This window comes from Cucurbita pepo, chromosome 12 (assembly GCF_057944985.1).
Source record: "Cucurbita pepo subsp. pepo isolate OVF chromosome 12, ASM5794498v1, whole genome shotgun sequence".
In the NCBI taxonomy this organism is placed as follows: Eukaryota; Viridiplantae; Streptophyta; class Magnoliopsida; order Cucurbitales; family Cucurbitaceae; genus Cucurbita; species Cucurbita pepo.
The window spans coordinates 12,607,588-13,148,904 of NC_141809.1; the positions used below are offsets into that span (position 1 = coordinate 12,607,588).

At 36.3% G+C, this 541,317-nt stretch overlaps 92 protein-coding genes, 5 long non-coding RNA genes, 5 other non-coding genes and 2 pseudogenes across 173 annotated transcripts in view; 58 read left to right on the forward strand and 46 right to left on the reverse strand.

Annotated features, from left to right (window-relative positions):
* Positions 1-9,248: 9,248 nt before the first annotated feature.
* Positions 9,249-21,909, forward strand: LOC111806385 (coatomer subunit beta'-2). Of its 3 annotated transcripts, none has more exons than XM_087129345.1 (25): positions 9,250-9,399; positions 9,828-9,848; positions 9,950-10,011; positions 10,361-10,415; positions 10,837-10,873; positions 10,972-11,297; positions 11,390-11,521; positions 11,599-11,747; positions 12,160-12,228; positions 13,387-13,537; positions 13,622-13,687; positions 13,849-14,037; positions 14,714-14,854; positions 14,984-15,058; positions 15,216-15,392; positions 15,549-15,640; positions 15,727-15,843; positions 16,280-16,394; positions 16,559-16,630; positions 16,728-16,924; positions 16,994-17,087; positions 18,857-18,963; positions 19,538-19,667; positions 20,875-21,001; positions 21,603-21,909. In XM_087129345.1, exons 1-25 carry the CDS (start codon positions 9,397-9,399, stop codon positions 21,620-21,622), a joined length of 2,724 nt encoding a protein of 907 aa, XP_086985471.1. In that variant the 5' UTR covers positions 9,250-9,396; the 3' UTR covers positions 21,623-21,909. The 3 variants fall into 3 exon arrangements, 2 of the variants coding, with proteins under 2 accessions (XP_086985471.1, XP_086985470.1); XM_087129344.1 differs by having other exon boundaries at positions 9,251-9,399; positions 20,875-21,077; XR_015423260.1 differs by lacking the exons at positions 16,994-17,087; positions 20,875-21,001; positions 21,603-21,909 and having other exon boundaries at positions 9,249-9,399.
* A 1,413-nt stretch (positions 21,910-23,322) lies between these two features.
* Positions 23,323-27,656, forward strand: LOC111806884 (nuclear pore complex protein NUP50A-like). The gene is made up of 2 exons (XM_023692395.2): positions 23,323-23,477; positions 25,724-27,656. Exon 2 carries the CDS (start codon positions 25,792-25,794, stop codon positions 27,211-27,213), a length of 1,422 nt encoding a protein of 473 aa, XP_023548163.2. The 5' UTR covers positions 23,323-23,477; positions 25,724-25,791; the 3' UTR covers positions 27,214-27,656.
* Positions 27,657-33,302: 5,646 nt separating this feature from the next.
* Positions 33,303-33,966, reverse strand: LOC147790018 (uncharacterized). Its single transcript, XR_015423280.1, has 2 exons — positions 33,632-33,966; positions 33,303-33,544 (listed from the first exon to the last, which is right to left on the reverse strand). It is a non-coding gene; the product is annotated as an uncharacterized LOC147790018 (long non-coding RNA).
* A 1,271-nt stretch (positions 33,967-35,237) lies between these two features.
* On the reverse strand, positions 35,238-37,576 carry LOC111806466 (thionin-like protein 2). Of its 3 annotated transcripts, none has more exons than XM_023691800.2 (3): positions 37,261-37,576; positions 37,093-37,176; positions 35,238-35,533 (listed from the first exon to the last, which is right to left on the reverse strand). In XM_023691800.2, the coding sequence occupies exons 1-2, from the start codon at positions 37,559-37,561 to the stop codon at positions 37,118-37,120; spliced, it is 360 nt and encodes a 119-aa protein (XP_023547568.2). In that variant the 5' UTR covers positions 37,562-37,576; the 3' UTR covers positions 35,238-35,533; positions 37,093-37,117. The 3 variants fall into 3 exon arrangements, with proteins under 3 accessions (XP_023547568.2, XP_086984939.1, XP_023547567.2); XM_087128813.1 differs by having other exon boundaries at positions 35,238-36,976; XM_023691799.2 differs by lacking the exon at positions 35,238-35,533 and having other exon boundaries at positions 36,978-37,176.
* Positions 37,577-38,425: 849 nt separating this feature from the next.
* LOC111806782 (CASC3/Barentsz eIF4AIII binding protein) lies at positions 38,426-44,240 on the forward strand. Its single transcript, XM_023692235.2, has 12 exons — positions 38,426-39,343; positions 40,206-40,308; positions 40,390-40,592; positions 40,707-41,539; positions 41,886-42,000; positions 42,573-42,695; positions 43,027-43,079; positions 43,179-43,224; positions 43,321-43,391; positions 43,487-43,564; positions 43,671-43,756; positions 43,844-44,240. The coding sequence occupies exons 1-9, from the start codon at positions 38,811-38,813 to the stop codon at positions 43,346-43,348; spliced, it is 2,037 nt and encodes a 678-aa protein (XP_023548003.2). The 5' UTR covers positions 38,426-38,810; the 3' UTR covers positions 43,349-43,391; positions 43,487-43,564; positions 43,671-43,756; positions 43,844-44,240.
* A 788-nt stretch (positions 44,241-45,028) lies between these two features.
* LOC111806781 (putative receptor-like protein kinase At4g39110 pseudogene) lies at positions 45,029-48,023 on the forward strand (annotated as a pseudogene).
* Positions 48,024-48,170: 147 nt separating this feature from the next.
* Positions 48,171-53,039, reverse strand: LOC111806783 (centromere protein C). Of its 3 annotated transcripts, none has more exons than XM_023692239.2 (12): positions 52,783-53,039; positions 51,825-52,030; positions 51,650-51,738; positions 51,454-51,556; positions 51,141-51,349; positions 50,614-50,988; positions 50,216-50,514; positions 50,027-50,120; positions 49,465-49,541; positions 49,004-49,073; positions 48,805-48,912; positions 48,171-48,584 (listed from the first exon to the last, which is right to left on the reverse strand). In XM_023692239.2, exons 1-12 carry the CDS (start codon positions 52,942-52,944, stop codon positions 48,457-48,459), a joined length of 1,920 nt encoding a protein of 639 aa, XP_023548007.2. In that variant the 5' UTR covers positions 52,945-53,039; the 3' UTR covers positions 48,171-48,456. The 3 variants fall into 3 exon arrangements, with proteins under 3 accessions (XP_023548007.2, XP_023548005.2, XP_023548004.2); XM_023692237.2 differs by having other exon boundaries at positions 50,216-50,526; positions 52,783-53,038; XM_023692236.2 differs by having other exon boundaries at positions 50,216-50,988.
* Positions 53,040-53,383: 344 nt separating this feature from the next.
* On the forward strand, positions 53,384-58,208 carry ATXRCC1 (BRCT domain-containing DNA repair protein). Of its 3 annotated transcripts, none has more exons than XM_023691722.2 (9): positions 53,384-53,540; positions 53,962-54,320; positions 54,442-54,630; positions 54,861-54,987; positions 55,741-55,823; positions 56,027-56,137; positions 56,355-56,441; positions 57,479-57,833; positions 57,967-58,208. In XM_023691722.2, exons 2-8 carry the CDS (start codon positions 54,096-54,098, stop codon positions 57,794-57,796), a joined length of 1,140 nt encoding a protein of 379 aa, XP_023547490.2. In that variant the 5' UTR covers positions 53,384-53,540; positions 53,962-54,095; the 3' UTR covers positions 57,797-57,833; positions 57,967-58,208. The 3 variants fall into 3 exon arrangements, with proteins under 3 accessions (XP_023547490.2, XP_086984938.1, XP_023547491.2); XM_087128812.1 differs by having other exon boundaries at positions 57,971-58,208; XM_023691723.2 differs by having other exon boundaries at positions 54,861-54,972.
* A 1,557-nt stretch (positions 58,209-59,765) lies between these two features.
* On the forward strand, positions 59,766-77,717 carry EMB2753 (tetratricopeptide repeat (TPR)-containing protein). Its single transcript, XM_087129066.1, has 26 exons — positions 59,766-59,990; positions 60,392-60,470; positions 60,619-60,701; positions 60,797-60,946; positions 61,985-62,100; positions 62,590-62,695; positions 62,863-62,934; positions 63,341-63,456; positions 64,289-64,421; positions 66,247-66,324; positions 66,414-66,467; positions 66,614-66,684; positions 67,953-68,007; positions 68,103-68,198; positions 68,619-68,747; positions 69,963-70,045; positions 70,147-70,377; positions 71,330-71,462; positions 71,539-71,646; positions 71,726-71,857; positions 72,066-72,122; positions 73,507-73,604; positions 73,683-73,741; positions 74,247-74,358; positions 74,460-74,560; positions 77,096-77,717. The coding sequence occupies exons 1-26, from the start codon at positions 59,940-59,942 to the stop codon at positions 77,272-77,274; spliced, it is 2,682 nt and encodes an 893-aa protein (XP_086985192.1). The 5' UTR covers positions 59,766-59,939; the 3' UTR covers positions 77,275-77,717.
* Positions 77,718-83,153: 5,436 nt separating this feature from the next.
* Positions 83,154-85,011, forward strand: IAA15 (indole-3-acetic acid inducible 15). The gene is made up of 3 exons (XM_023693420.2): positions 83,154-83,573; positions 83,760-83,853; positions 84,701-85,011. The coding sequence occupies exons 1-3, from the start codon at positions 83,201-83,203 to the stop codon at positions 84,783-84,785; spliced, it is 552 nt and encodes a 183-aa protein (XP_023549188.2). The 5' UTR covers positions 83,154-83,200; the 3' UTR covers positions 84,786-85,011.
* Positions 85,012-85,706: 695 nt separating this feature from the next.
* LOC111807617 (P-loop containing nucleoside triphosphate hydrolases superfamily protein) lies at positions 85,707-89,790 on the reverse strand. Of its 2 annotated transcripts, none has more exons than XM_087129282.1 (12): positions 89,352-89,790; positions 88,024-88,409; positions 87,739-87,818; positions 87,598-87,649; positions 87,477-87,518; positions 87,334-87,412; positions 87,224-87,261; positions 87,065-87,133; positions 86,910-86,984; positions 86,239-86,355; positions 86,105-86,155; positions 85,707-86,009 (listed from the first exon to the last, which is right to left on the reverse strand). In XM_087129282.1, the coding sequence occupies exons 1-12, from the start codon at positions 89,560-89,562 to the stop codon at positions 85,866-85,868; spliced, it is 1,344 nt and encodes a 447-aa protein (XP_086985408.1). In that variant the 5' UTR covers positions 89,563-89,790; the 3' UTR covers positions 85,707-85,865. The 2 variants fall into 2 exon arrangements, with proteins under 2 accessions (XP_086985408.1, XP_023549187.2); XM_023693419.2 differs by having other exon boundaries at positions 87,224-87,255; positions 89,352-89,789.
* Positions 89,791-93,675: 3,885 nt separating this feature from the next.
* Positions 93,676-99,533, forward strand: CYCA2;4 (Cyclin A2;4). 2 transcript variants are annotated; one of them, XR_002816804.2, is made up of 12 exons: positions 93,676-93,871; positions 94,873-95,220; positions 95,450-95,786; positions 96,403-96,527; positions 97,408-97,500; positions 97,707-97,840; positions 98,092-98,244; positions 98,347-98,380; positions 98,486-98,635; positions 98,723-98,857; positions 98,959-99,130; positions 99,213-99,533. XR_002816804.2 is itself a non-coding variant. In XM_023691707.2 (11 exons), exons 2-11 carry the CDS (start codon positions 94,924-94,926, stop codon positions 99,010-99,012), a joined length of 1,512 nt encoding a protein of 503 aa, XP_023547475.2. In that variant the 5' UTR covers positions 93,676-93,871; positions 94,873-94,923; the 3' UTR covers positions 99,013-99,533. The 2 variants fall into 2 exon arrangements, 1 of the variants encoding a protein (XP_023547475.2); XM_023691707.2 differs by having other exon boundaries at positions 98,959-99,533.
* A 1,217-nt stretch (positions 99,534-100,750) lies between these two features.
* On the forward strand, positions 100,751-107,208 carry LOC111807403 (Pyridoxal phosphate (PLP)-dependent transferases superfamily protein). The gene is made up of 9 exons (XM_023693115.2): positions 100,751-101,662; positions 101,792-101,839; positions 101,999-102,127; positions 104,160-104,219; positions 104,355-104,511; positions 104,946-105,052; positions 105,172-105,230; positions 106,371-106,479; positions 106,577-107,208. Exons 1-9 carry the CDS (start codon positions 101,600-101,602, stop codon positions 107,027-107,029), a joined length of 1,185 nt encoding a protein of 394 aa, XP_023548883.1. The 5' UTR covers positions 100,751-101,599; the 3' UTR covers positions 107,030-107,208.
* Positions 107,209-107,716: 508 nt separating this feature from the next.
* ERH3 (P-loop containing nucleoside triphosphate hydrolases superfamily protein) lies at positions 107,717-112,235 on the forward strand. The gene is made up of 7 exons (XM_023693450.2): positions 107,717-107,978; positions 108,789-109,260; positions 109,955-110,149; positions 110,669-110,913; positions 111,045-111,203; positions 111,320-111,407; positions 111,703-112,235. The coding sequence occupies exons 1-7, from the start codon at positions 107,857-107,859 to the stop codon at positions 111,982-111,984; spliced, it is 1,563 nt and encodes a 520-aa protein (XP_023549218.2). The 5' UTR covers positions 107,717-107,856; the 3' UTR covers positions 111,985-112,235.
* Positions 112,236-120,034: 7,799 nt separating this feature from the next.
* Positions 120,035-121,892, forward strand: LOC111807424 (gibberellin 3-beta-dioxygenase 1). The gene is made up of 2 exons (XM_023693146.2): positions 120,035-120,549; positions 121,221-121,892. The coding sequence occupies exons 1-2, from the start codon at positions 120,077-120,079 to the stop codon at positions 121,822-121,824; spliced, it is 1,077 nt and encodes a 358-aa protein (XP_023548914.2). The 5' UTR covers positions 120,035-120,076; the 3' UTR covers positions 121,825-121,892.
* Positions 121,893-122,832: 940 nt separating this feature from the next.
* LOC111806348 (putative 2-oxoglutarate-dependent dioxygenase AOP1) lies at positions 122,833-125,064 on the reverse strand. Its single transcript, XM_023691614.2, has 3 exons — positions 124,601-125,064; positions 123,306-123,633; positions 122,833-123,228 (listed from the first exon to the last, which is right to left on the reverse strand). Exons 1-3 carry the CDS (start codon positions 124,978-124,980, stop codon positions 122,986-122,988), a joined length of 951 nt encoding a protein of 316 aa, XP_023547382.2. The 5' UTR covers positions 124,981-125,064; the 3' UTR covers positions 122,833-122,985.
* Positions 125,065-125,958: 894 nt separating this feature from the next.
* Positions 125,959-128,206, reverse strand: LOC111807100 (putative 2-oxoglutarate-dependent dioxygenase AOP1). Of its 2 annotated transcripts, none has more exons than XM_087129347.1 (3): positions 127,809-128,206; positions 126,994-127,189; positions 125,959-126,385 (listed from the first exon to the last, which is right to left on the reverse strand). In XM_087129347.1, exons 1-3 carry the CDS (start codon positions 128,195-128,197, stop codon positions 126,143-126,145), a joined length of 828 nt encoding a protein of 275 aa, XP_086985473.1. In that variant the 5' UTR covers positions 128,198-128,206; the 3' UTR covers positions 125,959-126,142. The 2 variants fall into 2 exon arrangements, with proteins under 2 accessions (XP_086985473.1, XP_023548444.2); XM_023692676.2 differs by having other exon boundaries at positions 126,994-127,318.
* A 3,635-nt stretch (positions 128,207-131,841) lies between these two features.
* LOC111806857 (uncharacterized) lies at positions 131,842-135,549 on the reverse strand. Its single transcript, XM_023692360.2, has one exon. The coding sequence runs from the start codon at positions 135,236-135,238 to the stop codon at positions 132,053-132,055; it is 3,186 nt and encodes a 1,061-aa protein (XP_023548128.2). The 5' UTR covers positions 135,239-135,549; the 3' UTR covers positions 131,842-132,052.
* Positions 135,550-136,897: 1,348 nt separating this feature from the next.
* Positions 136,898-138,557, reverse strand: MOT2 (sulfate transmembrane transporter). The gene has a single exon (XM_023693469.2). The coding sequence runs from the start codon at positions 138,491-138,493 to the stop codon at positions 137,072-137,074; it is 1,422 nt and encodes a 473-aa protein (XP_023549237.2). The 5' UTR covers positions 138,494-138,557; the 3' UTR covers positions 136,898-137,071.
* A 791-nt stretch (positions 138,558-139,348) lies between these two features.
* ECB2 (Tetratricopeptide repeat (TPR)-like superfamily protein) lies at positions 139,349-142,480 on the reverse strand. Its single transcript, XM_023691672.2, has one exon. The coding sequence runs from the start codon at positions 142,274-142,276 to the stop codon at positions 139,640-139,642; it is 2,637 nt and encodes an 878-aa protein (XP_023547440.2). The 5' UTR covers positions 142,277-142,480; the 3' UTR covers positions 139,349-139,639.
* An 823-nt stretch (positions 142,481-143,303) lies between these two features.
* LOC111806620 (root phototropism protein 3) lies at positions 143,304-146,366 on the reverse strand. The gene is made up of 2 exons (XM_023691993.2): positions 145,232-146,366; positions 143,304-143,888 (listed from the first exon to the last, which is right to left on the reverse strand). The coding sequence occupies exons 1-2, from the start codon at positions 146,129-146,131 to the stop codon at positions 143,337-143,339; spliced, it is 1,452 nt and encodes a 483-aa protein (XP_023547761.2). The 5' UTR covers positions 146,132-146,366; the 3' UTR covers positions 143,304-143,336.
* Positions 146,367-151,571: 5,205 nt separating this feature from the next.
* On the forward strand, positions 151,572-155,248 carry LOC111807268 (alpha/beta-Hydrolases superfamily protein). 3 transcript variants are annotated; one of them, XM_023692914.2, is made up of 7 exons: positions 151,572-152,225; positions 152,327-152,634; positions 152,716-153,441; positions 154,015-154,146; positions 154,238-154,441; positions 154,543-154,743; positions 154,825-155,248. In XM_023692914.2, exons 1-7 carry the CDS (start codon positions 151,961-151,963, stop codon positions 154,951-154,953), a joined length of 1,965 nt encoding a protein of 654 aa, XP_023548682.2. In that variant the 5' UTR covers positions 151,572-151,960; the 3' UTR covers positions 154,954-155,248. The 3 variants fall into 3 exon arrangements, with proteins under 3 accessions (XP_023548682.2, XP_023548683.2, XP_086985147.1); XM_023692915.2 differs by having other exon boundaries at positions 151,576-151,890; XM_087129021.1 differs by having other exon boundaries at positions 151,952-152,085.
* Positions 155,249-155,301: 53 nt separating this feature from the next.
* On the reverse strand, positions 155,302-158,468 carry LOC111807275 (putative histone H2A variant 3). Its single transcript, XM_023692933.2, has 2 exons — positions 158,202-158,468; positions 155,302-155,851 (listed from the first exon to the last, which is right to left on the reverse strand). Exons 1-2 carry the CDS (start codon positions 158,307-158,309, stop codon positions 155,555-155,557), a joined length of 405 nt encoding a protein of 134 aa, XP_023548701.1. The 5' UTR covers positions 158,310-158,468; the 3' UTR covers positions 155,302-155,554.
* A 4,429-nt stretch (positions 158,469-162,897) lies between these two features.
* On the reverse strand, positions 162,898-165,217 carry LOC111807269 (uncharacterized). 2 transcript variants are annotated; one of them, XM_023692917.2, is made up of 3 exons: positions 164,824-165,217; positions 164,071-164,476; positions 162,898-163,888 (listed from the first exon to the last, which is right to left on the reverse strand). In XM_023692917.2, exons 2-3 carry the CDS (start codon positions 164,455-164,457, stop codon positions 163,175-163,177), a joined length of 1,101 nt encoding a protein of 366 aa, XP_023548685.2. In that variant the 5' UTR covers positions 164,458-164,476; positions 164,824-165,217; the 3' UTR covers positions 162,898-163,174. The 2 variants fall into 2 exon arrangements, with proteins under 2 accessions (XP_023548685.2, XP_086985320.1); XM_087129194.1 differs by lacking the exon at positions 164,824-165,217 and adding an exon at positions 164,627-164,771 and having other exon boundaries at positions 164,071-164,493.
* Positions 164,475-170,101, reverse strand: RGTB1 (RAB geranylgeranyl transferase beta subunit 1). 4 transcript variants are annotated; one of them, XM_087129197.1, is made up of 11 exons: positions 169,853-170,101; positions 169,455-169,508; positions 169,083-169,233; positions 168,747-168,863; positions 167,561-167,627; positions 167,287-167,435; positions 166,839-166,972; positions 166,651-166,749; positions 166,477-166,552; positions 166,225-166,331; positions 164,475-164,493 (listed from the first exon to the last, which is right to left on the reverse strand). In XM_087129197.1, the coding sequence occupies exons 2-10, from the start codon at positions 169,506-169,508 to the stop codon at positions 166,225-166,227; spliced, it is 954 nt and encodes a 317-aa protein (XP_086985323.1). In that variant the 5' UTR covers positions 169,853-170,101; the 3' UTR covers positions 164,475-164,493. The 4 variants fall into 4 exon arrangements, with proteins under 4 accessions (XP_086985323.1, XP_086985322.1, XP_086985321.1 ...); XM_087129196.1 differs by lacking the exon at positions 164,475-164,493 and adding an exon at positions 165,313-165,609; XM_087129195.1 differs by lacking the exon at positions 164,475-164,493 and adding an exon at positions 165,950-166,077.
* A 245-nt stretch (positions 170,102-170,346) lies between these two features.
* LEA7 (Late embryogenesis abundant protein (LEA) family protein) lies at positions 170,347-171,028 on the reverse strand. The gene is made up of 2 exons (XM_023692932.2): positions 170,939-171,028; positions 170,347-170,845 (listed from the first exon to the last, which is right to left on the reverse strand). Exons 1-2 carry the CDS (start codon positions 170,990-170,992, stop codon positions 170,480-170,482), a joined length of 420 nt encoding a protein of 139 aa, XP_023548700.1. The 5' UTR covers positions 170,993-171,028; the 3' UTR covers positions 170,347-170,479.
* Positions 171,029-172,470: 1,442 nt separating this feature from the next.
* On the forward strand, positions 172,471-172,995 carry LOC111807276 (uncharacterized). Its single transcript, XM_023692934.2, has 2 exons — positions 172,471-172,699; positions 172,777-172,995. The coding sequence occupies exons 1-2, from the start codon at positions 172,535-172,537 to the stop codon at positions 172,897-172,899; spliced, it is 288 nt and encodes a 95-aa protein (XP_023548702.2). The 5' UTR covers positions 172,471-172,534; the 3' UTR covers positions 172,900-172,995.
* A 1,202-nt stretch (positions 172,996-174,197) lies between these two features.
* On the forward strand, positions 174,198-178,502 carry LOC111807271 (uncharacterized). Of its 2 annotated transcripts, XM_023692924.2 has the most exons (10): positions 174,198-174,281; positions 174,501-174,568; positions 174,963-175,148; positions 176,387-176,466; positions 176,834-176,893; positions 176,977-177,231; positions 177,310-177,372; positions 177,876-177,944; positions 178,048-178,093; positions 178,186-178,502. In XM_023692924.2, exons 2-10 carry the CDS (start codon positions 174,559-174,561, stop codon positions 178,254-178,256), a joined length of 840 nt encoding a protein of 279 aa, XP_023548692.2. In that variant the 5' UTR covers positions 174,198-174,281; positions 174,501-174,558; the 3' UTR covers positions 178,257-178,502. The 2 variants fall into 2 exon arrangements, with proteins under 2 accessions (XP_023548692.2, XP_086985369.1); XM_087129243.1 differs by lacking the exons at positions 174,198-174,281; positions 177,876-177,944 and having other exon boundaries at positions 174,307-174,568.
* Positions 178,503-178,924: 422 nt separating this feature from the next.
* On the forward strand, positions 178,925-181,241 carry LOC111807272 (zinc finger CCCH domain-containing protein 39). Of its 5 annotated transcripts, none has more exons than XM_023692926.2 (4): positions 178,943-179,146; positions 179,238-179,297; positions 179,400-180,134; positions 180,999-181,241. In XM_023692926.2, the coding sequence occupies exons 3-4, from the start codon at positions 179,531-179,533 to the stop codon at positions 181,190-181,192; spliced, it is 798 nt and encodes a 265-aa protein (XP_023548694.2). In that variant the 5' UTR covers positions 178,943-179,146; positions 179,238-179,297; positions 179,400-179,530; the 3' UTR covers positions 181,193-181,241. The 5 variants fall into 5 exon arrangements, with proteins under 5 accessions (XP_023548698.2, XP_023548694.2, XP_086985371.1 ...); XM_023692929.2 differs by having other exon boundaries at positions 178,944-179,146; positions 179,577-180,134; XM_087129245.1 differs by having other exon boundaries at positions 179,238-180,134.
* Positions 181,242-181,436: 195 nt separating this feature from the next.
* Positions 181,437-182,595, reverse strand: LOC111807273 (uncharacterized). Its single transcript, XM_023692931.2, has 3 exons — positions 182,268-182,595; positions 181,938-182,199; positions 181,437-181,864 (listed from the first exon to the last, which is right to left on the reverse strand). The coding sequence occupies exons 1-3, from the start codon at positions 182,357-182,359 to the stop codon at positions 181,580-181,582; spliced, it is 639 nt and encodes a 212-aa protein (XP_023548699.2). The 5' UTR covers positions 182,360-182,595; the 3' UTR covers positions 181,437-181,579.
* Positions 182,596-183,930: 1,335 nt separating this feature from the next.
* On the forward strand, positions 183,931-184,416 carry LOC111807693 (MAPK kinase substrate protein At1g80180). Its single transcript, XM_023693523.2, has one exon. The coding sequence runs from the start codon at positions 183,984-183,986 to the stop codon at positions 184,335-184,337; it is 354 nt and encodes a 117-aa protein (XP_023549291.2). The 5' UTR covers positions 183,931-183,983; the 3' UTR covers positions 184,338-184,416.
* A 1,385-nt stretch (positions 184,417-185,801) lies between these two features.
* Positions 185,802-190,235, forward strand: LOC111806590 (Pectin lyase-like superfamily protein). Its single transcript, XM_023691966.2, has 9 exons — positions 185,802-186,082; positions 187,267-187,398; positions 187,476-187,646; positions 187,755-187,775; positions 187,874-188,081; positions 189,245-189,326; positions 189,408-189,516; positions 189,590-189,706; positions 189,779-190,235. Exons 1-9 carry the CDS (start codon positions 185,876-185,878, stop codon positions 190,058-190,060), a joined length of 1,329 nt encoding a protein of 442 aa, XP_023547734.2. The 5' UTR covers positions 185,802-185,875; the 3' UTR covers positions 190,061-190,235.
* Positions 190,236-192,950: 2,715 nt separating this feature from the next.
* Positions 192,951-193,910, reverse strand: LOC111807198 (glyoxylase I 4). The gene is made up of 3 exons (XM_023692807.2): positions 193,643-193,910; positions 193,404-193,509; positions 192,951-193,322 (listed from the first exon to the last, which is right to left on the reverse strand). The coding sequence occupies exons 1-3, from the start codon at positions 193,795-193,797 to the stop codon at positions 193,074-193,076; spliced, it is 510 nt and encodes a 169-aa protein (XP_023548575.1). The 5' UTR covers positions 193,798-193,910; the 3' UTR covers positions 192,951-193,073.
* Positions 193,911-197,277: 3,367 nt separating this feature from the next.
* LOC111807101 (BEL1-like homeodomain protein 7) lies at positions 197,278-200,292 on the forward strand. The gene is made up of 4 exons (XM_087128859.1): positions 197,278-198,874; positions 199,060-199,433; positions 199,515-199,575; positions 199,698-200,292. The coding sequence occupies exons 1-4, from the start codon at positions 198,179-198,181 to the stop codon at positions 200,145-200,147; spliced, it is 1,581 nt and encodes a 526-aa protein (XP_086984985.1). The 5' UTR covers positions 197,278-198,178; the 3' UTR covers positions 200,148-200,292.
* A 578-nt stretch (positions 200,293-200,870) lies between these two features.
* On the forward strand, positions 200,871-205,403 carry LOC111807210 (uncharacterized). 2 transcript variants are annotated; one of them, XM_023692825.2, is made up of 8 exons: positions 200,871-201,390; positions 201,491-201,633; positions 202,170-202,441; positions 202,722-202,876; positions 203,311-203,573; positions 204,179-204,241; positions 204,373-204,599; positions 205,202-205,403. In XM_023692825.2, exons 1-8 carry the CDS (start codon positions 201,060-201,062, stop codon positions 205,206-205,208), a joined length of 1,461 nt encoding a protein of 486 aa, XP_023548593.1. In that variant the 5' UTR covers positions 200,871-201,059; the 3' UTR covers positions 205,209-205,403. The 2 variants fall into 2 exon arrangements, with proteins under 2 accessions (XP_023548593.1, XP_023548592.1); XM_023692824.2 differs by lacking the exon at positions 205,202-205,403 and having other exon boundaries at positions 204,373-204,804.
* LOC111807211 (uncharacterized) lies at positions 205,373-209,055 on the reverse strand. The gene is made up of 8 exons (XM_023692827.2): positions 208,845-209,055; positions 208,425-208,537; positions 207,390-207,461; positions 207,201-207,236; positions 206,882-206,927; positions 206,647-206,734; positions 205,707-205,764; positions 205,373-205,589 (listed from the first exon to the last, which is right to left on the reverse strand). Exons 1-8 carry the CDS (start codon positions 208,930-208,932, stop codon positions 205,539-205,541), a joined length of 552 nt encoding a protein of 183 aa, XP_023548595.2. The 5' UTR covers positions 208,933-209,055; the 3' UTR covers positions 205,373-205,538.
* Positions 209,056-209,753: 698 nt separating this feature from the next.
* LOC111807511 (RHOMBOID-like protein 5) lies at positions 209,754-211,658 on the forward strand. Its single transcript, XM_023693258.2, has 5 exons — positions 209,754-210,163; positions 210,486-210,649; positions 210,761-210,933; positions 211,026-211,282; positions 211,373-211,658. Exons 1-5 carry the CDS (start codon positions 209,874-209,876, stop codon positions 211,437-211,439), a joined length of 951 nt encoding a protein of 316 aa, XP_023549026.1. The 5' UTR covers positions 209,754-209,873; the 3' UTR covers positions 211,440-211,658.
* Positions 211,659-214,207: 2,549 nt separating this feature from the next.
* LOC111807551 (uncharacterized) lies at positions 214,208-218,218 on the forward strand. Its single transcript, XM_023693317.2, has 6 exons — positions 214,208-214,398; positions 214,513-214,608; positions 216,626-216,882; positions 217,591-217,678; positions 217,764-217,830; positions 217,928-218,218. Exons 2-6 carry the CDS (start codon positions 214,604-214,606, stop codon positions 217,979-217,981), a joined length of 471 nt encoding a protein of 156 aa, XP_023549085.1. The 5' UTR covers positions 214,208-214,398; positions 214,513-214,603; the 3' UTR covers positions 217,982-218,218.
* Positions 218,219-224,929: 6,711 nt separating this feature from the next.
* Positions 224,930-227,758, forward strand: LOC111806569 (uncharacterized). 2 transcript variants are annotated; one of them, XR_002816825.2, is made up of 5 exons: positions 224,930-225,734; positions 225,809-225,981; positions 226,445-226,634; positions 227,375-227,436; positions 227,516-227,758. XR_002816825.2 is itself a non-coding variant. In XM_023691939.2 (4 exons), the coding sequence occupies exons 1-3, from the start codon at positions 225,141-225,143 to the stop codon at positions 226,599-226,601; spliced, it is 924 nt and encodes a 307-aa protein (XP_023547707.1). In that variant the 5' UTR covers positions 224,930-225,140; the 3' UTR covers positions 226,602-226,634; positions 227,375-227,758. The 2 variants fall into 2 exon arrangements, 1 of the variants encoding a protein (XP_023547707.1); XM_023691939.2 differs by having other exon boundaries at positions 227,375-227,758.
* A 1,604-nt stretch (positions 227,759-229,362) lies between these two features.
* Positions 229,363-231,482, forward strand: LOC111806570 (uncharacterized). The gene is made up of 3 exons (XR_015423091.1): positions 229,363-230,051; positions 230,216-231,185; positions 231,281-231,482. It is a non-coding gene; the product is annotated as an uncharacterized LOC111806570 (long non-coding RNA).
* Positions 231,483-232,873: 1,391 nt separating this feature from the next.
* Positions 232,874-234,391, forward strand: LOC111806572 (cucumber peeling cupredoxin). Its single transcript, XM_023691941.2, has 2 exons — positions 232,874-233,259; positions 233,950-234,391. Exons 1-2 carry the CDS (start codon positions 233,064-233,066, stop codon positions 234,288-234,290), a joined length of 537 nt encoding a protein of 178 aa, XP_023547709.2. The 5' UTR covers positions 232,874-233,063; the 3' UTR covers positions 234,291-234,391.
* Positions 234,392-235,819: 1,428 nt separating this feature from the next.
* Positions 235,820-237,325, reverse strand: LOC111806573 (protein LURP-one-related 5). Its single transcript, XM_023691942.2, has 2 exons — positions 236,934-237,325; positions 235,820-236,465 (listed from the first exon to the last, which is right to left on the reverse strand). The coding sequence occupies exons 1-2, from the start codon at positions 237,321-237,323 to the stop codon at positions 236,073-236,075; spliced, it is 783 nt and encodes a 260-aa protein (XP_023547710.2). The 5' UTR covers positions 237,324-237,325; the 3' UTR covers positions 235,820-236,072.
* A 2,676-nt stretch (positions 237,326-240,001) lies between these two features.
* Positions 240,002-243,117, forward strand: PIFI (post-illumination chlorophyll fluorescence increase). Its single transcript, XM_023692499.2, has 8 exons — positions 240,002-240,193; positions 240,853-240,979; positions 241,176-241,260; positions 241,354-241,432; positions 242,153-242,266; positions 242,354-242,466; positions 242,559-242,669; positions 242,752-243,117. Exons 1-8 carry the CDS (start codon positions 240,088-240,090, stop codon positions 242,869-242,871), a joined length of 855 nt encoding a protein of 284 aa, XP_023548267.2. The 5' UTR covers positions 240,002-240,087; the 3' UTR covers positions 242,872-243,117.
* A 102-nt stretch (positions 243,118-243,219) lies between these two features.
* LOC111806951 (pre-mRNA-processing-splicing factor 8A) lies at positions 243,220-254,987 on the reverse strand. Its single transcript, XM_023692498.2, has 26 exons — positions 254,546-254,987; positions 253,354-253,477; positions 253,172-253,264; positions 252,610-253,000; positions 251,697-252,183; positions 250,821-251,611; positions 250,621-250,706; positions 250,350-250,532; positions 249,880-250,194; positions 249,478-249,782; positions 248,923-249,377; positions 248,657-248,783; positions 248,182-248,423; positions 247,932-248,055; positions 247,661-247,850; positions 247,459-247,566; positions 247,037-247,290; positions 246,171-246,787; positions 245,979-246,085; positions 245,638-245,892; positions 245,088-245,561; positions 244,792-244,953; positions 244,493-244,690; positions 244,115-244,393; positions 243,742-243,984; positions 243,220-243,651 (listed from the first exon to the last, which is right to left on the reverse strand). Exons 1-26 carry the CDS (start codon positions 254,785-254,787, stop codon positions 243,460-243,462), a joined length of 7,044 nt encoding a protein of 2,347 aa, XP_023548266.1. The 5' UTR covers positions 254,788-254,987; the 3' UTR covers positions 243,220-243,459.
* A 175-nt stretch (positions 254,988-255,162) lies between these two features.
* TRNAF-GAA (transfer RNA phenylalanine (anticodon GAA)) lies at positions 255,163-255,235 on the reverse strand. Its single transcript has one exon. It is a non-coding gene; the product is annotated as a tRNA-Phe (tRNA).
* Positions 255,236-255,377: 142 nt separating this feature from the next.
* TRNAF-GAA (transfer RNA phenylalanine (anticodon GAA)) lies at positions 255,378-255,450 on the reverse strand. Its single transcript has one exon. It is a non-coding gene; the product is annotated as a tRNA-Phe (tRNA).
* Positions 255,451-255,595: 145 nt separating this feature from the next.
* Positions 255,596-255,668, reverse strand: TRNAF-GAA (transfer RNA phenylalanine (anticodon GAA)). The gene has a single exon. It is a non-coding gene; the product is annotated as a tRNA-Phe (tRNA).
* An 823-nt stretch (positions 255,669-256,491) lies between these two features.
* LOC111807689 (PX domain-containing protein EREX-like) lies at positions 256,492-262,595 on the reverse strand. Its single transcript, XM_023693513.2, has 10 exons — positions 262,202-262,595; positions 261,153-261,630; positions 259,974-260,084; positions 259,655-259,753; positions 259,417-259,503; positions 259,118-259,226; positions 258,663-258,943; positions 258,287-258,529; positions 256,977-257,198; positions 256,492-256,888 (listed from the first exon to the last, which is right to left on the reverse strand). The coding sequence occupies exons 2-10, from the start codon at positions 261,414-261,416 to the stop codon at positions 256,655-256,657; spliced, it is 1,650 nt and encodes a 549-aa protein (XP_023549281.2). The 5' UTR covers positions 261,417-261,630; positions 262,202-262,595; the 3' UTR covers positions 256,492-256,654.
* LOC111807622 (Pentatricopeptide repeat (PPR) superfamily protein) lies at positions 262,242-265,705 on the forward strand. The gene is given in 5 exon segments (XM_087129165.1): positions 262,242-262,409; positions 262,776-262,869; positions 263,028-263,441; positions 263,444-264,469; positions 264,958-265,705. Coding segments are annotated over 5 exon segments (2,217 nt in total). The 5' UTR covers positions 262,242-262,256; the 3' UTR covers positions 265,488-265,705.
* Positions 262,876-267,003, reverse strand: LOC111807621 (Hus1-like protein). Of its 2 annotated transcripts, XM_087129164.1 has the most exons (5): positions 266,831-267,003; positions 265,896-266,714; positions 265,652-265,814; positions 264,066-265,550; positions 262,876-263,907 (listed from the first exon to the last, which is right to left on the reverse strand). In XM_087129164.1, exons 2-3 carry the CDS (start codon positions 266,661-266,663, stop codon positions 265,704-265,706), a joined length of 879 nt encoding a protein of 292 aa, XP_086985290.1. In that variant the 5' UTR covers positions 266,664-266,714; positions 266,831-267,003; the 3' UTR covers positions 262,876-263,907; positions 264,066-265,550; positions 265,652-265,703. The 2 variants fall into 2 exon arrangements, with proteins under 2 accessions (XP_086985290.1, XP_086985289.1); XM_087129163.1 differs by having other exon boundaries at positions 265,652-266,714; positions 266,831-267,002.
* A 915-nt stretch (positions 267,004-267,918) lies between these two features.
* LOC111807675 (protein FAR1-RELATED SEQUENCE 6) lies at positions 267,919-271,124 on the reverse strand. Of its 3 annotated transcripts, none has more exons than XM_087128844.1 (2): positions 270,929-271,124; positions 267,919-270,104 (listed from the first exon to the last, which is right to left on the reverse strand). In XM_087128844.1, the coding sequence occupies exon 2, from the start codon at positions 270,000-270,002 to the stop codon at positions 268,140-268,142; it is 1,863 nt and encodes a 620-aa protein (XP_086984970.1). In that variant the 5' UTR covers positions 270,003-270,104; positions 270,929-271,124; the 3' UTR covers positions 267,919-268,139. The 3 variants fall into 3 exon arrangements, with proteins under 3 accessions (XP_086984970.1, XP_023549267.2, XP_086984969.1); XM_023693499.2 differs by having other exon boundaries at positions 267,919-270,157; XM_087128843.1 differs by lacking the exon at positions 270,929-271,124 and adding an exon at positions 270,560-270,919 and having other exon boundaries at positions 267,919-270,157.
* Positions 271,125-272,177: 1,053 nt separating this feature from the next.
* LOC111806346 (alpha/beta-Hydrolases superfamily protein) lies at positions 272,178-279,114 on the forward strand. 5 transcript variants are annotated; one of them, XR_002816792.2, is made up of 14 exons: positions 272,178-272,523; positions 273,046-273,121; positions 273,192-273,277; positions 275,236-275,329; positions 275,421-275,497; positions 275,625-275,752; positions 276,037-276,108; positions 276,388-276,458; positions 277,409-277,484; positions 277,791-277,934; positions 278,009-278,057; positions 278,448-278,542; positions 278,670-278,748; positions 278,852-279,114. XR_002816792.2 is itself a non-coding variant. In XM_023691612.2 (12 exons), exons 1-11 carry the CDS (start codon positions 272,224-272,226, stop codon positions 278,046-278,048), a joined length of 1,164 nt encoding a protein of 387 aa, XP_023547380.1. In that variant the 5' UTR covers positions 272,178-272,223; the 3' UTR covers positions 278,049-278,057; positions 278,852-279,114. The 5 variants fall into 5 exon arrangements, 2 of the variants coding, with proteins under 2 accessions (XP_023547380.1, XP_023547379.1); XR_002816793.2 differs by lacking the exon at positions 278,670-278,748; XR_002816794.2 differs by lacking the exon at positions 278,448-278,542.
* A 3,144-nt stretch (positions 279,115-282,258) lies between these two features.
* Positions 282,259-291,557, forward strand: LOC111807602 (Tetratricopeptide repeat (TPR)-like superfamily protein). Its single transcript, XM_023693394.2, has 22 exons — positions 282,259-282,740; positions 282,827-282,888; positions 282,992-283,084; positions 283,201-283,273; positions 283,859-284,197; positions 284,285-284,352; positions 284,430-284,561; positions 284,645-284,686; positions 284,767-285,285; positions 285,360-285,514; positions 285,588-286,032; positions 286,110-286,172; positions 286,255-286,356; positions 286,786-287,196; positions 287,299-287,400; positions 287,956-288,060; positions 288,149-288,282; positions 288,406-288,589; positions 288,858-288,989; positions 289,090-289,202; positions 289,288-289,369; positions 289,659-291,557. The coding sequence occupies exons 1-22, from the start codon at positions 282,671-282,673 to the stop codon at positions 291,297-291,299; spliced, it is 5,067 nt and encodes a 1,688-aa protein (XP_023549162.1). The 5' UTR covers positions 282,259-282,670; the 3' UTR covers positions 291,300-291,557.
* LOC111807629 (VQ motif-containing protein 11-like) lies at positions 291,350-293,803 on the reverse strand. Its single transcript, XM_087128778.1, has one exon. The coding sequence runs from the start codon at positions 293,678-293,680 to the stop codon at positions 293,255-293,257; it is 426 nt and encodes a 141-aa protein (XP_086984904.1). The 5' UTR covers positions 293,681-293,803; the 3' UTR covers positions 291,350-293,254.
* A 2,564-nt stretch (positions 293,804-296,367) lies between these two features.
* On the reverse strand, positions 296,368-298,738 carry NHO1 (Actin-like ATPase superfamily protein). Its single transcript, XM_023692940.2, has 4 exons — positions 298,418-298,738; positions 298,102-298,323; positions 296,891-297,857; positions 296,368-296,795 (listed from the first exon to the last, which is right to left on the reverse strand). Exons 1-4 carry the CDS (start codon positions 298,552-298,554, stop codon positions 296,550-296,552), a joined length of 1,572 nt encoding a protein of 523 aa, XP_023548708.2. The 5' UTR covers positions 298,555-298,738; the 3' UTR covers positions 296,368-296,549.
* A 3,068-nt stretch (positions 298,739-301,806) lies between these two features.
* Positions 301,807-304,841, forward strand: LOC111807350 (uncharacterized). Of its 6 annotated transcripts, none has more exons than XM_023693044.2 (6): positions 301,844-302,489; positions 302,578-302,702; positions 302,841-302,937; positions 303,744-303,853; positions 304,109-304,194; positions 304,557-304,841. In XM_023693044.2, exons 1-6 carry the CDS (start codon positions 302,420-302,422, stop codon positions 304,576-304,578), a joined length of 510 nt encoding a protein of 169 aa, XP_023548812.2. In that variant the 5' UTR covers positions 301,844-302,419; the 3' UTR covers positions 304,579-304,841. The 6 variants fall into 6 exon arrangements, with proteins under 6 accessions (XP_086985333.1, XP_086985332.1, XP_086985331.1 ...); XM_023693041.2 differs by having other exon boundaries at positions 301,852-302,489; positions 304,109-304,183; XM_087129205.1 differs by lacking the exons at positions 304,109-304,194; positions 304,557-304,841 and having other exon boundaries at positions 301,838-302,197; positions 302,377-302,489; positions 303,744-304,025.
* Positions 303,592-307,368, reverse strand: LOC111807349 (DEAD-box ATP-dependent RNA helicase 35). Of its 4 annotated transcripts, none has more exons than XR_015423210.1 (4): positions 307,107-307,368; positions 304,970-306,828; positions 304,675-304,789; positions 303,592-303,919 (listed from the first exon to the last, which is right to left on the reverse strand). XR_015423210.1 is itself a non-coding variant. In XM_087129203.1 (3 exons), the coding sequence occupies exon 2, from the start codon at positions 306,785-306,787 to the stop codon at positions 304,991-304,993; it is 1,797 nt and encodes a 598-aa protein (XP_086985329.1). In that variant the 5' UTR covers positions 306,788-306,828; positions 307,107-307,368; the 3' UTR covers positions 304,029-304,789; positions 304,970-304,990. The 4 variants fall into 4 exon arrangements, 1 of the variants encoding a protein (XP_086985329.1); XR_015423209.1 differs by having other exon boundaries at positions 304,675-304,875; XR_015423208.1 differs by having other exon boundaries at positions 304,675-304,854; positions 307,107-307,367.
* A 1,844-nt stretch (positions 307,369-309,212) lies between these two features.
* LOC111807351 (uncharacterized) lies at positions 309,213-316,226 on the forward strand. Of its 2 annotated transcripts, XM_023693045.2 has the most exons (16): positions 309,214-309,397; positions 310,035-310,333; positions 310,424-310,552; positions 310,668-310,875; positions 310,988-311,134; positions 311,258-311,332; positions 311,677-311,748; positions 312,082-312,153; positions 312,396-312,467; positions 312,593-312,664; positions 312,916-312,987; positions 313,676-313,747; positions 314,705-314,848; positions 314,930-315,001; positions 315,344-315,490; positions 315,644-316,226. In XM_023693045.2, the coding sequence occupies exons 2-16, from the start codon at positions 310,136-310,138 to the stop codon at positions 315,826-315,828; spliced, it is 1,737 nt and encodes a 578-aa protein (XP_023548813.2). In that variant the 5' UTR covers positions 309,214-309,397; positions 310,035-310,135; the 3' UTR covers positions 315,829-316,226. The 2 variants fall into 2 exon arrangements, with proteins under 2 accessions (XP_023548816.2, XP_023548813.2); XM_023693048.2 differs by lacking the exon at positions 313,676-313,747 and having other exon boundaries at positions 309,213-309,397.
* Positions 316,227-318,153: 1,927 nt separating this feature from the next.
* On the forward strand, positions 318,154-320,333 carry LOC111807353 (amino acid transporter AVT6E-like). Of its 2 annotated transcripts, XM_087128992.1 has the most exons (2): positions 318,154-318,344; positions 318,495-320,333. In XM_087128992.1, exon 2 carries the CDS (start codon positions 318,720-318,722, stop codon positions 319,914-319,916), a length of 1,197 nt encoding a protein of 398 aa, XP_086985118.1. In that variant the 5' UTR covers positions 318,154-318,344; positions 318,495-318,719; the 3' UTR covers positions 319,917-320,333. The 2 variants fall into 2 exon arrangements, with proteins under 2 accessions (XP_086985118.1, XP_023548818.2); XM_023693050.2 differs by having other exon boundaries at positions 318,154-320,333.
* Positions 320,334-323,083: 2,750 nt separating this feature from the next.
* LOC111806503 (Pentatricopeptide repeat (PPR) superfamily protein) lies at positions 323,084-325,726 on the reverse strand. 3 transcript variants are annotated; one of them, XM_023691848.2, is made up of 3 exons: positions 324,098-325,726; positions 323,457-323,536; positions 323,084-323,364 (listed from the first exon to the last, which is right to left on the reverse strand). In XM_023691848.2, the coding sequence occupies exon 1, from the start codon at positions 325,695-325,697 to the stop codon at positions 324,261-324,263; it is 1,437 nt and encodes a 478-aa protein (XP_023547616.1). In that variant the 5' UTR covers positions 325,698-325,726; the 3' UTR covers positions 323,084-323,364; positions 323,457-323,536; positions 324,098-324,260. The 3 variants fall into 3 exon arrangements, with proteins under 3 accessions (XP_023547616.1, XP_086985343.1, XP_023547614.1); XM_087129217.1 differs by having other exon boundaries at positions 323,432-323,536; XM_023691846.2 differs by having other exon boundaries at positions 323,084-323,536.
* Positions 325,727-325,911: 185 nt separating this feature from the next.
* Positions 325,912-329,808, forward strand: BRIZ2 (zinc finger (C3HC4-type RING finger) family protein). Its single transcript, XM_023693485.2, has 12 exons — positions 325,912-326,175; positions 326,604-326,719; positions 326,832-326,940; positions 327,058-327,172; positions 327,425-327,522; positions 327,633-327,739; positions 327,870-328,116; positions 328,205-328,258; positions 328,442-328,585; positions 328,709-328,773; positions 329,122-329,176; positions 329,487-329,808. The coding sequence occupies exons 1-12, from the start codon at positions 325,921-325,923 to the stop codon at positions 329,646-329,648; spliced, it is 1,527 nt and encodes a 508-aa protein (XP_023549253.2). The 5' UTR covers positions 325,912-325,920; the 3' UTR covers positions 329,649-329,808.
* A 1,721-nt stretch (positions 329,809-331,529) lies between these two features.
* WIN1 (HOPW1-1-interacting 1) lies at positions 331,530-334,062 on the forward strand. Its single transcript, XM_023693068.2, has 3 exons — positions 331,530-332,191; positions 332,278-332,715; positions 333,446-334,062. The coding sequence occupies exons 1-3, from the start codon at positions 331,799-331,801 to the stop codon at positions 333,968-333,970; spliced, it is 1,356 nt and encodes a 451-aa protein (XP_023548836.1). The 5' UTR covers positions 331,530-331,798; the 3' UTR covers positions 333,971-334,062.
* Positions 334,063-335,758: 1,696 nt separating this feature from the next.
* On the forward strand, positions 335,759-336,259 carry LOC111807105 (Integrase-type DNA-binding superfamily protein). Its single transcript, XM_023692681.1, has one exon. It carries the CDS (start codon positions 335,759-335,761, stop codon positions 336,257-336,259), a length of 501 nt encoding a protein of 166 aa, XP_023548449.1.
* Positions 336,260-337,746: 1,487 nt separating this feature from the next.
* TRNAQ-UUG (transfer RNA glutamine (anticodon UUG)) lies at positions 337,747-337,818 on the forward strand. The gene has a single exon. It is a non-coding gene; the product is annotated as a tRNA-Gln (tRNA).
* A 906-nt stretch (positions 337,819-338,724) lies between these two features.
* LOC147790020 (RNI-like superfamily protein) lies at positions 338,725-340,745 on the forward strand. The gene has a single exon (XM_023692775.2). The coding sequence runs from the start codon at positions 338,863-338,865 to the stop codon at positions 340,606-340,608; it is 1,746 nt and encodes a 581-aa protein (XP_023548543.1). The 5' UTR covers positions 338,725-338,862; the 3' UTR covers positions 340,609-340,745.
* Positions 340,746-341,648: 903 nt separating this feature from the next.
* LOC111807180 (uncharacterized) lies at positions 341,649-345,805 on the forward strand. 3 transcript variants are annotated; one of them, XR_015423219.1, is made up of 6 exons: positions 341,649-342,292; positions 343,634-343,687; positions 343,792-343,857; positions 343,938-344,006; positions 345,205-345,565; positions 345,678-345,805. XR_015423219.1 is itself a non-coding variant. In XM_023692778.2 (5 exons), the coding sequence occupies exons 1-5, from the start codon at positions 341,792-341,794 to the stop codon at positions 345,481-345,483; spliced, it is 969 nt and encodes a 322-aa protein (XP_023548546.2). In that variant the 5' UTR covers positions 341,652-341,791; the 3' UTR covers positions 345,484-345,805. The 3 variants fall into 3 exon arrangements, 2 of the variants coding, with proteins under 2 accessions (XP_023548546.2, XP_023548547.2); XM_023692778.2 differs by having other exon boundaries at positions 341,652-342,292; positions 345,205-345,805; XM_023692779.2 differs by having other exon boundaries at positions 341,662-342,292; positions 343,795-343,857; positions 345,205-345,805.
* A 3,983-nt stretch (positions 345,806-349,788) lies between these two features.
* LOC111806559 (putative receptor-like protein kinase At1g80640) lies at positions 349,789-352,617 on the forward strand. The gene is made up of 10 exons (XM_023691926.2): positions 349,789-350,016; positions 350,496-350,666; positions 350,758-351,008; positions 351,100-351,232; positions 351,314-351,377; positions 351,468-351,564; positions 351,651-351,750; positions 351,888-352,006; positions 352,095-352,184; positions 352,266-352,617. The coding sequence occupies exons 1-10, from the start codon at positions 349,836-349,838 to the stop codon at positions 352,425-352,427; spliced, it is 1,368 nt and encodes a 455-aa protein (XP_023547694.1). The 5' UTR covers positions 349,789-349,835; the 3' UTR covers positions 352,428-352,617.
* Positions 352,618-355,978: 3,361 nt separating this feature from the next.
* LOC111806560 (ethylene-responsive transcription factor ERF003-like) lies at positions 355,979-356,862 on the reverse strand. Its single transcript, XM_023691928.2, has 2 exons — positions 356,663-356,862; positions 355,979-356,570 (listed from the first exon to the last, which is right to left on the reverse strand). The coding sequence occupies exons 1-2, from the start codon at positions 356,743-356,745 to the stop codon at positions 356,102-356,104; spliced, it is 552 nt and encodes a 183-aa protein (XP_023547696.1). The 5' UTR covers positions 356,746-356,862; the 3' UTR covers positions 355,979-356,101.
* Positions 356,863-362,348: 5,486 nt separating this feature from the next.
* Positions 362,349-364,888, reverse strand: LOC111806617 (uncharacterized). The gene is made up of 3 exons (XR_002816844.2): positions 364,754-364,888; positions 363,193-363,303; positions 362,349-362,818 (listed from the first exon to the last, which is right to left on the reverse strand). It is a non-coding gene; the product is annotated as an uncharacterized LOC111806617 (long non-coding RNA).
* An 863-nt stretch (positions 364,889-365,751) lies between these two features.
* On the reverse strand, positions 365,752-368,183 carry LOC111807562 (deSI-like protein At4g17486). 2 transcript variants are annotated; one of them, XM_023693333.2, is made up of 3 exons: positions 367,746-368,183; positions 366,865-367,152; positions 365,752-366,333 (listed from the first exon to the last, which is right to left on the reverse strand). In XM_023693333.2, exons 1-3 carry the CDS (start codon positions 367,882-367,884, stop codon positions 366,113-366,115), a joined length of 648 nt encoding a protein of 215 aa, XP_023549101.1. In that variant the 5' UTR covers positions 367,885-368,183; the 3' UTR covers positions 365,752-366,112. The 2 variants fall into 2 exon arrangements, with proteins under 2 accessions (XP_023549101.1, XP_023549100.1); XM_023693332.2 differs by having other exon boundaries at positions 365,752-366,360.
* An 865-nt stretch (positions 368,184-369,048) lies between these two features.
* On the forward strand, positions 369,049-372,970 carry LOC147790021 (uncharacterized). 4 transcript variants are annotated; one of them, XR_015423193.1, is made up of 5 exons: positions 369,050-369,320; positions 369,981-370,177; positions 370,440-370,548; positions 370,671-371,066; positions 371,591-372,644. It is a non-coding gene; the product is annotated as an uncharacterized LOC147790021 (long non-coding RNA). The 4 variants fall into 4 exon arrangements; XR_015423191.1 differs by having other exon boundaries at positions 370,703-371,066; XR_015423192.1 differs by adding an exon at positions 372,677-372,970 and having other exon boundaries at positions 369,051-369,320; positions 370,440-371,066; positions 371,591-372,477.
* A 680-nt stretch (positions 372,971-373,650) lies between these two features.
* On the forward strand, positions 373,651-375,552 carry LOC111806786 (small ribosomal subunit protein eS12-like). Its single transcript, XM_023692243.2, has 5 exons — positions 373,651-373,753; positions 374,053-374,109; positions 374,529-374,817; positions 375,058-375,123; positions 375,214-375,552. The coding sequence occupies exons 2-5, from the start codon at positions 374,102-374,104 to the stop codon at positions 375,271-375,273; spliced, it is 423 nt and encodes a 140-aa protein (XP_023548011.1). The 5' UTR covers positions 373,651-373,753; positions 374,053-374,101; the 3' UTR covers positions 375,274-375,552.
* A 706-nt stretch (positions 375,553-376,258) lies between these two features.
* LOC111807659 (Tudor/PWWP/MBT superfamily protein) lies at positions 376,259-383,026 on the forward strand. Of its 8 annotated transcripts, none has more exons than XM_023693473.2 (14): positions 376,269-376,611; positions 376,731-376,934; positions 377,015-377,196; positions 378,160-378,286; positions 378,371-378,550; positions 379,029-379,079; positions 379,207-380,100; positions 380,229-380,327; positions 381,080-381,153; positions 381,395-381,446; positions 381,675-381,761; positions 381,858-381,901; positions 382,117-382,197; positions 382,291-383,026. In XM_023693473.2, the coding sequence occupies exons 1-14, from the start codon at positions 376,510-376,512 to the stop codon at positions 382,487-382,489; spliced, it is 2,376 nt and encodes a 791-aa protein (XP_023549241.2). In that variant the 5' UTR covers positions 376,269-376,509; the 3' UTR covers positions 382,490-383,026. The 8 variants fall into 8 exon arrangements, 5 of the variants coding, with proteins under 5 accessions (XP_023549241.2, XP_023549239.2, XP_023549240.2 ...); XM_023693471.2 differs by having other exon boundaries at positions 376,270-376,611; positions 381,849-381,901; XM_023693472.2 differs by having other exon boundaries at positions 376,271-376,611; positions 381,849-381,901; positions 382,120-382,197.
* Positions 383,027-383,143: 117 nt separating this feature from the next.
* On the reverse strand, positions 383,144-383,250 carry LOC111807844 (U6 spliceosomal RNA). The gene has a single exon (XR_002816989.1). It is a non-coding gene; the product is annotated as a U6 spliceosomal RNA (small nuclear RNA).
* Positions 383,251-386,276: 3,026 nt separating this feature from the next.
* LOC111807103 (cinnamoyl-CoA reductase 1) lies at positions 386,277-389,743 on the forward strand. Its single transcript, XM_023692679.2, has 5 exons — positions 386,277-386,511; positions 386,654-386,808; positions 387,932-388,117; positions 388,213-388,565; positions 389,339-389,743. The coding sequence occupies exons 1-5, from the start codon at positions 386,379-386,381 to the stop codon at positions 389,526-389,528; spliced, it is 1,017 nt and encodes a 338-aa protein (XP_023548447.2). The 5' UTR covers positions 386,277-386,378; the 3' UTR covers positions 389,529-389,743.
* Positions 389,744-390,121: 378 nt separating this feature from the next.
* PNSB1 (NDH-dependent cyclic electron flow 1) lies at positions 390,122-394,097 on the forward strand. The gene is made up of 6 exons (XM_023692678.2): positions 390,122-390,807; positions 391,069-391,259; positions 392,180-392,437; positions 392,561-392,666; positions 393,601-393,686; positions 393,808-394,097. Exons 1-6 carry the CDS (start codon positions 390,205-390,207, stop codon positions 393,977-393,979), a joined length of 1,416 nt encoding a protein of 471 aa, XP_023548446.1. The 5' UTR covers positions 390,122-390,204; the 3' UTR covers positions 393,980-394,097.
* Positions 394,098-394,586: 489 nt separating this feature from the next.
* LPA3 (Low PSII Accumulation 3) lies at positions 394,587-399,202 on the forward strand. Its single transcript, XM_023691620.2, has 12 exons — positions 394,587-395,077; positions 395,505-395,535; positions 396,144-396,236; positions 396,322-396,384; positions 396,593-396,704; positions 397,175-397,260; positions 397,719-397,777; positions 397,859-397,961; positions 398,063-398,123; positions 398,333-398,415; positions 398,492-398,572; positions 398,794-399,202. Exons 1-12 carry the CDS (start codon positions 394,734-394,736, stop codon positions 398,851-398,853), a joined length of 1,176 nt encoding a protein of 391 aa, XP_023547388.1. The 5' UTR covers positions 394,587-394,733; the 3' UTR covers positions 398,854-399,202.
* A 3,555-nt stretch (positions 399,203-402,757) lies between these two features.
* LOC111807534 (Protein kinase superfamily protein) lies at positions 402,758-405,296 on the forward strand. The gene has a single exon (XM_023693291.2). It carries the CDS (start codon positions 403,117-403,119, stop codon positions 405,214-405,216), a length of 2,100 nt encoding a protein of 699 aa, XP_023549059.1. The 5' UTR covers positions 402,758-403,116; the 3' UTR covers positions 405,217-405,296.
* A 1,575-nt stretch (positions 405,297-406,871) lies between these two features.
* LOC111806646 (Tetratricopeptide repeat (TPR)-like superfamily protein) lies at positions 406,872-410,728 on the reverse strand. Of its 3 annotated transcripts, none has more exons than XM_087128858.1 (3): positions 410,024-410,728; positions 408,029-409,093; positions 406,872-407,539 (listed from the first exon to the last, which is right to left on the reverse strand). In XM_087128858.1, the coding sequence occupies exons 1-3, from the start codon at positions 410,590-410,592 to the stop codon at positions 407,467-407,469; spliced, it is 1,707 nt and encodes a 568-aa protein (XP_086984984.1). In that variant the 5' UTR covers positions 410,593-410,728; the 3' UTR covers positions 406,872-407,466. The 3 variants fall into 3 exon arrangements, with proteins under 3 accessions (XP_086984984.1, XP_023547792.2, XP_023547793.2); XM_023692024.2 differs by having other exon boundaries at positions 406,872-407,249; positions 408,025-409,093; XM_023692025.2 differs by having other exon boundaries at positions 408,025-409,093.
* A 745-nt stretch (positions 410,729-411,473) lies between these two features.
* On the forward strand, positions 411,474-413,105 carry LOC111806650 (GAG1At protein). The gene is made up of 2 exons (XM_023692028.2): positions 411,474-411,729; positions 412,810-413,105. The coding sequence occupies exons 1-2, from the start codon at positions 411,570-411,572 to the stop codon at positions 412,899-412,901; spliced, it is 252 nt and encodes an 83-aa protein (XP_023547796.1). The 5' UTR covers positions 411,474-411,569; the 3' UTR covers positions 412,902-413,105.
* A 924-nt stretch (positions 413,106-414,029) lies between these two features.
* Positions 414,030-419,440, reverse strand: LOC111806649 (putative protein phosphatase 2C 60). Of its 3 annotated transcripts, none has more exons than XM_023692027.2 (11): positions 419,311-419,440; positions 418,370-418,493; positions 417,572-417,635; positions 417,313-417,421; positions 416,789-416,942; positions 416,400-416,525; positions 415,441-415,564; positions 415,207-415,283; positions 414,873-414,925; positions 414,558-414,612; positions 414,030-414,438 (listed from the first exon to the last, which is right to left on the reverse strand). In XM_023692027.2, exons 2-11 carry the CDS (start codon positions 418,484-418,486, stop codon positions 414,223-414,225), a joined length of 1,095 nt encoding a protein of 364 aa, XP_023547795.2. In that variant the 5' UTR covers positions 418,487-418,493; positions 419,311-419,440; the 3' UTR covers positions 414,030-414,222. The 3 variants fall into 3 exon arrangements, with proteins under 3 accessions (XP_023547795.2, XP_086985126.1, XP_086985125.1); XM_087129000.1 differs by having other exon boundaries at positions 418,370-418,469; positions 419,311-419,437; XM_087128999.1 differs by lacking the exon at positions 419,311-419,440 and having other exon boundaries at positions 417,572-417,657; positions 418,370-418,482.
* A 1,692-nt stretch (positions 419,441-421,132) lies between these two features.
* Positions 421,133-423,821, forward strand: LOC111806647 (shikimate O-hydroxycinnamoyltransferase). Its single transcript, XM_023692026.2, has 2 exons — positions 421,133-421,599; positions 422,685-423,821. Exons 1-2 carry the CDS (start codon positions 421,192-421,194, stop codon positions 423,567-423,569), a joined length of 1,293 nt encoding a protein of 430 aa, XP_023547794.1. The 5' UTR covers positions 421,133-421,191; the 3' UTR covers positions 423,570-423,821.
* A 968-nt stretch (positions 423,822-424,789) lies between these two features.
* Positions 424,790-428,558, reverse strand: LOC111807436 (26S proteasome regulatory subunit 7). Its single transcript, XM_023693169.2, has 10 exons — positions 428,376-428,558; positions 427,683-427,764; positions 427,485-427,576; positions 427,326-427,403; positions 427,051-427,112; positions 426,514-426,658; positions 426,168-426,386; positions 425,884-426,065; positions 425,501-425,676; positions 424,790-425,206 (listed from the first exon to the last, which is right to left on the reverse strand). Exons 1-10 carry the CDS (start codon positions 428,460-428,462, stop codon positions 425,049-425,051), a joined length of 1,281 nt encoding a protein of 426 aa, XP_023548937.1. The 5' UTR covers positions 428,463-428,558; the 3' UTR covers positions 424,790-425,048.
* A 1,203-nt stretch (positions 428,559-429,761) lies between these two features.
* Positions 429,762-433,749, reverse strand: LOC111807171 (uncharacterized). Its single transcript, XM_087129352.1, has 7 exons — positions 433,592-433,749; positions 432,990-433,210; positions 432,118-432,357; positions 431,878-431,989; positions 431,599-431,773; positions 430,748-430,988; positions 429,762-430,264 (listed from the first exon to the last, which is right to left on the reverse strand). Exons 2-7 carry the CDS (start codon positions 433,171-433,173, stop codon positions 429,981-429,983), a joined length of 1,236 nt encoding a protein of 411 aa, XP_086985478.1. The 5' UTR covers positions 433,174-433,210; positions 433,592-433,749; the 3' UTR covers positions 429,762-429,980.
* Positions 433,750-434,688: 939 nt separating this feature from the next.
* Positions 434,689-437,590, forward strand: LOC111806485 (uncharacterized). 2 transcript variants are annotated; one of them, XM_087128826.1, is made up of 2 exons: positions 434,689-434,917; positions 437,068-437,590. In XM_087128826.1, the coding sequence occupies exon 2, from the start codon at positions 437,096-437,098 to the stop codon at positions 437,375-437,377; it is 282 nt and encodes a 93-aa protein (XP_086984952.1). In that variant the 5' UTR covers positions 434,689-434,917; positions 437,068-437,095; the 3' UTR covers positions 437,378-437,590. The 2 variants fall into 2 exon arrangements, with proteins under 2 accessions (XP_086984952.1, XP_086984953.1); XM_087128827.1 differs by lacking the exon at positions 434,689-434,917 and adding an exon at positions 434,954-435,699.
* An 821-nt stretch (positions 437,591-438,411) lies between these two features.
* On the forward strand, positions 438,412-452,622 carry NUDT3 (nudix hydrolase homolog 3). 2 transcript variants are annotated; one of them, XM_087128788.1, is made up of 21 exons: positions 438,412-438,619; positions 439,477-439,656; positions 440,523-440,618; positions 441,294-441,390; positions 442,821-442,954; positions 443,828-443,909; positions 444,831-444,917; positions 446,481-446,587; positions 446,853-447,024; positions 447,134-447,387; positions 447,490-447,571; positions 448,620-448,685; positions 449,117-449,194; positions 449,377-449,472; positions 449,782-449,888; positions 450,002-450,170; positions 451,091-451,174; positions 451,280-451,374; positions 451,449-451,539; positions 451,625-451,771; positions 452,356-452,622. In XM_087128788.1, exons 1-21 carry the CDS (start codon positions 438,540-438,542, stop codon positions 452,428-452,430), a joined length of 2,379 nt encoding a protein of 792 aa, XP_086984914.1. In that variant the 5' UTR covers positions 438,412-438,539; the 3' UTR covers positions 452,431-452,622. The 2 variants fall into 2 exon arrangements, with proteins under 2 accessions (XP_086984914.1, XP_023547744.2); XM_023691976.2 differs by having other exon boundaries at positions 440,523-440,600.
* Positions 452,623-453,333: 711 nt separating this feature from the next.
* LOC111806603 (nuclear protein) lies at positions 453,334-455,778 on the reverse strand. Its single transcript, XM_023691978.2, has 5 exons — positions 455,372-455,778; positions 454,421-454,638; positions 454,142-454,270; positions 453,802-453,933; positions 453,334-453,713 (listed from the first exon to the last, which is right to left on the reverse strand). Exons 1-5 carry the CDS (start codon positions 455,679-455,681, stop codon positions 453,600-453,602), a joined length of 903 nt encoding a protein of 300 aa, XP_023547746.2. The 5' UTR covers positions 455,682-455,778; the 3' UTR covers positions 453,334-453,599.
* A 1,188-nt stretch (positions 455,779-456,966) lies between these two features.
* Positions 456,967-462,340, reverse strand: WRI4 (Integrase-type DNA-binding superfamily protein). 4 transcript variants are annotated; one of them, XR_002816833.2, is made up of 9 exons: positions 462,034-462,340; positions 461,854-461,936; positions 461,697-461,705; positions 461,514-461,602; positions 461,311-461,384; positions 461,178-461,228; positions 459,427-459,503; positions 457,758-458,426; positions 456,967-457,156 (listed from the first exon to the last, which is right to left on the reverse strand). XR_002816833.2 is itself a non-coding variant. In XM_023691977.2 (8 exons), the coding sequence occupies exons 1-8, from the start codon at positions 462,198-462,200 to the stop codon at positions 457,891-457,893; spliced, it is 1,086 nt and encodes a 361-aa protein (XP_023547745.1). In that variant the 5' UTR covers positions 462,201-462,339; the 3' UTR covers positions 457,540-457,890. The 4 variants fall into 4 exon arrangements, 1 of the variants encoding a protein (XP_023547745.1); XR_002816834.2 differs by having other exon boundaries at positions 456,967-457,190; XR_002816832.2 differs by having other exon boundaries at positions 456,967-457,202; positions 462,034-462,339.
* A 2,076-nt stretch (positions 462,341-464,416) lies between these two features.
* LOC111806347 (Eukaryotic aspartyl protease family protein) lies at positions 464,417-466,978 on the reverse strand. The gene is made up of 2 exons (XM_023691613.2): positions 466,711-466,978; positions 464,417-465,894 (listed from the first exon to the last, which is right to left on the reverse strand). The coding sequence occupies exons 1-2, from the start codon at positions 466,892-466,894 to the stop codon at positions 464,624-464,626; spliced, it is 1,455 nt and encodes a 484-aa protein (XP_023547381.2). The 5' UTR covers positions 466,895-466,978; the 3' UTR covers positions 464,417-464,623.
* A 2,447-nt stretch (positions 466,979-469,425) lies between these two features.
* On the reverse strand, positions 469,426-471,304 carry LOC111807108 (protein HEADING DATE REPRESSOR 1-like; annotated as a pseudogene). The gene is made up of 4 exons (XR_015423287.1): positions 471,281-471,304; positions 471,155-471,239; positions 469,616-469,956; positions 469,426-469,533 (listed from the first exon to the last, which is right to left on the reverse strand). The product of XR_015423287.1 is annotated as a protein HEADING DATE REPRESSOR 1-like (transcript).
* A 576-nt stretch (positions 471,305-471,880) lies between these two features.
* On the reverse strand, positions 471,881-475,824 carry LOC111806582 (uncharacterized). Of its 3 annotated transcripts, XM_023691957.2 has the most exons (6): positions 475,665-475,824; positions 473,997-475,039; positions 473,798-473,863; positions 473,563-473,702; positions 473,367-473,481; positions 471,881-472,362 (listed from the first exon to the last, which is right to left on the reverse strand). In XM_023691957.2, exons 1-6 carry the CDS (start codon positions 475,670-475,672, stop codon positions 472,142-472,144), a joined length of 1,593 nt encoding a protein of 530 aa, XP_023547725.2. In that variant the 5' UTR covers positions 475,673-475,824; the 3' UTR covers positions 471,881-472,141. The 3 variants fall into 3 exon arrangements, with proteins under 3 accessions (XP_023547725.2, XP_023547724.2, XP_023547723.2); XM_023691956.2 differs by having other exon boundaries at positions 473,367-473,696; XM_023691955.2 differs by having other exon boundaries at positions 473,367-473,702.
* Positions 475,825-476,853: 1,029 nt separating this feature from the next.
* LOC111807109 (mitogen-activated protein kinase kinase kinase 20) lies at positions 476,854-478,709 on the forward strand. The gene is made up of 2 exons (XM_023692684.2): positions 476,854-477,250; positions 478,018-478,709. Exons 1-2 carry the CDS (start codon positions 476,854-476,856, stop codon positions 478,707-478,709), a joined length of 1,089 nt encoding a protein of 362 aa, XP_023548452.2.
* Positions 478,710-479,907: 1,198 nt separating this feature from the next.
* LOC111807461 (uncharacterized) lies at positions 479,908-482,261 on the reverse strand. Its single transcript, XM_023693194.2, has 2 exons — positions 481,906-482,261; positions 479,908-480,493 (listed from the first exon to the last, which is right to left on the reverse strand). The coding sequence occupies exons 1-2, from the start codon at positions 481,985-481,987 to the stop codon at positions 480,294-480,296; spliced, it is 282 nt and encodes a 93-aa protein (XP_023548962.1). The 5' UTR covers positions 481,988-482,261; the 3' UTR covers positions 479,908-480,293.
* A 3,925-nt stretch (positions 482,262-486,186) lies between these two features.
* On the reverse strand, positions 486,187-492,643 carry LOC111807462 (uncharacterized). Its single transcript, XR_002816950.2, has 5 exons — positions 492,390-492,643; positions 492,213-492,298; positions 490,713-490,768; positions 489,201-490,579; positions 486,187-489,001 (listed from the first exon to the last, which is right to left on the reverse strand). It is a non-coding gene; the product is annotated as an uncharacterized LOC111807462 (long non-coding RNA).
* A 4,248-nt stretch (positions 492,644-496,891) lies between these two features.
* On the forward strand, positions 496,892-498,819 carry LOC111806513 (4-coumarate--CoA ligase 1). The gene is made up of 2 exons (XM_023691860.2): positions 496,892-498,353; positions 498,435-498,819. The coding sequence occupies exons 1-2, from the start codon at positions 496,948-496,950 to the stop codon at positions 498,655-498,657; spliced, it is 1,629 nt and encodes a 542-aa protein (XP_023547628.2). The 5' UTR covers positions 496,892-496,947; the 3' UTR covers positions 498,658-498,819.
* A 3,487-nt stretch (positions 498,820-502,306) lies between these two features.
* Positions 502,307-514,401, forward strand: XIF (myosin-like protein XIF). 2 transcript variants are annotated; one of them, XM_087128975.1, is made up of 38 exons: positions 502,307-502,444; positions 502,545-502,673; positions 502,779-502,922; positions 502,994-503,139; positions 503,454-503,610; positions 503,696-503,754; positions 503,846-504,005; positions 504,227-504,513; positions 504,585-504,731; positions 504,809-504,910; positions 504,980-505,037; positions 505,849-505,950; positions 506,044-506,081; positions 506,158-506,284; positions 506,362-506,532; positions 507,239-507,370; positions 507,463-507,569; positions 507,652-507,712; positions 507,781-507,958; positions 508,030-508,235; positions 508,312-508,431; positions 508,502-508,600; positions 509,221-509,436; positions 509,510-509,649; positions 509,734-509,835; positions 510,607-510,715; positions 510,808-510,864; positions 510,952-511,122; positions 511,332-511,487; positions 511,565-511,771; positions 512,338-512,487; positions 512,571-512,641; positions 512,716-512,815; positions 512,897-512,953; positions 513,021-513,077; positions 513,549-513,629; positions 513,703-513,785; positions 514,186-514,401. In XM_087128975.1, the coding sequence occupies exons 1-38, from the start codon at positions 502,442-502,444 to the stop codon at positions 514,322-514,324; spliced, it is 4,629 nt and encodes a 1,542-aa protein (XP_086985101.1). In that variant the 5' UTR covers positions 502,307-502,441; the 3' UTR covers positions 514,325-514,401. The 2 variants fall into 2 exon arrangements, with proteins under 2 accessions (XP_086985101.1, XP_086985102.1); XM_087128976.1 differs by lacking the exons at positions 502,307-502,444; positions 502,545-502,673; positions 502,779-502,922; positions 502,994-503,139 and having other exon boundaries at positions 503,469-503,610; positions 503,866-504,005.
* A 3,770-nt stretch (positions 514,402-518,171) lies between these two features.
* Positions 518,172-520,664, forward strand: LOC111807656 (protein neprosin). Its single transcript, XM_023693468.2, has 8 exons — positions 518,172-518,491; positions 518,575-518,661; positions 518,731-518,973; positions 519,058-519,222; positions 519,318-519,371; positions 519,465-519,611; positions 520,014-520,238; positions 520,327-520,664. Exons 1-8 carry the CDS (start codon positions 518,330-518,332, stop codon positions 520,477-520,479), a joined length of 1,236 nt encoding a protein of 411 aa, XP_023549236.2. The 5' UTR covers positions 518,172-518,329; the 3' UTR covers positions 520,480-520,664.
* A 1,421-nt stretch (positions 520,665-522,085) lies between these two features.
* On the forward strand, positions 522,086-524,471 carry LOC111807110 (protein SOSEKI 1-like). Its single transcript, XM_087129437.1, has 5 exons — positions 522,086-522,202; positions 522,314-522,327; positions 523,333-523,618; positions 523,710-523,811; positions 524,234-524,471. The coding sequence occupies exons 1-5, from the start codon at positions 522,123-522,125 to the stop codon at positions 524,406-524,408; spliced, it is 657 nt and encodes a 218-aa protein (XP_086985563.1). The 5' UTR covers positions 522,086-522,122; the 3' UTR covers positions 524,409-524,471.
* An 862-nt stretch (positions 524,472-525,333) lies between these two features.
* LOC111807111 (elongation factor 1-delta, putative (DUF936)) lies at positions 525,334-528,509 on the reverse strand. The gene is made up of 3 exons (XM_087128949.1): positions 527,649-528,509; positions 527,450-527,541; positions 525,334-526,268 (listed from the first exon to the last, which is right to left on the reverse strand). The coding sequence occupies exons 1-3, from the start codon at positions 528,432-528,434 to the stop codon at positions 525,566-525,568; spliced, it is 1,581 nt and encodes a 526-aa protein (XP_086985075.1). The 5' UTR covers positions 528,435-528,509; the 3' UTR covers positions 525,334-525,565.
* Positions 528,510-530,735: 2,226 nt separating this feature from the next.
* On the forward strand, positions 530,736-531,274 carry LOC111807744 (uncharacterized). Its single transcript, XM_023693615.2, has one exon. It carries the CDS (start codon positions 530,746-530,748, stop codon positions 531,154-531,156), a length of 411 nt encoding a protein of 136 aa, XP_023549383.2. The 5' UTR covers positions 530,736-530,745; the 3' UTR covers positions 531,157-531,274.
* A 2,015-nt stretch (positions 531,275-533,289) lies between these two features.
* LOC111807266 (oxidoreductase/transition metal ion-binding protein) lies at positions 533,290-534,061 on the forward strand. The gene has a single exon (XM_023692910.2). It carries the CDS (start codon positions 533,434-533,436, stop codon positions 533,815-533,817), a length of 384 nt encoding a protein of 127 aa, XP_023548678.2. The 5' UTR covers positions 533,290-533,433; the 3' UTR covers positions 533,818-534,061.
* A 1,045-nt stretch (positions 534,062-535,106) lies between these two features.
* On the forward strand, positions 535,107-537,940 carry LOC111807535 (uncharacterized). Of its 2 annotated transcripts, none has more exons than XM_087129105.1 (2): positions 535,107-536,342; positions 536,549-537,644. In XM_087129105.1, the coding sequence occupies exon 1, from the start codon at positions 535,324-535,326 to the stop codon at positions 536,296-536,298; it is 975 nt and encodes a 324-aa protein (XP_086985231.1). In that variant the 5' UTR covers positions 535,107-535,323; the 3' UTR covers positions 536,299-536,342; positions 536,549-537,644. The 2 variants fall into 2 exon arrangements, with proteins under 2 accessions (XP_086985231.1, XP_023549060.1); XM_023693292.2 differs by lacking the exon at positions 536,549-537,644 and adding an exon at positions 537,652-537,940 and having other exon boundaries at positions 535,113-536,342.
* A 1,966-nt stretch (positions 537,941-539,906) lies between these two features.
* Positions 539,907-540,230, forward strand: LOC111807384 (uncharacterized). Its single transcript, XM_023693095.2, has one exon. It carries the CDS (start codon positions 539,917-539,919, stop codon positions 540,148-540,150), a length of 234 nt encoding a protein of 77 aa, XP_023548863.2. The 5' UTR covers positions 539,907-539,916; the 3' UTR covers positions 540,151-540,230.
* Positions 540,231-540,621: 391 nt separating this feature from the next.
* The window catches only part of CNX2 (cofactor of nitrate reductase and xanthine dehydrogenase 2), a 3,948-nt gene continuing 3,252 nt past the window's right edge, over positions 540,622-541,317 (reverse strand). Inside the window, exons 5-7 of one of the 2 annotated variants that reach the window (XM_023693094.2) lie at positions 541,298-541,317; positions 541,059-541,152; positions 540,622-540,937 (exon numbers count right to left, since the gene is read on the reverse strand). The exon at positions 541,298-541,317 is cut by the window's right edge and continues 49 nt beyond it. In XM_023693094.2, the coding sequence (XP_023548862.2) occupies positions 541,069-541,152; positions 541,298-541,317 (104 nt within the window). In that variant the 3' untranslated portion in view covers positions 540,622-540,937; positions 541,059-541,068. Of the gene's footprint in view, positions 540,938-541,058 lie in introns of both variants that reach the window. The other variant, XR_002816940.2, reaches the window with a different exon arrangement.

Sequence of the window (541,317 nt, forward strand, 5' to 3'; positions counted from 1 at the left end):
TCTCAAAATAAGGTTATAATTCAACTCTATTTTTGAAAAAATTAAGAATATTTAACGTTTGCGATGATATTAGTGATATGTTGTGATTTGTAAATAATTGAGATTTTTTTTCAAATAATAATAATAATAATAAAACACGCGACAACCCAACTTGGAAATAGAAGGTTGAATTGAGGTGTAAAATTTGTTCGGATTTTTCGGGTTATCAATAAAATAATATTTATTTATGTGGAGAACGAAGTAGAGATTTTCCGTGAAAATTTTGCGAGAAATTAGATTTTCAATGATTTTTTTTTTTTTAAATTTTAATTTTAATATATATATATATATATACTTAGAAGGATGTCAGTCTTTATTTACATGACATCCTCCGATTGAAGAGGATTAAATGGACATCTCTGTATACGCTCTTTTTTGTCTATTAAATAAAAAAATAAAAATAAAAATATTTATTTTCGAATTCAACGTATAGTGGGTAGATACAAGTCACCGACCATCATTTAAAAAAAGCGATGCCTTAACATAAGCTAGACCGAGAATAATTTAAAATGAATAATTTTTTATTTAGGTCAGAGAATTTTTCCGCTCTTACGTATGCCTAAGAAATCATTACAACAGTCCTACTTCATCCACCGCGCGAAAGTATTAAACGTGAGATTAGTGACTCTAAAGTTTATTATATTTTGTGACAAAAACACGAGGTTTGGACAATATTACGTCCGTACTAAGATTGTGGTTTCTTAGTCGGATCGGATTTTGTCTTTGTGTGTGTCCATGTTTCCAAGTCAGAGAGCCAACACTGTTGACTAAATTTAGTCAAAAGCAAATCACCCAAAGTCAACCTCACCTGCCCAACCTCGTTCCTTCTTCCATTTTATAAATTCATTTATTAATTGTCCATTAAACCACTAGCCTCTCAACTTTGACATTTATATTTATTTTTTTTTAAAATTTTTAAATTTATTTATTTTTTAAAATATATTTTTTAAATATATGTTAATTTTAGATGAAACCATTAGTATTTTGTTTCAAATATATCTTAACTTTTAATAATGTCTAAATTTTTTTATTAGTAACGTGTCCAACGTTTTAAAAAAGTTTAAAAATATCTTACGGTTAATATTGTATTTAAAAGTACTTATGAAATTTAAAACTGTTTTAAAACCACATTTTAAAAAAAATTTATTAAAATTTTATTGTCAATATATGAACAAAAACCGTCTATCGACATCTCATAGATTATCTTTAAACTTTTTAACGTTACTTTTAAAAGTGCATGAGTATTTTTTGAACGTGGGACTAACGGCAAGAGTATTTGTGGGACGTTCAATTTTTTTTTTAAGGTGTTTTATAAACTTTTGAAAACTCAAAAATATTTTTTTGAAACATTTATGAAAATTGAAAGTTGTTTTTGAAACCCTTTTAAAATTATTTTTTAAACAAAATATTAATAATTTCCATTCAAATTTTTTTTTAATCAAAACAAAATTAATTTTTATTTTAAAATTACAACCATAAAAATATTTAGAAAAAAAAAGAGGAAAAAATTGAGAAGATTTGTCTGCTAATAAAGATTGGTAAAAATTCTCCCACCCATTAAGATCATATGTATTGACACGTGGAAAAGATAAATTAAAATAATTGAATTATTCCAATAAACATTATCATGATGCCCACCAATATAAATTTTTCTACCACTAAGTTACAAATAATAAAAGATAATTAGGGAATCCCCTTTAATTTGGTTGTTGGGTTTGTAATGGGTAGGGGAGGTAGTAGGTTGGTATATATATATATATATATATATATATTTCCGCTGATTTTTTCGACTCAAATATTTTTTATTAAATAATAAACTCAGAATAATTTAACTATAAATTTTTTGAATTAATTTGGTTTGGGTAGTTTATTCAAATTTTTATTTTTAATTAAAGTAAAATGTTAGATCTGTAATCAAACGTTTAATTAAGATTTACCACTTAAATTGAATATAAATTTTAAAAAATTAGTAAAGAATAAATAATAAAAAACATAAGAAATTAAAAAAAAAAACTTTTTTTAAAGATTTAAGATAAATTTCTGTTAGTTTGGTTTAGACCAATCTAATTTTAGTTGAACCCATGAACCATTCATTTATTTGAACCGAACCTAACCCAACGATCTTTCGAATTTTTCGAATTATCGAGTTTTTTAGACACCCTTAATAATGAGTCTTAGTATAAACGACTATGTTATAATTTAATCGAAAAATAAATTTAAAAAAAAAGTTGTGTTTTCAAAATTAATATCTCGAATGCTTATAAAAAACATGTCATTTTCTTCCATCCTCTTGAGCCATATTATTTGGTTGGTGCATCAGTTGATACCAATGGAAAGCTATGTATGTGTTACATTCTTATTTTTCTCTCAAATCATACGATTCGTTTCAATAATTACAGAATCGTATAGTTCGAATTTCGTCGTAAGAAAAAAGGGAAAGAAAACGTACCCTCTTATTGATTTTATACGCTTCTCCATTAAAATTATTTATTTATTGTATTAGAATAATAATAATAAATTTTAGATAATTATAATTGAAGAAATAAATTAATGGCCCTGTTGAGTTGCATGTGTAGAGGGGCACCTTGATGGGTAGGGTTAGCGAAGAGAGCCGTTGAGCCATTAAATTGGCCTTGAAAGAGAGGAATATAGTTCACTTTTTTGACTTGGAGTGGTGATGGATGCTAATGAAGATTCTTCTTCCTTTACTTGCAACAAAAATGGAGCCCCCCCAATTATAAATATTCTCATTTATTATCATTTTTCTAATTATAAGTTTACCATGTGTTTTTTTCCTAAATTATCTTTCCGATCTGCCTACCCACCTCTCTCGAGGGCTTAACATCATTACTAGCACATCGCTCGGTGTCTAGCTCTGACACCACTAGCAGATGTTGTTTGCTTTTAAATCACGTATGTTAGGGTTTCAGATGTACCGTATAATGAGGCTAGTACGAAATATTTACTCATGGGTGGGACAAGTGTTCTTCTGTTCTGGTTCATCTGGGGTGAGATCGAGCTTGAAGTTTCCATACCCTTATAAGGAATGTTTCGTTCCCTTCTCTAACCCATGAGAGATCTCACACCATGTCTCTCTCTATAGTACATTGTGAGGTATAGTTGGTCTTGCAAGAGTAGACGTGATTTTAACGAGCAGTCATATAAGTTCAGGAAGCGTTCGTCGGGTGTTCGATTGGCACTCAATTTTAGAAAATTGGGTTTAAAAATATATCAACAAATAATACATTTCATAATATTTTTAAATTCATGAACTAATTTATTTACATTAAAATTACTCTTAAACATAAACATGTCTTTAATATAGTATAATCTCGTACGCGGCGATTAGATCGTCAACGATACCCTTGCATTGAGATGACGGTGACATTCTAGTATGAACTATAGGTTAAAGCGATATTAATATTTGGTGCCCAAATTTGATGGTCCATTTTTATCTCCCCATACTTTATTTAAAAAAATATATATATATTTATATTTTGACCCAATTTTTAATTTTAATTTAATTGATTTGAGGGGCAAAAATGTCCATTTGCTTGCTAAGTTCAAACTCTAATTTAAAATTCAAATTTGCCCTCACCTTTTGCAATATTATTTAATTTAAAATTTGTTATATATTAAAAAAAAGGGTTAAATTATATGAAATCCTTTAAAAAAAAAATCTAATAAATTTTATGTTTTAATAAAATTTTAAAATTTTGAATTTTGTATTTAAAAAATAAATTTATAATCTAAGGTTCTTTTGTAACCATCTGTAAATGTTAGTATTATAGATATGAGGTATAAATATTTGAACTTTCGATCTCAAGAGAGAGAACATATGACAATGTTCATGTCGAGCAGCTCAAGTTTCCTTTAGACGTCTAGTTCCTTATTTAATATGAATACAATTACAAAATACCAATTTTGATACTAATGTTAATCCTTGTACCAATATTCAAAGCCAAATTGATTCCAAATTAGGGTTTGGCAATGAAGAATTTGGTAACGTCAAATAGCTTTCAAAAGAAGATAGATAATGGAAGAAGGTGAAAAAGGAATGGCTAGAGGTGGAGGATGAAATGATTTTGTTTTTTTTTTTTTTCTAATACGACGACGTGGGGTGTTGAGATGAATCTCAACCACGAAAAATAAAGTAAATATCTTAACGAGTCAGTGACGTATTGATATGGGCGAACTAAACCCGAAAGGTCTCAACCTAAGTTAGGGGTGGGAGTGCTTTGACTGATTAGTGGAGCTTTTCTTTGAAACCAACTCAAAAACGGATGCGCGCTAGTTGTCACAGTCATAGTCTTGTGACACTTGTTCTAACCCAATGAACAAGTCAGTTGTGAGAAATTTGGACGTTGAGAACAACGTCAGCGTATGCTCAAGCCTTGAGTCATGTTTGCGAGAAATATTTTAGAAAACGTGAGCAAGGAAATACATTTGAAAAGGATTTGAAGGAACTAAAGAAAGTAACGTTGTATGACTATAAGCAAAGAAAGAAACACCGCGGCTTAAATAACATATAACTTTGGGTAGGAAGACTTGATGACTAGTCATATCTCGGACATTTTAGCCCTGGCGGGTGTAGACTTGATTTTGATGAATGGTCATACACCCCGTATTAACACAACATAAAATGGTAAAGGCGTATCTAAGATGAAAGCATGTTAAAGGGTTTTGGAATGGACATGCGGCCATGAACAACACGTCTTAGACAAGCATAACTAGGACATTTAACATGCAACCATAGACAACACGTCCTAGATAAGCATGAATAGGACATCTGACATGCAACCATAGACAACACGTACTAGACAAGAATGACTGGGACATTCAATATATAACCATAGACAACACGTCCTGGAAAAACATGACCAAAACATTCAACATGCAACGATAGACAACACGCCGTAGACAAATATGATTGTGACACGAGGAAGAACAGGTACTTCCCTTAGTTGGGTGGGGACTTGATTAAAGCAAGCACTAGAGACTAGATAGAAAGAAGGGAAACAACGAAGAAGGAAGGGGCCAGGCACGTTGGAGAATGATGGAGGGTGCAAAAGAGCCACACGTATCCTCCTCTCTAGCAAATGTCACTTCATTCAATTACCTTTTTCATAAAATTCCAATTCATAAATGAAGTTTCAAGCTTCTAAGTGCTTTCTACCTTCACTTTTTATTGCCATAATGCTCCAAATTGCTTTACCATTTTGATTAATGGGATAGATCTTTCTTTTCATTGCTTTCGTTCGTCACGTGCCACGAAGGGAACCTCACATTTCACTCCTCTTCAGAGTCAGCTTTCTCGCTGACACTTGTTCCTTTCTTCAATCGATGTGGGACCCCCGGTCAAATCCACCTCCTTTAGTGCCTGGGATCCTTATTGGCACACCGCCTCGTGTCTACCCATTTCAGGGAACAACCTCAACTTGTTCCTTTTTCCAATTGATGTGGGACCCCGATCAAATCCACCCCCTTTAGAGCCCAACATCCTTATTGGCATACCGCCTTGTGTCTGTTCCCTTCGAGGAATAACCTCCACTTGTTCCTTTCTCCAATCGATGTGGGATTCCCGGTCAAATCCACCCCTTTAGGGCCCAGCATCCTTATTGGCACACCGCCTCATATCTACCAACCTCCACTTGTTCCTTTCTCCAATCGATGTGAGACCCTCGGTCAAATCCACCCCCTTTAAGGCCCAGCATCCTTATTGGCATACCGCCTCGTGTCTACCTCCTTCGAGAAACAACCTCCACTTGTTCCTTTCTCCAATCGATGTGGGACTCCCAGTCAAATCCACCCACTTTAGGGCCCAACATCCTTATTGGCACACTGCCTCATGTCTACCCCCTTCAGGGAACAGCCTCCTCGCTGGCACATAGTCCTCTGGCTCTGATACCAAATATAATGGCCCAAGCTCACCGCTAGCAGATATTGTTTTCTTTGGGCTTTCCCTTTCCACACCCTTACGAATTAAGGGTGTTTCGTTCTCCTCCCCAACCAACGTGGGACTCTCACAAATATCGACCCTAACTTAGTTTTTTCACCTAATACTTTAAATGCTCCCGAGCAGGGCTTTTGCGTTCGGGGTTAGGTTGACCAAGATTCCACCAAAGAGTAAAAAGTAAAAGTGGAAAGACAAATAACATGGGTTGGTCTAGAAAAATGAGGAGGCTTTTTAAGTGGACAGGTTTATTCCGGTATATACCGTTTTCTTGAACAGCGTTATTTAATTTTTTTTTTTATCTTAATTAAAATAAATCCCTAATGTGATGATGATTTAGTTGAATTTTAGGGTACCCTTTTTATTTCCCTTTTAATCCTACCTTCAATGCTTCTATATTTAATATCCACTTTTGTTAAAGGTCAACTTCATTGTCATACACCACACTCTTTCCTTCCTTTTCCACCTTCATATGTGGGGGAGAAATAATTACGATGATAATTTTATTGGGTAGATATCACATTTTCTTCTCGATTATACGATCAAATAGTTTCTCGGGTTTGAGGTTGTCGTTTCGCTATCATTCACAGGTAAGCTCGTTTTTGTTTTCTCTTCGTCGGTATGAAACCTTAAATTATTTCTCGTATTTGGTTGGCTGACTGCTTTCAAGTCAAATGAAGAAAGATAATAATGTCGGGAGTACGACCGACCGACCTTCGATATTGATAAGGAAAGGTAAGATTTCAGGTGTAAAGCGATGGGCCCTCAAAGCCACTGTTAGTAGATATTGTTCACTTTAGTTCGTTATGTATCGTCGTTAGCCTCAGGGTTTTAAAATGCATATGTTAGGGAGAGGTTTCCATACCCTCCAACCAATGTGGGATATTTCAGTGCGTTAGAAAGGGGGAAGACATCATAGTACTGTAACCAAAGTCAAACGAGGAACAACATCTTCATTTGACTTAACCATGTTGATAGAATCCTCGAGCTATATAGTGTCAAATTTTTACGAGACTTTATATGATGAGAGCACAACAGCTCTACAGTACGATAGACTTTTTGGGTGAAACTAAAAATAAAGTCACGAGAACTTATCCCTAAATCAATAACAATATCATATTATCGAGAAGCTACATGAATGATGGTTGTCGTTGACCTCTAAATAAAATGACATTTCAGACGTGCACAACCACAAAATCAAACTTTTCTTCCCGACCCTCCCTGTAAAGTCTCATCTTCTATTTAAAATTGAGAGGCAAAAAGAACGGTTTCGATTTCATTTGCTACATTGCTCGAATATTAATCAATGATTAGGGTAACCAATTAGCCTATAAATTTACAAAAAGAGGCTTTATCATTTGAATGTATGGTTTATTCTATGGAATATGCTGTTCATCTTAGATGGCTTATATTTACAAGTTAGAGAACATGTTGGCTGCAGAAATATGGTATAAAATCTCAAGAAATTCTGGTTTTATGAACTTTTGGAAGAAACCCAAATGCTCATTTAGTAGTTCCCATGTTTATTATATTGATCTTTCTTAGTGATGATGGAGGGTGATGCCATTATCATTGGTTGATATCAATGATGATACCTTGAATATATTGTCATAGCTATTGTATTGATCAATGGGTGGCCAATTAAGGAGATGTTTGTGCATCATCATTCGACCTAATACGAGCATAATTTAGTGGATAAGTGTGAGACAAATGTCGGTTGAAGAGGGGAACGAAACATTTTTTATAAGGGTGTGAAACCTTTTCTTAGTAGATGTGTTTTATAACCGTGAGCTGACGGTGATACGTAATGAGCCAAAGTGGACAATATCTGCTAGAGATGAGCTTGGGCTGTTCCAAATGGTATTACAGGTAGACATCGGGTGGTCAATTAAGGAGATGTTTGTGCATCATCATTCGACCTAACTAATCTATACTGAGTATAACTTAGTGGGTAAGTGTGAGATTTCATATCGTTATAAGGGTGTGAAACTTATTCTTAGTAGACGTGTTTTAAATTGTGAGACTGACAGTGATATGTAACGGGTAAAAGCGGACAATATTTGCTAGGTGGGTTTGGGCTATTAGAAATGGTATTAGAGACAGACATTGGACGATGTGCTAGTGAGAACGATGGGCCTCTAAGGAGTGGATTGTGAGATCCCACGTCAGTTGAGAGGAGAATAGAACATTTTTTACAAGGGTGTGGAAACCTTCTCCGAGTAGACATGTTTTAAAACTGTGAGGCTGACGGTAATACATAACGGGTCAAAGCGGACAATATTTGCTAGAGGTGGGTTTGGGCTATTAGAAATTGTATTAGAGACCGACATTGGACGATGTGCTAGTGAGAACGATGGGCCTCCAAGGGGTGGATTGTGAGATCCCACGTCGGTTGAAGACGGGAATAAAACATTCTTTATAAGGGTGTGGAAACCTTTTCCTAGTAAACGTGTTTTAAAACTGTGAGGCTAACAGAGATACATAACGGGTCAAAGCGGACAATATTTGGTAGCGGTGGATTTGGGCTGTTACAATAAGAACCATATACGGTCTCAAAAGTCAATAATTTAATCATCTACTTCACAATTATTGAGCTAAAAAAAGAAACAAATTAGTTCTCATGTTTATGTAACATGTCTTGTCACTCGTAAAATAGCTACACTTGTTTAGGGTTAGGTCGTGGTACAATTTGGTAGTTTAACTAATCGTGCTGAGTGGGCTTACGAATTTGGTTCCCGCGTTCGAATTTGCTAAACCTTTTGACTTATTTGATTGAGTTTTTTTTTAACGTTATTTTTAATTAACGAGTATATAATTAAAGACATGTCAATTTAAACATAGTTCAACCGGTTAAGATTAAAAATATTGGATCGAATTTCTACCCCATGCAGTGACACATGTTTTAGACATATATATTAAAAAAAAAAGAAAAAAAAAAGAAAAGAAGTATGTGGGCTCATATCTTGAGGCCCATAGGTCCATTGGCCCATAACTTAATGGGTTACTTAAAAGCCTTTTTTGATTGAGACCACGAGAGGGCCTGTAGGCCCAGCCTTTTAGGCACCTCTACAGGCCCAAGTTTTATATTCAATTTTGCTTATTAATATTAAGGTCTATTGTGACCGTCGATTTCTATCGGATCATCACAGTGGTCAAAACATTCTTTTGCTTATCGTACTACCGGTTGCACTGAATTATTCTGCCGCGAATGGCATTATCGTAAATTTATGACGTAACTGCTAAGCTTCGATCTATTCTCGTTCCCTTCTCATATTAACACGAAAAACTTCCATGCTTCAACTCTGAATCCTCTCTCCCCCAATTCTCTTCTCCGAGCTGCGATCACCTGGATAGCTTGGTTGTAACGATCGAGATCTCACTTCTTAAGCTCTCATTTGATCAATATGGTGAGTGGAAGATTTCCTTTCATTTCATTTAACGCATCTGCTTTCAATTATAGCTTAGATCCGGTGGAAATATGCTACGATTTGATCACAATTGCTCAGTTTTGCTCAATTCTGTTGACATTAGTATTGGTTTCTGAATTCTTCGATTCTTTTCTTTGAAAATTTGGAGTGCGGGAGCTTAAATTGGTTATTCCCTTTGTTTGTTTGGGACATAGATACGGAATTGATCTCTCCTTCTCTTTCTCTTAGCTTTTCTGAGTGAAAAGGAATGTTAGGATCTGGCATTCTAATTTTCGGTCCGTGGTAGCGCATATGTTTACGAATTTCGCGGCTACTACTGAAATTTCTTTGTATTTTTTTTTTATGACTTGGAATCGTTATTTCTGCTACTAATTACAATTTTTTTTTGGTTGTTGGTGTATTCGCAGCCTCTCAGACTGGAAATCAAGGTATTTCCATTTCCAGTTAAATGGATAGAATGTGTTTGATATTGATTATTTCTAATTCTTGTTATGTGTTTTAAAATATGTTTCCTTATTATTCGATTCAGAGGAAACTCGCTCAAAGATCGGAAAGGGTAAAATCTGTGGATTTGCATCCAACAGAACCATGGTAAGTTGAGCAGTTATTGTTTTTTTTTTTTTTTTTTTAACATTTCTATCTGGTTTTATAGCACTATAGTTTTCCTTCCCCTTCATTGGCAAGCAGAATGGCCATTGGTGCTTATTAATACCGTGGCTTGGCCATTACATCTTAGGCCATTATGTGCCAGTTAAAATCATGATTGATTTAAATGGTTTCCGTCATGTTAGAACATTGTAGTGCATGATGATTTGTTTCCCATCTTGTTTGAATCTTTGAGACTTCTTTGTTGATCATTTACCAAACTGTGATTATATTATATTTACACTGCAAAAGAGATGAAGCAAACTTGAAGGTTTTGACGCACATCTTACTGCAGGATTTTGGCGAGTTTGTATTCGGGAACTGTATGCATTTGGAACTATCAGTCCCAGGTATGGATATGTTATCATAGATGAGTACATGGATGCTTTCTGAACTTTTCATTTTATTGGAAGTACTTCAAAAATGTTTAAAAAACGAGACCAGATTTCTCTAATTACTCAACCATTTTTACATCAATGAGTTATTGTATGTCATTAATCATATAGTTTATTTGGTAGAAGAGAATTGGAGATCCTGCAAACTTTATTGATAAGAACTTTATTTACAGTACTCTTATGGGTTCCTTTTTTTTTTTTTTTCTTTTGATAAGAACTTTTATTACTTGGTGAATTCTAATTCGAACTCTGGTAGGCACATGATGTGCAAATTCCTCTCCTCCATCGCTGAACTCAATAAATAATTTTTTTTATCTAATTTTGTAAAATTTGAAATTCTTTAAAAATTAAATGAATCTTCTGGGGACTTCTGCAGATCATGGTCAAGTCTTTTGAGGTCACTGAATTACCAGGTAAGCAGTAAAGTCAATATGGAGAGACAGAGAGGTAAAGGTGAGGGGATGGAAGAATATGCTATGAAGTGTTGGTCGTGTGTTTGCTGTGTTGGCAGTTAGGTCAGCCAAGTTTATCGTGCAGAAGCAATGGGTTGTTGCTGGAGCTGATGACATGTTCATTCGTGTTTACAATTATAATACAATGGATAAGGTAAAAGTATTTGAGGCTCATACAGATTACATTAGGTGCGTTGCAGTCCATCCTACACTTCCATATGTTCTGTCATCATCTGATGATATGCTCATAAAGCTTTGGGATTGGGAAAAGGGTTGGGTGTGCACTCAAATTTTTGAGGGACATTCTCACTATGTAATGCAAGTAACATTTAATCCCAAGGATACTAACACCTTTGCAAGTGCTTCTCTTGACCGCACCATTAAGGTAATATTAAGAATTTCCTAATGGTGAAACGTCTTGTCTGTTCCTAATCTGTATGATGATGCTGAGTAAAATTTGGTAAAATTTTGTGGCAGATTTGGAATCTTGGATCTCCTGATCCTAATTTTACATTGGATGCCCATCAGAAGGGTGTAAATTGTGTTGATTACTTTACTGGCGGCGACAAACCCTATCTAATTACTGGTTCGGATGATCACACTGCTAAGGTCTCTACTATTCTAATTTTTACCCATCTCTCACTGGATCCAAATGGCAAAATTTCATTTAAAGCATATGAAAACAGGTGTGGGACTATCAAACCAAAAGTTGCGTTCAAACGCTTGAAGGTCATACGCACAATGTTTCTGCTGTTTGTTTCCATCCAGAACTTCCTATTATTATCACAGGTTCTGAGGATGGTACTGTTCGTATATGGCATGCAACCACTTATAGGTGATTTTTATTCCTAATTTCATGATATCTAGGTTTATATTTTTTCTTTTGGCCCATTAGTATATTTGTTAACATTATTCTACATTTAGCTAACTTGACTAAGCATGAAAAATAATTTGGTAGTGAAGGATGTAGCGTGGTCTGGATGTTAGTTTTCATAATTTGCAATATTCTTTATCGGTTTTGTCAACTCATTTATTACATTTAAACATATATGAACGGTTGCAGGAATGAGTTCAAAGATAGGCTGGATAATAATTGAAATTTGTTTGAATAGGGTCATGAACAAAAATTGAGGTTCACTGAAATTTTTGGTCATAACTATCTTGTCACCCATCTCATTTCAATTATATGTTTTTGCATGATTCTTTCCTGCAAGATCTTTTTTTTGATTCATGTTCTTAAATCTCAGGCTTGAGAACACCTTGAACTATGGCCTTGAGCGAGTTTGGGCTATTGGATATATTAAGGGCTCCCGACGGTAAGTCTGGGTTGTTAATTTTGCTTTCTTTATAAAATCATTGTTTTTACTTATATATTTCTCTTATCCCAAGTGATAGCTGGTATTGGAAATTCTCAATCTCATTTAATCTTCATATTCCTCTCTTTACTTAATAAATTTCTAATCTTTAACCTCCCCATCTCCCAATTGAAAAAAGAAAGGGGCTCCAACCATACAAAATAGTGTCTAAAGAATAATTACAAAAATTCTTTGAAATCGAACCCCAAAGGAAACAAGAAATCCAACGAGGGGCTACACATTACTAGGATTCCTCTCCACCCCTCTAAATACTCTGTTATTCTTCTCACCCCAAAGATCCTACAAAATAGCACATCCTAGTAAGCCATAAGAACTGGCCCTTTTCACGAAAAGGTGGACCCTGATTATATCACTAGTGTTCCTGTGCCGAGCTAGTGAAAAGGAAAACGTTTGAAAGAAATTTTTAATTGAAATACTAGTCTATTATGTTGTGAAACAGAAGCTTTTTAATTTTACTTTATTCTGAAACCAAATAAGATCCAGATCCATTTGTTAAATATTTGCTAAGAATGTTTGAAAAAATTAACGTATTTAAATTGATGGTTATTCTTCTCATGTTTTATATAAGTTTTATTAAATTGCTTAAGTTAACTATTCAACTAAAATTCTTATAATTAATTTATACTGTCAATATACATTGTCTAGTTTCTAATCTAAGCAATTATTCGTGAAAGTACTCATAGAATAGAATATGGGAAAAGTATTGTAAATAATGCATATTTATAATAACATAATTAATATAATTATTTCAATAGAAATGTTGAAATAATTTAATTAACCCTTCAAGATGCTAATACATAATTTTTTTGCCTTAATTCTTTTGTAACTACTTTATAGTTAGCCGATGAAATATGAATTAAGTGTGAAGTTGTTAAATGATAAGTAAATAATTGAGGACATATTTGAAATTTTTAATTAGGGAGTGGACTAAACATTGACCCTCCGCCATTCCTTCTGTTAATATATTAATTAGGGAGTGGACAGAGTATTAAGCTTATAAGATCACTTTTAAATGATTGAGCACTTAATATCCTTAAAAATCTGCTTGAGATATCTTGTTTGTTTATTGTTAGTAATGATGCATCCCTTGTCCTACAGGGTTGTGATTGGTTATGATGAAGGAACGATTATGGTAAAACTTGGCCGGGAGGTACCTGTAGCTAGCATGGATAATACTGGTAAAATTATTTGGGCTAAGCACAATGAAATTCAAACAGTGAATATTAAGAGCGTGGGAGCAGACTATGAGGTTTGAACTTAATAGCTATTTCTTTATATCCTGTTTTATGGCAATTGGTTTGTTTATATATTTCTTTTTTATCTTTCTTTGTAGGTTACGGATGGGGAGAGGTTGCCTTTGGCTGTCAAGGAATTGGGGACCTGTGATCTATATCCTCAAGTAAGTAATTATGCATATATGATTTATCATCTTCATACTTAAGCTGCAATTTTAATGTTAAGTTCAGTTAATATGAAACCTTGTGTATTAGAATGAAGTTTCCTTTTGTTGATTGTTTCCGTTTTCATGTTCTATTTGTTTTCTCTCATAATTTCTTTCAGAGCTTAAAGCACAACCCCAATGGACGATTTGTTGTTGTATGTGGAGATGGTGAATATATTATCTATACAGCTTTGGCATGGAGGAATAGGTCATTTGGTTCAGCATTGGAAATTGTTTGGTCATCTGATGGAGAATATGCTGCTCGAGAGAGCACTTCGAAGATAAAGATTTTCACAAAAAATTTCCAGGTGTGTATTCATTTTAATAAATATTTAAGTTGAGGAATCTTGGAATCACATGGTATACTTCAGGAACGTCATTTTATGCATTATTTGATGTCAATGACGAACAATGCTACTATACAACTATACAACAAGGCATTGTGCTTGTTCAAGTTGTTGGTTGAGAGAAACCACATAAAAATTTACCTTGTGGGCAGATATTTATTTTACTTTATGAATATTAAACTGTGTATATAGGTTAAGGTTACAGTTCCGAACAGTTTGAGGTGTTCGTGTTTGACTCATGGGCTAGGTTTATATGACGTGGGCTAGGTTTATATGCATCAGTTCCATAAACTATATAAACTTCAGTCAAGTTTTTGAAACTCATCTTTCTTATAATTTATTTTAAATTTTACAAATTATAAACTTACCAACCAAAAATAGGTTATACAAACTGAGGTTTCTATGACACGTTTCTTTGTAAAATCCAAACTTAGGTGATATAAACTCAAAATTTTCAACCATATGCTTCATTTGTCCAGGCGTTGCTTTTTAAGTTTCTGAAGTTCAAACATCAAATATTGTAAACAATGTGCCTCATCCCAAAAAATAAAATGGTCTCATAAAAAGTATCGTATATAACATGTCATTTCAAGATATTGGTCTAGTGTCTTGACTGGATGGAAATATGTTCTTTCAGGAAAAGAAGAGCATCCGGCCTACATTCTCTGCAGAACGTATTTATGGAGGAACACTTTTAGCAATGTGCTCAAACGATTTTATTTGCTTTTATGACTGGGCTGAGTGCCGGTTAATTCGACGGATTGATGTAAATGTGAAAGTAAGTGCAGATATTCCTCGTGAAGCTCTCTAGGATGCTAGTTTCCACAGACACACGTGCACTATGCATAATTTTTCCCTGGCCTTTTGCTAATGTGTTGCATTTTCTAATATTGTATTAAAATTTCAGAATCTCTATTGGGCTGATAGTGGTGACCTAGTGGCAATTTCCAGTGATTCAGCATTTTATATCCTGAAGTACAATGTACGTTGCCCTCCATTTAAGCCTGTGTTTCAAGTTTTTGTATTTGTAATTGCATTTAGTGAGATGGCTCCTGGTGGATGCTTCTCAAGTCTTCTTTAGTACAACTCCCGTTAGTGCTATGAACAATTTTATCTAATAAGTATGTTTTATGATGCAGCGCGATGTTGTTTCCTCTTATCTTGATAGTGGGAGATCAGTTGATGAACAAGGTGCTGAGGATGCTTTCGAGCTTCTGCATGAAACAAGTGAACGTGTTAGGACTGGCTTATGGGTTGGGGATTGTTTCATTTATAATAATTCTTCTTGGAGGCTTAATTACTGTGTTGGTGGTGAGGTAATAATGATTCCTATTCTACCCCCCCACCCCCTTTTCCTGGATGTTTTCACAATGCTTCTTTAAATTCACATAAATATACTTCCTTCCAACGAAAAAAAAAAACGAGGAGAAAGGCATTGGTCATGGCCTCGTTGATATAAGATTCTTTTTCAGGTTACAACAATGTTTCATCTGGATCGGCCTATGTATTTACTTGGATATCTTGCCAGTCACAGTCGTGTGTATTTAGTGGACAAAGAATTTAAGTAAGCAGATGCTATTTTATGTTCTTGGAACTTATAACTGCTTCCATCTAATCTGATGTAATGATGTGATGATCTATTTATTGCAGTGTTGTAGGATACACATTACTTCTTAGCTTGATTGAATACAAGACACTTGTAATGCGTGGAGATCTGGAAAGAGCCAGTGAAATTTTGCCTTCAATCCCCAAGGAGCATCATAATAGGTAACCTGCCCATTATCTTGTAACTGGTACTTTCAGCATCTTTATTTTAGCTAGCTGAAGTTATGTTTTACCTTTTATTTATCAAGCGAATTTGTAAACTTATCAATCATCTTAGATCTTTTCTTAACTCCACTTTGATACTTGAAAATGCCGATTATGCTTTGGCATTCATGTAGTTTCTCTCTCTTTCTTCCCTGAGGGAGACATGTCTTCCTTGGATTTGAAAATTTGAGTATCAACATGTTTTTTCCTCAGATTTGCAGTGCTTTTCTGGAATCACTCCTTTTCTTATTTTTGCCTTTTGGAGTGTTTATGTGTAAAATACTTGGCTTCTGAAATCTTGTCTTGTTTGTTTATCTTCGTTCATTAATGAAAGATGTCTCTTTTCAAAAGGAAAAAAATATTGATATATTTGTTAGTTTTTGTTCTCTATCAGTGTGGCTCGCTTTTTAGAATCTCGAGGTATGGTAGAAGAGGCACTGGAGGTAGCAACAGATCCTGATTATAGATTTGAGTTAGCAATACAACTTGGTAAATTAGATGTTGCAAAGGTATGCTCCACTCTTGTTTGTGCTAAAGAAATGTAGGGTGCTGTTATCAGCTTGTTTAGAACAATTTTTAGTTTCCTTTCTCTCTCTCCTCGTTTCTATGGGAACAGGGAGCTTGACAATAGTTCGATTGTGATCCAAACAGAGGTTTAATTGATCTTTTGCAGGAAATTGCGATGGTTGTGCATAGTGAATCCAAATGGAAGCAACTTGGAGAATTAGCCATGTCTACTGGAAAGGTGTTCGATTTCACATTCTCTGCTACTGGCCCATGCTACTTACAGTATTTATTAACAGTTCTCTGATATCCATCTCTGTTGAGTCATGTTGTTGCAGCTAGAAATGGCCGAGGAATGTCTAAATTTTGCCATGGACCTGAGTGGTATGTTACTGCTATATTCTTCTTTAGGAGATGTTGAAGGAATATCGAAGCTTGCTTCCCTTGCTAAAGAGCAAGGAAAGAATAACGTTGCCTTCCTCTGTTTATTTACATTGGGTAAATTAGAAGACTGCCTCCAGCTATTGGTGGAAAGGTGAATTTTTCTGTTTGTTTATGAAATTGTTGAAATTTTAGTATAGATGCTTACATCTTCATTTTGTAGTAATCGTATACCTGAAGCTGCATTAATGGCGCGATCTTATCTTCCAAGTAAAGTCTCTGAGATAGTTGCTATCTGGAGAAAGGACTTGAATAAGGTTTTTATTTAATTATTATGTCCTGCTGATGTTGAATAGTCCTTTGACAAAAGTTGTATCATTTTTTATTGTAATAGAGAGCTATGGATCAAGTAAGGCATCATCCAATAGAAAATATACAAAAATTGTATCATTGTTGCATGTACTGAAGTATTATTAGGCATAGTAATCAAATTGTAAGCCAAAAATTTAGTGTCTCTCATTCAAGGAAGAATTAATCTTATTCAAGCTGTCTTATCTGGGATCCGGCTTTAGTTTCTCTCCCTTTTTGGATTCCTGTTTTGGTTAGTAAGAACCTAGAGAAGATTATGAGGGTTTTCCTTTTTTTCTTTTTAGCGGGAGGGGTTGATGAGGGAAGAGAGTCGCATTTGGTTAGTTGGGAGAATGTTTCGAGGCCTTTGGTGTCTGGACTGTTGGGTTTTGGTAATCTGAAGCACTGGAATGAGACCTTTTGGCTGAGTGGATGTGGTGTTCCTCTAGGGAATCAGAGACTTCGTAGGATGGAGTCATGGAGTCTCCGTGAGCATGTACTATCCTCATCCTTTTGAGTAGTCTTGGCGGTAAGTTGATGGGATTCTCTAAAATTCTTGGGAAGATATTTCTTTTGTTTTTCCCACTTTTTTCCAATTTGTTAAATGTCTCATTGGAGATGGCCCATATACCTATTTTTTGGAAGACCTTTGGGTGGGGGAGAAACCCCTTTGTTCCTCTTTCCTAACATCTTTCATAAATGAAATTACAGTTTGTGGCCTTTGTTTTACCTTATGTGGGCAAGTCTTCTACTTCCTTTGTTTTGAGTTCCGTTGCCTTCTTACAGAAAATGAAGCATCAGATATTTCTACCTTTCTTTTGCTTCTGAAGGACATTCATATTCAAAGAGGGGAAAGGGGTATCTTAGTACCTGGACCCTTTTGTCCTTCCTACTTTTTTTCTTCTTAGTTCATTTTTCCATCTTTTGAATTCTCCTTTGCTTTCTCTTTATGCCTTTTTTTTCCCCTCCCTACGGAAGGTTAAGATCCCAAGAAGGTTAAATTTTTTTGCCTGGACAAATCTTACATAGGTAGTCAAGACTTTAGACCGTTGCAGAGACATTCCTCCTTTATTTTCGTGGTAGTGGTGTTCTCTTGGCAGAGGTGCATTTGAGAACCTGGACCATATCTTCCAGAGTTTCCATTTTATTCCATCGATTTGGTGTAGATTTTTTGATGTTTTTGGCATTTTGATGGGGTTAGAGAATGTGGGGGATGTTTGAGGAGCACCTTGAGGAGATCTTATTGTACCCTCATTTCAGGGCGACGGCAAAACTCCTTTGGCAGACTTGTTTTTTTCCCTATTGTTTGGAAGATTTGGCTTGAGAGGAATCATAGAATATTGGTGAGGGTGAGCGGTCCAAGGAGAAGTTGTGGGAAGCCATTGAATTCCAAAATCACATGATTTGAGCGTTGCCTCCCATCATCCAAACCCTCAAACCAGACAACAAAAAAGAGAAAAGAAACATATATTTCATTAGAAAAGGCATGTCGATATTTATTGCCTCCCATCATTACTCTGTTTCATTGTTCTTACCTTTATATTTGTATCTGATGTATACTCCATTTAATAGGCTTCCTGCATGATGGCTATCCGAAAATATTTATGTTAAATGTAACATATAATTTTACCTCTTTTATTTAAGGGGTTTATTATTTTTACATGTCTATGCTTATTACATGTTGATCAAAGATGCCATTGACCTAACAGTTTGTTCATATAATTTGAAAATATTTTAGGTCAATCCAAAAGCCGCTGATTCACTAGCTGATCCTGAAGAGTATCCTAATCTGTTTGATGATTGGCAACTAGCTATTTCTGTTGAATCTAAGTTTTCAGAGACCAGGTACTTTTGTGTATAATTTTTATATGTGCCTGTCTTGAGAAATTGAATAATTGTTGAAAGAAGAATAGGTCTGAATGATGAGGAGAGCAACCTTTTAAAAAGAATCTCTCTTGTAACTATACTTGTGTGAAAGCAAAAACTGTCTCTGGTGTGAAAAGGAGGCTGAAAAATCTATTATACTTAGAGTAGAATTGCCATCTCTTTTTGTTACAATTTATGCAACCTAAGAAGGAATATGCACATTCCCTGATTGTGTCAGGTTGAAACATTTATCTTAATTCATGTGTATTTTTGCATGAAATAGTTGTATGTGCACGTGCTTCTGCTTAAAGTTCTACGACCTCACCTTTCTTCATGCCCTCTGATAATTTTAATGTTCAAATGAATTATCCATCGTAGTTCCAACCTCTCTGTTTTGTATCATCGGCCACTAATGTTGATCCTTTGTAGTTATTGCACTTCTGATCGGTCAATTGTGTTTGATGGAATATTCCTAAATTAAATGATCAAGAAACTAGTGTCAACGGATACTTGATTACTGCCAACATTTATTTCTTTCCTTGAATTTTGTTAGGGGTGTTTATCCTTCTGCGGTGGAGTATGCTAATCAAGCTGAGAGGTCACATACAACACTTGTGGAAGCTTTTAGGAATATGCCCATGGATGAAGAGGAGCTTCTTGAAAATGGAAATTCAAATCTTGAGGTATGTGCTGTATGCAAATTTCATATTACTTTTAAAGGTAAAAAGTTGTTTCTTGGTTCCTTCTTATCCAAAAGGCTGGAGTTGGTGGAAGACATTTGATACTATCCTTGCTATTGATCATTCCTATTCTTCTAGCTACGGTTAACTATCAGTTAGACCACCATTTCAAAAGCTGTCAGAGTAAGTAATTGTACGTGACATTAGGGAGAGAGATTCAGTCGGGTGTGAATAGATAGGTTTTTTTTTTTTTTTTTTTTTTTTTTTTGTTTATTATTATTTTTTTAAAAGAGAAACATCCCTAGAGAATATCGATAACATGAAACTAAAGAAGGCTTAGGCATAGGAATTACAAAAAACTTTTCTAATTTGTCATGAGGGAAGATAGGTCGTAAGAGCAAAAAAAATGGCTAGAATTCTTACACCAAGTTAATGCTAAAAAAGAGCGAATAAAAAACTATAAAAAAAAGTTTCTCCTTGTCGTCGATGAAGAATTGATTGTTTCTCTCGATCCAAATTGACCAAAGAAAGGCCCTGATGAAGTTGAGCTAAATGATTTCCTTTTGCTCTTCATAAGGTTGCCCCACCAAAACTAAATCCAAGTGTAGATCCCCGGTTCTAAAATTCACGTAGGAAAGGGAATGATGTGCATTTGGTGTAATGGATATGGGTTGTGTTGTGTTGTGGGGCCCTCCTGTGGGCTTGTTAGGAACATGACCTTAGTATGTGAAATTACTATTAGTCAAGATTTTGATCGAATGTGAAATTACTGATAATATGCGATCTTTTTGCTTGTGGTTTCTTCATAACAGTGAGTTTTCTGTTTGGCAACTAAGTACTACTAGAGGTCTTCTTGTTGGTTGTTAGGCTTAGGTGCTCTTGGTAGGCGAGAAGGTAGAGCTCTTATATCCTATGTTAAGAACTTAAAGTGTGTATTTGTTTTCAAGAGACTAAACTATATGCAGGAGAGATACTCCTCTCTACTACTCGTAGTTGCTATTTTTTTACTCAATTACTTGCGAATGGCTATTAAATCCTATCACTATGGCATATACATATGAATGGTTGGGTTATGAAATTTGGCCATTTTGTCCCATTTTATACCATCCAAGCCATGGAATTCAACATTCACGATATGCCTTTTTTATTTCTTGCATAAATTAGTATTGAGGTTTAGAGCTTAGTTTGAGTTGTGGTGGTTCTTGATCAGAATGGAGATGAAGAGACTGCAGAGATCCAAAATGGACAAAACAGCCAAGAGGATCCTGTTGTAGTGGATGCTGATTCAACAGATGGTGCCGTTCTTGTTAACGGCAACGAGGATGATGAAGAGTGGGGTACGAATAACGAAGGAACCCAGTCGGCCTAAAGGCAATTGGTTGCACAACTGTGAAAATCCAATTGTTGTCTCTGGTGATTCGTTCATTCTAATATGCTAGCTTTGCATGTATTTATGCAACTTGCTTTCTGTATTGCTAGATCATCTGTCCACAACAAATAAAAGCATGGATAACATTTTAGATTATCACGAATTATTAGTTTCCATATTCACTGATGTTCATAAGCATACTGCCCCTTAATAGTCACCCTTTTTTTTCGTTCTTTGCTGCTGGGTTATCACAGCTTGGACGTTGTTCCCCCCTACGTCCCCTTTGTTGTCTTGTCTTGAAGTTGCGCTATTAGTGATACAACTTCTACTCTCAACTTCTACTCTGATAAGCAACATGTGATTAGTAAACCAGATAACATTTTAGATTATCACGAATTATTGTTTTCATATTCACTGATGTTCATAACATATGAATTGTCTTGTTATCGAAATATTGATTTCGGTAATGTAATCAATTCTTCCTTACTTCTCCCATGTTCTATCTGTATTTCTTTTATTGTCATTTGATAATATTGTTCTCACTTAGTATTCATTTCCTTATTTTGCAGTGTTAACATCACATCACTAGGCTTCAGCTAATGATTCGATGCTGGATTCTTGTGCAGACGTGGGTACGCCATGTGCGAATATACTCAACTATATATATATATATGATCGTTCCGGAAAATAGAAAAATTTAAAGAATTATTCATTCTTTATGACTATAAAGTCAATTTTTGTAACTATAGATAGATGTACTCCAATCCTTTTTAGAATGCAATAGTTAACCTCATTTTTGGATCTTGCCTTTATAGAGCATAGGTGGCGCATGTAGATCGATCTGATTATTATTATTATTATTCCATTTTGGCCATAGCCCCATTTTCAATATCTTACTGTATCTTACATTTAGAGGCTCGACCTTATTGAGACTCGTGAAATACAAATAAGCGACACATAGTTGTCTTGCTCGTTTATTTTGTAACGGTCTAAATCCACTGTTAGCATATTTTGCTTTCTTTGGGCTTTCCTTTTTGGGCTTCTCCTCAAGGTTTTAAAACATAGCTAGAGAGGTTTCCACACTTTTTATTAAGAATGTTTCATTTTCCTTTTCAACCAACGTGGGATTTCACAATCCATCCCTCTTTGTGGCCTAGTGTTCTTGCTCGTTCCCTTCTCCAATCGATGTAGAACTCCCAATTCACCTCCTTTGGGGCCTAACATCCTTATTGGCACACCTCCTCGTGTCCACCTCCCTTTGGGTCTCAGCCTCTTCGGTGGTGGCACATCGCTCAGTGTCCAACATCCTTATTGTTTGGGCTTTTCCTTTTGACTTTCCCTCAAGGTTTTTAAAATGCGTCTTGCTCAAGAACCTCTCTTGTAAAGAATGCTCCTCTCCCCAATTGGATCTCACAATTTTCGTGTTGATCATTCAATAATGTTTTTTTGACATTCCTACCAGCTACAAAGTTGAAGTTAGAGCCGGTTTGAAATGACATTTTAGGCATTTCACTTAAAATCATTTAAAGAGTCTTTCAAAGTTTGGTCTTTAGTAGTGAGAGCTATCTTGTCATTCACGCTACTCGCACAAGACAAAAAAGTTGACTTTCTTATTGCATTCATGAGGCATTTAAATTCACAACAGATTCCTTTTCTGGTTTTTTGGTCAATCACTTCAAAGTTACTTTTTGGATAATCCTCTCTTTCAAGTTGTGTTCGTAAATTAATTTAAATATATTAATTAATTAATCAAGTACATTAGGAGTAATTTATAGATTTATCATATCCATTAATATCGGGGTCATGCTCACTCAACAAAGAAAACCTTGGACTGTGAGGGTCATTTTAGCAAATCCAGTGACACAAATTGAATAAATTATATTAAACTTGATTCCAAGCTTATAAAGAAAATAAACTATTCATTATTAAATTTATTTTTTCATTTTATTATTATTGGGCCAATGGATTATCCACAATACAAGCCCAAACTATCAGCCCAAGATCCACGGGTAGCGTGAAACCGCTGGTGCAAAACCCGCGGGCAAAAGACCCGGGCACCTTCCTCTTATTTATATATTTATTTATTTATTTATTTATTTTTCTCTCATTAATATTATTCATTTTCTGTACTTATAACTAAAATATTTAAACTGAACATAATATTTATTATTTATAAATAAACATTATAATTTTCGTCTTAATTAATTTGACTAATTAGTATTTATAGATCAAAAAGTATTTCTTTGTGACGACGTCGTTTAGAAACCTCGCCGAAAAACAAGGGAAGAGAGAGAAACCCGAGTGCCCGTTCAAATCCAGAAATGAAAGGGGAACCAAACCAAAAACCCTCCCTCATATTTCACTCTCTCTCTCTCTCTCTCTCTCTGAACCCTCATTTCTCTCTCATTTCTTCTACTTCTGAACCAGCTTTGCTTGGATTCTCGGTAATTCCTGCTCCATTCACGTTTTTATTTTTTGTTTCGAAGGGCAGGGGATTTGGATGTGTTAATTCATTCGATTTTCCTTTCTACTTTGACTCTATGTTTATTCCAAAATCAGGGGCTTCTGACTGTGTTTCTGTTCGTTGTTATTTGAATCTTTGAGTTGTTTGTGTGTTTTGGTGTAGTGGATAGCTCGTTCTTTCTAATGATAGCTGGTGGCGATGTTTTTTATTTTAATTTTAGTTCGGAATGGTACAGTTCAAGCCCTTGCACCCTATTTTGGGTTTTTGGTTACCAATTGTGGGAGGATACGCAACATAAAGAGTCGGAAGAGTGTAGGGAGATTTGATTCTGCTATAGAGAAAGAGGGAAAAGGGAAATGGAAAGTGAAAATGAAAAAGAAAAGCTAACCCTTAAATGGAATGTTCAATTTAGAGATCCCTTTCGTTCAACTAGTTGACAATTATTTTTTGGTTTGAACCTTTTTGTCACTCTTGTTATGTCATCTGTTATTGATCTTTGTTGTATATTCCTTACCGCAACCTTGACAATTTACTGGTTGGGTCTCTATTATTCATTTTGATTCTTTTAGGTATTAAACAGTGGCCTTAATAAGCAATTAATGTCGTTGTGATGCATATCGAGCTGCAGGATTCATTCAAACGATTTGAGGGTTTAAGATGCGATCCTAAGATCACCTTTTAATTAATTGTTTGATATAAGATCCTCGTAATCATTGCACTCCTGAGTCTAGTGAATTCTATGAGGTTGTTTAGTGGCTCCTTAAATCCTGTTGGCTGTATTTCGTGGCTGAGACAACCATCTTGATCTTGGAGATCATTTATTCAGTGGTTTGTGGCTATTGTAATAGTAGGCTTCTCTTCTTATCATATCTGCAGTTTGAAATTGTCAGTCATGGAAACCCTTCACTCTCTTTGGCTCTAACATGTCTATTGTTTACTGACACTGACCGTTCACAAATGCATGTTCAAAGTTCCTTGCCTCTTCCATTAAATTGCGGAAATGGTTTATCATGTGCTGTGTTATGTTTGGCTTATTTTTAGATACGACCATCTGTTTCTTGTTTCAGTTCTCATTTATGCTATAACAACTGTTATATCATTTCTTTGGTTGGAATGTACATGTCGATAAATTAAAAATTATGTTTCATGCGTTGGTTAAATACTTTAGGATTATAACTGATCTTTTGCTTTTTTTGTTTCTCAATACTTATTTCATTATATGTCTATGAGGCAATGTTCTAGGGGGTTTCTATGTTTTCAGACTTAGGTTAAGACACATTGTAAAGTTCATGTTGCATCTTTACCTGCCGGATATCAAGCAGGATTTGAAGTTATATTCATCATTCAATAATGTCAAGAGGATTGAACTGGATTGGTTTAAAATGATGAATGTTTTGGACTAGATGGTCTTGGGGGTAATATCACCTTATCTCAACTCATTCCCATCATAAATGTTTGCATCAACCATTATTATCATGAAGATAATTGTCTTTGGTTAAGCCTCATCTTGTAATGCTATATGTGTTCATGTTATATTGCACGAAAGCAACATGAAAAATGAAAAATTAAGGGTTCAATGGCTTGCCAGCATAATTAATATTACAAAACTATGGAATATTAAATAAATATGTCAAAATGTCATATTAATTTATTTAACTGCAATTTCATTCTATTGAAGTCACTTAGGCAGCATATACAACCTCTTAGACCAGGGATTGTGCTATTATTTTTTACATCTAGAAATCCTAACCAAAATCTTAGGAATCAAGATGTAATTGTGCTGACTATTGATGAATTAAAATTGATTTTAGTATGGTCACTTGATTTAAATAATTATAGCTAATGAATAAGTTCCAAAGTAGGAATTCTTAAATTGTCAAACAGCAAACATCTTCTATTCATAAGAATTTCTATTAGTGGTTCCATGTAAAAATCAAACAGGGGAAATTTTTATTTATAAATTTTATATCCAGATCCAGACATCCTATTTTTTGCATCTCACTCTCTTCCAAATATCTGAAACAAATGGCTTATAAGAGATTGCCTACTATTATCTTGTTTAAAGAAGAGATTCTCTATTTGTAATTCTCATTTCCTCCTCTACACTCTTCTCTAGGCTTTACTACTTTTATGTTTTTGCTTAATCTGTTTGTATTTGTAAGAGAAGTTCTTTCTTTTTTTTTTTTTTTTTAACTTGTTAAGTTATAATGTTTATGCAATCTCCAGATATATATATATTCAGTTTCTGCTTTTTAGCCGAACTTCGAGCTCTTGTTGATTTTCTGGACTACTCAATGGGGGATGCTGAAAATGCAACATCTACAAAGAAGAGGGCTGCTGGAAGGGAGCTATCACGAGATAACCCTGGGCTTGATGATGAAGAAGATGTTTCTGAGCAAGAGACTGGAACGTTCAAGCGAGCTAGTGAAGAGGTCCTAGCCACCAGAAGAATTGTCAAAGTACGTCGTGGTCAAGCTGCCTCTGCCCCGTCTTCTAATCCTTTTGCTGGAATACGCTTGGTACCTCCAACTGAAAATAGTGGAAGTGCTTCAGAAGTTAAAAGTGATGCACAGGCAGCTGGTGAGAAAACTGGTTCAGATGAGGCAAATCAAAAGGATGTTTCTCATGAAAAGATTCAAAAAGATGGTCATAGTGACGAGCCAGCAGAATGTAAACTTGACACATCAGAGGCCGAATCTGTTCCAAATGTGCACCATGTTGATCAGAACAGCACTGTTGCAAGCGAATCTGCCATATCTGAGCTAGATGATAAACAAGTTACTGAGCGCAATAAGATTGAAAATGAAGTACCGGCTGGAGAAGATAAGAATGGCAATGAGGAACTTGTAAGAGATGAGAAGGCTGAGAATGATGAATGTGTAAGTGGCGGTAAGAATGACAATGGGGATCCTGCAAAAGGTGAAAAGAACGAAAATGAGGATCCTGCGAGAGATGCTAAGAATGAAAATGAAGAACCCAGTGAAGGAAATGAGATACAAAACAAGGAAACTGGGGATCAAGAAAAGACAGATAATGAAGAAAACAAAGAAAACGGAAGTGAAACAGATCCTATTAAGAAGGCTGGTCCTCTGAGCTCATTCCAACAATTATCAAGTAGCCAGAATGCCTTCACAGGTCTTGCCGGCACTGGACTTACAACATCTACGTTCTCCTTTGGTAATATACCGAAGGATGGGGTTGGCCTGACTGCTAGTTTTGGTCTCTCTACTAATGGTAGCTCAGCCCTCTTTGGTACTTCAGGGTCTTCCATTGTTTCCAAGAGTGAGAAAAGTGGCTTTCCATCAATGCAAGAGGTTGCAGTTGAAACGGGTGAAGAAAATGAAAAAGTAGTCTTCAATGCTGATTCTATAATGTTCGAGTTTATCGATGGATCTTGGAAGGAACGTGGAAAGGGAGAGCTGAAAGTTAATGTCCCGACGAGTGGGACTGGTAGAGCAAGGATTCTTATGAGAGCTAGAGGAAATTACAGGCTAATTTTGAATGCAAGTCTTTACCCTGACATGAAGCTCACGAACATGGACAAGAGAGGTATCACCTTTGCCTGCATGAACAGCGCCAGCGAAGGGAAGGATGGTCTCTCAACATATGGGTTGAAATTCAGGGATGTATCCATTGTGGAGGAGTTCCGAGCAGCAATCACTGAGCATAAAGGTAAAGCCTCTACAGTTCTGAAAACACCAGAGAATTCTCCTTAAGGACTCAATGATGCAAAAATTATACTTAGTGAAGAACAGCTGCATAGTTTCTGCTCTGTTGTGGAGCGTCGATCAGAGGTCATCCTACAGCTCGAGCGAGTAGTTCTTTTTGGTTCGGCATTTCATAAGCCATTATGTAGCAGAGTCATAGAATGTTACTAATTTTGTTGTAGTTTTTATTTGATATCATAGACTATTTTCTGTTCATATCTTGGGTGGAACATATGTTCAGACTCGATATGCTCCTAGACCATGGGAACTGGCAGAATCTCATAATCGTCCATCTCAACTTTGCGATATGAACCAGCTTCTTCTGAGGCCTCTAGATTGAGTACTTTGTTAACACAGAGAAAGGCAAGAAGAAAGAAACGGAAAATGCTACTTTTGTTGTTTGGATATTGGAACATTATGATATCACCAAGTATACTCTGCCTATTCAAACACTACTGTTCCAAACTAGTTGAGATGGCTGCACACTGCTTTGCCTGGTTCTCGTTTTCTTATATTGATGGTATTATGTTTATAAACAGGTAAGAAGAGCTTTTGAAGGTCCTCTCAGCCGTGAAGAATCTATCTCAAATATTTTTATTTTGGGTCATCTGGTTCTACTCAGCTCTATGCTTAAGCCAAGGATTGCCATCCAACTTGGTAAACTCGGGTATGCCCCTTTTACTTTTCATCAGATCGTATGCAGATGGTTTTCTTGAAACGAGTTTTAAAAGTTCACTTGAAAGAAAAGAAAGGTTTAGAGCTTTGTTTAGTCTCTCAACTTTGAGATCAAATTTTAATAGATTTTTAAAACTTTTAGTTTTGTATCTAATAAGTTTTTAAACGTTTAAGGTAACAATTATATGGTTCCACGTAACACATCATTCTCATATATCATGCACAAACTTGAAACCATGAAACCATGCATACACCAAAATGTTTATTTATTGATGGTGTTAAGGCCAATCCCAGCTCCTTCTCCTCCCTTCTTCATGTTTCTGCTTTCTAAGCTTTGATGCATGTTCCAGCGCACGAGTCCACACACCTTTCCACTTTCTTCTCAGCTGCCAAGTTCATAAGAACACAAAATGAAAACATGTTTGAAAAATAAGAAACGAAGAAATGGGTACAGGAAATTTTGCTCACATGGGTCGTTCTTGGTGCTGAATTTGGTGCACATGGAAGTGGCACACCCAAGTTTGCAGAAGTAATGAGTGTCCATATGGTTTAAATCCATTGGGGCTGATGCAATGAACAGGCACTTCGCCAAGCACGTTGCACCGCAGGTGCCAAGGGTGATGCCTGGTGTGATAGCACACGCTACGAAGCACTTGGCGTAGCACTTCCTAAAGGACGCTGTGGACCTTCCTGCCACTAAGCTCAGAATGAAGCAAATTATAACAACTGACTTCATTTTCATTCACTCTTCAATGTGAGGCTTTGGGGAAGAGTGGTCGTTCTTAAATAACCACTTGGCTTGTGGAAAATAAGCAGCAGGAAAATGATTCAAGCCTTGACTTAAGCTAAGTCTTCCATTCAAAATACTCCTCAAAGGTTTCTATTTATTCGTATGTGGGGTTTAAGAAGCGAGAAGATGGTAACGTGATCATGTTGTAAGAGATGCACGAAAATGCCTGTAACAGTTTAGGAGATATTGTCTGCTTTGACTCGTAACGTATCGCCGTCGGCACTTACGGTTTAGAAACGGGCCTACTAGGGAAAGGTTTCCACATTCTTATAAGGAATGTTTCGTTCTCTTTTCTAACCAATGTGGGATCTCCTCCACGTCCTCACTGGTATACCGCTTTGTGTCTGACTCTAATACCATTCGTAACAGTCCAAGCCCACCGCTAGCATATATTATCCGCTTTGATCCAATACATATCGCTATCAGCCTCACAATTTTAAAACGCATCTATTAGAGAGAGGTTTCTACTCCCTTATAAGGAATGTTTCATTTCGCTCTCCAACCGATGTGAGATCTCAAAATCCATCCCTCTTGAGGGCTTAACGTCCCCCCCGGTACCTGACTCTGATACCATTTGTAACAGTCTAAGCCCACCGCTAACAAATAATGTCCACGTATCGTTGTCAGCCTTACGGTTTTAAAACGCGTTTACTAGAGAGAGGTTTCTACACCCTTATAAAAAATGTTTTGTTCCCCTCTCCAATCGATGTGGGATCTCACAATGTCGAGGTCGTCAAGTGAGGTTTCTACACCCTTATAAAAAATGTTTTGTTCCCCTCTCCAATCGATGTGGGATCTCACAATGTCGAGGTCGTCAAGTGCCGAATTCAAATTCTGAATCTTGTGCATGAGTCGTTACATATCACTACATATCACCAACCCTCCTCACTACCGAGTGTGAGTATTCAGACTATTGAGATCCACGTGTCGCAATATGATTGCACAATATTTGATTCTTTGTATTTTAAAATTGGGAGAAAATATAAAATTGCAAGTTTTTGTTCATTCTTTTATGAGTTAGTTAGATACCCATTTAGCAATATTTTGTCATTCAAACCCTTAAATGCATGAGTCAGACAATACTTATAAGTAGACAGAAATTTGTGAATTTCATGATGTTTTCCATTAATGAAATCAAGATCACCAATTGCTCTGATTTCTTAATCTTATCAAAAAAAACCAAACATAATCTACGCTTCATTATGGAAGTTCTGTACATAGTCAACATTTTAGGTCAACTTGCACTATTTGTATGGACATTTTGATTTCAGAATGGTCGGGATAAGTCCGTTGTCCCGACGTGGTATACGAGTCATGATTTACATAATACTTTCATACCTTTCATGACATTCATTCTCTACGAGACATACATACCTATGGATGATATTTAGTCGGTCCAACAAGAGAGAATCTTGCTGCTTACTTGCTATATCCCCGCGCTCTTGCACGGCTCTTCTCCTTTCGGTCTCGCCCTGTTTCTCCCTTCCCCCTCTCCCCGTTCTACCGTTCAAAACAAGGCCCTATGGAGTATAGCTAAGTGGTAAGACATCGATTTTTGGTACCGGCATGCAAAGGTTTGAATCCTTTTACTCCAGATTATGAACACCGATCGGATCTGTCAAGAACGAGCTGACAACTATAGGGAAAGCGGCTGACTTCATTCATATTTTATTATTTAAAATTTCTTATTTTAATTATGCTTATGAATATAATTATTAAAAATAAGGTCAAAATTATAATAATTAATCCAGTCATAATATAATTTTCATGAATATTCTCATAAGATATTCTTATTTTTTATTTATTTACTTATAATACTAATAATACACACCTTAACTTAATCTAGGATTTAGCTTCATAGTCAAATGGTTTATTATCACCAATATTTGACATTTATTTATTTATTTATTCATTTACTTCCACATAATTTCGTTTTCCTTCATTAATTCTTCATATTGGAGCATGTTCGAGAGCACGAGTCAACACATCCTTCGACTTTCTTCCCATCTGTCACGTTCACAACAAAATTTTATTAGCATATTTAGACACATGGGCACGTATATATATATATGTAAACGTACCTAAACATATATATTAACGAAAAATGGAATTAAAATTTTGAAGAGATCGAGTAGCTTGACCTGTTCGAGCGTTGGAGAGGAGCCTAGTGCAGCGAGAAGTGGCACACCCGAGCTTGCAAAAGTAAGCATTGTTCAAGTGATTGATATCCATGGGGGAGTCTTGGGCAGATAATATGCATTTTCCTATGCATAATGCACATTCGACGGGGCCAGTGAAGCAGGGGAACACGCAGAAGGCATAGCAATATGGGTTACTCGACAAGTCTGGCATGCCCAAGTGTTGGGAGCTACCGGTGCCCATAACTATGCTCAAAACCAAACATATTACAACACCTGACTTCATCTTCCAAGCTTCTTGGAACACGGTTTAGTTTGTTTCTGGGTCGTTAGGGACGGGAACGAACCATCAGCTTCTTAAATAGCCATTTGAAGGATCCTACAAATGATTAAACCCAACACACTCATTAACCATGGTTAATTACTTGGATTCCATGGTTTGTGTCCACTAACGTTTTCGTTTTAGTGATTGTCCACATGGTCTCTGTAGTAAAGTTTTTTTCGTTCAAATGTGTTCTCGGTTAATTTATGTACACTTTCTTAATTTAGGTGTCACGTGTCTACCAGCTTCTCGCTTGGTTCGTTCTTAAGCACTTCCTACAAAGAGAGATTCTGCTTTGATGTCATGTCTAGGATACAGACTAAGATTTGGAATTTGAGTTCATCATTTGATGGTTTGATCAAGTTACGTACTTGTCTTGAAGTGTTTTTCAGAGTGAAGATATGAGATCCCACGTCGGTTGGAGAGGGGAATGAAACATTCCTTATTATAAGGGTGTGGAAACCTTTCCTTAGTAACGAGTTTTAAAAACTATGAGGTTGACGGCGATACGTAACAGGTCAAAGTGGAAACCTTTCCTTAGTAACGAGTTTTAAAAACTATGAGGTTGACGGCAATACGTAACGGGTCAAAGTGGATAATATCTGCTAACAATGGATCTAGACTCTTACAAAAAAAAAAACTATCCACACATGCTAGAATCTGAATTCAGCATTTGTAACGTCTGTGTCTAGGATTTGAACTAGGAGTTAGATCTGAATTCAACATTTGATAGCTCGATCACGTTATTTACTTCGTCTACAACTGTTTCTATAATTTTTTATTCCGCATTATTTATCTGATTCTACTTTAATCATTTTTTCTCAGAAATATTTTATTATTCAAAGCTTATATCTTGAGATTTTTTTTTTTTTTTTTTTTTTTTTTTTTTTTTTACAAAAAGAAAATATCTTTAAATAATTTTTCCATCAAAATCTTTATAAATCAAATAATTACTTTTTATTTTAAAAAATTATGTGTATTTCTTTCTAATTTATTTATTAATTTTAAATATTTTTTAGTCATCATATTCTCAAATTAGTTCTTATTCAGATGTGGCCACACTAATTATAAAATAAAATAAATAAATAAATAATGGTTTAGATTTTAATGAACATATGTCATTAACCACCATGTTTTTAGTTATGTCTTTTCAATTTACTTTCACTAATTTATAATCCGTGACACTATATTTTGAACGGTGTACATAAAATCGAGAAAATCGTGCCATAAGCATCAGCTAATTTAATACTCTAAATTACGAGAGATATCAAATATATTTATGTTTAATTTTTTTTTCGAGATTTACTTAAATAAGCCTTCGCTGAGTGGAACGACTCTTGAAGTGGCCTAAAAATGATTAAACTTTTTGACTCGAGTAAAACAATCATCTTAATTCTTATAGGGAGATTTAAATGTTGGTCTTATCTATAGAATAAATGGAACGACCATTACAAACGTGACAATTTTTATTTTATTTTATTTATTTATTTATTTTAATTTTGGATTTACGGTTATATTTAGTTTGGAACAATCCTACGTTCATATAAATAATAATTATTATTTTTTTAAAAAAATTTAACCAATCATATCATTAGGATTTAAGTTGAGCTTGGTTTGTCCTTGAATAAGATTCTAAGAGAGGAGATTCGAAAAAAAAAAAGTGCACCTTGTTCGTATAGGTAGTAATTAAAGTCATTTTTTATTATTATATTCTCGGGATTACTCTTATTCAAATGTTGTCTAATTTCATTCATGTACTGCTCTTTTACTCGAGCATCACATGCCAACCGACTTCTATTTTGGTTCGTTCTTGAACCACATCCTATAATGAGAGGTTCTGTTCTTATATCATTTATAATCCTTCGTGCTTAGGATCAGACCAAGATTTAAAACCTAAATTCAACGACATCTAATAGTCTAAGAGTGCTGATTATACCCATAAATATTGTGACATTCGAGTAAAGGAAAGTTACATGAATGAACTGAGATCACATCCGAATGAGAGCGATCTTGAAGATAGAATGACTAAGAAAGTGGAACAGCCTAAAAATAATTAAACCTTTCAACTCGGGTAAAACAATCATTTGAATTTCTTAATACCGAGATAATTTATCTTTACTAATTAAGTTACGTTTAAATAGCAATAAAATTAGCTTCTTAAACAGTTCTCACGTAAGCAACCTTATTTATTTCACATATTATTGATGGATGTAGACACAAACTTTAATACACGACATAACTTATAATCAATTTGGATTTGTAACACCAATATTGACATTTGTTTATTTATTCATAGTATCAATAAGCCAAGTTCTAGCTCGTCATGTCATGTCATGTCATGTCGGTCTTATTAGTTCATAATGTTCGTGCATGTATGCGAGCACGAGTTGACACAGCCTTTCATTTGCTTCTCATCTGCAACGTTCAAAACAAAGAAAATACGTAAATAAAAAATAAAAAATAAAAAACTCCAATTTTGAGGAAATTAAGAATTATGCTCACTTGGATGGTTAAGGAGGAGCTTGGCGCAGCGAGAAGTGGAACACCCAAGCTTGCAGAAGTAACGATTGTCCATATGGTTGGCCTGCATCGGGGAGGACTCGACGCTTATCATGCACTTTCCAATGCAAATAGCGCACTGGAAGGCACTCTCTACGCAGCTACTAATGCAGCTGAAGTAGCAACTGGGGCCGCCGACATACTCTGTGGGTTCGGAGATCCCTACGACCACAAAGCTTAGAACCAAGCAAGCTACCAGAACTGTCTTCATTCTCTTCCCAAACTTCTTGGAAACTCGGCTTTGGGTTGTCTTTTTGAGTTGTTGGAGATGAGATGAGATGAGAGTTTTATGTTGTTATTAAATAGCCATGGTTGATGAAGTGGGCTAAACATTATTATACCATTCACTCATTTACACGTCTAATGTGTTTGGATTAGGTTAGCCATGTTTTGTTCAACACAACTCTTTGTGTAAAAGACTTGCACTTTTTTGTTTTTAAGATCAATCGAGAAGAGATTACATGATACTCTGTATAACACTACTTGAGACTGCTCGGTATTATGAAAATCTTGTGTAACAGCCCAAGCCCACTGCTTGTAGATAATGTCCGTTTTCGCCTATTACGTATTGTCGCCAGCCTCACGGTTTTAAAATGCGTCTTTTAGAGAGAGGTTTCCACACTTTTATAAACAATGTTTCGTTCCCCCTTCAACTGATATGGGGTCTCACAATCCACCCCCTTGAGGGCTAGCATCCTCGTTTGCATATCGCTCGGTGTTTGGCTCTGATACCATTTGTAACAGTCATTCAACCGATGTGGGGTCTCACAATCCACCCCCCTTGAGGGCTAGTGTCCTGATTTGCATACCGCCCGGTGTTTGGCTCTGATACCATTTGTAACAGCCCAAATCCACCGCTAGCATATATTATCCGTTTTGACTTGTTACGTATCTCATTAGTTTCATGGTTTTAAAATGTGTCGGTTAGAGAGAGGTTTCCACTCCCTTATAATCAATGTTTTGTTCCCTCTCTAATGGATATGGGATCTCACCCGTTTCTACAGACTATACGATTTATTTCTATCTAATCATTTATTTCTAAAATACTTAAATCATTTTCCTAAAATATATAGACAATCCGGTCATAGGATTGAAGAGTCGGGGGAAAGCCTTCACAGACCAAGGTTAGCTAATCATTCCATTGATAACGGGTGCGGTGATTGATATAGGGTCAAGTGTGCCTATTCTCCAGTTGGACCTAATTGACATTTTAACAATTTTGGTTAGAGCTAAACTACTTGTCCTATGTTGTAGGAATTATGTGTGAATATAGACAAAACATGTTAAAAATGACTCGAGTTTGAAAATCTTTGTCTTTTAAATTGTTTCTAAGATATTTACCGAAGATAAGACACTAATTATAAAAATGGATTAAAATGATTAGTGAACATACGTCACTGACCATCTAAGTACAATGGCTCATTATTTGGATTCCATAGTGTTTGTGTCCACCAAAGTTTAGTTGTGTCTTTTCATTTTGTTTTAATTGATTTTTAATTTATCGTGCTACATTTTGAACGGTGAACATAAAATTGAGAAAATTGTATCATAAGCGTCAAACAAATTGATCGGTTTGATTTTATATTGCAATCTATTTTTTTAAGAGGGATCAAATATACTGTCACGACTCAATTTTTGAAGCTTTAAACTAGATCGGGACCAACTGATTATGCAGTGAAAACATATATGAATGAAATCAATGAAAAATTCGGAATGAGATCGAGTTACTGAAAAAGATGATATGACAACTATAAGATGCAGACATGACAGACCCTTAGGTCGACATCCCTTTGTGGCAGCAAAGCTACTAAGCCCTCCCTTACCTTGACCGGCAGCATCATTCACCTGAAAATGGAGATGTAGAGAGGAACGAGTATATAAATATATCAAGTAAATACCTACCCGTAGACTCTCATTGCATTCTTATCTATCAAATTTTCAGGGATTTTTCTTTGAGGTTTAATCTTTGGTGTTATCTAAGCATCTGGGTGCCTTGATGTTCTGAGTGGGTTTCTATCGTAAATCTTCCCCTAGGGTCTGTAAAGGTTCTACAATCATTCGGATCTTTAAACTTGGCAACTTGTTATAGGTACATCCCTTAGACAATTTGGGGATGTGATCCGCGGTGTCCTGTCCAGCTGGCTAGGCTATCTGACATGACTCCACGCTTCCCTCTCAAGAACGAGTTTACAACACTGTGGCTCTATTCAGGAGACGATTGTCCATTTCCACAAAATCGAAGCTTACGTTATCCTAACCGACCTTTGCCTGCCTTGACTGCACTAGGGTAGTGGAGAGTTGACATAACTTTTTTATCTACTCTGTGCAATGAATAGTCCCAACCTAATCTTTTGCACGGTTGCATTAGTGACTTCCTTGAGTTTTCTTATTTATTAGATATTACGACATATCTACCGACATAAACATAGTTTAGTAGTAAGTAAGTGTAGTTAACCAAATAATTAGGGGATATAATTAGGGGTTAGATATAAGCATGGCTTGAAAATGGGTGCCCTCAAATAATGGTGCGTGGTTTTATCCGCATTTGACAAACAAAGTTCACGGGCCATATATATAGCCAAAATTATGTTCAATCAAATAATAATAATAATGCCATCCCGTGACCCTCTCTATCATATTAACAATTTATTTAATAATAGCACGACCTATAGACTGTTAGATGATGAAAGTCCCACGTCGACTAATTTAGGAAATGATCATGGGTTTATAAACAAAAAAAAATACTCTCTCCATTGAGGTGAGGCCTTTTGTGGAAACCCAAACTAAAGCCATGAGAGCTTATGCCCAAAGTGGACAATATCATACCATTGTAGAGAGTCGTGTTCATCTATCATGATATTAGAACCATGCCCTAAACTTAGTTGTTCCAATATATTGGTAAATTCTCAAATGTCGAACCTCCTTGAAGGCAGTAAAAAATGACTAAGACTCCAAAGGAGTCGAGCCTTTATTAAAGGGAGGCATACTTTGTTCGAGTCGAGCCTCGATTAAGGGGAGACGTACTTTGTTCGAGGGGAGGTGTTGGATGATGAAAGTCCCATATCGACTAATTTAGGGAATGATACTTAAAGTGGACAATATCATACCATTGTGGAGAGTCGTGTTCATCTAATATAGGCAATACCCATGAGATCTGAGAAGGCAGCTAGTTCCTAGATCCGTCCAACTACTATCGAAACCCCAGTCAACAATTGGGGCGGCCAATTCGAATGATTCTCTCCAACTCGAGAACATGAAATTGGTGTTGAGATTGTTGTCTCATATTGACTAATTTAAAGGATGATCATGAGTTTATAAATAAGTAATACATTCACTGGAATTTATACTGATTGTAGAGAATCGTAATTCTTAACGATTGGCACCTCGAAAATTTATTAAATTACCTAACGAGAAGTTGAACGGCTAAGATCAATCCATGGAGCATGTCCGAGAGCACGAATCCACACAGCTTCCCACTTTCTTTTCAGCTGCATCAACAAAATCAAGAACACTTCAATAAATTTTCATAAAATTTAGAAAAAAAAAAAGTTTAAATTATTAATTTTTAGAACCTGGGTTTTGGTGGGTGCTGAACTTGGTACACGAGGAGGCGGCGCAGCCGAGCTCGCAGAAGAACTGGTTTTTTTGTTGCCGGTGGACGTCGTCGGCGGCGGCGTTGTGGATAGGAAAAGATGGGATAATGCAGGCTTGGAGGCATCTCAATGGGCAGTCAGAGAAGGCGACGCCGGGCGTGATGGCGCATATGACGAAGCAGGTGGCGTAGCATTCTTGAAATGAGGTGGAATTCGCCGTCGTTAATGAGCTCAAAACCAGCCACGCCATTAAACCCAGTTTTGCCTTGCAGCTCTCCATTGGTAATGATGATGCCTTGGTTTTAGAGACTTAAATAAGTGGATTTTTAGACTATTGGGCCGACAGAGATGATAAGGCCCAATAAGTGAGGCCCAAGCCCAATCTTGTAGATTGGTTTTTTAACAAAATTTTAATAGATAAATTCTATTTTTCAATCTAATTTCTTTTTATATTAAAAAGAGTAGAAACATTTCAAAATGAACTATTGAGTCGGGCTTCTCCTGTTGTCTCGGATAAACTACCCATCTTGCAGTGTCTCACCCCCTCCTCGAAAATTCGGAACGGGAAAGAACATGCTACCAAAGAGCTGGGAACAAGCAAATTAACTTACGAGCTCGAAAGAGTCTGGTACCACAGCCTCAAATCCTGCAAGATGATAAATTAATTATTTATAAACTATATATTTATAAAAAATTAATTATTTATAAACTATATATTTATAATATATATATTTTTTTAAATTAATTATTTATTTACAAACTACATTTAAGTGAAAATTAGGTGTAATTGAGAAAATGGTGAGTGAAAATAATGGATTGAAGTGATAATATGTAATAGTAAATATTTAAGAGTTAATGATAAATTTATAAGCAAATTTTACTGTTAAAAAGGTTAAATCAATAGTTTAGGATCATTTTAACTGCAAACTTTAAATGATTTTAAATAATTTTAACCTTAAATTTTAAAAAGTAAAAAGTGTGGTAAAATTAATTGAAATATTACATGTGGAATGAAGTTAAGTTATAACACAATGAAGATGCTAACGTGGCGACTTGTAATTGGTCAGATTTCTCTCTCTTTCACAGTGTATTATATTTACCAAATTACCCTTTTTAAAATTAGATTATTCCCTACAATTTCTCCTAATTTTCTCTATTAAGGATTCCTTATCCAGCCTCGGTCTTCTACCAAAAACTCCATAATCCTTCACCTGTCTTTAATTCTAGGGTTCCGGCCGAAGATATACCCTAGATTTCGACCATAATTCTACTGCTTATTCACTCCTTTTACGGAATTTTAAGCTCCTTCTCATTGATTTTCAGTTTTCAATTCAAGTTGTGCCGAGGTTTCTCGAATTCCTATTTGGTTTCTGTATAGTGTGTAGGGGGTTCAGGAGGATTTTGGATTTGTTGTTTGATTTCTTGACGAGGATTTGTGTTGCTTGGATTTGTTTTGTTATTGCGTGGTTGTGATCGGAAGGGTGAGGGTTCGGATTTTTTTTTTTTTTTTTTTTTTTTTTGAGTTGTTGATGGCTACTGCGACTGAAGAAGAGGTTGATTATGAGAGTGATCCGGAAGAAGCGAAGCGGTCACTGGCGATGCGGAGGCGGGAGGCGAGTGATGATGAGGAGGGTGAAGGAGAAGGGAGGCGGACGATCCGGAGGATGGGGATTCATTCGGATGATTCGGATGGTCAGGGTGGAGCTGCGGAATACGACGATGAGGACGAATTGGGTGAAGATGTAGATGGAGATGAGGTTGGTGAAGGAGTTGAGGACGTCGATGAAGCGGAGGAAGTTGACGAAGAGGAGGATGAAGAGAGGTATGGGAATAGGAAGTTGGCCGGTCATGGCGAAACGGACGCCGCTTCCGGCAATACAGTGAAGGAACTGGACGATGACGGAAGACCATTAGCAGAAGGACCAACTGATTTGCACGAGGAGAATCTAGAAGGGGAATTTGATGAGGAGAAGAAGGTGAATGAGCCCTTCGCTGTCCCCACTGCCGGGGCTTTCTATATGCATGATGATCGGTTTAGGGACAATGCAGGTGGTCGACACAGGTATAGCTTTTGTTCTCTTTTCTCATTTGGAGAAAAATCAGTCTAGTTTTGATTTTTAGTAGGTTAAGCCACCACTTACCTATGCATATATTTTAATTGTTTTCTAAAGAAAAACTGGGATTCGGCTAAAATTGTGAACGAACATAATCAAAGAAATTCTTAAGAATTTTTTTCGATTGGAGTTTTTGCCATTCATAGGGAGCATTTTATGCTAGTGTGTTCATTAGAACGAGAGTTCTTTAATTATCAACCTTCTGTAATCTTCATCTTAGGTAACTTTTATCTGCACGGTTTTTATTTTGAGAGCCTAAAGTCCATCCTAACTCTAAAAACCCCCCCTCTAAGATTCTGTTAGTTTTTTTTTTTTTTTTTTTTTTTTTGTTCTTCTAGGAGTTAGGGGGTCGAATTTGTGCTCTGGAATGGTTTGTAAAGAAATGGGCACTTTTCAGCAAATATAAATCCATAGAGAGTGTTCTTTATCTTAATTTTCCAAGTCATAAAATGATCTATCCATGTGATAGACTAGATTTTTTGGTACTATAGACGAGTAATCTGATGAAATCGACACCAGAAATCCCTATGTTCCAGTGCAATTATGAGCAGTTTTATCATCAGCCTGGACATTGATTACTACGAGCTTTGCAGGGAAAATTCAGACTTCTATCTTACAACATTAATTCCAATTTTCTAAGAAATGCTATGAGTACTTGCATGCTTTCCTTTTGAAGATGGATGCAGCATTGTTTTTCTAGATTTGGATTTGGATCCCCCACCGCCCCCCCCCCCCCCCCCCCACCCCCGTACAACCTTCCTACTTCAAGCTCTTAGCCTACTTATTGGTATGACCTATTTCTAACTGTAGGAGAACCCATGGTGGAAGGAGGTTGTGGGAGTCCAAGGATGACATGAAATGGGGGCATGACAAGTTTGAAGAAATGACTTTGCAAGAAAGACATCGTGATGAGGTATTTATTTGTTTTTTGATATGCACTAATATGTACTTAAGTATCTCTCTTAAATGTGTTCTTTTCTCTTTACCATATTAGAGAAAAACGTCCAAGGGTCATTCACGAGGTCGAGGTAAAAGTCGAGGCATGGATCATGGTTATGCTCGCGGGAACCCATCTCGAACATACAATAAAAATAACACTCAAAACAATGCTCCTAAAGTTGTGAGAGGAAGAGGACCCAGACGGTATGAACCAACTATAAACAACAATACCCGTTCCTCTCCTTCACAAGAAAAACAGTGAGTAACCAATGATTATAAATGAATTTTAATTTCTTTTACTCGTTAGAATTTTTGTACAGCTCATGGACACGTACTCATCTAGTATATGTCCATTTTTGCATATGACCTCAGATCTGTGAAGCCTCCTGAGAAAGTGTCACATAATAATAATACAGGGAGATCTCTTGCACCCTCTCCACACGTAGAAGGTGAGACAGTCTCTGCTAGGAAACATGCCTTTGCATCAAGCCTGAATTCTGCTTCTCCGCCTTTCTACCCTTCAGGGACGTCTAGTAAAAACATCCCTAAAGTGGAAAAAAGAGAAGTACAAGCTGGATTTCCTGAAAAGAATATGTATGATGATAGTCGCTCCATGCCACAATCAAGTGTAATGGTGGAAGGAAAGCATGTAGTTGATGCTGTTGCCATGGATAGGCTTTACTTAAATGATTCAACTAATCCGTCTTTAGGAAATCCTTTGTCTAAGCCATCTTCTGGTTCTTCAGTGGTCAATAATGCTCAACTTCCCCAATCTAGACCTCAGGGAAGGGGTGCAGTCATAGGATCGACCAGCTACCCTCCTGCATCACTCCATAGCCAAGTTAACAAGGTCTCTTTACCGACACAATCACATGGTGTAGCACGAACTACTGGTCAAACTCGGGTTCAACCTGCTGTTCAGGTTCCTGTCCAGCAGTCGGGTCAGCGACCTGGTAGTGGATCTCAATCTTCATCTCCACCAAAGACGTCTACGTCAGTTAACTCACTTGAATCTGGAGATGCAGATTCTTCTTCAGAATCAAGCAAATCGAAAACTGCTTTGGTTGGAAAGGGAAAGGGTGTGACTCAGGGTATTGGTGCAGGTTCCTTTATCTATGGTGGGGCTCAGATTATGGGAACCTCTGGGAGTATGAATATTACTCACGGAGACCAGAACTTTCCTCATACTCCAGCATTTTTGCCAGGTAAAGTTTACATATCACAGCTGTTATCATTATGGGAAATGCAGAATGATAAAAGGCATGTGTTTACAGCTTGCTTGTGGATAGGCCTTGTAATTACAATCAGTTTTGAGATTATTACACTTCTTTTAAAATAAATTTTCACTTAGTTTGATATGTTCCCATGTATAATTGAGTTTATGAAGCATACGTTTTGCTTTGATATAATTTTGTAGATGAACAAAGAATTTTGTTAATATAGCTAATGTTTTCTTTCTTTTTCCCTTTATTTTTCCTTTCAAAATTTCTCGTTTTCTCAATTTCTCTATTGTGTATGCTATTAATCTTTTATCATTGAACGCATGTAAAGTGATGCAATTTGGAGGTCAGCATCCTGGTGGTATTGGAGTTCCTGCCGTTGGTATGGCATTTCCAGGGTATGTTGCCCAGTCCCAACTTGGCATGGGGAATTCAGAAATGACATGGTATGGATTCTCTTTCTAGTTGTCATTTTCTTGAGGATGTTATATTACATGTCATAAATATGTTGTGCTCTGGGTTATTCTTGATCGGAATCCCTTAGACTCCCTTTTGTGGGCTTAGTTTTTTTTGGATGCATTTGTATTCTTTCCTTTTCTTTTTTCTTTTTTTTTTTTTTTTCCCTCAATGAAAGGTAGCTTTTCATGAAAAAAAAAAAAAAAAAGTTCTCTGTGTGTGTTCCTGTTGATCTTGCAACATTTTAGCAAACAATGAACTGGGATTTTTTTAACACTGATATGAAATGTATTAGCTACTACAGCAACCAAATATTGTTTGAAAGCCATTGTATCTAATGATTTGTGATGTCTTGGTTTTGATTACTCCATTTTTCATTGTCTGGTTGGCATTGCCTAATTGGTTTTATGTGACTTGAATGAGCTGAGACAACAGATTAAGAAGTCTCTTTACCAGGCTTCATGCGGTTTCTCTTTATCTTCCATATTTGTTTGAAAAAATCCATTTTACCACCCTATTGCCTGTTGGTGGTTCTCATTTTAAGGAGCTACATATTCTTCAGGTTACCAGTTTTGGCCGGAGCAGCTGGGGCTCTGGGAGCTACATATTGTTCGCCTTATATTGCTGTTGATGGTGCTTATCATGCTCGACCCTCAGGACAGACATCATCTGTGGGAACGTTGAGGTTAGTATGTTGTTACTGGTTCGATAATTCTCGATACTGAAGTTGTCTGGTGTCATCATTTATTTGTGTCAATACTTTTTTGAGGCGTGTTTTAGTTCAGATTCAGATTTTAGATTGCCATACTTCGGCACTCTCGCTGTGTTGTGGGAAACCTAAATAAGTATTTACTATCAATATTCTCTTTGTTTAGAATTATGTTGGGGATACAGAGTTGGTACCCTTTTAAAATACTGGAGGGTTTCATTAGTACTTCTTTACTTATGTTATTGATCCACTTGGGCATATGTTCTTCCGTTAATCACTACATCTTGATTATTTCTACTCTCTGCAGCAAAGAAAACAATACAAACAAATCCAGTAACGATTCAAAGCCTTCACAGAATGGTAAGATTGTCCTCTTCATACTACAATATTATTGATTGTGTATGTTTATCAGATGGCCCAAACATAGTTTTGACAAAACTGATCTTTCCTCCTTTGCAGAACATGAAAGTGATGATGTTGGACAGCGCCAAAATAAGCCACGCAGGTAAGTCCAGATATTCTTTAAGTCCACACTTCCCAATAGGAGAGAAGATTCAAAATCTTAATGAGTTTACCTCTGCCTTTCTTTTTCTCGTTTCAGATATTCAGAGATGAACTTTGGTCAATGAAGTAAGCAAGCATATGTGATGGAGCCTATTTCAATAAGCAAAGGTTTGGCACTGAACTGATTGATGAACCAAACTTTTACATGTTGCTCATATGCATCAATCAAGTCTCTAACTGTTGATATTTGATATAATTTACAGGCCTTCTTCTATGCCCTTTGTGATCTCTAGTTCTATTCTGGAGCACTTTGGGCTGCTATAGGTTCCAATAAGTATTAGGTAAAGCAACTATTAGGACTTTATTCTTGGTTTGGCCAGAAGGTACAAATATTAACAGTCAGAGACGGTATTCATACATAAACCTTTTTGTCTGTTCATCTTGCAGGAATATACGACAAACGCCTCTACCGACGTTAATCTGAGAACAGTATTTTCAGCTTGACGTGTGGGCTTTTCCTTGTTTAAATTGTGGTACGACGTCCCTCTAAACGCATCCTTTAGCTTGTATGGGTTTAAATTATATAGAGAATAAGTAATTTTATTACTCCATGGTGCCAGGTTTTTCTTGTGGTTTGGTTTTTGAATGAAGCAAGTGAGAAAGGGCTTCCCCAAATATGAGAAAAATGAGAGAAATGTTGAAGGAATTCTTTTAGCAGCAGCTAGCTAGCTAGCTATGTTGTGCTAATTGGAGTTTGATTATTATTCTCTATTCTATAGTATGATGTTTGGTTAAGAAGTTTATTATTTGTTTCTTACCTTACACCACTGAGGTCGAGTATTTTAGTATGTATGATATATTTCTCTAATGTGGGATACAACACATCGGATGCTGCTGAGTAATAAGACCCTTAGTATTCGGTTTTGCGTGAGTATAATGTGTTATGCTTTACCAGTATGAGTTCAATGTCAATGTCTGGACATATATTTATAAAGTATTGAGATATTCTTGAAAATAGTCTGTTAGGCGTCTTTCTTTTGTTCTTTCTTTTGTTCTCATTCAACTTTCTGACTTCTTGATCGAGAGTATAGAGCTTTATTTAAGCATTTCTTTGTTTAAAGTCATTGCTTTTTTCGGGAATATATTGGTAGGTACTCTCTTCCTTTCTTGGGGAATATGTTCATAATACTTACTCTACCATTTTACCTTTTAAACTCTCTAACGAGAATGTTAATGTATGATCGAACTCCACTTATAATTATCGAGGCGTTTAGAGCCCATCATAGGTAGAGAATGAAAGTTCAAGGATAAATTATTCATAAATTTATTCAATATTGTCATTATAATTGTTTATAAGAAGTTATTTATCATAATAATTTAAAATAATACATATGATTATAAACACTTTCTGTCTCAAAAATGAGAAGGTTTTTGCATCACAAACTCATTTTCAGACTTTTTTTTGAAGTCGATCCCGAACATAAATTAATGGATAAAAACGTTAATTACCATTCAAAAGACTTAGAATTTAAAAAAACAAAACAAAACAATTCTTTGAAACAAATTGTAACTTTGATTCTAAGAAGCAATAAGAATGAACATTTTCATTCAATAATAGACTAAATAAAAAGAACAATAATGAATAATATCATTATTCCTTTGATTTTGAATCATTTTCCCCCCAACATTGTTCCTTCCATTGTGCTCACCAAAAGGGTCTGAAAATGAGTTTGTGATGCAAAAACCACAAATGTTATGGCCTTTGACTCTTTCAAAACACTGTACTTTGGTTTTAGGTGATGAAACTAAAAAAAGAAAGCGACCAAAAACCAACAAGAACTTCAATGGACCAACAAATTTGGTTCAACCAATTGTTGGGTGAATTTTGTTGAGAAATCATTCAAAGCTTCTTCTCATCCATTTAAAAGCGTTGGATAAAAATAACCAATTGGTTCAATGAAAGCCATAATAGACACTCTTTTTAGAAATCCTTAGCCTTTTGTGTTGCTTTCTTTTCTTTTTTTGATTCAGACCTCCTCACCCAGGAGGGAATGGAGATCAAAGAAAACAACAGATTTTCAAGTATCTCCTCTCCATTAATGTCATCTTCTTCGATGGCTGTCCTCCTGGTTGTTCTATGCTTTGTCTTTAACGACCCGAACGCTGCATTTGCAGTCGGACCGGGCGCTTCCTTCATTCCCAAAGATAACTTTCTCATTGACTGTGGAGCCAACAAGGAACTTGGTGCACTCCCTGATGGAAGACTGTTCCAAACTGATGAACAATCCGAACAGTACTTAGAAGCCAACGATCATCTCGTAGCAGCCGCTGCACCGGAGATGAAGGCACCGTCCCCGGTCGATTTAACAGCAAGAATATTCCTCCAAGAAGCTACTTACATTTTTCAAATGGCAGAGCCAGGATGGCATTGGCTACGCCTCCATTTCTTGCCTGTTAAAAGCAATGACTTTGATCTCTTAGAAGCCAAGTTTTCAGTAGTCACTGAAAAATATGTGTTGCTTCATAGCTTCAACATCAATAATGATTCCACATTTGTTCTTAAGGAGTTTCTTCTCAATATCACTGACCCAAAACTGTCAATCACATTCTTCCCATTGAAGAATTCAGCTGCTTTTATCAATGCCATCGAGGTCGTCTCGGCTCCGATGGACTTGATAGCTGACTCGAACATGGAACTGTCTCCAGTCGGGACGATCGAGGGGCTAACGAAATATGCGTTTCAGACATTGTATAGGTTGAACATGGGAGGACCTATAATCACTCCAAGAAATGACACTATTGGGAGGACATGGGAGACAGATGAGATATACAGGACACCAAAAGCAGCTGGTAGGAGTGTCATTGTTGAGACCAAGAGCATTAAATATCAAGATGGGTTGGAAGAAATTGGCATGTTAATAGCTCCTCCAAGTGTGTATGCCAGTGCAGTTCAAATGGGAGAAGCTCATACAAGTGCACCAAATTTTAATGTCACATGGAAATTGGAGGCAGATCCTTCATTTGGGTATCTAATTCGCTTCCATTTCTGTGACATTGTAAGCAAAGCACTCAATAATCTGTATTTCAATGTTTATGTAAATGGGAAGCCTGCTATAACCAACTTGGATTTGTCACACAAGCTAGGGAGTTTGGCTACTGCATACTACAAGGATGTTGTGGTTAATGCTTCCTTGATGGTAGGGGGATTGACGGTTCAAATTGGTCCGGCGAACGTCGAAACGGGTGATATGAATGCCATTTTGAATGGCTTAGAGGTACTGAAAATAAGCAATTCTGTTAATAGTTTGGATGGAGAGTTTGGAGTGGATGGTAAGTCTGCAAATGGGAGTAGTCGTGGTACGGTGGCTGCTGTTGGGTTTGCGATGATGTTCGGGGCGTTTGTCGGGCTCGGTGCTATGGTGATGAAATGGCATAAAAGGCCTCAAGATTGGCAGAAGAGGAACAGTTTCTCTTCTTGGTTGCTTCCTGTACATGCTGGGGACTCTAGCTTTATGAGCAAGAGCTCATATGGATCACACAAGACCAACACTGGTTTAGGGCTTGGCAGGCTGTTTAGTTTGGCAGAGCTGCAAGAAGCCACCAAGAACTTTGATCCAAATTCAATAATTGGTGTTGGTGGGTTTGGAAATGTGTATATTGGAGTGATTGATGAAGGGACAAAAGTTGCTGTCAAGAGAGGAAATCCACAATCTGAACAAGGCATTACAGAATTCCAAACTGAAATTCATATGCTTTCCAAGCTCAGACATAGGCATTTGGTTTCTTTGATTGGTTATTGTGATGAAAACTCTGAGATGATCTTGGTTTATGAGTTCATGTCAAATGGTCCATTCCGAGATCACTTGTATGGAAAAGATGTGACTCCATTGTCATGGAAGCAAAGGCTAGAGATCTGTATTGGAGCGGCTCGAGGTCTTCATTACCTTCATACAGGAACGGCTCAGGGAATCATTCACCGTGATGTCAAAACAACCAATATTTTGCTCGACGAGAGCTTCACTGCTAAAGTAGCTGATTTCGGGCTATCGAAGGATGCTGCGATGGGGCAGGGACATGTGAGTACTGCAGTGAAGGGAAGTTTTGGATATTTGGATCCAGAGTACTTCAGGAGGCAACAGTTGACAGAGAAATCAGATGTTTATTCGTTTGGAGTTGTTTTGCTTGAGGCTTTGTGTGCAAGGCCAGCAATCAACCCTTCTTTACCAAGAGAGCAAGTGAACTTGGCTGATTGGGCAATGCAGTGTAAGAGAAAAGGGTGTTTGGAGAAGATAATGGATCCTCTTCTAGTTGGAGCCACAAATCCTGAGTCCATGACCAAGCTTGCAGAAGCAGCAGAGAAGTGTCTTGCTGAGCATGGTGTAGATAGGCCAAGCATGGGGGATGTGCTGTGGAATTTGGAGTATGCATTGCAGCTTCAAGAATCGTTCTCAGAAGGCAAAGGTGAAGATGAAAGCACGGTCGCAAGTGTGGCAGCTGTTGCCCCCGCGACCGCTGTCGACGCTTCTACAAATGCACCGAACTCGGTCGAGCGCCCTGTCGTGCAGGCAGAACGGACTAGGCAACCAGTAGAGGTCGAAGACGTCGATGATGACTCGGGAACTACAATGTTTGCTCATTTCTCTAATCTCAATGGTAGATGATTTGAAAATTTGGAGGGATGTTCCTTATCTTTTCTTTTCTTCCTCTCCTTTTTCTTTGTAATTTATCAAGTGGGAGTGTCTGATTGTTTGAGTCAGAAAGGAAAAACAAAGATTGGTAAATATGTTGTGATTTACTGTACTGATGTTGAAGAATGTAAACATGTAGAGCTAATCCCATAAATTACTCCATTTTTAAGCTACAACTTAATTTTGTAATCCTTTAGCATTTTCAATCTTAGAAGATGAATTCAGAGAATGTTTTAGATGGCCTTTGACCTGACAAGACTTAGTCAAATTGCTAGCATTCTGATTGGCTTGAATATCCAAATCCAAATACATTGGCACGAAAGGTTCAAATTTGCACATCGGTATGAAAGGTTCAAATTATGAAATCACATGACACGTGTACACGAGCGACACAAGCGAGACAGCTTTGTAGATATATATATGATATAGAAGAAAGGGCACAGAAGTTTACAAGGCAATGGCGTAAGCGTAACAGATGCTATTTATATTCAAGAAACCGAATCCGAAAAGCTTCGAGGCTGTTTGCTCCTTTTTGTACACGACCCTCAGTGCAGAGCTGCTAACTCAACAAGTTCGTTGTACTCACTGGAGACCAAAGACTTCACCTTCAGAGTTGGTTGGCCATTACCTTTAGCAGGAGACACATACTTCAACCCAATTACCGTTGCCAGGCCTAACAAAAGGAATCCAGTAATGAATTTACAAGCACTTGGAATAAAAATCATAGAATATAAGATAGAAGGAACGCTCATTATTTTACTGATGTAAAAGCTTTTGGCGTTGAAACAATCAATATCAGTCTAAAGAGCCTTAAAATAAAGGAATTAAGAGAAACATATACGAGTGGAATGGTTAAAAGACATTTCCAAAATGATGCAAGAAGTGTCACTTACTCTCATGTACTCGTCCGTACAACAGACGTTCACCTTTCCAGTACTCCAACGGTCGGGTTTTGAACCTGGTACTTCTTCTCACCCCGCCTTGCCACGTTGTACCAGCCCCTGGGAGATTGGTAGATAACGATGTATTTTCAAAGAAAAAAATCTAAAAACTATAGAAATCAAAATTTGGGTTAAATCTACGGCTAAACACCTGCAAGGCTTTTCCTCCCAGATACCCTTTTGCCTTCGCGTTGATTGCCTGCACGAGATTTTTGCTTGACCTGTTCATACATTAATCACCAAAAAAAGAAAATCTTAGATTCTCTCAAAAATAAAAATCAGTAACAACCATAAACAATTTAACAAAAGTAGGTAATTAAATTTTAGAAGACAATAAATCATCAACATAAGAATGTGACAATATTAGTAATTGTAAGAATAATGAAACAAATATGTGCCAGACAAGGAATAATGAAACAAATATGTGCCAGACAAGGAATAATGAAAACTGAATATAGTACTTCCTTATGACATTGGTTACCACGATAAAGAAAGCCTTCATATCTAACAAATACGACAATTTGACAAAGCTCTTCGAATCATCAATAATGAGCAACTGGAAATAAAGGTCCGAGAGAGAGGGAAAAAGATTAGAAAGAAAAGGTCAAAAACCTTATCGTGGTTATCTGTTCCACTGCTTCTTGATGGCCCATCGACAATATTCTCAGTACATGTAGCAGTTGATTGATCTGTTAGAAAACAAAGAACACAGCCTGAAATCATCTAATCTATCTACTGGGAATTGATAAGCAAACATGAATAAATTTCTGCCTTTTCTACATTAGAAGTACAAATAGAGAAAATGACTCTTCATCTGAAAAGGCTGAAGCCAAATCAGAATAGTAACATGAATGAAAAATATTGGAATGTGTCTTTGACTTCAGAGGAACAAATAATAATATAGAATTCCTTCAAAATGTGAAGCATTGAAGTGGTACACTTCAACTACTAATTCTTCTTTAACCATCCCGGATGTATTTTGTCCAGCGGTATATATCAGCTCTCATCATATTTAGTAAAACATACATGTCCAAAATTTAACCCAAAAAAAGTCAACCATCAAATGCACTAAGATAAGCAGTGAAATAACATTAGGTTTTAACTTCCTATTTACATGATGGTACAAAAAATTATCAGCTAGGGTAACTAACGGTGCTGGTATTGAAGAACATACCCAGCTGAGTCTGAACGCCAAGCGGGTACTCTTTGATCGCATCCACCTTGGATGTGTTTGGTTGCTCAGAAGTGGATCCTTCGTGATCTTCCATCTGCATATTATCACCACGATGCAATATAAAACTTCAGAACATTTAAAACTCCAATGAGCAGTGGTACAAAGAATAACTAGCACAAAGATATGTACCTCATCATCCAAAACATTAGTTGCAGCCACAGCATCTGCTTGGGCTTCAAGAAAACTCAATTTCTCATTCACTTCCACTTCTGTGCTGCTGCCACTTATATCCTTAGCTTCCATGTTGGCATGAGTTTCACTTAAGGCAGCTTCGGCACCAGCTTGGGGTACATTTAAAACATTACTTGAAGATATTTTAGATATGGAATCAACATCCCCAAGAAGAATTTTGGGTGACTTAATTCCCTTAGCTACAGTCCCGTCATCCTTGGTTAAAAGTGACATCAATCTAGAAACACCCAACTTCTCTGCAATACCAACTGCATCAGACAAGTGATTACTGAGTTCAAAAAGGGAAGGATTTCTTGCTGATGATTGGTCAAGGTCATGAGCTGAAAATGGATCACCTGGTGAATTTGAAAGCGAAATTCTTCTAGTTAGGGCTGATAATGAAGCCAACGGACTTCTCATTGAGAATGGTGTAGAAATAGGATTAACCGAATTTTCATCATCCTGCTTGGATTTCAAATTTTCTATCCTTTGTAACTGACTGTCCACACTGATCAAACTACGCTCAGGTAGATTACCCCTTGAAGATCTCAGATTCATTGTTTGAATGGCTTCTAAATCAGGAAGGCATAATTTCTCTAAATTAATTGGTTTAATCTGCAAACACTCCTGTAATTTGTTGATGGCTCGATCACCTTCTAGATCTTCACAATTAGCAGAGAGTAATTCATCCAAAATTTTATTCACTTTGTTCTCTGCATTGGTTATTGAAGCTAAAAAAAAAAAAAAAAAAAAAAAGGGATTACAGCATTAACGAGAGGAATAAAGGAAATGAAAAAAGAAGAGAGAAAGAGGACGGCAGCATGTGATATCGATAAAATCAACTGGACCATGATATTTTGATCTCTATTATAAATTTACTTACCAACAAACGCCTCCTCCTCCTCCTCCTCAAGGGGTACCTCTTCATTAGTTTTCATTTCTGAGCAAATTATAGGTGGACTTGCATCTTTTTCTGTGCCCAATATCGATGGACTGATACTACCTGATTCAAATGTCACTTGAGAGGGTTCTACAGTCTGATCATCTTCAGATGTTATTGATGAATATTGATGCTTGTATCTAACAGATCTCCTACATGCACAACAACAAGATTTGGGATTCTCAACAACAAGAAAACACGATGCTTCAAAGAAAAGACAAACTTTGTTAATAGTATAATATGTTAGTGATTATACCCAAGAATCCCTGGTCTACGCTGGCGTGTATTTGTTGATGGATTTTGTTGGTTCAGGTCCTTCAAAATTGCTCCCGTCTGTTTTTGGATTTCTTTTTTGGCATCTATGGATCAATTGCAAAATGAGAAGACAATAGCGACCCAAATCTGTATGCATCTGGAATTTGTGTGGAAAAGGAAGCATAAGAAGAACTTACTTTCAAGCCTTTCGTACGCCAAAAAGAACTCCTCAGGGTCTTTCAATTGTTTGATGTCAAATGTTGGTTCCAAGTTCACAGGAGGTTGCCTATCAGAAAGGTATCTCATAAAACTTGGCCAGAATGTATTTTGTTCCTAAAAGGGAAGCCAAATTTCATTCATTATAAGCATTACCTAGCATCAGGCTTCAAAGAAAATCTGGCCCGTTTTCGGTTTAAGGCCGGCCTTCTTTCTTGTGGATTTTCCTCCACGTTGGCTGCAGCTTCCTCCTTCTTCTCGTTCTTTACAAGAAATGTGGCAGCTTTGGATTGCATCAAATTAGAGTTACTGTTCAAAATCGATCTAGCCTGCTCTATAAGTTTACTGGGATTTCTTGAGACCTGGAAAATATAGGAGACCTATAAGTCGTTGATCCTCAATTAAACCAAAACTAGAAATAGATACAAAATGCTTCGTGAAGAGCCAAGATGATGAGAGAATGGATCTAGAGAGAAGAAATGAAAGCTAGGCTGTCACACCATAATTTCCAGTATATTGTTATTAACTTATAATTTCCAGTACCATTGCATCAATATACTAAAGGAACCAAGCACCCGAGGGAAGTTGGGAGTAGCAATAAGAAACAAGGCTATAACACCAAAGTTTCCGGTGTGCTCTTGCATTAATATACTAAAAAACAAAGCCCTCATCTTTAACCGACCATCTAAACATCATGCTCGGGAGTATCTCAAATCCTAGTTCACAAATCAAATGGGCTAACCCGCTTTTACCTAACAAACCAAAGTAGGCAGGGCGTTTAGTTTTAATGAAAGAGGAAACCATCACATGAAAAGCCAGAAACATTTCACTTCCTCACATTTCCACACAAACCAGGAACCGATACTCCAATTCAACTATTGAGCTAAAGATAAACAGGAAACCCACGCCACACTCTGGCATACTTACTGACAACATGGGAGCAGAATACGAATTCCAATTCATCCTCCAATGCAACAGAAAGGAAATTTTTTTAAAAAAAAACCCGGCGATTAGTGGCCCAGTGAGTGCTTGGAGCATGCAAGAAGCACTATAAACCAAATAGACCGGTAAATTGGAAGGATCATATAGAATGAGTATCGAAAGATACAAATACCATGGATTTGAGGTGCTTGTGGATGCCGTCAAGGTCGGTTCCAAAATCATGTGGCTTCGACGGAACCGGCAAAGTGCCAAATGCGCTCGGAAAGAGACTAATACCAGAATAAGCAGCAAGAGGATCGATCACATCGGAGTGTCGAGCTTCTTCGTTCACCATTGTAGCACTCTACAGCGTCTGGACCGAACCCTAGAGCGACTGCAAATTCGAAAAAGAGAGATAAAGCGCGAAAACTTCGTATCTGTTTCGGTTTAAAATTTGCACAAGAGGTCCTTCAAAATTTTCCTTCTTACTTTTATCCCCCGTATTTCAATGAAATTATTTTTCTTGCCAAGATAACTAAATTTCAATTAATAATAAAAAGTAATATTTTCAATAAAACGAGGAAAAATAATATTTTAAAATTGATAAAATATTAGAGAAAAAAAGGTTTTTTTTAAGGTTACTATGTGTAAATATTTGAAAATTGTTATTATTATTCAAGTAATTTCAATAAAAGGTAATTTTGAAAATTTAATTTTAAGATGGGTTGAAAATATATAAAGAATTAAGTTATAAAACAAAAAAGAAATCGTTGGGGGCAGAAACACAAATAAATGAAATTACAAGGGCTGAAGTATAAAATGGAATAGTTTCTATACTTGGGAGCGGTGGAAATTCGGGTGGGAGCGTATCGCAGTCGCAGCAGGGCTGGGTGCTGACTTTTTGAATCGACTCATAATCGTCCGGGAGAACTCACTGGAAGTGGAATTTAGGTATCGTTTCTAATCTCGATCGTTATCTTCCTGCAATCCTTGCTGATTTCTTGCCAACCCTACTCGATCACGAGACGCTGTTATCAGCGGTCAAATTTCACTGCAGCGTGGCGATTGCATGTCAAACCAATACACATTTAGTGCTCAATTTTAGAACAATTTGTGTTTCGACCTCATTTGAGCTTAATACTCACATTTTCATGTCGGTTGGCTTGCAAATGTTGCGTTAATTTTCTATTATTCTTCACTAAATTCTGCTACAAAGTGGAAACACTAGTTTTCAAGTTTGATATTGAGATGCAACTGACATGAATTCGTTTAGTTTTGGTTATTCTTGGTGCACTTTGCCTCTATGTTCCTGTCCCTGGTAATAATTGGAAGTTGTTTTGGAATTGTAAAACAACGTCCATAATCTTTGCAGGCTCTTACTCGCGCTTCTTTGGTGTTTTGAGAACGAATGTCTTTTGAGTATTCCTGCAAGTCTTCATTGCATTTGAGATGAACTGACAGATTTCAGCCTGGTGGTAGAAATATAATCGTTTTAGTAGGACCAATATGTCGAATTCAAAGGCTAATGAGGGTGGTGGCAATGCTAAGCGAAGTCTTCCTTCATGGATGAGTGGGAAGGACGGTGGGAGTACTTCTCGAGGCAAGAAACCAAACAGTTCTTGTTCTGGTCAAAATGATGTGATGGCCGAAGCTGAAGAGCCGAGGCAAGAGAAAGTAATTGGTGAAGGCCCAGTGAGCAGTTCATTACACACAGATTTCACCAGACTTCTGGTTGACACATTGTTTCTTTTCACCCCTTCTTTTTCTTTTTCCTATCTACGTGCATTTTCTACATGTGTTTGGTAGTTTACAGCTGCTTTGCGCTAAGCTAAATACCAACTTTTAAATGCAGGAAGGAGTAGTTTTCGTGTTGTCAGGTTTTGTTAATCCCGAGCGCAGCATTCTGCGGTCCCAGGCATTAGAAATGGGAGCTCAATATAAGCCCGATTGGAACTCAGATTGCACTTTGTTGATCTGTGCTTTCCCAAATACCCCAAAATTTCGACAAGTGGAATCAGATTGCGGAACAATAGTATCAAAGGTTTTTTCTTTTTAAAGAAAACTGGGAACATTAACCATGAGTTTTTCAAAGAAAATTGTGCTAGCTTTGATGTTTAAGAATCTGAGAGTGGGCGACTTTCCCCTAAATATAGATGTACTTAGAAATCAACTCTAAAATCTGGCCGTACCATTATCTGGCTGTGTCGATGGTACCGGGATTCTAAATTTTTCAATTAGGTTCTGAGTGATCTTATTTGTATTCTTTGTTAGGAGTGGATTTCAGAATGTTATGCACAGAGGAAGCTCGTTGACATTGAAAGCTACCTCCTCCATGCTGGAAAACCCTGGAGAAGAAGCAACGAACCACGTGAAGCCACCCAAGGTGATTTAGAAATACGTATGTTTTCATGGCTTTTAGTTCCATGAAATGTTAATGTTAGTCACAACCACCATAACCATAGCTGGCACAATAGTCAAGTCATTGAACTATTGAACTAAAGTCGCAAACTATGATATTTCTATAATCAAGTCAGGGGAGTTCGATAAAACACCCAAGGTTCTATCGACCAACAATTGAGAAGCTTCCAAAGTCGTAGAAGAGGGAGCCCCATTAGATTCCATTTTAGAAATTGCTCACTCAATAGCATAAACTGAACAAAGAACTTGGCATTTTATAATAGTTAGACAACATAATTTCCTTGGATCGATCTAGCAACTACTATATGTATATCTACATCTTAATGTATTTGAGAGTCAATTTGAGCATAACTCAATGGATAAAGAAAACATATTATCTTCCTTGAGGTTGAAGGTTCAATTTTCCACAGCTGCATTTTTGTACTAAAAAGGAAAAAATGAATGAGAGATGGCGAGATATTTTTTAATGATGGTGAAAAGAACGAAACAACATATGCCATTGCCTACTTTCTTTTATTGTAGTGTTGCATCATGGGTAGTATTTACATATGCTATGGCTATGTAATTTGGGTTGGAGCATGACTTTGGACACTTGTCTTGTGCCTATCATTTGGTTGTGTTCCCTGCTTTTGCTATGCTTTGATGCCTTTGTTCCTTCATCGTGTACCTGATGCTGAAGAATCATTTCTGAATATCCTGTCATTCGTTTTCATTGGTGGGTGATTGGTTGCAGCATTTCCAACGCCATCCAAGAAACCTCAGAAACCAGTTGAGAAGAATTCACGTTTAAAATCACATGAGCAGGAGATAGCTCAGGTAAACAGTCTGATTCCTTTGAAATTATACATCATTATATCATCATTGTTCTTCCATCCTGATTTGTATGCTTTATATGGGAAGTAACAAACAAAGCTAGACCCTTTGTAAAATGCAGATTATTGTTCGGCTACATCTTTTCTATTCATATACATGCCAATGCTGATATATAGATATTTATACCTTTGATTGTGCCAATGCAGAGTAGAGAGAGTATTTCTTCAAGAGAGTGTTTTTCTCCTTCAAAATTGAAGAAGTGGGCCATTGATGATTACCATAAAACACTTTCTTGGCTAGATAGTCAGGAAGAAAAGGTAGAACAAACGAGCTTATCTTTTCTAAGCAATATATAGTTTTGACTTATTCAAGCACTAAGTGACCCTTGCGAGTTAAATGTCAACCTGGAATCTTCTGCTCAATTGCCTAGTTGATTTTTAGGAATGCGTAGAACTCTTCCTTTTTTGCACACTTAATTTTGGGTAAATGGTGAAACTCTGTTGATTTTAATTCTTCATTTTCAACCTTTTGTAGCCAGATCCAAGTGAGATAAAGAAAATAGCAGCAGAAGGAATTTTAACTTGTTTACAAGATGCCATAGATTCTCTACATCAAAATCAGGTAAAAAGTTATTCTTCTACTGGCGGTTATGTAGTAATGATCAATTATTTTCTCCTTTGCAGCACTACGCTACTCAATGCTTCTTATAACGTGTAAAAAATATCAATGAATAGGTTGCAGATTTGTTTGTTACATTTCGACCTCGTCGGGATTTCCCTCTAGAAAAATGCCTGTCAGATTTTACAAACGGCCCTGATATAGTTGAAGATTCGTATTTACTTGTCAAGTTTTGCCTTGATCAATGACTTCTTAGGGTGTTAATTATTTACAAGTTAATTTCTCCGTTAGTCACAGCTTCAGCTAGTTATGAGTGCAGCATTTAAACATTTTGTGTTAATTTGTCATATTGGAAGGATAGGTTGCTCTTTTCCTAAGTTCATGTTTTTTTCCCGTGAAGCAAACAGAATTTTGTCAGTCGTTCTCTTGTAAGATTATTTGGCTTTTAGCTCAAGCACTCATCCCTTATTTCCTAAATGATCTCACTAGTGCGAGAAAACAGATGATATTATGAACCAGTAAGTTATACTACTGTGAATGAGCAGCATTTTAAGCCTTGGCATCATATAGCTCATTGCAACTCAGCTTGAAAACCACTGTATTGCAGATTTATATTGGCTGGAAATAAGTTCGAGTTCATTTGGTGCTTGAAGGATTTGGTACTTTCATGCTAGGGTCTTTTCAAATGTCTTTCTCGCTTTCTGCCTGCATACTTCATTGTTCGGTTATTTTATTTAATGCAAAATAAAATCGGTATCTTGTAATGTTCGCTTTGAGTTTTTCCTTTCGAGCTTCCCCTCAAGGTTTTTAAAACACATTTGCTAAGGAGAGACTTCCACACCCTTATAAATAATGTTTTGTTCTCCTCCCCAACCGATATGAGATCTCACAATCCACCCCCTTCAAGGTCTGGTGTCCACGCTGGCCACTCATTCCCTTCTCCAATCGATGTGGGACCCTGCAATCCAACCGATGTAGGGTCTCACATGTCTGTTCTCGGCCCTAAATTGGCACTTTAACCCATTTAATTCGTCTTGCAGGACATCAATCAGATGACTGAAGAATGGAAATTCGTTCCCCAGGTGGTGGAAGAGCTGGCAAAACTTAGCAGTAAGAAAGAGTCAATATCAAAGGAGGAACTCTGCAGGCATGCTACAGATTCTAAAAGGGTTTATGAAGTAGAACTTAATTCTCTACTTGCCAGTTCCCCAGAAAGAAAGAAGAAGCCGCCAAATATCAATAAAGAACTGAAGAATGGTCATAAAGCAAAGGAATACGATAGTGATGACACGATTGAGATGACTGAGGAGGAGATAGACATTGCATTCCAGAAAGTTGCTTGTAAGAAGAAGACCTAGTTGAGGTCCTTTGCTCGCTCAACCAGGCATATAAAGGGTAAGACCCGACTGCTGTATGCATTGCCATAGTCTGCATATTTTAATCTCTAAGTGACAAGTCCACTTTGTTGGTTCTATATTATTGTGGTTCTCAAGTTTGACGGCTGATCATCTCCCTTTTCTTGTCCTAGAAAGAGAGAAGTCCGATGAGGATGGTTAAAGTTAAAAGCTCGAGTGCGGGTCCCCCGAGTTAAAAAAATGTGTTGATGGAGGGTCCTCGAGTTCAAAAATTTGTGAGCAAAAGATTTAATCATCGATCAGAAGAATGATATTCGGTATCTTATTCACTTTAACTATGTTTAACTTTTATAGAACTTTCGATGTTATCCCAACCATCTGTCAATGAAATCATTCTTTTTAGCGAGTTTTATTAGGGTCAAACTTCAAAATTCCCCTTTCAAAAGTAGGAATATTTTAGTTTTGATAAATTTATAATCAAAGATTTTACTGTTATTTTAAAATAAATTTGAGTTGAATTTTGACTTGAATGGTTGAACTTTGACTTGAATTTATTCCTGCTTTTATGAAAGCATGGGAATCTTATGTTTATATTTTTGGCTTTTGATTTTTATGATATCCTTATGTTATTTGTTTGTTTCTCTTTTTCCAAATATTCTAAAATAAAATAAATCATATATATATATATATATATATATATATATATATATATATAAATATGTTTTCCCGTGATGTTCATAATTTTGAAGTATTAATAGAATTGCTATTTTGTCCTTTTTTGCAATAAAATTATATATTACAAACTATATGTTTTTTTTTTTTTTTTTAATATTTTATGATGTTTAAAAACATAAAACAAGACTATATAAGTGTCATGTAAATTGATCAAAATATATTTAAAAAGCTAGGCTATTACTCAGTCGGTTATGTCGCGTTATCAATTAATATAATACTCGGTTTAACACTATAAAATAAAATGAAATTTATCTAGTTTAAGTTCATCATGTTTAGCTGTATTTTATTTTTGTTTCAATTTTAATAATATTTTATAGTTTTGTTTTTTTTTTTTTTAGTTTAAGAGAATGTGAAACTTTTAAAGTATAATATGGATGAATATTTTTATTAACTTAGACTTATTTTATTCATACATTAATAGTGTGACAAAATTAAGCATGCTCTAGATGTTTCAATAGCCTAAAGTTTATATATCATGCTCAAATGATAATTCAAATAAAAATTATCACACAAACACATATATATTAGATATGTAAATTGGTTTTAGCAAATAATTGGGTATATAATTAGCTATAGTTTAATTTAATTTAAATACTTTTAAGTGAATGATTTAAATATGTGACCTTTTAATTTAATAATATATTTCGATTAAAAAAACCAACATTTATTTATAACAAAAAACACAATTTTTTTAAATACTTTTCCGTTTATAAAATACTTTTTTTTTACAGTATCCTTTGCGTATTTATTGGTTGTTTCTAAAAATTAAAAAAAAAAATTAAAAACACACTTAATATATATATATATATATATATATATATATCAAAATATTTATGAACTTTAAAAAAATAATATTAAAAAGTTTGGAGTTCAAATATACAGTTTTCATTCATATATTGACGATAATATATTTTTTAGAAAATTTATAAAAATAAAATGCGTTAACTATTTTTAAATTTTATAGATATTTTTTATACATAATATTAAATAATTTTTATAATTTTTTAAAAAATAAAGGGTTGAAGAGTATTTTTGAAATATAATATTTTTTCTTATATATATATATATATATATTTAATTAATTATTGAAATTTTTAAAAATTTAGATGTATTTTTAAAATAAACTATAAAATTTATGAATATCTTATTAATTTGGTTTTTTTTAATTATTTTTTATCTAAAATACTTTCAAAGTCAATTTTGTTTTATTATTATTATTATTATTATTTTCCTCCTCTTCTCCTTCCCCGTAGGGTTGCAGCAGATAAACGCCATCACTCCACGCGCAGCTGTCTCTATAAACTCACAACATACAAAACCTCTAAGTTCTTTTTCACTTCATTTTTCACTCTCGTTTCTTTTATCTGTTCCTCCTCCTCTCCTCTCTCTCTCTCTCTCTCTCTCTGCAACAATGGCTGCGTCACTTCCACCCAAGGAGGCCAACCTCTTCAAGCTCATTGTCGTAAGTTTATCGATTGCTTTCTATGTGTTTCATCGTCACTTTACTCATAGTTCGATCGAACTGAAATAGTTCTATCCCTTTTTCTTTTTCCTTTTTTTTCTTTTTTCTCAGGACATAAACCCTAGATTTTTCTTTTTACTGAACTTCATACTGGTTTTGTGTGTTATTTCATTGAGAAACGTGGGGAATGAAGGGAATTTTATACCTGTTTGATAACGTTCTTATTTCATTGGAACTAGTTAATAAGTAAGCTAGTTTTTATTACAATTGGGTCGTGTGCTACTTCACTGGTTACTTTTATAACGTGATTTCGTCATTTTGTAGTTGATATGATGTTCATTTGCTATGTTATTGATCAATGTTTGAGGGGTTGGTTGTGCTTTTTGTTACCTTTGTTGTAGAAATCGTACGAAACAAAACAGTACAAGAAGGGCCTGAAAGCAGCTGATCAAATATTGAAAAAGTTTCCCGAACATGGAGGTACTGCCAACTCATGGTTAATGATTATTCAATTTGAATTTGTATGTAGCATCAGGGCCAAATGGGACGAACACTATTTGTTATTTACTATTTACTATTGTTTCCTTTTTTACTATCTGGAGTGATTCTTATTCCCTCTTGGTACCAGAAACTCTATCCATGAAGGGTTTAACATTAAATTGCATGGATCGTAAGGCTGAAGCTTATGATCTTGTTCGATTAGGATTAAAGGTTTGTGAGTTTTTCATTGTATTCGAGATACATTGTTTCACAATAACCGATTTATATCATAGTTCCTGGTCATCTAAGTTCTTGGTTTGATGCAGAATGACCTCAAAAGTCATGTTTGCTGGCATGTTTATGGTCTCTTATATCGTTCGGACAGAGAATACAGGGAGGCAATAAAATGTTACCGGAATGCACTGAAAATAGATCCCGACAATATTGAAATTTTACGCGATCTGTCACTTCTACAGGTTCGAACTCTATCTCGTCTTTTAAACTGTAGATTTCTGCATTATAATTTTGCAACACTGAAATTTCGTTTGTTATGTCTGAATCTCAATAATATTATTTGTTTTTTTCGGTAAACGTTCAGATGATAATTTGAGCTATTAACAATTATAATTTTACCAGAGCTTCTGTTTGACAATGAGAAACTATACATTGATAGACTGAAATTTGCAGGAACTAATGATCAAATTGACTTTATTATTAGGAAAGTTTGTTCATTCTATAAGTAGTACTAAACAGTCCCAAACCACTGACAATGGGACTTTGGACTAGCTCAAGTAAAATTTTATTCTAACTATATGCAGTATGGGTCCCTCCGAAAATTACCCTTTGAAGTTGCTGACATATGTAGAAGGCACTGCAATTGGTGAATGAATAGCACAAGTCTGTGCTGAAGTAAACTAGAAACTCGCACAGACTCAGAGCTAAGAAGAGGTATAGGATAGGTGGTGATAAGAAGGAATGAAGAAAAGCGTTCAAATTGGGTGCTCTAGCCTTGGTCCATAGAAAGTAGATCTCCAGTTGCGAGTTACAACAGATTGAAGCAAGTATAGATTGAACCATATTGACAGCGCATTATGCATGAAATATTTTTTCCTTGGAAACAGTCTCAGGCTATCAATTTACGAGGGGAGGTGGGAAATTAGTAGGCTTAGGATTGCTGTCATTTTGCCATCTCTTTTGTATTTGCTTCTATAATGTAATGTATGTGATCCTTTAGCCTTTCTCTATATCCTCCTCTTTGGCCTCTTAATGCATCTAATTCATTTTTTTTTAATTTACGATACTGGGTCTGGAACATGCATGAAAGGAAAGTCAAAGGATAAGATAAAGTGAGAAATTATATGTTCTTATGGATCTGTTTATTGGATCACATGTTGAGATCTTTATTTGATGTGTTTAATTTTAATTACTTTATCATCATGCTGCAATCATTTTCCTTAATATTTGATTTTTTGGGCATATGTTTTGGCTCATGTTTCTTACCTTTAATGTTGCAGGCCCAAATGAGAGATTTGAAAGGCTTTGTTGAAACGAGACAACAACTTCTGACCTTGAAATCAAACCATCGCATGAATTGGATTGGATTTTCTGTTGCTCATCACTTAAATTCAAAGTACGAGAATTGGATTGGATTTTCTATTTTTCTTTTTAAAAATGGTACTTTCAGAAAAAGACGAGAATTTTTAATCACCATCCCCATCAATGCAGGGAAACCTTTTAAGCTCACATATCATCTCTGGGAGCTCCTAAAAATGGAAAAAAAATGTCTATTGTGAGCATATTTTAGAGCTAATAATGAATAACAATTATGTTCAATATGGATGTCTTGAAAAATAATTTTAGAAGTGTATGCATGTGTATATCTAAAAAATTTATTTGAAACCACAGCTCGGGGATTGGTTTAAACTTTGTTTTTGTTAGATAAAGAAGTTGAAAACCTTGTGGCTTTAATAATAGACAATCTCTTGTAGTCTCAAATAGATGTTTAACTATTCTGGGTTTTTATTGTAAAGGTTTCCACAATTTAAGTATTTATTATTCTTTTGGTGTATTTGAGAGTAGCATACTTGATTTTCTACCTAACTTCTTTGACCACCTTTAGTCCGTCAAAAGCGGTAGAAATTTTGGAAGCATACGAGGGTACGCTTGAAGATGATTATCCACCAGAGAGTGAACGCTGTGAGCATGGAGAGATGCTCTTGTATAAGGTTTGTTCTTTAATGCATTATCTATTATTAGTGTTTTTTGTAAACAATGTTATAATTGATTTATCAGTTCTTTGATGAGGTTTCGATACATGTCACAAGGATGAACTTTGTTGGCAATAGTTATCAATTTTAGTTTGGTTGATAACCCATATGTATTTATCTTTCAGATTTCTTTGCTGGATGAATGTGGTTTTCTTGAAAGAGCTCTGGATGAGTTGCACAAGAAAGAGCGGAAAATTGTAAGTTGTTCTTGTCCATTCCATCTCATTGGGTCTTTTTAACTATTTTTTTCAGTTAACAAGGGGTGAGGACCAAAATTTTTGTGCATGATTACATTTCTTTTATTATTATTATTTTAAAATTAGATTTGTTATGTGTATGGTTTTTTGTTGTGGAATTATGCCTTGTTAGGCTTGTTTTATGTGTTTGGTATTTTGTAACTTTCGAATTATTTTAATTATTCTTTTAGATTGAAATACTTTTTTTGTATAGTTAGCTGGTTTGGCTCCTTAACATGGGCTGTTTTTGGTATGCCGTTTATATGCTTTCGTGTTTCTCAGTGAAAAAGTTTGTGTTTCTTGTCCCAACAAAGAAAGAAAAACACAGTGAGAACCTGCAGTACTAACCAATCTGGCTTATTTACAGGTTGACAAATTATCCTACAAGGAACAAAAGGTTTCTCTGTTAGTGAAGCTTGGACGTCTGGAAGAAGGCGAAAAATTGTACAAGATGCTACTTGCCATTAATCCTGACAATTACAGGTATTCGATGGCTTTAATTTTCTTATTTGATTTTTAGGATTTCAATCTCATGCTGCTTCTCTTTGAGTAAAAAATTCCAAACTATATGGCTTTTATGGAGTGTTAGAAGATGGGCGATCAATTTCTTTGTCCCCAAGGCACTGGGGGAACTGAAATGGAACTGGTTAAGTTTATTTCCTACTGGCTGATAGGTGGAATACTTGAGAAATTGAAGGTCCAGATAGCCTTTCTTTCTGATTTAACACAATGTTTTTCTTTTTTCGTTCATAACCATTCTCGTTCATTATTTTCTGTACCATCAATTGCTTTTGTTTTTTTCTTCATATGAGACTAATAGTTTGTTAACAAATTGAAAAGCCTCTGAATATAATTTCTTAGCAGACTTACATACCTATGTTATCTTCCTATTTCTGACGAAGTTGTGTTTCACCCTATGAATGTCATATATATTTAAATGTGTGATCATATATACTCTAATCTGATAAATTGGCCTTGTGGCGATTGATGGTTGAAAAAAAAGTGAAAGGTTCTAAGTGAATGATTTCAAACCATGATGACTACCTACCTAAGATGTAATATCCTATGAGTTTTCTTAACAACCAAATGTAGTAGGATTCGTAGGGTTGGTTCTCATGAGATTAGTGAGACATGCACAAGCTGACTCAGACAACTGTAATTTATATACACACGTTTTTCCATCATTTTGCATCAATATATACACTCACCCTTCAGTTTATAATCTCATATATTTTAAGGACGAAAATTTGGCCTGGAAATCCATTGATTAGGTTCCAGATGATGTAATATATATATATTTTTTGCCACTGATTAGATACTACGAAGGCCTACAAGTTTGTGTTGGGCTATTTTCAAAGAACTCTGAGTATTCTCCAGAAGAAATTGAACGTTTAGATGAATTGTATAAATCTCTGGGGCAGCAAAATGGGTGGTCATCTACTGTTAAGGTATGCATCTTGACCATATTTTCTAAATTCTTTTAACTTTTCCTTCCACTTTTGTTGTGTGAGTTTAACGTTGGCTTGAGAAATATATTTGGCCATTCTAGAACTTGATATGACTAGAAAACTTCAAGTGCATTTTCTGCCACTTCTGTGTGAATTGATAATTTTAGCATGACATGTTATTCAAGAATGTGTCTATTTTAGGGGAAAAAATAGTTCTGAATTAATTAAATGTTGATATAGTTTATTGATTCGTTCATTCTTTTCCTGTGTGTGCATTTTTCCTACCTGGTCGAACTAAGCTAGATTTGATGTTTCTTCGTTACCTTATGTGTGTCATGGTAAGCCTTGTGTGTTATTAGGACAGAGCCCTATAGCGTCCTCTCTCTAGAATTTGGTGGTTGGGGAGGTCTGATGGAAACCAACCACCTGAAGGCATGGGTCTTATTTTTCCCTCCCTCACTCCTTCCATCTTAAGGGAAGATCCCTTATGTTGATTCGTCAAGTTGAGTTGAATCTCATTTTACCCTTCAACCCTTTGCAAAATAATGCAAGTTGTTAAGAGGAACCTAAAATGATGCTAGAGAGTTTTGTAGCGGTGGAAAGATAAATAGAAGAGGAAGTCTTTAACATTGATGGGGAGCTTGGATTACTACTTCGAAATGGAATGATGCTAGAGGAAACTTTGGCATCTAGTCCTTTGGGTTGTAAGTCCATTTTCAATTAGCAGATGGAAAGTCTTTCTATGGAAGGGTTTCTTTTATGGGAGAAATTAGGGTAAGATTATCACTGACTCTGGGGAGGAAGAAAAGGAAGGAAGCCAAAGGAAGAAATCGTTGAAATTAGCAAATTGGGTGTTTGATTTGTCCTTTCTCTCCAAATCTTGGGTTCTTACATGTAGGGGTGTTTGTTGGTCGGGTTGAGTTGAAGGGATTTTTTGTACCAACTAGATGGGTTGATTCTACTTTGTTTTTAATATACAAAAAACAACTTCTCACTGATATAGTACAAAGAAACAATGTTCAAAGGATACAAACTCCTAAAGGAAGTGAAAAGGAAAATATACAAGATCTTAAAGCAATTTCGAACCAAAGTGAATGACCAGTAAACAAAAAGGACCCATCAAGCCAAAGCTCAGCTCCGAAGAAAATACAAACAACAACTGAATATAAGAACCAATACAAGAAAAATCCAGCTAAAATTCTACTCCAAAGAAATCTAACAAACCAATTGAGATACTTTTAAAACAAAAGCACCAAAACTCAAACCGTTGAAAGAAAATGTAGAAATGTGAAGACCAATAAAGAGCTTTCTGCAAACTTGATTTAAAAACAAATTCATAAGATGTTGAAGAAGGAATTTCCCGTAATGCAAGACCACAAGCTCCAATAAGAGATGTTAATTTGCTGGACAATAAAGAGGGAGGAAGAATAATTTCCTTATCATTTTACTGAAAGAGAAATTCAAAAGCGTTGAAAAGGGAGTCTTCAATCTCCCATATCATCACAGGGATTAATAGATTGTACAAGAGATTCCACACTGCTTAGGCTAACTTCAGATTCAACACCAAAGTCAATACACGGTGGGGGAGAAGATGAACTGTAGTCTTTTTTTGAGTGAATCACCTCAGGAACAAATAAAGTACCTTTTGTGGAGAAAACTCCTTTCTTAATGTTACTGCACTTATTGTAATTAGTGCATTTGGTGGATAACGTTGTTGTCGTTGCCCTTCATGTTACTATATTTAACTTAAATTTTTACTGTTATTATTGTTCATCACGTGATCTTTCCTAGTTTAAATTTCTTGACGCAAGTGGGTTATTTGCAGAGAATACCCCTTGATTTTCTGCAAGGTGACAAATTTAGAGAAGCGGCTGATAATTATGTCCGGCCTCTCTTAACAAAGGTATTTATGTTATGGCCAGTCATGTTCATTGGTTATCTAATTTGTATTGGACGCTGAAATTCAATGAATCTGTTTATTATTTGTTTCAGGGAGTTCCTTCTCTGTTCTCTGATCTTTCCCCTTTGTATGATCAGCCTGGAAAGGTTGGTTTGTCCATTCCTTTCTTATTTCTTCTTTTCTTTCTTTCTTTAAAGAATAGTTCTGAAAGCCTTGAATGGAATTTTTAGAATGTCTGCATTGCTCAACTCATATAATTTTTTTAATGTTCCTTTAATGAACTCTTATTCAGGCTGACATACTAGAGCAATTAATTCTTTCATTGGAGCATTCAATCAGGTCGAGCTGTCAATATCCTGGGAGGTATGTTTCCTTTTCCTTGTTACTGGTAAAAGTGTTTACTCTTTTGTAGAAGATTGAGATACTCATCAAAACTCCATTTTCTTCAAATCTTATACACCACTCGGAAAATGCAGTAGATCTATGATACAAAGTAGTTATTTTAGGAAACAACTTCATCGATTAAATGAAATCATAGAAAAGAATAGAGCCATCCATTGGGATAACAAAGAATTCTCTAAGAGAAAATTTAGGCTATAGTTGTTAAAGGGGACCATGTTTTTACCCTAGAAAATAGCATAATAAAGGGACAAATCTAAAACTTCCTATGAAGAGCTTTATTTGCTTTGGAATATCCTTGAATTGCTCTCGCTCCATATCTTCCAAGTTACAGCTTTCTCAATAAAGGATCAAAGGGTAGCTTTAGTAGACTTGAAAGGATGATCAAGCAGCATCAGTTGAAGCCAATCTATGGAATATACGGGTGTTACAATACACCAGCCGAAAGAGGAGAAAATCTCCCCATTTTTTTCTTGTGAAAGAGTAATGAATCAAAGATACAAAGGGTTATTAAGGAAAAGAGAGGTACAAACTTAAGGATGTAACATTCTACCATGAAATTCAGTGGGGATTGCTAAAGAGTGGAAGCTACGTTGACTTAGAATACAAGGGAAGAGTAGTTTCTCATTATGTCGTTGGTTTTGTGCATTGTATGGCTTCATTTTGGTAAAAATGGGTTTATCTTTTGTAATTAATCCTCTTTTATCCTCGGTGCTGATTGAAGTGCTTCTTGTAACCTTGCCAGACGACATTCATGTGAATTTCTCCATCCCTTTTGCAAAAAGTTGCTTTATATGTTGATGAGTGGCGTTGAAAATCTGATCAATGGGTTACTATTGTGGATGGTTTTTGAATCCTATTGTTTTGGAGTATTCTTGCGAGCGTCACTTGCCCTTCATCTCCCTATGCCTACTATGGACCCAAGTAATATGTTCTATAACATACGGAATTTTTTTTTATGACTGATGGGTAAGCATTAGACAGAAATTGGGCTTCTATTCCAGAAATGTTTCGATCTTTGGCATGGTATAGGGTTTATGCTGTTATTTATATCCATTATTTAATGGACATTGATGATCCGCCAGGGATGTGTGTATGTGTGTGTGTGTGTTTTCAAGTAAAGACAAAGAAAGAAATGGTATCATTAATAGGAAGAGGGATGTTTAAGAAATATTTTTTTAATTACTGCGTCATTTATATGTGCTTCTACTTTTTGATGTTCTTTGCTACAGTACTGAAAAGGAGCCCCCATCAACACTCATGTGGATTTTGTTCTTACTAGCTCAGGTTAGTGTGTCAGTTTGATTATTACTTTGACGTTGCTTTTCTGGTGATTTTATTTCTTCAAAATATAACTTATCCTCACGATGTTTTACATTCAGCATTATGACAGAAGGGGCCAATATGACATTGCTCTCTCCAAGATTGATGAGGCTATAAAGCACACTCCTACTGTCATTGACTTGTACTCTGTGAAGGTGATGCAGAATTGGGAAAACAATACAATGTTGCCATTCATACTGTTTTTATTAGTACTTGTTTTACAATGGTTGGGGACGTTTTCCTACTATATTTAGGATTACTTTCGGTATGATTTAATCTAATCGGGATTTCATAAAATGATTAAATCTAATCGGGATTTCATAAAATGATTACAGATGACATTTGGATATACATAGGCACTCTATGCTAGAGAAGGCAGCTTGTTTTAAGTATTACACGCTATGTACTGATGTATTTAGGGCTTGTAGGCTTGTTTTGATTTGATAAAACTTATTCTCAAAACTTGGTTTGCATAATTAATATTTTTTAAAACTTGTGATGAACTCTTTCTTCAGCTTTTAATGATTCAGAATCTTGTTTGATTTTTATTGTTTTTATGTTTCACTATACTACAGAGCCGGATATTGAAGCATGCTGGCGATGCAGCTGCTTCTGCTGCATTGGCTGATGAAGCTAGGTGTATGGATCTTGCAGATCGGTACATAAATAGCGACTGTGTCAAGCGTATGCTGCAGGCGGATCAGGTTTTACAATGATTTCCTTTTTCTTTTCAATTTCTGCACTTTCTATTTTTTATGATTTATAATTTAGTTACTCAGAACTTGTTTGGTATAGTTCCCGTTTTCCATTTCTGGTTCCTGTTTCTGATTGTTCAAAAAACCGACAAGTTTGATAAACCATCCCATTTCTTGTTTCTAAATTTTAAGAAACGTTTCTAAAAATGGGAAAGTTGTGACTAGAAAAAGTAGTTTCTTAAAATTTTGGTTCATTCCTCTTTCAATTTTCACACATGTACATACCCATTTCTCTCTTACTCCTTTCCACACCCATTTCTCCTCTCTCTCTCTCTTCTTTCTATCTCTTCTATCATAACTTTTTCCTTTGATATTTTCATTCTTTCCTCTTTTTCTCTCTCTGTTCTCTTTCCTCTCGTTTCCTTTTCCTTTTTTATCCCTCTTTTTTTCTTTTAATTAATGAGCCTTAGTTATTATTTTCTACGTAACCTCTATTATTTTACTTCAATTTTGGTAGCATTTGGATTTTTGTTTTATTAAATAAAAAAATTCTTTAGGTATTTCATGTTTCCCATTAATTTTCAAAGAAAAACCTCTCTTGGATTTTTTTTGCATATGATTGACTAATGAAACACATGCATTTTAAAAAGATATAAGTTTAAATTGAATTAAGGGAATGTGGGTATACTTGATTGTGTATCCTTAAATAAATGTTTGATTGTCAAGTTGGACACAAAAATATATATCAATAGCATGTTGTGCAATAAATTAATGATCGTGGAAAATTTTCAAATTTATCGAACAACTTACAAGTTAGTCTAATTCAACCAACTCATGTAAGCTGACATCAGTTAAGGTGATTAGGCTATAAGTGATGATATTGCAGATCAAATTTGAACAACAGTTGGAAGATAAAATTTATTGTTATTATTTTTATAATTTTGGCTTGGGGATTAATTGTATTAAATACTATAAATTCTTTATAATGGTTTTATATTTGTTTCAATGCATATTAGATATTTTATTGTAATATTATATTGACTAAATTTTATTTCAACCAAAAAAAATAAACAAGAAACAAAAATAGTTATCGAACATGTTTTTGTTTTTAGTCCTAAGAAAACCAGAAACAGGAAATAAGAAATAAGAACGTTATGAAATGAGCCCTTGTGGACTATTGCTGGGCTTTACTATTAATGTTTCCAAATTCCGTCATACTTGAAGGTGGCCTTGGCAGAAAAAACGGCAGTTTTGTTCACAAAAGATGGAGATCAGCACAATAACCTCCATGATATGCAATGCATGTGGTTTGTCTCCATCCTCTGCCTTTGCCGTCAGCTCTCCAATATCGTTGTTCTTAATTTCAACTAAATATAGTCAAACTTTTTTCTTTTTGGTGGCGGTAAAGGTATGAACTTGCATCTGGTGAAAGTTACTTCCGCCAAGGTGATCTTGGACGGGCTCTGAAGAATTTTTTGGCTGTTGAGAAGCATTATGCTGATATTACCGAAGATCAGTTTGACTTTCATTCTTATTGCTTGCGGAAGATGACTCTGCGTGCATATGTTGATATGCTCAGGTTCCAAGATCGATTGCATTCAGAACCATATTTTAAAAAAGCAGCTATAGGGGCCATCAGGTGAATTCTTTATGTAGGATCTATTTTGTTTTATTTGTCACTGTTTACACCTTTTCACTTCCAGTAAGACATCTGGCCATTCTCCTTGGACATAATAGTAAGGACGTGACTGTTAAGAAGTCCATGTTCTAAACGTAATAAAAGAAAAGAACAAAATATTGAACATGTATGAGAAGATGAAGAAACTAATTATACATTTCGCTAATTTACCTTTTATGCATGTGTCAAAATGATTATGAAAGATTTAGTACAATGTAGTGAAACTGTTCAGTCAAGGCCAGTATTAAACAAGTTAGATATTGAAAACCGAGAAGAATCCCATTTTTTTTTAATTCGGTATGGATAAAAGATCATCCTATGTTATTCTATTCAATTCTCGACGATGAATCGATTTGATAGCTGTGTGCATTATTACCTACCTCTTTTTATAAAACTTGATTTCAGTCTCAATAATGAAATGAAAGTAACTCTCTTTTCGGAAACGAAGTTGTAACTGCGTGCATTCTTTGCGGTTAAAACGAAGTCGTAATATCAGCATACTGTGTGAAAGGCGCTCCAGCCCGTATGGTTATGATAATGAGAAATAAATTGATCCATTCTTTCTTTGCAGTTACAGTAAGCATGTGTGTTTTTTTTTTTTGAATAAAAAACTAATGATTAAATTTAATGAGATCTGATGTAGGGACATTTAAACTTTAGTCTGAAAAGGATAAAATGTACATTTACACAACTCGGGAGCCTTTACAAGAATAGTCTCCATAAACTATCAAAAGATTTATTCTTTTGTTTGTCGGCGCTTTTATTTTTGCAGTCTTTGTTTTAAATTATTTTGATGAAATGCTTGCTTTGTTCTTATCTTCCCTCCTAGAAAAATGGAAAAAGGTTTCTGTATTTTGTTTTTGTGGTTTTTCTGCTCTTATTGTCTAAACATTTATTTGAATTTGAGTTGCAGATGCTATATCAAGTTATATGATTCTCCTCCAAAATCAAGTACTGGAGAGGATGATGGTATGTCGAATTTGCTTCCTTCTCAGAAAAAGAAGATGAGACAAAAACAGAGAAAGGCTGAAGCACGAGCTAAGAAAGTACTGCCATTTATTATTGTAGCTGTTGTTAGAGGCTTTTCTCTGTTGATTTCTAATATATTCCATTTCACATTAGGAGGCAGATGTGAAAAATGAAGAAACAAATAATTCCGGTGTCTCAAAGTCTGGGAAACGGCATGTCAAACCTGTTGATACAGACCCACACGGAGAAAAGTTGGTGCAGGTTGCTCTTTATCTGTGTTTACATATGTGGGTGGGTCAGTTTGTGAAGCTCCATAAATTTCATTTCCAAATTTATATAGGTTAAAGAACCATTACTGGAGGCTACAAAGTACTTGAAGTTACTTCAGAAGCATTCTCCCGATTCCTTGGACACACACGTACTTTCTTTTGAAGTAAATATGAGAAAGCAGAAAATTTTGCTTGCCTTTCAGGTATGTAATACGTTTAAAATGCAAGATCTTGGGCCCTTGCTTTTCTTCAGAATAATTGCCCTAGCTGTGGTACACGAGAATTATTTAGTTCTGCTGAGTAATCTTTTTGGCCAAAATAATTGCTTTAGCTGTGATTTAAATCTGCTATTGATTTATCCTTTTTCCCAATTTTCTTAGAAATATTAACATTTTGTCTTCTTTAACATAGGCTGTAAAGCAGCTTCTAAGGTTGGACGCGGAACACCCAGATTCACATCGTTGTTTGGTATGTTGTACATGATGTAAATAGTTTCATAGAGCTACTAGGAGGTTGCTTGATATGTTATGTTTTTTTTTTTTTTTTTCATTCAATAGGTTCTATGAATACTCTACACTTGCTAGATTATTTTAAAAAGCATCGATCCATGTTAGTCAAAATTTTGAAATATTGAATTAAAAAATTAGGGGAAAAACCATTAAAATAAAGAAAAACAAAGCTGCTGCTTAACATCTCTCGAACCTGCTGTATTTTGTTAAAAAAATGATACTGAAACTCTTAGCCGCCTTTTCAGCCCGTGTACCCTGGCTAGATCTTTTTCAGATTTTATTCTGAAGGCTTTTGGTTGGCACACTGTCATTCCATATGTCATTTGGGATCTCCTCTCCATCACGCTGTATTTTGTTAAAAAATGATACTGAAACTCAAAGCCGCCTTTTCAGCTTCTGTACCTTGGCTAGATCTTATTCGGATTTTATTCTCAAGGCTTTTGGTTGGCACACTGCCATCCTATATGACATCTAGGATCTCCTCAGCATCACGCTTATTGTACATGCCTTCAATAAGAGGAAAAAGATCCTTTTGCTAAACATCATTCGGTCATTTCGTGGTCCATTTGCTTAGAAAGAAATTAGTATCTTCACCGATACAGAGCATTAATCTCAATCTGTTCTCTCTTCTATTATCTACCAATTACTTTCTTCGTGTAAATTTAGTTCTCCCTTTTGTAATAGTTTACATCTCTTATAGTCCATTGTAATAGTTTTTTTTTTTTTTTTTTTTTTTTTTCTCGTGATAGTCTAGATAGGATTTTCAACTTTTTGTTATTTCATCAAATCAATGAGTTGTTTCCAATTAAAAAAAAAAGAAAAAGAAAAAGCAAAAGAAAAAACGAAGTGAGGTTTAGAAAATGGAATGTAATACAAAAGTGTGTTTTCTCGTGTAACCCATAGCCTCTTTTTCTAAGAATCCTCCACCTCATTCTTTTTCTCTCTCAATCATCCCTTCACTCTCTAGACTGTTATCCTTTTCGTTCTCTCTTATCAAGCATCCCTTTTCTCTTATGTGAGAATAGTCGATGTCTCTCTAAAATACAATTCAATTTATCATTTGGATATTACATTTAAAGTTTCAAAATTTGCGTCCAAACACCATTTCTTGAATCTTGGATTCAAGTTCCAAAATTCTTCTACCATATGCACTTTCAAGTTCAAGAAATATAATAGATAATACGTTTTTGTGTGGTATCTCTTATTTTGATCAACCCTTTTTTTAAAATAATTAAACATAGTTTCATTGGGTTCGAAAAGCTTATATTTGTGTTTTCTGTTTGTGGGTCTTTAACATGTTCGAATGTTGTGGGTATGTAAAGCTCCTTTGTATTTGTACGTAGATCAAGTTCTTCTGCAAGGTCGACTCAATGCCTGCTCCAACAACTGATGGTGAAAAACTCGTGTGTAGTGTCTTAGATGCAGAGCGTCCTCTGATCAGGTTTTAGAATTTCTTTGAGTTAATCGACTGTTTGTTATGTGGTTTACTCTAAATGACTATTATCTACTCCTACTGCAGTCAAGTGCATAAAAGATCTTTGAGGGAGGCGAATGAAGTTTTTCTTGAGAAACACAAAGGTTATCATCCACTGGATTGCAGTTCCATATGCCACTACTGATATTTAATTTTAATTTCCTTGACACATGGGATATCTTGTTCTTGGCCGCTTTAAATATATATATATATATATATCTGTGACAGGAAAACAGAACTTTTCGTTAAAATAAGAACTATAAATACAAACAATGAACAAAGACAGGCCCTTTTCCACTCTAAAACCTCCCTGTAATACCGAAATGAACAAAAAAGTCCCATTCCGGTAATGCTAATACAATTTCTAAACATAATTTTTTAATTCACAAAAGATTACCTACAAGAATTAATTTTTGACTAAGAATACTTGTTTAAATATTTAGAAAGGGCAATCTATGTGGCCGTAGTTGATATAGTTCATACCTCCATGATATGTTTGGATTCCTATATTCATTTAGGGCTGTGTTTGCATCTGTGCTTAGCCCACAGCTCCATAGATGTATCATATGTTTTTAATAGCTTCTAAAACAATCTTTATTCCCATTGCAGATTCCTTGATGCATAGAGCAGCAGTTGCAGAAATGCTAAACTTATTAGAACCTCAGAGAAAATATGAGGCTATCGAACTGATTGAAGAGTCAACAAACAACATGGTGCCAAGGTTGATACATCCTCATGGGTCTTATTATTTTCTGTTTATGCTCGGTATCTCTAGATTTTTATTTTCGCATTTGTAATGGATTTGAGATCTGGTTTGATTAGGAATGGAGCACTTGGGCCAATTAAGGAGTGGAAGCTCAATGAGTGTATTGCCATTCACAAGCTTCTGGAAACAGTCTTTATTGACCATGCTGCCGCATCAAGTAAGTGTAGAACCTTGCCAATTCATGTGTCCAATATATATATATATATATATATATATATTTTTTCTTTTGAGTTTCTGAACTTTAGTTTGCAATGATTTATTCTATGTACTTTCAAGTTTGTTACTATTTTTAGTCCTTGAATTTTAAATCTCATCAAAGTTAAGTACCAATTTTTACTATGTAACAACTCCGTCTTTAAAGTTTATAAACAAGTTTGTTGTCTAATCAATTTTTCGATCAAGTTTTAATAATATTTATTATGATAGAGGCTAAATAGTTACAAATTAAAGTTCAGAGACTAGATTATTACTTCCTTGAAAGTTTACGGACCAAAAGTGTTTTTAAATTTGTTTGTTAATTTTGAACTGCACCTTTAAAATTTTAATAATTCTCCTATATGAATGATTCTATAGTTTGGTTAATGATATTCATTGTTTAAGATTTCTCTTATTTTATTTAGTCACTCCAAGGAATACGGTCAAGTTCCTTTGATCCACTACATAGGATACACCAGCTTAGCACAACAACAGGGAAGAATGCTCTAGACTGCAGGCCGTAGTGTGAACTTTTCTAGCCAAGTAAAAGTTTTGATCTTTTTGGAATCTCCCTATCCAAGGACAACCAAAACCCAAAATAATCAAGGAAGAGATTACCCGAGGATGACAAAGTAGAGGCCACAGGATGCAACCTCATAGTGGATAGATGGTACTGCCGTACAGGCAGGGAACATAGCACAAAGGAGGCGGCCACCCAAGCAAAATTTTCGTGAAATTCAACCAACAATCCTCCTCAGAATAAGTATGCCAGCCATCCTCAATAGGAATAGAGCACTTCACAAATGAGAAATTAAGGGCAGCCGTCTCATGGTTAGTAATAGATGCCATCAGTCTCCCTGTGGCAATTGCCGTTATTTTTTCCTACATTGTGTCATCATCAGCAATAGTTGCCCCATGCCATTATTTATCTTACTTCATCTCATCACTAGCAGTAGTTTCCATGAGTCGGAAACTTCCGAGAGCAAGCTGTTAGAACCATAACCAGGTTCAGTAATTCTTTTGGCATCTTGATGGTATGCTAGTAGCATCCAAAAATATATATGTCGTGGCAAAAAATGGAGCATTGAGCAGACTATTACGTGTAGCGGAAGATTGCATTTTTGGGCTAATGTCCCACTTAATCATGTGCATCCTTTAAAGGATTCTTCGTGTAAACTTGCTTAAGAATATTCTTCCCAATCATGAAGCCAAGGGGCCCTTCATGTCTCATTTCCTCTTCCCTCCTCTTCCCTCCCCTCCTTTTCTCGGCAGCAATCATTTGTATGATCGATTAAGTTCTCCCAAGAGGGGAGAAGTTTGGTATGAACCTGAAGTCAATATTTACATATTTCCCCAAAAATATAAATATTTGCCCGATCTTTTTGACAGGCTTGTTTCCTTCCCCTTTCCTTTGCTGTTGTGGGACATTTGGCTTGAGAAACATAACAGAGCTTACACAGAGGGTGAAATGTCCTACAAGGAAATTTGGGATATCATTAAATGAACACCTCTTTGTGAGCTTCGGGCTTTTGTTTCTAAAGTTTTTTTTTTTTTTTTTTTTTTTAAACTGTCGACTAGGTATTATTCTTTTCTATCGGAGTCTCCGTAGTTGGACCCCTTCCGTAGTTGGACCCCTACAGTGTATAAGTCATCTGTGTTGGATGATGGAAGTCCCACATCGACTAATTTAGGGAATGATCATGGGTTTATAAGTGAGGAATACTAACTCCATTGGTATGAGGCCTTTTGGGGAAGCCCAAAGCAAAGCCATGAGAGCTTATGCTCAAAGTGGACAATATCATACCATTGTGGAGAGTCGTGTTCGTCTAGCATGGTATCAGAGCCATGCCCTAAACTTAGTCGTGCCAATAGATTGATAAATCCTCAAATCCTCAAATATCGAACAAAGAACTCCTAAAGAAAAGGAGCCAAGCCCCTCCTCGAAGGCAGTAAAAAATGACTAAGACTCCAAAGGAGTCGAGCCTCGATTAAGGGGAGGCGCACTTTGTTCGAGGGGAGGTGTTGGATGATGGAAGTCCCACATCGACTAATTTAGGGAATGATCATGGGTTTATAAGTGAGGAATACTAACTCCATTGGTATGAGGCCTTTTGGGGAAGCCCAAAGCAAAGCCATGAGAGCTTATGCTCAAAGTGGACAATATCATACCATTGTGGAGAGTCGTGTTCGTCTAACAATCTGTTCTTAGATGGGAAGGGATTTCTTGCTCTTTCTTCCTTTTTTTTCTCTCTTTTTAATATTTTTATTGTGATGTAGTTATGAGCATTAGTTATATTCCCCCAGAAACAGTACAATTACTCAGTTAATGTGCTTAGTTACAAATATTGGCAAACCCATACCACAACAAATATGAAGGTGGCATATAGCAGTAGATATTTTAATTCATCATTTTGTGTAAAATTTGCATAATTTTAAATTTTAATTTATATATTCTGATCTGGTGTTGTGTATTTTGCTAATGTGGATTCTACCTTAGGATGGAAAACCCGATGTTCGGAGTTCTTCCCTTACTCCACGTACTTCGAAGGCAGCCTCAGCTCTGCCATAGGGAACTCAGTAAACAACCAAATATGCAAAGATGCAGAAAGGGTTGGTGCCAACTCCATTTCAGATAACAACGGAAAGCTTGATGGGTTCAAGGAGCTCACTATTTGAGCGTGATGTCTGATACAAAAAATGTGAGGTATTGTTGCATTTGCAGGTTAATTTTTGGAGATGATATTGTGTTCTTAGATGATTCAAAAGGAAGCTGCCCAGAGTCTGTTAATTACTTGCATAGAATCAACCACCACCGCCACATGCTAGGTTAATAGCTAGCTGTGGTAAATCCGGGTTGTAGTTTGTTGAAGATCTTGTTTTGCTCTCTATTTTTCTTTTTCTTTTTCTTTTTCCTTTTCTTTCTCCTCTTTGATTTCCACCCATTTCTACTTCGCCCAATTCTCTGATATGTATTCCTTCTGGAAATGTGCATAACTTGAGTTCCCAATTGGGTTTGGAGGGTCCACATTTTGAGTTGCTCACAATTTTTGTAGATTCTAGACAAGGAAGGTTGTATGGGTTTTGCTCCAATCCAATATCTGAAGTTATATTTAGGTGAAGAGAGCTATACATTTCTTTCCCTTTTTCCATATCCTCCATGCTTTATACATCATAAGATTCTACGTTTCCATTTCACTCATTGCGTTGTTATTCATAAACACCATTTATGGATATTTTTGCCATGGATTTAATGATCAACTTTGGGTGTATTTGCTCTTAGATTAGAATAGATTCTCCATGTCCACTTATTAAAGTTGCAAAGCAATAAAATTTTTGAAATTTTAAAATAAATAAAAAATAGAAATTCGATTAACTTTAATTACATTTAATTAAGAAAATATTAAAAAATATATTCATAAATAAATAATTAATAATGGTATTCAATGGGCTAATCTATTCAGCCTTCCAAGCTCCACCAAACTTTGATCCAATGGGTCGTGTGCTTGATTAATAAAGGTTAGTTCGACCCGGTCCAAGCTCAAACAGTATTTTAGGTCCGCTAGACTTGATCCATGTTTGGGTTTTCACTTTTTAGAGTCAGGTCGAATAAAGGTTGGCCCATACTAAAACAAAGGTTGGGCCATACTGAAACGAAGGTTGGCCCATAATGAAACTCAAGGTTGGCCCATAATGAAACTCAAGGTTGGCCCATAATGAAACTCAAGGTGGGCCCATACTCAAACGAAGTTCGGCCCATACTGAAACAAAGCCCATAATAAAACAAAGGTTGGCCCATACTCAAACGAAGTTTGGCCCATACTGTAACAAAGGTTGGCTCATGCTCAAACAAAGGTTGGTCCATACTTAAAACAAAGGTTGGCTCATATTCAAACAAAGGTTGGCCCATACTAAAACAAAAGTTGGCCCATAAGCAATGGTTAGCCCATACTGTCAAATATTGACCCATACTGAAATTATGTTTGGCCCATACTGAAACAAAGGTTGGCCCATACTAAAACAAGGTTGGCCCATAGTTTCAACCACATGGAAACACGTGGACCACTCCATGTTTGACCTGTTCTTTTTAACAGCATTACCGAATTTACCCTTTTTAGTCAAGAACCGTAATTTTAAATATTTAAATTCTTACTCCACCTAAAATAATTATATTATTTTCTATTAGTTTTCAATTTTCAAAACTAAATCATTAGTAATATTTAGCAATAAAATAATTTATAGTTACTACTTACAATATACCCCGAATGACTCAATTGTAAAAATTTCAAATTTAAATGTGCTTGCCGTAAACAATTTTAATTCAGTGGTCTCCTAAAAATATTTTCAAAAAGCGTATATCCGCAACATAGGCACATGTGACACTTGCATGTGTAATGTTTTACTTTTTTTCACAAAATCATGGATTCAACCGTCATGTCCCTTTTCAAAACAAATATGTTGTTATACTTTTTGAAGCTAAAGTATAATTAAGAGAGAGAATTTTTTCTTCTTTCTTGTATGTAACTCATTTCACGTGATTAATTGTACAAAAAGAGACTTTAACTATTTGTCGGGTATTTATCAAATACAATAATCCACAATATTTAAATGTTTCACGTTCTTGAAAAAAAAAATATATATACTTAAACCGTCGTATTATAACTACTAAAGGTAGATTCGAAAATCTGCATGTCCCGTAATAATTACTAGATACAAATACAAGACACACTCATTCGTATATTCAACGGTTCAAAACTGTTAGTCACGTTGTAATGACACCTCTCGATAAATTCTGTGAAGCCCGAGCACAAAATAAGAAGAAAGAAAGTGGGTGGTGGGTCCAATGATTTGAAGAGTGGTAGAGATTTGGTTGAGAGGCAAAATCAAAATAATATGGTCTAATTGTCTAAAGGGAAATGGGTTGGCGTGAAGAACCAAATTAGAGACAGCTCTATCACGTGTGCCTTTCTCTTAGGGATATGTCATTCCCTATTCCTTCTTTATTCCACTCTTCTTCTCTTGTCCATCTCCAACCAAACATATGTTCGCTTCCTCACAAACATCTTTCTAACCCATTCCTTAACATTCCAAGATCAAACTTACTTAAATCCACGACTTTTCACCCGCGTTTCTTCTTCCAAATCTTACGACTACGCTATGATCCTTCACATTTGATGTCGTCGTGTCGTGAGTTCATCATCTTACGACTACTATACTGTTCATTCTAGTCCGTATCGAGTTTTTATGTAGAACATACGTAAAAACATTTAGTCTTATGGGTCAAAGAACAGTTTCAGGTAGACAATTTCTATAGGGTGTAGGTCTCTCAAAAAGTATTTATTAGAGAGGGAAATGAGTACGGTCCCCGACAAGGGGTGGATTGTGAGATCCTATATCAGTTGGAGATCAATGGAACGAAGCATTCTTTATAAGGGTGTGGAAACCTCTCCCTAATAGATGGGTTTTAAAAATCTTGAGGGAAGCCCAAAAGTTTAAAAAAAAACCTAAATATGACAATATTTGCTAGTATTAGAGGCATGCAAAGGTATCATAGATCATCAGTGAATTTGGAATTGATTCTTCCCAAGTTGATGCTCGAGGGGTTAATGGGAATGGACTATAAATTAGTTAAAATCCAACTCGGTCCAATAATTCACGAAAGTTTAATCATGTGTTCTTAATATTGATTAATGTTTATTTAAGAATATGATAGGTGATAATGAGGAGTATCTTAGTTTTGGCATCAAATAATGTGTTATGGGTTAATTTTGACTATATGTTGTTATTTATCCCTACATATAACATGCTTTATTGACTATATATATATATATAACCATCCATGTGTATCACATTCAACCTTTTCTACTCTCCGAGCTCGTGTTTTAAATATACGAGAGTTAAACGGTTATTTTGTAAAGGTATGATCTGATAATTCAAATAATCTATACAATTTAAGCGGCTAGATTTTTCTTTTTCGGTTTGGGTTAGGTTGAATTTTTGGAGAATTGAAAATTTAGTTCAGTTCGTTGACAAAAAAAATAAAAATTCTCGGTTTTACCTGACCAACTTGAAATTTTGAATTGGTCTAAAAATTTGTCTCAACCCAACTTCGAGAAATGTTATAAATGATATTTGAGTTTTATAAAATTCTAATTAAGCTAAATTAATTTTTTTTAAAAAAAAAAAAAACCTTAAACTCTCCAAACTAGCATTAAAATGTTTATAGATAATCTATGACGTGTCAACATACGATTTTTGTCTATATATTGACGGTCGGTATTTTTGAACTTTTTTTTAGACACTAAAGCTAAATTTTTTAAAGTTGAAAGGTATTTTTGAAACAAAATATTAACCGTTCAAGCGTGTAGTTTTTTTTATTATTATTAATTCAGCCTTTAATTATTAACGTGAACAGTATGGAAGATAAGTAGTTCTTAAAAAAATTTAAAAAAAATTGAACCATCGGTGACCCAACTCAACCCAACTCGAAAATAGCGAGTTGGATTAGGTTTTAAATCCTATTTAATTCTTTTAACCAGCCGACCCGACCAATCCAACCAACCAGATCATCCGAATTTTCTAATTGGTTCAAAAAATTTCAAACTCAATCGAGATATATTACATATCCCAACTATTTTGGATATGCAAAACACAATCAATATATGTATCAAAGAGTATCTTATAGTCAGAGTTAGATACATTATTCACCTATCAAATTTGTAGCCTTAACAACTCCACATGATTTACCTTATACAAAATGGGACCCATCTATTTAAAAACGCTATCATACTAACCCTAACTAACTATATTTTCATTCACTGGATCTGTTTCCGGGTACCCTAAAAAAATGAACCTTTCCTCTCTCGAGCTATTTGCCATTTCGGGTTAAGAAAATGTGAAAGCGTCTCTCTCTATAAGAACAGTGCGTTCCAAGATGTGAAGTGAGATTTACTGACATTATTATTAAAAAAAAATTAAAATTAGGAATAATTAATATATAAATCAATACAAATATTTATTATATAAACCTTAACTTTTATTATATGATTTGATTGGAGACATAATTAGTGTCATCAATATTTTGGCACACCCAATTCTTCTTCATCATCAATTTGATTTTCTTTCCATCATGAATCCAAATTGTCCACAATAACGCGGAATCCAACGAATAAAAACTAAACATTTATTTGTCGGTAAGTTTTAGCTCGTACTCTCGTGGGCACGTTACTCCCAAAGTCACTGGTCTAATTGAAATCAACTAATTCATGTAGAATATGGAGCGGGTTTTGAGCTGATCACTTGACTCTATAGACTTCCTCTCCTATCTGCTTCATTACAAAGTCGATTATCGGGTCAAACCGTTAGGTCTCAACAAGGTTATCGACATAATTAAATTAAGTTTAGTTATTTTTCTACAAAAAATGTGTCGAATATTGTGTATATCATTGATTTTGTTACAATAATTAATCTAAGTGTATAGTATAGATTAAAAGATATAATGATGATTATGATTTATATTATAATTATTTTATTTTCTTATTTATTTATATATGAAATTAAAGATGTGGGATGGATGCACATGCTTCATACTTATTTCCAAAAGTATAGCTCCATGTGATCATTGTCTATTGGTATGTACTCATGAAATGTTCTTCAATTACTTTATATCAATAATAATAATAATAATTATTATTATTGGAATAAAATTAAATTAAATCTAATTTTGGTTGTTTCGTTTAATTATTTTTAATATCATAAAAATTATTAATTAAAATTATTTTAAAAGTGAAAACCATGATAAAAAAAAAATTGACAAAAGAATTTTTTAGAGAAATTAAATTTTTTAATTTTTATTTCTTATATAATTTTGGTTAAATTTTAAGTTTATAACCTTGGAAACATATTTAATTAAAATTTTGAATTATTTGAAATTTTTAAAATTTTCTAATAAGTCTTCCCCACAGTTATACGTTGTAAGTTGGTTGTTGTTGCCTTTTTGCTTGTATCACATATAACATCAATTTCAATCTCTCAAATCTTGCCTTCAAAACTCTCTTTCGAAATCTCTCTGTCCCCGTTTTCTAAAACTTTCTTCTTGAACCGGGGCCAGAGGCTCGAGCATACGTCGTTTAGCCGTAGGCGACGCAAGAACGAATTGGCTTAATTCACTTGTTGCTGGAAGGTGAGTATCGCACAATCCCAAGTCCGCTGCCATAAAAAATGCTTGTTTTTACCTCTGAATTTTATCGCTCCCTAAATTTTTTTTATTTTATATTTAGCGGATTCATAAATTTTAATAAAATAAATAATTTGTAGATTAAATTTGTAATTTTGAAAATTGACCCGAGACTAAATAAAGACGCGTTACAAAATTTCTTAAGAATATTTTATATAATAAAAAATAAAAACCCTAAACATAAATCCTGCATCCAACTTATTATGCCGGTCCTTAACGGTGTCTTAGGGAGCATCAAGACCCCACCTTTGTTCCTCGTCTCCTTAGTTGACCTGTCATTGTTCCCCACTTCCCTCTTCTATATATCCCTTTTCCCTTTTCATTTTCCCATTCTAAACACAAAAAAAAAAACACCCATTCTTCCATCAAATGGCAAACGAATCCCTCGGTCTCGAGATCACCGAGCTTCGCCTAGGTCTCCCTGGCAACAACGAAAAAAACGAGAAGAAACGAGCCTACGCAGATATCATCGATGAAGATGAGCCAACTAGGGCCGATGTCAGCCGAAAGAATAACACGACGAGTAAGGGACAGGTTGTGGGGTGGCCACCTGTGTGTTCTTATCGAAAAAAGAATAGCTTTGGAGAGAAAGAGTCGTTGCTTAAGAATGAGAATTCAAAAATGTACGTGAAGATTAGCATGGATGGAGCTCCATTTCTACGTAAACTTGACTTGGGTTCTCATGAAGGTTACTCGGATCTTGCTGTTGCTCTTGAGAAGCTCTTTGCTTGCTTTGGAACCGGTAAATTAATTTAACGCTCTATTTTCTTCCTCTTTTGTACACGTTTTTTTACTATTTGTAGAGTAACTTAATAAGTTAATGACTATTTGTAGAGTAACTTAATAAGTTAATATTGCATGGTAATTAAAAGTTTTTTCATCCTAGTTATATATAAATAACAGTAAGGGCATATTTGTAAAATGACAGGGAAGACATCAAAGCATGGAGAAAGTTCTGATTACGTTCCCATTTACGAGGACAAAGATGGAGACTGGATGCTCGTTGGAGACGTCCCATGGGAGTAAGTTTACTTTTTATCTTTTTAATCTCTAAATTTAATTTTTCTTTTTACTAAACTAAATTTTTATTTTTTCTAGTTTAATAAATCATGTAGGGTAAAATTTTAAATTAATAACTTACCATCGATGACGACTGTGTCTAAACCACTCTCATTTTCTAGGTCGTAAATTAAAAATGTCCATTTAACCCATAAATAAGGATTATATTTCCTATCCCACCTCAATCCTACTCAAATTTTAGAGTTGTCATCTTTTTTTTTATTATTATTATTATTATTATTAATAGGTATTTCTTTACTTAAAATAAATAAATATTTTTTTAGGGTTGAATATTATGTTATAATCGAAGATATTATCCATTAAATACTCTTTAAAATAAATATATTTTTTTAAAATTAATATATAAAAAAATAAATGAAGAATTTTGTGGACGTAGAGATTGAATAAAGGATGGGGAAAAGAACGGGAAAGCTTCTCCATCCCCGCTCCGGTAGAATATCTATATATATATATGTTAAATTACCGTTGATAACGGTGTTTTAAATTGAAATCTTCCGTCAAAGTCAATTTGATTTGATTGATACACTTCATTTATGAAGAGAGGTAGGGGATGGGCAAAATGGTCTTTTCAGGTCTCCCATTCCATTCATTAACGCGCACAACATGATACCGACACGAACCAAACCTTAATAATAATGTCAGCCAGATTACAAAGTTGTCCCTCACTGCATTTCTCCTTGCCCCCTGCCCGACACATCCCATTTATTTAAAATCATAATAATCCAATTTTATATTTGAGAAGAATTATTCCGTAATTAAATAATAATAATAATATTATTAATTTTTCAGGATGTTTATCGAATCGTGCAAGAGGCTGAGGATAATGAAGAGATCCGAGGCCAAAGGGTTCGGCCTGCAATTTAAAGATCTATGAGCATTGAGCAGAAGAAAATGGAAAGAAGATGAAGATGTCCTCTAAAAATGAAGGCATATTTTCGTTAATTTTTATATTTTTAATCTTTTGGTTAATTGTTATGACTTTATTTTGTTTAAAAATAGACATAAAAGTAATTCCTATAATTATTATAGGACCTCTTTATTAATTGTAAGTGTGCGATGCTATTTTAGGAGGGACATTTTATAGTAATATATAACTTATTTTACTTAATTTTATTTCGATACTCATTTTCCTTTTTCAATTAGGAAGTGCTCATATGACTCAATTTGACCAACCCAAACTACCCAACTCAAACCATAAGCGATGGGTTGGGTTAAATTTTTTTCGGTTTGAGCTGGGTTAAATTTTTAAAAAACTCAAAAATTCAGGTCAATTTACATGTTGACATTTTTTTAACCCAAAAATTCAGGTCAATTTACATGTTGACATTTTTTTAACCCAAAAATTCAGGTCAATTTACATGTTGACATTTTTTGGTTTGGTCAACCTGACCAATCCAAAAATAGTTTACAATCCAACTTAACTCTATCATACTTTTAAGATTACCCCGATTAAAAAAATTTGACATTTATTACCGACGTTAGTGATAAGCTGTGACTTGTAAATATTTGTTATTTAAAAGTGATGTGATTTTAATTATTATTTTCTAATTTTTTTCTTAGTTCATATAAAACTAATATTAGCCAATTATCCAAACAAATCCACCACATTGGGCCTAAGCCCAAACTTTTTGTCTATGGGATTGATAAGCCCATATTGACCTCAACTTGTAGACTTGAAGTCCCTAATAAAAGTTCGAATTGAAAAGTTCGAATTTTCAATTTTGTGTCTAATAAAAGTAATTTTTAAACATTTAACTACGTCCCTAATAAAAGTTCGAATTTTCAATTTTGTGTATAATAAAAGTTTGAATTTTTTTTTAAAGACTAAATTTGCAATTTATGGAACAAATCCAAAAGTAAGAGCTCGTACCTGTGTGGAAGTAGTAGGTAAGTGGTATCCACATAGGGGTGTAAAAAGGCAGTCAAAAGAGCATGTGAAAGCTGAGAAACCCACCTAATAACCAAGAATTGGATTCCTTTCTTCATCGATTTCAACCACAAGCAGCCTCTTTGGATCTGACCCACTTGGCCCTTCCGAGTATAACGTGGGAAGATAAGCCTTGTACGCCGGCAGATAACGTGAAACAAAATCTCTCACCTGAAAACAACCACCATCACAACTTACTCATCCATACAATCAACTACTTCATTACCATCTTACTATTGCAACTTTGATGTTTCGTTTCGGAGTACCTCTTCGTCGCTCATCCCCGGTTTTCCTGCCTCTCTCATTGCAATCTCTGCCTGCAAATTCATAACAATATGCAGTTCTTAAGGTTGCTGAAACCCAGTTGGTTGTATGGTAATAATGTGTTAACAAAGCTTACCTGCAGCCGCCAATTGTAAACACAACTGGGGTCGTTTATCTTGATCACGATCCACGCCTTTATGTACTTGTCCCAAGCGTTGTAGTACGCTTTCATGTTGTTGTTCACTGTCTCAAGCTGTCAAATTTGAATGTTCATTTGAGAGATTTTCTCATGTTTTGTTTTCCTTTGTTACTTTTTGAGTTTGAAGAGATACAATGGTATAGTATAAAATAGACCAGTTGAAATAGAAAAAGATGTTAATGATAGATTGACTATAATAGCCCAAGCCATAGTAGATATTGTCCTCTTTGGGCTTTCCCTCAAGGTTTTAAAATACGATTGGTAGGGAGACGTTTCCACACCCTTATAAGCAATGTCTTGTTCCCCTCTCCAACCGACGTGGGATCTCACAATCCACCCCCTTGGGGGCCAGCGTCCTCATTGGCACATCGCCCGGTGTCTGGCTCTAATACCATTTGTAACGGCTCAAGCCTACCGCTAGCAGATATTGTCATCTTTTGGGTTTCCCTTTCGGGCTTTCCCTCAAAGTTTTAAAACGCGTCTGGTAGGGAGAGGTTTCCACATTCTTATAAACAATGTTTCGCTCTCCTCAAATGACGTGGGATCTCACATTGACAAATGAGGGCAAGCTTGAAAATTAAGTTCTGGAAAGTTGAAAAGGGTATAACCTGTGGATCGACTGCTGTGACAGCTTCTGTCGAGAGCGGTTTGAAGCCAAGCATCCAGCCCTCAAACAAGACAACCTAAAGGTAACCAAATCAAAGTTTATGTAGCTAGGTGCAATAAAGTTTAAGTTCCTTCTTTGTTAAATTAAATATCTTACTGTTAGTGGTCCTTCAACCTCTGGCCAAGTAGAAGGATCAGCCCTGTCACCTCTTCCACTGAATGCAGACTGGTTTAAACAGAGGACATGGGGGGCTGAGAATCACAAGTGGCCGGAATTATATAGAAGCAAACCAAGAGGATGGCTATTTGCACTTACTTTATCATATCTGGGAATCTTCATCTTTAAACCTTCATTAAAAGAGAAATAAATTAGTAAACAATCAAAATAAGGGAAACAGAAGCAAAAGAAGTGAAGGAGATGCTGACCTTCCTTGGTCATCTTGTATAGAGCTGTGAGTGTTTCAACCGACAGTTCGAGATCGTGACTTCCAGCATTTCCACGAAACTAAAAATTGACGAAGTTATAACTAACGGAAGGAATATAAGAGGATGAGACCGAAAAAAGTTACCTCCAGAAGTGCATTTCCCGCATTGCTTTCCCTCAGTTGGGTCTACCATGTGACACTTAACTTATTAATAGTTCTGCAAACGGAAAGGAAATGCTAACAACATCATAGATGGCAAACCAACCTGCCCTTCAGCTGTGAGATAGAAGTCATCAATGGATAACATAGCAGACTTCCTGAGATAGAACTTCAGTCAGAAATTCAGTCACTGCTTCAGCAGATACTCAGCTCTCTTTATGGTAAATTTACTAGCATCGCAGCCTACCTGCCTGTTACTTCGAAAAGATAATTGAGAGCATACACGAGTGTCGTCTTGCCACAACCTTGCGGAGCGCTAAATCCTATCTACACAAGCACCAATAAGTGGTTTGAAGACAAGTAGTCAGAGGAATAAAGAAAATTTAGCTCTGATAGTAATAGCCAGCGTAATTAATAGGCCACGAGTAAAGAACGTCCATGAAAGCTTAGCCTCGTGCGAATCTTAATTCCTCAAAGCGGAAGAACATCAAATAATAATTATAAGCAGGTTTGCAATGAGATTAAAGCTTACCACTAAGGGAGGTATTTCTTCTTCTTCTTTAAATAAGGAATGGTGTTGAGATATTTGATCCTCACACCAAAAAAACACAGGTATATAGTAATGGTAAAATCTTGCTTTCTGGGGAATTGTGAGCTCCATTTCATTAACCTTGAACAATCGACAAAGATAAGAACCATAAGCCAGCCATTTATCTATGGCATCAGCTACATTTTGAGGGCTCATACCCAACTTTTCTATCAAGGGACCTGAGCATATGAATTCAAAAAGATCCTCCACAGTGGAAACTTGTGCTGGTTTCATGGGTAGTGCATAACAAACGGTGCCTTGATAACACTTGTCGGAGGCAGCAACACTGCGACCCGAGGAGTTATCTTGAATCCATGAACATCCATTGCCTAGAGTAAAAGGAAGAGATCAATGATTAAGAACGCAGCATACTATACAAGATATGGTAGAACAGCATTGGCCATCAAACAATAGAACTTCAGCTTTCTGAAACTACAAATAGAAGCTTCACTACAAATCTTGAAAAGTTCATTCATAAAATACAAGAATTAGCTCTCTGACTTAACTACAAATTACGAACTATTTATGTGAAATTGCACGTCGATAAAGGTGCGGAAACCTCTTCCTAGCATACGCGTTTTAAAACCGTGGGACTGACGGCGATAGCGGTGGGCTGGGACGGTTACAATTTATGATGCTTTTACTTATCATAAGTCTCATATAAGAATGTCCCTTAAACGGAAGGGAACAACGTTCCAAGCATGAATAGAATTACTTATCATAAGTCTCATATAAGAATGTCCCTTAAACGGAACCGAACAACGTTCCAAGCATGAATAGAACGATCTAAAAAGAATGCCTAATCTAGAGAGATTGTCATATCTCTATGATGAATGTATAACGAAGTTTGATGAGTACGAAGATAAAAGGAAAAAGGGATTACTCTATACGTTAGAAACCAAAAACATCCAAACACCAAGAATGAACAGAATCCATTTCTAGAACCAAATGATATTGCAGAAAAATAAAAACAACGTTTCATTCTTGCATCATGAAACCAAATTCCCAAGAACATGTCGCAACAATTTCCCTCCATATTCACAGAGAATATTGCACAGCCAAACGCATAAAAAAAACCTTCCTAAAAGTAGCACAGCATTCGAAATCGAAGAACACTTCATAACCTTCCTAACATTCGACAACCAATTACTCCTCACCATAATCAGAAACCATTCCAAGATGCCAAACAGAGGATATGACAGAACCAAATAGACAAAACCTGATAATCACCAATAGTATTCCATCAAAACTAAGTCGTGAGAAGAAAATACCTGATTTCGCCAAATCGGTCGCCAAATAACAGAGTCTAGAAATGGACTGATCGGTTTTACCCATCGCAAATGAAGAAGAAGAAGAAGAAGAAGAAACAGAGACATGATGGACGTGAGGGGAAGAGCGGAATTTATAAAAACCAACGCCATTACGATTGCTACAGAAAACAGAGGAAAGAATTGAAGTCTGAGATAGCAGCTGAGTTGCCATTCTTATCAATCGCTCACTGTGAGAGATTCGTAATCGATTATCATCTCCGAGTCTTCATGGTTCTGGTTCGTGGCCGGCTTTTACGCGCCAGAAATGAAGGAAGGTCGGAAGGAGAGAGAGAGAGAGAGATGAAAGCTGTGCGGATATGAATTGAGAATTTGAGATGACAATTCTCTTTCGTTCTCTGAGAAAAATTCAATTTTCTCTCTCTTTTTTTTGTTTTTTTTCAAAGACGAAGATCATATTCAACGAAACTCTGCGTCGGTTCCTTACGCCATATTATTTTTTTGTTTATTATATTTGTTTTATTTTAAAATGCAACCATTTTTTGTTTTAATTTTTTTTTTTCGGGTTGAGTTGAATTTTTTTTAAAATAAAAAATTCAATTCAATTTACGAGTCGATGTTTTTTCAATTTAATCAACTCGATCCATTCGAAAATAGGGTTATAACTCAATTCTCTATTTTTAAAAATTTAAAATATTTAACGTTTGTAACCCATGTTAGTAATGATTGTGACTTATAAATATTTGATATTTGAATTTTACTGAATTTTAGTTATTAACGTAGGATAAATATAATTTTTTTAAATAATAAAAAAATCAATCCCCACAATTCAACTCAACCCAACTCGAAAATAGAGCGTTGGATTGAGATAAATTGTGAACTCTATTTAGGTGACTCAGGTCATCAACCCAACTAACTCGAAATTTTCGATCAATCCAAAACATTTTCCCAATTCAACCCGTAAGTATTAAAGACTTATATATAATATTAAATTTCATGAAATAAATATAATATTAAAAATTTTAAAATTACAAAAAAAAAAAATAGACAATTTAATTCATAATATTGATCTAAAAATATCCCAAATAATAATAGACCACTTTCTTACCAATAAATAGATTTTAATTAATATTTTTATATGCTTCGAGGATAAGATTTTATTTAAATATAATGATCGACTTTCATTTATTCTTATTTTCATTTAAATTTTTAAATATCATATCCTAATTTCGACTCGTTCTTATTCACTTGACTTCTTCCATAAAAAATTTGCTACAATATTAGATGTAGTTCTTATGATCGGTGATATAACTATCGTCATCGAAGGTTCGGGCCTGCTCTTTGTGTTATGATTTTTGCTCATTTCAAAGTCAGATGTGGTTCTCGAGTCGCTGCATAATACTCGTATGACGATATAGTCGTTCGCGTAGATGCACGTGATATAGTGATTAGGGAATTCATGCAATGACAATGAACCTAGGGAGGATGTAGTTTGTTTGTTTTTTTGTGGTTATTATTATTTTTTTTATATAGATAAATATAAATGAAGGGAAGCTGAGTGCCATAAATTGTATGAGGGTGGTATGCGGTGGATATTAGAGGGTTCCATATCCAAATGCATTTATGGTTCATTTCTTTTAAATTAATTAAAGAAAAGCAAAAATAAATTATAATAAAATAATTATATAAAAAAAAAAAAGTTTATAATTATTACACTCTTACTTGAGTAGTGTTAGATGAATACGACTATCCATTGGTATGAGGGGAAGCCCAAAGCAAAGCCATGAGAGCTTATGCTCAAAGTGGACAATATCATACAATTATGGAGAGTTGTGATTCTTAACTTTGTATCAGAGTCATGCCCTGAACTTAATTGTGTCGATAGATTGATAAATCCTCAAATGTCGAACAAAGGACTCCAAAAGAAAAAGGAGTTGAGCCTCCTCGAAGGCATTGTAAAAAATGACTAAGACTCCAAAAGAAAAAATAGTCGAGCCTCGATTAAGGGAAAACGTAATTTGTTCGAGGGAAGGTGTTGGATGATGAAAGTCCCACGTCGATTAATTTAAGGAATGATCATGAGTTTATAATCAAGGAATACTATCCCCCATTGATCTGATGCCTTCTGGGAAGCCCAAAATAAGGCATGAGAGCTTATGCTCAAAGTGGACAATATCATATCATTACGTAGAGATGCGAAATATTAATTTTTAAATTTATTTAAATAAAAAAGATATCATTTTTAGTTTAAAGATTTTATTTATATGACCTCTAAAAAAGTATTATGTAGAGAAGCGAAAATATTAATTTTTAAATTTATTTAAATAAAAAAGATATCATTTTTAGTTTAAAGATTTTATTTATATGATCTCTAAAAATTTTAATTTTTTTTTAAATATGAATTTTATGATTAATAAATTTTAAATTTTAAATTTGTATTTTGTATTTTGTAGATGGAGAGATTTTAAAATTAAAAAATTAAAAAAAATTTAATTTTATCAAAATTTAATTAACAAATTAATAATTATTGATTATTTGGTGATTAATTTCGGTTAACTAGGAATATTTATGATTTATTATTAAGATAATCTAACCTCTAACTAGGTTTAATGTGCGTTTATGTGTTTGATTTGGTTTGGTTTAATTTGGTTGTCATGTAGTATACTTGCTATATTAATCATGCCACATTGCATAAATACATCAAAAATAATGTATTTTTGTTAACCATTTATTTAATGCATTCCATAAATAAGCATCATTTAATGAAAAAAGGTGTGCACTTGTGATCACACACGTGAATTCGTTGAACCCAAACGATTTCATTAATTGAAGAAATTAATGCATAATATGTGACGTCCGAGTTATTACTAGGATAAGATGATTAAGAAAAACTTAAAAAATTGAAAGTTACTGCCTATACTAACGTTACTAACAACGTGTGCCTTTTTAAAGTAATTTTATGCCGAATAATCTCCTAAAATTTTCTTAGGAAACAGAAGAGTGAGGACAAAACATGTTGAAAGGACAAGTGTTAGTTTGTGGGGGATAATTTTTATTCTTAAAAATAAGAAGCAAGTCGTGGGGGTAGGGGTGTGGAGATTTTTTTGACCTAACCCAAAAGTTCGGGTGGTTGTATCGGTAACCCAACCCAATTCAAAACTTTTCACAACCCAACTCAATCAAACTCTCTATTTTCGGGTTGGGTCCGAATTGAGTTGTCAAATTTTTTTAGTTTTATTTATCAATCATTTATAACTATTCAGATACCATTTTAAATAAAATATATTAAAAATTTATAAATAAACCCAAATCATTATATAATTATAAGTTTAATACAAAATAATAGAAACTATTAAAAATAATAAAAAGTAAAAAAAAAAAAAATAATAAATAAAATAAATTAAAAAGCCCATTAATATGAAACAATATTTAATATATTTTATATATTTTTATTTGGCTCGGGTCAATTCGAAGGTTTTGCTCACGAACTCAAAATCTAACCGATTCATTCAGTTCAGGTTTAGAAAAATGAATCAAACTCTACCCGAAATGCTAATCCAACCCAACCCAACCTTTATAGTTCGGGTTGGATTGGTCCAAGTTATCGGATTGAATGTATACCTAGAGGATATAAATGTATTTATTTGAGAAAAAAATAATATAAAATTGGAAACTATTTATAATTTTTTTTATTTTAAATAACGGAGAATAATCAGTAATTTTTTCAAAATTGGAAAAAGATAAAATTTTACCATTAACCAATAATTTTTCCCTAAATTAGTGGAATTAAACTAAAATTAAGAAACACAAAAAAGAAAAAAACAGGAATTAGGCGATTATGTTCAAAACCATAAAAAAAAATGAAATAAAAAAATAAAAACATGGCATGTGGCCAGACCTACGTAAGCTTGAAAAACCTTATCCAATAACAAGACAAAACAAATCTGACTCTGTTACGTGGCAAAATTAAATAGGTTGATAAAAAAATTTAAATTCTCGAAAAACAGAGGATAGGAGCTCAGGTTGACATTACAAAAGTAGCCTTTTGTTCGTTGGAAAGAAAGGGGTAATAAGGTAAATTTGGGGAATAAAAATTGAGAATCTGGACTCACGCGCGAGCTTACCGTAAGGTGATAATAAAAATTGAAGAGCTGACAGCTTCGAGTCCACGCAGTGTGTTGTTTTCACTTTTTTGGTCAAAACAGCAAACGCCATTAAGACACGATTATTCATTTAATAATATTATTAATAACTGTTTTTCCTTTTTATTTATTTTTTTTATTTATTTATGTTTTTAATTTTGTTCTTTTGAAATCTTTTCGTTTTTTTTTTTCCAGATTTTTTTTTTTTTTTGCCCTTCTCTATGTTTCAAATTTCGATTTCATCCCGCTCGCTCCCATTCCAACTTTACTCACCCACACCACACTGTCCTTTATCTCTCCGATATTCTTGTTTTGATTCAACCTTTTCGATCTTCATCTCGAGCTCCAATGGAGGTCTTGGAGCTTGGAAGATAGATTCAGGTTTATTTCTTGTCCGCTTCTTTTTTGATTTACGCGATTGTTTCGTCGTTGTGGATTAGGGCGGAGTGGAGTTTGATGTTCTTGAAGATTTGGGGATGGATTTTATGTGTTGGAATGGTGGGATTTGTGGGGGTTTTAGCTGGGCGATTTGGGCTTTTGATGATTGTGGAAATTTTGGAGAAAGAAGTGGAGGAGTTTAGGTTTGAATTGTTTCTTAAAAGACTGTGCAATAATGAAATGGACATTTGTAGTAATTTGGACGTAATGCAAGAATGTCAATTACACTACTGAAACTTGGATTTGGTGCAACACATTGTGTAGATCCTTTGATTTCCCCCTTTTTCTTCTGCTTTCTTGGTGGCCAAGCACCTTGGTTACTTGATACTTCTTTTCTTTATTGTTTTTTACTGGTAAACTACTTGGAAATCCATGTCTGTTCATCACATTCTCTTGAACTAATGCCAATCAGTTCTTTAAGCTGCTCAATGTTCTAAACTTATGATTGGCCACTCCATTGTTGATGAACATGGTGGAGTTACTACTAGGGGTAGTTTAGTAGATTTAGTACCTTTTGGCATTTCAAGAAGTGCAAGATGTTAGAAGCTCATATGGGATCTATTGATCTTTTAGATTGGTTAACCCGGCAACATTTACTTTGAATTCCTTTTGTTTCTGCCTATCTTTCTCATTTCTTTGTAAATGGCATTTGTTTCAACTGTGTGGTGAAGCTCAATGTAATTTCAATCATGGCTTTGGATTAATACTGCATATATGATAGATCTGCGATATGTGAAAAGCGTGCACTATTTTAATCAAACAGTTCACTTGAAATTTGCAACTACCATACTGTTTTTTTGATCCAAAATTTGAACATTCAAGGGTGTTTGTACCATGGAGCTTCACTATGTTTCTTGTATCCCATCAAATCTTTAAGACGTTGTTGTTTAAATGAAAATTGATGGTGTTAAGATCGCTAGTTGAGAGCTGTTCATCTACCGCAGGTTTTACTCTGATGCATTTGGATGATTTAATCTTCTTTGAGACCTTCAAATATGAGAAAAGAAGAAAATCTCATCCGGGAAAATATTGGAGAATTTCCTGGTAGAATTACACGTGCTCGAGCTGCTGCATTTAGTGCGTCAGGGCAGCTGCCTCCAAAAGTTCCTGCATATCAACAAGAGAGGCGGGCTGCACGAGCTAATTTGAAAAGAGCTGCTTCTGAAGAAAATAGCTGCCCTTCTATTGCTAAATCATCTCGGCCATGTAAGAGGAGGGCCGTGCTTCAGGATGTCAGCAATATTGGCTGTGAACCTTCGTACTCAAAATGTTATAATGCAGCTAAAATTGAGGTGAACGGGTTTTCTTACTCCATATTTGATTCTGGATCTCTATGAGCCTTACAGTAATCTTTCCATGACTTGGGACTAATAAAGTTTCTTCGAATTTATTTTCACGTCTTATGGGCTACTATTGTATCTAAAAATTTTCTCGTGCCTTGCTTTGAGGACGTTACAGACGGATATCTTGCCAAGTTATGCAGATTTGTGGTTCTGGAACTTACCTTTTTTCTTTTAACAGACCAATTGTTGCAAGCCAACAATCAGAAACCGTATCAATAAGTCAAAAGGAGCCTCATCAGTTGGTGTGGCTAACTCCAAGGTTCCTCTTGGTCTTAGAAACAAAGGAGCTTCATCAGTTGGTGTGGCGTACTCCAAGCCTCTTGATCTTAGAACACAAGGTGTACAAGCAAATGTGAAATCAAAAGCTAAATTGAAAGTTGAGCATTCAAGTAATTCTGAAGACCATGAGGAACATCATCGGGTCGGTGGTATAAAGGAAGAGGTCACAAGTGATTTTCAGGATGATAATTGGAGGTCTCAAAGTCCTTCAGAGTCCCAAAATTTTCAAAATAAAGGTACTTATTCTCAACTTTTTATTCTCTAAACTTTATCTCATTCATAACCCTCTGAAGGAGCAGGAAAAGAGAGAATTCAGCCTACTTTATGGTGTTAATCTCTTTTTAAAGACATTTCCCCTTATTCTTATTTTTATATATAACCTAGATGCATTTTACTAGATACTGAGCACTCTAAGCTGATAAAGTTGTAATTTGATTGCAATTTTTTTTATTACTACGGGAGGAAATTAATTACTTCGGTTTGCTTGAGGTGTCCATTCAATAAAACAAGGTCGGCTTTCCGCTTCAAAAACCATGTTAATTTTTTCTGTTTATAGAAGCCATGTTAGATAAAGTTTTGTGTTGGGAATACTAATAAGAATGCTGGTGTTTGAGCTTCTAGGAAACATCTGAAGCAATGTTTATTATCTGAAACAATGTTTATTCGAGAAACCAATAGTTCAAGGAACAGTATGTTCTAGAAAGTAAAAACAATTTGATTTCAAAGGATATTTTCTTTAAATGATAAGATAAATAAATTACTTCGAAATTCTTACTTTCAAGTTTTGATAGTGTTGTCACCTTCTAACATATAAACTGCTGACAACATATTTGTTGAAAATGGAAACAACAGAGAAAGTGTCGTTTATGGGGACTAGAAGCAACCTGAACATTACAGACATTGATTGTAATGACAGAGATACTCAACTGTGCACTGTCTATGCCAATGATATCCATAACAATTTACGCGTTGCTGAGGTATGTGATGTTGATTACTGTTCTTCTTATCTACTTTCTTTTTCTATTTTTCGTATGGCATTTTTGCTCATGGTCAGTGTGAATAAAGGGAAGAAAAGTGATATTGCACTTATAGAATTCACAATACAAGGAAGCTATATTTGTTTAGCATATATGTGATTATATTGATTAGGAAGGGCTTTAATAAGTTGGGATCCGAATAAGAACGCGAACACCAACTATTTTGTCGTATGTATTTCTCTATCGGATCAAGAGAATTTGCACTTCTGATGGATGCAAGCAATCAAAATGACTATCCTTGTGAAGGACATCTATCCATACGACTTTTTGTAATTATCTGCTTGGTTTTATTCGTGTGGACTGGAACCCTTATTGTAGTTAGCCATATGATTTTTTTTGTATGTCCTTGTTCAGTCGTTCTTATTTTTCAATGTAAGTTCGGTTTCTTATCTAAAGAAGAAGATACCCTGAAGTACTAAAGTTGCATGTGTTGAACAGTTGAAGCGTGTCACGTTTCCTGACATGGAATGGAACATTAAGATTCCCCAATTGCTTTCTTCAACTCACATAATCAACCTTAGATGTAACTTAAGCAGTTTGTTTGAAATGACAAACGCGTTTTTTTGTTCGGACTTCTGATATGTTTTCAATCAACTCATAATCCTTGTTCTAGGATGATGCAATCATCGCTTTTGCGCCTTTAGGATCTGAAAACTTTTGCTATATATTTAAGAAACCTGAATGTTCTTGGAATGTAGTATTGGTGTTAGGCTATATACTCTTTCAATTCCATGATAAATTGATTAAACTTGGTTCCACTTTTAAAATTTAACGTTAAAGATTATATTATCTTTAACTGATTGAATTTTCCTCTCTACAGCTAACCAGAAGACCGCGTCCCAATTTCATGGAAACAGTGCAGACTGATATTACCCAAAGCATGCGGGGTATATTGGTTGATTGGCTCGTTGAGGTTAGCGTTGCTTCATTAAGCCTTATTTACTTAATGAAATCATAGACTAATACTTGATTTCTTGGAGCTGTGGGATATCTCATAGTTCTTCCAAATTTCTTAAATTTTATCGAACTTATACCTCGAAAGAATGAAGTTGCACGAGCATTCATCTCGAAACAGATGCACAATTGTGAAATGGCTGATTCACAAATTTTTCGTTTTAGGTATCGGAGGAATACAAGTTAGTACCAGATACGCTCTACCTAACTGTATTTTTCATTGATTGGTATCTCTCCCAAAATTACATCGAGAGACAAAAGCTTCAACTGTTGGGTATCTCTTGCATGTTAATCGCCTCGTAAGTTTCTCAGATCTCGAGCATAGTCGTCTATGTACTTCATCCAAAAGTCTAAATTGTGTCTATGCCAAGTGATAAACCCCTGTACGCAACTATTGATGATATTAAGTGAACAAATTTGATGTCCTCATAACAAGTATCTTGCAAATACTATTTACTATGAGAACTCGAAAAAGCTCATCCAAATATGAGCTGTGCTATATTGATTTGAATATGAAGGAAGTAACACCAGTGGTCCTTGTGCCCTCCAGGAAGTATGAAGAAATTTGTGCTCCACGTGTTGAAGACTTTTGTTTCATCACTGACAGCACCTACACAAAAGAGGAGGTATTGAATATGGAAGGTCAAGTATTGAAGCATATGGGCTTTCAACTTTCTGCACCAACTGCAAAATCTTTCCTCAGGTATTTTTTGTTTGTGATGGGCTGCACAAGCAATGCAGTGCATATATAACTGTGTGTATAAAGGCTCGGTGTTCTTATCCGTGCATGTTTTTTTATTTTCAGGAGATACGTTCGAGCTGCACAAACGACATATAAGGTAACAATTAGGTGGTCGTACCGTACTACCTGATAGTTTTAGGAGCTTCCTTACTTATTGTCTTATACGCAAAGCTTATATTTCTCGACTTTCATTGGTATGCAGACCCCTAGTCTTGAACTCGAGTGCCTCGCCAACTATCTTGCCGAATTAACACTGGTTGACTACGGTTTCTTGAACTTTCTTCCCTCAGTTATAGCTGCATCAGCTGTATTTCTTTCGAAATGGACGTTGGATCAGTCGAGTCACCCATGGGTATGCATTTTCCCGTTGCTTATTCTTTTCATTCATGTAGTTCTAAAATCCTTGCCAGACTTGTTAAATTCATTCTCTTTCTGACAGAATTCAACACTGGAATACTATACCTCATATAAAGCATCAGATCTGAAAAAAACTGTTCTTGCTTTACAAGATTTACAGTTGAACACCAATGGTTGTCCTCTTAGCTCGATTCGCGTCAAGTATCGACAAGAAAAGGTAAATGAGTACACACTATAATAAGTCCATAAGAAGCCATAATATGTTTGTTAACTTGGATTTGCTGTGTGTTTTCTCACGAACTGTCGTCTCGATAACAGTTCAAAGGCGTCGCAACTTTGTCTTCCCCGAAATTACTCGATACACTATTCTGAACCACGTGCTAGACGAAGGCCAACCATCCACAATTTGCCAACAGTTACCATATATACTTGATATAGAAGCTTGAGATACTCTTTCTTTGTTATTAACTCGACATGTTTAAAGCCTGAGGTCTAATGTTAATCCTTACCCTTTCCCATTAACATTCTTTTTCTCTTACATTTTTTGTTTTTTGAAGCTTTTCTGTTTATAGTTTTGTGACTTTGGTCATGCTCCTCCCCAATTGATATCGTGGCGGGCGGAGATAGGCTGTTGAATATATACATTCACAGAAGGAAGCTTTGTCTGTAAGACCATGTAGAATTGCCACCCAAGATTTTCTTTTATGTATTTACTGCTAATTTTGTTGACAAAGTTCTTAATGAATTCTATTACACACCAGACTTTGTCTCATTGTTTTGCTCCTTCTATGCTTAGTTTGTCAAGTTTTGGCACAAGTTTGGGCATTGTATTGACGTGGATATAATAAATTGATGATATGATGTTCTTTACACTTCAAATTGTTGCTCAGCTACTGATGTTTCTTGAGGAATATATATTGATTCTTGTATTGAGTGATATTTTGAAAATAGAAAGTAATAATCTACGTGGACATCATGTCCTGCCACCTCAGCAAGTTGAACCAAGACACTTGCTCTGACCAGATCGAGCCAATGAGATTATCTCCACCTAGCTTTGCCAGCTCTAGATGATGATGCTTCTTGGTTGGATATTCGATGATAGCTGCTGATTTATAGCTATAATAGCTTATTTACCATAAGTGAGTAGAGATATATATGGTAGATAACTAGGATAGATATATATTGTAGATCTGATACCAATATATATCTCCCGGTATGCTTTGAGGACGTTCTACCTACTCTATATCCTCTAATCAATATAAATCTTTAGCTTCCTTTTTTTTTTGTTCATCTAAATCGAGTGTACATTGTTGTGCGATCCTAACACATGACATTTGCTCACTTTGGAAGTACTAGCTTGACATCCACTTGGGGGTGAGACTGTCGTTTGGTCCGGTCCGACTAAGAGTGTATATAAGGTTGAGTTGAAAAAATCTTTTGGTCCGACTAAGAGTGTATATAAGGTTGAGTTGAAAAAATCTTTTAGTCCGACTAAGAGTGTATATGAGGTTGAGTTGAGAATCTCTTTTGGACCTGTTAAATAGAGATCACTCTATTTTTTTACTCAAGTTTTCCGATTGTTTTTTTTAATAAGGAATAAGGAATATGAATAACTTCAATCAATTATTCGAGAAAATATTATATTATTAAATAAATAACCGATATTACGAAAAATAACCAACTTAACAATAAAGGGAAATTATCAAAAGTTTTCTATATTATTGAAACTTAATTATCAATTAAATCCAAGATTTTCTTCATCATGAGAGTATTTTCTGAAATAATTTAAAATTTTGAACTTTAAAAAATGTTTATAATTTAATTATATATATATAAAAGAAGGAAACACATAAAAGAACTAAAAGAATAAATTTAAAATCCGTATACCAAAAAGAATCAGTACTGAGTACTTAGAATACTTTTTTTTTTTTTTTTTTTTTTTTTTTTATAGAAATGTTTTAAAAAATAAATGGAAAAAATGAGATGAATGGTCCATTCTGGGTTCCATGAATTTATCAAAGTGAGCGCAGAGATGGATCGATGCGAGGAGACAAGAGTAGCAGTACTCCTTGTCATCTCTCAGACACTGACAAAGAAAAAGAGAAAAAAGGACGAGAGAGATAGAGAGAGAGAGGTTTTCGTTTTTCAATTCGGGTCCATCGGCCAGCCAGAGCTGGTCTTTTTGTCTCTGCCGTCCAAGAAATTGGTATTTATAATTCAATATTATTTTTATTTCTCATAATTTTATCAAATTAGCCACTAAAATTGGCCAAAATAACACCACAAAACAAGGGTTTGTTTTGTTTAATCATAGCGTTCATCCGTTTTGGGGGCTTTTTTCTTTTTCTTTAACCAAAGGGGTTCTTCATTTTACTCTGTTTATGGGGGTTTTTGTGCGTTGGAACGGTGGAAATGGAGTTTTCTTTACATGGGGTCCTCTAATTTAGAGAACCCATATGAAAATTTGAGCTAAGGGGATGAAATTTGGCAATATTCTGGGGTGCAAACGGACAAAGCCTGTGAGGTAGCGAGCAAGCCAGAGAAGTCAAAGCAACGCACAAAAGTTCACACTAGCGTGTATTAACCCACTCTCCAAAGTAGAATAAAAAGGAAGGAGATCAAAAAGTCTTTTGGCTTTATTTTGCCTTATCTTTGAAGAGAATCATATGTTATTATTACCATATTGGCGTCCTTCAAGGCGTGCCTATCCCAATATCCCGATACCTTCATATAAAAACACTCTTTCTCGCCCCCGAAATTGAGTTTGGGGCCTTTTGGGTTGGTGGGTCTTGCGGGAAAAGGGCTACGAATCATCTATATTTTTATTTCTTCGAGTTTTGAAGGAAGTTTTCAGGGTGGGTTTTCGAGATCGGTGGGTAAAGTAGTGTAAGTTCAAAGTCAAGGAGTCTTTTGGTGGGGATTGAAGCTGTTGGGATTGGCGTGGGAGGAGAATAGGGAAATGGGTTCTTATGGAAGGCTTGCGAGAAGGGCATTGGAGACCGAGATGCCCATCATGGTTAAGGTATAATCAGACGCTCTCCCTATTTGGTGTGCGTTGCGTTGCTTCGTCTAAATGTGCGTGCCTGGTTATTTCTTGGTCAGGGTGATAGATTACTATTGAATAATCAATGGATGTTGAACTTTTTTGCAGATTCAAGAACTTGTCCGAGGAAGTACAAATGTTTTGTCCCTTGCCCAGGTTGGAGTTTCATTTCAATTACTTGTTTTTTGATTTGTTTTTGATGTTGGGGAAGCGAGGAAAATTGTCTATATTGGGTTTTCAATGCTGCCATGGCTTGATGGTCTTGTATTTTTATATGGTCTTTTGGTGTTGATGGTCAAGTTCTGGCTGCTGTAGGGCGTGGTCTATTGGCAACCTCCAAAACAGGCATTGACGAAGGCTGCAGAACTTGTTTGGGAGCCTTCAGTCAGTCGCTATGGGGCTGATGAAGGTATCCCTGAGCTGAGAGAGGCGCTGACAAGAAAGGTAAGGCCTTAGATACAGTTACCTTGCTTACGAGCTCTCACCATTGCTATAGATATGGGGGTAGGTGAACGTAGGTTGCTTGTCTTTTCCTAGGCTACCATCGCATGTGACTCGGGATTTTTATCTTCATTTGTTTTACTCCTTCTATTGGGAGAATGTTAAGGATTGTTGAGAGGGAATTCCACGTTGGTATAAGACCTTTCTGGGAAACCAAAAGTAAAGCCACGAGAGTTTATGATCAAAGTGGACAATATCTTACTATTGTGGAGGTTCGTGGTTCCTAATATGGCATGAGTGTCTGTCAATAGAATCTTCAAATGTCGAACAAAGAAGTTGTGAGTCTCGAAGGTGTAGTAAAAAAGTGACTCAGATGTCGAACAAAGGGTGTACTTTGTTCGAAGGCTCTAAAGAAGGAGTCGAGTCTTGATTAAGGGGAGGCTATTCAAGGGCTCCATAGGCCTCAGGAGAGGCTCTAGGTTGTACTTTGTTCGAGGGGAGGATTGTTGAGGATTGTTGGGAGGGAGACCCACGTTTGCTAATTTAAGGAATGATAATGGGTTTATAAGTAAAGAAAACATCTCTCTTGGTATGAGGCCTTTTGGGGATACCAAAAGCAAAGCCATGAGAGCTTATGCTCAAAGTGGGCAATATCATACCATTGTGGAGGTTCGTGGTTCCTATCCGGGAAAGCCCGTCTTTGGATGTATGTCTTTGAATCCTTTCAAGGTATTGGAAGTTGATGCTACTAAAAGAGTGGATGCAAATTTTTTATGGCACCCTTATAAGATTATACCAATGAACTGAAATGCATAACATACATACAGAATTGTTAATTTCACATATCTCGTTCGTAATACGTTCGAGGTTATAATGTTACGGCCGCTGCTGGTACAGCCTTATAGTCTTAGAAAATTCTAGCCTTTTATAGCTCTGTATGTGACTGTATCCTACTTCGTATCTGTGAGTTTGCTACATGAAGTCATGTTTCTTTTATCTATTTTCCAGATTGGTTTGCTTCAACATTGAGTAGTTCATATTTGTTTTCACCTTACTGGCTTTTGCTGTTCTCAACTCATCATCTTGATTGGTTTCTGAAACGTTGAATGATTAAATTTTGTCTGTTTTTCTTATTAATATCTTTCTTATTCTTTGTGAGATCCCATGTCGATTAGAGAGGGGAACGAAACATTCTTTATAAGATACCTCTCCCTAGCAAACGCTTTTTAAAAACCTTGAAGGGAAGCCCGAAAGGGAAAGCTCAAAGAGGACAATATCTGCTAGCGGTGGGTTTGGGCTATTACAAATGGTATTAGAGCCAGACACAGGGCGATGTGCCAGTGAGGAGGCTGAACTCCGAAGGGGACTGGACACCAGGCGGTGTGTAGGATGCTGGGCCCCGATGGAGGTGGGTCCCACATCGATAGGAGAGGGGAATGAGTGACAGCGAGGATGTTGAGCCTCAAAGGGGGGTGGATTGTGAGATCCTACATCGGTTGGAGAGGAGAAAAAACATTTTTTATAAGTGTGTGGAAACCTCTCCCTGGCAGGCGCGTTTTAAAAACTTTGAGAGGAAGCCCGGAAGGGAAATCCCAAGAAGGACAATATATGCTAGCGGTGGGCTTGGACTGTTACAAATGGTATCAAAGCTAGACAGTGGGTGATATGCCAGCGAGGATGCTGACCCCGAATGGAGGTGGATTGGGAGGTCCCACATCGAGTGGAGAGGGGAACAAGTGCTAGCGAGGACATTGGGCTCCAAAGGGGGTGGATTGTGAGATCCCACAATGATTGGAAAGGGGAACGAAACATTCTTTATAAGTGTGTGAAAACCTCTCCCTAGCAGATGCGTTTTAAAAACTTTGAGGGAAGCCCGGAAGGGAAAACCCAAAAAGAACAATATTTACGAACGGTGGGCTTGGACGGTTACATTCTTTAACATGACAGGAGCGTTCTTTCTCTGAAATTGGATTCTTGCTTGTAATATGGAACTTGAGAGTCATGTTATTACTAAATCCTTCTGTTTGTTTTGCAGTTGCATCAGGAAAATAAACTGTACAAGTCCTCTGTGATGGTTACAGCCGGTGCAAATCAGGTGATGATAGTGCATATCAAAATTGTTTGCTCTGCTTGTATATATTATTACCTTTCTTTTTTGAACACTTCCTTACGTTAAGTACTTTTAACCATTCTATTCCTTCAGTAAAACGTAACTCCGATTTTACTGCAGGCGTTCGTGAATCTCGTTCTTACATTGTGTGATGCTGGGGACTCTGTGGTTATGTTTGCTCCATATTACTTCAATGCCTACATGTCTTTCCAAATGACTGGCGTCACGAATATATTGGTCGGTCCTGGTGACCCGAAAACACTTTATCCAGATGCAGGTTAGTATTACTGGTTGATTACATATACATAGCCATGTTGCTTTATTCAAACGCTAAGCACTATGTCTTTAGCCCTTTGTATGTGACCCTTGCTTTTGTGGTGAGGGTTAACCAAGAACTCTCTAAGCACACAACTCTCTTACGCGCTTTCATCGAGTAAATATGTTTATTATCCACTTCGTACTGTTCGTGATGATCCTCTATGCGTTTAAGTTGGTCGTCATTAACCATAGAGGACGATACTACGCCAGAAGTTACTTCCTTCCATGGTTCGAATTGATTGTTGCATTTTGGTGACATGTGTTCATGTACTAGTTGTATTTCTGCCTGTGAATCGTGTATTATCGTCAAGGACGTTGCTTTTTCGTTGCTTTTAAAAGCGATGATTTGTCTGCTGTTCGACTCATAGCTTGTTATCGTAATTCGGTTTTCAGACTGGTTAGAAAAGACATTATCTGAAGCCAAACCGACCCCTAAACTCGTCACTGTCGTTAATCCCGGGAACCCATCTGGCACCTATATTCCGGAGCCTCTTCTCAAGGTTTTTGATTCTCTTCCCTCCCTGATACTCCTGCTATCAATATGTTTTCAGATGCTTTTGAGTTTCCTCTTTTATTGTTACCTGAATCAACTTTTTGCTTCTTTTTTGGGCACTTGTAGAGATTAGCAGAGCTTTGCCAAAAGGCTGGGTCTTGGCTTGTTGTGGATAATACCTATGAGTAAGTTCATTAAGGTTTTGCAGTTCCTTTTAGTTTCATGATACAAACATTTTGCGTGCGTGTATCTGAAGTGTGAGATCTCATATTGGTTGGAGAGGGAACGAATCATTCTTTATAAGGGTGTGAAAATCTCTCCCTAAAAGACGTGTTTTAAAACCGTGAGGTCGACGGCTATACGTAATGGGCCAAAGCGGACAATATCTATTAGCGGTGCGCTTGAGTTGTTACAAATGGTATTAGAGCTAGACACTGGGAGGTGTGCCAGCGAGGACACTGGCCCCCAAGAGGGGGGGTGGATTGTGAGATCCCACATCGGTTGGAGAGGGGAACAAAACATTCTTTATGTGGGTGTGGAAACCTTTCCCTAACAAACGTGTTTTAAAACTGTGAGGTCGATGGCTATACGTAACGGGCCGAAGTGGACAATATCTGCTAGCGGTGGGCTTGGAGCTGTTACAAATGGTATCAGAGCTAGACACTGGGAGGTGTGCCAGCGAGGACGTTGGCCCCCAAGAGGGGTGATTATGAGATTCCACATCGATTGGAGAGGGGAACAAAGCATTCCTTATATGGGTGTGGAAACCTTTCCCTTACAGACGTGTTTTAAAACCGTGAGGTCGACGCCTATACGTAACGGGCCAAAGTGGACAATTTCTGCTAGCGGTGGGCTTGAGTTGTTACAAATGGTATTAGAGCTAAACATTGGGAGGTGTGCCAACGAGGATGCTGGCCCCCCCCCCCCAAGAGGGGTGGATTGTGAGATCCCACATCGGTTGGAGAGGGGAACAAAACATTCCTTATATGGGTGTGTATGGGTGTGGAAACCTCTCCCTAACAGACGCGTTTTAAAACTATGAGGCTTAAAACTATGAGGCTGATGACGATATATAGTGGGCCAAAACGGACAATATCTACTAGCAGTGATTGAGTATTATGTTTTGGATTGGAGGACTGATGGAAACCAACAAATCAAGATAGAATGAGTATTATGTTTGTGGTGGAACTTATTGAGGTGGATATCGTACGTTTCTCGAATGGAGGGTACTATGAGCACGTTCGTCGCCGTTTGAGGAGCAGATTCGTGATCGCCTTAAAACATAGAATGATAGTTTTTTGAGTTCTTGAAATTTGTTGTTGCAGGTACTTCATGTTCGATGGCTTAAAACACTCTTGTGTCGAAGGGAATCATATCGTCAATATATTCTCCTTTTCGAAAGCCTATGGAATGATGGGATGGAGAATTGGATACGTAAGTAACGTGCTCTCGGCTCATCGATCATTCTCGTATCTGTTTCTTGTTAATTTACGTCGTGTAGTCGTAACTAACGATTAAGATATGCAAGCAGATAGCATACCCTACAGAAGTTGAAGGGTTTGGAACCCAACTTCTAAAAGTTCAGGACAACATTCCCATCTGTGCTTCAATATTATCACAGCATCTTGCTCTAAACTCCCTGAAGTTAGGCCCAGAGTGGGTAACAGAGCAAGTAAAAGAGCTTGTTAAGTGCAGAGATATCATTCTACAAGCACTCACCCCTCTAGGACAAGGCGCTGTAAAAGGAGGGGAAGGTGCCATATACCTCTGGGCTAAGCTTCCCGACGAGTTTATCGACGATCATCAAGTCGTTCTTTGGCTCGCTCGACGACATGGGATTGTCGTGATCCCTGGTTCTGCTTGTGGGTCGCCGGGGAATGTCAGGATCTCGTTCGGAGGTTTGATGGAGGACGATTGCCGAGCTGCTGCTGAGAGGTTGAGGAAAGGCTTGGAAGAGTTGTGCAGTGCTGGAATGATACAGTGATGAGATGAAGACACCAAAGTTGATTACTTTCTGCATTTGAATAAATATTTAAAAAAAAAAAAAAAAAAAAAAAAAGAATTGTGTAATAATATTTATTGAAATGTGACACAAAACTCCAATCACATTCTCATGACTCTTTTTGTTTATATAAAGTTGTCTGCCCCTCCATTACTTTTCAATTTTAATTTTGATTGGGCCCATTCGGCCCAACTTTTTTAGCTTCAAATTTTAGTGGGCCCATTTTGGCCCAACTTTTTTAAGTTCAAATTTTAGTGGGCCCATTTTGGCCCATATATTTAAGTTCAAAATTGTGGGCGGGCCCTACGTTCGTAACGGTTCTAACAAACCTTTCCTAAAGGTAAAGCGAATAATAATGGACCATTCTTCCTTAAGAAGCCCAAGGTTGTTAATTTTGATTGGGCCCATTTCGGCCCAACCTCTTTATCTTCAAATTTTAGTGGGCCCATTTTGGCCCAACTTTTTTAAGTTCAAATTTCAGTGGGCCCATTTTGGCCCAATATTTAAGTTCAAAATTTAGTGGGTGGGCCCTACGTTCGTAACGGTTCTAACAAACCTTTCCTAAAGATAAAGCGAATGATAATGGACCATTCTTCCTTGAGAAGCCCAAGGTTATTTTAGTAATTTTATCTTCTTCTCTGATTTTTCATTCCTTGAAGACTGTGGAGGTTCGTACGTCTCTGTCATAGTTCGGTTCTTGGACTTTCTCAGTCCCTGAAGCTTTCTTTCATCTACATTTACTTGAGTTGAAGGATTTTTCTTTTGGAGGTTTCCAGTTAGAGAGAGAGCAAGCCACGGATTGAGAGAGAATGGGGAGCAATACATTGGTGGGCTTTCAAGACCATCTGAAATTAGCGAGGGAATACGCTCTTGAGGGGCTGTATGACACTTCGATAATCTTCTTTGATGGTGTTATAGCTCAGATCAACAAGTAATCTCTCTTCCACCATCTGCATTTTCCAATTTCATCTGTAGTAACGAAACTGATTTTCGTTTCAGCTTGTTTTCGATCTTTTTGTTGCTTTGAATTCGGTGCATCTAGTCTGATTAGTCTGATTCTTACTGTATCTGTTTTTTTCTCTCATCTTGCGAAGTTAGATTGATGCAATTTGACTGTTATCGGTTTGCTGCGAGTAATTTGAAAGAATGTTGCTGTAAAATTAGAGAAAAATCCAGTGTTTTGTTATTATGCGAATGTGGAGGCGGTCATTACCATGGAGTATTGTTTTGAGCGTTAGAATGACGAGCGTATTTATATATTTATAATTTTTAAAAAGGAGATATGGTATCGTTTCTTCTTATTTTGGGTAATCGAAAACCCTAAATTGGAGAATGGTTATCGATTTCCTGCGTTGGGTTGTTCTAAAATAATTTATATTTGTTGTTAAAATTAGGGTGTAGCGGAAGAGAGGGCTTATCATCCTGGTTTTTGTAGTTCATTATGAGGATAGTTAAGTTTTGAACCAAATGTCTTGGTAAGGCCATAAATTGTGAAAGGAGTTTACATTTTGGGGTTGTTGGTTAATGATCATACAGTACCAGGTACAGCCACTGGTTTAGTTTCTATTTTCCGTGGATTTTCTATGAAGAAAAGAGAGAAAAAAGAAGTGATGATTGATATTACTTCAGCGCAGGGGAGATCAATCTCTGCAGAATTCCTTCTACTGAAATCTTTGATGTTTTTAACTATGCTCTTCTTCAGTATGGTTCTCACTCAAGTTCACTGATTTATCGATTTTAGGCACCTTAGTTCAGTCGATGACCCTTTAATGCGTGCAAAATGGATGAATGTGAAAAAAGCCCTTTCTGAGGAGATAGAAGTTGTAAAGCAGTTAGATGCAGAGAGAAAGGCTTTTAAGGAAACACCCATGGGTCGGCGTGCAGCTTCTCCTCCAATTCATGCCAAATCATCATTTGTTTTTCAACCATTAGATGAGTACCCAACTTCTTCAGCTCCTCCGATGGATGATCCTGATGTATGGAGGCCTCCAAGTAGGGATTCTTCAAGTAGAAGACCTGCAAGGGCTGGTCAAGTTGGTATGAGGAAATCACCACAGGATGGGGCTTGGGCTCGTGGTTCCACCAGACCAAATACTACCACTCGTGGTGCGAAGGCTGGTGGTTCAAGTCGTGCCAACTCTGGTGTCCGTGCATCAACTACTGGAAAGAAGGGTGCTAGTACTACTGGTAAATACAGCAAGTCAGATTCTGCAGTAAGTTCTGTGAGCCCACATTTAATCTCAGTTCTTTTTTCCTTCATGATGAACTTGGATCATATGCATGTGCGCAAATCTTCTTTTGTTGCATGAGACTTATGATCCCCCTTCTTTTGAGTTCATTACTGTCGTGTTCCAATCTATATGGGTTTTTAGTTAGGGGCATTTGCTTGTTTCCTATGCTTGAGAAATTCCATATATTGGCAATGTTTCACTTTCTTGTCGTGTACACAAAAGTTATAGAGTTAAGCCTTTTTATTTGATTTGTTTTCTCAAATTTTGGAGATTCGGGGTCAGTTTAGGAGTTGTTTCCAAAACAATTTTCTGGTTTTCAGAATTAAATTTCAGAGGAAACATGTTCAGATAACCATTTCTTATTTCATCGATGACTTTTATTATTATTATTATGATCTTTTTTGAAGATGTTAAAGACGTTGCTTTTCATTTCCCCCACTCAAAATCTTGGGTTGTGATTAATAACTTCCGAGTAATGTTAATCTACGCAAGCCATCGGATGATAGTTAGTAAATCTATTTTTGTTAACAAAAATTGAAAAATGTTTTAAGCATAGGTGCACAAGCCCATAAAAAAAATGTTCGATTTCATGAATTATTGTTCTATTTTGCATACAATCTCAAGTTTGTGCAGTACATCATGTTTATATCATTAAACTAATGAATGGTATTGTTAGAATGGTGACGATGAGGGAAAGTCTAAGAAGGGACAGTACGAGGGACCTGATCCTGATCTAGCTGCTATGCTTGAAAGAGATGTGTTGGAGACCAGTCCAGGAGTGAGATGGGATGATGTTGCGGGCCTGAGTGAAGCAAAAAGACTTCTGGAGGAAGCTGTCGTTCTTCCCCTGTGGATGCCAGAATATTTTCAGGTATTCTTGAATTAGTGAACTAGATACCTATGAAGCCACTTGATAGGTCTGCAAATTAATGATACCAAACCAATCATCACTTTGTGCTGATATTCATGACGTATGATCAATATGCTTTGTTTATCTGTCCCTGTTGTTGATGTGTGTTATAGTCTTCAGCGATGGAAATCAACAATCATATTTAGGGATCTATTCAACCGACCTTTAGAAGGGATTATTAAGTTACTGCCTGATGATTGATAGATGTACTCGGAAAAGAAGAAAGAAAAAGAAAAGATGATTAATAGAGAAATGGAAATTTTACAGATTTTGAACCTGAAACTTCTTCTAGCTTTAAATTTTATTCTGCAGAGTGCATGTGGTAAGGTTGATGTATCCTTTGTACCATGGTGGCCATAGTGGGCTTGTTGCCTGTGTCCGCGTGTGATGTATGCTTGATACCTGTGTCTATGCATCACATATGCTTGTTACCTGTGTCCATGCGTCATGCATATTAATCTTGTTGCTTTTTCCCTCCAGGGAATAAGGAGACCATGGAAAGGAGTCTTAATGTTTGGCCCACCTGGGACTGGGAAGACATTACTTGCTAAAGCTGTGGCCACTGAGTGTGGCACAACTTTTTTCAATGTTTCTTCTGCCACCTTGGCTTCAAAATGGCGTGGAGAGAGTGAGCGCATGGTTCGATGCCTTTTTGAACTTGCAAGAGCTTATGCACCAAGTACTATCTTTATCGATGAAATTGACTCTTTATGTAATGCTCGTGGGTAAGACTCTTCACATAATTAGAGAGGATTCATGGTTTCTTTTCTATGGAAAGTTTTTTCTTAAGTACGTCTGTCCCTCTCTCTCCTAACTTTTGTTAAGAAAAATAAGTGCATCAAGGTGTTTTCTTCAGGGCTTCTGGTGAGCATGAATCATCCAGAAGAGTGAAGTCTGAACTTTTAGTTCAGGTGGATGGTGTAAACAATAGTTCCTCAGGCGATGATGGTGGCCGTAAAATTGTGATGGTTTTGGCTGCTACAAACTTCCCGTGGGATATTGATGAGGCACTTAGGTTGGTTCCGTTAACATGTCTTCTTACACTTCATTCAAGTAAATTTGATTGTTTACGTGGTAGACGTACTGGGGATACGAGTTGATTTCTTCTTTCAATTGGTGCTACTATTTCAGGAGGAGGCTTGAAAAGCGTATTTATATTCCTCTTCCTAATTTTGAGAGTAGGAAGGAGCTTATCAGAATAAATCTAAAAACTGTTGAGGTAAATCAAGTGCCTATTCAATTAACTATCAGAATGCTGTTGGACTCAATGTACTTGCATAATGATACATGTTAATTCTCATCTCTTTGTGAAATTTGAGATGCTTAATTCTTGAACCAATAGGATTATTTATCATGGTTCAGAAAGAAATTCTTATTCTTAGTCCAAGAAAATTATATATTATTTACTTCATAAGTTCAAATTGTTGTTCATTTGAACTTACCATGCAATAACCTATTTTCTTAGCCTGAATGAACTTATTTGATGCTAAGGAATCATGATTATTCATACATAGGTGGCTCCTGATGTGAATATCGACGATGTTGCTCGCCGGACAGAAGGATATAGTGGGGACGATCTCACAAATGTCTGCAGAGATGCTTCCTTGAATGGAATGAGACGTAAAATAGCTGGAAAAACTCGCGATGAGATTAGAAATATGGCAAAGGATGACATTTCAAAGGACCCTGTTGCCATGTGCGACTTCGAAGAAGCATTGAAGAAAGTACAGCGAAGCGTTTCTGCTGCTGATATTGAACGGCATGAGAAATGGTTTTCAGAATTTGGGTCTGCTTAAATTACAGACTATTATGAAGATCAGTAACGGATTAACTTCTTTCCCTTCTGCATAGTGATTTCTTTATTAATTTTGTTTTTCTATGATGATCATTGTTTTGTCACGGTGTGATTAATAGTAATCCAAGTGTCGGCAGCCTTTTGCTACCTTTTACCACTGATTCTAAGCAACTTTATCATTCACGAAGAGGTTGAAATTTCAATTGACATTCACTTCTGCACCAATGAAATGCTGCATTATTTTCTTTATCATTCACTTCTGCTGACTGATTGTACTTTATAGTAACCATATTCAATACACATTTAGATGGTAATAAGTCCTGTCCGAAACGTAATGGAGGATTCTTCATAAGGTGGTTCCTTGCCTTCACACACCTTTTGAATTCTCGAAAATGTATGTTTCTTTCTAAAATACATGAAGAATTTGACTCTTTTGTTTATTATATTCAGGATCGAGAAAGAAACTGAAGTGTTCCCAGAATCTCACTTCCTTTGTCATGCAGCTGATTTCTGGTACGTACACATTTTAATTAGGTCGTTTCGATTTCCTAATTACATATACTTCATATATAAGCACGTTTTGGAGATGAAAACAAAGGAGAAACAATTTGAGTAGATCAGTAAAGGTAATTGTGGGGAGATTTCTATAATAGAAAACATGAATGACCTTTTGAATTGAAATGAAAAATGGGATCATTATAAAACCTAGAAAAGTAGTATTGGTCTTGGAATTGGGCCAGTGGTTATCTGCTTGTATCATACATGGATTGACCCATTCATTGAACCCTAGAAAAAGGTTGGAACTTGCCTCTAAAAAACCAAAAAAAAGCTCCAATAATCTGTACAAAGTAGATAGAAAGATTTGATTTTTGTTGATTTTTGGACAAGAAGTAAAAAGGATGGCAGAATGGTGGATGATAGAGGAGGAGGGTATCATCTTTTTTTCTCATCTTTCAGAATCAGACAAGTGTATGCACCCAAAGAAGATCTCTATGTCCTCGTGGGAAGCTGATATTAAAACCATACCCCAAACCCAAACCTAAAATCCAAAACAAAACACAAACTCTTTTGTTTGTTTTTTGTACTGTCTCATTCATTCATGGGTTTCCTACAAATCTCTATACCAACTCGGTTTTAGTTCCAGTGCCTTCATCATTGCATGTGCCATCTGCTATGCCGAATGTGTCACAATCACACACACTATCGAGTCTAGCAGCATAATTGTGCGACACTTATTCTTGCCTTCGAATAGATCAGCCAATTAAACTCGAGTCAACATGTACACACATTCACAAGCAAGAACAGTCGGTTTCAATTTCTTTGAGGATTATATATGATTGTCTTCTAATTGTACTCTATTTCTTTCTTGTTTATCAGTTGACAAAAAAGAGAAGTTTTTTGTTTGAAATTTGAAATGGGATTTTTGGTTAGGCTGGTTGTTTGTTCATTCTCTGTACTTGGCGTCTGAGAGGAGACCTGTCAAAAGTTGTCTTTTTATTTTCTATTGCATGAAACTCTCACCCATTGTTGATTACACTTGTTAAGCACAAGCTTAGAAATGGACACTCCTCCGCAGGAATAATCAGAACAAGTGGATGTTTTCAAGGTGGAAATAAATTTGAAAATAGTAAACTAAGCTCTCCCATTTTGCTTTTCTCGAGGACACATAAAAGGCTTTGGATCTATGAAATCTTTCATTCACTTTTATTCTATACAATATAAAGTTTCTACCTCCTATTTTAATTTTAATTTTTTTTAATCTTTTTTTATAGATTTTCCCAAAAAAAAAAATATATTTTTCTATAAACATTTGTTTCAGTGGATAATTTTTCATTTTTAAATATAATTTTTATTCGAAAAGTAATTATGATATTATATAAGAAAAAAATGTAATATAGTCACTCAAATTTATTATAACATACAATTTAACAATTTGTATAAAGAGAGAGGGAGGGAAATGGGGCTGGAGAATATAATTCGTGTCTCTGGACGGGTCCTGTGAGGCTTCGACACGGTGGGTAAATGGACATTTCTACTAATAATAACATATCCCACGAAGGAGCTTGATAAATGGATATCATTTGAAATAACATAATGCTTGTAAAGTAAATAGATGTCTCTAGTAACAAATCAAACTCTTTTAGCGTTGAGTTTTAGAGTGAGATTGTCGTGTTCATCAACTTCAACGCTTTCGGTCTGCTGGACGTTTAAATTTTCTGTGTTCATAATGCTGTCACTTTCTTTTTGCATGTAGCTCTTATTTCTTGTTCATAACACTTGTTAAACAAAAAAAAAAAAAAAAAAAAAAAAAAAAAAAAAAAAAAAATCCATTTATTTAGTGCAGACGGTCTGCATGGTGGAAAAATGGAGAGTGGAGAGAGGATTAAGCAAAGAAGTTGAGAGAGAAAATTAAGAATTATTGTTACGGTCGCTTAGTTTTATTTTTATTATTTTAATTATTTTTTGAAGAGTGGTTGTTTATTCTTGAAAACATACAAACTTATTTCTGAAGATTTGAACTCATTTTGTTGCTCATCTCGAGGTGCCTTTCACTCAACTTGATTCCATATCATAATTAATAATTTTGGTATTATTTTAGTTTATGAACTTTTATTTTTTTTATTTTTTACATTTTTCATCCTTCATCGAAATTAATCGACCTCTAAAAAACTCCTATACATGTTTAATTTTTAGAATACTAAGATTTAAAGTCAAGAGAGAAGTAACTCAGATCGTACGTTAAGGTCCTTAAACAATCACTTAGAGAAAATGAAAACGATTGAGCGATAACAACTAGGAAGTAGGCTTGAAAGCAACCATTCTTAGAAGAAAGTGTAGTAGTTCATTGATTTAGTTCCATATAAACGAAAATATAATAGGGTTCAAGTGATTCATCGAAGCGACGTAAGTGTAAGTAGTAAGACGTTCTATTACTACATCATTAATTTGTAAAAAAAAAAAAAAAAAAAAAAAACATGAATAAGGTAATCATAATTATCTATTAGTAATTCAGAAATTCAAATAAATATTTTTAAAATTGAAAGATTAAAATGAAAGGAACATGAATTAGAGACAAAATGGTTTTATACCATTATTGAGACCAATATTGCAATATTTTAAAAAGATAAATGATTAGTTATAACAATTATTTTATCTAAACCCTAATAATCCTAATTTATTTTTATTTATTTCTAAATCAGATACATCTTAATAGATTCATAAACTTTTATTTTTTAAAAAAAAATTCTCAAAATTCCATGTTTAACAAGTAATAGAACAAATTAGAGTTAATTTGAAATGAATTTGTAAGGGTTTAAAAATATTTTTAAGAAGAAAAAAAGTTTTTAAAAAAATCACATAAAAAATTAATAAAAAATAAAGTTTGCTTTATCTTGTAAAAGGACAGGACAGATGTCAAACTACATTATCTTTTTCCTCCAATTTCTCTTTGTTTTTTTGCTTTGTCAACTTCCTTCCACGTATATGACTAAATCCGTACACGTTTACACTTCTAAATCTCATCGTATTTACATGGAATTCCGATCAATGTATCTCATAGTCCCGACATTTTCATGCATCCCTTACAACACAGTTACGTTACAAACTCCTCTCTTTCAAGAGCAAAAACTATCCCTCATAAACCAACACGAATCCTTTCAACCTACTTTACCATCACTCGAAAATTCTTAAAAGATCACCAAAAAGAAGGTGCACTAATTATTTTAATTCTTTCTTAGTCATAGAATCCTCATAACAACTCTCATACAAATGTGATCTTAGTTCATTCATGTACCATTCGAACGATTGATTCTCATGTCACCTAAGACAGGAAACGTCACGAGAGTGTTGAGGATTATTGGGTGAGTCCCACATTGGTTAATTTAGTGGAAGATCATTGGTTTATAAGTGAGGAATACTATCTCCATTGGTGTGAGGCCTTTTGGGAAGCCCAAAACAAAGGCATGAGAGCTTATGCTCAAAGTAGACAACATCATACCATTGTAGAGAGTCATGATTCCTAACATGGTATCAGAGCCATGCCCTAAACTTAACCATGTCAATAGAATCCTCAAATATCGAACAAAGAATTGTGAGCCTCGAAGGTGTAGTCAAAAGTGACTAAAGTATCGAACAAAGGGTGTACTTTGTTCGAGAGCTTCAGAGAAAGGAGGGGAGGATTGTTGAGGATTATTGGAAGTGAGTCCCACATTAAGCAAAGCCATGAGAGCTTATACTCAAAGTGGACAATATCATACCATTGTAGAGAGTCGTGATTCTTAACAGAGAGTTGAACCAATATCTCCTCGAACACAACACATCGATCTCAATCAATACCCAAGTCTTAGGGTTTTTGCTCGAGACCCCATATATATATATATATATATATATATATATATATGAAGTGAATAATGAATTATGGTTTATGTATGTTGTCCCTTCACCTAATGTTTGGGACTCCAAACAAAATCAGGTATTGTTCCAATATATAGAATATGAAGAAGGGCAGAGATGCATGATTAAATGGACACCCTCTACGTTCATTGAATCAACATAAAAAAGACACACTCTTATCAATCCTCTGACTCGAGAAAATCTAGGTGGGTTTGGTCTCTCAAAACATAATAATATATATGTCTGGTTTTTTAAGATTGGGAGCTGGAAATTAAAACAACACATTAAATTGGAGTATGTCCTAACTTATTTATAATATACTTTGTTGGCAGCATCTATCATTTTGCCCCTTCAATATACCCATGCATGCATTTATATTATATAGTTGCCAAAAGCCAATACTATATAATATATTAATAATTTAACCCTAGTGTCACATTCTTTGCTGCCACCTCCCCACTTATTATTATTATTTTTTTATTTTATTTTATTTATTCCTTGTTTGATAAACAATATATAAATATAAATTAGTTTAAAGTCAAGACACTCGAGGAAGCGAAGAAGATGATGTAACAAGAAGCTTAGTGAATTGAATATGGAGATAAAGATGGTTAATATTAAAATATTATTGTAAGGACACAGGTTTGCCATCAAAGCCATGCTTTTTCTCTTTGTCCTCTTCTGGTCGTAGATATTGTTAGCGTTTTAGTATTTAGAATTTAGATCAGGATTTAGAATTTCTGAGATTTTTGCTCGATCAGAATTTGGAATTTGAATTTGTGAGATCCCTCATCGGTTGGTGAGGGGAACAAGTGCTATCGAAGACATTGGGCCTCGAAAGGAGGTGGATTGTGAGTTCCCACGTCGATTGGAGAGGGGAATGAGTGCCCACGAGGACACTGGGCTCCGAAAGGGGGGTGGGATGAATTGTGAGATCCCACATCGATTCGAGAGGGGAATGAGTGCTCGCAAGGACACTGGGCTCCAAAAGGGGGTGGATTGTGAGATCCCACATCGATTGGAGAGGGGAAGGAGTGCCCGCGAGGACACTAGGCTCTGAAAGGGGGGTGGATTGTGAGATCCACATCGATTGGAGAGGGGAATGAGTGCCCACGAAGACACTAGGCTCCGAAAGGAGGATGGATTGTGAGATCCCACATTGATTGGAGAGGGGAATAAAACATTCTTTATAAGGACGTAAAATTCTCTCCTTAACAGACGGGTTTTAAAAACCTCGGGAGGAAACCCAATTGGAAAACTCCAAAGAAAACAATATCTTCTAGCGATGAGATTGGACTATTATAGAATTCGTCACTTAATGGTACCAACAATCTCATACATTCCCTACGACATGATCAAGTTAATTACTTCTCGTTTTTAACAGTGAGATCCTCACTCACATACTTCCTAGAAAATTTTCAAGAGATCACCCTCACACGCTTTCTAAGAGGTCATCCAACATAAGATAAACACGTTTAATTTCGAAATTCTTATGATTGAGTTACCGAAAAGAAAGATGCATCCTGTTGGTATAAATAGTAACTTAGTCATCCTACTAAAGTCATTTTCGTTCGAATGTGGTCTCGGTCCATTAAAGAGCTACCCATTGCAAACTTTCACACAATAATACCAAAACATTGATAATCAAATCAGATCTTGTTGAGATATTGAGATATTAAGTCATTCTCATTCATGTATGGATTTGGGAGTGGCCACTACCAAAACCAACTTGGACAAGAATGAATACTAAATAAGGAAACAAAGAGCAAGTAAACATTTGTGGTCTATGTTTGATCATACATTAAAAAAAACATTAAGACCAATGTTTAATGATTTGATTTTACCTTAACATATCAAACTAGAGAAACCTAGGACGGTCCAACACGATCACGACAAGTGTTACTCTAGCTCACTTTGTCTTCTTCACTAAAGTTGACAAGATACGAACCTTGCTAGCTAGGTTTTGCATGTCTTAGATTGCTACCATTCCACTATTTCTACGCATGGTCAAGTGTCACATATGTTTTCTGATTTTTTTTAAGGTCTTTTTTTTTTGTTGTTTTTCTTCTATAAGCTGTCTTGTCGGAAGTCAAGCCCCAAGTGTTGAATTGTTTCTCAAAAGCCATTTTTGTCTTATATATTATTTCCACCGTTCAAAACTTCCAAACTCGTAGAATTATTAAATGGAAAATCTAATTTCTGATGTCAATTTTATTATCACATCATCACGTTCTTCGTTTTAGGTCGGATTTGAGTGAACCAAAAAAGGCGTTGAAATCGTTATTCCCAACCTTCAGTGAATAGGGTTTTAACAATTTTTTGGGTTATTTTTAAATTTAAAGAATGTCAACTTCATATCATGCAATATTCTTAACCAAAATCATTAGCCCTAAGCACTAAACATGCAAGAGACAAGGGTTTTGGGAGGTTATGATCGTTGAAGATTCATTTTCGTTCGTTCTTAAACAAATAAAATCGTTTTAGGGTTTTTTGTTTTACCGATCATAATAACTCCTCCCCGCACATCTAGGAAGATGCCATTATTTTAACTGTTTTATGGTTAACGTCTCTTCAAAAACTAAGAAGTTGTGAATATTTACTCGAGTGGCGAGTCTTTTTTGTAGCTTTCCTTTCTGTTAGATTGCATGTAAGTTTTTTTTCTTTCAATAAAGTATTTTTTTTTTTAAAAGGCGAGATAGGAGTTATTAGAGGGAAGAGAGAGGAGACAGAGTTGTCGTAGCCACGATCTCGAACATGCATAAACGCACCAATTTTTTTGTTACTTTTGTGTGGGGGAAGAGACAAAATTGCCCTTGAAGATGTGTCCAAGAGTAAATATATATTGAATGGCATGCATGTAAGACTTGAACTTGTTTCTTCTCTTGTGAGTGGAGCCCATATTGAAATAGACATATCAAAAGAGGAAGGGTAGTATGGTCAAAATAAAAAAGAGGAGTGTTGTCATGTAGTTTAGAGTATATTTTAGGAGGGGACGGAGGTTAGTTTTGATTCAAATTTTTAGCTCGGAAGAAACTTAGATCGGTCTGTATGGCCAAACTACTCTCGTTTCCGACCAGAATTTAGTCATTACCTCAAGTAAAAAATGAGAGCGAGTAAAATACTAAAATAAAGTAATTTTTTTTTACTCTTTTTATTCCCTAACATTTTTCGGGCGTTATAATATTAATTTAATTGTGGATGTGATTTAGGCATCCATAGATTATAGGGAGGAGATGCATGCCATTTACTTTATTTATTTTTAATTTTCAAAAATAATAATAGGATAGTTTTGATGGAGAGGACAAAATGGTCCTTTCACATTTTTTTACAATTAGCTACTAATTGAATAGTAAAAAAAAAACTTAAAATTAAAATTAGTTTTCGAACCAATAATTAAATCACTCACTTAATAGTTAACAGAAAAACATGAACACGTATTACTACTCTCACTATTCTCTCTGTCTATTTCTCTCTCTCTCTTAAGCTCTCTCGTTTGGGCGTGTATGAGTTCGAGAGTGTTGGAGTGCCACGTGCGGAGAGTACCATCTTCATTGGTACGAAGTCTTTTATGCTCAAAATGGACCATATCGAACCATTACGGAAATTTGTGAGGACGATGATGTCTATAAATAGCTATAGCCTATGTTTCTCTCAACAACATCTCTTCCTTTGAAATTCCCAAAATCTAAAAGAAAACAAAGATGGCCACCACCCGAACCCACCACAGTGTCTACATCACTCACAAAGATCACGACTTGGACTCCCTCCAAGTACTCCCCGACTCCTACCAGTGGGTTCAGCCCGACCTTTTCCCTTCCCTCCAACAACACTCCACGCCGCTCTCCGACACCCTCCCCCTCATCGACCTTTCCCTCCCCGACGCCCCCGACCTCATCGGCGAGGCCTTACGCACATGGGGCTCCTTCCAAATCATTAACCATGGCGTCCCCCTTTCCCTCATCCATGCCGCTCAATCCTCCGCCATTGACCTCTTTGCCCTCCCCCCTCCCCATAAGCTCAAGGCTGCTCGCACCCCTGGCACCTTCCCTGGCTATGGCATCGCCCGCATCAACTCCTTCTTCCCTAAGCGTATGTGGTCTGAAAGCTTCACCATCATGGGCTCTCCTCTCGAACACTTCCGCCACCTCTGGCCTCATGACTACTCCAAACGCTGGTACTACTCCTATCAAACCCATATTCAATCATTCACCAAATAATTACTCGATCATTGGCAGTGTGTGGTACGTTCCACGTTCGCTAATTTAGGGAATGATCATGGGTTGGAATACATTTCTATTGGCATAAGTCCTTTTGGGGAAGCCCAAACCAAAGCCACTAGAGCTTATGCTCAAAGTGGACAATATCATACCATTGTGGAGGGTCGTGACTCCTAACATGGTATGCAAAGCCACGAGAGTTTATGCTCAAAGTGGACAATATTATACCATTGTGGCGAGTCGTGATTCCTAACATGGTATGCAAAGTCACGAGAGCATATGTTCAAAATAAACAATATCATACCATTGTGGCGGGTCGTGATTCTTAACAATGTATGCAAAGTTACGAGAGCTTATGCTCAAAGTGAACAATATCGTACCATTGTAGAGAGTCGTGATTCCTAACATGGTATGCAAAGCCACGAGAGCTTATGCTCAAAGTGGACATATCATACCATTGGGAAAGGTCGTGATTCCTAACATGATATTTTGAATCCTCAAATGAGGCATTTTGACGAAGTGCAAAACAAAGCCACAAGAGCTTATGCTCAAAATGGACAATATCATACCACAAATCATATAATTATGGAGAGTCGTTATTCGTAACCGTGTTTATTATTTCTTGTAGTGATATAATGGCGGAATACGACCGAGAGTTGAAGAGTCTATGTGGAAGGCTGATGTGGATAGCGTTGAGCGAATTGGGCATAACCCGAGAGGACATCAACTGGGCCGGCCCGAATGAGGATTTCAAGACATGTAATGCAGCCACCCAGTTGAACTTCTACCCAGCTTGCCCTGACCCTGATCGAGCCATGGGGCTCGGCGCCCACACAGACACCAGCCTCTTAACCGTCCTGCACCAAAACAACACGAGAGGGTTACAAATGTTGCGGGAAGGGAAGCAGTGGGTGACGGTGGAGCCGGTGGCCGGTGCACTAGTGGTTCAAGTCGGAGACATGCTCCAAATAGTGTCGAATGGGTTGTACAAAAGTCCGTTCCATCAGGCCGTTGTGAACCGGACTAAAAAGCGGCTCTCGGTGGCCTATCTTTTTGTGCCGCCGGAAAACGTCGAAATGTCACCGCATAAGAAGCTTCTGAGCCCAACTCAGCCACCGCTTTACCGCCCCATATCTTGGACTGACTTTATCCGTATAAAATCCGATCATTTTGACGGACTCTCTTGTATCCGTGTAGACGTGAAGGATGAGAGCCAGGTCAAAGTAGGCTAATCTCCTTCCCACACTTCTTTAACAAACTGTTCGTGTACTACATAAATAACACACAGTTCTTTACTAAAGTGTTCGCCTATGATTCCATCTTTTTGGATCTGACCACGATCAAAATATGTCGAAACACAACAAAGTAAAGAGATCTTTTAATCATGCCTTTCAATTCTATTTCTTGTAGTGATTGTGAAAAAAACATACATGTCACAGTGTTTTCACTGACAGACCATCCATCTTATTAGTTAAACTTTCACTATAAAAATAAAAATCACACATAATTTTATTGATTAAAGCATAAAATAATACTAACTAGCTTCCTAAACTTTCCTCTCAAATTAAGAATCACTGACAATCTCGTTTGAATAAACTTAACACTGAATGTTAGTTTTGCTAGGAAAGTTAAATTTGAAAAGAAACCGTTGAAAGAAAAAGGTTCGGAGTCGTTTTAGAGAGTGATGGAAAAAATTTATCAGAGTTTGTCTGACCCTATTATTAGAAAGGTACCCGACAAAAAAAAAAAAAAAAGAAAGGTACAGAGCAATAGAAAAACTGTTTTTTATATTCTTCGTCTCCTCGTCTCTCCCTTCTTGACATTTCCCTTTTACAAAGCGGTATCAGAGCGTTCGATTGTTAGTGTGTGTGAGAGTTATTTCACAAATCAATAAGTTTTATTTTAACAAATCTTACCTATTAAAACAAAAAACAGAGCTCCCTAAACATTCTAAACAGAGCTCCCTAAACATTCTACTCAAATTAAGAACAGACAATCTTATTAAATATTATTAATTAACTAACTTCCTCAACTTTGTACTCAAGTTAAATTAAGGATTATAGAAAACTTCATTAAAGCAGGCTGAACTTGCTCATAACAATAATTTATTCTATTACAAGTCTACTAACATTTTTACTCAACTTACTCGATAAATTAGTAACTTATTCTACTAAATATTAGCGGACAAATCCACCATCTGGGTAACATAATATTCAAACTTTTTTTTCAAAAACAAGAACTTTTGTAAATAAACGACGAGAAAACAAGCACAATAACATTAATCGGTACAAATGTTCGAAATTATGGAAGAAAGAAAGGGAAATATTTTACAAGCAAACTTATTGATGAACAATAATTCATATATATTGGACAGAGTTTGAAGTTTTGTTGATTCAAATGCTGCAATAATCTCTAATACGATAGAGAAATTTTTTAGAACCCTTTGCTTTGTCATAAGTAAGGAAGTCATAGTGATTAAAGGGCTTGTATCGCAATGGGTTGGCATCATCCACAAGCTCTTCAGGCACACTAATCGTCCCATTCTTGAACGAAAACATCCCCGCTGAGTATCTCGTTTCCTCCGCTTTCATCGTCACTCGATGCCTACAACTCCTTATTCTATCGTTGCTCCATGCCTATGTTTATTCATTCAGACAAAGTGAGTATAGTTCAACGATAATTGATATGGATCAGAATGATTAAGTGTGGATACCATGAGCGCGTCACCCGCCATGACGATGAAGGAGCAGTGGCTGGAGGGCTCGAGGTCGATCCATTGATCGTCGAGCGATTGAATTTGGAGACCGCCGATGAGATGTTGATGAATTATGGAGAAAAAAGTGAGATCTGTATGGGCGTGCAGTCCCACATCGGTTTCGTGTTGCTCAGGAACTCTGTATTTGAAGAAGCGGAGAAGGTTGGCTGTTGCATCTATGTTTGTGTCGATCAGCTGCTTTGATACTCCGTAGCTTTCAAGCACCATTCTTGTTACTATCTTGTCCAGTTTTGCCATCAAGGTTGAGAAACGTTGAATAGTTTCGCTGTGATTTCGTCAAGGGAAGATAATAAAAATGAAAAACTCCCATTTTTTTTTCAATTTTTATAAAAGACGACTGGAAGATCTAACTTTGAATGTTCGATTATTTGAATGGTAAGCAACGTTCTGACTAAGTTAGGTTAAATTATAAGTTCAATTTATGTAACAGTCTAAGTCATCAAGTTCACTGTTAGCAGATATTGTCCACTTTGACTTGTTACGTATCGCTGTCAACCTTGCGATTTTAAAACGTGTCTGCTAGGGAGAGGTTTCCACATCTCTCCAACCGATGTGGGATCTCACAATCCACCTCCCTTTGGAGACTTGCATCCTCACTGGCACACCGTCTCGTGTTTGGCTCTAATACCAATTGTAATAGCTCAAGCCCACCTCTAGCAGATATTGTCCACTTTGGCACGTTACGTATCACTGTCAGCCTCACGATTTTAAAACGCGTCTTCTAAGAAGAGATTTCCACACCCTTATAAGGAATACTTCGTTTTCCTCTCCAACTGATGTGAAATCTCACAATTTATGAACTTTCAAGTTTGTGTTGATTTGATCCTAAAGTTTAAATGTTTACATGGCACAATGTCGACACACTCGTGCCTATGATATTATTTTCGAAAACCCATTTGCAAAGGAAGATGCCCAAGACATTCATCTTACAACACTCGTCCAACCATTACACTCACGTGACATAAGATAGCTCCCTTAGACCACAGAGTGGTAAAGAGTTAACATCATGTCTCCCCTAATCAAGATTTCTAAAAATTTACAAACCTATTAAACAGAAAATTAAAAGTTTACGACCAATCAAAACATTTTTAAAGTTTATGAACTAAATAAACACGTAAACTAAACTTATAACTTAACTTTTTCTCGCGTGAGTCAATTTTCTTAAATAACTTTCACAAACATGAACATAGTTACATAGTTGTTAAGACGTTGAATTCGAGTTTAGAAGTTACCTGAAGTGATTGTTTCCTTGATCCGGCCACATGAGATTGGCAAAGCTTTGAGCAGAGTCTAGCCGAGTTGGGTTATCAATAGCCATGGATTCATAGAGAGGAAGAAAGGAGTAGCGGCCAAAGTAGCCATGGTAAGCCTTTTCACTTGTGTTCTTGATTCGAGTTTGAATTGGAAGCTGAAACAGCTCATCAACAGCTCCAAAGAAGGAGTTATGAAGCTCCAAAGAAACCTCCTCAAACACCACACAAAAGCACCCAAATTCCTCCAAACCAACCCTCATCGCCTTGCATGTTGAGCCCCATGCGTCACTGCCAGCCTCCAACTTCTCTAATTTGGACAAGTCTATTACGGGCACTCTGGCTTGTGTTTCAGACCCCATTGTCACCAATGCCTAACCCACAGCTACCTGTTCTTCCTTGGTTTGATAGCTTATGTAAGAGAAACAAAAGGTTGGGGCTTTTTTTTTTTTTTTTTTTTTTTTTTTTTTTTTTTTTTGATGATTCATGTGTTTGTATAATCTATTGTTTGTGGTCACCGATGTGGATTTGAGATTAAATTTAATTTGTGGGGTTATTTCATATATATTTTAAGTGATCATAATTGATTTAATTAAATCATTTCTCTTAAATGATTGAATTAAAAGAATACAAAATAGAGAAGACGTATATTATTGTAATATATTTCAACTAAACAATACTTTATTATATTTTTGTTTGAATGTTGTACTAATATTGTTTAATGTTATATGAATTTGAAGCGTTCTTCATAAAGTTTGTAAAATTACACAAATTTAATTTTTGAATAACATATCACTTTGGTAATTTAATTTTTAGTTTTTGACTTTTGTAAAGTACCGGTGTTCTTGGGTTGATTTAAATCCGACTGAGACGTTTTTTTAAATTCAATCTAATTGTTTGAATGCAATTTTTTTTTACCACACCCTAGCTATAAATATTTTAAAATTTTAATTCATAATATAATATATATATATATATATATATATATATATATATATATATATATATATATATATATATATATATATATATTAAAATTAACAATAAATTAGAACTAATTTATTTCGATTCTAAATCAATCCAATGCAAAAAAAATTTATTTATATGAACCCAACCCAATCAAAACTATACGGTCAAGATGAGTTGGTTAGGTTCTTCTGATCATCCGGTTCTTTTTTAACACTCCCGTTCAAAAGTAAGCTTATAAACACTATTTTCACTAATAGATTTCTTTAGCTTTTTTGAATTTATCTTAGAAATTCAAATGTTTGATTAAAAATGAAAAAAAAAAATGATAAAAAGTAGTGAGAAAACAAACATAACTGGTATCAATCGGGACGATTATTTGAATTTGAAACTACGAATCGGAAACTATGTTTATATATTAAGAAGAGCAAAGACACCAAGTTTATTAGAGTTCATACATTCTTTCTTAACCTAAAAGCACACAAACAAAGCAAAAGCTCATGAACACATTGAAACTTAGAACTATAATCATACACAAACATGATAGGTGTTGTTGATTTAGAGAGCACAGTAGTCTTGGAGTGGAGATTTGGATTTGAAACCCTCTTTTGAACGGAAGAAATGAAGCAATCCAATATGATCAAAGGGTTTATATCTCAAAGGATGGGTTTGGTCTATGAGCTCTTTGGGCACTTCCACAATTCCATTGCTGAATCCAAACATTGCAAGAGAGTACCTATCTTCATTCCCTCTTATTGTCACTTTGTGAGTTGGTGACTCTATTCTGTCATTGCTCCAAGCCTTCTCTACCAAAATCGAACACCGTAATTAGGGTTTATACTCGAACGTTTAGTCCTTAACGTTTTTTAAAAGTTCAAGAACAAAACGTGATGGTTTTGAGAGTAATTGATCTTCGAATAGTATACTTTATGTTAAAATATCATTTTGGTCTCTGTAACTTAGATACCCTTTCGTTTTCGTCCAAATATTTTATGTTTAAAAAATTAGATGACCCGAAAAACTCGATCAACCTAACCCATGGACTGGGTTCAAATAAAAAAAAACTATGCTTTTGATTAGTTCATGGGTTCTCCTATATCAAGTTGAACCAAACCGACCTGAATTTATTACTAGTTATTTTATTTTTATTTAATTTCATGATTATCTATTCTCTACCAACTCTTAAAAATAATTTAACGAAAATAAATTTTCAAAATATAAAATAAAATTGAGTTGAAAATTTTAATTTAATGTTTGAAAATAAATAAATAAATGTTTTATAAGCTAGCCATGAACCACCCCAACCAATTCAATCCAAAAATTTTATGGTCGAGTTGGGTTAAGTTAGGTTATGTTCATTTTTTTTAGTAAGGATTTAGTGAGAGTATATAGATATATGTATACTCGACCTTGAATGCATCCCCGGCAATGACGACGAAGGTCGAGGGTGAGGAGTTATCGACCTGAATCCACCGGCCATCTTTAGTTTGGACCTCCAAGCCATTGGTATGATCTTGATAGACCATGGTGGTGAAGCTCTTATCAGTGTGATCCACAAGGCACAAAGTAGGGTTTTGAGAGTGAGGAGCTTTGTTCTTCAAAGCTCTAAGAAGATAAGTAATGGAAGCAGCATGAGTCTCATGATACTTCTCAACTCCATAGCTTTCAAATATCATTTTCGTCACCATTTGATCCAATTCTTCAGCTTTCTTCGCAAACGAATGCAAATTCGAACTAAACAAACCAAACAAGAACATCATTAACTGTCCAAGCTCACCACCAGCAGATATTGTTATTTTTATATTTTTCATTTCGGACTTTCCCTCAAGGTTTTAAAAAAGTGTCTAGTATGAAGACGTTTTTCCACCCTTTTAAAGAATGGTTAGTTCTCCTCCACAACTGTTGTTGTATCAGAAGCTAAGCCTTGAAGACCGTGGAGAGACAATATGTCAGCAAAGACCCTGGGCCCACAAAGGGTGGATTTGGGGATACCACGTTAATTGGAGAAATGAATTATAAAGAGAGTTGATTGTGAAATCTCACTTCCGTTGAACCGACATATTCTTTAAAAGGGTATGTAAACCTGACATATTTTAAAAACATTGAGAGAAAGGTCGAGGGTGAAAACTCAAAAGAAGACCCATATCGTGGTGGGCGTGTTTGGGCGGTTACAAAATGAAATCAAAATTATGGTATAAACTTAGGAAAGCATTCAAAAAATCACCTAAAATGGTGGTTTCCATTGGGCCACATGAGGTGCGTGAAGGCCTGAACGCCATGGATGTTTGTGGCGTCGTCAATGCCCAAGCTTTCATGCAGAGGGAGGGTACGAAGCTCCCCGACATACCCATTAAAGGGCTTTTCGTATCTGTTCTTCTTCTTGGTTTCAATTGGAAGCTCAAACAGTGCTTCCACGGCCTTGAAAACCTCGACGCGTAGCTCAGGGCTAATCCCCTCATACTCTGCGATAAAACACCCGTACTCTTCCAGGGCTTCTCGGACTTCTCCGCTCCTCCTCCTCCACCCCTCGCCGCCCTCCGCCTTCACATCGTCGCCGCTGAAGTTTATCACCGGCAGCCCCGCATCCATCCTTGGACCCGCTTCTGAACCCATTAGCTTGGAGCGTGAGCTTGTTTGGAGTTGAATGATTTGATTTCTTCTTGTTTTTTTTTTTAGAGTTAAATTAGATGGTTGGTTCATATATTCTTTCATAATTCTCTTTATTTAGGTACATTATTTGGTTTTTTTATTATTTATTTTTTTAAATTAAGCTTATAAATTATTAGTTTGCAATTCTATGTTTTGTTATCTAGTAGCTTGGATAAAGATTTAATTTTTTTTTTCAAAGTTTTCAAATTTTTTGTACATTATTAGAAATTCAAATGTATTTTTTTTAATAAATGAGAAAATATTAGTACAAAAATTAGGACAAAAAAAACTCAAAAACATATATATATATATATATATATATATATATATATATATATATATATATATATATATATATACAAAAATTAGGATAAAAAAAACTCAAAAAACATATACATATATATATATATGTATATGTATGTATATATATATATGTGTGGTATGTGTATATGTACATATATGTATGTATATATATATATTTATTTTTATATATATATATATATATATATATATATATATATATATATATATATATATATATATGTATGTATATATATGTATATGTATGTATGTATATGTATGTATATAATTAAAAATGAAAAGTACCTAAATAAGTAATTTGTAAAAAATAAATATATTTAAATATATTTTTTTTAAAGAGAAAAAAAAAAAACATAGTAAACAGAGAGTTTTTTAATTAAATTAACTTAAAGTTTTATTAAAAAAAAGTAAAAAAATAAAGCTTAAATATACCCCATCTTAAAAATGGACTAAATTATAAATTAATTTTGTATTTTAGGTTTGAAATTTAAAATGTTTGAATTTATTTTAAAGTTTAAATTTTATTTTTGTACATAAACTCTCTTAACCCTTTAAAATATTTACTTTTAGATTTTGAATTATAGAAAAATAAACATTTTTTATTTTTACTTTTATTTCTCTTTAACAAATTGTAACGCAATTTTTGTTATAAATAAATTAAATATAAACTAAATCACGAGCATGGGATAAATGAATATTAGGTGACACAAGACAAAATAAATAATTTTAATATATATATATATTATTAAGTTATTGACGTGTAATTTTCTAAAAAAAAATTGATATTTAACTACTAATGTTTGAAAATGAGAAACTAATTGTTTAATAAACCAACATTTTTCATTAATTTTTAAAAAAATCTTTATATACAAATGTTTAAATAATTTAAATGGCCAACCTAACCTATGGTCAATAAATATATTTTTTATTTGACAAAACTATAATATAAAAGCTAATATGTCTTGAATGTAAGCTGACAAATGCATAATATTACATTAATTCAATTTAGTGGTCCTCTAAATTAGGACCACGATTTATTTTTTCAAAAACTATATTGTAATTTATGATATAAATATTGTTGATTTAATTTTTAAAAAATTATAATTATTCATTTTTTTTAATCTTAGAATTGGACCACGAATTCCCCATATTATAAAACTGATCGATTATCATATTAATATTAATATTAAAAGGGAAAAAAAAGAAAGAAAATCGAGACATGTTTCAAGAGGGAATTATTATAAACAAGTCAATTATGAAAAGAAAATGATATTTTAAAAAGAATACTAATTAATAAATTAATAAATATTTTCTAAAATTATTGCTCTTTCAAAGTGGTCCTCGAATTAAAAATAAATAAATAGGAAAAAAAAAAAAGAAAATCATGAGCAAGTATAAGACGTAATTAAATAACATAATTGAAAATAAAAATAAAATCGGTTAATTTTTTTGTGATATTAATATAGCATTTATTATAGATAATTATGAATTTTTTAAATAATTAAAAAAATTCAACTCGAAAATGGAGGGTTGGGTTGGGTTAAGTTGTAAACCTTATTCAGGTTGCTTACGTCACCGACCCCACTAATCTAAAATTTTGGGTTGGTTTAGAAGATTTTTTCAACTCGACCTATGTACATCTCGAGCTGTGCTTGAATTGGCTCAAAAAATCTGATTAACATCTCTGATGAGTATATATATATATATATATACGAACTTAGACTATATCTGATTGGTCGAGAACCAAGATTAGTGTTTGAAATTAAAAAAGTATTAATTTAAGCTTTGGCTATGAATACAGACATTCTTGATATCTAATATGAGGGCGACGAACCACCAAACCAAAAGATCAGATCTTCTCATTATTTATATATAAAATTACCAATTTGTACTCATTTAACTACCAAATCTTGTTAGTGATTGGTTCACCAATGGAGATTTTGGTATTATTGTTATTTATTATTTATTTATTATTATTTATTATTGTTTCGTCTACCAAAATATTTTTTTATTTCATTGAGTGCTAATGGCTTAGTCGAGCAACTAATAATCACTTTCAAGTTTTTACTAACGGGGTTGAATTGTTCTTTGTATTCATCTCTATTTTGAGTCTAGTAATATGCAGAAATCCGAGATTCAAACTTTTGATTTTTAGGTTAGAAAGACATTTCTTTTATGTTGTCCGGAACATAACTCAATTATTTTAGGTATATACTATCGACCAAGAAGTCAGATACTCTAAAAATAACATTGTTCCAAAATTTTGTAAGTTATCTCTTGGAGAAAGGTTCCAAAACATTGTCCCGAGTATCAACGATGCTCTGTGAGTGAACAGAAAGATGGTCGCGATGTATGATGAATTACGTGTGAGATCCCACCTCCGTTGGAGAGAAGAATGAAGTATTCTTTGTAAAAGTGTGGAAACCTATTTAGTAGATGAGTTTAAAAAGCCTTGAAGATAAGTTTGGAAGATAAAGTTTAAAGAGGACAATATCTGCTAGCGATAAGCTTGAGCCATTACATTACGTCAATACATCGAAGTGTTGTTTCAAGCGAAGTATCGGTCGAAAGAAGGCTGGGAGTATCTAGTTTGAGAATGGATATCAATAGAAGAAGGGGGAGGTTGACTCCGTTCTTTGATTTGTTCCTTGTTCCTTGCAAATGACTGTAAATTGTTTTTGACTTCAAGCCATGAACATTCAAGGTCCAAATTCGTTCATGCTCGTACGGTGTTTGTGTGGGAGAAAAAGTAGAATTCTTCTTTCGACCTATTTTGAATTAATAGTTGTAAGACTCGAATAGAAAGAACCTTAAGACTAAAATGGAAATTTGAAGGTACCATTTTCATTGATGTTTAAGACTATTTATAAAAGTTGTATAATAATCATTGCTACCCCAATGGAACCATGACTTAATCATAGAGTACCGTCCTCCTAAAACAAAGGAAATAGAAATGAAGGAAGAGGAGTTCTTACCATACGAAAACTTAAAAAGAAAACCGCATAAAGAAAAATTCAACTAATGGGTTCCATACGTGACTGCTTCTTAATGAGCGTGACATTGTATCACATTGTTTCACCCAAGTCGTAACGTCGAGACGCTGATCATGCGGGGCTTCATGCTTGGCTTCTGTGCAACGTCAAGACGCTAAGGACAACGTTCGGGAGTGGCTCTTCTTTGTTTCTTCTTCCACTTGATTTCCTTAGTCATGTTTTAGCTTTTGATCCATGGTTCTGTTTTGAAACTGTGATCAATTGAGCCTATAACATCTTAGAGGAACAAAAGACTAATCCTCATAAGATCTTCTCAAAACTTTATTTCAGGACATCCTCAAATGAGGCTTCTGAGTGTTCTATTTGACGCAGAAACATCCATAAACAGTAACCAAGCAGAAACTATGTAGTAAAAACAACACCTACTATGTAAAAGAAACAAAAAAAACCAACATTGCCTGTTATAACAACCTCAATGTCACCATGTTCTGTAAATCGTTCGGTATCATTCTACGTCTTCCCGTTCGGCGTTACCATTTTCAGCAGAAGCAAGCTCAGCTTCATATGACTTGGAAGGCAACCTCTGATACATTCTAGAAGCGCTTGGAAGAAGCCTAATCCGTCCGACCACGAGACCGTTGCTTAGTTTCTCATAGCTCCATCGTTGCTGAACGTAGACGACGACCGCAAGAATCAATGCAATCGAAGGAATGGCAACATCTCCAAATCTAGAGTAGAAGTCCATGCTTGGGTTCACAAACTCATACTCTTGAACAAAGTAAGGATTTACAGAAGGAGCTCTAATTAAGTCATAAATGTGTGGAAGAAGCCTAACCAGAGTGATTCCAATGAAATAACACTTCCTAAGAGGTTTGCAATCAATTTGCCATAAGAAATTGCCAATGATTTGAGGGAGTAAGCAAAAATCTTGAACAAGACCCACATACTCTTGTAAGTCCCTTTCCCATCCCTGCATCATGTGGGAACTTGAAGCTCTGTTAGATATCAAGAAACTCTCGACCCGGGTTTGGGTTGTCCTTGAAGCATGAACCACGACAACGGCTACATACCCGACAAGATGTATAACGAAGGTAGTAATAAGCACCCATTTATCACTGGGGACACGGTGTGGTTCGAGAGGAGCTTGTCGTAGTAACTTGATTCGAGATTTCCAAACCTTCTGGCAAAGTCTCAAAGTCAATAGAAGTGAGGTTACAACTTGAAGCTTGACGACGTAATCCATCACGACAAACCAAAGATTATTTTCGAGATTATACGACTCCTCATATGATTCGGAACTGCGTCGTTTGAAGAGAGCTTCAGCACCAGTGACCAGTGGAAGAGTATAACCAAGGGCTTGAACTCCCAGTGTAACAAGAGATATGAACGGAACAGACTCGAGATTGTGATTTATATAAAATATCTGACTCGTGATGCAAGCAATCGCTAGTGAAAGTGTCAATATTCGGAGTATACCCTCGACACTCTTACGAGAAAGGATATCTTGTCGCTGCCTCCTATACATGATCGGCATCGTCTCGAGTTTTATTGAGCTGAAATATAAAGGGTCGTCTTCTGTTCGTTGGCTGGAAATGGAGACCTGTGCAGTTGGATTGATTAACCACTGAGCTGTAGTGGGAGGATAAGACACAACTACTTCAATTAGACAATCCAAGCCATCTTCAAGATCCATGCTCTCGAGCAAAACGTTCCACGATGCACGAACGTCTCTGCAACCAACTAGATACATATGTCCAACATGTGGATCGTAAATACCCTCCACGAAAAGCGCAGAAAAGTTGCTATATGTCTGTCCTGAGAGTGAGAGTAATGCAGATACATTCACAAGCAGCTGCTTTTCAGTGTATTCAGGCTTAACATGATAAGGAGTTTCCATGTCCGAGATGGATCCATTTAACCTCGACCAATCCCGTCCGAAAAAGGAACCAACAGAGATAATATCCATCTGAACATCCGTTCTCGAAGCTTGAGAACCAGGAGCTGGAATGGGAACTGCAAGGACATGAAGGGTGAGATCTTCTAAGAGAAGAGACTCACTGAGTTCGAATGTTTCGGTGTCTTCCAGTTTGGGATAATGCAGCAATGACTTCTTTACGACAGCCCGAAAACTGAAAGGCTCGTTTTTCTCGAGCACGGCACCAGCTGAAGCAATCTTTGTGTAACTGTAAAATGGATGGGACTCCCTAAAATAACTCCACAACTCTGTAGGCCTTAATAACTTTTCAAATGATAAAGGGTAGTATGTTGGGTTATCATTCATGCTCGAAATTGAACCGACAAGAATGCTTCGTTGTTTTAAAGTAAACGAGGTCGGAAGATACAGGCAGATCCTAGAGTCACAGGAGCTCTTATCGATATTAACAAGCCCAACACAACCAACCATGCAAAGCTGCCCACTGGAAGACTTCCACATTCCCTCAGACACCATTGTCATGTTATTAAGTGCAGTTCTTCTCCAAGCAGTGTAGATATTCTCCGATGGCGAAACAGCCCGAAAGACAGCAGAAACGCTAGCAGATATGTCGTTATGGCTAGAGCCCCGCAGCTTGCATTTCACGTCCTGCATATAAAGGCTCACATCTTTGAAACCTCCGTCGGTACCATTGATCTTTTTATCTGATAGAAACGGACCAAGTTTCCTACAAAATTCATCTGTAGAGTTGCATCTCCAGTTTGGGAGGATTGTGAAAGCTTGTCCCCTTGTCATTTCTTGCAAAACCCTGCAAAAAGAACCTCGATACGTACTAATGTTCTTCTTCAAAAAGTCATCATTATAAGGGTACGGAGAACACGCTTTTTTGACAACTTTCTCAGCTGTGAAATCATAGTTCACATCACCGAGTTGAGACGAAATGTGAACGTCGTCGAAGTACTTAGAGTTCGACTTGGGGTTCAAACTTCTCAATTCACCTAGGATTACTCTACTTGTCAACGTATACCTCATCGGATATCGCAAAACAAGTAGAATTTGATCGTCTTGAAGAAGTGGCATCTGATGAGGATTCCCATTTGAATCCTTGACCCAACTCCACGGATTATCGGACTCTTGATCACGAGAAGGTAGCATCCCACTACCCAACAAACACAGCACTCTTTCCCCACCATTCTTCTTGGATTCAGTATAGATTCCTTGAAAAGGTAGTGTGAGCTCAGAATAGCCAGGCCAAAACTGAAAATGAGGATGTCCATAGGACCTTTGGTCAAAAGCACGATCCAAAGCTATGCCCATTGACACTAACCCACTAACACTGACAGACTTCTTAGTTTGATGGGCAGGATCAATATCAGTAACCCAAAAGGATATCAATTTCAAAGGGCTCTCAACATTTATAAAGTTCATTTCTGAAAGAGTTAGATTTTCATAAGGCATTATAGGATACTTTCCCTCATCTTGCCACCAATCTCCATTTATAAACTGAAGCTGTTCCTTCATTCTAGTAAACCTAGTAGTATCCGAGCTGATTTCAGCTGCAGCTGACAGAACAAATTTGCATTGTTTCTCCACCTCATCATGCCTTTCATAATTATAAGTTTCATTAGGAATTTCATCTTTAGTTTCAGATTCAACAACCGCAAATCCTAGGGCATCTGATTGACCAAACGAAAAGCGCATTTCTTCAAACAGTTGCAGCGCAAGAACAAAGAAAAACAGAGACACAAGATTTTTCATGGCTTTAAATACTAATTCCAGTCTTCATCAAGCACAAAAATGAAAACCCAGATCGTTCTTCAAAAGATTCTCAGCTGTAAGCTCGCAAATGTTGCTCGAACCATGAAAACCCAGCAAGATTGAGACAAGGATTACTAACCTCGGTGTCTGTCGGGATCGATCCCCTGTCTCTGTTCTACAGAGGAAAATTTGATCTTCTGCACTAAAAAGATGGGAAAACCATGGCGGAAGCAAGCGATCGGGCTCTGTGAGAGACAGAGAGAGACGGGCTTGACTGAAGTATGGATCTTGGAGCTGAAGTCTACTCCGAATTTTCTAGTCGTTCTGACTAGGTGGTTGCGAAATACTTTTTTTTATTTTATTTTCCCCACTCCCCCTCATAGCGCGTGGACTACCATACTTAATAAAAAAAATTATAAGAAAATCTAAAATAAACATGGAATCAAATAAATAAATAGTTGGTTTTGAAAAATAGAAAAACTAAAATAGATATTTAATTTGTGTATTCTTAAAATTAAAAGTATATAGAGTTTAGAAAAGACGCGTGGAATGGGAAAATGCAATAGGCGCGTGGGTTGATAGTAAATGCTGCAATAAAATCAGGCCACGTAGGAGTGGAAGTGGGAGACTTAGCGTGATAATGGAAGCGGTCGTTGGGATATTTTGGGTATTTAGATTGATTTAGTTGGGGGTAATCTCGATATTTCACGTGATGGATGAGAGCGACAGTAAATCTTCTCGGTCGCCGGTGGACGAGGAGTCCGACGTGGTCGTTCTTTTATTTTTTAAAAAATGGTAATTAATTTTGATAAATTAGATGAGTTCAATCTATTTTAAATTATTTTAAGATTCCTTGTAGTTATTTATTTTTAAAAAATGTGCTAAGAATATGGTTCCAAAAAATTTATTTTTAATAATTATTTTAGTGATAGATAATTTTCGAAATAGTTTTATAAAATTATAGATGTCTATAGGTTGGGGAGGGAAGGGGGGAAGGGGACAGAGAGTCTTCTATATCTCGAGTCTTCTCTATCTCTAACCCTGTCTCTTATTTCAATCTTTGTCCGTATATTAAATGGTAGGTTCAAGTAGGCAAAAATTCACTAATAGGGCAAGATTTTTCATGATTTTTCATTTATTTTTGCAGGACCTGGAACGGACCCACTACGAAGAAGTTCTAGGAGGTACAAAGGAAACCTCAAGCTCATATGGTCACGGGTTGAGAATGGAAATTGAATTCTTTAAGGCCTAATTTACCGTTGTTTGTTCCCCAGTAAATCAGGGGTAGAGTGGTCGGTTGTTAACCAATTGGTCATAAGTTTAGAATCCTACTCGGAGAGATGATTCATAATTTAGAATGCAAGTATTAATGGTTCGAATCCTACTTGGGGAGATTTGATTCATAATTTGGAATAAAAGGGTTCAATTTGACCGTTAAGACATAATTCCGAATGCAATGGTTAACCAACTCATCATAGATTCTAATCCTACTTGGGGAGATTTCATTCATAATTCGGAATGAAAGGTTCCCTTTAACCGTTAAGAGTAGTAGATAATTTGATTTATAATTCGGAATGAAATGGTTAACCGACTCGGCCTAGGTTCTAATCCTACTCCTACTGTAGATGAACATCTGTAAGTGGATAGTAGATGAACATCTGTAAGTGGAAATCCAATATGAACAACCAAACTCAGACAGTGACAAGATTATATGTACAAGTGACAGCACATTGCAGATATCAGCAGACATAAAATGGGTATAAACTATTTATAAAGACATTCAGTGTCTGCCAAGATCAAAAAGAAGAAGAAGAAAACACACCGTTTTTCTCTTCAAGCTAACAACAGGGTTCCTTGTTGTTGTTGTTCTTCTTCTTCAGCATCAGATTTGGGCTTCATCTTGTGAAACCCAAAGCAAGAACAGGAAGAACAGTCGAATTCTCTCAGTTTCAGAAGCAGAAACAGCACAATCCCAACGCCAAAACCCAACGCAGCACTGGACCCTGTGAGAGAAACAGCAGCACAAACCAACATAACAAATGATTCTTCTTTACTGTTCATGTCCCTGGAAGCCATAGCCAATTCAATCCCTGCAAATAGAAGAAGCACCCCAAGAACCCCAATTGGGAACTCATTCAAAACCTGTGCAAACGAATTCCCAAACGCCAATCCCAAAACCAGTTTCCCAATCCCTAAAAACACCACCGATGCGCCACTTCTGCCGCCGAACCGATACTGCCCGGCGAGGCCACCGGCGCCGTGACAAACCGGCATTGCGCCGAACCAGCATCCGACGAAGTTCATTATCCCAACACTTATGGACACACTCATGGCGGAAGCTTCACGATCTGGAAACAAATCCCCTGACAATTTGCAAACTGCAATTACAGAGTTCAAAATCGAAAGAGGAATTTGGGGAATTGCAGCTCTTACAAACCCTATTTTCCAATCTTCCCATGTGATTCTCAGAAGATGCAATTTCGATGGGCCGAATTTTAGGTATTTCAAAACGGAAAGATCGCGAAGAAAACAGATCAATAATCCAAACAAGAACACAATCAGAGCAGCAGGAATCATAGATAACATTCGTAACCTTCTAATTCGACGGCCAGAACGAGATTCAGAAGCATTATGCGATTCGGAAGACGACGGTTCTTCATTGTGAGAATCGCCAGCTCCGGTGGTCAAAATTAGAAACAAACAAGAAATTAGGGCAACTAATAGGCCGTCAAATCCAAGCCAGGACCGAGATCCACCGGATTTAGAGGTGACCAAATCTTGATCATACCGAATGTATTTAATAGCAGTGAAGGCGAAGGAAAGGCCCTGAGAGAGCTGAATACCGCGGACGACCGGCAGCGGGAGGTATCGATAGAGAACGGACATAAGGCCAGTGGCGCCGAGTATTAGGAGGACAGCAGCTGTGGAAAGGCCCGCGGCGGCAATTTGAGGGAGAGTGAGATGAGTAGACTCAGCGACGGCGACGGCGGCGATGGATTTCATCGGCTGAACCGGCATCGGAATGCCGAAGAGAAGGCCGGTAACGATATTGTAAAGAGCGGTAAAGATAAGAGTTGTCCCGAGATCGAGATGGGAGACCAGAGTGAGAGTGAGAACGATGGGGATGTAAGTCCCGAGGTCGCCGACTGCACCTGATATCTCTGCAAGGACGGAATTTTTAGGGCTGAGAGTCGCCGGAAGACGGCGGAACCACCTGTTTACGGTGGCAGATTGGTCGGGAGCAGACTCCTCCATAGTTGGTAAACGGCCGATGGCGTACTCCCTTGTGGCAAAAGCCGATCTACAGAGAATGTCCAAAAATGGTTGGACCGGAATATTTAATTTATACCAAAGATTTTCTTTTATTTATTTATTTATTTATTTATTTATTTATTTATTTATTTATTTTGAAAAAATGATAAATAATAAATTTAGAATTTTAATATAAGTTTTATGTTTTAGCATCTATAAAATAATATAATAATGCTTTAAAAAACCTTAAATATGATTAATTAATGAAGGAAGATGCTATAATTAATTTATTATTTAGTATTTAAAATTTTCCACACAAATATCAAGAGAGATATTATTTGATGTATAAATATTTAATTTTTTAGGCATTTCATTTCATTTTCAAATATTCAATTGTGATTCCAAGCTATTGTACCTTTTATGTGATGTCCTTTCCTTCCAATAATATCTCATATTTAACCCAAAATATCTATATATACACTCGTTGACCTATTCATTTGCACATATATAATACTTTCTAGGGATGTATATCTAGCCCGATAACTCGAAAAACTGAACCGACCCAACTTGAATCATAAGGGCTGGGTTGTGTTGGATTTTTTTTTTTAACTGATCTGATTGATTTCAGGTTCATGGGGCAAAAACTCTAATTTTTCACACTAGCCATCTCAATCCTCATTAGATGAGATGACTTCGCAGTTCACACGCAGGTAACCTCAATCCTCATAGATGAGACGACTTCACAATCAACACATAGACCACCTCGCAGATGCGACACACGTCACTCGACGCAGCACGTCCCCTTTGACATTAGTGAGTAGGAAGTGACAATGCTAAACTATGCATGACCATGGCAAATATGAGTATTTTCATTCTGTAATTTATCAAGTATTGACATGAATACTTCAGCTTGTTACTCTAATGGGGAATTTCATATAATGATATACTAAAGCTACATGGATTCCATTTTACATATTTCCTTCAGAGAGCTTACCTCAACGACGTCCATGGCCGCACCAGCATTTTCTTGTATCGTTTTCGATCGTTTTGTTCGTACACTGTCCGAGCAACCAGGAAGTGATCGTCTGCTGTTCCGATGTCGTCGTTGCGCTATGAATGATTGATTATGTAGAATCCCAAAAAATAGTTTCATCCTGTACCAGGTTTTCCCCAATATCCCTCGTCCCCACACGAGCAGACTCCATCCTTGAAATGGTGATGCTCTTCGACGTTCCTCACCGATATTTCTCTACGAACGATCCTCGAGATGAACTTTACCATGTCGTGACAGCTACGGCACATGTACATGTTCTTCGTCACCCAGATAGGCATCCCCGGGGCAGTATTGATCAACCCGAACGCAATGGCTTGCCGTTCACTATGCCCGCAAAAAACGTCAGCTCTCGAAGATTCAACTTCACTACTGAAACTGCTCTTCAAATCTCCCAAACCAGCTTCCTTCATCTTGCTATAAAATCCATCCAAAACCCCATTAATTTCCTTTGACTGAGCGTGAAAATTGTCGCCGCTGAGAAAAGCATGAACTTTTCCATTTACTTCCACCCAACTGCAACCAGGATCTACCGCTAGTCCTCTTTCCCTCATCAGTGTTCTAACTTTTGAAACCTTCTCCCAGTTACCACATTCAGCATAGAAATTGCAGAGAAGAACATAATACCCGACACTTTTATCGTCCTTTTCGAATATACGTGACGCTGCAAGTTCTCCGAGCTGAACGCTTCTGTGAATTCTGCAAGCATTTAGCAAGGCTCCCCATATGGCTGCATCCGGCTCGATTGGCATATCCTGTATAAAATCATAAGCATCGTCCAATTGCCCAGCACGGCCGAGTAGATCGACCACACACGCGTGATGTTTCAGGTTAGGAGTCAGATTATACTTGTTTTTCATTTCATTGAAGTACTCCAAACCTTCCATAACCATACCTGACCTGCTGCAGGCACATAATAGTGCAATAAAGGTAATCTCATCTGGGTTTATCTCTGATTCAAGCATCTCGTCGAATAGCTCGACAGCAAGCTTGCCTTGTCCCTGCTCGGCATAACCCGTAAGCAGTATATTCCACGCTGTCACGTCTTTCTTTTGCGAGTTAAATTGGTTTAGTGCAGGCACATTTCTTCCACATCTTACATACATGTCTAGAATAGCATTAGGTAAAAAGCCATCAAACCCAACACCAGTACGTAGAGCATGAGCATGAATCTCTTTTCCACGCATTAGAGCTCCTATTCGAGCACATGCCGATAGGATCGTAATCAGAGTTACAGAGTTTGGTTTCATTGATTCCTTCATCTGACGGAAGAAAAACAGCGCCTCGAAACTTCGATTGTTAATCCGTAGACCAAGGATGAGTGAAGTCCAAGATATGACGTTCTTTCCCGAGATCTTGTGGAATACTTCTAAGGCCTTGTTGACGCATTTACACTTTGAGTACATATCAATGAGAGCATTTGAGACCATGACATGTGATATGAAGCCAGTCTTGATACTAATCCCATGAAGCCTTATGCCTAAATCCAAATGGCCTAAACAAGCACAAGCAGATAATACACTAACTAAAGTAATCCCATCCGCCATTACGCCCTCTAATGCCATCGTTTTGTAAGTTTCAACAGCCTTAAGAGGCAGCTTATGACTGTCATAACTCGCTATCATCGCCGTCCACGATACCACATCTTTCGACACCATTCGTGAAAAGACTTTCTCTGCTTCCCCCAAATGGCCAAGACTAGAATACATCTGAATCAAAGAATTGTTCATCGAAACATCATCCCCAAACTCGGATTTAACCACAACTCCATGGATTTCTCTCCCTAATCTCTGGTTACCAAGAAGCTCACAAGCAGATGCTAAACTAGTCATAGTTATCAAATCCGGATCGACTGAGAGCTCGCGCATCATGAAAAACAATCTCAATCCTTCCAATCCCCCTCCATTTTCAAAGTACCCTGAAATCATAGCATTCCATGAAATCCTATCTCTCTTTGGCATTTTATCAAACAGATTCCGTGCATTACTTAAGTCACCACATTTCACGTACATAGTGATTAAAGCATTACCCACATCTACATCCAACTCAAATCCAAACCTTATGACATGCGCATGAATCTCCTTGCCTCTAGCTATATCAGAAATGCAACCACAAGTTCTCAAAACAGAGGGAAATGTATATACATCAGGCCTAATTTCAGCCCACAACATTCTATGATACAAATTCAAAGCCTCATCAAAACACCCCGCCTTAGCATATCCACCCAACAATACATTCCAAGAGAACACATCCCTCTCAGACATTTTACCGAACACATACCAGGCATCAGTTAAATTGCCAAACCTGACGAACATGCTCAATAAAGCATTGCCAAGCCGAACGCCCAAGCGAGATTTGGAGCTCAAAACACCTCCGTAGACTCGAGACCCTTCATCGGGCGCTCTTCTCCACTCACATAGCCTCAACAAAGCAATGTAAACATGTTCTTCCACCTCAATCCGGAGCTCTAGCATCGATTCCATACGTTTCATCGCTTGTTCTAGCTTCCCCAGAAGGCATAGTTGTTGTAATTCTAAGTTCTGAGTTTGATTGATGGTGGAATTAGAGACCGCGGCGCCTAGGACTGAGATTTCTTGAGATTTTCTTAGCGTTTGCTTGTGGGTTTGCAGGTTTTTGGAGAAGGATAGGGCTTTGAGATTGTAATTGTTGGAGATTTGGGGATTGGAACGGTCAAGATAGGTGAGAACATTAGAGGATTGAGCAAAAACCGCCATGGCCGGAGATACAGGGCATTGTTCTGGGGGGTTTTGAGAGGGGTTTAATGGTTAAAAAAGAGGGAATTTTGTGGGCTTGTAGTGGATAACGGCACGTCCAGCTTTGAACCCATTGATGATTAAACACACAAAATGTTGCTGATTTGTTTCCGATTGCCATTGATTACTGCACCTTAAGCTTTATCCAAAATATCTGAACGCAAGAAAATGGAAATATCCTTTGCCACAGTATTTATTTATTTATTTATTTATTTTTCGGTCTGAAATTAGAAATATCCTTTGTTTATTACTTTTTCTAATCACCATTACTTTTTAACTTTAAATAAATTAATAAAAATAACTCTAAATTTCACTCAAAATTATTTTTAATCTTACAAAAATTTCAATAATATCTTCAAATTTTTAAATTTTTTTTTTGAACGGCCGGATCTCTCTCATCTTACAAAATTACATCTAATCTTTAAAAAAAATTCAATAATATAGTATGTGTGTACCAAAACGCATATGCATTGTCCTATGAACTAAAATTAATGACTAGGTATTCATGTGTAGATCAATATGATATGTCTCAAACTTAGAATGGGTTTATGATGTATGTGGTTATATAGGATTAGGGGTTCACTAACAAACCTCTAATTATGAACCTAACTCAATTGTCGGGTCCGAAAAACCATGAACTGACTATGATATTTTATGACTTATAATTGTACTATGTGGAGACTACTGTGAAGTTTGTTAGTTAGCTTCTTGTAGTGAGATTGTCACGAGAGGTAGAAGTCCACAGTTGTACTTTACAAGTTGACTATGATTATACAGGGACAATATGGGTTTGCTAACTAACCCATTGATCGTTAGGCGTCCGGATAACTATAGAACTTGCATATGGTGACTCAACTCGTCTACACGTGTGAAATAAAGAAAATGAAAATATTAGTATTATAGTAAAAAATAATAATAATAATAATGCATAAAAATTGGAAGAGAGCGTTAGGTTAGATTACATTAGATAAATAATAATAATAATAATAATAATAATTAAAAAAAAAAAAAAAACGCATTTTCAAGACATAGATTTCCTCCATGTCTTGTTGGGCGTCCTACGTTTGACCAACTTGGCTTTAATGTCGACCGGCGTGTGTCCCCCAAACCCCGCCGCCTCCTCCTCCACCACATCTCCGCCGCGAGCATCAAGTTTGTCGGCCTCGTCGGCGTTCTTAAACCCAAACCTCCTCCACTTGAAAAACCCCCTCTTCTTCTCGGACAGCCTCTCCATTTGAGCCTGCATTAGATTGCACTGGTTCTGCAGCCTCAGCACCGTGTCTTTGAGCCTCTTAATCTCCATCTGTTGGGCTGTTGTTTCTCTCTTGGATTGGCACCTGGTGGGGAGGTGGTCGAGGGGGGTGGAGGGGCTCCGTGCTCCGCCGATATAGCCGCTCCAGTCGGGGTGGCGGTAGTTGAGTTTGGTGTGGTCGGAGAAGAGGACTTGGATTAGAGCTCGGACTGGGAGGCGCTCGTTTTGAGCTGCGTGGAGTGATGCCTCTGTTGATAGCTTCCTGCTGTCCATTACTCTGCATACACTCTTCCTTTCTTGCTTTGATACATTCGGATGTGCCTGAGATGCACATAATACATATATATAATCATTTCGTTCGTCATCTCAACTTTAACATAATTCTCATTTCTTTTTCTAGCTACGAGTTGAGTTAAGAAGATATTTATCATCATTTACATATTCATAATTTAACGGTTAAAAAATATCGTATTAATAAAGCTATCTTAAAAAGATATTGATTACCTATCCCAATCTTAGACTAATATATGACCCAACTCATTCACTTTATTTATTTACTTAAATTTTAAATACTAAAGATTATCGTATAATATCTAAATTTGAGTTTTTAAAAATTATGTTCGATTTATTATAATATTTTTTATTTTTTAATTAAAAAATATGTTGAGAAATAGTAATTATCATTAAAAAAAATTGTTTGAAACAAAACCATTTTTAATATATATACTAAATTAATAAAAATACCAATTAATTATTTAGAAATGCTTCTAAATTTCAAAGTTTTTAATAATAATATTAAACTATTAAAAGGGTCTTTAAAATATTTTTATGTTTAGTTTGACAGGAATATCGTTAGTATTTTATTTTAAAAATACTTTTTAAAAAATAATCTTAAACTTTAAAACGTTTCATTAATACTTTAATTTTTTTAAAAAAATTAAAATACCATTTATTTTTAATACTTTGTTCAAAAAACACCCAAAAAAATATTACCTTTTAAAGGTAATATTAATGTCGTTTACTTAAAATAAATAATATATAAAAAAAACATAACATTATTATATGGATGAAAGTAGTCTATTAGCACTTCGTAGATTATTTCTAAAAATTTTAATATCAATTTTGATAATTTATGAGTATTTTTTAAACATATATCAACGATAATAATATTTTTGAATTTTTTTGAAAAAATTTTAAAATTTTAAAATTTCGAAGATATTTTTAAATAACTTTTAAGAATTAAAGTAGTACGTTTTTCTCTCCTGCTTATTTCTTTCCCTTTTTTACCCCTTCTAGAATAAACCCTTTTATTATTATTATTATTATTATTATTTTAGTTTCAATATCAAAATATCATCTCTACCTTTTTTAAATTACAAATCTAATTTTTATTATTTTAAGCTATGAAAGTTTTTTATTAAATATAAAATTTATTTATATTTATATTTAATAAATCAGTTCATTTTTAAAAAATAATTGAATAGAAAAAATTAAAAGTTTAAATTTTACTTTATTTTTTAAAATTTTGATTTGTTAGCCATGTGTTTAAATAAATGGGTATTATTATTAGTTTTAAAAAATGCAATATTATTTATAAAAATAATTTTGAATATTTGGTTATGTAGTTAATTAAAAGAGCGTACAAAAAGAGAAAGAAGCCTTACTTTGAGATAGGTATCAATGGCTCGGTAGAGCCCATCGTCGGAGGCTCGAGCATGGCTTGGTAGAGCACCGGCGAGCTCAACGAACTCCGGCAACCCCAAATTGGAATCCATTGCCGCCTCCGCAAGGTAACAGTCCACCAACTTCGCCACCTTAACCAAGGCGGCGCCGCTCCTAACGCCGTCATCCAAGCTCACAAACCTCTTCACAAGCCGAATCACCAATTCCACATCCAAAACCGTTCCACACGTATGATTAAACGACGGAATCATGACCTCCTTCAACGACGCCTGATCTAACTGCCAAGTAATCCTCTTCTCCAGCTCCACCCTGTACGGCGGCTCTACTCCCACCATATTCGCCGTCCGGAGAAGCCTCAGCAAAAAATTACACGGAATCAAATCCCGCTCCGGCGGCAATACTCCAACCAACGTCTCAACGAAGAATCTCTTCTTCATCCAGGAATTGGTGATAGTTTCCGGCGATTCCTGAAAATCGGTCGAATTAGTGAAATTCAACCAGGAATTGTGTGAATCGAGAGGCTCGTCGGAGAGATCCGGAAGCCATTTGGAAGCGTAATGCGTTATGAGAGAGGCGACTAAATCGGATCGAACGCCTTTGGCGTTGATTCCGGCTAGGGTTTTGACGAAGTAATCGATGTCGAGGATGGTGGAATCGTCGAACCAGAAACAGTGATCGGAATCCCCAAATTGGGGGGGGATTACGGCGGAATCTTGCGGCGGAGATTGGTGGTTGTTCATAATGAAGTGGAATCGGAATCGGAATTGGAATTGGAATTGGGGAAAACAGAGCAGGTGATAAGAGAGGAAGGAGAAGACAAAGATTATAAATGCAGAGAATATGGTGAGTTCATCCAATTGGCAGATCATATTTGATATCATCCATCCCCTTCAAATTTATACCTTATACTTCATATCATCCATCCCCTTCAATTTGTATGCACCGAAAACGATTGGGAACCGTCCCAGCCAACGTAGATGTAAGAGCTCAAGCCCACCGATAGCAGATATGGTCAGCTTTCTCTTTAAGCATCCCCCAAGGTTTTAAAAACGTGTCTGATAGAGAGAGGTATCCACCCGCTTATAAACCATATTTCCCCTCTCCAACCGATGTAGGATCTCGTAGCACTCCTCCTAACCATATTTCTCTCAAACAAAATACACTCTATAGCCCCTTAATCAACCCCTTAATCAAAGCTCGACCTTTCCCTAAAACCGCGAACAAAATACACCCTTTGTTTAACAATTAAAAGTTACATTTGGCAGTAATACATAGTAGAGAAATAAAGAGATGTCTATTTACTCCACTGCCGGCCTATGGTAAAAATAAATAGAAATTTCGCAAACATAGAGAATGAAATAAGTGGCAGAGATGGGACCAGGGCTTTTTCGTTACTGTCTTGCCCCGTGCACATATGTAATATATACGTACTCCTACATAGGATTTAAAGTTCAAAAAATATTTTGATAATTGATTTATTAGTAAATGATTAAATTAACTTTAATTGCCATTATTAAACAAACAACTAATTTCATAACTACTTTATTCTTTTATCTATTTTTCAACATCCACTATGGGCTTTAACTACTTCAATGAAGCCCAATTAAACATGGGCCGTATTGGACCAGATGAGCCCATATTGTTGAAATTTTCAAATATAGAATAATTAATAATTTCCCAACTTGAGAAAATAACATTTTTTTAAAATCCCTAATTATAGTCAAATCAATGATTAAGGAAGTTGATTAGCACCAATAATGCGTTTAATTATCATAAAGAAATTTTAATTTTATTATTTAAATAATTTAAAACATTACCAATTTGATTGGTCAATTTAAACATAAACAATAATGCACCTAATATCTTTCTCTAGGCTTCCACAGAAGGTGTCATGCTAATGGAGATAGTATTCCTCATTTATAAACCCATGATCTTCCACTAAATTAACCAATGTGGGACTCCCTCCTAATAATCCTCAACAATCCTTCTCTCGAACATAGTATACTATCAGCCTCACCTGAGGCTTATGGAGCTCTCGAATAGCCTCTCTAAACTCCTTTCTCTGGAGTCCTTGAACAAAGTACACGCTTTGTTCGACACTTTAGTCACTTTTGATTACACGAGGCTCACAATTCTTAATATTATTTTTTATTTTTTATTTTTTATTTAGAGAGAGAGAGAGAGAAATGGGGAGTGAAGGGATCCAAATTCCAGAGTGGGAAGACAGAAAGGCAAGGGGAAAAGGTTAGAAAAAATGGCAATGGTGGCTGTAAAGGCTGTGGGTTTGAGGGACCATTTGTACTACTAATTATGCAAACCCTTCAACACAACTTGCCTGCATCTCTATCTTTTCACCCTTTTTCTTTTTACCTTCTCATTCACAAACCAAACCGCTCTCCACTCGACATGCCACGTGAAAATTCACAGCTACATCACGACACTGATTTTAAAAAAAATAGTACTCGAGCTCGAGAAAAGATTTTTCGTACATTCTATCACTCAATATTGTGTTTTATACTTATATATCTAGTGTCATAATTGTGTAAGTCATTAGCTTTCGAGTTTTAAATCTCGAGCAACAGTGATGTTTTTTATTATGTTTTGAGATGGGTTAGGTATGAGCATGGTAATGTCGTGTCGGATTATGAATCAAATTAGGCACGTTTAACGTTGATTTGTGTGGGTAATGAGGGAATCTTCCGAATTGGTAAGTTGAATGGAAGAGAGGAAGAAGACGAGAAAGAGAATCCGATTCCCGTTCCCAAATAAAATTGTTGTGAGAAAAAAACAATTTCGTATTGAGAGAATAGGTTTGGGAAAAAGAATATAATTAGTTGAAGGCCCTTTTGATTGACCATTTTGTCTCGTTTTGTTTATATCATTTAGGGTTTCAAAAAAAAAAAAAAAAATCTTCGAGAAAATAAAAATCAAGTTAATCGATTTGGTTGGGTTAATTTTTTTCTTTTTAATATTTGGGTTCGGTTGGATTGGATTCTTCGTGAAAACAAAAACCCAGTTCAATTCGAGAATTGGATTCCTCTCAAGTCTGTCTCTCAGTCATTGACTCTCATCTCTCGCCCCTCTAGTCTCTATCAGTTTGTCAATGCCTCTTACCCAACTAGCTATGGCTCTAGTTCTTCCCTTTCTATTCCTCGAACCACCTCGTTCTCCATTTCAACCACCACGTCTACCTCTTACTCGATGGTAGGCTCTCTCTCCCTTGACTCTCCGTCTCTCGTGGTTTCTCTGTACCATTGTCCATTTCAATTAATCAACTCAATCCAACTTGTTAAATATGACAGCATGGTTTGGCATATTAATAATTAAAATTACTAACAAATGTCACAATTTTAACCGTAGGTAAAAATATAATATTAATTAATCCACGTGGGATGTTGGTATTGGATGAAACCAAAAGTAACCGTTAGTTAATTAATTAATTTAAACACATGGCTGCTTATGGAATGGCATCCCAATAAAAATATTGAATTAATTCGACATTGACTAATATTTATTAATTACCCAATTAACTTATAATCCTCAAATTAATTATTATTATTATTATAGTTTCATTTTTCTAAAAAAAAAAATAATAATATTTTAAAATTCAAATAATTTTGTCAGAAATTAGATCCTGATTTATAAGGATTTGAGCTCTTGCTTTGAAATTTTGTCTATGTCCTTGGAATTTGGTCTTTGACATTTTGTATTTTATCTCATTAAATTATGTGAATTGTTTTAAAATCTTCCAATAAAAAACATTTTTTTTCCTTTAATTAAAAAAATAAATAAATAAATAAAAATGACTCATGCCCAAGATTCAGATCAAGATTCAGAATCCGTATCCGTACCAACATCCCTTACAAGATGGTCACATTAATTACTATTCATTTCTAATAGTGAAAACTATCCCCATCAACTAACACAAGTTATTTCAGCATGTTTTGTTTTCGCTCACATGTATCTTAGTAAAATTTCGTCACCCCCCACATAAAATTTCTCTAAACAAAACACGTTTATCCTCAAGATTGCTTTCATTCAAATGTGGTCTCGGTTCATTCATGTATCTCTTGTTTACCCAGGTGTCAATGTATACGGGTTGAGTTGGTTAGGTTGGTGACTCGAGCAACCCAACCCAATCTTCTATTTTTGTTGGGTTTTCAAGTTATTAACATCAGTTCAAATATCAAATATTTAGAAGTCAACACACTATTAACATCAGTTACAAACACTAAACATTCTTAATTTTTTTTAGAAGTAGGGTTGAGTTGTAACCGTACTGTTGGGTTGACTCTATAAAAAAATGTCAACCTTCGAACTGAATCGTTTTTTTTTTTTTCTAATTTTTAATCCAAGTTAAATAAAAAAAAATGGATATAAAGATGTTTATATTAGAAAAATGAGGAGTATGATGGGAAATGATGGAAAAATGAAAAGAAAAAGAAAAGAGCATAAAAACAATAATATATAGAAAGAAGGTGAAAAAGGTAATTACTTTATTGGGCAATTAAAAAGTAATGATGAGTAGTTTAACGCATGCCATTACAAAGGACAGAAAAGTAAAAAAGAAAAAAAAGATACACACTACATTACATGTTTTAGGCTGACAATAACCAAACCCTAGCTGTCCCCATCCCTTTGCTTTTCCTTTTTCCTTCCAAATTTCCAATTTTGCCCTTCAAATCTATTCCAATACCCTTAAACTTGACAATATCTGTTAGTACTAAGCTTAAGCTATTACAAATGGTATCAGAGTCACACACCGCGTGATGTCCCAGCGAGAACGCTGGACCCTAGATGGAGTTTACTTAAATGTGGAAACTTCTCCATAGGAGTCGCGTTTTAAAATCGTGAGATTAACGGCGATACGTAACAGGCTAAAGTGAACAAAATTTGTTAGCGGTGGGCTTGAGTTGCTATGAGACTGACGATAATACGGGCCCAAACAAACAATATCGTTTAAGGATGAGTTTGAACAGTTATACTTTCAATCCATTAATTACTATTTCAAAATTTAAAATCAAATATCTGATGATTAATGATTAAAATTTTATATAAATAAAATATTGATGGGGTTAAAACAAGTTTTAGTAAATAAGTAATTTAATAAAATTTTAAATCAAAATAAATAAATAAATTATAGTAATTTTATAAATTAAGATCAATAAATTATTGAAATTAAAAGATAGTGTAATCAAAATTTTATATAAATCAATAATATTTTTTTAATTCTCATAATTACTTCTAATAACTTAATTACTAATTAATTTTAGATTAAATAAAAAATTAAGTTAATGTCTCTTTATTAAGTTAAATTTTTATTAATTAATAAGCATATTATAAATAAAAGATTTTTTAAATTAAAAAATCATATTAAATAATAATAATAAGTTTTGAAATTGAAATATATATTTAAAATTACATGATTGGATTGCAGGTGGAGGGGAGAAAGAGGTTTTATTTTTGGTGTTGTCTTTATTTGAAAAAAAAAAAAGAAAAAAAAGAAAAAAAGAGGGAATAATAAGCATGCCCCCGTGGCCCCCACCAGTGACAGCCTGTACATGAATTTCCACGTGGTACCCAAAATACAAATAACCCAACCAACCACGAAAGCGGGCCCCACCTCCTGACTCTCTGCACTCTGTCCCTCCCCATCTGACGTGACCATACTGACTCGGGTATCTTTCTTCCATTTTTTTTTATTTCAAAATAATAATAAAAATTAATTTTTTAATGTTTTAATATTTCCCGACAATAATCTCCCAATCAGCCCCTCACCGTTTAACGGTCGTGTTCTCGGGGATCTCGCTTGCCGCCTGCTTTACCCCTATATTTACCTTTATATTTATTATTCTCCTAATGTATTTATTATGTCTTCCTCTAAAAAATAAATAAATAAATAAATAAATAAATAAGACTCTGTTGTATTATTTAATAACAATTATTTGTGTAAGATGGTAATTATTATTATTTTTAAACAAGAAAAAAATCATTTATTGAGCGTTATAAATTAAATTAGAATTTTAATAATGAAGGGCCCACGTCCAATTTGTCCAAAAAATAAAAGGGTATTTTAGTAAAACGGTGCCAGGGTGGACATTGGATTTATTACTTTATTATTATTATTATTATAGAAATTTGTTTTTTTTAATATATATATATATATATATATATAATTCTGTCCTATGATCCCTCACGATGCTTACGAAGAATTTAATTTTCAAAATATTATTTTAAAATTTTAAAAAAGAAATTATAATATATATATATATTTTTGAATAATGAGAGAGAGAAGAGATGGAATTCAAAAGAGAACATTATTCCGAAAACGCTCACGAAGAAGACAGGAGATTTTTTTTTTTTTTTTTTTTTTTTTTTTTTTTGGGGATTTGAAATCTCCATTAATCGATTGATCTTTACCTGTAAGAGAAGAATCGATTTGAAGCTCTAGCCGTTGTCCATCTATGGCGTTCTTATTGGCTTTCACCCGAATTTTCCGGCTTCTTTGAGACTATTAATCTTTTCCTTTTCAAGTTGACGCCGCCGGGAAATGGCCGATAAGCCGCCGCCTGCAGATGGGTTGTTAATTCCTCCGCCGCTGCTGGCTAGGGTTTCACTGTGTTCTCGGAATCCTATATAGGTTTGTTGTTGTTGTTGCTTGTTATCCGATTAATCGGAGGGATTTTTGGAGCATTTTAGGGCTTTTTTTTATGGCGAAGGGTGGGTTTTTTGTTGAGAAGATTCGGAGATGTGTGAGGACGGTGTTCTTCATGGTGGCGATGTTGGCGTCACTACTCGTGTCGTCGTTGCCGGTTCTTGTGGCCATTGGAGACATGTTGGTGCCTTGTATTTTGATCTCAAGCTTTACCTGTGTTAAGTGCTATGGCTTCAAACAGCATTTGCATCGATATGCTTTCAAAAGTTCTTTGACTGATATCCCTTTCGTTTCGATGATCAGATCTATCATTATTATCTGTATGATCCTGCTATTTTCCCTTCAATTTGTTGAGAAATTAGGAATAATTTTGCGTCAATTCGATTATCAAGTTCTTAATGTTTCTGATGTTTGATCGCAGGTGTTTATTCAATGTGTGATGGCCCTACGCTTTCAAATGGTCCTTATCTTGGAACAGTGACGTTATGTTCCTTCATCTCCATTCTTGTTCTTTCCATCAAGGTTTGTGTATTTACAGTAAATTCCCAAATCGAGGCTGAAGCTTCATCTTCACCCTCGAGGCAGAGGCTTCACTTAAAGAAATCATGGGGGATGCCAGTTTTGTTCCTATCTTCAGTAGCCTTTGCCCTCGGACATACGGTGGTGGCATACAGAACAAGCTGCAGGGCACGTAGAAAGCTTCTATTGCATCGAGTTGACCCAGAAGCTGTAAGTTTGAGTCATGTTCATTCCTGTTTCATAAACTTGTTGTTGAGCCTGCTGTTGTAAACATCCTATATGATTTGGCAGGCCCTTTCTTGCAAAAATGTATTCTCTGGTTACCAGAAGATTCCTAGATCTCCCACTCCTTCTGGATCGAAAACCCCAAAAAGTGACAGTGAAATCAAGAGGAAAGTTTCAGGCAATGCCCGGGATGAGAGTGAACTGCCGGTTAGATTACTTGCTGATATAGATAGTTTGTTCTTCATATGTCAAGGGCTTACCATTCATTACAAGATCAGCTTGCCCAGGTTGCCACCGCGGTCGCTGTCCTCGGCTGCATTTCTTGAACCTGGTTATAGTAGCAACTCTCCAAAGAAGGCCATGGGGAGGCCAGTTGTTGATAGGCATCCATTTACTGTCTTGTCTAAAAACCAACACAATTTCCATAGGAGCTATAGCAATCAGTTTCATAGTTCATCTCTCTATGATCCATTATTGGATGGCTCTGCAACAAATTGTCCTGTTCTTTGTGATGAGATTCCAGTGATAAGTTTGGATGATGTTGAAGAAGAGGAATTGAGCAAAGTTAGCTTAGATGGGAACTTGGAGAATAACGGGCAATTTGGTATCGTCTTGGTGCACGGTTTTGGAGGAGGAGTGTTCTCATGGAGACATGTGATGGGGGTGCTTGCAAGGCAGACGGGTTTCACAGTTGCTGCTTATGATCGGCCTGGTTGGGGATTAACCTCAAGGCTCCGTGCTGAAGACTGGGAAGAAAAAGAATTGCCCAATCCCTACAAGCTTGAAAGTCAGGTAACTAACTTCATGCATTCATTTCTTTTTTTTCCTTTTGGCTTGTGATTGATTTTCGTACTCTGCATGCTTCTTTCTGGTAGAGCTGTAGAGCTACTGCTTTTGATTAGCACGTTTTATCTTGTTTTCTGACCTACTACTGTCTTCAACAGTGAGAGAAAAAGGTCTACAATTGAATCTTAAAACTTAAATCTCATTGTAGTTCTTGAACTTTCATACTCATAAGAAGATATCATTATAATCCCCACCATTCATTATTCATTAATCATATTTAGCAAGAACCGAATTCATTCGGAAATCCAACATGATTATTACACAAGGTTTCAAATACTTGTGTGCATAGCCATTTATTGACTAGGTAAATTGTGAGATCCCATATCGGTTGGGGAGGAGAATGAAGCATTCTTTATAGGAGTGTGGAAACCTCCTTCTAGCAGACGCGTTTTAAAAACCTTGAGAGGAATCCCGAAAGGGAAAGTCCAAAAAAGACAATAACTGCTAGCCGTGGAGGACGTAGTCATTTGAATGCATCTGTTGTTGGTTTGAATGGAATTGTAATGAATGGTTTTTCAGGTGGAGCTATTGCTTGCATTTTGCTCAGAAATGGGATTTTCTTCAGTGGTGCTTGTGGGTCACGACGATGGAGGATTGCTCGCTCTCAAGGCTGCGCAAAGGCTTCAAGAATCACCAATAAACTCATTCAATGTAAGATTTCTTTAAAAGTGAATACTGTTGGGGAGGCTATTGGTTAGTTCTTCTTGGCTTTGTGAATGGGAATGTTGATATTATTATGCAGGTTTCCATTAAAGGGGTGGTATTGCTGAGTGTGAGCTTATCAAGAGAAGTGGTTCCTGGGTTTGCAAGGATTTTGCTGAGAACATCATTGGGGAAGAAGCACCTGGTTCGGCCTCTGCTGCGCACTGAAATAACTCAAGTTGTGAACCGACGTGCTTGGTACGATGCTACCAAGCTAACATCTGAGGTCTTAAATCTCTATAAGGTAACATCACTACACATCATTTGCACCACCTTCATTTCATTTAGATTTTCTCCTCTTTAGACTACTAATATGGTGTGTTTTCTGCTTCTGAATGGAAGCAGAAAGCGTTGTGTGTGGAAGGGTGGGATGAAGCACTGCACGAGATAGCGAGATTATCACACGAGACCGTACTCTCTCCCCAAAATGCTGAAGCTTTGGTAAAGTCTCTTGAAGAGATGCCTGTGCTCGTGGTCGGTGGCGTTGAGGATGCTCTCGTCTCTCTCAACTCTTCTCAAGTTATGGCTTCCAAACTCCCGAATTCGGTATGCCCCGCTCTCTCTATACTCTCTGTACTCCATTGTTTTTCTTTCAATGCATCAACAAAGATTGTTATTACAACGCAGAGACTGATAACAATATCTGGATGCGGACATCTTCCACACGAGGAATGCCCGAGCGCCTTACTTGCTGCACTCTCACCCTTCATCACCAGAATTCTTTTGCATAAGCCTCACTCCCACACCCCTCAATAGAAACACAATTTTAGGTTAACAAAAAATGGATAGACAAAACACCCTTCTTTATTCTTCTTCCCCTTGTTCAAGAGTATCACCTCCACCACCCACAAGACAATTGGCAAAAAGGTCATTTCTTTGGGTGAGTATCAGTTTTTGAGGCTGCTTTCCAGAAAGTCCTAAAGGCTTTGTTGTATGTAGTAGAGAAGACTGTTATTTCCCACTCAGTGTTGTGGAGATAACCTCATAAATTGTAAATCTTTGTTCTTAGATCAGATTTTCCAAAACTCTCAATGAAGGAAACTTTTCCAAACTGTCTTCACTTAATTCCTTATCTTCTTCTTCCAGCAATGAATTGGGCAGATGTTATGTTAAGTAAGTAGACAAATAATGTGAGTCGTCAATTACATTGGCAGTGTCGATCGAAGTCGAAGCAACCCAAAGTCAGAAATTACTAAAAATAAAAGGGATTTCCCATTCTTTAACCTTACAAAACGAGAAATATCTTCTCCCCTTGCTACTAAATTGGACCAGACAGTGACAGGACTGAGCATATGACAATGACACAACCACTCAACTAAGCTGTAAGATGAAAAATAAAAAGGCATACTAATAATCTCTATTCCTTGGAGGATTTGTTAATGAGTGACTTGTGGATGTGGGGGATGACTCCTCCGCCAGCAATGGTTCCTTTAATGAGTGTGTCCAGTTCTTCATCTCCTCTTATTGCGAGCTGCAGATGCCTTGGTGTTATACGCTTCACCTTCAGATCCTTGCTAGCATTTCCGGCCAGCTCCAACACCTCTGCAGTCAGGTACTCCAAGATAGCTGCTGTGTATACGGCTGCTGTAGCCCCAACTCGTCCATTTGCGGCAACCCTTGTCTTTAGTTGCCGGTGAACCCTTCCCACTGGAAACTGTATCATCCATCCAACACCATACCCAACAATGAGAAAAAAGTGAATTTTAATAAGAAGACCCCAACAAAGCATTTCAAATCCTGCTAACCTTCACTGAAAATACTAAAAAGTCATCTCAAGAACACTTTCAGCAGTTATGCCTTATGATTCTTAAATGTGGTGGCAAAATTTTGGCAATATACTAATGCAAAGCAGAAGAAACTATCAACAATATTGAAAAGAAAACATCAAAACCGCAATGTACACGGAAAATGACAAGCTAGTAGTAGTTCAGAAGATATACAGCAAGAAGGGCTTAGAGAATTCAGGCACCTACAAGCGCACCAGTTTCTACTTGCAAACTTATCAAACACCACATCTTCATCTTTACCAGTGACATTTTTTTTATTCTCCCAGTCTATCGTAAGTGGTATACTGATCAGACGGAAAAAAATTGATTTAAGAAGAAAACAAAGGGAAAGCAAGAAAAAATGAGTGGCAAAACTCAGTAAAGGAATAACAAGATAGATATAGTATATATGTAGCATGCAACGCTAGCTCCTTCCTAATTGGAGTGTGACATTACCAGCAAAACAGAACGAGAGCCTCAACAGGAACGAAGAAAGAGACTCCTCATTGACGTAGTAGAAAACATACAAGAATCTAATATTCCCTCACAATGAGTTCATAGAAAAGCACTATCTGAGTCAACATGACCGTGGTTTTCACTCTTAACAATTCCTGAACAGACACTACAAAGGCAGGAAATAGCCCAGGGGTTGGGACTCCTTATTTACGCGATACTGATGTGATGATTATTCAGTAGCTTGAAAACAAGAAGTTCATGGAAGAAAGGGCTGTACATGCTCAAGACCCTTCAAGAGGCACTTGATTATCAACCTACCGAAAGTAAGTTGAAATCCCAGACTTATCCAATCTCCGAAATTCTTACATCTGGATAATGCTATACATGAAAACCTAAGGGTGAAGAAAGGATGGGTGAGTCATCAATTATAAAATTCCACGTCAAGTGAAGTTTATATTTTTCGAACACTGAATTCCAATTCCAAGTTGAACCAGGTCCAAAGGAGTGGGAGACAATTTTCTCCATCAAGATATAGACTTTCCCATTCAAAATTCCTGATAATATTTTCAATCTACTTCGAAAGATGAAGCAGTGCAGAAGAATATTGAATAAAACAGCTTGCATCTCCAATCTATTTCGAAAGATACAAGTTTCGATTCCCATAGCTTTCCACAGCTTCGTCAGCCGCTAGGTTCACACATATTCCGATCACTCCCAAGAGGTCATTTAGCGAAGAAAAAATGTAGCATGAAAGACTTGTAATATGTTCTATGCCAGCAATTACTGCCGAAGAAAAAGTAGCCCCATCCCCTAATCTAACAAAATTTCTGCAAAACATTGAACATACTCTGAAATCCTCTTAATACTTGACTTCATTACCTCTTTCTATGTACTACTGTTACTTGTTACTTGTTACTGGACGACTAACCAATTCCTCAAAAAAAAAAAAACAAAGAAAAACAGACGTGTCTTGTAATAGTTCAACAGACACTATTTAGACCTTGACCTTCCACATCTAATTGAGAGAAAGCTTGTGTTCTACACTATACAATCCACCACATTTTCTAACACCATGACACATACATTGTCTACATACAATCATGTCCCACCCTTATTTTGAATGAACACAAAAGCTTAAACCAAAGAGGAGCTACAAAACAAAGAAGAAAAAGACAGCCCAGAGGGAAGTATGAGCTAATACCCACTACCAATGTTATGAACTTATAAGTGCAACAACATCAGACTAAGTCTAACCAGGTTCTTTTTTTTCAACAACGTTCATTAGCACAGGACAATTTCTCCAACCACCGAAGAACATTGACAAACCGAGACTCTCAAAAGAATCAGGCTCAAAGGAGGATCACAGAATCACATTCAAAATACTAAAAACCCAAAGGCATGCACCTACTTCTAACATCAAAGAGAAGGACTTCGAGCTACACCTCTAGAGATTCTCAAACGAACACCTCCTAAATATTCAACAACAGACGATCTCATACAGACGAAACTAACTTAAAACTCACCATACTCATCAAAAGAGACGAAAATAAGAAACAAGTACAAACAAATATAAACTTCGAAACACGAAAATTTAAAACAACTCCACTCCAAATGTCTAAACACAGAGGCTTGAAAACCTTGAAACGCGTCTAAATTGGAAAATTTATGCGTTTGAAATTGACAGACATGGACCTCAAACAAGCAGCATAAATACAGATCCATACAAGAGACACCAAAAGGATGGAAGAATACAAGTGTTGAAGTGTATAGAAAGAAGGAAACCTGGAGACCAGCGCGGGAAGAGCGAGAGACAGGCTTCTTTTTATCTTTGTCCTTGTTGTTGGAGGCAGATTTTCCCATTATCAGACCCTTGGCTCCCTTCCCCGACATTTTTGCAGCCCAAAAATTAGGGTTCCTCTCGCTTTCAGTGAAGGAGGAGTTTGGAAGACGGATCAATGGAAGAGAAAGAGAAGGAAACCGATAAGGGGCGCGACGGCGAGCGAGGGAGATAAAAGTAGTGTACCCTCCCCCCCCCCCCCCCCAACCCCCCCTCGATAGCTCCACGAAGACTTCGAGATTCAGTTTCTCTTACCCGATTTTACCAAAATACCCTTCTCTTTTCCCGATATTACTTCCCCCTACCTTGTTTTCAGTCCCGCTCCCTTTTTCCAAAATAAATGCTATATTTTAATTATTTATTTATTTTTTAAATTATCCTTGAAAATAAATGCCTCAAAATTTTACAACCTCCCTTATAATTAATTTTTTAAAAAAGGGTAGCGGTAACCGTCTAACCCCGTTACTGGTAGATATTATCCACTTTGATCTGTTACATATCGTCGTTAGCCTCACAATTTTAAAATGCGTCTGTTATAAAAAGGTTACTGGACAGTGTGAGGCACTGGTTGGAGTAGGGTTAGACCCTCTTTATAATAGACAAGTTTTAAAACTGTGAAACTGATGGCGATACGCAACGGGCTAAAGCGGATAATATCTACTGGTCGTGAGATTGAGTTGTTACAACAGTCTACCACGAAATCAGAGTGGAAGCCTAATTGCTTTACTGATAGAATGAGGTGCACGAGAAAAATAAATTTTAAAAACTTAAAAAATAATTTTAGGTTCTATTTCTTAACGACTTTTTCTAAAATTAAGTTTCTATATTTTATTGTTCATTTTTATTTAAAAAAATGATTTTATTTTGAAAAATTAACTAAAAATGCAATTATTTATTGAGAAAAAATCCAATAAAATTGTAAAATAAAAAAAAAATAAAATCATTATAAAATAAAAACTTAATTTTTTGTTTTATTTTATTGTGTTTTTTAATCGTTATTTTTATTTTTTATTTTTAAAAGAACTTTATTTTAAAGAAAATCTATTATAATATTAATAGTTTTGAGACATTTACAAATTATATATATATATATATAACTCAAAAACAAATGGCGCGGTGGCCCACATTTGGAATAAAAGTTTCCGAAAAATCTTTAAAAAAAGCACGCCAGTGGGACCCACGCCACGTCACCCCCAAACCTTATCCATTCTTATTTCCTCTTTCACTCTTTTCCCGCCCTCTCATTTTCCATTCCTGTTATACCCTTCCGGTCAACGCTCACACATTGACTCCAAAATATTTAAATTTAAATTACTAATTTAATCTTCAATTTAATAAAAATCTATTTTATTTCATTATGTTCTGATTTTTTTTTAGAATATATATTTTTTGTTTTGTTTTTAAAATACGATTAAAATTTAATAAATATAAGATTGAAATTTGATAAATGGAAGAATTATTTTTAAATTTTAAGAGCTCTATGGGTTAAATATGGAATTTAGGTCTTATATTTTAAAACTGGGTAGGACCGATCCCGACACGGTCAGCCGATTTCACGAGGTTCTGAAGCACCCGATTACAACCTACCTCCCCCCTTCCGTTAAATGCCGTACTCCATGGAAATTTCATCAATTTAACCCCTTCCGAGCCCTACATTCTTGCTTGTCTCATCATGACGATCAATTTTGGAGAATATGAACCTAATCGCCGAAAGGCCGCCGCCGCGCTGAAGTGGTGGTCTCCGATCTTCGGCTGGTCGTCCGAGCCGGACTATGTCGCTTCTTCCTCTGCGGAACAGCCGGTTCAGAATGCTAATCCAAAGCTCGATGATGGACGAGTCAAATCCAGATTCTCGCCTGGATGTTTCACGGAGGAGAAAGCGAAAATGCTCCGAATGAAAACGATGGAGAGCTCCAGTTTCCATGACATTATGTATCATTCGGCGATTGCGTCGCGTCTCGCTTCCGATTTGTCGGATGGAAGCAAGAAATAGATCAGGCTTGGCGCAGTGAGATATTGTATTGTGTTTTTTGAAATCTGTATCTATGCTGCCTTTTTCTGAAATCGTCGCAACGAAAAATTTGGGGAAGGAAGTGAATCTTCCTTTCCTAAATAAATTTGCCTCTTATTGCCTTCTAGATCGTGTAGATTAGGGAAACTTCATACCTACAGCAACTACTTCACATCTCTTTATCGATTGACGATGATTGATTTAGTATTATTCTTTTGTTATAGTCAGTCTATTATCATACATCTTGATGTTGACGACCTAGATTTCTACGCCGGCCGTTGTTAATTTTGCGATTAAACATCAAAGTATTATCTATTAGATTCCCCTAGCGATTTCTTCTTGGTGTGAACTTGATTAGATGCTTAAACGATCATCGTAAGTGGATAATTCACATAATTTTTGAACGGATCTTCATTGTTTAAGTTGGACTGTTCATAAAACCGCGAAGGATATGAATCATGTATGATTGAATCCACACAAATTTTCTGTAGCGTGTGAATGATCTAGTTTTAGATTAGACAGAAATTATTATGGCTGTGAGCTCCACAGTTGACATATCATTATATATATATATATATATATATATATAAAAGTTCGTCGTGAAATTTGAAAAACAAAACTAATATTTATAAAATCGATTTTAAAAAATAAAATAATTATTAAATGATACCATAATAATTAATTTTCACACATTAAAATTAAAATAAAAGTGGGTGATGACTAGATGATGCTATTCACAAGTCTATTAAAAATTGATACATAATGATATCAAAATAAATAATAACAAATAGGCAATCTAACTGAAATCAATAAAATCGATCTAAGAACCAAATCGATCGATAAGTACAATTCCAATGGATCAATTTTGCGTTACTTTCTTAGTTTCAACCTACATACCTTTCAAGTAAAAACCCGTTAGGGTAAGAAAACTACTAAACATGTAATTGTAGCAGTCGTCGCAGGGGCGTTTAGGGTATTTAAAACTATAATACGTACTAAATTTAAACTTACCCGAAGTCAATCAAAGCTTATGACTTAGCCCACAATTTACTTTCAAAAACAAAAATACTTAATAGCATACATGATATACTAATCAAAATGATTATAATGACAATAGCCCACAGAACCTCACCAACCAATTGGCGGTTTTGGAAGTCTTAAGCATACTACATGCGGCTTTTAAGCTTAAGCTTCAAATTAAATCACTTTCCAATTAATTCCTTCCCTAATCTAAACTCTTTTGACTCCTTGGTACTAAAAAAACATGCAATGGGTCACAAACCAAAATGATAGGACAATGAACTTCCATAATGACATGATAGTGTCTGCTTTGAACATAAACTCTTGCAACTTGGCTTTTAACTTTTCCAAAAAATCTCGTACCAATGGAGATAATGTCTCTTACTTATACACCTATGATTTTCTCCTTATTTATCAACGTAAAACTCGAACAATCTTCAAACATAAAGGTCTAAGTGCAATTATATATATATATTTGGAAAGAGAAAAAACATATTTTATGTCTTAAGACTCCAACAGTTTCAAAATTTTAAGTATGAGATTTTGTACCTATGAAATTGATAGGCAGTGGTGAAGAAGGAAGCACTTTGCCTAGGAAAAAGCACGAGGGTAGAATCCTATCCTTTACCAGCATCAGCCGCTCACCGGCTTGAAGCTTGCGTGCAACAATGTGAAAGTTTTGAAGCTCAATCTTCATTTTGGGTTGCTCAGCTGCTTCATAAACTGATAATAGGTCAAAAAACTCAAATCATTAATGTCAAAGAGGTTTAACTTTCAATCTTCCAAACCATTTCCTAACAATGACAAATGCAATGCTAAGAGTTAGAAAAGCACCAACATCGAATAGCCGTGACGATTTTGGCCTATTTAGATCTACTATTCTTCTCCTTACCCAGTTCCTTTGTCAACTGATCAGAAGAGTATTAAAGATCAAAGCTATCTCTGTTCACAAACAAAAATGTTAGATATTTGATAGACATCACTTAAAAGACTTAAAAGGCCCGGTTGGATTGACTTTTTAGGCGTTTAAAAAAATGATTTTAAGCACTTAAAAAGTCAATCCAAATAGGCTACGACGATTGATGGGGACAAGAAACGAGCAACGCAACCATTGCCCCTCTCCCCCTGAAAAGATCTTCAGCCACCCCAACAGCAGGCCTGTACTGTGTTTCACCTAGATTGTCAAGAGAGAAAAACAAAACAAAGTGTACAACAATATGGATGAATGTAATGCTTGAGATCAAAAGTAAGAGAAGGTCAGAGAACACCATGGTAATTGCAACATATAGAAAATTTACTTTAATCCGGTTTTCAGAATAACCGAAACGAACAGCAGCGTTGATCACAGTATAGATATAACACAATAAGTTAATTTATTTCAGTTATCAACTTGCATCTCTACTCGTATCAAACATAGATTAAATTAGACCTCAAGAAAGCATAAAAAAGTAAGAGATTACTTATCAAATGGCTTGCTGTAGAAAAGGAGACAAGTACAATCCATTACCGTTTCGAAACGCTGCAGAAACCCCCAAAGCCTCCAAATTATTCCATGTCATAACAAGGGAAAGTACCCATATTTTCCTCAACTGAAGTGCCATAGGCTGCCGAGGACATTATATGATTAGAATGTACACACAACACAACAAGTACACTGTATACCCAGAGCAGATAAGAGAAAAGGTAAGAATGTAAGAACCCTTCACATGAAGAGGACAATATCCTAGCGCTACCAGCAGACCATATCAGTGTAACAAAAAAGTGATATTGATATTGGCCAAAGAAAAGGGTATTATTAAGAACAAAGAACAGTTCCCATTTCCCAACAGTATATACAAATCAATTGGGTGCGTTCCAAGTTTCCAAAAGAATAAATGTTCTAATCAATCATACGGATGTCCTTTTATTAGCAGACATTAGATTCCTCAGCTCCATCAAATATTCGTCATTAGATATGTGAAGTGAATCACAAATATTTGAAACATGTGCTTCGTCTTCCCAACTTAAAGGTCCAGAAGCATACAATGCCCTAATAAAAGAATGAAATGCACTCAACTCTGACCTGTGGAATCTAGCTAATACTTCCTTATAGGAGCATGAATCTTCTTCCCCATGTCCCCTTCCTGTAGCTGATTCGGCGTCACTATGACAATCCGCATCTTCAACATCTTTACTACGACGAGCTACAGAAACAAATGGGTCCTTGAAAAAATCATCAGTGGCACCATTGCTGCCAACAGAAGATGCACAACTATCTGCCTGAATGTGGGTTGAGGTTACTGGAATAAGGTTGCCCTCCCTCAAACCAGCACTGCCTGTAGTGACTTCGACATTTTCAGTACGAAAGGTTGAGCTCAATCTAATCGTGTTCAGCTCTTGTGTTAAGTTCATATCATCCTTCATCCATGATGTGGGCAAACACCTAACATCTTTTTCAGTGACTTTCTTTGTTTGGACAGATAAATTGTGACTTAAGGATTGACTAGGCAATGGCCTCTTTCGACGACCAGGAAACGTCACCACTAGCTGTTGATCCTTGCTTTTCACCATGTTTGGCTTTGTTTGCTTATTTCTAGACAACGAACCCGAGCCTCCAATGGCCTGCCAAAGAAATAACATATGAAATGATGGTTCAATAATTGTTTCAAGTACAAAATATATTTCAGGAAACATGCAACGACTTCAGAATCCGTAGTACAGAAACAAATTCAATATATTTGTAAACAAAGTAAAATAGGAACGATGGTTAACGGAACTTTGTCTGAACTTGTTAGAACATGTACCTTCCCTAGGAGAAACCACCGGCCATCATGCCAAGCCTGTCGCATTCTCAGGTTTGATTGCCTAACCAATACGTCTAATGGTGATCCGAGTAGTCTTACTATATAGCAATGAACACTAACGATCTTCATAATTTTTGCTTGCTTCCACGAGGAATTGTGGAAGGCTTCAGCTAGATCTCCAGCAGCCCAAACATTTGACCCTGCGACAGGAGGAGGACAGGGCCTAATCGCCCTCCTCGGTACCCTCTCCACTGCTTCCACCGAAGACAAAAATCTCACGCTATAAGAACGGCCATTACCAGAAATAATTTCAGCACAACTCCATGAACCACTCGAAACCTCCTTCTGGCTCAACACCTCAACTCGATCCCCCTTCCTTAGTCTCATACTTCCAATGATCCTAATTCTAAACGAATTGCAAATCTGTAAATATCAAAAATCGAAAACGTTTTTTACTCGTTCAGCAAGACAAAAAGGAAAACAAAAAGTACAAATGGAACGAGATAGAACGGAAAACATAAAATAGTAGCAATCAACATATAGAGAGCATTATAACCATAATTTTCCAAATTTGAAAAAGCAGAACGAAACTGTAACCAGAGAATTGAAAACAACGTAGAAAAGCGACGGAATCAAAAGAAGTCAAATGCAGGATTGAAGTAAAAAAGAAAGCTGAATTGGATTTGATTAAATGGAAGAAGGAAACAAAAACAAAACAACCAAAAACGAAGAAACGACGAAAGCGATCGATACCTCGAGAGAAGAATTAAGCGGAGTATTGACAATGCTCTGAATCTTGCCAAGGAATTCTTCAAATTGAGTGAAAAGCAAAAACTTGATTTTGATAGAGATTTTATGAGCAAGGAGTAATTCCAAACAAGTTTAAATTCCTAAAGCAATGGGGATATACGGTGGTAGGGACGGTCCCGAATATTTTGCTTTCTAATTTCCTTGGTCGCTTGCTTGCCTGCTCTGTGTTGGCGGCGAAAACCATTTGGGCCTCTCTCGTTCCACTTTCATCTGGGCCGGCCCAATTTCTCCTTAAATTTCTAATATTTTAATATATATATATATATTAAAATATCATTTTGGTCGGTTCAATTTGTTCATGTATTTTTAAATGAAAAAATTTAGTACAAATAAATATTATAGGAAAATTATTATTATTAATTTACCTAATTTAATTTTAAAAAAATAAATTTAAGATTTACTATCCAACCATTTTCTCTCTATTGTTCAAATTCGAACAAGTTAGTAGCGTCTAATTTGAGTTCTTTGATGTAGTTTTGGAAGGGCAATCTAGCACTCGAATACGGGGTCAAGGGCACCAATTTTCTCTATCCCGTTTCATCATTGATCCACATTATATGGAGTATGATCCCTCTGCGCGTTCTTCCCTAGATCATATAGAGCTGGACTAAACTGCATTTGGTTCCTTCTTGAGAGCCTCGTACTCCTAGACTTGAACCTCGAGAAGCTTGGCTCGTGCTTGTTGGTTCTCCATGAGGAGCCTGATGAGGTGTTGATTCGCGTCTTGACCTTTAAATATGGATACTATATCTGTTATGGTTACTTTGTTCAATCCGACACATTATCCAAAAGGTTAGTTTAAAAGGTCTCCTTATATCAACACACCTAAATTCATCAGCAATACGCCTATGGAGGAATGCATGGAGATGGAAGTCTCTTAAACGCTTCATCAATGTATAATCATCTAAAAAAGTATATTTTAAAGATTATTAACTACTTTTGAAAGACCAAATAGACAAAAACTTCGAACTCGTAAACTTGTATTGGCTAAAAGAATTGCATTGAAGTATAACATGATAGTTTACTTAATCACCTTGACCTTTAAATATGGACAGGTACAACATTGAAATGCAAAGGAAAACAAGATGAAATCAATAGGCAATTTCCAAATCATTCCACATTTCAAACCCTGCCGGTGACATTGACTATTGGCCTACAAGACAGTACATGATTCATCTCTCTTCATGGGGCTAAAACCTATATATGATCATGTGGAAGCACAGACAAGTTTCAAATTTCCGCTGACCCCAAAGTGGCCACACCAAAATTAATGATTCAAGAGCTAACCTTGACAAGTGATAAGGGATTTAAGTTACCAGAACTTGGAAGAAAGATACAACTCACTTAGACAGCAAGCTTTTTTCTGAGACGGATCCTATTCACGACGTCGACTGGTAAAGCGTATGCTGGATCTATGGCTTTCAACGCTGGATATTCAAGAAGTGAAAGTCCTGCAATATTCATTGAAGTATAAATTTAAATTCGATGTTATGAACATTAGCCAACAATAAAGGTTTGCAAGTTAACAAATTTTTGGTACTCTGCAATAGGAACACAAGATGCAGGAGATTGGCTGCTTAAGAAAGAAAGATGTACCTGCTATTCCAAAGTATGTGTGATAGACATCAACAGCATCGTCTGGCCTATCTGAAATTCCTCCATTTTCTGTATCCTGCAATTTTCCAGTTACCAAGAACGATGTTATGGACTTATCGAGATTAGAAACAATACAAGCCATGTTAGGTGATGAAACAATTTGGCCGACGTAACCTGGCAGTCTAAGATGAACTTCACGAGCTTTTCCTTATTAATCCAGTGAACCCTGTCAATCATGATCAAGCTAGAAAGAACCCACCACGAGTAGCAAACCTGAAGCAACAAAACAAAATCTCTGAGTAGAAGTACAAAAGCAACTAATGGAAACAAACTTGGTAACAATGATCTTATCCCAAACCCACATCGGGAAGTTTTTCAGGGCGACCGTTAAGACCTCCAGACTTGACTTGCCGCTCGCACAACCACCAACCAAGAAGATCCTTGTCAATATGGTGAAGAGATCCCGTAAGAGCAAGAGCACCGACACAACAGAAAACTGTAGTTACAGCGATGCAGACTTTAGGCATTTGTATTGGATTAAAGAACCATGTAAATAATTGCTAGTTGAGCTTATGGCAACAGTATTTCGTAAATCAGAAACTTATTCTCACTCGGAATACTTTAGTAGCAATTTAATCCGAATACTTCAGTTGCAATTTATTCACCATTGTAAAGTTTACAGACCAAAAGCAACATTGTGCTATCACCAACACTGATAGCATATTATGCGCCATCTCACTTTGTAAATTGATACTTTTTAGACGCAAGTTTAGAGAACTTGAAACATGAAGGAAGAAATGGCTAACATACTTTGCCCAGAATGCGACTCTCCACCAGGTATGCATCCGAAACCACCATCCATATTTTTGCAACTAACGATGAAGTTCACAGCCTTCTCAACATTGATTTTATCCAATTGATGTAACAATGATAGACATAAAATTGCAATATATGAAAATCTGAAAGGAGAAAACAAAAATTGAAGCACATAAGTATTCTATGAAAGGTAACTTGTGACATCGTACCAAGCATTGATTCCTTAAAAACGGTATAATAAAGAAATGAGTAAAGAGTGAGAGAATACCTTGAATCAACTTCACCCCAAATATCCCCTGAAAAGGAGCCATCTTCATTTTGAAGGCCAACAACATCTAGTGTATGGTTAAGTGTAACAAGAGATCTTGGCCCTCATGGAGGGTTAACTAGCCTTAATTCTGACACCTTACAGAACTCGTCATCTTTTGTGCTTAACCCTCTTACCCTCAATGGTCCAATCAAGCAGGCAGAAGGAGATTTGAATCACATTCTTCGTACTTGTCCCTTTGCAGTCAAGATTTATTGGATGTTTTGAAAGATTTAGTATTTCGATGACTTTGTTTGGCTGCCATACTATGATGGAGAAAGTGGCTTTATACCCTACCTTTTAAGCCGGAGGATGTAATACTTGGGCAGGCCAATTATTTTGCATGCCTTAGGCATATCTAGCGGGAAATACAGGGAATATTTTTAAGGGTTAGAGGGCTCTTGGGAAGATGTTTGAAAAATGGCACATTTTAATGCCTCTTTTTCGCTCTATCTTATGAAGACTTTGTAATTTTCCTTTTTCCCTGTTCAAAAGATTGAAGTCATTTCTTGTCTTTTGGCTACTACTTTTCGTGAGCTGGTCTCTGTTTTGTAAGGCGTTTTATTCTGTCATTCGTCTTAATGGAAGTGATTTTTCTCAGGAAAATGATTTATAGGGGAGGATCAAGCGCATCTAATTTTCATTGGTTCTATAGGTTAAAATTCCAGAACTCCCTCTTCCCTTGCTTTGATTGTTCTGAGTAATAGATGGTTTAGTTAAGGAGAGTAATTTTCAATTGATGTGCGCCAATAGCTAAAAAAGAAGCTAGGTCTTGTGATTAAATGCTGTTAAGGCTATCATTTGGAACTCAAGAAGTGTGGGATTAAACTCCACTAATCAAGTCAAATTAGGGTAGATCGTCTTCTAACTCTTAAAGGAATGTTTTTACCTGTTTTTTATATCAACGAAAAAGTGTTTTTTTCTTTCAAAAGAAAAGTATAGGTCGAAAGATCCATAAAAATAAGCTCTCCCCAACTATTTAATAAGTGAGTACTTATGAGGAATATACAGTTGGGACTACTGTTACCCCCAAAGGGATTCAAATGCCCACCCCAAAAGGGTTTCAAATGCCCATCAAGGATTCATGTAAGCAACCAAAAACTAGACGTTGAATTAAACGGGAAGAAGAACATTTTCAAAAGGATACAATCTGTCACCTTATCAGCATCTAAAACATCCAACTTGTCAAAAAGTGCTAAGACTTGCACAGCACTAAGGGTGTAAAGTATGTGCGGATCATGTCCAACATTGCCAGCAAAACCACCTGCACAACTTCTCTGCCTTCATTATCAATTACTCGATGCCCACATAACACTGAGTAATTACATTGATTCAGATAAGAATCAGGCAAACAATCCTCAGTCCAACGTTGTGAGAATGTAATTGAATAGCCACTTCGTTCAAGACAAACATTCAACAAAAAGCACAACTTAAGACGGTTTTTCCTTTGTTCTTTTTTTTTTTTTTTTTTTGGAGAACTTACCAGACTGGTGTTGGCATGACATGACCCAGGAAATAACCTCATCAGCGTCTACAATGTCGAGCTTTCCAAGAATATCCAGTGCAGTCAGCCCCCAGTATGCACCATTCATTCTTAGATGTTCCATCACCACGGATTGAAAATCATCCTTTCTCTGGACACAAAACGATCAAAGATGTGGGCAACTAAAGTAACATTTGGGAGTGACTTTGAAATTGTTAAAATCATTTTTAACAGATTCTAAACAATTCTACGCGTATGAAAATCGATTGAATGATTGAAGACATGTTTCATGGCGATTTTGAACACAACAACGGTGATTTTAGCCATTTCAAAATCACTAAAATACATGAGATCCATGAATGGAAAACGCACCTTTTCAACGGATAGTATGTATTTAACATGCTTCTCAGTCGCCAGTTCCCCCATCTGTCAAGTCCTGGTCTAATTAGCTATTATTTCATGGAAATCGATGCTAACAAAATAAAACTCAACAAACATAACGAACACCGAAATTTTGTAACGATCAATAAATGGTCAATATACAGAATCTGATGAACAGCGAAAAAACAACAATTGGGCAAGAACTAAGTGTATATTTCCTACTTAAACCAGAGGGAATTCGACTTAAACCTTCAATTCACTCGGCTATGAAAGAACTAACCCGTATAAAAATTTGAATGATAACGACGAACAGTGAAATTATAATCTCAATAACAGAGTAATCAATTTTCAAGCAATAATGAAATCAAGTGATAGAACGAGATTAAAACCTGGTCGGAGCTCCAGCTAAAGGGATGCAAAAATGAACACAGAAGAGAGAACGCGAGAGAGAAGGAGTGACAATAAAGCCACACAAAGAAGAAATGGCGCAATCACCAATGACCAAGCACGACGGAAATGGGAGCGAGGGCGAAATCGTTGAGAGAGAAAACGGGGCTAGGTCTGTACGGAGCGAGATAGAGAGAGAGAGAGAGAATTAGATCGATGACTGAAATCGACTCTTCAAAGTTTTTTTTTCACTAAAAAATTCCACTTATATATATTTTTTTTTTATTTTTTATTTTCTTTGAATGAATAAATATAAAATGATATTTTAACTTAAATATTAAAAAATATTAAAAAACTATATATCTTAGTTTTTTAAATTATGAGTAAGAAAAATAAACAATTAATATTAATTATTATAAAACTTAAATTGTTTATTTTTGTCTCTTAGTTTTAAATTACATTTTAGTTGCATTTATTATTATTGGATAATAGGAGCTAGCGAAGACAAAAGGATGTTCTTATTGGAATACAGACCACCAAACACCACCTCCAACAAAAAGGGAGGGAAATGTTACACAACACAACACAACACAACAACAAACCATGCAGACCAACAACAGAATTACGAATTAGCCCCTGCGATAAGTGGTGGTGTCACTCCCAGTCCCCTCCTTGCCCACGTCATCATCGTGGGCCATACCAAAAGTGCTTTTCACAGCTTCCGCCGCTCCTTGGGCCATACTCTTCACTTTCTCACCCGTCTGCTCCAGTATCCCTCCGGTCGTCTCCTTTCCAGATTGGGCCTTCTCTCGGGCCGCTTGGGCCTTATCCGACATGTAGCTTCCTGTCTGATCTTTGGACTCTTTGGCCCATTCTTTTGTCGACTCCGCTGCTCCATGGGCCTTGTCCTTTGCCGCCTGCCCCGTCTCGTACGTCTTCTCCTTCGCTTCTCGGGCCTTGTCCCCCATTGTACCCATCGCCTGACTAGTCTTCTCCTAAAATAATAATAATAATAATAATAATAATAATAATAATAATAATTCATTTTTAAATAAAGAAATAAATAAATAAATAAATAAATAAAATACCTCAGCTCGGCCCTTGGTTTCACCAGCCTTGTAGCTCTGATTGTGGGATGCCATTGTTTAGAATTAGATCTGTTTCTTTTGTGAGTAATAATGGGATGAATCAAATCCAGCTTATTTATAAGCTTCCCGGAGCTACCAAATGGATTGACACGAGTTCACGGAAGTGACACGTGTAGGGCTTACGTGCCCTCTCCTGGGATGCTGCTGCTCTGTTCTCACAAGACTTTGGCGGCACCAAATCGATGACTCAGCCTATCTGCTCTTGCCACGTGTTTGCTCCTGCTTCCGTCGGTGCATGTTCAAATCTATATAAAAATACAGCGTTATTTGGATTATTTTTCTTTGTTAGAAATCACGACTCTTCATAATGGTATGATATTGTCCACTTTGAGCATAAGCGCTCTCATGGCTTTGCTTCGGAAAGGCTTCACACCAATGGAGAATGTATTCTTTGATTATAAAGACTGAAAATCTTCGTGTTACTAGTTCAAATTCGCTATTGAAAATACATCTAATGTGTCGGAAAGTAAATGGCCGGTATAGCTCACTTAGTAGAGCAGAAGATTGAAAATCTTTGTGTTACCGGTTTAAATCCGCTATTAAAAATATGTTTAATGTGTCGGAAACGAAATGGCCGGTATAGCTTACATAGTAGAGCAGAAGACTGAAAATCTTCGTGTTACCGATTCAAATATCCTATTAAAATAAATAAATATAATGTGTCGGAAAGGAAATAGCCGGTATTGCTCAGTTGGTAGAGCAGAGAACTGAAAATCTTCGTCTCACCGGTTCAAATCTGCTATTGAAAATAAATAAATCTAATGTGTCGAAAAGGAAATGATCCATGATCCTTCCCTAAATTAGCGGATGTGGGACTTTCATCATCCAATACATCTAACATTTGGTTGTATCTGTCTCTTACAAATGAAAATTAGGTCATATTAGACTTTTATTTATTTATTTATTTATATTTGGTTGAATTTTTAAATTCGAAAAAATTAGTTTGATAGTTATAATTAATCTATTAATCTAATTCTACCGTATTTTTTAAAAGATTAAAAATATTTTAAGTTTGTAACTAAGGTTAGTAATGCAATTCGATAAATATTTGATTTTTGAATTCGATAACATTTTAGTTATTAATTTAATATATATCATGGGTAAATATTATTTTCTTCGAACAATTAAAAAAGAACTCAACCATTCAAATCAAACCATTTCGATGTGGGCTGGATTGAAAACTCTATTTAGTTGTTCGAGTCATCATCTCGATGAATTCTAAATTTGAAGTTGGTTCAAAAGATTTTTTCAACTGGACCCAACCTAATTTTCAACAACACCCAAAACCCGACCAAATTTTCATTGGACCGATAGTCACGTACCATGAATTAGTATATATAAACGTTGAAATAGTCCATTCCAACCCCAAAAATCTCGCACAACAAACAGGCTAAGTGCAAGGCAATGCACAAAAACAGGCCAAGTCCCAACCATTTCAAAGCGCTATATAATCTCCGGCTTTAATCACCTTTCAATGCATCAATTCCCACGTCTATTTTCCCAAAAACACCAAGAAAAACATAAAAATTTAGAGAAATGGCAAGCCAACAGGATTTGAGCTTCAAGGCTGGGGAGACTGTTGGACAAGCTCAGGTAACGAAGGATGAGGTTATGAGCCAAGCAACATCCACCCAGGATGCCCAATCCGCCGCCCAAACTGCCACCGACCTGAAGGACCAAGCTGCCAGCTTCCTCCAACAGGCAATTACTTGTCATTTTCACTACTTTCACCGACAAGAATGGCTGTGTTTTTATTAATTTGTTGTGCGTTTGTGTAGACTGGAGAGCAAGTGAAGAGCATGGCTCAAGGAGCAGCTGAGGCAGTGAAGAACACACTTGGGATGAAGACTGACACTGACACCACCACCTCACCCAACAACAATCCTTCCCCTACAATTTAATTTCTTGAATTAAGTTCATTTTGTATAAATAATTTTAAGGAAGAGAGTGATGTATTGTCCCCTTCCTTTTCCTAATTAATTTCTTTCTTTATTGATCAGTTATTGTCGCACGTTCTAGTTTTGGTACAATCTCTATTCAATATTACTAGAATCGAAAAAGAAATTGAATATCCCATAATCTAAAAGTAATTTTCTTAAACAAATTTTCAAAAATAATGCAATAATTATGGAATAAATGTGCAATGATTATTGGAGCTTGAATTGGACAAATAGAAGATTCAAACCCGACAAACTAAGGGCTTTGGATTAGATAGATGGACTAGGTGCCAAAGTGCCCGTGGGGCCATCTATTTTACCCAAGGTGTGCAATTTGCATACCCACCACCCGGGCACTTTGGTGAGATCACCGGACACGAGTCTATAAGAACTAAATCGGATAGACGATATGTAATAGGTCAAAGTGGACAATTACAAATGGTATCAAAGCTAGACTGTGTTAGGGGCCCACAAGGTGGAAACCTCTCTCTATATGTATGCAATAGGTCAAAGTGGACAATTACAAATGGTATCAAAGCTAGACTGTGTTAGGGGCCCACAAGGTGGAAACCTCTCTCTATATGTTGGGCCTTCCTACAAAGTTCTAAAATATTTTCAGGTTCTGAAATTTATTTCTTCCCTCACGGTAGTATCTCTCGGATTAATTCGTAGATGTTATCTTTGTTTGATCGAATAAAGTGAGGTATCTGAGAGCATAAATTCTCGGTAGGAAAGAACTAGGTGTTGATTCACCTGGGTTTGTCCATGACGCTTTGTGGCAGTGCCCCATATCCCTACAAGCCTTGATATTGAATCGACTTTAAACTAGCTTTACATTACAAAATACCCATCGGAGAGTTCGATGGAAGAACCCAAAACTGAGAATAGCACCCCTGACCTACTACATAACCATTCTTGCATATCCGAGCGTTGCGTGGTTGTTTTGCAAGATCTCGCTTTTCGTAGAGTGGATCAAAGATGTGTTCATTCGTTGGTTCAGACCATCAATAGACACATTTTTTAAATTGTAAGACATATGACTATATGTAATGAGACAAAACTGACAATATCTACAAGTGGTGGACTTAATGTTACAAAACTAACAATATCTGCTAGCGGGCGGTGGACTTAATGTTACAAAACTGACAATATCTGCTAGCGGTGGACTTAATGTTATTACTGATTATGATTATGCCATGAAGTGGCGGCGGCCTGACAAGTATCCCAGTGGGCACCTATAATTTATTCCTCATTTAAACCACAATTATAAAAGCAAACGATCCCCCAAAATTCAGCATTGAACGAACGAGAAAGGGTTAGAGAAGAACAAAAGCTCGACACGTCTGGTTAGGCCCAACTGTTCACCTAAACAAAACGTTTAGAATTTCGGGTTTCTTTTTTAACGGATTTTCGTCGAATTTCTCTTCCAAACCCCGTTTTGTTCACAGGATCTTTTCTTATCTTGGGATCTTGAACACCACCAAAATTCTCGCCCCTTTTACTAGCCGTCTCAGGAGGAATCAACACAGTTTTTTTTCTTATTTATAATCTTTTTGTTCTTGCAGTTTTGGCCCATACTCTGAACTCCTCTGCCCATCGTTCTTGGAGCTTCTGTACTCTGTAATGGCGTCCTGTAAGTGTTTCTTTCTGCCATTCATGGTTCTTTTTAGTTTTGTTTTATTTACTAGTCTCGCGCATGGGTTATCTTGGTTGAGTTTTGTTCTGATTCTTTTCTTGGTAATGATGAAGCTATAATTCTTGAATTCTTTCAAAATCATGGCTATGATGATGGATTTTAATGAATGTATATGATTTCGAAGTTCTTTTCTGTATTCCGCACTTAACCCGAGGGTTTGAGTTTCAATGATATGAATGGGGGATGGGAATGAGAATGAGAATGATCGAATCTTCTTGATATACAAATTTAAGTATAAAGATTGGGATGAGATTCTTACTTCGTTTTCTTTTATTATGATCATAATCATAGTTTCTCTGCTGCTGTTGTTGCTGTGCTCCTCGTATTGCAGGCAGCTTGAGAACTGCAGACTTTAAAGTCTTCAGGCTGGATGTTTGTAGGGGAAGAGTCTCTACTTTGCCATCTTGTAGCTTAAGAAATTGGAGCAGGACACCGCAGCGATATTCGAGTTTGATAATATCATGTTCGTCTCGAAGAGATTTGCGTGCTTGTTGTAATGCATCGCCTGAGACCCGGAGTATGTGTTTATGTTACTTGTAATCTTTTCATGAAGCCCAACATTATGTAATTGTTGTCAAAAGTCAGTTTTCTTTGTTAGATTCCACATCGGTTGGAGAGGGGAACGAATCATTCCTTATAAGAGTGTGGAAACCTCTCCTTAGTAGACGCGTTTTAAAACCTTGAGGGGAAGCCCGAGAGAAAGCCCAAAGAGGACAAGATCTACTAGTGGTGGGCTTGGATTGTCACATTCTTGTTTTCCGTCTTACAACGGGTTTCTTTTGAATTGAAAGTACATTTAGGAATTTTACATGAACAAATTGGTAAGCTGGTGTGATTGGATTAGGATTGGGCAGAGCTTTTGAAAAGTGAACTAGACTTCTTGAGTCTACTTTTTAAAGCCAATTACCATTGAATGTTAAAGGTTTGGTTATTCATGTACACCTTTTAAGGCATATACATTTTTGCATTCTCAAAACTCCTGGAGGTTGTCAATCTCTGGAGCTTTCGTTCAACTTTCGCCATTGGAAGTTACCTGAAGTACTTAACGCTCACCATTTTGACAAAACTCTTGTGAGATCCAATATCGGTTGGAGAGAGGAACAAAACATTCCTTATAAGGGTGTAGAAACTTCTCCCTAGCAGACACGTTTTAAAATCTTGAGGAAAAGCCCGAAGAGGACAATATACGTTAGCAGTGAGCTTGGGTAGTTATAAATGGTATCAGAGTCAGTCACCGGGAGGTGTGCCAGCGAGAATGCTGGACCTCCAAGGGGGGTGGATTGTAAGATCTCACATCAGTTGGAGAGGGGAACGAAACATTCTTTATAAGGGTATGGAAACCTCTCCCTAGCATACATGTTTTAAAACCTTGAGGGAAAGCCCAGAAGGAAAAGCCCAAAGAGGACAATATCTGCTAGCGGTAGGCTTGGGTAGTTACAAATGGTATTAGAGATAGTCATTGGACAGTGTGCTAGCGAGGACGCTGGACCTACAAGGGGGATGGATTATGAGATCCCACATCAGTTGGAGAGAGGAAGGAAACATTCCTTATAAGGGTGTGGAAACATCTCTCTAGCAGACACGTTTTAAAATCTTGAGGGGAAGCCCAGAAGGAAAAATCCAAAGAAGACAATATTTGCTAGCAGTGGGTTTGAGTTGTTACAACCATGTAGATCGTTATTACTATATTTTGTTTCCTAAACCCTGTTGGAATGTTAGACTCTCTGATTTGCATGTCTCATTGACGTTGTACAGCCATAACCGGATCAGAAACAGGTTCTGAAGAAACAAAACCTTCCAGTTCGGCCAGCCAACTTATCCCAAATTTGCAGGAGGTAAACTTGGCGTTCTTTTATGAGTTAAAAGTTTAGTCAATAAGTAGACTGGAGCTTTTTGCTTGTTCTCTACTGGTTGGGAAGAGGAAATATAAGGGTGATGGTGGCATCAGAAAGTTGATTAGTGATGGAAAATCTTCGATATTAGAGGGATCAGCGTATGGGTAGCTTTATACGTTTATCGAGCATGGGATTCTCGTGTATATTGTGGATTGAAATTGGGAAAATAAACATTTTCAACAAGCTTTTACTTTCTTCCATGCTTTTTTGGATTTGTATGATGGTGTTTTCGTACTGAAATGGCTCGTTTATTCGAAGTAACCTTGTCGTTTGGGAATCTTAACATACTTTTCATTCGAGTATGCAGGTGGAAACCCTGCTCACAAACATATGTGACACATCTTCGATTGCAGAGTTTGAATTGAAAGTATGTAGTGTTGCACTGTTTTTAACTATTTGAACTTCGATTGCTCTTTGTCTCAAATACTTTCCTTCTACTTCTGCAATCAGCTCAAAGGATTCAAGTTGCAGATAGTGAGGGATTTAAAAAGCGAAAATGTACCTCTTCCTCCAGTTCCAGAACCAGCTCCATCTCCTGATATTCAAAGTACAAGTTCTATACAATCGGATTCAAACGGTATGGTTAAAACAACATCATTGGCTTTATTCAAACCAGAACCTGTTTCTTCTTCGTCTCCGGAGGGGATCTCCAGATTTGTAGAGAAAGCTAGAGATGAAGGCCTAGCAATACTTTCATCTCCTAAAGTAAGCATACAACGTTTTTTGTTTATTTTCTTCTTGCCTAAGTCATGGATGGTGAGGTGAGGTGAGATTTGAATGCAGGTTGGGTTTTTTAGGCGGTGTCGAACCATAAAAGGCAAGCTTGCTCCGCCGTCGTGTAAAGAGGTATGTTGAATCCACACGCCGGTTAGTTCATAGGTTATATTGCGTTCTTTTTAGCTACTTCTGGTCTGCTGCATTTTGATCTTCCCATTTGCTTTTAGCATTAGACATGTTTATTGCTGTGATGAAATAAGATCCTACATCGGTTGGAGAGGGGAACGGAACGTTCTTTATAAGGGTGTGGAAATCTCTCTCTAGTAGACGCGTTTTAAAACTGTGTAGAAATATTTATGACTTGGGCTGTTACAAATGGTATCAGAGCTAGACACCGAGCGGTGTGCTAGTAAGGGCGTTGGGCCCTCAAGGGGGGTGGATTGTAAGATTCCACATCGGTTAGAGAGTGGAACAAAGCATTTCTTATAAAGGTGTGGAAACCTCTCCCTAATAGACGCGTTTTAAAAACTTTAAGGAGAAACTCGAAAGAGAAAATTTAAAGGAGACAATATCTGCTAGCGGTTGGCTTGGACGGTTACACCAAACTTCACTAACATTGATTCACTAAACAGAACCAGGTTGTAAAAGAGGGTCAAGTGCTTTGTTTCATTGATCAGTTAAGTGCCGAGATCCCTATCGAGGTTCGAGTCTCGTCTTTAAACTTCATTAGTCAGTACTGAACTGATCGTATTCACATAAAGCTCTCACTGTTCTTGCACATTGTTTCTTCGTTTCATTTTGCAGTCGGACATATCTGGAGAAGTCGTGAAGATACTGCGCAAGGATGGCGGTAAGTCAGTTTTCGACGTTTTTCTTCTTCTACGCTTTAATACGCTGTAGTCTGATGAACAATGGCTTAGCAATTCACCATTTTCATGACAGAGCCTGTTGGATATGGTGATGCTCTTATTGCAATTCTGCCTTCATTTCCTGGGATAAAGAAGCTTCAGTAGATTGCTTCCAAATCAAATCAATACTCTCTTAGATTCTATGCCTCTAGATTGCTTATACATTCCATTTCATCTCTCTCATTTCAATAAACAAATTTCTGCATTGAACTTTTAGGATTTAGCCGTTGAACTTGTAGGAATTTCTATTACGTTCATAAAATTTTTTACTTTCAATTTTTTTTTCTTTTACATGTAGTAAATGTTTGAGCTTTATCGTTCATCGGTTCTTAAAATTTTCATTTTGTATCAGTTAATTTTTTTGTTTTGTGTTTAATATGTCATTGACTTAAAAATTTGCTGACCTAATGTAACAATCCAAGTCTACCGCTAGTAAATATTGTCTGCTTTGATTCGTTACGTATCGTTGTCAGTCTAACGGTTTTAAAACGTATTTACTAGGGTGTGTGTTTACACCCTTGTAAGAAATGTTTCGTTTTCCTCTCACCAATATGAAATTTTACAATCCACCCTCTTGAGAGCCCAGCGTCTTTGTTGGCACATTACCCCGATCTTGACTTTGATACCATTTGTAATAGCCCAAATCGTGAAACATCATGATATGTAATGAGCTAAAACATACATGGGTAAATTTTCATTATTGGAGTAAATGTTTTTTGGTAATAAATAAATATCATAAATATTTTTATTTAATCTGTATTAAAATTAATTTTCAGAATATGGAAATGAAAAAAATAATAATAAAACAGTTCAAAAATTCGACCGGGAAACAAGTCGGGAAAGGGAAAAAAAACCCAAACCGAAGCAGCGAGGCGACCGTGATTTATGATCGGGACTCCACCGTGGAATCTCACGACGGTGTCCATTTCATCTTCTCCGCTGAGTTTTCCAATGGACGGCTAGGGTTTCGGTCTTGTATTTCTCCCACCTACATTGTAAATATTGTATTGTTATACCTGTCGATAAATTGGATATGTCGTTTGCCATTTCAAATTTCATCGGTTTCTTCCAAATTTGTGGACTTAGGTTTGCTCTTCTGGAAGTTCTTTCGACAATGTAGTTGATTACTGGACAATATTTCATCAGGTATCTCCCGAAGTTTTTTTTTTTTAATTCTTTTGCGTCAAATTTGGTCTCCTCGACTACTTAACTGCATGTGACAATTCTCGATTCTCTTGCGATGTGAAGATTTTGACAATGCACAGAGATTTAGCGAATCTTGCAATCGTAACTTTTCGGAAAAGAAATATTGCTTGGAATTCTACTGATTTTCCGTTCGAAGAACTTGAACCTCGAAATTGGACGGTTTGGCCCTTGAGATGAGTGCTACTTATCGTTTTAACGAAATTACTCCTCCGGTCCCAGAGGCTCGTGGCGATTCGTCGGCATTGCCTCCTCCACATTGGGATAGTGGACTCCAACAGCGTACGATGCCTTCAAAATCTCGGATTCCACCATCGAACAATCGGAACATTGGGTATGACCATGAGTTGGGGTGTATGTCTACACCTGCTTTGAATGATACTCATAGAAGGTTACCTTCCTTGCGAGGAATTGGATTTCATGAAGGTCCATTGTCAGGGCGTTCGAATGAAATGAAAGTATGCAGACAGTTCCAACGCCGGAGGAAATGTGCATATGGGGATCAGTGTCGTTACCTTCATGAAAATCCTGAGAAAACTAGAGCTTTTGGCTCCTCCACCCAGAATTATGAGGTTAGAATAGTAGATTCTGGTCATGTTATGAATCGAAGACGTGGGTTGGATCAATTGGAAGAAGTCAGATCAAAAGTACAAACAGAGATTGTTGTAGGCGGTGAGATTCCAAAGCCTGTAAGATGCAAAACAAGGCTCTGTTACCCCTTGCAGACGACTGGTAGCTGCCCATATGGGGCGGTTTGTCGCTTTGCCCATGAAGAAGCAGGTATTTTGAGATTCCTCTTTCCTTTCCATTACCCATGCTGAGGATTGTAGTAGATATTAACATGGTATCCGTAGATATTAACATGGTATGAGAGCTATGTTCTTAATTTAACCATGTCAATAAAATTCTCAAATGTCGAACTAAGACGTTGTAAGTCTCGAAGGAGTAGTAAAAAAGTGATTCAAGTGTCAAACAAAGGGTGTACTTTGTTCGAGGGCTCTAGAGAAAAGAGTCGAACCTCAATTAAGAGGAGGCTGTTCGAGGGCTCCATAGGTCTCAGGGAGACTCTATGGCATACTTTGTTCGAGGGAGGAATTATTGAGGATTGTTGGACGGGAGTCCCACATCGACTAATTAAGGGGATGATCATGAGTTTATGAGTAAGGAATACATCTTCATTGGTATGAGACCTTCTGGGAAAACTAAAAACTTTCCCAAAACAAAGTCACGAGAGCTCATGCTCAAAGTGGACAAAATCGTACCACTGTAGAGGTTCATGATTCTTAATAACTATATGATTTCAAGTGACTTGCAGCTCTCCGAGCAAGAATGAATGTCTCAGTGCATATAAAATCTATTTTCTTTTGCCATCTACTTTATTAAGAGAAATTTTATGATATAAATAACCTTGGGTTGATTCAAATGAATCCCCTCGTAATCTCACTTCTTGGAAGATTTTGTTAATTTTTAAGCGTTGATTAGATATTGTTCCTCAGAAGCACGAAAACACTAAACATGATTGCTTAACCATATGCATAATCGACATTGCAACACTGCTTGAATCGTTTTTAAATCAAAAGTTGGTGGTTGTCAAATTACAGGCATTGATGTTGTCCTTGTGTTCTTTGTTTTTGGAGAAAATAGAACTACAAAAGCTTGAGCCCTTCATTGCATCACAACGTGGGAGCGTATCTGATGCCTCTGCAACAACTTCTGCCGCTACCCAAGCTGAATTTGGAACCGTCTGTAAGAACGAAGAGCCAAGAATGAAGCAATTCTTTAAATCAAAGAAGTCTAAGAGGTTGATTGCCATTTATGCGGACTGGCTCGAAGATTGAGTTACCCACAACAAAGATTTCACCAAATACCGAGGCTTTTAAATGAAGGTTCTTCCATAACTTCTTAATTTCTTATCCACATTGAATTTAGGATATCATTCTTAGCAAGAATATGAATTTTTTTTACTTTTTGTCAGAGATGCATGTAGGAAGATCTGAATTCATGATAATAGTTCATTTTTAATTTTCTTTCGGTTTTTTTATACTCGTTTACGTTTTTAGCAATTCTACTAGATACATAGGATTACATTTAGAATAAATTCTAATTTATATCTTACAGAACTTTTGAATTTGTTTAGAACCGTGCTGGTGAAAGTTTAAAGATTAAATAGACATGAATCAAAACAAAGAATTGTGAGTGTGCCATTCCCATGAAACCTTGGGGATTCATCTGCGTTTGGACTTCTTCTTCCATGAAGGGTTGCCTTGAGCTTTGACACAGCGAACTATCCTCCTCACATCCTTCCTAACAGACAGGAAAGCCAAAAGCACAGCAAGAAACATGGTGGGATAGACACGGCTATATTGCTTATTATGATTGTAATACGAAGATTTCCTCCAAACAATACCCCACATAGCAACAAGGCAACCAAACAGACTCATCCGCCCACTCCCAGGCCTAACCATCCCCATCATAGCTCCTCCCACCGCCAAGTAACTCCCAGCAATAACCTGCTTCACCTCAACATCACCAAAAACTCACCATCTTTAAAGAGAAGAAAACAAAGTAAACATTGTAATATACCTCCAGGCGGTGGAGATCCGACGTGAATGGAGAAGCTGGTGGTGTTTTCATGCGGATGAACTTGTATATCTTTGGCAAACTTCTGAATTCTGGAATGGGTTTGTTCTTAAATATGGCCTTCGCAATGGCTCCTGGATAGAGGAGTAGCTCCACGACAGGTGCAGGAAAGACCTGGCTTGATAGCAGCTGGGAACATGTCAATTCCAGTGGCGTCGTGCACGATGGCGACGACGACGACAATGATGATCCTCTGCATGGAACCCTGTCCTCCGACAACATTGCTGGTTAGATCCATGCATTGTTTGGACGGAAAAGAGATGGAAAGTTTACCTGAAAAGAGGAACTTGGGTGAAAATGAGAAGAAAATATAGAGAAGAGGCTGTCCGAGATATGGTGGTCGCCCATTTCTTGGAAGAAGCCATGCCAGCAATGAAATGCGTCTCTGGTCTGTCGGTGGCTATTGAAAAGACACATTTGAGTTTCAACGATCGAACAAAGAACAAGGAATGTCAGTTTCATGCTTTAAATATGGACCTCACACTTGGTTTAATACCATCATCTCTCACGACTTGAATTTCCTGTTTTTTTTTTTTTTTATGTGCTAGCCCAACCGATCGAATTGGGCCTGAAAATCGACATTACACACGTGTCTAAGAGCCGAAAATCGATCGACTTGAATTTTGAGGAATGAAAGTGAAATGAGTAGAGTTTTTGCTCAATTTTCTAGGTCACTTGAGATCTAACGTGAAAGTCTCTCTTTAGTAGACATGTTTAAATTTGTGAGACTTGACAATATCTATTAGCGGTGGGCTTGAGTTGTTACAAATGATATTAGAGCTAGTTGTCTCGGTCAGAGTAGGGCATGATATTAGAGTCAGTTGTCTCTGTCGTAGTAGGGCTAGACCTTCTCCATAATAGATGCATTTTAAAACCTTAAGAGAAATCGGGAAGGGAAAGCTCAAAGAGAACAATAACTGTTAGCGGTGAGCTTGAGCTATTATACCTTGTTCCTAATAAGTGGTATTAGAATGAACTCTATCGAACTAATAATATGCGATAGTGTTAGGCGGATAGAGATGAAGGTTAGGATCGGGATATTATAGACAATTTTAAATACTCATGACAAATTTGAAATGGTCCAAGCGTGGAAAGTCAGTTCAACCATTCAATCTTCATATATTAATTATATTGAAAGACTATATTCCTAATTTAGAAGAATGTTATTTTTGTGAAGTACCAACCATTCAAACTTCAATATTATTTTTATTTAAATATTATAATAGCGTAAAACTTCTTCAATTATTTATTTTATTAAATTCTAATTTATTTTAATAATTAAATTGTGGAGAATGTATTTTAATATATATATTAATTTAAATTAATAAAAATACTTTTCAAGTAAAAAAATAAATAAATAACGTAAATACTTTGTTTTAAAAATACGTTTAAAAAATACCTTTAAACTTTGAAAATTTTCATTAATATTTTTAAATTTTTAAAAAACTTAAACAATAATCTTACCATTGGTACCACGTTACATAAATATTAATGAAATGTCGTGAACATAATTTAAGAGATGTCGATAGATGTTTTTCGTCCATATATTGACAATAAATTTTTTTTTTTTTTTTTTTAATGAAAGTTAAGGGTGTTAACTATACATTTAAAATTTCTTCCGTATTTTTTAAACATAATATTAACAAGTTGAATGGTATTTTTTTAGAAATATTAGCGGTTTTTGATCCAAAACTAACAGTAATATTATTTTCTAGATTTTTTTTTTCAAATTTTGAAGTATTATTAAAACTTTTGAAAATTTAGGAATATTTTTTAAATAAAAATAGATTTTTTTTTTAAATATATAATTTTTTTTTTTTTTTTTCTGTTATCCCCAAGCATCAATAATTGACTTATTAAAATCCTTTAAAATAAATTAGTTGACTAAGTTCCTTGGTTGACCGAAACTGATTAAATTCCCTTCATATACTCCTCTTTTCACCGGTCGTTTTAGACGGGAAGAAACAGAGGAGGGAGAAAGGGGCGGCCATGGCTGGTCTGCAGAGATCTGTCGTGTCATTCCGGCGGCAGGGATCTTCCGGTGTCGTTTGGGACGACAAGTTCATCTCAGAGGAGCTCAACAAGGCGGCCCCAAGCGACGGTGAATCCAGCGCCACGCCCGAGGTGAAGACGGGAAGAAATATTCCGCCGATCAAGACGATTGACCGGACCCGATCAAACCGCGGGGGAGGACGGGGGTTCCGGAGTAAAGATATGGCGGCGCCGGCAGTGGAGCCCCCGTCGCCAAGAGTCTCTGCTTGTGGCCTCTGCAGCGCTTTCGGGAAATCCGGCGCCAAGAAACAGAGAGCGGCGGCGGCGGCTGGCAAGCGCCGATCACGGTAGGATTTGGGAAATTTAAGGGAATTTATGTTTTAATTTCCGTAAAAATAGGATTTGATAGTGTAAATATGTTTGGTTTTTTTTTTTTTTTTTTAAATTTTAAATTTTAAATTTGGAATGAGAAATGTTTTTTTTTTTTGTTTCTTTTTTTAATGAGAGATTGGACTTTGTGATAATTAATTGTTTAAATTATAATGATATATTAATACATTTTAGTAGTTGGTTAGTATTTATTAATAATTAATTTAAATTAATTCACTTAATTTGTTAAATTGACTTGTTGTATAGTTTTTTTTTTTTTTTTTTTTTTTTTTTTTTTTTTAATAATGACAATTAATTGCATCCATTGCTACATATTAATCTCATCAACTCATATTATTGTTAGATATTTTATTTTTAAAAGATTATTATCTTTAAACATTTAATGAAACTTTAATTTTACCAATTTTATAAATATAAACCAAAACTATATAATTACATATAAAATACTAAAATAGTATTAGGAATTATTTAATTATTTTAAAATTATATTTTAAATTGAGAAATAAAATAACAAATTAAATTTAAAAAAATATTAACAAGAGGGACGAAATGATATATATATATATATATATATATATATATATATATATATATATAATATATGAAGAACTCGATTACCCCAGTTCTCAAATTTTGCAAAAATGAGAAATGGAATAGGTGGTGGGGATGAAGACATCATCGTCCGGTAGGACATCTCTACTCTAAATCATTATATATATATATATATATAAAATTCTCCATTTTTTTTATTAATAAATTAATAGTTGAATCAACAATAGTGAATGTGACGATAACGTCCATATAAATTTTCTCTTGAACCATCATAAAAAATTTATTTATGTTATGTATGTTACAAAATTAAGAAAAAAAAAAAGACATTAGGGTTGACTTTCGGTTGACAATTAGGGATGACTTTCGGTTGACAATTTTGTAATTTTAAAAAATTACATATGATAAAAATTTACACAAATATAACTCAATTGATTAAAATTTTATAAACCAATATGGATTCAACTTTCGATGACTCTAACATTTGTCAACGTCACGTGACATTTGAGTAATAAGAAATAAAGGAACTGATACCACATTTCATATTGTACGAAAGTGGTTACGAAAAAATGAAATTATGGTTAGTAAATATTTTAAAATACGGATACACATTCAATTTTTATGACTCAATCATATATACTTTATGATAAATAGACTTCGATCAATTTTAAGTGGTAACAGGATCATGTCGAGATCAAGCCCACTTTTAGTCCAACCGATGTCGGTGGATCGAGTCCATTCCTTGTCACGATGTTTACCTTAAACTAACTTGAAAGAGATTGCAAAAACAAGTCAAGTAGCTATTTATATGAAGTTCAATAATTCAACCCCATAATTAAAACAAGAAAAAATTAGTTTGTTTGGTTACAATTTCTAAGTTTGGAGGAGTATATAACAAATTGGATTAGCCGTGAAAACCTACCATTTCCGCGAAAGCTCTGTTTCCGAACATGAAAGCCCATCGACTTTGGCGCTCTCCGATACCCATCTTTGTATTCACTGTGTTGGCGAGCTTGAGCTTTGAATGTTCGGCTGAATTTGACTCGTTGCTGCAGCTCCCACTTTCTGGGGCGAACAGAAGTCGACCCAGATCCAAAAGGGTTTTCTATCTTGTCGATTTTGGGGCGAAAGGAGATGGGATTAGCAATGATACTCAGGTATTAACAAATTCCCAGATTGTATGTTTGCAAGATTCTTATGAACATTGACTATGTGTTGATGAATGATTGCTTCATTGCTTTTGATTGAAATGCTAGATTCTTTGTAATAATTGTGGCTCTAGGCGTTATTGGGTGATTGGAAGATGGGTTGTTCTTTCACCATTAGAACCAATTGAGCTGTAACGTTCTTGCAGATATTATATATTTTCGAGCTCCTTATGAATGTCGACTATCTGATGATGATGTTGTTGCTGGTTTCCCTTTTCTTGATTTTCGTGTTATGGGTTAGAGTGATTATTTTGTGATCTCGTATCGGTTTGGGAGGAACGAAACATTCTTTATAAGGGTGTGAAAATCTCTCCCTAGTAGATGCATTTTAAAAACCTTAAGGGGAAGTCCGAAAGGGAAAGCACAAAAAGAACAATGTTTGCTAGCGGTGAGCTTGGGCCGTTACAAATGGTATAAGAGCTAGACATCGGGTGATGTGCCAACGAGGAGGTTGAGCCTCGAAGGGGGGTGGACATGAGGCGGTGTGCCTACAAGGACGCTGTGTTCTAAAAGGGGGTGGATTGGAGGGTCTCACATCGATTGGAAAGGGAATGAGTGTCAGTGAGGACGCTGGGCCCTGAAGGGGATAGATTGTGAGATCCCACATCGGTTGGAGAGGAGAATGAAACATTCTATATAAGAGTGTGGAAACCTCTCCCTAATAGTGATCCCACGTCGATTGGGGAGGAGAACGAAACATTCTTTATAAGAGTGTGAAACCTCTCCCTAGTAGTGATCCCATGTCGATTGGGGAGGAGAACGAAACATTCTTGAAATCTCTCCCTAGTAGTGATCCCACATCGGTTGGGGAGGAGAACGAAACATTTTTTTGTAAGAGTGTGGAAACCTCTCCCTAGTAGACACGTTTTAAAAACCTCTTTATAAGGGTGTGGAGACCTCTTCCTAGTAGACGTGTTTTAAAAACCTCGAGGGGGAAAGCCCGAAGAGGACAAGCTAGCTGTGGACGATTAGATTGAAATGGGAACTTCTCTACAACCTTGTCAGTGATTTTTTGTAGCCTTTTGAATGTTTGGCGTTTCTTTCTCTTTTTTAAGCTCGATTGGACAGACATTTGTGACATTATGAAGTATAACTGTCGTGTTTGCTGATGTTGTAATAATTTTTGTCTGAAGCCACTCATTGAAGCCTGGAAGATTGCCTGTTCTTTCCCCACTAGAACACGAATTGTTTTTCCAGCTAGTAACACATTTCTGGTGCATCCTATAGAGCTTCATGGTCCTTGTCGGTCAAGGGTGACCTTAAGGGTATGAGCCAAATGCCATTCTTCTACCCTCCATACAGCATCTCCTTACCTCTTATATGTAGTTTGTATTCTTATAAGATACATGGCACAATCAATGCTCCCAAAGATCCAAACGTTTGGAAAGGTCGAAACCCGAGGAAATGGCTTTACTTTCGTGCGGTGAACCACCTGACTCTCGAAGGCGGAGGCGAGATCAACGGAATGGGATATAAATGGTGGATGAGATCTTGCAAGATTAACTCAACAAATGTATTTTCTTCTTCAAACTCTGTATCCTTCTGTCTCATTTCAGGTTAACTTGTCTAAATCTGTCTCGAAGTAGGCATTAACCGTTGTTTTTCGGGTTTTATATGGCAGCCGTGTCGACACGCTCCAACAGTGAGTTGTTCTTGAGCTAAGTGTTCTATCTTCATTTTGTTTCTCAGCTGAGTTTTGACATGTATTGACATGGTGACATTTTCACTATTCTTTTGCAGGCCCTTACTTTCCATAAGTGTAAGAATTTAAAGATTCATCATCTGTTGGTTATTGACAGTCAACAGATGCATGTTTCTTTCACAAACTGTCTTCGCGTCGTTGCCTCTAATCTTAAAGTGATCGCTCCTGCTTTTAGCCCGAATACTGATGGAATTCATATCAGTGCGTCGAAGGGTGTCACGGTCAAGAATAGCGTCGTTAGTACAGGTCAGTCATCTAATACCAACTCATCATTTGAGACTGTTCTATGATTCAACGACAGGTCAGTCATCTAATACCAACTCATCATTTGAGACTGTTCTATGATTCTATCTTACGATGAGTTTAGATTTATGAACGACATAATAGTCGATCTTCGGTTATAAATATGCAACTCAAGTAGGCTTCATATTGCTCTCACGATGTTTGGCCTAGTTTGATGCCTGAATTTTCCCGGCCATCATACAGTTGAAACGGTCCAAGCTCACCACTAGCAGATATTGTCCTTTTGGGCTTTCCCTTTCAGGCTTCCCCTCAAGGTTTTAAAACGTGTCTGCTAGGGATAAGTTTTCACGCCCTTATAAAGAATGTTTTGTTCTCCTCTCTAACCGATGTGGGATCTCACAATCCACCCCCCTTCGAGGTCCAACGTCCTCGCTGGCACACTATCCAGTGTCCACCCCCTTTGGGGCTTAGCGTCCTTGCTAGCACACCGCCCGATGTCTGACTCTGATACCATTTGTAACGGCCAAAGTCTACCGTTAGTAGATATTGTCCTATTTGGGCTTTCCCTTCTGAGCTTCCCCTCAAGGTTTTAAAACGCGTATACTAGAGAAAGGTTTCCACACCCATATAAAAAATGCTTCGTTTTTCTCTCCAACCAATGTGGGATCTCACAATCCACCCCCCTTCGGAGCCCAGCGTCCTCGCTGGCACACTTCCTGGTGTCCACCCTCTTCAGGGCTTAGAGTCCTCGTTGGCACACCGCCCGGTGTCTGACTCTGATACCATTTGTAATGGCCCAAGCCCACCGCTAATAAATATTGTGCTCTTTAAGTTTTTCCTTCTAGGCTTCCCCTCATGGTTTTAAAACGCGTCTACTAGAGAGAGGTTTCCACACGTTATAAAGAATGCTTCGTTCTCCACTCCAACCGATGTGGGATCTCATAGCAGATGAATGAGTTGACATCATATAAATCTTAACCTTATAATAGTAAACGATCAATTTGTGGATGTGAGCCGAGTTGGCACACTCTCAATCTAATTTCAGTTTTCTTTCAGCTCAGTTCGACTTTCTAAATTGCTAATATGACGACAAAGACGATGATCGAACGGTATCCTTCGCTTTTATGTATTAGAAAATTCTAATGCCAGCTGCATTTCCTTTCCAGGGGATGACTGTATCTCTATAGTCAATAATTCTTCAAGGATCTTGATCAAAGACATTGCCTGTGGACCAGGCCATGGAATAAGGTAACATAAATCTTCACTAGTTAGATCACTCCAATTGGATCAAAGAACCCGGTTTCGATAAATCGCTCTTTCGTTCATCAGTATTGGAAGCTTGGGAAAGCAAAACACATGGGCGCAGGTACATAACATAAGGGTCGATGGAGCTGTTTTGTCGAACACCGAAAACGGAGCAAGGATCAAAACATGGCAGGTAAAACGCATTTTTTCGTGCTCATTCGTATGTACATTAGCTGATCTGTGCTCCTGTTTGCTGTGTCCATCAGGGTGGCAGTGGCTTCGCCACTGATATCACCTTCAAGAACATGTTGATGAAAAATGTATCAAACCCGATAATCATAGACCAGTATTACTGCGACTCGAATCATCCATGTGCCAATCAGGTACTCGTTCCAACTCGTTCATATCTGAACCCGAACGACATACCTTTAACTTCTTGTTTTTGAGATTGGCAGACATCAGCTGTTAAAGTAGGAGACATATCATTCATTCACATCAAAGGAACTACAGCAACAAACGAGGCCATAAAATTTGCTTGTAGCGACACGTTGCCATGTGTCGACTTATATATGGAAGACGTTCTACTCTTATCGAACGATGGCGAGATGTTGACTTCGTTCTGCTGGCAAGCACATGGTTCGAGTTCGGGGCCTGTTTATCCCCCGCCGTGCTTTCTCGGTAACGAGAGCTTCATCGAGCAGAAGGTCCAGCCTCGCCCTGCTTCTCATTCTTTTTAGAGACAACTTCTGAAGCTTCTTCATAGTTGCAGAAGCTTATGAGAGGTTTGTAAAGTTGTATTGTATGTTCTGTATAAATCAACGGCTGGATAAGAAGCAATGATAAGCTGAAGATGAATTATGGAAATATCATAAATTTACTATTTAATATAATTTATTTTTTAATTCGATTAAATTACGAGTTTAGTTTTTAAATTTTGAAATTTGTGTGGAAGTCGATCAAATTAAGTTTAGTTTTAATAACATTTGTTTTTTTTTTTTTTTTTGGACTTTCCCTCTCGAGCTCTGTAGTCGTCTAAGTCTATCATTAGCAAATATTGTTCTTTTTAAAATGCTTTCATTTCTCTTCGGTATCTCACAATCTAATCCTTTGGGGGTCCGGCGTCCTCGTTGGCACATCACCCCCGGCTTTGATATCATTTGTAACAGCCCATGTTCACCACTAGTAAATATTGTCCTCTCGAGCTTTCTATTAGGGTTTTCAAAACACACCTATTAGAGTGAAGTTTTTACACTCTTATAAAAAATATTTCGTTCCTCGCAATCGAAGTGGGATTTCACAAAATCAACTTGAGCACAGTTCAACTTATTGTACTAAAAAAACCAAAATGAGCATAGCTCGACTAGCTAAAGAGTACACCTCCAATGTGAGCATAATTTAGTCAGAAAATAATCAGAAAATAATAATAATAATAATAATAAAGTTAAAGTAAGTTAGGCTATGATTAGGTAGGACAGGTGACACGCTTGAATTTCAACATCGTGACCAAAAAAACTTCGAATATGATAATAATTCAAACAAACATATTCGAAACAACTTAAACATATTAGGCTCTACACACCATTTTGTTTTTCCTTATTTATTTATTTATTTATTTTATGCTTTTTTTTTTTTTCTGGACTTTGGCTTCTACCTTTAATATTTAATGTCAAACATTTCGGCATTTTATTTTATTTTATTTTATTTTTCTTGAAAAAAAAAAGCCATTTATTCAATTAACAGCAAACATTATGCTTTTTCTAGAAAGAATATTCTTTTTTCTTTAGCTCGGTTTGGTAGAGCAATTATTTTTGTTCTTATTTATTTTTTTATTCATTTTTTAAGGATATGTCTGATTTTGATTTATTTTTAGTTATTGACAAATTTTAGAAACTAATAATAATAAAATAAAAATAAAAATTGTAAGAGCAGTTTTTTTCTTTATCTTGCTTTTTTTTTTTTTTTTTAATTTGACTCCAAATTTAAAACGTGGTAAATAATGATTTAAAATAAATAAAAAATTCATAAAGAACAGTAATTAAGCAATATTATCATCATAGTCTTGATTCTTAAAGTACGAACATAATTTGATTCCATTTTTTTAATCCTTAAATTACAAAATATGGTTAAGTTTTGAGTTTAATTTTTATTTTATTCATAAATTTCAATATTGATACTATTATCTTCGATTTTTATTAATATTCATATTTCACTTTTGATGACTTGCGATTGTGCTGCACTCACTTTCTAGCAACAAGTGAGTTAAGTCAATTCGTTCTTGCGTCAGTTACGACCAAGTGATGTATGCTCGAGCCTTTGGCTTCAGTTTAAGAAGAAAGTCTTAGACAACGAGGGCAGAGAAATTTTGAAATATTGAAATTAGTGTTATATGTGATGCAAGCAAAAAGACGACAACAACTGACTTACATTATATATTTTTAAAATTAAAAAAAAAATGTAAATTGGAAATTGGGGACAATGATGAGAAGAGATTCGAAGTTGGGTAAGGATTCGAACCGGCACAGCACGCCCATAGACCATACTCCCACACTCAAAGTTGCCGCTTTGACTCGCCTAAGTTGCCGCCGTCGATTTCGCCCACCGCCCATCATCGCTTATTGATTACTTAATCGACTCTTCTCTCCGTCAATTATTCCGTTCTTCCTATAAATATTACCCTCCCCAATTTCCATTCTCCCATCCAAGCTTAAAGATATTATGAAGAACACCTCCCAATCAGCTTTTTCTGCCGCCGCCGCCGCCTCCGCCGGTAGCTGTAAGCAGCAGCCGCCGCCGCCGTCCCCTCGCCAAGAGAGGACCAAGATGGAGAAAACGCCGACCGTGACGGTGTCGGTGATGGAGGATGTTAATGAAAGTGCTGAAGCTTTCATTAAGAGGTTCAGAAACCAGTTGTTGATTCAGAGGCTTCAATCCATTGAAAATTATGAGAAAATTCTCGCCGGTGAAACTTGAATCCTGTTTTTTTTTTTTTTTTTTTTTTTTTTTTTTTTTTTTTAAATCTATTTTATAGTATTTATTGTGTGTAATTTGGCTTAAAAATAAAGTGATTTATGTAATATTGTTTATGAATTTATTATAAATAAATGGTTTTTATTTTCTTCCGTTTAACGAATGTCCCACGTTCACTAATTTAAGAAATGATTATGAGTTTATAAAAAGAATATCATCTGCATTGGTACCAGGCATGACTGTCTTCATTGGTACCAGGTATTACTGTCTTCATTGTACCAGATATTTTAAGGAAGTCCAAAGCAAAGCTCGATAGAGCAAATTTAATTGTTTTTGGGTCCATGACTTCATTTGACACGTTTTTTTAATTAAGGACAAGTTTTAATCCTCGGGTTATTATCGAATAATTAATGCGACTTTTAATATGGTAAAGAAAAGAAGCTAAGAAAGCTTGAGTCAATTGTCTTTATAATGTTATTTTGTCACGATGCAATCAAAATTCATCTATTGGTGCCTTTATGATTTGTCCGTACTAAATGGGAAAAAAGTATTTTAATATTTATTTAGCATAAATATCTAAATTTGCCTTAATTATTTGTATTTATCCACCTAGTTATGATAACAAAAATAGTATTAATTAAAATTGAAATTAGGGAAGAGTAGGTAAAATAGTATTTATATATTTAATATTACTCCAAAATGGTACATTTTAATTTTTTTTATTTTTTTTGGAATTATTTATTTTCATGGGTTCTTCCTCTTCATCTTACTCAGTAAGTAGTACTAAACCAGCTGGTGAATCTGCTGTTGCTGCTGTATTATCTGACAATTTAACTGCGAACAGGATCGTGACACCTCACCACTCAGTGGTATCACGGGGAGATTATCGCAGTTGCATATCTCGATCATGAACCCATCAGGATCGTGGAAAAACAACTGATCAACGTGTATTCCTCCTTCCTCTACTACCGCCCGCACGTAATCAATCCCCATCTCCTTCAGCATGTTCTCCACCGCTCCCATGCTCTCGCACTGCTCATCGTCGTCGCAACCGTAATCATTACAGATTCAAATCATATTTTCAGAAAGAAAAAAAAAACGAAAACTAATTACCTGAAATGATATGTGATTATCCTTGGGATTAATCTCGCTCTTTTTCGGCAAACTCTCTGGTTCTTCCGATTGCAAGAGATGGATTCCAATGCCGTAGCCAAACAGCCTGAAAAACGTTAGATCAAGAACAAAATCATCGCCATAATCAACCACAGAGATTCAGCAACAATAATCAAACAGAAGGAGAAACGATTTTGAATCAATCGAAGCGATTTTGAATTAGGTTAGAGAAATTTTACCAAGCGCCATCGAAATCGAAGGATCCAGGTCTACGAATCGGGAAAAACCCTAGAACATTCTGGTAAAAATCAATCGACTCTTCCACTGATCTACAAAGAAGCGATATGTGATTTAGCGACTTGAGATGCAGAGGATTTCCTTCAGAGTCCTTCATCTTGTTGAAAATCGAAGAAGAAGACGAAGAAGAAAGGAAAATGTCGGCCAATGAGTAAGAAGAAGAGAAACAGAGAGAAGTGATTGTTACGGAAATGCCCAGAGAAAACGGGGAGACGTAGGCCAGTTTATATAAAACTCCTTCAGAAGGTGAGTCATGCCACGTGTCTGTTTATGCTAACGTGGAGGCTAACTCTGGGTATGACACGTTGCTGACTCGGATCACGGGTAAACACAACCGAATTATTTGTTATGCAAGAATCTTTTTTTTTCTTCTACACGTCAGATTCCACATTTACTAAAAGTTTTATTTTATTTTTTCTTTTCTTTTCCATTTGGGTTTGTTTTTTTTTATAATAATAATAAAAAAAACAAAATTGCATTATTAAAAAAAATAATTAGTTTCTTTAATTGTACACGTCAAACAAAAATTTATTCACATTAAATATATATTATAAATTATGAATTATTATTATTAATTAATATAAGGTATTTATTTCTCAAATTAAATATTTTTAAAGTTTAGGGACTTATTAGATAAAAAAATTAAAAAATTTAAAGATTTTTCGGATATAACCCGAGAAAGGTGGTTGATTTATATACAACTTTTTTACAAAGTCTAAATTTTAGTTTGTGTAGTCAAATTTATTTCTTTGGAATGCTAGACTAAACGACTTTGATAGTCTAGAAAAAAAAAAAAATCATTTTCTTTAAAATATATTTTTTTAAACCCGACTTATAATTAAAATATTTATATGTTTAATTTGTGAAGGTGTTTTTACATGTTTTTTTTTCTCTCCACTAAAAAAGGACGGAGTGTTAAACGTTAAAAATAAATGTTTTCAAATTTGAGTGGTTGTCAGTAGATTTGGTCGTGATTTTCTTTTGACATTCATCGTTGTTTGCGACTAATGGCTAATGATTGAGATCGAAGGTTGGTGACTATTGATCGAGACCAACGACCAATAGCTAGTGACGGAGACTAGAGACAAATGTCCAGCAGCTAGGATTGAGGATCGACTACTTGAGACCAATGATTAGGACCGAAGACGAGTGACTAGAGACTAATATAGAGCACTAAGCAATTCTTTTATGCTCAAAATAATAATAATAATAATTATAAAAAAAATCTCTATATACGAAATCTTTTATATTTTAATTTTTGTAAACTTTTTTAAATAGGATAAAAGTTCGTTCTCATTCCATCTCTTTTTACTAAAAGTTAACGTCAAAAAGCAAAATATTAATATTAATTATATAAATTTAAAATTTAATTTTTTTTTATAGTTTGGTTAAGATAGGAGATCAAATCTTAATAATAATAAAAATAAAGTTTGCTAATTTTGATTTATTTTAATAATTTTTTTAATAATGATATCCAAGTGTGCACCACTAATTAATTGTAAAGTGTTATTAATAAAAATAATAATTGAATTAAGGTGGTGGTTTTACAACATTTTTTCCACTAAGAAATTAAAAGGTTATTTATTTATTTATTTATTTATTTATTTATTTATTATTGGTTTAGAGTGTACTTAGATAAAAAAAAAGGAGCAATTATGGGGTTGAGTAGACATCCCATTGAAATGGATATTTTTTTTTTAATAAAAAAAAAAAAAAACTGTTTGTACTTTCAAACATGTCATTCTTCTTGTTTTTTTAATACGTTTCTTTGTAATGTTTATTATATTCATCTCGAGATTTTGAGTTGATGATTTAAATAATCTGAATAGAGTTCATAACCTAACCCAATTCGACTCGAGTTAAATTGGGTTGAGTTGTTATTATTTTTTTAATTATTTAAAAAAATCTATTTATCTAACATACTAGTTATATTCGACTTAAATATATTAAATATTCTCAGTCACAATGCATTAATTAACATCAGCTACAAATGTCAAATGTTTTTTTTTAAGGTACGGTATAAGAGTAGAGTTGAGTTCTAACTCTATTTTTTGGTAATCAGACCAAAAAACGCCAACTTGCAACCCAGCCATAATTGTTTTAGTTTTTCAAAAACTCAACTCAATTCAAACCGAAAAAAATATAACCCAATCGAGTTTGATAGTCCATGGTCAAGTTCTTGAGTCATACGAACACTCGACAGCCCAGACAATTGAGTTGAGTCTAAAAAATATCCCAACTCAACTCAACCAAATTAGTAATATGACCATACTGTCGTGGTAAGTGACATCATCCTCTTAAAACTTATCGTTCAAATTCTCGTACATTGTTTGAATTTATTCAAAGATATATTATTGTCGGGGTGGGTCCCTTCGAGACGTGACAAGGGGTTTGGCCCGGAAATAATTAATATCTCTATAGTAAATTTGGCAACCACACATTAAAGATTTTGTCTCTTCAAATTCATCTCATCCATTCAAAAGTAGCTTAGGGAATAAAACACTTTTTTTTTTTTTTTTTTATCATTTTAAATAAAGTTAATTAATACAAAATAAATTATTAATTTACATTATTTTCAATCCGACACTTAACGGATAAGATCTGACCAATTAACAGTTTGAAATGGGTAAGGAAACAAATCTATACAATCCACGACTTTGGAAGAATTAAGAAACAAATCTTAGCTTCAAAATTATTTTTTAAAATTTTAATAACAAATTTTTTATATTATCAGAAATTAGTGTGTAATATCATTATAGTAATAATTAAAAATACAAAATTTTGGATTCATATCAATAAAATTAATTTGTTCGTTGAAATTAAAATAATAATTAGGTGTATTTCTTTAACCCAGTAATTTGACACACCGGAAAACAGCACAACCTTAAAATAGTGTTACAATCCAATCCTACCTTAAAAAAAATTAAAAATATTTAATTTTGATATTTAAATTTTTATGAGATTAACATGTATTTTGAGTAAATATTTAAATAATAAGGGTCCTAGACTCTATTCCAATTTAATTAATTATAAAAATGTTTCATTAAATATTTAAAAAGAAAACGTTCGAATATTCTCGGGTTGTTGGCCCAATTTAGCCGGACTCTTGGATTAGTGGGTTTAGGCGCATGTTAGAGTTATCCTAAGATCCATTTTTAAAATGCGCCTTAAATATATAATTGCTAACTTTTTAAAAGATTTAAAATTTTAAAAAATAATATAAATTACTTGATTTTTGTAATAAATTAATTTAATTTTATTCTATCCCACATCTTATTTGAGGTGTCAAAATATTATAAATTTTAGTCGAAAAATAATTGTTTTTTTTTAAATTATAATATAGAACATTATCTAGAATTCGAAAAATGGAAAAAATAGTTATTTTAAAATTTTCATTTTTTAATATATAATAAAATCTTTATAAAAAAATTGTAAAAAAAATAAAATAAAAATCAAATTTATATATAGTTGTATGATGAAAGTTCACGTCCACTAATTTATACTCAAAACAAATCATGAGAATTTATGGTCAAAGTGGACAATATTATATCACCAAATTTGGAACCAATCCTTAGTCTCTCCAAAATGAACGATGTGCGGCATTGGATGGGGTCTTTCGACATGGCGCGCGCAATGTGGCGAGGAGGAAGTTCAGAGGATCAATTGGCGGTCATGTTTGGCGACACATTTCTTCAGGCGATGCTCGTTCAAGCGTTTCGGCGGTCGATTGTTATAGTTGGTGAAGGTCCTTTAGCAGCTAACGACGGTGGGTGGATGAGACGGTCGGTGATTCAAGTTGTTACATATAAACAAACGAAACAGAGAGGGTTTGGTGTCAAATTTATGCTTCAAAAGAAGGATTAAGCAATGGGTTTTAGGTTCATCAACTGGTGGTTAGGGTTTGAAGAATCCTTTTAAGCAACCACCCACCATCTCCGTCTTCTTCTTCTTTCTCTATGTAGCTTTTTCCACACGTGAGAGAAGGCATTGAATGATTGGGATTGACGATGACTTTTAATCCTTATAAAATATTTCGAAGTTGTTGGTGCTGCGCTTCTCGTTCTTTAATGTCTTTTAATAATTTATTGCTTTCTTGTCGAGTTGGTGTTGGTGTTGGTGTCGTTGTTCCAATTATGAGGAAGCGAAGAATCTGTGTTCCTTCTTATTTAGGGCTTTTGTGATTATTGATTCATTATATTTAATGGCGTCTTCTGAATCTCTTGGGATTTGTGTTGGTCTCCATTTTGGGAATTTGGGTCTTTCTCATGCCTCCCACTACGATCGCATCATTGGGGTTCCAGGGTAATCATCAGCATCTTCTTTGTTCTTCATCTTTGATTCTTTTGATTCTTTGATCCAGATTCTTCATACGAACTCTTTCTGAACTGGGTTTTGTTTGATCTATCTGTGAGTTGATTTGTGTTTTTTGGTAGATTAAGAACTGTTTGTTTCCTGGTTTAAGCAATCAAAGAGACTCCATGTTAGGTGATGACCAGAAACTTGGTTGTTCTTCCCAAGAACAGCCACTCTGTTCTGGGAATTTGATGATGTTCATGAAGAATCAGGACCCTTCTTGCAGAGATTATTCAGAGGTTTTTTCTGGGGTTTCTTCAAACTATGTTGAATCTGTGGGAGATAGAAGTAATGGTGAAATGATTTTCATTCCACCAGTAGTAGGAATTTTAGATGATCCAAGTTTTCAATGTCAGGGTGTTTCACTTAGCCTTTCCACACACTCACCCTCTGTTGTTTCTATGTCTTCATTTCCTCACCAATATCAGAACCCTGCTATGGCTTCTTCATTCATCAATGCATCTTCTTCGATCTTCGAGAAGAGGCCGAATCCGAAACCTTATAATGGTATGCATATAGTGGCGGGATCTGGGAATTCGACGTTGAATTTGGTATACGTCGAAGCTGCACAGCAGGTGCTCGACGAAATGGTTAGCATCCGGGAAGCTTTGAAAGAGCTGAAGTCTAGGAAACTCAAAGGTTCCAGTGGTTTGGGTGTTGATTTCTGTAGAGAAAATGATGGGGGATGTAATGATATGAATGGGGAGATATGTTCTGGTTCGAGGGAATCGTTGATCGCAAATTCGTCGGGTGATTTATCGCCTACCGAACGACAGGATTTGAAGAACAAAAACTCAAAGCTTTTGTCCTTGTTGGGTGAGGTAAGGCAACAGCTTCTTGATTTGTTTATGTTAGATGCTTTGTTCTAGCTCAAATTGTTCATATGAAAACTTGCTGACATTGTAGAAGTTCCTATTATTCTTCTATCTGCTGTTGAGGATTGTTATCCAATCCAACTAGTTTCTCAAACGGTTTGATATCTATATCTATGTCGAACGTTTTGCAGGTGGATCGAAGATACAAGCAATATTACGAACATCTGCAATTGTTGTCGTCGTCTTTCGACACGGTAGCAGGCCGGGGGGCTGCAGAGTTCTACACTGCGCTTGCACACCAGACTATTTCGTGTCACTTTCGACGCTTGCAAGATGCAATCAATGCACAGATTGAGGTTACCAGGAGAACATTGGGGGAGCAAGATGCTTCCCATTTTGTTCAAGAAGGCATTCCCCGTCTCCGCTTTGTCGACCAGCACCTCAGGCAACAGAGGGCACTTCAACAGCTCGGTGTCACGCCACATAGTTGGAGACCTCAACGAGGGCTTCCCGAAAGCTCCGTGTCGATTCTTCGCGCTTGGCTGTTCGAACACTTCCTCCATCCGTATGCCCTCTAAACCCCTAGTACACATTCTCAACATCTGGATTAGCAATGTTTACATTTGTTTTTGGCTATTGTCCATAGATATCCCAAGGATTCAGAGAAGCTTAAGCTATCAAGACAAACTGGCCTGACCAGAAACCAAGTAATGTCTTTAATCCTCAACTGAAAACTCGATATTTCGGCCTCTAAACTCAACCATCTGCTTGCAAATTCGAACGGCATATGTGTATATATTCTTATACGTCTCGTTTTTGTTTCATTTAGGTTGCAAACTGGTTTATAAACGCGCGTGTTCGGCTATGGAAACCAATGGTCGAGGAGATGTACAAAGAAGAATTCGGAGACTCAAACATGGACATCAAATCCTCACCAGAAAATGCATCCAAAGCCTCATGGAACAATTCACTATTCTCCGAAGATAGAGGAGGGGACGAGTTACACGAGTTGCACGAGTTGCACGAGCAAGTCCTCTACCGCTCGTGTTCTACCAACGACATGATCAAGTCGACTAACTTCTCAATCGGAGGAGACGTTTCACTTGCGCTGGAGTTGAAGCATTGTGAAGGTGATGAATTTGGGATGTTTGGGAGTAGTACCAACAGAATGGTTGGTTCAGTGGAGCTTGAGTCACAAGATTTGCGATGTTTGGAACCAGAAAGGCATCATCAATGCAGGCTCACCAGTTCAACTATGTTGCATGATTTTGTAGTTTGAAACTCTGCTCTTGTTCATGACAGAAGATCAAATTTAAATATACATGTATATAAGGGTATATGGTGCAAATTTATAGTTTAAGAAGTGTAATTTGTTGGAAAATTGGGGATATAATTGCAAATAAGTGTAATTTGTTTGGAGTTTTATTTTACTTGCAGGACTTCGTCCTAAACGGGTAATAGAGGAGGGAGTGAGGAATATTTTTTTCCCCTTTAGTTATATGGGGTCGGGGACAAGATTATATTTTCCGTCCTCGTCCCTGTCTCCATCGAATTCCTTATCCTGTCACCATCACGCTTAATATAAATATCTTTCAACAAATATTATATATATAATACTTTTTAACTATATTAAAGAAAATAAATAAATTAATTTTTATACTCTAATAATATTTAATAAAGATTATATTAAAAAATGAAAATTTTAAAATAATTATTTTAAAAAATAATAATAAACGAAAAAATGATATCGGAAACTCGATTCCTGCAAATTCTTAACGTTGAATCACGCCCTAATCCCCATAGTAGAGAATTTTGCTGTCATGAAGACGGGGATGGTTATAGTGAAGGCTTCTCATCTCCGCCCTGTCTCGTGGACATTCTTAGTCGAGAGTATACGTTCTCGAGGGAAGCTCGAGTGGGCAATGGGGACTAATTTACCTTTATAGCAGTAAAATCAATTTTGACCAATAAAGTTATATAAATTTTAATCTTAAGAATTAAATTTATAATCTTTAGTTCTTGAATTTTCTCGGATTTCTTGTTCCCAATTCTCCAGATTGTCGTATTACTTGGTTGAATTTATGGGGTTCTTTCCCTTCCTGCAAGATCTTCGATTGTTCATTCCATCTTCCCACGCCCTTGTGCGAATTTGTTCACTGAATCGAGGGCTTTGCTGAATTGCGATTAGCTTATGCGTGTTGAATCGTTGAATTCCCACCTTCTCCATCAACCACCTACGATACGAATGATGAAACGTCCGTTTTTAACTCTTACAATGGCGAAGATGAGATGGCCGTTGATGATCTTAGCACTGGTTTCCATTTCCACCGCAATGGTTTTCTTCATGAGGACTACTTTCGATTCTTGTAGCGGCAATGTGAATAAACGATTTGTGGAAGAAAATGGTATCGATTCACAGATTCGCTCCTCCCAGATTGAGAGAAAAGATCCGAATCCGAATCCTCTTGATTTCATGAAATCGAAGCTTGTCCTCTTGGTCTCACATGAGCTCTCTCTTTCTGGTATTATTGGAATCCTATTTTCTTGATAAACCACCTAGCCATTGCCGTTGGAAGTAATTTCTTTTAGAAATTTGACCAAGAGCTCTTAGTTTGGCTACAGGTGGGCCTCTACTACTCATGGAGCTTGCATTTTTGTTGAGAGGTGTCGGTACTGAAGTTGTTTGGCTCACTAATCAAAAGCCATCGGAGCCCGATGAAGTAGCATACAGTTTGGAGCGCAAGATGTTAGATCGAGGAGTCCAGGTTACATTGATCTTTTAAATTATCTCACTTTCGGAACTCTTTGATTAGTGTAATTCTTCGTTGTGATTAAATTCTTGATGTGTTTCAAAATTACAGGACCGAAAATTATGCTCAAGTATGTTGTTTTGGCTTCCATTAGATCATAAGTAATGATCCAGTTATTTATATTCTAGCTACTGAGGTTAAATTAGTAGACTAGGTAGCGAATTCTACTTGTTCTTAAGTTGATAGCATATTTTTGTAGCGAATTCTACTTGTTCTTAAGTTGATAGCATATTTTCGTAGCGAATTCTACTTGTTCTTAAGTTGATAGCATATTTTTGTAGCGAATTCTACTTGTTCTTAAGTTGATAGCATATTTTTGTAGCGAATTCTACTTGTTCTTAAGTTGATAGCATATTTTCGTAGCGAATTCTACTTGTTCTCAAGTTGATAGCATATTTTCGTAGCGAATTCTACTTGTTCTCAAGTTGATAGCATATTTTCGTAGCGAATTCTACTTGTTCTCAAGTTGATAGCATATTTTCGTTCTTAAGGTGTTATCTGCTAAGGGACAAGAAGCTGTTGAAACTGCTCTAAAAGCTGATTTGGTTGTTCTAAATACCGCTGTTGCTGGGAAATGGTTGGATGCTGTCCTCAAGGAGAATGTTCCTCGTGTTCTTCCCAAGGTTCTGTGGTGGATTCATGAGATGCGAGGGAACTATTTCAAGGTCGAGTATGTGAAGCACCTTCCTTTTGTTGCAGGTGCCATGATTGATTCACATACAACTGCAGAATACTGGAAAAACAGAACACGAGAACGATTAGGGTATGATTTCAGTTACGACAACAATTTTCCTACGTATATAGCCGATTCTTTTTACTAAGTATAAGCATAAGCTAGCTTGAGGAGGTATAGAGGCATATTCTTTTGTTTAAAAATTGAGTGCAAATTATAATTCCGATCTCGGATGATCTTCTTCTTTTTCCCTCATGTTGTGCATTTTGTATAGTTCAAGTTTATATATATCGATCATTTTGCGGTGCACTGTGAATACTCTCCTAGATCCTTTGGTCATAATCTGAAGTTTTCCCTTTATGTTTTCCAGGATTAAAATGCCTGAAACTTATGTCGTGCATCTTGGAAATAGTAAAGACCTTATGGAAGTGGCTGAAAATAATGTGGCCAAGAGGGTTCTTCGAGAGCATATTCGCGAGTCCCTTGGAGTTCGGAATGAAGATATATTGTTTGCAATTATAAACAGTAAGCTCATATTCCTGATCATAAACGTCTTCTATCGATATTGTTTATAATTGAATGTTTTCTGAGTTTAGAAATTCGGCGAGTAAGAAAAGAACTATTGATATCATATTTGAATGGAGTTTGATTCTATGATATTTAAAGATGTGGGAAAAATCATACCAAGTTTTGTTATCTCTCATTTAAAAGTAATTTTTTTCCTCAAGAATAATAGGACTCTCTCCTGTATTTGGGATGCTCTTTGTCGACTGTCGTGTCTCGGGAACCTTATTTCCTCCATCTCCAATAACGAAATGGAACGATGCCTCTTTCGGCCCTTTCTATGAAATTATGCAGTTTTGTATTTCGTGAACTAATTTGATTTTTATTTGACTTCATTTTTCAATGAAGTGTATTAATGTGAATTGTATTCCGACATGTGATCGATGTGATTCCAGGCGTTTCACGTGGGAAAGGTCAGGATTTATTTCTCCGAGCCTTTCGTCAGAGCCTGCAAATGATCCAAGATAAAAAGCTGCAGGTACCAAGGATACACGCAGTGGTAGTTGGCAGTGACATGAGTGCTCAAACAAAGTTTGAGACAGAACTGCGCAACTTTGTAAATGAGAACAAAATTCAGGATCGTGTTCATTTTGTCAACAAAACCCTGTCTGTGACTCCTTATCTAGCTTCCATTGACGTTCTTGTTCAAAACTCTCAGGTACTATAACTGTTTAAAATGCACCCATATGCGTTCGAGAAAGTATGCGAGATTCTTTGTTTATGTTCCTGCTAGTTCCATTTGCTCGTCTTTCCTTGACTAGATGGTTAATCACGGTTTTGCCTATTCGATCATTAGTTCAACGGGTTGTTTCTCTCTTCTATCTTTCTTTCTCCCCATTTTTCTTTTGAAGACCTTCCCTATTGCATAAAATGTTAGCTTTCTTGCAAGAGTTTCTTTTTTTTTTTTTTAGTATTATGAGATTATTTCTACCTTTCTAAACCTTCGCCTATCAATGGAACAAGAAGCTAGACTAGACTATAATTGGTTTAACGAAGTCTATTGTCATTCGATTAAATCTCTAGTCATTACCTGGAAACCTCTTCCTAGCAGATGCATTTTAAAAACCTCGAGGGTAAACCCGAAAGGAAAAGTCTAAAGAGGACAATATTTGTTAGTGGTGGATTTGGGCTGTTACACTATGATATCTGGATTTTGATTTATATTTGCATATTCTTTTTCCCTTTTCTTCTCGTTTTCTGGTAAAACGCATCCGATTTGATATTTCTTAGCCTTCAAAGCTGCAATTTACCGTATGTGTGTAGGGTAGAGGAGAATGCTTTGGAAGGATAACGATTGAAGCAATGGCGTTTCAGCTGCCCGTGCTGGTAAGTTGTCTACCTCGTACATTTCTGATGCAATGGCGTTTCAAAGAATACTATACTTAGAAATCTCATTATCCCCTCTACATATCTGATGAATTCTGGTGCATTGTCCAATACATAACATGTATGTCAAGGGCACGGCTGCTGGAGGAACAATGGAGATCGTAGTGAACGGGACGACAGGTTTGCTGCATCCTGCAGGCAAAGAAGGCGTAACTCCACTGGCACAGAACATCGTGAAGTTAGCGACGGACGTCGAGAGAAGGCTGACCATCGGAAAGAAAGGATACGAGAGGGTGAGGCAAATGTTTCTGGAACAGCACATGAGCCAAAGAATTGCTGTTGTTTTGAAGGGTGTTCTGCAGAAAGCAAAGAGCCACATTAGCCATTAGCTTTCAGCAGAATAATCATCACCCTGCTGCCCAAAAGAAAAAAAAAAAAAAAACAATGAAGACTCAATTTGTTAACTTTTTCTTTTCTTAAAAGAAATTAGAAATAGAAACTTGTATGATAATTATTTCTTATATTTTTTAATATTTTATATTTTAAATTAAATTTATATATAATATATACACACGCCACCATACGAAAATAATTTTAAGTGGTTAAAGATATTACTTATTATTTTATTTTATATATCTTTGATTCGATCTTTCACTTTTGACTTGAATACTATCTCTATCTAATTACACCATTCTAAGTTAGACACACCATTCCAGTTCAGAAATCGGTTTCCTTTCAGTTCCTTCCAGTTCAAAAACTGGACTTTTTGTTAATGATCTCGAGTAGCATGTCGATGTCGACGAACGATCTGTGGCGAAAGAGCGAACAAAAAGGTTCTTGATCTCGAGTAGCATGTCAATGTCGACGAACGATCTGAGGCGAAAGAGCGAACAAAAAGGTTCTTCCCTTGTTATACGATTCTTTTGAATACAAAATCTCCAACCTAATGTGTTGTTGTGGACAGTGAGGGAGACGGCTTGCTTATCAGTTATAACTGTAACCCATCTTTTGATAGAGTAGACGAGCGGTCGTTTTGATTATTTTTGGAAACCATAAACCTAGGGCCTCGGAACGCTTCTTTAAGTCGATTTTTTCACTCAGTAAATGCTGCTAGTTTGACTCAAAGGAAAATAGAAAGGCAATTTTATCTGAGTTTATATTATATGGAATTTGGGGGTTCTTCCTACAAGAGAATGTGAAAACCAAGAAAATAAGCTACTTTGTTTGTTGGCATTGATTCTCATCAACTCCTCTGTGGTTATTGTCAAATACTTGTCTCGCTTTGATACAGTGTCTCTCAATCATTGGAAGTTATCACAAGCAATCCCAATGCACCAATGAGAATATACTGCAAGAAACACGTATAACTTCAGCACAAAACTTCAAGAAACACCCTTCACCTTTTTTTACTGAATGGGGGATGTAAAAACGAATTGACAGTGGGAGGGTAAAAATATTTGCTAACCTTGATAATTGGCTTCTCTGTCATGATTATAGTCACCCATCCGACGTATGGTAAGAACCTGAGGATCAGTCATGAAGAGATTTGTTTTCTTAGTCAACCAGCACACTTTTTTTTGAACAAAACAAAGAATTTATGAACATAGCCACAAAGCCACATGGAAAGCTTATCGTACACTTCTGAAGCTAAAAGAAAACACCCGCATACAGATTAGTCATAACTTCTTCTCACGAAACTAGAAGTAAAAGTGTATTGTAATAGGCTAAGCCCACCGCTAGCAGATATGGTCCTCTTTAGGCTTTCCCTTCAAGGACTTCTCCTCAAGGTTTTAAAACACAACTACTAGGGAGAGGTTTTCACACCCTTATAAGGAATGCTTTGTTCCCCTCTCCAACCAATGTAGGATCTCACAATCCACCCCCTTAGGTCCCAGTGTCCTCGCCGACACACCGCCCCGTGTCTAGCTTTGATACCATTTGTAACAGTCCAAGCTTACCGCTAGTAGATATTGTCCTCTTTAGGGTTTCCCTTCAAGGGCTTCTCCTCAAAGTTTTAAAACGCGTCTGCTAGGGAGAGGTTTCCACACCCTTAAAATGAATGCTTTGTTTCTCTCCCCAACCCATGTGGGATCTCAAAATCCACCTCCCTTAGGGCCCAGCGTCCTCGTTGGCACACCGCCCGATGTTTGGCTCTAATACCATTTGTAACAGCCCAAGCCCACCATTGGAAAATATTGTCCTCTTTAGGCTTTCCCTTCAAGGGCTTGCCCTCAAGGTTTTAAAACACGTCTACTAAAGAGAGGTTTCCACACCCTTATAAGAAACGATTCGTTTCCCTCTCCAACCAATGTGGGATCTCACATGTATATATGGCATGCTTGGAATGACATTCCAATTTTTAAGCAGTTAAAGAGCAGAAAATAAAAGGTGTGCAAAATTTTTACCCAACAGCTCTGCCCATGATGTGGTGCCGTTGAAGCCATTGCTGACCTTGTGCATACAAGAGTCTGTCATCACCATAGTTGTTATCTCCTGATATCACAAAGGTAAGTGTTATAGGAGCGCAGCAGAATGAATCATGATATCATTGAAAAAACTCTTCCAAATCTTAGAGGTTTCTAAGAACAACTATTCAAATTCACAACCATTTGTTCTATATAATGTCCTACAAGCTGGCACCTTTAGTAAGTACATCGACTTCTCCGCTATCCTGACGTTCGTGAACCTGCAAATTGAAAAACTCCGATTAATTCGGTTGGCACGTATGAGATTCTTAGATCAGATCCACAGCATGACTTTGCTGATACTCCATTTAAAGAAACATCAAAACTAGCACATTCTGTTTTCAAGAACTAAAATCTGTCTTCAAGAACTCAAAGTGCACACTTTTGGAGAGTGTGGCAAGTGATGGAATAGATGATTCATTCTTGAATAAAATGGTAACTCTAGTTTCAAAGGAGATTAAAATTTGATCAAATGGTCAGTATACTGAACTCACCTTAATTACACGATGGACGATTGGAATTTCACGGCCCTGAACAAGACAGACAACAAAAGAACACATCAGTTCAATAGAACTTCATATGTCTTCTGATTGCATAAGAAAATCCAGCGTTGGAAAGCCTAGTAGCCAGAGGTGAAAGCTAAAAATAATGAATTTCAAGCTCGATAGCCACCAAATACTTACGTCAACATTAAAAACGACGATCTCCCCAGTACGAATAGGATCCTTGCTCATGTGCAAGAACAAAATATCACCCTGAACAACAGTATACATTGCTGTGATTAGATGAGACAGATGAGAAAGGATAATGTTAAAGAGAACATGTGGGGTAAGTAATAAGTATCTTCCTATACACAAGACTCGTAATCCCCACACAAAGCTGTACAAAATGCAGCTTAAAAATCCCCAATCCATCAGTAAACAGTCGACAATAAACCCTTTTATTTCTCTCCAAGAAAAATCCCTAATTGCCAAAGAATTCTCAGCCTTTCAGAATTTACCAAACTACTCTTTAGAAAGGGAAAGAAATCGCCAATCATGCATAACTCAGTGTAACAGTCTAAGCCCATCGCTGGCAGATATTATCCTCTTTGGACTTTCCCTTCCAGGCTTCCCCTCAAGGTTTTAAAACACGTCTGGCAGGGAAAAGTTTCCACACCCTTATAAGGAATGTGTAATGTGGGGTCTCACAATCTACCCTCTTGAGGGCCCAACGTCCTCGTTGGCACACCACTCGGTGTCTGGCTCTGATACTATTTATAACGGCCCAAGTGCACTGCTAGCAAATATTATCCTCTTTGGGTTTTCCCTTAATGTTTTAAAACACATCTACTAGGGAGAGGTTTCCACTCACTTGCAAGGAATGCTTCATTCTTCTCTCCAACCGATGTGGGATCTCACACTCAATAAATATGACATCAATTATTATCCAAAAGTCGACTATTATATCCTCCACCCAACAACTATTAGAACTCAAAAACGGGAGAAAGGGAGGAAGGAATCTTCACTCCAATGGTTGACCACTGACCATAAAAACTTTCTCCAAATACTGTGACCTCTTCCCTAATTCCATCCCTCTATCTACAAAACCCCTTTATTGAGAGAGAAAGATACCTCTTCCCCAATCACTCCACTTTCTATAAAATGAATCTTGATTATATGGAGTGATTTTCCTCAAAAGAATCCTCGTGGATTATCAAAACAAATATGATTACTTACCCTCTTGAATCCAGGTTCCATGCTTCCAGATAAGACGACAACAACAGGGGACTCACTGCAAGTGATGCACATCAATCCCTTCCAGATTATAAGAGCAGATGTAACGATCAAACCTGAAAGAGAAAGAGCTCTCCTAAATGGGTTTGGACTGAATACTCGGACTAACAAAGAATTGCAAGAATATTTCAGCATGATGCTGAAATGTGCAGAATCCACTTGAAAACAATAAGGGTATGGAAACAATTCAAACGAAGAAATTACATAATTTCCTGAATTTGTTCGCAATAAACAAAAACAGGGTCTGTGAGACTACCAGCGTTGAGCAACCAAATACAAACAATTCTCGATCGTAGGACACAGATCGAGCACGAAAATGGGTTAATAAAGGCAATAGTTAAGAGACCGAAAGAGCATACGCACCAAGACTGACGGCATGAGTAAGGATCTGACGGATCTGACGGATCTGAATAGATTTAATGGAGCCGACGGTGTCGCCAATCCAACCCATTGCGATTGCTTCGTCGAGCCCTCGGAGTCTACGGCTCGTTCGTTCTTACAGTTCTCGCTTCTGAATACGATTTTGGCGGATGGCTGCCTAAAACCCTCACTTCATTTCGGAGACGAATGTCGGATACTTTTTCATTTCTTTTCTTTTAATTATTTCATTATTTTTTTTAAAAAAATAATGGGTTGATTTTTTTAATCATATTTTAATTAAATCATTTTCACCTAATTAAGTTATTAAAAATACCCTAATTTAAATTAAATACTTTTAAATTTTTAAAAATGTTTTAAAAAATAAGCTTCAAATATTCGTAAATTTATTTCTATTTAAAAATGTCATTAATATCTTTAAATATTTTTAAAAAATATTTATGAAACTTTTTTAATATAAACACATACGACATCGTTTTAAGCCATAAATAATTTTTAATTACTTTCCTAATTTTATAAAATTTATTAAATATAAAATTTGAAATTAAATGTCCAATTTATGAGCATTTAAAAAATAAATATTTTTATTTTTTTATTTTGAAAATGTCTATTTTAATTTCTAAATTTTTAAAAGAATTTAACCATTTAAACTAAAAATGAGAATTTACTCAGATATTATGGTTTCGGTTTATTATTAATTTAGGGGGAAAAATGGGTTTGAAAATAATAATAATAATAAATAAAAAAAAAGGAAAATTTGAAAATGCTATTTATATTTAATCATTTCCATTTGTGGTAGTAAAATGAGAAGGGGCATTTTGGTCATCTTCCATTTCCTATTAGCGGGAAGAAGTACCTAACTTAACGACCATCATAGCTAGAATTGTTCTTTGCCATTCTTTGGTTATTTCTCCGTTCTTTCTCTTACTCTAACAACTGGTGCACAATAGCATCCGCCGTTGCCGACGCTATTGTGCACTCCTTTCCCTCCGCCACCGCCACCACCACCGTGCAATGGGGAAGAAACTGCCGCGGGATGACATCGAGTCCATGTCCTATGGGGTTCGAAAGCCCCTCTCTATGCCGCCGCCACCGAGCTATTATCCTCCGCCGCCCAAGCCCTGGTTCCCATTTCTTGTGCCTCTCATTTTTGTAGCCGATATCGCCTTGTTTGTTTTCACATTGTATGAAAATAACTGCCCCGCCACTACAGGCGGCAACCGCTGCCTCTTTTACCCGGAGCTCGACCGGTACTCCTTTCAACCATTTTCAGAGAACCCTCTTCTCGGCCCTTCAATCATGACGTAAGAATCAAAACCCTCTTTCTAGCTACAGAAATTACTCGATGGATTAGAACAATGTGTATTTCATTAGGGCTTGCGATTCTATGAGAAATTTGGAAACTGTGTTCATTAGGGCTTGGTCTAATTGAATAATTATTCGTTAAATTAGGGGAAATTAGCATATGGGTTTGCTGAATTTGGATGAAATCTAATGACCCATCAAGAAAAAACATGATTTCTGGAAATTTTTTTTTCCTGGATTGTGCAGAATTAGGGCAAAAACAGGGGAAATTATTGGTTTGATCTGTTTTTTTCTTTTACGTTTTGGAAAATGGTGTTGCAGTTTGAAACGATATGGGGCTTTGGATAGAGAAGCTGTAGTGGAACGTGGGGAAGGGTGGCGCTTGCTGACCTGTATGTGGCTTCATGCTGGAGTCATTCATTTGCTTGCTAATATGATCAGCCTTCTCTTCATAGGAGTTCGTCTCGAACAAGAATTTGGATATTGTAAGTTCGTAGGATCCGTTTTAAGTGCTTGAAAAGCCATTCCAAATAGACTCGTAATGTGGTATGTATCGATTCTTGACGACATTTGGTGTTTGTTTTTGGTTTTGGCAGTGAGAATAGGATGTTTATATGTGCTTTCTGGGTTTGGTGGGAGTTTACTGTCATGTTTGAGTATCAATCCAGCTGAAACAACCATATCAGTGGGTGCATCAGGGGCACTTTTTGGGCTTTTGGGAGCTTTGCTTTCAGAGCTCATAACAAACTGGACAATATATTCAAATAAGGTACCAAAAACAAACAAAACCCTTCATTTGTTTCCATTGAACTATTGAAGATTTATGAACTTATAATGACTTGTTTTGTCAATGAAACTCAGTGTGCAGCCATGATGTCTTTGATTCTTATCATTGCCTTAAACCTGGCAGTCGGATTCATACCTCACGTCGACAATTCCGCTCACATCGGAGGCTTCCTTTCAGGCTTCCTCCTCGGCTTCATCCTCCTAATCCGACCGCAATTCGGATACGTTAACCCCAAGTACATCCCTGCAGGGTGTGATGTGAAACGTAAATCCAAGCACCAATGCTATCAGTACTTTTTGTTGATTGTAGCTCTAATCCTCTTGATTTTCGGGTAATCGAAATTGTAGTTTCAGCAACGATATCTTCCGGTGTTGCTCGAGTTGCTCGTTGGGTTAACTTTTTTCCTTTGCGATTTCTGCAGATATGCTTCTGGTTTATCAAGGCTGTACAAAACTGGTCCACAAATATTGGAAGCCCATTTTTTCTGAAGACAGTCACACATTGAGTTGTTGGTGAGAATCAAACTACTTTGGCTTCATAATTGTTTGTGGATGAAGTTCATGAAATCATTTAAATTTGTATTCATACGATGAAATCATTCCTAATGTGAAAGTTCGATTTCTTCTCACTTTGCAGTAGCAGAAGAATTGTATTGTAGAAAACACTCACTCCTTTGTTTACAAAATGAGGACTTTTCTTTTCCTTTCCTTCTGTCTTTCTTTTTGTTTCTTCCATTCCTGTTGCTTTTGGTTCGGTACGGCCTAGACGAGACAAATGTTGTCGACGATGGCTAATCCCTCGTTTCACCTATCGAGATATAAAAACTGATATTTATAGGAGACTGCCAGACTGCTCGTCATGTGATGGGTAGCCCTTGGATTCACCTCTTGAGATATAAAAACTCATCTCTATAGGACACTGCTAGACTGTTCGTCATGTGATGGGTAGCCCTTGGATTCACCTCTTGAGATATAAAAACTCATCTCTATAGGACACTGCTAGACTGTTCGTCATGTGATGGGTAGCCCTTGGATTCACCTCTCGAGATATAAAAACTCATGTCTATAGGAGATTGCCAGACTGCTCGTCATGTGATGGGTAGCCCTTGGATTCACCTCTTGAGATATAAAAACTCATCTCTATAGGACACTGCTAGACTGTTCGTCATGTGATGGGTAGCCCTTGGATTCACCTCTCGAGATATAAAAACTCATCTCTATAGGACACTGCTAGACTGTTCGTCATGTGATGGGTAGCCCTTGGATTCACCTCTCGAGATATAAAAACTCATGTCTATAGGAGACTGCCAGACTGCTCGTCATGTGATGGGTAGCCCTTGGATTCACCTCTTGAGATATAAAAACTCATCTATAGAGAAGACTATCAAACTGCTCGTTATATGATGGGTAGCCCTTATATTCACCTCTCGAGATATAAAAACTCATCTATAGAGGAGACTATAAGATTGCTCGTTGTATAATGGGTAGCCCTTATATTCACCTCTCGAGATATAAAAACTCATCTATAGAGGAGACTGTAAGATTGCTCGTCGTATGATGGGTAGCCCTTAGATTCACCTCTCAAGATATAAAAACTCATCTACATAGGAGACTGTAAGACTGCTCGTCGTATAATGGGTAGCCCTTAGATTCACCTCTCGAGATATAAAAACTCATCTATAGAGGAGACGGTTAGACTGCTCGTCTTCGTCATAGGATGGGTAGCCCCTCAACCTAAATAAGTTCGTAACCTTATTCAAACCAAACAAGTTCATAACCCAACTTAACTCGTACAGATTGACCAAACTTAATATATATATATATATATATATATATATATATATATATATGAGACCCACCAATTATATGTGGCAAGTTGATATGATTTGGACGGTTCAACATGTTCTTGGCAAAAGAATGATTAAATTGGCTGCCTTTCACAATTAGTATGTTTTGGATTAAAGGCAATAAAAAAAAAAAAGACCATTAAATTATTATTATTTTATATAAATTAATACCTTAAAAATAAATTTTGACAAAAAAAAAAAAAAAAAAAAAAAACCACAAATTAAAAAGGTGTCACCAATCTAATCATACTTTATTTCCCCCTTCACATCATATTATCCTTTAAATTATGCTCTTTTTAATTAAATAATTTTAAAATCAAATACCTTGAAATTAAAATAATAATAATAATAATAATAATAATTGTTTGCTTGTATAAGTCAATTAAAATTCTTAATATTTTAGTGAAATAAAATATATTCATCGAGATTAACGGAATATTTGATTAATCAGATTAATTAAACGGTGGGTATTACCAAAACGTGGCAGCACAACAACCCAATTATAATAATTATAAATTGTAATTATTAATATAATTTTATTAAATGAATTAATTATATATATTTTTTTTTCTGTATTTGTAGATCTTTATAGGTTTATAATATTTTTTGTTTGTTTATATAAATTAGGAAATGAAATTAAAAAATGGGTTTTTATATTGTGTGGGCAAAATTAGATAATAATTTTGTTACTAAAAATTAAACTATTATGTGAAATTACAAAAATGGGTATGGTAAGGGTACCCAACAAGCTACCTTAAATGAAACAATTTGTAAATATATATATTAAAAAAAAAAAAACAGTAATTTAAAATAAATAAATAAATATATTTATAAAATTAAAATAGGTGCCCATGCCGCTAGTCATGGTCCACCCCTACCTTTAATTTAGTGAAATTAAGCAATAAATTAAAACGAAATTCTCACATCATAAAAATTAAATAGGTATGAATTATATTCAAATATTTTCCTACCAAAAAACACTGGAAGGAAGACTGGAACGTCAACATGCATCTACTATTGAATTCACTCGACTCGATAGTACCCCGTTTTTTTGTCAAAGTCATTGAATGAGCAAGTCGTCAATCCCTAAAACGGGCCTGTAATGTATTTTATCTGCTGGGTTACTTGTGGACATTTTACCAGAGGTTTCTATTCTATCAATTTACCCTTTTTTTTTTTTAATTTCTGTTGGAGCATATACTCGGGGGAGGTGTAGAGCAAACGATTTCAAAGCGGACTTCCGGAAGATGGCCAAGATTAAATTTAATGATTTAATTAACTGAAAAAATAAATAAAAAAAAAATAAATATATATATAAAAATATAATCTTGAAAAAATAATAAATAAATAAATTTAGGATAAATTTAAAAAAAAAAAGGGGGAATAAATGGAAGGTAAATCAAAGAGGAGCTGAAGGACCCCCGTTTGTAGGAATAAAAGTAAGGCTTTTCTTCCTTCTTCAACCTCTTTTCATCACCAACTTGCCATAGACGGAAAGTTGCAGAAGCATAAGAAGAAGAGAGGCGGCCAGGATAATCGGAGGAGATTTCGATTCCTGAAGGAAGGTCGGAGTGCGATTGACAGTCACGTATAATTTCAAGGTTATCTCTTATTCTTCTTGGAACAAGCTTCAATTTCTCTGTCTTTCGTTTAATTTTCCATTGGGGGGTTTTCAAGTGCAATACTGTTAACACCATGATTCTTCTGATTCTTAGGAGCTGCTCTTTGATCTTCTTTCCTGGAATCGATTTTTCATTGGCTTTTCTTTTCCCCTGCAAATCCTTATCAGTTGCGCGTTTTTCATTCATGGGGTAAATTTTCTGATCATCTTAATTGATGGATTTTTAGCAGTTTTCTTGTTATGCAAATTAGATTTATATTGGGAGGAATCGATATCAAATTCTGCATTTGAGTTGTTTGCTTTTGGCTGCAAACAAGATCGGAAGACGAAGGGGGGAGGGGGGAAACGCTATGATTTAGTTTAGCTTCTTTGATTAAGATCCTGTTAGTGTTGTATGTCTTAATTGAAGGATTCTTGAGAACTTCTCCTCCAGGCTGATTTCCTGTAGCTGCCATGTTCTTCGTTGTTCAATTATTTTAAAAGGATGAGGCATCTCTCACTTTTTGGCTACTTTATGCTTAAAGTTAACTAAAAGTATTATCTATTGTAATTGAGTATGCTTGATGTCTGTTGACCATGTTGAAGCTAATAACTTCGTTTAGACTTCTGCAGTGTTATTTCTTACACCATTCATATTAATAATTCATGTGTTTAGGCTTTGTGTTTATATCTTGATATACAGGCTTGTGTTGACCTAATGGTCAATAAGGATCAATGTAAATCGTAAATGGTTTGAAGGTATTATGAGGTCGTTACTCCGTTAGTATAGTCGTTACTCCGTTAGTATAGTCAATAATTTCAATAACATTAAATGAACTTATGCCATGATGTCTGCTTACTTAGGATCTAATAATGTCCAAAGAGAAACATAGAACCTAGCAAGGGACTTAATACCTTAATTGACTCGATATACCTTCTAAAGATCCTATTCTTTCTCGCTCCTCACAACCTCCACATAAAAGCACAAACACCAGCATGCCATAAAAAATTTCCCCTCCCAAGAGGGCAGATAGAGGAGAAAGATCATCTATGTAATAGCCCAAGCCCATCGCTAGGAGATATTGTCTTCTTTGGGTTTTCGCTCAAGGTTTTTAAAACGCGTCTGTTAGAGAGAGGTTTCCACACGCTTATAAAGAATGTTTCGTTCTCATGAACTTGTCTCACATCGATTGAAGAAGGGAACAAGTGCTAGCGAGGACGTTGGGTCTCGAAGGGGGTGGATTGTGAGATCTCACATTTGTTGGGGAGGAGAACAATGCATTTTTTATAAGGCTGTGGAAACCTCTCCCTAATAGACGCGTTTTAAAAACCTTGAGGGGAAGCCCGAAAGTGAAAATCCAAAGAGGACAATATCTACTAGCGGTGTGCTTAGACGGTTACAATCTAGTTGTAGTCTCTATGAGTGGCAGATTGGAAATATCCTATGACAACAAAATATAGTAGGGTTAAGTGGTTGTTTTCTAAAAATAATCAAACAAAATCCCAGTTCATATGTTAGGCACAGTATTGAGATCATATTGAAAAGGTTAAATTTACTTGGTGCAAACTATTGGAGTTTTGATTGAACTGTTCTTAGTTCTACAAATACCAGTAGTTTTGGAATGTTGGCATATGCTACTTTGTCATCTGGAAAACTCGAAAGTGCTTGGTCATTCAGATATTCCCCTAGTCGTGTTTTATTTTATGAAAAGTCCTGTCAAACTATTTGTAGTCATCTTCTCCCCAGCTTACGTGGTTGAAGCTTGGAAGGGATTGCCAGGTTAGATCAGATGTATAACTAGACAAGATTCCATAAAAATATTGCTCAGCACAGTTTCAGAAACCTCTGTGCTTATGGATGCTTTGTTTGTCATTAATCTTTTGTTTATTCAGTTGATAAACCATTTTAATCTGGTAATACTCATGTAACATATACAATTGCTTTACTGTTGATATAAATCATCAGGTTTTCCATCGGCCATGTCACGGTGTTCGATCTAAGAAGTGATTCTTGATTATGAGACTTAACTATGCTAGAAAAATACATGGATTCAACTTTTTTTGTGTGGTGAAGATGAACTAAGGAATTGATTCCCCACTTTAAAATGGTTATTTATAGATATGCATAGTGTTTTAGAATTGATTTGATGAAACAAGGTGCTTGCAGGTATCACTTTTGAGTATGTATTTATCAGTTATATGATCACTTTTGGTTTGTAACAGAACAGTGGTTGTCTTGGATGCTACACAAAGCCCAAACTAAAAACTAAGCTCAACGAACCGTCGAAAGGTCAACCAATTCATTATGATGGACTAGAGAAACCCAGCAGATCAGAGGATTTCTGGACTACTAGTACATTTGATGTGGACAATAGTGCAGGTCAATCACAAGGTAGTATGTCATCAATGAGTACAATCAACCAGATGCACAATCCACACGGTAGCTCGGGCAACGTACACAACCCCTCAGAATTCATAAATCATGGTGAGTATCTTCCCGCTCGCTCTATTCTTTCAATTCCTCAATTGGTCATGTCAAGGGAACTTAACTATACTTATGTAACGGCTCAAGCCCACCGTTAGTAGATATTGTCCTCTTTGGGCTTACCCTTTCGGGGTTCCTTTAAGGTTTTTAAAACGCGTCTGCTAGGGAGAGGTTTCCACACCCCTATAAAGAATGTTTCGTTCTCCTCCTCAATCGATGTGAGATCTTACAATCCACCTCCTTCAGGGCTTAGCGTTCTCGCTGGCGTTCGTTCCTCTCTCCAATTGATGTGAGATCTCACAATCTACCCCCTTTGGGCCCCAGTGTTCTCGTTGGCACACCGCCTGGTGTCTGGCTTGGATACCATTTGTAATAGCCTAAGCACACAACTAGCAGATGTTGTTCTTTTTAGACTTTCCCTTTCAGGTTCCCCCCCAAGGTTTTTAAAACGCGTCTGCTAGGAAGAGGTTTTCACACCTTTATAAAGAATGATTCGTTCACCTCCCAACCGATGTGGGATCTCACAACTTACGAGTCTTGGACCGTAAATGGACGATTTGTTTAAGTTACTAGAGTGTAATTCGCCAATTTGTTCATTTACTATACCTTTTTACGACCCAGTTCTCTCTTTAATTTTTCTATGTGATCATCCCATGGCTTTGAAGAATGGTATTGGCACTAGTAACTATTTTTTGATCTTGGTTGTAGGCTTTCTTCTGTGGAATCAAACTAGGCAACGCTGGACGGGGAATAGATCCGAAAACCGAGCACCGCAGTTTCAAGAACCCAAGCTAGAGTAAGCTGCTCTCTAGTCCGTCAGATTAACAAAATCGAACATCAGTACTTCGTTATAGTAATCTTACTCGGCTTTCCTATTGCAGCTGCAATGCAACATATGAAAATTTACTAGGGAGCAACAAGCCATTCCGCCAACCAATTCCACTCAGCGTAAGTTCTTGACCTGTCTAAACTCTTTCATGTTCTGGAAACCAAACCAACCTCGAACCGAATCATGTCGTAGATTGATGTTGGTTAAAACGTGCAGGAAATGGTAGATTTTCTTGTGGATGTATGGGAACAAGAAGGGTTGTATGATTGATTAATTTGAAGAGTGCACAAGGCTTCATAGTCTCACTGTGAGTCCATGGCTTTATTTGAACCATCAAAATCTGCCTTGTATTGCTGAAACTTCAAATGAACATTTACCCTGTTGCTGCTGCTGCTGCCGCCGCCTCTTTTTGGTGCTTGGTTTGATTTTCTCGTAGTGCCTTGGAGCTTTATATCTTTACTCTGCTGTAGAAAATTCAGCTGTGCTAGAAGTTACTGTTTTTGCAAATTATTTTTCTTTTCTTTCCTCTTTAAGTAAATGATAAACAAATCTCAACATGAACGAACAGTAAATTAAATTACAAATTTACTCACTAAATTTTAAATTACTTTTCAAAGTTACCGTTTTATTTCAATTAAAAAAAAAAAAAAAAAAAATTATGATGGGTAGACACAAAATGGAATTTTTTGAATTTTGAAAAATTATAAAATTTATTATTTATATTTAATGAATCAATTCGTAAAGTTTTGAACTTTTTAAAAATTTATTTGACTTAAAATTGAAAGCTATCCCCCCTATCCTAGTTATATGCCGTCGTTGTTGTCGTCTTTTGCTTACATTCCTATATAATACCAATTTCAATTTCTCTCTCTCTCGTTGTCATAACTCTCTTTTCAAAACCTCTCTCCCCTGTATTCTAAAATCTTCTCTTGAAATCGAGACTTGAGATTTGTATTCACGTTGCCCAACCGCAGGCAACGTAACTCGAAGTAGGCTTGACCTACTCCGTGCTGAGAGTGGGTGCTGCACAATTGTCAAATCCGTTGCCTAAAAACAACGATTGTGACCGTTGCTCTGAGTTATAATTTACATGACTAAATAAACCTACATTTTATAGTTTCAATAATTATTTTTTGTTTAGCTTTTTTATTTTTAAAATTTTATAAAACTTAAATATCAAACAGTTATAATATATCACTAACCGCCATTCTAATCGTCAAATATTCTTAATTTTTATAATATATTTAGAAGTATAGTAGGTTCGAGTTGGATTGATCGGATTGACCCAACCCGACCTAATTTTTTTATTTTTGAAAATCCAATACAATTTTTATGATTTGAGTTGAATAATCTGAACTAACAAATTATTACGTCGTCATATGAACCCTTCTACGTCATAACTTAGCCGATTTAATTTAATGTTAGAAGGTGGAGAAAAAATGGTTAGGATTTAAGAAGTATTTATGAAATGGAACAAATTCGTTGGACAAATTTTGGACAATTGGAATTTAATGAAGTTTTATTTAAAGGACAGATTGAGAAATGATAAGACACGACCACAAGTCTTTCCCAAATAAAGAAATCTACGAATGAATAAGACTTGTCATTGTCAGCAAATAAGATCATTTGGGCCCACATTCACCATACACAATTTGACACGTGTACGTTGATTGGATTTCTTGCTTATGATTATACAGTAAAAGGAAATTCAGACCCCAACACAACGGGTCGCCCAGGGTCTTTTCGATCATCATATCGCGGATTACAAGGATCTAAATCCTAGCCCTTCAAATTGATGACGGAACTTCATTGATCTCAATCATCACCGTTCATTCCATTTTATCCCTTGGATTCTTTATATTAATATTGCTTCAATCATTGCAATTTAAATGCTTAAAATTGAATTGAGTTGAGAAGCTTAGTTTACAATTTGGGGTTTGTCGGTCACTAGACCCAATAAAATCATGAGTCTGACGGCAATATGTAATGGGCTAAAGCGGACAATATCAGTTTACGGTGGGTTTGGGCTATTATATATGGTATCAGAACTAGTCATCGAACGGTGCAATGCACTGATCGGAGTAGGGCTAAACCCACACATTTTAAAATCGTAGGGCTGATAGTAATATGTTACGGGCTAAAATGGACAATATCTACTAGCAATGAGCTTGAACGGTAAATATTCTCTCTCTTTTTATTGATAAGGTTGTAATCAAGCACATGCAGCAGTTCCAATAACAAACAGAAATCAGACCCTCCATTTTGCATCTCATGCATGTTAAACACTAAACACCCAATTAGGTAAACATTTTGAGAATCAAACAACGAGTGTATGAACAGAGATCATATGCTTTTTCCTAATAAGAATGTGAAAATATCTTCCTAATAGAGGCGTGTTAAAACTGTGAGGTTGATGACGATATGTAACGGGTTAAAGCAGACAATATCTACTAGTGGTGGACTTTAGTCGTTACAAGTGATATCAGAGCCAGACATTGGGCGGTGTGCTAGCAAGGACGGTAGGCTCCCAAGGGAGGTGGATTGTGAAATCCCACGTCGGTTGGAGAGGGGAACGAAGTATTCGTTACAAGGGTGTGAAAACCTCTCCCTACTAAACACGTTTTAAAATTATGAGGCTGATGACAATACATGACGTGCCAATATTTACTAATGATGGACTTGGATAATTACAAATGGTATCAGAACCAGACATAGAGCGGTGTGCTAGCAAGGATTTTGGACTTTAAAAGAAGGTGGATTGTGAGATCCCACATCAATTGGAGAGTGGAACGAAGTATTACGTAATACGTAACGGGTTAAAACGGACAACATCTACTAGCGGTGAAAAGTGGTCAGTTAATAAGTGAATGCCCCCTTTTTGGCATCACCCTTCCTCTTATCTATTTATGTCTCTTCCGCACCCGACATGTCTTAACCTTGTCCACTGATAGCTCTACCCTTTCACGATGGCTATGCCATTCCTCAAACTGCCTATTGTTCTTGCTGTGTTCTTCTTCATCTTCTTCTTCTTCTCAGCTGTTCCTCCCAAGTCAGGTAATGATGCATACAATCTCACATCTCTGGTTCTGTTATTCACTTCTAAGGACCCTTTTGTTCTTGCGTCCAGTTGGGTTGATTTTGGAGGAAAACATGAAGATTGGTTCACGCCCGCCGGGATGTGTTAATAAGTGCATGAGTTGTAGGCCGTGCATGGCGGCGGCGGCGGCGGTGGTGCCGGTGCATAAGATGAAGGGGAAGGCCTTCAATGCCATTGCGTCCTCTCGGGAGGAAGTGGGTAGCTATTATCTTCTCTCGTGGAAATGCCAATGTGGGAATAAGATCTATCAACCCTAACCCTAACCTACCATTGTGAGATTGCACGGTCGGTTGGAGATGAGTAAAAAATAAAAAATTGGAAGCCCAGAAGTGAAAACTTAAACTTGAGGAGAAGCTCGGCACAGTCCAAACAAGATAATATCGGCTAGTTGTGGACTTGAGCTGTTACAACTTACAAGTTTTATCTCTCTTGTCTTTTAATCCAAAGTATGTTTAAATTGTGTGAGGTATCAAAATGTAATTCAAGTATGTATATTTTTTATACCGATTTTGTTTTTATATATATTTAATAATAAAATTTTGTATAGTTTAGTGGATAAGACATCAATTATTATTTTAAAATTTTGTATAGTTTAGTCTAATTTTTATTTATTATTTATTATTTATTATTATTTTATTTTATTTTATTTTTGAAGAAAAACCCTTAAGACTAGATTCCATATATATATATTAAAATTTTAATATATTAAATTTGCAATATTTGGATAATTTGGGCCGAGTTAGCCCATTGACTCACTGGATTTGGGCCGGCCCATGTGGCTTAAGCCCTTAATGGAAAGGAATAACTAATAAGTGAACAGAGAAATGGAATCGGAGTTGATGCTTCCATGCTCGACTAATGGCAACGTTCTCAAGCTCTCTGCACCATTATTCACAGTCCTTTACCGCCTTTTCAATCGCTGTTCTTCTCTGTTCATGCTTCCATACTCGGCTGGAAACCGGCTTCTCTTCGCGTCGTTGCGACTTTCAATTTTTTTGCTCTTCTTCGATCCTTGAGCTGCATCCGCCGTGTGTAGCGCAGCAATACGGCGGCCACCAGACTCCGATCCGCCTTCCGAGAAGGATCTGTTCGTCTAATAGGTTTCTTTTCGTTTCTGATGTTATCTCCATTTTATTTGCTTAATGGGATGGATTTCTTGTGATAAGGCCTAAAAATTTTAGTGCATTAAAATGGTCTTGTCATTGCTTATTTCTAGCGTTTTTGTACCGTAGGTGGAGAAGTCTGCGTTATCATTGTTTCTATGGAATGGTCTGCATAAGCGAAAATGAAAATTATTAGCGCATGAATTTAGTTCGCCTTGTGCTAGTGGTCGTCATCGCTAGATACAATTAATAACAATGTTATTTATCCATTTTGATTTCTGGTAGTTTAGAAGTTAATCATCCATAAATGTTGTTCGGATTTTTAGTCATCCGGAAGTTTGTTAGGCCTTTGGATGCATATGTGCTTAGCCATTGTATTAGCTTCTTATGTTTTATTTTGGACGTTTGTTAGGTAGGAAATTTTGCTCCATACGTTTTAAATATGTCATAAATCATACCGGAAAAGAAATTATCGCATTGGAGGGTGCGATTCTGGTGCATGTGCAGCTACTCTTTGGAAATTTCCATCAAGTATGTGGGCGAAGTTCAAATACCAATTGTGAAGAAATTCGTACACTAAATCTGAGTATCCATTTTAGCTGCAAGTGGAAAGGCATTTTCCGCATCCATCTGTTGTTTTCTTGGAAGAGTAATGGCTGTTTTTAGGATTCCACTTCAGTTCCGAGTGTAAGATGAAAGAAGAGTGTCTTCTATTCTAGCCCCTTATACAGCTGCTGGCGATTTTTGGTCTTTAAAGGTGATAAATCACAATTCCGCCCAAATGCTCTAGTTGTTAAGCTTGGATAACGTAATTTTTTTCAATTCATTTTCAGCACTCTCTTCCGATGGTTGGCCAAATATTCATTTTTGTTCATGATACCTAACATGTGATCTTTTAACACGAAATGGGATGGAAGTGACGTTGTGGTGATTTGAGTTTTTCTACCCTAAATTGGTATACTTCTTCCGAACTTTTTTTTGTGAATGTAGCTCCTTGAGTATGGAAAATTTGAATGTTTTCTGCAATTTTCTTGCAATTCTAGGAGATTGTTTATCTTCATCTTTTCTACTAATCTCTTAATAGTGAATTTAGTGTTTTGTTTAATAAAAGAAGAATGGAGAGACAGAGAAAGTGAAGGAACAGGAAGTGCCTTTTATAAGTTGTTCTTGAGAATCATTTTAGGGTGAATACGTGACCAAAGTAGATAAGGTTACTGTTGAGTAGGTAATAATGAATTTATTTACAGAAAGAATTGGTAACAATGAATCAAGGAATGCTCCTGTGGGGTCTTACAAGCTTTGTATATCATTTGGAATTTGAATTCATACTGATTTTCTGATGGGTCTTAATGAGATTTGTACGACTAATTCGTGCACAAATTATTGTAATGAATCCTCTTTCGTCCATGATAAGTTTTCTCACTTTTGCAGGGAATGTTAGTCCAGATTCTGTTGCGTTAATTGCTGCTGCTGCTGCTAAAAGAGTTCTGCCAATGAAAAATCATGGAAGAAAGGGACTCAACGCTCACAGTCCAACTCTCTGACCAAGCCTTAATAACAATCAACTCACACAGCTCATGGTGATGGCTTAGAAGATGGTTGGGTGGGAGTCTCATATTCGCTAACTAAGGTATTATGAGTTTATAAATAAGGAATATATTTTCAATGGTAAGAAGCTTTTTAGGGAAACCGAAAGCAAGCCATGAGAGTTTATATTCAAAGTGGACAGTTTCATACCAGAATGGAGATTCATGATTTCTAACCTGGTATCAAACTCATGATTTTAACTTAACAATGTCAATAAAATCTTCAAGTATCAAACAAAAAAGGATGTACTTTGTTCGATAGCTCTAGAGGGTTGAACTTCAATCAAGAGAAGGATTTATGGTGTACTTTATTGAAGGGGGAGGAATGTTGGGAGAGAGTCCCACGTTGGAGGAGAAGATGGTCATGAGTCTATAAGTAAGCAATAACGAATACATTGTCATTGGTGCAAGGACTTTGGGAGAAACTAAAATCAAAGGAATGAGAGTTTATATTCTAAGTCTACGATATCATATCATCGTGGAGCTTCGTAATTCCTAACAAGATGTCGCCCACTCGTTTGCAATCGGCTAAAAGAGAACCTATTCGGCTGCAACTGCTACCACTCATTCACCAGGTATTTGTTCTTTACCCTCATCTCCCATTTCATCAAGCTTCCAGTTATATTTCCAATAATTCTGATTTTTGTATGCTTTTCGAGTCAAGTTTGATTTATATAACTCAAGTTTTCAAAAACTTTTCCACATGCTAAAAGCTACAGTTTTGTTATTTCCGTCGGTACCACAGATTATCAAGAGCCGTCCACGTGTACAACGACACCAGAATGGTGGGTCCCTGACTCTGGTGCGTTGCATCGACGTGTCGTACGGCAGGAGGTCGAAGCTTGCATTGGCCCTCTGGTGGTGAACCCACAGGTTGACAACTAACCCTAAAGTATCGATTTCACTGGCTCAGCCTTTTCCATGTTTGTCTTCATCCTTTGATGCCCATGTCTACGATCCAAATATTTCTGAAAAATAAATTTGCGCATTTCCCATTAAAGTTTTAACACTTTTTTTACTTTTCCCTCACATTTTTAAATCCCTTTTTAAGTTTTATCTCACTTATATACCCTCTTCATTAAAATTAAGATATATAAACTTAATTTAATTTTGAAGTTTATTAAGAGACGGACTCTATGTTCGTTTTTACTGAGCTAAAAGCTCATTTTGACATGTATGTAAATATTTGAAATTAGTTTAATACGATAGTTTGTAGTTAATTTTAATAGGATTAATATTTTCAATTTTAGTGTGTAAGTGTATTTTTGAATTTTTAGAATAAGTTTAATAATATTAATGAAATTTATGAAGTATTAATGATTTTTATTTAAATTAATTATAATTTTTTAAAAAATTTCAAGAATATTATTGAAGCTTTATTTTTATTAGTTTATTGTTTTTCATCAAAATCAACAAAATTCTTTTAATTTTTTTAGACAAAAATTTAGCCTTCCATCGCCGCCCCTATATAAATCTCTCCTGCCACTGATTCTAAGAATGGAGGCGTACCCATACTCTTTTGTCTCTGACACTTTGGTTCCATAAACTCCCATCAATAATTCTCACCCAATGCTTTGACTTCATAGTTCCACCTTCTTCTTCAATCCCATCTCCCAAAATTCCTTATATCAAAGCCTACAAGCATGCTGTTGAGAAGTTCTTCAACCCCAATTTTCAATTCTTGGCTTCACCAAACCAAATCCTCCCCTTCAGAATCGGACCAAATCCACCAGCTTCAAAGAACCAAGTCCCTCTCATTTCACCCTCCTCCAGCGCCTTTATTGAAAGAATCGGCGAACAGAGTTACTCAGAACTTGCTGGACTCAGATTCAGCAGATCCCATAAAGAAGATTCCGGTACCGAGGAGTTGTAAAGCTCGATCAAAAGTGAAATCCAGGGAGAATGGAGTACCAGATTCCTCTTCGTCTTCGATTCATGGTGTGTTTTCTAATTCTGGGTTGGGTTTGAAATCTCCAAATTATGAGGTTCGCGATGAGAAGAGGGATGCATGTGTTCTGCAGACGCTGGTCGTCGGCGGTGGTATGGGGAGCGACGGCGGCCGGGTGTGTGGCGGCGGAAGAGGTTCGGACGGTGGTGGTGGTGGAGGGGATAATGGTAGGTCAGGGTTTAACAATCACCATGGAAGCAATAGCACCGATGCTTATTATCAGAAGATGATTGAAGCGAACCCAACCAACGCTCTTCTACTTGGAAATTATGCCAAGTTCTTGAAAGAGGTACTTTGGTTATCTTGTAATCTCTTGGAAAATTCTTCAATGGCTGACCCTTCTGATTATGCTCTTCCATTTAGGTCCATGGAGATTTTTCCAAAGCCGAAGAGTTTTGTGGAAGGGCAATTCTGGCTGATCCGAACGATGCAAATATTCTATCGCTGTATGCCGATCTGATTTGGCATACACAGAAGGATGCTCAACGAGCTGAGTCATATTTTGATCAAGCTGTTAAAAGTTCGCCAGATGATTGGTAAGAACAGATTAAAATTTCAGCTTGAGAACTGATTGATTCTGGTTTAATTTGCTAGAAAGAGATTGTGTTGTCTGGTGATTAATTCGTTTAGTTTTGATTGTTCTTGATAATGGATCAATTTGATTTCGACATGAATTCAAGAACTTGAACAGACCATAACTTCAATGTCAATCCATTTACTTAAAATTCATTGGTTGTGAACATTCCAATCTGATTCTGGCTTGTATCTTTTCTTCAAGATTTGAGAAATTGATCGTCGTTACCATGTGGTGTAGTCTAGTTGTCATCAATTTAAATCAATTACATTTTATAATTAGAATCTCCCAGTTAAACTTGTTTAAGTTCTTGATCAAGTGTTGAAATGGATAGAGTATTTCATACGTCTTTGCTAATCTGTTTATGATATTGTTTCAATTCAAAGTTAATTTAGTTGTCACAAAATCTTCTTCTCTGTTTACAGCTATCTCCTAGCTTCATATGCACAGTTTCTTTGGAATGCCGATGTCGATGAAGATGACAATCCAGCAGACCAGTATGAAACAGGGGAAAGCTGCCCGTCTCCGCCTGGTTTCGGTCATGGAGCTACTCACCATTCTCCTCTGGCTGCAGCTTCATAATCTCACGAAATATGTAGCACTCTACTTCCCACTGTAAGATAACTAAAATAAAGCATCAGCTCCTTACCATCTTTTGCTTATAGTGTATATGTAATTTTGGCAGAATGAGTATGATTCTCTAACTGTAACCTTTCTATTACTTATCTTATGTAAAAAGTGAATAAATAAAGCTTCTCTGGCCTTTTTCCAGTATGTTGTATAGAGGAAGATTTAGTATCATCTTCCTTTTTAGCACTTGTTTTACCCTTGTGATAAAATTACTACTCTGAAGGTTTTGTCGGTAACAACTGAACGGTCGAGATTGGACGTGGGTGTACAAGCCCCCGATCCCGATCCGAGTATGAGGAACTATGTGTTTGATTAAAGAATGAAAAAGATAAAGTTGGTAGTATTTAGTACTTGATTTGGTTGGCATAGTGGAAGATTATAGGGATAGATTGGGTTGCAAATTGTAGCAAGATCTTTTTCTTGTATGTGGCCATTTGCAGATATGCTTGTGTTTGTGGTTTGTGGATGGTTTCATCAAATTTGGGTCACTTTTGATGTCATTATCTTTCATGCATCAACCAAGCTGTTCCAAAGCATGCTTTAAAGTATTTTAATCTTGTAATATAAGCTACAATTTTAGTTTTAGTACGTTCTTCACACTTTTACGTTAATTAGTATGAGATACTTTTTCATTTGAAGTTAGAGATTTCGATTCTAATGTACTTTACTTGTACTAAAGGCATCTATTTTAATTTTTAATTCGAATTGCTTACTTTATTCGACAGGCGTGATTAAGGAAAATGAACACGAAGACCCAGAAACTTCCAACGAAGATACGACATACACGGTTAAATTTTGCCTTTTGTCTTAATATATTTCCTATTTTTCAAGCGAGCTAATGAAGTATCTCTTAACCGTTGAACCAGTCGACAATCATGTTTATAGAAGATCAAAGATCGATGTGCCGAAATCGAGAGAGAGAAAAACATAGAAGACAACGGAACCCGTATGATATCTCACTTATACTGAAAGAGTATCCATTTCAATTTTGATATGATATTATTAGGTAGGCTTTAATTTGTATTACTATTGAATGAAACACTTTTTTAAGTGTTTAGGGAGAACTCATTGTTATCTTCTTATCATCTTCCTCAAAACACAATTGCTTACACTGGTGGCTATGTCTAAATTATTTATCTAATCTAATCTTATGTATTATTACTAAAAAGCTACTAAATTTTTAATCATATATTTAACTTTAAAACATTAAATGTCTCATTAATTATAACAATCATTTCAAGAAAGGATAGTTGTTGAATTTGCAAGTTATTTCTAAATCTTATTTAAATCATATCTCATTAACATAACTTGTGGTGCACTAAAGAAGCAACTGATTGGAATGTTTAATTTGATCAATCAAACTAAAGCCAAAAAGTAAACATACTTCCAAAACATCAATTAGTGCCATTTGCTGGTGAAGAATGATGACATTTACGGTCTTAAATCATCGACCATCGATCGTTGGTTGAATCAAACAAGCTTGTTCATTTGTTTCATAACTATAGTGTGACTGATATAATTTAAAGATAAAAGTTGTGTTCAAAACTTTTGTTTTTTAAATTTCAACTTTGATTATTAACGTGGAGTTGAAAATTCCAAGTCTTTGTTTAGTACAGATGCACGATATAAACGAGTAGTAAATGGAAATATTGTCTTGTCTCAAGGAAACAAATAAAACAAATCATAAACCCAAGTGCATGCTAAGTTAGTTGTTTTAACTCTTCAGTGATGTCTAACGATCGCTCATTGGGCAAACTGAGTGGGTCATGTTGTTGGTGGATCATCATGAGAACGATGCTTCATCCATGGTCTAACTCTTTAGTGATGTATAACGCCCATTGTAGCGGGATCTTCCTATAAGGATGCTTCACTCTCATTCTTCGCCTCAAAAGTTAACACCCTTAGTTTCGTGAAGGAGATCCAAGTAGACTAAATATTTTTACTTTCTTTACACTTCCATAGGGCATGGATGTCGCCCTCAACCTTTCGATGACAAGTTGGACAATCGCTATAGGAAAAGAAATTTTGTCGGGTTGGAAGAGCCATGTGGCAAGCTCGTCTCATAAAAATCTTAAAATTTTTTAGGATGTTACTTCATACCATCTTCCACGTGGGCACAATTTCTTGGTTTGTTGAGGGGAGAACACAGAAGGGATGTTTTACCATATCGTCCTCTATCTTCACTACTTGATAACTCGAGCATGACTCAATAGATCATTCCAAAAATTATTGGTTCAAGACTCCGGCCAAAGATGGTTTAACTATTTTATATATATATATACGTTGTGAGACAGTTCGGTCCATATCCGGTGTGGGCATTAGAGCATGGAGAGGACCTTTCCCTAGTACGAGAGGACTGGGAAGGACGCACCTTTAGTGTACCAGTTATCGTGCCCACAATAAACGCTAGGTAGCTAAGTGTGGATAATTGCTGAAAGCATCTAAGTAGTAAGCCTACCCCAAGATGAGTGCTCTCATATTCTGACTTCCCTAGAGCTTCCAGTACACAACCGAGACAACGATGGGTTCTCTATCCCTGTGGGGATTGAGCGACATAAGTTTTGAAAATTCAAGAGAAGTTATTGCTAGATGAGCTAGTTGTCAAGTGCAGTGATGTATGTGATGTATATATATATATAGAGGTCGAGTAATGTAATAAATGGGCTTTGATGAAAGTTTAACAAGGCCCAATGGTATATAATTCTATCTTAAATGGTTCAAGTAAATTTAGTTGTGGATGGATGATTATTTGACGATCGAAGGCGTTTACAAAGCGTACCTAAGACGAACGATTTCTTCGAGCGAGTGAAAGAAAGATGATTAAGGAAGATCTTCAAAACCCAGTTGAAGGAGCTAAACATGAAGTACCTTTTTCAAGCTTGGAAGAAATGGTGTTTCTCACTCTCTTTTCTCTTCTAACTTTTTCGTTTTTAAGCTTTCGACTCTTGTTTTTATGTTGATTCTGTTTCTGTGTGTCTCTAATTTTTGCTTGAATTTCATTTTCTTTGGTAAATTATACTCTGAAATTTGCTTTCTGCTGAGTTCTTAGTTCTAGGGTTCTTCGATGTAATCGCCCTTTGCCGTTGCAGGGCTTTATGATTAGGATTTTCCCTTATTTAGGATGCATTTAGATTTGAAATTTGCTGCTTGTGGTGATGGTTTCTGCCTTTGTGATGCTATTTTTCTGCCTTTCGGAGTGTTTTCTGTCGGTATCTTTGGTTCCGCCGCTACTCCTCTGCATCACAGGGGAGGAGTAATGGCAATAATGCTTCAGGCCGTGATTTCAGGTACAAGATTCAGATGTTCATGGAGAAAGAAGTCTGATTATGTAATAAGGAATGAAGACGAGGGATTGATAGTTTCAAACTTAAGCTTTGGCCCGTAGATTGATCCTAGAACGAGGTCCATTTTCTGAAATAATTTGTTGTTTCTTCCATAGTTTTGCATAGAGAACTTGCCAATATTGTTTTGAATGATATACAAAAATCACCCATGCCCTGTCTTTACAAAACTAATGTTTCTCCAATGGCTGCAATTGTGATATTTCATGTTTTGTTCTATATCAGTTCTTGTTAGGAATCACGACTCTCCACAATGGTATGAGGAATCACGACTCTCCACAATGGTATGATATTGTCCACTTTGAGTATAAGCTCTCATAGCTTACGTAAGACTCAGGATTCTATTGAAGGGCATGGCTCTGATACCATGTTAGAAATCACCACTCTCCACAATGGTATGATGTTGTCTACTTTGAGTATAAGCTCTCATGGCTTTGCGGGCTTCCCCAAAAGGCCTCGTACCAATGGAGATAGTATTCCCCACTTATAAACCCATGATCATTCCCTAAATTAGCCAATGTGGGACTCACTCCCAATAATCCTCAACACAATCCTCAACCCTTCCTACCTAAGAAGGGAGGAACACCAAGGAAGAATGATATTATGTTCGTAGCACCCACGGGCGAGGAGATCAGTAATAGAAAACAGCTTGAGCAGTACTTGAAATCGCATTCGGAAGACGTTGCAGTATCGGATTTTGATTGGAGTACTGGTGAAATACCCAGGAGATCTGCTAGGATTAGTGAGAAGGCAAAGCAACTCCACCACAGGAAGAGCCTCCAAGGCAACGAGTGAGATAATCTCCAATGAAGCAGAGAAAGGTATTGATTCATGCTGTATGAAACAGGAAAAGGCAGACGTTTGTAATATTGAGGAAAATGGGGCTGCTGGATAAGAGAATTGGCATCCTTTGGAACGATCACAGAAAAGGAAGACATACAAAGCACGACGGAAAACACGATATCGAGGCTTAGAACAGAAGGAACAAAAACGAAAGTGAGGTTACTATCTCCCCCTCCTGACTCCCTCGGACATCATCAGAACTTGCACTGCCAAATTGTAAGATCCCACATCAGTTGGAGAGGGGAACAGAAAATTCCTTATAAGGGTGCGGAAACCCCTCTCTAGACGTGTTTTAAAATCGTGAGACTAACGACGATATGTAATGGGCTTAAGCGGACAATATCTACTAGTGGTAAATATTCATTTTGGGGATTGCTGCTACTGCTCACTTAGTACTATTAGCTACTGAATAATCGTGGTAACTGTACACTTGATTTTTCCTTTCAGGGTCCCAGTCAGCTTTGCCATATGAACGTTTCGAGTATTATGATGTAGATACGAACACAATCCTAGTTACATCGTTCCACTGAGTTTGAGATGAAGATGTACAAGACCAAGGACAACATCTTTATTAGTATGTGAAAGCATTGTTTTGAGCTTGATTTGTTTTAAGAATATTGTGTTTCCATGAATGTAAGGAGATTTGATAGGTTGAACTTTCTCACCAACTCTTAGCTTCCACGAAATGGGAAAAACCTAAAAGAAAGAAAGAGGAGACTTAGGGAAGTCAACGGAAAATATAGCATTTAATTTAGTCACGATCTAATGATACAAAACTGTTTGTCACGTTACGAGCAACTTTCCTTTACCCGTTACAATCTAATGATACAAAATTGTCTGTCACGTAACGAGCTGAACTCTCCTTTACCCGTTACGATCCAATGATAGAGACGAATTTTCCTTAACACGTTATGATTTGATCCAATGATAGAGACGAATTCTCCTTAACACGTTACGATCTAATGGTACAAAACTGTTCGTCGTTACGAGACGAACTCTCCTTAACTTGTTACGATTCGATTCAATGGTACAATGCTGTCAGTCATGTTACGATTCGATTCAATGGTACAATGTTGTCAGTCATGTTACGATTCGATGGTACAATGTTGTCAGTCATGTTACGATTCGATGGTACAATGTTGTCAGTCATGTTACAATTCGATTCAATGGTACAATGTTGTCAGTCATGTTACAATTCGATTCAATGGTACAATGTTGTCAGTCATGTTACGATTGATTCAATGGTACAATACTATCAGTCATGTTACGATTCGATTCAATGGTACAATACTGTCAGTCATGTTACGATTCGATTCAATGGTACAATACTGTCAGTCATGTTACGATTCGATTCAATGGTACAATACTGTCAGTCATGTTACGATTCGATTCAATGGTACAATACTGTCAGTCATGTTACGATTCGATTCAATGGTACAATACTGTCAGTCATGTTACGATTCGATTCAATGGTACAATACTGTCAGTCATGTTACAATTCAATGGTACAATACTGTCAGTCATGTTAAGATTCAATATCAAAGTACTAGACAAACTCTTGTGGTACAATACTGTCAGTCATGTTAAGATTTAATATCATATTACTAGACAAACTCTTTTTTAAACGTTACGATCTAATGGTATGTGGCAACCCTTTAAAAACTTCAACAGATTTATAGAATTTGACTCACATAGCAGCTCAATCTAATAATAACTGCTTTTTAATAAGTCAAACTTATAATAACTATTTTTAACCAGTGAATGAATAATAACTATTTTTACTCACTAAATCAAGTTTAAAATAACTATTTTGACCACGTCAATAAATAACAACTGAAAATTTTAATAATAACTATTTTGAGTAAGTCAAGGTTATTGAGTCGGACCCATGAGAGAAGGGTGGAGTTTTGAACACGTTGGTGTGACAAATGGGAAAGGAAGAAAAGAAATGAAGGCAATTAATTGGGGTGTGGTCCCCTCCTCCTTTGTTTATATTCTTATCTTCCAAAACAAAAATCCAAGTTGTAACCAGTTTACTTTGACCGCCCCACCGGCTTCCTCCCCCCTTCCCCCTTCCCCGGCCGCCGCCGTCTCTCCTTTCCTCCTCTGCCCATTCTCCTCCTTCATACTTTTCCACACTTTATTCTCTATAAATTTCCATCCCTTTCTCCGTTTAACAATCAACAACAACAACACACACTGCTTCTTATATTATTAACTCACTTCAGCCATGCCCGCCGCCGCCGCCGCCGCCGCCCCTCTTCCTTTCCTTTTCTGTTTACTTGCGGTGCTTTTTCTTCAACATGCCACCGCTCAGACCACTCATGATGTTGGCGGCTCCACCGGTTGGACTGTTCCGCCCAGCGGCGCTGCTTTCTACTCCGACTGGGCTGCCAAAAACACCTTCTCCGTCGGTGATTCACTCCGTAAGACCTCGATCAATTTTGCTTTTAGTTTCTTCAAAAGCCTTCCATGTATTTCTTACTTATAAATTCATGATTAACCCCTTAATTATCAATCCTCGAGAAAATTCATGACCATTCTCTTAATTACGAGATGTATTCTTGACTTATAAATCCATGATCAACTCAACCCCTTGATTAGTCGGCCTCGAGATGTATTCTTTACCTATAAATTCATGATCGACCCTTTAATTAGCCGACCTCGAGATGCCTCACTTATAAATCCATGATCGACCCTTGAATTAGCAGGCCTCGAGATGCCTCACTTATAAATCCATGATCGACCCTTGAATTAGCCGGCCTCGAGATGCCTTACTTATAAATCCATGATCGACCCTTGAATTAGCCGGATCAACCCCTTAATTAGTCGGCCTGGAGATGCCTCACTTATAAATCCATGATCGACCCTTGAATTAGCCGGCCTGGAGACCTCGAAACGTATTCCTTATCTCCTTATCTATAAATTCATGATCAACCCCTTAATCAGTCGGTCTCGAGATGTATAACTCATCTATAAATCCATGATCAACTCTTTAATTAGCTGACTTCGAGATGTATCCTGATCTATAAATCCATGATCAACAACCCGTAAATTAAACTACCGTTATATTAGTATTGAATTTGAATATAATTGGTTTTGTTTTGTTTTTGCAGGATTTGCCTTCACAACAGGATCGCACAGCGTACTAAAAGTATCATCAAAAGAATCGTTTGAGGGTTGTAAGTTTGAGAACGGCGACAGAGATATCATGACGACAGGTCCGGTGACGGTGGCGCTCAACAGCACGGGCATGCACTACTTTATTTGCACTATTGGCACACATTGTTCGCTTGGCCAAAAGGTAGCCATCAATGTCGGCGCCACCGCTGCCGGTGGTCCGATGTCACCCCCCGTGCCTGCCTCACAATCACCGCCGCCGTCGCCTTCCTCCGCCAATGCAGTGACGGCAACCCTTTATCTCACTTTCTCCGCCGTTGTGATGGCTCTCTTTTAGATTGCATTTTTCATAATAATGAACGTCAGATTGTTTAGAGTCCACAGATAGTGAGGGATTCCATTTCTTTTGTCTTCCAATAAATTTGCTCATTTTTGTCCCTTTTTTTTTTCTTTTTTTTTTATTATAAATAAATTAATAATTAATCTATTCAATTTTAAGAATTTAATATGCCAGATATGATAATTTAAAATTTTAATAAATAAATTAATTAATACTATCAATTTCACACCACATATAAATATTTTATAATTTATCATATAAAAACTTTTTTCAACCATTCTTCTGTATTAAAAACTATAATAATTTTTAAAGTTAGAGAATTCTGGTTGGCTTAAGCAATTTCTCAAATCTTTTCAAAACTCTCGAAATTTTTCTTGTCTTTGCAAGAACGAATAGGCTTAACTTACTTGATGGCTGGGAAGTAAGAACGAATAGCGACGCAAGAACGAATAGGCTTAACTTACTTCACGAATAGGCTTAACTTACTTCACGAATAGGCTTAACTTACTTCACGAATAGGCTTAACTTACTTCACGAATAGGCTTAACTTACTTCACGCTGGAAAGTACTTGTTGCAATTACTTCACGAATAGGCTTAACTTACTTCAGGCTTAACTCTGGGGAGTAAGAACGAATAGGCACTCACTTGTTGCTGGGAAGTAAGTGTACGCAAGAACGAATAGACACTCACTTGTTGCTGGGAAGTAGCAAGTGTATGCAAGAACGAATAGGCACTTGCAAGAACGAATATACACAAGAATGAATAGACTTAACTCACTGGAAAAGTGAGTGCTGCACAACAAATCAAAGTACCATGGTAACAAGTGGTCTAAATGAAATTAAAATTTTTTAATTAAATTTGACACAATTTGTGAGCCATATTAAAGGTTTAAGCATATATTAGACGTATATTTATTTGTTTATTTATATTATTAGGAAATTTATTTTTGGAAACTCATTATAAATTGAAGATTAATATAAAGTTTGATTTACTTACTTTGCAATATGAATCCACTGATTTTTTTTCACATGATTTTTTATTCTTTCTTTTGTCATATATGTTCTTAAAAAAATCAAAGTCAATTTTGTAAACTCAAAAAATTGACCCATTTAATAACTATTTGACTTTTAATTAATTATTTTCTCACAGTTGATAGTCAAAATTTAAAACTATATATATATATATATATATATATATATTAAATTTAAAAAAATGGCTTGAATTATTCATTGGAAATTAAAAAATAATATATGAGTGATGATATTGTAGTTGATAATAATAACCATAGATATTTGTGTGGTGTTGAAAAAAGGAGTGGGCCCATATAATAAGTGGGTATCTTCTCATTATACATATGGGTGAAAACAAAACACCCATGCTTATAATTTATTGGTTTAATAGCTAAACTTAATGGAGTTAGGTTACCCAATTCCATCAATCATAATTATCATTTTTCTAAATATTAATTTACCAAGTTCTTCAAATGCATTAAATAATAATAATAATATAAACATTTTTACACCAATTTTATAATTTAACCTAAATTACTCATGTTGTTTTACTAATTATTATCCGTACGTTTCCATAGTATGATACCCATACATACATACATACATACATACATACATACATACATACATACATACATACATGGCCAAGAAGAAAGAGGGAAGGCGAATGCATATGATATGCATTGGTGGGCCCCTGGGGGCTTTTTCCATCAACGGGCAGAATTATTTCTAAAAGGAGAAAAATCCAAGAAGAAAATGAAAAAGGGTCTAATCCCCTGCGGTGGGATCCATTTCAGTACCGTCGTCGTCAAAACTGTCGCCGTTGATCTGATCAAGGATGAGCACCAACCCCATGGCGAAGGCCCCATCGAAGCCTGGCTTGAGGATGAGAGAGAAGACGTCCTTCCCAAGCACCACGTTAGTGGTAGCATCTACTTTGCGTTTAATCTCAGCCATTGGTTCCTTTGCCGCATTGAAGATCGTGCAGTTGCGGTTACCGAAACACCCCTCGATCTGGTACTCGTCGCCGGAACCCTTGAACACCTCCACCGTCATGCTCGACCGTCCGATTATCGACGACCGCCTCACGTTGAAGATTGGCTTCTGTCCTTCCGTTCTCTCACCTACGAAACCTTCCCACCGGTGATGTAAACTCGGCCTCTGTTTTTCATTTGTTTCTAGTTATTCATCGATTTTTCTGGTGCACTTACAGTTTAACTATGGAAATCGAAAATAAACGATGAAAACTGAATCACAAATGGCTTCGATTAAGCATGAGGATTAACCGAGCCAGATCTCTCCGCTCGATGCGCCTCAGTGAATCGCACTCCATTACTGTTCGCACTCGATTATTGTTGCAGTAAAGAAATCCAGAATCTCATTTCCGAGGCAACAAATTCAAAATCTAGCAACTAAAATCATGGAGTAACTCGCCGAGTGGAATCACAGAAATTAAAACCAGAAAACAACCAGAGTGAATCGCAGAGGAAAAGGAATCGGATCCAGAATCATCAATCTCAACAAGAACAGAGAAAACGATTCTAAAAACTACGGAATCGAGTAGAGATTCAAATAGGCAAAACAGAAACGAGAATGAAGGAGGAAATAAGCAAGAGGCATTAGTATTACCTTCCGGCGAACAGTGAGGAGGCACTTGCCTTGCGCGTCCATGAGAACGATTTCATCCTTCTCGCGCGCATCTGGACCGTAGGAATCGACTCTGAACACGAGCTCGCCCTTGCAATCATAGACAGTATAGCCATCGCCTGCAAAGAAGAGAGAGGTTTTCATCACAGTGAGATGTTTCTCCTCGTTATACACGAAGGTATCATCCACGATTACGCCTAATTCTTCCATCTTCTTCTGCAAGCCTAGAAGCTTCCTTTCTGCAACTGAACAACAGAGAATGTGAAAGAGCTTCAGTAATTTCAGGTCGTTAACTGGAAGGAGACGAAATTGAGAGCGACAAGATGAAGATGGGAAGAATTTATATTTTGGGCGGTGAGTTCTGGATCTCATGAAAATCAATACTAATAAATGGAATCTGATAATAATACAATTTTAAAAGACTTCTGCATATAAACAGTATTTTTCGTATAATTTGAATATTTTATTGATTAAAAAATCTAAGATATTGTTCTTCACCGCGCTATTGTCCACTTTGACGATAAGCTTTGAAGGCTTTGTTTTGGGCTTCCAAAGAGGCCTCACCCCAACAGAGAGAGTATTATTTGATTCTAAACTCATAATCATTTCCTAAATTAGCTCATGTAAGACTTTCATCATCCAACATCTCCCCTCGAACAAAGTACGTCTCTCTTTAATCGAGGCTCGACTCCTTTTCTTTTGGAGTCCTTTGTTCGACATTTGAGGATTTACCAACCTATTGACACGACTAAGTTTAGGGCATGACTCTGATACCATGTTAGACGAACACGACTCTCCGCAATGGTATGATATTGTCCACTTTGAGTATAAGCTCTCATGGCTTTGCTTTGGGCTTCCCAAAAGGCATCACCGGAATGGAGAGAGGAACACTCTTAACATCATAATTTTTTTTTTAGATTCAGATATTGTTCTTCACCATGTCTGAATATTTTTTTAAAATAAAATTTAAAAAATAACATAAATTTTTAATTTTTTTATTCTAAACCTAAATATTAATTTGAATATTATGTCTAATACAGCCTTCAACTTTTAACTTCATGTCGGGTAAATATATAAATAAAAAAAATCTGTCGGATCTTAAACTTTTAATATAATATAATTATTTACGTTAAATATATTTAAAATTTTAAAAAGTATGTTATGTTGTTTCTTGAGCTATTATTTATTATATTTTGGTAGAGGGTAATGAAAAAAATGAAATTATTATTGCTTTAATGCATTACCTTAAATAAAAAATAAATAAATAAAAATAAAATAACGTTGTTTTATTTATTTATTTATCTATGAAAACTACATTTGGAAGGCGTGTAAAAATATGTTATAATAAATTATTTTATTTATTTATCTTTGATTTCCTTATATATAAAAAAAATATTGGAAAATTTGTATAAAATTATTTACTATTAATAAATAAAACTCCATAATATTTGTAGGTTTATTATAGACAATAAATAAATTATTGCTTTTAATTTTCATATTATTAGAACGACGTCGTTTTTTCATTGCAATTTCTATTTTTAATAAAAAATTAGAATTAACTTAAAATTAAAATTAATAAATATTTGTAATTTAACCTATTAATGTAATTATATAATGATTGAAATCTAAAAAGGTTAGGTTCTAGAAGATTTGAAAGCAAAATTTACCATTATAGCTTATGGCCCACTAAAAGGGTGATTATAACTTCGAAGTGTAAATTAGGTAAACTAATTATATTTATATTACTTTTTTTTCTCGAACTTTTTGGTATATTTTTGTTTTATTTGAATGTTCGTGATTTAAGACATTAAATTAATCTCAATAATTATTGTTATCGGGTGATTCACGTTCAATAAAATTGTATTGATTTCGAGTACTTAAAAAGTCAAATTTAATATTTTTAAATTATATTATTTTAGCATAAAATAAGGAAAAAAAACAATCTCATGAAAGTTTTTTTCTTCGATATTTAGTTGACTTGGTAACCAAAAACTGTTGACTTGGAAAAAGAAAAATCATGTCAACTCTTAAAATTAATATTAAAAAATTTAGAGATAATTTATAAAACGTGGACAGAACTTTTGTTGTCCATATTATAAGTAATAATAATTTTTTGAATTTTTTTTATTTATATAATACTGTTTTTTTTTTTAATTTCATGTGTATTTTTTAAAGACAATATTAACTACAAGAATATTTTTTGTTTTTTATTAATGATTTTTTAAAAATAATAATAATAATTTTTTTTTTTTTTTTTTTTTTTTAAATTTAAAGATAGTATTGAGATTTATTAATATAACAACTAGAGAAATTGAATAAAGACATGATGTAACTGCCCACTTCTCTTTATGGATTTTTTTTCTTAAACGAGAGGTTTCTACACTGTATAAGAACGTTTCATTTCTCTTCTAATTGATGCACCTTTTCTTAGGATCTCAGCGTTCTCGCTAGTACATCACTTGATGTCTAACTCAGACACCATTTGTAACAGCCCAAACCCACTACTAATAGATATATCCATTTTAGTCTGTTATATATCGCGGTCAGCCTCACAGTCTTGAAATGTGTATACTCTTGAGAAGTTTCCACACTATGCTTTGTTTCCATGTCCAACCAACGTGGGATCTCACACATGAAAACATGCATTTAAAGATCAAATTACCAAGAAATACAGCACATCCATAATACAAATTAGTCATAGCTGTTCTTATCGGCCCAATTGTCAATCGAACAAACGACGAAGGCAACATTCAAATATTGTAGTGACTATTAGAGCAAAAAAACAAAAATGTTTGGAAAATCTAAAAATCTCTGATAGGTGGTAATGATATGAAATCTAGATATTTTATGAACAAACTAGAAGAATGTGCATTAAAATTCAAATTTGACAACCAAATCGTGTCAATTTTCACAAAAAAATCAAGGGGTTTTGAAAGTGAAATAAGATATTTACGAAAGAATCGAAATTAACCCCAAAATTTGTGTTTATAAATCATTTCTTCCGTTCCCTTTTTTTTTTAAAATAAAATAAAAACCAACTCTTCATCTTCTCTGCTTTTTATCCGCTTCAATTCTGGCCTCAAATATCCCATTGAGCTTCATCTCTCTCTGAATCGAAGCTCTGAAGCTGTCGATAATGGCGGCAACGAACACACCCATCTATGCATCTTCCTTGCAAACTTCTCTCGCCATAAGAACCCAACGCAGAGGAGAATCATGCCCACAATCTACTCGAAATCAGGGTAACTAAATTCCTAGTCTGCTACTTCTAATTCTTTTTGCTTCATTTGATTCCATGGATTCTTAGGTTAATGGGGAATTCGAATCCTACTTTCAACATTTACACTTCAAGATTGGGGAATCTGATTCATGTTCTTTGTACTCATCTCGGCTATGCTTAGACCTCGGATAAGCGATTAATTGAATGATTCTTGTTTTCCCACTTTCTGTAGTGTACTTTTTAGAATATAATAGCAGCGATTGTTCAACGGATGTGTTAAACCCTAAAGCACCATTGAACTCAAAAGCTTAATCTTATGGTTACTGTAAATTTGATCTGTTATCAATATTTGATGTTTCCCACACTTGCTGGATGTTCGGGAAATGACATTTGTAATGGCCTAAGTCCACCTCTAGTAGATATTGTCGTCTTTGGGCTTTCTCTTTCGGGCTTCCCCTTGAGGCTTTAAAACGCGTCTACTAGGGGAGGTTTCCACGTCCTTATGAAGGGTGTTTTGTTCTCCACCCCAACCGACGTGGGATTTCACACATTACAGGAGTTCGAACATAGAATCACTTGCTATTGTAGTGTTTTCAAGTTCAAGAAGGATTTTAATCGAAACTTGAATCAGAAGAGGAAGAAATCATTTTACATTCAGTTCCTTTACTACTTCTTGTGCAGGTTCTAGTTTGTTCGGTTCGTCGTTACTGCGAGGCATTTTGAAGAAGAAGGATGTCGGAATTAGGACGGTCGAGAAGGTGATTGCTGCTGTGGCTGTTGAAGCATCTCCAACAGAGGAAATGAAAGAGTATGAGTAAATCTATAATGTTTCACAGTTGAGTCTATGTGTGTAGCAGGCATTGAATGAGATAAATGATGAGAATGATCATATATTGTTCCGTTGTTCTTAGCATTTTTTTCATTGAAATCCATTGGTATAGTTATTGCAATCTTCTAAGGACTGATGATTTGAAGTTGTGGTGTTTTTGCAAACTGTTTGTCAGGATTAAACTTCCGTCTTGGGCTTTGTTTGAGCTCGGACGGGCGCCGGTGTACTGGAAAACTGTGAATGGTCTACCTCCGACTTCAGTAAGGATAATAGCTCATGTAATGATTTGATGTGTTTGTTGGTTCTTGTTGGTTATAATCTGAGAAGGCTGCATTGGTTCTATGATTTGATAGGGTGAGAAGCTCAAGCTTTTCTATAATCCAGCTGCGACCAAGCTGGTTCCAAATGATGATTTTGGGATTGCTTTTAATGGTAATTCCCTGATATCCATTATTCTGTTATGATGCTATGATAGCTCAAGTCCGTGCCTTCGTCGATTTTCTGTTGCGAAACCATCAGATTCTGTAACAGCTCGAGCCCACGGCTAGTAGATATTGTCCTCTTTGGGCTTTCCGTTCAAAGTTCTAAAATGCATACGTTAGGGAGAGGTTTCCACTCCCTTATAAGAAATGTTTCGTTCCCCTCTCCAACCGATGTGGGATCTCACAATTCATCCTGCTTGGGGGCCTCTGGCACACTGCCCGGTGTTTGACTCTGATACCATTTATAACGGCCCAAGCCTGCCGCTAGCAAATATTGTCTTCTTTGGGCTTTCCCTTCAAAGGCTTCCCCTCAAGGTTTTAAAACGAATCTGTTAAGAAGAGGTTTCCACACCTTTATAAGGAATGTTTCGTCCTCCTCTCCAACTGATGTGGGATCTCATAGATTCAATTATGTAAAATGTCAAAGGAAACAAAACATGCTCCCACACAAGGAAAAGAACTAGATACTTGGATTAATTTCGAATCGTTATGAGTTTTTGTTGGCTTTACCTCATAAAATCCGGGTTTTGATCATCACTACTAATGATTGAAGTCTGTAATGCTTTTGAGTTATATAGCAGGCTAGGAGGACTTGCATCAACTTCCCCATTTTCTTTGAAGCTGTAATATGAGCTGATTTTTTATTGATGAATTGAACACGATGGTGCAGGAGGCTTCAATCAGCCAATAATGTGTGGTGGGGAGCCAAGGGCAATGCTCAGGAAAGACCGAGGCAAAGCTGATGGACCGATATACACCATCCAAATATGCGTTCCGAAGCACGGTCGGTTGCGCTGCGAGAACTGTAACTCGCTTTATCCTCACTGTTTCATTTTTTCTTTGCCTCATTTACTTTCCTGGCCTTCCACAGCTATAAACTTGATCTTCTCATTCACGAACGGGGTCGATTGGGACGGTCCTTACAGACTGCAGTTTCAAGTTCCCAAGCCTTGGCAAAACAAACCAATCGACTTTTTCAATCAGGTATAGGAAACGTTTCAAATAACATGTTGATCTCTACATTTTCGTGCCATAATTAGCGTTACGCAATAAGAATCCAATTCTCATGTCGGCAGGGTCTAGCCGAAGAGTTGAGCAAAGAAGGTGCGTGTGACAGAGCGATATTTCCCGATACAAACATTGTTATAACAAGATGTGCAATGATTGGTAATCTTAATGTAGAAGGGGTAAGGAAAATCTTTAGTATAGAATAGTCATAATCATCATTCTTGAAGTTTAGGCTGCAACTAATGAGTTTGATACCCACAGGGCGACCGTTGTGAACTCGATCTTGTACTAGGCTGCACAGATCCTAGCTCGCATTTATTCAACCCATATGCCAATGTAGATGATGGATCTTGTCCAATCGACACAGATACTGAGGACTAGTTCGTTTCTCCTGCACCTCATTATGGTCAAATTCGAGTCATACTGAGGCATCGTAAGATTTTTCTGTAATATAAGAAATCTCATTAGAGAGCGGTTTCTATGTTATTTTAGCCGAGCGAATCGCTGGCCACCCCCGTCAAGCAGGAAGCAACTTCACATGGTAGATGAAAAAACCCTTCCAGCTGTGTATAGTTTGTAAAAGAAAAAACATGGATACATAAATTCAAATTGATTGTTATACTTTTAGCGTACAACTACACATGATTCCCTACAGTGGAAGCTTCATAAGAGATTACCATTTTTTTCTCTTGTGAGAGGGAAGGGAGGAAAGAGTAAAAAGAAGATATCAAAAGCTAAAATAATCGATAAGAATTTACAAAACTAGAATTTACAACCTCTTAGGATTTGTGTTCTCTTCTTACGCTACACGGTACATCCATTACAGAGTCGTATTAGTACTACAAGGGTTCCTATTCTGAACTTGAAACCACGCATACACACGGGGTTTGTTTCATGTGTACATTCAAAACTTATGAACCTTGGAGTTATAATGAGTCCAGTGATTATAAAGATGATGCCACAAAATTTTCAAGTGAAAGTATCCTCGCGATCTCCTTCAGCTGTTTCACCCTCCTCTAAGTTGCTGAACTCTAAGAAATGGGTAGGCCGGTGATCTTCGTGGTAGTATTCGCGTGGCGTTCCAAGCTTTACTCCATATTTCATGCCTGCTGTATGCTTCACCCCCATAAAGTTGTAGTTCCAAGGGCCATTATCAGGAACCTAAGAACAGAAGGCAATCGAGTATCAGTGTCGACTCCTCCACAAGAAACGAAAAGTATCCAAGAAAATTATACGAGGGAGAGACTTTACCATGTAGAAGCCAAAGAACCGATCACTGAGGAGCATCTGCACCTTCTCATAGTGAGTTGGGAGGTACCCATGTGGGTTGCTTCCAGTGTCCTTGTTTACACGTCCCCACTCGTATCCCGATGGGGTTAGCTTGTAGGCAGTTAGGGAGCAGGAACCGGGAGTAAAACTACAGGTCAAAATGATACATTTTTCGCCATCCCATTGTTTGTTGTTCTCCAAGACTTTAGCATGATTTGTGAGATCCTGCAAGAAATGGAACGAAAAAGCCAATCAATAAATAAAAGCTTATTTATAACACCTCGCCACCCCTTCTAATAAGATGGCTATTAAACATAAAAGATGACAAGTTGAGAATGGAAAAGATGAACGGAACCTGTGGTGACAACTGAGGAAGCTCATTTGGCTGTGTGTGCAACCATCCCAATGGCTCCAAATCATTCAAAAAGTCATGCTCAGGCAGCGTTGTAGGAAGATTAACTTGCTGATGTGTCCCCCACTGGGGTGGCATTACAATACAGCGTATTTCTTTAACCTGAGGATTATCTGGGGGGCTTATTCCATACAAATATCCAGCTATTTGAGTACGTAGATCTGCTATGCAGATGAATTTCTTCAAGATATTCTTAGGCATGATGTAAGTGTATCCAGTTTCCTGTAAAACCATTGATTCAAAAGTCAACCGAAAAGAAGTAACAGTGAACTAACACGCTCTCGTTAAACAAAGGGAAGAAAGTACAATGTCAGTCCTCACCTTTATATCTTCTGAGTTAACGTAAATATGATTCACACGAAGATAGAGATTTGTGGCCGATATTGCTCTCACACGCCAATCAGTTTTGGATCCAAATGCAGCCTGCTCATATGGACTCGTTGTTGTGACGATGAGTTCATCACCATGCACATTTGTCGTCCTTGTTGTGACTGCCGTTAGTTGACTTGCTTCTTTGGCCTGAAAGAAATGGATTGGATTAGACGCAAAAATTGAACATAGAGAGAAACTGCAAGAACAAGAACACATCATCTTAATCAATAACATGGAATATAAAGTACCTGTTTCTCGATCTCAGCTATCTGTTGTCTTTGTTGGGAGGGTGGAGTTATCTCAGCTCCAAGTATGATATCACGAATCTCAGATTGTGTTAGGGCCGATGTGTTTACATTGTTCTTCTTAGCATAATCCGACAAGATAAGATCTCTTAATGCAACCTCAACCTATACATTGCAAAGAAAAGATGAAGCAATGAAGTCTAATACGGATGATAATCATAAAAGCATAAGAACCCATTCATTAAATAAATTGAAAGATTTAAGAATGAAATGGGTAGTATAGATAAAAATGAAATTACCTTCATCCATTGGTCATCAGTGAGAGAAGGCCAGATGTGGTGGGGTTCTGTAATAATTGTTTTGTCTGGCTTTAGCAACATTTTAGCCTTTTCATTATTGACATGAAGGGCACGCAAGATGAGAATTAGACGGGAAAATGCAGTATATGATGAGATACTCTTCAACCAATCATCATAAATATTGAAGAGGACCATCTGGGGCTCAGTAGCCTTCAAAATAAGATCACCAAATTTCTCTATCTTCAAGCACGCCTGAAATGGGAGTTGCAGCTCACTTCCTTTGATAACTATATTGGGAAAATCGAGCAAGTGAACCTCCAATGGATCAAGCATTCCTTTACGAGTCACAATAATTTGTTTGGGCTGTTCTTCAACTGGTAAAGATCGTACAAGAGCAGCAACTTCCTCCGCTGTTTTCCATTTGGCCAACTGACCAAGACGCTTCTGTCCAGCCCACACACTGGTATGGATAACCTGTAAAAGTCCAAGTAATAAGTTAACGAAAATAATTGGAATAAAAAAGAGAGACTTCCCTCTGAAGAGAACAGACCTTCAAAAATAGTTGCCCGGTCCTTGGGTTGAAAATAAAAATGGCACCATTGATGGGTTTGGTGGTAAGATTTCCTTCAAATGTCTTGTGAATAGTGACACGATACACATTAGTATCATCAACAAACCATATTATTTGATTGCTGAAGATCTCTCCATAGTTTTGCGATGATAAATATGGTTCTGTAGGCTCAGAAGAATATAACTGCAGACCTTTGCGTATACGCTCCCTCAGAACATACAAGGCTGGATTCGACTGTATAAGATCAAGGAATTAGTGACATACATTTCAATAAGATGAACAAGACTGACAACCAAGAACACTACATACGAATAGTATACCTTCATGATCTTGTTCATTGCTTGAGCCAATAGTGGTTTTGATCCAGGAAACCAGTTTCCAAATGCAGAATGCAGGTTATAAGCAAGATCCATCCCAATCATTACACCTGAAAATAATCCATGGTTGCTTAAGTTGTATAGAACATATCGAACATTAACACAAGGAAAGAAGCAAAAAAATCAAAATTTTACCAGTGGGAGATGGATATATAGACATATTGTCTGTAGTGTAGTCCATGAATTTGGCACGCGTGTAACGCTCAATATCGTGAGAATCATAATCCCCCCAACGAAGCTGCACATCAATCCAGTACTTATTACTTGGTTTTTGATCAAAAACATCCTTGGATTCTGCCACAAGACTAGGCTTTGACATTGGCCATCTATGGGCAGCAAAGAGTAGAATATCAGCACAAGAGCTGTTCATTTTGTAACTTTTCCTAGGATGGATTGTTTCTTTCTGCACAGTTTCAATTTCCAAAGCATCCAACTCCTGATCCAGAACCTGACACAGATCCATAACAATACTCTCATGGATCTTCTGCCACAAATGAGCTCGGAAAATCTGAATTAGGGAGATTTTCAAAGTCGGGATCTTTCCATGCATGAAGATTCCAGTCAGATCTAATTGCACTTGAAATCCCACATAAACATTCGCCCTGTTTATGGTAGGTGACCACCAAAGAGTAAATCTACGGTTAGGAATCTGGTTAAGACCTGATCTCTGTGCATTCGTCAGCTTTTTGTACTTCATAGATTCTTCAAAACCAGAGGCCTTCTCCCAGAAGAGACCCTCCCAAGTCGGGAAGCTGAAATCAGAAAAAGAAAACTGAGCCACATACTCCATTGATGAAATCAACAATTATTCAATTATTACAAATCCTTTCAAATGAAATATGTGTTAACCATCAGTATCTTTCATCAGTCTTTTATATCAAGACTAAAAATATCATTGTGCAGCAAATTTATGGTCTAATACAGTTAATGAAGGAATCTGAAGTACCACAATAGGCATTTACAGCATTAAGGTACTCCAAAACGAAGAGTATAAAACTTACTATGTTCCTTTGAATAACGTGTGCTCAAGAATCCCCTCAACACCTCCAAGTGCTTGAATGACATCTGTTCTATAGTTGTTCAGATTCCACAATTTCCCATCATGTCTTTGGTGCGTCCACCAGAAAGGATTTTGTTTTAAGACCTGGTATTGTTTAAAATCTGTACGGACCCTCCAACCTTTGTCATATGCCAAAGTGTGGCGATCTTTTTGAAATAAAGTATTAATTCGTGGTATTCCCCTGTCCCAAGAATCCTACATAACACCATCAACATGAGAATTAAAATGCTTATCGCCCTTCATGACTATATTCTTTTTATTCAGTAAGAATCTAATCCAAGACTCACTCAAATGATTTCTAACCCAAAAAAAAAAAAAAAAAAAAAAAAGCATAATGGGAAACAGAGAAGAAATAGAAATTACTTCCAAATCTTCAAGTGTCAAACGCCTATTTTGAGCCTGAGCTTCTTGCCTCTTCAGAGCATATTCAGCCCAAACACGTTGTGAATCTATGAACTCACTTTCCCAAGGCTGTATAAGAATTGACAAGTTCATCAAATGTAAGCAAATGATGAAGAACATTATTATCCACTCAGCATATCACTACATGGGAAATGAAAATCACCTGTATATATCGGTAAAGGTTAGGGATAAGCTGATCCTCTTCGTGGCTCATTCCACTCCTAAAATGGGTTACACCAACATCAGTCTGCTGGCTGTACCGAAGATCACTTTGTGGGATCAATATGTGACCCATAGATAACATACCAAGGCCTCCAATTTCCTTGGGAGTATAGAAAATAACTGGAGGAAACCTGGAACAATAACAAAGTTCATAAAATTTCTCATTTTCATCTTCAATATAAAACAACGCAGCAAATAGAAAATTATTTCACCTGCTGGGCATCTTTGAATTCAACCCAATCTTAATACGAGTTTGAATTTTATTTTCACACTTCACCAGCAAATCAAGCAGTTCTTGTGTGTGAACAGTTGCCTCACGGAAGTAAGTCATAAGACCTATCACAAAGAGAGAGAAAAAAGGAACATCGAAGTCAATTTACACTGGGTTGAAGAATCAATGAACATGTTAACATCACCCTCCACAACCCCCAACCAGAAAAGAAACGATGGTCAAAGATGTACCAATCAGAGCAGTATTCCATTTGTTAACAATTTTGGTAAATGTTGTGGACCCTGAAGACATAAGAATCTGCCTAACACGATTTTCGAACACCTTCATGTGTTCGTCATCAACCCTTAAGAAGGCTACAGCAGTCCTTTCTTTTGTCTGTTCATTCTGCAAATTCCAGACTCCGTCTTTCGTGTTGCTGAATGCTTCTTGAGTCATCCTAATCTTGGGAAGTATCCGTACTTCAAACCCACACCTACCGTGAAAAAGAGAAATAGAAATAAATAGAGAGCACTAATGAAACGAGACAAGATGTAATTTGAAATGCTGAAAATTGTAAGCTTCCAGTCATTAATCTTGGTGGATAGTAGTACTCAATAAAATATTTAGGGAGCAGCAAAGAATGAAAAGTTGAAACACAGAATAAATTCAAAATAGGAGACGTATAAATGCAAAGAGAGGTAAAAGAACAAAATAAGAGATGCCTACATGCTGAAAAGCAGGTTAGGATTGTCCTTGCTATAAACAGAGACAAAGCTGTTCTCCCATTCCAAAGTTGTGATACTGCGAGGAAGACGATTCTTCATATCCCAGAAAACACTTCTTCCAAGATTAACTGAACACAAGAGGGGGAAATTCATTAACTAAATAATATGTATGTGTATATGTATATATGAGAAATATGGGGAAGATAATGCTTCCTATTGATAACGACCAAGGATATCATAAACTAAATACTTGGGGAAGAGGTGTACCATCATGCTTCATGAGCCTCATTCTTGCGTCTCTTGGCCAGCATTTCTTGTTGTTATATCCAACCATATTCTCATTGTTTGGATCGGGGTGCTCAGTGAGATATCTCTGAATAAGTTCTCGAGCGTCTTCATGAGGAAAGCGGAATAAGATATGTACTTTGTCTATATAACGAGAATATAACCGAATTGGATGCCGCGTCTCCACCTCTGTGTCCCAATAAGTAATAAATTCATTTGGCATCTGTGGTGGGCCAGCAATTTCACTGGCTCGGGTCAAACCAAGAAGCAACAGATCAAGCACAAGTCCATAATATTGAACAACAAATGAAGCAAACTGAAGACCACGTATCAATCCATATGAATTTGTGTGGCTCATATCTTTGTAAGACAGGACAACGTTATTCTTTGCAGTGACATAATCAGCAATATTATGGTCAAGAACCAAACGAAGAAGCCTGCACATATTCAAGAAAACAGGATTGAGTATATAGTTCATGAAGTTGGAACTTCCTTTGAACTCAACAGTCAACAACGCAGAACTGAAGGAGCACTTACCTATTCAACATTGTTAAATCTATCTTCTCAAAGAACTTCTCAAACTTTGTCTGAAGCATCACAACGCATTGTCCGTCACTTGTGTCCCATATACCTTGTAGATTGTTAATACCCTGACACCACTTATAGACCAAAAGAGGTGGTGGTTCTGAATCTGCAGGCTTAATCCAATTGGGAAACAAATGCCGCTTGTCACCTTCATACCATAGATACTGGTCAAGATATGCATCTGTAATCTTCTCAAGAGGCTCAATCTCATAAACCGGTATGAGATAACTGTATAGATCCATAAACTCTATACCAACCTGCAAAAATACCATATTAGTACCCGTTGAACACAGGTGATAGATGTTCATAATCAGTTAATCATTAATGCAAATAAGAGAAGACATGAAGACTTGCCTCTTTGAAGGCACGTTGTGTTAGCAGATGACGCTTAATACGAGATAGCGCTTCATGTGGGTTATCATAAGCTTGCTCAATGAGACCTAATTCCTCTCGCTGGAGTTGGTTTAACCTCACAGCCACACTGTAGGATTCCTTTAACCTCTCTAAGGCAAGGATCAGTAATTTTGTGTCATGCTTGTAAGACAGTGGAGGGAAAGGAATAGGAGAGAACTTTCTTGACTCCAACCAATGCACAGTCGTTGAGTAAATGGCAACTGCTTCTTCAGGTGTGACATATGGACCATCTTTCAAATAATTATGTTGTCGTTCCTGAAAGGTGAGAAAGGAAACTAAGAACGCTGGTAATTGTAATATCTTAGAAGGCCATAGCGAAGGTCGAGCAAACAATTTACACAGCAGAAACATTACTCTAACCAATAGGACAAGTACATAACAAAACGAGGACAATTAAGAAGAGAAAAAACCTGCTCAGCCTTGAGCCACAGACGTGTAAGTCTTCCAAGATTCTTCCTACAAACAGTCTTATCAACTGTAGCACCTCTTCTTATACGTTCACGATTGTAATGAGCAACATTTGTCCACCAATCAGCTTTTGACTTGACATAACGAAGAATCATATTTTCAATAGGAACTGGCAAACCAGGAACCTGAAGAAAACCCCAAAGTACAATGAATATCTATATGGAGGAAACATGGGAAAGAGCCAGAAGACAGAGTGCAAGAGCAGATGAGTACCTTCCAAGGAATATTTGCTTTCCAACATCGCCATGCCTCACTTAGGTGCTGGAGGATAGTTCGAGCTTTATTTTGCTTGATGCCCTCTGCAGAAACATTATATGTAATTAGTTAAGGGTTAGAAAAAAGTGGTTGAATGCTCAGAAATTAATAGAGAAACACACACTGAAGAGACAAAAATATGAATTTGAAGTTGGTACCAGGCATAGCATCAAGAACATCATGCATGACCGCTGCTCGCAGTTCCAAATCAAAATGACTTTCAACACGCTGTTTAGTGACAGTCTTTGCTACTCCCTTTGAATGTCTTCCTTCAAATTGCCGAGCAAGCAAATTTCCTAGCCATCGCTCAAGAAGAGGAACTATACCACGGAGGAAAAATAACCAGACTCTCCACATCGGTGCCCAAAATCCACATCCTGGCCCTTTTCCCACTGGACCAGTATTGAAGCGATAGTATATCAAGTGCTTCAAATCTTTACACATTCTAATTTGACGCATAAGTCGGTACTTGTACCTGTACATTCCAGTGAGCTGTCCAACATGTGAAAATATATACTGTAGGCCATCAGCCAATTGAAATGCATCAACATTACCCAGACGAAACTGAACATTAGCATCAACAACAAGCTTTGTCAACCGCAATATTTCACGACAGAGGTGAAAAGCATTTCCAAACCGTGACTTCTTACGTTCTTTGGTGGTTAGGGTCTTTACTGGCTTCAGATTGAAGTTATAATCAAGGTGAAGATAGTTCAAATTTTTTCTATGAATCAATAAGTTCAGCATGTTGTACCCCTGCTTACAGACTTGCAGACCAGCTTCAACCCAATCAAGTTCGGTTGTCTGGAAAAATTTGGTTGCTTGAAGTGACCGGAATAAATGCTTCTTTTTCTGAGCTTTGGGTGGTCTATGATGCAGCTCATTCAACACAAAGCATTTCAACAACTTCTGATAGCTAACCCTAACCTTAACAGGATATGATGGAGGACTGCACACAATACAATCAGAAGAACTCAGAAATTTTAAATGACTAAAACAAGTTAGTGAAATTTACAAAAAGAGAAGAGTCCTACCAGTGTTCCTTGTACCACTCTGAAACCAGGGGAATATCTTCAGCCCGACGTGTTCTACCAGATCTCATGTTAAAAGGGCGTGGAGCAAACAGAAGAGAGATGCCAGCAGCTGTGGTGTCTGTATAAAGTTGAGTGTCCTTCAAAAAAGGTTCAACCCCCTCTGGCAATTCAAAATCATCATCATCTTCATCATCATAAGTTCTCTTTTCACGGCGATCTTTATTGGTGCTGGTTATTGGATGTATTAAAGGATCATAGTAAAATGCTGGTAAGTCCGGATCTTCAGTCTTGATGTACATAATCATAGGAGTGTGATATAAACCAAGCTTCACTTTTCTTGGCCTGTTGTTATAAAGGTGAGGAAATGCTATCCGATACTCCGTTCTAAGAGGTGACCGTATTATGAGTTTGTTGATGTCATTAAACTCATTCCAGTCTTCATCACCCTTCTCCATGTCACGATACAATGGCTCAAACTTTGGTCCACCTAAAGAAGCATCATGGATTACATGAGTTATGGAAAAAGAAAACATCAAGCTAAGGAAATGCCTAACAGAATCCTATCTTAGTGACTACAAACCAAAGCTATAGATTCCACAGAAACTTCAATGAATAATGTGATACTGTCCAATAAAACGGTTAAAAGTTCATCCAACAGCTCCAAACATTTCAAGTGAGATCAAGACAACCTTCTTTAACAATAGATATTCATATCTGCATGTGTGTTTTGATGCCATAGAAACTTCTATGAATAAAGTGATACTATACAATGGAACAGTCGACAGTTCAGTCAACAGCTCCAAACATTCAAGTGATCAAGGCAACCTTCCTCGGCGTTATGTGTGTGTGCGTCTGCATGATTTCATATTTGTATAAATATAATACTAGAAGAAATGATAATGAAAAGGCATACCTGGTATGCACATGTTTAATGCTTTCGCTGTAAAAAAAGACTCCATATCAAACAAGTAGAAATAGTTTCGATCAATTAAATCAGAGAGTAACTGTCCAGCTAGCCGATGAAGAGTAGCCATGATTGGAAGGGAAAGATGCCATTTCCGGTAACTTGGACCATTGATAAGCTTTGTTTTAACAAGAGGCTTGTGGTCATAGAACCAGGTGTAAACAGCAGAATCCTCCTCCTCATCCAACTCTAACTGAATTGGTTCCAAAGGATCAACATCCAGCAAATTATCGGCATAATCTAGAGGAGGTTCCTCATCATCAAATGGTGGGAAACGCATCCTCTTGAAATGCCGACGATCTCTCTTCTCTCTTCTCATCATAATCCACATGCTTCCCCACTGTATTAAAAAAAAAAAAAACAAAAAAGAAAACAAAGAAAAGAGGTCAATCACAAATAATATTGCTACTAGCACAATATGATAATTATCATCCTAATTGTACTCGAAAGGTTCATATACAACATTAGTCACTGCAGTAATAATCTGGCAAAAAAGGAGAAAGAAAAATACCTGAGCCAAATATATAGGTTCAACCACCCATGGTATTTCATTAACAAATGTGATTGCCCCGGTAATATGATATAGGACCTTTACATCACGGACCTGTAATTGGAAGCTATTACGTTTAACAATCAAAAGAACAAGAAGAAATGTAGTTCCAAAACAACACAAAACAGAAAGGCAAAGGATACCTGTTCCCAGGGCATTGGCATATTTTCAAGCAGCTTGTAAACTGCATGTGGAACAAACTTTAGGGCACCAAGATAAACACGTTTATCATGACGATATTTTTTTGAGGACATGTCCCCATGATCTCTGCCAAAGTGAAGATAAAAATTAGATACAATATGAATACCCAGCATACTACCAAACCATTTACAGTTAAATTGTTTAGCGATAACAACAGAAGCTTCTTTTATTCTACTTTATTGTGAAACAAAATAAAGGAGTCTCAATAGTGAAACAAATTACATACATCAAAAAGTAAAACCCCAAGGAGCAATAGGAACAACAAAAATAAGTGAATCCCAATAATACCCCAAGAAACCTTAACCTCGTGAGGCATTAGAGGTTCTTTGATACCTTTCCAACTAAATTTCCCTGACACTACAAAACAGCACCACAACCACAGCATCAAATAAGGTTTTTCTTCTCTTCGGAGGGCAACAACAGAACCCTATGGAAACTAAAATTATAGTTTAATGTTGAAAACAAAGAAGATATATCACATATTGTAATATTCATATGAAGATTGAACATTGAACAGGATGAAGCGTGAATTCTTCAGTAGTTCGTCAAACTAATCTAACAAGCAGTATGGTAGATTTAAGATTTCGATTTGCTTGTTTCTAGTAATATACACTTCATTAAGAAGAAAAAAATAAAAATCATCTACACAATGGTTAAGCGTAATCGACTCCTTGAAGCAATAAAGAAATGAAAGTATCATAATAAGAGGCATAAGAATTCTTCCCTCGAAGCAGTTAACGCACAAAGAACAACTCTGAATTTTTTAAAAAAGTATCTTTAAATTTCAAAGACATTCGAAGTTACGGACTTGGAAGAAAGTTACATGTGTTGAAGATCTTCAAAAACTTGCCGACGAAGTGGATTTCAATACCAAAAAATAAGCAAGAAACTATACATTGGAGTCGTGGAAACAAGAAGAATCAAGTCCAATTCTCGAAACTAAAAGACTAACAAACCGACTTATCTAATACTCAGAAAATTTTCAGCAAAGCTAAGTTAATTCGAATATTTCACTAGCTCGTCCAAACAAACATCAAGAGGAAAAACAAGAAATAGAGATGCGTCAGTTATCACGTTGAAAGAAAGAAGATAAAGATTCAAATATTCAGAACAGTTTATATAAACAAAACTCACCTAATGATCTTCCTCACATGTTCGCGGGGCATATCCTCCTTCTGGGTCTCAACAAATCCAAACTTCCTTTTATCACTGTACCGCTTCGAATTCAGCTGCTGCCATTTCCTAGCTTTCTCCTCGAGCTTGGCCTCGGCCTCAGCAGGAGAAGGCAACACCGTGTACGAAGGCTGTGCAGCAGGCGGTGGCGGAATAGAAGAGCCACCAGTACCCGGCGGTGCAATCTGTCCATTGTTCCACATCTTGAGTCGCCAAGCTAAATCTAACCTAACAATTAAGACCTCGAAACTCCAAACTCCAGATCGGTTCCAGAGATGAAAACTCTATACAAGACGAACTGGTAAGAGGAAGAAGCTCGGAGCTTCTTCAATGACGGTTTCTAGGGCTTTAGGGTGTTAAGCTGCCTTGCCCACTCAGTGGAAGCGCGGCTAATGGGTGAGGGAAATAAATGAGAAGGGACTAAAATGGAGGCAAATGGGTCTCGGATCCTGTTAAATGACGAACCGACCCTTGAGTTTGTCGGCTTTTTAAAATGGGCCGAATGATTATAATCTTGTGGGCTTCCGCATTTCTAAAAAAAGCCTAGCCCATTAAAAATGAAATGGAAAGTAAAAGCATGCGGTGAGCGTGGATCGAACACGCGACCTTCAGATCTTCAGTCTGACGCTCTCCCAACTGAGCTATCCCCGCAATCGTGTTGTAGATATGGTAAATAATGAACCGACCCTTGAGTTTGCGGCTTTTTAAAATGGGCCCAATGATTATAATCTTGTGGGCTTCCGCATTTCTAAAAAAGCCCAGCCCATTAAAAATGAAATGGAAAATAAAAATATGCGGTGAGCGTGGATCGAACACGCGACCTTCAGATCTTCAGTCTGACGCTCTCCCAACTGAGCTATCCCCGCAATTGTGTTGTAGATCTGGTAAATAATCAACGGACCCTTGAGTTTGTCGGCTTTGTACAATGGGCCTAATGATTATAATCATGTGGGCTTCCGCATTTCTAGAAAAAAGCCCAGCCCATTAAAAATGAAATGAAAAGTAAAAATGTGCGATGAGCGTGGATCGAACACGCGACCTTCAGATCTTCAGTCTGACGCTCTCCCAACTGAGCTATCCCCGCAATTGTTTCTTGGATCTGATAAATAATAAAGTACCCTATTGATTATAGTCTTGTTGGCTTCCGCGTTTCTTAAAAGAAAAACCCAGCCCATTAAAAATGAAATGGAAAATAAAGATGCGTATAAAGATGCGTATTGAGCATAGATCAAACACACGACTATTCCCACAATTGGAACTTGAATCTGGTAAGTGACAAAGTGACCCTTGAATTTTTCGGCTTTAAGAAATGGGTGGTGAATATGGATCGAACACGCAACCTTCGCATATTCAGTCTCACATTCTCCCTTAATAATTATTTTTTAGAGGATTGAGATTGTGAGGTCTTATAGTCATGATTACATGTTTTTTCTTCCGAGAAAACAATTTTTTGGAACGACCCCACGACCCTCGTTTCAAAAGGAAAAAAAAGTGACAATGGTACATGTATGAAAAATGACTCAAAAATGGACTGAAAATTGCTCGAAAATTGAAGTATTGAACATATTCCCACAATTTTTTTCTTATTAAAAATTACTGGCCATTATATAATGGTTTTCTATTTAGCCTCATAGGTGAATTCTAAACTTAATATTTATTTTTTAAAAAAAAATTAAGCGATAAATATTAAATTAAAAAGATATCCAAACATGAAGAACCAAAACATATAATTTATTTTCATTTTATTTATACATAAATAAAATTTTATTCAAACTCCACGTTGAAAAACATTATCTTCTTAGCTCGAGGTAAAAGCAAGATTTTAAAATTTGATGAAAAAACTACAAATTTATATAAAAAAAAATCATACAAATGTATTTAAATTAATGGATAAACATCTTACCCTATGAAAATAAATATATGTTTCTTATAATAAATATTAAGTTTACATTACATTACTAATGTTCTGTTGATATATTTTTATAAGTTATAATGAATATCAATTCACTCTCCAATATCTATCAAGAACATTCTCCCATTTTTTGGGAATCTCTTCCTCTAAAGACGTGTTTAGAACAACAGTTCTTCCTGGACAGATTCATCTTCATCCTTCTCAGTGATCCCTTTTGCACTTAGAGCACAACGGATGACAGAGTTCACCTGCATCCTTAATCGGGCGTTTTCGACGAACATGTTCGCTAGTACGTTCCTTAATACTTTGTCACCTGCCCCTTCATCAGTTCCATTTGGAGTAGCTGATCCAGCCATGTCATCGGCTTCGGCATCACGTGCGAGCAGCTTTGCCTGGTTGTACGTACCAAAATATGTGCCATTCAGGATCATCAAGGTGTTCATGATGCAAATACATTTAAATGGAAACAAAAGTAAGTACCTCTGCTAAAAGAAGGCTAATGAGATTATCAGATGTTGCCAACAGTTCTATAGCATCATCAGCTGTCGATGCAGATTCGAGAATTAGTTTATCTTCCTCCTCGACGAAAAAGTCGACACTGGAGTCTTGAAGGCGGCATTGAAGAAATTCGTAATCGTGAAGAAGCTTTTGATTAGCAATATCAGCTTGCTCCATTCTATGTTTTTCAGTTTGAAGTAGCCTCTAAAGAAAACAGAGCAAATACTACATGTTATCAGAGAGGGCAAATACACATTACATACAAAGGGAGGGGGAAACTAAACCAAAATAAGCTTATGAGATCACCGAAACAGTTTGCATCTTAATCATTGACATTGGACACCCAACAGCTACCAATAATTCCTTTATCTATGCTTATGCATTGGTCCTCTATCGTTTCGGTGCTTCTTTTACTCCTCAAAATCTATAGAGGAAGCATCGCCTAGTGTAACAGTCCAAGCCCACCACTAGCAGATATTGTCGATTTTGACCCGTTATGTATTGTCATCAGCCTCACGATTTTAAAACGAGTCTACTAGGAAGAGGTTTCCACACCCTTATAAGGAGTGTTTCGTTCCCCTCTCCATCTAACGTGGGGATCTCACAATCCACCCTCCTTGGGATCCAGCGTCCTCGCTGGCACACCGCCCGGTGTCTGGCTCTGATACCATTTATAACAGCCCAAGCCCACTACAAGCAGATATTGTCCGTTTTGGCTCGTTATGTATCGCCGTCAGCCTCACAGTTTTAAAACGCGTCTATTAGGGAGAGGTTTCCACACCCTTATAAGGAATGCTTCATTCCCCTCTCTGACCGATATGGGATCTCACAATCCATCCCCCTTGGGGTACAGCGTCTTTGGTGGCACACCACTCGGTGTCTGGCTCTGATACCATTTGTAACAGTCCAAACCCACCACTAGCAGATATTGTCCGCTTTGGCCCGTTACGTATTGTCGTCAACCTCACAGTTTTCAAACACATCTACTAGGGAGAGGTTTCCACACCCTTATAAGGAATGTTTTGTTCCCCTCTTCAACCGATGTGGGATCTCACATTTCGTCTTCTATTGCAATGCAAATCACTAGAACCTTTTTCGGGAAAGGATTCCTCCTATTCTACATTAAATTTGCAACCAAGCTCAAATAATTTCCCACTTAAAAGGCCTTACGCCGCAAGAACCACGAAATTCGTCATGAATTAGCAGACAGGTTACACAGAACGTCGGAGTTAAATTTTAACCAGCTAACAGTATAAAATTAGGAACCTACATGGTGAAAAGGAGAAACTTACCTCTAATCCTGATTTCTCTTCCATCAATTGGCTGCACTCCTGCTTCAAGTCTATCTGAGCACCTCGAAGAGATTTAATTTCTTTGACAAACAACTCGACGTCGGATTTTGATTTTATCACAAACTCTTCATATTGTTTTTGCAAGTACTGGAGCTGTTCTCTTGAAGCATCCAACTCTTGCATCAAAACTTTGTTCTCCTCTAAAATTGACATCATTGATGATTCTGTGGGCACTTGTTCATCCTGGAAAAAGATCAAGGCATTTACTTAGCCGTTTGAAACCCGACGATGAGATCAAAAGAAGTAAATAAGAGATTTATGACCAAAAAAGAGGAAAAACTAAAGCAAATAAATGGCCCACAATCAAATCACCCACCTTTGTTGTAAGGAATTGTTTCTCAGACACTTCTTGGTTCGATCTTACTACAAGATTTTCCATGTCCGTTCGAGCTTTTTCCAGCGCAGGTTTATCAATTTTCAATTCTACGCCCTCGTTATCTCCATGTCTTGGAGCTACAAGTTCAGGTTCCACATAACACGCATCATCATGTGGACTGGAGGCAACAGAAGAAGCAGCAGCAATAGAAATAGTTGAGCTTGTTAGCGTAATATTTGAAGAAACCTTCTCCGATATCTGGTGATTAACATCACTGAAAACTGAAAAATTAAAATGCAACGAGTCAGCTGCTGGTTAACAAACAACGTTAATAGACGATCATAATTGACCGAACATGTCTAACATGTTCACATAATCATTTGTGGTTATTCAAGTTTTTATTTCTAAACTTCCTTTTCCATATGTCAGCAAACGTGCATCCATATGACACCTACATGATCTCACGGCAGCTTCGAGTTCAAGAAAATTTGCCACTGGAACACTTCTTGATACGTCGATGTCTGACAGCATCTTTTCCATCCATTCCTCCAAGGAAGACTTCCGCTGCAATGAAATAATATAGGCATTTTAGAATATTCTCGGTTCCTTGATTTGATAAGTCGTCATCTTTATCACGCACAATTGTCAGTCATACGTTGTACATCGTTCATACTTGATTAAACAGTTTTCGCCTTCAGGAATAAAATAAAAAATAATAATAATAATTGAACCTTAAGATTCATTTATTACTTACCTCATCATAAAACGCGCTGTTTTTTATTCTCAAAACCTTTTTTGGGGGAGCTGGAGGCAATTGTTTCTTAGGTAATACTTTTTTGAGCTACAAAACATAATGAAGAGCACATATAGATTAAAAACATGGTTAAAGATGAATCTGTTTTTATAAATTACAGTTACGCCTAAAATTAATATAAGTAGTACACGACGAGGAACGGTAACAATTTTAAGAAACAGAATATAATAAATGTTACCTCGTAAAATAGCTCTAGAAACTCGTTAAATCTTCTTGATATTTCTCTTGTAGAAGAGTTACCTTCTGGAGATTGCAATCCAACTTGAACCGTGTAAAACTGTAAATTTTGTAAAGCATAAGATAGAAATCATAAAGCTTCTTTAAATATTGAGCAACACAGCCATGTTCGGAGCAAGAACGCCCAACTTCTTCAAGCAATTTACATATATATCTATCTATAAAAATAAAAATAAAAAAATAAAAAATAAAAAAAACCGCGTATAACAATGATTATTATTTCTGCATTCAAAGACAAACAACAGAAACATGGAAATTACCACCACAGGTTCTGAACCATTTGATTTCGGAATTGTAGTCCATGAAGGAATTGTGACACAGTAACTCCATCCAGTGGGCGGATCGTGAGGCCACACCGTACCCTGTCCATCCTTTTTTTTTATAAAGAAACATTAAACGTTTCAATGATATAATAAGAAAACACTCCTGAGCATGAAGGAGCTAAGAGCCCAGAATAATCCTTTCCAATTAGTAAATATAAAAAGACAATAAACGCAAAAGTAATTTGATAGAGTGCTAGCAGGGCCCAACACAATCTGCGCTACTATCATTAGAAACTTAAGGATTATTTCCAACCAAAACTAGTTCATAGTATCGGGGAACAAACACAAGGAAAGCTACCATTTAAATCCTAAACTTGAAACAAATTCTTCCATCCTGGGCGGGCAGAACTACGTTTGAGAGAGAGTGTAACAGCCCAAGCCCACTGCTAGCAGATATTGTCCTCTTTGGGCATTCCCTTTCAGACTTTCCCTCAAGGTTTTTAAAACGCGTCTGCTAGGGAGAGGTTTCCACACCTTTGTAAAGAATGTTTCGTTCCCATCTCCAACCGATGTGGAATCTCAGAGAGAGAGAGAAGAAAAACAGCTAATCTTCCATGTTTACAAGTACAACTACTTCTTACGTCTTAAAAAATGTATATAGATAACAAAGAATTGACCCAAAACACCCTGAATGGGGCATATCAAATCAAACTCAAAGCCCTGATTATAACAAGCCACGGTCGGTGGACAATATATCATATTTAGGAAGTTCCCAGCACAAACCCCAAGCCCCCTAACTAAGATCACATGGCGCACGAAAGCAGAGCAGCGTCGATCAACATCCTAATAACATCATTTTAGATAGCAAACAGCAATGCGGTTGGATGTCAAAGATATTTAGCTTTTGCAAGAGCCCCAGTATGAAATTCATGAACAACTAAATAGAGACATTATCACCTAATCCACAATGTTTATACACGGCCTATGGGAAGAAAATAATCAGCTCCAATCATATTGAAACTACCACCGAACTAATAAAAACCCCAACGGCGGAATTTTAACGAAGATACAAATATGTAATTCAGGACGACCATACTCATAATTCAAAAACCGAAGCTATGAATAATAAAGGCAACACCCAAAGAATTAAAAAAAAAAAAAAGGAAAATCCAATACCCATTTCTGAGGAGGGGGACTCCAGTCCATTCCCAGTGGAAGAGGCGACGATCCGTCATGCCGGCGATTGGGGGGACTGCCGCCGGGCATTTCGCGATTATTCCTTGCAGGCCAGCTAGGACGGTAAACGTCGTCGTCTTCATTGAGGAAGGCAGTTGAAGAAATAGCGGAGGGAACGGTATGGCGAGAGAAGGGCTCGCCGTACGGTTCGGAGAAGCCAAAATTATAATCCAACACAGACAGGTCGTGAGCGTAAAGATTCATTTCCTATGAATTTGTTGTTACAGAGTGGCTCCGCAGCCGAAGGTCGCCTGAGAATCGAATTGGCGCCAAATTTTCATGCAACCCCCCGACGTTGCCTCCGGAATCGTTTCCGTACTCGGAGTCGGGAATAGGCTTTGACCGCTGCCTCTGGGTGGTTCTTTTACAACTTTCTCCCCAATGATGATGAAGAAAATGAGGGAAATTGTTTCTGCTTCTAAAAAAAAAAAAAAAAAAAAAAAAAAAAAAATGTTGATGAAATTTCATAAATAATTTTTAAATTTAATAAAACTCTCATAATTAATCCATAATAATTTTATTATACAAATTAAATTATTTAAGAGAATTTTATCAGATTTTGAGGATGAGTTACAACTTTTAAACCAAAATTACTAAATCATTAATTTATATTATTACTTCAAAATTCTGGAATCAAAATTATTTTTAACCTAATAATAATTAAATTGTTTTATTTTTAAATTATTGCGACTAAATTGCTCAATAAAACTAAATTAAAATTTATGGACTAAATTATTAGTGATCGATGATATTAATATTAATTTTAAATTTTGATAATTATACTCCCAAAAACTTCGTTTAAAAATTTTTGAAAATTTTCTAATTTACCTAGTATAATGATCAATAAATGAAATAAAGTTTAGAAAATGAAAAATAAAATTCAAGTTTCTAATTTAACCTTCTAAATTAAAAAAAAAAAAAATACAATCAGCTAATTTTAAAATTTATTAAAAGAAATAAATTAGTAAGAAACGTGGCACATGCCATACCCGGTGCCTTTCAGGACTCGGCTGCATCATCGACATGTTCACAAAATTGAAGCAGATGGCCACCATAGCCTGCGCAGCATCAAAGCCCCTCTCTTCAACCACCCACCCTCTAATCTCTCTTCTCGAGATCTGTGAATCCATGGACCAGCTTCAGCAAATTTAATGTCGAGCAATCAAAACAGGTGTCACTACTGACCCAGTTCTTCATGTTGGATGATGGAAGTCCCACGTCGCTAATTTAGGAAATAATCATGGGTTTATAAGTGATGAATACTATCTTCATTAGTATGAGGCCTTTTGGGGAAGTCCAAAGCAAAGTCATGAGAGCTTATGCTCAAAGTGGACAATATCATACCATTGTGGAGAGTCGTGTTCGTCTAACATGGTATCAGAGCCATGCCCTAAACTTAGTTGTGCCAACAGATTAGTAAATCCTCAAATCCTCAAATATCGAACAAATAACTCCTAAAGAAAAGGAGCCAAGCCCCTCCTCGAAGGCAGTCAAAAATGACTAAGACTCCAAAGGAGTCGAGTCTCGATTAAGGAGAGTGGACAATATCATACCATTGTGGAGAGTCGTGTTCGTCTAACACTTCAAAACAAAGTTATGGCCTTTTGTTGTACCCATGAATGTAGTGACTTGAAATATGCTCGAATAAAATACCTGTGTTGGATGATGAAAGTCCCACATCGACTAATTTAAGGAATCATCATGGGTTTATAAACAAAAAATATTCTCTATTGTTGTGAGGTCTTTTGGGGAAGCCCAAAGCAAAACCATGAGAGCTTATGCTCAAAGTGGACAATATCATACGATTGTGGAAAGTCGTGTTCGTCTAACCGCCTGAACCGAATTTGTTCATCTGGAACACCATGATCAGAGGCTACTCCCGGTTGGATTCTCCTAAGCTTAGAGTTTCTTTGTACCTGGAAATGTTGAGGAGAGGTGTTAAGCCTGATAATTACACCTTCCCTTTTCTGTTCAAGGGATTTACAAGAGACATTGCATTGGAATGCGGAAGAGAGCTTCATGGCCATGTTCTGAAGCATGGGCTGCTGTCTAATGTCTTTGTTCACACTGCTTTGGTACAAATGTATCTTTTGTGTGGCCTACTGGACACGGCTCGTGGGGTCTTGGATGCTGGTTCTAAGGCTGATGTGATTGCTTGGAATATGATGATTGCTGCTTACAATAAAGTTGTGAAGTTTGAGGAATCAAGAAGACTTTTTCTTGGTATGGAGGAAAACAAGTGCTGCCCACCACGGTGACCCTTGTTTTAATCCTTTCAGCTTGCTCCAAATTGAAGGATTTCAAAACAGGGAAGCAGGTTCATAGTTGTGTGAACAACTCCAAGGTTGAGAGCAATTTGGTTCTTGAAAATGCACTGATTGATATGTATGCTGCTTGTGGGGAAATGGATTCTGCCCTTGGGATTTTCAGAAATATGAACAACAAAGATATCATATCTTGGACAACCATTGTATCTGGGTTTACCAACTTGGGAGAGACTGATGTTGCTCGGAACTACTTCGACCAAATGCCTGAGAAAGACTGTGTTTCATGGACTGCCATGATTGATGGATACCTCCGCACGAACCGATTCAAAGAAGCATTCGAGCTATTCCGCCATATGCAAGCAACCAGTGTAAAGTCTGATGAGTTCACTATGGTCAGTATTCTTACTGCTTGTGCACAGCTAGGGGCCCTGGAATTAGGAGAATGGATAAAGACTTATATCGATCGGAACAAGATCAATAATGATGCATTTGTTAGAAATGCTTTAATAGACATGTACTTCAAGTGTGGAAATGTTGACAAAGCAGAAAGAGTATTCAGAAAGATGCACCAGAGAGACAAGTTTACCTGGACAGCCGTGATAGTTGGCCTTGCAGTTAATGGCCACGGTGAGAAAGCTCTTGATGTGTTTTCTAAAATGCTAGAAGCTTCAATTTTGCCAGATGATGTTACTTACATTGGTGTTCTTTCTGCCTGTACTCACACCGGCATGGTTGATAAAGGACGAGAGTTTTTTCTTAGCATGACAACCCAACATGGTATTGAACCCAATATAGCACACTACGGTTGTCTGGTTGATCTTCTTGCTCGAGCTGGTCGTCTAAAAGAAGCCCATGAAGTTATCAAGAACATGCCAATAGAACCCAATTCAATTGTCTGGGGGGCTCTTCTAGCTGGTTGTAGAGTTCATAGAGAAGCCGATATGGCCGAAATGGTTGCAAAGCAGATTCTCAAGTTGGAGTCTGAGAACGGTGTGTTGGATGATGGAAGTCACACGTCGGCTAATTTAGGGAATGATCGTGGGTTTATAAGTGAGGAATACTGACTTCATTGGTATGAGGCCTTTTGGGGAAGCCCAAAGCAAAGTCATGAGAGCTTATGCTCAAAGTGGACAATATCATACCATTGTGGAGAGTCGTGTTCGTCTAACATGGTATCAGAGTCATGCCCTAAATTAAGTCGTGCCAATAGATTGGTAAATCCTCAAATATCGAACAAAGAACTCCAAAAGAAAAGGACTAAGACTCCAAAGGAGTCGAGCCTCGATTAAGGGGAGGCGCACTTTGTTTGAGGGGAGGTGTTGGATGATGGAAGTCCTACATTGGCTAATTTAGGGAATGATCAGGTGTTTATAAGTGAGGAATGCTAACTCCATTGGTATGAGGCCTTTTGGGGAAGCCCAAAGCAAAGCCACGAGAGCTTATGCTCAAAGTGGACAATATCATACCATTGTGGAGAGTCGTGTTCGTCTAACACGGTGCAGTCTATGTTCTCCTGTGTAATATATATGCAGCTTGCAAGAGATGGAATGACCTGCGAGACCTGAGACAGATGATGATGGACAAAGGAATCAAGAAAATACCTGGTTGCAGTTTGATAGAGATGAACGGCACAGTTCACGAATTCATAGCTGGGGACCGGTCACACCCTCAAACCAAAGAAATTGATGTTAAGCTAGAAAAAATGACCCAAGACCTGAAATTTGCAGGGTATTCACCTGATACCTCAGAAGTGTTCCTTGATATAGCAGAAGAGGATAAAGAGAATTCAGTCTTTCGTCACAGTGAGAAGCTGGCCATTGCTTTTGGACTCATTAATTCACCGCCTGGGGTCACAATTAGAATTGTGAAGAACCTTAGAATGTGCCTGGACTGTCACAGTGTAGCAAAGTTGATCTCAAAGGTGTATGATAGGGAAGTAATTGTTAGGGACAGAACCAGATTCCACCATTTCAAACATGGTTTATGTTCGTGTAAAGATTACTGGTGATGGCGTTGAATTCTTGAATCGACAACCTCCGCCCTCCCTCTCTAGTCTATTTCTAGCTGTTTACTGAGATCGAAATTCACAAGTAATTGACCAAAGTATTTGTATTCAAGAAAAGAACTCAAACATTTCCAACTGACTACAGAAAAAAATTCAAGATGTCTTACATTTGGCATTAACATAGATTCATAACGTCAAATGAGAGAAGGTAATCAGAATTCAACTCGTTCCAGGGTCAAGAACAGGAAGCCGGCAATGTAGACTGATTGATTTATCAGTCTGCCGAGAGCCGGGAATGAAGAACTGAAATATCACAGTCAAGCAGGCGCCCTGAGGAGCAATGCCATAGAAAGTGCAATCTGGCTTAGCCAAGTGATACTGAAGACTCTTGGCAAAGTGCTTCACACTCACCTGTACAGATTGAGCATCCCCCCTCAATATTGCTCTGGTTGATCTAGTCTGAGCACTTAGATTCTGATCTTCAGCTGGAGCATTTGCTTGTTCCCCTATAACGAATAATTTTCGATACTCCGCACCAAGGGTGATCAACGTTGTGGAAATCTGCACATGTAAATCTCCATACTTGCTTATGGAGACATTCAGCAAATCCCCAACATTCTTCATTCGATCCACAAAGTTCTGCAACTGGTTAAGATCAGGAACCTGCACAAGCGTCTGAGGCAAATCCTGTGCCATATCTAGAGCAGTTTGAAGTTCAAGAACTTGACCTCTTGACATAGGCTTCGAGATCGGTACATCCTGAATGACAGCAGATTTGTAACCTTTAGTCTCAAATGTAAGGAAAGGCATTGACTGGGTGCAATTCAGAGGCAACTTCTTCACCAACTTAATTTGGAGTCGATTCGCTGTTGGACCATTACCAAACTCGGAACAAATGCTAACACTACTACGAACTGCACGGTGGAGAAGCGAAATGTCTATGGTAAACGCAATACGGTCATCATTCTGGCTGGAGATTCGATAATCATCAAACAGAGCTTCTTTACGAAACTGAGCAATTGATTGAATTCCATCACCATTAAGGAGATTATGCAGGAAGATAACATATTCTCTAGTCAAATAGAGATGGCATATTTTGCCCATCTTGTCTAGGGCAGGTAGAAATCTCTTCTCCAGGAGATTTACTCCATTATCCGTCAGATATGCCTTAAACTTCATTTCTCAATCCACTAGTAGGTCTTTCTTTCCGCAAATTTCAAAAGTAAATGACTGAAACAATAGTAATAATATAGAAACTCAGGATCAAAACCTTTTCTTGGCATGGTGCTTTCTTTCAGTGGATCGTTTTCTTGGAAAGCAAACAGGAAGTATAGAACAGAACGTACCTTGAGAGCAGAGGCTATGGCGGTCAGTAAGTAACTTCTCTGGTGAAGGAATCGAGACGCGAGCTTGAGGAGAAGGACTAGGAGCTCTGCAAAATTCGCGCCGAAGTGACCGAAATTCAGCGGGTTTTCACTTTGCTTCCCGCTTCGTCTCTTTCCCCTCTTTCTTAACAATCCCGCCCATTATAGAAAGACCTTTTCTTTCTTTTTTTTTTTTTTCTTTTTTTTTTTTTTTCCCTCAATTTTTCTCATTTTTAAATTAGAAAGTATTTAAAAGTCCAAGTTTCATACATTTTTTAACTTTAAGGAAAATACGAAAATTCGATAAATTAAAAAAAAATTTAAAAAAAAAAGACATCTTGAAAGTATATTTTTTGTATGAAAATATAATTTTTTTAAAAATAAATGTGTATTTCAGCTTCAAATGTCTAAATTTAGTCATTGTGTTTTTTTTAATAAATTTTAAATTTAGTATTTTTAAGTTAAATTTTCATGCAATAAATTATTTTATGTGAACAAATTTCTAAAATTTATTGATAGAAAAAATTAACCATAAACTAAAAATATGAGCTATTTTAAAATTTTATTAAAGTATATATACCAAATTTAAACCCTCAAACATTACATAAACTAAAATCAAACAAATTTAAAAAATAAAAAGACTAAAATGATATTTAAATTCTTATTTTATTTTTTTAATATTGTCTCAGTAACTTATTTTTATAAATAATTTAAGCGTGGTATACTCTTAAGATCTATCTTAAATTATTCCATCATAAATCCGAAGATAATTTTTTATTTTAAAATTAAATTAAAAATTTTAAGTTAATAAATATAATACCCTAATAAAAGAATTTTTTTCGAACAATTTCTAAGTTTCATAACATGACATGACATCACGAAGAACGCAAATCTTCGATTTATAGGAAAAATTCATTATTGAACTATGCTATAAAATGTTCGATTCATAAAACAAGCTGACGTGTATTATTTATTTATTTTTTATTTTATTTTTTTTTTTCTTGAGGTCAGGATATTTGAATATCATATCTCAAATATTAAAATTGGAACTTTTACTGGAACATTAAAGCTTCCAATCCCAACAGCGATCCCCCTTTATTTTAAACCTCAGCCCATTCTTCTTACTTTCAATACCCCTCCAAGTTCGTAGAGGACATAAACAGGCAAAAGATTCAGAAAAGAGTGAAGAAGACTTTACACTGATTCACAGTAAAAATTCCGTATCAATGGTATAGCAACAACTATTTCTATCTAGACGAGCATGTCGTTTCGATCGAGCTTCAGTCGGAGTTTACTCATGCTTCTCTTCTCTTACTGTTTCATGAACCCTACTTAATGATTCCTCGAAGGCTTGCAATGCAGCCTTGTAATGGTCGAGAGAAATCACCCCTTCTTCTACAACTTGTAAGGCACTTTTGTACAACTGATTGAACCATCGCACGCGCTCGGAACCATCGACAATATCGGTTTCGTGATCTGGAACACACAATCTCTTGTAATCCTTTTTCCATCGGGATAACACGTATCTAGAAGGAATCTCCTCGACCCCGTTGAAATTAAGTACACATAACGCATGTCGACATAGATATCCATAGAAGTTAAAGCAACTGCATATACAACGAACCTCGCCTGCGGTTCTGTTGTAAAGAACCTCGTATTCTCGAATTTCCCTCCGGTTGCCCTCGCTCACTATGCGTTCCTTCACCAAGAATATGACCAACGGACCATCGACTTGGAACTGTGTCGTGCTGAAGCATGAATACATTTCTTCAACTTCGAACTGGAATTTTGTGAATATTTCTCTTGTAAACACTTTTGAGAGCTGCAACTCAAAAGAACATCTTGTTTTTAAAGTGGGGGAAGAGTTTCTTGATTCTATATCAGCAGAGGCCTCTTCCTTGTGCTTCTTTTGTAAAGCTAATTCATACTTGTCAAGAAATTCTTTCAATGGGGTTTGTTTGTGAACATACTTATCAAAGAAAGGATTTAGTTTCTCCCCTCGACCCATGGCAGACATACCAGCAAAAAACGTGTCTTTCAAATAAACAGGAGCCCACTGGCCTCGGTCTTCGAATAGCGATCTAAGCCATTCGTGATCGCCAATTCCAAATCGTTGGATCATGAATCCCCAAGCAGAGTCAAATTCAATCACTTTCAGAGTTTCATAAACTGCTTTATTAAATGCCTTCTTGATGGCATCATAGTTCCTCAATCCTCCAAGCTTCTCGGGCACTTTCTTCATGATATAAGACAAGCCAAAGCGATGTTGAGACTTCGGCAATACCTCAGTAATCGCAGCTTGCAAATGCCTGCACCTATCTGTAATAATCGTTTGAGGAGAGCGGCCCGACATACACGACAGCCAAGCTCTAAATAACCAAGTATAAGACTCTGTTGTCTCACCAGCCAAGAGGCCACAACCAAGCAGCACTGACTGACCGTGGTGATTTATTCCAACAAATGCCACAAGGGGAATCTCATATTTATTAGACAAATATGAGTTGTCAAAGCAAATAACATCACCAAAAAAAGCACACGCAGCTCTTGATCGAGCGTCGACCCAAATCATATTACGCAGGCGCCCGTCGTCATTGAGATCCATCGAGTAATAGAAGTTTGGGTTAGTTAACTGCATGCGACATAGGTAGTTATAAATGGCTTGCGAATCACCTTTTTTAAGGTTCAAATGATTTCGATTATCGGGAATAATCCTAACTTTTTTGGCACTAGTATCTGTGGCCACACTACCACCAGCATCGATCACAAGTGCTCGATACAAATTGATAGTTCGATCTTCTGCATCAGAGCTCAACTGTATCTTCCTTTTAGCTCCACCGTTCATCTTCTTCATCGACTTGTAAATCTTAGAACCTAATAAATGGTTATGCTCAAGTGAAACTTCAAGAACCCTCCATCTTTGTGAGTCCATAAGCCTCATCCTTATCATTGCAGGACAACCTGTTCTGGTATCCTTTCTTAATCGGTTAACATCTTTAATTCTTTTGAAACCTTGGCTACTGCAACAAAGTACCGCACCGTACTTTTCCCGACTATTCCGCTTAAACCATGAATTCTTCACTCTAACACGAAAACCAACTTCCTTAGCGTAACAATTATAGTAATTGTAAGCATCCTCATAAGACTCAAATTCCATTCCAACAGCAGGTGCAACAAATTCCTTCCTTCCATGATGGCCATCTAACTCCGAAATTGGAGCATCTTCATTTCCATCTTTATGAATGCCACTGTGTTCCACCTGAGGTGATTGGTCACTGGTAAGAGAGGGTTCTTCCATAACTCATTCAGCCCCTAACAACAATTAACCGTTTCTTAATCAGCATATGAACAATTACAAAACTAAATGGCTTAAGATTCTGAGGTAGGCAGAGACAGATCGGGAAGACAATAAACAGATTAGGCTCTAATTTTTCAGTAAAGTAAAAATCAAACCAGCAGCTAGCAGAGATCAAACAAGTATAGAGAGTCAGTTCTTAACAATTATATTAACGAAATCAATCTATTAGGATAATGTACAATGAAGTACTCCGATTTTCAACCATTCTCAATTCCAGGTCTCCATCGGCTCACAAACTAATCAGGTTTCAATGCCATAAAGTAAACAAAAGAAACTCGTTTCTACAAATTAGGAAGAAATTTTATGTCAAGAGAAACAAAATGATTCAGACAATACGAGAATCTACAAGCAACTACCAGGTAACAAATCGGTTTCTGTGTATCTCAGGTTCCTGAAAAATTAAATTAGGGATTTCCTTCCTGCGCCCTGATCACATAAGTTCCAAGAAAATCCACCATTGAAGATTACCAGAAATCAAAACTCAACAACAATCTTGAATCTTATCCTTCAGGTGAGAACAGACAAACAACACAAATCCTCGAATTATCCAATTTTTAACACGAAAACATCACTTGTATCTCTCGTCTATCAACTTTCCCCTTCCCGCAATGCAATTGTACACAAAAGGAAGTTCAAAATACATCCCGGAAAGAGAATGACAGCATAAAACTAAACCCTGGAAGACAGTTCAAGTAGAGAAAAGAGAGAGGATTGAAGGGAATTACAGAACATTGATGGAGAACGTGAGATCTTGGCCGTAGTCGTAGATAGACGTTGGACGATTCTGAAGCTGTAATCCGAGAAGGAACAACGCCGTCGACCTGAAAACTACGGCGGGTCGGGTCCGGTAAGGATCCGATTTTCTCTATTTTTTTTTTTTGTACAGTGGATTTCCAACTTTGCCGAGCTCAACCACCGCAATGGAAGCTTCGAAACTATCCTCTTATTCCGGTTTTCCAAGGTTTTAATGCGCTACGGACATTAATAATATGATCTTGTTGAGCTCGGTTGATCCAACGGCTGTAATTGTTTCATAGAATAAGAAGATAGTCAACATTATTCAACGTTGTCGTGTAAGTCGACCTTTACAAGTTTACCCTATAAATTTTTTTGTTTATTATTTAATAAATTCATAAATTTTAAATTTTAAATTTACTAAATATATTTAATATAATCATAAACTTTGTATATAATAATTTTTTAAAAAATTTAGGACTAAATTTGTAACAACCAAAGTCCATTGCTAGTAGATATTTTTTTTGTTTTTATGTCATTGTCAGTCTCACAGTTTAAAAACATGTCTACTAAAAGAGAGATTTTGGTTTAAAAACGTGTATATTAGGGAGAGATTTTCATATTTTTATAAGAAATCTTTCGTTTTCCTCTTCAACCGACATGAGATCTCACAATCCACCCCCTTAGGAGCTCAGTGTTCTCACTGGCACATCGCCTAATGTCTGGCTCTGCTATCATTTGTAACAATTCAAGCTCACCGTGGGTATATATTGTCCATTTTGACCCGTTATGTATCGTCGTCAACCTCAATATTTTAAAACGCGTCTAGTGAGAGGTTTTCATACTTTTATAATAAGGATTTGTTCGACTCTCCAACCGACATAGGATCTCGCAAAATTTATAATTTAAAATTATAAAAGTAATTCTTTAATAGTCAACCACTAAATTTAAATTGTTAAATGTATAAAACCCTAAATTAAAATGTTTAGAATTCACGGAGAGTAAAATAATACACATTAAAACACATATTTAGCTTATATTAAAAAATATAATAAGATAAAAAAAATATGTTATTGATTAAGAAGTCATTAAACATTAATTAATGGTTAAGGACCAAACTAAAGATGTTTAAAACATACTTAATTGAAATGTTTAAATTTACTTAAAATATATATTGAACTTATATTAAAAATAAATATACTGTAAGCATAATAAAAAGAACGGGACTTAAAAAGTCCGTTAAAACCGTTGTTGGTTCACAGCCTCGAAACCTGTCACGGAGCCAATGGCCAGGGCTGTTCTCTCTCAGCCTCTCAGCGTACCGTCGTCTTATCCACTCTCTTCCCTTTCCGCCTCCACAAAATCGTACTACTATTTCACTCCCGCCACCACAAGAATCAGACCGGCAACCGCCGGCGGCAGAATAACTGTCAGTGCCAAGGGCAAAGACGAAACGGGCGACGCCGACGCCGATTCTCCTGGTTTCAGTCCGTTTGGGTTCGTGACAGACAATCCGTCAAGCCGAAGTGCGATTCAACTTCCTGAGAGCCCCGCTGAGGATGGAAATGTCGGGCAGATGCTCTATGTAAGTACGATTCATTTTCCATGGCATCAAAATTAAATTTAAACTAGTGATCTGGTAATCGTCTCGGAAAATTTAATTCCCCGTTCTGTTAATTAATTAGTAAATTGATTGATGAGTTTTTCGGGTAATTACTGATTCAAGCTACGCGTGGAACCGATTTCATCGTGCTTGTCAACTGTCATAATTCGTCTATGGCCTGTTGTTCTCTGATTTCTCTTCGCGTTCTTAGGATCAATGTGTTTCATATCTGTATCTCGCGTGTGACTGAGATACCTAATTTTTTTCTTCTTATGTTCAAGTTGACCATCAATTGAAAATGAGTAGCATAAGATCAGGGGATTTGAGCTCCAATTTAATGTTTAAAAATCCTATAGAGTTCTTTGTCGAGAAAATCTGTAGGTCATTATGTTGATAACTTGCTTAGTTCATCAATCTTCTTGTAGTTTCCAAGGATTTTTCATAATGGCTGAATTTGCATCTCATTGTGCATGTTAATCATCTAACATGTGTATCTTTCAATAGAGGATAGAGGACAAGGGAAAGGAATATGGCTCTTACGTCAAATCTGGAAAATTCAGATGGTTTGTTAGAGAGACAGGTATGTCATTTTAGCTACTTCCAAGTTATTTGGTTCAACGATAAACATTGGATGTCTTTTGATCATGCAGGGGCCGCCAACAGCCGACGGGGAACTATAGTCTTCCTTCATGGCGCTCCAACACAATCTTATAGCTATCGAGTTGTCATGAACGAGGTCTTGCTAAACTAGTGTTTAGAATTGCATTAAACTTTCTTGTTATCAAGTTTCCAGAGTCTCAAAATCATGGAACTCATAGAACTGTCAACCAAAGGATCGAGATAGAAAGACTTTTACAGTTCTTCAACCCATTTTGTTACAGTTTTTTTTTTCTTCTAGGACTGAAATCTTGGCTGGACTGAGTTTGGATAGACTGAACATCCACGTGAAGTTTCTATAACCGTCACAGATATTGTCCTCTTTGGACTTTTCCCTCAAGTTGTTTAAAACGCCTATGTTAGAGAGAGGATTCCAAACCCTTATAAAGAATGTTTCGTTCTCCTCCCCAACTGATGTGGGATCTCACAATTCACCTCCCTTCGGGGCTCAGCGTACTCATTGGCACTCGTTCCCTTCTCCAATTGATGTGGGACCCCCCAATCTACTCCCTTCGGGGTCCAGCGTCCTTGCTGGCACACCGCCTCATATCCACCCCCTTCGGGGCTCAACCTCCTCAATGGCATATCACCCCGTGTCTGACTCTGATACCATTTGTAACGGCTCAAGCCCGCTGCTAGCAGATATTGTCCTCTTTGGGCTTTCCCTTTCCTTTCCATATATTGTTCTTTACATTTATTACTATTTCCATATCCTTGTAATTTATTTGATTATAAATAGAAAACTTTCACAAGTGCGGTGGATTAAACAAAAATTCTCATAGTATCAAAGCCCTTTTGGTTTAGCAACCTCGATCCTTTATTTTCAATGGTTTATGAATCCCCTACTCATATTCTTTTCCACCACCACTGGCGGCTATGACGCCGCAGGGGCAGTCGACATGGTTGTCGCAGGCAGAGCCGATTGATTACTGTTTGGCTCTACCCTTTTGACCTCCAAATCACCCTTCGTCATACTCTGTACATACAACCTCACCTTTTCCAACACAATCGATTTTCCCTCAACCAACATAGTCTCTTTCATTTTCTTCATAATCTTCCCTTCATCCTTCACAAAAACCCTAACCTAAACCTATCGACCTTCTGCAGAGATTTACCTTTGGAATCTGGGCGCGGCACTGGCCTCTTCGCCAACCAAGTCGCCGCCTCCCTTCTCGCCAAAATTGGCTTCTTCGCCCACTGTGGCGACTCTTCCGGCTTCAACATTGTCTTTGTCCCTTGCTCTAGATTTTCCCTTCTACTTCTTGGGTTGACATATTCTCACTGGAGCCAAGGCAGCATCGTTGCTGAGCGACGATCCCTCTTCATGGGTTAGACATATTCTCACCGAAGCCAAGGTAGCATCACCACTGAGCGACGATCCCTCTATAGTTTTCGATGGGCAAGAAAGTGTTTCACTACGCCTCTTCCGAACTAGGTTGTTGACATCTTCACGAAAAGTGTTTCTTGATCTCTCTTTAAATTTTTCAGATCCAAGCTTCATGTTCGTTCAAATCCGACGCTTAGCTTGCGGGGGGCTGTTAAGGATATTTGGTACTAAATTATAGTTTACCATATATATCATATTTGATATTTTATTATAAGGCAAATATCTAGATATTTGTTTTTCTTACCTAATTATCTTTCCATTTATTACTCTTTCCATGTTCTTGTAATTTATTTGATTATAAATAAATAACTTTTATACCATTTAGGTGTGGTCGATTAAGTAAACATTCTCACACCTCCTTCGGGGCTCAACATCCTCGTTGGCATATCGGCCAGTGTCTGGCTCTGATACCATTTGTAACAGCCCAAGCTTACTGCTAGCCGATATTGTCCTCTTTGGGTTTTCCTTTTCGGGCTTCCCCTTAAGGTTTTTAAAACGGTTAGGGAGAGGTTTCCACGCCTTTATAAAGAATATTTCGTTCTTCTCCCCAATCGACGTGGGATTTCACCGTTTAAATTATATCTTAGCACTGTTTTTTCCGGGTGAAACTTCACCTTTTTTTGTTTCACTTTTTCTGTTGTATTGACTAGTTGTCTGCTCTTGGATTCCACTGCTTTGCTCCTGATTGGATAGGATTCGGTTTCAGTGACAAACCGCAACCAGGATATGGCTTTAATTATACAGGTTTTGCAACTTGTAATCACTCGTTTTATAATAATTAGTAGTTGTTCGATTATATTATTTTGTAGCATATGTGATATTTGCATTGGCACAGAGAAAGAGTACCACGAGGAACTGGATAAACTACTTGATGTGCTCGGCGTCGACTCTCCCTTTAACTTAGTGATTCAGGTTGGATCTGAACTTTTCAGGAAAGATTGTTACATGGAATGTTAGATATATAGCCAAGCTGACATGATTGTGTCCATCCATTCGTATCTTGCTGCATTAAATTAAACTTGATCCAATTTTCTTGAAGGGTTTTCTGGTGGGATCATATGGATTGACATGGGCCTTGAAAAATCAGAGCAGGATATCAAAGATATCCATTCTAAACAGTCCATTAACGGTTTCTTCTCCTGTTCCTGGGTTATTTCAACAGCTAAGGTTCAATATGATGATTCTAACTAAGTTTTGACCATGAGTTTTAGAATCTTCATTTAGGAATAGGATGAAAAAACAATATTTAGCCTTCTAAATTTTTTGGTTCCCTTTTAGCTCTGATTTGCTAATGACGCATCCGTCAACTTTTTAGTAATTATGTAATTTTCTTAATTTTTAACAAGAATCAATCTTATTTTTCACTTCTGATCTTGGAAATAACTTCTTTTTTTTTTTTCTTTTCAAGTGCTTGTTAATGACATGTTTCAGTTTGTTTACTCTGCGTATAGGATCCCTCTGTTTGGTGAATTTACATGCCAGAATGCAGTTATGGCAGAACGTTTTATTGAAGCAGGCAGCGCGTATGTATCTAAGAGCATCTTGACACTGGATCGTTCATATGTTATTACTCACTGTCTTCCTGTGATATAATTCTAACTACAGAGTCGTTAGAATCATCATAAATTCACCAAAAAAAAAAAAAAAAAAAAAAAAACTGGATTATGTTAAAAACTTAATGAACTTTTATTAGATAAACGATCAAAACGTATATTTAGAGTCTGTTTTGATTTATACACTTTTTTTTGGACACTTACAATGTCATTTTAGAAATGTTGACACATTAACTTCTCTGCTTGCAGATACGTATTAAAGCTGGAAAAGGCTGATGTTTATAGACTTCCATACTTGTCTAGTGGAGGACCTGGTTTTGGTACGTACCAAAATCTATCAATTAAATTCGTTCAATAAAATAAATCTACATTACTCAGATTAATTGAACTGTAACGGTAACGGCTCAAGCTCATCATGAGTAGATATTGTCCTCTTTGAGCTTTTTCTTTTGGACATTCCCTCCAGATTTTTAACATGCATCTGCTAGGGAGAGGTTTCAACACCCTTATAAACAATACTTTGTTCCCCTCTCCGACCGACGTGGGATCTCACAATCCACCCTCTTTGGTACCCAGTGTCACAATCGTACTCTTGATGGCAGCGACTTGCGATTGTGCGGCACTCACTTTCCAACGACAAGTGAGCTAAGCCAATTCGTTCTTACGTCGCCTACGGCCAAGCGACGTATGCTCGAGGCTCTGGCCTCGGTTTAAGAAGAAGGTTTTAGAAAACGAGGGCAGAGAGAGATTTTTGAAAGAGAGATTTTGAAATAGACGTTATATATGCAAGCAAGAGAGTAACAACAACGGCTCACAGTATATAACTTTTGGTAGGGAGAAGTTGACAATTAGTCATATTCCCCTATAGTACATTCTGAGACATTTCATGTCTGCAGGCCTAAACATGATTTTTCCGAAACGTCATGCTTCATAGAAATACAAAAGTAAAACACTAGAACATGGAAAGACATAAAGGGTTTGGCTTGTCATGGGCATGCGGCCATGGGCAACACGCCTTGGACGAGCATGACCGTGACACCCAGCATCCTCGCTGGCACTCGTTTCTCTCTCCAATCGATGAGGGATCTCACCATCCTCGTTACATAAAGTTTATGAATTAAATTATCAATTGTAGTATGCTCTCTTATCAAATAAAACCAGCTAAAATTAGTTTCTTATGACAGAGATTAATTCCCTCGGCCATGAGAAATGATTAAAGTAATCGATCTCCCACGAAAAGTCAGTTTTTCTAATTTCCCTGTCCTTTCAGCTTTACTTGAAGCAGCAAGAAAAGCTAATTTCAATGATATCCTAAGTCGGATAAGTGCTGGCTTTGCTTCTGGAAGGTCAGTTTTTCTCTTGTCACCTCCTTGTTTTAGCTATTTTTCGATGTTATTATGGTTTCTCTGAAGTTGTTCTGTCGCTTCATTTATTCTCTGAACAGTACATTTAAAAACTTGATTTATAAGCTTAATATTCATTAAAAAAACATTAAAAAAAACCATCTCCAGAAATGCATGAATGTCAGGCTGTAATAAACTGGTTCATAGACGCGGGTGTCTTCTTGTCTGCTGTAATGTCAGGACAAGAAACTAAGCTCCCATGACAAAATCTCATCATAAATAAGTAACAAAAATTGCTGTGACTCACAGATGGGACAAACCAGGTCTTGTTCTTTGGGGCATTTCAGACAAGTATCTACCTCAGTCCATTGCAGAAGAGTTCCAAAACCAGAACTCATCAACAATCCGGCTCAAGCTTATTGAAGGAGCTGGCCACATGCCCCAAGAGGACTGGTAAACTTCCTCCGCTTCATTTGCATCTAACTTTCTCTATACTGTTCTAAGTTTCTGATTACCATCACGAACAGGCCCGAGAAGGTCATCGAGGCTTTGCGGTCGTTTTTCTGAAACTTCCTGGTAATTTTATTGTTCATAAACTTAGTTATTTTGTATTTATTTACATTAATGCTTCATCAACCAACCCTGCATGAATTAATTACTTCATGAATATTTCTTCCTGGTATACCTAGGAAACTAGTGGGATGTTAGGAGGAAAAAACTACGTTATAGGGCGTCCATTTCAAGGAATCTTAGGTGCCTTAATTAATTCCTTTAATTCCTTATATCTCTCCTAAACTAATCTCCACACTATCATACAGCTAGCTACAACCATCCTTGATGGATTTTCTCATACATCTGGCATATTCATTTTTGGATATTCTAATTTTGTTTTAATTAGCCCTTTGATAATTATCCGATCCCGTTAGGTCGATTCTCATCATTCATTCTAACCCTTTTTCCGCTTAGGCTTAGAGGGCGGTCCCCTTCTTCCTCTTTGAAATTTTCGTCAAGAAAAGCTTAATTGACGTTTAACCCGAACGAAAGTTGGAGTCATGCTGAATGTAAGTGAATGCCCTAGTTTATAGATATTATTTTCGTTTTGATTAAGGTTATCCACTTTGTACTAATGTTTTTGGACACCAAACCAAAATTTGAAAACTAAAAGAAAATAATTTTTTTTCTTTTTAGGACCAAAAATTATAGTTTCTTAAAAGAATATGAAAATTTGGGAACAAACCGACAATATCCGAAGTTGAGAAAAGCTTTGGTAGGTAAATTAATACAAATTTTAATTTCATGGTTGAGAATATATATTTTAAATTTTAAAAGTAATCTTTAATTAGTAACATTTTAAATATCTTGTTTGCAAGGTCAATACCTCCACTTGTCGAAAGCAAAAGGGCAAACGTTTGACGCGATTTTATTAAGAGAGAAAATGTGACGAACACCGTCAATAATGACCTTTTTGTGTTTAGATTACTTTAGAATTAGGAGAGAAAAAAGGAAAAACACAAATTCAAACATGTTTTTCTCATTATTGATTTAACTGTCTTGTATTCAAATGAGATGTGATTGAACTAAGTCGAGCATAGTTCAATGGATAAAATTACAAACTACCATCATGATTGTGTAACAGTTCAAGTCCATTGCTAGCATAATTGTCCGCTTTGATCCATTTCAAGTCCATTAAAACGTATCTACTATAGAGAGGTTTCCACACCCTTATAACGAATGTATGATTTATCCAATCTCACATACAAACCTATATTGGAGAACTGATACCGGCTAAATACAATTCAACTAATTGATATACATGATCTCAAACAAAAAATAAAAAACTACATATAATCTCGAACAAAAAGTTAAAAATTGTTCTGTAATTACCATTTGAGTCGTGAATTACATAATCACATTTAATTATGGTTATAAAGTTTTGTCAAGTACTTTCCCCCTATCCAGCTCAAGTAAATCTTTTGTTTTGTTCTAAAAATTCAACGCATTACGAGCCTGTGGCTATTCATACACTCTTAACTTAGAATTAAAAATAAATAAAACCAATTAAAAGTTGTTTGTATTATTTAATTGGTCTTAATCCTTTAAGCCTCTTACACGTTTTAATGAAATTTCCTAAAAGGGTATTTTCAACAACATTCAAACATTGAGGGTAGGGTTGAAAATTCTCAATTTTTGAAGGGTATAATTGAAAGTATCTTAATTATTTAATTATTTTTTAAAAATTAACTTTATTATCATATGAATGGAAAAATTATATATTTTTTTCCTTTAAAAAAAAAAAAATCAATTGGTTCAATAAATTAAATGCATTTAGTCCTACCGACTCATAATTTCTATATATTTTTTTATTTAATTAATTCGTTATTAATTGATTGGTAGATATTAATTCCTAAAATCCCTATTTTCTTTTGTAGCTGCCAAAATAAAAACGTGAATTTTATGGCATTTATTTCCATATCTTTAAAGAGCTCACGTAGGCTCATAGCATTTACCTAAAAAATATAAATAATTTTCATAATTGTAATTAATATGTTTTTTAATTTTATAATCTTCAATATTTTAAATTTTTAAAAAATTTAAAGATATATTAGACGCAAATATATTAATTTAAAGGGGTCACGTGCCCTTCTTGCCCCTACGTGATCGCCCACGCATTCATGCTCGTGTAAGTGAGCTACGAGCATAATTGATTTTCTATAAATAAATAAAGTGCTTATAGGTTTAGCTCATTCCTAACGATCGAAATTATTATGCATAATAAATATCGTGTAAGGACGTTTGGGTTAAAGTATTATTGAATGTGGAGTGGGTAAGATCAAACTATCGGTTGGGTAGTCTTCTCAAGTAACGTGGAAAAAGGAGCATACCGACTTAATGACTATCAAGATTGTGTGACGGGTTTCTATTCGTATCGAGAAAGGAGTCGTATACTCTAGTGTTATGATAAATAAATAAAAGGTAAAAGATATATATATTTTTTTAAATATAGTTTTATGATTTAAAAATGAAGATTGTTTTGGTAGTTTGTTTTATTTTAATTTAATTTTTATGTTATTATAAGTATTTAAAAATAAAAATAATAAGAAATTGACTTAAGTAATTTGTCATTGATTTACTTATTTTATTTTATTTAATTCAAGCCATTTTACAAATAGTAACAATAATAATAAATGTAAACATTCATTTTTTTATGTATTTATTTAATTTAATCTATTTTATAAAATAAAAAAAAATGACGAAATATTATTAGGTAAGCGCCACCAGGCTGAAGCCAAAAAAACGGCCTTTATGTCGTCATCATGTTGTTAATCATTTTTTAAAGTACTTATTAGACCAAAATAATAATAATAATAATAATATAACTCAAATATTAAAATTATTAGATATTGACTAAATTATTACAATAGAGTTATTTATTTTAATTATGTTGACGGCATTTTATTTATTTATCGTGTTCGTTAAATTTAAATTCTTTTAACATAATCGTGAAATATTATAACATTAATATATATTTATGAAATTAATAAAATCGTTGCATTTTTTTTAAATTTTTATGATCTGTAAATTGACTATGCTTTCGATTGAGTTAGACAGCTACGAAATTAGGGATTAAACTTTTGAAATAGTAATTAAGGTGTTTTTTTTTTTTTTTTTTTTAATTTTTAGTTACGAACAAAGCAAGCAATTAGGGTTCATTTTCCCGAATGAGATTATATTAATTCGAAACCCATTCACTCAATTTACCAAATAATTAGATTCATAATAGTAAACGTGATAAATAATGAGTCATCGAGCTTTGTTGTGAGATATAGAAAATACGAAAAGTGCTGCAAAAATATATGAATTATAAGATTACACGAAATAACCCAATTTAATGGAAATTTGGGAATTTGCACGTAAAAACTTACTTGCAATTAATTATGTTAGAGCAATATTTTGAAATTTTGGGTTGGTTGTCGAGAAACTCGAATAGAGTTTACGATCAAATCCTCAAGTTAGATTTTGAAATTCTTTTAATTTTTTTTTTTAAATTATACTTATCACGATAGATAGATGCTAGATTAATAACTAAAATATCAAACCTTCACAAGTCAAATATGATTAGGTTATAACTATATTTACAGGTTGATTGGGTTGACCCAGTAGAAAAAATGTCAACCCGCGGGCTAACCCAAGATTTTACTTGAAAAAAAAATCCACCCCACCCGAACCCGAAGTTTATGATTTGGGTTAGATAGTGGAATGGTCAGTTTATCAAATCATATTCATTGCATATAAAGGACTATGACTCAACAGAGATTCAGAATCAACGAACCACGTGAAGATCGTATCGAATCAAAATTCGAGAAAATAGATAATAATAAAGAAATGGGTTATTACATTAAATAAAAAATGTGCTTATTAAGTAATGGTAAAATAATTTAATAATGGAAATAAAAAACATATAATTAAGAGAGAAAAAAAAAAAAAAAAAAAAAAAAAAAAAGACATTGGAGAAAGAGAATGAATTTTGTTTGTTATTAATCCCAAAATTGGGAGAAATATTTTTATGAACGGTCCATAATTCCTTCCGCCTAATTGGTGAGAATATCTAGATGATACAAAACATCCTATACAACAAAAAATGAACGGCTGACATTTATTGGACGCCACGTGTCAGTCACTCAACGGTTCTCTTCATCTTCTGTCTCAACAAATTTTGTTTTTCTGTGTGTCTCTTCTGTCCAGCCCTTCAAAAACCTCCCTCCATCCATCACATGCGCATCACACACGCAGAGAGAAAGAGAAAGAGAAAGAATTGAGTGAAATCAGGCCGTGAGCAAGAAGGAGAGGCCAGCATTGCTCTTAAAATCCTAAAGATAAGAGAGTGAAACCCAAAAACCCCTACCCCTTATCCTATCTTCTTCTTATTTTCCTGATTTTCAATCGCTTTTTTTTCCCTTCACTTACTCACTCAAACCTCCATTTTATACTCTTTTTCTTCGTTTCTCCTCCCATTACCCACTTCCCATTTTCTTCTCATTTTCCCTCAAAACCCTTTCCCCCTTTCCCTCAATCTCTGCTGAATTCACTACTCATGATTTTTGCTCATCTGGGTCACCAACAATTCTCTTCAAACACTTGAAATTCCCTCTGTTTTTTGGCCTCTGATACTCAACTCAGGAGTCCAGGACATGGCTCCAAGGTCTAGCAGAGGAAAACCCAACAAAGCAAAATCTGAGAAGAAGAAGAAGGAGGAGAAAGGTTGGGTTTCTCATAAACACATAGATTCCTAATCCATTCTAATCTGGGGTTTTCTAATCGCTTCGTTTTGATTCTTATATGTGTAGTGATTCCTAGTGTTGTTGATGTTGCTGTTCTTACTCCTTATGAATCCCAAGTTATCCTCAAGGTCTGTGGTGGCGTGGTTGTTCTTCTTGTTCTTGTTCTTCTTTGTTTTAAGAGAGTTCTGACTTTTTGTGGGGTTTGTTTAATTTTTTAATTTGTTCTTGCAGGGTATCAGTACTGATAAGATTCTGGATGTGAGAAGATTGTTGGCTCAGAATGTAGAGACATGTCACCTAACAAATTATTCTTTATCCCATGAGGTTTTCTCTTTCCTTATAATACTAATTCTTTGTTCTTTATTGGATAATGTGCATGTCCTCCTTTTTTCTTACCATCTATGGCTTTTGATCATCCTTTTCTTCTTCTTCCTTTGCAGATAAAGGGGCAGAGGTTGAGTGACAAAGTGGAGATTGCTAATCTTAAACCCTGTTTGTTAAAACTTGTTGAAGGTGGGTCTGTGGTAGGGCTAAACTTGCATCATTCTTCATCATTGTTCATCAGCCACCATTTGAATCTCTGTTGTTTTGTTTGTTCTGTCTCTTGGATTGAATTAGATCACGATTGTGACCCTTTTGCGCTTTTTGTTCATCGATGAAAGTGGCTTTGATGTGAAAGAACTTACATTTTGTTTAGGAGAATTGGTTTGAATTTAGAAACTATGAAAAGGGTATTGGAATCTTTTACTTGATTCTTTGTTTAAAAAGGTTTCTGTCTTTTTCTAACACAAATGGGTCAGCACTGCCTTTTAAAGTAATTGCCGGATGTAGAAACAAAGAAGAAACGATGGGATTTTCTCTAATAATTTGCAGTATAATATGTATAGAATGTGGTGTTGTTTGCTCTGTTTCTAAGAGAATTTGCTTAGGATTCATGTTATTTCGTTCTAGTTTCCCAATGGTTCATGGGAAGTGTTCAACGAAATGGAGGCTGAGATTACAGAAAACAAGAACAAGAACAGAATTGGGTTCTAAAAAATGTTGGAATTTTTCAATCTGTTGTGGATAATCTGAATTTGTATCTGTGTGTTGTTACAGAGGACTACTCTGATGAAGCTCAAGCTGTGGCGCATGTTCGGAGGCTGCTGGACATTGTGGCCTGCACCACCAGGTTCTGTAAGCCGAGGCGTGCCTCGACGCCGGAGTCTCGGGCTAAGAAGAATAGCAGAGTCCATAATCATGGCAATGTGAATTCTTCTTCTTCTTCTCCAGTGGATGGGGCGTCGGAACTTCGATGTGGGTCACCGTCTTCTCAGCTGGAACCATCTGTCTCTGTTGTTTCCGACAACCTCGGAATGGCTGCCATTCATCCAACGCCAAAGCTCTCTGACTTCTTCGAGTTCTTTTCCCTGGCTCACATCTCCCCTCCTATTCTACGTGAGTGAGAAACATGACAAGTTTCTTGGATTTGAGATGTGATATAGCTTTTCCATTGACACAAAGTTTGTCTTGTTGGTTTCCCAGAAATCAGGAGATGCAACCCGAAAGGCGCAGCAGATGACGAGCGCGACGGCGATTACTTCGGAATGCAGGTGCTGTTCTTGTTGAAGCATTCGTTTAGATTTGTCAAGAAGATGCTTTTGCTGATGACTGAACTTTCCTTGTGCAGATTAAAATATGCAATGGGAAGCTAATACAAGTGACTGCCTCAGCAAAGGGATTTTATACTGCAGGAAAGCAGTTTGTACAAAGCCATTCTCTTGTGGACCTTCTGCAGCAACTCAGCAGAGCTTTTGCCAATGTGAGTCCTTTGAACTTAGCCCTCTTCGGTTCGATTCGGTTTCGATTCGATTACACGGTTTCACGGTTCGATTCAAAATGCAGGCGTATGAATCTTTGATGAAGGCGTTTCTTGAACATAACAAGGTGATTAATATCTTTTCAAAAGTTATCATTTTGTTTAAAATGTTCATATGATGTGTTCTTATCAGTTTTTTTGTGTTTAGTTTGGTAATCTTCCATATGGGTTTCGGATGAATACCTGGCTTGTTCCTCCATCTATCATTGAGACTCCATCAAACTTGCTGCAATTACCAGTAGAAGACGAGAATTGGGGCGGCAACGGCGGTGGCCAAGGACGAAACAATGAACATAATCAACGGTCGTGGGCGACCGACTTTGCAGTACTGGCTAAGCTTCCTTGCAAAACTGAGGAGGAGAGGATCGTTCGAGATCGGAAAGCGTTTCTACTTCACAGCCAATTTGTTGACATTGCAATACAAAGAGCTGTTTCAGCGATTTCTAGTCTTATAGATTCGAACTCAAAAGGACAGGTTACGGTAAACTCACGTGACATTGTCTATGAGGATCGAATCGGAGACTTGTCTATTGTGATAAGACGTGATTCGATCGATGCAACCGCGACGAAACTCAACGGATATGGATTAGATGGTGTGTCTGATGAAGAAGTTGCACAAAGAAACTTACTAAAGGGGTTGACTGCTGATGAAAATGTAGTTGTTCAGGTAAGATTTGAAGCTGATCTGATCAAGTCGTTGTGGCCTGCATAAACTGAAACATTTTGTGTAAACTTTTGTAGGATACTGCCTCCTTGAGCCGTGTCATCGTTAGACATTGCGGGTACACCGCAACGGTAAAGGTCGTCGGTAAAGTAAAGACGGGACGAGACGAGAATCAAGATATTGTGATCGATGATCAACGAGATGGAGGAGCCAATGCACTTAACATAAACAGGTCTTAATTTACATTGTTAATCAATATTGATTCTTAAGTCATGGCTGCTTAATCTACTAAAATCTCTATACAGTCTAAGGATTCAGCTTCACAAGATCACTGCTAATGCACCAGAAGAAAGCTCAGACGATCTTGAACCGTCTCGAGTTTTGGTTCGGAAAGTGATCAAAGAGAGCTTGTCAAAGCTAAAGGAGGAGCCAATAGGTTCAGAGAAGCCAATTAGATGGGAGCTGGGTTCATGTTGGCTGCAGCATCTACAAAAGCAGGACAATGAACCAGATTCCAAATCCAAAGCCCCTGAAAGTGAACCAGCAGTCAAAGGCCTAGGAAAGCAGTTCAAGCTTTTGAAGAAGAGGGAAAAGAAGCCGAGCGCGGTCGATACCGAGAAAGAGAACCGTTGTATGCTCGATGACCCGAACACGAAAACCGAAACCAACGGCGAGGAAAAACTCGAGAAACTGATCTCCAAACAAGCGTTATCACGCCTTAAAGAAAGTGGAACTGGTCTTCATCTAAAGGTTTGCTAGAAACTCTTTGATTCTTTGGTGATTAGTGAAATAATACTGTGTTTATGAGTGTTCTTTGAAATGGACAGACGGCTGAGGAGCTCATGGCGATGGCTCACAAGTACTATGATGAAACAGCATTGCCAAAGCTGGTATGAGTTGCTGCTGGCTGTTTCTTTTTATGTCTTGCAAAGTTTATGCATTGTTCTTATAACGATGTGATATATTATTTAGGTGACGGATTTCGGGTCGCTTGAACTTTCACCTGTCGATGGCCGTACGTTAACCGATTTCATGCATTTGAGAGGCCTTCAAATGTGCTCCTTGGGTCGAGTGGTGAGAAAACTTTTATCGTTGGTTGTCTCTCGAACTGTCGTTATAACATACTTTTATTATTTCAAAAGTTGCAAACAAAATCGACCATTTAAATCCCGTTAAAATGTCACTGGACAAGATCGGGAACAATATGACATCATGGATCTTTGTTATAGGTTTAGTTTTGAAATATTTACTTAATATTGAAAATAATATAGTATTTTTTAAACAAAAAAATTAAGGGTTTTTTTTTTTTTTTTTTTTAATTTGCCTAAAAATATTAATAGTTAAAATTTTAACATTAATTAGATATAATTTTTTTTTTTTTTTTTTTTTTTATGTATGTTCTATAAATTTTTAAAAATTAACCCTCGAAATTAAAATTTTAATTTAATTATATTTTTGTTAATTTTTTTTTGAGGTAACCAATGTTGTTAATTACGGGATTAGGTGGAGTTAGCAGAGAAGCTTCCACACATACAAGCGCTATGCATCCACGAGATGGTAATTCGAGCCTTCAAGCATGTAATCAACGCCGTCATTGCCGCCGTGGAGAGCACCGCAGATCTATCCGCGGCCGTGGCCTCCTCTCTGAACTTCCTTCTCGGAAGCTACGGATCAGAAGACGAGGAGAACAACCTACACGAAGACGGAGCTCTGAGACTGCAATGGCTACGCACATTCTTAGGCAAGAGATTCAAGTGGAGGTTGAGCAACGAGTTCCAGCATTTGAGAAAGATGTCGATTCTTCGAGGCATCTGCCATAAGGTAGGGCTGGAATTGGCGCCGAGAGATTTCGATTTGGAGTGCCCTAATCCGTTCAAGAGAAGTGACGTGATTAGCTTGGTTCCTGTTTGTAAGGTCAGAGTCTTGAATCTCTGGATTTGCGTCTTGGAATCGTGTGATTTTGATTATGAATCCGTGACTGAATTTGTGTTTGTTTGTTGTTGATTCTGTGCATAGCATGTGGGATGCGCTTCGGCGGATGGGCGGAATCTGTTGGAATCGTCGAAAGTTGCTCTCGATAAAGGCAAGCTCGATGACGCTGTCAATTATGGAACCAAGGTATTTTCTTTTTTCTTTTTCTTAATTTATTATTTATTATTTTTTTCTCAAATAAAATTATAATCTCTAAAAACATTCTTTTTATTTAGAAAAATAAATGATAAATAAAAACAACCTACGCTACACCTCATTAATATATCTTTTTTTTTTTTTTTTTAAAGATTATATTTATTTCCAAATTATTTGACTTTTTAAATTTAATTTCTTCACTAAAATTTAAAGTTTATGAAATTAATTATTAATAGGAAATATTTGATAATATATCTAAAAAATTATTTACCCATTGTAAGGGTCTAAGCTCATTACTAACCGATTTTGTTTTATTGGAGTTTTTTCTTTCGGGCTTATCCTCAATATTTTTAAAACTCATTTTCTAGGTAGAGATTTCCACGCTATTATGAAGAATTATTCGTTTTTTCTTCCCAATCGATGTGGGATCTCACAAATTCAACCGTTTATTTCATCTGAAAAGATATATCATTAAAATTATTTATATAATTTGGGAACTTGTCACCGTCCATTGCTATGTATTGACTAAGCTTATGTTTGGTGTAGGCATTGACTAAAATGATAGCCGTATGCGGTCCGTACCATCGGAGCACTGCAAGTGCTTATAGTCTTCTAGCCGTAGTCCTCTATCACACCGGTGACTTTAATCAGGTAATAGTTCAATCCAATAAATTCATTCAGCTCAAAGACTGATTGCACAACTTTTGAAATGTTGGGTGGCGTTCTTTTGTTTGTATAGGCAACAATATATCAACAAAAAGCTTTGGATATCAATGAGAGGGAGCTCGGGCTCGATCATCCCGACACGATGAAGAGCTACGGAGACCTTTCTGTTTTCTACTATCGCCTTCAACACATCGAATTAGCTCTTAAGTAAGTTCTTCCAAAGCATGTTATTATATGAACACTGAAATTGGTGTGTTATTTTGTTTCATTATTAAAGTAGTGCAAAAGTTTAGGGGTTAAATAAACACGTTCTTGTACTTGGTTCTTTAGATACGTGAACCGGGCGTTGTTCCTTCTCCATTTCACGTGTGGATTGTCTCACCCCAACACTGCTGCAACATACATTAATGTTGCAATGATGGAAGAAGGTGTGGGAAATGTTCATGTTGCTCTTAGATATTTGCATGAAGCTCTTAAGTGCAACCAGAGGCTACTTGGAGCTGATCACATACAGGTACCTCTCTCTCATTCTTGTTCCATCGATAGGTTGGTGAACACACTGACCATTCATTCCCCACATTGGTTGGGGAGGAGGAGAACGAAGCATCCTTTATAAGGGTGTGAAAACCTCTCCCTAGCAGACGTGTTTTTAAAAACCTTGAGGGAAAGCCCTAAGGGAAAGTTCAAAAATGACAATCTTTGCTAGCCGTGGGTTGGGTTGTTATATTCAGCCAGACCAATGTTAATGATTTTTCTCATGAATGGTCATTTTCACTCTATAGACTGCTGCAAGCTACCATGCCATTGCCATTGCTCTTTCCTTAATGGAAGCGTATTCGCTGAGCGTGCAACATGAACAAACCACACTCAATATACTCAAAGTCAAACTTGGAGAAGAAGATATTCGCACTCAGGTTGGACAATTCACTCTATGCAATGTAACTTAATCATATTTGTGAGAGAAAGAGACTGTTTGCCTTCAAATTTGAATGAACATGATCTGGTCTTGGACAGGATGCGGCTGCGTGGCTGGAATACTTTGAGTCGAAAGCTCTGGAGCAGCAAGAAGCAGCACGTAATGGAACTCCGAAACCCGATGCACTAATTTCGAGCAAAGGCCACCTTAGGTATTGACATGGTATTCCCATATTACTTTCTTCCAAAATATATGTTGAATTTCTTCGCATCAAAGCTTTTGACTTTTTGTTGCAGTGTATCAGATCTCCTGGATTACATAAGTCCCGATCAAGATCCGAAAGGAAATGATACACAAAGGAAACATCGACGCGCTAAGGTAAGCATGTTTCATCTATCAGTGACATGATTTTTCTCTACTTTACACGAATGCCATTGCATTCACTCTAGAGTTTGATCGTTTAGAATGTTGTTTTGTGAGATCCCACATCGGTTACAATGCATTCTTTATAAGGGTGTGAAAACCTCTTCCTAACATACGCATTTTAAAAGCCTTGAGGGGAAGCCGGAAAGGGAAAGCCCAAATAGGATAATTTCTGCTAGCGGTGGGCTTGAGCCGGGTTTGTTACATGTTCTTCTTGTGTCTCATGATGCCTTAATTTTGTCAGGTAGTGAATACAAGTGATAAAACTCATCAGGGGCATCAAAATGAAATGGCTGAGGATGAGTCGAACATTGAAAGCCCAAAACCAGTGACTGAGTCATCAGATGATAGTGTAAAGGAAGTTAAAATCAGCAAACTTTTACGTGTAGAACAAAAGGAAGTAGTTGAAAACATCACTGAGAATAAGACAGTGGTTAAAAGTGAAACCGTGGAAGAAACTTATTCAGACGATGGGTGGCAAGAGGCTCATTCAAAAGGGCGGTCAGGGCATGTCGTCGGCCGGAAGGTTGGCCGGAGACGACCGGTTCTTCCAAAGCTAAATGTGCACCAGTCTGAATATTCTAAGAGTACTTACAAGCAGGAAACTCTCTCTCCAGTGCAGAGACCAGCAGCTATTAAGACCATTCAAAGTGGATTTTCACAGTTAAAGCAATCAATCCCTCAAAGATCAAGTGCAGGCGATGATTCGATCAAGCTGCAGTCGAAGACAACAGCTTCCAAGGTCATCTCGCCGTCTCCTGCATCGGTTTCTCATATGGCTTCAAGATCCATATCTTACAAAGAAGTAGCTTTGGCTCCTCCTGGTACTGTTCTAAGGCAATTGGTTGATACAGAAAATGTTAATGAATCAGAGGAGAAAGTAGCTGAACCCCAGAACCTTGATCATTCAGAAATGTCAAAAAATGATGAAACCAACAATGTTTCTGATGAAGTGATTCAAAAGGAAGTAGCGGAACCGATTCATAATCCTGCCCCCGAGTCCGAAAATCAAAGCGAAGATAGCGAAGAGATGATATCCTGTTCATCTCCTTTGGAAAAGCCTGCAGAAACAAATGCTAGCAAGCTTTCCGCTGCAGCGGAACCGTTCAATCCTGGTACTTCTATGACTACTGGTTTAAACTCGGCTGCAGCCACTAGCATATATGATGTAAGAGCAAGCCAAGGTGCTCTAGAGCCTATGCTTCCTCCAGCAACTACTAGAGTCCCTTGTGGACCTCGATCGCCTCTATATTACCGAACCAACAGCTCTTTTCGGATGAAACGTGGTTTTATGAAATACCAAGCTCCTGTCATGGGAAGAAGTGGATTTGGAGCTGCAACAATGATGAATCCACACGCCCCTGAATTCGTCCCTCAAAGAGCATGGCAAACAAACCATGGAGATTCAAGTAGCAATGTCCATACCGAATCAAATTCTTCGCCGAAAACAAGTATGGACGAAGACGAGAAACCGGCCGAAAGTTCGTCCTCTACAATCAAAAGTAACACAAAGAAAAGCATCTCGGAGTGCGAGAAGTCTGAGCTTGCAAGGCAGATATTGTTGAGCTTCATTGTGAAGTCAGTTCAGAACAACATGGATACAAGTGTTGATGAGCCAGCAGCTAATGAAAAGCTCAAAGCTTCAGAAAACTCAACGGATGCAATAGCTAATGACAGTGCCATAATAAAAATTCTATATGGGAATGAAGGAGAGTTGCAGCAGGGGGGTGATAACCGAAACGAAAAGGGCAGCGATGTAAATAACGGTAAAGGCGGGGACGGGGAAGGATTTATAGTGGTGAAGAGCAGGAGAAACAGACAGCAGTTCTCAAATGGGGTGGCTGGTCTGTACAACCAGCATTCAATCTGTGCTTCGGTTCGTTGAGATTATTAGGCAGAAAGAATGAAAGTGATCCAAATGGCTGTGTGTGTGGGTTCACATTCTGAGTTAAAATGTGGAAAAGAAAAAGGATGCAGTTTTGCGAGGGGAAAAACACAGTGAATCCCTTTAATTCTGCTGATTTGCTAGTTGCAGCCCCGCTTGTAAGCGTGCTAATAATCTTTGCAAAAGTGCTTTTCTTCTTGCCGTTTATGTTCATTATCATTGAATTTTCTTACATCAATAAAAGGGTAAATTTTATAAGTTCAGACTCTCTCATTTGAATCTTTTTGTGAGATCCCTCGTTGGTTGGAGGGTGGAATGAAACATTTCTTATACGTGTAGAAACTTCTATTCGGTCGACACGTTGTAAAAATCTTGAGGGAAAGCTTGGAAAGGAAAGTTCAAAAAAGACAATATCTACTAGTGGTGAGCTTGAGTTGCTATAAATGGTGGCTCTACAAATGGTATCAGAGTCAGACACCGAATGGTGTGCCAGCGAGGACGCTGGCCCCAAAGGGAGTGGATTGTGAGATTCTACATCGATTGGAGAGGGGAATGAAGCATTCTTTAAGGGTGTGGGGTGGAGGGAGAAACGAAACATTTCTTGTACGGGTGTGGGTTGAAAAGAGGAACGAAACATATCTTATATATAGGTGTAGAAACCTCTCTTTAGTAGACGCAAATAGGTTGGAGAGGAGAACAAAACATTTCTTATATGGGTAGAAATCTCTCTCTATGCAAATGGGTTGGGAGGAGAATGAAACATTTTTTATATGGGTGTGATTGGACAGCGGAACAAAACATTTCTTATAAGGGCGTAGAAATTTCTCTCGAGTAGAGAAAACTTAAAGAAAACAATATCAGGTAGCGTTGGACTTAGTTACAAATCCCTTGAAACCCAACCAACCATTTGATCATATGATCAGACGATTCAAACACAGCCGTTGAAGGCTGGAACCCAAGGGGTAGCCCAAATATAGTAAGCTGGAGAAGAAGAACCAGCGGACTAAAGGTGGAAGCTTTAAAGTAATGTGTTTGTTTGTCAGACAAAGCAAGTACTGAGTATTAGTACTTGCAATGGTACAATTCTGGGTTCCTGAGCCGCCGCCCGATCATCACATGTGGCCATTAGAATCAAAGAAACATGGTCGACTGCAACCAGGTTTGAAGTACTAAAGAAACCGATGTGGCTCTATGCTCAACACGTTCGGTTCGTAAGTTAGTATCGAGAACGAAGTCGTGTCGAGGTCGAACACAGTAACGTACCACTGATCCCTTATTTGTACAAGTAAATATAACAGCTTACCCTCAGAAAATATTGTTGAAGAGGTTTCCACATTGTTTTAAAAAATGTTCGTTTGCCTTCCTAACCAACAAGGAATCTCACAATTCACATCCTTAGAGGCCCAGCGTCGTTCCCTTCTCCAATTGATGTGAGACCCTCCAATCTACCCTTTTGGAACCCAGCGTCCTTGTTGGCACACCATCTTGTGTCCGCTCCCTTTGGGTCGACACATCGCCCGTTGCTCGGCTCTTATACTATATTTGTAACAACTCAAGCCTGCTATTAGCACATATTGTCATCTTTAAGTTTTTCCTTACGGGTTTCCCTCAAGTTTTTTAAAATAAGTCTATTAGGGAGAGATTTTCACACCCTAAGAATGTTTCGTTTTCCTCCACAACCAATGTGTAATCTCACACAATCCACCCCCTTTCGAGGTCTAGCGATTGAGATCTCACCGTAAATCTCTAGTTTTAACATGGCTACTTAATATTTTATGAGAATCATTTACTCTGGTACGACGGAAAGAGATCGAAGCTCACAGCGCTTCTTATTCATTAGACGAGAGCGAACTTCCCGACTTCCGCTGTTCAATAATTTTGCCAGAAGTGTATGGATTCATACTAAAAGAAATCACTGGTAATAATAACACCATGTGTAATAGAACAGAGAGAAGTTAAGAAGAAACAGAGTGGTTTCTGTTCATACAATTGGAAGAAGAAGAAGAAGGAGAAGGAAGAGGAAACAATGGCAGAAGGTGAGGCGGGTCGGATCCTCTGGGAGTCCGAATCGGATTCGGGTGCAAATAAAACCCTTTTTCCGCAATCGCTTTCTCTTCCTCTTCACACGGACTCTCACCGGTCAGAAAATCCAACGTCGACACCGGCGACACCATTTCTCTTCCAACCCCTCTTTCTCCGGCTTCCAGCTCCACCTCCAGCTTCTTGCTACTCCGCCGTTCTTGCAGCCGAAACGCCGCCGGTGGGTCGGTGGGTGCTCCGGTCAGCTTCTGGACGATGGCTCGGAATGTTGATGGGTCGGCTTGGACGAACATGGTGGTGGTGGTCTGGATGACGACGGCGTTGGTGGCGTTGGTGGCCATGGTGAAGGCAGGGGAGAAGAATGGGATATGATTATTGGGTGTAGAAGAAAGTTATTTATTATGAGAAGAAAAGTCATATTTGATGAATTGGGAATATGATCTTGCAATGAAATTTCTTCAATCAAATGGTTCAATTACAAGTCAATGAGCCAATTAAACCATTCGGTTTCGTTTGGTTTCTCGTTCCGTTCACTTTAACTCCCACTTTTCGAAATTCAAAATCATTATTCAAATATCGTCGATTAAAGAAGTCAAACGTTCAAATCGTCCACTCTACTTTATCGTTGAACTAAGAAAAGACATTTATCGTCAACATAGTTCATCAGCTAAGACATGTACTCGTTTTCTTGGTTCTCGAGGGTTATAGCTCATATTTCGAGCTTATTTTATCGTACTAGAAGAAAAAGAGACACTCGTAACCTTATTGATCTAGAAACCGATCCTTAGTAAATTGTTTTGAAATTTATGTTTTGTCCTTCTGAGAAATGAACGAATGGAAACAAAAGTTCAAAAAGTCTTAGTAGATAGTGACTCGAGAAAACTAATCCGACAATTTCTGGTTGAGTTTTAGAAAAACATATTATGGTGTAAAATGCAAGAAGATTTCCTTTGCTTTACACACTCTTTTTTGGCCTTTGAAATTTGCTTCCCTTTTATATTCTTTTGTTGTCTTCTCTCTCACGGTTTTTTTTTTCTTTATTAAATTATAGTCTTAAATAACTTTACAAAGTTCGATTATTACAAATAATATAATATATATTTATTAATTTTGTGACAAAATATTAAAGGAGTGGTCGGTATTTACTCTTAAATAGTACTAAAATTATCTATCTAAATCTTTCTCAACTTGACTCGAAAAATTGTTAGTTTATAAGTTATTATATATATATATATAATAAAGGTAATACTGATATTTTAAAAATATTCGGGTAGGTGTGTCAACACACCCTTGAGTAGACGAGAAAGTGAAGTCGAGATTATATGTTGATTTAACCTTTTGACAAAAAATATATGTTCGAGCAAGTTGAAAGTTGACCAAACAAAATTTAAATTTACCCATTATGAAAAGAAGACCACTTAAATACGAAAAGAACATGAGTCAACTATTCAAATACAGAATGATTGAGGATGGAATATTTCATTGTATTCCAAATATTAAATAAAGTCTTATTTTGTCAATCGAGCTTATTTGGTTCACGATCTATAATTCACGAGAGAAAAGAAGAGAAAAAAAAAAAATCCGTAGCTCATAACCTCAAGCTTAATAACTCTACACTCCAAATACAGGCTTCCTTCCGAACTTTCGAATTGACCCGACTCGAAGGTTAATAACTTCCAGCCACCATTTCCTAGCTCACATCTTTTGAGTACTTATTCCTTTTAGACAATGAGTTTGAAGGCTTCCTTGGCTAACCACTTTGAACTTTGGTATTTAACGAAACTTATGAACATCAATGGGCCAACTGCATCAAACGTCCCTACCTCTTGGCTGCAGCTTTTCCTTTTTGGTTGAATCATTTTAGTGATCAATTGGCAACCCACCTGGTCCACTTAAGCAGCACGAGAAGAATTAATTTGTGAGATCTCACATCGATTGTAGAGAGGAATGAGTACAAGCTAAGACGCTGACCCTAAAGGGAGTGAATGATTGAAGAGAGGAACAAGTAGCAACGAGTACAAGCGATTGGAGAGAGGAATGAGTACAAGTGAAGACACTGGTCCCAAAAGGGGTGAACGATTGAAAAGAGGAACGGGTACCAACAAGGATGCTGGGTTCCAAAGAGAGTGGATTATGAGATACCACTTAGTTGGAGAGGAGAACAAAACATGCTAGAGGAGAACAAAACATTCTTTATAAGGGTGTGGAAACTTCACCCTAGCATACGCATTTTAAAAGCCTTGAAAAAAAACCCAAAAAGGAAAGCCGAGGACAACAAAACCTTGAAGGGAAGCCCGAAAGGAAGGGTGTAGAAACTTCTCCATAGCATACGCATTTTAAAAGCCTTGAAGAAAAACCCAAAAAGGAAAGCCGAGGACAACAAAACCTTGAAGGGAAGCCCGAAAGGAAGGGTGTAGAAACTTCTCCATAGCATACGCATTTTAAAAGCCTTGAAGAAAAACCCAAAAAGGAAAGCCGAGGACAACAAAACCTTGAAGGGAAGCCCGAAAGGAAGGGTGTAGAAACTTCTCCATAGCATACGCATTTTAAAAGCCTTGAAGAAAAACCCAAAAAGGAAAGCCGAGGACAACAAAACCTTGAAGGGAAGCCCGAAAGGAAGGGTGTAGAAACTTCTCCATAGCATACGCATTTTAAAAGCCTTGAAGAAAAACCCAAAAAGGAAAGCCGAGGACAACAAAACCTTGAAGGGAAGCCCGAAAAGAAGGGTGTAGAAACTTCTCCATAGCATACGTATTTTAAAAGCCTTGAAGAAAAACCCAAAAAGGAAAGCCGAGGACAACAAAACCTTGAAGGAAAATCTGAAAGGAAAAGTCCAAATAAGACAATATCTACTGACGGTAGGCTGACGCCATTACATAGAAGCTATGTTGTCTGGATCTATCAAATAACAACAAATTGAATAGCCACTTGTTTTCCTATCCTAAAGACGCGACAATAAGATGCATCTAAAGCTAATGATTTAAATACATGATCACCTTGAAGCCTTCAAACCAATCAGACTGCACAATAATCACAAGTGAGACCTTTTGAATCCAATTGTAATCAAAGTTGGTTCCACCGTCGTGTTATTCCACTGTATTTTAATTTATTGTGGGAGAATGTAATTCATGAACAGGTAGTAAAGAAGCAAATGCACAAGAACAGGATAAGTAAAGAAGGAAATATGTTATAAAGTTGAAGGAAGGACCATCAAAGAGAAAGATCGGCCAAGTCAAAGGTTCTTGAAACAGCTTTGCACCATGATTCCACCTTCTTCTTCCTCAACTCTTCTTCTAATACAGGATGGAAGGTGGTTGCACTCTCAACCCTTTCTCCTGCACTAAAAATCTCATCTTCGGTCCAAACTCCAACTGCTAGTCCTGCTGCATAAGCTGCTCCGAGGGCAGTTGTCTCGATGTCGGCTGGTCGCACCACTGGACTTCCCAACAGGTCAGCCTACAGAAATGATCACAACAGCAGGGTTAAAGAAGAACCATATCAAATTGTTAAGAGTGACAAAACGTGTACAGTGTGGAATAGGAGTATGAAACCTGAATTTGCATCAAAAGATTGTTGACAGTAGCACCACCATCGACTCGAAGCAAGAATTCCCCTTTCTTGTTCTTCACCTCGCCCTTCTCTCCAGCATCTTTGTGCATTGAATCCAACACGTCCTTCACTTGAAAACACATACTCTCAAGCACGGCACGAGCAATATGAGCCTTGCTGGTAAACCTTGTGATCCCAATACAGACTCCACGAGCATCGTCACGCCACCATGGAGCAAACAACCCATTAAAGGCAGGTACAAAATATATCCCACCAGTGGACTTAACCTGTGATGCCAATTCCTCGATCTCTTTCGCACTGCTAATAATTCCAAGACTATCTCTAAGCCACTGAACTGCAGCCCCAGCAATGGCAATGGAGCCTTCAAGAGCATAATTTGCTCGAGCATCCTTGCCAAGCTTGAATGCCAAAGTGGTTAGAAGGCCATGCTTAGACTGAACAACTTCTTCCCCTGTGTTGAGGAGTATAAAAGCACCTGTCCCATATGTACTTTTAGCCTCACCTTTCCTACAAGCTTGACCAAGCATCGCAGCATGTTGGTCGCCTAAACATCCCGAAATCGGAACGCCAGGAATCGGCCAACCCTGGACAATTTTCCCTATGACCTCTGAGTTGCTAACAATCTTAGGCAAGATTTGTGCTGGAATTCCTAGTGTTTCTAATGTAGGTTTGTCCCATTCAAGGGTCTTGAGGTTCATCAACATCGTTCGAGACGCATTAGAAACATCGGTCACATGTAATCCTCCATTGACACCACCAGTTAAGTTCCATATCAACCAAGTATCTATAGTTCCAAACAAAGCATCTCCCTTCTTTATACTTTCATTAACATCCTTCGCATTTTCCATCAGCCAAAGCAGCTTCACTGCACTAAAATAGGTACTAATTGGCAGACCACAAGTACCCACAAAATGAGTTCTCCCACCAGATAATTCGTTCTCCAATTTTCTACCATAGCAAAACAAAAGGAATTTAAAATACATCCTCTCAAACCCTTAGATGTATTTCAAGAAAAAAAAAAAAACAAAATCCCACTCAGAACAACGAAACTTAATCATATAAATCAAACGATGTTGCTGCAAACAGTATTAACCAAGAACACAGAATCTAAAAAATGCAGTGAATTAAGAATCAATCCCCGACAGTTCGAGAGAATTTCAAAGCAATTACAGGAACCAGTAACACAGGATACCTGCAAATAGCACTGGTACGAGCGTCCATCCAAACGATTGCGTTGTGGAGGGGAGAGCCAGTAGATTTGCTCCAAACCAGAGTTGTTTCTCTCTGATTGGTCAACCCAATCGCCTTCAGTCCATTGTCCACATTGTAACCCGCCGCGGTGGCCTTATCGACGGCTTTGGCCATACAAACCCTCACGCTCTCCAGAATTTCCATAGGATCATGCTCCACCCATCTACGGAGACAAAAATTAAATCAAACTCTCGAAAGTAATAACAGAGAAAAAATGGAAGGAAGGTAGAAGGATTAATGAGAATCCAGCGACTCACCCCGCTTCAGGGTAGAACTGAGTGAATTCGACCTGGTGAGATCCGATCGGTCGAGAACAGCGATCGTAAATGATAAATCTGGTGCTGGTGGTTCCTTGATCGATTGACCCAACGAAAACATCCTCCGCCTTCGCCATTTCTTGGATTCTCCTCTTTCACTTCGGAATTTCAACCCAAAATCTTCAATCCGAATAGAAATCGAAAACAGAGATGATGAACCACCGATGAAATCACCACTTTCTACTTCTTATTCTTCGCGTTTTTATTTTTGAAATGGAAATTGATGATTTCGATAAGATAATACCGAAAAGGAAAAATAGAGTAATTTCGTTGATTTTGTTTATTTATTTATTCCCTTTTCTTTTCTTTCCTAACAACCTCATCTATTAAGTTGTCAATTTGCATTATCCCTAACGTAATTAAAAAAAAAAAAATTTATAATCTATTTTGAGTTAAATTACTAATTTATTTTAATATAGTTTAAATTAGTAATTTAATTTAAGTTATAATATTATAATCTACCCTTCACTTTTAACCCAGTGTGCAACCGAGCCTCCCATTATTTGAAGATTCCACCGGGAAAATGAATCATTTATAGACGAGAAAATCCATAATACTCGCAATACAAATAAGAAATTCGTGGGGTGCCCAAGAAACATACCCCTCACTCATGGAAGGTTCGGGAATATCAGTTTTCACTCTTTCGTGTACCTGTTTTAGGCGAGGCCAATCCCACAGCTAAGATGGTTGCTCCAGACGAGTAAGTCGTGGATTCTTGAATTTCCTTAAATTTGCTCGTCGCTAGACCATCTATATTATAAATATATTATCAAATATTATTTTATAAAAATTTAGGAAGAACACAACAATTTTTTAAAGTAAAGTTAAAAGACTTTTTTTTGCTTTAAAAAAAAGGAAAAAACCAGACCTCCGTGATTCCTCGAAAGTTGGAAATTGGGATGGGGGCTTTGCATTATCCAATAAAATTATCCAACAACCTTATTTTTTCTCTCTCCTGTCACTGCCCAGAGTACTCATCTAAAATATAAAAATTAAATTGGATTAATTCTTTTTTAATTTGGATCGGGTTAAATTCTTAAAAATTAAAAGTTTAAATTAACGAGCGAGTTAACACTTTTGTTAGGTCAACCTAACAACTCGAAAATAAGGTTACGATCATATCCTATTTTTTAAATTATTAGAAAAATTATGAATATTTGACCTGTAGCTATGTTTTATGACTTGCCGTGTTTGATATTTTATATATTAATATTATATGTATCCTAAAAAATATAGTAAAAAAAAACCTAACAACCCAACCAAAAGATAGAAGATTAGGTTAAGTTGAGCGGTATTAGGTGGTTGGTCCAAAAAATTTCTTCAACCCAACTCGTGGATGAACTCGAAATCTCGATTTTTTTTTAAAATATTGTTGAAAAAATATAACATGATAGCAATTTGTTTTAAGTTATAAAAATAAATAAATAAATAAATAAATAAATATATATATATATATATATATATATATGGATTATTTTAGGATATGATAGAATTTTCAATTTGTTTCTTGATTAATAATATTCATGGAAATGTCAATTTAATAGATTAAGTGAATATAAAATTGTTATAATTTTATAACTAATTATAAAATTATAATGCTTTTTTTTTTATTATTATTTTTTTTTTCCCAAAAAGAAAAAATTATAATTATTTAAGAATCGTGGATTTGACTTTTGACGGAGAGTACAAGGTTGATCGTCCTTGAAAAGACAACTTTAGCCTTCTTCCTTTTGTCTTTATCCAATACGACGTCGTTGAATTTTATATGCCACGTGGCGTCCGACGACATTTTGTCGCTGTTGACTTTGATTTTTGGATGGGATTTCGAATCCTCTCTTGTCTCTACTTCTCCTTTGGGCTGGCCCACTCCCATGCCAATGCGCCTACATGGTATATTTATTTTCTTTAATTTGGTTAAACGATGAGTTATGGGCTAGTGGGCCTGGGCCCAAATCCATCAGGCCCATCAAAATCGACCCATTTGGAAGGGAACAGGAAAAGCCTCGAGGTCGGTGAGGCCGATACGAGGTTCAAGTCGACTACTCGTAAGAAGCTAACGAGTTAGAAGGAAAACTTCGACACTTTCCCCACTAACACCACTAATCCTCTTTATCGTTAGACAACACTAGCAATGCAACTGCCTCGTATTCGATACTAACTTAAGCAGCTTAGACTATGATTGGACAAAACACCACATTAGACACAAGTCTTATATTTTGCCGATCATATAGGTCATCTCGAGAAAATTTTTGTTTGCTTCACCCAATCGTACCAAGCCAATTAGATTCACTCAATAAAATATATTAAATTACGAAGATTTGATATGATAATAATAATAATAATTTCTGAGTGTTTAACTAAAACTATCCCGACTATCTGTCTAATAAAAATTTAAAATTTAGAAGTCAAAATTTGGAATTTCTGCAAAATAAATAATAATAAATTGAATTAATAAGACAAATTTAAGACATAAAATAAAAAATCTCACCTAGTCTATGATTTATTTAATAATTAGGTTTTTGGTGGGTGGTTACAAATGAGCCATAACTAGTGGTTAATATTATATATATAATTTAAATTAATTCATTTTGATTAAAAAAAAAATAATATCATAATATTTATCTTACAATCCACCCCGTGCTTTCTACATTCAAATTATAGGGTTTCTACATCATTATAAAGAATGTTTTGTTCCCCTCTCCAATCGATGTGGGATCTGACAATCCACATCCGTTCGAGGCAGTGTCCTCGCTAGCACTCGTTTCCCTTTCCAATTGATGTGGGATCTTACAATCCACCCTTTCTTCATGCTCAGCGTCCTCGTTCACACTCGTTCATCTCTCCAATCGATGTGGGATGTCACAAAATATTAACGACCTCCATCCAAAATTAAAAGTAAGAGAATTTTATTTTATTTTTAATATTTTTTTTAAGTTTACGAGTATTTTTTAAACAAAATACAAAATTTATAGATATTTTTATTAATTTTTAACGACTCATTCTCCAAAACTCTTATATAGATACCCTCTACCATATTATAACTAACTTAATATATTAACATTAATGATTAAATAAATGTTATTTAATGAAACCTTAAATAACAATTAGTCTACATACAACCAAATTCAATAAATAAAATTTATTTTTATTTATTAACTTTAATAATTACGAGAACTAATTTATAATAAAAAAATTATATTCGACTTTTAATTTATAACATCATTTTTTTTCAAAGTGTTTTCAATTGATTGTTCATATTTTTTTTAATATTTTTTCGAACCTCGAGCATAGGCCGATGTTGTCTGTAAAGTTTGAATTTCTCATTTTTTTTCAAAGTGTTTTCAATTGATTGTTCATATTTTTTTTAATATTTTTTCGAACCTCGAGCATAGGCCGATGTTGTCTGTAAAGTTTGAATTTCTGAGTAAACTATTAAAAAAATGGTCTCAAGCTAATAAATGAACAAATTCATGGATTATAAATCTCATTTAAGCTAATAAATCAGGATTAAGGCTTCCCTTGATTCTCAACATGAGTGGACGAAAGGGAATGATCTTCGTCGCCTTCGATGATAACAAAAAAGCTCCATCAAAACTCATATCTGCCTTTTAGCGTCTCGATGATGTCCAGGTGATAGCTGCAGCAGGGATGGTTCCATTTCTATATATGCTGTGAGTAAGTAAAAGAAACCGCTCATTATTAGTCAGCTGTGGTTTTCAGGTCTGTTCTTCTTTCCCCTTTCGCCATTTTTGTCGCAGTTTTCTATCCGTTTGAAGCTTCATTGTTTGAATTTCAGTCGATCCATTAAATTTGAGGTTCTTACTTGTTCTATTCCGAGTCTCTCTGTATTTGATCACTGATTTGGTTGAGCGGTTTTTATGAGGGTTTTCCGATTTCAGAAGTTCGATTCCTTAGTATCATTTAGAAATTGGGCAAGAATTCATGGGGAATGCCTCATCGATGCTCACTCAATATGATATTGAAGAAGTTCAAGAGCACTGCAATAAGCTTTGTAGGTTAATCTATACTTGTCTTGATTGGTTTCGTTCTTTGATTTGTTTGTGGTTTGATTGGCTTACTTTTTGCTGTGTTGAAGTTAGTCTCCCAACAGGAAATAGTGTCATTGTTTCAGAAATTCTGCCAGCTTGATAGAAATTCCAAGGGGTTTATTTCAGCTGATGAGTTCCTCGCAGTTCCTGAATTTGCCATGAATCCACTTTCTCAGGTATTGTGTTGAAATTTTGTTGTTGTCCCATCGTTGAGCCTTGAAATTGAATATGAACATTGTGTGCTTGTGTGTTGATTGTATCAGTTGTGACTTATGGCGAGTGATTTCTCTGTTTTGCTCTGTTGTTATCTTCAGCGTCTGCTCAAGATGGTTGATGGTTTGAATTTCAAGGATTTTGTGGCTTTCTTGTCAGCATTCAGTGCTAAAGCTAGTTTGCACCATAAGATTGAATGTAAGTGCATGTTTTGCTATTGCTTGTTCATCTTGTGCTGGTTTTGATCAGGCTTGAGGGTTTTGGTTGAAAATCAATGCTTATTTAAAACATTAGGGATCCTTGGCAATCATTCTTATGGTAGTAGTAAGTGGTAGTGAAGTTTGATTTTTACCCGTCGTCTTTTGTGAGATCCCACGTTGGTTGGAGAGGGGAACAAAACATTCCTTGTTAGGGTGTGAAAACCTCTCCCTAGTACACACGTTTTAAGACCGTGAGGCTGACGAATAATATCTACTAGTGATGGGCTTGTGCGGTTGCAAATGGTATCAAAGGCAGACATTGAATAGTGTGTTAGCAAGGACGCTAGGCCCACAGGGGGTGGATTGTTAGATCCCACGTTCTTGTAGAGGGAACGAAACATTCCTTATAAGTGTGTTGAAACCCCCTCTCTAGCATACGTGTTTTAAAATTGTGAGGTTGACAGCGATACATATCGGGCTAAAACTGACAATATTCGCTAGTGGTGGGCTTGGACTTGACTGTTACATTTTTACTCAAAAGTCATCGAACTTTTTGGTTGTCTTCCTCAATTATTGGAGCAAATTTGTCACAAGAAGCCGACTTATAAGTTAGAATTCATGATATCTAGAACGGTATGACATGAATCATCACTAAACCAAAAGATATCATGAATTATAAGTTCAGGGACTAAATGGAAAAACTTTTTGTCGTGAACGGACATTAATACATGATATTGACTCTAAGAAAACTACTTTTAGATAGTTCCTTTCGTATTAATAATTGCTTGTGTCTCCTTATTTCAGTTATTTTCAAGCTATATGATGTCGACTGCAACGGGAAGGTGTCTTTCAACGACATCATTGAAGTGCTTGGGGATTCGTCTAATTCATTCATCTCCGACGAGCAGAGAGAGGCATGGCGTCTTCTTTCCTTTCGTTCGATATTTCGCATCTGTGTTGCTTCTCCAATTCATCGTTATCTGAAAACGCAATGTGATTCATTTAGTATCAAATACATACATATAAATCCTCGGAAAGAGACACCAATCCATGCATACAGTTAATTGATGCATCTCCAGTCCTAACACATGAAGTGGAATAACTAGTGCTCATATTATTTCTTTCACCTTCATAAAAGAACTATTATTAGTTTCTCTTTCCCATTGCAGCAAGTATTATGCCAATTATTACAAGAAGCAGGCTATACAAGAAACTCTCTCTTGACACTCGATGACTGCATCAAGGTACCGTTAAGGTGCTGACATGTTTCATTGATTTACCATACTTTACTAGAGAGTATAAGAAACCAACACAACTCAGCAATTTAATCGTGAGGTCCTATATCGATTAGAGAGTGGAACGAAACATTCCTTATAAGAGTGTGGAAACTTAACTCTAGTAGACGGCCTAAAACTTTGAAGGGAAGTCCAGAAATGGAAAACCCAAGGAGGACAGTATCTGGATGAGTACCGATTTTGCTGCATCACTTTGAAAGACGTGTCTTAAAAAACTTGAGGGGAAGTCCGAATAAGACAATATCTGTTAGCGGGATTGAACAGTTACATTGTTCTTGATTTATAGAGATGAATGTTTTCATTTTATGCCATTCTTTCGCAGGTTCTTGATAAATCAGGCATAAGAATGGATGCAGAAGTTCCAGTTGACTAGTAGCTGTTGATCTGTTAGGCTATTTACTTTCAGAAAAGAAGTCAAAACTCAAGGACTCTCAACTGACCTGAATGCACAAATCCGGTTCAGTTCATCTCTGTTGCAGAAAGTTCTGATGGAAGACAAGATTTTATACTCTCTTTTTTCAGCATGCCCTTCTCTTTTGTCATCATTTGTAAAGACTGTCAATCAATGATATCCATAGTAAGGTTAATCGACACCGATTCTCGATCACGTGTCATTGTCCCTGATATCAAATCAATGTCGACTAGCAAATGTCAAAGCAGACAAACAATTACCACTCTAATTCATCAGTTTATAGAGTTACAAGTTGCAGGGAAGGGGAAATCAAACAAAAATACCTTCCTCTGTTCTTAGCTTTCTCAAATTTCTCCTCTATAGCCGCCTGATCCAAAATAGTCTCTTCTTGAACTTGCAATCGCCATGCTTTTCTGATGCTCTAACTTGGGGCAGTCACGGATACGGTGACCAAGCCCGCCACAATAAGCGCAACCTTTGACCCCGCTTGCATTGGTGATCGCTTCCACGTCCTCCATAGGGTCATTCAGCTCAGCTAACACTGGTGGAATCCTCTGTTTTGCTTCTTGCAGAAGGTGCTTTAAATCAAGGAGGGTCGTTTCGCTTTGATTCTTGTTTATGAAAGTTGTTGCAATTCCCGTCTTACCACACCGTCCAGTTCGTCCAATCCTATGAACGTAGTTCTCAATTTCAGCTGGCATATCGTAGTTGATAACATGTTGAATGTCTGGAAAATCTAAACCCTTTGATGCAACATCAGTAGCAACCAATACATCTTTCTTGCTCGCCTTAAATGAAGAGATAGCATACTCTCTTTCTTCCTGATCTTTTCCTCCATGAATTGCCACTGCTTCAACACCTTTCAAGAGTAGATACTCGTGAATGTCGTCAACATCAGCTTTATTCTCACAAAATATCAACACTGGAGGTGGAGTTTTCTGCAGACACTCGAGCAAGTAAACAATTTTTGCCTCTTGTTTTACGTACTCAACCTCCTGGATGACGTCGAGGTTTGCAGCTCCAGCTCTTCCGACGTTAACAGTGACAGGCTTTACTAGTGCACTTCTTGCAAAGTTTTGAATTTTGGTAGGCATTGTAGCAGAAAACAATAGAGTTTGGCGTTGAGCCTTGAAATGATCAAAAACTTCCCGAATATCGTCTTCGAATCCTAGATCCACTAATCTATCAGCCTCATCTAAAGTAAGATACCTGCAATTGTCAAGGTTCATTTTCTTTTTCGCCAACATATCCTTCAACCTGCCGGGGGTTGCAACAACGATATGAACGCCCTTCTTCACAACCTCGATCTGTGACCGCATATCCACTCCGCCTATACAGAGCAAAGGCCTAAGTTCTGGATATCCAGCCTCCTTCATGGGTATTAAGAACTGTTCCACCACTTCATAGGTCTGTCTAGCAAGCTCCCTTGAAGGACAAATGATCAAACCAAAAGGTCCTTCTCCTGAAACAATGGGCATCATGACCTCCTCTTGTAACGCAATCATTATCAAAGGAAGAACGAAAACTAGGGTCTTTCCTGAACCAGTAAATGCAATCCCAATCATATCTCTGCCAGATAAAATCACAGGTAGACCTTGGACCTGAATCGGAGTCGGCTGCACGATTCCTTTTTCTTTCAACTTCTTCAAAACTGGTTCAGGGAGTCTCATGTCCTTGAAGTTCTTAATAGGCGGTGGAATATCGTCACCATCGACTATTATGTGCCATTGTTTACGAATCAAATCACACGCCTTTCTCGACATCCTCCTGATAGGCAATGGTGGTTTCCATCCAGTTAACAATGGCTCTGTGTAAGTAATTCCTTTGGCTAGTTCACGAACCGACATTAGAGTTTTACGATCGGATAAGTGCTCGATCATCTCCTTCTCTTGCTGAACGATCTGCTCGGTCGGACTAACTTCTGGTTGGTCACGCTTCATCTGAGATGCTTTTACGAGGAGACTCGGCTTGGCTTCAGCAAGCCTTGATTTCTCCAACTCTTCTTCAAGAGCAGAAGCCTTGCCTTTGCGCATAAGAATCTTTTGAGCTTCCATTGCTCTACGCTTTGCCACAGGAACATATTCAACAAAATCATCTTCTTCTTCTTCCAAGCTCTTTTCGTCCTTCATTTGTACATCCATCGTATAATGAAATTCAATCCCAAAACACCTCTCCGCTAACCCTAGAAACCATTAGATTACATATTACACGCAGATATCAATTACAGCCAAACAACAAACCCTAAATGCAGAAACCAATTACAGACAATAACAAGCCTCTCTAATTAGAATCGTCAATGATAGATTTCGATTAGGGCCTCCGACATACAATCCCGTTCAATTCGAGCCACACAGAGACGGATTTAGAGATAAATACATGAAAAAAAGAGCTTCATCGACAAATGAATCGATAATAAGAACTCAAACAGAGTATCAAAAGAAAAAAGAAGCTAAAACTTACTCGAAGCGTTTACACGAGGAGCAGATCACTCCTCTTGGCCTTCGTTGTCGGGATTCGAACAGGAAAAAAACGGAGAAATTGGTACAGATAACGACAGCAGAGAATGTTATTGGGACGCAGAGGGAATTGAACGGCGGTAGGGTCACTGTCGAGAAAACCGGCGGCCGCTCTAGTCGGCAGAAACAAAAAAGACGCAAAAGGGTCTGAAGCTCGTGTAACACCGTCGTTTAGCCGGCGGCGAAACTACGAGTATTGATTTATATTTTTTTTTTTAAGAAAATAAATTAGTACAATTTTCTGGTTAGGAGTGTTATGTTTCTAAAAAAAAATAAAAATAAAAATAAAAAACAAACAAAACAAACAAAATTAAAAAATTAAAAAATTAAAAAAATCCAATCAATACTAACTCTTCCGATTATGTACTTATTAGATTTAAATAAATACAAAATTTAGGAGTTAATTGATTAAAATAAGATTGGATTAACGACCACAATCTATTATTAATTTAAAAAAATATATTTTGACTAGAATTATATTTAAATTAAAAAATAAAAATTTAAATAAAACATTTAGTTAACTCCGCCAATGATTGAATTGAATTAGGTTCATACCTCATAAAAATTTATGGTTGAATTGAGTCAGATTCATGGTTGAACCATAGTTGTTTAGGTTTAAAAAATTTATAACACGAATAATTAAATTTTATTTAAAAAAATGATCCAACTCGACCCAATTTATGAATATCCTTGTTCCATTTTATGGTTGAGATTTCGGAAAAATAGTCTGAACTAATATTTTGATTAAAATTTTGGAAATATATTTAACTCCAAACTAGATTTAATATTTATTATAAAAACTAATTATATATATATATATATATTATATCACTATATGTAATTATATTGATTAAATTATAGAGATCGTGATTATATTTACGATCGACGTTTAAAATTTATTAAAATACAATTATTAAGTTTAAACATAAAAAACTAAAATTAAATGAATTCAAGCTACTAAGTTTGACATAAATGAGTTAATTAATATTTTAATTATAGTGGCTAAAATCAACATATATTTAATTTAAACAAATATTTAATTTAAATAAGTTGTTTATGTTTAATCTCAATAAATAAACAAATAATTCATTAAATTGATGAATTATTTAATCGAGATCAATTGTCATTTTCTTATTTTGGAATTGTCTAATTAAATTATTTTAGGTTAAAGAAGATTTTATTTTGTATAATTAAATTTAATTAATTTGTCATATTTTAAAATAAAATGATTTTCTATTTTAATATTAAAAACAATACAAATCAAAATCCCATATTTCATATGATTTTAATAAATTAAATCTCATCGTATTTTATTATTTATTAAAAAATTATGGAAAAAGAACTATATTATTAATAAAATACGTACTCTTTTATCATTTAAAAAATCATGCAAATCAAATAATAAATTTTAAATTTTAAAAATTGTATTAAATGGAGTAATTAAAAAATGTTTATAATATTCGAAACTATATTAATAAATAAATTCGATACTTTACTTAAAGCCAAAACAAACAAAAGAAACACACATTTCTACAATAGGCTCGACCGCAGGGGACCACAACCTCTTTAAAAAAATCTTCCACTATCTTATAGTTTTCTCATTAATTAAATCATAAATCAATCCAATAATAATAATAATAATAATAATAAAAACATTGCGTGTCCAATCTCTAGAAGCCACGTCAGTGGGCCCTCACACTAATGGATAAACTCGAATCCAACAAATCCAATCCCAAAAATAAATTTAAAATTAAATCTAATTTGATAATTATTTTGTTTCTTATGTTCTATTTTTTAAAATTATAAAATTATAAAATTATGAAATAAATTAAAAGAAAATATCAAATCAATCATTTTATGAAAGATAGAGATTTTAAAACGTAGACGAAATAAAATAAATAAAAAAGTGGGACCCGAACCGGCTTCCTTATCTAATCAACCGAAGCACACGTGGCGGAGATCGGTTGATTCGGAGTTTGGTTCGGGTACGGGACACCTCGCACCTTTCTCTTTTTCCGGCCCCCTTGTTCACTCTTCTTCTATTGCAGCTCCCCACTCCCAAAGAGGAAAAAGGAGAGAAACCATTTGCGCGAGAGACTGCTTTTGATATATATATATATAAAGAAAATTTACTTTTTTTTGTTTCATTCCTTCTTGGCCTTCTTCTTCTTCTGGGAATCGTTTTTTTTTTTCTTTTTCCTTTTCAGTTAATGTATTCAATCTGATCATGATGAGGTATGATCGTTGGTCTTGTTCTTTTCGATATAGATGATTGTGTTTCGTTTTCCTTTTCTGATGATCATTTTGTTTTCCTTTAGAAATTTTTTAATCTTTCCTTTGTGGAGTGGAGGGTTTTTGATTGTTAGTGAAAGGGTAAAGTGATTTTTAGAGGCTTGATGATGCTGTTTAGTCGTATGATCGTTTTTTTACATGAAAGTTCTCTCTAAACACGATGGAGTTTGCAATTTAAGTGGTGCGATCAGAGGTTTTCTCGTGTTTTTTAATTCAATCTTTGAATCGTTTGAATGGTCTTTTGATTTTGTCATTTAAGTTTTGAGTATTCCATTCTTCTCTTTTGTTCTTGTGTGAATTTGCGACGTGAAATTTCAGTATTTTGTTTCATTAATGACGAGATATTTTCAGTTTGTAATGGGGATTTCAAGAAATTGGTTTTGTTATTTTGTAACTATTGTTACTTTTGCTTGTAAACAAGAAATCATGTTTAGAAACGTCAGGTGAGTATAATCATGTTCTCTGGGGGTTAATCTTTACTATAATTCATGGATTGTGCTTGCTTTATGGTCATGTTTTTGGATAGAGATGTATTATTGAGATTAATGAACTTAATCATGCTATGCTCTATTTTTGGCAGGTGAAGTAACGTGCATGTGTTCTTTTTTGGTTATTGAATGGGTTAAAATGGTGTTCTGCTGAAGTTTTTATGATATAAATTGATTACGGGACATCTTCTCGATGGGGGGCGCTTGTTCTAGGAAGAGAGATCAGCTAGATAATGAAGATAGGTTGGCTAGAGGAGTATCTGGAAAATATTGCAAGAGTGGAAGTTCCAAATGGTTGACAACATCATTTTCTCGGCCTTTTATCGACATGGATCCTCGAAGAGGGAAATGCCCTTCTCTTCTGGACTTAAGCGTCCGTCGAGTTTGCAATGTACTGAACTTTCGCTACCTCCATGTGTGACGTTGGTGTCTGCTGGTGTTCATGTGGTCGCTAATTTCTTTGTGTTCTTTCTGATTATAGGATATAGATCAATTTGATAGCTTTGGTATGCTCCCAAGGGATATTACCCAGCTAATCCTCAATGAATTGGTGTATTCTCAGCGTATAACCGATATTTCGATCCAAGCTTTTCGAGATTGTGCTCTCCAGGTAACTGGGAGTCAACTGTTTCATCAGTTGGCATCAATCCTAGTTAGTATTTTCTACGTATCTTCTGAACCAATTGAATTGATATAACTCCTGTGATGTTTTTGTATACTTTCAGGATTTTCACCTTGGAGAATGTCCAGGGGTGAACGATGATTGGATCGATGTCATCTCCTCACAAGGATCTTCTGTACTTTCTGTGGATCTTTCTGGCTCGGATGTAACCGATGGTGGATTGATGCACCTCAGGAATTGCTCGAATATCCAAACTTTAAATTTAAACTTCTGTGAACATATATCGGACCGAGGACTGGCACATATTGGAGGTATATATCTAATTATTTTCAATCTGATTCTCGTTTTCGTGCAACTGAGAGGAGGATCTCTCTGAGGGGCTCTTTTGGGCTTTAGTATAATCATGATGAGCAAATCTTTCAGGATTCTCAAGGTTGACGAGTTTGAGTTTTAGGAAAAACAATGAAATTACTGCTCAAGGGATGAGTGTCTTTGCTCATCTTGTAAACTTGATCAGATTGGATTTAGAGAAATGTCCTGGAATTCATGGGGGACTTATTCATCTCCAAGGTAATTTCTTCTTCTTGAAATATTCTTTTCTCGACAGAATATTACCCCGACAAAAGTTTACCTTATAATTGAGTGACTTCTCAGGATTAACACCTTTTAATTTCCATGTTTACACCTTCTTAGGATTAATAAAGTTGGAGTCTCTCAATATCAAATGGTGTAATTGCATCACAGATTCTGATATGAAGCCTCTCTCCGGTAAGGATTGTCTCTCAGGATTTACTAGTTTAGTTAGTGTCTGTTATGTGCAGTAGATATGTCGGTGTACAGTTCTATTTCTTGCTCATACAAGAGAAACACTATCGAGCGATTTCCATAGACTTCTTTCATGAATCCCATTCTCTGCTGATAGACATAGGTTTTCTTCTTTTAATATACATTGATATTGATGTTATTTTTTGTTCAACTCAGATTTCTTGTAGATGTTAATTCTTTTTCAGTTTATATAGACCTTTAAAGTAACTTTGGTTGAATGTGGTGTTTTCTTTATGATTAAAATGCGCATTTTTGTTTTGTAAACGATTATTTCGTTCGCTCTACAGGGCTACCAAACTTGAAAGGATTGCAAATTTCATGCAGTAAGGTCACAGATGCTGGTATTGCCTACTTGAAGGGTAGGTGTTGTCGTTGCCCATTCATTTGTATTCTAATGCCAAATATAGGGGTGGTTTTCTATTCACCGAGTTTGAAGCTCTATTTTTGAGGGCTGGAAGGGAAGCTAACAGAGCTGGAGGCTCACTTTATCTGGATGCTTTTTAGTATTGACATATTCATATTGCGTGTGCTATTCCTTATCATTGCGTAGTAACTATTTCCTAATGGCAATTATTCATTGATCTGATCCCCAATGTTTTATATAGCAGGTTATCCATTATCTTTGTTTTGCTAAGTCTCCTGATTTTTGTACCATAAATGATTCTGTGGGTTACATTTTCTTTGCTTTACAGGACTGCACAAACTTTCGCTATTGAACTTAGAGGGTTGTCCAGTTACAGCTGCTTGTTTGAACAATCTCTCGGGTTATTATTCTCGACACCTGTTTATCCTTTTCAGGGTTCCAGTAATTTAACATCTAAAATTTGTGTGAATTAGTCTATTTTTCAAGTTTTTCACGAAACACTGTTCGGTAAAATACACGTCAATGATAGACACTGTATTCTTCATTTGTAAATTTCTTTTCAAAATTGGAAGAAAAACTAAAGTATATATGCATATTCATTCATCATACCATTCTTATGCTTTTGGGTGTCCTTTTGATCAGCTCTTGGTGACCTTCAATATTTGAACCTTAGCAGATGTCATATAACTGATGATGGAAGTGAGGGATTTTCTAGTAAGTTTCTACAAGAAACCATTTCATGAAATTGCTTGCCTTTGTTCTTTTTGGTATTATTCCCATGCCTCTCTCCTTCTCTCACGCTCGTGCTGTCGTACTTATTATCGTCTACTTTCTTACAGGGCTCGGGGCTTTGAAAATATTGAACTTGGGGTTCAATGACATAACAGATGATTGTTTGGGTCACTTGAAAGGTGGGTTTACCTTACCATCTGATTTTTTTAAAAAAATCCCTTTTAATACAGCTGCAAGGGTAGCTGTCTGCCCATCAGCTCACTGCCACTGATATTCAATAGACAGCGTTTGAAATTGAATTTTTCGTTTCTGCTCAATAAATTTACGACGTTATGATGTCAAGTCCATAAAGCTTATGAAGTATTTATCCATTGTATTGCATAATATATATATATATATACACTAACTTATGAAATTTTCTACAAAGCAGGTCTAACAAATTTGGAGAGCTTGAACTTGGATTCATGCAGGATTGAGGATGATGGCCTGGTTAACTTGAAAGGTTTACATTTAAACTTCTAACATCTCTTTTTGATTTTGTATCATTTTCGTTTGCGCTTTGTTCTTGTTTGACCCTGTTCATCAACTGAAGTTTGCTGTTCCTTAAAATCCCTGTAGAAGCAAACTCCTGACCTTCTGTTTGCTGGGTCATTTTTGAAATTATCACTACAAGTCCAATATCCGCAGTTTTTCTTACCAATGCATTATATCAGAAACTATAGTAGAAGCAAGAGAGTTGCCATAAGAACTGTCACTCATAGCAGTCTCTGTTCAAAAAATATTCATGCATTATTCATTCATATAAAAGATTCACTAACTTAGGTGCAGACCTCTTGGTGGGCTTCGTAAACGATCATTTATAAACTGTTTGCTTGTGAATTTTCTTCTTGTGTGTTACGAAAATGAAGTGCTTAGAGTTTCATGCTTATGGTTCCTTTTTTTAGGCCAAAAAGTATCATTGCACGAATTGTAGTTTAGAATAGTAGAGAGGTTTCAGATGGTTTATCAAATTAATGTAAGCTTTGTACCTAATTTGACAGTGTGCTTAAACTTCATGTAGCCTGGTACCTCGAACTACACGTTGAACTGCCTGTAGTTCTATCCTTAGTGCGATCTATGACTTCTTTTGGTTGCTGTACTGTTTTATTCAATTGATTGCTTATAATTTCTACCAACTTACTTTGTTTCAGCTCTCCACCGTTTGAAATGTTTGGAGTTATCTGACACTGATGTTGGAAGCAATGGTCTTCGCCATTTGTCTGGTCAGACATTAGCACTACCTTGACAATATATTGTTTTTGTAGTTAGTTTATTTTATTTTTTCAGGAAATATTTTCCTAGCAATAAGGTTATTCAATTCATGGATATTTTGTGAGATCCCACATTGGTTGGAAAAGGGGAACAAAACATTTCTTATAAGGGCGTGAAAACCTCTTCCTAGTAGACGCGTTTTATAACCTTGAGGGGAAGCCTAGAAGGGAAAGCCCAAAAAGGACAATATCTGCTAGTTTTGGTTTTGGGTTGTTACAAATGGTATCAGAGTTAGACACCGAGCGGTGTGCCAGTAAGGACGCTGGCCCCAAAGAAGGATGGATTGTGAGATCTCACATTGGTTAGAGAGGGGAACGAAACATTTCTTATAAGGGTGTGGAAACCTCTCCCTAGTAGACGCGTTTTAAAACCTTGAAGGAAAAGCCTAAAAAGGACAATAATTGCTAGCCTAAAAAGGACAATATCTGCTAGGAGTGTCTTAGAGCTGTTACATATTTATTTGTATTTAATGTGTGACCACTTAAATTCAGAGCTGTTACATATTTATTTGTATTTAATGTGTGACCACTTAAATTTGAATGAACCTGGCAGATCTTTTGTGGTACCTCATAAGATTATTTTTATTCTATATACAAATTTGAACGATCATTTGAGAAATGATCAGAAAGAGAGTTGCTTGCTGATAGTTTGGGTGTGTTCAAGTTCTTAAGATTCAAGCAAGAATTACAGGGCAGAATTCTTTTGGTACTGCCCGATGTTGATCTTAATTCATTGAATCTGTGGACGAATAAATTAAATTGATTGATTAAAGGTCCATGAATATGATGTATTCTGCATTAAAGTATGCAAGTTTTGATCTGTTTTCGTTTATTTTGGCTTTTTAGTATCATCTAAACCTTGTAAGTTTGGTTATTTCACATCCTTCATTCTGTTATGTTATGTTGTAGGTTTGCTTAATCTGGAGAAATTAAATCTTTCGTTCACCTTAGTTACTGACGTTGGCTTAAAACGGCTTTCTGGACTCTCATCACTTAAATCACTTAATTTGGATACTCGCCAAATTACGGACGTTGGACTCGCTTCCCTAACTGGTAAATATGCTTTAGAGAAATGCTCGAGGTCGTTCGGAGTTCATCTTGTATGATTGGTCTTTTTATATTCCTCTTTTGCAGGTTTAGTAGGATTGACTCATCTGGATCTTTTCGGAGCTCGTATTACAGACTCTGGAACAAACTATTTGCGAAGTATGTGCATATTCAAAGTAATATTTACGCACTGTTTAGTTAATGAAGAACGTATTTTATAACATGGACTGAAAATAACCCTGAAAAGTTCAAAAGTTCTGGTTAATGGACTACTTATTAGAAGTTTGCAAATGAACTAACACGTAGAGGAACCAAAAGCCATTTATATATCCCCTTCGACTAACAAGCTATATCTTTGACGAGATTTAGGAGTTGTTTGGAATAACTTTCGATATGTTTTTGAACACTTAAGAGGTCATTTCAAGCCGGTCTATACTTGTTATGGGATGTTTTTTTATATACGAGTTCTCCACTTCTCACTCCCGTGTTTTGTTTGACCAGACTTCAAGAATCTACAGTCCCTGGAAATATGTGGTGGAGGATTGACTGATGCTGGTGTAAAGAACATTAAAGACCTGTCTTCCTTGATGGTGCTCAATCTTTCCCAGAATTGCAATCTGACTGATAAAACCTTGGAGTTAGTTTCAGGTACTCAATCTAAATTCATAAACAGTTCTACATTTTCTGTGTGTCGCTCGGTAACTCACTCCGTGTTTATGCGCCTTCTGTTACATTCTATATGTTGCTGCTTAAATGTCTGTATGTATGTCCTAAAGTCTCTACTCCAATGTCTATGCACAGGTTTAACAGGGTTGATCTCTTTAAATATTTCGAATTCGAGAATCACCTCTGCAGGACTGCGACATCTGAAAACTCTGAAGAATTTAAAGCAGTTGACACTCGAGGCCTGTCGGGTTTCAGCAAGTGACATCAAAAAGCTTCAATCTACCGACCTCCCGAATCTAGCAAGCTTCCGCCCCGAGTAGCTGTGAAGAAGAGGTTGTGCTGTGATCCAACTGCCATAAAGGCAGACCTGTAAATAATGATATCCAACTAAACTGTGCATAGTTTTGGATTTGTTTCATGCCATGAGCTTTTAGAGACCAAGTGTTTTTGGTGGAGTCTTAAAAGCTTTGGTTTCAATCTAGTTCAGTTCATTGCAAAAATTGGATAAGAATTGCAGAAGCTTGCAAAAGCCATGGCAGAAAAAGTGGTACAAAGGAAGGATGCTGATTTTGTAAATATCTTCTCTGTTGTTAAGGCAGTGGAGAATGTGAATAATGCAGTTTTTAAGTTATTTGGTTATCTGTTCTGTTAATATACAAAACTTGAAATGGATGCTCTTCCATCTTATTATGGTTAGTACAGAAGTGATCTTGTCACAGTCTTGCTGTCTTATTATTAGCTCTTGAGATCTTTGTTTTCTTGTGCTAATGTTTCTGCTATGACTAGGGATGACATCATGAAGCGTGGCGGAGGAATGATAAAATTGTTTCATGGGTCGGTTCGTGATAATGTTGATGATATTGTGGGACTAGGAATGATCTCATAAAGTGTGAGATTCCACATTGGTTGGAGAGGGAAACGAAGCATTCCTTATAATAAGCGTGGGAAATTTTTTTCTATTAGATGCGTTTTAAAATTGTGATGTTGATAATGATATGTAACGGGCTAAAGCGGATAGATGGTATCACAAGACGGTGTGTCAGCGAGAACCCCGACTCCTAAGGAGTGGATTGTGAGACTCTACATCGGTTGGAGGGAGAAACAAAGCGTTACAAGTGCGGACAGATGGTATCACAAGATGGTGTGTCGGCGAGAACCCTGACTTCCAGGGGTGTGAAAATCTCTCCCTAATCACACACACACATCAAGAGGGTGGATTGTGAAAATCTTTTCATGACTCCCACGGGTGGTAGATTGTGAAAATCTTTCCATGACTCCCAGGGGTGCGAAAATCTCTCCCTACTCCCAAAGTCCCAGGGGTGCGAAAATCTCTCCCTACTCCCAAAGGTGTCCCAGGGGTGCGAAAATCTCTCCCTACTCCCAAGGGTGTCCCAGGGGTGCGAAAATCTCTCCCTACTCCCAAGGTCTCCCTACTCCCAAGGGTGTCCCAGGGGTGCGAAAATCTCTCCCTACTCCCAAGGGTGTCCCAGGGGTGCGAAAATCTCTCCCTACTCCCAGGGGTGCCCAGAGGTGCGAAAATCTCTCCCTACTCCCAAGGGTGTCCCACGGGTGCGAAAATCTCTCCCTACTAACAGTCACGTTAAGAGGGTGGATTGTGAGATTCATCCAACATCGTTTGAAGAGTGGAACGAAACATTCCTTATACTAAGGGTGTGAAGGATTGTGAGATCCAACATCGTTTGAAGAAGCATTCCTTATAATAAGGGTGTGAAAACCTTTCTCTAAAAGAAGCGTTTTAAAACTGTGACGTCGACGATGGTTCATAATAGACCAAAGAGGACAATATTTATTAACGGTGGGCTTAAGCTAGAATTGCTTACAATTGAGAGAACATAGTCGATAACAATTTTGTTTCGTAAATTATATGAATTTATGAACATACCCTCCCTCATGTATATTCTATAAAATTATATCATAATGATTAATATAAAGTATGGTAAGTGGTTTATCATTTTCAAGCAGCCTCTTAAGTTGATTTTAGCCTTCCTATTACGACATTTTATCATTTCCAATTATTCTTCATCCTCATAAATTAACAATTAAATATTTTTCAATTTCAACAAATTTAAATAAATTTTTAAAATTTTCAAACAATAATAATAATAATAATAATAAATTCAATAAAAACGTGAGTGGTTGGTCAACAATATACATCTTGGTTATTTTATTTATTTTTGCAAATATTGGAGCGTATATTCATTTTCAATATAATTTTTATTAAAAATGTAAACGTCTAAAAAATTAAAATTAAATATTACAACATGGTTTTCTATACTGGGACGGGTACGAAGAATGTAATCTTATTTCCGGCTTAGTTTAGTTAATAGAAAGAAATATGTACCCGATTTTTTAAGATCGGTTTCGGACCGACCCCCAATTTAGTTGATTAAATGAATATTTCTGGTGTTAATACGACTATTATCTCATATTTAAACAATTAAAATGGAATTTAAAATACTAACTCAAGCTGCGAGGTTGGATTTGGTGCGGCCATTTCTAGAAAGAATCGTATCTGAAAAAGGTTAAAACCCAGTAAGATGTTGCCACGTCATTCATCAAATGAAGTCAAAGGATTGACTGATTGTATTACAATAACTGGATCCAGATTTCAATCTGATTCAAACTCTGTATTTAAGGTTTTTTATTTTATTTGGAGCTTTGAAGAGGGAAATCCAATCCCGTTGAAAAGTCTACCATTAACGGAGCTTTTCGATCTTCAAATTCCCTGTTTGGTTGTTCTTCAGATTTAGGGTTCTTCATTTGATTTGTTTGTTTGATCGGAGAAAGAAGAGGTTTCAGTTCCGTTCTTGTTGAAGTAAGTTTTTCTTTTCTCCTCAATTGTTTTCTTACTGGATTTCGCCAATCTCAATGTTGTTTTGAACCTCGATCTGATTGTTGCATAAACTGTTGACGTTTATGCATCGAAATGGATAGTAAAACTAGATATGTTGAATTGCAATCCCAGATTGATATCCAAAACCTCAGATCGGCTGCGCCTAAACATTCCGATGAGGAAGGTTTAATAGGATCCAAAAGATTGAATGGAAATGCGGATGGTAAGGATGATCTCTTCGATGATTTGGATTTTGATGTCGATAGCCATCCGCTTATCACTGGGGAATCTCGAGGGGGGTCGGGGGTTTCTGGTGCTGTTTTTAATCTCACAACGTCGATTATTGGCGCTGGGATTATGGCTCTACCGGCCACCATGAAAGTTCTTGGAGTGGTTTTGGGGTTTGTTCTGATAGTTTTGATCGGTATTTTATCTGAGTTTAGCGTTGAATTGTTAGTGAGATTTTTGGTTATTTCTAAAGCTTCTTCATATGGGGAGGTTGTTCATTGTGCATATGGGAAATCCATGAAGATTCTGACTGAAATCTGTGTAATTGTGAACAATGCTGGTGTTTTGATTGTTTATTTGATTATTATTGGCGATGTTATGTCTGGTTCTGTTCATCATTCTGGGGTTTTTGATCAGTGGTTGGGGCATGGATTTTGGGATCATAGAAAGCTTTTGATTTTGGTTGTGTTGGTGGTTTTTCTAGCACCTCTCTGTGCTCTCAACAAGATTGATTCCTTGAGTTTGACGTCTGCTGCTTCAGTAGTTCTTGCAGTTGTCTTTGTTGTAGTTGCTTGTGCCATAGCATTGATTAAGCTTGCACAAGGAACGATTGAGCCTCCGAGAATGAGTCCTGATTTCGGATCGAAGAAGGCGATTTTAGACCTTCTTGTTGTGGTTCCGATAATGACCAATGCTTATGTCTGTCATTTCAATGTCCCGCCTATCTATAACGAACTCGAAACGAGGTCTCCCCAGAAGATGAATACAGTGGGGAGGATTACAACTGTGATATGCATTTTAGTTTATGCTTTGACTGCTATTTCTGGTTATCTACTTTTTGGAAACGATACCGAGTCCGATGTGCTGACGAACTTTGACAAGAACCTAGGAATTCGATTCAGCTTCGCGTTGAATTACATTGTTCGAATTGGTTATATTCTTCATTTAGTTCTTGTGTTTCCAGTTATCCATTTCTCCTTACGACAAACTGTCGACGAGTTGATATTCGAGGGATCTGCACCACTTTCAGAGAGCAAGAAGAGATCTCTGGCCTTGACAGTTGTGTTGTTGGCACTGATTTATTTTGGTTCAACCATGATTCCCAATATTTGGATGGCCTTTAAGTTTACAGGGGCAACATCAGCGGTGTCGCTGGGGTTCATATTGCCATCGGTTGTTGCGTTAAAGCTAAGCAAGACGAGCGGGCCGGGGAGCTTGAACGCTACAGAAAAGTTCCTATCATGGTTGATGTTAGGGCTTGCTGTCATTGTTGGTATTGTTGGATTGATTGGAAATATCTACAGCTTAAGCAATCCGTCCCAGTAACCATTCTTTCAAGTATTTCGAAAGTATATTCTTACATAAGACTCGTCGATTCATGTTAGCTGATTTATATGGCGTCGATTCGAGAACGCATACGCAAATGGCATTGCTCGTGAATTAGGGGACTGCTATCGAAAGAGTTGTGTATGCTAACGTTTGAATGTTTCATCTTACTCGAGCTGCACTGCTCAAAACTTCTTGAACAGAATGCCCTGTACTTAACAAGTTGATATTGTTTTGCAACTGTATCAAGCTGCTGCAAATTTGCAGAAGTGAAAGACTCAGCACTTAGGAGGAGGTAAATTTTCTTTTATTCAATACAAATTTTCTGATTAAGCAATCTGAAATGCATGTAGTTTACGATCTATAACTGTTGAGATCCCACCTCGGTTTGAGAGGGAAATAAAACATTTTTGATAAGGGTGTGTAAACCTCTTCCTAGCAGAAGCATTTTAAAACGTGAGCTTGGGCTGTTACAAATGGTATCAAAGCCAGATATTAGTGGTGTGCCAGCGGGACGCTGGGCCTCGAAGGGGGATGGATTGTGAGATCCCACGTCGGTTAGAGAGGGAAACAAAGCAATTTTTTCATAAGGGTGTGAAAACCTCTCCCTAGAAGACACGTTTTAAAATGGTAAGGTTGGCGATACATAATAATGGGCCAAAACGAACACTATCTGTTAGCGGTGGACTTAAGCTGTCACATCATCATAATAGGGATGTTTCACAGAGTTGAACCATCCATTTTCACATCCATTTTCATTTGTTTGTCGACGAACGTGTCACCAACGCCTAGTTAGATTGAAGTCCTGCAGTTACATAAACCATCAACAAAATGGTGGAACCTATTCCCATCTCTTATGATTATCTTTGGTTGTACGACTTGAGAGACAAATTTCATGAAGATTCTTCATGATTTGGATCGGCATCTTGTTTGGCGTGTGCAAGTTAATCCACTTGATCTGAAGCCAACTGACTCCTAGTTCTTTTGCAACACCTTGTTTTCGCTTTGGCGAAAGAGTATGATTCAAATTTACCTTGTTGTTCACTATAAAGAGCAAAGACAAAGAAAAATTGTTTCTAAACTCCAGATTCAAGATTCTAGCATGTATATCTAAACATAGAAAATGTAAAGGAACAAACTCTATTTCTAAACTCAAGATTTAAGATTCTAGCATCTAAATCTAAATACAGAAAATGTAAAGGAACAAACTCGTGCTAAGTAGAATATATAACTTTCATTTTAATCTCCAAAACCTCTCTTGTAAAGCAACGACATGATAACGGTTTATACCCTTGAAAATAAATCCTAAAATACCATGTGATCAATCGAAAAAGGTTGTAGTGTTCAAGTAAATCAATACCATAATAACCACTAACTAAATTGTAACTTGAAACTTGTTCTTAGTACCATGATTAAGACACCTTATTTGATATCATTTTTCCCACAAACCTTTACACGTATGGACATTCGACAATAACATTCTAGGTCTAATAGTTCCCCGTCTTCCTGCGTAAGTTTCTGGGGCCGTCAATGACAAAGCATAACCCTTGCACTCAATTAGAGAGAAACTCTTTACATTAATTGAGAAACTCTTTACATAAGATGAAACTTCACATGAAGTACTTTACATAAGATGAAACTTCACATGAAGTACTTTACATAAGATGAAACTTCACATGAAGTACATTCGATGACAGCAAATCATTGAAATAAATTCATATAAATTGACAACATATAGACATCTTGGTATAGTACATAATATACGTATTCACCGTCACCAAGATATTACAAGTTTTAAGATTTCTTCTAAAAAGAAACGTTTAATTTCTAGAACAATGAAATAAATATGAGAAGTAGAATATTTAACTATTTTAAAAATCAACTTATATTCTTCAGCTTCTAAGATTCAACCAGTTGAATAAAATTTTTCAATAGTGAAAAACACTCAGATTTATACACTCAGATTTATAATCTAAATGGATTCACTAAACCAATACAACCGCAAAATTTGGGAATCTAAAATGATAATTTCAAAAGAAGACGGTTTATACAAAATAGTAATTTAAATAAAGATATGAGACTCCATTTTCTAGGTTTCAAGTACATCAAAATTTTGGTAATCTCGAGATTATGTAATACAAACTTCTCCTCTTCACTACTGATCTATAACAATACGTCACAATTTACAAAATCCATCCGCCAATTATATACCAAGACAATTTCAGTTCAATCAAACACGGCAACAAAATACTAATTACGTTCTCTGAACTTCATCTCTAGAGACGATCCACGACAGAGAATTTAAAATCATACTAATACGTACGCGATTCACGATGAAGAAACTGCCAAGCGATGATCAGAAGCGACATTGCAGAATCGGGAGGGTTTAGGCTGGAAATTCCTCCTCCTCCGAAGATCATGACTCGAAGGCTTGATGGCCTGCATCAGAAACACTTTAAAGAGATCGGTCGCCGTGGAAGTGGCAGTGGCGGCCTTCGATTGGCTTCCACGCAACAGCGTCGTTTTGTCGGATGCCTTCCGTGGACGACGGTGGAGGCTGCAGCGGAAAGAGCCGGGATGGGTGGTCGGAGCACAGAGACAGAGGCGGGAAGAGGGAGCGGTTTTGTTCGCCATTGGAGACGGGAAGTTGTAACTGCCTGTGAGAATGACTGAATTAATTTTCGGCGTTTTTATTTATACAACTCTTTTCCCCTCAGAAATAAGCTTCGTAGGAGGGGTAAATTTGTAATTTACTTCCCACTTTTTTCCCTAACTTGTCCTCGCTCCTTGCGACTGTAGCCGTAACCTGCAGGGGCTGTTTGGTCTTTTTACGTAGCTAAAAAAACATTTAAAAGAAAATTTTAAAATATTATTTTTTTAAAAAGAAAAAGAGTAAAAGATGGTTGGAGATGTTCAAAGGCTCGGCACCTTTGGCATCAACTATTATGTCAAAGTGGTGTACCAACGAGAACATCGGCTCTAAGATAGGACGTAAATTGTGAGATCCCACATCAGTTGGAAAGGAGAACGAAACATTCTTGTGTGGAAATCTCTCCCTAACAGATGCGTTTTAAAATCGTGAGACTGACGGTGATACGTAACAGACCAAAATGGACAATATCTATTAGCGGTGGACGTAACGTGAACTCACAAGTAAGTTCCAGAGCTGAAAATTGAAGTTCCAACATATTTCTCAAAACAAATAAAGGTATCCAATTCTCAAGCAGTTATGTCTCTTAAAATAACTACATACAAAAAAAGGATTCTAAGGAGAATATGAAGAACAAAAGTAACATATTAATAGTTTACTTACTGCCCCTCGTCTTGGTGATGTTTGTCATCTTGGGGCATAGGTCGATGATTCAATAACTTGAGCGCAATACTCGGGTGCATACCGGGTTGCGCTCGTCTTTTTGCAGCCCACACCAACCATCATCAGGAAAGAAAGCTAATAAAAAGAGTTCGTCATATGACAAATTGTGGTTGCAAAAAGAGGGTGGGCTCCCAAGATATACCTTAGTATTTTTCATAATCTGATACCTTCATGAAGAATCTTAGAGATCATCTGCAGACTGCTTCAAGAACTGGAGTGGAAAAACTCATCCGGACATCATGATAGCCTGCCAAAGATATCGAAACTGAATGAAAAATGGACAAATTCATCCAGACATATTCTAGATAGGGGTGGAAACCTCTCCCTAGCATACGCATTTTAAAACATTGAAGGGAAGCCCGGAAGAAAAAGCCCAAAGAGAACAATTTCTACTGGCGGTTGGCTTAGGCTGTTAGAAATGGTATAAGAGCCAGACACCGGGCGATGTGCCAATGAGAAGGCTGAGCCCCGAAGGGGGTGGACACGAGGCGGTGTGTCAATAAGGATGCTGGGCCCTGAAGAGGGGTGAATTGGAGGGTCCCACATCGATTGGAGAAGGGAACGAGTGCTAGTGAGGATGCTGGGCCCTGAAGGGGAGTGGATTGTGAGATCCCACATCAAACATATTCTATATAAAGGTGTGGAAGCCTCTCTTTAGCAGACGTATTTTAAAACTTTGAAGAGAAGTCCGGAAGAGAAAGCTCTAAGAGGACAATATTTGCTAGCGATGAGCTTGGGCTACTACAAAATTAGAGCTTAATTAGTAATATAATGTTCATCATGTTTACAAGATGTTTTGACCTCTTACCATTTGCTCTAATCGCCTCTCCGCTCAAACTTCTGTATAACAGATTCGTCCAGATCGAAGTTCAACAAGTTCGCCTTAACTTTTTTTTGCAACATCTGAATCTGGGTAATAGTATGTCCCAAGATCAAATATGTCTACAAGCACCAAGAAGTGCATATACTGCCTACTTGTTGCAGTTCACATTGGCATGATAGCCACCATTCACCATCTTCGTCCCCAATTCCTCTCTCAGCTTAGGCGAAAGACCTTTCACTACCATCTCTTCGTCGTACTTCCTAGCCATATCTATCATGCCCTTCTCCACAAGAGCATCAATCAAAGAATTGTAAGCAGACTCATCTGGGCTACACCCAAGTTCCTCCATCTTATTCCACACTACAAACACTGGTCTTAGAAACCCCCATCTTCCAAACTTCCTCATGAGCATCACATAAGTATCCATCTTTGGTTGAACCCCATATTTAATCATCCTATCAAATAACATAAGAATCTCGTTCGGCTTTTCGAGAGACCGAAAAAAACAATGATACGTGATGACATTAGGCGGACAATCCTTCTTAAGCATTTGATCGAGCATCATATGGGCATCCTTGAATCTACCATTCTCACAAAATAGCTTAATAATAGTATTGCAAGTTACAACGTTAGGCTTACACCCCATTTCCTTCATCTCCTGAAACACCCGGCTGGCAAAATCAACACCTTCTGATATCCCAATGGCATGAATCACTGTATTATACGCCACTACATCTAGTTTCATCCCCTTCTTTTTCATCTCCTTGTACAATTTAACAGCCTTCCATGGCTTCCCACTCTTGCACTGTATGTCCATGTAAATGGAATACGAATGCAAATCCTTACGAACACCCTTCTTATCCATCTCTTCCCAAAACTCTCTACATTTGCTCCACCACCCCATTTTAAGCCAACCACGAAGAATTAAGTTATGAATCTTCGTACTCGCACCACAATTCAACTTCCTGTTCTTCCCAAAACACAAATCCTGAGCTTCAACAACATGTCTATACTCACAAAGTGCATCAATAAGATTACAAAACGAAGTTTCGTCTCTCAATTTAAACTCCCGCAATCTCTCATAAGCAGCAATTGCTTCACTAACTAAATGTGCCGATGCATAGCGCTTAAACATAATTCGAAACGTCGCATGATCCGGTGAAGCAAACGGGGATTGTAGCATACGTTGAATCAATTCCCAAGAAAGGTCGAATTCGAAGAACTTACCGAGAATGTCCAGCATGCGATTGTAGGTCTCGGTGGTGTGATCGAACTTACATTCTGATTCAACCCAGTTGAAAAACTCGTACGAGCACCTCCAATCATTGCAATAAGAATCGAGTGCCTCGCGAACTGTAGGAGGGTCGAAATTAGTCTGTGTTGGACGATCCTCCGGGGTGTTGAAATTGAAACCGAACTCCGAAATGGGATTGGTTGTTTTGGTGGAAAACAATATGGCCGCCGCCGGAAGAAACACGTCGGAGAAGGAGAAAATAGACGGAGGGAAACGGCGGGAAGCGAAGGAAGAAAGCATTTCCGGACAGAGAGGCTTTGAGTTTCTGATTCTAACCAGGAGAGTAAGCATTGCGAGTTCGGAGCAATGGACCTAATGGTTGGGCTGCCCGGGATTGATCGGTCAGCTGCCCAATGAAGACCAAAAATTAGGGCTTGAAAAATAATTTTTTTTTAATTATTATTATTATTTAATTTTTTATGTTCTTTTTTTCTGTAATTCAGAGATGATACAAGAGGAGCATAAATCGTTTCCCCGCGAAAACTCAATTCCCGCCGTCGCACTCATCGCCGGGATGCCAACTAGTTCGGCCGCTGGACACGACGTACCGGCCACCTCCGATGAAGGGTTCCGGCCTCCAAAATCGTCATTGGTTGTAGGCGATCCCAGTGATTTTTCTTCTTCCTCCTCCTCCTCTTCCATTAAAGGTGTGACACAGGCCTTTCATTTCTCCTCTGGAAACCCCAGAATCGAGGAGATCAGAGGTGTCGTTCATCTATTCCGAGATGACGTTTCCTCCTCATCCTCGACATCTGCTTCTGCTCTGCCTGTGAGCTACGATTCTTTAATCTTTATTTCTTGCGAATTCTTTAGTGTTGGAGTTTTCTAGGGCAGTATTGGGGTTTCTCTTGGCAAGATGTTAGCATAGATTTCAAAATTTTCCGAGTTCTTATATGTATTAACAGGGTGACAAATTTAGAAATAGAATTTTCTTTTATTCAATTTTCTTTATCATGATTGTGTCGAAGGGATTTTATGGAGTTTTAACGTATCAAAATTGCCGATATATTCGCTAAGCAAGTTTTATTTGAGAAAGTAACATCATTCTTGGTTGTTATTTCTTAGCAACGCAGATAGGGCCTCTGATTCTGAAACTTAAATTCAACTTCTCACTGGATAAACAATAATGATTCATAGTTGGGATTTTTTGTATGCAAGTTCATTTTCTATTATGAACAAATAGTTTGTTTTGCGTAGGTCGAGAGGAAGCCTCTTGTTTGTGTACTTGGAGTGCCAAATCATATGACTTATGCAGACTTTTGCCAGTTTTGTGGTTCTTTCATTCATGAAATTTTGGAGATGCGAGTTGTCAGGTTTAATTGCTCAACTATTACTCCTGTTTTTAGTCATTAGGTATTCGTCTATAGATATTGCGAGTTTTATCTTGATTTTGATTTATTTCTTTACTATTGTTGTTCCTGATAGAGGCGATGGGGTGGAGGATAGGTACAGTATATTAATAAGATTTCGAAGTCAGGATTCAGCCGATAACTTCTACAAGCATTTGAATGAGAGGCGTTACTCATCGTTGGAGGTTGGGCATTAGCATTGGTCTCTAATATGTTTGTTCACTTGAAAGGATTGTTTAGGGACTATGGCCTTTTGGTGAATGATTTTTTTCCCCATTTTCATTCATTGCATTTGAATATAGGCAGAAGTTTGTCGCGTGTTTTTCATGGTTGATGTTCAGTACACAGCGTCAATTGAGCATGCACAAGCATCCCCTGCAAGTTCAACCGAGCAACCAACATGTCCAGTCTGCCTGGGTTAGTAAAATGGAAATGCTTTAAATCTTGCGTTTCTTAAAACAATTTTTAGGCATATCGTCAATGGAACTTTTCTATGCAGTGTCTAGTTCTATCATTACAGTATTAACCTTTTAGATCATGCAGATGACTCACATGCTCTCTACTCCATTATCCACTATTAACTAACGTTCTCAAGGCGTGTTTGGTACTGGTGCCTTGTTAACTTGATTCTTTTTAGTTTGTTTCACCTTTTAACTTCTGACAATGCAGATAGATTAGACCAAGAGACTAGTGGAATTCTTACTACTATCTGCAATCATTCCTTCCATTGTTCGTGCATATCAAAATGGACTGATTCCTCTTGTCCAGTATGTGATTTCTTCAGCTTTTAACTGATGGTCTTATTCGAACACTTTTCCTATGGTTTTGGATCGTTTAACTTGAAAATTCATCACCTACTTGGTTTGATAATTTCTAGGTGTGCCGATATTGTCAGCAGCAGCCTGAACAATCAGTGTGTTTTATTTGTCAGACTTCTGAAAACTTGTGGATTTGTGTTATCTGTGGCTTTGTTGGCTGTGGCAAGTAATGTTTTATGCTGTGATTTCTTTCATTCTCAGTTATTTTGTCACTGGAAGATTATTAAGGGTTTTTTTTTACCCCTTTTATGTTGAGTATTGGCTGGAATACTAAAATATTGATGAATCGGGTTCAGGTATAAAGAAGGGCATGCTATAGTACATTGGAAAGAAACACAGCACTGTTATTCTCTTGAGTTAGAAACTCAACGCGTATGGGATTATGCAGGAGATAATTATGTCCATCGTTTGATCCAATCCAAAACGGATGGGAAATTGGTTGAGTTGAATTCATATTGTGCTCATGCTAATGACGGGTGCATGAGTTGTGGTGGTGTAGATGCTGCAACTAGTGAGGCTCTTTTGAACAGTAGAGTTGAACTTGTAATATCTTTTAACCCTTGTACCTAGTTACCGCACCAGGTTATCCTCTGAACAATATGTGCTAACAAATTGTGATGATACCCAATAGATTGTCAACGAATACAATGAACTGCTTACCGGTCAACTCGAAAACCAAAAACTAGTATGTCTTCTATTCCTTCTTAACTTCTTATCACCCATGAGTGTATGCATTTCTATTAAGAATACAAACTCGAGACTAAAGTTTCTTGTGCCATGTGAGTAGTCTGGCTGTTCGTTGATACTTCAGTTCTAACATTTTGCTGCATTTTTAGATTTTTCACCGGTATATTTGTCACAATTGTAGTATTTTGAGTCGCTGCTACTAGAAGTCAAAGAAGAAACTGAAAGAGAAATATCTAGAGCTATTGAGAAGACCATCAATCAAAAACTGCAGAAGATGCAGGCTAAGCTGGATAAGTGCATCAAGGAGAAAAAATTTATAGATGATGTTAGTGACCGCTTCAGATTGAAGCTACTTTCTTTGTATTGGACGATATGATAATGGAGACATTATCTACATAAATACAATAATGTGAGTTTTGATGATGGTTTATTGTTTCTTTGTCTGCAGCTGAATGAGAATCTCTTGAAAAATCAGGAGATATGGAAAACAAAGATCCTTGGAATGGAAGAAAGGTAAATTTCTATCCTATTGCCACAATCTGCATCTTTTAAGGATTAATTCCTAGTTGAATTGAAACTGTGCTGAGCTGCTGCCTGGTTCAGATGCATTTGTTTCTGTTTTGCTTAAGGCTTAGCTTAGTTGATCTGCTAGGTTGCGAGCTTGTGAGCAAATTAAATGAACAGTGCAAGTTTCAGCCCCAACATCTACATGCGAACAGTTTCTGGAAATTAACATAATTCATATTTCACTACTACATCCCAAAACTTAATAGCTGAATACAAACAGGGCAGCAGATATTTCTGTGAACTGGTCGTTTTCATTTTCTTTTCAAGTATTTGAGATATCTTATTTGCCCTCAGGGAAAAAAAGACTTTAGAAGCGAAGGACAACAAAATACAGGCTTTAGAAGGGCAGGTAATGCATGTTCTTTACCTCTCAATTTCTCTCTCTTTTCTTTTGACCCTTCTCCAACGCTCATGAAATGTGAAATGTGAAATGTGAGATCCCACGTCAGTTAGGGAGGAGAACAAAGCATTCTTTATAAGGGTGTGAAAACTTTTCTCTAGCAGACGCATTTTAAAAATCTTGAGGACAAACTCGAAAGGAAAAGTCTAAAGAGGACAATATCTGCTAGCAGTGGGCTTGGGCCTTTACATGAAATCTGTTCTCAACCGTTTGATTTGGTATGGTATTGAATTAATAGCTTTTCTTATGTTACTTTCAGCTTGGAGAACTAATGGCATACCTAGAAACTGGTCAGCAGATGGAGGAGCTATCAGTATCAAGTGAGTCGAGAGATGCCAGCATTCTGCCAATATCAGCAGAGACATCTTCTAAGAACAGTGGCAAAGGAAGCTCCAAGTCCAACATCAAGAAAAGAAGCTAAGTTTGATCATCGACGTCGCCACGGTCTGTCTATTCCAGCTCTATTTTTCGCCATATCTTACACATACGAACATGAATTTGACTGTCTTCAGTAAGCAAGTAAGGCATTGTAAATGAAGAAAGAAATACTTTTGCACCAATAAAGAGCCTTATTACTTGTTTGTGCTGAGTACTATAGAAGGCTTGATTGAATGTTTCAAAAGCTAGTCCTCGTCTCTTGAGCTCTTAGCTAGATAATCACCCTTCTTTTAAATTGATGGAAATAGGACGAGTAGTGATACGAAATAAGGTGCTTAATCATGCCACAAAGACTTCCAGGTGGATGACAAGATTATACCATACATGTTGTATTTTTTCAATTTTGGAGTATTATTTTTAAGGTTTCAAGTTACAATTAGTTAAGGGTCATTATGGTATTGATAGGCACGAGAGTTACAACATTCTAATTAATCATATGTTACTTTAAGGTTTATTTTGAAGGCTATAAATCGTCGTTCATGTTGTTGCTTTAGTACGAAGATTTTGGATATTAAAATGAAAGTGGTATATTATGCCTCTTATGATACGAGCTTGTTGCTTTGCATTTTTTTCTGTTTAGATTTGTATGTTAGAGTTATTTAAGTAGTCTTGATCAAACTATCTTGTGAAGTTATTCGAACCACGAGTTTGAAATGAATTTCTTTCCTCTTGATCGTTAAGGTAATCTGTTACAAAACTTTCCTTTGTGTTGATTTCTTATCATCTTTTGGGGTTCTTGGATAATTTAGATCCAAAGGTTGCCCACTAAGTTTGAAAGTGGTCATACTACTATCATCTCGTTTCGATTTGGTTAACATGGGTTCGATGGACTTGATGTAACAACTAAAAATCGTTTCTGATATTTTTCTTTTAAGAAAAGAGTAAATTTGAGAGATGAATTGTGTTCTCACTAGTTTGAGTGGGCTTTTCTTTTTCTTTTTCTGGTTTTTTAGCCTTCTTGTTAATTGGCTTATAGTAGCTTTGAATGGTCGTCTGACGTGGAGTTGATGCTGACGTTGATGCTGACTATAAACTCCACGTCATCTTTTGCATGATGTGTCATTTTTCCTCTCCCAGCATCATGGTCCCAGACTCCCAATCCAACAATACCTTTTTATTTTGGCTGGACACGTCAATCGCAGCACCTAAAAGTTTCCATTTGTTGACGAAAGTACCCCTCTAGATTAAAATATTATATTCCTTTTGTGTCGCACATCTTTCTTAATATATTCTATTTGTCAAAAAAAATTAAGCTGTTTCCTTTTATAAAGATATTAAAGTAAATCTTATTTTGATTTTTCAAAAAAAGAAAAAAAAAATTGGTTATTCTATTTTCCTGCTGTGGTTGGTAAAGTTTTTTAAGACGTTTTTTTAACATTACAAATCATCTATATAATTTACATTTCTTTTACGGGTGTTCATATAATTTGATCACTTAACCAATTTGGACTACCGAGTACTACCTAACTATAAGGGTTGAATTTGGTAAAAAAGATTCTAGTACTATCTAACCCAGACTATAAAGGTCAAGGTTGGTAAAAAAGATTCGAGTACTACGTAACCCAAACTATAAAGGTCCGTAAAAAAGATTCGGGTACTACCTAACCCAAACGGTAAAAGTTGGTAAGAAAGATTGTGGTAGTGCTTAACCCGAACTATAAAGGTCGGTTTGGATTACAGAGTTGGAAGTTTATTTTTGTGGGATCAATCTATACCGTTATAATTGAATCTTTTAGGATCGTAAATATTTGATATTTGAATTTTATAAGAACAAATATAGTGGACGAGTAGAATAATTAAAAAAAAAAAAAAAATATGAACAACAAAGACAATTCAACCGGAAAACAGAGGATTGGTCCAATTTTTTTTTTCAAATTCCCTTCCACAAAAATCTGAAATTTCAATGCTGGCCAGCTCTCTCGCTCTCTCTTTCTAAGCTCTTCGCAGCAAATTCAATTTGATTTCTTCAGTCGCCATTCTATTTGCAGCCACGAATCCGTTCCATTTCGCCCTTTGAATTATTCTCTTAATTTTCCGATTCCATTCCAAAGGAATCAAATCACTCCTTTTTCACCCTAAATTCCTTCGTTTTAAGCTCTTCTGGTCCCAGAATCATTCTCCGTCATAAACCCAATGGCTTCACTCTCATCTTTCATCGGTTGTTCCTCTCCTTACGGCGTGTTTCGAGCTCCTATCAATGGTGGAAGGGTTCGCGCCTGTCTTAGTGTAGATGTACAAGGACCCAGTTCGACGAAGCTTCAAACAGGCAAACTTGGTTTCTCGAGCGAGGAGGTGATCGAGTCGGAACGGAAGCTTTTCGTCGGAACCTATGCTCGAGCACCGGTGGTTTTCTCGAGCGGTAAAGGATGTAAACTATATGATCTCGAAGGGCGAGAGTATTTGGATATGGCGGCTGGAATCGCCGTCAATGCCCTAGGTCATGGTGATCCCGATTGGCTGCAAGCGGTAACGGAGCAGGCAAATACAGTCACTCATGTTAGCAACCTCTTCCATTCAATCCCTCAGGTAAAAATAAACCCTAAAATTATCATACCTGTGAATATTGAAAGTGGAATAGCTCCTTAGTTCATTCCCCTGTTTCATTGCTGTAGGTGGAACTTGCAAAACGCCTTGTGGCTAAATCATTTGCGGATCGTGTGTTTTTCACTAACTCTGGCACGGAAGCTAATGAAGCTGCCATTAAGTTTGCTAGAAAGTTTCAGAGATTTTCTCATCCTGATGCTAAAGAGTCACCCCCTTTTGAGTTCATTGCGTTTTCCAATTGTTTTCATGGCAGGACAATGGGAGCTCTTGCTTTAACGAGTAAGGAGCATTACAGGGCTCCTTTTGAGCCTGTTATGCCTGGTGTTACTTTCTTGCCATATGGTGATATTGAGGCTGCTAAAAACTTGATTCTTAAAGGGAAAATTGCTGCTGTTTTTGTGGAACCTATACAGGGTGAAGGTGGCATTTTCAGTGCTACTAAGGAGTTCTTGCTTTCCTTGAGAAATGCTTGTGATGAGGCTGGAACTCTTCTGGTTTTCGATGAGGTATAAACGATTCTCCCCTTGTTGATGAATAGAGCAATATAGATTCGTCGATTACTCTTTTGTTTATATAACAACGATTGTCCAAATCGACTTGCATATACCTTGTAACGGCCAATGCCCACCGCTAGCAAATATTGTCTTCTTTAGGCTTTTCCTTTTGAGCTTCCCCTCAAGATTTTAAAACGCGTATGCTAGGGAGAGAGTTCCACACATTTATAAAAAATGTTTCATTCTCCTCCCTAAATGATGTGGGATCTCACAATCCACCCCCTTCAGAGCCCAGCGTGTTCCCTTTTCCGATATGGGACCTCCCAATCCACCCCCTTTGGGCCAGCATCCTTGCTGACACACTGCTTCGTGTCCACCTTCCTTCGGGGCTCAGGCTCTTCGCTCCTGGCTGGCACATTGCTCCGTGTCTGGCTTTGATATCATTTGTAACGGTGCAAGTCCACCAAGAGCATACATTGTTCTCTTTGAGCTTTCCCTTAAGGTTTTAAAATGCGTCTACTAGAGAAAGGTTTCTATACCCTTGTAAAGAATGTTTTGTTCTTCTCCCCAACTCATGTGAGATCTCACGTACCTTGACTAATCTTACTAATCTTACTGAACAATTGTTTGATTCAACTAGCTGTAGTGTTGCATCATCGAGTTACTTTAATTGTGAATGAACTGACGCCTACTTTACTTGATCAATTGGGAGAAAACTAAGAAGCAACTTTTTTATGTATAGATTCAATGTGGGTTGGGTAGAAGTGGTCATCTCTGGGCACATGAAGCTTATGGTGTATATCCAGATATAATGACCCTTGCCAAGCCTCTAGCTGGAGGTCTTCCCGTCGGAGCCGTTCTAGTGACCGAAAGAATCGCTGCTGCCATAAACTACGGTGACCACGGAAGTACTTTTGCAGGCTCACCGCTCGTCTGCAATGCTGCAGTTGCAGTTGTAGACAAGATCTCAGATCCTGAGTTCTTGCTTAGCGTTTCCAGGAAAGGTGAGTACATGAAAAATTTGCTAAAACAAAAGCTGGGTGAAAACCCACATGTTAAGGAAGTTAGAGGGCAAGGGCTTATTATTGGGATAGAACTGGATGTGTCTGCTAGCCCTCTAGTAGATGCTTGTCGAAACTCGGGTTTGTTAATTTTAACAGCAGGCCAGGGGAATGTGGTTCGGCTTGTGCCACCATTGATCATCACAGAGCAAGAACTAGAGCATGCTGCTAATGTTCTGCTTGACTGTATCCCTGTGCTTGGCTGATCTAAAGCTCAGCTGCTAGTTTCTCAACAAGACATTGCCATGAAGTCTTGTATGTACTGTTATAGTTTTTGAAATAAACTTGAAATTTGCTATTTGGTTTGTCTGAAGTGTTCTATATGATAATCCCTTTGAAATGATTAGCTACTCTGATCCTCTGTACATTCTAGGGGTACATGTTTACAAACTCGAACAATTTTGTTAATTTGTTTGATTAACCGAATAGAACCAACGGTTTAGTTACACATTGACGGTATTGTCTAGAATCGAAATCAGAAACTCATCGATGAGACTTGATTATCATGATATATTTTAGCTTTGGCTTCTCATAGGATTTAAGCAAGAGAGACAAATGCATGATGGGTTTATAAGATGTTTTTTTTTTATGAGTAATGCAGTATGTCGTATGTCACGGTCATGCTTGTCCAAGGCGTGTTGCTCATGGTTGGATGCTTGGTGCGTGTCACGATTATGCTTGTCCAAGATATATTGTCCATGGTTGCATACCCAATGGGTATGTCATGATCATACTTGTTTAGAGTGTGTTGTCCATGGTCGTATGTTCAATGAGTGTGTTATGGTTATGCTTGTTCAAGGCGTGTTGTTCATGGTCGCATGCCTGGTGGGTGTGTCAGGATCATGCTTGTCCAAGTTGTGTTGTTCATGGTCGCATGCCTGGTGGGTGTGTCAGGATCATGCTTGTCCAAGTTGTGTTGCTCATGGTCGCATGTTTGGTGGGTGTGTCATGGTTGTGCTTGTCTAAGACGTGTTACACATGATTGCATGTTTGGTGGGTGTGTCATGATCATGCTTGTCCAAGACATGTTGTCTATAACTGTATGTCTAGTGTTATTGTGACACCGTGCATCTTTTCATCTCCCCATAAATTATAATTTTAATTAATTAAACAATTGAATTTCATTAATACCAAAAAGAGGTTTTAAATACACCACAAATTAAGCCAAGCAGTCTCACGATCTTTTCCCTCCACGCCACCATGACGCTATTTCCTCCATCTCTTGAATCCAACGGCCACAAATCCTCCCTCGAGATCGCCTCCGGCTCCTAGTCCTCCCTCTTCATAATTCCCATAAAGCCCTCCTAATCCCTCTTTCTTTCTAAACGACGTCGTCCCGACGTAAGGATAGATTGATAATTTTAGCTTTTATTTATTTTTAAATTTAAATTCTTTTGTTTATATGGATAATAGATTTTAAATTTAAATATAAGCACGATAGGAATGAAACTTAGGGAATTTTTCTTCTGAGGGCAAATTGAGGGCAAATTAAAGATGCCTCAAGACAAGGTACAACTGTTGGGAAGGAGACACGATAAAATAGAACGTACCAGGACTTGGGCTAGTCTCGTTTCAAAAAGATTCGCTCCACCCTAATTTTTTGAGGTTGCATCGATTAAAGCCTCGATCGAACAATTTTATTTAAAATTATTATTTTTTCCAAAATTTTAAATTTAAAAAAAAAAAAAAACATATACAAATGATTTTAATATAAAACTATTAGTTTTAGAATTTGATATTTAAAAAAAAAAAAAAAAAGTAAATACAAGAAATTAAAAGGGCATTTATGTCATTTTCCGGCATATATCCCTCCTGCAAAATCAAAGACAAGTATATAAATGCGAGAGATTGCGGTCTCATCGACATTGATATGACTTTATAAATAATTTATTTATTTTTTATTTTCCTTAAAAACCCTTTTCAATTTATTTAATTATTTATTTTCCAATATAAAACCCCCCACTATTCCCCTCCACTCCGTCACCACCTCCGCCATGATTAACAACCCTCCAATTCCCTCTCTCCACGACGCCGTTTCCGAACCCCAGCTGGACGGAATCGCCGCCGTCGTGGGCTGGAAAGTTCTCCTCGGCGACATAGTTCCAGCCTCAGCCACCGGGTTGAAGACGGCGGCAGAGGCAACAGGGCAGAGGAGTTACAGAGGAGTACGGAAGCGGCCATGGGGAAGATGGTCTGCAGAGATACGAGACCGAATAGGACGATGCCGGCACTGGCTGGGAACATTCGATACAGCGGAGGAAGCGGCGCGTGCATACGACGCAGCGGCGAGGCGATTGAGAGGATCGAAAGCGAAAACCAACTTCGAAATGCCGTTGATTGTACCGGTGGAATCCACGTCATCATTACCCATATCATCGAAACAGAATCGTAACGGTAATAAGTTGAAGAAGAATGGCCGGAAATGCTCGGTGGTTACGTCGGCGGCGCATTTGTTCAGTCCGGGATTGGAGTTTGATTTGATCAACGCCGATTAAGAAAAGGGTTTTGGAGGAGTAGAAAGGAATATGGTGATGATTGTGAGCAATCTAAGTCGTGAGTTTGACAGTTTTAGTCGCCGTCGCCGTCGCCATCGCCGTCGCCATCGTGGGTGCATCACACCGTACACCAATACAGTTGCAGAAGAGAGAGAAAGAAAGACTGGGTTTCAGTTGATGTACTTCATATTTAGAATCTTCCATACTTCAAATTAATTATTCGGACTCTCGTTCAACTGTCGATCGGACCTTTGTTCTTAGTATGATTAGCCATATCTTCTACTCAACGTTATATACTGTGAGCCGTTATTGTTACTCTCTTGCTTACATAACGTCTCTTCCAAAAATCTCTCTCTGCCCTCGTTTTCTACAACCTTCTTATTAAACCGAGGTTAGAGGCTCGAGCATACGTCGCTTGGCCGTAGGTGACGTAAGAACAAATTGACTTAGCTCACTTGTCGTTGGAAAGTGAGTGCCACATAATCGTAAGTCCGCTGCCATCAAGAGCGTGATAACATAGGACCTTTCTTCTTAGTATGATTCAATTGGCATAAACACGAAGAAATTGAAAAAAGTTAAATACAATGAAGGTTATGTGATTTAGAGGTTAGTACTTTAGATTTTAAATTCAGGTAATTTATTTGTCGAGTCATACCGATAAGTGGCTAGCCTCTAGACTTAGACTCGGTTTTGACTCCTGTGGGTCTTCTCTCCCTTCTTACCTAATTTTGAATTTAGTTTTTAAATTTAATATTAATCGACTCTAGTTAGGACCTTCGCCTTATTCTACCTTTACTTGATCTATAAAGTTAATACTACGCTAAATCTAGGTCTGTCTCTTTAAGTGGGTTTGTTAGTGGTTAGCTCTGGACTTTGAATAGGGTTTACTCCCTTACCTCTCTCTTTATCTCATCCTCATTTGTTCTATGATAAAGTTAATACTAATCTGTCGAGCATGTCTCAATTGCATACAAAAATTCAAATGAATAAGTGGTTCTATGGTGCAGTGGTTAGTACTTTAGACTTTGAATTCAGTGACCTGAGTTTGACTCATGTGTGACTCTTGAAAGGTGCTCGATTGGTTTTATGGTCCAGTGGTTAGCACTCTAGACTTTGAATCTAGTGACCTGAGTTGAACTCTCGGTGTACAACCTCTACAACCTCTCTTCTTATCTCATCCTTAATTCAACTTTAAAAGTCAATATTAATTTGTCAAGCATGTCTCGATTAACATAAAACATGAAACCGAGCAAACAATTAAATTATAAAGTGGTTCTATGGTGTAGTGGTTAGCACTCTGGACTTTGAATCCAACGACCTTGGTTCAACTCCCAATAGGACCTCAATGAACCTCTCTAGATTGTGAATCTAGCGACTTACATGGATTTGGACTACTTGCCTTTTGTGAATGCTAACCTTACTTGATCTATAAAGTTAATATTAATTTGTCAAACAGGACTAACATACAAAAATCTAAATGATCAATTGGTTCTATGGTGTAGTGGTTAGCACTCTGGACTTTGAATCCAGCGACCTGGGTTCAACTCCCGGTAGGACCTCATTTTACTTATTTATTTATTTATTTATTTAAATTTTAATGTTAAAAAGTAATTACTTTAAAAGGGAAAAAAATTAATAGTAATTTGAAAGTTGAAGCAAAGTGGAGTTTTGTTGGAAATCCAATAGAAATCATTTCAAAGTCAGTGTCTCATAAAATTAGGGTTTCACTCATCCCCCATCGCTATTTCTTGTACGCTTCCTTAACCCTTATATATATATATATATATATATATAATTAAAAAAATATTAAATAACTTAGCTTTTAAAATGAATTAATTAAAATTAAATAATTTAATGGGATCCAGTAAGTAAGAAATGAGGGATGTGAAAAGAAAGGGACAAAAAGGGACAGCAGAATCCATGCATGGATAACTAGCTTCATTTTCATTCCTCTAAGCAGCCTAGGGCTAGAATTGACATTTGATTTGATTTTATCCCCATAATTCCCTCTCTTTTTTATTTATTATTATTTTTTAATATTCATTCATTTCCTTTTCTTCATTTAAAAATCTCATAAATATTCTTACACAAAAATTGTTAATATTTTATTTTTAAAATAATTTCGAATTATAAAAAATGTTCCGAATATACCCTTTAAAAATATATTAATAAACGGGTTTTGTCCAGTGGGAATTTTTTAAAACTTGTTTAAAGTGATGTTATTTTATTTATATTTATATTTATATTTTTATATTTGGTAAAATATCGAATTGAAAATAAAAGAAAATGACATGCGGGCTACTATCAACAAATTGAAATGGGCCGACATGACTGGTTTTAGGCCCAAATTGATCCAACAGATAACTAGCGGCCCATCTTTGGCTAAAAAAAACATTTTAAATTTTAATTATGAAAATTTAAAATTTTTTTTTAAAATGATTTGATCCGAGGGATATAAAAGGAAGATCGTGGGATTAACGGTGGTGCCCTCAAAGCCTGGTGGTTTCAATTTCTTGGAAGAATGATCCATTATATATTTCTTCGCTGATTTGCTCTCGAAATTGTTCGTCCAATTTGAAGGAATCGTGAAGGGAAAGGTGAACATGGAAGAGAATTTCCCATATTTGCCGGAAGAATGCTGGGAAATGATCTTCAGTTTCCTCCTCCAACGCCGTCACAGCCACCATTTCGAATCCCTATCTCTGGTCTGCAAACAATTCTTATCCATCACCAACACGCTTCGCACTACCCTCAGAATCTCCGAATTAACTATTCCGGCGATGTCCCGGATATTCTCTAGATTCCGGCAACTCAAACGGATTGATCTTAGAAATTTCAAGGGCGTACCTGATGACTTGCTCATTAGGATTGCGGGATCTGGATTGGATATTGAATCGCTGGATATCACTAATCAGGCGAGATTTCCGGTTTCTGGTATGAACTTCCTTGGCTCGACAATGCGGAATTTGAGGGTTTTGCTGTGCTCGAAGCTTGGGGTTCTGACTGACGACGATCTGGTTGAAATCGCTAAGTTGTTTCCGAATCTTGAAGATCTCGATATTAGCTATCCTATGAATCCTCTCGCTCCCAGTTGTTATAGTGATATTACGGATTCGGGGATTTTCGCTTTGATTCAGGGCCTGCCGCGACTTCGCAAGGTAAATCTCTCAGGAAATTCTCTCGTTACTGATAAGTCGCTTATAGATTTATCAACGAAATGTGTGTGGCTTAGGGAAATAGCAATTTGTGATTGCGATTTGATCACTCAATCAGGTATTGCCAAGGCCCTGCGCCAGAACCCTAATTTGAGTTCACTCTCCGCAAATTGGATAGGGATTCCCTCTCTAAATTCAGATCTTATCGATTCGTTTCTTTCTATGAAAAATCTAAATTCTATTGATCTTTCGGAGTCAATTATTTCGGATCAGTTGCTGAATTCATTAGCAAATTCATGTTCGCCATTAAAGAAACTCGTTCTTTCCCATTGCCATGACTTCTCGTTTTCTGGAATTTCGTTTCTATTGAATAAAAATCCTCTGATTGAATGGTTGGATCTTGAAGCCGCCAATTTCTTGACTGATGAATCTGTGAAAGAGTTATCAGAATTCCTCCCGCTAGTGAAATTGATAAACCTCAGCAATTGCTCAAATCTGTCATGTTCATCCTTGTTCATCCTGGCAAGAAACTGCCCTGCTTTAACTGATATAGAAATGAAGATTGTAAATCTCCAGAAAGAAGAAGGCCACCCAAAAGATTTTGTCAACCCTAAACTTATATCTCTGGATCTATCTGGGAACAAGAATTTGTGCAATGATGGTGTGGGAAAAATTGCTTCCATTTTTCCAAATTTGGAGCTGTTGAAAATGAACCACTGTGCAGCAATCACCGATGAAGGCATTGGAGATGTCTTAACGGCATGCCCCAAAATAAGGCATTTGGAAGTGAATTATTGTACGGGAATCAAGAATTTGGTGATGAACTGTGAACTTCCATCAATGGAGGCACTGAAATTACAGAGATTAGGTATTGAGGATTCAACATTAGCAATGATTGGAAGCAGATGCCCTTCTTTGATCCATTTGGACTTGTTGGGATGCTTGAAAGTGACGGCAGAAGGGGTGAAGGAGGTGGTGCGAAATTGCAGAGGATTGAGGGAAATTAGCTTGTGGGATTGCTGTGAAATTGATTGCAGTGTTATTCCATGGATGGTTTTCTCGAGGCGATCTCTGAGGGAGATAATTCCTCCCAATTTTATCTTTCCTACTGCTAATCAAAGGAGCCTTTTCTTGCGCCATGGATGTCTGGTCCACGCTGATGGGTTTTCGCTGGATCTAAAGGGCCTCTCGTAGAATTGTCTCTGTAAGCTTTATTACTTCCTGCTCTAGCTCAACTTCCCGTTCATTTTTTTTCTTTCGAGTTCATCAACCGTGGTTGGTGATTCAAATCATTCAAATCTCTGAGTGTCGTAGCTCAAGTCCTCTCTAAGTTTATTTACTATCCTACCCTTTCAAAAGTCCTCTCTTGGAATATTCTTGGGTCAGTTTATTACTTCCTTACTGCTATAAGTTCTATTGTTCATCATTCAAATCTCTAATCTCTGAGTGCCATAGCTAAAGTCCTCTCTTAGAGTAGTCTTGGGTAAGTTTATTACTTCCTTCCCGCTATAAATCCTCGTTCATCATTCGAATCTCTAATCTCAACTGTCATAGCTCAAGTCCTCTCTTAGAATAGTCTTGGGTCAGTTTATTACTTCCTCACCGCTATAAGTTCTCTCGAGTGCCATAGCTCAAGTCCTCTCTTAGAATAGTGGTGGGAGTTTATTACTTCCTTCCCGCTATAAGTTCTCTTTCATCATCATTCAAATCTTTAATCTCGACTACAATACCATATCTCAAGTCCTCTCTTAGAGTCGTCTTGAGTAAGTTTGAATATCGGATCTCAACAAAATCTCTAAATCTCACCTATGTATAGTGATTTTTCCTTCACTACAAAATCATGGATTGTGAATAATGATTTGTATGCTTATATATTGATAGTCCATTCAAATATATCTGTTGCAAATGAAAAATTGTTTTTAAAATAGCTAAAATTATTTTTATAACAACTTTAAAATTAAAATTAAAATTAGAATTACTCATTTAATTATTGATTTTGTAAGTGGTTTGGAAATTGGATTAGGTTTTAAATGAATAAAATTCGATAAATAGAATGCAGAATGATTTTGAAATAAATTATTTCTTCAAGTATAAATGGAAAATGGACGAGAAATAAAATGAAAAACCCCAAATTTAAAAAAGGAAAATAATAAATTGCAATTAAATTCACATTCGAGAGTAGAGTAGTGGAAGCAGCCGTAGGATTGAAGCAAGGGTAGGATAGTAAATGAAGACAAAAGTGAAGGACAGGGGTCAGTCGCACGTGTAAAAAAAGATTGAAGTCACGCGCTTGGTACGTGACGAAGTCTTAACACCCATAATGTGGATGGAGGGGGCAAGAGTGGAGTGATTAGCACGTTTTGGAAGGGGAGAGTAGATGAGGAGAAGTAATGAAGGGAAGGGGAGAGCATCCAGTCCCAAACATGGCCCCATCTATCTATATAAACCTCCCTCTATCCCCTTTACCCACTTTTTTCCTACTTCTTCTTCTTCTTCTTCCGCCACCGAGCCTCTCTCTCTCTCCTTCTCTCTCTCTCTCTTCATCGCCGCCGCTATTTCCACCATGTCCGACGAGGAATGGGTCAACGTTGCCCTCTCCGATGACTCTCTTGTCGTCGACTTACTTCTTCGTCTCAACCGCCCTCCCCCTCTAAATCCTCTCTTTCCCCCTCTCCGCCTTGACTGGTCTGTCCGTCAGCCTCGTTCCAAGTCCATTCTTACTCGCCATGCCTCCGATTCTGCCGGTAAGAACTCTGATGCCGCCGCAAGAGCTAGTCCCACCACTCCTCTCACTTGGAGCAGCGGCGGCGGCGGTGGCGGTGGCGCTACCTCTATTAGCGGCGGATTCGTCGACGCATCCGACGCCGCAAGATCTAAGGTTCTGTTCGTTTCGGTTTTTGTTTTGTTTGATGTTCTTCTTCTTCTTCTTCTTCTTCTTCTTCTTCTCTTTTTCTGAAAACTCAGTGAGTACATGGGAAATGACGAAAGTGCCCCTACGTTTTCTCACATTTCTTTTTTCGTTCTTCCGTCGGCGACTTGTCAGATTTTTGCCCCCACTCCACTCTTTCTTCATACTTCTAATTATTCCCCTTTTCGAAATTACGGATCTACCCCTCTTTTCCACCGCCGGAATCGGCTAATTTTCCGGCCACTTTTTAAAATTTGCCCTAATACCCATTTCGGACAATGATGTAATGAGACGACCCATTTCCCCGTTTCTCCAAATGGATGACCTTTGTTGGACGCAGCAAATGGGTCCAAAAGAGAGTGGGTGGTAGTCTAAAAGGGGCATTTTGGTAATTTAACGAGTTACACAAAACCAGTGTAAAGAGTCAAACCCATTGGCATTGGCATTGGCATTGGCCCCAATAACTCCACCTGGAATATGGATTATCCTCCAAAATAATAGTCAAACCCTAGACTCCACCACAAGGGTCATTTTCGTCATTTCACCTCGAAAGCCGAAAGGGCCCCTCTTTATCGGTGGCGTGTTTCCGTGGCAACGAAGTCTGTGTGCAAATGGTGTTGGTGGTTGTGCCCTTTTTTATGTGTTGGCTTATGAAAATTATACCCCAATAAATGATTCAGTGCGGTCAGTTGCACCTTTACCTTACTAGATTTGCTTCATCTCTACCCTTCCTTTCCCCCAATCAGACAAAACCTCTGCTTTTTAATGGCTTACAGAGAACAGATTCCCATAAGACAGCCTGTGATCCTAAACTTTCCCCCCTTCTTATGAAACATAAATCTGTGTCCGGAAAATTGTACAACAATGTTCTTTGAGACCACACTGCTCGGTTTTGGTGAACCACCCTTGTCTGGTTTTGTCACTCAGTGCTTGATTCTGGCTGATAGCCACTTGGTTTACTTCGTGTGCGTTGGGTGTGGGGGAATGGGCATTTGTGACATCCCCTAAAAACCATACTAAACCGGCCAAATAGATAATATCTACTTACGGTGGGCTAGTGGTGTTACGAATGGTATTAGAGCCAAACACTGAGCCGGGTGCCACTAAAGACGCCTCGGTTGGAGAGGGGAACAAAGCATTCCTTACAAGGGTGTGTGAAAATCTCTCCCTAACAAACGCATTTTACCTTAAAAGAATCAAACTTTTGAAATGGGTTAGTTCTTGATTTGGTTGTATTAGTGGATATGATTAGTAATTTGGATTATAATTGTTGGAAAACTAAGCGATGGGTGGGTAATGAATGGTGTGCAGATTGGTTGTAAGAGTGAAGTAGTTGGAACAATGAAGAGGCCAAGAAAGAAAAAGGTACCATTTTTATTCTTTCTTTCTTTGTTCTATTCCTTCCTTTTTGGGAGCTTCATGGGCCATATAATATCCATATTAGCTTTAACTGCGTTCATGGTGGATAGCAGACACTGGGAGAGCTTAAAGAGGAGGAGGCTCTGCTATTAAAGGAAAGGAGAAGCTTGAATGATGTATGTTTTTGTTGTATGAACATGAAACTTGTTCATCTTCGTGGCCTTCTTGCTTAAGTTGTTTCCTTTTATAAGCACAGGCCTTGGCTACCTTGCGGGTCACTGTGGAAAAACAGAGGGAGATTAATGGAAGCTTGAAGAAAATGAAGGTGAATCTTCGTCTTGGGGTGTTCTTGCTTTGAATATGTGTTCTTAACTCGGTCGTTCAAGGGTTTCTCTCTTTATTGAATGCTATTGGGAAACTTGCATTTACTTCTTTTATCTGCTGCAAATTATGACTGAAAAGCTGCTGTTTTTTTCTCTTGCTTTTGCCCTTTTTATTATGTCCTTTTCTGCTGATGTTTGCATCAAGTAGAGAGATTCGATTCAATGGTTGGAGAGGGGAACGGGAACGAAGCCTTCTTTATAAGGGTGTGGAAACCTCTCCCTAGAAGACGTGTTTTAAAAACCTTGAGAGGAAGTCCTAAAGGGAAAGCTCAAAGAGGACGGTGGGCTTGGGCTTGGGCTGTTACAAATGGTATCAGAGTCAGACACCAGGCGATGTGCCAGCGAGGAGGCTGAGTCATGAAGGGGGGTGGACACGAGGCGGTGTGCCAACAAGGAGGTTTAGCCACGAAAGGGGGTGGACACAAGACGGTATGCCAACAAGGAGGTTGCCATGAAAGGGGGTGGACATGAGGCAGTGTACCCGTGAGGATGCTGGGGCCTGAAGGGGGGTGGATTGAGGGGTCCCACATTGATTAGAGAAGGCGAGTGCTAGCAAGGACGTTGGGGCTTGAAGGGGGGTGGATTGTGAGATCTCGCATTGGTTGGGGAGGAAAATGAAACATTCTTTATAAGGATGTGGAACCTCCCCAACCTCTCCCTATTAGACACGTTTTAAAAACCTTGAGGGAAAACTCAAAAAGTTAATTCCAAATAACACAATATCTGCTAGCAGTGAGTTTGGGTTGATATTGTTCTCTTTGGGTTCTTTCTAGGCTTCCCCTCAGGATTTTAAAATGCGTCTGCTAGGGAGAGGTTTTCACACTTTTATAAAGAATGCTTCGGATCTCACGAATTTAGTTTTCGAAAAGATGTTGTTCATCATAACAAAGCTCGAGGTTGATTCTAAGATAACGAGCAAGAAGAGAAGCCAAAGGAAGTTGTTCTGATTCAGTGCGGTTTTGGCAACAGATGAACTTCGTAGCGTCGAAAGGTCGCTCGAGCTGAGAGCTAGAAAACTTATGACATCATTTTACATTCAAAGCTTAACTGATCTTAATAACTAGAATGCTGTTCTGATGAATAGAGAATAGCCTGATAATGTGTTGCAGAAGCTAAGTTGTTCTTTTTGAAATTCTACAGCTTGAACTCGAATTACAGCAAGGGTCGACCGTTCCAGACAAGGAAAATTCCGACCAACCGCAACTGCAGAAGCTACCGAGATCTATATGCAACACTACACCCATCGGAGTCGCTGCATTCGGTTGCAACGGCGTCGATGCTTCTTACCAATTAACACTGCCAAACGTTTCTTGCAAACTGCAGGAGATGGGAACTTTAGGGACTGTTCGTTTATTACCCGATCTTAATTTGCCTTTTCAGGACGATTCTGGTGCCGAGGCCTTGTACCGAATGAGCTAGGAACATTCAACCGAAACGAACAAATATTAAGCTACCTTAACTGAAAGGGACAAAGATCGACAACGACAACAACAACAACAATGTAGTTCCTAAATTCTAACCCTGTCATAGGCTCGAGTTACTTGTAATTGTAATTACAAAACCAATTTTCTCAGCTTCATATTCATATAACATCTTTTTTTCCCTTTTTATAGTACCCGAAAAAGATCGAGAAGGGAACCGTGTAGAGACCTCGAAACCCCTTTAGCTGTTTAGTTATATTATGTACTCACAGGCTTCTGCATCTGATTATATAAAAGAGGTTGATTATGAACACTGTAAATACTGGATAAATGCAAACAGAGGAAGATCCATTGAGATCAAATGGCCAACAAAAGTTTGAAATTTCACTTGCGTTCTTCTGTAGCCATTGAAATGAAGGGGATGAACATGATGATGTATTGCACACAAATGATACTCATAGTTGATGAAGTTAATACTCATAGTTGATCAAGTTAATACTCATAGTTAATCAAGTTAATACTCATAGTTATTCAAGTTAATACTCATTACTAATAGAAGAAATGTCTTTTCCCCAACTGGTCTGGTGTATTTCCACTAATAGTAAAGAAGCACTAATGAAACACCTTGTACAAAAATAGACTAATAATAATGGAATACAGAGATATTTTGATATAAACTGAGATGTTTAACCAAACCCGAAGCAACTAAAGGGACACGGCTAGTAGTTAACTCCTTCTATCTAGATTTTGTATGATCGTTCGATGAAATTACGTCTAGGTCTACTAGAATTGAATTACCTCAAAATGTACTATAAAGGGACGTGACTAGTTATCAAATTCTCCCTACCCAGAAAGTTATATATTATTTAAGTCGTTGTGTTGCATTTTAGTTGTAGTCATATAACGTTACTTTTGATCTTTCAAAAATCTCTCTGCCCATGGTTTCTAAAGCTTCTTCTCAAAACAGGATCAAAGGCTTGAGTATACATTACCTTATCGTAGGCAACTCGATCCCAAATTGGCTTGACTCACCCACTGTTGGGAGTGAGTAATGTACAATCGTAAAATTCCACTGCAAAGAAAAGTGCGATTGTGACCTTACTCACATCCCAAACAACAATCAAGGTACATGTCAACACGGTCAAGAAGTCTAGCAAAATGGCTATCAATACTTAATTAGGCCCATTTCGAGTCACCACCCTTTCCTTGTGCAACCACAATCTCAACCAACCTATAGCGATCCATCTTGTATTATGAAACCATCATTCAATATTATATTCTTTAAGAAGCCTTTCATATCTCAATCTTGATCATGGAAATCCGGTCTAGTTTACAAGTTCATCTATCGACCAGTACAAGCAAGCACTCCTAATTTTATTTTACCTAGGTGGATACCGTAAACATTTGACTTTCGAATAATTTTTTATTTAGAATTTAAATCTTTAATCTAAAAATATAAATGTAAGTTTCTCGAACTTAATCGCTCACCGACTAGCAGTGGGGTCATTTTGATGTCAATTATTGTACTTTATTTGGCTAGATTCCTGTTTTACTACAATTATATATATATATATATATATTTATTTATTTATTTATTTATTTATTTATTTATTTGAATAAAAGTTAATTTTGGAGTCAGAGTTTTAGTTGAAAAGATTTTGTCCATTAAAATAATAATAATAATAATATTCTTATCATTATTATTGGAATTATTTAGATTTGAAGTAATAAATAAGGGGATTTAATTGTCAAATGAATAAAAAAAAAAGAAAAAAAAAAGAATTTGTGTACATTTATTGCAATTCATTTCTCCTAGCCATTTAATAATTACATGTATATCTTTTTCCAATTGAATTATGAATTTAATTATGATTCTTGACAAAATATAAAGTTGTCCCCACTCATTCATCTAATAACCTCATCAAATTATTAATTTTTTTTTTCAAATTTTTTTTTTTTAAAAAAAAAAAACCCTTAATCGTAAACAAACCACGATCACAACAGGTATGAGTCGATGACAAAAGTAAATAACTAAACTCACTTGAAAGACCCTAACAACATAACTCGAACAAACAATAGACAATAGTCTGAACGGCCCAACAAATCACTTGGGAAAGGAGCAAGGTAGCGTTATGGACATGAAAGTTACACCCCCGCCAAATAGTACAAATGATTGTCTGCACTGAAGTAGAGAATCCTGTCAAATTTCATGCGCGGAAGAAATGCTCACCCTACAGGAGTATGTCCTCCCTAAATAGCTCAGTTAAAGAGGGAGAAAAATAAATGGTCTCGAGACTCAATCTAAAGACATCAAAATAGTAGTAGCTAATACGATCATACATCTACAGCTTGTCTAACACAACAAACCATACTATAAAAGAGTGAGAATATTACTTCCAAATCGGAGTCTAGACTAAGACAATGGCAATAGGAAAACTCTTAGAACGACAAGGGAGACAAGCCAATCGAACCTCTTCATCAACTTCTGTCTCCACAAAATGAATCTAGCCTGAGAGGTCTACCAATTCTCTCGAACCAGAAAGCCAAGATCAAGAACAACCTAGCTGTTCTCTTACAGGATCAAACTATGAACGATTGCACAAACGAACAAAATTGTTTGAAATGTTTGACCGAACAAAAAAACATCCATAAAACAAGGGTCGAAGACAGAAGCAAAAAGGATAAAAAGAAAAGTTGGAAATGTTTGTTTAGGTAAGCACATGGATGTTTTCTTTCAATAATGACCAAAAAAATGTGTGTTTTTTTTTTAATAAATATTATTATTATTTCATTTCAAATTATTAAAAAAATTGAAACTTTAAAAAATATAATATAATAAATAAATGAAAATTAAAAATAAATAAATAAATAAATAAAAACCAGACAAAAAAGGTTGTGTGGGAGCAGGTAGCCCACTGCGTATCTGTCAGTGAAGGAAGTTTGAGATTCTTGTTGTTTTTTTTTTTTTTTTTTTTTTTTCTTCCTTTTATTATTATTATTATTATAATTATCGTTTATTTTTATTTATTTTATTTTTTGTTTTTTCAATACCCATACTCGACAAAGAAATAATAATAAAAAAGATAATTTTTTTTGGAAATAATTAATTCATCTTTAAACCCTTGGAATTCTTTATTTTAATTTGTTATCTTTTAAAAAATTATTTTAACTTAAACTATATCTAATTTAATTTGTACATTACTTATGCCATAATATTTTAATATATAATTGAGGCCATATTTTTCATAAGCTGAATAATTTTAAAAAATAACACTAAAATAATTATTTAAAAAAAATTAATAAATATTTTTTAATTTCATAAATTAAATTAATCTTATTCATAAACCACCAGACGATAGTGTCAATGAACGCGTCTCGGGCGGAAAACTATCCTTTTTCCTAGAATGAAAGTTTAGAATAATTCATTCGATTAGTTACCATTAAAGTTTTACGAGACGTTCAACATATTTTTAATTTCTTTTTTAACCTACAAAATTGGCTTTTTAGGGTATTATTTTGGAGCATGGATTGTGGTTTTAGTAGACAATAATTACACGAGGATTTGAAAAGCTAATTATTTAGGTTCCACTTAATTACTATTTACCCCTCCAAAAAAGCTAAGTTATAATTAGTAAATTTCTTGGGGGGAAAAAAGAATTTAAAAAATTCTAAAAAATTATTAGAGTATTATTTATGTATCATTTTTCTTAATTTGTAGCCATACTGGGCAAAAATGATAATTTAAGTAAAAAAGAAGTCCTTTTTTGCAAAAGTAAGAGTATGTTTTTGTAATTATTTTAATATGATGCAAAAATACATTTATTTGTTTTTATTTTTGGAATATAAAATAACAGTAAATCTTATAAAAAGTTGTAATAATAATAATAATAAAAAAATAATAATAATAATAAAGTTGATTAAAAACGAATTAGAACTTTCCATTTATTTGTTTTTATTTTTGCAGATGCTTCCACACTCTTATAAAATAAATGATTTGTTCCTCTGTCTGTTATGGAGAGGTTTCCACACTTTTATAAAGAATGTTACGTCACCAGAGATCTCACAATTCATCGAATGTGTCGTTCCTCTCTTCTACGTAGCATCTCACAGTCTACCCTCTTTCACATTTTTATAAGGAAGGACTATTTTTCAACTGACGTGGGATTTTACAAGAGAGTATTAGACGGAAATTGTCACAAATTTCTTTCTAAATTTCTTTCTTTATTTCTAAATTTACCCTTTTTTTGAAGTTTTAAAGGAAAAAATATAAAGAAAAAGTGGTTTGTTGGTGTAGCTGAAGCAGTCCTTTGTCTGTTGTGTGGAGAGAGTGAAGAACACAAGAGGGTTCAAATGGGAGAGAGATTAGGAGGTTGGGCTATGAATCTTCTCACTATTTTACTACCCATGTGGGTTTCCTCTTCCTTGTTCCCAATAATTGATGCCACTACACACCTCCCTGGGTTTTCAATTTCTAGGACCAGACCCCAATCCATTCCTCTCATTGTGGCCAAAATGGAAGCTCAATCCCCAGGTTTCTGCTTCTCTTCTGTTCTTGCCTTTGTTTCTCTTTATTACATGTTCTGTTTCTCTGTTTCTCTGTTTCTCTGTTCCATGTTCTGTTCTGTTCTGTTCTGCTCTGTTCTGCTCAGCTGGGTTTTTGGTGGCTTAAGTTTTGCTCTGTGTTCTGTCTGAAATTCGAAACGTTCGTGAGTTTTCATGGGGTTATTCATGGGGTTATTCATGGGGTATGGGATGAGATGTTTGTGGGTTTTCAATTTCAAGACAGTAACAAGAAGAAAAGGTCAAAAAATTCTAGGACAAGAAACATAGATGCTGCTATAAAGTGAAGAGGTTTTAACTCCTTGTGTTCTTGCTGGTCCCTAATGTCTTTAAAACCCAATTGTTTGTCCCATTTCAGTGTTTTATGTTTTTTTTCTTTTTTTTTCGCTTTCTTTCTCTCTTCATTGTAGCTATATATGTGCTGTTCCAACTCATTTTGTTAACACACAGGAGCTGCAGATGTTAGAGTAGTTCATCACCAAGATTTGAACAAGAGAATTCTTGTAGCTTTGGTTGTTTCTTCCACACTTCTTGGAGCTATACTGCTGTTCCTTTTGTGTTTTTGGATATATCGTCGAAAAACGTCGAATCTTGATGATGAAAAATGTCGAAAGAATTCGGGTATTTTCCCATTTGAACTCTTTTTGTTGCTTTCTAATTAGTATGAATGTACATTATCTTATGATCTCTGTTTCTCTTTGTCGATTCGAAGAGGGTTCGAAAGGGGTGACGTTAAATCCGATCATATCCAGGTTTAACTCACTGAGGTTAGCTAACTTTAAAGGTTCGGTTTCGACGTTCGACTATAAACTGTTGGAAGCTGCTACTGATAGCTTCAGCAAAAACAATGTCTTGGGCCATGGTGGTTCAGGACATGTTTACAAAGCTTGCTTCAATGATAAATTGCTGGCAGCTGTGAAGAGAATCGATAATGGAGGAGCGGATGCTGAAAGAGAATTCGAGGTTAATCGATCGAATGCTCTAATTATTTCGTAGCTTTACGTGTTCTTGTCTGTGAATTCCTTCTTGAAGTGTTTCGTTTATAATTTGGTAGAATGAGTTGAGCTGGTTGTGTAAAATTCGACATCAAAATGTAATCAAACTCTTGGGACATTGCATTCATGGCGAAACACGGTTTCTCGTTTACGAGATGATGCATAATGGATCTTTGGAGTCTCAGTTACACGGTATGAGTTTCGTTCTTTCTTTTTTGTTGGTGTAAACGGAGAATTTTCGAGCTCACACTTTTTATTGTTTCGATCTCTTAGGACCTTCTCGTGGATCGGCTTTAACTTGGCATCTCCGGATGAAGATTGCTGTCGATGTTGCAAGGTAATTCCATTCGTTCAAATACATTGCTCTTGCTCTTTCGTTTCTCGGTATCGACATTCATCGTAGAATCATTGTTTCTTAAATTATTAGAGGATTGGAATATCTTCACGAGCATCGAAATCCTCCTGTCGTTCATCGGGATTTGAAATCGTCGAATATCCTTCTCGATTCGGACTTTAACGCCAAGGTATGATCTTCCACACCACCAGTGAATTTCCCAGTTTAGTTAAAACTTCCATGAGGTTTCTCATTCAATCAGTGTTCTTGATTCAGCTCTCTGACTTTGGCCTTGTTGTCAACTTGGGAGCTCAAAACAAAAACATAAAGCTCTCGGGAACGTTGGGTTATGTCGCCCCGGAATACCTTTTAGACGGTATGCAAGATTATGATGTCGCTCATTATCGACGTTTTTAGACACTAAGATTGACACATTTCGATGTTGGTACCATAGCAACTCGAGTTTGTTATTCGTTTTGAGTACGAACTTTCTGATACGAAAACTATGTCCAGGTAAACTAACCGATAAGAGCGATGTGTATGCTTTTGGCGTTGTTCTTCTCGAGCTTCTAACAGGGAAAAAGCCTGTCGAGAAGACGGGACCGACTCATTCCCAATCTCTAGTTTCATGGGTAGCTCACATTTTTCTTTCCCCCACCAGTTTTTCTCTTATATCAATTGCAATCAGCTTCTTGAACTATCTCATCGAACGAAATGTAGGCGATCCCGCAGCTCAGCGACAGATCTAAGCTACCGAAAATTGTCGATCCCGTGATAAAGGACACGATGGATTTGAAGCACTTATACCAAGTTTGTCAATTGCTTTATTCTTATGTCAATCAGTTAATGTTTTTTTCAAGCCATTCTTAGTCGCTCTGTAAATTGAAACAGGTTGCTGCTGTAGCAGTGTTATGTGTACAATCAGAACCGAGCTATCGACCGTTAGTAACCGACGTTCTACATTCCCTCATCCCTCTCGTACCGGTAGAGCTTGGAGGATCTCTAAGAATTACAGAACCTCTGCATCCAAAAATGCATTCATCGACCCGGTAAATGATTGGAGGAAACTGAATGAATTCATCGCTTAGTTCAGTGACATAGTACACGGGTCGAAAAGGGAAGATTCGATTTCGTGTCGTCGTTACAAGACAGTTTCTTGTTTGTCATTTATGTAACTCTGATTTATGTTGATCAGATGTTGTCTTTGTAATATTTACAAATGAAAATATTTATTTTGGGAGGACGCAGCTCTCTTGCATTCTTACCACCTATAAATTCAAATATATATATATATATATATATATATATAATAAAGTTTAAATTGTTAATTAATATAATTAAAATTAGATTTAGTTGAATTGAAAGTTTAGTAAAAATGAAAATTTTTATATTTGTAAATAATATATTTATGAAGGTAAATTATATATAGGAAGGTAAATTTATTTTAGTTGAATTTTTTAAAGATAAAAAGTCAGGTCGGGTTGACATCTGGGGTTGACATTTTATTGATTGAGTCAATCTGGGGTTGACATTTTATTGATTGAGTCAATCCAACCAACTTGAAAATAGAGTTACAACTCAACTTAATCTTATCTTAAACCTTAACTCAACTCAATCCTATCTTATTGTTAAGACGAAGATTAAGAATATTTAATGTTTGTAATAGATGTTAGTGATGCGTTGTGACTTGTGAATGTCTAATATTTGAGTTTTATGAAATTTTAAATTATTAATGTAACGACTCGATAACTAAGGTTAAGTTGGGTTACAAGCTCTATTCGAGTTGCTCGAGTTAACAATCCAACCAATCTAAAATTTTAAATTTTTTTAACGGATTTACTCAACTAATCCAACCCCAACCCGTGTACACGCGTATTTTTATCCAACTATTTGGGAAAAAAAATAAATAAATAAACAAATGATTTTCAAAGTTGTGTCTCAACTTGGCTGAAGTTAATGGGCCTTTTGCTACTTGCTACGGCCCAACACTTTTAGTAAAAAAAAAAAAAAATTAAATTACAAATTTTCTATTTAGTTTTTAAACTTTTAAAATTATATATTTATTCAACTTTTAATATAAAGAATATAATTATAGATATTGTCGTATTTGATACGTCTATTATTGATGGTATCATTGATATACATATCTTTCGTATATTCTCTTATTTGATATCAATAACCAAAATCTTTTGCTACCGAGTTTAAGATTTTATTACGCGTATAATTCAAAATTATATAATAAATCAATTAATTTTTAAGAATTTAAAAATTTTCAAGAATTTATTACAAAATTGAAAATTTAAACGATCCCGTAAAATTAAGTTTAAAGATCGATTAAACATTCTAGAAGTTTATCGTTATTATTTAAAAAAAAATTATATTTAGTTAATTTTTATGGGATTGGATGAGAGAGAGATTGATTTGGATTGTGTTTATAGAGAACATGTGGATCCAAAGGGGAAGAAGGGGTAGAAGGCATGTGGTTGTGGTGGCTATGTATTTGGATATCATGGGTGCCCATGTGAAGGTATGGCTAACCCTTCTATCGCATTACGACCCGTCCAATTGACCTAACCAAAAAATGTCTAACTCCAAATCGACCCAAATTTTCAATTTTTTTTTTTTTTTCAGAAACTCAAATATAAACGGAAAAAAATTTAATTCAACCCAATTTTTATGATTTAGATCGGATAATCTAGATTGGTCAGATTCTCGAATTATTTGAACATCTCTACAGAACAGATAAAGACAAGATATTTTCAAAATGGCTCCTTTTTCCCAATGAAAAAGCCAGTTGAGTTCAGATTCATGCATATTTGAAAAACATGTGGACCCTATTATTGGATAACAATGGATGAATTTACCTTTTTAAAAAAATATATTAAAAAAAACATGAAATTTTGATTATTATATTAAAACACAATTTTGTAAGGCGGCTAAAATTAGATTATGATAATAAATCATGATTACTCCAACTAATGAGACATGTATGTGTCTAAAGCTCCATGATTGAAGTGAAGAGCATATTAGGTAACATGGGCATGCATGCAAAATTGGGAAAATAATTGAATTAATTGGGGAATAAATCTATAGTAATGATTATGTTATAGGGAAATTTTGATGAAATTATTAATTAATTAAAGGAAATGACATAACATAATCCAAACATAGTCATGAACCCAAATGCAAATAGAAGACAAGATCACATGTTTTTTTGTTTGTTTGTTTTTTCAAAGGTTAAAAAAGACAAACATGTGGGTCCTAAGTTGTTGGAACTTGTTTCTCAAGCATCATCATTTCTCACTCAATTCATACATTCCTACCCTTTCAAAAGTAATCCATAAAGTGCATTTCCATTCAATATGATCTTTTTTTTTTTTTTTTTATTAGTTTTTCAAATCAAAACGTTTTGGTCGGGTATGTGTAACAGATCAAGTTCACCGCTGGTTGGATATTGTTCTCTTTGAGGTTGTCCTTCTAGACTAATACACTCGTATAAGAAATGTTTCGTTCTTCTTTCTAATTGAGATGTTGAATCTCACACTGAAACCACTCACGAATTGAGTATTTTAGTAGTTAACGGTTTATGTGTCAATGAAATAGTCTTTTTGTGTTTAGCTTATTCGATAGAAAAGACGAGTTGAATAAATTTTATGGGTCTGGGTTTAAATGGCGATTTGGATCTAGGGTGTTAAACAGATCATCAGGTGATGAAAAAACGAGACAGTCTACGACTTAAAATTAAAGATGAAGATGAAGAAAAGTCAAAACGTTCGAGGCCCACATGAAGAAGAATTAGTATCTAAACACATTGACCCAAGATCACATTGACCCAAGATCAAATTGAATCTATTTTATAGCCAAGCGATTTTTGTCCCGTCTATTAATTAACCTATACAACTAAATATAAAAGATTACGACATAATAATTGAGACTATTTATGAGATTTTATCAAATTATAGTCTTTTACTTTGTGATCAAAATTTTAAATTTCTCGACCAAATTTATAATTTAAACAATTTCACTTTATTATATGCTTTGCTTGCCCGACCCATCAATTTCCTTTTCCACGATCACTTTTCATCAATCATTACACGATCTTCTTCAACATTTTGTTTCGGATTGCATAAAAAAAAAAATAATCTCATTCTCGACCTTTTATATTAACTAGGTCGAAACTATATTTGCATCCCGAACATCATAACGTCCGTTTTTTTCAAACTAAGCCAAGAATAACATCGTTTAACATCATAATATAGACTTTTTTTTTTTTTTTGGTTCTTTGATGGAGGAGGAGCTTGAGTCAAAAAAAAAAAAAAAAAAGAACAAAGCAAAGCTGTAAAGTTGATCATAAGAAGTGGAAAATTAGGGTTCATGTGTTCATATTTCTTGGATTCCTCCATTAATGTGATCACTTCATGATTCAAAAGCAGTAAGGAAAGACAGACAGAGAGACAAGACATGAAGACAAACAAGAAGAAAAAAAACTTGAACCAATATTTGTGGTCTGAGGATCTCTCGACTTTGATTGCCACTTTTTGTCTTTTTCTCTTCTTTAATGAATTTTTTAATTTCTAAATTATCAAACTTTCAAATAACCCTTTGAAAATTATATTTCATATGATCCATAATCATATATTACTACAACGTGACAAAATATAATCTATAATATATCTAATCATATACATTAATATATTAATAAAATCTAGAGAAAATTAATGTAAAAATCATGTAATAATTTCGAATGATCCGAGGTCTAATAGCTCTTGTATCATTTGTTCAATGTCATCATCCTCAAGTGGTTGAAGGCATTGTTGATGATGAATGTTGTTGTTGTCGTTGTTGGTCTCTATTTGGGTTTCTTCCTGTCGCCACCGGTCGGTGGTGGTTTGGGAAATGCTCGGGGGAGGGACACCGTATACGGTGTAGTTGGGCTCGAATCCGGGGTGTTGTTTATGGGCGGCGTGTTTTTTGGCGATTTGTAGTGAGGCTAAATGACATTTGTGTAATTTCGCCATTAGCGCGGCGGAGAGAAGCTTGGAGGAAGACGACGATGACGATGACGATTGTTGATCGTTTGGATTGAATTGGAAGTTGGTTCGTGCCTTTGGACCGCACATCAGCCGTGCTGCCTCGTCGTAAGCTCGGGCTGCGTCCTCGGCTGTCTCGAACGTCCCCAACCATATTCTTGTCTTCCTGAAAAAGTTTTGATTTTTAACATAACAAGTTGAAAATATATAAAAATTTCAATGCTTTCTCTATGAAAATTGAAGAAGAAGGAGAATTACAATAGAGGGTGGCGAATTTCGGAGACCCAAGAGCCCCAATGTCGTTGTCGGACACCACGATAGCGCTGTTGAGGTCGGGCCATGGATCGGTCGTCGGAGAAGAAGAAGAAGAAGAAGAAGAAGCTTGAAGAGGTGCTCCAATGGCGGAAGAGGTATGAGCTTGGTTGGTGATGGGAATAGAGAAAGTGAGTGATAGGGTAATAGGAGGGAGAGAGGAGAAGTATATATAGACACCTTTTTTATTTCTATTTGGAACCTTTTGTCTCTCAATTTCATTAAAAATGGGTCCCTCATATTTGGCCTCTTCCTTCTTTCCTTTTTTAATTTTCAACCCTTTTAATCTTTTCGTAATCCCGACTCGATATAAGATTGGTTCAAGTAAAATACGCTTAATCTTAGAGTTTTTTAACCATTTTATTCTCAGAACCCGTCTCGTTCATTGTGATCTCAGTTCATTCATGTATTCTTTCTCTACTCACATGTCACAAATTCTGTAAGATCCCACATCAGTTGAGGAGAAGAATGAAACATTCTTTATAAGGATGTGTAATCTACGAATTATAGTACAGAATCATCTCCAAAAATCTCGGTTAGAGCAGGTATATGCCAAACGTGAATACCATTAGAAGCCACCGACAGAACACCTAGTAAAGAAACCCAATCTTGAGTGAAATAAATACCGTGGCTTTGATCTTTTACAACAAAATCATCACGTAGTAAATCAACAAAACTCAAAGTGATGTCTCATTCCCCTTCAAGTTTACTTGCTATGGTACCAGCGTGAATATGACCTCCACCAAACAGACGTAAGGCTTTAGCTAGTACACGGAAGTGCATACCAGGATTCTTCTGTCTATCAATAATGGCATGCATTGCAAAGTGAATGTGAAGAAGTAGACCATTATCTCAGCAATAATGAGCTAAGTTAGTATTTGCAGTGAATCCACCTGTTAAGTAGTTATGCATAAAGGGTGTGTAAATCTCTCCCTGATAGACGTGTTTTTCAAGGACATACTAAAGAGGACAATATCTACGCCCCATAGAAACTGTCTACCTGAGACTGTCCCTTGGCCCGTAGGTCCTGACACAAGGTTAGAATTCTAGCTCTTCCAGAGTGGTATCTCACTAATGGCTCGGGCCTCTCGGAAGGGGGCCTTCTTCGCTCTCCAACTAAGCTGTGCAGGAAAGGCCCCAAGCCAATCCCAAGGAACAATGAAGCTTCATAGGGTCTGGCGGTGAACTTGAGATGTTATAAATTCTCTCAAAATATATGCATTTTGAAATAATGAATAAGATCGAGTCAAAGACGGTAGCTATGTTGCGATAAAAGTTAGAATTTTGAGAAGAAAAATAGGAAGAATCTATGAAAATAAGGTGTTTTTTGTTTGTTATTGCCTGAAACATTGCAATAAGGAAAGGTTAAGAGTGTTGGTTGGTCGGAATATGGCCAAAGAGGCCGACCATGCAAGATGTTTGAAACATCATTTTCGGAAAAAACGACGTCGGGCCCTCCATGGTTGAACACACAGACCCACTAATAAAATCTTACCCTAATCACTACACCAACGCCGACATCAACTCTCCATAACCCGACCATAAACTCCCTCTAACTATATAACTATAATTGCCTCCCCCACACTAGTCGTAAACATGTCATGTTCTAACGTTCGAAAGGTCAATTCTAACGTGAATTCATTCTAATGGTCGATAGTTCGATTTTCATGTTCGTATTTGATGAACTTAAAGAATAAAGAATGAGAATTGTAAAGACTTCTTGTAACGCTCGTGTATAAGACAGTTAACTGAGACCATGTTCAAAGAATTGAACATTTCTTTTCGGTGGCTATATCGTAAGAACTCCAATAGTTTGGTTTAGAGAAATTCATGCTGAGTGACCATTTTGAAATTTTTTCAAGAAATCACGTGAATGACGACAAAACGTACTAAAATGACCCCTTTTAAGTCGGTAAGAACAATCTTATGTTTCGAAAGTAGTTCAAGACATAAAGCAACGTCGTTCGATTCTCAACATAGGAAACCTCTCCATATGACATATCACTCGGTCAACCCACATCCCATTTTTCTTTGTTTTTTTAGTTCAATGTCAACATATATATCTGAGATATTCAAATATCTGATCTTTTTATCAAAGATTTATATGTTTTAATCAGTTGAACTATTCTTAAATTGGTCTCTAATTAATTCTACCTCTTTGAAGAATCGGACAAAACAAAAGGATAAGATTTCTCTTAGAACGGGACCAATTTAGGTTGTTTCATTGTGACCAAGTGATTGGTGAAGCCCTTTTCATGATTAAATTTTATCATATTTATAATCTTATTTTCGAATGTTTTATTGGTCCAAATTTTAATTCTATCTTTATAATTTTAAAAATTTTCAATTTAGTCCTTCAAATTTAATTTTAATTACAATAAGTAATATAATTTTCATAATTTTTAAGGAAACATTTGAATTATAATTATAATCAAATTTAAAAAAGAAAAACAGTTTATTAAAATTTATTTTTGTTCTTTATATGTAGTTAAGAATTAAAATATATTTTTAAATAAATAAATAAATAAATAAAATATTAAAAAAAATAAAAAGAGAGATTAAATTTTTAAAGACAAAAATAAAATTAGAAAGGAATGTGAAATGTAGGGTGTTTTTTATGGACAAAGGCACATGCAATTCAGTGATAAGCATTTAATGTATAGCAGCAGAAGCAACTAGACCCACCACGACCACGAGACGACCTCACATCACATGTAACTCCACGTCGGAAGGTGTCGGGAAAAATCTTAGTATTACGACACGTTATTAGATTATATAAGATTTCATTTCATATGTTCTACATCATTTTTATACGTTCGTTTATCGTAAATATGAAAAGAAAAAGAGTAAAAAAAATTATATATTAATCTAACGCTAGAAATTTTCTTGAGCTATCTAAGATGTTCACTTAAATCTCTTTTTTCGTGCTCTCGTATGTTTTCCGTGTTGAATTTCAGTCTTATAATTTAAGCTTTTTCGTGTTATAAATTGTAGCGTCTCATGTTCAGGATTTGGAATCCAAATTTGGCACCTAACAACTCCGACATTTTCTTGCATCCCTTACAATGTAGTTATGTTACCTACTTCCCGCTTATTAAGAGTAAATATTATCCCCACAGGTCAATACGAGTCTTTCTAGGACATGAAAATTTCTAAGAGGTCACCCAACGTAGAATTGCTATAATTAAAATGCGTTTAAATATGGTCAAATTTGAAACTACACCTAATTTTTAATTTTTAATTAATTACAAGTGGTTTGTTTGACTTTGACTAAACCAGGAATAAAAGAAAAAAAACATATGTTATTTTTTGGTTATATAATATTTATAAAAATAAAAAAAAAATTAGTTAAAGGGTTTGGTATGGTTATAATATAAATAATTAATTATAGAATCAACCAACATCATTTTGTATCTTTAATTTTATATAATATGATCTTAAATTTGCTACTCCATCTCTATATTTGTAAATGTGACTAATTTAATATGAAAATATTTTTCACATGGTTAAATTACTCGAATTAATAGACTATCATAAATGTAATGTTAAATTACTAGTTTAGTCGTGAACTATTGTATTTGTTAGGAGTGTTCGTCAGTTAGGTTGGATTGAGTCGGGTCGAGTTGAGACATTTTTTGAACCAAACCTAATGTTCAGGTTCAAAAATTTTCAACCAAGACCGCTCTTATTAAATGACAACCTTTTTTTTTTTTTTTTTTTTTTGGCTAAGTTGGTTTTGGTTATTCGGGTCCTTTAGTCAAATTTTTGTTTTTGTACTTATTTTCAAATATTTAATTAAAATTACCTTCCAAATAATTAAAAATGGTTAGAAATAAATAATCTTGAACCTATTTGGCTAGGTTGTAGCCAACCTAGTTATAGGAGAACTCGTGAACCAACTCAATCCATAAAGTTTTCATCCATTTGAACCCAAATGGTATGTATTAGGTTGAGTTGATCGAATTTTTCGGGTCATCAAGTTCTTTGAACATCCTTAATATTTATGTTTAGATTTTCAATTTCGTGTCAATAACTCTCTAATAGTTCTTCGTTATATCCAAAATTGAAAGCTTAAAGACATACTAAACACACAAATCCAAACTTAGAAACTTGAACTTACGTGAAACGGTACTTTTCAAAATTTAACCTAGTAAAAAACTTAAACTTACAATTTATAATAATTTATTTATTATAAAAATTTAACAGGGTAAAAAACTCTAAACCCTAAACCCTAATTTATTTATTTTATTTTTTATTTTTTAGGTTTCTAATTAGAAAATTATTATTTAGGATGATTTGATTGGCAATTTGGAGGTAGTGGCATGCATTTAAATTTTTCAAAAGATGTAAGAAAGCAATCACTTTTTTTATATTAAAATGTAAATAAATTGCAAAATTATAAAGTTCTTTTCTTTGCATATACTCAAACAAACAAAGTTAATTATTATTATTATTATTATTAAAATTTGGGGAGTTCGTTAAATAAATAATAAAATGCTAGATTTTGTGGGCCCATTCATAGATCTTAGTGAGTTTTTTTTGACTTCCAAGTTCCAATCCCTTCACTTTTCCTTCCAAGACTTGAAATCGCAAAATTCAATTATTTTAATAATAATAAACTTTACTAAATAACTTAAACATCCAAAATCATAAATGTTGGCTGAATTATTTTATTTAAATAAAATCTAAGCTTTAAATTTAAATTTAAAATAAATTGCATTGTTAAACTTCCAATTATCAAACTAGTTATCATTAGAAATATCTGTTGGAGGACCAGAAATGATTTGAGTTTATAATCAAAGAGAGCTCCATGAACCCTTGCGAAGCCCAAAGCAAAGTCATGAGAGTTTATAGGACAAACTAGTTACCATTAGAAATATCTGTTGGAGGACCAGAAATGATTTGAGTTTATAATCAAAGAGTACTCTCTCCATGAACCCTTGCGAAGCCCAAAGCAAAGTCATGAGAGTTTATAGGACAATGTCATACCATTGTGGAGAGTAGTGTTCATCTAACAATATCATATGATAAACAAATACATTTTATCCTCGATAATTCTACTTATATTTTATTTATTTGACTAGTTTCCGGTTTCCGGACATGTTCATCATGGATCAAATTTTGAGGGTAAAATTGAGAGGATTCGTGTAATTTCATAATCATAATTTTAGCTGAAAACCCAACTGTTTTTTTTTTTTTTTTTTTTTTTTTTGGGCTATTTTTCAGTGTGTGGTCGAATTTTAACTATTATAGGGCCGATGCCTGTGTTCTTAATGGGCTCATGTGGGATTTTAGGCTGATTTGTAAATTTGTCCCTGTTTTGTAATTTTTTTAAAATTAAATTAAACTTTGGTCGAAGTTTGAAAGAAAAAAAAGGTGGGTCTAGTTTGATAATTGTTTTCTTTTTATTTTTCTAAGTTCCATACACAACAATCTAACCGCAAGGGTAAAATTGAAAATAAACGTAGGTTTTGTTAAGAATGAGAAATAGAAATAGAATTGAAATCAAAGATGTGTATTCTCATTCATATTCACAACGTTTAAATAAAATAGAAGCTACCAACTAATACCTACAAATAAAAAAAAATATAAACTAATTAAATATTGAGACTAAAATAAAATATAATGCAAATGAAATAAAGGTATCTAAGATATATTTCATAATGAATATATTCTCCAAATATTATATCTCAATTTTTATAGTGTCAATAATGCCAATTTAGAGGTTTGTAAGAATTTGATTAATTTCCCCCTCTAAAGTTATGGGACTTTGACAGACTTGTTAACTATCATTTTAAATATAACAACAATAATGATGACTTCGTAATAATATAAATTGTAAAGGGCGATGTAGAAGAAATTCTCCCCCCATTAATGGATCCAAGGAGAAGAGGGAGAACACTTTTTCACATCTCAGAATCTAATTTTGACCTCACAAACGAAATTAACAGATCTGTATGCAAAATAAGGATTTCTTGCGATTGAAAAGAACAATAAGAATTAAGAGAGGGAGAGAGAGAGATCCCTTACCTCCACCCAATCTCACAATTCAAATTTATTGATTCCACACCCATACATGAAGGCAGATCAAGTTGCACATTTCTGGTACACATGCACGTAGAGGAAAACAATCATCATGAATGAATATTGGTAAGAACATATTTAAAAACTAGACTTTAGTTTTGGGTGATTCAGTTAAGAGGAGAAATGAAATGGGAAATCGATTAGATTATGAACTTGGAAAGTAAGTCCAAACGGGCGGATTCACATGCAAAAGAGCATGAATATATGGCAACAAGTAGATAGTGTAAAAGAAGTTTAGATTGCTCGATGATTTGGAGGTTTAAAGCAAGAGGATAGACTTTCACGACCCACGAGGTAAAAGCCCTCCCTTTAGGCATGCCTAATATATAGTTCCAAAATCAAAAGGAACATAAAACTTAAAAGCAAGAAAACAACTTGATTTCTCTCCTTACTTGGTAATTAATTGGTATTGGCGATTCAATGCTTGACATTAGTGTGTATTGGCCACACAACAGATTCCGACATTGGACCCTTCAATGATGGAACAAAGAAAAACATCAAATCTGCAGGATCCCCAAGAAAAATAGTGTTCAAATTGGAAAGCAATGTTTGCAGTCTTTGTCAGATAAAGTATAAGCACCATTAGATCATGCAGTTCCAAGAGGTGAGATCCATAAAAAAAAGGACAATAAAATAAGATTTTATACCACTTTTCTGAAATGGAGGGGGATTAAAGTCATTTGCTGGTTACAATATCAAATCAAAGATTTCTGAGGTCCTAGTCAATTTGACAAATATTATACACCCCACCGTCCTTTATCTTGATAGCCAAAAGTATAAGAGGCGGCAGAATAATCTATTCTTGGGTCCTAATTGTGATATTTAGACGTAATTTTACTTCATTTAGAATCGAATCATGGACCCTCTACCCTTCCTTCAATGAACCACACCTAAAAAACGATTCTTAAATTCAGTAGACAAGCAAGCACATTAACGCAAGTCTCGAATTCTTGATTAGCATATTTTCTGGTATTGCCTCATCAAGTTAGCAACACTATGGCATAGCTATTAGTTCTTCCATCCAATTACTTGAAGCAAATAGACTGAACAAATTGGAATAATCAAGAGAGGAGAATCTTGAAAAGCAAATAGAGAATAGAACTATAGGAAACTATGTCAAGGTTGGGCACAATAATAATGTACTAATAACGAAAAAAAAACTTAATGAACTGTAAAGGCAGCCACACATCCAGTCTGATACTCAAAAGGAAGCGCAATTAATAAGAATAATAATGAGCTCAACAAGCATGGGTGGATGTGGGGGATAGTGTGGGGAAGTTGATAAAGATGAGGATCCATCCACACATGGCTTAAATAATTCGTAATATCACAGCTGTAACTTCATAGCCAATCACTAATACTATGATCTCATTCCCCAGCCACGAGGACAGGGAAACAAATGAAATAGTAGAGTGGCTAAGAGGTCGGGCCACATATTGGATATGAGGAGGAAAAAAACTCGGTGCCTACTGACACCAGAGAAGAGAGAATCCGACACTCCATATCCAAAGAAGTCAAATAGTGTTTGGACAAGGTAGTAAATGTATCTCTCCAATCTCGAAAAAGTTATGAACCTAACTATGTCTTAATTTTCATTTCTACTTGAAAGAACCGTATCAATCGAAATGTTCTTGATATTTTCAACTTTTAACTGATGAGGAATTGGCAACGAACACATACAGAATCATGAAGCGAAAATTAGGGCAAACATCTTCCGAAACGATAGAGAAAACAAAGCGTTGCATCGGTAACATCTCAACCAAAACATTGATAGAAACATATATTCGTACATGAACTTCTCAAAACAACTAAAAATTAACAAGAATTGGAGTGCGCGGCAGTAACAACAATAGCAACGAAAATACAAGATTCAGAAACATGAATCTACCTCCGTATCGCATCGATTAAAGAACAACAGAGAGAATGAATAGCAGAGAAAGAGAGAGAAGGTACCAGTGCCGTGACCGAAGGGATTGAAGAAAAACCGTGGCGATGAAGTGAAAGCAATGGCAGAATTCCAAAGAGAACGAACCAAAATGCTGGCTGATACTGTTTTTTTGCCCGTTAGATTGAACGAGAGTAGGCGAAACCCGGCCATCCGAACGTGGGCTTTTAGAAAGGCCCATATGGACCCCATGGGCCCAATTTTTTATACAATCCAATTATCTTTTAAAACCTTTTTTGGTTAAATAATATATATATATATATATATATATATATTTTTTTTTTTTTTTTCATGTAACAAAACACGTTAGGTGAATATGTTTGCAGAAAATGCTAATAGTTATTAATATATTTTTTTTACTAATAATAAAAACTAAAAAAATTATTAAAAATATAAAATAACTATAAAAGTTTTAAAAAATGAGAGCTTCATTTAATAACAATTTAATGTTTTATTTTTAAAAATTAAATCTATAAACACTATTTTTCTAACTATAAAGTTAGAACATTGTCATCCAGAAAACCTCTTTTTTTTTCTTTTTTTTTTTTTTGTCCTTAACCAAATAATTTATTTTTCTTTAATGTTATTCTGGCCCTTCATCTTAAATAATTCTATTTTTTTAATATTGTTAAATAATAAGGATTTTTATTTCATAAGAAAACATTTGAACTCCAAAATCTAAAATTAAAAATATATATTTTTAAACAATTCGTTTTTTTTTTTTTTTTTTTTTTTAGTTTCATAATTTAGTTTAAATTTGAAAACATTTAAATTTATTACAAAAATACAGAAACACTAAGAATTAAAACATTTATTTAGATTTCGATTTTGACTTGGGTTTCCTTTATTATAAATTTAGAAATTAAACGTTTAATTCGTATTTATATTCAGTATTTAATTGTTATAATCTCAGCTATAATTTTAATCTAAACTTATTTTCTACCTAAAAATAAATAAATAAAAGAGAGAGAGAAAGAGAGAGAAAATAAATAATAAAATGTCTCCATGATTGTAACTTCTTGTCCAATCATCTCAAGTGATTTTTTCTTCACTTTGACAAGAAGATTGTGATTACTTAAATTTCAAGTAACAAAAAGTCCACACTTTGTTTAAATTATGAGAGTATGAATTGTGATTTTAACTTCACAATGATATTAACTTTTACAAGAAGTAGAAATAATACAAGAAAACAATTCAGAGGCAAATGAAGGGAATTGAAAGCATGCAAATCAATGGCTTCTGATTTGAATTTGATCTTCCAAGATCATAAAGAAGAATATTATAGAGGAAAAGCTAAGAATTGTGACTGTCTCACCTTCTTCCAGCACTTCCAATGGAGCTGCTGAGGTTCCAATCATGTCTGTTCCTCATGAAGACGAGGATAAAGAATGAGAAGGCAATGGAGAACACGGAGGAGGAGCTCGTCTCGTCCGAGTTCTTCCTCGGCAAACCGCCGAGGAAGGAGATGAAGTAGAATCAGAACTGGGAGTTTTTGTTGATTCATTTGTCAATTCCTTCTTTGTTTCCATGGTTACAACCTTGTCTTCTATTCTGTTGTGGTGGCGGATTCTGGTGGAATTCAAGGTCACTGGTAGAACACAATTGCAAAGAAAGCCTGAAAAATGAACAGAAAAAAAGAAACAGCCCAATTGATCCAAAATGGTGCAGCACAAAACCAAGTAGGCACGTAAACTAGATACAAATTCGAAATACTTTTTCAGTTACTTTCTCGGATCCAACAAAACTATCAAAATTGTTATAACGGTCTCAACAAATAATATCTCAGCTAGATCATCTTACTACTAAAGAACAGTTAGGAATTACGACTCTCCCGAATGGTATGATATTGTCCATTTTGAGCCTAAGCTCCCATGACTTTGTTTTGGGCTCTCCATCATACAAGTGGAGATGTATTACTTACTTATGAACTCACGACCCACGATCATTTCAAGAAAAATGATGAACTGGAAAGCTCAATTTGGGTCGTGTTCATGTTCATCAGAAAATTATGTGAAACTCTTAAATGGACTTGAAATCAGTAGAAATGCACAAACGGAAAAGAGAATCTGATATGCTAAACAGGTCATGAATGAATAAAAAGAAAGAGGTACTTTCTTACCAATTCTAGCAAGGCGATTAACCCAGTTTGGGATGGAATTCCCTGTGAGTTTAACACAAGCATCATTGCAAAAATGGTTGCAGTTTTTGGTGATCAAATTGTAAGCATTTCCCTTGTAGGATTGGGCAAGTTCATCCATTAAAGCTCTCACCTCTGTTGGTTTCATATCTGTTTTGCCTACCAAAACTGTCTTCCTAAATCGAAATCCGTCGCATTGCTTCGGCACTCCTTCAAAAATTCCCGTTGTTGAGCGCTCGTGAGCTCCAAATGCGTATTCCACACCATGAACTACAATCGAAATCCACAGAAGAAATGTCAAATCGAGTTCGACAAATTTAACTGAAAGATCTACCAGATTGAGCATAAGAACTCCACCGACATCGACCACGAAATCGCATACTATAAAGAAACGAGTTGGTTCATTCAAACGAAAAGCCGGAAATAGTAGCGAAATCAGATACGAGTATATGCCTTTTAATAAAATTCTGCCTAATCGGGCTCGAAGTTCGATAGCTTTTTGGTAGTCTAATTGATAGAAAAAAAATGCAGAATCGAGATGAAAACTTGCCGTAGAACAAGTTGGCAGTTCACGAAAAGCGTTTGGCTAATCAGAACATTTTCTCACACCCGATGCATCTCACGATTCACAGTACACACAGTTAACAGTCACTGAAATCTTCTTCCCATCCAAACACAAAATTAAAAAAGAATGTCGCATATCGCATCACATCGCATCAACGAATTAGCAAGATCACAAAAAAAAAATAAGAAAAAAAAACGCAAAAGCAGCAATAGAGATTCGGCCAAGAGAAAACAGAAAAAACTCAGGAAACGCCTTAGAAAACGAAGATCAAACGGAAGCAATTACTACCATTACTGACCTTGAACTCCGGAATGGAAAACGCCGAGGCCAAACCAGTAAGCGTAGCCATTGATCGCGGTTAGATCGTAGACATTCAGATACACCGGCACGGATCCTCCGGTGCGTTCTTCGATTGGTTTCTTAAACAACAACATCATTCCGTCTCAATTCATGGCCAAGAACTCTCAAAAGACGGAACCGATAAAACGTAGCGTGAAGTCCTCGAGAAACGGAAATTTTGAAATTCAAAATCTGTGGAGAAGAACGGAAACTCTTGTTTCTTAGTTTCTAATTCTAACGGGCGTCACCGGCGGCGACTCGTTGTTGAACACCGTAGAAATGATCTGGACCGTGGACGATCCTAGTTTGGTGAGGGTATACCATCGGGCTCGGTTTTTGGCTCCAATTACATAAATGCCACTGAGAGCTTTTTAGCTGGCTCCCTAATTTTCTCGTTCTGGCCAAGTTTATATAACTTACATAATTTTTTTTTTTAATAATTAGATTAAATGTTTTTTTAGCTAAAGTTTAAATAATATTTTAATATAGTCTCCCTACTTTTAATAATAGTATTTTTAATTTAATTTCTATCATTAAAAAAGATTATAATCTTTTCAATGATTACATTTCATATATATATATATATATATATATATATATATATATATTATTGATTTTTTTTTTTTAAATTGTGAGGACACACAACGTGACAATATATGGTATTAGAGTCAAGCAACGTGTAGTGTGGATGCTGGAGGCCATTTCTCTATTTAAAATTGTGAGGATACATAACGAGCCAAAACGGTACAATATCTAGTATCAAAGTCAAGCAACAGGGATTATTGGAAGCCAAAACGGGATAATATCTGTTAGTGGTGGACTTAGACTGTTACGAATGATATTAGAGCCAGATAATAGGTGGTGTGGACGCTAGCCCTCAAGAAGATGAATTATGAAATCGGAAAATAAAACATTAATTATATGGGCGTAAAAACCCCTTTAAATACATTTTAATCTGACATAAAATATTGTATTTTAGAGAGTATTAAATAGAGGATTAAATGTTTAATTCAATGTGAAATTTAGGTATATAATAAGTTACAAAGTATTTAATTTGTACGCACAAGATACTTTAATTTTAAATGCAGGATTTAATTTTTTATATTCATAAACTCATCATACAAAATAAAAAAATTTATGATTTAATTAAATACAAAAATTATTTTGATACCTAAAACATCCGTTTATTTTAAAAATTTTAAATATGGTAGAGAGTTAGGGACGTGTGAAAAATGAAAATTTTATTTATTTATTTATTTATTTTAAATTTAGTCTTTGAGCGCGAAGCTTAAACCCTAAACCCCGCGAGGAATTTCCTCTTCATCTTCCTCAATTCAAATTCACCACAGATAATGGCGCCAGTGATTCGACCATTTCTTCTTCTTCTTCTTCTCACAAAGCACTAATTTTGCAAGCGCACAGACAAAATCCCATCACATTCCCACCTGAAAACCCTACATTTCCGACATGCTCAGATTCGTTTTCGAAGGAGCTTGATTTCTGATATGAACTTGATTTCTCTCCTCCCAATCAGGTTTGCTTCTCTGTTCTTTTATCTGCCGCGGAAAGAAATATGAGATCTAGAAGCTGTGAAAAAGTTAATTTAGTGTCCATCGGGTTTCGTAGTTCTTAAATTTTTGTATTGTAGCTCCGTAATTAGCTTTGGATAGTTTGTTGAGATTAATAATTTATTGTATGGATGAGTTCTGCTCTCGGTTCTTCGTTTTTTTCTTACAATTAATCCACAGGAGCTACACGAGCGTCCCTGTAATTAGCAAGCAAAAATATTCACGAACGGTTGAAAAATTGAGAATCGCTGTTTCTTAGTGGGTTGTTTTTCGGGAGAAATAACTCTTCTGTAGTAGAAGAATTTCGATTGAATAATATGCACCACCATGCTTCCCTAGAACTACCATGTTCTCCGGGAATGGAGGTGCTTAGCTTGGCCAGATAGTCTAGAAACAATGCCAACTCAACCCTATGCTGGCCCTGAATTCAAGTATGAGTTTGATGGCCCTCAATATTTTCCATATTCTGAATCCAAGTATGATGAACAGTATGAATAAATAATTGCTTGCATATTGTGTCGGTGACAATCTTCATAATCTCGATCTTATTTTAATATTATCATCTTGCCCCAGTTATTAAATCACAATGTCTCCGAATTTTCTGAGATGACTATGGTTGTACGCAGGGAATTGGATAATGAATATGCCGAAGCAAGGAGTGCGGCTCTGTTTTCCTTCATAAATCTTTGAAGAACAAGGATAAACAGAGTTCTTTAGATGAATGGAAATTATAATCAATTGAAATTATTGACTCTGCAGTATTTTCATATGAGGATAGTTGTCTGCTGTTGGCGCTATTGGCGCTGTTGGATATCGATTTTTGGTGAGTAATATTGACCCTAATGTACTGAACTATCCAGAATACATAGTAGTATTGTACACAAACTGAGGAGAATGAAGTTGCTGCATCTTAAATTGCTCAGCACTTATGGTTTCCTCGCCATTCCAACTAGCAGCGTGGACATAGCGCTTAAATTAAGGAGAATGAAGTGGGAACATTGCGCCCAAATGATGATGTGACATCTCATTCCAGTTAGGAGAAGCACTCAAATCCTTTTACTAATTAAAATCTTATCTTCGTGCAGAAACTACCGCCATTTTAGTCTTTCACCCACTCATAAATTTGATGGCTTTACTAGAAAAAATGGAGAGCTATGAAGTATAACTCAATGACTAGACAACCCAACTGCTGAGGTAAGATTCCCTGCCTTCTCATGCCATTTTCAAGACATCGTGATATTTTCTGCTTTATTTTGGGAAGTCCTTGTAATATGGGATTTTAATAATAATGATTCTGTTTTATTATAAGATTCCAGTTTCTTTTCTATCTTATTCTCTGAGAATACAGTATGTGCTGACCAATGAAATACCGAGATATTGATGTCGACTTGATCGGGACTTTTCCAATGGACTGATCTATTGAGGACTGTTGGGAGAGGAGTCTCACATCTGCTAATTAAGGAGTTGATCATGGGTTTATAAGTAAAGAATACATCCATTGGCTTTTTGGAGAAACCAAAAGCAAAGTCACGAGAGCTTATGTTCAAAGTGGACAATATCATACCATTGCGGAGGTTCGTGATTCCTAACATGATCTACTGAAAAGTACCCAACGTATGAAATCAAGAAAATGTGATGTCATGGGTAGCACAACTGGGGATCTTGCACCACATAAACTTGTTTGATTTCAAGAGAGACGACCCTTCCATGAGGTTGGTCTTCCTTTTTTCATTCAAATACACACCCTTATATGAGCACAAGTGTTACTGTTTATGTGAAACATGGAACAGGAATTCACTCCATTGACCATCACTATTATCTTGGCTTGCATGTCTTTAGATCATTTGAAAAATAACGTTAAGAGTTCGTCTGGAATGACTTATTTAAGTGTTTAAAAAGATTTTTTTAAACACTTAGAAAGTCTTTTTAATTATGCTCTAAATCTCGTTTTGCAGTCTTTTCTTTTTGTACATTCTCTCACTTATGTATGTGATATTGCATTTGATTCATATTCTTTTTGTAATCGAAAGAGTATTATTGAAGTTTAATCGACGTAATCACTATAACCTCCAATTTGTAAATAATAGGTAGGGAGACAGTGATGTTTATAGCATGGTTTCTTTTAGTTTGGTACTTACAAATGCAGAATGTTCGCTTTTGACTTTTGGCAATTTTCGACGGTAATCGTTTAACGAACACTTATTTTATTGCGGAAATGGATTTCTCATTAATACAGGGAATACTTCAGGCCACATATTATCTTCTAAACGGAGGAAAGCAGGATTTTTACATGTGTGGTAATTTAAGGCAAAAGAAGAAAAGGGGGGAAAGGTTTTGGTCCATCTTAGAATTACAGCCTCAAAGACAAGTCTAAACAGTCTAGCTTGTGCAGTTCATTATGAGGACGCTTTGAATCCAACAATGTGTCACTGTTTGACGACAGCCTCCAACCACCATCAAAACCTGCTGCTCCGCTGCTTGATGGCAGTACCGGTGAGGCCCCCGACTGATAATTCTCGGACAAGGGCCATATGCCACTTGCCACTTGCGTGTAAAGAGGCTGTCTGTCCCAGACCTTAGACTCAAAAGAACGGAAGGAACCAAAAACAGGTGCATGGGAAAAAGGCTTATGAATCATTGAATGCATTTGGATTCCAAGTGATCTATTGAAGCCTTGAAAAGGCAGGGAGGACACGCTCGACTGTTTGCAATCAGTTGAATTGGTAACCAATTTATGGCCTGTTTGAGCCTTTTTCCTCTTTCGATTATGAGCATTTTGGTGGCCTCCAAGTGCCTGTGAACTCGAGAACTCCCTTGGGCAAAAATTGCAGGAGAAAACTCGAGGCTTAGCTGCTGCTTCTTTACCTTCGTGAGAAGTGTCGTTTGGTAAATTATCAGCAGAAAAAAAGTCAATTAGGTTCAGTTCCTCTGGCATCAAACTCCCACCCAAATCCTTGTTTGAGAGGCTTGGATCGAGGGAAACAAGTCCAGGGCTTATGTCTTTTGAGTCACTTGGATCTTTTATTTCTGGAGGGCTATCCATTGAAGTTCATCTGCCAATGAGTTGATGCTGGGAGTTTCTGGCTCTGATTTTGCAGGAAGACTCATGGGTTGTAGAATTTTGTGAGTATATTTACCTTCATAGGTGATAACATTTGGGTTAATGGACAACAAGATGAATGCCAATTGACATATATATATAGATCTTAGTTACAACGATGGACTGTAGATTTAATGTCATGATATGACTTACAAACTTATTGAAAAGGTTTAGTATTATTTCATGATCACATGCTTTTTTTTTTCTTTCCTTCTTTGGCAGCCGAAGTAGGGAATAGTTTATGGATGAGTGCTCTTGAAGTAGTTGGTCTGACTATGAACTTACGTGCCTATGACTTCATCTCTCAGGAAATTCTACGTGCCTATGACTTCATCTCTCAGGAAATTTATGCAATGGAAGATTATGAATTTGAGACTTTCTATACCAAAAATATTCTCTTAAATGAAGGTATTCGTGCTTGGATAACAGCTCAAGATCAGCCTCATGAAAACCTTATATTATCTGAAGAGGTTCTACCTTGTGAAAACATTCTTTAACAGAATTGTAGCTTTAGCTGATCGTGGTAACTACCGGTTTCGCTTGGTAGGTTGGGAATGCTTGATTTATCAATTTATCTGGTAAACTACATCCCAAAAAATCTTGCTCGACCTACCTTTAGCAGTGGTGGGGATTGCCCATAAGAAAAAATGTACAAGATGATAATGGAACATAAACCTACAATGAATTGGAGTTCAAGATGTTATTTTCTATAATTAAATTTAATGTTTAGACATTTAGGGTCTAGGGTTTGGGTTTTAATTTGTGGAACATAGAAAAATACCGAACCCAATACCCCCGGCCCAGATTCGTTCTATCTATATATCTACTAAGCCCAATAAACCAGCCCATTTGAAAATATCGAACCCAATACTCACGGCCCAGATTCGTTCTATATTTCTACTAAGCCCAACAAATCAGCCCATTTGAAAAATACCGAACCCAATACTACGGCCCAGATTCATTCTATATATATCTACTAAGCCCAATAAACCAGACCATTTGCGCAAGGCCCATATTTGTTCTATATATCTACTAAGCTCAATAAACCGGCGCATTTGAAATTACCGAACCCAATACTCACGGCCCAGATTCGTTCTATATATATCTACTAAGCCCAATAAACCAGCCCATTTAAAAATACTGAACCCAATACCCACGGCCCAGATTCGTTCTATATATATTTACTAAGCCCAATGAATCAGCCCATTTATATGACCCGAAAAACTTTCATAAACCCCTAATCTTCTCTACGAGCATCCTCTCTCAGTCCTGCCGCCGCCGCAATTTCTCAATTCTCTGGTAAGCTTTTCTCTCTCTCTCAAAATCTCCGGTAAGCAATTCTCGTTCCCCTCCTGGTTAGCCATTGTTATCCCTTGGTGTCCACGAAAACAAAGATCGTCTCCATTAATCCCTCTCGTCCTCGGATTTCGAACTCGCAGCTGTTTATTGATCTTCCACTATCTTGATTATCAAAACCGTAAAACCAAACCCCAGTAGAGCGAACGGATTAGTAGTTTACTCTATATGCCTTCGTTCTTGATTCAAATTGTCTGTTCTGGAGTTCCTTATTTGTTTTGTTTAATTATCCTTTTTTGCAGTTTTTTGTTTGCGAAAGGAAGGAGAAAGAACTTCTAATCAAGAAGAAAGATGTCAGCGTGAGTGGAAACTTGTTTATAACTTTTACTAATTTTCCTGTTAATTGCCAATTTTTGTGTTGTAGCTGATGGTTTCCTTTTCAATATCTTGGATATAGACGATGCTTTGGTTTTTTTTAGAAGTAGAATCTTCTGCTTGGAATCGATCATTTTGGTCTTAGTTCATATCCAATTCAAAGTTTTGAAGTTCAATATATGTATACACGTTGATCTGTATTAGTTCTTTGCATGGGATTAAGAGTTGCTGGGGATTGAAGATTCCTTTATTACATGTTAAATAGTACTATGGAATTTGAGGCATTTTTTTTTTGGTAATATCATAATATTTGCGTAAATGTCTATTCGATTGCCTTCTATTGTTGTCAGTAACATGCCATAGTGTGGTTTTTTAATCCCTTTTAACATGATTTCTTTTGCAGTGATGAAGTTGCAGTTGTGGCTGAGACTCCGGCCCCAGCTCTAGGTGAGCCAATGGACATTGAGACTGCTTTGCAACTTGTTCTTAGAAAATCATTGGCTCACGGTGGGCTTGTTCGAGGCCTCCATGAGAGTGCTAAAGCTATTGAGAAGCATGCTGCTCAGCTCTGTGTCTTGGGAGAAGATTGCAACCAGCCAGACTATGTTAAACTAGTCAAAGCCCTTTGTGCGGAGCACAACGTTAACTTGATGACAGTTCCAAGTGCCAAAACCCTTGGCGAGTGGGCCGGTGTAAGTGTTTAAAAGGGTTTATCTTGCTCGTTTTTTATTCATCTTTGGCACCATTATGCACTATGCAATACTCATTCTACCAAGATTAAGCCTTTACCTCTTAATGTTTAGCTACATGTTTTACATGTTCTGGATCATACAATGTATACACATAGGTCTATGTTTTAAGCAAATATTTCCCGTATAAGTTCAGGATTACAAACAAGTAATTTGTTTTCCATACTTGGTCTAATTCTTCAGCTATGCAAGATTGACTCAGAAGGAAAGGCCAGGAAGGTTGTTGGTTGCTCGTGTGTCGTAGTTAAGGTACATCTATTTGTCCATTCACATCCATAGCAACTATTCTGTCTTAGAAAACATTTTCGTTTACTTGAAATTTGAATGTGTTATCCATAGGACTTCGGGGAGGATCACGAGGCGCTTCACATCGTGCAGAAGCATGTGAGTTCAAATTAATCATCAAAATGGTGTCTGCTGAGAGTACATTTGCTTGGCTCACTTAGAAAGTTTTTGATCATTAGCTATGTTTAGTTGGTGCACCGTTGCAGCTTTAACACCTTCACCCTACAATGTGTTCTTCTTTGTTGATTGATTGGAAAAACTAGTTTTTTATGTTCCGAGTCCATTGATGTGGAGCTCATTATTATCATTCCGGCCAACATAACAATATTCATCAAGAGTCTCCTTGCCATGGGAAATGTTCAATTGATATTTATCATCTTTTTCTTGCTGTAATTCACTCTTAGATTTGTCTACCTCCGCTCTTTCTTGCTAAGTATTGTTATTGTGGTGATTTTTAATTTGTATCAAAATGGCAATATATTGTCAATTGTCATGCTTTCGCTAAAGCTTGTTTAGACGCTTATAGATATTAAAAAACTTTCAATTGTATGAACATATCAAATGATGAAGCAATTTGGTCGAAGTCTTTTAGATAGTTATGATTTTTATCGACTTGGACTCGTTAAGGGTACAACCTTTTGAGCTTATGGATTGAGACTCGTAAAGGTACAACCTTCTTTTGAGCTTATGGATTGAGACTCGTAAAGGTACAACCTTTTGAGCTCGTGGATTTAGACTCGTGAAGGTTCAACCTTTTGAGCTCATGGATTTAGACTTGATAAAGGTACAGCCTTTTGAGCTCATGGGGTGGGACAAAGACAACAAGTTAATTAACCAATGAACCCAATTTGTACTAGGCATGAAGTTTTCCAATTTATTTTAAATCAAACACATTTTGATAGATGGACAATATTAATATGGATTTAGCACAAATATTTTCAAGAACATGCATCGAATTTTGTATCAATTTTAGCATTTGATGCTTAGAAAGACAACAAACAAACGTTTTGGCTGTTAGAGTTTGTTATCAAAGTTGTATTTTTCTTGAGTAATTTGAACGTTGCCACACTCGAACTGAACCATGGCTTAGTAATCTGCGCCAAAAACAATGCCAAAAGGGCGCCAAGGGGGAAGCCAACAAGCAAGAAACGAGGTAAACAAGGTCCGGAGATGGCAAACTAACAGTATCGGATTTGAAGCTCAAAAGAATGAACTAAAATTGATTGAAAGGGCGAAATCCGCAACTGCCCATTAGTATTCTGCAAGTTTCTACTTGCATGCCCAACGCTGTATTTTGTGGCATGAGCCATTTCGACGCCTGATAAAGATTTACCTTCTGAGCTTTTGGGTATGTGCTTGTCCGCGAAAGAGCTCGAGGAGCTGCTCATGGATACTGGTAACAAGCTCCTAAACCCTCCTTCTTCCATTGATGCCCTTCTCAATGCTCTCGATGTAAGGCTTCATTTCTTCTCTCTGTATATTTCTTCTTATGCGTACTTTTTTCTGTGTTTAATTTCAAATGGTTTATACCTTTCACATTACACGAACCGTCTTTTCATATCTTCGTTCAGAAAGCTGAGTGTCTATTATCAAATCTGGAGCAATCGCCAATGCGATCGATGCGAGAGGCGCTCCGGCCATTAATGAAGGCGTTAATTTCCGATGAGCTTTTGAAGCATTCAGAAGAGGATGTGAAGGTTACAGTAACATCCTGCATTACTGAGATTACGAGAATAACAGCGCCAGATGCTCCTTATGATGATGATAAAATGAAGGTATCTTTTAAGCTGCTCATTCTTGGAATGCATATTCCGGTGGATTCCTTTAGTTATTTCTTTCGCTTCCACTGGCGCAGGTGATTTTTCAGTTGACTTTAGAAGCATTTAGAAAGTTGTCAAATGTATCAGGTCGTGGTTATACGAAGGCGTTATCGATTATCGATGCTGTTGCTAAGGTCCGTTCATGCTTGATGATGCTGGATCTGGAATGTGAGGGTTTGATTCTTGAGATGTTCCAGAATTTCATGAAACTCATTAGGTAAACGTCATAAAATGGTTGATATTTTCCTGGTAGTTTCTTCCACATTTGAAGCTTACATGGTGGCATTAAACCTCACCATCTCGAAACCTTAACAACTGATCTTTCCACGCATCTTTAAGTTTGTTCTCGAGCCGAACTCCCCAAAAATAGCCGAAAAAACTAGTGTGCCACCAAAATTTGCCATTCTCCTGATAGAGGAAGCATAAATTGAATGTCTCCAATCAATGGTGCCAAAAAGATTGAACAAACTAATAGCCCTGCAACAAATTATGCGAATTCTCGTGTTTGACGACAAGAAAGAATGCACCACTATAGAAACAAAACAAGGGAAGAGTGTCTCAAACCTGCCACGCAAAGAAACTTCAACCTTCGAGATGGAGGAGAAAGGAAAGGTAGTTTGGAGTGGGGATGGGATAGACAAAATGTGAGAGAAGGAACTACCAGAGAGACCCCTTGAAGAATCAGGAATTGAAAGCCTAAAATCCCTTCTACCTCAAAACACCTAGCGATTATGAAAAGAAAAAAAACTCGATCAACAACATCTAGTGTCTATCTATCAGAGGTTGAAGCCCAACGCCAAAGAGGAGAAGGAATTAGAAGCTACATAATGAAACTCCTTACTCGAAAGATGGTATAGGCGAGGGAACAACTTCTGAAGAGGTTTCTCTCCCACCCACCAATCCTCCCAAAACTAGACGCTCGTACTCTCCCCAATAGTACATCTAGTAAACGAGGAAGACGAACTTCTTATGAATATAGACACATATCTGATCAGAATTGACAATAAATTGAGATTAGTAAAGGGCTCCCTACAAATATCTGAATGTATTGGCTCAGTGATTAGGAGAAGAGAGTATCATTTTTATTTGGTGAGCTTGCTCTGATCTTGATGTTATATTTCTAATAATTTTAGGTCAATTTTCTTCTTCTAATCTTGATTTATTTTCTCCAAATTCTAAGGTCCAACCATCCACCTGCTGTTTTTTCAGCCATGGAAACCATTATGACAAATGTGTTAGAAGAAAGTGAAGAAATCTCCTCAGATCTTCTCAGGCCTATTTTAGCTAGTGTCAGAAAGGAAAATAAAGTATCTTGAATCTCCCTTGTTTATTATTCCTGACCTTATTTTTTTTACATCATCATCAATTAATTGGATTGCCCATTATTTTAGGAAGCCGCTTCGATTTCATGGAAATTGGGCGAAAAGGTTATGTCGAACTGTGCTACTAAGCTCCAGCCCTATCTTATGGGTGCAGTTCAGTCTCTTGGTGCTTCTTTGGATGACTACGCCCCGATTGTTATTTCGATATGCCAAAACGGAACTGATAGCGTTGGTGCTGGGAATCATTCGGTGAGTTCTACTGACTAATACAGGAAGTTGTTTTGGAGTTTGTATGGGTTTGAATTGGTGCTATTTTGAACTGTCATATACAGATGAATTGCATCATAAAGTTAATACATTTGTTTGAGAATCTATAGTTACTTGACACAGTCTTCTGCTAAAGGGCATCACGCTCCAACGTTTTGTTTCCTTTTGATCTCGTTTAGTTAATAAAACATCAAAACTTTTTTTTTTTTTTTTCATTTATTTAAACATGGTGTCTGAATGATTTGAACTTGAGGCCCCCGCCCTTCTTTATCTTTTAGTTTTGGGATGAACTGAAGAAGGATTGATAACGAAAGGGGAGCGTGCGTCTTTAGCCATTAATTGGGTTAGTCGAATAGCAGTTATTCAATAAACTATTTGAAATATCTTCCTCTGATACAACAGAACTATGTTGCTTTATGATTTGGTTCCTGCTTTTATGACATTCGATTGAATGCTTCAGGAAAATGCAAAGAACGAGGAGAAGGGGATGAATTCAAACGAGGCAACGCTGGTATGTGCGTTTATCTATATCTTATACAATCTTCTCTAAACATCCCTTTTCTGAAAGAAAAAAAAACTCCATATTAGCTGCTTCTTCAATGAAATATCACAAAGTGATATCTATTCTTGGCAAGTAGGTGGCGCAGACGCATATGCCAAATGCAAGTATTGAAGAGAATCCTCGAACTGATGCTGCTTCAGAATCATTGATATCCAATGGTACAGGTGCAGCCAGGAATGGCAACATACTGAAGGCATCGTCGAGAAAATCACAAAAACGTAGTGAACAGTCAAAAACGACAGAAACCAAAATACCTGACAGTGTAGAGTCTACGAAGGCAGAGGACACGTTAGACCTTGTACCGAAGAAACGAGGCAGGAAACCCAACTCGTTAATGAATCCAGATGAAGGCTATGATCATTATTGGATTGGAAAAGGACGGGAACGGTTCAGGCTATCCAATTGCAAAAAGTCCAATGACCAAGAAACTAAATTTTCTCCTGTAAGCCTAAGAGTGGACAAGACTTCTTTGCCAACAGAGATAAATGAGAACATGAAAAAGATGGAAGAAGTAGCTCGAGCTCGGTCAACGAAATCAAAAGTTGTTAAGTCTAAGCAGGATAAAACAACTGAATTTTCTCCTGTAAGCCCAAGACAAGAAAAGCCTTCTTCGCCAACCGAGGTAGAGAAGGAGTCTTCTGCACATGCTGAAGAGAAACGTATACGACCTGAAGATGAAGTGGTAAATGAGAATACGAAGAAGATGGTAGAAAAATCTCAGGGAAGGTCAAAGAAATCTAAAGTTGGTAAGCCTAAGAAGGATACAGCACTCATTGATCCCGGATACGTTGTTTCAGAAGAGAACGTTTCTGTTCCCTCTGATTACGAAGAAAAACGGTCAGTGCATTTTGTTATGAAGTTGAGAGTGAAGAACACCAACGGGGACGAGTCGGTAGTCCAAAACAACGTTATAGTGAAATCTAAAGATACTAATATGGATAAGAATATTCATAATCCATCAACCTGTGAGGTACATAAAAAAAAATCATCTCTACTTATTGATTATTGAACTTGAAGTGTATGTTTACTAAAATCCTTCCTTTATTCTTCTGTTACACCACTTAATGGCGCCTCTTCACATTCTTATCCACTGAATAGGCAAAGGATTCCAGATCGGCCAGGTTAGAGGGTGACGATTACTCGGAAGAAACCTCCCACGAAAAAGCTACAAGGAAGCGTGCCATTGTGGAAAAAGAGGTAAGAATCTTGTAATCTTCCTTTGTATTGTAAATTGACCCGGCTTCCATAACTCTGATCCTGACATGCTTTGATGTTACTTTTTAGTCTCTTACCTTTAAGTTTAACACACAAAGAAAGCACGTCATACTTTCATGATTGAACATGAAATTTTAAACAATATACAAATCATTCCTCACTCAGATATGTCTTAGATTCTTTTAAAAAAAATAAACATTTGTGGTGTAACGGCTCAAGCCCACTGCTAGCGGGATATTGTCCTCTTTGGATTTTTTCCTTTCAGGCTTCCCCTCAAGGTTTTTAAAACGCGTCTGCTAGGAAGAGGTTTCTACACCCTTATAAAGAGTGATTCGTTCTCCTTCCCAACCGATGTAGGATCTCACAATCCACCCCCCCTTCAGGGCCCAGCGTTCTCGCTGCACTCGTTCCCTTCTCCAAACGATGTGGAACCCCCCAATCCACCCCCATCGGGGCCCAACGTCCTTGCTGGCACACCGCCTCATGTCTACCCCCTTCAAGGCTCAGCCTCCTGGTTGACACATTGCTCGGTGTCTAGCTCTGATACCATTTGTAACGGCTCAAGCCCACCGCTAGCAGATATTGTCCTCTTTTAGCTTTTCCCTTTCAGGCTTCCCCTCAAGGTTTTTAAAATGCATCTGCACCCTTATAAAGAATGCTTCGTTCTTCTCCCCATCCGATGTGGGACTTCACATGTGGCTTCTGCTAACCTGTATTGTTTAAGTTCATTTCAGGTAATGGACATATCAAGTGCTAAAGAGGAACTGGTTGGTAGGAGAATAAAGGTTTGGTGGCCCCTGGACAGGAAGTGAGTACTTAATGAACTTGCTGACGTGCATTTTAGATATCAATGCAACCCTTTATTTATTTCTCTGTTTCTGTCAAATTTGTTTATGACTTGCTCTGTTAAAGTAACCAAACTAAGCCCTCGAGCTTTTATTACCAACTTGGCAGGGGGGATACCTTGCCCCATGGCTTCTATGCCATAAAGTTTATATAACAACGAACACGCTGGACACGAGCTAAGTCATTTTTTTTTTGTTTTGTAGGTTTTATGAAGGTGTTGTTCATAGCTTTGACCCAGTGAAGAAAAGGCACAAGGCAAGATGACCCTATCCTGCCCTTAACCATTTGTCTTATTTCTGTAAACCTTTCAACCATTTGCCTTTGGTTCAGTAACCACTTCTTATAGCCAATCCCTTGACCATACTGCTTTAGCCCCTCCTTTGTCCTTGTAATGATGTCCACTTAAATCATTCCTCTGATGCAGCAATCATTGGATGATACTCAGATGAACTAACCCATCCATTCTGCATTTTATTTTTCAAGGTGTCATACGACGATGGCGATGAAGAAATATTAAACCTCAAAACGCAACGATATGAGCTAATTGGTGCCGAGGCTCTGCTACTTGGAGTAGGTGTCACTTAAACTATTTTAGCCTATTTCCCTGAGTTTTCTATTGCCGTTTATATTTGTTTTCTCCTACTTGTTTTTGGTAAGCTGATACAGGATGAGGAGATGGATGTCCCAAAATCCGAAGCTTCATCTGATATGTAAGCTTCGTTCTTACGTGACCGTAATTTTCTAAAACTTGTTTTGTTAGGCTAAGATTCCTTCCCCGTTCGACGAGTTGAAACTCCTGAAATCGTTCCTCCGACTTTTCAATAACGATTCTGATTAAGCTACTTCTTTTACATATATGGGTTTCTGGTACTTGTTATTAATTATTCCACAACCAAATCACAAATATTTTTGTTTTACTTTTTAGTAGACTGCGAAAGAGGAAAAGGAAAAGGAAAAACAAGTCAGAATCAGACAAGGAGGAAATAAACGGTTCTTCAACCAGAAGGTTGCTTGTTTGCTTGTTTGCAAAGTGTTTACTTTATCCATTTCACATTCTTGTTTGGCTTCCAAGTTCTATCAAATGTTCATGGAATTGCAGGGGTAGAGCTTCAGCCAAGAGGAAATCGGAAGCTAAATCATCGACGTTGAGCAAGAAAGCTGCCAACAGTTCCATGCTCGACGATGGAGGGAGCATCAATAATAGTACAAAAGGAAATGATAAAAACCTCGTAAACTTGATAAAAAACAGTAGACTAAGGATTACCTTAAAGTCCAAGCCGAATGGTGGCCGGGATTAACGCACCAAGAGACGAAGCAGAACCTCTTGGCACCAAAAATTTAGCAGGATTAGAGATACGAGAACCGTGCACCATCGTTTTGCCAGTTAGGAAAGACCATAGGCCAGCATAGGTCCTTTCCTTTTGTGTCTTTAGAAGTAGAGAAGAAAACAGGATTTCAACTAGCTAACCAGTCTTCTAGACAGTGAGCCATATAAACAAACCTCCATGTATAAGCAGACAGTTATTATGTCAAAGCCAGCTCTTCCTAACATGTGCTGATGATATAAGTTATAATACTTGATCCATTGACAGATCAAACACCAGAATGCGTCGGTTGTATACTGAAATTCCGAGCTCTTCCTCACTGGAATCTATGACTGTTTCTGTGCTTTAGAGAGAGCGTAAGTTTGAAGCCTTAAAGGCATAGCTTCTTGCTGAACTTTCAGGATTATGAACTAAGAACAATCTTTCATTGTTTGTTGTTGAGAATGGTGATAACGACGGCGATGGATAACCCCCCTTATTATAGTCTAAGTTCACTGCTAGTAAATATTATATGTTTTGGCCTCTTATGTTTCACCGTCAACTTCATGGTGTTAAAATGTGTCTATTAGGAAGAGGTTTCAACCATCTTTGGGGGTCTAGCGTCCTCGTTGGTATACTACTGGTGTATGACTCTTATACCATTTCTTGATTTGTGTGTGTCATCCTTGTGTAGGGACTATGTTCATCTTCTCTTTATTGTTCCAATTTTATCGGGACATCCCTATTGTGAGATTCTACATTGGTTGGAGAGGGGAACAAAACATTATTTATAAGGGCATATGTGCTTTAAAATCTTGAGGGGAAACTCGGAAGGGAAAGTCCAAAGAAGACTATATCTGTTAGCGTCGGGTTTGAGCGATTACAAATGGTATCAAAGCTAGGTACAGGATAATGTGTCAGCGAGGATGTTGGACTCCCAATGGGTGGATTGTGAGATCCCACATTAGTTAGAGAGAAAAATGAAGCATCTCTGGGTCGGTAAGATTCGGGAAACTTGATGCCTTAAATCCTACTTTCATTGAACAGAAGTAATTGTCATTGATGGTGGAGGTTTGACTTTTATTAGAAAATTGTGTGTTTGTGAAGACTTTTGAGCATATAGATTCAAAAGAGTTTATATGATCGTCCAAGACGATATCATTTAACTTTGACATGAAATTTTGGTTTTAATTCTAATGCATGCTTAGCATTAGAAGCATATGACGACTTTCAAGAAAATATTATTAACTATAAAACAAATAATTTTAACTATTAACTATCGTGAAATCGTGTCTAAAATATTGTCCCAAATCCATAGAAAAGAATAAGACTTAACTTTTTAAAATTTTAAATTAGTCATTGAAATAAGGAATGGCATTTATTTCAAAATATAATTGCTTTATTTAAGGAAATAATACATAATTCAGCTAAAATCAATAATTTGAACACTTAATTTCATAATTGCTTTATTTAAGGAAATAATACATAATTCAGCTAAAATCAATAATTTGAACACTTAATTTCAAAGTTGTTCACCAACCATTTTTATTTTATTTTTTAAATAAATTTCAAAATATTTGCATCTATTCTTATAAATATTTGTTCAATTTCTTCTTATTACTTACTATTTCCGCGATCATATTTTTTAAATAATATACTAAGAGTTTTCATATAAAATAACGTTTTTTTAGTTTGAGGGTATAATCAATATTTTATTTTAGAATTTAAGAATATTTTTTTAAGAATTAAATTTTTAAAAGTTCAAGAGTATTTTTTAAATAAAATAGTTTCCTTCAAAATTAACAATAATTTTTTTAGTTTGAGGATATAATTGATATTTGGAGAGTTTCATTTCTATTTTTTTAGAAATGAAAATTTTAAAAGTTTAAGGGTATTTTTGAAATAAAATGCTAATTTTTTACATCTAAAATTAGCGATTTTTTTAAACTTCAAGGGTATAATTGATATTTTTGAAAGTTTAAAAATATTTTTTAAAGAAAAAAAATGTGTAAAGTTGAAGAGAGTATTTTTATTAATTTAAACCCCAAATAAACTAAAATTTGTTTAAAAAAAAAAAAAACTTATAAATAAAGTAAATTTAAATTATTTATTATTTACATAATTTTCAATAATTTATTACACGTTGGATGGCTAGGCTCGATAAGGTATCCTTTCTTACCTTATTAAATGACTGCTATTGAGTTGTTTGAATTATTCTATTTTTCTTTTAAAAAAAATTAAACATATTACCATAAATATAAAATCATGTTTTAAATATTTGTCCTTTTTTGAAAAATATTTATTCATTAATGTAATTTAATTAATCGTCTATGTTTTCAGTGGCAATTGGCTTTAAAATTTATGGCTAATAAATTAAATAAATCATTTTAAAAAAAAAATAAGGTTATAAAAATTATTATTTACTTTATAATAATGTTTTCAAAATCAATGAAAGTTTGAAAAAATAAAAAGTAATTTTTATAAATAATTTCTGTTTTTAAATTTGGTTAAAATTTAAATATTACTTTAAAAAATATATAATTACTATAAATTATATTTGATTTTATACTCGACAATTATTTTTATTGATATTTAGATAACTCTAGAGTCACGGACTACTCAACCTTGGATCCAACTTTTACTCAAAAATAAGGTTCCACTTCGAACAAAACTCAACCCTACTTTAAAAAATTATTATTAAAAATAAGAACATTTGATGTTCGTTATCGAAATTATGGATGCACTATGACTTGTGATCGTTCGATATTTAAGTTTCATGGAATTTTAGTTATTAATATAACACATAATATAGTCTGGTTCAGATTGTGTCGGTCCCCAATTTAACAAACTCAAGATTTTAAATAGATCTAAAAATTATCTGAAACTAATTCAATTACCCTCCTAATTTTGTATTTATAAATAGAAATTTCATACAAGTAAAATTGATTTTAAATAATCAAATATATATTTAAAAATAATTTAAATAATTTCCAAATCACTTTAAAATTCATGCATTAAATAAATTAAATAAAAAAAAATTATTGGACCCCATATTTTAGGGTTCTTCATACCAAAATTAAAAAAAAAAAAAAAATGCTTCTTGGCCTACCACTTTTTAATTTTCTATAATTTTCTCCTCAACTACACCATCAAATTTCTTTCTCTCTCTTCTTCCACCAACTCCCATTTGAGTGTGCATGAATACCCATCACAAAAAAATAAAATAAAAAACCTAATTTTTTTATTTTTAAAAAATTATTAAAAATCACGGATGGTGTCCACGAGCTCTCATGACTTTACTTTAGGCTTCTCCAACCGGTCTCGTACCAGTAAAAATACTATTCCTTAATTATAAACTCAGGATGATGTCCTAAATAACTAAATTAACTACCTTTTATTATTATTATTTTAATATTTGATTATAATTTACCTTTCAACATTACAGTTTAATAATCAAGTGAATATCATTTTCCCTTATAAAATTTTATTCTTTTACCTAATTTCTTATTGTAAATTTATCAATTTTTTTCCTAATTATATTAAAATAAATTACTATTTTTTGTAATAAAAAAAATCTAATTGAGTATTAATATATTTTTTAAAAATATATATATTAAAAAGAAAATGAAGAAATTTATTAGTAATATATTTATTAGGATGGTTAAGAGTTTTTGTTTTGGGTAAAATAAATAAATAAATAAATAAATAAATAATGATGGAGGTTAGGTGAGTGGTTAAAGTGCAGCGAACACTTTCCTTATAAAATGGTACCAAAACTTCCGTGTTGTTCGCTGTATTCCAATAGAAACTTGGAGATTCTTCCTTCTCATTTTCTCTCTGTTTCACCAAACCATTTCCACTTACTCTCTCTCTTTACGGAACTATGCCGGTCGACGGTTCTTCAACCACCGCCCCCACCGTCTGCGTCACCGGCGCCGGCGGCTTCATTGCCTCATGGATAGTTAAGCTTCTTCTCCAGAAAGGCTATATCGTAAGAGGAACCGTCAGAAATCCAGGTTTGATCTTGATTTTAACCTAATTTTTATTTCCATATCGAAATCGTCGAATAGTGAAATGTCGATGAAATCTGCGGAAGTGATTCTGGAATGGATCTGGATTATTAGGAGTTTTTGTTTCTGTGATTTTTGAGATTTACAGAGGATCCGAAGAACGGCCATTTGAAAGAATTTGAAGGCGCGGCGGAGCGATTCAGTTTGTATAAAGCCGATCTTCTCGATTTCGAGAGCCTTAGGGCGGCGATTAACGGATGCGATGGCGTTTTCCACACGGCGTCGCCTGTAACTGACGATCCGGTGATTTGCTCTTCTCATTCTTTTTCTTTTTTCCTTTTTTTGTTAAGTTCCCGGGAAAATTAAAATTTGGATGAAAATGGTACGAGAGAATCGAAGAATATATTGTTTCTTTTTATTGCATGCGTGTATCATCTTCATTAATGGTTGGGCCCCACTTGAAATTTGAGTCATCACTGGGACCCACTAAATCCACGTCATACCATCATCACATACACGTCATGTCATACACACATTGTATTGGATTTGAGTAGCCTAAAATTATTATTATTTTTAATTTAATTTAATTTTTTCATCTACATAATATTAATTATTTCAAGATGAAAAATTAAAAGTTTAAAATAATAATGTGATAAAAAAAATATTTTCGTGTTTGATATTATTACGTAAAAAAAAAAGGAAAATTCTATTCTTTAAATTTAAAAATTACACGAGAAGATAAAAGAAGTTGCACAGTTGGCAAGACGTAAATTTTCTCTTTTTATTATTTACTATATAGCTCTTTTTATTATTTATATAAAAAGCTATTTTACGAGACAGTATTATTTAATTATAAATCCATGATTACTATATAGCTCTTTTATTATGTATATAATATTTTTTATTATAAATCTAAGATTATTCTCTAAATTAGCGGACGTGAGATTTTCATCCACGTCTCCCCCTTAATCGAGGCTCACAATACTTTTGTTCAACGTTTGAGAATTTTATTGACATGACTAAGTTTAGGGCATAACTCTGATACCATGTTAGATGAACACGACTCTTCACAATGGAATGATATTGTCCACTTTGAACATAAGCTATCATGACTTTGCTTCGGACTTCTCCGAAAGGCCTCGTAACAATGGAGATAGTATTCATTGATTATAAACGCATGATCGATTATAAACTCATGTTCATTCCCTAAATTAGCAGTTAGACCTTCTTTCAACAACCGAGTAAAACCATTACATTTTTTCATAAAGGAAGTCTTGATGAAATGAGACCATTTTTTAAAGCTGATTAACAACATTATTATTATAGAATGCTCATTGATAATATTTGTTAGTAGGTTCATTAAATTTTAGTTAGGCTTTGGGAAGGTAACAGAAATGGCGGTTGTGGTATTGCTAAACTTTTGCAGGAGCAAATGGTGGAACCAGCGGTCAATGGCACGAAGAATGTTATAATCGCGGCGGCCGAAGCCAAAGTCCGTCGCGTGGTTTTCACTTCGTCGATTGGTGCAGTCTACATGGACCCCAACCGTGGTCCAGACGAGATCGTAGACGAGTCCTGCTGGAGCGATCTAGAGTTCTGCAAGAACACCAAGGTTTAATAATTCCCTAATACATAAGTCCAATTGGAGTGTTTTTGTTTTTGCCCACAAAATTTTGAGGTGAAACATGAAAATTTGGGGATTTGCAGAATTGGTATTGCTATGGAAAAGCTGTCGCAGAGCAGGCGGCATGGGAGGTTGCGAAGGAGAAGGGGGTGGACTTGGTGGTGGTGAATCCGGTGCTGGTGCTGGGCCCACTGTTGCAACCCACCATTAATGCCAGCATTATCCACATACTCAAGTACTTGACTGGATCAGCTAAGACGTACGCCAATTCCGTTCAGGCGTACGTCCACGTGAAGGATGTTGCACTTGCACATATCCTCGTGTACGAGAACCCCTCCGCCTCCGGCCGGTACCTCTGCGCCGAGAGTGTTCTCCATAGAGGGGAGATCGTTGAGATTCTTGCCAAATTGTTCCCGGAATACCCTATTCCCACCAAGTAAGTTCTTGTCCTTCTAACCTCTCCATTTTTATTAACTCAAGTATCTATTTAGTCTCCATGCCTGCAACGTTACTAATTAGTTCTAAATTCATTATATGTTCCGGTGGGATCCCACACGTCTGTTAGGAGGAGAACGAATCATTATTTATAAAAATGTGTACATCTTTCTCTAGCAAATGTGTTTTAAAAATCTTGTGTAAAAATTCGAAAAGAAAAATTAAAAAAGACAATATTTACGACTCAAGTCGTTAAGTCAAAATTAATTCACCAAATGGGTTTGAAATAATAAATTGAAAGGATTTGAGTGAGGTGTAGTAGGTGTACCAACTCTGAATAGTTGATCAATGATAGAAGCGGCTAACCTTAACTTGTAAAAGAATGGATGGACCAGAAGTGGCCATTTACCAACCAAGAATATTGAAATATGCTTGTGGAGCTGAAAGCTTCTCACCAAACCCCATCCTTTGTGATCCTTATCACTTATTGTTGGAATGACCCAATTATTCATCACGGTGACCATGATGAACACTTACCACTGCTCATGATTTTAAAATGCGTTTAATAGGAAGAGGGTTTCCACACCTTTTATAACGAATGCTTTGTTCTCATTTCCAACTGACATGAGATCTGATACTTATGGGATTTGTGCCACCATTCAAACACTTTCATCATATTTAGTTCCAAGAACGTTCTTAAGTGTCTGAGAAGCACTCGTAATAGTGTTTCAGAGGGACCTATGAGTTAAGTTATTATGTATATTTATGATTTAGGTGCTCAGATGAAGTGAACCCAAGGAAGAAGGCATACAAATTCTCAAACCAGAAGCTGAAGGACTTAGGATTGGAGTTCACTCCAGTGAAGCAGTGTCTATATGAAACCGTTAAGAACTTACAGGAGAAAGGTCATCTCACGATCCCCACTTCTACCCAACCAGCAGACTCCATTCGAATTCAATCTTAAATCATAGTGTTATAGAACTGAATGCATTGGTTTGGGTACTAAATGCATCGCAATATGTATAAGCTCTTTAAGCTTTGAATGTTTTCCCCACGTTGTTCCTATACTTTAAACAACGTGAATGCATGTAAGTTTCTCTTTAAAAGTGTATGTGATTGATTTTTGCAGTCATGACTTTGATATTTATCTATCAAGTAATTTTGACTGTATTTTATCAAGTTTGGTGGCGTGCTCCTTTGTCCTTTCGCTGAATCGGTTAGTGGTCTACTAGAGAGGTCGTGATAATATCATCTACTGTCTATACCACTTCTTGTGGAGTAGATCGTGCATCCAACCAAGTCTTTGATCAGGGAAATAAGAGAATTCCACTATCGTCGATAGGCCAACTGGGTTACACCTAACGAAATAGGCTTCCTAAAAAGTCAACTCGAAGATGAAGTCGACATAAAATGAAGAACTCCGTTCTTCGAAACCTAGCTATCTTGTCTTTAAATGTATTTTTTTAAAAAAATTACTTCAAAAATATATATAGAGGTTTTTTAACGTTTTAAAGTTTAGCGGGAGAGGTAGGCTTATCCAAATCCAAACCTTCCTTCCACACATTTTGAAGATCATATTGCCTTAACGTTATGGAATCTCAATCCAATCCTCCCAAAAAACCAACTCCCAAGAACCATCCATGGCTACTTCTTCTCTTCCCACCAAATCCCTCCCGCCATTTTTGCCGGCATCAAGCTTTCCACCTTCTTCTCCTTCAACCCACTTCACTAAGCCGCCATTCCTAGCCCCACCTGACATTTCTCTCTCCACCTCTTCCTCATCGCCCTGTAAACTTCATATTCCCAGTTGTGCCAAGAAGAATCCCTGGCTCGACCCTTTCGACGATGGCGATGATCCGGACATGGAATACGGCTCTCTCTTCGCCGACGGGAAGCAGGAAGAGGACCCTCGCCCACCGGACAACCCGAACAATCCGTATGGGTTCTTGAAATTTCCTCAGGGTTACATGGTGGAAGTTGCATCTCTAGGTCTTAAACTTCGGGGAGATGTACGGCGGTGCTGCTGCGTGATTTCCGGCGGGGTGTATGAAAATCTACTCTTCTTTCCGGCGATTCAATTGCTCAAGGATCGGTACCCGGGTGTTCAAATCGACGTGGTGGCTTCGGCGAGGGGTAAACAGACTTATGAATTGAATAAGAATGTGCGATGGTCTAATGTCTATGATCCGGATGATTATTTTCCTGAACCGGCCGATTACACTGACATGGTTGGATTGCTCAAGGTTGGTTCATTTTCTCGCCAATAATTGACCTAGAAATTGATAGAACAATATTGATAGTGATTCTACCATGTATGAAAGACTTCAAATATTGGATCCCACTTCGATTTAGAGGAGAATAGATAGGAGTCATGATACTACCACTTCCATTTAGAACTTCGATGATACTTAGAAACTTTGATAGCCATATTAGTGATTTGTTTGGAGATCTCTTAGAAAAATATTTAGTGCCCATTTGAAACAATGGTTTCATTGTTGTTGCAGGGTAGATATTATGATATGGTCTTGTCAACAAAGCTAGCTGGGTTTGGGCATGCAGCGTTTTTGTTCATGACAACAGCTAGAGACAGAGTTAGCTACATTTACCCTGATGTGAATGCTGCTGGAGCAGGGCTTTTCTTGTCTCAAACATTTAAACCAGATAGCTCTAATCTTTCCGAGGGAGGGTTCAATATGTGAGAATATTTTATACTTTTGTTTTGAATCTGTACAAAAGTTTTCATATAAGCTTTTGAGTTTAGTATTAGTTTGACATAGCATTGGAGTGGGAGCTACTTTACGTAACGGTCCAAACTCACCGCTAATAGATATTATCCTTTTTGAGTTTTCCCTCAAAGTTTTTCAAACGCGTCTGTTAGAGAGAGGTTTCCACACCCTTATAAAGAATGTTTTGTTCTCCTCCTCAACTGATGTGGGATCTCAAAATTCATCCCCCTTCGGGGCCAAGCATCCTCATTGGCACTCGTTCCCTTCTCCAATCGATGTGGAACCCCCAAATCCACACCCCCTTCGGGCTAGTGTCCTTGTTGGCACACCGCCTCGTGTCCATCCTCTTTCAGGACTCAGCCTCCTCGCTGGCACACCGCCTGGTATTTGGCTTTGATATCATTTGTAACGGCCCAAGCCGCCGCTAGTAGATATTACCCCTTTGGGTTTTCCCTTCCAGGTCTCCCCTCAAAGTTTTTAAAACGCGTCTACTAGGGAGAGGTTTCCACCCTTATCAAGAATGTTTCGTTCTCCTCTCCAATCGATGTGGGATCTCACACTTTATCTGTTTAAGTTCTTAGCAATCTTGTTTGCTTTTCAGTTTATATCGATAGTCACTCGTTGCGTTCTTGTGCTTATTTCCTAAGCCACAAGGAGGATGTCAAGAATGTATATAAAAGATTACATACTCCATAACTCATCAATATAAGTTTTTACTGTTTAGTATTAGTTTGATATAGGGTGCAGTTTTTGCCACTAAATGAGTGAAGTATGGCTTTTATCAGAGGACACTAAGTAATTTCTACGTGAAAGCTGAAGAACAAAATAGAAATAGCAAGCTCAAACTTCTACTTTTTTGATGCCTTGAAGGCTGATTTTCATGATTTAGGTATCATCAAATGGTTGATTGGTTAGGGAGACCATTTCGTAGCGTTCCCAGGCATCTCGTTCCTCCGCTCAAAGTTTCGATTTCAAGAAAATTGAAGGAGATTGTAAAGGAAAAGTATAATCAAGCAGGTGTTGAGAAAGGAAAATATATTGTGATTCATGGAATAGAATCAGATTCAAAAGCCTCAATGCAGTCCAAAGGTGATACTGATAGCTTGCTACCCATTCAAGCCTGGGCTGAAATAGCCAATGCTATAAGGTAGGTATTATGTCAATATCTTGCTTTATCAGAAAAAAATGATGAACTATAGGCAAAAGTAACATAATGCAGCTTTTTCTTTCACTATTTTCTGATGATAACACTTATTGAATCTAAATACAGGGGATTCAAGCCAGTTTTTGTCATTCCACACGAAAAAGAAAGGGAAAACGTCGAGGAGGAGGTCGGAGATAACGCGAGCATCGTATTTATCACTACCCCAGGACAGGTACTCATAACTATCCATCTTTCTCTTTGAGTATAGAAGAGTGAACTGTGAAAAGGATGAAAAAACAGTTTTAAGTAAGAAAGCAAGGATTGAAGAAAGGGAAATTAATGTTTTGAAGAAGTTGATAAATGTGAGATCTCACATTGGTTGGAGAGGGGAACGAAGCATTCCTTATAAGGGTGTGGAAACGTCTACGACGTGTTTTAAAACTGTGAGGGAAAGCCCAAAGAGGATAATATGTACTAGCGGTGGGCTTGGGCTGTTACAAATGGTATTAGAGCCAAGCATCGAATGGTGTGCTAGTGAGGACGTTGGGCCCCGCAAGGGGTGGATTGTGAGATCCCACATTGGTTGGAGAGGGGAATGAAACATTTCTTATAGGGTGTGGAAACCTCTCCTTAGTAGACGTGTTTTAAAAACCTTGAGGGAAAGCCTAAAGAGGATAATATCTGTTAGCGGTGGGCTTTGGCTATTACAAATGGTATCATAGCTAGGCACCAAACGGTGTGCCAGCAAGGATGCTAGGCCTGCTGGGGGTGGGTTGTGAGATCTCACATTTGTTGGAGAGGGGAACGAAACATTCCTTGTAAAGGTGTGGAAACCTCTCTCTAATAGACATATTTTAAAACTTTGAGAGAGCCTAAAAAATGATAATATTTGCTAGCGGTAGGCTTTGGGCTATTACAAATGGTACCAGAGCCAAGCATCGAACAGTGTACCATCGAGGATGCTGGGCCTCGTAGGGAGTGGATTATGAGATCCCACATTGGTTGGAGAAGCATTCCTTATAAAAGTGTGGAAACCTCTCTCTAGTAGACGCGTTTTAAAACCTTAAGAGAAAGCTCAAGAGATAATATCTGCTAGCTGTGAGCTTGGGCTGTTACAATAAAAGTGAAGTACTTAAAAGCACATCATTCTTAACTTCAATCTGCAGTTAGCTGCTCTCATTAACGACTCGGCCGGTGTAATAGCTACCAACACAGCTGCGATCCAACTCGCCATTGCTCGCGAAAAACCGAGGTCTTGATCTGTTTCTCCTTCACAGAAACTCAGTAGTTTGCTTATTGATCTTAAAATCTCCCATTTGCTAGTAGTACGAAAATAACAGTGCTATGCATCTATAATGCCTATGTGTTTGCAGCATTGCATTGTTTTGCTCTGAAGAGAAAGCAAAACTATTTGTTCCGGAAGCCGAAGCAAAGAGATGCATTGCAGTTTCATCGACAACGGGACGACTAATCGACATCGATATGGGCACAGTTAAAAGGGCGATACAGAGCTTTGAAGTGCCTCTAGCTCTTGCTTTTCAGTGACATTACAGATTTTCTTACCCAATTTGTGCTTATCATCATGATAGTTCTTCATTTTGTTTCACTTCTGTTACCATCAGTTGTATATCAAAGCATTGGCAATGAAGAGGGTAATTGTATATGTTCTGTTTGGAAGCTCCCTTTCCCTACTCTGTCTCAGCGTTTGGTGCAAATTTCGTTCGAACCTCGATCCGATAGAGCTGGTTAGAAAAATCCCAAGTTCGTCTATGTGTTTAGACCGAACTTTGACCGGTTAGAAGTTCAGAGAACCACAAACCCGAAGTTCATCATTTCCAAAGTTTATCTCGACGTTTGTGCAAAAGTTCGTCAAAATTTGGACCCGTTAAAGCTTTGGAGAGTTAGAGACCTGAAGTTCTCTTCTCCACGCTTGGAAAGAAGTTCGTCTAACTCGAGCTAGCGTGGAAGTTTAATTAATTAACATGCATGGTTCGAATACTCATTAAAAATTAAAAAATTAAAAAACATGTAATATTTTTTTAATTAACATATTATGAATGAAAAAAATCAAAAGACTTATCTTCTCAAATATGTTTTTTTTAAAAATAGTTATAAATAGAAGTATCTTGATTGTAATTTCGAGCAGTTGAGGGGCTAAAATGCAAATATTCGAGAAGAGAGAGGACCCGCGCGAAAATAGCGGAGTGGCATCTTCAAGTTCGTTATCGTCTCATCCAAACGACCGGCTGTCTTTTCCCCGGCGACTGAACTTCCACTGAGAACTTCAGAGAGCTTAGCCATGGCGATCATGGCGTTTCTCTCTTCTCCACCGCACATTCCCTCTCTGGTTCGACCATTTCACAGCAACTTTCTCTTCTCTCCTATTTCCTCTTCCTTCAGTGCTCTACGGCGTTCTACTCGATCCAGTTTATTTGGCGCTCAAACTTTAGCGACTTCGGGATTTTGCTTTAGGATACACTGCAGTGACAAAGAACGAGCTGCACCGGTTACTCGGAGCTCCGATCCTAAGGCTGGAGTTCCGATTTATAAGCCCAAAACCTACGAGGTGCTAGTCTCCGATGCTGCGAATTCTCTTGCTTATGCTCTGGAGGATGGAAAGATGCGCTTGGAGATTGATTTCCCGTAATCTTTCTTTTTCTCTATGATTATGGATGATCTTACTTCTCAATCCTATTAGGTTCTTTCTTTTGAGAAATACTGCTCTAGCAAGTTAGCATTAGAGTTACTACTACCATGCTATACGTTGTTTTCGTGTTAATCCCCCTGCCTCGAGTATCGTAATCGGTCGTGCGTTTGTTAGGATAATCTGGTGAGTTTTATTTCGGAGCTTTCTTCTTGCAGATGACCCAATTTAAAATTTGAAAATTGAGACTCCAACCGCAGTCCGTTTAAGCAAATTATTTCTGAATGTCTTTGCAACTTACGAGAATTATGTTGTTCATTCTGGAATTTATAAGTTGTTCTTCTGAGTATAATTCTCATTATTTTCTAACCCTCGTTTTGTTTTGTTTTTTGTTTTTTCCCTTTTGGTGGGATTTCTTATATTCAGACCCCTGCCTAGCAACATTTCCTCGTATAAGGTATCTTTCTCCGATTTGTTCTTGATGGAATCTGCTGCTCAGAACATTATGTCTTCTCATTTATTAAAATATTCCCCATATAGGCCGTTTGTTTTCTCCTCTATTCTGGTTTTGCACCTCAATGTGTTATATGCAAATGTTCATATGAATATTCTAGTTCGTTGACATGACATGTTTCCCCCTTTTTTCTTGAGGATATTTCCAAACATGTAAAGGGATCCTTGGATGATTTCATTGATGCAAATAATCAACTTGCAATGAACCTCAAAGAAAAGAAGGGGAACTAGACCTGCTTACATATTTAGTAGTTCATCGTGAATCTTCATACAATGTACCTCGCAGCTCATATTAACTCTCGATTATGAATGTACTCAGTCAACATAGGGTTGTTTTATAATTTAACTCGGTTGTATTTGCGTATTTTTCTTGTATGAACAAGCCGTGAATATAGAATATAGTATTCCGTGCGATGAAACCAGTTGAAAAGTTGTGAATAGTATATTACATGGGTTACATTCAGAATTATGTTAGTTTAGGTTCTTTTCAATATTCTGGATTGTTGATAGCACATGTTCATTTGATTTGAGAAAACTTTTAAATATGTCAAGGGATCTTCAGATGAGTTCATTGATGCAAATATTCAACTTTCCCTGGCTGTTGCAAGGAATCTTCAAGAAAAGAGAGGAACTAGATCTTGCATTGTAAGCAACTATATATACTCACATATATATTGCAAACCTCTTCTGAAGTTAGTGCAGCTGTTAAGTACTCGTGTTGTAACTTTAGGTATTTCCAGATAAGCCAGACAAAGGCAGAGCTTCACAGTTGTTCAAAACAGCTCTCGACTCGGTAACAAGTTAACTCTTTAAAGAAAAATTTTCTTTTGTCCGATGTAGATCGTACCTGCTTGACATTTTTTTGCCTTGTTGGTAAGAAGTAAATATTTTGTTTACAATAGAAATGCAGAGCTAATCGAGGGCATGTTTGTCCACACAATATAAATCCTGGTCTCCGTTTTATGTGCTTTTTTCATTTGTTTTTCCCTTTTATCTCTCAGATTGATGGAATAACCATAAGTTCCCTAGATGATGTTCCTGCTGGACCTGTCACATCTTTTTTCAGATCTATTAGAAACACCCTTGATTTTGATTTTGAAGACGAGAATGCAGGTTGGTTATATACGCATGGATCTCAGAAGATGTTTCACATTCTTGTCCTCTTTTTTATTCTGTGCACGTCATGGCCATGTATTTCGCTATTAAGTGCATTTTGCAAGTAGATGACCCTAATCATTGCGGCAAGACTGCAACTTACACTCATAGACTGTAATAACCTTGATTTAGAAAAGGTAAATGGTAGGAAAAAAAAGAAAATTTCAAAGAGAAAAAAGAAAAGAAAAGAAATACCACATGAAAAGTGATTGAACTTAATTCTCATATGAGAAAGCTATTTATAAACTTGAAAACTGCCTCTTCCTATTCATTCCCTTCACTTTTGTGGATATAAACGTTTTTCTTCTTCAGGGCCATACTATGTGATATTTACATTTACAATCATTTATCTTTTTATCTGCTTCCTTCGAGGACCAAACATTATCATTTAATGATTACTCAATCTTCACAATCCATCTGAATTGCAGGTCGTTGGACTTCTAGTGAACCTCCATCTCTGTACATATTTATTAATTGCAGCACGCGTGAACTTGCAATGATAGAGAAGTATGTGGTATGATGTCTATGCTAATTGCAAGATAGCAATTTACTTGGTTGAACAAATGGCATATCTTGATTAGCTTCTGATTTGAAGTTATCACGATTTCTTCTCGAGTTGGTTCTATTATGCTAATTTCTGTTTTTTTTTTCAGTACAAATTATAAAAAATTTCTTAAAAAGTATCCCTCTCATTGATTATGATTCAGCTGTCTACTGAATACTAATATTTTAGAGGACATGTATGCTCTTGTTTAGTTGGTATTACCATTGTAGAACTGCTATCATGCCATCTTTGATGGTGGATTCGATGGTTATATAATACTTTTTCCATATTGAGGATGTGAAAGTACTGAATAAGACCTGTTTATGACATTCTAAGTGACATTTTTATACACCAAGTTAACTTCATTTGGCTTGGTCTAATTAGTTTTTGCCTGTACTCCCGGTGACTCATTTTGGGATTTTTTGCAGGAAACTTTTGCTTCGTCAATCCCCACCCTGATGTTTAATCTAGAACTTGAAACCTTGCGGTAATGGTGCTCCTCCTCATCCATCTTTGATAGATATTGGGTTCATATGCAACTATTGATCATAAGTTTGAAAACTTACAGTGCAGACTTGGGCTTACTGGGATTCCCCCCCAAAGATTTGCATTATCGATTTCTCTCTCAGTTTATCCCCGTGTTTTACATTAGAATCAGAGAGTATTCTAAGGTCTTGGATCTCACCTTGAAACCCTTTTTAATTTTATATAATTATTATTATTATTTGGTGACTAAATTCTCTATTCTTGGTTCTCTTTGGGGGTTATCAAGACAGTACCAATAGCACCTTATATTGTTAATTACAGTGGAGCATTGTTTCGTCAATACCCTGGTGCGTATACTGTTTCATTGAACTTCCCGTTGGATAATTTTATTTTTTAGTTCTCTTGATATCTTTATCAAAATCCAAATTGGTCGCCAACCTCTAAGTTTCGCTAGCTAAGCTTATAGATTCATCTGCTTTTACATCAATATGTTGTCATTGAAATAGGTTATGTGATCTTTATATCCACATCTGTTCATCCTTCATAATACTTTCAGGACCTTGGCAAGTGATGTTAAAACAAGCAGATAATTCTTATGCTTGCGTTGCAGAGAGTGAGACGAGGTTCACCCTTGGTGAAGTATGTAAAATTGAAGTACTTTTAGCACTTAATCATTTGTCTGGTGTTTCTGGACTAACTGTTGCTTGTAATTTAGACCAAAGAAGAACTACTAAGGGTCCTTGGACTACAGGAAGAACAAGGAAGCTCATTAGAATTTCTTCGCAGGGGCTACAAGGTTTCCTCTTCCTTCTGTGTTATCTCTTGTTTGCTCCACCAATTTACCAGCAGTTTGAAGAGAAATCCGCATCATATTTTGTTTGTATTTTTTAGGAAATGATTTTAATTTTAGTGTCGAGTTGAACTAAGCTCGAGTTTACGCATCTAGTTAAAGTGTGGGAGATTTTGTTCGATTGGAGATAGGATGTGGAACTCATGAAATCTAGTCTACTTTTGCAGGCTTCCACTTGGTGGGAAGAAGATAATGACTCTGAAGTATCTTCGGCATGGCGTAGTTGAGCAGTTCGAGCATCGATTATTTCCTCTTCAGACACTTGCATTTTCGGAGAGACGATATCGATGATCTCAAACATGAGATGCCAGAATGATCCTATTTCTAAAAGACTCTCCTGGCTTTCTCTCTGCACAATCACGTAAAAGGAAATTCTATCTCAAAAGTTAAATCTACCTCTCTTTTCAATCCACCGCTTCAGAAGACTCCCACAAACTTGAATCAAGCTCATTCACCTCTAAAATTCAAGGTAAAGTAATCTTGTACATTTTATTAATCACGATGAATTATAATGTGTTGTTCATCTTCACGTTGCATCAAAAAGTATAAATTAGACCTCTTAGATGGTTTGATTCTTGTCGAGAATGGTTCATAACAATTTTTTTTTTTTTTTTTTTTTTGCCAATGACTAAACCAATATAAATAAATAAATAAATAAATAAAATACATTATCAATTAAGTAATACAGTTACAAGCAAAATCAATATAACTATATTAAATATGTAATTAACAAATAAAGCAGACTTAGAAATAAATTAAAACAAGAAAAAAAGGACACATAGATAATGAGAATACAATAATATTTATTTTTAAATTAGTTTTTAATCAATTTATTTCAATCAATTAACGACAATAATAATGTATTTAATTCATCCTCTCAAAGTCAACCAATTAATTAATTTTTAATAATGATTGATGTGCAATTACATCAGCATATAAAAAAATATTAATTATCTAATTACTAATAACTTTGACTTGGTCAACCTTCAAATTCAGCCATCAAAAATCTAATTTTTTTTTTTTCACTAACTTTAATTTAACAAGGCCGAAATATTACCTAATATATATATAAATATATGGTCAATTATTACATATTATTTCCAGACAAATAATTGAAATATGGAATAATAAAAAGTTATGTACTAAAATAAAATGATGATGGTTGGTCCAATTGCACAAACATGTCACATTTTATTTGGTCCCCATCCATTCATATCCTTCTTTTCTTGATTCGTCGACATTTTCCATAGATTATTATTACGTGTTTTTATGTTTAATGATTGAAAAATATATATATCCATATTCCCACAACCTTAAAAACAACAAAATATAAACATATCTTTTTTTATCAATTAGATTTAAATCTAAATATTAACGAGATTCGAACGTGTATATAATTTTTCAAATATTTCAATCTTACGTTTTAAAAAAAATTACCTTTATAATTTAGATAATTTTTTTAAAAAAAAGGAATAAAGGAAAAAATAAATAAATAGATAAATATAGATATATAAATGGATGAAAATGGGAGATAACACGTTATTTCTGAGTTGGGTGAGCAGTGATTGAGCAGCAGAAGCATGTTCTATTGTTCACTACCAACAAAGCACACATCACACGGAACAGACCATTTCAATTTAATATATATATATATATATATTTATTTTTTTTTAATTTTATTATTATTGCCTAAATTATGGAATATTCCTTGTGGTCTCCACCAATCACTCCCTTCTTCTTCCTTACTTTATTCTTTCGGTTCATTTTAACGTTAAACTATTTAGATCTAAATATCGCATATAAAGCGTGAAATTAATACTCTCGTAGCTATTTAATGTTGTAGTATTATTAAATGTATCTCATTTTAACATTGAACTATTTAGATCTAAATATCGCATAAGTTGTGAAATTAATACTCTCGTAGCTACCGAATGTTGTAGTGTTATTAAATGTCTCTCAGTTTAGGTTTATACATTTTATATTAAACTCAGTCCAATCTGTTAGATGAACACAACTCTCCACAATAGTATGATATTGTCCACTTTGAGCACAAGCTCTCGTGACTTTGCTTTAGGCTCCCCAAAAAGCCTTAGAGATAGTATTATTTGATTATAAACATATGATCATTCTCTAAATTAACTGATGTGGGGCTTTTATCCAACATAATCCAACCACAACCACAAACTTTTTGGGTTGGATTGGTTCCGTTGTTCGAATTGTTTTATTCAAATTTTTGTTTTTAATAAAAGTAAAATGTTAATTCCTAAAACATTTACAAGGGTGTGGAAACCTCTTTCTCGTAAACACGAGGCCAAGGGGGTAGATTATGAGATCCCACATCGAGTGGAGAGGGGAGGGTGTGGAAACCTTTCCCTAATAGACGCGTTTTAAAATTGTGAGGCTAACGACGATAACAAGCCAGCCGTTGATCCATTCGTTATAAGCTTATAAATATTTAAAAAAATATATGTTAAAATTTCAAATTCATTAAAGCTTTCCCATATGATTAAATATCAAGTTTTGATGGTTGAATTTGGTTGCTTTTTAACCATATGATTAAAGAATTGTAAGCGGTTAAAACTTAAAAAGGAGCACCACGCGCCATCTCTCTTTTTCTTTTATATTTTACCCAAAAAGGAAAAAAAAAATATATATATATATTAAAGATATTTAAATTATTTATTTATTTTAGTTTAATGATAATAATTTTTGAAATGGTAATAAATTTTTTAGACATTAAATTATTATAAAATGAGTTTATAAATATTAAATTCTTGATAGCTAAAGGGGGAATGCCTTTCCTCTAATGGCGGCTTTGCATGTGACATAATAATAATAATAATAATAATAATAATAATAATAATAATAATAATAATAATAATAATAATAATAAAACTTTATTGGATTGAAGCCTACTATATAGTTTATATAGCCCTAAACTTTCAACATAATTAATATGTGGGGTTTTAATGGAGATTTAATTATTAATATATTATTATTATTTTACCTAAAGGCCCTTCTAAAATTTTGCCTTTGCTTCTTCAACCCTTTCTCAAGGCAAAGCGAAAGAAAAGTTTCACCTTAAGTCACCTCTTCCGATGCGAAAAAAATTATCGGGTGAGATAGTTTCAACCGATGATGTAATACGACGATCGAGAAGAGAAACCCGTGTTTCGACACTGTAGAAATAACATTTGGAGAGGTTGTTATCGACGTTGGGTTACAAGTTGTCAAGAAATTGTGTGTGTAGCCGTTGGTGATGATGAAGAGAGAACATTTTGAGTTAATCTTTCCCGACGCCTAATTAAAATGTGTAGCTGCTGGTTGATTTGATTTGAGTTGTTCGAGTAATTCATTCAAATTTTTGTTCTTTTCTATTTATTTATTTTTTAAACATTTAATTAAGATATTCATATATATTTTTAAAAATTACCCTCCTAGATGAAAAATATTCTTAACGAAAATAAATAATAAAAAATAATAATTATGAAACTAAACAAAAATAAAAATAAAAATAAAAATAAAAAATCTTATTTTTTTCTGACCCAACCAATCCCTTTTGTTTCCCTTTAATTATTGAAATGTACAATTGGCAAAGCTTTTAGGCATGTGAGTGCCAAAGTAAAAATAATAAATATAAATATAAAAAAGGCACCAAGGAATCCAAGGCCAATGAATTTTGCATTAAATTTATTTTAACACGTTCGTTTATTTAAGTATCTAAATCACTAAGTAAATGGGTTATACGCTCGTGTTAATTCTATGTATAAAATAGAAAAGTTCACATTTAACGACCATTAAAGAAGGTTTTCACGCACTTATAAGAAACATTTTGTTTCCTTCTCCCATCTATGTCAGACTTTCAGTATTGATACCACTTATCACAATCACACTGTGTTGAGATTTCTAGTATTGATACCACTTGTCACAATCACACTGCTGAATTAGAGGATCGGTGTAAAATATATAAGCAAACAAATTTAAAAAAATATAAGCTTTTGATTTAACGTAGAATTAAAGGTATTATGAAAAGGTAGAACAAAGGCGTGGAAGGCAACACGATGATGGGCGCGTAAGACAAAGTTTGTGTTTATAAAGACTTATCTTCATCGTCTTCTTCACTGTAATCCATATATTCCTCTGTTCTTCCCTCCATTTTCATTATCATCATTATTCTTCCTTTTTCAATTATGAAATATTTCAAACAAATTCTCTCTTTAGTCAAAACCTTCTTGGGTCCCTCCACCATCACTCTTCATTTCCTAATCACCGATTCATCCCATTATTATACTCCCACTACCCACCACAACAAATCCCTCTCCCCCCCCCCCCCCCCCCCCTTTCTTCATCACTTTTTCATCGGTTCTTCATCAATTCTTCATCACCCCTCGATCAGAAACCCGATTTTTCGTTACAAATTGAAGCGGATCGATGAAATGATGCTTGTTTTTCAGTTTTCTTGCAGACCCATTTGCTGATTTCTCTACAAAATGCCCTCTAGACCCTTTGCTTCCAGTCCCGCCGCCGCCGTCGCCGGAGAATCGCCGCCGGGTTTCTTCTCGAGAACGAAGGTCTTGTTCTTGGCTCTCACCATCTCTGCCTCCGTCGTCATTTTCTTCTCTGTTCTCTATTTCCTCTACCATCTCTGGCATTCCTTTGAGAACAGAGCCAAAACCATTCCCTTCGATTCCAGCGCTCCTCTTAAGCTTCAGCGATTCTCTTACAGAGAGCTCAAAAGGGCCACAAACCATTTCGATTCCGCTAACATAATCGGAAAAGGCGGCTCCGGAACTGTCTTTAAAGGGGTTTTGAGAGATGGGAAATTGATAGCTATTAAGCGATTGGACTCTGTTTCTCTTGAAACAGAGAGGGAGTTTCAGAATGAGCTGCAGATTCTTGGTGGGTTAAGATCCCCTTTCTTGGTGACCCTTTTGGGATACTGCGTTGAAAAGAACAAACGTGTGCTTGTTTATGAGTATATGCCTAATAGAAGCCTCCAGGAGTCGCTTTTCTCAGATGGGTTAAGTGGGTTATGCTGGGAAACAAGATTCGACATCGTTTTAGACATTACTAGAGCTTTGGAATTTCTCCATCTTGGCTGTGATCCACCGGTGATTCATGGGGATATCAAGCCCAGCAATGTGCTTCTTGATATGGAGCAACGAGCCAAGATTTCAGACTTTGGGTTGTCAAGAATCAAAGTTGAAGGAGAATTTGGCGTTGATTTGTTCAGTCAAGAACTGGGTCGGAGCCAAGAGCTGTGGAAGAGCCAAGATTATACTGAAACTCCGGCCATTGGTACTCCGGTGGAGAGCAGCAACACGGAGGTAGATTTTGCTCTTGCTTTGCAGGCTTCTTCTTCTTCCAAGAACAGTAGAACATCTTATAATGTTAAGGGATTGAATGTGAATTCTTTGAGTTATAATGCCAATATTTCAAGTGAGGGAGATGGGAAAGGGAAGGAGGTATCAAGTTTAGATGTTAATGGTGATGATTGGAGTCATCGTTTTGTGCCTTATGATTCTGCTGCTGCTGCTGCTGCTCCTGATGATGGAGGGAATGGTAAACAATGGGGGAAGGACTGGTGGTGGCGACAGGACGGGAGCGGCGAGCTCTGTAGCAAAGATTATGTTATGGAGTGGATAGGGAGCCAGATTTATCCAGCAGCTAACCCAAATTGGGATGAAGAAGCTAAGAATGTTCCTGAGAAAGCTAGCAGCAATTGTTCTGTTCCATTGGAGAATATGGATGATGGTTCGAAGATAGGTGCATTCGGGTTCGAAAATGGTTCAACTGAGATGGAGCGTAACGAATCGAAAGCTAGGAACAACAAGAAGAAGAAGCAAAAGAAGATGCAGGAATGGTGGAAGGAAGAGAACTTTGCTGAGATTAGCAGGAAAAGCAACAAGGGGAAAAGACTAGACAGCAAATGGAACAAAAGCCTACAACTACCACATTTGGGTTTGGGGAAACGGTTTTACTTCCTTCAACGAAAGCGGTCGAGACGACAAGACCCAAACCAGTCCGATCTCGACGGGGAGTTTAGCTTCAGACGGGGTTGGAAGAAGAAGAAGAACGCTCGATCTATCGGCAGTGACATGTGCAGTGGGGAGCTATTCAGCAGAGAACTCAGCAGCACAACCAGCATGAGAGGGACACTATGTTATGTAGCACCAGAATATGGAGGTTGTGGATTCCTGATGGAGAAAGCTGATATATACAGTTTAGGAGTCCTAATACTCGTGATCGTCTCAGGAAGACGACCGTTGCATGTTCTAGCATCGCCGATGAAGCTCGAGAAGGCGAACCTTATAAGTTGGTGTCGGCATTTGGCGCAGTCGGGGAACGTGTTGGAGCTGGTGGACGAGAGGTTGAAAGATGAGTATAACAAGGAGCAAGCAAGCTTGTGCATAAACTTGGCTCTGATATGTTTGCAAAAGATGCCAGAAATGAGGCCAGAGATAGGGGAAATTGTGAAGATTTTGAAGGGAGAAATGGAGCTTCCACAAATCCCATTTGAGTTTTCTCCTTCACCACCTTCAAAATGGTTCAGCAGGTCAAGGAGGAAACAGAAAATCAGTGCAGAGTAGGGGTTTTTAGCTCTTTGTTTTGTTGTTTCCCCCATTGAAATGATCAGTTTCTTCACTAATGGAAATATGCTGTTAAATTAGTGTTGAAAATTCTTGCTTTTTCGAAGTATAATTGTAATAGCCTAAGGTCACCATTAGTTGATATTGCCCGTTTTGGTCCGTTACGTATTACCATCAGTATCGTAGTTTTAAAATGTGTTTGCCTGACGGCAATACGTAACGGAGCAAAGTGGACAATATCTGCTAGCGGTGTGTTGTGTTTGCCTGACGGCAATACGTAACAGAGCAAAGTGGACAATATCTGCTAGCGGTGTGTTAGGATTGCACATCAACGCACATACTCGATCTAGATGAGCACAAAGAAAGAATGCAAGGAGGAATATTGTACCATAGGAGAGAATATAGAGAATATAAACTTTAGCCAATATTCCTCCTTGGATTTTCTCTTTCTATGTTCATTGTCTTCATTTAGATTGAGTGTGTGAGTTGTTGTGCGAACCTAACACAATGGGCTTGGAATGTTACAAATGGTATTAAAGCCAGACATCGGAAGGTGTGCCAGTGAGGACGCTGGACCTCCAAGGGGGTGGATTGTGAGATCTCACGTCGGATGGAGAGGGGAACGAAGCATTCCTTATAAGGGTGTAGAAACCTCTCCCTAACAAACACGTTTTAAAATCATGACGTTGACAACGATACGTAACGGGCCAAAGCAGACAATATTTGCTAACAGTGAACTTGGACTGTTACAATAATAATCATTCAAATTTGTTGACAATGAAAAGAAAGTTAAAACAAAGATGATAAAGACAATAATAATTTAATACGAAACCCGAAGATTCTTTTGAGTTTAGACATATTTTTACTTGAGAGTAATTTTAATTAGTTGACATTTATGAAATTGACTGTGTAAAGTATATGATTTTGATAAAGTTAAATGGAAAAGTGTGAGGGTAAAAAGAAGAAAAAGGTTGTTGTGTTTGAATTTGACATAATGGATGAGATGGGCCAATGCCTTTCCTTTTCAATCCTCAAAAGAAGCAACCACTTGTGGTAAAAAGATGAGCTTATGTATATACTGCAACCTTTGCCAACCACTTTATCACCCTATAACTCCCATAACATCTTTCTTTAATTCCTTTTCTTTTCTTTCCTTAAAAAAAAAAAAAAGTCTTAGAAACTCATATAATCCGTGTATACAGATCATGAGCTTCTAAGTTCGTGTCTAAAATGCAGCACTTAGTGTCAAATAAGTTCCTAAGGTTTAAGGGTGTTAAACAGATCTCTGACATATTGATTTAGTATGATATGTCATGAGTTCTAAAGAACACTAAATAGTTCAAAGATGAATTAGACACAATTGAAACTTTTAGAAATCTATTAAACCAATTTAAGATTCAGGCAAAACAGACACAAACAAGAAAGTTTTAACACCTATTAAACATTAAAAGGTCAGACACAAACAAGAAAGTTTTAACACCTATTAAACATTAAAAAGGTCGTTAGACCAAATAGACAAAAATATGAAAACTAGGAAACAAAATACGAAAACATCGCAGGCGCGAAGCGTGGTTAGCTTGCGCCGGGGAACATAGCATAGACAGGAAAGGTAGCCTGGACGGTGGAAGAGTCCGGGGAGGCCGGGTCATTTGACGGAAATAGAAGGTTTTTCCATCCATACAATCCAAGGAAAAAACAAAAGCTTTTTAACTTTAATTTATAGGAACTCAAAATATTCTCTTAATTCTCTTTCCTTGAAACATTATCCATGCTTGAAAAGGTAGTCCTTCAAGTGAGTTTAGGAACTTTTGTAATGGCCAATTCCAACAAAGGAAGCTACATAAAGGGCTACCGGGAGTTAACCTTTCTCGTCATCCAACCACCAAACAGCCTGCCTATGCCTTCAAATGAGGAAAAAGAAAACGGTGTCGTATTGTTCTTGTTACTAGCCCATGCGTGTGTTCTCTTCGAGCTTTGCGCCAATGGGAAGGAATGAATGCTTTTTCAGTAGCTTTCACAATGAATTCTTATTCCTTTACCAGACCAAGGATTCAGACAAGACGGACAGTCAAAAGTTTCGACTATGAACCATCAAAAAGCTGTTAAAATCAAAAGCAACACTAACTATATATCCAGAATCTTCAGAATCTACCTAAATGTAGAACCATTAATCGATGTGGGACCCTCAATCCACCCCCCTTCGGGGCTCGGCCTCCTCGTTGGCACATCGGCCGGTGTCTAGCTCTGATATCATTTGTAACTGCCCAAGCCCACCGCTAGCAAATATTGTCCTCTTTGGACTTTCTCTTTCGGGTTTCTCCTCCTATGGGTAAATATAAATAAGGTGGCTAAAAGATTTCAAAGTCATCCTCCATTCAATGAAAGAGATGAGAATTTAATTTGTTGGGGGCAACGATTCATCCTAGTATGATGTTGTCCTTGGGATCGTGTATATTTCTAACCGATGTGGAACTACGTCCACATCCCAACAAGATCTAATCAAAGACCAGCAATATAATCCTAAAGTAAATGCACCCATGAACCACCCTGTTTGTTTTGCAAGAACATAAACTTGTGGCTTAAAAGGAGCTGACTGGAAGGATTGAGAAAAGTTCAAACCCCAATGCTTCTAATACCAAACTCCATAAAAGCCAGATGGTTTCTGCTATAAGGTTAAGATTGTAGTAAATCCTTCCACTCACACCAGAACCAAGTAGAAAAACAGCTCATCTCGTATACAATACTAGCAGAATAAAGAACATGATTCAATTGAAATCTATTCAAGTAGCATATATATAGATAAGTTACCTACTCAAACGATGCGTCGTCTCGAGATTGTTGTTTATGTGATTTCCATCTCATCATGCTCCCTTTTCTATGAAAAAACTTGCCCTTCTTGTTATGTCTCACTTGCTGCGTTGCTTCTTCGATGCTACATAACTCGGGTTCCTTCACGAGCATTTTAATCTTTGGATGTAAGATATATCCATGTGATGTCATTTGGTCATATAATTCTCTGGCCTGTTTTAACAGACCATATGTTGCTAAGCCTTGTACCAAGACTGCGTAATGTTCGGAGTTAGGTGATATCTCATACCGCTTCATTTCTGCCCACGCTTTCAACGCATAATCCGGTTGTTCTAGTTCAAATGACTTGTTAAACATTATAACAAAGGTAGCCTCTGTAGGACCTAAACCATTTTGTCTCATCTGCTTAAGAAGTTCAAAGCTCGTTTCAGAATCTGCTCCTTGAATAAAAGAATGGTAGGTTTCGATCGTCGGGCTGATATTGTCATCAGTCATCTTGGTCAGTACATCTTTTGCTTCATCCAGCTTTCCGACCTCACACAGAGGACGTATAAGCGAGTTGTATGTCGTGCAGTCGGGCTGTAAGCCTACTTCTTTTATTTTCTCAAGGATTTTGAGAGCTTCACTGAAACAATTCTCCCGGGTCAACACATAAGCTAAAGAATTATAGACTTCAAGGCTTGGAATCCAATCCCTTTTCTTCATCTCACCATAGAGTCTAAGCGAGTCGAAAAGGTTCCCGGTCCTCGAAAAACAGGAAATCATGAGGGTGTAAGAAGTTGAATCCGGCAAAATACAACATTTAGACATTTCTCTCCAAATTCTCTTCGCTTCAAACACATCAACAGATACATTGCACCAGCCATTGAGAATAATGTTGAAGCTTTCTGTTTCCAAAGGAAAAAGCTTCTTGTTTACAAGCATAAACTCTTCAGCCTCTTCGATGTTCCCATATTTACAGAGAGAATTGAGGAGGGCATGAAAAGCCTCCTGATCCGGAGTCAATCTGAACTTCTCCATCATGTGGAATGTCTTAATGGCCTTACTTGCCTCATTTGCGTGTGCATACCTTAATCCAGGAACAACCTTGTTAACAGTATGCAATTTTCAAAAGTAACTATGGATGTTAATCTCCCTTCAAGCCATTAAGAAACGAATTAACAGAATGCATCAAAAAAAGCCTTTTCTGTATCTCACAGATATATGTTGGCCATCCTTCAATCTAATAGAATACACAAATTAAAAATGAAATGCTACTCCAGTTTCAACCAAAAGCTTCTTGCTCATGGAAAACCTCACACGCACACACATAGACAAAGACTCATTTACATATAAGCTTGTTGAAGTAGGCCATTTTCGTTCACAAACTTGATTTGTGAGATCCTCGGGGGTGAATTGTTAGATTCCACATCAGTTGAAGAGGAGAACGAAACATTATTTATAAGGGTGTGAAAACCTCTCCCTAGTAGATGCGTTTTAAAAACCTTGAGGGAGAACCCGAAAGGGGAATCCCAAAGAGGACAATATCTGCTAACGGTGGGCTTGGACTGTTACAAATGGTATCAAAGCTAGACACCGGACGGTGTGCCAACGAGGATGTTAAGCCCAAAGGGGTGGACACCGGGCAGTGTACCAGCGAGAACGCTAGGCCCTAAAGAGGGGTGGATTGTGAGATCGCCCTAAAGAGGGTAGATTGTGAGATCCTACATCGGTTGGAGAGGGAAACGAGGGAAACGAAACACTCCTAAGGGTGTGGAAACCTCTCCCTAGCAAATGAGTTTAAAAAACTGAGTGACGCCCGAAAGCAAAGCACAAAGAAGACAATATCGGTTAAGACTAGGTTTGGACTCTTACATGGTTTCCACGTTACTTAGACTATGTCTTAAGTTATCGAGTAAAATCAAAATGCAAAAACGTTTTCGCTAGTCATTACAAATGGCATGACAGAATGCAAAAAGAGATGTCAGAGTAAATGGAGATATGCGAAAATAAATTTTACCTATCAATCATGACAAGCATCGCTTGCCTCGAATTCAACAAGGATCCATGAAATTCTCTAATCAAACACCAAGCAGTACTGAATTTCTTATGATTGCCCAACACCCATATCATCAAATTACAAATTTCTTCGTCAATAGATCCCCACTTCTCACCCCATTTGAAGGCTAGAAATGACGATTTCCAATCATCCCTCAACACCCAAATTGCGGAGTACACCAAATTCGGATCTGCCTGGACATCAAACTCGCCCAACGCAGCAATAGCCTCAACTTCCGAGGGCAAACGGGCGGCCCGTTTAAGCAATTCGACGAATTGGGCACTTCGCGCATCGTTTGGGCGATGGTTTTGGAATCTTACTGTGTCAAAGTGAAATGGGTGGGCAACTTTCTGAGAACAGAATGGAAGTGCTGAGAATTGACGAGCGGACTGAGAAGGCAGGAGAAGTGTTTGATGAAATGCCTGAAAGGGCGAATCGGGAATTTGGAAATTGATGAGCTCAAGGAGTTGACGAAATGGCAATGGAGAGTTTCTGGAGAGCCCTCTTGCAATAGAAGAAAGACATGCCATGAATTCATGTACCTGACTGTGAGATACAGAGGGCTCGGCTGGGCGGTGGAATTTGGGCTACAATTTGAACTACGAGACCCTTTTATATGGGAGAAAGTGAAGGTACCGGGCGCCACGGAACCGCCAAGTTACTGTACGTGACAGACTCGTTTATAAGTGAACAAATATTGAACCACGAGGCCATTTATTTGTTTTTTTTTTTTTTTTTAATCTTTTAAAAAATTTAGATCTCTTTTATTTGTTTTTACTTTTAAGAATTTTTTTAAAATTCAAGCTTGAAAATTACAAAATAATAATAATAATAATAATAATTTTTTTTCAATTTTGTCAGCTCGATACCCTGACTAATCGAGTTAGATATTTTTCAGTTTGGATTAGGTTGAATTATTGAAAAATCGAATATTTGGATCAATTTACGGGTTGACATTTCTTTATCGAGTCAACTCAACTAACTTAAAAAACAGGATTACAAATCAACTCAACCTTACTATACTCTTAGAAAATAAAAAAAAATATTTTATGTCAATGATGCGTTGTCCATGTGAATATTTGATATTTAAGTTTTATGAAATTTTAGTTATGAATGCTAACATTAAAATTATTTTTAAATAATTTTAAAAAATAATTCAATAACCCAACCTGTAGAAGGTTAAATTGGATTGGGTTATAAACTTTATTTGAATTGCTCGGGTCATCCATCCTACCAACCTGAAATTTTATTTTATTGGATACAAAATTTTATTTTATAAATAATAAACGTGATTTAAAAATAAAATAAAAACATGCCTATTAAATACGAATTTAAAAAATATTATGAAGTATTTTATAATTAGGCGTACACATGGAATGTAGAAAGAGTCAATTTAGTCCAAAGACGGGACATCAAAAACACCGTAACCAAACGCCCCCAAAGGGTTCACCGAGCATTGAGTAAAACTGGAAGAACACACCATTTTGAGAGACAATCGGCGGACAAAATGAGCGGCGAGGCCAAGAGCGGCGGTTCGATCGGCGGAGGAGGTGGTTTCAGATCGCGAATGGAGCACTATTTATACAGCGGTGAGAAGAAGCACGTCGCCGCTGGCATCGTCGTCATTGGCATCATCTTCGGCATCCCTTGGGCCCTTATGAATCGAGGTTTTTGTTCTTTCCTTTACCAAATTTTGTTTCTGTTACTCTTATCTCTGATGATCGTTTGTTTCTGCTGAGAGGAATTGATGTGGAAAAGCAGATTTGGTTTTTTTTTTTTTTTTTTTTTTTTTTTTTTTTGCCCGGGATTTGAAGAAGGGATACGTTTAAATATTGACGTGTGCTGTGCACTAAGAAGATTTCGATTCTTGGATGGAGTTCTGTTTAAAAATTACTTCTTAGTTTTGCTTGAAAACCGAACAGGGAATTCAGCAATCTTTGGATTGCAATTGTGGGCGTCCGGGTGTTCACTTTTTCGTTGTGTAATTTAGGGTTTCAGAATCTGGGCAGCTTCGATACGATATGTTTAGAAATTGTACGTTTTGCTGTTGGGGTGATTCTGTAGAGGATTTGACGATACTGATTTTTTGAACTTCAGAAATGTTCCAAGAGAAATCAAAAGTGATGCCTTGGGGCTGTATGGGAAGTGCTCTAGAGTAACATATTGATGAAAATGTCTTTATAAAGTTTTGTTTGTCAGCTTACTTTTAGATTGTTTTCATGGTCGATTTGGTTGTAGCTAAACTGAAGTTATTCTTCCTTATAAGATCATAGGCGAGTAAGTAGTGTCGATTAAACTGCTGGTGTATATATTCGATCTAAGAGACCAGAGATTCGAATCTTCCATCCCGGGAGTTGTTGAACTTACAAAAAAATCTTATGAGACTTTTGCCCCACTCTAATTTCCCCAGAAGTCAAATAGGATCGAAAGTTGGACTATTCCCTTACCTAAAGGCAAGCAAGCCTAAGCTGCTTTACTTTGTGAAATCTGGTCAGGGAATAGAGTCAAAGGTTTAGGAGCAAACAAACCTATGCTAATTGCTAACATGACGATGGCTCTCGGGAAGGGTAGAGTATGCCTACAATCAATCTTTACACACATGATAGTAAAGCTAGGTTATCGATGATTCTACAATAGGCGGCCGCCACGTAAATAGATAAAAGCCCCCAAACACACTGCTACATAAATCTATTTGAGGCTTTATTTAAAATCGACATGACTCATCATCACCACTTAATTGTTTGCAGGGTCAAAGCATCAGTCTCATCAAGATTACATGGAAAGAGCTGATAAAGCACGAAGTCAGAGACTCTCTTCAGGTTCATCATCAGCTAAATGATTTTTTTTTGTTTTTTTTTTTGGGTTTCTTCTGATAGAGAGGATGTTCTTTGGGGCACTTGGTTGGCTAAAAGTTTTTGTAGTATCTCCTATATCTTGCATTTTTTCCTCCATCTGCTGACACTAAATGAAGATAAGTTAAAACTCAACAAGGAACACTTGTGGTTTTGAAATAAAGAACGAACTTTTGTTCCCTTTTGTACTATTTAGCCCCTTTTACTTGTCTCTTTATATTCTACTTTTAGTGTTGAAATGGTTCTTATATTGAGAGTCAATACTTCTTTCCAGCATCTCAATATTTGTAATTCAGAATCAAGATTTGCACTTGTTCCTCTTCTAGGCCATTTCTTCCATGCATTTTCACAGATTTATTATTATTTTTGTTCGTAAGTCTTTCTCGTCCCCGTTCCTATTTCATTCTTCATTCTCATGAAATTCTTCAATTAGTTTTTTGGGATCCGGGCAAAAATCCTCCACAAGGACCAGGATCCCGACGGGTTGTTTCCCATTTTTAAAATTTTTTTCAAAGAATTTATTAATGAATAATTTTCATTTTCTAATATAATCTTATAAGAAATATATAATATAATGTTGAACATCATTTTTTTTAATTCAAATTTCAATAGTATAATATAGTATTCAATACCTTGAAAAATATTTATTTATTGAAAGTATATATACGTATATAAGTGAAGCAGGGCAGGATCGAAGATGGGTTTCAATTCATATAAAGTATTCAATACCTTGGAATTTTTCTTTTTTAAAAAAAAAGAGAGAATAAAGTTTCATGAACAAATAAACAAAGGGTTCAAATTCTATTAGAATCCAAGGTTGGGAAAAGTCAGTTAAAACCTAATGGAGCCATAGGTTAAATCCTCAATCTGTTTCCAAATTCTATTGCTGTCTTCTTAATGTTTACCTCTGATCGTAGTATTCACTCTAATTTTGTTGCATGCGATTATTCTTAGGACATTAAATAACAAATAACATTGTAACGACCTAATTTTGCTGAACAACCTCATATGATATGATGATTGTAATCATTGAATGTACTATAAATTTTTAAGAGCCGTATCTATTTGATCCATAAATTTTTCAAAAATGTCTAATAGATCAAGTAAGCACAACGTGGAAGAAAAATGCAAGTCATATAAAGCTATCCTCAGGGAAGAAAGTTCGCAGTACTGAGGCAAAAGAGAAAAGGCATTCACAAAGAGAAATTTACTTTACAAAATAAGATCGCTCTTGAACAAGTTATCGACCAATGAGAAAATTTAACTTACTGAATGGTGAGCTTCGTCAATTTTAAAATTGTGTGTCATCTATTCAGTTTTAGAAGGGCCTTCGTTCGGATTAGACACCGGTTGATTGGACGTTGAAGGCAGCTCCGCAGCAGAAGTAGAAGCGGCATTTGGGTTGTGGATGGGCTTCTTAAATTGAACCAAGATCATAGTCATGTTGTCACATCCTTCACCACCAACTGAGGGTGCCAAGCATCTGTCAAATACTCTCTCACAAATGACTGAGAGTTTACTTTCCTGCATTGGACACAAATTGAAATCAGCATAAGCCAACTCAACCTCCTTCATTTCTCAATATATGCTTACATGGACGACCTCGACTAATGTAGCTGACAAGTGTCTTAACACGAACTTACCGTTTTAAGTTGATCTCCAATGTAATCAACCAGTTGTTGGCTGGACATACAATCCCTATGCAGAGAAAGAGATGGTCATTTACCATATTATAGGTTTTATGTATCAATTTAGAAAGCCTCAGAACTACAATGCTGGTTTTTCTTGCTTATAATGGTACACGTAGAAGTGGGAAATTTTTTAATCCAAAGCATAACTATTACTGAAGATCGCGACTGGATACGTGCCTGTGCACTATATATATAATTTAAATGCCTCAATGATTCGGATTTTAGAGAGATTATTTTTCCCCTTAAAGCACAAAATCTGAAACTTACCAGATGCCATCGCAGGCAATGACAAGAAATTCGTCATCCTCACAAAGCTCAACCTAATAACGAGAAAAACAAATGAGATCGTGAGAACATGAGAGGGATTAAAAGGAAAATGATGATACCGTTCCAGAACCATTATAATCAAACTTCAACAAAGTTTTAATGATGGACATCTAGTTCGCTTAGAAGGTGTCAATTAAACTTTAAAAATAAGGAAAACTTTTATTTGAGCCCCCCTTGAACTAGAAAACTCGCTGCATCAAAAGAAATTAAAAAAAAAAAAATACATATAAGCATATAACACCCTGGCTGAAATATTGAAACCACGAATACGTACAGTTGTTACATCTGGATTGGCAGTTACAATCTGCTTTTCTGCAGGCATAGTTTCATTCTGCTTAAACTCCATGTCACCTGTAAAAACAGGGTTCCAAATCAATTATAGTCACGGAAGGAAATTCTCAATTTATACTCCACATGTAGAATTAAGACTTAGAAAGTATGTACCTATAGCCCGTGCCCTCCCCAATTTATATTCCAAATTTAAAACTATGAATTAGAGAGGATGTACCTATAGCCCGTGCCAAGTTGAGACTTCCATTGACACGACCAACTCGGATGAATCCACCGGCTTTCAAAATCCTGTCCTTCTCAGCCTCAAGATCAGGCTTGTGATCTTTAGATAGGTTATATGCCTGTGAAGAAGAAGTTAGGTGGAGCACTAGACACACATGAAAATATCTCGATTATTCAAATTAAGCTCCCCAACTTTCAGTGCTTTTCATGACATTCAAAATAATCATATTTGTCAGAGTTGTTACATCCGTATCTATTTATGCTTTTTCACAATCGGAGAGAGATTAACAGTAATATCAAATGAGAAATGTTGGGAGAAATCTGGTTAGGAAACAGTACTACAGAAATTGTCAGTTCATCATCACTCCAATTAACACATCCAGTTGCCTGCGTGTCTCTATTATCCTCTCTCCTTATACAAAGCAATTTGACCAAAACTGACATAGAGGTTTAACCGAATATTGATCTAATAAATCCACCATTCATATGAAATAAAATGAGATATGTTGGGGCAAAAGAAATGAGAATAAAAATAATTGAAAAATATATTATACGACCAATTGCCTGCCTATCTCTATTATCCTCTCTCTCCTTATACAACGCAATTTGACCAAACTGACATAGAAGTTTAACCGGATATTGATCTAACAAATCCACCATTCATATAAATTAAAAAGAGACAGTTTGGGCAAGAGAAATGAGAATAAAAATAATTGAAAAATATATTATGCAACCAACCATGAGTATCGGCTAGCGATTATATCATTACACATCTAATAAGTTATCATCTTCAGGCTTCTAATCACATCTCAAAACATCTAATTGATTATAAATTCATAATTCCAATCACTTCTCAACACATCCAATTGGTTATTCACACCTCTGATCATGAAGATATATGCTACTGTTAAGATCATGTAAATTAATTGAGAAATATCTTTTTGATGCAAATACCTGGCCCTTTCTGGAAATGACACAGCGAGAATCCCCAGCATTGGCCACCACAAGTTGGTTATTTCGTATGATTGCAACACAAGCTGTGCTTCCAGCATTTGGTCCATGAAAGTCAGAGTGAGGTCCCTAGTTAGCAACATCACCTCCTCACTTTAATTGAATCCATGCCCAAACATAAATGTACAATTGTTTCATAACAAAACTTAACCCAAAACCAACACAGGTTACTACAAACCAATGCAGAGAAATACAGTTAGTGAACTGCAAATGGCATCGAACTGGACACAGAAGAAAGAGGGGAACTACCTCTTCTCCAAACGCATGTCCACCTCAAAACAGAAAAGGAAAGTAAATCCACCATAGCAACTGGGAATTGTGCATAAAAATACCTCCTCCGGAGGCCAATCATCCACTTGATTGTTAGCTTCACCACTCTTGGGCGACCATATAAATCCTTCTATCATACCAGAAATCTTGTCCATTTTGTCTCCTAAAATAGCTAATTCTCTCCATCCTCTTTGTCCACACATCATCTCATCCATTCTGCACCAATTCAGAGTGACATAATAAGAAGGTTGACCTTGCAGTCTTGACACAAACAGCATTTCAACCATCAAAGGTGGAAGAGATGAAGCAAGGACCACATCATATCCTGATTTAGAGACTACACCCCCTTCATTTTTAGTTAATTAATCTTTGTAAACAAATGATAAAAAATACCTAGTGCATCAAATGAAATTCACAACTATATAACTTTAGACAGTTCATCAGTAGAAAACCCAAATACTCATGAAGCACTATTTATTTCGTCACCATCAACAAAATAAGAAACTTCCCAGCTGCTTAATCCAGGACAATGAGATAACCACTAAGGATAACATGTAGACTAAAATAAAGCCAGTGGATTAATAACCTAAGAAAGGCCTTCTGTACTGAAGTTCCTAAATCCCCAGCCATGTATGATTCATGCTTGAGCACCTGTTGATGGAGATACTTGGCACAGAACTTTGAAACTGCTTTACCTGCATTTCAATAGACTTTGATGAGGGAAATTTCTTTTAAAAAAAACATCACAGAAATGCAAGAACATTTCAATCAGGTAACAAATAATTACTGGTAAAATAGGAAAGAGAGAGAGAGAGAGAGATGCTGCTCAAAGAACAGATGCTAACCTCCATGGCCATCGTAAACACCAAAGAAAGATGTTGATGTGTCCAAATCTAGACAGGCTGCATGCTGAAACTTAGGTAGGGTGAGACTGGATCCATATGCAACACAACATAATAGATCTCAAAGATTACTCCTTTTAGAACGTGAAGAATGCATATCAATTTCAGAGACTTCCTTTAGAACGTGAAGAATGCATATCAATTTCAGAGACTTCAAAAGATAGTTCCAGTCCCAAACTTAACAACAATCTCAGTTTGAGATGAACCATCCATCTCTACGGGTCACAGGGATACAAGTGAGTTTGAGTAGGTTGTAGGTTTACAAAAAAACAAAAATGCAGTCACTGTCCAGCAATGCATAAGACAGAAGCCTTTCAAAAGATTGGACATTATGAAAAGTATAATACTTATAGACGAGCACCCAATATCACGCAGCGTTAAATATAAAACTAAAGTTACAAATTTTCGTTGTCCTGTAGATATTCTGATGCAAACTCTCAGTTCCGGGACACTAAAAGGTGTGCTTAAACAACACAGGTGACAGCACATATGGTACCACTACCAAAAGATAATCTGAAAAGCAATCTTCCATTTAATATTGGGGGTACCTCCTTAAACAGAAGTATTCAACATGCATACATTGCAACTTCCTCGAGATAATATAGTCCAAAGTTGGTTTGTCCTATGTATTATTAATTTACATGGGTCAATAAAGCAACAGAGAGCATGATGAATAACTGAGTACAGCAACATGACAACTTTACCATCAAAGGGAGCAGAAACAATAGACAGAAAACTCACAGCATCTTCCATGGTTGCACGCCACCCTTGCATAGAGGATACCCCATACCGAAGACTTTCATTCTCACCATCCTCTGAGGCCTTTTCTGTTTTGGGGGAGCTGAGATATATCCCCATTTCCAAGCTGGAATTAGATAAAATCCATGAATCACCAAAAGGTCACCCTCACAGAAAAATCATTTGGAAGCAGACCTTTACACCATTTCAAGGGGGGAGGGGGAAAAAGTGATGCTGCAACAATTTAGCCCTTCGAGCCCCCTTCATTATGTTAACGTTCCAGTAACTCTCATTCCAAAAGATATGTAGTGTGCATTGGTTGGGATAAAATAATCAGTAAATACATTAATCTTTCGCATGTACGGATGTTGATTCGTGAAATCATCAAAGCTATTCAACTTAATAACGCATAACAGTATATATTACTATCAGTGAAGTGGTTCTTAAAAGTAACCAGCAAAGATAATCCACCAAGAAACAAACTACGCACACGAAATCAACAAAGGAACAGTCTAACTGTCAAAGATTAATAATAGCAATATGAAACCCCTCCCTCCCGAGTTAAACACATCGAAATGTTCATTTCTCATAACCACCCTCCCTCCATCTTCCAAACTATCTTCTTAGGTTCCGAGCAAGCACAAGATTCAAATAAAATCAAATGCAACAGACATCCATACTCAACTGAAACCCGCAACGCAGGCTTGCTTCGGTAACTCCGATTCGAAATTAATCAAAATCAAACTAACAACAACTGAAGAATTCTTGGCAAGCAAACGGATCATTTAAACCACAATAAATTCCAAATAAACAAAGATCGGCGGAATCGAAAAGAAATATCTCCATACACAAATTCAAACTGATATAGCAAACAAAACAAGACAATACAAACACAAACAAACGATAAGAAACGAAAGAAAACAAAAATTGAAGGTACAACTCACCCGCCAATCGCTTCGAACACTGGTTTCAGCGGAGGGATAGGAAGAGAGATCTATCTTTTTAGTGTGCTTTTTACTTTTTGTTCAAAAATTTTAGATCCTTCAGTTGGTTTTTATTATTTATGGTGATGATGATAAAAATAAATTCAATCAATAGATGCAAAAAGTTTACGATCATTTTCGACTTCAAAAGAAGCAGGTGGGGCACGTGTCCTACACGTGCACTCATTTGAAGTTACATATTATGGGCTGGACGGCCCAGATACCTTCAAAGTTCGGCCCATATAAGGCCCATAAATGGTCACGGGCTCTTATCGATTGAAAAAAAAAAAAAAAAACTACAGCAATAAATAAATAAATAAATATATATATATATATATATATATATATAATATCTTTTTAATATGTATAAAATATATTTTACATTAAGCTGGCAGAAAGAAGACGAATAATTTACACTAAAATAGATATTTACTGAAATGTTGTTAAAAATATAGGTCCAAGATGAATTAGGTTATTTATATTATATTCACATTTATGACTCTTACTGATTATTAATTATATTTGTTCTCCCATGATTTATTTATTTATAAAGATTTTTTTAATAAATATTTGGATTATTATCCAATTCTATATTTTTTGTTTTTGAAACCATCTCTAATAGTTAGTTGACAAAATAAATAAACTAATGAAAAACAGCGTTTATCAACTTAGTTTTCAAAACTAAATTACCAAATAATTATCTAACTATAATCTAAATTATTTATTTGCCAGAATCACGTGTTTGTATATTTATTGATATTTTAATTAATTGAATTATTCTTTTCGTACACGATTATATATATATATATATATATATATAATCGATGGAGTAGAATAATAAAATTTTAATGAATGGTTAGGATATATTATCAAGGAAATTACGAAATCGAAAATTATAATTTCCTAGCTTTTAAATTTTTAATTTTTTTGTTAAATGTATTTATACGACTCAATCATCCATATGCAATTATAAAATTAGCTTATTATATAAAAAAAATGCAAAATTCAATTTAATTTTGACATTTAAAAAAGGTTAAAAAAGTAATTTAATTTAATGTTTTTTCTATTATTATATTTGTAAATAGAAAGACTTTAAATTTTATTATGAAATTCTAAAATTGGGTTAGGTAATTAATTTTAAAACAGAAAATGCATGCTCATATATGTCATTAATGTAATAATAATAATAAATATTTACCTTAAAATTAAATAAAATACAACTAATAAGTGAGTTTTTTTTTTTTTTTTTTTTTCTTTCAAGAACAAAGTTAGTATCTTTCTATTTAAAGCCAATATTGTTTGGTAGAGCCGAGCCGAGCCGACCCGACCCGACCCGACCCGACCCGAGATCCATTACCATCCAAATTGTAAACGCAAACGCAATGCACCCACGTCGATCTCCTGTCTGTTCATTGTGGGCCCCACCCTCTATTACTATAAACTTACTCCACTCATTCAAACCCAACATTCTAAAAAATATTAATTAATTTAATAATAATTAAAAAAAAAGTTTCGTAAACGCACCGTTTTGAAGTGGGTGCGGTGTTAGGTCGCTGTCTTACCAACTCCCGCCTGTATATTTCTCTCCACTGAAAAACCGCTTACGAGAGGAAGGACACGTGTCGGTCGATCAAACGGACATATTAGCGATTGTGGTAGGTGGATCACCGAGACTCCCGTTTCCCGTTTTCTTATTTATACGTTACTTCTTTCGGAACCATCTCAGGGCGATTCATTCTCCCTAGTATACTGTAATTAACACTCTTCCCCTCGCTCCGTCCCCAATTTTTCGTTCCGATTGTTTGAAACTCTCGATTTTTCATCGTCGATTGACCGATCAAGATGATTATCACGGTGAAGGATTCGACGATGGTGACTCCGGCGGAGGAGACGCCGCGCAGGACTCTCTGGAACTCGAACGTCGATCTGGTGATACCGAGTATACACACGCCGAGCGTCTACTTCTACCGCCCGACCGGCGCCTCCAATTTCTTCGACGGTCAGGTTCTCAAGGAAGGCCTAAGCAAAGCGCTGGTGCCGTTTTATCCAATGGCCGGACGGTTGAGACGCGATGAAGACGGTCGTATCGAGATCTACTGTAATGCTGAAGGTGTGCTTCTTGTCGAGGCCGAAACCACGGCGGTTATCGACGATTTCGGTGATTTCGCCCCGACGTTACAGCTTCGGCAACTTATTCCAGCCGTCGATTACTCTGGCGGAATCGAATCGTATCCTTTGCTGGTGTTACAGGTACAATGAAATCCGCGCCTCGTCTCTAATTTCTTTCTTTTTTTAACAAATTTCATTTAGGAATTTTATTAATTATTTTGGTTAGAATTAACTGAAATTGTTGAGACGAAATTGTAGTCTGTAGTTGGCTTTCCTAATAATCATTACCATTCCTTTTTAGTTTTTCCCCATTTAACTTTTTCCAAATATATCTATATTTTTCAACAATAATAAAAATCATAGTTAAATCCATTAGGTCTAATCCATAGCTTTTGAGATTCAAATTTTTTATACACAAATTTTAAAGTTTAGAATCCAAAACAAAAGGAAAAAACAATTATATTACTCTAAAATGGAATTAAAAAAGACGGGGTCTTCCTAATGATTGTGGAGATGCTTCTGGCCGTCCAGGGAATTTTTTGTTGACTTTTCTTTTTTAAAGTAAGTTTCTATACACTTGCATATGTACAAGCTAGCAAATGATTTGGGAATAAATAATTTGATCTTGTTTAAAGAATTTGTAACTTGATTGTATTGAACTCATCAACTAGCGATGAGTATTTGGTAATGAAATTTTTTAGTATTTGTTCTCTTTGATTATCTCATGATATAGAATGAATATATTTTAGTAATAATTAATATGTATTTTTTCTCATTGTTTATAAAAAGCGTGAGTGCACAAACTAAAATAAAATGAAAAGTAAAGTTGTACGATTTATTGAAAAGGGTAGTGGTGCTACTAAAAGAAAATCCCACAACAACCCCGTTGAAATATTAGATAATAAAAGTTAGGTAAATATTTTTTAGGAAATTTTAAAAATTATTTTTCATTTTAACCATAGGAGGATAAATATTGGTCAAACCAACCAAACCAAACTTACTCGATCCAATTTTTTCCAGTTGTCCACCCACTTCAATATGATATTAATTGTTTGATTTCACCGTCACATTTGTTCTAATTAAAATTTTAAATAATCTTTAATTTTAAATTTTGTAAATATATATATATATATATATATATATATATATATATATATTTAATGGAGGAATTTATTTAGAAAATAAAATAATTGTTTTTGAATTGGTTCCGATTTTGTTGGGTTCAGGTGACACACTTCAAATGCGGCGGCGTTTCACTGGGCGTTGGAATGCAGCACCATTTAGCGGACGGCTTCGCCGGTCTCCACTTTGTGAATACCTGGTCCGACATGTCGCGTGGCCTCGACCTTAAGCTTCAGCCCTTCATCGACCGGACCCTACTCAGAGCGCGGGACCCACCTCAACCGGCATTTCGTCACGTCGAATACGAACCGGCCCCGCCCATGAAAACTCCGGTCCAGCCGAACTCGGAAGGAACCACCGTCTCTGTATTCAAATTCACCCGCGAGCAGCTGAATCTACTCAAAGCCAAATCCAAAGAAAACGGCAATACTATCAACTACAGTTCATATGAGATGCTTTCCGGCCACGTCTGGCGCTGCACGTGCAAGGCGCGTGACCTTCCCGAGGATCAGGAGACTAAGCTCTACATTGCCACCGACGGCCGTGCCCGGTTGCGCCCGCCGCTTCCCAACGGCTACTTCGGTAATGTTATCTTCACAACTACGCCGCTCGCCGTCGCCGGCGAACTGATGTCGAACCCGACGTGGTTCGCCGCCGGCAAGATCCACGACGCCTTGGTTCGGATGGACAATGATTATTTGAGATCGGCTTTGGACTATCTCGAAATGCAGCCGGACTTATCGGCGTTGGTCCGTGGTGCTCATACTTTCCGTTGCCCCAATTTGGGAATCACAAGCTGGGTTCGGCTGCCTATTCACGACGCCGATTTTGGGTGGGGCCGGCCGATTTTTATGGGCCCCGGCGGAATCGCGTACGAGGGATTGTCGTTTATAATCCCGAGTGCGTCCGACGATGGCAGCTTGTCAGTGGCGATTTCGCTGCAGACTCCACATATGAAGGTGTTTGAGAAGCTGTTCTTTGATCTTTAAGGAGGTTGGCTGGCGGAGTGTAACAGGACACCGGTGGGTTTTTTTTTTCCGGCAAAGCAGAGGAAGTTTGCCGGATGGTGTTTTTTTTTTTTTTTTTTTTTTTTCTGTTCTTTTGGGCCTTTTTCAGTTCTACGTTAATTGACGCCGTTATTTTACACATGTGTAGTTTTACTGTAAAGACCTTCCAATTTAGTGGTAATATACTGTGGATGGGGTCTCAAAATCAATAATTCCGTCAAATTTCAGTTTAAATTTCTAACTTTAATTCTTGCTTTATTCAATATTTAAGATTTATGTAAATTTAAGTTAAAGACTTATTTTGGGGTGGGAGACCGAGTTTTTATAATAAAGTAAGAGATGTCAATTTAAATCGATAATTTTAATTTTTCTATATCTTTCGTAAACAATATTTTATTATGTTACTTAATTTACAATTATTGTAAGGTCTAAACTTGGTATACAAGGCTTCCTTTTTTATTGGTTTCAAAAAATACGAAAAATCTTATTTCATTAGTCCAATTAATTTTTCATTAACCATTAAACGAAATCTTAAATTATTGGAGAATTCAAGCAGTTTGTGACGTAAAATGTTTATCCATAAAAATATATTGACCAAAGTAAAAAAGCAAGCAATTAAATACAAACTATAATAATAATAATAATAATAAAACAAACAAAAACCCAATTTTTGGGAGGATTCTATCCCCTGTGACGCCAAATGCCTATCCATTATCAAGTTTGGTAAGGTACGGAAGTTCTGAACTAATTTTGTAGGTTTGTGTTTGGTAGTTTCAAAATTATATATAAAAAATTAATGACAATAACTGAAATATATTTTGTACAAAACACTTCATTTATAAAAAAAAAAAAAAAATTTAAAAATTTTAAAAAAAAAACCAACTTTTTTTAAACTCAAAAGTTGTTGATGGAACTTTTTATTTATAGTTATGTATTTTTAAATTGTTTAAGAAAGTTTTAATTATTAAATTTTAAAATTTTTAAATATTTTTAATACAAAATATAAAGTTTATAAATATTTTTATTAATTTAGCTCTATATAAGGAGAAAAAAAAAAAAAAAAACAGATAGATTACTGTTTTGTTTTCCCTTGAATAATATTGTCCTGAACTCCTGATTTGGTAGATGACCCACTATGTCCTGATTTGGTAGAGAAATTGGAGAGTACCAAGAAATTAGTGGAATTTGGACAGAGACAACAGTTACCTAAAAATCAGCAACCTTGAAATGTTGTTGTTGCCGATGAATAGAGGCCTTCAACAATAAAGCCCAGTTGCTCTGGTTTAGCCCAATAAATGGATGATATATCCCGAAAACACAATTATGCAAACAAAGGAACAAAGGTTCAGCGACATGATGTGGGAGAAAATAGACACTGCAGTCTAATAAGTTGTATCTGAATGATTGATAGTACACCTCCCTATGTTTTCTTTTTGGAAAGGAAGAGGGGAAACTTCATCCTCAATTGTAGACCATATACTTGGGGGTTGCACTGAACTTTTGATACCCCTTGATCACTTTGTTCACCGCGTCAAGGAAGTCCTTCTCTGTCACCGTCTTCCTTCGAGCTCGGATGGCGTACATTCCAGCTTCTGTGCAGACACTCCTGATGTCGGCCCCTGTAAGAACAGAGATAGTGTTTAGAAAAAATAAAAATGTTCATTTCACTCCTATAGCCTACATGAGTATGCTGGAAATCATATGAAAAAAAAATAGAGGTATTGGAAAATTACATGGGATACAGTTATTTGAACTATTAAAACTTATGGTTTTCGATCGCACCCGACAATGAAATGATGATAAATGAAGAATGACAAATGAGTTCTAGTACTTCAGACACCATCTTTTATCTGAAATGGTCCTTAAGATTCCAGAAAAGCATATATGAAAAAGGTAATGCTGTAAGTGTTAACCTGTAGAATTTGGGCAAAGCCTAGCCAAGAGTTCAAACCGAATGTCCCTCTCACAATTCATGGTCCTTGTATGGATTTTAAAGATCTGTGTCCTACTTTCCAAATCAGGAAGCCCAAACTCGACCTTACGATCAAGCCTTCCAGGTCGTAATAGAGCTGGATCAAGTGTATCAGGCCTGAAGGGAGATGAAAATTAGTTAATGTTAGTTCACAAGCATGTCAATAATTTCAAAACTAGGACTCAGGACTTTCAGCATTTATTTTGCAATTAGAACCAAAGCGTTTAGTAGATGAGACATATAGACACAACCCCTGTAGTGAGTTTGATACATGTGAAAGACTTTACTGTCAAATGACCAGCTGCCACTAATCAAATGACTTACCTATTTGTTGCCATCAGAACCTTGATGTTTCCACGTGCATCAAAGCCATCTAGTTGATTCACAATTTCAAGCATTGTACGTTGGACCTCATTGTCGCCACCAACACCATCATCAAATCGAGCACCTCCTATGGCATCAACTTCATCAAAAAACACTATGCAAGCCTTTTTGGAACGTGCCATCTAGAGCGCACAACAATATACAAGTGAGAATGCAAAAGTATGAACACCATTCATTTATAACATGAACTAGGAAAAACTACTAAATATAAAGTAACAGCCAACCTGGAATAGTTCTCTGACCATACGAGCCCCCTCACCAACATATTTTTGAACAAGTTCACTTCCAATAACACGAATAAAGCAGGCATCTGTTCTGTTAGCTACAGCTCGTGCTAGAAGTGTTTTGCCTGTTCCAGGGGGACCATAACAAAGAACTCCTTTTGGAGGATCAATTCCTAGCTTTACAAACTTCTCAGGATGAAGCATAGGTAACTCAACAACCTACAACATTTTCGAATACAAAATAACACAGCAGTAAAAAACTTGAGTTTCTAAGAAATATAATAATCGGTAAAATATTTAAATTAGTCAAAGGCAAATGCAATACAAATAAATTTTTTCTACACACCTCTCGCATTTTCTCTATCTGCTCCTTACATCCACCAACATCGTTGTAGGTCACATCCGGTTTTTCTTCTACCGTCATCATGGTCACACTTGGATCAATTTTGGGAGGCAAAGGAATTTGAATCTGATATTTATTTCTATCGACACTGAAGGGCAGAATAAATGGCAACAATTTTAGGCCAACACCATAATTGCATGTACAAAAACGAGAGAAGACAACCAAAAGCCAAAGAGAATTTTTCAAACAAGCAAATGCATTTCATAATCTGCCATCCCTAAACAGTAATGACATATAACTGTGACGAATGCTGATGATTCCTAAATGGCTAAATCCATCATCATAAACGTAGCACATAATAACCATGCATATAAGATAAATAAGCTACTGTCTTGAGGTACATATCTTCCTAAACTTTTGATCATAGGTAATTGAAGTTTATAACTATTAAAATGATGGACAGCATAGTGAAGAGCAGAACAATGCCAGATTAAACCAATAAAAGACAAGAATAATTTGTAGAGAACATCCAAAACGTACCCTACACGCATGCCTTCTTCTATGTCTGTTGGAGAAACTTTGTCACCGAGTCCAACAACAAACTACATGATAAAATATAAAAGAAGTTAAAGAACCACTGCAGGCTTGATGAGTAATTCTAGATAATAAACTATAAATGAAAAAAAAAAAAACATGATCATAAATTAAGACCATAAATAAGCAAGTCCCTCTATTTCCCTATCCTCCCCAACCCCCCTTTAAACCAATGCCTTGACTAACTTGGAGTGCGTCATACTATGCAACTGATAGCTAACCTTGGCAATTTGCTTAACATTAATAACATATTTGGCATCTTCAGAATTTGGATTGATGATCTTTGTGCATCTCGCCACCTGATTAAGAAAATATTTGCTGCATCAGAAACTAAAACCACCAAAAAAAAAAGGTACATCCGAACCTAATTGAAATCGCACCTGAAGAGGCTGCTCTTCCTGCATCATTTGCTTATCAGATACAAGATCCCACTGGCTAGGAGCTGCTAAACCGGTGTCAGACTCCTTAATGCCTGTGATGCAATCCATGAAGATATTTAGTCAAACTGATAAACTGATTATTCACGTACATATAGCAACGTATACGTGCTGGTTTCTATTACTAGAAGTAACACATACCACACAAATCATTGACCTTCTTTGCCATATCCTTGATTTCTTTCTCGACCTTCTTGATATAGGTTGAATAAGGTCCCAAACCCTGCAAAAGAGGATAATGGTGAGCAAAACTGAGAATACACTGAAACTGCACGTCAAGATAGAAAAAAACTGATAACTAAGAATCTCACATTCCATTTTCTAAAAAATGCGCCTTCTCGCAAGACCCATCGGACATAGTTTCTTGAATAAAAAAAACTCGAGATTCAGAAGACCCTAATTGTATGGAAAAACAACCCCGAACATTTAGCTGCTATGCTCATTCGTTCATAAACCATCGTCTTATCTGCAGGAGGCAGCTCCTCTGAATTCACACATTACCCGGACATTTCAACTCAGGGACCAGATGAAATGAGGAAATCCTCTCTTAAAACTTAACTTGCTTGAATTCAAAATTCCCGCAGGTTAAGGAACACCGAAAGTAAAAACGGGGTTGATAAATTATCAAAACTATTCGAATGGTTCATACAAAACACTTAATTAGCTTAGAGCACACATCATAAGCAACGAGATTCTGCTGAAGTCGCTGGATCTAATCCGATGTGGAGATTAGAACATACAAATGAGGAAGAAATGAGGAAACAGAAAGTAAAATAGGCACGAATTTAGGGTTTATAAAGCATAAAAGAAAGAAACTCCAATAGATTATCATACATAGGTCTTGAGAAGAGCAATATCGTCCTCGTCGAGGGGGCGAGGATTCTTCTCGTCCTTGATCTCATCCTCAGGGTCCGGCGCCATGAAACTTCCAACTTGGAAATCCGAAGTAGGATTCTGCAACTCCGGTGTGATTTTCTTGCGGACGAAGACAACTAATAAAGAAAGTAGCTCGAAATGAACCATTGCTAAGAGTTGGACATCTTATATAGAGTCCATTTGGATGAGAATCCATGGGTTGGTCAATTCATTGGGCTTCTCAATTGGGCCGGCCCAATTAGACACATTTATTATTTCTGGATAAAAATATTATAAATATGACAAATTTTTTTTAAAGCTCAATTCAAATAAATAATGTTTAAAAAGATGAAAATATAACATATTTCAGCATGTGTGACCGTTACAGGTGTCTATCATCAAAAAAATATATTAAATATATTAGTGAAAGATGTCTATTAATTATATGTTCTGATATATTTATGGAAATAAAATGGAAACTAAGGGAAAATGTCCATGCAAATTTTTGTAATATATATATATAATTATATTTGTAACTAAATTTTAATTAAAATTATAGTAAAGGATTATCTCAAGTTATGCTAACTCACGTTCATGAGATTTCATTACTTTATGAATTTGGTCGACAAAGTGGGAGGGATTTGTCTCTAGTCTCTGCTAAGATGCTCCGGTCTTTGGTTGACGCTATTATGTGGAAATAACCCCGATTTTCTCAAAGTACAAAGTTAGTTTGTTCGTGTGATTTGGGGATCTTTTGTTTACTCCGAAAGGTAGTCAGAGCCAGTGTGATTTGGGGATCTTTTGTTTCCTCTAAAAGGTAGTGAGAGCCAGCCTGTTTTTCATTAAACAGGCAGGCATTGTGCCTTGGATGATCTACATCTCAGGAGGGTCAAGCGCTGATGAGCACATTGAACTATCCATGTAGCTAAGATTCCTCACAACCCAAGCATCTCAGGAGGGTCAAGCGCTGATGAGCACATTGAACTATCCATGTAGCTAAGATTCCTCACAACCCAAGCACAACAACGCAATTATCAAGTGCGCGCTCTACCATTGAGCTAATAGCCCGTCGGTATTGCCCGAAGGAAGGGGGCATGCTGCAAGAGCGGAGATGAGTGATAAGCGTAGGAGGCATACCCAAAGGGCAGCGACAGCTGTGTGGTTCCACGTCGCTAGATTGAGATCTGCCGGGTGGCAGAGACTTCGACTGCATAGTATCTAAGGGAAGGGGTGGTTATGTTGATTAATAATATTTTAATTGTCAATATGTACTATTAAAGCTAGAAGATCAAATTAACTAAATTAACTAATAAAATAAAGTTTATTAAAACATGTTATTTAAAAGTTAGAATTTCTCACAGGATCAATCACTCAAGGCACTGTTTTGGAGTCTATATTATAACTTTCTTTCTTAAGTCACCATATGCAAGTGAAATAACGTCTTCCAAACAAGTTCAAGGTCCAGTTTTAAAGCCATCCTCCAGCCTTACCATATACACACTGGAAATTTTCATGTACATCATACGTGCACGCAATATAACTTACTTAGACACATCGACATCACAAGTTCGACGAGTAAGCCGCTCAGAAGTCCCGGTCTGGAAACAGGACGGGGGCAATCAAAGACCAGATGAACAATGCTGCAGTAGCCCAACTAGTCACAACCCGAACCCACACGGATGACCACCCAACATCGACCAACCTGCCACTCCCGCCAACAGAGCTGGTCCATCCAGTCAGGAGCATTGCTGAGTACATACTAGCAAGAGAGAAGATGATGTGGAAAAATGAATATGAATATGTAACTGGCTTTGCCTTCTCTTTTTCCTCGTGCTCATCTGACTTCTCCAATGGAAGCAATGGCTTTCCTGCCCATTTGACAGAGAACCAAGAATGTCATACCTAACAAGCTTAATACACGAGAGGCTACAAACAAAATCGAGCGAGAAAATCTCTCTCCCCACTTGAAATGGAGATTCCCCGCCCTGTTAAAGGACATGTCCCACAAGAAATTTAACAAAGTTGCCTATAAAATTAATATATGAGGCAACAGACAGAAGTCATGAACAACTTAAAAAATGGTTAGGATGTCCAGAAGTTTGAAGGAAGTACACCCAATCATATCTTGCTTAATGTAATATTAGTATCATGCACACTTCTTAGGAAGTTAATAGTAGAAATTTCCAAAGTTCAAGATTTGTTAGTTCTGTGTATGAACGTGAACCCAATCTCCATTGAGACAATTGAAATCAACCCATAAAACATAACCTTATATAATACTGTGTGTTTCTGAACTGTAAAAGCCAAAATAATAATAATAGTAATAGTAAAATAACTTAGCAGACTCTTACCTGCACGGGGTGAACTTGGAGGAGAAAGCAAGGTTGTAGAAGAACCAGCACGAACAGCAGAATAGACTACTGATAGAACAGTGGTGAGAAGACCCAAGGCAAGAGTGCCAGTAGAAACAGCCTTGGAATGCTTGTGGAGACCATTACATTCATAGTCTCTTGGTTCACTAGCAAGCCCACTGTAACAGAGATACATGCAGTACAACGAGATGACTGATGCAGGTAAAACACTGCCACCAACCTGTTTTTTTCATCAAGATGAAAGTAATAAGAGACAAAAAGAAAGAGGTCCTCTGTATTTAAAAAAGTCCCCAAATGCACGTCATACTTGATTATAACACTAAAACATATATATATATAGACATCACAGGTTTACAATATTTTTTAAATTAAGATCCACCCACTGTATTAACTTACAATACGGTATCATTGTCCAGAAGAAGGGCATTATTATTATTATATTTTTCATTTTTTATTTTTTATAACCGGTCTCCCCTATACCCGAGGACACTCAGCACTGCCTCAAGACCCAAACCTGGGAGGCATCAAGGATTTTTGGTATTAAGTTCACCCAAAGGTTTGAACTTGTACCGCTAGCTGGTATGACCAAGAGACAATGAAATGAGTATCATGGTACAACAACTTGGTCATTAGCCAAATCTATTATCAAGAGCCTTATAGTTACAGCTACCCATCAATGGAGGTAAAATGAGAACAAAGTAATTCTAATTTGTAGGGCAAAAAGATAAACGAGAGGAAGGGGAAGGAGATATATATAGATATGCACAATCATGAATTGACCTCTAATGAGACAGTTTGATTGATGCAAGATGAAAGAGGGAAATACTTACTGAAGGGTGTAGTGCAACAACTGTGAAAACAAACGCAAAAATTAGGGCCATGACTATAAAGAAGGTGTTGAGCCCACAGTCATGTCCTGATGGTGTGAACCAGTGAAAGAGAAATCCAGACGAGACAAATGTTGCAAGATAACAGAAAAGTGAAACAACAAATAAGGCGATGTACCTAAAAAGAAGGGGGGAAACTCAAACATTAGTTACAAACATAGAAAGATAACGTGGGAAAAGAGAGTAAGAAGGCACAAGAGAAGAAACTAGAATTCAACAAACCAAAATTGCTCATCATATCCAACCCAGGTGTCATTCCATCTGTGAACAAAATCCAGCAAAAGAACAACTTGGACGAGAAGAAACAGTCCTGAGCCAAATTTTGATATAGACTCTAGAAATGTCGAATATGTTAATACCATTTTAAAGAAAGAAGAAGGAAAAGTATCTCAAATTAAACCATTTTGAACAGTCTTTGTAAAACATCATTCTAATTTCTGACATGCTGAAATAATTTCTTACCATAAAAGGCAATAATCTCATTTGGAATGAAAAACATTAGTACCACCAGAAGGAACCAACAAATAACTTTCACCATCCATCCACCGTGGTGAATACCATCACGGGGATCCCTTTGACTTTTTACACCAACCATCATTACAGATAGAATGGTGAAGAAGAGAAAATTTCCCAAGCTAACCCGCAAGACTGCATCAGTTTGAAACCAATCTCTGCTAGGTGTTTCATGGAAAGTATTAATCCCTGAAAGAAGACATACATTAAAAAAAAAAAACTGTTAAACACTTCAAAAGTATCAGTCAAACCAGCTATGTGATTTGTTTGGAGACAGGAGGAAGTCCTTTTAGAGTTGACAATATTTCATTATTATCCAACAGTGGTTCTGAGTAGTAAGTACCACTTAATGCAGCTAAATAACAAACCGCAAGCTTGATGATTAGAAGCAACAGAAAAAAATGCTTCCAAATGGCCAATAACAAATGCCCTTGGCTAAAAACAGCTGATTAATCACAAGCAATTTACACTAGACGATTCTAGAATAATAAGAATATATCTACATTATAAGTAATAAGTAATCTGTAAAAAAAAAAAAAAAGGGATATCATAAAAGTGATCTCATCTCTCAATATGACATCATTAATGTCTAAGAGCAATAGATGCATTTGGAAATATAAAATTCGTGAACGCTTTGAACCCGATCGCAATGTATAAGATATTATTTTACACTAAAGGAAAGTTTCTTGCATTCCATCTAGATTCTGCAAAATAAGCATAAGATAAGATGTGGCTAGGACAGAAACAAATTACTCGACCATCAGCGCTTGCTTGTTATACGAATCCATAGACATTTAAGAAAAGGAAAATTCATGACTCACAAGGGATCTTCTCCAGAAGGGGAGCAGCGACCTCTCTGAGAATCCAAGAAACAATCAGAGAGAGTGCGAAGAGGCCACAGTATGCAATCCTTGCAGACCTACGGCTAATACTCGAAACAACCGTACGGCATGCGTCACATGCGCAAGCTGCACAGCACGACGCAAGGCAAGATGCTGCCCACATCTTTTTTCCTCAAACTGGCACCAGTTTATAAGCTTAGCTGCCAAGTAGTCAGACCCAAGTCAATGGAAAATCAAATTGTAAATCTCTTCACATTTTTATCAAAAAGTGAAGTAAGCGAAACCCTAAATTAGACGAATAAATTATAACCCAATGAAAAAGTACGTCAAATAAACCTAATTCTCCATAACCGAACAACTATGTATTTCCAGAAATGATCGAGGTAATCGTATTAACAATTAATATAAGCAGCTACATGAATCCAATAACAAATCCTCTGATCAACCTCAAACCAACACCAATATCGTCTTGTTCGATTTTTCCGTGATCGTTAAGACCTAAAGGGTTTTCCTTTGCAGAGATAAGTAACGCGGAAGAACACTAAATTACAGCAGAATCAAGAAATTGATCATAGAATTACCTCAGAAGATATTTTGAGGACAAAATTCCCAGCAACTCGAACGATCGTCTGGAGATGAAGATTCGAAACCCACTTCGGTTTGTATTTTGTCGTTGGTCTCCTTTACAGCTCTCGTTCCAATTTGACCCCTTCACGCCGCTCTTATCTTAGGCTGGTGACTCGACCGGGTTCGCGTCAAAATCCGTGGATTCGACCGGTCTATTTTTGGGCTAAATTACATTTTTTTTTCACAAATATTCTCGCCTAATTTCAATGAGTCTTAAAAAAATTTCATACTTAATTTTTATTTTTAAATGTTAAAATTAATAATTATACTCATACCCTTTATATTTTATTATAAATATTTTTTAATTTTCTTTTTAAATACTCTTACCAATTTAATTAATACATTTAACTTTAAAAAAAAAATTAAAAAATATATTTACTTAAAAATATCTATAAAATTTTAAAGGTAACATTAACGTCATTTAAAAAATTTACCATAGACGAAAATCATTTATTGGCACCTCATAATTATCTATGATGGTTTTAATTTTATTTTAGAAAGTTTATGAATATTTTTTAAACCTAATAGTAACGGTAAAAGTATTTATATATATATTTTTAATTTTTGAGTTTTAAAAGAAATTTAAATGTGTTTTTTTTTTTTTTGTTTTTAAATAAAGTTTATGGGTATTAATTAAACATTTGAAAACTCCAAAGTATTTTTTAAAACACGTAGAGTATTATTTGAAATAATTTTAAAATTCAATAATATTTTTAAAACAAAATACTATTGATTTTCATTAATTTTTTTAAATGTTTAAATACATTATTAAAAAAAATTAATTTGAAAAATTAAAAAGTATTTTTATTAGTTTAACATTTTTTTTTTCATAAAATTTATTATTATTATATAATCAATATACAAATTAACTGTGGGTTAAAAATATTAAGATTAATTTGAATTTTGAATTACATTAATTAAATTTAGACAATTAAGAACATAATGACTAAATTGTATCTGATCACAATTTCAATAAATGAAGCGAAATATGCCGTTTAATAACCGTTTTAATGGCGGCCACAGCCCCATCCAAGAGCCACCCACCATCGAAGGGGCCGATTTACATAGCTACCACTCATCACCCACCCGCCAGCTCTCTCTATATATGGTATTCCCACGTTTTTTTCCAACTGTGGAGACCGCGTGGACGGCCTTTCAGGCATCTTTTTTCCCGGAGCCGAGGCGCGGCCAAACCCACGGCTCCACATAAATATCCATTCACCTCCTTCCGTTTAATTGACATCCATTTTCGCGTTGGGTTGTTCGCGGGTTTTGATTTTGTAAGTCCCTTTCTCTCTCTCTCTCTCTGATTTGATGTTTCACAATGATGTTAATCGCTTGAAATTTCCTCGATTGGGGCTCGGCTTGTCGGATTTTGGCTGTGTAATGGGAAGTAGGTTTGAAATTTCCGCGATTGGGTTTGGCCCCATCGATTGGCTTCGATCTTCCTAGGCCACGCATCTCATGAGTTTCTTTGTTTAATTCACTCGCGGTTGTTTATTTGCTTGGTTCCTTACGTTCTTTTCGGTGGGGGTTGAAGAATTTAAGCCACGACTTCGAAATGATAGATTTGGGATTAATTTAGGAACATGGAGAAAGAATTTCATTTCTGCCGAATGTTCAATTGAAGAACCTATGTAACTTTGTGCTGCTTAAAATGTTAGAATATAAAGGCCAGAAACATGGGACTTGCTCATATTAATTAACTAATAAGGTCCAATGTCAAGCCAAACATCTGTTCTAAAGGTAACGGGGGAAATGTTCTGGCCTACAGGTACACCCGAATTTTGGGGATACTTGCAGGTCGTTTTCATAATTTTGACAATTAACGAGTCACTTTAATCCTTATTTATGAGACGTTCTAATCGCTAGCTTTTTAGCTTATTGAATGCAATTTACTGGGTTTTATCAAATTGTTAGGCTGCTTTTCCAGAACTGGTCTTTTCATGATGTCATTTTTTCCCCTTCGTTTCTATTGCCATTAGACCTTGGCCTGCCTATCTTAAAGCTTAAAATTTCTGAAGCTATCCTGATTGCAGTTTGATTGTTGACGGAAAGGGCTGTAAGTTACAACAAAGAGTTATATGATTGAGTTGTGTTGATTTCATATTCTGGTGATGTGCTTTCTTTTTATCTATTTGGATAAATTTTGAGGCACCTTTTGAACCTGCTTGGCTGCTTCTTGGTAGATTTGTCAGAATATGGTTTTCTAGATTATGTCATTCTTATATGATATTGGTGCGAAAGGAGATCTTGGCGAGCCAAAATGCATTGGAAGTAATTGTTTGATGAGCTGTTTCTCTCTCAATTAGACTGTGTCATACATCATTGAATGCTTTACCATATTGTTTTCCTCTAATATGTGTGTGTATACCATCCATAAATTATGATTAGTAACGTCATGCTTTTGGAGTGGCGTATCCACTTTTTGGAGTGGGGCACCTTCGGTCTTTTTGGAGTGGAGTATCCACTGATCCCTCGTCAACTTGGTCGATAATCTTTTCTTTCCTCTTCTTCTTTCCAAGAGATATGCTTAATGGGCAGAGAACTGCATTTTTGGATTAGTCGTACGATAATGTTTTCTCCGTTTGTTGTGTAAGCTTACGTTAGTTGTCTGCTATAAGATAGCTAGTTTTGGGGTGTTTGTTGAAAAGCTAATCCGACTTGGCTTTGATCTCTCGTGACTTGTATTTAGTCCTATTTGCCATGACTGTTTTGGGGAGGGTTGGTTGCCTCATGCTTACTTACATCAGTTGGCAATGGAAGAGTTGAGAACTACACCAGGGTTGGTTACTTGTTCGCATGTGTTTTGCATCCGTTTGTACTAGAGCTAAGAGATTGAGAGTTGTGCTAGTGTATGAGATCCCACATCGGTTGGAGAGGGGAACAAAACATTCCTTGTAAGGATGTGGAAACCTCTCCCTAGCAGACGTATTTTAAAACCAACTGACGACGATACGTAACGAGCCAAAACGGACAATATCTACTAGCGGTGGGTTTGGGCTGTTACAAATGGTATTAGAGTCAGACACCGGGCGGTGTGCCAGCCAAGACGCTAGGCCCCTAAGGGGGGTGGATTGTGAGATACTACATCGGTTGGAGGGAGAACAAAACATTCCTAAACCTCTCTCTAGCATATGCGTTTTAAAACCGTGAGGCTTAACGATACGTAGCAAGCCGAAGCGGACAATATCCACTAGCGGTGGGTTTGGGGTGTTACATAGAGTAGAGTGCCAGTGGTTGGTCTTTAATTGTATTATATCTGGAATGTCTTGTTCTAGGTGAAATCACCATTAACAATATTAGAAACAGAGATCAATTACTCTTCCTCAAAATATGCTACAGACCCTGCTCTATGAACTCCCCTCTTGTCGTGAACAAAAATTAAGAATCCTGTGGCAAGTTATCTAATCTGTGCTGTACATTTCAGGCTACCTGAGGAGGTTGGATCATGCAACATGGTTCTTGACAGTGCACTGTCTTCTCCTCACAGGAGGTCTCCATCATTCTGTAAGTCCTTTACGGATGAGTTGGATGGTTGGTCGACTCTCGTTCGGCGACATCGCTTCCTCCTGACGGCACTTGTCCTCCTGACTGCTCTTTGCACAATTTACCTTTACTTTGCTGTCACCTTAGGCTCTTCCTCCTCTTGCTTTGGATTGACTGGGGCGCAAAAAGCTGAGTGTCTACAGGAGCTTGTAAAGACTTCCATGGCTAAAGGGAAGCTGAAAATTCTGTGATACTAGGGAGCTCGCCCCTTTTGTTTGGAGACTTGAAAAGAAGAGGGAAATTTTTTGAAATCAGTCAGTTTGTCATACAAGGCCGTGTGGTAAAATCTAAGTGAACTCTCTGTACAGTACATGATGTCTGATAAAAGATGCATTCTTGATATCTAAAACAAACTTCAAAAAATGCCTTAGTTACTCATTTTGGTGCCTAAGATGCACATCAAATCTGTGTTGGTTGACTCGGGAATTGCTATCTCGATAAAAATTGATAATCGTAATCGAGAATAGTTCTAACCTATCAGTCTAAACATATACAATGCCGCTGAGAAGTTCGAGTTTTAAATCTTCTTCTCCACGTGATAAACTAATATAAATTTATGAGATTGAGTTATCGTTCATTTGACGTTCTTCACATCACATAAACTCAATTTAGAAAAACATCTTTTATGTTATACACGTATAGATATTTAGGGTCGGAAGAATATTGAGAATAAAATATTTTAAATGAGAAGTAAGTTTTGAATCGAATAAGCTCAAAGCCAAACAACTCTCGAGCCCAACCAACCATGTCCATGGACCAGTCGAGCTGAGAGATTCAAGAAGTGTAAGTGGTAAGATTGACTCTTTGACCTTAAGACAACTCCACAAACCCTAGGGATGTCCAAGCAATGGGGAAAAGCCTATATGGCCACATCACCCTCCAACCAACTCTAGCTCGACGTACTTTCCAACTCTATTTTGATGACTCGAGCATCAAAGTCGATGCGACAAACACTATATTTGTATATAATTTTCTTCGATTACAAGTCATCTCATCTTGAATTTATAACTGAAATGATTTCATGGGAATCGAGAGATTATACATTTTTCAATAATGTTATTATCCATTTCAAAATTATGAAGAAATGAATAAAAAAGCAATTTAAAGAAAGAAATCTTGGAGAGGGTAACTTGGAGTGAGAGAAAGGGATGATGCTATACATGTACACATTCACCCACGCATACATACACACACACACACATATATATATATATATAAACACAGCATCATCCCTTTCTCTCACTCCAGCTTACCCATCGCTCAGCCGGAGAGACTGAGCTGGTTACTATCTGGGAGAGCAAACTGGAGAGACCGAGCTGGTTATCATCCACGCCCATCAATCAAAGTTCATCAATGGCTGAGCCTCACACGCAGGAGGAGCATTTCGACGTCCTTACCAAAACTGGAGAGAAGACTGGAGTTTCCAAGCCCAGGCACGATTTTCTTTACTATCCTTATTCTTCATTTTGTTTGCTCATACACGTTCGATTGGTTGATTGTTAATTTTAGACCGCAAAAGTAGTTTACACGAGTAATAATTGGCACGTTCTATCGCTGATTGATGCAGTGATTTTTGTTTGATGCGAGTTCCTTAGTTTCTAACTATTCATCCATATCCATCAAGATGATGGGACAGTGATAATCATACTTTTCGTCTTCTTCTTTTAATGTCCGTAGGCCTTTTGGTTGTGTAATTAGATGGGTTTCGTGTCTCATTGTCGTTGAAAATGATGGTTATCTAGCTTCCAGCTTGAAACTTAATCCTACAAACTGCCAAGTGCTAGAACACCGAAGAAGTCAATTCGTCTTCTTGTTGCTGTGATCTTTTTTTTTTTGTTCTCAGCTGCAAACAGGGTATGTATCACTTTGTGTAGTTGTTTGGGCTCGATCTTGCTCAAGAGTATCATGTAACCCATTATCTGTTGTATTTTAGCTGTGTATTCTGTTATCTGATAGTTTCATTTTGTGTTAGTACTAATGTAAACTGTTCGTTAAGTCTTATGTAATTTCTGATTCTTATGGAGTCTGTATATCCATATATTCTCATGGTATCGGAGCACGTTCTCTGATTTTCTTTTCTCTTTCCATGGGTGTCTTCTTCTTCCTTCCACGACTCTCCATAAGCTCTACAGTGATGAGTGTTTCGACTGAGATAGATTCGGAAAAAAGTAAATGAAAAAAAAAAAAAAAAAAAGGAAAAAGATAAAAAGGATTCACCATGTGATTATTTTTACTAAACAAGCTAAATATTTCTCTGTATCCATCATAAATACTTTACTGGACAATACAGGGGAGCTGTTCATAGAGATGGGGACTACCATCGGGCTGTTCACGTGTGGATTTTTGCTGAGAGTACACAAGAGTTACTTATCCAACTACGTGCTGACTGCAAAGACTCTTGGCCTGGGTTGTGGGATATATCCAGTGCCGGCCACATATCTGCTGGCGATTCATCACTCGTGACAGCTAGGTAATACTGTTGATGGTTAATTGTCTTTTCATCTAACTAATCAGTTACCGTTCATGTTTTAGGTTTTAAGACAACAGAGAAGCTTCTATTAAAAGATACGAGCATTCTCTATTGAATGCAGGGGTCAAATTTCATTTATCATATTATCATTTAAATTCACGGTTTCAACTCTGTCAATGGAGAAACAAAAATGTAGAAAATACCTCATGAAGTGTGTCAACTTAATCAAGGAGTTGACAGATTCCAGTAACGGTAAATGAATGTTTTGTGTATGATAATTATAAAGATAACTTTTCTGGATGTCCCTTAGTTCCAGAAAATTATTGGCATACAAGATAGCAAACTAGATTGCTGGATTCCAATTCTGAGTGTAGTTTGGTTTGTATGTTTTAATCCTGCTAGGCTCAAGGCTTCTCAATTGAGTTCACTCCCCAGCTTAGTGATCATTATTCTTCGAGTGTTCTTTCCACAAATCGGGATGCTTTTATTCATTCTTCCTCACTTATTTTGTTATTTTCCTTTTCTCCTTGTTCTTTCTCCTTTGAGAATCCGTGTCCTTGAGCATTTTTGCTTCTTTTAATTAATCAATGAGGAGTTAGTATTTGTTAAAAATCCATTTTCTTCTCTAATTAGGCTATTGGATAAATACTAAGGAAAGCCTTCATACTTTTGTCTTGAAATGACCTGATTAGTTCTGGTTACCTGTTCAAGGCCTCTAACTTTTCTTTTTGATTATTTTCCCTGGCTTGGACAATATGGCACCATTTGTTGGTTCTACATTGTGATTTCCTGGTGTTTCATTCCACTGCTTTCTAAATCATTTGTTACTGAAAAAATGACGAAGAAATCTACATGTACTCTTTCAGGAGGGAGCTTCAAGAAGAGCTTGGCGTTATTCTTCCAAAGGACGCATTTGAAATGATATTTGTTTTTCTCCATGAGACGTTAGTGGATCGTTCCAAGTAACCGTGATAAAATTAGACATTGCATATGATGTGCTTAATTATATCCCCGTTTTATCTTTTAAAAATAAATTTTATAGCTAAGTTTCTCTCTGTGATCAGTTCAATGCCTGCATATTGTTGATTTTTTTTTTTTTTGGTTAAGAAAAATTTTATGCATGTGAAGCAGGGTTTTCCATAGAAAATTTACCAGAATTTTGTTTTTGAAAGTAAGATTTCTCCCGCTTCAAAGTCTATGGCTTGAGTCCTTGCTTTCCTATCAAGAGAACTTATAGTATTGTATTTGGAACTCCATGGATTTTTTCGATGGAATTTTGTTTTCTATATAAAAAAAATTATAGGGGTTTCACCCTCGTAATTTTTTTCCTTCTCCAATTCATTGATCATGGACAATATGCACATTGATCCACAATCTGTATTATTTTAGGTCTGAACATCTTTGTTGGCAGTGTAATTGATAACATCTTTCAATGCTATCCAACAATATCTAGAGGTCATGTCAGCATTTTTTTTTCTTGTATGGTAGAAATAACATATAATATGACATCTTGTAAAGTGTATTAACGGTTGGTATACATTGGCATATTAGTTCAATTCTATTTTGAGGTCTTCTAACAGAGTCAACACCTGTATTGCTTGTTATTTTTAATGATTTGGCCTTGGATTGATATACAGCATCACAAATTGTGGACAATTTATCAATAATGAATTTGAGGACGTGTATTTGGTAACAACATTGGATCCAATCCCTTTGGAGGCTTTTACTCTTCAGGTTAATCATCTATTTGTTTCTCATTTAATCTTAACTAGGAATATGAGTCCTGCAGCTTTCCCCCCTCTTCTTTTTTGACATGTTAAATTTTGTTTGTGCTTCCATAGCCAGCAAAGCATTCTTGAAAAAAAAAAAAAAAAAATTCTTGAAAGACGTAAGACATTGACTTACGATATTTGAACTTCTAAATTTTTGGTAAGGGGTTTTGGGGACAAAAAGGTAGTATAGAACCAAATATATGCTTAGGTTTGAAACGGATTTATCAGTAGTTGTCCCCACCCGCATATGTTAATTGGATTAAACTTCTCATTAACTTATAAGCTCCAATGGTAAGATTACATAGGTGTGCTGTGAGCCTGTGACCTTCATCCTAAACTTGCATCTTCTAACATCTTCGAACAAACTTGGATATACCTCGCCTTTCTATTCTAACAGTTAAATGTAGTAAGAAACTAGAATGCGGTAGGATGGTTTGATAATGGCGACCGTTCTTTTCAACTCTTCAGCACTTATTCTTTTATTGTGGAGACAGTAAGAGATGCTGGAGTTTGATTATAGGCTTATTGAGTTCACAAAGAATCTTCCTTACTTTGACTAGACAGAACTTACACCTGTTGATTGGGAATAGTTCACCGGGAAAACAGATATTTCTTGGAAACTGGGGCTGCAAAAAAATTATAGAATTTTGAAGACAGACTTGAGATCAGGTGGAGATGGCAGTAATAAAGGCTATTCAATGCTTCTGCAAAAGCAAGTTCAATATTCATTTGATGTAGACACTAACCAGAAGAGAAAAATCTAAGATTTAAATCATATTTCGGTTCCTGTAGTTTCTTATTTTTTCTATTTTAATCTCTAAACTTTCAAATTTATATTTTAATCTTTAAAACTTTCAAAGTCTTTATGGTTAATTATATGATAATCTTTTAACTAAAAGTCTTAGTTTGTTCGAAAACTTGATGTCTAACTCACTATGTATATTTCAACATTTATTCACATAGACATTACTATGAGAAGTTACATGGCCATAAAACAGGCAAGCATCTATCATCCACACTGATAGATGTCAAGAATAATGGAAACGAAATCGAAGAGAAAACCACTATGGTTTGGTCTAATGGTCAATAAGAGCCAATAAAAATAGTAAATGGCTTAGAGGGAGTAAATCCAAACCATGATGACCACTTATCCACGATTTAATATTCAAGAAGTTGTCTTGACAACAGAATGAAAGAGGGTCTGATAGGTATCCCAGAAAAAAGAAAAAGAAAAAATGAAGTAATTGCACATCTTCGTTGTAGTCCATGCTTGAGCTTCAAAGGCTATTGCAATTAAATGAATTATGTGCCTAAAGAAGTAATGGCCAGAATGCATTAGAAACTGAACTGTATGAGACTATGAACATATATTTTGCTTTAAATTTGATGTAGGAATCAGAAGTGTCTGCTGTTAAATATATACATTACCTGGAGTATAAAAGCTTACTTGCAAACGAAGATCCTGGGTATGTCCCATATGATGTAAATGGGCAATATGGTCAACTTTTTGACATAATTACACAAAGGTACGTTGTTGACTGGTTTAACATTCTCGAAGAGATGATTTACTTTTTTTCATTATGAATTTTGTATTATTCAATTTTCAAATAGAAACATAGTGAACGATCTTACTTGAACAAGATCTGTTGTATAGGCTGTAGAACTGTCTCCTTGAGTTCCAATAGAAAAATGGTGAAATTGATCTATTGTAGGATGAAATATAATATTATAGCAAAGCCGTCAGCCTTTCATCTCTTCTATCTTAAAGTAGTAATAAGAGATGAAACATTTTCGCTTACCTTCTTTGCCTGAAATATCCGCATGTTTTTTTGGGTCTTTTCATAGGATAAATTGTAATATATTCTACCTTTTGGGCTTTTGTACATCTAAATGCATCTTGGTGGTGCCACGGATATAGTTAATTCTTTTCTAATTACCCTATGACCCTTTTTGATTGGAAGGTCTAGTTACCCTATCTCTCTTCCCCCGGCCCTTAGATTGTTACTTTTTCTCCTTTTGTTCTATTACACACCTTAGGTTTCTTATTAAAAAAAAGGAAGAATAAAAATAAAATAAAATAAAGAACTGAAGTGAGAGGGAGAGAGAGAAAGAGCATTCTTAAGCAAGAGTAAGATGTAATCTATTTATGTTGTGGTGTATAGTAAGTCGTAACACCACTATGCTTCAATCTTATACATGCAACAACGATATAATCTACATGGCATGATATGTAGATTTTACATTTAAAAATGTATTTCGTCAATTAGCTGTAATCTCTCTCACTCTCACTTGCCCACAAGCCTGGAGGTTCTAGGATCTGAAGAATCTCATTTCTTGATTTCGTACAGGCAAAGTTATTTTTGCACTTGACCCCATTTTCCCCCTGCAAATTTACTTAGGTACAAAGTGGACAATGTGGCACGGAGTTTAACTTTACAAAAGCAACTGCAACGCTATGCTTCTGTTTCACTCAATGTTGAGGTAGCTACCGTTTTGAACTTTTAGCTCTATCTGGCTTATGTCAGAAGATGCCTGTGCGTTTTGTTTATAATATTTGATTTTATAACGATTCAGAGTTTGCTATCTCTAAATGTTATAGAAGGCTTTTTATTTATGAAGTAGGAAAAATATCTAATTACGCATGTTAAGGTTTGTTGCTCCTACTTTATTTTTTTTGTTATTATTATTTTCATCAGAGAACTGAAATTATCATTGATCAACATTTTCAAATGAATGGGAGAACAATATGCTCTATGAAGAATTCTAGTTGCCTAGATACAAGTAGATATAGAGGGAAAAAATTCTGCAAATGGAGGGGACAGGCACCTCAAATGACATAATAAAGGAAACATGACCGAGTTTCCTGTGTATTGATACTCTCATGACCGAGTTTCTAAGTATATCTCCAATATCTTCTCTTGTGTTCTTTCTTTTATTCCTTTATCACAGTTGTATAGAAGGATGAACTGTGCATTATAAGTGTGTTGAACTTTGAACTATAGGGTAGTAAAGATTCAAAAGCAAATAAAATGCAAGCTTAAAAAAAATATCTCTATCAGATTTTGGTGTAATGCATTCAGTATTTTAGAAAAATAGTTATGTTTTCATCTTCATGAAAGGGCACTTGGTTTTTTTAGATATTTTTTTTTTTTATAGATCTAACATTTAATGTTTCTAAAAACTTAGACATGGAAATACTGGTGGTATTGAAAAATAAGTTTTTCAATTCTTAATATAAACAGGAACTTAGAAAAACAAATGCAGCAACTCGTTGATGGGGCTTTAAAGAAACTTATTCCTTGTGCTGACACGGTTTTAATGCAATATCCAATGACTTTTTATTATTTTATTTTCTTTCTACTGGCGTTTGCCTTAAACAATGAGTGTGTTTCTTCTCTGTAGTTGGAAGGGCTTACAGATGCGGATAAAGAGGCTCTGGATTTACTTATCAAGGCTGCTGCAATAATGGATAAAATATTCTGCCTGCAGGTTCGCATATACATTTTGTGAAGTAATCTTTTAGGGGAGACTTTTATAGCTTGCTTGCTTTAATTTTGTGGGCATAGGAAAGATACAATATGTGGTTAAGAGTTAGGCTGAAAAGTTCTTGAATGTTCTTTGATTAAATCAGTTCTGTGATGGAATATCTCTCAAGAGACACTGAATTTGTTTTGTTACGCAAGAAGAAAACATGTTGACACAGTTTAATCTTATCAGTTCTGTGATTGCAATAAAATCAAAAGATGGTTGAGATAACTTAAGCAGGATGGTATCTGCTCCAAGGCTGTTGCATAATGTTTTAGTGTATTAGGCACTTCCACTAAGACAAGGATGATATTTTGAATCTTTAAACTCGTGGCTATTGGGCTAGGTATGAATATTTTGAGTTTTTAAAGCCTGTATCGGCTGGGTGTCAAGGGCATATTTACCGTTTCCTAGTTTCTTAGAGGAAAGTGATTAGAGTTTATGTTGTTAAGTTGGGGTTGGGCAAATGTCGAGTTCAGTGAGTATTTCAATTTGATTGGATTTGGAAAAGTAGGGGTAAGGCTCTTCAGATCCTTCCTCTGGTTTCCTTATCAACATCAACATATTCTTAATTCTTTTCAAATTGGTATAAGAGTATCCATTCTGGTGACAATCGCGATGGCGTGGTGGAAACCCGGTTGAATAGGTTCGAAAAAGATTGTGTATTGGGAGTTTGGTGAATTGAGGTAAAATGATAGAGTAACTTTCTTACGAAAAATAATGATTTTGGTGCAATAACTAAATTGCACACTACGAGGTAAAATTACATGGCAATCTGCGTGAGAAGTAGAAAGAGGATTGTTGGAGGTAAAAATGCTTGGCCAGAGATGCGAAAGGAAAGGTAACTGCTACAAGTGATTGAACATTCAAAAAGTGAAGGGAGGAGAGTACGTCGGCCTGAACAAAACCCAGAAAGTTACTGTGGTTAATAATGAATTATTTGTTTTCCTGGTTAGATTACTAGATAGTTACTGTGGTTAATAATGAATTAACCACCTTTGTAAATAAAGCCCATTACCCTGTGAGCTAAGCCTGATATAAAGGCCAAGGCTTCCTTTTGTTCAATGTTTCCCAAAGAGGATTAAATACTGCCACAATGCTTTTTGGTCCCACCAGGGACCTGTGAAAGAGTAGAGATAGAAGCAAAACATAAACGAAAAAGTGGTAGCATCCACCAAAATGAACGGATAATGGAAATATTTCCTACCTTCTCAAGAATAATAATAAAGCAGTGGAAATGATTCTCAATTTTATTCCGGAGCTCACCAGTTAGAAATCATTTGTTATTCTTTCATAAATTCATTTGTTATTCTTTCATAAATTTAGTAAACTATAGGAATGAGAATGAGAGAGAATGATCCATTCCGGCATTCTCTTTTCACTTTAAAGGGAATCCTTTCTTTGTTTCTATTTTTCGTTCTGACCCTTCTAAATCAAAAAGCTTTATGAAACTGGTTTGTTTCCTAAATCATTGATTGATGGTGATGAGTTCGTCTAGAATTTATGGTTTCATATTATTTTGTCCAGGTTTGGTACAGTAATCCAGATTTAAGAGATTGGTTGGAGAAGCATGCTGCTTCATCGCAGTTAGATGAATTGAAGTGGGCCTATTATCTGATTAATAAGAGTCCATGGTATGTTTTCTTCAGATCAAGATTTTTTACAATTTTACTAATGTCTTAATTTTTTAATGTTCATGCACTTCTGCTTATATGTGCATTAATGCGGCGTCAGTGGGTGGCTGGTTGCAAATTGCAGCTTTCTGTATTTCTCCACTGTCTGCTAATCTTTTTTATTTTTTATTTTTCTTTCTTTCATGACTTAGTCTTCTTTGCCAATGTGTTTTCTTAAAAGCTGGACTAATCTCCACCTCAATAAATTATGTTTCACTTTCAACAGGTCTTCCCTTGATGAAAATGATGCATATCTTACTACTGCAGATTCGGCAATAAAGTTGCTTCCTGAAGCAACTAGGCCAGTTTGTGGGTGGTGTGGCCTGAAATATAAAGCTGCATTTCCATTGCAGAAACCTCCTGGTGCAAATTTCTACCCTCCTGACATGGACAAGATGGTATGCAATGAGTATACTTAGATTGATAAAGAAAAAAATGATATGCGTTCATATAAAAGAAAAAAGATTTAAGATGCAGCGTGTGCAACCTCTTGTTACAATCTTGTAGGAATTCAAACAATGGAAGGACAGTCTGACGGAGGATCAGCAAGATGTTGTTGCAGGATTCTTCAGCGTCATTCGAAGACATAGTGAATCTAACTTAGATTTGTCTATTTGCAGTAGTGGTCTTGATAGCACAAATCCTTCGGAGGGTTCTATTTATGATTTGTACAATGTACCTTTTTCCCAGGAATATAGTTCTTTCCTGTCAAAAGCCGCTGAGTTATTACATAAGGCAGGAGATATAACTAGCTCTCCCAGGTAAGAGTTTTCCCAATTTTACATTTTACGTGAATTTTGTTAATTTCTGAATCTAGATTATTCAGCTTACAATGTTTTCTGAAATATTTTTCCTTTCTATAGCTTGAAGAGATTACTACATAGCAAGGCAAATGCGTTCCTCTCAAATGACTACTATGAATCAGATATGGCATGGATGGACTTGGTTAGTTTCACAAGTTCATTACATTTGCATAGTATTGCCGTGAATGCAATACATATCTAGTTAATTTGTTAGACATGGATTGCTACAATGGGAATCCTGAATGGGGATGTATAGGAATTGCTTAGGTACAGTTCTCATTTCCAATGTGTCAGTTGAACTCTTTTTGCTTTTGTTTGTTGCCTTGTCTTGTCTCATTTTTGTTTGTGCGTGTGTTCTTATTAATAAGAAACAGAGAATGGGATATATTTAAAAAGCACCAAACCGAGGAACAGCTTAGGGGCGGGGGGGAGGGAGTCAGTGCTCCCCGCCCAAAAAGCTACAAAAGAGGAGAGCCTTCCAATCGGAAACAATTATTAAAACTAGAAACATAACAGAATTTCATATGATTTGAACACCACCAAGGAAAAGCATATTGTGCAATTTTACAAAAGAATTTGATGTTTTCACTTCTTCTCAAAATATTTTTTAATTTCTAGAGAGTTTTGTTTTGTTTATTTTTCTTTTTCGGTCTAACACGTTAAATCAACCAAAAAGCATGAATTTGTTGTTTTTGCAATTTGCATGAGATAACTAATATCAAAGAACGTGAGAGACTATGCCGTAGTTTGAGTCATTAGTGTTCTCTTCCTCGTTCATGTCCTAGGTAGGGCTTTTGTTGTGGTGGTGATGGTGAGAAAAGGTACTTTAAATGAATGCTTATACCAAAGCATGTTTCTCCTATAGTTTTTGTACATTTTCTTTTTCTTATTGATGAATTATTGAACTTAAAATATACAACAACATTAATTGATCATTGCCACATCTGATCTATCTAATTATGGGAATTTAATAATGGATGTAATTGACTATTACCAGCACCTAGATTTATATTCCATAGCGAGAAAAATAGAGAAGGAAGTTGTACTTGATAATTTGTTTTGGTGTTCTATTTATAAATACGAGTCTTCAAGTTTTGCAATATTAACAATGTATATACGTGAGTATTAGACCATTTAAACAGCATTGCTGTTCCTTTTCTCTCACATTGTGTTTCTTCTCACATTTGTAGGACTCTAAGTTGGATGTTACCATTGGTCCGTATGAGACCTATGAAGATGCACTTTTTGGGTATAAGGTACCTATTAACTCAGCTATGTATTTTGCTTAGACATTGATTGTTTTTACCTTATTGGAATAAGCTGGATTCAAGCAGCCATATCTTTGTTTGGTGGCTTGAAATTCTTTTGAGAACTTTCTTTTCCTGAAACGAACTCTTTTTTCCTTTAAAATGAGAGCAAGATGTTGTGATATATCCCATAGTGTGGTTCCTGTTTGGAACTCTATTTATTGGTTCCTATTTGGCACTCTATTTGGTGCCAGGTTTTATATCAAACGTAAATTTACTGATTGGTGTGATCCTTTCCGTACAGTGGGGCTTCATTAGTATCCTATTTGTTACTAATTTTTTTATAACAAACTTGAATCTACTGGTTTTCTAAAACTATCAGTTCTTGTCAGTTTACAACCTTCATATGCTAACGATGCTAAATTTTTGGATTGCATCAGGCTACATTTGAAGCTTTCATTGGAATTCGGGATGATAAAGGAACTTCTCAAGTAAAATTTTTTGGTGATAATTTGCAGGTATTTTTTGAACTGTCCAAGTCACATTATGTTTTCTTTTTTGTTGGCTTTTTTGGCTTTTTTGCTGTCTATAATGCACATCCAAGTTTAGTATCCAAAAAAGGTGACTTTCTGATCTTTTCTTGGAAAAGAGCAAAGTTTTCCCCCCTTGGAAAATAGTTCTAATGGAGTTCTTATTATAGGTTCTGGAACAAAATCTCCCTATGGACAATGCATACAAGTCAAAAGATGTTAGTGCTGCTCCCATTCGGGTTGTCCAGCTTCTCTACAATGCTGGGGTGAGTTAATTTTTCACGATTTTCACAGGTTCACATAAAACATTCGTTTATTTCATAAGACATGCTTTTCCGTAGTTTTATGTACATAAGTTTTATACTGAAAGATTGTGGAAAGAGATGCATATCTTGTGTGTTTTACTTGAGAATTGAGAATTATCATATCAAGAAATTGGATGGTAATTTATTGAAAATAATTGTGGAGACCAGTAGTTTCTACATGAATTGTTCAATAGCTTTGGAGTGGCAAACCTTGCTAATCTATAAAGTAGATCTGTATGACATTGAGATTAATTCGTTGGATTTTATCAGGATGTAAAGGGCCCTCAGACTGTTGCTTTTAATTTGCCAAATGACGAGCGAATTGTGAAAGACCGAGGAACATCAATGGTTATGCTTAAGAACGTTTCAGAGGCCAAGTACTGTACATTTTCTTTGTCGTGGATTCAACTGTCATTTTATCTTAACTTTGGATTCTCTTTTGGGAAATTATTGGACATATTTAGATGTGCTTGTTTTCACATTTTTCTAGGTTCAAGCATATTCTTCAGCCTATTGCCGATGTTTGTATTAAGAATGAGCAACGTGGATATGTGGATTTCGATTCTTTCTTTACTCATACAATTTGCCATGAGTGTTGCCACGGGATTGGACCTCATACCATAACACTCCCGAATGGTAAAAAATCAACCGTGAGATTGGTTAGTACCATAAATTTTCTGTTTTGATATATCTGATTGTCATTAGTTCTCTTTTTTTTCTCTCTCTTCTTTTTTTTATTATTTTTTTATTTTTTATGCATATTCCCCTTGTACTGAGACAAAAATCTATGCGAGATTGTTAAGTTGAGTACTAATGTACTGTAAGTACTACAAATTTTATATTTGATGTTGTTTATTTTATCATTCTGGATATGAATGTTGCTTTCAAAATTAGAAAAGAAAAAAAAAAACACTGGTTCACATGTTGTCCTCACTTTTTTTATACTTTAAAAGTATAAAAAAACTAATAATAAATGGAGCCATCCCTATTCTCTAAGTTATATAGATTTATCGTCTAGACTACATATCTAGTGACTTTAGTTGAAGAAGAATCTGTTGAAGGATTTAAAATTTTCGACTTGGTTAAGAATTGTAATTAGGTTGTAAATTTCATCAGTTGTGGTTCTCATCTTTGTATATACAAGGCGTTTCTTTCATATAGTGTTCATTCTTCACCCGACTATCAAAGTTCTTTATAACCGAAAACAAGATGTTTGTTTTCTGACTTTCTTGTTCTATCTCATAATTCTTCCGACTGGAAATTTCGTTTATTCTTCTGCAATTATGTCTCATGAATGGAGACAATTTCTTGGCTCGGATAGAAAGAGACCGTTGTGCTGCTGGTTGTTGAATCTGTTTGGGCTAAATTCTAGATGTTTACTTTTGTTGGTGTGTTCTGTGATTCCTAAGACCATAAATTTGGTTGGTATTTTATGAATGGAGCTGTGCACTTTTCTATTTCGAGCAATCTTGTGGTCTTGATCCTGCTGAATAACTCGACCCTCCACATCTATTTTTTGTTCCCAGGTTTTATTGGAGGCCTTTCTAGTGTATTATCGTATCTCTATTTTTTGTTACAGGAACTGCAAGAACTCCACTCAGCTATGGAGGAAGCAAAAGCTGACATTGTAGGCCTTTGGGCACTGAAGTTCCTCAACCTCCAGGTTGGTTGGTTGGATCCATCGACCTTCTTAACTACAGTATTTAAAAAAATTCTTGGGTTCACCGATCATCTATTTACTTATTTAATATGTTGGAATTTCAATCAGGGCCTTCTACCAGGAGCTTCATTGAAGTCTGTGTATACTACTTTCCTTGCGGGATGTTTCCGGTCAGTACGTTTCGGCTTAACGGAGGCTCATGGGTAAGCTAACTTGACATTGTTTCTTCCGCTTATGTTTCCTTGCCTAGCATCTTAGATTTTCGGTTTATTGGCAGAAAAGGGCAAGCCTTGCAGTTCAATTGGCTACATGAGAAAGAAGCCTTCGTTTTAAATCCAGATGAAACATTTTCTGTTAATTTTGACAAGGTACAGCCCTAGACGTCTAAATTTCATCTTCAAATGAGTTAGTCCTTGTAGTTTAAGTGTATGAGTCCTTTATTTTTCTTTTAAGGTGGAAGATGCAGTTGAAAGCCTAAGTAGGGAGGTACTAACAATACAGGCAAGAGGTGACAAGGAGTCAGCAAGTCGGCTTCTTCAGAAATATGGTGTCATGTCCGAACCATTGAAATTAGCATTGCAAAATTTAGAACGAATCCAGGTAAACGCTAACAAATAATACAGAGTCACTATTACATTCAAAGATTGAAAATTCCAGTAATTACATCAAGAACATATATCTTAATCTTTTACAAATACACCACCCTATAATTATTGACTCCTATTGATAAACCATTGAATAATTGAATTTTTTCAATAAAATATGACTTAAAATATACTGTTTTGTCAATGAGATATAGAATTGGTAAATGAGTAAACTAAATAGTTGTTAAGTTGATGTGATATACTAATGATTGGACATCTTAATTGGTTGATGTGTTTTAATATTTATGAATTCTGTTTCTTATTGAATTATGCCATTTTGAAGTTTACCCTCTATTTGATTTACTGAATTAATCTTCAATGTTCTTCATGCCTATATTCTAGGAACGAAAATTTGAAGGTTGTAGATTATAGATGGGGTTTAAAAAATATATACAAAAGAAGATCATTTAAATGAAATGCATCATAGCCAAGTTTAAATATAAGACACTGATAGTCTATTAAAGGTGAACTCATGCTGTAAATTTAATACTATATCGATGATTAGAAACTAACTAGTTCCCTTCCACTTCACAATTTCAGGTACCTGTGGATATAGCTCCCGACTTCCCCATTGCCAACAAAATATTGGGAAAGAAGACTTTGCCTTTATGCTGAAGGATTAGTATTGGAGGCAATTTGGAGTATGATTATTGCTATGGTGTGTAATAATAATTTGGCTGTATCTCTCATGTTTGAAGAGTGTCTTTTTCCTTCAAGAAAATGCATTAAGAAAATGCTTATTGCTATGGTGTGTAATAATAATTCGGCCATATCAGATGTGTAATAATAATTTGGCTGGATCTCTCATGTTTGTGGAGTGTCTTTTTCCTTCAAGAACATGCATTAGTAATATTTCTTTTGCCCATCACGGGCTTTATTGAGCTCAGACACAATGTCTTATACTAAAAAGTGTTATATAATTTACCTCTGAATAATGAATTGATAATTTTATTAGGAACCGTGACACTCCGAGATGTTAGGATATCATGAAATTGTTTACTTTTTTTAGTATAAACTTTTATGACTTTGCTTTTGATTTTTCTATAATGCCTCGTCCCAATGGAAACAGTATTCCTTATACTAACATGAGACTCCTCTTTACAAATAAAGTACACAATAGAGCCTTCCTTAAGGCCTATGGAGCTCTCGAACAACCTCTCTTTAGTTGGGACTTGACTCCTTCTCTGGCTCTCTTTAGTTGGGACTTGACTCCTTCTCTGGAATTCACAATCTCTTTAGTCGAGACTTGACTCCTCTGGCAGACAAACCACATCATCAGTTTCATACTTGAGTCACACTTTTGCCTATTCGACACTTGAGATTTCATAGACATGGCTAAGTTTGATATTGTCTGAGACTCTCACTCCTTTCCCCAACGATCCTCAATAAATCAACCATCCTCAATAATGTTAGGGTTGCTATTTCCTTCCACATTGCTCTAATGTTGGCATCGTAAAATTTCATGTTTTTTTTTTTTTTTTTTTTTTTTTTTTTTTGTTCGCAAGGAGTCTTCGCATGTGTAGAAATTTGATTAAATCTCTCTTAACATTATTGATGGATTTTTCTGTTCAGAAGTTCAGGATGGTACAGATGATGAATCCTTCTCTATCACCAACTGAAAGAGGCTGGGCCCAGTTCAAACAAGTAACTGGAGGTGATTTGTAGATGACGAACACAGGTACAAAATCTACTTCTTAAAACAAAAAGAGAGTTCTTCACTTGGATTAAAGCCAACCGTTGTGCAACAGGAAATCCATTTGATAGCAAGCAATACAGGGTCATTCCTAGATAACTTTCAGCTCCGCAAGCCAAGCGGTATGCAGGGGGCAGGGGTCGGGTTTTCCACCAGCAATGGCTTTCTCGGAGAGAGAATAGAACCACCCGTTTCGCCATTTGAACTGTGTAAGTAAAGGGATTGTTAGCACAAGAAAAAAAATAAAAAGGTATTGAGGGAGCTCCCAGAATTCCCTTTTGATTTTAATCTACCTCTTTTACTGCCGTGGGGAAGTGAGCCACAGCCCGAGAGTATGCACATAATCTTTCCTCTATACCTTCTTCAAACACCAACTGCCTTTCAGCTGCGGCTGCAGATGCAAGTTCTGCAATGAGGCTAGAAACCTGCAATTATAAATTTGGATTAGACTGTTATACGTAACGGCCAAGTCCACCGCTAGCATATATTGTCCTCTTTGGACTTTCCCCTCGATATTTTTAAAATGCATCTGCTAGGGAGAGGTTTCTACACCCTTATAAAGAATGATTCCACAATGTACATAGTTGAAGAATTATGCAGTAAACTTATTGCATGAAGAAGAAGGGATCTTACTTCAGAGCGATAATCCTTTTCCACAGCACCCACGGTCGCACCTGGATGACGTGCTCCAACGAGCATAAATGCAGAAATCCAAATCAGCTTCTCCAACATTTGTTTCTCAAATGCTTCCTTGTCAAGAACCTAGCTTACAAACATAGCCTTTAAAGTTAATGTGTATATGGAATAAAAGAATATCATAAATGACACATATACACATATTTCTATAAAGAACATTCATGAAACATCTCATTGTTTACTTCCATAAGAGGCACATTTCTTCTGTGGATTTACCTTGCAGGAGAGGCCTGCAGCATTGAGCCTTCCTGCTACGGCAGATGCCCATTTTCCATACGCGGCTGTCAGACCTTCAGGATTGGTATCCGTTAATCCATCCACAGGAGCCTCTCCCAGCTTTGAGATAGCGAAATATGCTAACACTTGATTCACATCATTTAGACCTTTGCTTTCATACCAAGGGTCCAGCATTCCATTCTGGAAAAAAACCAAATCTGCTAGATTGTCAATATCCATTGCCAAAGCAATACAGCATAAGCCATTATATGATGAGATATTCCAAATGGGAATACCCTAATTTCTTCTTAAATTCGAACGTTGGATTAGAAATGCAACAACCCAAGTATTGTCCTCTTTCACTTCAAACTTTCCTTCAAGGCTTTAGAACGCTAGAAGAGTGCTAGGGAGAGATTTCCACACCCTTGTAAAGAATCTTTCGTTCCTCTCTAACCAATGTGGGATCTCACAATCCACCCCTCGGGAAACATATTCGTTGGTGTGCTCGTGTCTAACTTTGAAACCCTTTGTAACAGGCCCACCGCTAGCAGATATCATTCTCTTTGGACTTTTCCTTTCGGATTTTTTCTCAAGATTTTAAAGTGTTTGCTAGGGGAGGTTTCCACCCGAAATGAAATATGGAATCTCACAGGAAATGTGAGTTGATTGCATATGGTATGCAAGCTTGGATATTAAATTGAGTCACGAAGTCCAGACGTGAACTACAATACCAATTGGAAAGGAAATGAAATGAAATTTGGTAAACTTGTACCAAAAAACTTGAGCTGAAGCTGAGTTTATGGGAAAGGCAATGAAAACAAGAAAGCTCATAAACTTCGAATTCAAACCCCATAAAACGAGATGGGAGTGAAGCATATCGTCGCCAATAAAATGCGTCTCGATTCAAATAAGAGAGAAAATAAAGACAATAGCACGATTCGATGATCATACCGTTCCACCTCGATCGAGGAGTGGATTCAAGAACAGCTTCAAGATCATCATTTCTGGTACAAACAAGGATAGGACCTGGAAAATCAAGGGGCACGGACTCGCCTCTCTTCACCAAAAAATCTTCGCCGTTTCCCATGTCCAGCAGCGCCCTCCCAACGCGCCCACTTCCGACTATCACAGCGGGTACCACCTTAGTTCCGGTAGCCGCGGCCATGATTCTCAGACGGCGATCGCGAAATTTAGAAGCGGGTTTAGAAAGTCGAGACCAGAGGGAAGAGCTAGAGATTGTGAAGGAAATTGCGGCGGCCATGGCTGAGTAGGAAATGAACCAGGTGAGCTTGAAGTGACATTGTTGTGTGGTTTGTATAAGCAGAGAGAGTCAGCGTGGGTTTTCAGAGAGTGGCTTTGAGTGGCGGAGAAGAAGATAAGCTACTCGATCTGTGGCCATGGCTGCGCCCACCGACCTATCTGTAAGTTGTTTATAGGCCCGATGGGCTTTTTTATGAAAGAAATATGTGGGCCTAAGCCCACATAAGGCGTAACAGTATTTGGGCTGGGTTAAAATTTGTTGGTCTAAATCAAACACTAAATGGACCTATCTGTAAGTTGTTTATAGGTCCTATGGGCTTTTATGCAAGAAAAATATGGGCCTAAGCCCACCTAAGGCTTAACAGTTTTGGGGCTGGGCTAAAACTTGTTGTAAGTTGTTTAGAGGCTTGATGGGCTTTTTATGTGAGAAATATGTTTTTCTAAGCCCACCTAAGGCTTAACATTATTTGGGCTGGGCTAAAACTTGTTGGTCTAAATCAAACACTAAATGGACCTATCTGTAAGTTGTTTATAAGTCCCATGGGCTTTTTATGCAAGAAATATGTGGGCCTAAGCCCACCTAAGGCTTAACAGTATTTGGGCTGAGCTAAAACTTGTTGTAAGTTGTTTGTAGGCCCGATGGGCTTTTTTATGCAAGAAATATGTGGACCTAAGCCCACCTCAGGCTTAACAGTTTTTGGGCTGGGCTAAAACTTGTTTGTCTAAATCGAACACTAAATGGACCTATCTGTAAGTTGTTTATAGGCCTGATGGGCTTTTATGCATGAAAGGCCCACCTAAGGCTTAACACTTTGGGCTGGGCTAAAACTTGTTCTATGTTGTTTAGAGGCCCGATGGGCTTTTTTATGCAAGAAATACATTGACCTAAACCCACCAAAGATTATTTGGGCTGGGCTAAAACTGTTTTTGTCTCAAGTTCAACAATCAAAAGAACGATTGGTGACAAGAAAACGTTTGTATATCTCGCCAATCTCCCTATAACGCTCTGTATCTGAATCCCCTTATTGATCTCAGGCACAGCCGTAGCTGCAGCGACGGCGGTGGATTCTGGCAAGGTAAGGAAAACTTGATCCCCAATAAGAAGGTAAGGATTCCGGCACTTCTCACTTGTTTTGGTTAACATCTTAGTAAGTTTGGTGGTTGATTATGAGATCTCGGAGAATGAAACATTTGTTATAGCGGTGTGTACCCGTGAGGATGCTGGCACCCAAAAAGATGGTGAGATGTCACATGAGGGAACAAATTATTCTTTTTAGGACAATATGTGCATTGATTTACATGCTTTTTGTTTTCATTTCAAACTTGATCAGGAAGGGAAGGGACGGCTAAGTATAAAATATCATATACGGGATCAGGTTCATTTGCTCACACATTGTAGTGGAGTGTTAAATTGTGTTGAATTTGAAACAAGTTTGCAGAGGCTTTTCGCTTCATGTTCGTTCTCAGGGAACCCGTCTGAAATCAATCCCGGGCCACACGAAATCAATTCCTAAGTAGTGAGCTGGCGAAGTACGTTAATGAAATATATACAGGTAAGCACTTCAACTTCCAACGAACCAAATCAAAATCACTTGCGACAAAAACGGGCAACCTTATTAAATGCATATTAAAGGGATGCATAAGGTCACAAAGAGGCAAACTTCAATCGTATTATATACTTTTACTTCCAGGTTAATATTTTATTATTTATTGTAAAAATTATTGCATCAATTAATTAAAAAAATAATAATTACTTAAATTAAATATTGAGCTGGACAATTATATTAACAAAAATGATATTTAAAGTTTGACGTACTTTTCTTTCTAATTTGTATTATTTACAAAAATGAAATAATTCATTCATGACAAATCCTCGCCCTTTTTATTATAATTTAAATTTCTACTAAAAATTCCAATCGCTATTCTCAATGCATGCAATATTTCTACTGTTGCATGCTGATGAATTCTACGGGGGGTGGGGGATGGAATTAAACGCTTCCTTCTCTCATTCTTGTGAATAAGAGAAGGCTGTGGAAAAATAAAAAAACTAATTTTGTTTATAATTTTAATTAATTACCTGCCTCAGGCCACGCCTCCATTATCGCCGTTCCCGATATTCGTAATCCGCCATGGCCATGGCCGAAGTTATTTTCTTGTGCTGATCTCGTCGGACGTTAAATTCCTCAATCCCCTCTTTTGATGCTACCTAATTAAGCATCGAGTGCGTAGTGAAAAATTGATGAAGGTAAAAACGAATTTAGATACCCAAAAATGCCGTCGTCGCCTTCGGCAATGTCGTCGGAATCTTGAGTACAATCGAAGTAAGTTTGAATGTCGTCGGGAATACAGCGGCGAGGCCGGTCAGATTCCGGCGGCGTCTGTGGAGGGTCGGCGGTGGGTTTTCTTTCTACTATATCTTTAAATTTTGAGGAATGGAGTAGAAGCTCCAGCGCCTTCGACGAGGAGGAGTCACCGCCGCCAGGTCCCAGTGGTGGCGTGGAGATGGGTTGGTCGGAGCTCGAACATTGGGACGGAAAGGTGAATTCAAGGAGGGATTTGGGGTCCAATTCTGAAGTCGTTTTGCCGGCGTTAGGGCTTGGTGGACGGTTATTATTGTTTGGGATATCTTGTTCCTCCGGACGGAGGCATTTGATGTAACGGCTGAGGTCGAAATTTGTAACGGCGTTAAGGCCACGGTATTCTATGGCAGCCATGTCGTAAGCTGTGGCAGCTTCCTCTTGGGTAGCTGTGAAAGTAATAATAATAATAATTAAAATAAATAAATTGAAGATAATAATATAAGAGAGAGCAAATTTAAAAAAAAATAATAATAATAAATTGGAGATCTTAATTTGTATGCAAAATTTGGTGGGAGGATATTGAAAATTTTATGAAATGATGTGTCAAAATGAATAATCTTAAATGGCTGGCCATGCAGCAGTTGAGGTTTGGTGATCTACATCCCAACAACTGGATTTAGTTGCATATATATTTAAATATTTTAGTTTATTTTAGAAAGAAAAAAATATTATTAGCTTTTTTGTTCAAATAAAAATATAGACAAGTAAAGGCAATTTGTCTCAATTTTTTTACGCCCAAAATCTAATTTACTTCATAAAATAAAAAACAAAACAAAAAAAAAATAAAATAAAAAACAAAACAAAAAAAAAATCATGCTTTGGAGAAGAAAACAAAACAATGTACTAGTGGTGGACTTGAATCGTTACAAAAAAAAAAAAAAAAAAGCATGATTTTATAATTAAAAAAAAAAAAATCTAAAGAAAAATCAAGTGGAAACAATCCCTACCCAAATAAAAAAAAAATAGTTATCCTAGAACAACTTTATTTTATTAAAATAATGATAACAAACCGCTAGCTATCAAACAAAACCTTCACCATTTGATAATATATCTTAAAAATGATGATGGTGTAGTAGATTATAGCATACTTTTCTTTTTTTTCTTTTTTTTTTTTTAATGAAATGACCAAGTTTCTTTATAAACAATATTATGGGTTTTTAGAGCATATTCATGAATATGCAAGAGGCAGATGATAATATAAATTAATCTTTGGGTGAAAGGAATAGGATGACATATGGGACTATACACAAGAGAAAGAGATAATAAGACTATTCATATCCATGCCGAGTATTAAAGAGTGTAATGTGGGGTGTCAACGTTATGAATATTATAATGTTGGTTATGTTCATGAGAAATAATGATTTTTTAAAAATTTGAGGAAATTACCGTATGTTCCAAGGTAAAGGTATTTGTTGCCAAACACTCTGCCGATTCGAGCTTCCCATCTTCCATTATGATGGTGCCTGCAGCAATGTAATCATTTTACACCAACCCAAACCCAAACTCTTTCAATTTTCAAGTACTAAACATCAAAAAGAAAATGTAAAATGGAGTAGATTATTAAATGGGAATCTCATGTTAAGAAATTAAGAGTATAATTATAGATATATAGTCATACATTTATAAGTAAATGATTATAAACGGTAAACAATACATCTTTAGAGGCCTCTTAGTGAAACTAAAAAAAAAATTATATGAGAAATTATATTCAAAGCGTAAAATATCATACTATTTGTGTGAATCTGTAATTCTTAATACCAAATACGTCAAAATTACGGTTTTTTTTTTTTTTTCATAACATACAAAACATGTCAAGATTGTCTTCCATCTTGAAGTCATAAATATGGTTTGTTTATTCAATTTAGTTGAAACTACTATATCTACGAATATAGTAGTAGTTAAATTTTAAATTTTAAATTTTATGCCCAAATAATATCATTATTATTCCTCATAATCTCTATCATTCAAGAATTCAATGTTGTAACAAAAAAAAAAAAAAAAAAAAAAAAAAAAAATTATGATATGAACTCATTCAAGCTTACCAAATAAAAGTATATTACATGTCAGCAACCATGTGCAGCATTTATAACATTGCAAAAATAAGGAAGAACACAAGACAGTTTAATCTCTAAAAAAAAAAAAAGAATACACTTCAATCACTTAGTTTTCTTGAAGTTCAATAATTTTCAAAGAGTTTTTGTTAGTTAAGAATCCAGTTGGACAAACAGTGCATAAAAATTGATCAGCATAAACTTTTTTTTTATTTTTTATGGAGAAATACCGACATGTAGTTTTTTTCTTCTTCTTGGTTAGTAGTTGAACGACGATATCATTAATTGTCCCTACTGTGAGTGGAAAGAGAAATTTCACAAATTGATAGCACAAGGAAACTGGAAAAAAGGCAACGTAGAAAGTTAACCAAGAAAGTTCCACACGCAACATGTTAGATTTTTCATATATTTGCATAAGGCAGATAGACAGCTACGGAGTGTTTGACTTTGGTTATGAAAGGAAGCCTAGTTTACATTTGATGCATAAAATTGTTTTCCAGAAGCTACAAATTTACTAATTACATGGATAACATAAGCCCAAGTCATGCATACCTTTTATACTATGAACTAACTTTTAAATCATAAACCAACAAACAGATGGGTAGTTTCAAAATTAAAGCTCTTGCAATACATTTTTCTAGCAATCCAAAGTCAACAAAAGGTATAACAAATTTGTAGGAAAAAAAAAAGAAAAAAAAAACAGAAATTACACCAAATTTGTAATAAGTTGTGTAATAAGTTCTAAAATTTTTTATTTTGCGTCTAAAATTTTTTTTTACACTTTTAAGTATAAAATTGAATTACTTTTTAAAATTTTAAATATGTTGTTGAAAACTTATTTACATGTTTAACATTCAAATAATAACTAGATACTTTTAAAAATTAAATAAATTTAAGGTTAAAAGCTAAATTTATAAACCTTTTAAAATATTTGTTTCCATGGGGAAAAGAGAAGTTCCCAATTTCTTTGGCAGAATCCACTTATTATTATTTTTAAAATAAAAACAAATAAACAGATGTCACACAAAAACTAATAATCTTCTTAATAATGAGGCAACAGTCGTGTTATAGTGGAGGTTATGGTACCTTGCTACACCTCTGTACTTCGAAACCCCGCGAGAAAAGCCGCTACTCTTCCTGTGGATTGATCTCATAAAAATGGATATGGATTCTAATTTAAGGTTTAAGCAGAAATAAAATCTCTGGAAATGGTAATTACCTTCTCAAATATCCAATATACTCCTCTCTTGATTGACCTTCCATTTCTTTAAGCTCGTCTTGGTATGTTAATAGCTACAAACAATAAGATCAGAGGACTTGAACAGATGATCTTCAATCAATTTCTTGATTTCCTCATAGGCAAAAGAATAAATAAAACAAACAAGTGAATGCGGAACAACAATCGATCAATTGGAAAATTACTGGAAAGTTGAGAACAATTTCAGTTCCCCAGTACTTGAGCGCAGCAAGGTCGTAAGCATGAGCCGCTGCTTCTTCATCATCATACGCACCTGTAGATCAGAAGAAAACAATAGTACACATACTTACACCGATCACTCTGTTTCAAGGCTAAATCGCAAGTCAAAGTTCAAATCGCAGAAATACCTAAATACACTGCGCGTTTCGGTTCAGATTCCACGAATAAACCACCACACCGCAATACAGAGGCATAAATCAAAAGATCAAAGAACAGTAAAATCAGGATCGCAACCAAACATCACAGATTGAAAGAGAAAAAAAAAAAAAAAACAGATTACAGAACCTTGTCTTCCTTTCTTATTCTGTCCTTCATTCCAGCAATTCTTATCCCACAAATGCGCCTCATACCGTCCCGTCCATCTATGCCTAAAGTAAACCAAATCGATTCAAGAGAGAAAAAAAAAAAAAAAAAATCAACCGATTGAATAGCTTCTAAGTTTTAACCAAACCGATAATGGCTAACCTGGTGACTCCGCGGTAAACAGAGCTACGCTGAGCGGGAGCATCTCGAGGAGTGGACTTACGCGTACGCTTGAGTACCTTCTTCTGGCTGTGATGGACTGTAGAAGACTGAGAATTAGCGGTGGTAGAAATGGAATTCTTGTGCGGCGGATGTGAGATCTTGGCCATTAAAGCAAGCGAGAAGGAGACGGAGTGGGAAGAGGGAAGTACGTGAAGAAGCGGAAGAAAGAGGGAGAGTAAATGACCGAGTCATCCAATGGAAAAGGGCAAATTTAAAAGGGAAGGGAAAAGAAAGAATAAGCAAATATATAGGGCGACAGATGGGAGCTGTTTGTTTGTTTGGTATTGGTATATTTGGTATCGATAGTGTAAAGCCAGCAGAAGAGGAGGTCGGTTTTTAAATCGTATGGCCGTCTTTCTAATTATGCGCTTTCATTTTCTTTTTCTTTTTCGTTTTTTCTCACCTATTTTCCCTACTTCCTCTCCCAATTTTTAAAGTCTCTATTAATATTTCAAATAAAATAATAATAATAATAATAATATTTATTTTTAAATACATATAACTTTAAATAGTTTTCTATGAAAATAATAAATAATATGGTTTTGTATTGGTTTGAGGTTTATATGTCCCCTAATATGTCGGATTTATAATTAAATTTTGAATTTTAGTTAAAATATTTATTATTTGATCTAAAGTTAAGCTTGATTATGAAGATGATTTAATGTTAATATGCATGTTTTTTACATTGAAAAAAGAGGGATTAAAACTAAGTGAAATTATTGGATGCATAAATTACATAAAATCTCCATGAGAGAGGGTGCCATGACATCAACACACTAGCCATTATTTTGCTAACTCCCTCTTCTTTTCCTTTCAAAATTATAATAAAATAAAAAATTTTAAAAAATATACGTAGCTGAGAATCTCCAATAGTGATATGATATTATCCACTTTGAGCCTTTTGACTTCCCAAAATGCCTCATACCAATGGAGAGAGTATTCCTGGATTATAAACCCACGATCATTCCCTAAAATAACCGATGTGGGACTTTCATCATCCAACAAAATAGAGCAAGGTCTGGTTGACTCGACCAAAAAAATATCAACCCGCTAACCAATTAAATTTTGATTCTCTAAAAATTCAACTCAACCTAAACAAACAAACGAAAGAAAAATTATTAATTAAACAACGAGGTGATTTGTGGTAACAAATTTCTTACCATAAAAGAAGCGAACCAGTAAAGTAATAAAATTAATATATAATTTGGTTAATAATTTAAAAATGATGTAGATGTTAATGTAACAAAAGGAGTGGAGTATTAGGAATAAATAAATTTATAATATAGTGTAGCAATTAAATGAAAATGAGAATATTTGGAATAATTATTAAAAACGTGTATTAAAAATTAGGAGGTTGAAAAGGATAGTGAATAAATTAAGGGAGGATAAGCGAATCAAATCTAAAGTGTGGGCTTATAAATTGCTCATACTTTTTGGTAAGCCTCATTGATTAAAGGAATGAAGCTGAATTTTAATTATTAAAAAATTAGCCCCACAAAATACATATTATTTTCAATTCATAAATAAAATAATTTCCAATGTCATCACCTTTATCTCGCCACATTTTTTCTGGTAGGTTTGGAGTTGGTTGAACAAATCACACAACTTGATTAATTTAATACCGATTCTATGATTTCTTTTTTTTTTATTGTTATTATTATTTTTTTTTTATAATTTAATTCTTTAAATTATTTTTTTGACTTTCTTGTTTTTTGGTGGGAGGAATTTTTAATTCAAATTATTTTTTAATGTCTTTTTTTGTTATAATTAGGTTAGAATTAGATAGATAAAACTATATTTTAAATAAAAATGCAAAAAATAATAGAAAAGAGAATTGTGACCAACAAAAAAATAGAAATTTCTCTATATTTAAATTATTTTATATTTTAACGGCCGGGTACGAGATAAAATTTTAAGAGAATTATATGACACACAAAAAAAAAAACATATTATGTTACTGCATAAAATTAGATCGATATTTCTACTTATACTTAATTATATTATTTATTTATTTTATTGATTCAAATCTAAAAAAAAAAAAAACTAATAATACTTTGAGTATTAGCTCTCATGACTTTGCTTTGGGATACTAACTGGTATTTCTTGATTATAAACTCATGACCATTGCCTAAATTAACATATGTTCCTAACAAGAGAGGATTCATGAATTATAAACTCATGACTATTCCTTAAATTAGCCAATGTGGGACTTTCATCATGCAACAAGGTGAACCTGGTTTAATCATAAAATCTACAAAGTTAAGAATGTTTTGCTCGGACCAAATTTATGTTAAAAATTTTAATTTTTGGGTAGAAAATGGAATTTGAAAATAGGCGGATGAATTAATTGCAATATTTGAAATGAAATGTACAAATTACAAGACAAACAAAAAATGAAATATACAAATCCAAATTCTCACCCTTTTTTATTTTGTTACTGAGAGGAAACGAGACAATTCCCCACTCTGTCTGTAATAAACAAAATTTTCCGGGAAAATCCGTTCCACTTTCCCGGAAAATCCTCTCTGGGCTAGAAACCGCAAGGCTCCGCTGCAAAACCCACCGTGGATTCCTTGGAATTATAAACAACCCTCTGATTCTTCTGCTGGTAATTCCCGATTATCATACTCTGATCTTCATAACCCAAACTCGCAAACGCCAAACAGATCTGAGAAGCATCTGATTTCACAAAGTAAAAAACCCCTTCAACATCCACAGTCATTTCTGCATTCCCTTCGAAGTAAAATTTCACCGTGGGAATATTCACTTCTTTAAACCCAGTGAGATTAAAACAAGTGTTCAAAATCGAGAATCCTGGCGCTGTTTGAAACCCAGAAAATTGCTTCTCAAATTCCGCTTTGAAAGCTCTGTAAATCGATGGAGTCAATCTGGTAATTACAGTCCCTGAATCGATTAAACTCAAAGCCCCGTTGTTTGGCACACCCAGATTTACCCCACCGATGGTAATTCCTGTGAGATTCAGAAAGTAAAAATTTGGCATCTGAGGATTTGAGACCATTCTTGTGTAGGAAATTGGAGAAACGTTTCTGAAATTTGAGAAATCGCCACCGCCCATTGTTAAAGAACCTGAAGCTCCGGCGCCGGTTGAAGGCAAACAGTAGGAAAAAATTCCGTCAAAAACAGAGGAAGTTTGAGAAACCAGAGATAATTTACTCCGACCTAAACCCATTAATCCCGAAGCGCCACCGAACAACCCCTTGTTATTCCGGCCACACCCAAATATGAAATTATCGATAACGATTTCCCCTAAATTCAGCCTCTCAAATCCAAGTTCCCCGCGGGAATAAGACCCATCGCCGTAGTTAATCTCGTAACTGCAGGAGCTTGAATTTCCATACCCACAGAGGCCGGAATTTCCGGTGGCGGAAGGAAGAGCCAAACAGGTGGGGGAATTGCAAGAAAGGGAAAGGAACGAAGGGGAATTTGAGGGATCGAAGAGGGGTTCTTGTTGGTTGTAACAGAGGCGGCAAGGGCGGCATTGGACCCAAGTGAGGTCGCTGCCGGTATCGACAATGAGAGTTGAATCCCGGCCGCCGAGGGCGACGGTGACGATGTAATTGAGGGTTTGGAGCCTGGTGCCGGAGGACAAGGGGATTTGGGAGTCGGAGATTTGGTGGGTGTCGCCGGAAAAAATGGCGGATTTGATCCGTGATTGAAGAGATTGGACGTGAATGGCGTCGGAGATTAGGCGGTTTTGGAGATTCTTTTGCCAGTCCGTGACTTCGCCTGAACAATAGTCTCTTTCTTTCATTTCCAATGTCGTTATTCCCTCCCTCACTCCTGAAATTCAAATCCCATAAATTATTTTAAACAATTCCAATTAAAAAAATTACAAAAACGTAATTTTAAATATATTTTCTATTTTTAAATTTAGATTTCTCAAACCTTTAATTTTATATCTGTTATATATTTTTTTTAATCTTCAAATTTAATTTTTAAAAAAATATTACTTAATTTATTACATAAATTTAATTCTTTTATCTAATATAATCTTCAACTTTCACTATTAGGTTTTGTGGATCCGTAATTTTAAAAACATTAAAATTTAAGACTAAAATTACCTAATATAATACCAGTTAGTAAAGTTTAAAGACTAAATAAATTAATTAATTAAAATAGAAAATGATGTGTCAAAAAAAAGATAATAATAATAAAAATAATAAAAAGAGGTTTCCTTGTTTAATATCAACAAATAATTTCCGATAATTATACTTAAAATAGCTCAAATTCAAAAAATAATAATAAATATATATATATAATACTTAAAATAGACAGTCATATGGAGAAGAAACAGAGAGGCTTATGCCTATGCTTGCATTCCTCTCATTTTTTTTCTTAATTACCAAAATAACCTTCAATGCAACCCATCCAAGTCACTAATCAAGGGCAATTTTGGAATTTCACCGTTAAAGTTATTTGCTAAATATTAATAATATGCAAGTATATCAACGAAAATTAAATATTTCAGTCATGACATCATTTTAATAACATTAGCATAACATTTTATCATTTTATTAAGCTTTTAATTCAAATAAAACATGAAAAAAAAAAGTAAAAAAAAAAAAAGAAAAGAGAGGGTTATTTTAGAACACTAACTTGGCTTCTGAAAGATGCAGTTAATAACAGCTTCTTCCTGCTGCTTCCATGGAAGTTTCTGAAGATGAAGAAGACGATGAAGCTTCTCAGAATCTCCATTAATGGCGGCCGAACGAGCTTGGTCGACGAAGAACAGAAGAAGAAGAAGAAGAAGGAAAAAACAGAGTGATTTAGAAATCTCCATGGCTGAGATAAGAGAGGAAAGATGGAGAAGAGAAAATTGAAGGAAACGAGGAATTGGAGGTTGGCATAGGAACAAAAGATGAAGGGCTGGCTTCTTTGTTTTGGGCCCATCGCAAATTATTGGCCTTTCACGTGCATATATTTGGGAATTTAACTCAAATAATTAGTGGTTATTAATTGTTATGATCCTTTTAGTTTATGTTAATTAATCGGTATTTTCATATTTATAAAATATAATGTTGTAAGTATTTATTAAGAAAATGTTAAATAAAATTTAACATGAATAAATTAATGTGAATTTGATAGATTCTGTTTTTATTTTTGGAATTTAAAAATGAAATTAATACTTAAATCGAGAAAGATCTTCCATGATCTTAAATCTGAAGCCAAATCCATAATTTATAATGTTGATTAAAAAGTTAAAATTGAGGTTTGTCTGTTTTTCATGTTTTTATATTCATGAAAATAGTTGAAGGATTTGATGTGTCTTATGATTGTCTCCATATACATGTGAATCATGACGTCATACCTTATGTCATTTTCTAATAAAAAACAATATATAATTACCTTTTTTTTTTAGTTTAACTTATAATTAACTCTTGAAATGCAAAATATTTATTGCCCTTAGATTCCGGAGCTCTCGAACAACCTCCTACCTCCCTTTAATCGAGGCTCGACTCCCTTTTCTGGAGCCCTCGAATAAAGTACATCATTTGTATGTTAGGAATCACGACTCTCCACAGTGATATGATCCCAACAATCCTCTACAATCCTCCCTTCGAACAAAGTACACTATAAGCCCTCCCTAAGGCTTATGGAGCTCTTGAACAATCTCCCCTTAATCGAGGCTTGACTCCTTTCTCTGGAGTCCTCGAACAATGTACTGAACAACCTCCCCTTAATCGAGGCTTGACTCCTTTCTCTGGAGTCCTCGAACAAAGTACACCATTTGTATGTTAGGAATCACGACTCCCCGCAATGATACGATATTGTCCACTTTGAGCATAAGCTCCATGGCTTTACTTTGATCATTCCCTGGAGATGTATTTTTTTTCTTTATAAACTCATGATCATTCCCTAAATTAGCGAATGTGGGACTCATTCCCAATAATCATCAACCGTGGTTAGTTTGTTATACATAGCTCAACTTAGGGTAATTTAGCGGAAGTTCAAGTTCTTAGCTTTTTGTCTTATCTAGATCTCTGGCTTTCAAAATTTCTCTTGGGTTCTCTAGGTCTCCTAAATTATCATTCTACTAGTATATTTCATCATCGTCATAGTTTTAGACCAATATTATAGGTCATCGAGGCATGACCTCGATTATAAGTTCACAAAGTTCGTGCATACTAAAGTTTCGCCAACGCTCAAAATACTATTGTGGACCTTTACTGCTAGTGAGTTTATTAAAAGAACATTAACTAGCAAACTCCTTAATAATCCTAAGCCAAATTTAAGATTAGGGGCTGGTTGGCGGCCTCTAATCGTCCCTACATAACCGCATAATAGTCACATGCATGAACTAATCATCATCAAGTTAATCCAACCAACTCTAAAGGTACAATTGTAGACCTCTGCTATTCGTGACAAGTTCACTCAAACACAATTAATTGGCAAACTCCCTAATAATCTCCACATAGTGCAATCATACATCATAAACTCAGAGATTAATTGGCTAATCCTTAACAATCAAGTCAGATTTACAAATAGGGGTTAGTTGGTGAACCTCTAATCGTCATGGTATAATATAAATAGAGACATAGCATAGCAACCTAACATGGATATCTAGTCTTACTTTCACTTACATTTAGTTCATAGTTCAATTCATTAATTTCTTGAAAAACGTGCATAATAATGTTCAACATACTATTACATATACCATCTCAACTCATTTCAACGTTTGTAACTCGCATGCAAAACTTAAAAAACGTCAGCTACACTAAATCCATAGATAAAGAAAACACGAGTTTTTGTTAAGAATCAACGAAGATATAGTTGCTCGAACTTCTGGAAGATACCGATCCTACGGGTCAAGCAATACCGTTTCTGTCCTATGGAGTAGCTTTTACATTATTAATATTTTGAACTAAATACTTGCCACGTGGAATACTTAGATGTCAATCAGTGGAACCTGTTAAGACACGTCAGATAAAAAAAAGTTATGGAGATGTGTGGGGCCAGGGTTAATCCGTAAGAGATAACGTCGATGTAACGCCGGTTTGTGCTAAACGACGGGAGACAGTTGTCAAGCAGTTTGTTCCATAACGACGTTAACTTCCCGGCCATTGTTTCACTACACGTGATTGGCACGTGGGGTTGCTTGGAATAACAACCCGTGAGTGTTCCGTCCACCGCAAAAGAAATTTGGAAAAATATTAAAATTTAGAGGGAAGAAAAAAACAAAATTTAATCCATTAATCTGCCAATTTATTTTATATAAATTAATTTAAACATAATTAAGTTCCTATCCAACTATAATCTACAAAATATATATATTAAAGAAACAAATTAAATATATAATGATATAATTAAGGTTCATTGAGAAAATCTTTTGCTCTTTTCTTGTACAAGCTGAAGTTGAAGATGTTCCAAGCTGCGAGCAACCTGGTCGAGCTGATCATTCAGCCCGCCGATTTTCCGATCCTACAATAACAACAACAACGACGACATCGTCTATCAAAGAGGCTCCCCCGCATTGATGTAATAGTAAAATTACGACAGCAACCTTTCTTTTCATTTCCAGTATGGCAATCCTCCGCATGCTCTCAACAACGTCGACATTGACAAGTTTGCGCTTCTTCCCTATTAGCCACCCTCAGGGATAAGCGGTGGCGTCGAAATCGGGTGGAGGGAGTAGGGACTCAGCTGACGGTTTTTGCTCGTTGATGTTTTTCGTGGGTTCTAAGGGCTCAAACAGAGCCTTTCGACGATCGGAGAGCGAGGGAAGGACTATTCCGGGATCCTGAGCTTTGTCATTGCAATGAGATTGAGATTCTTCGTGTTTGTCGCAAGTTTTATTAGGAGGATCATGATCTTGGTTTACCTTGTCTAAAGTCCTCGCGCTAGATGTTGGAAAGAAGATACCATTCTAAAGCTTAACAAATACATACATATTTTTATGTCTCTCGTAGCTAATAACTAAAACACAAAACCACGATTCTCTACAATTCTAGTTTGATATTAGTTTGATATTGTCCACTTTGAACATAAGCTCATTTTGGTTTTTAGTTTTCGAAGATGCCTCATGCCAATGGATATTGTTAGAAATCACGAACCTCCACAATGATATATGACATTGTACACTTTGAGCATAATCTCGCATCGTACCAATGTAAATGTATTCCTTATAAACTAGGGGACGTATGAGATTTGTCCTGACAATCCTGAAATAATGATATTAAACAAGAAAGAGAAAAAGAGAGATGGAAAATGAAATGAAAATGCAAGATGGGAAGGTGAGTGTAGAATTGATGTGGAAAACCCCAAATCATGAAATCTTGATTTTGAAGGATTAACGAGAGAATGAATGTGGGGCCTAATAGGATATTGAAACTAATATAGTTGGTGTGGAGTCCCATCATTTGAATACTAAACTTGATCCAAGTAGGAATAGGGATCCTATGTTGAAGGAGATTATGACTTGAATCTTTTAAGCTTTAAATGGTATTTTTGGTAATTCAACCTATATATCATACCCTTTTTAAAATTGACATTATTCCGGAATAATAAATAATATTGAAATAAGAAAATACTTTTCCGACGTCGTTTTGTGAAAACTAGTTTGTAAAGGCCTTTTGTGCAATTTACGTGAGAAGGAAAGAAAGATAAAGTCAACAAAAAATCAACTTGTATGACGATTTTGAAACAAAAATTATAAATAAACAAAAAAGGGAAATTAATGTATTACCAAAAAAATAATTATTCATCCGGACCTAAAATAGTAAATTCAACACAATTAACAATATATATATTCACCCTAAACCCTAAACCCTAAACCCTAAACATTTCCCCTAAACCCTAAACCCTAAACATTTCCCCTAAACCCTAAGCCCTAAACATTTCATGGTGATTAGGGCAAGAAATTCTTTAACAAAATGTCTCGAATTATGCGATACTTTCAAAACCTAGACGGATTCGTTTACTTACGAAACAGAAATTCCGAGTTTCCGATGCTCATCGACTTCGCAAATTTGCAAAGTTTGAAGGTCGCCGGAGAAGATAATTAAAGAGAGAGAGAGAGAGAGAAAGTAAGGAAGTACTTCTACCGACATCCGACGAGATTTCCACTGAATTCGGGGAGCGGACGCCGGAGAAAAACCTTCCAGATAAATTGCAGAACAAAGCGACAGCTAAACCACGAGATTGTAATCCAACGGTTCAGATTTGGCACTATGGAAGAGGCTTTGATGCCCATATTTCTAAAGGTTCATTAATGGTTAAGCGTCTATAAAAGTTTACTTGTGGGCCTGAAAATGTCACTGGACCAAAAGCCCAAGCCCAAGCCCAATGATGGAATAGTCCTCTATACCAATGCAATTCTGTTGGTTGTGAAAAGAACCTTTTAACAGTGGGGTTACATTTTTTAAAGGAGAATCATAAGATTTGAGTAGAATCAATGACCATTCATAGTATCGTAAAAGTTACCATGGTTCATATATTACTTGGGTAACTCAAATTGACTAGGTCCCTAATTTTACTGCTAGAGATTAATTTATAATGGAAATAACTAACAGTAAAATTGGAGTTGGTTCAACTTCAGGTGATAAAAGCATGCAACGTACGTTCATGAACTTTGCAAAGCTCAAGCTATTAGGGCTGATACTATTCAGTTTTCCCGGTTTTAAGTCCAACCGAACGAGTCAGTTTGGTAAAAATCGGACCGAACCAGTGTCTAAATAACCGATCAGTTTGATTCTTGGCTGGTTCGGTCCCTTATGGTTTGGTTTTTACTGTCAATTGCTAGAAGCCTTTAATATATCAAATCAAACGAAAGATTTAAACATAAGAATAAATAAAATTAACCAACATAAAGTGAGAAAATCCGAATACATCCGAGTACTTGGAGAATTGGCAATGAAAGAATGTTCTTACCCGGGAGAAAAATTAGTGCAGTTGAGAGCAAAAAATTAAGTGATAATTAGCCTACGTATATACAAAGTTAACCCATCTCAAGTTATTCTTGTTAAAGAATTTCAATCTGAGAAAAATAAATGAGAGGTGATGAGTGACTAACCCCAATGGTTTGCAGAAATCAAGTGTCGCCAACAGCACAAGGAAGACAGGGAGGATCTTCAGCTTGGTTTTGAGGAGTGACGCGTTCCAAACAGAGGCCATGAAACACGTGGCTACATGGCAGTACTGCCACAGTTGGTGGAATTTTTGGAAGGATAAGTGAGCCTTCTGGTTTGAATGAAAGATCCCTCTTACATATGAAGCATCTCTCTCCACTTAATTTGGGAGTTTGATCCAAATCTGCAAATGATCGAAGTTAAATATCACCACCTGATAATATATGGGTATAGATCTCATACTTACCCAGTAAATGTTCATATAAGCCTTTTGCTTCTGTCAAAGTATTCCTATTCATGCTACAAAGATCATAATAATAATAATTTTTTTTTTTTGAAGTATTTTCGTGGTTGGGTTGAGCATTTTTATACTTCAATTTTGTATCATACTGGTTGAAATTTGTGTAATTCACTGGTAAAGTTAAGAATTAAACTCACAAAGCTAAAAAGAAGAATAAAAAAGAAAAATACGATGCATCCTGGCTGCACCCATTTTTGCAGCCCAGATCAGTGGTCCAACTATAATTTGCCTTCATTGATTCTGTGGGTTCTCTTTAAGAAACCCAATTGTTCATGGTTTCTTAGTTTTGTTTTATATGTCCTTTTTTAGTTTGATATTGATTTGCCTTTGTTGTTTAATAGTGCATCTCTCAGTTCTGATTATTTTCTAATGCGTTAGTAGACTGGTTCAGTGTGGCTTGTCTACAATTTTGTCGGTTGTTTTCTAATACATGTCCGGGTGTGTCTGAATGAAGCCATGCAAGTGTTCAAAACTTAAAAATGACAACTATCTGAAACGATAAGACCCACTAAATCATTTGTTCAACGTGTATTTGATTTCATGTCTGTATGTGACACCTATGCAGATACTCTATTGAAATTAGAGCTTCTATTCTGCTAATTTGTAGTCTTTTTCTGCCCAAAACGACAAATCTAGTACTCATACCGCCAACATAAATATATTTTTTTAATAAAATAAAATAAACTACAGCCAGACAGTATTAAATCACCAATAAATTCATAAACCACCAAGCAGACCAAAATCATAAGACTTTTGACTTTTTAATTTCAAGTGCTTGTTCTTAAGCTACCGCACGTAAGTATGAAAAACTAACATCTATAATATTTTCAAGCATATGAACAAATATGAGAAACAATAATACGTTTAAATATATAATAGAGAAGTACCTCGGCATTTTATGTAACAACGTGAGGTCCTTGAGCGTCGGAAAGAACGATCTCGTAGATCTTCAAACTTGGAAGAAACAAGTGGAACGCTCTCACTAATGATTGGTTGGTAAACCTGATTTGGGTCAATTTCGGTTTTCTGAGGTTGAATTACAACATGTGAAGTTATATCAGGTGAGACAGAGACAGATAGAACCTGCGCAAGATGGGCTTGAAATGATATGTCAGTATTTGCCGAGACCGGGGAAGAAGTGAACACTGGTGGATTAGGATTTGATTTAGCAATACCAGAATCTTCAACTGTCCCAAATTCTCTTGCATCTTGATTTCCTGAAACTTGTCGAGCTTAAAGTTATTCCTCCTTCCATATAATTACTTAATGAAACTGCTAATTGAAGACGAGATCATAATAAAGACAATAAAAGTGGTACCAGAAGCGAGAGCATTGCCAACGTTTTGGGGAGGTTGAGACGGGCCAGCAGATTGAACAAGCTCAACTGCAAGCAATAAAGAAACATGTTCAACGTCAAAATTGATAATCATTTATGCTAAAATTGTTTAAGAACATTCTTAAATAGCATACAAGGTTAAACAAAATGAAACTACCACTAAAGTATCCATCTCTCTTACCTGACTGATCTGGAACAGAGATGGTTGGAGAGATCCCAAGGGAAGGAGCAAATGTTGGAAATTCAGATGCGAAGTTCCTAACATCAGGATGAGATTTCTGTTCAGAAGGCCGCTGACTTTGATCCCTTCTAAGCAAACAAGATTCTAAGTCAGTAAACCAGCATTGTGAGGATAGCTCAATTTTGCTGTTAACAGATTCTGTCGTGGGAGGAGGAGCATTTTTAAGCGAGTTGAGGATATCCTCATCGCCCTGTACTACTGCAGGAGTAAGACCTGAATCATCTGTAAAGCTTGGCGTGGGAAAAGGGTTATCCCCACCAACTATAATAGATGGTTGGAATACAGATGATTGGTGCAAACTAAAATTAATAAAATTACTACATCTTACTCCTACAGAGTTCTGAGGAAAGGTTGTAAGGTTAGGAATGTCCCCTGAATTGTCTTTAAAGCCTGAGATCTTATCTGCCTTGTTAACAGCCGTGGTGGCTTTTGTCTGACATCCAACATCTAAAGCCTCAGCATCTAGTTCTTCTAAACCATGAGGTTGGAGTGCACTGCAAATTGCAGTAATGTTAAGATCGATTTGGTCCTCACATTCCGCGGAGTGAAAATTATGATTGTTTGTTACTCTATGTATGCCTTCAGCTTCGTGAGTTCTTGCTGGGACTCTACAAATACTGGCAAGTTCTGGACTTCTGATACTAAAAGAAGCATTTGTCTTAGTTTTGGGATTAGCATAAATGCTGTGAGACCACTTTTGAGAGCTTAATCCCAATCGGGAGCCATCAAATGACCAATCAATATCAGTGTATGAAATTGAATCAGAGAAGGATCCAGCAAGGTTTGGATGAGAGGAGACAGATGGATCTGGAAATTGGGAATGATGGAATCCAGAAGCTGCACTGTATTCTTCATGGAGCCCATTGAAGTTAGCATCACTTCTGATTGTACCAAGGCATCTCGATTCTTCATTTTCATCGTCAGAAATAAAACCAGACAGCTTACTTCGTAGGTTCAGATTATCCTTTTCCATCGAGTCCATCCTGAACAACAGGAATTAGAAAGACAGTCTCCGGACGAATAATCAAGAACACAGCCGATCATTGAATTATGAAATATGAATAGAAATTCGGTGAAAACTGAATTCGGTAATGCAATCATCAACGTGCAGTTATAATAATTAAGCAGTATATGCATTAATGGTCTTTGTCTTTTAAGTCGCTTTAAATATCTCCATGAACAAAGCACATTACACAAAAGGAAAAGGAAAAGAAGCTTAGACCACAATTTCAATCAAAAACGGAAAGAGACGTCAAATGCATTAACGAACACAAATAAAAGATCGGTTACAAACTGCACAAATGAAACACCAAAAACAGCGTCCGATCCACTTAAACCACGCTTCGTCGGAACGACTTATCTCAAAACAAGGAACAAAAATATTACAAAATCAAAATCCAAACCAGCTCTACGCGATCGATCGATACGACTCCATTAGCAACATCAAACAGAGACAAACACCATGATGCAATCACAGAATATGAACAAAACACAGCAATTTCAGATGAATAAACTCAGAAATCCACAACATATATGAACAAATACAACACAGAAATTAAACCAAATCGAAGCAATGCAAGCGCGCTAGAGAAATAGAGGAAAACTCACGAATCCATACAAATCAGCAACGGCAGCTAAGATAAGAAAAACGATTAAAAAGAAAAGTGATATACGAATCGGAATCATGAAGGAGAGTGCATAACACGGAAGAATTCAGAGGAATCAAAGGAAATGGAGCGGGATTGAAAGAGAAGAAGGAGAATTTTAGCATTACCTGAAAGAGAGTGATGAAACAGTGGGGCAAGGCGGAATTTGGCGTTCCAGGTGTGGGTTCCACTTCCACGCCTCGTAGTTAGTTGTATCTCGTTTCCACTCTCCTGAGTCTATTCCGAATACCTAATTTATTTTGGTTCAATCAAATGCGTCAATAAAAATAAAAATAAAAATAAACGAAATAATCTAATTTATTTATTTTTAATAAATAAAGCTAAAATTATGAATTACTTTAAAAAAACTTATATGAAATATTAGACGTGGGATTAAAATAAATAATAATAATAATTTTCATTTTTCAAAACTAAAAGACAAAGGACTAATAAAATTAATTATTTTAATTCTCGTATTTTTAATTTTATTTCATTTTTTACTTTTTTTTTTTAATTTAGACCATATATTTTTAATATAATTAAAATTTAATCTTTATATTTTTAATATTTCACGAATTTATTTATTTTTTAATCGAAATAATAACAATATTTTTAAAATTTATAAAATGGATAATAATACATATTATTGCTTTTTTAATAAAAATTAATAATAAATTTTTTTCGTTTTCCAAATATATCACTAAACCCATGGCGAAATTATTTTAGTTTATTCATCTAATAAATATCAAAATGGACGTAGCGAAACCATTTTAATATTAATTCAATACTTGAGCCTCGTATAATTTTCTTAATTATGGTCGTTTACCGAGGAGTGTATTTGCATCAAATCAAAGAACGAGCGAAACTCGAGTAAGGATATGGAGGTCTAAACATGTTAGTAAGAATTTGACGTTGACGTGGATACTAAAACTTGAGAAAAAAATTCACTTATATTTATCTAAATTTAACTAAAAATTAATTAAAAGAAATTGAATAAATAATTTAAAAATAAATGGATTAAATTAATTAATTTAAAAATATAGTACAGTATATTTGGCGGCACCTAGGATGTAGGCAATATAAACTCTATCAACATAACCAATAAATTCTCTAAATCTCTTCGCCAAATTCCCATATCGATTCCTTTTCAAATGAAGAGGAAAAATGAGTCAATCGCCTCTTCTTCTTCTTCTTCTTCTTCTTCTTCTTCTTTGTCTTGTTGTTGCTGTTGTAACGATGGCGTTCAATGGGAGCGAGGGCGGCTGATCGGAAAAGGAAGCTTCGGATCGGTTTTCATGGCTTCTCTGAAGCGATCAACCGCTGAATTCAGCATTTTCCCTCCGGTAATGGCGGTCAAATCTGCGGAAGTTTCCGTTTCTAAATCCCTTCAGAAGGAGAAACAAATTTATGATAACTTGAAAGGATGCAATTCCTTGATCCAATGCTTTGGAGAAGAAATTACTACCGATCGCAACGGTCGAATGATTTATAATTTGCTGTTGGAGATCGCCGTGGGTGGATCTCTCGCTCATCGCATCAATCACACAGGTTTCTTATTTCAATCACCACTCTCATTGTTTATCATTTGTTTTAGATTCTAATTTTTTCGTCACCCGATTTTACATGAATAGTTCAAACACACCAAATTTAACCTAACTCAAAAAATCATTCAAACATAAACTAGAAATTTAAATACAAACTTTCGTTTTTTAAAATAAAATTAGAAATTTAAATATAAACGTTAGCATCACATTTCAATTTTCATATCAACCAAAATTTTCTACTCAATTTAAGGTAGGTTACTACTGTGTCATGAACATTGAATGAACTTATATTTAAATTTCGTAACTTTTTTCTTAAAACACAACCATGAACTTATATTTCAAAAAGACCTATAAAAAAAATATTTAAATTAAAAACATTATATTCTAGCCTAAGCGTAACAAAATAAATATGGTTTAAGTATTTCAAAAATAGACTAAAACTAAATAAAATAAAATAAAAATATTTAAATTAAAAACATTATATTCTAATGTAAGGCTGAAGAAAATAAATACCACTACCTATGTATGTGTATAGGTAAGACTAAATAAAATTAAGAAAATATTTAAATTAAAAACTTAAGCCTAAGCAAATAAATATCACTATCGTATGTATGTGTCATGATTTTGAATTTTGCTTGTCATCCTTGCACCGGGGTCATGCTAATATTTGGGTATTTGGGTATTTGGGTATGGTATATCATGTTTAGATTTTAATGAAAGAAGTTAAAATATTTTGATTTTGTTAAGAAATTTGTTGGTGAATTAATGTAGGTGGAAAGGGATTAGCAGAAAACGAGGTTGGGAGGTACACGAAGACAATAATCAAAGGCCTAATTCACATCCACAGAAGAGGGTACGTTCACTGTGATTTGAAGCCTGCAAATATCTTGTTGCTGCCCACCAACACAGCCAAGGGCGGCCGATTGGTGGCCAAGATTTGTGATTTGGGGTTGGCCAGGAGAGGCAGCGAGACAAGGCATGGCAATTGTTTTGGAGGGACGCTGTCGTACATGGCGCCAGAGACATTGATTCACCGCGTGCAAGAGTCGCCCAGTGATATTTGGGCACTTGGCTGCCTTGTGCTGGAAATGCTCACCGGAAACCGCCCCTGGGCCGCCACGGACAAGGCTGGGATAGTGAAAAGCATTACTCAGAATTGCGGAATGCCGGAGATTCCAGAAGGGGTGTCGAAAGAGGCAAGTGGGTTTTTGAAGAATTGCTTTGTGAGGAATCCGGAGTACAGATTCACGGCGGAGATGCTTATGACTGTGCCGTTTGTGGCGGCGGCGGAGGAGGAGGAGGAAGAAGAAGAAGAAGAAGAAGAAGAAGAAGAAGAAGAAGAAGAAGAAGAAGAAGATTTTATGAGAGCTCTAACATTTGTGAGGAAGAGGAGTAGAAGCTGTAGAAAAAGGCAAAGAATAGTTCCAATTGAAGCTATGCGAGTAATTAATATTAATCAATGAGCCCCCTTGTAGTTGAAAGATTAATGAAATGAAATCAATTTGGGGGAAATTGTTGGTGAGAGTATGTTGGGAAAAGAGATGAATTTTATATCATGTTGATTCTTTTCTAGTCATAATGATTAGGTCTCACTCAATCATTTCTATTTTGTATCAATTGTGTTAAGACCATTCAAATTTATGTTAATTGAGGTATATTAAAGTTGTCTAAATGTAAATAATGTAATTGTGATATCGGACCGTTGGAGAGGAGAACGATACATTTATTATAAGAGTGTAGAAAACTCTCTCTAATAGAGATTTTTTAAAATTTTGAGAGAAAGTCCGAAACGAAAAGCAGAAGGACGATAATTATACTAGGAGTGGGCTTGGATTGTCATGGATGGTATAAGAGTTAGACACCAGACGATGTGCGGACGTTGGACCTTCAGAGGGGTGATAAAGCTAGAATTAGATTACCTCTTACGATCGAAGATCTAGAAGCAAGATTTGGAAGTTTGTTCTAAATTGAGTCACTCCACACTCTAACTTGATCATGATTAATTGAATGGCTCAGGTGCAATTCTACCACAAGAATTATTTAAAAACTTAGAAATGACAAATATGATGCTCGGATTTGCAAGGGAAACGTCTCAATTTGAGATATGAATTATATTCATCAATCTCAATTTTACTTCTTACATAATTTATGAAATTAAAATAGTCTTTTCTAATAAATGTTATATGTTTGGATGGTTAATGCAACCTTTATGTGCTAGGTTCGAATTCTATTGTTGATATTTTTGAATCTACCTTTTTTAATCGAAATTAATTGAGCTCTGCGCGTAGGTTCAAATTCTGTTGTTGACATTTTTTTTAATCTTCTTGTCAATATCCATTTGGAACACCGAGAACGCTAGACCCGGTGGATTGTGAGATCTCACATCAGTTCAAAAGGGGAATGAAACATTATTAAGAGGGGGTAGAACTGTTGGACCCCAAGCGGATGGATTGAAACATTTCTGATGAAAATGTAGAAACCGTGTTTTACCTCAAGTAAAAGCCAATAAAGACAATATCTACCGGTGGGCTTTCGGTTATTACAATAATAAACTTAGCTCACATAATATCATAACCATTTCTCCGAACTTTACCATTTAAACTGGTTAAAATATTCAACCTCTACTGTTCTACATTGATGGTTTCAAGACAGATGAGAAAATTGACTACAAATATTCAAGAGGTTTAAATTATGATTGGATTTCAATTGGTTTTCATTCTCAGTCCTTCTCTTGAAAAGCATTTTTCATTTTGATGTAAAACTACAAGTGATCTCATCAACTTTTTGAACTGAATTGAAACAAGTATCATCAAGTCACCAACGATTCTTAGCTACGAACCCAAAATTTTATTATTACTTACAAAAGGGTGTTTGTCTGCTCAAAGTGGAAGAGATGGACTGCGTGTGCAAAGACTTCACATTTCTTTGAACAAGTTTGGTAAAAAGTTCTGTACCATTGCAAGCATTGGCTGTTAGTTCTGAAAAAACGGTGAAGATACCAAAGAGATGGCGCAGAGTTGACGAAGCTGAGTGTTGGTTTGATGGCCTCACGCATGAGTTGCAGTGTAAGAGGAGGCTGCAGCAGCATGGTTGGACCACACAGAGACTCTCCAAAACGGCCGCAGCTTGCGCTTCGGTCGGTGACCGACTAGTTCCGACTCCGATCGACGCAGCATTTCCCACATCACCTTCACATCTTCATATCCACAGGTCTCTACGTCATCATGAAGCTTCAGAAGCCCAGCTCCTGTTAGCAGCAAAAGCCACATATTTGCCTTAGCTTAGCCTTATATAAAGAGCACTCTTATAGATGAAAGAATTGGTACTTCATGTAATAAGAAATCTTTGGGGGCCATCCATACAAGAAATGCAGAATTTAATGGGCCTAATTTGTGCCTAGCCCATCTAAAGAGACAGGACTGACTTTCTCTCCCCTCTCTCTACATATATGCAATATTATACACAAATATACTGGAGAGGGCAGAGGAAATATGTGGTGATATTGTCAATAAAAGGGGCTTGAACAGTACGAATAAGAATAATAAAAGTCTAGAGATGGCAATTGGCCAGGCCACGCCTCTTGCCTGCCTGCTTATAATAGTAATAGAGGCAAAAACAAAACAAATTGGGTCACCACTAGTCGAAAAGTAATGGGCACTGGTGGCCGTCATTAGTCTTTAAGTGGAATTATGACTATGAAGAATCAACGGGACAATCAAAGCTGTTGTAAAAACAAAATTTAAATCTTAAAAGGTGGCTCTAATCTTTTACTCTGTCTTCAATTGTAATGCCAGTGGGGACCTTTTTGTGCATTATTCAATGGGGAAAGGCTTCATTGGATAAATATCTTGGTTGAAAAACAAAATTATATTCGAAGGAGATGTTTGACCCACGATTAAAACTCGTAGTTTAAAGATTAAAACTAGCACTCCTAAAATTAAAGGGATTTGATGTCCATATCTGTTGATACCTTTGGCCAATTTGAATCACTTAGGAGAAATGGGAGTACATGGTCGTATCCTTATGAGTTCCCTTGTGATTTTTCCTACCAAATTATTGTACTATAGAGGTTGAATAATCACATGACCATTTATTGCCATCTAGAATCGACTCTCCCCCCCCGGTCTATCGTAGTGGTTGGATTTAAGTGCCTAATAACTGTTGCATACAGATCAAGGTATCATATAACCAATTCCGAGTCGGTTAAAAGCATTGAAAAAAAAAAAAAAAAACCAGTAAGAAATTAGTATTATAAACCGTATCTTCGCCTTCCGGTTCACTAGGTGTGGCTCCTCCCATATTTTTCGAAGTTCTTTTACAATTTTCCTCTCATGGAAAATCAAGAACGAGAATCTCTTCTCTTAAATCACATATCATAATCTTATGCAGAAATTAACAGCAGAGGATGTTACAAACAAATTCTTCTGTCAACATCAAACGGCAGAACACAGTTCAGGGGAAAACAAAAAAAACAAAAAATCAGAAACCGGAGAAATCTGATGGAAACAGAAATACAGAAATTCCATCAATCAGAAGCAATTCATTTAGTCGAGATCATCACATTCGATAAACTTAAGCCGTAATCAAACTCCGATTTGGAGGAAAAAAAAATCGAAGGTAAAAAGGAAGTGGAAAGAGGAAGAGTATTAAGAGACTAACCACTCTTCCGAGCCCTAACACGAGCGGAAACAGTGAGCCAAACTCGTCGGACAGGGAAAATCATCTTGTGCCAAAGCTCCATAAACCGATGCTTAACTTTCGTCTTACTCCTGCTCCGTGTCTTCTTTTTCCTCCGGTACCAAAATCCGCCGCCGCCGCCGCCAAGTCGAACGGCTATGGTGCTGAGCCCGGCCAGACCTGCCGCACTCCTTTCACTCACGGTCCTTCCGCTGCTCTTCGGTAGTGAAATTGCGATCAGAAGGCTTATGAAATTGCAGAGAGAGCAAGAGAGAGAGAGAGGGACAGAGCAACAGTGAAATGAATTTGAAGATTAAAAAATAGTTTGAGAAAAAATTGAAGAGGGGATGAGTCGTTTTTATATCTAAAACTAAGGCCACCGACACGTGACCGGTTGCCTACGTGGCTACCACTGCCCCATTATGAGTCCATGACTTAATACTTTTTTTTTCTCTCTCTCTTTTAAGGGTTAAATATAAATATATATATATATATATAATATATTACTGCAACTTCTGTAGATGAAGCCTTTTTTTTTTTTTTTGTAAGAGGGTGAAAATCTCTCTCCAGCAGATTCGTTTTAAAACTGTGTGGTTGACGGCGATATGTAACAAACCAAAATAAACAATATCTGTTCACGGTGGATCTGAGCTGTTATAAATGGTATCAGAGCTAAACACCGGGAGTGTGCAAGCGGGGACGTTGGGCCCTCAAGGGGTGGATTGTGAGATCTCACATCGGTTGGAGAGGGAAACAAATCATTTTTTGTAAGAGTGTGGAAACCTCTCCCTAGAAGACGTGTTTTAAATTGTGAGGCTGATAGTGATACGTAACGGGCCAAAATGGACAATATCTACTAACGGTGGACTTGAGTCATTACATTAAGTCTTTATGCTCAACTTAAATTCTAGTTTGAAAACTTATTCAAACAACTCTGGTTCGAGCCTCTAGATTAGAACCTAAATGCTAATCTACGTTAGCCCAATAAAGCTCTCTCTAGCTTGCTAGTTTTTAGCTTGCTAACTAGGCTAAGATGTAGCTAAGTTCAGGGTATAATTATGTTCTAATCTTAGTGTATGTCGTCGTATTTCCAACATTGATCTTCTATCGTATATCGTGGAGTCTATTATCTATTACAAATAAGCTATTAGGGTAGTCGGTCTTGCTCCAATAGTCTCACAATGCGAATGTAACACAAAAGGAAGCGACCCTCATGTCTGCCGACTCCACGTGGTCCCTTTTCCTACTTCGACAAGAAAACTTTCAAAAATGTCCCACAATAAGAAAACCTCACCCCACGCGCTCGAACGCATCTTTACGTGCTCGAGCATCCTCGCCCACACTCAGTTTCACACACGCACACGCACATGCATCATCTTCTCCATTGTTTAAACTCTGTCTCCTCTACATCTACGTCATTACAACCCAAGTTTTCTTTCCAACTCTTTCTTAGTGATTTTGGCCCGATCTTGACTCGGATCCTTCACAAAAATTAAAAAACACATTACAATAACGAGCCTATTATCTCAAGAATCATGAGGATCAGAAATGACCCACTGTGCACGAAAAATATGAGAAATAATATTAAAAAAAACTTGAATATATCATGACTATATATTAGTAATTAACATTAAAGTTTGTTAGCAATAGGAAAAAAAAAATAATAAAATAAATAAATAAACTTGTAAAGTATTATTCACCTTCTTTTATGGCAAGCCATTCAATGTATTTTCCTTCATTTCAAGGTTGTCGTTTTGTGAGCGTCTAATGGGGTCCAAATGCACCTAACAACTTTGCTTCTAATTTCTAATTTATTTAGTAAAAATAAATTGGAATTAATTCTCTAATTTAAAATAATTAATGGAAGTATTTTTAATTTTATGTTATTTATATATTTAATTTCACTACAAATTTATATTATTTGTATGCCTTAAGTTATTGCATATTTTGTTCATCTTAATTATTTTAGTTTATATTATTTCCTTCTCCAATATAGAAAGATAAAAATGGTAATAAAAAATAAAAAGAAAAAGAAAAAGAAAAAGAAAAAGAAAAAGAAAAGGAAAAAGAAAAAGAAAAAAAGAAAAAAAAAAAAAAGAAAGAAAAAGGAAAAGGATATTTATTTTAGTTTTTAAATTCTTTTTTTAAAAAATTATTTGATAATTGGATTGATTTTAATAACTTGGGCTAAGGTAAATATGTAATAAAGTCATATAAAGTTGTTGAAGTTGGTCTTTTAAGCTAAATAAATATTTTTTTAAACAAATAAGTTTTTAATTTATTTTGTCCAACTTTTTCACCTAATATTGTAGACTTAAAATTTTGTTAATCACTTTGATTTCTATTTAATTAAATTATAAATTTATTTGTCCATAAATTCTAACATTTGTGTCCACTCAAATTTTTTACATCAACTTTGTGCGTCAAATCTTTGAAAAATCGAAATATGTTAAAATTAATTCGTCCCCTCCAAATAAATTTGAACATTTTTCTAATACCAATTCTAAACTTTCAATTTTTATATTATATAAAATTAAAATTTTAATTACATTTTAAAGAATTATTAAACCTAAAATTATAAATTAGAAGTCAATTGGTAAAAAAGAAATTATAACCGAATGATGCCTGAATGAACTAAGATTATATTCGAACAAGAGCCATCTTAAGGATAAGAAGACTAAAAAAAGTTTAAAAAGATGGAAAATCACTCCCTATACCGATAAATTGCGCTTTCTTTTTCAGTGACTCAATCATATGAACTTTAGGATTAAGTGTGTTTTTCTTACAGTAATTTTATATTAGATAACCTTCTTGAAATTTTTTTAAAATGCATATGAATAAAGTTAAAAGAGTTCGTGTTCGTGTTCGTTTGTAGAGATAATTTTCACTCTTACAACGAATAAAAGGGTCAAAATAGTTAAAAGACATTAATTGGAAGAGCAAGCACGTAGTCATCCAGCTGTGGAACACGAGCACCGTCGTTCGGTTTTTGTATTTGATTTATCTGGTGGCTTCATTTTCTAGAAATTTGGAAATTATAATAAAAATTATTATTTATATTTTAAAAAATATGGCGAAGGCTTCAATTTAAACGTGTCTGAAATCCGGTCTGTAAAGTCCAGTGGAATGTTTTCCAAGGGGGGCAGTTTTGACCTTCTGACAAATGCTTCGATTTTTCTAAATTTAAAATTTGAATATTTTATTCGTTTTGAATTTAATATATTTATTTTTTATTTTATAAATAATCACAGTCACAGATCTGTTAAGTGTCGGCGAAAAAAATAAAAAAAAAATGATGTCACACGTGGCGGAATTGAAGATGGGTTGGCCCACTTTTAGAAAGGTATTCTAGGAGCCATTTATTGGTCGACACGTCGCACTTCCTATTTTGAAAAATAATGGTATATGCAATCATAAGAAAATTTCAAATATGAAAATTAAAATACAAGGATTTGGAAAAATGACTCTTAAAAAACGGCAGTGAAAAACTATATATCATTAGAATTATTTTTCAAAGCTCGTAAATTAAGAAAGAGAAATGTTATGATTGATTTAGATTTAATTTAGTTATTTGAATTAAATTTGATTTAGTCGTATCAGATTTAGTGATTTCATTCGTTTTCGAAGTATTCTGTAATACTATATAATAGTCAATTTCATTCTTTAATATAACATGATCTTTCAGTTTTGTCTGTAGGTTCCTAACAAGTAATACATAATTGGTTAAAAAAGAGTAATACATAAAAGAAAGTTGTAAAAGATTAGGATAATTATATGGTTGACATGTGTTTAATTAAATCAATTTTGGTTTTAAATGCTATTTAATTAAAACTTCAACCTGACAACGAAATCAGAGTCCGATTGATGGAATAGAATTGAGACTGTCTACATTTCAATTATCAAAGCATAAAAAAATAACAATTTGAAATATAATAATATAATATTCAGAATTAAAGGGGAGTTTGTTACTCCGTCAAGATCAGGAGGTGTCGGTGTGTTTTTTTAAGCCGTTAAAACCAAATAGGATTTTACCTTTTTCGTAATTTTTTAACCCTTAAATCAAAATATCTAATTTTTAGAATTTAAAAAAAGGGGGAAAAAGCATGGAACAATTAATGTCGTGGAAACTTCGTCAACTACAACCAAAGAAATAAGAGATTTTGTAGGTAAAGCCACTTTTCATGCAATCTTCTCTTTGATATGTTTTATATTATTATATTATACTATATATATATATATATAATATATATATATATATGGAGGACTCGGCGGCCAAGACAAATCTAATCTCACAACTTTTAGCAATTTAAACAAGAAATCTAAAAGACTTCAAAAAAAAAAAAAAAAAATTATATTCTCTATGTATCTTGTTGGATGATAAAAGTCCCACATCCGCTAATTTAGGTAATGATCATAAGTTTATAATCAAATAATACTCTCTCCTGAGATCTTTTGGGAAGCCCAGAGCAAAGTCATGAAAGCTTATGCTTAAAGTGGACAATATCATATCATTGTGGAGAGTCGTGTTCGTCTAACATGGTATCAGAGTCATGCCCTAAACTTAGTCGTGCCAATAGATTGGTAAGTCCTCAAATGTCGAACAAAGGACTCAAAAAAAAAAAAAAAAGAGTCTAGCCTCTCGCCTCCACGAAGGCATAGTAAAAAATGACTACGACTCCAAAAGAAAAAGGAATCTAGCCTCAATTAAGGGGAGACGTACTTTGTTCGAGGGGAGGTGTTGGATGATGAAAGTCCCACATCGGCTAATTTAGGGAATGATCATGGGTTTATAATCAAAGAATACTCAATACTCTTTCCATTGATACGAGACATTTTGGGCTAAATTTAGGAATTGAGCGATACCAAGCCTATTAACGTACATAAATGAGAAAGAGTTTTATTAATCAACAGTTAAATCTCTACTTCTTTCTTTTTTTTTTTTTTTTTTTACTAATACTACCCTAAAATATAAATCGAAAAAATATAATTATTGGTTCGAATTTTTTAAGATAGAATCTAAAATTTAGGGGCATAAATTGACCTTAATGAAAGCTTCTAGAGAAGGGAAAGATGTTTTCAGGCTTGGTTTACTGTTTATCTGCAAGGGAAGAGGGTTGCCAGTTAAAATTTGTAATCTACGTAGACCGACACTAAGGATGTCCCATAATTTCAATTAACCAATTTGTCCACTAGTCAAATTTGTGGTCAACAAGCCATTGAAATCAACGACTTTAGTGAACTAATTGATTAAAGCTTGAATAGGCTAGAATTAGGCTTCCTAAATAACTAATGATGCGAAATCCAAATGGATGTTTGAGGAGGCCTTATGAAGATTTTTAGAGGCCTTTGTCATCTTGCATTTGGGTTTTGTAAGGACAACCCTCCAATTATGAAGATTTTTCAAATCATGCCCAATTAGACTTCCAAATCAAGGGCATACCTCCCATCCAATCTAGATGACTAATTGTTTGTCTAACTTTAGAACATCGAGAGCTCCAAGGAATAATATCTAACTCCATTTCATCTCGTCATGGGATATAGACAAATGAAAATCAAATCAAGTAAAGATACTGTTTGCAATTCAGGGGAAAAAAGAAAGATACGTACTGACTTATTGTTCATCTTTTTCCATTATGCTTCATATGTAGTTTCGTTGATATTTTCAATTGCTTATTGAGGAAAGGAATATTTAAAGGCTACTCCATTTGTGAGGTCTAACAAATAAGGACAACCATCCAAATGAAAAGGTTATACTACTTTAGTATTATGATGGTTTTTTAAAATTTTCTCTTCTGCCAAGTATTTAAAAATAAAGAGGGTTCTTGGTCAAAATTTAGTAGGTCTAGATTTGTGTAACTTAGGTTTCGAAAACCTTAATTCCTATAACTTGAATTTAAATTACAATGAAATATTCCTAAAGTTGAAATTTATGATCGCTTTTGTTTAATGTTTATGATTGACGTCTTTACTAAGATTGATGATGTTTATTTTATTTATTCCCTAGACTATCTAAGAATTGAGCAAAACTTCGGTAGATATATAGTTGTAGGCTATAGCAAAGCTTGAGATGGAATTGGCTAGTGGCCTAAAGCTTTAAATTTTGATTTAGTTAATTTGAAAATTTTAGGGTAGGTTTGGAATATTTTTCAAGTACTTGAAAATAATTTTTTTCCCTCAAAAATATTTTTTTGAGCACTTAAAAAGACATTCAAACGGCTATATATTCGTTTATGCTTAATTTGTGAGTTTATGACTGGTAGAAATCCGTGTTGAGGATTGTTGGGTAAGGAGTCTCACTCGACTAATTAAGAGGTTGAACATGAGTTTATAGGTAAGGAATACATATAATTGACATGAGGCTTTTAGAGAAAACCAAAAGCAAAGTCATAAACTTAAGTGGACAGTATCATACTATTATGGAGGTCGTGGTTCCTAACATGTTATCAGAATCATGCCCTTAACTTAGTCATGTCAATGGAATCCTCAAATGTCGAACAAAATAGTTGTGAGCTTCAAATGTGTAGACAAAAGTGACTCAAGTGTCGAATAAATGGTGTATTTTGTTCGAGGATTCCAAAGAAGGAGTCCAATCTTGATTAAGGAGAGACTATTCGAGGACTCCATAGATCTCAAAGGAGACTCTGTGGGGTACTTTGTTTGAGGGCAGGATTGTTAGGTGAAGAGTCCCCCTCGACTAATTAAGGGGTTGAACATGAGTTTATAAGAAATATATCTCCATTAGTATGAGACCTTTTGGGGAAACCAAAAGTAAAGCTACGAGAGCTTATATTTAAAATGGATAATATCATACCATTATGGAGGTCGTGGTTCTTAACCGTGCGTGGTGCGTGTGAAGAGGGTTGAGGTGTTTCGAAATCAAGAAAGTTGGAAATTAGATATTCAACTCAAATGCCTCAAGGTATGCCACAAAAAATTAAATCTAAATACAGGTAAGCGTAAATGAAAGGAGATGTGTACCTTTGTTGTAAAGAGAGTCTTCACATTGTTGGTTCTAATTGCACCAAAATATCTAATGAACGTCCAGTCAGTAGCATAGGTTTATGTACCTTCACTATTCCTACATATTCCAGAAGAAACGAGGATGAGACTATAAAGAAATCGGATCGCAAAATCGTTGGTACAAAAATTTCAAATTTTCTATGCTGTTATTATTGACGAATTGAACAATGACAGTATACTTTTGTAAGAGCAAAAAGCACCTCACATCCATGACATAAAGCACAATGAAAGGGGGGCGTTTTAATCGAAAGTCGTACCTGACACTGAATATAGTGGGGGGGTTTTAGTGATGATGTCGAGCCAATCGCCAACCAATATGAGCATCTTTCAGCACTGAACATCTAATCAATTTCTTCATGATAAAAAAGAAAACAAAAGGATGATAGTATTTAAAAAGAAAAGAAAAAACAAACAAACGTTCTTTCGCATCGGGTACTGTACTGCTATTCAATATATTAAAACATTTGAGTGACTTAAGTGCATGCTTTAACTTGAGAATTGAGCACAACTTTTTTCTACAGTTTGTTTTAACCGTCTGTAAAAGCAGCCTCTGCAACCGGGTTATAGGATTTATCCATACTGTGGGCATTCTGAGTTCTAATTGCTACATGTTACCTGCCGCCTTGAATTGAACGTATTTGATGTTGAAGTCCATTAATCGGGAAGGTCGCCCTATTTTCATATATGCTATTCAATCAGGATATCAGTCAGGAAGAATGCTTTTGAACTAATAATAATATCAACAAAATGACATCTTATAATGACAAGTTAACAATCAGTCAGGAAGAATGCTTTTGAACTAATAATAATATCAACAAAATGACATCGAAATCTTATAATGACTAAGTTAACAGGTAAGCTTTGAGACAAACCATCCAAAAGGGCCGGCCAAATATGACAGGGACCAGTGACCAGTCACCACAAGAAAGTCTCGCTCTTACTACTGAATCATCAATAAAGAGAACAAGTAACGAATACAGTGAACAATAAAAATACATGTATTCTCTTTTTCCGAATAATAAAAAAATGAGATATGACACAAATCAATTGAAGTCACTGTCACACTTGAAGAATCTTGAGCAAAGTCATAGGAGATGGTGGAGTCAATAAGCTTGATATGTATATCATTTAGTTTATCAAACGTGGAGTATCTCTAGAAATTATTAATTGTGAAGCATTTCTGAAGAGGTTGTTAATCGTGGAGAATTTCTAGGAGAAATTATTTGGTATTTCTTGGAGAAGTTATTAATGTGGAACATTTTTTGGAGAAGAATATAACCATCGGTTGAACCTTTTATTCATAACATTGAAAAACGTTGTGATTGAAGTACCTTAGTACAAAGAAATCATCTCTCAAGTTATCGTGTTATTTATTTTGTTTCTTTCTGTTTCGGTGTGCTTTGAATGAGGGGTCAAAACCAACCGTGCCCACGTATTTATTTGATAGATTAGTCAACTAACTAATGGCTGAACAACGTCAAGCAATTATAGGATAAGCAGACTAGAACCAAATAAGTAGGAAGTAGGAAATGTTAAAGATTGACCTTCTCTGGTGGTGTGCATGTAGAAAGCTTTTCATTCTTCCTTCTCTTAAGCACTTTTATCCTAGCTTTCCCACTCCAATATCATCAACCCACTGAAATAAAAAGGGAGTTCGACATAAAAATATTAAATTATTCTACCCTTCTAAAGGATGGATCTTCATTCCATAAATGATTTGAAAGAAACATTAATATTATCAGGCCTTACATATGCTCATGAAAGTGTACCTTAGATATGGCCCCATCATATGTCTGTGATCTTACAGCTTCATAAAAATCCAAAGCTGAGAAAAAAGAAATAAGAGCAATTTCTAAATGTAAGATAATGATGATACTTAGCTTTGAAATGTTTCAAGTTATGAACTGTGTATGTGGTGGATATTAGAGTGTCAGAGAAACGAAAGTGTCGTTTGTATGTGTGAAACATACGTTTGTTTGCTATTTAAATTTGTGATGAAACACAAATGCTACATAAAAATATTGAATTTTCAAGATACGACTAGATGGATGAATGTTTAACAATTTTCATAGTCATTGACCAAAACTCCAGAAAATACACCAAAAGAAAGGAGAGAGCGAGATTAACCATAATCTTACATCCAAGTTCAATGAATTGAAATTTGTTGGAGGATGAAATTTCGTCCGCTAATTTAGGAAATGATCATGGGTTTATAATTAAAAAATACTATCTTCATTGGTATGAGGCCTTTTGGAGAAGCCCAAAGCAAAGCCATGAGACTATATCATACCATTGTGTAGAGTCGTGTTCATCTAACATGGTATCAGAGTTATGCCCTAAACTTAACTTAGTCGTGCCAATAGATTGGTAAATCCTCAAATGTCGAACAAAGGACTCCAAAAGAAAAGGAGTCAAGCCTCCTCGAAGGCATAGTAAAAAATGACTAAGACTCCAAAGGAGTCAAGCCTCGATTAAGAGGAGATGTACTTTGTTCGAGGGGAGGTGTTGGATGATAAAAGTCCCACATCGGCTAATTTAGAGAATGATCATGGGTTTATAATAAAAAAATACTATCCCTATTGGTATTAAGCCTTCTGGGGAAGCCCAAAGCAAAGCCATGAGAACTTATGCTCAAAGTGGACAACAACATACCATTGTGGAGAGTCGTGATCATCTAACATGGTATCAGAGCCATGCCCTAAACTTAGTCGTGCCAATAGATTGATAAATCCTCAAATCCTCAAATTCATCTAACAAAATTTATAATCGATGCTTTGCTAAGAAGTTGCTTTCCAAAAACTTGTTGATTCTATCAACCACAATTTGTAACTTTGAAAATTACATGAACAATTTGCTCACCTTGGTCAGGAAACATGTTTACAATGTCAACGACCTGAGCAATTGCGTAAAATATCGATTCAACTGAACAATAACGGAATCGATGACTAAACAAAAAACTCAATGGAAGGAAGTAGAACAGATACAATTATCATGAAAACAAGAGTAATGTAATACTCTCCTTGACGATTAACAAAAATGCAGCGATTCGACCATGGTGGAAACGTCCACATTTCTACTCGACTTGTACTATGAGGCTCATCTTGATTCTAAGTGCAGGACTTAAGAAATTTCAAAATCAAGAGCACGAGATCGGCCGATATTGCACTTTTAGAAAATAGCGATTCGGCTGAACAATAATGAAAAACAAAGAAGAAATTCCACAACTACAAAACAAACCAATGCAGAACGAAGTAACAGGATAAAATTACCATGAAAACAGAAGCAATGAAATAGTCTCCTTGAAGATGCTCGAACGATCTCGTGACCTTCTGGCGATAATCAAACACAATGTCCGCTACAAAACAAATTAAACTCAGGAAAACATCAATAAAACTGAAAGCATAACCTACAATAGAAAAAAGAACAGTGATAAATCGGAAACTTACAGTCTACGCACATAAAGTTTCCGGCGAAAGAAATCGTCGATGATGTTCATGATATCTGCCTCGTTGCCAAGCCAACAGAAATAGTCCTTCGCTTCCCAGGTAGATTGCTCCAACAGCCTCATCAGCCTGTTCGACAGCTCGTCGCTGCCGACTTCACTGGAGACGTCCTTGGAAGATTGAATGGAGAAGGAACGAATTCGAGTTTTTGGCGCGAGTATTGAATTTTTGTACCCGAAGACTGAGGGGAGGGAGAGGCCGGATATAGAGATGGCCGGCCAATATCGGTAGGCCCAATTCGGCATTTTTCAGATTTAAATAAATAAATAATTTATTTTTTCCTTTTTGTTGGATCAATTTATGGATTCGGTTAACGTGGTTTTAACTTTTAACTGTTTTATTGAGGAGAGAGATTTTATTATTATTTTAATATTGTAAAAATTTCTCCCTCGCGCGACTGAAAAATGGAAGTCGTTTTGAATCCCAACGTTGAATGGGCCGTTTTGAATCCTCGTACTATTCAACTTATTGGGCCAAGAGGGCCCAAAAACAATTATTTTTACTTATAATTTGATGTTTAAACTTTTTAATTTTTATTTCTCAAATAAAGGACTTCCGTCTTATTTCTTCTTCACACCGTGTTGGATGATTGGATGACGAAAGTCTACATCGACTAATTTAGGTAATGATCATAGGTTTATAATCAAATAATACTCTCTTGATTGGTTTGAGGCCTTTTGGAGAAGCCCAAAGCATAGCCATGAGAGCTTATGTTCAAAGTGGACAATATCATACCATTGTGGAGAGTCGTGTTCATCTAACATAGTATCAGAGTCATGCCCTAAACTTAGTCGTGCCAAAGGACTCCAAAAGAAAAAGGAGTCGAGCCTCGATTAGGGGGAGGTGATGGATGATGAAAGTCCCACATCGACTAATTTAGGGAATGATCATGGGTTTATAATCAAATCAAATAATACTCTCCCCATTAGTTTGAGGCATTCGGGTTTATAATCAAAGAATACTCTCTCCATTAGTTTGAAGCCTTCGGCTTTATGATCAAAGAATACTCGGTTTATAATGAAAGAATACTCTCTCCATTAGTTTGAAGCCTTCGAGCGTGAAGCCCAAAGCAAAGTCATATGAGCTTATACTAAAAGTTGACAATGTCATATTATTGTGGAGAGACGTGTTCATCTAACACATCTAACTACCTCAAAAACTAGCGTTGGGATACTTTTTTTTGTTTTGTTTTATTTTTTAATTTTTTTCAAACGGTCAAAAAATTGAAAATATAATAAGAAAGTTGACAGTCTTTGTTAAAAAGGTCGTATGGTCGATATCTTTTTTTAAAAATAATTATAAAAAATAAGGTTATTTTCATTCAACTACCCATTTTAACATGTCCTTTTTTTACTTTTTATTCTATATTTTTTATTATATCAATTAATAATTATATTAATTTATACCATAAGTATCCATTTATATTCTTTATATAAAATTTATTCAATGCATTAATTCTATTAGTCTAATTAAAGGCAGTCTTCCAAAATAATTTAAATTAAAATTAAAATAATATTTAAATAACAAACTTAAAAATTTCAACAACCAAACTAAGATTTATTAAAGTAATAAAATTAAAACGAATATAAAGTTTAACCAAACACCGCACACCAAAGATAAACAAAATGTAAAAGGAAGCCTCTTGGCAGTTGGTGAAGCACTGGCACAATATACCAGAGGAGCACCACAAGTTTGAACGACAGCGTTTCAAAGTTTGACTTAGATTCAACAAAAATTATTTATTTTAATTATTTTCTACTAAAGTTTGCCCATCAATTTCTTACTTATGAACATATTCTCGTTGACCTTGACTTAACACATCCAATAACCCGCCGAGTTATTAAAAAAACGTGATTTAATTATTTTTTTTTTTTTACTCTTCCTTTAAAAGTCAAGAACAAAAAATCAACCAAATTAGGTTGGATTAAAATCTTCCGTTTAGATTGATTTATTGAGTATTTATAAAATTAATATTAATTAAAATATTATATTTCCTTGCCATATTTTAATTTCATTTCATTATTGATTTTAAAAAATTATCTTCAAAATTTTAAAATTATAAGTTAAAAAGTAATTATAAAATCAAATAAAATAATAATAAATATACGTAAAAATGTATTTTATAGTAAGAACTAAATCAATCTATAAAATTTTCATTTATTTAAATTAAATCTAACTTAAATAAATTGATAATTTAACGAAATGGATAGTTTTAGAAAATATATTTATGCTATGTGAGAGTACCTCGACTTTGAAAAAAAAAAAACAATGATATATTTATATGAAAAATGGAAAATAGAAAAATTATTAATCACCATGTTTCATATATATAATACAAATAATTACTAAATTACTATATATTTTGTTTCGAGTACAATTACAATGATATATTTTTCTACATTTTACGATAAATATATTTACATTTTTATTTGTATTTATTGCAATAAAGATGGAATATTGTGAAGGCAGAAAGAATATTCGGTACAATTAGTATAATGTATTTGACTATCTCATAATTCTAACTACTAAGAGAGAAAATTAAAAGTTTATAAATTTACTTAGTCTATCTAATTTTAAAATTTTAATTTGGTATTTAATAAATACTAATTTAAATTTTATATAACATAGTGGCTATTTTATTTAAGAATTAAGCTTAAAATAAATTTAAATATATACTCCTTAAATAATGGATTAATTAAACATATTTTAGAGTAATTAAATATTCGTGAATTGAATTGGATAATAAATAATAAAAAAATTAAATGAAATAAAGAACGACACATGTATTAGTTTATTCTCTTCATGAACCAATTCGATCGGGAGAGTCTCCGTTTATTTGAACCCAACTCAAAACGTGGTTTGGGTTGGTTTTATTTAGATTATCGGGTTTTTTTAACACCCACCGTGTTGTTATGTTGGAATTGGATGAATGGTTGAGAGACGATTCTCGAAATCTATACATCTGTATAATATTTTTCGAACTTTAATTTATCATTAATAGATTTTTTGTTTGATATAAAAAAATCTCCAATAACATCATATGGTTGGGGGCGGTATTTAATGAATTGCTGTTTTGAAACCTTAAATTCAGGACAGATCCCTAAGTTGGCAACTCATTAAAGTTTTATACTTCTTCCGTTGCATTATCATCTTTTTCATATTTTGTGTTTGTTTGGGTGTAAATAAAATGAAAATGTCGTTATCAGCCCATGTAGTTGGTGTATGTCACAACTTAAATAAACAATTAATAAATCAATTAAAACAAATTAAAAAAAAGCTATTATTTGGTTTATTTATTTATTTATTTATTATTTTAAAAGTTTCATTCTACTGTCTTATATTTAAATAATTATACCATTATATTTAATTTGAGCGATAATAATATTTAGTAAAAATAAAAATAGTTTATTTTGGACGTTAAATGTGAACGTTGAATTCCATAAATGGACCTTTTGTTCTGAGATTAGAACTTTGTTGAATATATTGCTTTCTCTCCACAAATTGATCCCAGGTAGTTGGTGAACCATAAATCCAACTAACAATCTAGTAATTAATAATCGTTTAGATTTAAACTATTAATCTCTTAATATGGGTTGATATATATATATATATATATATTACGTAGTCTATTACGTATGAATTTGACAAAAAAAAAAAAAAAATTAAATCAAAATTAACCGACTTATAATATTATATTTTATTGAGACCTTATGAGAATTGTGGAATAAAAAAAAATTTCTTTGCAGTAAGTAGTCAAATTTATCGTCTCACCTATATTTCTATTCACCCACGTAATAACAATTTAGTATTAGAGATATTTTTCTCTATTAGGGGCGGGCGATAGGTTACCTCATCTCCCACCTTACTCTCAACCCTACTAAATTTTTGTGGTGCGCTTTGGTTTTTTAATAGAAATTATATCAAAAGATAAAAATTATCTAATAAAAAATTTATTTTTAATTAATATTTTTTTATAATATATATATAGAAGAATGTCGAAAAATTATGCACATAGATTGAAATATGAGGTAAGAATGAGAATGAAAAATGTTTTCACGTCCCAACTCTGACCTATAGACATCTTTGCTTATCAATCATATTCAATGTCGGGAATAAAGAAAATTACAATATTACCCTTAACCATGGTTATGTTTCAAGAAGTTACACCATTTGATAAAAAAGAAGAAAAAAAAAAAGGTTAGGCGAAGAAATGGGGTAAGCGAGTGGACTTATTGTGCAGCCATTAGAGGTCCTTCCTTCTTCATAGTCAAAAACTTGGGGGGTTGGTGAAAGCAATGCCCACTCGCCCTGTTTCCTCAGACCTCACATCTGACCACCAAACCTTTTTTTATTTTTTAATTCCCATTTATTTTCCTCACCAACCAAAATCCAATTTTTTTTAAATTAATTTCTCCTCTCTATAAAATCCCATCTCCTTCTCATCCATCTTCAAACAAAATTCATATCTAATTTTTTCTTACCTCAATTTGCAGCTTCAACAATGGCGGTTGAATCAAACCAAACCCACGAGTTCATTTTCCGATCAAAGCTTCCCGATATTCACATTCCCAATCATCTTCCACTCCATGAATACGTTTTCCAAAACATGTCCAAATTTGGCTCACGCCCCTGTTTGATCAACGGCGCCACCGGCGACGTTTACTCATACCACGACGTGCAGCTAATGTCCCGTCGTGTCGCTGCTGGTTTACACAATCTCGGAATTAAAAAGGGTGATGTCGTCATGAATTTACTTCCCAATTCCCCGGAGTTTGTCTTTACCTTCCTCGCCGCCTCGTACTGTGGAGCTGTTATGACGGCGGCGAACCCCTTTTACACGGCGGTGGAAATCGCCAAACAGGCCAAAGCCGCCAATGCCAAATTGATTGTGACGATGGCTTGCTTTTACGATCGGGTTAAGGATTTGGCGGAAAATGGGGTGAAAATTGTTTGTGTTGATTTTGCTGTTGAGGGTTGTCTGCATTACTCTGTTTTGAGTGGGGCGGATGAATCCCACTTGCCGACGGTGGATTTCGCCGCTGACGATGTGGTGGCGCTGCCGTATTCCTCCGGCACTACTGGTTTGCCGAAGGGAGTTATGTTAACGCATAAAGGGTTAATCACAAGCGTGGCTCAACAAATCGACGGCCAAAATCCGAATCTCTATTATCACGGCGGTGATGTTATACTCTGTGTACTGCCGTTCTTCCACATCTATTCACTGAACTCGATTTTACTGTGTGGGCTACGCGCCGGCGCTGCGATTTTGATAATGCAGAAATTCGAGATCGTTTCGCTTTTGGAATTGATTGAGAAACACAGAGTTTCAATCATGCCGATTGTGCCGCCAATTTTCTTAGCCATTGCTAAGTCGCCGGAATTTGAGAAATATGACGTGTCATCGGTGAGGGTTTTGAAATCCGGTGGCGCACCGTTGGGGAAGGAGCTGGAAGACGCTGTGAGAGAGAAATTTCCCACGGCGGTTCTCGGGCAGGGATATGGAATGACCGAGGCCGGTCCGGTTTTGACAATGAGTTTAGCTTTTGCGAAAGAGCCGTTTCCAGTGAAAGCCGGCGCTTGTGGGACGGTGGTCCGAAATGCTGAGATGAAAATCGTTGACCCAGAAACCGGCGCCTCGTTGCCGGCGAACTCCGCCGGAGAGATTTGTATTAGAGGGGAACAGATCATGAAGGGATATTTGAATGATTTGGAGTCCACGAAGAGGACCGTTGACAAAGAAGGATGGCTTCACACCGGCGACATCGGCTTCATCGACGACGACGACGAGCTGTTCATAGTCGATCGGCTTAAGGAGCTTATTAAATTCAAGGCCTTTCAAGTGGCGCCAGCCGAGCTCGAGTCGCTTCTTATCACTCACCCCAAACTCTCCGACGCGGCGGTCATTGGGTGAGTTGAAATGAATTATTTAATAAAAAAAACATTAAAAAAATTCAATTCTAATAAGAATTATTATTATTATTTTTTTAGTATGCCGGACGAACAGGCCGGAGAAGTGCCGGTGGCGTTTGTGGTGAAGGCGAACGGCGGCGCAATAACAGAGGAAGACGTAAAGCAATTCATATCAAAACAAGTGGTGTTCTACAAGAGGCTAAAGCGTGTGTTCTTCGTCAACGCCATTCCAAAGGCGCCATCTGGCAAAATCCTGAGAAAAGAACTCAGAGCAAAACTTGCTTCTGGGGCTTTCAATTAAATTAATTACCAAATTACCCAAATATTAACACACCAATTATTATTTCTTTTTTAATTTTCTGTTTGATTGGTGAATTAAAATTCTGTATTAGGATTGTGAAACACAATTCTCATAAATACTTTTACACTTTATTTTCAAATAATAAACCCAATTAGTTTATTACTTTTTTTATCGCATTTATCCTTTTTACTTCAAATTTAACACTAATATGAAAATTCTTAGTCGATAATTACCTATTCAAATGAAGAATATAAATTTTGAATTTTTAGAAACTTTATTGAATATTAATTATATTTTAATATATAAAATATTATTAAATTTATTAGGATCTTTTTGAAAAATTATTTGAAATGAATACATTTTTTAAAAAAATATATATATATATATATAAGGATGGTAAAGAAATTGTGGAGAGTCGCAATGGTATGATATTGTCCACTTTGTGTGGTGGTCTCGATTTGTTTTTGGCTTCCCAAAAAGCCTTATACGAAAGGAGATAGTATTCCTTACTCATAAACCCATAATCTTTCACTAAATTAACCAACGTGGACTCACTCCCAGTAATTCTCAACATAAATTCTTGTGGAAAACTTGATCCTTGCAGATTTCTTACAAGAATCACGGTCTTAATTTTTAGGAAGACGAGAATAGAATTTTTTTTTACGTTTTTACGATAATAGAGTTTCTAACAAATACAATAGATTTTTACATTTTTTTTTTCTAATTTATATGCATTTAAAGATTCGTGAATGAATTTATTTCTGTATGTATCAAAGTCCTATTTGGATTCCTTCATACCAAATTAAAAGAGCTGGAAAATTAACTAAAATAAAATAATTATGTTGAAATTATGTTTACTTGAAGAAAAAAAAAATCTAAAATTTTAATTAATTGGACTTAAAATTTAAACTTAATTTAATCGTTTAATCTAATCTCCAACTTAAACGTGAAGTGTTGGACATTTTAGCCCTTCTATTGCAAGATATTTATAAACTCCCAAGATATTAATATTTTCTTTTGAAGCAAATTATTAAATTATATATTTTGAAGGCAACATGGGAACTAATAATAATAATAATAATAATAATAAATAAATAAATAAAAATAAATAGCTCTAATTACTTGCAATCCAATCATTAACAGTCATTTTCTTGAAGGATTCCAATTTTAAATGAAGAAATAATTTTAAATTCCCATAAATTTTGGGAATATTTAATTTTAAATTATATCCAATAAATAATTGGAAATCTAATCATTAATTTTAAAACATTATTATTTTAGTACAGTAAATTTATTTAACGGTCGAGTATTATTTAAAAATGGTTAAATATGTTTAAATTAAATTATCGATTTTTTTATTCTTTTTTATGTATACCTCATTATTAGATTGCATTTAAATAAGTTCGGGAACAAATTTATTATGCAATTAAGCAACTTGAAAATGAATTTATTACACGTGTACTTGTATTCTTTATGAACATTTACAATGGCAACAATTTAATAAGAAGAAAGTCAATTACATGTCTAAATATAATATATTGCTTAATGGTTATCCACCGATTATAAAATCATAATATAAGTCAATTTCATTTATTAATAATTTTATATTAGTTGACATTGAGGAAAATTTAAATATCAATAAATGATGACTTTCGATTTGGTTCAAAATAAATATATAAAATTTTAAAATATTGAGAAAATTTTAAATTTCGATCTTATTCAAATTAACGAATATTTTAGCTGGTTTTAGTGTAAGCATTCGTGTGACGTGATCTAATGATGATTTTAGCGGTTTTTTGATATACTATAAAACAAGGGTATTTTTGTCCATATTTTTACCGCAGTTGACCATTTATACAATTTAAAAAACATTTGACCTTTGATTAAGATGACTAATTAAATATGATCATCACGTGGGAAATAATTCGAAACTGGGCCCATTTTATTAGCCATCTCGGCCCAAATGTCCGTCGGTGATGGGCTTTAGAGGAATTGGTTGGGCCGTCTCATTCGTCCTAAAAAATCTCAGCCCAAACAACATTTTTATCAAAACTTTAATACTCTTATTGTTTTAAAACTAAGTTTAATTAACACGGACATAAAACCTAAGTGGTTTGTATTAATAAATTGGATTTAAAAAAATATATTTACGGGAATTTTAGAATTCTATTTTATTTGTACGAGTAATGATGTTCATGTAATAGGTTGAGCTGGATTGATCCAAACAACTCAAACAACTCATATTAAATAACGAACCTAACGCAATTCAACCATACATTTTTTTGGTTAGTTGGGTTGAGTTGAATTGTTCGGGTCATTTATTAAAAAAAAAATGTTTATGTATATTTTTAATTTTCAAACATTTAAAATTAAAATTAATAATTATTTTATTTTATTCTTCTTATATAAATTAAAAAAAAAAAAAAAAAGAAAGAAAATGACAGGTAAACTTCTGTTGCAAAGCTGTGGAGAACACGCCTCTCTCTAGTTGTGCCAAGGGGTCCCACTAGGTGGGCCCCAATTGCCTGCCCCACCGGTCACGACCTCCTCCGCCGCCGTCTGGGTCAGTGGTAGGCCAAATATATTTGGAGATCACTAAAAGCATTTATTTTGGATTAAATTATAAGTTTATTTTATGAATTAATCTGTTTTTTTTTTGTTTAAATATGTTTTAAGAACATAATTTATTGACGAAGAGATAACATTATTTGGTCATGCTCCATTGCCAGCCCTACTTTCTCTTTCTTACGCCCTTCCACCGCCCCTTTGAGACTTTGAGAATTCCATTTAAAGTTGAAACCCAATAAAACGACATCGTGCCCCACCACGGCACGGCGGCCCACCGCCCACCCATCGCCAGTTTCATGGTGGGTACCGGTGGGCTCTCCATCTAATCCCCACACTGTTTCTCTAATTAATATTTAAATAGAAGAAAATATAAATTTGGTCGTTAAAATAGAGAAAGGGCAAAACAAAGTGGACTACCATGATCTGCAAGGTAAACTTCGTCCAGCTCAAGCAAACAAATTCCACGTGGGCACTTGTGATCATTTATGAACTGGAACCTGGATGATTTATCCATGATCAGCAAGGTAAACTTCGTCCAGCTCAAGCAAACAAATTCCACACAGGCAATTGTGATCATTTTATGAACTGGAACCTGGATGATTTATCCATGATCAGGATGAAGCTTGGATGAAGCTAAGTGGAGGTCCGAATCGACTAATATTGAAGAATCAGCGGATGTGTTGTGATTAAGGGTGAATTGCCACTCGTACCCAGAACTAGCTGGTTCTCTCCTAAATGCGTTGAGGCGCGGTAGTTGATTAGACATCTAGGGGTAAAGTATTGTTTTAGTGCCGGGCGTGAGAGCAGTACCAAATCGAGGCAAATTCTGAATACTAGATATGATCTCCGGGTCAAGGTCGGTCAGTGAAACAATGGAGGATCAGCTTCATTGTCAAGAGGGAACCAACTAAGACCCCTAAATGACCACTCCGTGATAAACTAGAGTCGTCAAAACATTTGGAGGCAGTTTTGTCTGAATGCCAGGTCGGCATCCTACGTGGAAAGGACCCCATTGAAGAATTAAAAAAAAAGGGTAAAAGAAATGAAGAAAAGTTGATGGCTGGCTACTTCTTTTTCTTCTTTTTCTTTTAAAACAGAATTCCGACTCTTCTCTCTCTTAACATTGTTCTGTTTTTTTTTTCTCTCTCTTAGAACTCCATTGTTGTTGGTCCCAAGTTTGATGATCGAATAGAACAGAAACAGCTCAGAATCAATCATGGTATTTACAAATTCTTCGTCAACATCTGTTTTTCAGCTGAACTTTGGCCAAAATATGTGTGTGTTTTTTTAAAAGAAATTTTGATTTGTGTTTGGAACAGGGGACTCCTGTGAATATCGTTGTCGGATCACATGTTTGGGTTGAGGATTCTGAGGATGCTTGGATTGAAGGTCAAGTTACAGGAATCAACGGCAAAAACGCCACCATACTCACTACCAATGAAAAATCCGTAAGCTCTCTTTTTCCCCTTTCCAAGAACATCGGAACTGGATAAACATAGGATGAACTTCATGTTCAGCAAAGTGAATGAACAACTTATCAATTTCTATTTCAGATTGTGGCAGAAATTTCGCGTATATATCCGAAAGACACGGAGGCGCCGCCGGCAGGGGTGGACGACATGACGAAATTAGCGTACCTTCATGAACCGGGAGTTCTGCATAACCTAGCTTGTCGGTTTGCTCTCAATGAGATTTACGTAAGTATTTGATTACAGATTTTGGAGAATTTTTAGTTCGAATTCAAATTTGAGGGTTATGAACTGGACAGACATACACCGGGAATATTCTAATTGCGGTGAATCCTTTCCGGAGACTGCCACATTTGTATGATATTCACATGATGGAGCAGTATAAAGGAGCTCCTTTCGGCGAGCTTAGTCCACATCTTTTCGCGGTTGCTGATACTTGCTACAGGTACGAACTGCAACATCGATCGCACTCACACACCCACCAATAGAATTTAAACAAAGAGACATAAAGATTTACGTAGTTCGGAGAGAAGAAATTACCTTACATCTACGAGTGGTAGCCAATCACTATAACCAAGTGTATATCTGAATGAATACATGAAGAAAGTAGATTTTGAAAGCACTCCCGAGGAGTATATATATGGTTTTAGTTTACTATATATAGCTTTAACAGATATACCAACACTAACAACACGTAGTATTTAGCTCCGCTTCTATACTGCAAGAGCTTGTGTCGAAATTTTCTTTCTATGAACTTAGATCGATGATCAACGAGCAAGGAAGTCAGTCGATATTAGTGAGCGGAGAGAGTGGTGCTGGTAAGACGGAGACAACGAAGATGCTCATGAGATATCTTGCATTCATGGGAGGCAGATCAGACACTGAAGGAAGAACAGTGGAACAACAAGTTCTGGAGGTGAGTAACATGGCTCCAACATTTATGGTACGAGGTTTTGAAGTGTTGAATGGAGGGTAATGTTTTTTTTGAACCAATTCTTCAGTCCAACCCTGTATTGGAAGCATTTGGGAATGCCAAAACTGTTAAAAACAACAACTCAAGGTGATTTGTTCTTGTGTTCGATTCTTTGTTTCGGTTGCTTTGTTCATTGTCTTTTCCTGTCAGCTCTAATATAATGAGGCGATTCGACCAGTCGTTTTGGTAAATTTGTAGAAATACAATTTGATAAGAATTGGAAGATCTCTGGAGCTGCCATTCGTACGTACCTTCTCGAACGGTCTCGTGTTTGCCAAGTCTCGGACCCTGAGAGAAACTACCATTGTTTTTACATGCTATGCGCTGCACCACCGGAAGTAAGCTCTCTCCATTCCTCTTTTAAGTCATCTTATACACTTGAACGACTGTATCTGTGTGAGATTCCATATTGGTTGGAGAAGGGAACTAAGCATTATTTATAAGTGTGTGGAAACCTCTCTGTCGTTTTGAATCCGTGAGGTTGATGGCAATACGTAACGGGTCAAAGCAGACAGCGGTGGGATTGAGCTGTTATAGTCTGACTAATGTTTCTATGCAGGATGTCAAGAAATACAAGTTAGGAGATCCAAGGACGTTTCATTATCTCAATCAAACGAATTGTTATGAAGTTGCGAATGTTGATGATTCGAGAGAGTACTTAGAGACGAGAAACGCGATGGATGTGGTCGGAATCAGCGAGGATGAACAGGATGCTATATTTCGTGTGGTAGCTGCCATACTGCATCTAGGAAACATTGACTTCATGAAAGGGAAGGAATTTGACTCCTCCAAAGTCAAAGACGAGAAGTCAAATTACCATCTTGAAACAGCAGCAGAGCTACTCATGTTAGAACTCTAATCTCTTTCCATGCCATCAAATTGAAGTTTCATGTTCCTGAGCACTCCTTTTTTCTCAGGTGTGATGCAAAGGCACTGGAGCATTCGCTCTGCCAACGGGTCATCGTGACTCCTGATGGCAACATTACGAAGCCCTTAGACCCCGATGCAGCGGCCTTGAGTCGTGATGCGTTGGCGAAAACCGTGTATTCTAGGCTGTTTGATTGGTATGTGAACTGAACTTTTTCCTTGCTAGTTCTCAGCATTTGTGATTGGAGATCTTCTAAAGCATATATTATGACAGGATTGTGGACAAAATTAATAGCTCAATTGGCCAAGATCCTAATGCAGCCAGCTTAATTGGTGTCCTTGATATCTATGGGTTTGAAAGCTTCAAGATCAACAGGTCACTAAACTAGATTGTTCTTGTTCTTCTTATCTTGATTACAATATCTAATACATGCCTTGTTTGCAGTTTTGAGCAGCTCTGTATCAACCTGACCAATGAGAAGTTGCAGCAACATTTTAATCAGGTATGGCTGAAAGCTTTAGACATGGTTTAGACCTTTTGTGAGATCCCACGTCGGTTGGAGAGGAGAACAAAGCATTCCTTATAAGAGTGTAGAAACCTCTCCCTAACAAACACGTTTTAAAAACCATGAGGTTGACGGCAATACGTAACGGGCCAAAGCGGACAATATCTGCTTGCGGTGGGCTTGAATTGTTACAAATGGTATCAGAGCAAGACACCGGGCGGTGTGCCAATGAAGACGCTGGCCCCCAAGGGGGGTGGATTATGAGATCCGATATCAGTTGGAGAGGAGAACGAAGCATTCCTTATAAGGGTGTGGAAACCTCTCCCTAACAAACACGTTTTAAAAACTGTGATGCTGACGACGATACATAACAAGCTAAAGCGGACAATATTCGCTAGCGATGAGCTTGGACGGTTGCAAATGGTATCAAAGCCAGACACTGGGCGGTGTGCCAACGAGGACGTTAGGCCCTCAAGGGGGTGAATTGTGAGATCCCACATCAGTTGGAGAGGGGGATGAAGAAATCCTTATAAGGGTGTAGAAACCTCTCCCTAACAGACACGTTTAAAAACCGTGAGGCTGACGGTGATACGTAACGAGCCAAAGTGGACAATATCTGCTAGCGATGAGCTTAGGCTGTTACAAATGGTATCAAAGCAAAACACTGGACGGTGTGGCATCGAGGACGCTAGCCCTCAAGGGGGGTGGATTGTGAGATCCCACATCAATTGGATAGGGGAACAAAACATTCCTCATAAGGGTGTGGAAACCTCTCCCTAACCGACGCGTTTTAGCCTTCTTCTTGCAGCATGTTTTCAAGATGGAACAAGAGGAGTACACGAAAGAAGAAATAAACTGGAGCTATGTTGAGTTTGTAGATAATCAGGATGTTCTTGATCTTATTGAGAAGGTACTGACTTTCATTGCCTCACTCATTTGTAACATACTGTGCTGTCTGCCACCTACTGTTGGCTAAGTAATGAATGCACTTTGTTTCTCACAGAAACCTGGAGGCATAATCGCCCTGCTTGATGAAGCCTGGTATGCATTCTTATGAACAGTTCATATTTGAATCTAGATTGAAGGGCACCTCTTCAGTTGTTGTCCTGTCTTGCAGTATGTTTCCAAAGTCAACACATGAAACATTTGCTCAAAAGATGTATCAGACATACAAAGGACATAAGCGATTCAGCAAGCCAAAACTCGCTCGAACCGACTTCACGATCAATCATTATGCCGGAGATGTAGGCTACATATCACGAGTACTCTTTTATTGAGCTTAAAATGGTTAGTTTCTTATTGGGAAGCCTTGAATCAACAGGTTACATACCAAGCAGATCACTTTCTAGATAAAAATAAGGACTACGTAGTAGCAGAACATCAGGCTCTTCTGGATGCCTCCAAATGCTCTTTTGTTGCTAATCTTTTCCCGCCACTTCCTGAGGAGAGCTCAAAGCAATCCAAGTTTTCCTCTATTGGTACTCGGTTCAAGGTAAAAGTTACTTCAAATGTCGATTCTCATTGTAACAACCCAAGCCCATCGCTAGCAAATATTGTCCTCTTTGGGCTGTCCCTTTAAGACTTCCCCTCAAGGTTTTTTAAAACAAGTCTGCTAGAGAGAGGTTTTCTCACCCTTATAACAAATATTTCGTTCCCCTCTCCGACCGATGTGGGATCTCAAAATCCACCCCCTTGGGGACCTAGTGTTCTCTCTGGCACACCGCCCGGTGTCTGACTCTGATACCATTTATAACAACCCAAGCCCATCGCTAGCAGATATTGTCCTCTTTAGGATTTCCTTTTTGGACTCCCTCTCAAGGTTTTTTAAAACGCATCTGCTAGGGAGAGGTTTCCTCACCCTTATAATGAATGTTTCGTTCCCCTCTCCAATTGATGTGGGATCTCACAATCCACCCCTTTGGAGACCTAGTGTCCTCGCTGGCACACCGTCCGGTGTCTGGCTCTGATATCATTTGTAACAGCCCAAGCCCATCACTAGCAGATATAGTCCTCTTCAGGCTTTCCCTAACAGACTTTCCCTCAAGGTTTTTAAAAACGCATCTGCTAGGGAGAGGTTTCCACACCCTTATAACGAGTGTTTCGTTCCCCTCTCCAACCAATGTGGGCTTAGTGTCCTCACCGACACTCGTTCCTCTCTCCATAATCTCTCGACAATAACTTCCTCTTTTCCTTAACAGCAACAACTGCAAGCTCTCATGGAAACATTGAATACTACAGAGCCACATTATATTAGATGTGTAAAGCCCAACACAGTTTTGAAGCCTGGAATCTTTGAGAACTTCAACGTCTTGAACCAGTTGAGATGTGGGGTAGGCCAAACTCTCCCACAGAACATGTAATATTTTGGCTGGTGTTGCTACTTGTTCTTCTCAAGAACACTGTTTTTGATGAACTTTGACAGGGAGTGCTCGAGGCAATTCGAATAAGCTGTGCAGGATATCCAACCAAAAGAACATTTGACGAGTTCCTCGATCGTTTTGGAATGCTTGCTCCAGATATTTCAGATGGGTACACAAAAACTGGATTGGCTTTGTCCCTTTGCAGCCATTGCATTCATATGGACCTTAAAGAATCATGTTAACTTTTGCAGGTCTGATGAAAAATCAGCATGCATTGCAATATGTGACAGAATGAGCTTAAAGGGTTATCAGGTAAGTTACATTACGTGTGTGTTAAGTGCATTATCTTAAGAGATCTCATTTCATTTGGTGTGCACCAGATTGGGAAAACAAAAGTGTTCCTCAGAGCTGGACAAATGGCTGAGATGGATGCACGACGAACCGAAATACTGGCCAATGCTGTCCGACGCATCCAACGGCAAATCCGAACCCATCTAACTCGAAAAGAGTTCATCGCCCTGAGGAAAGCTACAATTCATATGCAGAAGCTTTGGAGAGGTGCCATTTTCTTACCTTAATCATTGTTTCTTAACCATGTCAGCTGATTTCTTTGCTCATTACACCAACAGGGCAGCTTGCTCGTAAGCTGTATGAAGAACTGAGAAGAGAAGCAGCTTCAATCCGTATACAAAAGCATGCTCGAGCTCACGCAGATAGAAAATCTTACAAAAGGTTACTTGAATCAGCTATAGTTATTCAAACTGGTATGCGTGGAATGAGAGCTAGAAATGAGTACAGACACAGAAGAAGAACTAAGGCAGCTATCATTATTCAGGTAATAAATTCTCTAACAAGTGTTGTAAAATGATATCAGGAACAAGACATTATAAGTTTCTGAATGAACTTTACAGACTGAATGGCGAAGGGTATCAGCAATTTCAGCTTACAAACAGCATCGGATTGCAACTCTTGCTCTTCAATGCCTCTGGCGATCTAAAGTTGCAAGGATGGAGCTAAGAAAATTAAGGATGGTGAGTGTTTTATTTATATGAACATTTACGGTATGCATTGAGAACCCAATGATAAAATTTTCCTGTCCAGGCTGCAAGAGAAACAGGGGCACTCAAGGAGGCTAAGGATAAATTGGAGAAGCGTGTCGAGGAGCTAACGTGGCGCCTAGAGTTTGAGAAGCACTTGAGGGTATGTATGGATTATTAGGAATCACGAACCTCCACAGTGGTATGATATTGTCCACTTTGAGCATAAGCTCTATGGCTTTGCTTTTGGTTTCCCCAAAATGTCTTGTACCAATGAAGATGTATTCCTTACTTATAAACCCATGATCATTCCCTACATTAGGGGATGTGGGACTCCCTCCCAACAATCCTCCCCTCGAACAAAGTACACTATAGAGCCTCCCTCGAGGCCTATGGAGCCCTCAAACAACCTTCCCTTAATCGATGCTCAATTCCTTTTCTGGAGTCCTCAAACAAAGTACACCCTTTGTTCGACACTTGAGTCACTTTTGACTACACATTCGAGGCTCACAACTTCTTTGTTCGACATTTGAGAATTCTATTGACATGGCTAAGTTAAGAGCATGACTCTGATACCATGTTAGGAATCACGACTCTCCAGAATGGTATGATATTGTCCACTTTGAGCATAAGCTCTCATGACTTTGCTTTGGACTTCCCCAGATTTATTCCTTGCTTATAAACCTAGGATCATTCCTTAAATTAGCCAATGTGGGACTCCCTCCCGACAATCCTCAACATGGACGATGCCCAGAATTTGACCAGTTTTTATGGCCAATGTAGATGGATGTTGAAGAGGCCAAGGGACAAGAGGTTGCAAAATTACAAAGTACTTTGGAAGAAATGCAAGGGCAGCTGAATGAAGCCAATGCTGCAATCATACGTGAGAGAGAAGCAGCAAAACTGGCTATAGAACAAGCTCCACCAGTCATTAAGGAAGTGCCTGTGGTTGATGAGACCAAGCTAGAACTGCTGAGAAACCATAATGAAGAACTTGAGGTAACATGAGAAGGAAGCAAACAAGCAGCCTCTTGAAAACACTATATATTCTGAATTGAACTCATTTTTTCAGTGGGAGGTTGGAGAGCTGAAGAAGAAAATTGATGAATTTGAAGTAAAGTATGGTGAAGTGGAAATGGAGAGTAAAGCTAGACTCAAGGAGGCTGAAGAGGCACAATTGAAATCATTGCAACTTCAAGAGTCTATTGAGAGGTAGTTTACTGCTAAATGATGGCATCATCTGGCCATTGCTGATAATCATCTGAAAATGCCTCATCTTTTCTTTATTGTTTACAGATTGGAATCAAATTTATCTAGCCTTGAGTCTGAGAACCAGGTGCTGCGCCAGCAGGCTTTGGTTGCAGCTGACAACGAGTCTCTCTCTGAAGAACTGCAAGCGTAAGTGCCTACGAGATCGAACCCCTTTTCCTAGACTTGCTACATGTGTTGTAACAGCCAAATCCCACCGCTAGTAGATATTGTTCGCTTTGGCCCGTTACGTATTGCCATCAGCCTTACGGTTTTAAAACGCGTCTGTTAAAAAGAGGTTTCCACATAAGGAATGCTCTCTCCTCTTCAACCATTGCGTAACTCTAAAAGACGCTTTTTAAAATTGTGAGACTGATGGCGATACGTAATGGGCCAAAGTATGTTAGAAATCACGACCCTCCACCATGGTATGATATTGTCCACTTTGAGCATAAGCTCTCATGACTTGCTTTGAGCTCCCCCAAAAGGCCTCATACCAATAGAGATGTATTCCTTACGTATAAACCTATGTTCATTTCCTAAATTAGCCAATGTGGGACTCCCTCCCAACAATCTTCAACAAAGTGAACAATATCGGCTAGCGGTGGACTTGGGCTGTTACAAATGATATCAGAGTCAGACACCAAGCGATGTGCCAGCGACAACGCTGGGCTCCCAAGGGGGGTGGATTGTGAGATCCCACATTCCTTATATTGGAGAGGGGAACAAAACATTCCTTATAAGGGTGCGGAAACCTCTCCCTAGTAAATGCGTTTTAAAACCTTGAAGGGACGCCCTTGAATGAGAAACCCAAAGAGAACAATATCCGCTAGCAATGAGCTTGGCTAAAGAACTTGGTGAGAGAAACTAGAAGATGATTTGTTGCACCATTTGTTTCAATAAGCTTGCTGCATGTTTCAGCCTCAAGAGTAAGATTGGAAGTCTAGAGGCAGAGAATGAAGCTCTCCGCAACCGGACGGTGGCCGTCGAGCACATATCTGTTCCTACTAGGGGCCTTGCAGAAAGCAAGGTACGTAGTGAACTTCCAATATCCAATGAGAAATCAATACTCTTTTTATCCCTTTGTCTTTGACATGAGTGAATTTGGTCCTATGTTATCAGGAACCATCTACTGTTCCTGTCCTAGCTAAACAAGGATCACTTACAGAGAAGCAACAGGTATATTGCTGTAGTTCATATTATGATCACAAAAGCACATATAAAGAAGGGATCCTAATTGTTCATCAAATCATATATCATCAATAGGAAAATCACGACGTCCTGCTCAAATGCTTAGCAGAAGACAAGCGTTTCGACAAGGGCAGACCAGTTGCAGCTTGTATCGTCTACAAGACACTTCTTCAATGGAGATCTTTTGAAGCTGAGAAGACAAATATATTTGACAGAATCATCCACATAATCAGATCTTCTATAGAGGTTGAGTCCCGAAACTTGGTTGATTCTTACTCTTATCAGAAACTGTAACCGTCCAACCCCACCGCTGGTAGATATTGTCCTCTTTGGGCTTTCCCAGGAAACACGTCTGTTAGGGAGAGATTTTCACATCCTTATAAAGAATATTTCGTTCTCCTCCCCAATTGACGTGAGATCTCACATAAACTGAATCTTTTATTTTGCTCTTGCAGAGTCAGGAAAGTACCAGTGATCTTGCATATTGGCTTTCAACCACTTCCACACTTCTCTGTCTTCTTCAAAGTTCACTCAAAGCAACCAATACAAGCACGGTAGCTTCACATCGAAATCGAGCTTCTCCCACTTCCTTATTTGGTCGTATGGCATATGTATACTTCCTCCTTGAAACTTTTAGCTAATAAATGAACTTCCTATGTATCATTAAACTAAATATAGAAGTTGTCAGGGTCTTCGATCATCGTCAGTGGGGTTGGGAGCTTCCAGTGGATATAGTGGAATGGTGGGCAAGTCAAACAATCAATCCAAAGTTGAAGCCAAGTACCCAGCGCTGCTTTTCAAGCAACATCTGGCTGCATGCGTTGAAAAACTGTTTGGGATGATACGTGATCATTTGAAGAAAGAAATCAGCCCTTTCTTGCATCTATGTATACAGGTGAAAGCCAAACTATGTTGAGGATTGTTGGGAGGGAGTCCGATCATGAGTTTATAAGTAAGGAATACATCTCCATTAGTATGAGGCCTTTTGGGGGAAGCTCAAAGCAAAGTCACGAGAGTTTATGCTCAAAGTGGACAATATCATACCATTTTGGAGAGTCGTGATTCCTAACATAGTATCAGAGTCATGCCCTTAACTTAGCCATGTCAATAAAATTCTCAAATGTCGAACAAAGAATTGTGAGCCTCGAAGGTGTAGTCAAAAGTGACTAAAGTGTCAAACAAAGGATGTACTTTGTTCGAGGGCTCCAGAGAAGGAGTCGAGCCTCGATTAAGGGGAGGCTGTTCGAGGGCTCCATAGGCCTCAGGGGAGGCTTTATGTTGTAATTTGTTCGAGGGGAGGATTGTTGGGAGGGAGTCCCCCGTTGGTCTGAGACCTTTTGGGGAATCCCGAGTAAAGCCATGAGAGCCTAATGCTCAAAGTGGACAATATCCTAACAAACTATAGTTTTTTGAACTTTTTTTTTTGGTTCTCTTAGCTAAATTCTTGATGAACAATGACAGGCACCAAGATCAGCGAGGGCCAGATCAATAAGAGGGCCATCTAAAAACATCCTTTCAAACATTGTTGCAAAGCAGCAAGCATCAAGTATTCACTGGCAAAGCATTGTTCATAAGCTAAACCAGACATTGGATATAATGTCTGAAAACCATGTAACTAATTCTATATCTTGTAGCCATTTTATGCTTAGGACCGACCTTCCCTCCATCTAAAATTGACATTTACAAGCTTTCAGGTTCCCTCCATGATCATGAAAAGCATCTTCTTCCACGTTTTCTCATTCATAAACGTCCAGCTTTTCAATAGGTGAGTAAGTAATATTACCATTTTCAAAGGAGACATCTAGACATCTTATTTTGTGTACATGTTCTGGTTTGCAGCTTGTTGCTACGACGCGAGTGCTGTTCCTTCAGTAATGGAGAGTACTTGAAGTTGGGTCTGCAGGAGTTGGAGCAATGGTGCCACAAAGCTACTGACACGGTGAGCTAAACATGCTGCCCTTCAAAATGAAGCATCTTTAAGCAATGAACATGTTTGATTTTGTTTCCATTTCTTGAACAGTATGCTGGTTCTTCCTGGGATGAACTTCAACATATCAGACAAGCAGTAGGATTTCTGGTACGTGTCTCTTAACTTGAATCTTAAAAGTTAAACCAATATGCTAAGTTTTGGTTTATCTCTGTAGGTGTTACTTCAGAAGTCACAGAAAAGTTTGAATGAGATCACGGATGAACTATGCCCGGTAACTACATCTACATTCTTGAAAAAAACCACTGAATTTTAACTTGGAACAAAGCATTCTTTATAAGAGTGTGGAAACCTTGAGGAAAAGCTCAAAGAGGACAATATATGCTAACAGTGGGCTTGGGTTGTTACAAAATGATATTAGAGTTAGACACTGGACGATATGTCAGCAAGGAGGCTGAGCCCTGAAAGGGGTGGACACCAGACAGTGTGTCAACGAGGACGTTGGGCTCTGAAGATGGGTGAATTGGGGGGATCCCACATTAATTGAAGAGGGAAACGAGTGCTAACGAGAACGTTGGGCCCTGAAGGGGGGTGGATTGTGAGATCCTACATCGGTTGGAGAGGGGAATAAAGCATTTTTTACATGGATGTTGAAACCTTTCCCTAGCAGACGCGTTTTAAAACCTTGAGGGGAAAGCCCGATGGTTTAAGCTGACTTCTCTGCTGCTGTTTGTTTTTGTATCAGATTCTGAGCATCCCGCAAATATATCGCATCGGCACGATGTTCTGGGACGACAAATATGGAACTCAGGGATTATCTCCTGATGTAAGTGATTAATAATAAACCACAAGTTCTTAATCCAAAACACAAAATTACAAACCTCAACATGTTTTTGCAGATCATTGGAAAAATGAGAGTCCTTTTAGCAGAAGATTCCATCAACATCCCAAACAACTCTTTCCTTCTTGACGTGGATTCCAGGTACAAACTTACATTCTATATCCAAACTTGTTCGGTGTGACATCCGTCGGTTGGAGAGGGGAACAAACATTCCTTATAAGGGTGTGGAAACCTCTCCCTAACAGACATGTTCTAAAAACTCAGAGAAGACAATATCTATTAACAGTGAGCTTGGGCTGTTACAAATGGTATTAGAGCTAGCCACCGAGCACCCCCAAAGGGATGGATTGTGAGATCCCACATCTATTTGAGAGGGAAACAAACACTCTTATAAGGGTGTGGAAACCTTGAGAGTAACCCTGAAACAGAAAATTCAAAGAGGACAATATTTGTTAGCGTTAGGCTTAGACCGTTATATTATGAATCTTTAGAGCCATTAAGCATTACTTATCGATTCTGGTGGCGTAAAAACCATTTTCAGCATACCATTCTCAATGGAAGAAATATTCCGATCCTTTGCCGAGGACGGCGGGGTTAACCTGTCCGACGTCGACCCGCCACCACTTATGAGACAAAAATCAGATTTCCATTTTCTTCTGCAGCAGCAAATGAGTGAATGATGGAAGTGGTGGAAATATTAGTTCATGTTTGATTGAATTTTCCCCCTTTATTCGTTGATTTATTTGTGTACATTATACGAGTGGTGTGTATAGTTATTGGATTTTTTTTTTTTTTTTTTTTTTTTTTTTGAGTGATGACAAAAAGGGTAAATGATTTTTGGTTTGATATATGAATAAATATGAAAAAAAAAAGCGTAATTTAACTGATTTAAACATTAAAACATTTATTTGGATAAAAATATCAAAAAAATTAAATTATTTTGTCGTCATAAAAAAAATTAAATTTATTTTGTCATTTATTTTGATGATACAAAACGACCCTCGATTTGTCGAGTTAAGCTTGAATCAAAACTTAGAAAGGTCGTGGTTGTTTTTTCTATTGTTTTTGTCATTCTTTAAATAAATGTTATATAAACTAAACCTATAATTTTAAAATTGTTTATAAATTTTTTGGAAAATAAAATTAATTAATTTAATTGCATGTGAATGTAGGGATTCAATTCAAACTTGGGCTTATTAGCTTTTTATCATTTTCTTCCTTTGGATTTTACCCCAAGACAGCAACTTTACCTTTGATGCATGTGATTCAACAATACTCACCACACAAAATTTTAAATAAATTTTTTTTTAAAAAAAAGGTTTTTATTTTTTTATTTTTTTTATTTTTTTATTATTATTTTTTTATTATCAATTCTTAACATGCAAAATTAAAATGAAATAATGTGTTTTTTTTTTTAAGAAAAAGGTTTTTTCTCTCTCTCTCTTTTCCATGTCACCTCCCAATAAAAAGAAAACTATATTAAAAAATTAATATTTTATTTATAGTTTCCTTTTTTTAGTTGCTTTCTCCAATATTTCAAATTAAAGTGAAAGATTATTTATATGATAAATGTTTAAACTTTTAATAGCATTTTAACGAATTTCATTAAAAAAAAAAAATTATAAATAAAAATAAAAATTTCTCGTTTATTAAAATTATAAACTTTCAATTTTGTATCTACTAAATCCACATGTGACACCTGAGTAAAGGAGAAATACATAAATGAACTAAACCCACGTCCAAATGAGTGATTCGGAGAGTAGAATAACTAAGAAAGGCCAACAAAGTGTTAGTGACTCAGTCATAGAAACTTCATAGTTAAGCTTGTTTTACATGAAGCTAAGATTACTGGATGTGTGAGTGAGGAAAAACATGATAAAAAAGGACAAGTGTTGGTCTGTTCGGGTAGTTGTCACGCTTAAGAAGTGAAAAACATAGATTACATGATCATGTCACACCGAGATGCAAGAAAATTTCGGAGGCATGATAATAATAATAAATTTTGAGCTCGGTTAGAAATTGAATGTAGCAGCTTTGATGGGAATCTTGTCACGGGTCCATAATCAGACAATGATTGTGGCCCACCCCTTTTCATTTTACACCCTTTTTTACCTCTCTAAAGTATTTAAATTATTTCATATAAAAACATTAATTATCATTTTAAAAATTATTTATTCTTCATTTCTATAATTTTTAAATTAGAAAAATCTTCCTAGGACCAATTATTTGGTTCTAGATTTATTTTATATTTTTTTAATTATTAATATAATAAACTTAATGTAGAACATCCTTTAATACTTTAGTATAAAGTAGGCATATATGAAAGATAAAGATTTTAGAGACCAATCATCAAAATAAAGGAATCCACTAAGTATATTTTAGTGAAAAATATTAATTAATTATGACGTCATATCTTAATATTTAACCAAAATATTCTCTCATTTGACTCATTTTCAGCTTAATTATTTTTCTTTATTTGGTCATCTTTGACTTTCAAATTATCCAATGCTGCCAATGGAAAACTGCCAACCTCAAACTCTTCAAAGAACTCCCATCTCGTCGACTAATTTTTAGGTAAAGAAAAATTTAACTCGACAACCGTAAGTGGTACGTTAGGATATATGCCAACGACTTTCGTATAAAATGATGGATAATTGATCGTAATGTATATATTAATTGATATGTTTTTAAAACTATACCGTTAGTAGATATTATTCACTTTGGTCCGTTATGTATCGTCACTGTAAGCCTTACGCTTTTAAAAGGCTAAGGAGGAGTTTTCACACGCTTATAAACAATATATATATATATATATATATTTTAGAGAATAATATGTGAGTTTAATTTATATTATCTGCAAAATAATGTCCACTAAGTATTACTTAAAGTCCTTAAAATATTTGATAATCTTAACAACAATTAGTGGCTTTAAAAGTGGAATTAGACAGCATTGCCCACCTTCCCAATCTTCCAACTGCATTTGCCCATTCTATCATATCTTTTTCTCATTTCTTTTCTTTTATTTTATTTCATAATTACTTTTATTATTAATAATAATAAATCTCAAAAATAAAATTTTAAGGGTTTAGAATTAATTTTTATCAATGGAAAATAAATAAACGGATCTTAAAAAATGGAATAAATCAATCAAATAATTCGAATAAACTCAAAAAAAAAGAAAAAAATACCCGAAGTAAACGAAAAGTTAAAGACTTTTATAATTCACATTTTATTTAAATTAGATTAATTTGTTGTGGTGGGAAAAAATGATTCGTGAAATAACTTTATTTAAAATAAACTTGACGGGGTTAAAAGTTATATTAATTTGTTTTTAATGTATATTTTCGTAGATGAAGAATTAACAATTTAGGAATAACAGATAATTACAATTAATCTCGTAACAATTTAATACTGAGAATTTAATATTTATTGTGAAATATATGATTACAAGTTTAATTTTATAAAATTTCTTTTTTTGGAAAATGGAGTAAATAATTAAAATACATATATTTATAAACTAAAAAGACATGATAATTTTTGTTATAAATTTAAATTTTGACATTATAACTAAATAATATTCACAATCACCAAAATTTCCGAGAGAGATTCTGAGAGAGAGAGAGATAGAGAGATTTCGGAGAGAGAGAGAGATAGAGAGAGGAGTCCACATGAGGGCATTGTCTGAAAGCATGGAGACTGAAAGACAAATAGCAGTAAATGAGCTTGTCGGGTAAGTCAGCTTTCATGAATACAAAATCGAACCTTTCCATTCGAGCATAACTCAATTTACGATGATCGAAATGATAAATCTTCGAGGGAACCTCCCTAGGTCCAAGGCATGCAAGAACATGCTCCCGAGGTGGATAATGACCAAAACCACAACCCCTCGAGGTAACCCTAGTTCTAAGGCATGAAAGAACACGCCCCGAGTTAGACAAATGACCAAAACCACAAATCCTCGAGGGTGTCCTAGGTCTAACGCATGGAAAAACATGCCTCCAAGGTGGACAATCGCACTTCATATGTTAAAGGCTTGATTTGTAACATTCTAAATTCATACCTATTGTATATTATCTGCTTTGCCCGTTACGTATCGTTGTTAAAACGACAAATTCTCGAGGGTGTCCCTAGGTTTCGATCTTCTCTATTGAAAGATCCCCTATATGGATAATACACATTTGAGTTCAACAAGCCTAATTCTAATTGTTTTGTTCCGAAGCAAACCACGGGGCGGTTCGTCCTATTAAGATATTTACGACCAAGAAACATTGGATTCTCTTTCGAGTAGGCCCTGAAAGGAGAAGGAAGGTTGGAATGCCAACAGGTGTCTATTATTGAATTCACGGGACCGATAGTACCCATCCAAATTGCAATCTCTTTCTCTCTCTCTACCATTTATTTTTCTCTAAAAAAAAATTAATTTTCCCCCCTTAAAAATAGCGCAGTGCATTGTCCATAATACCCCTGCTTGACTTCTGTAACTGGGGACAAGCAAGATGGCGTCGGCAGTTAGTGTTGGACAGTAGCAAACTGGGGAAGGGCATGGCGTAAAAAACATATCAACAATAACAATTTAATTTTAATTTTAATTTTAATTTTAATTCTGCACTTCTTTCTGGGAATCAGCCACTAACCCATTCGATTCCATAAAGCTCTTCAACTTTTTCCTCTCAAAATTCACTGAAATGGGTGCTCTAAAGCTGCTCCTCCTGCTAATACTGGTTTCTCTGTCTCTAATGGCGGCGGCCGGGAAATCCCCCCGCCACCGCCACCGCCACCGCCACCGGTGGCAGGAAGCTCACACCCACATGAAGAAGCTCAATAAACCGCCTCTCAAGTCCATCAAGGTCATAAAACCTCTCAATTCTTCAAATTTTGTGCTTCTTTTTTCCATGAAGAACTGAAAATGGTTTTTGATTGAAAAAAACAGAGTCCAGACGGCGATGTAATCGATTGTGTTCATATGGCTCATCAGCCAGCTTTTGATCATCCTCTTCTCAGAAACCACACGATTCAGGTCTGTTTTTTCTTCTGGGTTTTCTTCTTTTGTTCTGAGGATGAAAATGGTTGTTGTTTTTTGTTTCAGATGAGACCAAATTTTCACCCAGAAGGGGTTTTCAGTGACAGTAAAGTAACTTCAAAAGCTTCGATAACTCAATTATGGCACTTGAAAGGAAGGTGCCCAGAAGGGACGATTCCCATTAGAAGAACGAAAAGAGATGATATTTTAAGAGCAAGCTCTGTGGAAAGCTACGGCAAAAAGAGGGCTCATGCCACTGTGAAACCAAGCTCCATTGATATCGATTTCAATGGCCAAAATGGACATCAGGTACTTGCAGAAACAGAGTATTTTCACCATTCCCCAAAAGGGTCTTTCTTAAATCTGCGTTTTTTTTGCTTTTGGAGTTGTTAGCATGCAATAACTTATGTTGAAGGAGGACAATACTATGGAGCTAAGGCAACCATGAACGTTTGGTCACCTAAAATCGAACAGAGCAACGAATTCAGCCTCTCGCAGATTTGGATTCTTGGAGGAACTTTTGGGGAAGATCTTAATAGCATTGAAGCTGGTTGGCAGGTTTATGAACTGTTCTTAATTATCGACTTTTTTCTAGAAATTTGGCTGAAAGATTTCGATTATCTGAGCAAGTTTTTGTTTGTTCTTCTAAACAGGTTAGCCCTGATTTGTATGGAGATAACAATACTCGACTTTTCACTTATTGGACTGTAAGTTGTTCTTGGTGTTCTGCTTTCAATTTTCATGAACTTTGATTCAAAACTCTGAAGAATTGAACTTGGATCGATGTTTCTCTCTAACAGAGTGATGCATATCAAGCCACTGGTTGCTACAATCTGCTCTGTTCTGGGTTTGTCCAAATCAACAATGACATAGCCATGGGTGCCAGCATTTATCCCATTTCTTCTTACAAAGGCTCTCAATATGACATTAGCTTGCTCATCTGGAAGGTGAGTTCTAAGAAAAATTTGATTTTTCCTCAAATTTTGAGCTGGGTTTTGATCAAAACAGGAAAAGAATTAGAAATCTCACGAACCCACTTGAATTTTCTTCCAAATTTGAGCTGGGTTTTAATCAAAACAGGAACAAAACAGGGGAAACAGGGGACATCTCACTTATTCTCTTGAATTTTCTTCAAATTTTGATGAAAACAGGGGAAACAGAGATACCCACTTGAATGTTCATCAAAATATGAACTGGGAGTTCATTAAAAAAACAAAAACTTTACAAATTACAAGTGATTTTAGCCACCTACTCGAAAACTTTGATGAAAACCAGAGAAAGGCTGACAAACATGTCCAACTTTTTGCGCCCATCCATTAAAGTGTTCTGAGTTGTTGTCTAATTGGTAGGACCCTAAAGAAGGAAACTGGTGGATGCAATTCGGGAATAGCCACGTTTTGGGGTATTGGCCGGCGTTCTTATTCTCATACCTCACCGACAGCGCCTCCATGATCGAGTGGGGCGGCGAAGTCGTCAACTCTGAACCCGACGGCCAACACACTTCCACTCAGATGGGCAGCGGCCACTTCCCCGACCAGGGCTTCGCCAACGCCGCCTACTTTCGTAACATCCAGGTTCCTTAATCATCCCTTCCCTTCATAAACTTGATTAAATTAGGGTAATTAATTATCATCTTTGTTAATTGATGTTGGATTAAGCCAGATTGTTGGGGGTTCCAACAACCTCCGGGCGCCGGAGGACATTGCAACGTTCACGGAGCAACCAAGTTGCTACGACGTTCAGACCGGCAAGTCCGACGACTGGGGCAACTACTTCTTCTACGGCGGCCCTGGCAGAAATCCAAACTGCCTTTGATTTTAACTTATCAAATATATATATATAAATGCATTTCTTGTGCATTATTAATTAATTATATATATATTTTGATGTTTCTTTTAACTCATCAATGCTTTTCTTTTTAATCTCTTTGGGAAAATTGTGTATAAGTCTGCTTACTTTCTTCTTCTTTTGAATTAATTTATATTATAGATTCCATTCCAGCTGGTTTTATTTTATTACAAAACTTAAATACTATAATGTTGGTATTTATTGGTCTTTTTTCTTGTGATTTTGATCTTCGTACTCGGAATCATCGATCTGTCGTGTTTGGAAGAGTAACGAGGAATTGGCTTCTTGCCACAATGGTCGAGAGCGATAATAGACATGACGATTTTGTGAGATCTCACATCAGTTTGAGAGAGAAACGAAACATCCCTTATAAGGGTATGTAAACCTCTCCCTAGTAACGCATTTTACAATCGTGAGGCTGACGGCGATCGAAACGAGCTAAAGCGGACAATATTTGTTGTGATGGGATTGAGCTATTACAAATGATATCAAGCAGTGTGTCAGCAACAATGCTAGGCTTTCAAGAGAGGTGGATTACGAGATGTCATATCAATTAGGGAGGGGAACGAAATATCTCTTATAAGGGTATGTAAACCAACCCGTTTTAAAACTTTTAGTGGAAGGTCAAAAGAGAAAGCTTCAATATCTGCTAGCGACTTGGGCTTTTACAGACTTTTTGCGCGAAGAAGGTGGTCGACAAAGGAATTATTCTTAGAGTCAGACGTGCCCATCTTGGTCACCTATGGTCGAGAGCGAAAATAGACATGTCGATTTTTGTAGCGAAGAAGATGAGCCACAATTGAATTATTCTCGGAACTAGACGTGTCGACGGTAGCCAAAGCTTCAATTAGACAGCAACCCTAAAGCTTGAACCGTACAAGTTATAATTTTATGTAATATGATTATATACTAATATTATGCTTCTTCTTATTTTCTTGTTTTAGGATTAAAACCACGATAACGGCCAAGCCTAGTAATGTAGTCAATGCGTGGATGGGCTTTTTGGGGATTTCTAGGGCCCATTTGAGATTTTAAGCCCAACAAAGAGGCCCATATAGGTGGGCTTCTCACTTATATGCGTGGATGGGCTTCTTGGGGATTTCTAGGGCCCATTTGAGATTTTAGGCCCAACAAAGAGGCCCATTTTAGGTGGGCTTCTCACTTATATATGCATTATTTTATTTTAAAATATCATAATTTACCGTTATAATTTGTTAGGTCAATTTTCATAAGTCATCATAGCGAAAATGAATATAAACATTTTCGTTTCTTTAAAGACAATAAATTGAATAAGTACAGTTTAAGACACCTGTCTCAATATTTTAAGAATAAAATGAAAATATTATTAATATGTTTTTTAGTTTAATTAGTTAATAATCAAAAGGGAGTGAATTGTCTTGTAAGGAAGGGGATAAGAGGATGTGTTAGTCTAGATTTAAATGTGATAGGGCCTAAGAGTAGGACCCTTGATTTACTCAAAAGATAAAAAAAAACATTATTTATCCAATAAAAATAATTTAAATTCAACAATTCTTACAACGGGAGCGTTAATGGAGGGTGATAATGGCGGAGATGTTAGAAGAGTTGAGATTATTTACTTTCTTGGCCGGATGGGACACGTGGAGCAACCCCATCTCATCCGTGTTCATCATCTCGCCGCCGGCTGCGGCGTTTATCTCCGAGGTATGAAGTGGGTTTCTTTCAAGTTTATTCCTTCAGTTAATCTTATGCTACAAAATAAGTTTATTTTATTTTTATTTTTATTTTTTTATTCTAAGATGAGAGATATTCATTTCAATAGGGTAAGACAGAAATGTTCGTTTAAACCGGAAATGAGGGAGAGAATGAGAAGAGATTTTTCCGATAAATGAAGACGAGATTGTATTCCTCTTCTTATTCTCGTCCAATTCTCTGTTCCATCCCCACTTTTATATATATAAAGACGTATGTTAAGACGAGCTTTTTCAAAAGATTCCAAAGCGTACACTCGAAAGTGCTTCGAATTGAATTCGGGATAGCTATTCGAAATTTTAGTGAAAGACTGGATTTGTTATCTCACGTTTGCTTTTCGTAAAAAAATACAGAATTCTATTAGGTTAATTGGAGGCCACACGATAGATTTTTATCCTATACGATCCTACAAAAAAGACATTAAGATAAATAATTCCGACAAACTCCTTAGATTTATTTATGTTAAGATATATTATTTATGGAATATATTTTAGATATTATATTTTAATATTTTTCTTTATGATTTGATTTAAAGTATATTTTATTTTATTCTCAATATTTAATTAATTTATATTTTCCTTATTGGTAGAGAGTTGTATCTTATTTAAAAAATATCAATAAGAATACACACTTCTCCAATTTTATTTCTATTTTTCATTTTTAACTATATATTTTTTTTTTTATTACAAATTACAATAAACTCAATTATTTTATTTTTTATTTTTATTTATAATTATATTTTAGTAACTTTTTTCTAATAAATTTAAAATTTATGAAATTGGGATCAAAACAATAAATTTTTTTTTATGTGAAATACTAATATTCAAATTTAATTTTTTAACAATTATGTGGGTGTATGTGAATATTATATTAGATTTTTGTTTACATTTTTTTTAATAAAATTATATTGTAAAATGAATAAGCTCCAATAAATTAAAAAATTCTGCCCCTTTCTCATTCTCTCTTTTGAATAATAAGTTAGAAAAAAAATGATGTAATAATAATAATAATAATAATAATAATAATAATAATAATAATAATAATAATAATAATAATAATAAATGTGTATATATTTAAAAATGTGAATAGGTAATACCCAACCTGCATTTACAAAGAGCAAGAGCTACTCAACCGGAGCTTCCACTTCCAACATGCTTCGCCAGTGGATCACGTGCAGAGCAGTAGATGCAAACGACGCTGTTTTGATCAACAATCTATCTCCAAAAGCTTCACCGAATCCGCCCCCATTGGAAAAATCCATAAACGCCGCCGTGTTTTGCAGAGACGACGAGTTCGGTGGCTCCGCCCGAGTTCCTCGGAATTCTTGGGATGGGAACCTCCAAATCCGCCGCCATTACAGCCACCCAAGTTTTCGGTAATTTCCTTAACTTCCCATTAAATTATGTAAAAGTATAAAATTTAATCCCGACAGTAAAACGATTCGTTTTGATCATATACATATGTAGGAAAAGCTTCGACGATTCAAGGAAGAAGTGGCAGAAGGAGAGTGGCGGAAGAAAGGTGGCAGCCGCCCCGGTTTACAAGCCAATGGCACAACCGAACTGCTCGTAAGCTTTTGTTAATAATTTTTAGCCTTCCATTATAGTTTAACGTAATACCATAAAATAGATGATTATAAAATAGATGTTTTATGTTTTTGTCAGAGGAACACGACTCTCCACAATTGTATGATATTGTCCATTTTAAGCATAAGCTCTCATGGTTTTGTTTTGGGCTTTTTCAAAATGCCTCATACCCATAGAGAGAGTATTCATTAATTATAAACTCCATCATCATTCCCTAAATTAGCAGACGTGAGATTTTTCATCATAAAAAACAAGAACAAGTCAATTCATTCTTTCAACGGTTTTAAAAGGCATGGCCTTAGAAGAGTTGAAGAAGCAAGCCATTTTTAAAAAGTCTCTTTTAGAATGGCAGGAAACCCATTGAATATAATATTTTATATTATATATTAAAAAAAAAAATGCAGGTTATGTGGGAAGACTTTCAGGCCGGAGAAGATGCATTCACACATGAAATCGTGTAGAGGACTCAGGTCTCTGACCAAGACTGCTTCAACGTCCAACAAAACGACGTCGTCTAAGTCAACCACGACACCAACTTCCGACAAGGATTCGGCTTCCACCTACCTGTTGACCCACTGAGAATCTCATGGTGTAAAGCTACAAACAATATTATCTATTTGGAGGGATGTTTGTGTGGAAGAATTTGCCTTAGAGAAAATGAGCTGAAATAAAGCTTATTTTATTGAATTATTAAATTTTATTCAAATTTTTGTTTTTAGTTTAAGTAAAATTTTAATAAAATAAGTGTTTGTTTATTTTCCAGCATTAATTAAAATTAGCAACTCAATTTCAATATATTGAAAAGTTATCTTGTAAATACATAAAAATTAATATAATTGTATGGTAAGTAAAAATGTAATTTTTTTAAAATTAATTATAAACACGTCATTCAATATTAATTCAATTCACAAACTTTCATTTAATTAGATTTAACCCATCTAAAATAAGTTCATAAGTCAATCTAAACCGTACAAATAAATTAAGTTAATCGATGAACAAGGCTAAGCGATTTGCCGAAGCTATGGTATATAAAAATGCATCGATAGGAGAGAGTTCCGCCTTAGAGGGAAGCACCCGCGCGAGCAATGGTGGACGAAACGAAAGCGAGAATGTCTGCTTGAGTAATGCAAACATTGGTGAGAATCCAATGCCCTGAAAACCTAAGGGTTCCTCTGCAAGGTTCGTCCACGGAGGGTGAGTTAGGGCCTAAGATCAGGCTGAAAGGTGTAGTCGATAGACAACAGGTGAATATTCCTGTACTACCCCTTGTTGGTCCTGAGGGACGGAGGAGGCTAGGTTAGTCGAAAGATGGTTATCGGTTCAAGGACGCAAGGTGCTCCTATTTTTTCAGGGTAAGAAGGGGTAGAGAAAATACCTCGAGCCAGTGTTCAAGTACCAGGCGCTACGGCACTAAAGTAACCCATGCCATACTCCTAGGAAAAGCTCAAACGACCTTCAACAAAAAGGTACTTGTACCCGAAACCGACACAGGTGGGTAGGTAGTATTTGAGTTATTGAATTTTTTGGATACTTATAATTAAGGTTAAAAGAGTAAGCTTAGACACTCAAGAAAGAGATCTAAAATATGACGTACACATAGTTTGATCGAAGATATAGTTATAGGAGAAGGACGAACGAGGTCAATCTTGAGTTAAGTTTCTACTCTAAATTTCGAAAAAAGTTAGTGTTCGAAATTTTTACTACAGTCTAGTCGATGTGATCCTTGAACTTGTATCCTACCGACACGAACGAGTGGCAATGTGGGCATGTTCTGAAAGGAACTTGTAGAGTTTCTTCCTCAATTGCTCCATTTTATGATCAATCTCAACTTTGCTTTCAATCAACTCATTCATCCATTCGTTTACCCTTTTGATCTGCCTAAGAAGACATGCAATCTCAGCACCTTCTTCCCTTAATCTCACCTCGAAACTATTCCCAAGCAAATCCTCCAAGTATTTCACGAACCATCGACGCGAGACCGAGAGTAGTTCCATGGCTAGTTCAGCAGCCTCTTTTAACCCATTCCCTCTACGCCACTCTTCCTTTGCATACGAGAGCTTAGCACTAGAATCACGTGGATAGTTTTTGCGATTCGTGGGGGTCAGTTTAGGGGAATGGTTTTCAAAATCGAGTTTCTTCGCCGCGTTCTCAATGACGATGTAGACTTGTCTGTCTCGAGCTTGTGTTTCGAGATCATCATTCGTCTCGAACAAATTGAAATTTGAAAGATTTGTAGCAATGGCAGCCTGAATCCATGAAGTGGCATTGATGTTGTTATGGCCATCGGTGACCAAGCTTGAATCAGCTGATGGCATTTTGTTGAGTAGGGAATTCAAGGATGCGTGTGCTTGTTGGATCCTCTCATAGAGCTGTAAAAATTGCTCAACCAATGACCCACCAGACACTTGCTTTGAAGATTCCGATACTTCTGCAAATAAACTGGAAAAACAAAGACGGAAAATTAACTATTTAATGCATGGAGTCGGGAATAAAATTATATTCTTTATTGTCGTCTCCAATTCTGTCAAATTTTCACTCCACGTATTTTGTATATATAAATATAAATATGTGTACGGGTGTGCATATGTGCGCATGTGAATGGCACACTGTAAGGATCGCACAACAACGCACACACTCGATCTAGATGAACACAAAGAACGTGATAGAAAAAATGCAAGGAGAATATTGGCTAAAGGTTTTGTATCGATGACTACAGATATGTACGAGAATACAGAGAACATAGAAAGTACATTTTCAAAACATATGGTTTAGTTTAATCTACCATATATAACTATCTATATAGCTTTACCACCTTTTTACTATACATAACTATTTAACCATTTATTTATATGTCATTTACCGAATAGAGTTACATAATCATTGACTAAACTATAAATAAGCAACAGGTTACATAACCTCAGGTGTACATGTTCTAGGTTGAGTTGAGTTGACCGATTTTTAACCCAAAAGTTCAGGTTCGTTAGAATAAGTAACCCAATCCAACCCAACCCTTTAAGTAACTCAAAAGTTCGGGATGGTTGGATAGATAACCCAATCCAAAAACAATTTACAATCTAATCCTTATTTTTTAATTGTTTGAGTTGTTAAAAAAAATTTATTTACAAACCATTCATAATTATTAAATAAGATAAAATATTAAAAATTTATAAACAAGAATTATAATTATTTAAAAAAATAAACTAAAAACAACTAATATCAATATTTAACCAGGAATTGGTTATTCTAAAACTAACAAAAATACAAAAATAGATAATGAAATTAAACAAATAATAAAAATAATTAATTTAAACAAACCGCACTTAAAAATTAGTTTTAAACGAACCATGCATAACAAAAATTAGTTTTAAAAAATTAGATTGACGTTATATTTTCTTTTTGCTTTGGAAATAGTATTGAATTTATTAAATATTTATATTTTTTAATTAAAATTATTCATTAAAAATTTCTTTGAAATTGATATATTTTTTAAAAATTTCTATGAAAAAATTATAATTCAATCTCTAAAAAAAAAAATGAAAATTTAAAAAATGAAAATTTTAAGGATAAAATGAAAAATAGACAAAAAAAAAAAAAAAAAAGAATAATAATAATAAGCGTACCACATGCAGTGGAGGACGGCTTCAATGGCTGATGCTTCTTCCAACGCATCAACGGCCGTCATAAATGCAAGATTTCGACTCCTAACGCTTTTCTGCAAATATTCCCTCACCGTTTAATTTTCTTTTTAATATAATTTTTTAAACACGACATTTCCAAATTTCAAGAACTAAGGCCGGAGTTCCGCCAATGAAAAATTACCTTTCCAGCAACGGCTACCGTCGACGGCAGCGCCCTCCACGCAATACTCTTCTCTGACCACCTTTTCAAATCCACCGCCACCGGAATGGGGCGGTTCACGACCGCTGACTTCACATCTTTGCGTTTAATAACTGCACTCGTCGGCTTCCGTACCAATGAGCCCTCATCTTTAGTTTTTAGCGGCGAAAACTTTAACGCCTTGGCCGACCCTTTCTCGGATGAACCCCTCCCCGGTGGCGAACCGGCGGCCTTTACGCCTGTAGAAGCCGGCGGAGTCCCACGGTCCCAACCCCGCCGCGCCGAGTCCAAACTCAACCTCCTCCTCGGCTCAACCGTACGTTTCGAGAAACCATTAGCGCCTACAGCGGCGCGTGAAATCGGGAGCAAGTCGCTGGAGACCAAATCAACGGGATTTCCAACGCAAGGTCTTCTTCTAGAAACCGGCTTCAACCCACGAAGAATCGGAACGCGAGAACCAGACCGGCCCGGGTCGAACCGGGAAACATTAACGAATTGACCCAATTGAATCTTATCGCTGTAAATTAAATCCAAGTCGTCGTCGGAAATGGAAGCGTAAGCGGAATGGAGAGAATCGGAGAGTTTCAAGAAGAAGCCTCTGGTACAAAACGGATCGTTTTGATCGTCGTCGTCACCGGCACCGGGAAGAGAAGGGAGGATCTGGAGGACTTGGAGAAGAGGCGTCCGGTGCTCGCCGGTGACTTTGGAGTTTTTATTACCGGCGTTTTCGATGAGCTTTGAGAGAACGCCGGGGGTGAGAGACGCCATTGTTATCAATTTAATATCAACGACGACATGGGAGGAGGATTTCTTGGTTCTTGCAAGCTCAAGAACAGGGCCTGATTTTAACCAATGTGAAAATTTTATTTTAAAAAAAAATAATAAAAAAGGACACGTGTCGGAAGGAGAAGGAGGCTTGACCTAGAGATATACGAAGTTTGAAAAGTGAAAAGGAGATGTAACAGAGCCCGGTTGCCGAGATTCATGCCCATCCTTCACTACAGACAAACGTATCTCCATCGCTTCACTTTTTATTTATTTATTTATTTATTATTATTATTTATAAATTTATAATAAATTCATTTTTCAAATATAAACCCATTTTCCAATGCTCTTTAATAACAAAATCCAATTGGTTGAATCTATGGTAACACCTATGGTTATGGGTTTTTTTTTTTAAATTATTTTCTCGATAATTGGTCGACTTAGAATGCATGAACTTTATGGTTCTAATACCGAGATTAGTATAACATGCCAAGTTCATTACCAGTAAATATTGTCTTTTTTTGGTGTTAATTTTCACAACAGAAATGTTTGTGATGATGATAAAAGAGATTGGTAGAAACCAACAACCAGGAGACCGGGAGAACTTGTGAATGTTTTAAGGGAACATGTCCAGATAAGACCAAGATCCAAAAAAATAGAATGAGTAAACATAGGGTGTAGCCTAGAGAGAGTCTATATTTGAGACGAACCCTCAAAAGAGAATAAGACATCAAACGATCGAACTAAGGTTAATAAACCTTAATAATGAACTATGAACTACCAACTGCTTACTGAGTATATGTAACGTCCAACATTGATTGGAGAGGATAACAAATCACCCTTTATAAGGGTGTATAAACCTTCCCCTAGCATACGCATTTTAACGCCTTGAGGGGAAACCCGAAAGGAAAAGTCCAAAGAAGACAATATACGCTCCTAGTGGGTCTAGGGGATCTTTTAAATTTCACTCATTACAATTTATTTTTATTTTTTATCTCATTTTTTTAATTAAAATTTTAGATCACATTTGATTCATTAAAATAATTATAAATTTGTATTAAAATGTATAAAGTTTGTATTTAAAACTTTGTAAATATCATATTTGTTTTTAAAATTTTATTTTAAACATTGAACACTACTTGTAGTCTACTCTGACTACAATGTCTTGTCACACACCAAACCATCAAAGGAGGACTTCATGTATAATTACATAACATCTAGAGCCCCCTTTTGCAAAATTCAAAAAAGTACAGGCCCCTTTCACAACATTTGAAAAATATCACTTTTTTCTTCATGTTCATACCTACCGACGCATCCTTATTTCGATCCTCAACACAAATGAGATAATTAGATATGTTCTCCGTAGACAACCTTGGACTTCTACTCATTGTCTAGTCTCTTCCTTCTCTCGATGGACGTGCATACGGTTGAGTTGAGAAAATCTTTTGGATCAGCTCGAATATAATTCACAACTCAATTCAATTTGAATTGGATTGTCCGGTTCTTATATTTTTAATTAGTTTAAAAAATTCGTATTTATCCACAATAAACATGACATTAATAATTTCTCATAAAGCTCATGCACTGCATCACTTACATTGATTACAAGCGTCAAATATTCTTAATTTTCATAATAATCTTAGATAGGGTTGGGTTATAACCCTGTTTTCAAGTTGGTTGGGTTGACCCTAAAAAAATGTCAAATCCATAAACCGACCTGAACTCTCAGTTTTTCAAAAATTTAACCCAAACCCATTTATGATTTGGGTTGGATAGTCCGAGGTAGTCAGGTTATTGAGTCATATAAACACTCCTACTCCTCAAAAACTCTCGCTAAAAAGACCTCCTACACCTTCTCACGAAGTGATCATATAGGTCATGAACTTAGTTCGTTCAACGTTGAAGAACACACAAACCAAAACTTGTAAAAATTCATGTTTAATCCATCTTGGTTATGAATTAACTTTTACCCTTCGTAACCTACAAGGTAATAAAGCACTAGAAGATATCTAAGAAACCCAATTAAAGAAGACATTAAGCACAACCCTCTTGAACCAAGCAAAAGGCAACATCATTACTCCTTCATTTGAATGAAAAGATGTTTGGTAATACTTATGAAAATTACACCAACCCATAATGCACCTGATTTGTAACCATTTTTCTTTGTAAACAACAAACAATCTAAACAAAAACGACTCTACACCTTTTTGAAATGCCTTTAAAAACCACCACCTTCATTGTTTCCTAAGCAATCTCATTGAACCTTTGATATATATTTATATTTCATTTGTGAAGCATATGGGAGAGTGAGAGCATGTCTCATAAACGCCATTATGATATCTCCATGTCAAAGAGAACAAGAAAGCCAGCCAAAATCCAAGATGAGATTCAAACGGGAACATCGAACAATGACGATCAATACGAGAGGTTTGGCACAAAAGGGTTCGAGAACAACGACCATAAAAGCTTAAAACAGCTCATCAATGGGGAAGGGAAAACGGAAATAGGGTCGGACGAGAGGAACGGAGAAAGGAACTCGCTCGAGAAACACTTTAGTGAGGAAGAGATCAACGCTCTTCAAATTGTGAAGAAACAACATGAAGATGGACTACAAGGAGTGAAGCTGAAAAAAGTGGTCGGAAAATTTTTGAGAAATTTGATCAAAGGTGGTGGTGATCGACACCAGCTGATGAAGATGGCAATTAGAAAAAAATCTTTCCCCTAAAGACATTATTTCTTAATGATTGTATATGAAACTATATAATATACTTAAGTTTATATGTATTGTATAAGGTTTATTGTTTGAATTCTCTTTTTATATCACATATAGATTTTAAACCTAACTTATTTATGTTTAAATTATTTATATATAAAAAAGATGTTAAAATATATGGTCAAATCCAATATTTATACGAGTCAACTGTATGTATATTTTAAAAATAAAAATATTTAAATATTTAAAATTAAATAAAAGATTTTCATTTAAAAAATTACAAGAAATTTCAAGTAGTCTCACAAAAACAAAGTATAACAATATTATGTAAAGTAATCTCTCATGGATTGGTGTTAATAAATTGTGGAAGTGAGGTTGGTGTTGTGGGTCGTGCGAGCATGGGTTGGGAGGCAACGCTGCAACGTCCCGAGCCTATGCTTAATGAGGTTCGTGCTGCTCTCCGCCCAACCGGGGGGAGCGCGCATGGGTTGGGATGCAATTTTGGGCCAATTAACGACAAAGAAAGGCCATATTATCATTACAAGAAGCCCAAAAGGCTATCTATCTAAAAAGCCCAATTGTTATCTGGTAGTCGTAACAGAGCCCAATTTCATAGCATCCGCTCCGCATGGCCCATTAGACAATTCTCGACCCGCTCCAATCCACTTCGATTTTGAATTTTTTACGGTTGGGTCAAAAGGAAGTATTTTATTTTAATTAGTAAAATATTATATTTTTTTTCTCTAAAAAACATTTCTAAATTTTTAAAACTTTCAATAATATTTTAAAACTAAAAAAAAAAAAAAAAACCTAAAAATACATTTAAACTTAAAAAAATTCAAAAATACATTTTAAAATTTATGGACAAAAAATAATACTCTTGAGTTTTCAAAAGTTTTATTAATATACTTTTATTTTTTAAAAAAAAAATTTAAAGTATTTTTACCCTTAATTCCACGTTTAAAAAATACTCTTAAAGTGTAAATAAAAGTTTGGAAATAATCTATAAAGTGTAAATAAATAATAACCTTTTTATTTTATTTATTTATTATTATTATTATTGTTATTATTATTATTATTATTATTGTAAGAAACCTCATATTCTTATGCATTAAGGTTTTCTTTTTTATTATTTATTTATATTTTGGTGTTAGAAGTGAAGCAACTTTATGAAGGAATCCCAACACAACACATGACTCCAATTGGTCAGCGATTGTTGTGTTCTTGTCTTCTTTGTCTAAACAACATTAAAATATATATATATATATATATATATATATATATATAAATAAATAAATAAAAGCGTGGAAATAAAGGTGAAATGTCCAGTCGAGACTGAATGAGACCGAAGAGAAGAGAAAGGAAAACGAAATAAAGGAACATTGATTAAAGCTTAGGCCTCCACATTTTTTTTTTATAATAAATTTACATTTTTATTATACATGATAAATAAATATTATTTTGAAGTAGAATTAAATTAAATGAAAAACAAAAATAAAATATTTAAAAGTTGGCTTTAAACCCATACAAAAACAGTAAGGAAAAAAGACAATTTTTTATGGATGAAATTAAAGTTACCTAATTACTTTTGTAATTAAATTACTATTATTATTAAAAAGAATATTCTACACACTAAGCTTCGTCATGGGTCACAATTTAATTAACACCATTATTTTTTTTTTCAAAAGACACGTGTCAATGTTCTACTGGGTTACTCCAATCACATAATTTAAAATGTTTTTTCCCCAAAAAAGTAAGTGATAAAATGACGTGGCCATCGTGTTTTCCACCTGCCATCTCTCTTTTGCCTTTCAATTTTGCTCTGACTTTTTGCTTTTTAATAATTACTTTTTTAATGACATGTAAAAACGGGATTGCCTAGGTCGCTTCATGGTCGGTCGTACGTGGCGGGTTTCTATTGGCTACTAGTTTCTGACTCGAATCTGGACCATACAAAGTCACCACATCCTTTGGAATTATCTCGTTTAATTTTTCCAATTTTAATGTCAAATGCATTATTTATTGTTTTTTTTCTTATTCTTAATTTGGATTTTTATATTTAAAAAGTTTGATTAAAATATTTTAATAATTCGTCCCATAGATAGCTCGAGATTCGTAACGATGTCGCTCGAACAAGCATGAGTGGCTACATGGAGAGATAAAAGTAAGGAATCCCAAGTTCTCCCGAGTATTATAAAGCCTCGTAGCCACATAAATTTCCACACCACACCTACCAAAACAAACACAATTTCTTCCTAAATCTTTTGTAAGCTCTCGAAGTCGTCAGCCATGGCTGTCAATGGAGACTCCTCCGCCTCAAATTCCGACTATCAACCCACTTTTCCCCTTCATCTTTGCTTCTTCTTTCTCATCCTCTTCATGTTCTTGGCCTTCTCTTGGCACTCGACTTACGAGTCAGCTGTCGAAGGCGTTTTCGATCAGCTCAAGCTTCTTCTCATCGTCTCACCACTCCTCCTCCTCCTCCTTGTCCACTGGCTCTCCAATGGTGAAAACGGCCGACTACCGCCTCTCGTCCCCCTACCAGAAAAGGACTCGCTCCACCGCGCTGGAGGGACGCCGTGGGGAGTCGGGTTTATGTTGGTTATTCTTCTTTTCATGATCTCTTACCAATCTTACTTCCAAGAACGGTGGTTTCCTCTGTTGAGCCGATGATTGGATTGTATATCGGAAAGTCCAATCTATCGTCTAGTTGTCGTTGAAGAATATTCTCTTGGGATTCTGTTTTTCGAAGAACAAGAGTTTAGGTAGGGATGTGTCGGATCTTGTCAGCATAATATTTGTTTATGTTGATTGTTAATGTAATTATCTTTTTTTTTTTTTTTTTTCTGATTTAGATATAATCATATGCATAGATCAAGGCTTAAAATAAAGTTCTTTACTTTTATTTTTCCACAAAGTGTCCTATTAAACCCTAATACTTGCTTAATCTATTGAATTAGTAATCTTAATAGCTTAAATTAGACGTCTCGTCGTTGATTAATCATGCATCTTGGAATCAAATTTATATCATTATACTCAATTGAGTCGTGCAACGTTAACTACATAAATCAATAAATCAACACATGGTATAACGCTTCATATCCAAGATTCAGATCAAGATTTAGAACTCGAATTTGGTAACTGATAGAGCTGATATTCTCTTAGACATAATCACGTTGCCTATAAGAATGTTTGCATAATCCACCACACCTAAATGGGGTGAAAGTTATCTTATTTATAATCAAATAAATTACAAGGATATGGAAAGAATAATAAATAAAAAGATACCTACCGTAATAAGACAAATATTAGATATTTACCTTATAATAAAATATCAAATATAATATATATGTAAACTATAATTTATTACTAAATATCCTTAATGAGAGTGAAGGCTATTCCCACAGACTAACACGAGCTCTTTTAGTATTTTTTTTTTCCTTGTTCGCACGGAAAATTTCCAGAATACTCCAAGCTAAGCATGCTTAACTTTGAAGATTTTATGATCGTCTGATCGAGAAGGAAGATGCACATTGTTGGTACATGTAGTAGCTTCGATTCTTTTGACTACTCTCAGGTATTGGTAAAAGTAATATTTTTTCTAATCCCGAACAAGTTAAGATTAGATGTAATTGGTAAAAGAAATTAATTGGAATTGGAGCAATTAAGAGGAAGCTCCAAATGTGAAGATGTGGGTGAAAATTCATTATGAAGTTGAAGCCAATGAAAACATTAATTACAGTGGTTGAACGGTAATTAAAGCATGTTGGGAGGGTTAATGGTTTGAATCCTAATTATCCAAATATCCCATGAAAAAATATATATATATATTTATTTCAATTTTAATTTATTATAGTTGATGTTTTCCGTACATGTCATTGGGGGTGTTGGATAAAGATGGGAGAAAAAGAAAATTAGAATGGTGGGTAGCGAGATTCGAACGATGGCGGGGAGAACAAAATTTGAGGAAAGCTACAATCTACCAAATAAAGTGAAGGGGAATGGCGGACGGACCCACAGGGGCGGCCCTGCCACTAACCACAACCACTGCGCTAAAACCCAATTTCAAAATCGCACCCAAATTTCCAAAATCTCTCTTATCTTTACCCAATTTTTAGGGGCGGGATCGATTGGAACGCCAAAATTCAGCGGTACGTCACTTCAGGTGTGGTAAAAACCATGTCCTCCGCCTCCGCCGCCACCGCCGCCGCCGCCGAACGGCACACCTACTGGTGCCACGAGTGCGATATGAGCGTCACTTTGGTATCTCCTTCTTCGTCTTCTTCGTCTTCTTCGTCTTCTTCTTCTTCTTCTTCTTCCTCTCTCCTTTGCCCTCACTGCCTCACCGACTTCCTTGAACACATGGATTTCACCATACCCACTTCTTCTTCTTCAATTTCCGACCATCCCATTTCCTCTTCTTCCCCTCCAGATTCCGATCCGTCATCCTTCGTCATCGTCGACCCTCTTCCGACCACCTCCGATGACAATTACCTCCTCAGCAGCCCCCAATTCCTCCGCCTTTTCCAGCAGCTCGCTGATTCATCCGATTCCGATTTCGCCCCATCTGTACCCTTCAACCCATTTACTCCAATCAAAGCCTCTGTCATGGCGATTCCCACGATTAAAGTCTCCTCCGCCATGCTCGAGGAAGACCCAATTCTAATTTGTGCTATTTGCAAGGATAAGTTCCTTCTTGAGGTGGAAGCCAAACAGCTCCCCTGTTCTCATCTCTACCATCCTGATTGCATTCTTCCATGGCTTTCTAATCATGATTCGTGCCCTCTTTGCCGCTATAAGCTTCCTTCTGATGAACCTTCGGATCATGTGAGATGTAGAGGAGCAACTATGGCCTTGTTGAGGGCTAGGGACCTGATGCCTCAAGAAGATAGTTATGGGTTGAGGACTACTCTTGAACATATGGCTAGAAGGCATAGTTCTATTTTTAGTGAAGGAGTTCAAGTGGATTCGTCTCAATCTCCCACTCAGTTGGGGGTTGCTGTGATGGGAAATGGGGAACAGACTGACAGTGTTGAGACTGTTTCTAGTGTGGCTACTGATGATGGGATTGTAATTGTCAATAGCAGTGGTGATGAAAATGGGTTTGTGGTAATGGATGGACCAATAAATGAGGATGCTGGCACCTTAGCTTAGGATATTGGAGTTTCTCCTTCGAGTTTTGTTTCTGCAAATTTGAGGTTTGTGTTCTTCCTTTTTACTGCTGTTCTTTATTTGTTCTTCATGTTCTTGTAGTTCATGTTGATGTGGGGGATTTCTAAACTGAATTTGGAATGAACAGAGCTTATATTTGATTTAAATTAAGAACAGATAGAGTGGCTTGTGATTGAGTAGAGTTCTTAGAGCTTTAGAACTTATTGACTGGCAGGTTTGATACTCTTTTCAGGATTTGTGATATCTGTTATTGGGCTTGTTACTTGAAACATCCATTTAGAGCATCTTGGTCATAGATAAGGATTGAAGCTTGATCCAAGCTTTCAGCTCTTAGTTCCTACTGATGCCTCTTTGGCTGATAGGCGGCGATGATGCATAAAGATGCAAATTTGAAACCATTTAACAAAGCCCCTGATGAACATTTCCATCTAGAGTGACTTTCCAAGTGCCTAAAAATGGGGTTTTAATGCTAGAAAAAGGGGTTTTGAGCACTTAAGACTAGGTTTTTTGAGCTGGATGAACAAATCTTAGATGCACGAGACAATAAAACATCTTTTCAATCCAGAAATCAAACAAAACATGGAGGAAATATGTTGTGAGATCCCACGTCGATTGGAGAGGAAAACAATTGCCAGCGAGGACGCTGGACTTTGAAAGGGGGTGGATTGTAAGATCCCACATCGGTTGGGGAGGAGAACGAAACATTGTTTATAAGGATGTGGAAACCTCTCCCTAGCAGACGTGTTTTCAAAACTTTGAGGGGAAGCCGGAAAGGAAAAGCTCAAAGAGGACAATATATGCTAGCGGTGGGCTTGAGCTGTTACATATGCAACTTAGATAACATAAAGAGATCGGTGTGCTTTAACTTTGTAGAATATTTCTGGCATGCCTTCTTTATATTTGATGATCATAGGATTATGTGTACTATCATAGCATATTTCTGGCTTATCTTAACTATATAGTCCTTCTGGATAACCTTAATATACAAAACTTAGCATTGAAGTAATTGTGTATTGGCTTAGCACATCTCCAAATCATGTCTAAAAGATCAAATACTTGTTATTCCTTTTCAAAACGAAAACGTTCGTCGTTCTTTACCAGACTATAACCGGAATCTCTTTCTTGCATTGCATAACGTCTTTCGTGTCGTTTTATGCAACTACTGAGCTCCTGAGAACTGCTAGAGTAAGATTTCTGGTTCTACTGTCTGAAAAACAACCTCAAATATGACAAGCTTACTCGAAGAACAGGATCTGTTCTGTCCTTAAGTTCTAAAAAACCGCATTGTTTGTGTTCTGTTTACTTATTTGTAGTGTCATTTATTTATGACTGCAGGTAATGTAATAGGATATGGTTTGTTAGAGGAATCTTAGAGAGGTACCACAAGTAGGTGATTGATTGGAAGTGTAAATTGCTACAGAGAAGGATTCTGCTTCTTCTTCTTCTTGTTCATCTTTGGTAACAATGTCTCTGCATAATAAGAGTTGAACCTTATTTACAGTGTTATCAGCTGCCAATGTTTCCCTCTCCCTTCTTCCCCAATTCTCTGTTTCAGTCATGGTTTGAGTCAATGAATATACATCTATCTCCATCTCTGTTATAAAGCTCACCACTTTGAATACTATTTTGATCCTTTCGAACTTGTTCGTGTAATAAATCTTAAAATTAGTCTTCATCTTCATCGATAGAAATAAGATTGTTCGTGTAATAAATTTTTTTCCTTAGATTCATGAGTGATCGGCTCATTTGCTTGTACTTTAAGTATATACTCATTAAATAACGTCTTGATCATATTGTATTTGATTGTCAAAGTAACTCATATTGTAATTTTAGTTAGGTAGTCACTCTTTGCTTCATTTCCCTCGGATTTTGTCGTTTTTTTCTTCTTTTCTTCTTTTCTTCTATTCATAAGATAGCTTTTAATCTTCGTTCCGACTGATTTAGCCGCTTCCGAATCTGTCGTATTTCGTAGATATTTAGTATGATTCGGCTTGGAAAATAGTATTTTAACAGTAGGTGCATAGGTCTTCGCCCCACTTTTTGGGCAGGTTCACGGGTCAATGTTTTTGCCTGCCCCAACCGGTATAGTAACTGGGTTTCCCTCCAAATCAAAAGCAAAATGGTTTGCCTCTCGAGTCTCGTCAAGCAACATGACTTAGAGAGAAAATCCGCCATACAAGTGGCAAGTTTTCACCCATGTGAATGAATAAAATGTGACCGAATTCCCGAGAGGTCGAGCCATGGTGGGGAAGGTTTCTACATGAATTGAGGGTGAATATTAATATTCCATGAGGAATATTTAGTTGGTAGAGAAAAACAAAATTCCAGTTTGCTTGGAAGCGTCAACTGTTGAGGGACAGGCTTCAACTTGGACCCGCCCACCATTTGTGTAATGTGCGAAGGAATATGCGATGTGGGGTTGGGGGGGGGGGGGGGGGAAGAGAGAGTAAAAGGGGTGACGCCGTTCCACATAGACATTGCATTGGGAAGGAAGCAACCAAATCCTGACTTTGGTACGTCTATTCACAGTCACTTTCATCGTCCTCTTCCTCCTCCCTCCTTCCTTTTCACTCTTTGCTCTTAAATCTATCTCAATTTTACCTTTTAAATCGGAATCTTTCAGAAAAAGATAGCAGAGAGAGATGAACTGCTGAAACTTTTAAACAAGGAAAGTCTTTTCTTATAGCTAATATATTACTAAAAGTGCCTGTAAGATCATAATCGCTGTGCCACAAATTCTTTTACCACCCCACAATATTGCTTCAAACTTACCCATTAAATTACAAGCTTTGTTTTCAAGCTTTCACTTTCAAGTTTTAAAAAATTGATTAATGTGTCTACCCACTCGGAATGTTTAAGTATACTTGTCTAAATCTTAAATTTGAAAACAATTGAATACTCTTAATTTTGTGATTGAATACTATCAACATGCGACTCCTACTTTCCAACCTTATCTCGGAGAACTCGTTTAATAGATCAAAACCCCATTTTTACCCTTTTAAGATAACTCGAGGAGTTCGTCTCTTGCACCAGTAGCATCAAGAGAAAGAATTAGAGTTGAAAGAAAGATGAGTTGAAAATTGTTTGTTCTATCTTCTATAGTACCCAATAATACTAATGTCAACAAGAACTTGACCTCGAGCATTGAGGACGTGGTCTTGGGAGGTTAAGACTCGAGAAAGGGAGTCGTGTTCACCTCGAGAGTGGTGAAAAAGGCTAATTGGATTATTAGATTAGACTTTCCCTATGAAATGGCATCCTAGTTTTGAATTATTAAAGAAGTTTCAAAATCATTTCAAGCAAAATTGGAGGAAATTGGTTGAGACTTCAATATGGACACAAAAAAGGTACAGAGAGCTACAAGGAGGTCGAAACTTCCACGGCTCCACCGTCTATCCTACGCTCTAGCTTAAGCAGCAAGTCAAAGTAAGTTTGAAGTTCTTAAATAAACAAAACCTCCACGCTTTTCCAATTCCTAATTCACCGAATTAGTTTATATACGCCTTCTTCTTCTTCTTCTTCTTCTCGTGTCATTCCAGTTCACTCCATTGCTTTCGCCTTCGATTTCTGATGATGATGGAGATTAGGCATTTGGAAGGAATGGCTGAGACTGCAGCCGTGTTCCTCCTTGTGCAGATTCTGGTTTATCTAATTCTCTCTAAATCTTCCCATGTCTTCTCTAAGAACACGAAGAGGTCTCTTAGTTTCAGACAGGTCCGATCTCTGACTATTCGTCGGATTATGGCAGCTCTCTCCGATTTCCCCTCCGGCACCGGCGACCCAGACGAAAGTCGTGGGGAATGTGGAACCATGTTTGATGAAGGCAGTTCTTAAATGAAGCTGGCCGATGGGTTTCTTCTATTGTTTGTCATTTGGTGTTCCATTTTTTAAATTTAAATATGCATATTTGATAATTTCGAATTTACCACAAATTCAACTATCCTCAAATGAAACTAATTTGAAGGGAATGTCTTCTAAGAGCTTAAAAGGTATTTCAAAGTAAAAAAATAAAATAAAACGACGACGATGACAACTGTAACACACGTATACATATATAATACACACACGTTGAAGCTCTTAAAAAGTCATTCTAAATTGGTCCAAGACTTTCAACCATCAAATGAAATCACAATTATGCATATAGAAGTAAAGAGACAACTCAAATCTCCTACTTGTATGATTAAAATTCAACGATTAAATGCAGTAGACCCGAGCCATTTAACCAATAAAAAACAATATACGCAAACATATTGAATTGTATAGGACGCACAAAAGGATGAACTATTGTGATGTATAAACGTGAGGTTACCCAAATGCATGGTTTTCTATTTGATTTGATGAGCGACGTCTTCTAAAGTTATGATGCAAAATAAACAACACTAACCACTCTATATTAGCATTTAAATTACAACTGGCATCATAATGTTACCAACCAAAGTTGCACATGAATCAGCCAGACATATCTTTTACAATACTAACTAGTGTAGTGTATGCCTTTTTATGGTTTTTCACTTACCAGGCTTCTTCATATTAGCACTACAGTTTTGACTTTGATCTCGACGGTATCCATGTATACCAACAGGGCTCTACTCTAGTCAAGCTAGTTGGACAGAAATGGGACCTGAAACAGACACATCTAGAATCCTTAACAAAGAAGATTGAACAGTTTAGGTTTGCAAGAGATGTGCGTTTATCTTTAGGGCATGTTTGGAAAGGGAAAGATGCATTGGCAAAGGAATTACCAAGTTTAGATTATCCACCAATGTGTATCATAGGTCTATTTGCAGTCTTTGCAATGTCAAACATTCCAGCATGTGAAGATTTCTTTCTTCTTACCTGAGGTACAGGAGTAACATTACGTGCAGTACCCAAATAAACGCGTATTCCGAAATAGGAAATATGTATATAAGTTGATGCTTAGAATCAAATAACTGTTCGGAATAAGAAGTTTAAGGCATCTTGAGAAAATAAAGTTAAGTACCGCTGCACCAATTATTTCCC

Bases quoted from the DNA above. Each gene is read 5' to 3' on its own strand.
- LOC111806385 (XM_087129344.1), top strand. The intron at 10,012-10,360 runs GTAAGTTGAGCA...ATCTTACTGCAG, and splicing joins TTGCATCCAACAGAACCATG to GATTTTGGCGAGTTTGTATT. The intron at 16,395-16,558 runs GTATGCTCCACT...GATCTTTTGCAG, and splicing joins GTAAATTAGATGTTGCAAAG to GAAATTGCGATGGTTGTGCA.
- LOC111806884 (XM_023692395.2), top strand. From the start codon at position 25,792: ATGGGGGATGCTGAAAATGCAACATCTACAAAGAAGAGGGCTGCTGGA.
- LOC111806466 (XM_023691800.2), bottom strand. From the start codon at position 37,561: ATGGAGAGCTGCAAGGCAAAACTGGGTTTAATGGCGTGGCTGGTTTTG. The intron at 37,177-37,260 runs GTTCTAAAAATT...TTGTTGATGCAG, and splicing joins CAGCACCCACCAAAACCCAG to CTGAAAAGAAAGTGGGAAGC.
- LOC111806782 (XM_023692235.2), top strand. From the start codon at position 38,811: ATGGCTACTGCGACTGAAGAAGAGGTTGATTATGAGAGTGATCCGGAA. The intron at 40,593-40,706 runs GTGAGTAACCAA...ATATGACCTCAG, and splicing joins TCTCCTTCACAAGAAAAACA to ATCTGTGAAGCCTCCTGAGA. The intron at 41,540-41,885 runs GTAAAGTTTACA...ACGCATGTAAAG, and splicing joins TACTCCAGCATTTTTGCCAG to TGATGCAATTTGGAGGTCAG.
- LOC111806783 (XM_023692236.2), bottom strand. From the start codon at position 52,944: ATGGTGAACGAAGAAGCTCGACACTCCGATGTGATCGATCCTCTTGCT. The intron at 49,074-49,464 runs GTTTTTGACCTT...ATGTATGAACAG, and splicing joins GAACAGATAACCACGATAAG to GTCAAGCAAAAATCTCGTGC. The intron at 48,585-48,804 runs GTAAGTGACACT...TCCTTTTGTTAG, and splicing joins GTACGGACGAGTACATGAGA to GCCTGGCAACGGTAATTGGG.
- ATXRCC1 (XM_023691722.2), top strand. From the start codon at position 54,096: ATGTCGAATTCAAAGGCTAATGAGGGTGGTGGCAATGCTAAGCGAAGT. The intron at 54,988-55,740 runs GTATGTTTTCAT...GATTGGTTGCAG, and splicing joins CCAAGGTGATTTAGAAATAC to CATTTCCAACGCCATCCAAG. The intron at 56,442-57,478 runs GTAAAAAGTTAT...TTCGTCTTGCAG, and splicing joins ATTCTCTACATCAAAATCAG to GACATCAATCAGATGACTGA.
- EMB2753 (XM_087129066.1), top strand. From the start codon at position 59,940: ATGGCTGCGTCACTTCCACCCAAGGAGGCCAACCTCTTCAAGCTCATT. The intron at 66,468-66,613 runs GTTGGTTTGTCC...ACTCTTATTCAG, and splicing joins TGTATGATCAGCCTGGAAAG to GCTGACATACTAGAGCAATT. The intron at 66,685-67,952 runs GTATGTTTCCTT...TCTTTGCTACAG, and splicing joins AGCTGTCAATATCCTGGGAG to TACTGAAAAGGAGCCCCCAT.
- IAA15 (XM_023693420.2), top strand. From the start codon at position 83,201: ATGGCAAACGAATCCCTCGGTCTCGAGATCACCGAGCTTCGCCTAGGT. The intron at 83,574-83,759 runs GTAAATTAATTT...GTAAAATGACAG, and splicing joins CTTTGCTTGCTTTGGAACCG to GGAAGACATCAAAGCATGGA. The intron at 83,854-84,700 runs GTAAGTTTACTT...TTAATTTTTCAG, and splicing joins GTTGGAGACGTCCCATGGGA to GATGTTTATCGAATCGTGCA.
- LOC111807617 (XM_087129282.1), bottom strand. From the start codon at position 89,562: ATGGCAACTCAGCTGCTATCTCAGACTTCAATTCTTTCCTCTGTTTTC. The intron at 87,519-87,597 runs GTTGGTTTGCCA...GTCACATGGTAG, and splicing joins ATCTCACAGCTGAAGGGCAG to ACCCAACTGAGGGAAAGCAA. The intron at 87,134-87,223 runs GTAAGTGCAAAT...TGTTTAAACCAG, and splicing joins AGATTCCCAGATATGATAAA to TCTGCATTCAGTGGAAGAGG.
- LOC111807403 (XM_023693115.2), top strand. From the start codon at position 101,600: ATGGGTTCTTATGGAAGGCTTGCGAGAAGGGCATTGGAGACCGAGATG. The intron at 104,512-104,945 runs GTTAGTATTACT...TTCGGTTTTCAG, and splicing joins AACACTTTATCCAGATGCAG to ACTGGTTAGAAAAGACATTA. The intron at 105,231-106,370 runs GTAAGTTCATTA...TTGTTGTTGCAG, and splicing joins GTTGTGGATAATACCTATGA to GTACTTCATGTTCGATGGCT.
- ERH3 (XM_023693450.2), top strand. From the start codon at position 107,857: ATGGGGAGCAATACATTGGTGGGCTTTCAAGACCATCTGAAATTAGCG. The intron at 111,204-111,319 runs GTTGGTTCCGTT...CTACTATTTCAG, and splicing joins GATATTGATGAGGCACTTAG to GAGGAGGCTTGAAAAGCGTA. The intron at 111,408-111,702 runs GTAAATCAAGTG...ATTCATACATAG, and splicing joins TAAATCTAAAAACTGTTGAG to GTGGCTCCTGATGTGAATAT.
- LOC111807424 (XM_023693146.2), top strand. From the start codon at position 120,077: ATGGCCACCACCCGAACCCACCACAGTGTCTACATCACTCACAAAGAT. The intron at 120,550-121,220 runs GTACTACTCCTA...TATTTCTTGTAG, and splicing joins CATGACTACTCCAAACGCTG to TGATATAATGGCGGAATACG.
- LOC111806348 (XM_023691614.2), bottom strand. From the start codon at position 124,980: ATGGGGTCTGAAACACAAGCCAGAGTGCCCGTAATAGACTTGTCCAAA. The intron at 123,634-124,600 runs GTAACTTCTAAA...ACGAAATCACAG, and splicing joins CAAGGAAACAATCACTTCAG to CGAAACTATTCAACGTTTCT. The intron at 123,229-123,305 runs GTATCCACACTT...GAATAAACATAG, and splicing joins TGGCGGGTGACGCGCTCATG to GCATGGAGCAACGATAGAAT.
- LOC111807100 (XM_023692676.2), bottom strand. From the start codon at position 128,197: ATGGGTTCAGAAGCGGGTCCAAGGATGGATGCGGGGCTGCCGGTGATA. The intron at 127,319-127,808 runs GTGATTTTTTGA...TGGTTTGTTTAG, and splicing joins AATGGAAACCACCATTTTAG to TTCGAATTTGCATTCGTTTG. The intron at 126,386-126,993 runs GTCGAGTATACA...TTGGTAGAGAAG, and splicing joins TTGCCGGGGATGCATTCAAG to GCTTGGAGCAATGACAGAAT.
- LOC111806857 (XM_023692360.2), bottom strand. From the start codon at position 135,238: ATGAAAAATCTTGTGTCTCTGTTTTTCTTTGTTCTTGCGCTGCAACTG.
- MOT2 (XM_023693469.2), bottom strand. From the start codon at position 138,493: ATGGAGGAGTCTGCTCCCGACCAATCTGCCACCGTAAACAGGTGGTTC.
- ECB2 (XM_023691672.2), bottom strand. From the start codon at position 142,276: ATGGCGGTTTTTGCTCAATCCTCTAATGTTCTCACCTATCTTGACCGT.
- LOC111806620 (XM_023691993.2), bottom strand. From the start codon at position 146,131: ATGATATCAAATATGATCTGCCAATTGGATGAACTCACCATATTCTCT. The intron at 143,889-145,231 runs GTAAGGCTTCTT...TGTGCATCTCAG, and splicing joins CCATTGATACCTATCTCAAA to GCACATCCGAATGTATCAAA.
- LOC111807268 (XM_023692914.2), top strand. From the start codon at position 151,961: ATGGCGAAGGGTGGGTTTTTTGTTGAGAAGATTCGGAGATGTGTGAGG. The intron at 153,442-154,014 runs GTAACTAACTTC...ATGGTTTTTCAG, and splicing joins CCTACAAGCTTGAAAGTCAG to GTGGAGCTATTGCTTGCATT. The intron at 154,744-154,824 runs GTATGCCCCGCT...ATTACAACGCAG, and splicing joins CTTCCAAACTCCCGAATTCG to AGACTGATAACAATATCTGG.
- LOC111807275 (XM_023692933.2), bottom strand. From the start codon at position 158,309: ATGTCGGGGAAGGGAGCCAAGGGTCTGATAATGGGAAAATCTGCCTCC. The intron at 155,852-158,201 runs GTTTCCTTCTTT...TGGATGATACAG, and splicing joins CTTCCCGCGCTGGTCTCCAG to TTTCCAGTGGGAAGGGTTCA.
- LOC111807269 (XM_087129194.1), bottom strand. The intron at 163,889-164,070 runs GTACATGTTCTA...TTTCTTTGGCAG, and splicing joins GGTGGTTTCTCCTAGGGAAG to GCCATTGGAGGCTCGGGTTC.
- RGTB1 (XM_087129197.1), bottom strand. From the start codon at position 169,508: ATGGGGGAACTGGCGACTGAGAAGCATGTTAAATACATACTATCCGTT. The intron at 169,234-169,454 runs GTGCGTTTTCCA...TTTTGTGTCCAG, and splicing joins ACATACTATCCGTTGAAAAG to AGAAAGGATGATTTTCAATC. The intron at 168,864-169,082 runs GTAAGTTCTCCA...GAAGTTGTGCAG, and splicing joins GTCATGCCAACACCAGTCTG to GTGGTTTTGCTGGCAATGTT.
- LEA7 (XM_023692932.2), bottom strand. From the start codon at position 170,992: ATGGCATCCCACAATCAGAGCTACAAGGCTGGTGAAACCAAGGGCCGA. The intron at 170,846-170,938 runs GTATTTTATTTA...TTATTATTTTAG, and splicing joins AAACCAAGGGCCGAGCTGAG to GAGAAGACTAGTCAGGCGAT.
- LOC111807276 (XM_023692934.2), top strand. From the start codon at position 172,535: ATGGCAAGCCAACAGGATTTGAGCTTCAAGGCTGGGGAGACTGTTGGA. The intron at 172,700-172,776 runs GCAATTACTTGT...GCGTTTGTGTAG, and splicing joins CTGCCAGCTTCCTCCAACAG to ACTGGAGAGCAAGTGAAGAG.
- LOC111807271 (XM_023692924.2), top strand. The intron at 177,232-177,309 runs GTAAGCATACAA...ATTTGAATGCAG, and splicing joins CAATACTTTCATCTCCTAAA to GTTGGGTTTTTTAGGCGGTG. The intron at 177,373-177,875 runs GTATGTTGAATC...TTCACTAAACAG, and splicing joins CTCCGCCGTCGTGTAAAGAG to AACCAGGTTGTAAAAGAGGG.
- LOC111807272 (XM_087129244.1), top strand. From the start codon at position 179,531: ATGAGTGCTACTTATCGTTTTAACGAAATTACTCCTCCGGTCCCAGAG. The intron at 180,135-180,998 runs GTATTTTGAGAT...TGGAGAAAATAG, and splicing joins CTTTGCCCATGAAGAAGCAG to AACTACAAAAGCTTGAGCCC.
- LOC111807273 (XM_023692931.2), bottom strand. From the start codon at position 182,359: ATGGCTTCTTCCAAGAAATGGGCGACCACCATATCTCGGACAGCCTCT. The intron at 182,200-182,267 runs GTAAACTTTCCA...GTCGGAGGACAG, and splicing joins ACCCAAGTTCCTCTTTTCAG to GGTTCCATGCAGAGGATCAT. The intron at 181,865-181,937 runs GTATATTACAAT...GAGGTGAAGCAG, and splicing joins CGGATCTCCACCGCCTGGAG to GTTATTGCTGGGAGTTACTT.
- LOC111807693 (XM_023693523.2), top strand. From the start codon at position 183,984: ATGGCTGGTCTGCAGAGATCTGTCGTGTCATTCCGGCGGCAGGGATCT.
- LOC111806590 (XM_023691966.2), top strand. From the start codon at position 185,876: ATGAAAGCCCATCGACTTTGGCGCTCTCCGATACCCATCTTTGTATTC. The intron at 187,647-187,754 runs GTATTTTCTTCT...TTTATATGGCAG, and splicing joins GCAAGATTAACTCAACAAAT to CCGTGTCGACACGCTCCAAC. The intron at 188,082-189,244 runs GTCAGTCATCTA...TTTCCTTTCCAG, and splicing joins GAATAGCGTCGTTAGTACAG to GGGATGACTGTATCTCTATA.
- LOC111807198 (XM_023692807.2), bottom strand. From the start codon at position 193,797: ATGAAGGACTCTGAAGGAAATCCTCTGCATCTCAAGTCGCTAAATCAC. The intron at 193,510-193,642 runs GTAAAATTTCTC...AACGTTTTTCAG, and splicing joins TTCGATTTCGATGGCGCTTG to GCTGTTTGGCTACGGCATTG. The intron at 193,323-193,403 runs GTAATTAGTTTT...GACGATGAGCAG, and splicing joins ATAATCACATATCATTTCAG to TGCGAGAGCATGGGAGCGGT.
- LOC111807101 (XM_087128859.1), top strand. From the start codon at position 198,179: ATGTTAGGTGATGACCAGAAACTTGGTTGTTCTTCCCAAGAACAGCCA. The intron at 198,875-199,059 runs GTAAGGCAACAG...AACGTTTTGCAG, and splicing joins TTTTGTCCTTGTTGGGTGAG to GTGGATCGAAGATACAAGCA. The intron at 199,434-199,514 runs GTATGCCCTCTA...TATTGTCCATAG, and splicing joins TTCGAACACTTCCTCCATCC to ATATCCCAAGGATTCAGAGA.
- LOC111807210 (XM_023692824.2), top strand. From the start codon at position 201,060: ATGCGTGTTGAATCGTTGAATTCCCACCTTCTCCATCAACCACCTACG. The intron at 201,634-202,169 runs GTTACATTGATC...TTCGTTCTTAAG, and splicing joins TGTTAGATCGAGGAGTCCAG to GTGTTATCTGCTAAGGGACA. The intron at 204,242-204,372 runs GTAAGTTGTCTA...ATGTATGTCAAG, and splicing joins CGTTTCAGCTGCCCGTGCTG to GGCACGGCTGCTGGAGGAAC.
- LOC111807211 (XM_023692827.2), bottom strand. From the start codon at position 208,932: ATGGGTTGGATTGGCGACACCGTCGGCTCCATTAAATCTATTCAGATC. The intron at 207,462-208,424 runs GTAAGTAATCAT...ACTGTTGTTCAG, and splicing joins TGGAACCTGGATTCAAGAGG to GGTGATATTTTGTTCTTGCA. The intron at 205,765-206,646 runs GTAAAAATTTTG...ACTGATCCTCAG, and splicing joins ATCATGGGCAGAGCTGTTGG to GTTCTTACCATACGTCGGAT.
- LOC111807511 (XM_023693258.2), top strand. From the start codon at position 209,874: ATGGGGAAGAAACTGCCGCGGGATGACATCGAGTCCATGTCCTATGGG. The intron at 210,934-211,025 runs GTACCAAAAACA...AATGAAACTCAG, and splicing joins GGACAATATATTCAAATAAG to TGTGCAGCCATGATGTCTTT. The intron at 211,283-211,372 runs GTAATCGAAATT...CGATTTCTGCAG, and splicing joins CTAATCCTCTTGATTTTCGG to ATATGCTTCTGGTTTATCAA.
- LOC111807551 (XM_023693317.2), top strand. The intron at 216,883-217,590 runs GTGAGTATCTTC...TCTTGGTTGTAG, and splicing joins CTCAGAATTCATAAATCATG to GCTTTCTTCTGTGGAATCAA. The intron at 217,679-217,763 runs GTAAGCTGCTCT...TTCCTATTGCAG, and splicing joins TTTCAAGAACCCAAGCTAGA to CTGCAATGCAACATATGAAA.
- LOC111806569 (XM_023691939.2), top strand. From the start codon at position 225,141: ATGCTGTTGAGAAGTTCTTCAACCCCAATTTTCAATTCTTGGCTTCAC. The intron at 225,735-225,808 runs GTACTTTGGTTA...TCTTCCATTTAG, and splicing joins ATGCCAAGTTCTTGAAAGAG to GTCCATGGAGATTTTTCCAA. The intron at 225,982-226,444 runs GTAAGAACAGAT...CTCTGTTTACAG, and splicing joins AAAAGTTCGCCAGATGATTG to CTATCTCCTAGCTTCATATG.
- LOC111806572 (XM_023691941.2), top strand. From the start codon at position 233,064: ATGCCCGCCGCCGCCGCCGCCGCCGCCCCTCTTCCTTTCCTTTTCTGT. The intron at 233,260-233,949 runs GTAAGACCTCGA...TTGTTTTTGCAG, and splicing joins CTCCGTCGGTGATTCACTCC to GATTTGCCTTCACAACAGGA.
- LOC111806573 (XM_023691942.2), bottom strand. From the start codon at position 237,323: ATGAGATCCAGAACTCACCGCCCAAAATATAAATTCTTCCCATCTTCA. The intron at 236,466-236,933 runs GTAATACTAATG...AATGAAAAACAG, and splicing joins TCCTCACTGTTCGCCGGAAG to AGGCCGAGTTTACATCACCG.
- PIFI (XM_023692499.2), top strand. From the start codon at position 240,088: ATGGCGGCAACGAACACACCCATCTATGCATCTTCCTTGCAAACTTCT. The intron at 241,433-242,152 runs GTAATTCCCTGA...ACGATGGTGCAG, and splicing joins TTTTGGGATTGCTTTTAATG to GAGGCTTCAATCAGCCAATA. The intron at 242,670-242,751 runs GTAAGGAAAATC...TGATACCCACAG, and splicing joins GTAATCTTAATGTAGAAGGG to GGCGACCGTTGTGAACTCGA.
- LOC111806951 (XM_023692498.2), bottom strand. From the start codon at position 254,787: ATGTGGAACAATGGACAGATTGCACCGCCGGGTACTGGTGGCTCTTCT. The intron at 251,612-251,696 runs GTAGGACTCTTC...TATTGTGTGCAG, and splicing joins GAGTGGTACAAGGAACACTG to TCCTCCATCATATCCTGTTA. The intron at 245,893-245,978 runs GTATACTATTCG...GATCTTATACAG, and splicing joins CAATGAACAAGATCATGAAG to TCGAATCCAGCCTTGTATGT.
- LOC111807689 (XM_023693513.2), bottom strand. From the start codon at position 261,416: ATGAATCTTTACGCTCACGACCTGTCTGTGTTGGATTATAATTTTGGC. The intron at 259,754-259,973 runs GTAATTTCCATG...CAAAATTTACAG, and splicing joins ATGGTTCAGAACCTGTGGTG to TTTTACACGGTTCAAGTTGG. The intron at 259,504-259,654 runs GTAACATTTATT...TATGTTTTGTAG, and splicing joins TTCTAGAGCTATTTTACGAG to CTCAAAAAAGTATTACCTAA.
- LOC111807621 (XM_087129163.1), bottom strand. From the start codon at position 266,663: ATGAAGTTTAAGGCATATCTGACGGATAATGGAGTAAATCTCCTGGAG.
- LOC111807675 (XM_023693499.2), bottom strand. From the start codon at position 270,143: ATGGAAGAACCCTCTCTTACCAGTGACCAATCACCTCAGGTGGAACAC.
- LOC111806346 (XM_023691612.2), top strand. From the start codon at position 272,224: ATGGCCAGGGCTGTTCTCTCTCAGCCTCTCAGCGTACCGTCGTCTTAT. The intron at 272,524-273,045 runs GTAAGTACGATT...ATCTTTCAATAG, and splicing joins ATGTCGGGCAGATGCTCTAT to AGGATAGAGGACAAGGGAAA. The intron at 276,459-277,408 runs GTACGTACCAAA...CTGTCCTTTCAG, and splicing joins TAGTGGAGGACCTGGTTTTG to CTTTACTTGAAGCAGCAAGA.
- LOC111807602 (XM_023693394.2), top strand. From the start codon at position 282,671: ATGGCTCCAAGGTCTAGCAGAGGAAAACCCAACAAAGCAAAATCTGAG. The intron at 286,033-286,109 runs GTTTGCTAGAAA...TGAAATGGACAG, and splicing joins GAACTGGTCTTCATCTAAAG to ACGGCTGAGGAGCTCATGGC. The intron at 288,590-288,857 runs GTACCTCTCTCT...TTCACTCTATAG, and splicing joins TTGGAGCTGATCACATACAG to ACTGCTGCAAGCTACCATGC.
- LOC111807629 (XM_087128778.1), bottom strand. From the start codon at position 293,680: ATGGCCACCAACGCCACCAACGCCGTCGTCATCCAGACCACCACCACC.
- NHO1 (XM_023692940.2), bottom strand. From the start codon at position 298,554: ATGGCGAAGGCGGAGGATGTTTTCGTTGGGTCAATCGATCAAGGAACC. The intron at 297,858-298,101 runs GTATCCTGTGTT...TTGCTATGGTAG, and splicing joins CGTACCAGTGCTATTTGCAG to AAAATTGGAGAACGAATTAT. The intron at 296,796-296,890 runs GTTTCATACTCC...TCATTTCTGTAG, and splicing joins ATCTTTTGATGCAAATTCAG to GCTGACCTGTTGGGAAGTCC.
- LOC111807350 (XM_087129204.1), top strand. From the start codon at position 302,420: ATGGGGAATGCCTCATCGATGCTCACTCAATATGATATTGAAGAAGTT. The intron at 302,490-302,577 runs GTAGGTTAATCT...TGTTGAAGTTAG, and splicing joins AGAGCACTGCAATAAGCTTT to TCTCCCAACAGGAAATAGTG. The intron at 302,703-302,840 runs GTATTGTGTTGA...TGTTATCTTCAG, and splicing joins CCATGAATCCACTTTCTCAG to CGTCTGCTCAAGATGGTTGA.
- LOC111807349 (XM_087129203.1), bottom strand. From the start codon at position 306,787: ATGGATGTACAAATGAAGGACGAAAAGAGCTTGGAAGAAGAAGAAGAT.
- LOC111807351 (XM_023693045.2), top strand. From the start codon at position 310,136: ATGGGGGGCGCTTGTTCTAGGAAGAGAGATCAGCTAGATAATGAAGAT. The intron at 310,876-310,987 runs GTATATATCTAA...CAAATCTTTCAG, and splicing joins AGGACTGGCACATATTGGAG to GATTCTCAAGGTTGACGAGT. The intron at 315,002-315,343 runs GTATGTGCATAT...TTGTTTGACCAG, and splicing joins TGGAACAAACTATTTGCGAA to ACTTCAAGAATCTACAGTCC.
- LOC111807353 (XM_023693050.2), top strand. From the start codon at position 318,456: ATGGATAGTAAAACTAGATATGTTGAATTGCAATCCCAGATTGATATC.
- LOC111806503 (XM_023691848.2), bottom strand. From the start codon at position 325,697: ATGCTTACTCTCCTGGTTAGAATCAGAAACTCAAAGCCTCTCTGTCCG.
- BRIZ2 (XM_023693485.2), top strand. From the start codon at position 325,921: ATGCCAACTAGTTCGGCCGCTGGACACGACGTACCGGCCACCTCCGAT. The intron at 326,176-326,603 runs GTGAGCTACGAT...TGTTTTGCGTAG, and splicing joins CATCTGCTTCTGCTCTGCCT to GTCGAGAGGAAGCCTCTTGT. The intron at 328,259-328,441 runs GTATGTCTTCTA...TCACAATTGTAG, and splicing joins AACTCGAAAACCAAAAACTA to TATTTTGAGTCGCTGCTACT.
- WIN1 (XM_023693068.2), top strand. From the start codon at position 331,799: ATGGCTTCACTCTCATCTTTCATCGGTTGTTCCTCTCCTTACGGCGTG. The intron at 332,192-332,277 runs GTAAAAATAAAC...TCATTGCTGTAG, and splicing joins TCTTCCATTCAATCCCTCAG to GTGGAACTTGCAAAACGCCT. The intron at 332,716-333,445 runs GTATAAACGATT...TTTTATGTATAG, and splicing joins CTCTTCTGGTTTTCGATGAG to ATTCAATGTGGGTTGGGTAG.
- LOC111807105 (XM_023692681.1), top strand. From the start codon at position 335,759: ATGATTAACAACCCTCCAATTCCCTCTCTCCACGACGCCGTTTCCGAA.
- LOC147790020 (XM_023692775.2), top strand. From the start codon at position 338,863: ATGGAAGAGAATTTCCCATATTTGCCGGAAGAATGCTGGGAAATGATC.
- LOC111807180 (XM_023692778.2), top strand. From the start codon at position 341,792: ATGAGGAGAAGTAATGAAGGGAAGGGGAGAGCATCCAGTCCCAAACAT. The intron at 342,293-343,633 runs GTTCTGTTCGTT...AATGGTGTGCAG, and splicing joins CCGACGCCGCAAGATCTAAG to ATTGGTTGTAAGAGTGAAGT. The intron at 343,858-343,937 runs GTATGTTTTTGT...TTATAAGCACAG, and splicing joins AAAGGAGAAGCTTGAATGAT to GCCTTGGCTACCTTGCGGGT.
- LOC111806559 (XM_023691926.2), top strand. From the start codon at position 349,836: ATGGGAGAGAGATTAGGAGGTTGGGCTATGAATCTTCTCACTATTTTA. The intron at 351,751-351,887 runs GTATGCAAGATT...AACTATGTCCAG, and splicing joins CCCGGAATACCTTTTAGACG to GTAAACTAACCGATAAGAGC. The intron at 352,007-352,094 runs GTAGCTCACATT...AACGAAATGTAG, and splicing joins CCCAATCTCTAGTTTCATGG to GCGATCCCGCAGCTCAGCGA.
- LOC111806560 (XM_023691928.2), bottom strand. From the start codon at position 356,745: ATGGCCCGACCTCAACAGCGCTATCGTGGTGTCCGACAACGACATTGG. The intron at 356,571-356,662 runs GTAATTCTCCTT...AAACTTTTTCAG, and splicing joins GAAATTCGCCACCCTCTATT to GAAGACAAGAATATGGTTGG.
- LOC111807562 (XM_023693332.2), bottom strand. From the start codon at position 367,884: ATGATGTTGTTGTTTAAGAAACCAATCGAAGAACGCACCGGAGGATCC. The intron at 367,153-367,745 runs GTCAGTAATGGT...TTTCGATTGTAG, and splicing joins TTTCCATTCCGGAGTTCAAG to TTCATGGTGTGGAATACGCA. The intron at 366,361-366,864 runs GTAAGAAAGTAC...TTCATTTTTCAG, and splicing joins TAATCGCCTTGCTAGAATTG to GCTTTCTTTGCAATTGTGTT.
- LOC111806786 (XM_023692243.2), top strand. The intron at 374,818-375,057 runs GTAAGTGTTTAA...CTAATTCTTCAG, and splicing joins CCCTTGGCGAGTGGGCCGGT to CTATGCAAGATTGACTCAGA. The intron at 375,124-375,213 runs GTACATCTATTT...TGTTATCCATAG, and splicing joins GCTCGTGTGTCGTAGTTAAG to GACTTCGGGGAGGATCACGA.
- LOC111807659 (XM_023693471.2), top strand. From the start codon at position 376,510: ATGTGCTTGTCCGCGAAAGAGCTCGAGGAGCTGCTCATGGATACTGGT. The intron at 377,197-378,159 runs GTAAACGTCATA...CCAAATTCTAAG, and splicing joins AATTTCATGAAACTCATTAG to GTCCAACCATCCACCTGCTG. The intron at 380,328-381,079 runs GTAAGAATCTTG...AGTTCATTTCAG, and splicing joins GTGCCATTGTGGAAAAAGAG to GTAATGGACATATCAAGTGC.
- LOC111807103 (XM_023692679.2), top strand. From the start codon at position 386,379: ATGCCGGTCGACGGTTCTTCAACCACCGCCCCCACCGTCTGCGTCACC. The intron at 386,512-386,653 runs GTTTGATCTTGA...TGAGATTTACAG, and splicing joins AGGAACCGTCAGAAATCCAG to AGGATCCGAAGAACGGCCAT. The intron at 388,566-389,338 runs GTAAGTTCTTGT...TTTATGATTTAG, and splicing joins GAATACCCTATTCCCACCAA to GTGCTCAGATGAAGTGAACC.
- PNSB1 (XM_023692678.2), top strand. From the start codon at position 390,205: ATGGCTACTTCTTCTCTTCCCACCAAATCCCTCCCGCCATTTTTGCCG. The intron at 392,438-392,560 runs GTAGGTATTATG...ATCTAAATACAG, and splicing joins GAAATAGCCAATGCTATAAG to GGGATTCAAGCCAGTTTTTG. The intron at 392,667-393,600 runs GTACTCATAACT...TTCAATCTGCAG, and splicing joins TTATCACTACCCCAGGACAG to TTAGCTGCTCTCATTAACGA.
- LPA3 (XM_023691620.2), top strand. From the start codon at position 394,734: ATGGCGATCATGGCGTTTCTCTCTTCTCCACCGCACATTCCCTCTCTG. The intron at 396,705-397,174 runs GTTGGTTATATA...TCTGAATTGCAG, and splicing joins TTTTGAAGACGAGAATGCAG to GTCGTTGGACTTCTAGTGAA. The intron at 398,124-398,332 runs GTGCGTATACTG...TAATACTTTCAG, and splicing joins ATTGTTTCGTCAATACCCTG to GACCTTGGCAAGTGATGTTA.
- LOC111807534 (XM_023693291.2), top strand. From the start codon at position 403,117: ATGCCCTCTAGACCCTTTGCTTCCAGTCCCGCCGCCGCCGTCGCCGGA.
- LOC111806646 (XM_087128858.1), bottom strand. From the start codon at position 410,592: ATGGCATGTCTTTCTTCTATTGCAAGAGGGCTCTCCAGAAACTCTCCA. The intron at 409,094-410,023 runs GTAAAATTTATT...TCCTGGATTAAG, and splicing joins ATGCTTGTCATGATTGATAG to GTATGCACACGCAAATGAGG. The intron at 407,540-408,028 runs GTAGGTAACTTA...ATTTACCCATAG, and splicing joins CGAGACGACGCATCGTTTGA to GAGGAGAAACCCGAAAGAGA.
- LOC111806650 (XM_023692028.2), top strand. From the start codon at position 411,570: ATGAGCGGCGAGGCCAAGAGCGGCGGTTCGATCGGCGGAGGAGGTGGT. The intron at 411,730-412,809 runs GTTTTTGTTCTT...AATTGTTTGCAG, and splicing joins TTGGGCCCTTATGAATCGAG to GGTCAAAGCATCAGTCTCAT.
- LOC111806649 (XM_023692027.2), bottom strand. From the start codon at position 418,486: ATGGGGATATATCTCAGCTCCCCCAAAACAGAAAAGGCCTCAGAGGAT. The intron at 417,636-418,369 runs GTGAGTTTTCTG...CCTAAGTTTCAG, and splicing joins GTGCAACCATGGAAGATGCT to CATGCAGCCTGTCTAGATTT. The intron at 414,613-414,872 runs GTAAGTTTCAGA...TTCTCTGCATAG, and splicing joins ATTGCCTGCGATGGCATCTG to GGATTGTATGTCCAGCCAAC.
- LOC111806647 (XM_023692026.2), top strand. From the start codon at position 421,192: ATGATTATCACGGTGAAGGATTCGACGATGGTGACTCCGGCGGAGGAG. The intron at 421,600-422,684 runs GTACAATGAAAT...TGTTGGGTTCAG, and splicing joins ATCCTTTGCTGGTGTTACAG to GTGACACACTTCAAATGCGG.
- LOC111807436 (XM_023693169.2), bottom strand. From the start codon at position 428,462: ATGGCGCCGGACCCTGAGGATGAGATCAAGGACGAGAAGAATCCTCGC. The intron at 427,577-427,682 runs GTATGTGTTACT...ATTGCATCACAG, and splicing joins GAAGGTCAATGATTTGTGTG to GCATTAAGGAGTCTGACACC. The intron at 426,659-427,050 runs GTACGTTTTGGA...TCTGCCCTTCAG, and splicing joins GAAGAAGGCATGCGTGTAGG to TGTCGATAGAAATAAATATC.
- LOC111807171 (XM_087129352.1), bottom strand. From the start codon at position 433,173: ATGTGGGCAGCATCTTGCCTTGCGTCGTGCTGTGCAGCTTGCGCATGT. The intron at 430,989-431,598 runs GTAAGTATTTCC...TGAAAAAAACAG, and splicing joins TTGTTGCACTACACCCTTCA to GTTGGTGGCAGTGTTTTACC. The intron at 430,265-430,747 runs GTAAGAGTCTGC...TCAAATGGGCAG, and splicing joins TCCAAGTTCACCCCGTGCAG to GAAAGCCATTGCTTCCATTG.
- LOC111806485 (XM_087128826.1), top strand. From the start codon at position 437,096: ATGGTTCTTGACAGTGCACTGTCTTCTCCTCACAGGAGGTCTCCATCA.
- NUDT3 (XM_087128788.1), top strand. From the start codon at position 438,540: ATGGCTGAGCCTCACACGCAGGAGGAGCATTTCGACGTCCTTACCAAA. The intron at 450,171-451,090 runs GTTAGTACCATA...TTTTTGTTACAG, and splicing joins AAAAATCAACCGTGAGATTG to GAACTGCAAGAACTCCACTC. The intron at 451,375-451,448 runs GTAAGCTAACTT...GTTTATTGGCAG, and splicing joins GGCTTAACGGAGGCTCATGG to AAAAGGGCAAGCCTTGCAGT.
- LOC111806603 (XM_023691978.2), bottom strand. From the start codon at position 455,681: ATGGCCGCCGCAATTTCCTTCACAATCTCTAGCTCTTCCCTCTGGTCT. The intron at 454,639-455,371 runs GTATGATCATCG...ACAATCTAGCAG, and splicing joins TCCTCGATCGAGGTGGAACG to ATTTGGTTTTTTTCCAGAAT. The intron at 453,714-453,801 runs GTAGATTAAAAT...TTACTTACACAG, and splicing joins TCCCCACGGCAGTAAAAGAG to TTCAAATGGCGAAACGGGTG.
- WRI4 (XM_023691977.2), bottom strand. From the start codon at position 462,200: ATGGCCAAGATCTCACATCCGCCGCACAAGAATTCCATTTCTACCACC. The intron at 461,229-461,310 runs GTAATTACCATT...ATCAATCCACAG, and splicing joins TATATTGGATATTTGAGAAG to GAAGAGTAGCGGCTTTTCTC. The intron at 459,504-461,177 runs GTACCATAACCT...ACATTGCTGCAG, and splicing joins AAGTACAGAGGTGTAGCAAG to GCACCATCATAATGGAAGAT.
- LOC111806347 (XM_023691613.2), bottom strand. From the start codon at position 466,894: ATGGAGATTTCTAAATCACTCTGTTTTTTCCTTCTTCTTCTTCTTCTT. The intron at 465,895-466,710 runs GTTAGTGTTCTA...TTTGAATTTCAG, and splicing joins CTGCATCTTTCAGAAGCCAA to GAGTGAGGGAGGGAATAACG.
- LOC111806582 (XM_023691955.2), bottom strand. The intron at 473,864-473,996 runs GTAAGAGAGATG...TATTGCTTGCAG, and splicing joins CTCTGTTCCAGATCAGTCAG to TTGAGCTTGTTCAATCTGCT. The intron at 473,703-473,797 runs GTACCACTTTTA...AAGCTCGACAAG, and splicing joins TGGCAATGCTCTCGCTTCTG to TTTCAGGAAATCAAGATGCA.
- LOC111807109 (XM_023692684.2), top strand. From the start codon at position 476,854: ATGAAGAGGAAAAATGAGTCAATCGCCTCTTCTTCTTCTTCTTCTTCT. The intron at 477,251-478,017 runs GTTTCTTATTTC...GAATTAATGTAG, and splicing joins TCATCGCATCAATCACACAG to GTGGAAAGGGATTAGCAGAA.
- LOC111807461 (XM_023693194.2), bottom strand. From the start codon at position 481,987: ATGGAGCTTTGGCACAAGATGATTTTCCCTGTCCGACGAGTTTGGCTC. The intron at 480,494-481,905 runs GTTAGTCTCTTA...TGCTGCTAACAG, and splicing joins TGTTAGGGCTCGGAAGAGTG to GAGCTGGGCTTCTGAAGCTT.
- LOC111806513 (XM_023691860.2), top strand. From the start codon at position 496,948: ATGGCGGTTGAATCAAACCAAACCCACGAGTTCATTTTCCGATCAAAG. The intron at 498,354-498,434 runs GTGAGTTGAAAT...TTATTTTTTTAG, and splicing joins TCCGACGCGGCGGTCATTGG to TATGCCGGACGAACAGGCCG.
- XIF (XM_087128975.1), top strand. The intron at 506,285-506,361 runs GTAGGCTACATA...TTGAATCAACAG, and splicing joins TCAATCATTATGCCGGAGAT to GTTACATACCAAGCAGATCA. The intron at 508,236-508,311 runs GTAATAAATTCT...TGAACTTTACAG, and splicing joins AGGCAGCTATCATTATTCAG to ACTGAATGGCGAAGGGTATC.
- LOC111807656 (XM_023693468.2), top strand. From the start codon at position 518,330: ATGGGTGCTCTAAAGCTGCTCCTCCTGCTAATACTGGTTTCTCTGTCT. The intron at 519,372-519,464 runs GTAAGTTGTTCT...TCTCTCTAACAG, and splicing joins GACTTTTCACTTATTGGACT to AGTGATGCATATCAAGCCAC. The intron at 520,239-520,326 runs GTTCCTTAATCA...GGATTAAGCCAG, and splicing joins CCTACTTTCGTAACATCCAG to ATTGTTGGGGGTTCCAACAA.
- LOC111807110 (XM_087129437.1), top strand. From the start codon at position 522,123: ATGGGACACGTGGAGCAACCCCATCTCATCCGTGTTCATCATCTCGCC. The intron at 523,619-523,709 runs GTAATTTCCTTA...ATACATATGTAG, and splicing joins TACAGCCACCCAAGTTTTCG to GAAAAGCTTCGACGATTCAA. The intron at 523,812-524,233 runs GTAAGCTTTTGT...AAAAAAATGCAG, and splicing joins ATGGCACAACCGAACTGCTC to GTTATGTGGGAAGACTTTCA.
- LOC111807111 (XM_087128949.1), bottom strand. From the start codon at position 528,434: ATGGCGTCTCTCACCCCCGGCGTTCTCTCAAAGCTCATCGAAAACGCC. The intron at 527,542-527,648 runs GTAATTTTTCAT...GAATATTTGCAG, and splicing joins CGGTAGCCGTTGCTGGAAAG to AAAAGCGTTAGGAGTCGAAA. The intron at 526,269-527,449 runs GTACGCTTATTA...TTGTTTTTCCAG, and splicing joins GCCGTCCTCCACTGCATGTG to TTTATTTGCAGAAGTATCGG.
- LOC111807744 (XM_023693615.2), top strand. From the start codon at position 530,746: ATGTCTCATAAACGCCATTATGATATCTCCATGTCAAAGAGAACAAGA.
- LOC111807266 (XM_023692910.2), top strand. From the start codon at position 533,434: ATGGCTGTCAATGGAGACTCCTCCGCCTCAAATTCCGACTATCAACCC.
- LOC111807535 (XM_087129105.1), top strand. From the start codon at position 535,324: ATGTCCTCCGCCTCCGCCGCCACCGCCGCCGCCGCCGAACGGCACACC.
- LOC111807384 (XM_023693095.2), top strand. From the start codon at position 539,917: ATGGCTGAGACTGCAGCCGTGTTCCTCCTTGTGCAGATTCTGGTTTAT.